The sequence below is a fragment of the Cetorhinus maximus genome, chromosome 5 (assembly GCF_964194155.1).
Source record: "Cetorhinus maximus chromosome 5, sCetMax3.hap1.1, whole genome shotgun sequence".
Lineage (NCBI taxonomy): Eukaryota > Metazoa > Chordata > Chondrichthyes > Lamniformes > Cetorhinidae > Cetorhinus > Cetorhinus maximus.
The window spans coordinates 6,328,135-6,880,946 of record NC_135883.1 but is presented as its reverse complement, the minus strand read 5'-3'; the positions used below and the strand labels follow the sequence as shown (position 1 = coordinate 6,880,946).

Genomic DNA, 552,812 nt, shown 5'->3' with positions numbered 1-552,812 from the left:
GGGTCCCGGCTGCTGCCTGGCGGGTCGGCGCTAAATCCCCATCTCCCGGGGCAGAGAGAGAGAGACAGGGAGAGGGAGACAGGGAGAAGGAGAGAGAGAGAGAGACAGAGAGGGAGACAGGGAGAGGGAGAGAGACAGAGAGACAGAGAGGGAGAGAGACAGAGAGGGAGAGAGAGACAGGGAGAGAGAGAGAGGGAGAGAGAGACAGGGAGAGAGAGAGAGACAGGGAGAGAGGGAGAGAGAGACAGGGAGAGAGAGAGGGAGAGGGAGAGAGAGACGGGGGAGAGGGAGAGAGACAGGGAGAGGGAGAGAGACAGGGAGAGAGAGAGACAGGGAGAGAGAGACAGACAGGGAGAGGGAGAGAGAGACAGAGAGGGAGACAGGGAGAGAGAGACAGAGAGGGAGACAGGGAGAGAGAGAGACAGGGAGAGAGAGGGAGAGAGAGACAGAGAGGGGAGACAGACAGGGAGAGAGGGAGACAGGGAGAGAGGGAGAGAGAGAGAGAGACAGAGAGGGAGACAGGGAGAGACAGAGAGAGAGAGAGACAGGGAGAGGGAGACAGGGAGAAGGAGAGAGAGAGAGAGACAGAGAGGGAGACAGGGAGAGAGAGAGAGAGAGAGACAGGGAGAGGAGACAGAGAGGGAGAGAGAGAGAGAGACAGAGAGGGAGACAGGGAGAGAGAGAGAGAGAGAGAGACAGGGAGAGGGAGAGAGAGAGAGAGACAGAGAGGGAGACAGGGAGAGAGAGAGAGACAGGGAGAGGAGACAGAGAGGGAGAGAGAGAGAGAGACAGAGAGGGAGACAGGGAGAGAGAGAGAGAGAGAGAGACAGGGAGAGGGAGAGAGAGAGAGAGACAGAGAGGGAGACAGGGAGAGAGAGAGAGACAGGGAGAGGGAGACAGAGAGGGAGAGAGACAGAGAGGGAGAGAGAGACAGGGAGAGAGGGAGACAGGGAGAGAGGGGAGAGAGAGACAGGGAGAGGGAGAGAGACAGGGAGGGAGAGGGAGAGAGAGACAGAGAGGGAGACAGAGACAGGGAGAGAGAGGGAGACAGGGAGAGAGAGACAGAGAGAGGGAGAGACAGAGACAGGGAGAGAGAGAGGAGTCACTGGAGCTTCACTGCCAGAGACCCTCATTCATTCCCACTCACCTTCCTGCACATCAGTCCCGCTCACCAGGTCGCTTCATGCAGCTCTTACCCCCCCCCTCCCCCAATATCCAGCCTGTAATTTGCTCACTTTCTCTAATATTGCCCTTATTCTAGCCCCCATTGATCCTGTACTTCTTTCCCGAATTCACCTAATTTCCTCTTGGTCTCACTCCTTTTTTTTCACTCTTTCTGCTGATACATTGAGCTCATTTTGCCTGGCCTCAAATTCCTGCTGTTAGAGATCCCATTTACTGAATTGCCTTCCTTTCATTGACCTTCGATTTCCATCCATTTAATTTTTTCTTTTGCATAAAGGAACTATTTATTTTAGCCAGTTATTTTCTCAGTTGTGAGCACTCTTGCCTCTGAATCACTAGTTTACAGGTTCAAAGGCCACTCCAGGCTTCAGCACAAAAATCAAGGCTGACATCCTGGTGCAGTACTGAGGGAATACTGAGATAAAAACAAAAAACTGCGGATGCTGGAAATCCAAAACAAAAACAGAAATACCTGGAAAAGCTCAGCAGGTCTGGCAGCATCTGCGGAGAGGAGCACAGTTGACGTTTCGAGTCCTCATGACCCTTCAACAGAACTAAGTAAAATTAGGAAAAGGGTGAAATATAAGCTGGTTTATCACTGGCTGCTTGTCCCAACAACCGCCGCCCCCCCCCCTTAAACCAGCTTATATTTCACCCCTTTCCTAATTTTACTTAGTTCTGTTGAAGAGTCATACGGACTCGAAATATTAACCGTGTTCCTCTCCGCAGATGCTGTCAGACCTGCTGAGTTTTTCCAGGTATTTCTGTTTTTGTTTCTGAGGGAATACTGCACCAACAGAGCTGCCATCTTTTGGATCAGATGTTAAATTGAGGCTCTACCTACTTGCCCGGGTGGATGTAAAAAAAAAAAATACATGCCACTATTTTGAAGAAGAACAAGGAGTTAAGCCACAGTGTCTGTGGCCAATAATTATCCCGCAATCAACATCACAAAAATACATGATGTGGGTTGTTATCACTGTTGTTTGTGGGAGTTTGCTGTGTGCAGATCGGTTTTGCTGCATTTCCCACATTATAATTGGTGACCACACTTCAAAAAAAAGTACTTCATTGGCTGTAAAGCACTTTGAGCCAACCAGTGATTGTGGAAAAGCATTACATAAATGCAACCTTTTTTCTAATATAACTGCGAATGGCACTTTAAAACTAAATCATGCTTTGGTGAATAACCATTATCAGCATTTAGTGCAGATACAGCCGATTGAAGAATTGTCCCACACTTTATAATGGATCAGCTGACTTTCACATTTCTTGTCACCTAGTGTTTGACTGAAAATCCTTTCCTCCAAACTGTACATTCTCTTGCCTGGACTTTCTGTTAAGTTACCCGTCAGCATTTTAAAAATTCATTTACGGGGTGTGGGTGTCGCTGGCTGGGCCAGCATTTATTGCCCAACCCGAATTGCCCTAGAGAAGGTGGTGGTGAGCTGCCTTCTTGAACCGCTGCAGTCCATGTGGTGTAGGTACACCCACAGTGCTGTTAGGGAGGGAGTTCCAGGATTTTGACCCAGCGACAGTGAAGGAACAGCGATATATTTCCAAGTCAGGTTGGTGAGTGGCTCGGAGGGGAACTTCCAGGTGGTGGTGTTTCCATGTGTCTGCTGCCCTTGTACTTCTAGATGGTAGTGGTCGTGGGTTTGGAAGGTGCTGTCTAAGGAGCCTTGGTGAGTTTCTGCAGTGCATCTTGTAGATGGTACACACTGCTGCCACTGTTTGTTGGTGATAGAGGGAGTGAATGTTTGTGGAAGGGGTGTCAATTAAGCAGGCTGCTTTGTCCTGGATGGTGTCAAGCTTTTTGAGTGTTGTTGGAGCTGCACTCATCCAGGCAAGTGAAGAGTATTCCATCACACTCCTGACTTGTGCCTTGTGGATGGTGAATAGGCTTTGGGGAGTCAGGAGGTGGGTTACTTGCTGCAGGATTCCTTGCCTCTGACCTGTTCTTGTAGTCACAGTATTTATATGGCTAGTCCAGTTCAGTTTATGGCCAATGGTAACACCTAGGATGTTGATAGTGGGGGATTCAGTGATGGTAATGCCATTGAATGTCACGGGGTGATGGTTAGATTCTCTCTTGTTGGAGATGGTCATTGCCTGACACTTGTGCGGTGTGAATGTTACTTGTCACTTGTCAGCCCAAGCCTGGATATTGTCCAGGTCTTGCTGCATTTGGACGTGGACTGCTTCAGTATCTGATGAGTCGTGAATGGTGCTGAACATTGTGCAATCATCAATGAACATCCCCACTTCTGACCTTATGATGGAAGGAAAGTCATTGATGAAGCAGCTGAAGATGGTTGGGCCTAGGACATAAAAGTACATACGAGCAGTTAAGAGTGTCAGTTCTTTTGTGTGTATAAATATATACTGATGCGCATGTCAGAACAGGACATAGCCTGGAGCAACCGTGCCCATGACTTGCTTCACAGATCTGACTCTGATGGATGGTGGGAGCACAAATATTGGAAGTTTTCATTAAAGTTCTTCTTTCTTTCTCTCCTCCACACCTGACCACACACAAATAGTTTGATGAACTGCTCCATGATGACCCATCACATTCTCATTTGTTCCATTCACTCCACCACAATTGGAAGTGTAAACGAAGGCAGGAAAATCAATGTGACAGTGTTATTCTGGGATAACATTCTGTGTATTTGAGTGGCCTGGGAAGAGATTTAGTTGGGGTCATATCACTGGCTTGGTTACATTTATTGCTGGCTGGTGGTTGCAGTATGGCTCCCCAGCCAGGCAAGTCCTGATAAGCACTGCCTGGCTGGATTGATTCTTACACTTAGTAGACAATGTGCACGGTTAGATTTGAAGATTTTTTCCCAGCATTTAAATTTAAATGTTTATAGGGCATGAATGACCATGCTTCCATTGACTAAATATTTAAATTGGTTGCGCATAAGCTTAAATCTGTCCAAGAAGGTTGAGGTACGTTTTAAACCTGGTTGGACTCTGCACCAGAGAATGTACTGTGCGGAAGAGACAACACATTGAAGGAGTTGCAGAACCTGACTGAAATGATGTGAGGAGACCTATAATATTGAGGAAAAAAAGACTGGAGAGTTAATTACAAAAGTGAAAACTAAAATTAATTTGGGCTATGAATTTTTTGGGGAAGCAATAAGGAGGGTAGCGCATTTGATGTAATCAACATGGATTTTGGCAAGGCTTTTGCCGAGGTCCCACGTGGTGGACTGGTTAGAAAAATAAAAGCACGTGGGATCCAAGGCAAGTGGGATCCAAAATTTGCCCAGTGACAGGAAGCAATGGGTAATGGTTCATGGGTGTTTTTGTGACTGGAAGGCTGTTTCCAGTGGGATTCTGCAGGGGTCAGTATCTGGTCCCTCGCTTTTCGTGGTACATATCAATAATTTGGACTTAAATGTAGGGGACATGATTAAGAAATTCGCAGATGATACAAAAATTGGTCATATGATTGACAGTAAGGAAGACAGCTGGAGATGGTAAGAAGATATCAATGGACCTATTAGGTGGGCAGAAAAATGGCAAATGGAATTCAATCTGGATAAGTGTGAGGTAATGCATTTGGGAAGGACAAATAAGGCAAGGGAATACACAATAAATGGTAGTATACTGGGAAATATACAGATAGTGGAATGGAAGGACAATATGGTGCATGTCCATGGATCCCTGAAGACAACAGGACAGGTGGATAAGTTGGCTAAGAAGGCATAGGGGACACTTTTCTTTATTAGCTGGGAAATAGAATATAAGAGCAGGGAGGTTATGCTAGAACTGTATAAAACTCTAATTAGGCACAGTTAGAGTATGGTGTACACTTCTCTTCACATTACAGCACTGATATGATTGTAGGATACAGAGGAATCTTACCAAAATGTTGCCAGGACTGGAGAATTTTAGTTATGAGGAAAGATTGGTTAGGCTAGGGTCATTTTCTTTGGATCAGAGGAGACTGAGGGGAGATTTAATTGAGGTGCATGGAATTATGAGAGGCTCAGATAAAGTGGATAGGAAGGGCCTATTTCCTCGAGCAGGATGGTCAATAACCAGGTGGGGGGATAGACTTAAAGTAATTGGTAGAAGAATTGAGGAGAAACGTTTTCACCTAGAGGGTGGTGGGGGTCTGGAATGCACTGCCTGAAAGGGTGGTAAAGGAAGAACCCCACATTGTATTTGCTAGGAAGATATAATAATTTTCAAAATGTTATTGGAATTTATTGTAGAGTAATAGTGGGGTCTGTGTCTTATGTCTCCGTGTGTGTGTGTGTGTGTGTGTGTGACTTAATTGAATTAAAGGCAGCTGGTCTGAAGGCTTTGATGTAACAGAAGATAATCTAGGTTTGAAATGTTAAGTAGAAAAACATGAGTGGAAAGGGAACATTTGCATTTCTAAATAAACCAGACTAGTTTGAATTCAAAAGAAGGGGTGAAATGTTTCACCTAGCCAAGAGAAGTTAAGAAACAGTGTGTTTATTTTTCCCAAAGATTACTGGTAAAATTGGTACGATGAGAAATTCTTATTTTAGAATAGAATACTGTCCAAAGACAGTAAAGTCCAAAGACATAGTGAAACAATGGGAATTTGCATTCAAAGGAGTAAAATATTATTAAAGGAGAGAAGGCTGTGTGCAAGGGGAGGCATTCTAAGATCTAAAACATGTGAAAAGCCTTCAGCATCTAAGCCTCAAGCTGCTGTCTACAAAAAATTGGAGTTAAGAAAACTCACTTTGTATTGGATTGTTCAGGGTATCATGCTTCTTTGCCTGGGACTTTTAAAATTTGTGTGTCTTACTGTTGCCTTAACGAAAGTGTAACTGGGAGTTAGATTTACTCGAGGATTTAGAAGTTATCATAATAGTAATTTGTAGATCTATGTGTGTATTTAAAATAATTTCTTCTATTAATAGAGGTTTAATTTAGTTTTGTAAGAAACCTGTAAGATCGGTGGTCTTATTACTACTGAATTCAAGGCACACATCTCAAAATTTATACAAATTGCAAAACAGTTGTGGCAGTTGTTTCAAATTTCCCTCTGGGATTTGAGCAACTTAGTATTTACCATCAGCTGTGCCATAGCACATTTAAAAAAATAGACCATAAGACCATAAGACATAGGAGCAGAAATTAAGCCAATCGGCCCATCGAGTCTGCTCCGCCATTCAATCATGGCTGATAAGTGTCTCAACCCCATTCTCCCGCCTTCTCCCCGTAACCTTTGATCCCCTTACCAATCAAGAACCTATCTATCTCGGTCTTAAATACACTCAATGACCTGGCCTCCACAGCCTTCTGTGGCAATGAATTCCATAGATTCACCACTCTCTAGCTAAAGAAGTTTCTCCTCATCTCTGTTCTAAAAGGTCTTCCCTTTACTCTGAGGCTGTGCCCTCGGCTCCTAGTCTCTCCTACTAATGGAAACATCTTCCCCAAGTCCACTCTATCCAGGCCTTTCAGTATTCTGTAAGGTTCAATCAGATCCCCCCTCATCCTTCTAAACTCCATCGAGTATAAAAGACTTGGATATTCATTTGAGGTTCTGTAACCTAAAGGGCTAGGGATCAAGAGCTGGAAAATGGGATCAGGCTGGATAGTTTTATTTCTGCTGGCACAGACATGACGGACCCAAGGACATCCTTCTGTGGTGTAAACTGCCTATATTTCTCAGTCTGCAATTCCCTATTGATCATCTGGTATTCTACACATGCATCTTCAGAGTACAGATAATTGATTATTGTGGTCGTCATAATTACTGATTTGCCTCAAATGTTTTTTTAATCAAATGAAAAAGATAAGACTTCCATTTCCTATTCAGTTGCTGCTTCTGTGATATCAAAGCAAATTATTACAACAGAGAAGGTACAGGAGAGAGCATTATCATGATCTTGTCTCAGCATACGTATATGAATGGGATAGGAATTTGGACACGTGCAGAATTGGCAAATACCTTAATGGACAGACAAGATAATTTTTTCTTTAAGTTTGCAGTTAACTAGCTCCTCACTGCCAACATTCATACTATTTATATGAGAAGTTCTGATGCAAATATATACTTTTTTGTTTACTCTTCTTTGTGATTAGTTTATTGAATACTTTTCAAAGTTTGTAAACAAATTCCACCTTCTTCCGATCAGACAGAGTAAACGATTACCCATTATTGAAATTAGGAAATCCATTCACAACAAATCTGCCCTCAAAATGACAATTGTAACAGAATGGGGAAATATCTGTCTTTGTAAATGTTAAGTCCACGGGTGTTGTAATTTCCCTTTGATACTTTAGATGCTGCAAGATGGTCAAGATTAAGTTTTGCGTTGCAACACCTGGTTAACCTGATTTTAGCCCAAGAGACCTTGCAAAAAAAATGTTGAATTGTGCACTAGGAACAGCTACCTCCAAGGATCTCTAAGGCTCCATTGACCAATTGGAGTGGCTCCTCATGCTCCTTCAAGAGGCTGCACTCCATTTTGCTGGCTAGCACTCCAATTAATAAAAAACAAAAACAGAATTACCTGGAAAAACTCAGCAGGTCTGGCAGCATCGGTGGAGAAGAAATCAGTTAATGTTTCGAGTCTTCATGACCCTTCGGCAGAACTGAGTATAGTTAGGAGAAAGGTGAAATATAAGCTGGTCTAAGGTGGGGGGGGGCGGGGGGGAGAGAGAAGTTGAGGGTGGGATGATTGTGGAGATAAGCAAGCAGTGATAGGAGCAGATAATCAAAAGATGTCACAGACAAAAGGATCAAAGAGGTGTTGAAGGTGGTGATATTATCTAAGAAAAGTGCTAATTAAGAATGGATGGCAGGACACTCAAGGTAGAGCTCTAGTGGGGGTGGGGTGGAAAGACTAACAAAGTTTTAGTTTTAGATTTAAAAATAATGGAAATAGGTGGGAAAAGAAGAATCTATATAAATTATTGAAAAACTCCAATTAATAACCTCTCCTAACAGTGACTAGCCGAACAGGAGTAAACAAGTTGTTGGATTGCGAGTGCCACTTAAAGCCAAGTGCAGCTTTTGTAGTTCACTTGTTGCTGGAGATCTGACTTTGCTGTGTTTGTAAAAGATTTCTGATACATATCGGGAGACTTTCTAGGACACTTGGTTAAAATTTCACCAACAATCCTCAACATTTATTTTGCAAATTCTCTAAGGACTTCACCCAAGGAGAGTGAGTGCTGTACTACTGCAGCTTGTTGGAGATCTTTCAGGCGTCACTTGGTCATAGGACCTTGTTAGAAGTTCCACTTGGTCTGAAGGAGGACATGAGTGCAGGCAGAGCAGCACTAGCTGCTGGAGGGAGAGGAGGCTCCCGACTCATGGTGACTTGCTACAATCTGCCGTTCATGAGAGACCAGCATTGCCACCAGCAATTGTACCAGAAGATCAAGCTCAGGAATCACAAGAGGAGGAGTATGAAGACCACGGAAACCCAGAGGGAGAACCAGAGTATCCCAGATAGACAGCCTGCACCCAGCGGGTCACGATCCACTGTCCAGGTGAAGACTGCTTTTGAGAGACATCCTCCAGGATAAGACTTTGGAGCATTGTTTCTGAGTTCTTTTGCTTCCATGACTGGGGCCCTATTTAGAAGTAGACCATCTGCAAACAATCCTTTCAATCCATTACCCATGAACAACTCGATAAAAAGAGACCACCAATTCCAGAACTACACATTACAATATTAATTCTTTATTTAGAGAAAATACAAACAATGAAAACATGACCAGACCAACAATATTACAAATATTAGACTATTTACCTTGGAGCTTACCCTCTATGGATGTCCTATAAGCGTTCTTGCCTATTCTGGTGCTTCTGTGAAATGCAACCTGAGAGGCAGAAGCCTACAACATGGATGGCTACTGACATTCTGAAGAAGGAAGTTCAGGTGTCCTCCTGGGATGCCCTCTAGGGCCATGTTGTCCCTGCCTCAGGCTGCAGCATCTCAGCAGAAGGCTTGAGTAACCTGGGTCACCTGGCTGACAGACAACCACGAGGTCAATGTTGGAGCGACAAGTGGGGGAGCAGGAATGATGCCATCAGCCAGTAGATGCCCACAACATCACCTTCGGGCATCTCTTCAGCCACCCCACTGATTTGCTTCTAATCAGCACTTGAGTGCTAAACATGCAGGTCTCTGGTTTAGCTCCTCCAAGCAGGTTTAAATCATAGCAATCACCATTTAGCTCCAAAATTGTGGAGGTTTTGTGTTGGTATGTTCAGGAATGTCACCATCAACATTAGTCACACATGAAAATTCTTTAAAAATGTACTGTGTAGATTACCCAGGAACAGCTAGTATCAGTGTCTCATGTGAAGAACCACTAATTCTGCCAGGAGATGCATTTCAATTGAATGAGCAGCACCTTAATGACGGTAAATAGACACATATTAGGCAACATGACGGTGGGCTTGGAGGTGGGGGAGCCAAGAAAATCAGGAGGGGGTGGTGGGGGGAACCTCATCAGGACAGCTCTCAGATGCTTTCCCACCTCTGGGGATGTTTACTGATGAAGGCTGGGAATTGGATCAGCTGCCCACTCCACAAAGACGGCCAACCAATCACAGTTACAATTACGCCAATCAATTAAAGGGCCCCATTAGGCACTTTGTAGCCTTGCTGACATTTTGTTGCCAGCAGTGTGGCCCTCTGCAGCACACGGAGGCTGCCAGTTCAGTGGAGGCCTATGGTAAGCCAGATGCCCATTGGAGTCAGAGGCTCCATGCACCATTAAATGGGCCATGAGCACGAAAGGCCACAATCTTTGTGGAACCATATCTAGCAGAAGGGTTTCCCCTTCATCCCACTGGATCTGCTGGCCTAGAACTTGTTTAGTTCTTCACTGTTGTGTAGTCCAGCGAAGGCGCCTCTATGTTGAAGCATGCCGGCAGCATTGAGGGCCTGCCCACCATCCTTCATAGGATGGCATAGTAAAGGCAGCCAGTTGCGCCTCCTGTAATATTGCTGAGTTGGTCTTGCTGCTGGCAAGTGCAACCTCAGGACCCCCATTTGGTCCCGATGTGAGGATCCCAAAGCCCACAGCAAAATCCAGCCCATGTTGTGTGCAAAAGTTTCCTGTCACCTACACAACATCCTATTTACCAGTAATATTTTCTATTCACTCCAGCCAAAACCCTTCAATGACCTGAATGTGTTTATTATATTATTAATCTTTAATTCCTTGAGAGACCAAGACAATCCAGAAGGATTGGCAACCCTACTGTTCCCTGTTACGCATATTAAATAACAAAATGTGTTCATAAATTCAGCTACTGAGACTCTCCTCAGGGATATTCCCAATCCCACCCCAAAAATTCAGTGGAGGACCAGCAGAAACCCCCTTCCTCGTCTTTCCAGGGAGTTTGCCAATTTTCTGCCAAGGCCCTTTGGGCGATCCCCAAAGAAATTCCCAGGAAGTTTGTTTTTGACCAGGCTGAAACGGCTCAACATCATTGCAAAGAGTCTGCTGCATCCATCACTGTATATAGCACCACGATCTGCCTGGGAAACAGAAATAGGCTGTAGGAAGCAGACAGCTACAAACTGCTCAGCCCACACCAGTATAAAATTGTATCTCTGGTAAGGCTGTAGGAGTGCAACTCATTTTGTTGATGATGACAAGTTAGAAATATTAAGTGCATACAACTTGTTTAAACTGTTACTGCTGACAAAGTTATCAAAAAGAAATACACTTGTACCATATTCATCATTTTTTTTATATTAATCCACTTATTTTAACGAGTTTAATGCTCCATAAAAGGCATGGAGATAGGGGTTTAGTACTTGCCTGTTGTGGTTCCTATGATGATATCATCAACTGTTATTCATTTTAAAATCTGCAACTGCTCATGCTGGACATAATTGTTTGGATTTTGAAAGCCACTGAGTTCAGGTGTTACCAATGTTTACTTTACTACAAGGAATGCGTAACAAATTTTGGATCTGCCTGAGATATATTCTCTCAGATTTGCATCATCAGTCTGTTCATTAAGTGAACCATGTTCCTCACATAAAGGAGTTAACTTACACTCATCAGTATATAGCTTTACAATAGCAGGACCCACGAGGTGTAACAGTGTCAGGCAAAGTGGATGCTGTGATCATAGCATGTGCCCTCATATGCATTTCACCAATGTTCTAAAGTGTGGACTTATTAATACTTTAAGGAGATGAGTCCAGAAACAAATCATTAAAGGCGTTTTATTTTACAGTCAGCAAGTGAATTTTGTAGAGTAGCGGTTATAGCAAATTCCAATTACTTAAACATAATATCATTCCCTCCTATAATTAAGAAAAATAATAAACTGCCCTGTCCTATTTATCAGGTTAAATATCCTTGCTTTTTGTCAGTCTTAGCATTGGAATTGTTTAAGGTTTATGCTGGATTTCTTTATTTCTATGGTAAGTTTTAAATTCATATTTTCATGATCATTAGTCCAAGTTTCTGGATCCTACTCTGGTAACACCACTACACACACATGCTCCTTAACACTATACCGACAGCACTTCTTCATTATTTGTGAAAACATCTCAGATAATTAGTGCAAGCACAACGTGTTACATGACACAGAGAAGGAATAAACAAAATACCTTTCCAACCGGTATCTGATTATTGAACAATATCACGGTGTGCCATGACATGCCCAAGGTAATTTGAATAGCTGATGCTCTACTATTATTCAGATTGTTCTCACAGTTCTGTTTGTTTCACTATTAGTAAGTGTTCCTTTTAATGGCAGGAAAGAATAATCATTAATATCCTATTTGTTTTGTGTTTTCAATACAGATATCTTATTTGCCATAGATTCTGACCTTCTTGAAAAACCTTGTGGGGAAGTTCATTAAAGTGAATTTCATCAACTGGATAATCCTCATCTTGGAGTCTAATTGTCTTCAAATAATTTTTTCACGATTTGTTAGACTTAGCTCATTGCTTCTACAACCACACTGATAAGCCCTTATAGCCACTGTGTACCATAGAGGACATCTGATAGCGTCCTGTAAAATTCTCCAGAGTATCTGCCCCACTATCAATGTTATCAATGGTCTATAAACTTTATAACCTTGAATTTCCTAAGGAAGTTTTTTGATTACAATCAATGTGAAGCACACGATTAGACTCCTCAAGCAATGCTTTTGGTGCCTGAATGTTTCTGGGGCCCTGCTGCAAGACAGTTTACAGATATTCTCCCATTTTGTGGTTGTGCGTTGCATCTTGCAGAACCTCACTGTGAAAGGAGGAATTCACCTGGAGGAAGAACAGCAAAGGGACCTGCCCTCATCTGATGAGGAAAATTCAGACGTAGGTGAGGAAGGAACAGAAGAGGACCCTGAAGATACCAGCTTGCAGTAAGAAATCAGCGTGTTGCCTGATTTACTCATTGCACTCAAACCTTACCCAACTGCCCTCTGCATTAACAGTCTCATTACCTTCTCTGTCTTTCCACCCTACAATTAAGAACCTCCGACCTCTGAGTCAACTACCATATACATGACTTTCTGACATTTGAGGCTCATAACTTGCTATAAAACCACACTGCAGACAAATTTGAAAATATAAAAATGTTATTTTTAATAATCATTTGTCACCCATATGCCAACCCATAATGCTTTTCTTATTTTTTTTCACTATTCTAGTGTTCCTACACGGTGTTCTCCAAGTTGCTTTAGCTTAGCTGGAGGAGCACTCACTTAAGTGAGGAGCCTTGAGGTGCTCATGGTTGTTAAACCCCTGGGAGCCCTGACCTAGGAGAATTGTCCAGCTGGCTCTCTAACACCATGACAGCAATTTGTTAAGATGGGATCTATCACGCTTGCCTGTTTTGGGATTTCTACTTTATTTTTGTAATGTGTTTTATAATATGTGACAACATACTGAGCTTTATGATATTTGTTTTTCTTGCTGGATCAGTCCGAGGAACAAATGCCCTCCCAGTCCAGGCACCGCGCATCATCATGACGCGCTTTCAGGTTTGGTGTAGCAAGGCCAACTATGGTGTTACATTTGCTCATCCTCACTAAAGTGGCTTAACCCCAACTGCAGTAAAGCACCTCATACTGCACTCTATGAGATTTTCGTTTTCCACACCAAGTATCCTTGATGTCTCTCTATGTTCAGGGTCATTTGTGTCACAGGCAGTTGGCCAATAGCTTGGGATCGTCTAAGTGCACATTTCCCAAACAGAATTGCTGAGAGGGGCAGCTGCCTGCATGTAAAAGCTACTGTTGTAAATCCGTATCCTACTGCTCTTTGGCACAGTGCATTAGTATTGACCTGCAAAGACTTATTATTACATTCAGAAATAATGTTTTTTTCACTTTTACACTGAGAAAAGTATAAGAACTCAAACTAAGAACTTGCAAATTAACGCAATAGAATAATTCATGTAATTTCATGTTCACTACATTTTTTAATGTTTGGCATTTAACTCTTAAATTGCTGGTATGTTCTGAGAAACAGCCAGCTGTCCACTGGTTTTGTTTACTTTTAGCTCATGCACTCCTGTTGTTAAAATTAAAAACTGTTATTACAATAATAAAGCCACTCAAATGTCTGAGTTAACTTTATCATTTTAATATTAACCCTAAACTAAGGAGTTAAGTGTCTAAAGCAAAACGTTATATACAAATAAAAACTTAAAAAACGTTGAGCTTGATTGTCTTCTGATTTACTGTCTATTTTGGGACAGATTTAGTGTATAAAATAAATTCAAATGTTACCATCTCAAAACTACCACCAAAAAACTGCACCAGAACACCCCAAAAAATTAAGGTCTGTCCCAATGTTGATTCCCCACATATAAATAAGGTGAAGAGGATATGGTTAAATTGTCAAATCTATTGCCTTCGCCTTCTGTTCAAAACTTAAGGAAAATAATTGCCACTGCTATATAAACCGCAGGACAGTATTGCTGAAGTGCATAAGCCATTCTGGAGGACAGTTTTGTATGCTGCCACTGAAAATTGGTGCTATTTTGCCTACAAATCAATCCCTAGTGTTTTGTCATATGTTTGAGGTCTAGATGGGGTTCTTTGGGACTTGACTATTCTCTCAAAGTTAGCTGCTTGATACTGCAGTTTGTTAAAACCATAACTCTTGATTTGCAGCCACTATATGCATATTAGGACCTCGGGACAAGGTTGGATCTTCTTCTTCCAGTTCCCCATTAACCCTTTACTCTACATTTAGTACAACTTTGGTTGCTAATTTTAGTCCACCTTGTTCTGTATTGGGACCACAATTTTCCAATAGAATTTTTAAATAAATTATTCATTCATGGGCTTCGCTGGCTGGGCCAGCATTTATTGCCCATCCCGAGTTGCCCTTGAGAAGGTGGTGGTGAGCTGCCTTCTTGAACCGCTGCAGTCCATGTGGTGCAGCTACACCCACAGTGCTGTTAGGGAGGGAGTTCCAGGATTTTGACCCAGCGACAGTGAAGAAACGATGATATATTTCCAACTCAGGATGGTGAGTGACTTGGAGGGGAACTTCCAGGTGATGGTGTTCCCATCCATCTGCTGCCCTTGTCCTTCTAGATGTTAGTGGTTGTGGGTTTGGAAGGTGCTGTCGATGGAGCCTTGGCAATCCCCTGCAGTGCATCTTGCTGATAGTATACACTACTGCTACTGTACGTCGGTGGTGGAGGGAGTGAATGTTTGTGGATGCTTTGTCCTGGACAGTGTCAAGCTTCTTAAGTGTTGTGGGAGCTACACACATCCAGGCAAGTGAAGAGTATTCCATCACATTCCTGACTTGCCTTGTAGATGGTGGACAGGCTTTGGGAAGTCAGGAGGTGAGTTACCTGTCACAGTATTCCTAGCCTCTGACCTACTCTTGTGGCCACAGTATTTATATGGCTAGTCCAGTTCAGTTTCTGGTCAATGGTAACCCCCAGGATGTAGATAGTGGGAGATTCAGTGATGGTAATGCCATTGAACGTCAAGGGGTGATGGTTAGATTCTATCTTGTTGGCGCAAATGTTACTTGCCACTTGTCAGCCCATGCCTGGATATTGTCCAGGTCTTGCTGCATTTGGACATGAACTGCTTCAGTATCTGAGGAGTCGCGAATGGTGCTGAACATCATGCAATCATCAGTGAACATCCCCACCTCTGACGTTATGATGGAAGGAAGGTCATTGATGAAGCAGCTAAAGATGGTTGCGCCGAAGACACTACCCTGAGGAACTCCTGCAGTGATGTCCTGGAGCTGAGATGACTGACCTCGAACAACCACAACCATCTTCCTTTTTGCTAGGTATGACTCCAACCAGTGGAGAGTTTTTACCCTGATTCCCATTGACTCCAGTTTTGCTAGGGCTCCTTGATGCCACACAAGGTCAAATGCTACCTTGATGTCAAGGGCAGTCACTCTCATCTCACCTCTGGAGTTCAGCTATTTTGGTCCAAGTTTGAACCAAGGCTGTAATGAGGTCAGGAGCTGAGTGGTTCTGGCGGAACCCAAACTAGGCATCAATGAGCCAGTTATTGCTAAGCAAGTGCTGCTTGATAGCACAGTTGACGAACCCTTCCAATATTTTACTGATGATGGAGAGTAGACTGATGGGACAGTAATTGGCTGGGTTGGATTTGTGCTGCTTTTTGTGTACAGGACACACCCAAGCAATTTTCCACATTGCCGGGTAGATGCCAGTGTTGTAGCTGTACTGGAACAGCTTGGCTAGGGGCACAGCAAGTACTGGAGCACAAATCATCAGTAATATTGCTGGAATACTGTCAGGGCCCATAGCCTTTGCAGTTTCCAATGCCTTCAGCCGTTCCTTGATATCACATGGAGTGAATTGAATTGACTGAAGACTGGCATCTGTGATGCTGGGGACCTCCAGAGGAGGCTGAGATGGATTATCAACTCGGCACTTCTGGCTGAAAATTGTAGCAAATGCCTTATCTTTTGCACTGATGTGCTGGGCTCCCCAATGTCTCAGGATGGGGATATTTGTGGAGCTTCCTCCTCCAGTGAGTTGTTTAATTGTCCACCACCATTCACGTCTGGATGTGGAAGGACTACAGATCTGATCCATTGGTTGTGGGATCACTTTGCTCTGCCTATCACTTGCTACTTATGCTGTTTGGCACGCAAGTGGTCCTGTGTTATAGCTTCACCAGGTTGACACCTATTTTTAGGTATGCCTGGTGCTGCTCCTGGCATGCCCTCCTGCACTCTTCATTGAACCAGGATTGATCCCCTGGCTTGATGGTAATGGTAGAGTGGGAGATATGCCAGATCATGTGGTTACAGATTGTGTTTGAATACAATCCTGCTGCTGCTAATGGCCCTCAGCGCCTCATGGAGGCTCAGTCTTGAGTTGCTAGATCTGTTCGAAATCTATCCCATTTAGCATGGCAGTCGTGCCACACAACATGATGGAGGGTATCCTCAATGTGAAGGTAGGACTTCGTCTCCACAATGACTGTGCAGTTGTCACTCCTACTGATACTGTCATGGTCAGATGCATCTGCGGCAGGCAGGTTGATGATGATGAGGTCAAGTATGTTTTTCCCTCCTGTTGGTTCCCTCACCACCTGCTGCAGACCCAGTAGCAGCTATGTCCTTTAGGACTCGGCCAGCAGTGGTGCTACCGAGCCACTCTTGGTGATGGACATTGAGCCCCCCCATTCAGAGTACATTCTGTGCCCTTGCCACCCTCAGTGCTTCCTCCAAGTGGTGCTCAACATGGAGGAGCACTGATTCCTTAGCTGAGGTACGTGGTAATTAGCAGGAGGTTTCCTTGCCCGATGTCATGAGACTTCATGGGGTTCAGAGTTGATATTGAGGACTCCAAGGGCAACTCCCTCCCTCCCACTGTGCCGCCACCTCTGGCAGGGATGGTGTCTGGGACATTATTTGTAAGTTATGATTCCGTGAGGTTGTCTATGACAACTTTGGCACTTGCCCCCAGATGTTCGTAAGAGGACTTTGCAAAGTCAACAGGGCTGCATTTGTTGTCTTTTCCGGTGCTTAGGTCAATGCCGGGTAGTCCATCCGGTTTCATTCCTTTTTTGAGGCTTTGTCCTGATACAACTGAATGGTTTGCTAGGCCATTTCAGAGGGCATTTAAGAGTCTACATGACATTAATGAACCAGATGGGTTTTTACAACAATCGACAGTGGTCATCATTAGACTTTTTATTCCAGATTTTTATTGAATTCAAATTCCACCATCTGCCCTGGCAGGATTTGAACCCAGGTCCCCAGAGCATTACCCTAGGTCTCTGGATTACTAGTCCAGCAACAATACCACTACACCATCGCCTCCCCTATTCTCTAATCTTACGCTGTGAAGGAAACGAGGATGATAATGATGACGACATGCAGTTGGAGACTTCTAGAATGAGGCATTTCTGTTCACACCCTAGATAAATCGTACACTTCATCTCTTCCACTCCCATGCCCTCACTCTCATTAATGCTTAGTTCCTCACCCTGTGAAAACCCTTCATAACTGCTTCGTCCCAAAACAGTGCCTCTGGGATGGTGCTCGTACAGGCAAGATGCTTTAAGAGAGATTATAATGGTGGCAAAGGCTGTGTCTTTTAGTCATCTGAGAGGCTGGCCTCTTCCTCCAAGGCACTCCTTTCTCTATAAAATGAAATACAGAAGAGCTTGTTTATCTATGAATACAGTGACACTTCCCTTTGAAAAAAATAGATGCCTTGTGTAATGGCATTGCAATACGTTGAGAAAATACGCAAATCAGAGTATGTAGCATAAGCTTTGCCCAGATTTTACCAATTTGCTGCTGCAATCTTGCCCCCCACCAACCCTGATATCACGCTCAGCCTCTCCTGTTCATCTGAATCCATAAGATTCTCCATCCCACAAACTCGTGGTTTTGTGTGATGGCACTCCTCCCTAATTATATTGCTCATGCAATTCCTATCAGTGAGATTTTCCTTTGAAAGGAAAGAAGGCAATGTAAAAGAAATGCGACTGGCATGGACACTCTGTCCATGTGAACACATGCATTCCATGATATTGTTCAGACTGTAGAGTTGGAGTATTTTGGTTTCAGTTATCAGATAATGAAGTTCACAAAAACTGTTTAATATCTTTATTGACTAACAATGAACTATAGAAAGAATTGATAATTGTCACAATGTTTGGGAACAAAATACAGTGGTTTTAGCACACTGTACTCTTCTATCTGTTCTTTGTTTTCTAACCTATTCCAACCATCAGCAAACCTCATTCTATTATAACAGTCAACTGCTACCATGTGCACAATTATACCAAACTAGTTTTGTTCTAACCAGAATCACAAAATCATCTGGTTATGATACAGGGGCATGTTTCCCTGTATCACTCCCCACACATAGTTGCTCTGTCTATATATCCCCTTTCTGCTCCACTGAGTCAGGACATGAGGTTACGTAGACAATGCAGCTTTAACAAAGCTAAGCCTTCATCTTGATAACTGTAGTAGTTTTAACTGGTAAAAATTATTCAGCATTTTAAGAAAAAAAGTATAGCAGTGAAACCACATAATGGCCAGTTTAACAGAGTTTCACCAGTAGGCAGTGATTTTCCATTATTGCAAAATTTTACCATGGCAAGATTGGAGGAATCAGTGATGTATAAAGTTTGTGACATATGTATTCATTTATGGTCATATTGCTTTGGCTAGCCACAGGGCCTTCAGTACAAAGATGAAAGGAGCAGGTGCATTGTCCATTCAAATTAAATCTCCTTGAAGACTAGCAGAAGTTCTGTGGCAAGCTATGTAAGTTGACAGAGAGATTGTTAGTTAAGATGATTCTCAAGTGTTTTCAGCAGTGTTATGACCCCATAGAGACTGATAACTTTTAAAAGGAGATAATTTCCCAGTGATTGACTCAAAGGATCATAAGACAAGATTCCATGTTTTAAGACTCCTACTGTAACAAACACACTAAAATCAACTAAATTGAGTAAACATTACAGAGGATGCAGCTATGATAATACACTAAGCTATAGAAAAGGTATTCCCCAGGAACTTCTTAACACCACCAAAAGCACATCACATTTATACATTAGACCACTCTTCTCCATGGACATGTAGCCTTGAGTTTAAAGTCCAAAGCTCCTCCCGGCTCTAACAGGATCTTTTCTTCCTGATTCAGCAGGGTGAATCTTCCAGTGTCCTTTTAAAAATGTCCCCTTCACTCAACACTTTGAACATAATCAAATGGGCTTTCCATTACAAAGTACCCTCTAGTGATTCTGCGATCTTTAACTTTTTACAATCCTTGTTTTCTTGAATATGGGTTCTGTCTTCACCAGCACTCCGCTTGGTGATTAGCCCATAAGCAGTCCTTTTCTTCAGCCTAGCAAAGCAGCATTTGTTGTGTGTTTTCTTCCCCAGGTCTTTCCTGTCTGACTGCCTCTGAGTTTGAGAGTCTGCAAGCAGCAGGAACAGCTGCCTTCTCCTGTGTATTCAGGTGTTAAAACTTGTACCTTACTCTCAATAAGATTCACCCTGGGCTCCTATCCCCATGGAAGCCAAGTCACCTGGGCTTGTCGCTGGGCAGACTTTGTACGAGGTCATATGCCTCTCTCCACTATTCCATTTTACCTGAGACAGTTTAAAACATAACAGTCTTATAACATCCAACAGTAATAACAGCAGTTACACTTTGTCAGTATGAAGGCAATAAGTGCAAGAGATGTGTTTTTGTGCTGATGCCTGATTTACTTTCGTTATCCTTGGGAGTCATTCAACCTCATCCCGTAAATGAGAGAATTCTTGGAGTAATGGGATTACAAAACTGCCTCGGCAAAAGCCTCCAAGATAGCCCAAACACATTCATGGGATTTCCTGTGCCCAACAATCTTCTGGCCTTTATTTCAGTCAAGAGAATGTCCTCAAATGCACCTGAGAATCTGGTGCCCTCCTGACACTGGTCTCCCTGAGGCTGTTTCACAGTCAAGACATTTTGGCCACTGCTGTCTAAAAACTCCCCTCCCTTTGGATGGTTGTAATGCTTCAAATGCTGCAGCTCCGAATTGCTCCCTCTCCCTGAAGTGGTAAAACTGTAAGGAAGGATATTACTGCTCCAAACCCTCACTTGACAAATAATATGGGTTCAGGGAGGAATTTGCAGCAGATTAGCAGAAAAATCACATGGACGGATATTAGTCCAGTTCCACCACTAACTTCCCAACAGGACAATGCAACATTTACCTATACATGCCCCGCTGTTCCTTATTCCATTCTTCATTTACCTTTCCTCCTTTGTATCCGTGCTTCTAACACCCACTTCAGGAATAGAAACAAAATCTAAGAAGAAAAATGGTTGTTTAAATGATTTACAGTTGGTTGCTTGATAGTTTTGAACTTCAGTATTGCTGGAAAAAAAGAGGCATGCTGTCAAAGCTTTTCATCTTGCACTAATCAGGATAGACACAAGAATGCCAAATTTCAAAGGAAACAACAATTTATATTGTATGAGAAAAGGGATGCTAATTGGTTGGCAAGTCGGCTGTGATTGGTCAAGACTTGGCAACGTCTTGACCAATCAGAGCCGACTTGCAAACCAATCAGCACTCCTTCTCTCGTGCAGTATAAATAGTTGTTCCCTTTGAAATTTGGTATTCTTGCGTCTGTCATGAAGAGTACAAAACGAAAAGTTTTGACAGTATATCCCTCTTTTCAGATTTACAGTTGCCTCTGAAGATTCAATTTTCTGCTGATCAAAAATGCAGATGAATGAAAGTTATATTATAGAAGCAACCAAATTAATCTCTGACATGAAAATTACATGCAAACCAAGAGATGTCTTTGCTGATGAACAAACCAGTGGGTGGAATCACCCTGGCCAGGCTGAGATGGGTTCGGTGGTGTGACCTGGAGGAGTGTTGCTGGTGTGTTCCTGCTTCTGGAGATGGAGTCAACATGACAGCGACTACCCTCCCCCCACCCGGCAGCAGAGGGGAACCAATTTGGCCCATGAAGGTCCCTTTAAGGGAACTGGGGGCAAGTTTATGGCACTGCCAGGATTGTCCCGATGGCGGACGGGTCCCCTGATGAGGCTGGAGCCAAGAAGGTAAATAGAAGCACCCTCTCAATGGCATTTGGGGGGGGATAGGGTGGGAGCCACTGGTGCTTCTTCGTAATCACCCTAGAATGGAACCGTTGGGATGTGACAGCCACACCGATGGCCTGGCAGCTGTGGCCCTGAACGATCTTAAATGTTTAGAATGCTGCATAGAGCGGGGGATGTTTACTCCCCCAAGCCAGCAAATTTGCAGACGGGGTGGCAAGTAACATAGAATGGGTAGCTAGCCCACTGCCTTCCTGCCCACCCCAAACTGTCCCTCATAATACTGCGTCAGCCAACCCACCCGCTCTTAGGCCTATTGAGACCACTAACTGGCAAATTAATGGGCACTTAAGAGCCTGTTTCCACCTTCGCCGCAATAAGGGGAAGGCAGAAGGAAGGAAGCCAGGCCACAGTTTCACGACCTCGGGCTAAAAGGTGGGGAGGAGTGGGGAGTGCCTCCTTGGGGCATCCCCTGTGCCCATCAGGGACGCCCTCCCAAGACGGTGCCCTGCTTTGGCGACCCATCCTCCTCCCTGGGGTCCCCAAACCCTCCCCGACCAAAGACTCTGGATTACCTCGAAGCCCAGTATTCGTGGGTCATCTTCTCCGAATTCCCTTGTGGTCCCAGCAGCTGCCGCTACTGAGTTCTGGTGCTCCTGGGACTCCAATTGGCCAGCAGCTCTCGGGGGCGGGACTTCTTTTCCCTGATGGGTGGAAGTCACATCTCTGCTTGTTAAGGTCGCCCCCTGTGGGTGAATGGCGGGGCAGCCTTTTTATAAATTCAGTCGACTCAAGAGCTTTGACTGGTCGAGCCTGCAGGGAAATTGAATCTTCCATCAAAGTTACAGCAGTGGATCAGAAGAACCCCATGGAAATTCTCCCCCCCTGATATAAAAGCGGATCTTGTTAAGCCTACGGTTACTTAAAAAGGAACAGGAATAAAAGTTTGGTGAACAGGTCAAAAGAATCAAATAAAATCACAACGTAAAAGAACCAGAAGTTCTTCAGGGTTTGTAACTCCTAAAAGAGAGAACAATAGATCAACGGTATAAATAAAATCGCATAAAGAAAATGCTGGAAATCTGAAATTTAAAAAAAAGCTAAAACACACAGCAGATGAGTCAGCATATGCAAATAAGAAGAAAGCTAAATTAATTTCGGGTCTAACCATCTATCGGAACCAAAAACTTAAAGACAAGCAAGCACTTAAATCTCATTGGTCAAAAGAAAGGGTGTGGATCAACAGTAACTGGAACCACAGAGAGGAAATTAATGGGTTGAGTGATTTGTAACATGTAATGTTTGTTACTTGTGTTCACATCACACATCACATCATTTTGCACTTTGGATTTATCAAAAAAAAATTAATCCAAGTGTGTTTTTGAAATACTCGCGTTCTTACCTTTGCCCACCTCCAACTATGGAGCTGTTCTCCAGACAATAGTCATTTGTAAGGTGAGAATCGGTGTGTCCCTAGTCGGCACTGGGCCACAACGTGGAGGAATAATAAAATATTTAGCCACATCCTGTTTTTCTTGTGGCATCTAGCACTCTTTAAAACAAAAATATAATGGCAGGATGGATTTAAAATGTAAAGCCACAAAATTTGAGTATTACTGTAAAAAGATACACATCATCAAAGCTTTTCATCTTGCACTCATCAGAACAATTCACAAGATTACCAAATGTAAAGGAAACAACAGTTTATACTTCATGAGAACAGAGTGCTGTTTGGTAGAGACATTGCCCTGGAGAATGCACCAGTTAACTGATGAATCACAGTTAAGCTCGAAAACAAGCTAAAAAAAAAAAATGCCTGTTGGACTTGCGTAAGAGCAACAATCTACCGGGTGATATAGATGACAGGGTTCATCCTCACGGCTTGCTGCATCCAAGTATATATGGGCTGCCTAAGACGCACAAAAGTGATGTCCCTTTGCGCCCTAACTTATCTATGAGCAGTTGTGCCAAGCTTTGTTTAAATTCAAACCAGGCAGGTTGACTTTGGTTGCTCTGATCGGTCAAGGCATTGCCCTGGGGAATGAACCAGAGAATGGCTGATGCCTGTTTTGTTTTGTTGAAACAGACACAATGTGTGTACAGGTTCTTTCTGTCTGCAAAGGACAGGGCCCTGTGTATTGACATATGTAGCTTCTAGGTTGCGTAAGTGCACCATACTGCAAGCATGACTGAAATTTGATAGATAGCTTACCTGTTCTTAACTTACCGAGGAATCGAACTATGTTGTTGAAAGCTTGTCCAGCTGATCTAGTGCACACATATTGCAGGATTCCGAATGACATGGCCAATTTTCACATGCAGTGTGAATGTCTGGTAGTGTTGCAAGACCTCAAGGCCAACCCAGACATACACCTGACAAAGGGACTGGAATAGCCATCCTTTAACAAGTGTGACTATAACAACAAAATGCACGCCATTCTTAATGACAGATCCAAACTCGTATCCATTGGACTTGCCGCTCAGCATGATAAGACAGCCTTGCTCGAAAACAAGCTATAAAAATGCCTGTTGGACTCGTGTAAGAGCAACAGTCTACCTGGTGATATAGATGACAGGGTTCGTCCTCACGGCTTGCTGCATCCGAGTATATCTGGGCTGCCTAAGACGCACAAAAGTGATGTCCCTTTGTGCCCTAACTTATCTATGAGCAGCTCTACACAGCATGAATTGGCCAAAAGGTTGAATGAATTGTTACAATCAGTTTTAAGCAAGTTTTCCACATACACAGTGAAGGATTCCTTCACATTTGCGAAAACCATACAGGACTTGCGTATCGATAGCAATGCTGTGCCCATGTGCTCATTTGACATTGTTAACCTATTGACCAATGTTCCACTTAAGGGAGCCATAGATATTTGCACTGCAGCATTATATCATGGCGATTAAGATCCGCCACCATTGCGTGAATCAGTATTCATTGAACTTATGAACTCAGCAGCTTGCGCAGTTGAGTTTGGTTTTAACCACTCCGTGCCTATGCAAATAGATGGTGTTGCCATGGGATCCCCCCCTAGGCCCAACTCTCACAAACATCTTTGTTGGTTTTCACAAGAAACGTGTCTTTGATGGAACGACACCCAACCTCCTACCCCTTACATATTTCCAGTGTGTAGATGATACGTTTGCTATAGTTGAATCCATAGCTGCATGGAAGAATTTCCTTATGTAACTTAATGGGGTCATCTTGTGCTCAAATTCACCTTTGAGATGGACCAGTCAAATGAGCTCCCTTTCCTTGACATGCTAGTTGAGAAATCTTCCAGAGGGTTCTCTGCTACCATCTACCACAAGCCTAACTTCACTGGTCAATATACGTGTCGGGATTCCCACAGTGCCACGTGCTGTAAGATTGGCCTTATCAGAAACCTCATTAATAGGGCTTGAGCCATTTGCTCACTGTTCAAGTTTAATGCCAAAATAAAGCACATCAAAGCCATCCTGCTTTGATAAAGGCTACCTGATCAGATCATTACTCGCTGTATATCACGTAAACTCATGAATGGGCCTAAGGCTGTCACTTTCGGTCCTGAAAGGTGCCCAGTCTACCTCAGATTACCCTGGACGAGTAAGGTATCTTAAAAATTTGACCAACAGGTAAAGCTAGCCTTTTCATGCCAACACAAATGGTGTTCACTACTAACAGGACGCTGCCATCAAACCAAAAAGACGTTCTACCTATCACACAAATGAGTAATGTGGTACATGAGCTTCAGTGCTGGTGTGATGAAAGGTATGTAGGCTGTATGTCCCAAAGACTGGCGGGTCATATGTCAGGGCCCACTCGCCGACGGGTAAAATGACGCATGGTGACGTCGGGGGGAACTCTCGATGTCACCGCACCCCATTTAAATTTTCAGGAAGGCGGGGGCGCAGTGAAATGAGCTGTGCGCCCGCCGACCTGTCAATGGCCAATTGAGGCCATTGACAGTGGTAACTAAGTAATTAAAGGACCTGCCCGTCCAACCTTAAGGTTGGCGGGCAGGCCAAGAGCCCCGGCGCAAATTGGAAAAAACATGAAACCTCATCCAGCGGCGGGATGAAGTTTCATGTAGCTTTTAAAAAAGTTTAATAAAGTTTTTGGGAAAATTATGGACATGTCCCAACTCACGTGACATTGTCACATGAGGGGACATGTTAGGGAAATTTTACATTTCTATTTTTAGGTTTATAACATTTTGAGCCGATCTCCCTGAGGCCGCACTTCTGTGCGGACGTCACGCTGGGCGGGCCTTAATTGGCCCACCCACGTAAAATGGCGCAGTGCCTCTGATCTGGGGTGCCGATCGGAAGCGTGCCTGTACGCACCCGTCCATCAACTTCCCCCCCAATGGGGGGAAAATTCAGCCCATTGTGTCTGTTTCAACTACACAAAGTAGGTGACAGCCATTCTTTGGTTCATTCCCCAAGGCAATGCTTTGACTAATCATAGTCAACCTGCCTGGTTTGAATTTAAACAAAGCTTGGTAGTTAACTGTCAGTCATCAGTTACCCGGTGCATTCTCCATGGCAACACTTCTACCAATCAGAGTCAACTTGTCAACCAACCAGCACTGTCTACTCATGAAGTATAAATTGTTGTTCCTTTTACATTTCTTGCAAACTGTCCTGATGAGTACAAATCGAAAAGCTTCGACAACATGTGTCTTTCTTCAGCAATACTGAAGTTCTGTACTGCCAAATGACTGTTTGTAAACCACAGAATTATTGGTCCTGTCGTCACTAAAATGGAGGCCAGCGTATGTCACAATAATTTGCATATTTTTTTTAACGATTGACGAGTAACAAACAATCCCAACCTAATAAAATAACTGATGCCATTTTCCAGGTTCGAATAATTTTGCAACCACAAAAGCATTCATTTTGTCAATGAAATCCAAGCGAAAGATCAGGAAGACTAAATTCCGCAGAAAGCAGGATGTACTTTCCCTTCCTTAAAAAAATAACGTGGTCATGCTGAAAAGTCTTCAGATATTCCAGAATGACCTGCAAAAGCGAGTAATTCGAGAGGTCAATTTAATTTTTTTTGAAAAACATCATGTGCGTTTTCTTTGCCAAATTGCAATTTTGGCTGTCCTTATCGCCAGCGGCACTTCAGACCTGGAGGTTGAAGCAGTGAAATTGCATACAGTATGTTATGATGTTGGTGACTATTAAGAAGAAATTCAATCTCTCAGTTATTAACTGAAAGAATTATGCCACAAGGTTACGCATTTTAAACAAAAAAAACTTTTGCTTTTCAAGAGTTAAACAAGGTAGGTTTTTTTTTTATTTATTCTTTCCAAGGATGCGGGCATCACTGGCAGGGCCAGCACTTGTTGCCCATCCCTATTGCCCTTGACCTAAATGGCTGGCCAGGATATTTCACAGAGGGCAGTTAAGAGTTAAGCACGTTACTGTGGGCCTGGAGTCACATGTCGGCCAGACCAGGTAAGATTGGCTGGCTTCCTTCCCTAAGGGACATCAGTGAACCGAATGAGTCTTTCCAACAAATCGATGATAGTTTCATGGGGCGGAGTTTTCCAGGTTCCACCACAAAGGGTTTAGCGGCTGGGGTGGGGGTGGGGGAGGGGCAATATGGCGGGAGCTTGAAAAATTGGTTTCCCGCCGGCATAAAATGACAGTGGGATCTTCTGCTCCCGCCTGTCATGGTGGGTCACCATTCCCGCCAGAGACCGGCATGAATCCAACATGCATCCCGTTAATGGGATGCAGATGAAGGCCCGACTGGAATCGCCCTCTCCCGTTGCTCAGTCATCCATGATGTCAGCAGGAAAGCCGGCTCAGAACACACCTGGACCAACGTGGCATGTACATATTGGCACTTACCTTAAGAAGGGCCGGGGCACCCTCGAGAGCTTGGAAGCCATATTGGAGGCCTCCAGCGACCGGACCCTGGGACATCATGTGTGGCACTAGGTCGGTGGAGCATCAAGTACGTGGATTTTCCCTGTGCAGCAGCTTCCGGGAGGTGGTTGTTCTCAATGCAGCATCTTCTCCCAGGCTTTGGACCTTCCAGCAGCAAATTCTCCCAGGGTTTGGATCTTCCTGGAGCAACTTCTCCCAGGTTTCGGATCTTCCAGCAGCAGGTGGAAGGCCGTAGGAGGTACTGCTGGGCGGTGAGGATCTGTGCTGGGTGAGAGAATACGGGGAGGAGAGGAATGAAGAGGTGGAGCGGGTATGCAGGCCTAGAGGGGGAGGTTGGGGGGATTTGGGAAAAAGAGATTCAGAGGGGGTGGTGGAATGGGTGAGTTGGTACGGAGCGGGAGGGTGGGAAACGCCATGTTGGTTTGCAGGTGGTGGGGAGGGCTATGTGCAGGTGTAAAGGTGCATGGGGCTTGTGCAAAGGTGTGAACGGACATGGGGGGGGTCTACCACGGGGTAAGCGGTTCAGAGGGAGGGGTCAGCGGAGTCAATGGAGGATGTTTTGGGGGACAATCTGAGGGAACTGGTGGTAGGAGGGGATGTTGATGGTTAAAGGGAGCAGTGGGAGCTGGTAGGATGGGAGGGTGAGGGTGCAATGATGTCATGTGAAGGGGCGCCAAGGGTTGCTGATGGGAATGCGGAAAGATGGACGGATTTGGGGGGTTGGAAGGATGGTGCCTTGTCTATGGTTATGGGGGCGGGACTTTCAGGAAGTAAGGGGACCTCTACATTCACTTGGACAGGATGGAAGGTGAAAGGGAAAGGTTGAAGGGTGACAGTGGGAAGGTCAAAAGTGATTCCTGTGAGGGGGGCCAGTGGTTATGGGGATAGGAAAAGGTGTTAGACTGTACCTCGAATGTTACTACCACCATGGCTGGTTGCAACTATGCAGAGCCTGGTGGTGGAGATCCCGGAATGCTGCCTGGTGGTTGGGTCATCGGGGGGTGGGTGTAGATGCAGGTCAGCTCAACTGGATAACTGAAGAGGAACCCCGGCATGTAGTATTTACAATGCAAGGGCTTGGGACAGATGAGAGGGCGAACGGCGAAGGCTCAGCGTGCGTGGGAGAACCTCTTACACATGGCTCGCAAGAGGTCCTGTCAAAGAACTTTGCCTCCCTGCAGATGCCTGATTCTGGGGGACATAGGGTGCCCCTTGGAAGATGATGTGTGGGGGGGAGGGGGTTGCAAATGGAAAGATTTAAGAACTATCATGAATAAACCACACATCAGATGTGATTAAAGTGCACGTGATCTATATTTACAAAAGTTTGAAATGTGTAACAATGATGGTGCATCTGTCCAACCACTTGTGAATTCAGAACTTGCTGACTTTTCTCTCCCTACCACTTCTTCTAAGAGCTCCCCTGGCACAGCAGCAGGGGTGGAGGCAGCCTGCTGACCTGTTGGCCCTGTTACCTTGGATGACCTCTGGAGACCTGAGGCCTAGAGGGCCCGGTTTACTTTGGCTGTCCCGCTGTGAAGCTCCCTTTGTGGTCACAGAGGACAAGGCTGAAGGGGTCACAGGCAAAGGGGATTCAGAAGGGCCAGACAAACTCAGACAGCCCCGGGTGGAGGCCCCAGGGTGATAACTGCCACCGCTCCTCCTTTTGGGTGCCCAAAGACCCCTGCCTGACTCCTTGAGGGGGAAGGGGCACCTGGAGGAAGGTCAAGGTGCCTTGTCACCCTCTCACATAGCCACTACAGAAGCTTACTCGTGGCTATGGCAATGGAGTGTAGGTCTGCGTGCATCTCCGGCAGAATCTGCTGGGCCAGGTTCTCCGTGGAGTCCGCCACCATGTTCATGGAGACGCCCATGTGTGCACAGGGGCCATGAGGCATGATCTTATCAAGGTGCCACTAAGGCCCATGTCCCCTGTACCATTCATTGAGGTGAGTGTGAACCATTGAGGGTTCACTTACCCTGGTGGTGTGGGTGAGGTCATTCATTCTTTTCCGGCACTGAAGGGGCAGTCCTCTGCCGGGGGCCCTGGGCACTGACTGCCCTGGAGACTCCCTCTCATGCAGGGCTCATCGCCCTTGCTCTGCTTCCTCCTCCCAACCGCTGCCATGGAGACCCTGGTCCAGCAGAACATGGAGATGTGTGCAGACCTGCACTCCATCGTGGCTGAGTTCCTGCAGTGGTGATGTGAGAGGGAAATGGAGCCCCTCGACCTTCCCCCAGGGGCTCCTTCCCCTCAAAGTGCCAGGCCAGGGTCCCCGGGCACCCAAAAGGAGGAGCAGCAGCAGCTGGACACCCCTGGGTCACCCACTCAGGAATCTCAGAGGCTGTCCTCTCCCTCCGAGTCCTCTTTGCCTGTGACCCCCTCAACCTTATCTACTGTCACCACAGAGGGATTGTGCCAGTCCACAGGAGGACAGCCAGAGCAAGCTGAGACCCCCACAAGACTTCGGCTCTCCAGAGGACCCACATCAGAGGCAACAGGGCCAAACATTGCACAGGCTGTCTCCACCCCTCCTGCAGTTGTCAGGGCAGCACCTAGAAGTCTAAGGCGTTCAAAAGTTAAGAAATTCTGATCACAGTTGGTTGCACGGGTGAACACACTTTGCCACTTCACAATCAGGAAATATATGGATTTTCACTGAATAATGTGTAATGGTGTCTTTCAGCTTCATTGACCGGCTTTGCAAGTCCTCCCCCTGCATCCCCCCCTACCCCCCACCACTAGCAGCTGCACGCAGCCAGCCCACTCTGGAGGGAGAAGTGTGTGTGTGGCAGGGCCTTTCAGAGCCTCGTGCCAACACTCTCCCACGCACATGAATCCTTCTCATATCACACTCACCTCAATGTCCCGAGCGTTTTCAATGCTGCCTGCTGGGGTTCACTTTCAGTTGTCCATCTGAGCCTGACCTGCATCTCCACCCACCCACTGATCACACTCCCATGCAGCACCTGATCTCACCCACCACGACTCTCAGCATGCAGAGCCCTCGACAGAGCTGGTGGACACACTCCTCTGACTCGCGAGCCACTCTGTTGAGGGATTCCAACAGCTTTGCATGATGTTCCCCCGCCTTCTGCTGACTCTCCAGGATGGGTTGGAAGGCCAAATCCAGAGGTTCATCATCTGACTCGGACCTCACAGATGCCTCTTCCCCAGCAGCCCTCCAAGTGCTGGGGAGCTCGGCTGAACCTGCCTCCTCCTGCTGCGGACACGTGTCCGTGTGGTGACCACCAGATTGTGAACCTGAGCCTGCTCTACATCTAGGTCCCACCAAGGTGTGTGTCTCTGCGCTGGTGGAGGGTGTGGGGCTGTGACGGGTCTTCCAGGCTGCTTATTTCCAGCTCTTCAATGGAGGAGATGTCCCCTTGGTTGGAAGTGAGGACCTGGATGGAGCTGAGGGACTGGCTGGCTGAGAGTGTCAGTCACTTGGCAGAGCTCCCTGTGAACCAAAGTAGAGATAATTAGTGCATGGCTGCAGAGGCAAAAGCAGGAGAGAGAGCACTCACAGATGCATTGAGAGAGGGATGATGTGGTGCAGGATCCTCACAAGGGTGTTTGCCACTGACCTCAGGATCGGTCCACATCCTCACCAGTCAGCGCGATGGCACATTCCTCAAAGTGAGTGAGGGGCCTAATGTGGACCACTTCACCCCCGGTCTGGGACCTCTCCCTGCTGCTGTGAGCAGGCTTCTCCCACATGAAAACAGATGGAGAGAGTGTGAGCAGGACACATGGCACTGTGTGGAATGTCTGTGTGGTGAGCGGAGATGTGGACGGGATGAGGACATGAGCTCCAGAGGACATGAGCCTGAGGAAGATGTGAGGGTGTGTGAGAGAGTTAATGGTATTGTCCCTTGAGGTGTGAGATCCCTGTGGAAGTGTGATGTGCTTGGGAATGTGTGAGTTGAGAGTGATGAGAAGAGTGACTTACCCTGATGGAACGGGTGAGACCATTCATCCTCTTATGGCACTGGGTGGTTGTCCTCTTTTGCAGGGCGTTGGTGCTGACCACCACCTCCCATGCTGGATTGGTGACCTTGCTTACTGGCCTTCTCCCAGAGCGGGGCTAGGGGACATCGCAGCAGGTCTCCACTGCGTCTAGGAGGTGCTCGAGGGAGGTGTCGCTAAATCTGGGGGCAGTATGTTTCTTCCCTTCGCCAGCCATCAGCTTTGCAGCAGCTTCCCATTCCTTGAAGAGTGCTAGCTGTTTCCAGGGGCGGCCTTTAAATATGGCGCCCGATTTACTGACGGACTGAGGTGACGGTGGGGCGCGCAAGTCAGCGGACACCCCACCAGCGACCTAGCGTGTTTCCCAGGAATGCATAATGAATGAGGCGGGATTGGGATGATACGGCGCGAGAGCCCGCCACTGCGGCCAGCGGGTAAAACGCCCTTTTTCCCGCCTGTTACCGCACTTGGTGCAAATCTGGGACGATTCCGCCCCATGTCAATTTCAAGTGCCACTTAAAGGGGTACCCGCTACCTCATGTTCATTGCTGCTGGAGCTGTGAATAGGATCTTTGAAATATATCGGGAGACACTGTGGGACACTTAGTGGATTCACAAACACTTGAGCAACATTCATTACAGAAATTATCTTGAGGGCTTAACCAGAAATAACAGAAGCTACCAGGAGAAAGGGAGAGCTTTCTTGGGTTCCTGCTTTGGTGTGGACGAGGAATGGGAAAAGGACATCAGACCAGCCAGGGTAACATGGGCTGCTGCAAGAGAGAGAAACAGGAGGGCTACGAGGACAAGGTGGCATCTTTCTGCCCTGCAGATATAGAACATCCTATCTCCTCTGGACCTTCTTCACCAGTGCCACATCTGAGAACCTATGCACCCTCTCCCTAGTCCCTGAGCCATCTTACAACATGCCACTGGGTGCCCTGTCAGAGCACACCACTCCCTTCAGCAGAAGCGAGGGCAAGAAGTCCACATATACTGTTCCCTGAAAATTACATTTCATCAGCACTTGAATGGTAACCCTGCAGGTTAGTACTTTTGGATGAGTTCAAATTATGGTAATCAGCAATTAGAACTGAAATGTGTGCTAAATTCAGACTTTCAAACAGGCTCTTCTTATCAGTACAGCAGTCATTTATCACCTGTTTTCACCCTTTGGCCAAAATAACCCCTTCACTTTTCAACAAGCATTTTTGCAGAATTTTTGGTTGGCAAAATTACATTTTGACGCAACCTGATTATTTCAGATCTAACATCCATTTGTGCAAGAATTTCGAGTACAGTAAGTACCAGTTAAATGTCAATGTCAAGGGTGCAGCAATGGGACATTGTTACGCCCATCTCACAGGTGCAAAATGGACACAAGGGCATGTGCCCAACCCGAAATCTCATGAAACAGCGAGAGAAGGCACTGGGCGCGCTTCCCAATGTGTGCAACACTATGGTCGGTGGGCGGGTGCGGGAGTCGGGAGCGTGCCTGCCGACAACTAAATGGGCAATTAAGCCCGTGAACAACCCGATTGATCCTAATTTTAAGTTGCCCGCCCTATTTAGTGCTCGTTGCATGGGAAGCCTGGGCAGGCGGCCAATCCGTTTTTTGTCATTTCTCATCCAAGGGTGGGATAAAAGAGGACCGGAGCATTGGCTGTGTGAGTTGTTAGGAGTTCAGGCAGTCCTTCGACAGCTGGCGGCGCCCAGGGCATTCCCTGCCCCCACCAGCTCCTCATGCGAGTGTGCCCTGCCCTCCCCACAGTGCACTACCATCTGAACCAACGAGCATTGGCACTCTAGCTCAAGGGCGTCCACCTCAGACTTGGTCAGTATGAGCAGGTTGGCCACCCCACCACCGGTTTGTCTGCGCTCCACAGCATTATGGCTTATCTTCTGTTCAGAACCAAGTGCATTCATTAGTCCCACTCTCTATCTTCAATACCATACCAGCCTCACCACACTTAATTAATTCTGTACACAGTTGAAAAAATGCAAAAAAGGGAAGATGCTAAGGAGCTTAGTCAACTATGAGCACCTATTCTTCCAATGAGATAAATTGAGGCCCTATTCCATGGGATGATCCAAAGAAAAGCAGAGAATTATCCCAGTATCCTGCCCAACATTCGTCCAGCAATTCTATCAATAAAATACATTAACTGGCCATTCCTCTCAGAGAGCCATAATAAGGCATCATATAAATCCAAGATTTTTCTTGCAAATTCTTACTTCTCATTGCAACATTTTCATCACATTCTTGTGTCAACCATTTCTTGCTATAAAGTCCTATGTCCCCATTTTTATTGGAAATTGCCTATATAAATGTGTCACTCTGTAATTACACCTGTCAGTGTTGAGGACTAAAGTGCCTCAGAAATTGCAATGCGGTGACCAAATCTACTTCTCTGCTTCACAAATTGTCGTCGGCTCTACTTAACTCTAAATAGTCATATGGAATCAAAGTAATGTGTTCCAAAAAAGGACAAAATGTACAAGTTCAAAATGTGGACTGAATGATGTCTGCACACCCTGTCCCAAATATCTCCCACGTTCCAACCTTGGTTCACCTGAAGACTACAAATCATGACTCCCAAACGTGCAAAAGCTTCTATCAAAAGTAGCTCCAACGTGGAATGGTACCTGAGGTGAGGGAAGAAAATGGAATTGAATATCAACAATTTGGACCACCAATTTTGTCCTTTCCTTTCATCAGCTGAAACCAATGACTTTTTGCTAGAGTACAATGCAGTTCCAATGCAGTTGTCACCCTTTGTTACCTTGTCCAATGGGAGTTACGCATGTGTGTACGTTGACAGTAGGTGTCAGCCATTTTCTTGTTGAGGTACAATGATCAAGATCCTGTCATTTAATAATTGCACATGTGCACATCTAATGGAGCTTACAGGATAATGATCACAAACAGGAATCTGATCTGTTCTTCATCTCCTGAATGCAAGTGCACTGGATCCAATTACGGTGTCCCTACTAGGGCCCCATATAAACACACTGTGCCATCAATAGCACTACTTAAAACCAACAATTTAAGATTAAAATTCATAACATGCTTTTCATTTAATATTACTACAACAAATTGAGACATTGGTGAGGCCAACTTTGGAGTATTGTGTGCAGTTCTGGTCACCTAACTACAGGAAGGATATCAGTAAGATTGAGAGAGTGCAGAGGAGATTTACTAGGATGTTGCCGGGTCTTAAGGAGTTGAGTTACAGGGAAAGATTAAACAGGTTAGGACTTTATTCCTTGGAGCGTAGAAGGATGAGGGGAGATTTGATAGAAGTTTACAAAATTATGAGGGGTATAGACAGAGTAAATGCGAGTAGGCTCTTTCCACTTAGATTAGGAGAAATAAACACGAGAGGACATGGCTTTAGGGTGAAAGGGGAAAGGTTTAGAGAGAACGTTAGGGGGAACTTCTTCACTCAGAGAGTGGTGAGAGTGTGGAACGAGCTACCATCTGACGTGGTAAATGCGGGCTCACTCTTAAGTTTTAAAAATAAATTGGATAGATACATGGATGGGAGAGGTCTGGAGGGTTATGGAATGGGTGCAGGTCAATGGGATTAGCGGAATAATATTTCGGCACGGACTAGAAGGGCCGAATGGCCTGTTTTCTGTGCTGTAGTGTTCTATGGTTCTATGGTTCTAAATATGGAGTGTGAACTAGCAGTGATATTGAACTGCTTAAGAATAATAACTGCGAAGTTGAATTTTTGGAATGGTGTTTATGTGAGACAGAGGGCGGAATTTTCTGTGCCCACTGGCATTGGGCAGGCTCGGTGGTGTGAGCGGACAAAATGGTGAGAAGTCGTGTAACCAGTTTGCAATCGTCTGTTCAGCCCGTTGACGGCGGGGCGCACTCCCTGCCAACAGACGTCGGGAAACACATCTGCACGTCATCATAAGGGCCAGCCCACCGGAATCAACCACCCTGCTGGATCGTCTGCCCACGTTGGTGTGATTGCACGCCAACCTGTTTCACAACAGCATATATACGGCGTGCACTTGGCGGGCCGCATTTTGTGGGGAACTCGGAGGTGAGCGCACAGTAACGTTGCGCAGTGCTCACGAGGGTCGCCTGTTGGGCTTCAAGGTTGAGGTACATTGGGGAGCGGGGGTGGGGGCGGGGCAAGGGCTGCCCTACAGTTGAAGGTAGAGCACAAGCCTCTGAACGTAGTTCCTCCTCATGTCAGTTGTAACTGATCCTGAGACATTGCCCCCATGTTCCAGATTGACCAGCCAGGGGAAACAACCTCTCGGTGTCTACCCTGTCAAGCCCCTTCAGAATTTGATATGTCTCAACGCGACCACCTCTCTTTCTTCTAAACTCCAGAGAGTTTAAGACCAAATAATAAAAATAATATGACCATGGACAATTCAATTAATTAGGAGATTAATACTTTTTTAATGGTTCCTTTAAGATCTTTCAATTGCAAAAGAAATTTAATAAGGTAAAGGTAAGCTTTTCAATGATCATAATATAATGAGGAAGGTGTAAAATAATCCCTTTGTTCTACTGGTTGAAACAAATCTTATTAAGGTTCAAGTAATTGCATTAGGAATATAAGCACTTTCACCTTCATCTGTCACAGGCAATTATTAATGTGCACTGAGCAGAGCTGAGGTTTTCTAGTCTCCAGAGTGATAATCTGCATTCAACATATTACTGTTCAGAAGCAGAGGGGCCCGTTATGTTGAGAACTTGGGCATAAATGTCTATGGTTGATGACAGTTGCAGTGGTGACTCTAATGTGATTTGAGCAAGAGAGAAGCAAGGAAAGTTAATGAGGTACTGATGATAATAGATGACATGCAGTGGTTCATTGAATATAAAATGTTAATTAGCACCTCAATTGTATTTTTCATATCCACAATCCCGATCATTCTTATGCTCTAAAAGAACCACTAACTTTAGCAAAGGTGGTGTATCCCTTTAAAGCCGAAAATTCGGGGGAAGTACAACCTGCTCAGCTAATGAAGCTGCAAATCAGAGCTAAATAAGGATAGATTTCTGTTGTTAGTCTGGCCAAAGACAAAACTTTTGAAATTGCACAAATTATTTTCATATTGGACACTTCACAGTTATTAATTTGGGATCGACTTTATATAGTAACATATCCAGGGAGGAAATCTATGCGACTTATCACAGCGACCTTGAAATTATTAACACGTGCTTTTTGACACACAGCTTCAGATTTCCCTTGGCAGCATGATCATCACTAGACATGGCAGGATGGGTCACCCCTCACCTCACTTGCACTGGTGATGAAGCTGCTAAAGATTCTGAGCTGAGCCTAATTTGTGGATTGTGGACAAACAGGCAACATTAGCACGACCACAGAATAGCAACACAAAAAAAAAAAAGCCAATGCTGGAAATCTTAAATAAAGCCAATGCTGGAAATACTTTGTAGATCTGACAGCGTCTTGTGGAAAGAGAAGCGGAGTTAACATTTCAGGTTGATGGCCCGCAAGCCTACCTAATGCGCAAACTTGGAAATGGTTCAAAGCCATGCAGCACGGTGCGTGTTCAACAACAATGCTAGAATACCTCGTGTTACGTCAATGCTGAACTCCCTGGAGTGGCCTCCACTGCAACAATGAAGACAGCTGAGCAGGCTTACACGGTCTTACAAAGCAGTTCACCATGAAGCTGCTATTGATATCCCACAATGTGTTCAACAACCCGTCCCCTGCAGCAGGGAAAACAACAACCGCATTGTCCCTCTCCAATGTCGCACACATGCAAATCTGAACAGCTTCCTACCAAATACCGTAATAGACTGGCCTAACCTCCCACCAGAGATAACTAAGCAAACCACTTCACCAGCATTTGAAGTATACATGGAAAAGGGGCAACAAAAGTAGGTTGTACAGGGGTAAGTGCATAACAGAGAAGTCTCGCCACCTTTGGATGATGATGGTGTACAGGGATGTCTGGATACTATTCTGCCATTCTGGAATTGCTTTGTTCATGTTTCTGTCAACACTTCATTACGGCCAAAATTTCCGTCTGGCGGGCGGGCGGAGCTGGAGCGGATGCGGGTGGGCACGGACCCGATCGGCGCCCGCGCTGCCATTTTACGCGGGACAGCCAATTAAGGCCAGCCCAGCATATTTGCCGACTCCCGTGGCTAGCGGGAGTGTGTGGGCTGCAGCGGGTGTGTACAGACCACCGGGTCCAATGGTGACCCGGCAGCCTGTTTAAAAGAAGGCCTGGCAGCCTCCTGGAGGCTGTTCACTATGGCCACCTGGAGATCCAACCACAGGGGGTCTGCTCAGCAGGGCAATCTGGAGGGAAGGCCAGAGGAGCAGGGCCAGGCTGCAGGGTCAGCCCCAGGAGCAGGGCCAGGCTGCAGGGTCAGCCCCAGGAGCAGGGCCAGGCTGCAGGGTCAGCCCCAGGAGCAGGGCCAGGCTGCAGGGTCAGCCCCAGGAGCAGGGCCAGGCTGCAGGGTCTGTCCCAGGAGCAGGGCCAGGCTACAGGGTCAGCCCCAGGAGCAGGGCCAGGCTGCAGGGTCTGTCCCAGGAGCAGGGCCAGGCTGCAGGGTCAGCCCCAGGAGCAGGGCCAGGCTGCAGGGTCAGCCCCAGGAGCAGGGCCAGGCTGCAGGATCTGTCCCAGGAGCAGGGCCAGGCTGCAGGGTCAGCCCCAGGAGCAGGGCCAGGCTGCAGGGTCTACCCCAGGAGCAGGGCCAGGCTGCAGGGTCAGCCCCAGGAGCAGGGCCAGGCTGCAGGGTCTGCCCCAGGAGCAGGGCAGGCTGCAGGGTCAGCCCCAGGAGCAGGGCCAGGCTGCAGGGTCAGCCCCAGGAGCAGGGCCAGGCTACAGGGTCTGTCCCAGGAGCAGGGCCAGGCTGCAGGGTCAGCCCCAGGATCAGGGCCAGGCTACAGGGTAGGCCAGCGGGGGGGCCAATGCACCCCTTGGTTTTCAGATGACTGCCTTGCTGCCCTCCTCCAGGAGATGGCAGCACAACAGGAGGTGTTGGTCCCCAGGATGGGAGGAGGAGGCCCCCCCACATGACCAAACGTGCCTGGGAGGAGGTGGGGGAGGTGGTGAGCTCCCGCAATGTGGTGCGATGCACCTGGATCCAGTGTCGTAAGCGCTTCAATGACTTGTTACGCTCTGGAAGGGTGAGGACCATGTTGGCATTGGGCATTTAACCCAGCAGGGAGCCTTAGGCTTTGAGGGCACCCCCCCACCCACCACATCTCCGAGTTTTACTGTTGTGACTGCATTGAATCAGGTTGGGCATTTTTCCTTCGCTGGGTGGGCAAGCAGATGGTGCCCATGCTTACATCAGCCTGAGTGGTTCATGAGGAGATGAGTTCTCCCCTGCACCATGTGTTGCTCTTAGTCGCACATGACTAGTCCGGGGGCGATCTGCAGGAGAGGCAGTTAGGCTCATACTCAGATCTCCAGGACATTGTCCTATTGACGGTGATGAGATTGTGGAAGGGGAGCCTCAAGGTCTCGTGGCAAAGAACCAGCTGCTGCCCTCGATGCCGCACCTAGTGGCGCCTCCTTGCCATGGGAGCTAAGACCGTGTGTTTCTGAAAGTGATGGATACAGAATGTGTCCAAGGGGCCGTTGGGGGGGTTGGGAGCAGGCGTACTATCTTTGTGTGAGTGATCAGGAGCAGCGGGGAGAGGAGGCACTGGAGGCCTGATATGGGCCACTGTGGCTGGGGTGCAGTGTACGCGTGCAGATTCCATGTGCGATTAGCAGCAATGAATGGTCTTCTCTGTTTTTCAGGAGAAAAATGCTCACAATGCCTGTGAGTGTTTGCGGACTGGAGGCGGCCAGGCCCAGTTGGTGATATTGAGCCATTTTGAGCAGGAGACCCTGGAGCTTGAGAGGCCCCATGCACCCAGGTCCACAGGTGTCAGTGAGGCTGGGGTGGAGCGGCCAGGTATTTGAGGTCCACAGTCACATCCGCTCTGTCTTCCCACCATCCATAGCACTGATGATTGTTTGAATTGTTATTGTAGCAACATTGCTCATTCACAGACTGATAGAGTCAGAGTGTGGGTCATAGACAAAGGTCCCTCCGCCCTTGGAAGATGTGCGTGTCCAGCTCCTTCCAAAGTCGCCTTATCCCATTTCTGACCACTATCCCCATGGCCGTGTATGCCATGATATCACAACTGTGCATCCAAATACTTATTACATGTTAGGAGGGTTTCTGCATCCACCACCCTTTCAGCCAGTGCATCCCACATTACTGTGTGCAAAAGTTCCTCATCACCTCACCTGTCAACCTCATGCCCCTTACCTAAAATCAATGCCACCAGGTTACTCATCCCACCGCCAAGGGGAAAAGTTCCTTTCTGTCCACCCTATCTATGCCCCTCATAATGTTATAAAGCTCAATAATGTCACCCCCCAATCTCCTCTGCTCCAGGGGAAATATCCCCAGTCTATGTTATGTCTCCTCATAACTCCAACTCTCCAGCCCAGCCAGCATCCTGGTCAGCGACCTCTGCACTGTCTCCACTCCAGTCACATCCCTCCCATGAAGCGCTGATCACAGCTGCACACAGAACTATAGCTGTGGCCTCGGCAGCGTTTTCTGCACTTGCAACATGACCTCCCTGTTCCTATATTCTATTCCTCGGCTAATAAAGGCAAATATGGCATTTACCTTCTTAAACACCTTATGTACCTGTCCTGCTACCTTAACGGGCCTGTCGACATGCCCAGCAAGGTCCCTCTGATCCTCCTTACTTTCCACGGTCCTACCATTCCTAGTGTATTCCTGTACCTTGTTTCTCCTGCCCAAGTGCATCACCTCACACTTATCCACATCACATTCCATTTGGCATTCCTTAGACCACCTGACCGTCTGTATCCGCCTGTAATGTTTGGGCCTCCTCCTGACTATTTGCCACCCCGCCAATATTCATCTCCTTAGGCTCTGGAAGGTTGAGCACATCATGAGCCTGGGGGAAAGGGATGAAGTGTGTCACTGTGTGGACGCTAACTGATCCACTGTCCTTGTTGTTATTTTCAGCATCATCAGAGCCTGTCCACCAGGAGCAATTCCAGATGCCCCCTCTCACACCTGAGGGTCCTCAACTGTCACCTGCGTCACACCATTTCTGCCAGGCAGGCACCAGCGCAGATACTAACACCTCAGTGGGCATTGCACCATCGGCTAGTGTCCCGGGGCACATTGGAGAGGGCACTTCACAATCGCTGGAGGAGCTGGCAGAGACAGAGAGTTCCCATGGCGCCAGCAGCCAGAGGACTGCAGGGGACCAGGCACATGCTCAGTCGGTGCATGATGATGAGCCTCTGGAGTCGTCCGCGACGCAGCAGCTGCAGGAAATGCAGCCAGGTGTGTGGGAGCATCTGGGGGAGATACATGAGACTGTGCTTGGCTTGGTGTCTGTGGTGGAGGAGTCCACATGGAACATCACTGATGCAATGAGCCTCATGTCAGACCGTCATGCTTCCCCCATGGAGAGAGTGGCGACTCTCGTGGAGAGGGGCTTCCAGGAGAACAAGCAGCTTCTCCTGGGCTTACGCTCGGACCTGCAGCCCTCACAGCGCCAGTGGCCACGGCTGGCCAGTGCCAATGTAGAAGATGGTGTGGGCTTCAAGCTTCCCAGCTCGTTGCCCATCCATCCACGGTGAGCAGGGAGGTCCGGGGTGTCCTCACCTCACCGCAGCAGCTGCCTGTCATCTCTGCTGGCTCTTCTCAGGGCGCTCCTTTTGAGGGCAACAGCTCCTCTGTCCCTCTCCCAGTGACTGTAGCATCCGGTGAGGCTGCGATGACTGGGGAGATGCCAGCTGTGGCACTGGCAGCTCCCTCCCAGGCGGGGCCAGCACAGGCTCCACGGGCCAGAGGACGGCCGCCAAGGTCATCGAGGCCAACAGGACAGCAGAGTCAGCAGGCTGGCTCAGATGCCACTCTGAGCGATGGGGCAGCACCAAGACGTAGCACCTGGAAATGTAAACATAAGGCACCTTAGGCACAACACGGGTTTCTCACTGGTGCTTTTGTGTTGGCCCAAGATTAGGGAATTATTAAGTCTTGATGTTTGAAAAATGTTTTGCTTTCATTTTGTTTGATCTTATGATGGAGAAAATTAAATCCAGATGTGTTACCATGGCTGAGGGTGGCTCCTTTGTGCTGCATTTGTATGTTTTACATACTTGTCATGAGTGTTTGAGTGGACGTTGAGGTTCATGTCCAAGGCCCTTAGTTGCAGCTGATGAAGTGGCAGATTTCGCACTGAGGTGCCGAGTGTGGAAGCGCCAGGCAAGGCTGGTCCTCCTGATCCATTTGTGTGGGACTAGCTGAAGGTTCATTGGATTAAAGTCTCCCGGGTGTCCCTGCCTCCTTGGTGTAGTTCCGGGTCAGTGTTTAGCCCCTCATCATTCCCCTGTGCTTCCTCATCCTCCGAATCACTGCTGGACTCATCGTGTGCAGCCGCATCCACTGCATCAAGATCTTCATCGTCCACAGCGCCCCCCCTTTCCAGCACAAGATTGTGGAGAGCGCAGCATCAACCACTATCACCGAGACACGATCTGGGGGGTACTGGAGTGCGCCCCCTGAGCGGTCCAGGCATCGGAAGCGCATCTTGAGAAGACCGATGGTTCTCTCTATCACAGCCCTTGTGGTGCCCTGGCTCCTATTGTACCGCTGCTCAGCCTCTGTTCTTGGATGGCGGAGAGGCATCATGAGCCACCTTCTGAGGGGATAGCCCTTGTCACTCAGCAGCCATCCATCCAGCCGGGCTGGAGCACTGAACAGCCCCGGCACCTGGGAGTGTCTGAGGATGTAGGCATCGTGGGAACTGCCTGGGTACCTTGCACAGACTTGTAGAATCAGCATCCTGTGATCACACATTATCTGCACATTCATGAAGTGGAAGCCCTTCCTGTTGACGAAGGCACCGGGCTCACCTGCTGGCGCCTTGATGGCCACATGTGTACAGTCTATAGCACCCTGGACACGGGGGAAGCCAGCAATGGCCCCAAAGCCTCTGGCTCACTGTGTCTGACTTGCCTGGTCCCAGCAGTAGTGGATGAAGGTCAATGCAAACCTGAACAGAGCGTCTGTAACCTGCTTGACACAAGTGTGGACAGCTGATTGGGAGACACCGCAAAGATCACCCACCGAGCCCTGGAAGGAGCCAGAGGCATAGAAGTTAAGGGCAGCTGTGACCTTCAGAGCCGCTGGCATGGGGTGTCCACCCACACAGTTAGGGGAGATCTCAGGGCCAATCATCTGACAGATATAGTTGACTGTCTCCCTTGAGAGACGGAGCCTCCTTTGGCATTGCACCTCAGTCATACTGAGGTAGCTGCTTCATCGCCTGTAAACCCTGGCAGCGGGATAGTGGCATCCTCTGCGGCCCCTTCCACCTTGAACTTCGGGCAATCTTGGGCCAGGGATTCCCAGATGTGGGTGTGGGTGTTGCACTTTTACAATGAGGCTTTGAGGGTGTCCCTGAAGTATTTCCTCTGTCCTCCTGGGGCTCGCTTACTGTGTTGAAGCTCCGAGTGGAGCATTTATTTCGGGAGTCTGGTGTCAGGCATGCGGACGATGTGGCCCGCCCAGCGGAGCTGATCGGGCATGGTCAATGTGACACTGGGGATGTTGGCCTGAGTGAGAACACTGACGTTGGTGCACCTATCCTGCCAACGGATTTGCAGGATCTTGCGGAGGCAATGCTGGTGGTATGTCTCCAGAGATTGGAGGTGCCTGCTGTACATAGCCCACATCTCTGAACCATATAGGAAGGTGGGTATCACTACTGCCCTGTGGACCATGAGCTTGGTGCTGGGTTTGAGGTCCTGGTCTTCAAACACTCTCTTCCTCAGGTGGTCGAAGGCTGTGCTGGCCACACTGAAGGCAGTGTTGAATCTCGATGTCAATGCCTGCCTTTGTTGACAGGAGGCTTCCAAGGTATGGAAAGTGGTCCATGTTGTCCAAGACCTCATTGTGGATTTTGATAACCGAGATTGGGGGGGGCGTGCAGTGCGGTGTAGAGGGGGCAAGTTGATAGAGGACCTTTGTCTTATTGTACTCTAGTGTAAGGCCCGTGCTCTCGTAGGCTTCGGTGAAGGTGTTGACGAGGCTTGGAGCTCGGCCTCTGAGCGTGTGCAGACGCAAGCATCATCTGCATACTGTAGTTCAGAGACAGAGGATAGGACAACCTTGGATCTGGCCTGCAGGCAGCGGAGATTGAACAGGTTCCCGCTGGTTCTGTAGCTTAGCTTCACTCCAGCGGGGAGCTTGCTGAGGGTGAGCTAGAGCATTGCGGCAAGGAAGATCGAGGAGAATGTCGGTGCAATGGCACAGCCTTGCTTGACCCTGGTCCGGACGGGGATTGGGTCTGTGGTGGATCTGTTAGTCAGGATCAAGGCTTGCATATCATGGTGGGGCAGACGGAATACGGTGACAAACCTCTGAGGGCAGCAGAGATGGAGGGCGATGCTCCATAATCCTTCATGGTTGACAGTGTCGAAGGCTTTTCTGCGGTCAAAGGTGGCCGTGTACAAGGGTTGGTACTGCTCCCGGCATTTCTCTTGCAGTTGCCGCGCGGTGAAGATTATGTCTGTTGTGCCCCTTGGTGGGCGGAATCCACATTGCGACTTTGGGAGGAGCTCTTCAGGCACAGGGAGAAGACGATTGAGGAGGATTCTTGCAATGTCCTTCCCTGTGGCTGACAGCAGAGGAGATTCCTCTATAGTTACTGCAGTCAGACTTGTCATCGATTACGGTGTCTCAGATCCCCTGGCATGTTCTCCTCCTTCCGAATAAGAGAGATGAGGCCATGTATTCATGCCAACAAGTGCTTCTCCGCCGTGCTTTAGTGCTTCAGCTGGGATTCCATCTACTCCTGATGCCTTGTTGGTCTTTAGCTGTCGAATGGCCTTTTCTACCTTGTGCCGGGTTGGGGTTGTGCCAACATGGTGGTGGGTAGCACGCTGCGGGATGGAGTCAAGGACCGTCGCGTTGAAGACAGAGTCTCTGTTAAGAAGATCTTCGAAGTGCTCCATCCAGAGGGCACTAACTGCCTCTCTGTCCTTGATGAGTGTCTCTCCGTTCTTGGCCAGCAGTGGAGTGGGGCTTTGGCTGCTTGGGCCATAGGTGTTCTTGACTGCGCTAAAGAAACCTCGCTGTTGGTTAACTGTTGGATCTCCTGCACTTTCTCCACTCACTATCTATTCTTCAGATCGTGGGTTTTTTGCTGGACCTCAGCCTTCAGCCGTCTGTCGAGCTGCTTACTTGCTCTCGAATTGGGTTGTTGTTTCAGGTTCAGAAATGCCTTGCGCTTGCGGCTTATCAGCTCCTGGACCTCCTGGTCATTCTCATCGAACCAGTCCTGGTGTTTCCTGGTCAAGTGACCAAATGTTTCTTCGCAGGTGCTGATTATGGAGGCCTTGAGGACAGAACAGGTGCTGTGGACAATCTGCGTCTCTGGGAGTTGCCAGGTTGGCAGTGAGGCGCTGGCTGAATCAGGCTCTCTTATCAGGGTCCTTGAGTGCCTGAGTGCTGATTTTCCTGCAGCGTTGTTTCTGTTTCTGTTTCTGCTTTGGTGTTACATTGATGTTGATGACAGAGTGAATCAGGCGGTGGTCCGTCCAGCAGTCGTCATGGCGCGGGTGATACGCACGTCCTTGCGGTCCCTCACTCTCACAATGACATAGAGGAGCAGGTGTCAGTGCCTGGAGTGAGGGTGTTGCCATGAGGCCTTGTACTTGTCTCTCTGACGGAACAAGGTGTTGGTAATGACAAGGCCGTGTTCTAGGCATTTTGTCAGGAGCAGGGTGCCGTTGGTGATGGATTTCCCTACCCCCTCTCTGCCGATTACATCTCCTCAGAGGTCTGTGTCCTTCTGTCCTTGAAGTCGCCAAGGAGGATCAACTTATCACCTGTTGGGACTCGGGCCAGGGATTGTTCAAGGCTGGAGTAAAATTCCTCTTTGGACTTGTTTGTAGCATCCATTATTAGGGCTGGACGTGCTGAGGACTGTAGCGCATTGGTTCTGGTCTAGGGTGAGCCGAAGGGTCATGAGGTACTCGTTTAACCTGCAAGGGGTGTCTTTGAGATGGCCAACTACTTCCTTTCTAATGGCAAAGCCAACCCCGTGGAGGTGGTGATCTTCTACTGGTTTACCTTTCCAGGCGGAGGTGTAACCACCAGCTCATTCCTTGACCTGGCCTTCCCCTGCCTGCCAGGTCTCACTTAGGGCAGCGATGTCAATGTCGAAATGCCTGAGCTCCCAGGCAACGAAGGCAATACACCGTTCCAGTCTGTCACTGTCACTGGAGACCAGGCTCTGCTGTGCAGGCTTAGGACATACAGACGCACATACTCCTCCAATCCTCTTTTCTCCTTCTGACAGGACCTCTCTCCCCGGAATTCATAAAGAGCAGCAGGAGCCTCGCAATCTCGCTGCTGGCCCGTGTTGCGCCACCCCTCCCTCCCCACTTCGTGTTGCACCCCCCACCCCCCACCCCGACCCCGGGCAGTGGCCACCAGGTGGTGATTCCTGCCTCTGGGTCCTCACTGGAGCAGTCCTGGACTGTAAGCATTGAGAAGTGTGTGCGCGGCTGCAGATTAAACATGGTGCCCTGCGTGAGGAAGCAGCGAGGGTAACAGCGCGGTGGGCAAACCAGAGGCTGCTCACCAGCGAGATCGTGTGTTCCCGTGGCTGCATCATTAATGAGGTTGGAATGGGACGATCCTGAGTGAAAACCCATCATTGCAGCCGGCGGATAAAATGATTTTTTTTCCCGCCCGCTACCGCAATTTTTTTGCAAACCTGGGACAATTCCGTCCACAGTCTTCCTGAATGGCCTCAGTGATGGCCACCCTAACTATCGGTCTGCGTGCTCTCCTCCATGGAGATCAGCACATGCAGTCAAGCCTACCCCCTCCCACTGCCAGTTTGCTGCTGCTGACCTCTATTATAGGCCACTTTGTCCCGCAAAAGAGAGAGAGAAGTGCGCTAGTGATGCCTGTCATAGGTGAATAGCTGGAATGATGTGGAAGCTGTGAGATGTGGGTGTGAGGCACGCAGTAGTGGGAAGTCTGTGAGCGTGAGTTGGGAGCATAAGAATGTTTGTCATGACTCCTTATTTCTAGAGATTGTTGACAAGTAAGTGATGGGGCTTTTTAAAAAATTATTTCACAGGATGTGCTGGCTCAGTTAGCATTTGTTGCCCATCCCTAATTGTCCTTGAGAAGGTGGTGGTGAGTCTTCCTGTTGAACCGCTGCAGTCCCTGTGGGGTGCGTTACACTGAGCAGTACAGGAGGTTGATGATGCAGTTACTGCGATAAGGCATTTGAAGATGCATTCACTGACCTTGGCAACTCGTATGAGGTCACTGAATACCTACGAGTGCTGTGTCCAGGTCCTTGAGGCCTGACTCCTCACAGTGACCTCTGTGGTGACGTGTCTTCACTGTATCTCTCTGGAGGGCCCCCGGTGCGTAGATCACCTCTTTCATTTCAACCTCTTGCATGAAGGCCTCCAGGGCAAGGTCTGAGAATCAAGGAGCTCTCTGCCTGGCCTGCTGCACCATCACTCCAGCACTTTGATGTTCAGAATGTGCTTCTCAGCCAGTACAATGAGCTGCTGCAGCCGGAACCCACATTCCCTTTAATATGTACAGGGTGTCTTTAAGAAGATCATGAAAATGGGACTGATTGGTTTGGTCGACAGAGAGCCTGCACAGACTCGATGGGCCAAACGGCCCCTTATGTGCTTATGACTCTCTGACTCTGACTCTATTAAAGCTGAAAATCAACAAAGACACACTTTCATTTTTTTACTAACTTGTCCTGAGCAGGTTGATCTCCTCTCAGTGACCTCACTTAAATCCGTCTTGCTTCAACACACCAGATTGCCAAACGGAGAGGATTATTTGGACAGCCCAGAGTACTGGTGATAGCTGCTGTTCTACTCCCTGAGGAGCAATCCAAAGCCAGGGTTCTAGCTCTGCTTACTATGGATTGAACCCTGCCCAATACGTCTTCGCTGAAAACATGATCTGGCGTGTGTGTCATGCCCCATGGGTGAAATATCACAGCAAGTCTCGCTGTCGGGCAGTAAATGTTGGTGGGCATAGAAGGAATGAGCGTTTGGTGATGATGTGACACATCCCAGTATGAATGTAGGTCTTCAGTGCAAAAAAAGCATTAGCAAAAAAAGGAAAAGGCAAACTCCAGCCAGCTGTGAGAATAATTACTGAGCTGCTGCAATTTACATTTTCTAAGTACACTTGTTCTTTGTCAAGACTTTTCAATAATAAAAGCTCGCCAGTGAGTACACTTTGCATTAGTTCTGCCGATCAGAGGAAGGTTGCGGGAAAGGTTCATGTGTGCCACTGTCAGGTGTGAACAAGATACCACTGATATCCCTGTATGTTCAAGTTCATATATATGAGGCACGGTCATTTGAATCTGCTACTACCGAGGATCCAGCCACAGACCCAATGTGCCTCAATACATTCAGGAAAGGAGGGCAGAAAATTGGCGGGGTAAAAAGATAATTGCATGAACGTGGCAGAGTTGTTGGAATTGGTGATAGCTGAATGATGTACACCGCACTTCAAACCCACAGTGAACACAATTTCATTCCAAGGGATCCTTGATCTGAAACCACTAATGATTGTGCCTCGGGTGGCTTAGCCATTGAAGCAAGCTCTTCATGGCTTGTCAATTTGCTTTAAATTTAGAGAGTTTCTCCAACTTGCTCAGCAGAAAACGAAGTAACTTTCAAAGGACAAACCATAGAGTCATAGAACACAGCACAGAACAAGGCCCTTCGGCTCATCGAGTCTGCGCTGTTCAAACAAGTACCTAACTATTCTAATCCCATTTTCCAGCACTAGGCCCATAGCCTTGTATGCCATGGCATCGCAAGTGCACATCCAAATACTTCTTAAATATTTTGAGGGTATCTGCCTCTACCATTTTTTCAGGCAGTGAGTTCCAGATTCCCACCACCCTCTGGGTGAAAAAATTCTTCCTCACATCCCCTCTAAACCTCCTGTCCCTAAATCTATGTCCCCTGGTTATTGATCCCGCTACCAAGGGGAAAAGTTCCTTCCTGTCTACCCTATCTATGCCCCTCATAATTTTATACACCTCAATCATGTCCCCCCTCAATTTCCTCTGCTCAGGGAAAATAACCCCAGTCTATCCAATCCCTCCTCATAATTAAAATTCTCCAGCCCAGGCAATATCCCGGTAAATCTCCTCTGCACTCTCTCTAGTGCAATCACATCCTTCCTATAATGCAGATTCCAGAACTGCACGCAATACTCTAGCTGTGCCCTAACCAGCGTTTTATACAGTTCCAGCATAACCTCTCTGCTCTTATATTCTATGCCTCGGCTAATAAAGGCAAGTATCCTGTATGCATTCTTAACCACCTTATCTACCTGTCCTGCTACCTTAAGGGACCGGTGGACATCCACACCAAGGTCCCTCTGATCCTCGGTACTTCCCAGGATCCTACCATTCATCATGTATTCCTGTGCCTTGTTTGTCCTGCCCAAGTGCATCACCTCACACTTATCCAGATTAAATTCCATTTGCCACTGATCAGCCCGTCTATATCCTCCTGTAATCTAAGGCTATCCTCCTCACTATTTACCACCCCACCAATTTTCGTGTCATCTGTGAACTTACTGATCAACCCTCCTACATTCAAGTCTAAATCATTTATATATGCCACAAACAGCAAGGGGCCCAACGCTGGTCCCTGTGGACACTGGACACAGGCATCCAGTCACAAAAACACCCCTCGACCATCACCCTCTGCTTCCTGCCACTCAGCCAATTCTGGATCCAATTTGCCAAATTGCCTTGGATTCCATGGGCTTTTACCTTCGTTATCAGTCTCCCATGCGGGACCTTATCAAAAGCCTTGCTGAAGTCCAAGTAGACTACGTCAAATGCATTGCCCTCATCTACACACCTGGTCACCTCTTCGAAAAATTCAATCAAATTGGTCAGACATGACCTCCACTTAACAAAACCATGCTGACTGTCCTTGATTAATTCCTGCCTCTCCAAGTGTAGATTAATTCTGTCCCTCAGAATTGCTTCCAATAGTTTCCCCACCACTGAGGTTAGACTGGCTGGCCTGTAGTTCCCTGGTTTATCCCTTCTTCCCTTCTTGAATAACGGTACCACATTGGCTGTCTCCTCCAGTCTTCTGGCACCTCACCTGTGGCCAGAGAGGTATTGAAAATTATTGCCAGTGCCCCTGCTATCTCCTCCCTTGCCTCACTCAACAGCCTGGGATATGTTTCATCCGGGCCTGGAGATTTATCTACTTTTAAGCCTGCCGGACCACTTAGAACCTCCTCCGTTTCTCTGCTAATTTCTTTAATTATATCACAGTCCTTCTACCTGATTTCCATACCCACATCGTCCCTCTCACTTGTGAACACCGACACAAAGTATTCATTTAGAACCCTACCTACGTCTTCCGGCTCCACACACAAATTACCACTATGGTCCTTAATGGCCCCTACTCCTCCCCCAGTTATCCTCTTACTCTTAATGTACTTGTAAAATAACTTAGGATTTTCCTTTATTTTACCTGCCAATGTTTTTTCATGCCCCCTTTTTGCTCTCCTAATTTCTTTTTTAAGTTCCCCCCTACACATGCTATACTCCTCTAGGGCTTCCGCTGTTTTGAGCCCTCGGTATCTGCCATAAGCCTCCCCTTTTCTCTTTATCCAATCCTGTATATCCCTCGACATCCAGGGTTCCCTGGATTTGTTGGGCCCACTCTTTATCTTTACTGGAATATGTTGGCCCTGCACTCTCCCTATTTCCTTCTTGAATGAGTCTCACTGCTCTGACCCAGATTTACCTAAAAGTAGCTACTCCCAGTCCACTCTGGCCAAATCATATCTGATCTTATTAAAATTGGCCTTCCCCCAATTTAGAACTCTGATTTCTGGCCTGTCCTTGTCCTTTTTCCATAATAACCTTGAATCTAACGGAGTTATGATCACTATCTGCAAAATGCTCCCTCATTGATACCTCTACAACTTGCCCTGCTTCATTCCTTAAAATTAATCCAGGACCACCCCAACCCTTGTAGGACTCTCTACGTACTGGCTTAAAAAGCTCTCCTTGCTATATTTTAAGAATTCCGCTGCCTCTAAACCTATCACACTATGACTAGCCCAGTTAATGTTGGGGAAGTTGAAATCCCCTACTATTACTACCCTATTATTTTTCCACTTCTCTGAAATTTGCCTACATATCTGCTCTTCTATTTCTCTCTGACTGTTTGGGGGCCTATAGTACACTCCCAGCAATGTGATTGCTCCTTTTTTGTTTTTCAGTTCTACCCATATGGCTTCATTTGAGAAGCCTTCTAAGATGTCATCCCTCCTTACTGCTGTAATTGATTCCTTGATCAATATTGTGATACCCCCTCCTTTTTTACCTCCTTTCCTGTCTCGCCTGAAGACCCTATATCCTGGAATATTGAGCTGCCAATCCTGCCCCTCTCTCAACCATGTCTCTGTGACAGCAATGACATCGTACTTCCATGTGTTAATTTGTGCCCTCAACTCATCTGCCTTATTCATCAGACTCCTTGCATTAAAATAAATACCACCCAACTTTGCCAAGCTCTCTAGTGCCTTAACTGGCCTATAATTTCTATGCCTTCCAGACTCACTTGCTGTCTCTTCTAATTTTGGCTGTGCATCTCCCCTTGCTGAACCTCCTTTCAGGATCCCATCCCCCTGCCAAGTTAGTTTCAACCCTCCTCAACAGCACTAGCAAACCTCCCCACAAGGATGTTGATCCCATTCCCGTCCGCCTTGTACAGGTCCCACTGCCCCCAGAATCGGTCCCAATGTCCCAGAAATCTAAAGCCCTCCCTCCTGCACCATCTCTCCAGCTGCGCATTCATCTGGACTGACCTCCCATTTCTATACTCACTAGCGTGTGGCACCGGAAGTAATCCAGAGATTTGAGGTCCCGTTTTTTAATCTGTTTCCTAGCTCCCTCTATTTTGCTTGCAGGATCTCACCCCTCTTTCGACCTATGTCGTTGGCCAATATGTACCACGATGTCTGTCTGTTTGCCCTCCCCCTTTAGAATGCCCTGCAGCCGTTCAGTGACATCCTTGACCCTGGCACCAGGGAGGCCACATACCATCCTGAAGTCACATCTACGGCCGCAGAAACGCCTGTCTGTTCCCCTTTCTATTGAGTCTCCTACCACTATTGCTCTTCCCCTCTTTTTCCTCCCCCCCTGTGCAGTTGAGCCACTCACAGTGCCATGAAAGTGGCTGCACTCCCCAGAGGAACCGTCACTCTCATCGTTTTCCAACACAGAAAAACGGTTCTCGAGCGAGATGCACCCTGGGGATTTCCTGACCACCTGCCTGACACCTTTCTTCTGACTGATGGTCACCCATTCCCTCTCTGTCTGCACTTACATAAGCTGTGGGGTGACCATGTCTAAAAACGTGCTATCCACGAAACTCTCAGCCTCGCGGATGTATCTCAGTGCCTCCAGCTGCTGCTCAAGCTCCGAAACTCAGAGCTCAAGTAGCTGCAGCTGGTGACACTTCCTGCACATGTGGTTAGTCAGAGCGCAAGGAGCATCTGGGACTTCCCACATGTTGCAGGCGGCACATAACATGGGACTGAGCTGCCCTTCCATGCCTCTAGTTGAAAAAAAACCCCTTACTTTAAGTTAAATACAGTAAAAAAAATAAAATTATTTATGTACCTTAAATAAAAACTAGAACCTTTACCTTTCCTTAGCTTAATCTATTTTAAACTGGAGAAAAAACTGGAAAGTCATTAGATTTTGATGAATGTTTCCAAAATCGGGGGTGAGGCAGATTGGCATATCAATAACGTGGGAGTGGATGAAATCACAGCATTGCAACCTGTGCTGGAGTGTAGTTGCATGATAATGTCCACAATTAGTGCTACTGAGCATGGAGAGTGTAGAGGGGTGAACAAACACTGATGGGTCCAGGAGCGCAGTGGTCATGTTAGTCAACTTGTTATCCAGAGGCATGAATTAATATTCTATTTTGTAAAGAAAAGCTACTATCTTTCTCAACTGCATTTTTGGATGAGCCAGGTTCAAATTCCACTATTGGAGAGTTTGAGAATTTGAATTCAGTTTAAAGAAACAGAAATAAAAATATGGTGTCTATAAAAATAATTGTAAAGCTGTTGGATTGTCGAAGGACCCAACTGTCTCTCAGATATCCTTCATGGAAGGAAACCTGCCATCCTTACCTGGTATGGCCCATACGTGACTCAGTTTCACACCAATGTGCCCTCTCAAATGCCCAAACAAAGGATTCAATTATATCTAAATGCTAGTCCTGCCAGCGACACCCACATCCAGAGAATGAATGGACAGTCTTCCTAGTAATTATAGCTGAAAATATATTTATCTTTGGTAAATTTCAATTCTTAGCTGCATTATGCCTTTCAGTGGTGTCTGCATCCTACTGCTTATCAGGAATACCAGGTTGAGTGAATTTGAGTAGGATATTTTTCAAAGTGCTGAGCACTGCACAGCAGGAATACAGAAGGCAAACAGGGATTGCAGATAGCTTCATATAATCTAGCCTTAAAAATTTGAAAGTGGCTTCACAAAAACTTGAACAATTGACAAATTACAAAGACCTCGCTCTATTTTCAAACCTGACCAGAGAAAGATCCTGAGGGACAAAACATATTCTCTTCAAGTTGAAAACATTTTTATTCAATACCATTTTTTGTAAAGAAAAGCTACTATCTTTCTCAACTGCATTTTTGGATGAGCCACGTAATAATTTTTTTTCCCTTTACAAAATAGATTAGGGTTATCAATACTAAAAATAGATTAATGATGTCAAAGTATGCAGCCTAATCTCTATCCTGTAACAGGCACGACCAGAATCAACCAGTTTAAATTGTGCTATGTATTTAATAAAACCTAATGATTTGATGTAAAATAATGATGTTAAATAAATGTAAAATCATTTCTCTCTTTGCTTTTTGGGATTGTACCATCCACAATAATATTACTATTTGGTTCTTGTGTAGGGCATTTTTTGGCAGCCCTGTAATTGATATAAGTACTGCAATTTTGTATTTTGTGTGTTGAATTGAACTCATTTGTAATGCATTACCAGAAAATCACAGAGGGCCACATTTCCCTCAGTACATGCAAGGAAAATAGTGGTCATGTTACTGGACTGGTAGTTCAAAGGCTTGAACTAGTGATGCAGAGAATGAGAGTTTAAATTCCACCATGACAGTAAAAGTGTTCAGGAAGATTGTTGTAAAAACCTTGGTCCACTAATGTCCTTTAGGAATGGACACTTCCCTTCCTTACCTTGCTTGGTTCATTTGTGTCTCAGTCCCACACGAACACAGTTGACTGTCAACTCCGAAATGGCCTAGCCGGCTTCTTAGCTGTGTCTTCCATCATCAACTTTGTAAGGGCAACCAGGGATGGGAAATAAATGCCAGCCATGCTCCCACCTGAGAATGATTTTTTTTAAAGTGAATGAACACAGCTTTTCACAAAATAATTATACAGTGGAAAATACAGCCACAAAACATTAATTGGGAAGTGGACTCAACTAAACTGAGGTAAATAGCTATTTCCATAACTCTGATGCATCATATAAGGCATACTTGAAGTAATATTTAGTTAGACAAATACTCAGTCACAAATTGCCAACTATATCCTGGTTGATACAAAACTGCCTTAACTTTTGGAATTATTGGGATGTGGTCACTCACTATGACTTACACAATGATCATTAACTGCCTGCAATGATTACGTTATATTCTTCAGCAAGCTAATCCAAAAGAAAATCATATTTTATTATACCATTTAAATGGTACAAGGCAATGAATCTTATATATGAAGACTATGAGGAACTGTACTCCACCAATTATCAATTCTTGACCTAACTGTAGGGCAATGCCTAAAAAAAGATTCAGTTTTCCAGGGAGACACGATTAGGGGTATCATTGTTTGATGGTATCATAGAATTAAGTGATTCAAACGAAAATTTGGTTGTGGCTGCAAAAGCCAAGCCAATCGTTAACTTTCCAACACAGGGTAATTCTAAACACCTGCACATTGGATGAGACACCAGTTAAGACTGAGTCCAAGAGTTAACTTAACTGATTTCCCAGTAGCTGGAAAGGTTCAACCAATTTCATACATTTCAAAGTGAGAAGCATGAACAATGTTATGCCATTGTTGGTTTTCCCAGAGCATTGGGTGTCGTTAAAATACGGGATGATTGGGGGTTCATTAGTTAATCTAACAATCCATGAATTCTTAAATTCCCTCAATCTGCGGGTGATGTGAGATACTCAGAAAGGATCCTCCACACAAATTGTCTAGTTCCAAGGGTCAGCACGTGGTTCAGCCAATAGTCAGTGCAGAGGTTGTTTGAACAGACTATTCATCTGCAAGGTTGCAGCTGTAGAACCACAAATACAGTTTGAAACCATAGGATAAACTTTGCCAACAATGTGGAGCTTCACTGAACAGGACAGTGGGTCACAAACCTGGGCTGATTGTGTTCAGCCACCAATGTGCAACTCATGCCCCTCTACAATAGGAGACTGCCTTGCAAATTATATTGCATTGTCACCAACAGTCCACAGAAAAGCAAACCTAGTTGAAGAAACACGATCTATCACTGTGGTTCTCTGGCAGCGACCTTGCAGATGAATAGTCTGTTCAAACAACCTCTGCACTGACTATTGGCTGAGCCAGGTTTTGACCCTGGGAACCGGGCGATGTGTGGAGGATCCTTTCTGAGTATCTTACATCACCTGAGGGAATTTAAGAATTTGTGGATTGTTAGATTAATGAATGAACCCCTAATCATCCCATATTTTAACTGCACCCAACGCTCTGGGAAAACCAACAATGGCATAACATTGTTCATGCTTCTCATGTTTTCTGAAATTTTCAAGCAACAGTTTCAATGCCTTGATCAGTGACGTGGCATAGCGTGGGGTGGGGTGGCGTGGTGTGGGTGGTGTGGGGTGAGGTGGGGTGGTGTGGGTGGTGTGGGGTGAGGTGGGGTGGTGTGGGGTGGGGTGGCGTGGTGTGGGTGGTGTGGGGTGAGGTGGGGTGGCGTGGGGTGGGGTGGCGTGGGGTGCGGTGGCGTGGGGTGGGGTGGTGTGGGGTGGGGTGGGGTAGCGTGGGGTGGGGTAGCGTGGGGTGGGGTGGGGTGGCGTGGGGTGGGGTGAGGTGGGGTGGGGTGAGGTGGGGTGGCGTGGGGTGGGGTGGCATAGCGTGGGGTGGGGTGGGGTGAGGTGGGGTGGCGTGGGGTGGGGTGGCATAGCGTGGGGTGGGGTGGGGTGGCGTGGGGTGGGGTGGCGTGGGGTGGGGTGAGGCAGGGCAGGGGGGAATACCCCCTCAATACTGCACTGGGGAGTCAGCCGGGGCTTTTGTGCTCAAGTCCTGGAGAGGGACTAGAACCCAGAGGGCATCATGGTGGGGGCAGGGTGTAAAATGTGGCGAGCCATTCAAAACTCCATTGACTTCGGCGGGCCTATAAAATCCCACCGGCATAAAATTTCACCCATAATCTCTGAGTCGGGGACGAGGGTATTAACAACCGAGCCCATGGCTGACATGACACATAATTCTAACCTCAAGAATAGATGATACAAACTTGGAGATAAAGGAAAACATGTAAGTTTAATCTATGTATTAAATGAAATATATATACATTTAAGGATACAGATAAAGGGTCGTATCACCTATCCTGAGGTTAGGATTAAGTGCTCCAACTGGGTTCGATTTCTCGGCCTGGCTGTCGCGATGCTGCCGCCGCTCCGGTTGCTGAGGGGAATTTGTAAAGAATTGAGGAGCTGGAGCCCGGCTCCTGGTCACAGTTACCGAGCCTCCGCCGCTGATAAATATATAATGGAGCAATTCCGCAGAAAGCAGGTTTACCAGTGAGAAGTTATGCCGTGCCCAGCATGAACTGTATCACCAGGCCTCTAGCTACTTGTGCCTGCTGCAGAGTGACCGGCAGCACCCAGCACTGCACCAGGAGTACCACACCAAGGGAGAGCGGTCACCCCCATGAAGTGGCGCAGCTTGTCGGACTCAAACTGCCGCAGCAACCCTGGAGGCAAAGGATGGGAAAAGTGAAGGGGACTGAGGACTTCCAGCAACCTTGCCGGAATCCATTGTCGCATCGACCCACGTAGTCCCAGGATCTGGAGTGTACCCTATTCATGAGCAAGTTATTGTAATTTCTGTAGTGGTGTTATTCACTGACATAAGTAAATGTGATCCTGTGGGCGACCATTGTTTCTTGTGCACAATGGAGCTCTCAGTTTCTCAAAAGTTCATGAAGTTATTAAAAACAGATTCCAGTTTAAAAAAAAAACCAAATGTCCTCTCCTATCTGTAAACCAGCTCCAATTTTTTTTCCAGCCAATCAAGGTGCAGGCCTTGAAAGACCAACCTAGCAGCAACATTCAAGTAAGTAGGTCAATGCTTTGATGGGTTTTAAGCTCGATAACGATGAAGTAATTAATTGACAACCCAGGAAAGAAGATACAGTTGAAATCTTGTCAGGAGCAATCTAAGTGTTAGTCTTAGATTTGGCAGTTTAAAAATGCTTTTGAATAATGTGGAAAGATAATTGCATGATGAGCAATTTGCTGCTTTAGATAGTCTTACTGAAATTATCAAACGACGTTTCCTCTGTTATTTGACTAATAATTCATTTTACAGCCACCCTAAAACTGACATGGAAGTCCATTTCTTTTATATGCACAGAATTGCTTCACAGACGTTAAGTTTTATGGAGTCTACAAATTACATGAAAGCGTGAAACGGAGAAATTTAAGTGAATGCTGTCAATGAAGCATTTTTTTAAAAACCTAAATAAATGTCTATTTAAGCACAAGGGTGAAGGGAGACTAATTAATATTCTGGGTGGGGATTCAGACAGCGATATAAAAACAGATTGTTCCAATTTATATTGGGCTATACAACACTTGTGTTTATTGCATTCCACAAATGCAGAATATAAACTTTGCAGATATTTAAAACATACGAAATGATGACCACCCAGCTTTTCTACCTTTGCAAAACAGTCAAATAAAAGCGATGACCATCTTGAATGCAGAAAGACAACCTATGCTCGAGCAGTTAAAGTGTCACATTATCTCACTGGGTTTCATGCTTATTTACTTCTGATTTAGTTTTTCACGTGTAAATATTACTGGCTACATAAAGCAGGGACTCTCCAGTAGCATGCATATCACAGCTGTCCATGAATGACTTATTCCCACGTAGATTCTGGAATCATAACATCGGATCATAGAATGGTAACAGCACAGAGGAGGCCATTCAGCCAATGATGCCCGAGCTGGTTCTCTGTAAGAGCAACTCAGCTCATCCCACTCCCCCCACTGTTTCCCCGCAGCCCTGTAATTTCTTTCTCTTCAGGTGCATTGAAATTCCCCTTTGAAAGTTGCAATTGAATCTGCCTCCACCACTCTCTCAGGCAATGCATTCCCGATCCTAAACACTCACTGGCGAGAAAGGTTTTTGTCCACATGTCACCATTGGTTCTTTCACTTTAAGTTGGCGTCCTCTGATTCTTGACTGTTCGCTAATGGAAACAGTTTATCTGCATCTATTCTGTCCAGACCCCTCCCGATTTTAAACATATTTATGAAATCTCCTCTCAGCCTTCTCTTCTCTAGGGAAAACAGCTCCAGCTTCTCCAGTCTATGCGCGCCACCAAAGTTCCTCATCCATGGAACGATTCTTGTAAATCTTTTCTGGCACCCTCTCTAAAGTCTTCACATCCTTCCAAAAGTGCAGTGCCCAAAAAAGGTCACAATACTGCTGTGTTTTTGTCAAGATTCATCGACCTCCTTGCTTTTGTACTCCCTGCTTCCATTTATAAAACCAAAGATCCCATGTGCCATTTTAACAACTTTCTCAACCTGCCCTGCCATCTTCAACAATTTGTCCACATCTACCCCCAGGTGTCTCTGTTCCTGCACCCCTTTCAGAATTGTACCCTTTTTTATATCGCCTCTCCTCATTCTTCCCACCAAAATGTATCACTTCACATTTCTCTGCATTAAGTTTACTCTGCCATGAGTCCACTGATTCCACCAGCCTATCTACGTCCTCTTGAAGTCTATCCCTATTCTCCTCAAAGTTCACAATGCTTCCAAGTTTTAGGTGATCTGTAAATTTGAAATTGTATCTTGTATACTCAAGTCTAAATCATTAATATGTATCAGAAAAAGCAGTGGTCCTAGTACAGACCCTACTGTATATCTTCCTCCAATCTGACAAATGGCTATTCACCACTACCCTGTTTCCTGTCACTCCGCCAACTTTGTATAATGCTGCTGCTATCGCTTTTATTCCACGGGGTTCAACTTTGCTGCTAAGCCTATTATGTGGCACTTTATTAAACACCTTTTGGAAGTCCATGTACACCATACAGTTGCACTAGCCTCAACTACCCTCTCTGTTAACTTATCAAAAAACTCAACCAAGTTAGGTAAACACAATTTGCCCTTAACAAATCTGTGCTGGTTTTCCTTAATTAATCCACATTTGTCCAAATGACTGTCAAATTTGTCCCAGATTATCATTTTTAAAAGTTTTCTAGAACTGAGGTTAAACTGACTGGCCTGTAGTTGCTGGGTTCACCCTTATGCCCTTTTTTGAACAAGGGTGCAACACCTGCAATTCTCCAATCCCCCGGCACCATACCGGTATCTTAGGTGGAATGGAAGATTAAGGCCAGCGCCTCTGCAATTTCCATCCTTACTTCCCTCAGCATCCTTGGATACATCCCACCTTATCCTGGTGACTTATCAACTTTAAGCATAGTCACCCTTTCGAAGATCTCCTCATTATTGATTTTCAGTTCATCTAGCATCTCGGTCATCTCCTCTTTCACCATGATTTTGGCTGCATCTGTCTTTACCAAGGAAGAATATGCTAAGTACTCCATGGCCAGAAATTTGCCCCCGTTGAGGGGAGGGTTGTGCGGGGGCGGGCAGGAACCTGATAGGGGCCGTGCCGCCATTTTACGTGGGCGGGCCAATTAAGGCCCGCCCATTGTGACGCTCACCCGGAAGCGCTGAGCGCTCCTTGTGCGGGTGGGGAGGATTCCCTGAGCACGCGCACGAAAGAGCCCAGAGATCTGCCTCAGGGAGATTTGTTTCAGTCTCAAACTTCAAAATAAAGGATTTTTAAACTTTTAAAACATGGTCCCACCTCCCCCCCCCACCCCCACCGCACCCCCCCCCCCCCCCCTCCCTCCCATGTGACACTATCACATGAGCTGGGACATGTCAAAGAATAAATGTATAAATTGTTATTAGATTTAAAAACAGTTCATGAAACCTCATCCCGCCCGTGGATGAGGTTCTATGAAAAATGCGAAGGTCGCCTGGGCTCTTCACCTGCCCGCGGGTTAGACGGGCAGCTCATTAAATTGAGTTAATTAGTTTTTAACAGGCATTTAACAGTTTGGCGGGGACACACGCCCGACATCACCGCGCATCATTTTACGTGTTGGCCCCACCCCTCGCTCGCCAACAGGAAAATGCTGCCCCCTTAGTGCCTAAGCCGTGCCTTCTAGTCACATGCATAGATCCACTTTTTGGTCCAACCCTTCCTCTCACTACTCTTTTACTATTTATCTGCCTACCAAAGACTTCTGGATTCCCTTTTATGTTACCTCTCATTCTCTTCTCATACTGTCTTTCTGTCTCTCTTATTTCCTTTCTCACTTCCCCTCTGAACTTTCTAAATATTCAGTCTGTTTCAGAGTTTCAACTAGCATCTCACATTTCAGTTGTCCCATCAAAATAGCATTGAATTCCCACCTCCTTGGGAAATTTTAAAAGGAACTCATGTTCTCACCAATGAATCAATCAATCATCGCTCTCACATTCTGACTGAGTGATATACAATGATGTCAGGTCATTGGAGAAATATTGGATACACACCAAGCGATCTGTCTGAATAGTACATTTGTCCAACTGGTAGTCGCTGGCAAATAATAAAAGCAACATGGCCAGGAGCACTTTACATATTATGATCCAGTTAGATAAATACTGTACCCAACAGGATTCTGTTGTGTTTTCTGCCGGTATCTTAAATTTTACACACAAAGAAATCCTCCTCTCCAGGGATCAAATTCAATGCCTTGCTAATCTGCATGTGGCTACTCATTGTTCTGTGCAAGTATGAGCACCTTTCTCATGGCAAGAAGGAAGCTTATTGAAGATAAAAACAAAAAACTGCGGATGCCGGAAATCCAAAACAAAACAGAAACAGAAATACCTGGAAAAACTCAGCAGGTCTGGCAGCATCGGCGGAGAAGAGTACAGTTGACGTTTCGAGTCCTCATGACCCTTCAACAAAGAAGCTGGTGTGGGATATTTGCGTTTAAATTGAAAATGTTCGTCCAACTGCTAGCTGTCAATTAAATTGCTCAAATTGGTTCAAGAAAAATTGTATCCAACAATATTTCTGAGCCTGGCCTTTGCTACAAACAAACAAAACACACTTTCAGTTGAAGTGGCGTTAAGCCTTATGACATACATGGGTGTCCATTGGTAAAGTTATGATATAAATAATTAAATTCTGAAGAAACAAATGCCACTCACATTTATTCGAGGTTTATCTTTGAATCGTCAATGCTTCCGCTCGTTGCAAATTTTAGATGCAACAAAATAGTGCCAGAGAAGTATCACAGACTGGCATTATGGCCTTCAGTCTATTTGCACTAATATTTTTAAATAAACACGTATATCTAAATCTTAATGAATTTGGCTCAAAGAGCTGATGCTTACACAATTGTCACTGTGCAGAAGAGTTTCTGAATATTATGGGACACATAATACGAATCAAATGTGTTAAGTGGATTATGCTGATTACTGTTGTGCATTATATTTTGGCGATCCATGACATTCTCACAGCACTGGGTAACAGCATGATTGTGAAAGATCTATATCGTCTGGATTTTCCGAGCAGTGACAATGACGATCGATTGCCACTGCGCTCGAAAATCCTGACTCAACGCTGTGTGCATTTCTTATGGGGTCTTCCCTCGGGCGAAGTCGAGTCAGGAGAAGACAGGATCTTTTTATGGCATCTAGTTGCTGTAAGGTAAGTTTAAAGGTCCAGTCTTTGAATGTTAGTGAACTGGTGGGTATATGAACGGGTGTGAGTGAGTGAATGGGTAGGTGGGTGAGTGGGTGGATGGGTAAGGTGGGTAAGTGGATTGTTGGGTTGGGGGTTAGTCAGGTTGGGTCAGGAGGGTAGTTGAGTGTGTAAGTTAGTCGGGGTGGGGAGGGGTAGTCAGGTTTGTTTATGGGGGTAATTGGGTGTTCGGGGATGGTCAGGTCAGGTCAAGATCTTGTCGAGGGTATCGTCAGGGGGTCTGTCCCATCGGAGCGGTAGTCAGGTGGTTGGGGGGTGCGGTTAGTTAGGTTTGGCCGAGGGGAGAGGTTGGGTCGGTGGGGGGGGTGCGGGTGGTAGCTGAGTTGGAATGGGTCAGGTTGGGGGTAGTCGGGGGCGGGGGCTGTGATTGGTTGTGGTTGTGGAGTTACCGAGGTGTTAGACTAGATTTGAATTTGTCCAGCATTTCCTGGGTAACTAGCCAAGTAAGCTGCGAAGATCTGTCCAAAGCCTCCGACTCTAACTCAGAATTGGGGACATTTGCAGGGGGTCCTGGGGGCAGGGGGACTCCCATCGGAAGTCTAAACTTTCCGAGCGATTCACATATCGGTTTGCATGTCAGGACTTCCCAACGCGCATCTTCAGTCAATGATCCAGAGACCGGAAGATTAGGTTACCTGTCAAAACCAAGAGAGTTACACAGAGAAACTATTCAACCTAAGATTCTTAATTTAAAAAGTGTAAAACCACAAGAGTTTTACAGAACACAGACCGGCTGTTTGATCCATCGTGGTAATTGGGAATGGTAGCGCAGGTGCCTGAACTAATGTGTCAGAGACATGGGTCAGAATTTTCCAACCACTCACACCAGTGGGATTTTCCGGTCCCGCTAATGTGAATGGATATTTCAATGGCTCGCCGGCCCTGGCATGGTGGGACCTGCCACTGGTGGCGGGGGGGGGGTGGAGGTGTGTGTGTGTGTGTGTGTGGGGGGGAGAGATGGGTAGTGGGGGGGTGGTGGCAGTAAGTGGTGGAGGGGGTTGGAAAATTCTGGCCATGAATTCAAATCCCTGCATGGCAGCTGGGGGACTTTAAATTCAGTTAATTAATAAATCTGGAATAAAATGCATGTCATCATGATGATGATCATGAAAGAATGGATTGTCATAAAAACCCATCTGGTTCACATTTAGGGAAAGAAATCTGCTGTCCATTCCTGGTCTGGTCTCCATGTGACTCCAGACCCACAGCAATGTGGTTGACTCTTAGCTGCCCCCTAATATGACCTAGCAAGTCACTCAGTCGTATCAAACCGCTACAGGGAAGTTGAATAAGAATAAAACTGGATGGACCACCTGGCATTGACCTGATGAAGTCAGTGTGAGTGGCTGGAAAATTCTGACCCATGTCTCTGACACATTAGTTCAGGCACCAATGCTACCATTCCCAATTACCACGATGGATCAAACAGCCTGTCTGTGTTATGTAAAACTCTTGTGGTTTTACACTTTTTAAATTAAGAATCAGGTTGATGCCAGATTAACCTGATGAAATGACAAAGGCACATCTGTCCACTTACCCCTGAAAAGTTCCCTCATTAACATCTGGGACCTTGTGCCAAGATTGGGAGAACTGTTCCACAGACCAGTCTATACAACAGACGGACATAATCAAACTCATACACCTTACAAGCAATATCCCAGACTCTTTCATCACCATCCCTGCATATGTCCTGTCTCACTGGCAGGACAGACCCACCAGTGGTGGCAGCACAGTGGCACTCAGTCAGGAGGGAGTGGACTTGGCAGTCCACAGGGTGGGCTGCAAGATCCAAGATCCAATGCCTTGGTTTCAAACAGAGATATCAAAAGCTGCTAAAACTGAGAAAACAATTTTTTCCTCTCCATTTCTGTGTTTTTAACGAAACGAAGTGATCTGAACCCCTCGCTTTGTGCCCATCGCACTTGGACTAACTCTCGCTGCTCGTGCCCCGATCCCTCAAGGAAAGTCAAATCCCACCAAGCCCATTGCAGCCCACCGAAATCCCAGCCAGCCAGAGCCCGCCTGGCTTTTTTTTTGAAAATCGGTTTTAAAGGGTTGAATTTGATTGGGCGGCACTGCGCTAGATGTGATGTCGACGCATGGCAATGCCTCATGATGATGGAAGTCGTAGTTTCCCTTTCTTGGTGGTCGCTGATGACGAATCATGGGGGCTGATTTCTTTGAAAATATTGTTTTAAAATCTCCTGGAATGGCATTCTTTAGGCCAACGGGGGATTGATGCAGATTCCAGAAGGCTCCCAGCCATTCCGGAAGGGTTAGCAACCTTACGTGCACCTTTCCCCCAGTGGACTCTCTACCTACAATATATGGAGCAGTTTCTTTATGCTTGTTGGGGGAATGAAGGCTGAGCGCTTCCCCAGCTTTCCTGGTTCTCTCTCAGCAACTATGCCCATCCTCCTTGGAAAAATGTAAAGCATATCAATGTTAGTATTTGGAAAAAACCCACCGGCTAACCTCCATTTCACCTCATGTAAGTGCAGGACAATGCAGAAATCAATTTGTTTCTGGCAATAGTCTGTAATGGGGGAAGGAGTCACATGACAAAGTTATCTGAGCCACAACCTGCATATTTCAGTACCAGCTACAACATGTACGCTGTATCCGTGAGGACATAAACATGCATGTTGTGCAGAGCTGAAATGTACCAGTGCCTATGCTGTATTTGTTAGACATTGCCCTGAAAAATACCTAATGCCTCAATGTCACTGGGTAAGTTCTCATATTTCTCCCTGTCCTCCATGATGTTCCAGTATTTTCAGCTAAAACTGGATGTTACCTTTATAATAGGCGAATAGCAGTACTTTATGAGTTGTTGATACCACCACCCACCCCTCAACGAAACACTGTGCTGTGTTCCTAGGAATCTAGGCAGGGAGTATATTCCAATGATAAAAGCAAAAAAACTGCGGATGCTGGAAATCCAAAACAAAAACAAAAATACCTGGAAAAACTCAGCAGATCTGACAGCATCTGCGGAGAGGAACACAGTTAACGTTTCGAGTCCGAATGACCCTTCAACAGAACTAAGTAAAAATAGAAGAGAGGTGAAATATAAGCTGGTTTAAGGGGGTGGGGTGGGACAAGTAGAGCTGGATAGAGGGCCAGTGATAGGTGGAGATAACCAAAAGATGTCATAGACAAAAGGACAAAGAGGTGTTGAAGGTGGTGATATTATTTTAAACCAAGGCCTGAATCTTGCGCTTGTCGACCATATAGCGCCTCATCCCTCAAACGTCTTCTTCTTATTTTATTTAACCCCAGACATTTTATCCCACCCTAGGTGAAGTTTGTAGTGAAAATATGAAGGCCGCCTGGTCGATTGGCCTGTCCGCCCACTGTAAAAGTGGACGAGCTGCTTAAAATCACTGACAATTGGCTCCTTGATGGGCTTAATTGCCCACTTAATTATCAGGGCACACTCACCGGCTGTAATGTTGTGCGCGAGCGCAATGACGTCGGGATGCTTGTCTGCACGTTCAGGGTAAAATTCTGGCCCAAGTTTATAAAACAGGCACAGTTACTCTGTCCTTTCTCGTTTCAATGCTGACAAGCTTGATGTATGGTTCCAAAATCTTTTTGTTTTTACTTCATGTTTCAAATGTTATGCATTTATCTGTCAAAAACTTATCGCTTTCAAATTTTTGCACCTAATTGCATCCAGGAGGATTAATCTAGTGTTAATATTCCTGTTTAAGCACTTAAAACGTTCTTGTAAGGTGCCTCAAACACAGGCAATACAGCATTCTGGAGAGAGTGATTAAGCCTGAGAGTTGCAGTGACAGTCTGATGCCTACGTGAGTGTTGTTACCTGGGGCCTGGACAGATTGAAATAACACATGGGGCAGAATTTTCTGCCTGTCGGGCCCGACCCAATCTCTGGCGGGTGGGGAGCTGATCCCCGCCGGAGAAGTGGGCCCCGCCGCCATTGTATGTGGGCGGGCTCCCTGTGCGGGTGGGGAGGGGGATTCCCCAAAAGCGAGAGTGCGCTCTTTCACGCATGCGCACGACAGAGTACACATCTCCCTGAGGCTAAGTGCTGCCTCAGGGAGATCGCTGACAGCTGTATAAACATTAAAAATAGAAAAATAATAAAATCCTTAACATGTCCCCCTCATGTGACAATGTGACAATGACAACCTTAAGGTTGGACGGGCAGGTCCTTTAATTGTTTAATTGATCCTGTCAATGGCCTCAATTGGCCACTGACAGGTTGGCGGGCACACAGCTGATTTTGCTGCGCCCCAGCCTTCCTGAAAATTTAAATGGGGCGCGGTGACGTCAGGGGTTCTGCCCGACATCATCCCGCGTCATTTTACTTGTCGGTGAGCAGGCCCCGCCCCCTGCTCGCCGATGGCAAAATTCAGCCCATTGAATTTATAAACTATTGCTTCTGATTGGTCAGGAATCCCGTGACTGCTTAGAAGACACAAGTATTGCACAGACTACTTCCATCTTTTAATTTCATCCCTTCATTCAATTCTGTTTGGTTTAATCTCTCGATGTGATGGTTGCATTCAAAAACAAACTGTGGGATTGCGTTTGAATCTGAAAATGTGATCCCTTCATATTTTGCTTAAGAAACAAGTAACCACGATTAGACGTATTGGATAAAGTTCAAATGCGCGGATGTGACGATTAGCGAAAAGAAGAAAAATGGAGCAAATTTTTCAAGCCAAATTATTTCCAATCATAACAATAAATATAAACAGTGCGAGATATGAAATACAGGCCATCCATTCTTCCAAAAGAATATAAACTTTTCTTCATTATCCAAGAAATGGATCTTATGGGAACAGCATTTATTCGAGAATGCAGAAAAGTTTGTAGATAGGAAAAGAAACAGTGTACCCTGTGTTTGGCATGTGAGTAATGCAGTCGAAATCACAAGTCTGCTTTATCTATACAAGATGCAGTTTCCTATCATCGGACCATAGCAGTTTACGATCCAGAAGAAGGCCATTCAGCCCATTATCTAACCTAGCTCCTTTTCAGAACAACCTGAAATTAATCTAATTTCCGATTTCAGCACCCGCCTGACTTCTGTATTAACACAAGACTGGTGTGGTGTTGCTTGGTTGGCGGCCCAATGTTATCGTGCCAGATTTCACGTAAGTGCTGGGGGTCAGCGTGTCAATTTCCAAATGTAAAATTCACCTCTACAGGGGAGGATATTCCCCTCGGTGGGCGGGTGTGGCCAGGTGGGCCCGGGAGTGGCCGTGGAACAGTCCGCTGCCCGCGATTGGGCCCCCGACCGCGATTTCACACTGACTGGCAAATTAACAGCGTGAATCGCGCACTGAAACGCTCAGCGCTGCCTGGGTAAGGGTGGGGTGGAGTGGGGGGGGTGGAGAAAGGAGGGCGGGGGCAGAATTCAGCTCCTACGCGCTGGTTCACTCAGTGAAAGCTCCCTGACGGCACAGAGCTGCCTCGAGGAGCTGAAGATTTTTAACTTTACAAGTAAAAGATTTTAAAATTAAGGAAAATTAAGGAGCAGGGACATGTTAATAATGAATTTTAAAAGTTTTCATATATATATTTTTTTTAAAGTCGCTCTTCGGAACCTCACCCCGCCCGTGCATGAGATTTCGCAAAAAATGCCTTGGCCTATTTGCCCACCTGCCGACTGTAAGGTTGGATGGGCAGGGAAATATTCAATTTAACTCATTTATTCATGGAATTAACAGCCCTCTTAATTGTCAGTGGGCGGGCAGCCGACTCCCGCACGCACCAGCCCACCAAAATATTGCGGCAAGCGTGTGATGGCATCGCGTGTTGTTTCACGGTGGTGCCTGTCAGGCACACACGGGCCGAGATGAAAATTCATCCCCAGTGTGTTTCGGTGAGATATCCTCTCAATCTGCTCAAACTCCAGGGGCAGGATTTTCCAGTTGTCGGGCAGCCTGGGAGCCCCCCACCGATCGGCCCCTGAACGTGATTTCAGCCTGAAACGGGCGCCGAGGAGATCAGCGCTGCTGGGGTGGGAGGAGTGCGAGCGTTGAAGTCTTTGCAGGCGTGGGGCAGCGCGGCATTGAGAGCTCCCTGAAGACACGGAGCCACCTCAGAGACTGAAGAATTGTAGAAACAAAAATAAAGGTATTAAAAAACGAGAGAAACATGTTCCCCACACACGACTCAGTCACCTGAACAGGGACATAGTAAAAACGATGTCTAAAAATTTAAATTTTTTAAAAAAATTACTGTCAGAAACCTCATCCTACCCGTGGATGAGATTTCATAAAAATCCAGAAGCTGCCTGGCCGATTCGCCCACCCGCCAACTGTAAGGTTGGACGGGCAGCCAAAAAATAGTTTCAATGAGTTGATTAATGGCCTCAATAGGCCTCTTAACTGTCGGCGGGTGTGCTGCCGACTCTCGCGCGCGCCCGCCGACTGACATATCACCTGCTATTTTACGCCAGGTCAGGCCGGGCGTGTGCCCACCTGCGGGATGTAAAATCCTGCCCCAGGAATTATCGGCACATTCTACTCAATCTCCCCTCATGGGACAATCCTCCCAACCCCAGGAATCAATCTAATGAACCTTCTTTGCACCTCGCCAAAGGCAAGTCTATCCTGCCCTGGAGGTGGAGACCAAAACTGTGCAGGTAAGTTCACTATTGTGGTCTGTACAAATGCAGTATGACATCCTTCCTCTGGTGCTTCAGACCCCTTGCAATAAAGGTCAGTGTACATTTTGCCTCCTTAATTGTTTTCTGTGTGTTAACTTTGTGTTTTGTGGTACAGGTACATCCAAATCATGATGAACTGCAGCATTGAATAGTTTGACACCAATTAGAAAATATCCTGTTTGTCTATTCTTCCGACTGAAGTGAATAACCTCACGTTTCCCCACGTTATACTCACTGACACAGCCAGCTTGGTCAGTTGTGGTGCTACCAAAACACCCTTGGGGGATGGATTTTTAGGCCCCCAATGAGCATGGAGGCGAGCAGGCGCGGAATTTTGCATCGCCAGCCAGCGTGCCAATATCATCCCACCCCCAAGCCAATTTCCCCGAGGTAGGATGGGGGAACAGCAGGGGTAGCCAATTAAGACCTATTATCAAAGGTCGCTTGGAATTTTCCATTTGGCCTGAGGGCCCCCCCCGAAGTTTCCTGACTGCAGACCGGGGTCCAACATGCCAGGCCCTTTAAGAATGACGAGAGCTTTTTTTCCCCTCTAAACTTTAATCGTTATTCATCCCCGCTCCAAATTTGTTCCATTTGCCTAATTAAAGTTGGTTGGTTTGCTTTCCTCTCTTGCGCTCCCTTAGAACCTGCTCATGCCACGCCCCCCGGCTATGTGTGACATCACTTCCGTCGACCTCTCCCGGAATAGGTCCAGCCGGGGTTGGCAACTCAAGGTGCAAGGAATGGTCTGCAATTTTATGCAACCACACAACTTGTCCAGTCTACTTTATTTATTGTCCTTCATTTAGTCCGTTTCCCTTGCCAGCTGACCGACGCGTTAAAATGCGAAGATGCTGTGCACAACAGCAATATGGCACACAGACATTCAGCTTTGGTTCTTGCAGCACATGATGAAAAATTATGGCCCAGTGTTGCAATCCTGAGGTATGGTACAAAATCTCCTGGCATGTTTCCTGTGTTTTTAATGGTGCGCCTATTGTTAACACATGTTTCTTTTTTCTTCTTATCGGGACCTCCGAAAATGAAGGACCAGGCCCCAGTGTTGCACACACCCCAGTGGCATTACAACAACAGGAGCCATTCATTCCACCTTGCGCAGGCGGTATGTCAGAGGTATGTACCTGAAGGTCTTTAGAAAATGAAAGTCAGGACCGAGCACCAGGTAATGCAAAGTGAGGAGGAAGTGAAGTTCGTAGGAGAGGAACTCAATCTAACTAGCCAATTCCAGTTTGCCTTTTGCTGCAGAGCTTGAAGATGCTTACCCCACAAAGACTTGCTGTGGGATGGAGCGCATTGCTTAACAGAGGAGCTTCTTCCAGTCCTTTGAGATGTTCACATTAACACTGCAAGACCTGTCAATGTTTAGTAGTACAAGTTCAAAATCACTAAGAGATGTAGATGGATACACAGATCTGCAAGCTGCCACATAGCCCAGTGTTACAGAATTGCCACAGACTATCTGGGGTGTGACCCCTTTGGACAAAGCTTCAAAGGTGAATTGTAGCATCTCTCCTGAATGTCCAGAGTGTAGCTATTGGGAACTTTGGATCCTATCTATAGGAGTCTCTCAGGGAAGAGTTAATTACGTGGCCCTGCAAGTGACTTGCAGTTTGTACCTGCTGCTTGACTTTGTTCCGGATGAGGTATACGGCATCTATTTTATCCATGCTTCCTCCAATCCCGGCTGGTCTCCTTTTCACTTGCATGGTTTAGTTCCTTCGGTCAGAGATTATCTGCACAAAAATGGAATGGAAGCTTTTCCTATTCGCACAGATCATAACATTGGTGTTGGGAACCCAGATGGGGATGTGTGCATCAGTGCATATGATCTGGTGATTTGCTATGTGTGCGAATATGCTACTGGAAGTGTTTTGATTCATAATCATCAAGTGTATTTTAGAGTAGCAGTGTTGTGCAATATGGGGTGAACCTCACTGACCAAAGTTGAAGGACAGCACAGCATTGAATTTCATCTTTCAAAAGCTTTTGGCAATTATTTAGGAATATACCAAAAAAAAGTGCTTATTAGACAATGACAAACACATTCTGTGCACAGGTTGATCACTTTAGTTTAAAAAGCCGATTTCAGCACATCTTTATCAGTGGCAGAGTGGATTTTTGTTACACTTCACTTGGAGGATCTCCATGTGACAAAATAGATATTTATTAAATTTAGAAAATGACTCTCAGTCGCGTGCTATCCCAGAAACATCTGCACATGAAGGATTTCAGTGTCATTTAACAGTCCTACTTATATTTTGATGTTCTCAGCTGACTGAATTTAATGTATTATAAGGGGTTAAGTTGTATGAGGGAGAATTGATGTGTAGAATACACTACTTAGAACTGCACAAGGTTTTGTCAGTGAAAACTCTATGTGTAGTGTAACAGCAGATAAACGTCATATTGTCCATCTAATGTAACTTTCTTGTGCAAAAGGGTTTTGGAAATTGTGATACAGGGCGGAATCTTGTTGAGGCACAGGGGGCTCGCCTGCTGCCTAGAAAGCCAGTGAGGGACCCACGCTGCCTCTTTTCAGGAAGGCCTGCTGAACCACAAGCCAATCAGGCAGTGGCGAGACCAGCGGTGGCCCCTTCTCCCCTGGAATCAAGACCCCTATTGAGAGCTGCTGGCCAATCAGGGGGGCGACAGCTTTTATGCTTGGCATCACCCCTGGGGAGGCCGTGGCTGCTGCCAGAAGGACAGGCACTGGAGTCCCAGGATTGTGGAACAGCCCAGTCCAGTATTGTGGTTGGGGTGGGGGCGGCGGGGCATTTGTGGGATCGGGGTCAAGGGGAGAGGGGTGCAATGGGGTAGGCAGCAAGGGCAAGGGGTTGGCTCTCAGCGCAGCACCCCTTCCCGATGTCCAGTCCCTCAATCAGGCACTGAGTGCCTCTGATCGAGGGACTCTCCCCCACCGCCATCACCTCCCCCGCCTCCAGAGGTGACAAGCTGGCTGCGCAGTTTTAGTTGCCGTGCACACCACCTGGCGACAGGCCCACCTGCAGCTGGGTCAATATCAGCAGTGGCGGGTTGAGGCCCTTAAGTAGTCATTAACTGGCCACTTAAGGGCTTCAATAGGCGGCAGGACAGGAAGGTTGGTGATAGGCCTTCCCGCCCAGAACTTAATACTGGCGGAGGCAGGAAGGTGGTGGGCCTCCGGTACACCAGGAGTAAATGCCCTTCTGGCCTCCAATCATGCCAACAGCAAGAGCACAAGATTCTGGCCGGAGTGTCTAGTTGTGAGCTCTTAACAAAGAAATATTGGAAGGGGCAAAAAAGAATCCAAATAGAAGTGGTTTTCTGTTTAGGATTCAAGAGGGCAATCGCCCAAAACAGATGATAGTGAATTGTCCGCCTATTATACATTACCCTGATGGCTTTTTCTGTTGGCTTTAATGGAAAAGAAAGTTTGGGTGGAGTTTAAAACAGGCTATTGCCTATTTCACACTCCACCTAAGATAAATTTCACCCCAGATATGTAAAATATATTATTCAGTGAAGAAGAAAATACTGTTGATCAGAATATACCTTCAATCCTAAAACCAATCACCATTCATAGCCCAATGCTGCTCAATGAATTGTTAAAAAAAATTCATTGATGTGGTTTTACAAACTCTAAAATGTAGCACACACTATCCATTATTACAAACACAAATGATATAACAGCTATCTTTATTTGCTGTTGATCTGGTGATAAAATACATTTCATACAGGAGCTATATTTTGAATGTACATTCTCCATTATAAGAACAGGCAATTAAAATTTTTTGAGAGAAAAATATAATCTGTAACAAGAAAGACAATACCAGAAATAAAGATTCTATGTTCTTTACAAGTGGCGTGAAGTGGCAAAAATTCAATTGCCTCTAATGACAACATAGACCATTTACTGATATAGTTAAGTATTGAGTATTTTCAATGTTACTGACAATGCAACCTTATTATATCTGCCGTTGGGTGAATTTATTTGCATTTCTTCTATTGGGAAGTAAATGTTAAATATTTTGCCACTTATTTCCTTTTAACATAACATGATGTGCAACCAATATAAAGTAAAAGAAACATTGTTTATCTTTTAAATTCTTTAAAAATTCTTTAATTATTTTAAAAATAGTGATTTCTATATTGGTATTTGTGAAAAAAGTTTTTTTTTTAAAAACTATATATAGGCCTAATTTATTTTTACATATCTTCCATTATTAATTCAATAGAGCCTCAAAAATTTGCATCAAAAGACAGGATTCAAAGACAACGAGAAGCAGTGAGAAGATTTATACTATTTTTACAGCCCTTTTCAAAACAAATATTAACAATATTAAAAAGGAGGAAAAAAAAAACCTTGCCACTATCAACAAATCAGGTTATCTTGTTGGCCCCTTAAAACAAAATTGTCCACTGCAAGATCTGTCTTTAACCTCTCCAATCCTTCTGCTCCATGCTTCAAAAATCATAGGTGCTCTCTAAAATCTACTGAAGTCATGGGCAGTTGTAATTATCTGTTACCAGGTTTCACTTGTGCTCCACTACTGTTGGAGGAGCATTGTTGACCGCAGGTAATTTACTCCGAGGCCTGGATTTGGCCTGTGGGCAACACTAGCATGCCAGGATTTTGAATTTAAGCTGTGCTGTTTACTACTGATTTGACCATCAGCGTGTTGCTTTCCTCAAGAAACTGAGATATCGCTAAGAACTAGAGGTTTAGCTGTCAGAAAATAAAAGCTTCACTTGTGTCATTTCACAGACAAGAGCTTGTCTGACATGCCGTTCTAGGGCTTGGATCGATAATTTGTCATTTAGGAAAGATTTTTCTATGACAAAAGGAGACACATTAGGACATATGTATTATTATAATACACATTTTTAAAATATAGTCATTAAAGTACGAAACTAATAATCTGGAAATTCCTCAACACCATTTATCCTATATCTTTTCCTGGAAATGGAACAGATTAAAATCCTATTATAGTCTCCTCATTCCTTGCTTTGAGATATCAAAATAGTTTAGAAATACTGTAAGAAAATATACAATGCAATCTTCATGGATTTTTCAATATGCTTATACTGTGACATTCTTAATCATGTTGACCATTGGCAAAGTTGCACTTTTTGAATTATACTCAATTGGGTTTTGCTGATCTTCAAATACAATCTGATGGTTAACATTTTTTTAAAAATGTGCTGCCTGATCCAGCAGATGGGTGGAGACTTTTCCTCACTTAGATTCAGTAATGGTGCAGTTCATTCTTCAGTAACTTGATGTCAGCACATACTCTATAGTTCATTACAAATTCTAGAGACTTATGTTCCTGACTTGTACTTAATTTTACATGTTGACATTGTGGCTGCATTAACTGTATTCTAACATTTGCCAATCTCATAAATTCAAAACCAAGCACAGCAATTAACAAGCAGATTCAGTTTTGTGTTCAACAGTAATCAGATTCTAACTAACCAGCCACCTACTGAAAAGTTGAAAGTTCATTACCCAGGCCCCTAGCGTGGATAACTTATACTCACAAATCTTACTTCAGGGTGAAGAAATGATGTCAGCAAGTGCTGTGTTTTCCGGCTATGCAAATTTCAAATTTGCTTGTTCACGTCAATTTATTCAAGGCCAAAGGTTGGGGGGGGGTGGGGGTGGGGAGAAAAGCTAAAATATACTGGGTCCCTGTTAATATGAGCAGGTATTTAAATAATATATCAAACAAGTCTCTATTAGTTACCCTGTTCGCTGCTGTTCAAAATTTTGTTTGAAAAAATAGAACAATAAAATCTGAACATGATCTTTAGTGCAAACTCTGTCTCATTTAACACATACCAGCCAAAGAAGCTTAGAAAAAGGTGCCATTGTTAATAAACTTGATATAAACTTTTTTTTCCTGATTGAACATTTCTTTTGTGCATGGCATATGCCAGTTCAGATAAATTTCTTTTCAATGAAGAAAAACATGTTTATTTATCGTACCACCAGACAAGAAACACATAATTTAGATGGTCCGATGCAGTCATCATGACAAAATGCCCCGCATCCTTTACACATAATCATGGCTTTAAGCCTGCAATAACATTTGGAAGGTGAGTCCTCCATGTTGCCACCTTCGGGAAACGTTTGGGCAGATTGGCTGCTCGTATTTATTGACTGACCAGCAGGAAGTGTTGTCACAGTAACGGAGAATGACACCATATTTCCAGAGTTATTTGAGACTTGGCTGTACACAGACATCCCTGTGACTGTGGAGCAATGGTTTACAGATGAAACAGAAGGGACATTGATACTGCTACTATGAACAGGTCTAAATGCAAACTGGGAACTTGCACGGTTTCCATAAGGGGGGAACTTCTGTTGGTGTTGGGTAGGCTGTTGAAATCCTACAGATAAGCTGGATATCCTGTAAGGGTCTTGATGACTCTGCATTGATTTTCCACTACCAACATGAGCTAAATTTGACTGGATTCCCTGGTAGAATTCTTTAGTCACAGATATACCAGCCACATGTGCAGGAGGCAGTAAAGGAGTGTTCTCCTTTCCAGTGTGTTTATATTCATGTGTGGGTGTTTCCACTTTCAAATATCCACTGGACAAATTATCTACTCGAGGGCAGACAACGGCATCACCCATTTGCGTGGGATCCTGCTCTGTTTTGATTAACACAGATGGAGGATGACAGGACACTGACCTGTTGTTTGATTCTGATGTCACCTGAACGCTACCATCAACTTGTTTTGCTCTGTCTTCCTTAAGATCCTTCTCAGACGTTTCTACCAAACCATTTATACCAACATGAGTCTCAGTGCTCTGAACATGGGCTCTTTTCCAGCTCTCGGAACCTCTTCCATAGGTAGCTGTATTAAGAAGGTAATGACCAGATACAGCTGGCTTAAGGGCAGACTTTGTCCCCATCAAACCAAATCTCGATCTTTGACCAACCAAAGCACCTGCAGAGGAAAAAGCTGAACTGTTGACTTCGTGCTGTAAAGACACAGGAACTAAGATTTGACTCTGCACATTGCTCAGGATGGCCTGCTGTATCCTCTCTTGTGTTGTGCTGTTGAGCGTTCCTGGTTGACTGCAGTCTTGATCGGTGTCTCTGATTTGCTGCTCTTCATTAGTAGAACTGTGTTTTGAGGCCTGTTCAAACAACTTCTGTTGTCTGTGTTGATCGGTTGATTCAACAACTTGTTCTGGTACTGTCTCAGATTGTCTTCCTTTGATAAGGTCAGTAGGTACCTCACCAGACCCGTGAATCACAGTGGTGGCATTTCCCACAGTCACGGATACGACTAATGTGCCATCAGATGATATCTTCATTTTATCGTTGAGTGAAGTTTTAGGAAACTGATATACAGGCTTCATCTCTACTTTGGTTAGAGGCTTAGGCAGGAATTGCTCTAGTGGCACTTCTTTCCCTTGCAGCAACTGTGTAACCAATGGGTTATTTGCAGGGATGGAGGAACCCATTTTTGGCATGGTTCCACAAACAGGCCCTTGTGTTTTAAGACTAGGTACATCATGTGAAGTGCAAAATAAGGGTGTAGATGTAGTAGATGTAATTATAGGGCTTTCTACATTTGTACTTGTTTCAGAAACTGGGGAGGCCACTTCCAAAGTTCCAGCTGTGCCTCCAGATGCCACAGAAATAGAACCAGCTGTTGTGACGAACACATTGGCTGAAGCTGAAACCTGATGGCCCCTTTGTGTATCGAAAGAAACGCAGGGCAGCGAAGTATCAGCAGGCAGTTTTCTGTCCACATTTGATGCTCTGACGCTAGAGTCTATCAAAGGCTGATTACTCACTTCACCTGGTTTATTGTGCACTGCAAAATTTCCTGAGCTTTGAGTTGCTGCCTTTGCATACTCAGAATCGCTGAAAACAGGCACAGGTTTCAAACCTTCCCTCAAGGTTGGACTGGAAATCTGCTTTATAGCTTGTGGCTGCATTGGAGCAGGAGTGGCTTTTGTTGCAGCACTGTTTGTCATCACAGGAGTTGTCTGCAAGGATGCGAGTGAAGTCACAGATGTTGTTGTATGTACACTTGATAATGTTAATGCTGGTGTTGTAACTGTGGTTGTGGATTTGCTGGGGTCTGTACAGCTACCTGCAGATATGCACTGCGCCGTGGGGGCTTGCTGTAATTGTGTTCTCGCATCCATACTGGTTGGGGACTTGGTCGTTGCCTCTGCACATTTTCTGGATTGCTGTCCTGGACTATCAAACAAGGGCCCTCCAATACCTCTCCTGCCTCCAGTTCTGTCCATGTCCAGTGTGCTCCCCTGTCCTGAGATTCTACTGATCCCAGTCCCAGTCCCTCCTCCCCCTCCACTCCCTCCCCCTGGACCTGGGCCTGGAACTGCTCCACCTGCAGCTGCGGCTGCTGCTGCCCGCTGGGCCTTGGCAAGTTGAGCTTTAGCTTTGATGTCTGCAAGAGTCCTGGCTCCAGTTCTCCCAGGACTAGTGACGAGCAGTGGGAAAGTGGCCCTTGGAGAGACCTGACCAGTCTGGGTAGGCACAGGTCTGATTCTTGAGACTGAAATCTGTAAGGGATTTAAAGGAAGAAAATTAAAAGGGCAATTATATGCATATTGAGCTAATTTTCGGTAGGAACAATGAGCAGAGTGTTACGGTTCCCTGCAGGTAGATTTGTAGGCGAGTGTCCCATAAAATTCCATGCCAGCCACCCACCTGACCAGGCTGTGATCTAATGGGTAGCGAGTGAGGCCTCAGGCACGCCACCTGCTCTCAAGCCAATTGAGGCCCTTAAGTGGCCAATTAATGGCCACCTCCCACCCAGCTGCAATTCTTTGAGGTTAGTGACGGGCAGTAAGCTGGTAGGTAAACCTGCTTGGCTCTCAGGCGGGAAAGTGAGGCGAAGGTGCCTCCTTCATGGGCCCCCTTTTCTGATCGAAAGCACCCCCCCCCAAACGTTCCCTCCTGTCCCCTCCACTCCACCACCCCCCACCCCCCCAAACTCCAAATGTTCCCTCCTGTCCCCTCCACTCCACCCCCCCACCCCCCAGCCCCCAGCCTGTGCACCCGCCACCCACTTTCCCCCGGTCCTCCTAACCTGGTCCCGCTGACAACATCCCATCACCACCACCATACACACCAACCTGCCAGCTTACATGTTAACTAGCTCCTGGCTCTTCCCCTAGGGGGACTGGATGAAGTCTCAGCAGCGCACACTGCTCTCGGTGACACTACTGGGACCAGAAAGCTACCAAGCATTCTGATTTGCTGGCGGCTCTTGGATGTTGGACTTCCTCCCCAGATGGGGGTAGAAGGCCTGTCACAAGCCTTTTAACGTTCCCCAGATCATTAAATGGCTACAGGGCAGCCTGTCGGAGCAGCAGCGAGTTTTATGGTGACCTTTTTGGCGGCAACCATAAAATTCCTGCTCAATGTTTTGTGGATTTCTGTCTTAAAGTCACATACGGTTTTTTTAAACATAAGGCTTTCCAGTCCTTTACTGAAATTTAAAACAAAGTGAAAGTACATAGTTCCTGACTGACTTTTGACAACATGCAAGGTCGGAACTTGAGCAGCTAGCGATAACCTTCTAAAGAGATTCTCAGCCCAAAAGAACTAATTGAAATGAGGTATCGTAATGCATTTTCATTCTTAGCTTTTTAAATAGAGGCACAGAGTACAAAAGCAAGGTCGTCATGCCAAATCTTTATAAAGCACTGGTTGGACCCCCAGTGGAGTATTGTTGCGATACTGGGCACCGCACTTTAGGAAAGATATCAAGGCCATAAGAGAGGGTGCAGAGGAGATGGTACCAGGGAGGAAAGACTTCATTTACAATGAGACACTGCAAAAACTCGGATTGTTCTCCTTAGGGCACAGAAGTTTAAGGGGAGATTTGATGCAGGAGTTCAAAATTATGCAGTGTTCTCCTAAGTAAATTTCAAGAAAGCGTTTCCAGCGGCAGAGGGATCGGTAACCAGAGGACACAGATTTAAGGTAATTAGGACCAGAAGCGTCATGAAAGGATTATTTTCATGCAGTGAGTTGTTAAAGTATAGAATGCACTCCTGAAAGGGTTGTGGTAGCCGATTCAATAATAAGTTATAAAAGGAAATTGGATTAATACTTGAAAAGAAAAGATTTGCTGTGCTATGGGGTGATAGCAGGTAGGTGGACTAATTGCATAATATCTTCAAAGACCCAGCACAGGTAAGACGGGCTAAATGGTCTCCTTTTAAACTGCATCATTCTATGATTCTATGCAAGTTTTCTTTCCAGATATAAATATGACCATTTGTTACAGTTTCTGCACCTCCTTTTAACCAGTATTTTTTTTATTCATTTATAGATCTGGACATCGCTGGCTGGGCCAGCATTAATTGCCCATCCCTAATTGCCCTTGAGAAGGTGGTGGTGTGTTGCCTTTTTGAACCATTGCAATCCATGTGGTGTAGGTACACCCACAGTGCTGTTAGGGAGGGAGTTCCAATACTTTGACACAGCAACAGTGAAGGAACGGCGATATATTTCTAAGTCAGGATGGTGAGTGGCTTGGAGGGGAACTTCCAGGTGGTGGTGTTCCCATGTGTCTGCTGCCCTCGTCCTTCTAGATGATAGTGGTCGTGGATTTGGAAGGTGTTGCCTAAGGAGCCTTGGTGAGTTTCTGCAGTACATCTTGAAGATGGTACAGACTGCTGACACTGTTTGTCGGTGGTGGAGGGAGTGATGTTTGTGGAAGGGGTGCCAATCAAGCGGGCTGTTTTGTCCTGGATGGTATCAAGCTGCTTGAGTGTTGTTGGAGCTGCACTCATCCAGGCAAGTGGAGGGTATTCATCACACTCCTGATGTGCCTTGTAGGTGGTGGACAGGCTTTGGGGAATCAGGAGGTGAGTTACTTGTCACAGGATTCCTAGCCTCTGACCTGCTCTTGTAGCCGCAGTATTTATATGGCTAGTCCAGTTCAGTTTCTGGTCAATGGTAACCCTCAGGATGTTAATAGTGGGGGATTCAGCGATGGTGATGCCATTGACCGTCAAGGGATGATGGTTAGATTCTCTCTTGTTGGAGCTGATCATTGCCTGACACTTGTGTGGCACAAATGTTACTTGCCACTTGTCAGCACAAGGTATGTCCTAAGATTAATGTCAGACTCATCTGGAAATTTTTTTCCCCCCAAGTGTCATGATAATTTAAGTAACATTATGTAGACCAAGGGATTCTCTGCAACATTGGGCTGAATTTGATGCAGCCTCTTGTGGCAGCAAACATGGCGACGGGCCCACTTAATTGTGGGAGAAGCACCCTGTCAGTCTCCCGGAGGTGGTAAAACCTCTCCCGATAAACTCAGAGGGTGGCAGGTGCTGATGTGGGATTCCGGCTGCCAGTTGGAGGATGTCACTTAGGTTCATTAATGAGCCTACTGAAACCCAGCATCCCTGAGCCACCAGGGATTAAACGAAGGCCGCACGGCTCTCCCATGCTGTTGAAGGCCGCCCAGCAAACCCTGTTATGGAGGGGTGGTGGTTCCTCGCTATCAGCCACTCTGTGCCTGATTGAGAGACCTGGCATTGGGCAGGGAGTTGGCCTTTGAGCCACGCACCCCCTCCTCCCATGATCCTAACCCCATTCCCACCCTGCCATCGCCCATTGTTGGTCTGGGATCTCACAATGACCCTAGGCCTCTGGTGGGTGTGTTGCCTCCAGCAGCCACCACCTCTCCCGTTGGCGGTGGCAGCATGAGGAGCCGCCAGCTTCTGATTGGCCAGCAGCTCCTGGGGGGTGGGACTGCTGCCGGCAGGGGCCTCAATTGCAGAGAAGGTCTGATGGTGGCCACTTAAGTGCCTTAAAGGCACTTGATTCCGTCGAGCCTCCCCTACGGAACTGAGCGGGTTCCCGCCAGTTCTCTGAATGATGGGCGAGACCGCAGCGGCCCGACAGAATCCTGGCCATCGTGTGTTGCACCTGGAATAGGACCTGGAATATGTAAAGAACAAGATGTTAAGTACCTTAAGAGGTGGGACTTTGAGTTCATGTGGCTCATCTTTGTTTCTGGGAAAGTCCTTAGGTGGGGTCCGAAATAACTGGTGGTCCACAATGCGGGGTCTTTTCTCAGGACTGAGCAGAGACTCTCCTTCGTTGGTAGACTTCCTCTTCAGACCCTCTGCAGTAACTTCCATTTGTTCAGTGGAATTTAGAACTTGGTCTTGTTTCGAAGACTCATGGGTCTTGCTCTCCACTGATTCAAAAGCCTCAGGCTTTTTACTTTTAGATGTTTCTGAACTCTCCGACTTCAGCTGCAGTTTGGACTCATTTTGGTCTAATTTTGGCTTAGGTACCAAGGCTTTAGCCTCTGGGGAAATAATAGAGCCTACTTTTGATGTTTGATTATCTTGCTGCAGCACTGAAGTAATATGGTCAAGGTCCACCTTCTTCTCAGGCAGGGCGCTAATCTCCGAAGATCTATTGTCTTCATGGTTTTTAATAACTGGAATTGGTTTGGTGCCACATTGTTCTGAAGAGGCTGCTGATTTCTCTGTATCTTCAACCTTTTCTTCTACTTTTAGCATCCCTACTTCTTTGGTTATTGCTTTGTGGTCAGTTTCTCCTTTTGGCTCAACTGGTGTTTCTGCCTTGATGGGAGTTTCTTGCGTGACTGATTGCAGAGGGGCTTGTTTGGATGGAGGGCGTTGACAATCCTCAACATTATTCGACAATGCAGTCAGCTTTTCTGAGTCTTCCAGACTTATGCCAGAACTGCAAAATGTTGAAGTTATTTGCAAAACAAGTGTCAAAAACATTTAAAAATCTAAAAGATTTTTTAAACATGTTTTCAAAAGCATGTACTTTCAAGCTTGTACAGATAAGAAATAACTTAAATTACAACTCAATTATTCAAAAAATAAAACTGATTATAAACACCCACAGATTATTTAGACTTGTCTCAATTTAACATCAGTTAAAGCTAGTGACGTAGTCAGTCAAGTGGGTTATTGTGCAGCACAAACGATGATTAATTTGATATTCTGGCAAACGTCGTGAGCAACAGCCAATCAAGGTATTTTCAAAGAATATTGGTTAGTACACGTCCACAACGTAGGAAGTGTTAGCACTCTGATCAAGTGCCTATCTCAGGTTATCTGAAAAATCTATTTCTGCCTACGAATTTTGTGGGCTGGCCGGCATATTTATAGCCTGCAGATGTGAAACTGGCAGCTGTAGCTGTCCTATATAATGTAATAGAAAATGTTATAGTTAATTATTAGCGACTATATTAAATAGTCTTTCTTTTGCCTTTCTACGTTAAGAAATGTTTCATTTACACTTTATTCAAAAAAAAAACTACCTTTTAATTAAAACTGCTGGCTCATTCTGCTACCCTGAAACCAGCACCTGCAGTCCAACAGCACCATGAGTGACTGAATAGGAATCCTTTGCTAGAAACTAAGTAGGACATTACCCTCATAGACAATATACTTCAAAAAAGGCAAAACAGAAATAAAAATCTGATTAAATTGCTTACTTTTGACCATAGTAATTCTCAAAAAAACTTTCCTTCCATTGTTCCACCTTCTTTTCTTTTTCTATCTCTTGTCGTATTCTCAGCTGCATCTCTGGAGTGAACTCTCCTGCAGATAAACATGCAGAAAGTTAATGAATGTGCTTTACAGTGTGCACTGAAATGGAGTAAATGCTCTCGGTTCAGCCGCTTTTACAGAAGGATAATAAGAAAATGGGGCCTCAAATGGTCTGATTTACCAGACTTACCTGACTTAAGATATTCTAATCTATTCTATCAATAGTTACTTTTAAAATGGATACCTATTTTAGCAAAATTTTCCCTTGAAGAACAAACTCAGATTTTTTGTACTTTCCAAAACAGTTTATAATCCAAAAACAAACTATAAACAAATGAGTTAAGCCTTTGCTAATATGTCAAAGCCTACTGTCCAGGCCTAAATATTTCTATTCTGGGCTGCTTTGAATTTAAATTAGTGGTTGAAGTTTAAAATCATAAGCACTGTTTTTGTTTGAAGTAAGTCAGTGTATGCTGTGTACTGTGTCAAGAATGAAACAATCCTGCAAAAGTTGTTTGGATGGGGAAATCATTCATCTCCATGCTTAATATAATCAGCTCAATTTATTTTTGACCATAATGGTTGCTGGTTGGCTAGAATCTGCTTGGATTTGCAAAGAGTATGTGTGTTTATATTGTCATTTGGAAATTCAAATGCGCTAAAAATAGGGAGGAAATATTTAGTATCAGAGAAATTAATGCAGTTCTAGCCTTAGGAGGAATAGAGTTGAGTGGAGCTAAACATTCTGCCTATCTGTATGTCATTGAAGGAAGATTTAAAACTAACATTTGGATGCTGTTGCCATGACCACGATCTTCAGTTAGAAAAAAACTCACCTCAAAATATGACATTTTTTCAGCTCAAATTTAGAAACTGGAACCACTTTACTCTTAACAATTCCCTCAACATAAATTGAGCTGATTATATTAAGCATGGAGATGAATGATTTCCCCATCCAAATGACTTTGCAGGATTGTTTCATTCTTGACACAGTACACAGCATACACTGACTTACTTCAAACAAAAACAGTGCTTATGATTTTAAACTTCAGCCACTAGTTTAAATTCAAAGCAGCCCAGAATAGAAACATTTAGGCCTGGAAAGTAGGCTTTGGCATATTAGCAAAGGCTTAATTCATTTGTTTGAAATTCATCTCCACTACTTAAGTTGAGATGTCCAATTTATTTTGTACAAGCTCATGGTGCTCCTAAAATTGATGAGGTAGGAAATTTCAGAAGAGTGCATCAAACGTTGAAATGCTGATACCTCATATTGTAATTTCTGAGATTTTGACCAAAGTACATCACTGAACTAACAAAGGGAAACCCAGCAAGGACACTATCCTCTGAGTACTTGCTGTTATCACAAAATGTAAGAAAGAAACCTATTCCAATTCTTTACCACAATAATTCCTCGTCCTAATTATGAGGGCAGCTTGCATAAACTTGGCTTGTACTGCCTTGAGTTCAGCAGGTTGGAGATGTTCTAAGCGAGCTCCATAAAATAATTCCCAGATTCGACAGGATATACACATAGATATAGAAGTTTAGATATAGAAACTATATGTTCTGGTGCAGGAATGCAGAAAAAGAAGGGTGTGATCCTTACATTAGAGCTAGGCTATTTAGGAGTGAAATTAGAAGTCACTTTTTCACATGAAGGATAGTAGAAATCTCAAACTCATTCTCTTAAAAGCTTGTGGCTGTTAGGTCAGTTGCAATTTTCAAGAGAGAAATCAATTGATTTTTGTTAGAAAAGGGTATCAAAAGTTATTGGACAAAGGCAGATAAATGGAGTTGAGGGACAGATCATCTATGATCCAACGGAATGGCGGAACAGGCTGAGGAACTGAATGGTCAATTCCTGTTCCTGTAATGAATACAAGTTCACAATGGAACCTATGGTTCTTTATAACAGACATCGATCACTGATCAATGCCGCGCACATGGGGTGGAACTATAACTCGTTATGGGAAAGGCAGATTTGCAAAGAACACAAAAGTAATTAACAACTTCAGAATAAATACTGGGGTATCTCAATTATTAATGGCATTGGATTTCATGCTGCTGAGATGGAGAAAATTACTTTGGCTGTAAATAAAAAGTAAATGCAACAAACATACAGACAAATGCTCTCTATACAGAGCTGTATTCTGGCAACATTTTGGTGGGAGCATCACACCGATGTTTGAATTGCTTGTGTGATGACCCTTGTGCTTTGAGAAAAGCCTGTATTGTCTTTTTTTGAGGTGTCCCTTTAATTCCAGGTGAAACTGAGGAGTCTTCTGAAAATGGTGTAATTGGACTTTCTAGCAGGCATTTCAGTTCCAAGAAATGCCCATGTAACCTGAGGTTGCTATGGGGATGAATGTTAAAAAACAAAGGGTAATTAGACAGCTAATTGGAAGATCAAATTATAGCTGGTCTTTGAACCTGCAGTTCAGAAGCAATCCAAATGAAGTAGCAGGGAGAAGACACTGAGAATAGAGCGGGAACTGTGTTACTGTCTGTGTTATACTGTTGGAAAGGACAGAGAGCTGAAGACTGAGAAAGAAGGAATTAAGGATGGCACAAGACCACTGCTGCTGTTTCAGTTTTTCCAGAGCCAACTAGACTGTTTAAAGGGATCAGAGAAGGGAGCCTCTGGGGATTTTGTGTTATGGGTCTAGCTGGGGAGGTTCTTCAGGGGTGTGCTGTTTGGGTGTCAGCCAAATCTGGGAACTTCAGATGGAATACAGCTGCTGGTGAAAGCGACTCAAGGGTGAAACCCATTTAGCGCAAAGTGGGAAATTCTATGTACCAGAAGCTGAGTTGTAAAGACTGTGAGATTGCACGTGGTGCCACATTTGTGCAGGGTGTGATGCGAGTGCTTGTAACCACGTGAGGCGTATCTTAGTTGTATTGACTATTTAAAGTGAAATTTACCTTTTGAATTATGTTGATCTTGGTTTATTACGGTGCAAGTTATAAAAAGTGAAATGTTGTCCATCGGTTTTCTTTCCATTGGAGTCCTGAGGATTCCTTTCTTTTTAAGTAGTTATCAGGCTCCAAGTAATACGTGTGTTGTCTACTCGAGACTTCACACTGATTTGTCAGAAATGTTCCTTGTTTTGAAAGAACTGTTACACTCAACCTAACTGTTTTTAGAATTGACATAAACAAGCAAAGTAGCAATACACCACTATTTGGGGCATTTTGTTTTTCTTTAGATAAGTGTATATTTGTATTACATGAAGTAGTTTTGAGTTTGTTTGAGAAATGGCGTTTGAAGAATTAATAGAACTGTTCGTTTTAACAAGTTAGGGGTTAAAAGCAGAAACGATACAATAGTTTTCTCAAATTCTTGTTTTAAAGAGAATGAAAGGCTCTGTTCCATTCTCTGCTTGAGAGGTAAGTTGGAACAAAAATAAGAAAAATGAAAGTCAAAACTTGTCAGACATGACTCAACTTTCATATTCATTCTGAAGCAGTTCTGCCGAAATTGATGCGCTATGGAATTTCTCAATAGTTATATACTTATTTTTATAGTACTTTTAATATTTACCATTATTTGAACTTGATATTGCTATTTAATTGCAAAAGATTTTGATCATTTTTTTTTATTCATTCGTGGGATGTGGGCTTCACTGGCTGGGCCAGCATTTATTGCCCATCCCTTGTTGTCCTTGAGAAGGTGGTGGTGAGCTGCCTTCTTGAACTGCTGCAGTCCATGTGGTGTAGGTACACCCACAGTGCTGTTAGGAAGGGAGTTCCAGGATTTTGACCCAGCAAAAGTGAAGAAATGGCAAAATCAAGTCAGGGTTAAACTTTATTCTCTATGGGTGTATTTTAAGGAACTGTCTTCTTTCAACAGTCTAACAGCCCGCAATGAACTTTGCCCATAAAGTCTGTCAGCTGCACCTTTCTAATGTCCTATGTTTGTAATGGCGCATACCCCGAAGGCTAATACTCACCCCACTTACAGTATTAACGGCCCACATTTCACAGTCAGTGATGGTCAGTGCCACTGACCTCAAAGAAAGCCACTCACAAAGATCTAGCAAACTCTGTGACATGGATTGCCCCTTTCTCAGTCAACTGAATCTAGTGCCAAGTCAAGGAGATCTCCAGGCGTCCAGCAACACTGATGTCATCAAGCAGGCTCAGCAGCAAGTCACAGTAAAGAATTCTCACAGACAGCAGATCAAGAAGTAAAATTGATTTTTTTTATAGATTTTACAGAAAGCAAAATAAAGATTGGGACATACACATGGGGATAAGATTTTTAAAAAAGATATATTTCTAATATGTTAAAAATCTATGGGGAGAATTTTCTCCCAGTTGGGTGGGCCGGTTAGGAGCGGGCGTGGAGCTGATCGCCTGTGGGTGGGCCGATTAAGGCTCAGCGCTACCTGTGCGGGTGGGGGGGGGAGGAGGGAGAGTTGGGGCCTGTTCTCTTTTGTGTGCATGCGCGCGAAAGAGCGCAGAAATCTCCCTGAGGCACGGAGCTGCCTCAGAGAGATCAAGATCAAAAGGAAACTTTGAAAAGAAGAAAAAATAAAATTATTCAGACATGTCCCCTCATGTGACAGTGTCACATGAGCTGGGACATGTTTATGAATTTTCATGAAAATTTTTATTCAATGAATAAACCCTTCATGAAATCTCATTCTGCCCGTGGATGAGGTTTCATAAAAAATGCGAAGGCTGCCTGGGCTCTTCGCCTGCCCCCAACCTTAAGGTTGGACGGGCAGCCCTGATGATTTGCTTAATTGGTTGAGTAATGGCCTTAACAGGCCTTTGACAGTTCGGCGGGTGCGCAGCCGACTCCGGTGCGCGCCTGCCAAACGGAAGATCGGAATGACGCACGGTGACGTCAGGATGCACGCCCGACATCACCGCGCATCATTTTACGCGTTGGTGTGCGGGGCCCCCCCCCCCCGCACGCTGAAGAGAAAATCCTGGCCTATGAAATTATCATAATATAGGAATGTAACATTCTATAAATATAAAGGGATAGAAAGGTTGCTCAGCAGTATATATGACTTAGTATGAAACTCAAATCAAACATCATTCAACAAGGCATAACATTTTCAGGTTTTTTTTAAAACAGTGGTATCACAGCATGAAAGGGGAAGTTCACATCAACTTGGATGATTTGTAAAATTGCCATCTGCTCAGACTTCCACAATACACCCCGTGGAACAGCATGGAAATTACTGACAGTGACTTCTGGATTTCTGCGTGAAGATGTCAGTAGTTGCTGTTGGTTTCACAGTTGTAACGTTGGCAAATATTGACAGTTTTGTCATCATTACAACTGTTAAATCTGGGCTGGGGTTGCTAGCATTAACACATCTTCTACTACATTGCTAATATACATTGGTACCTGGTCCCCCAATGACACCACTCCAAAATTCTCATAACTGTGTTTAAGTCTCTCCTTGGCATCACTCCTCCCTCTCCCTGTAACCTCTTCCAGCCAATTACACCCACCACCAACACAGCCCCCCCACCCATTGCCAAGCTCTCTTGTTCCTTCACCTCTGGTCTCATGTCCTGAGTGAAGGCAGAATCTTCACAACCATCTACTACTCCCTGACTTGTCATGGGATCAGGATAATGATCACCACTGATCTGCAGGAAAACAGAGCTGCCCTTGGAGAACATATCATGCAACTCTCTGAAGTAGTGTCTTGAAGACCTCAGAAGCTAACAGGCATTGTTCTCTATATTCCACCAGCAAGGGCCTGAACAGCTCACGTCAAAGCCTATGCATTAGCGTTACTTAAAAGCATCTATGTTGTCTTAAAGGAAGTGGCAGCGGAGATAGTGGATGCATTGGCTATAATATTCCAAAATTCCCTGGATTCTGGAAAGGTTCCAGTGGATTGGAAAAATGCCAATATAACACCCTTATTCAAAAAGGAAGGGAGGCAGAAAGTAGGAAACTATAGACCAGTTAGTTTAACGTCTGTCGTTGGGAAATTATTGGAATCCATTATTAAGGAAGTAGTAATGGGGCATTTGGAAAATCAAAATGCAATCCATCAGAGTCAGCATGGTTTTATGAAGAGTAAATCATGTTTGACTAATTTGCTAGAGTTCTTGCTAGAGTGACAAGCAAAGTGGACAATGGGGATCCTGTAGATGTAGTATATCTGGACTTCCAGAAGGCCTTTGATAAGGTGCCGCACAAAAGATTAATACACAAGATAAGATCACACGGAGTTACGGGTAATATATTAGCTTGGATAGAGGATTGGCTAACCAACAGAAAGCAGCGAGTTGGGATAAATGGGTCTTTTTCTGGATGGCAAGCTGTAACTAGTGGGGTGCCACAGGGTTCGGTCCTTGGGCCCCAACTATTTACAATCAATATTAATGACTTGGATTCAGGGACAGAAGGTACTATAGCTAAATTTGCAGATGACACCAAAATAGGTGGGAAAGTAAGTTACAATGAAGAAATAAGAAATTTACAAATGGATATGGACAGGTTAGGTGAATGGGCCAAAATTTGGCAGATGGAGTTTAACATAGATAAGTGTGAGGTTATCCATTTTGGTCAGAAGAATAAAAAGGAGACTTATTATTTAAATGGAGAGAAACTTCAGAATGCTTCAGTGCAGAGGGATCTGGGTATCCTTGTGCATGAATCGCTGAAAGCTAGTATGCAGGTACAGCAGGTAATAAGGAAGGCAAATGGAATTTTGGCATTTATTGCTAAAGGAATAAAGTATAAAAATAGGGAAGCGTTGTTGCAACTGTACAAGGCATTGGTGAGACTGCACCTGGAGCACTGTGCACAGTTTTGGTCCCCTTACTTGAGGAAGAATATAGATGCACTGGAGGCGGTTCAGAGGATGTTCACTAGATTAATTCCAGAGATGCGGGGCTTGTCTTATGAGGAGAGATTGAGCAGTTTAGGCCTATACTCAGTAGAGTTTCGAAGGATGAGAGGAGATCTAATTGAGGTATATAAGATGCTAAAGGGGATAGACAAAGTAGACGTGGAGCGGATGTTTCCCCTTGTGGGGCATTCCAGATCGAGAGGCCATAGTTTTAGGATAAGGGGTGTTAGATTTAAATCAGAGATGAGGAGGAATTACTTTTCTCAAAGGGTCGTGATTCTGTGGAATTCACTACCTCAGAGTGCAATGGATGCCAGGATGCTGAATAAATTTGAGGAGATAGACAGACTATTAATTAGTAATAGGCTGAAAGGTTATGGGGAGAGGGCGGGAAATTGGAGTTGAGGCCGAAATGAGATCAGCCATGATCGTATTGAATGGCGGGGCAGGCTCGAGGGGCTGAATTGCCTACTCCTGCTCCTAGTCCTTATGTTCTTATGGAATGGAAGCCTGGATTCCTGCTGATCCAGATTGTTGAGAGGTTCCTGCTGATGTTACCGCAAATGTTTTCATTTTTCTAAGTCCTGCCATCTGCTGCCGTGCCTTCATATGAGTTTGATGCTCTACTGGCATTCTTCTTTTCATAGCAGAACCCCCAGAGATCAAATCCAAATGCTCCTACCCTCTGTTCAGTAACATCCTCCTCCACTACTCTTCCCTTGGCTTCCTTACGTGACATGCAGCACCCAGTGTTGGTGCCTTATCCACATCCCTCTTTCTAGACTGGTGATTATGAGAAGGTGTAATTGATGGTGTGGATGAATTTCTACTGACTGTCCAGGCTATTGAGGGTCCTGCTGCCATTGGGTCAAATCCTCTCTCTGCTTCTTCCTTGTTTCTCATTCCTTTGAAGGAAAGCAATGGAGAAATGCCAGTCTTCCTTCTCCTTTACTGTTCTGCAAATATATCCTTGGAGTATGGATGCCAGAAAATTGACATCTTTTAGGATCTATGTGCATTAGCAGGATGTTCTGCATAAAATAACTGCGGATGCAGAACCTCCTAAATTTTACAAATGCCGCAGCAAAGTGGGATCCCTGTATCTCTACTGCCCCCTCTTACTGCATTAATGGACAAATGGTGACTATTTCTCCTCCTGCAGTTAACTGTTCCTGTGACTGACTGACATGCCATTTTTCTGGAATGAGAATAGAATGTATGTTACTTTCAGTCATAGACTAATTTGTTTGAGAATGATTGGAGAATTTGTATCACTTCTCTTACAGGGTTCTTATACAGAAGGAGTATACACATGCATTGCAGGATTCTCCGGTCATAAAATGTAATTCTGCCATATTAAGGAATCTGTATTTTATTTAGTTCACATGCTTATACTCTTATGTTTGCCGCTGTACTTTTAGAATTAATATTGGTCTATAGCCTGTAAAGTGTAAAAACAATGGATGAATGGCAGTTTGCTGCCAACATAGTTCTGCTGATCTTGTGAAGATTTGGGAGTTGCCACTCACTTCCTGTGTCATCTACTTCCAACATAGCCTCATCTGGTGTATTGGCAGCTCTCTTGCTCCTTACTCCCATGATTCCATCTCTGACTTAAAGGTCTCCAAGAGGGTTGAGGCTCTCCTCCCCTCTAGTTCAGTTGGAACCATGGCTTCACCAGATGGATCTGTTTTAAGAACAGTCCAGCTTTGAAAGCTGTAGCCTTACAAGTAGTTCCTTTCTCTGGTCCCCCCACAACTCCTCAGTGTATATTTTCTTATCATAAGTAACTAACTGCTGGTGAGGCTTGGGTCTGTCTCTTGTCAGGCAATGATAAAAATTTGGGGGCCCCAGGATTGCTAACCGGATGAGCATCAGTGTCAGAGGTTGGGTAGAGGTCCTGCACTTAGTGAAGGATCACGAGGCTTGCTCATTCCAGCAGCAAAGCGACTGCAAGAATGATCAGGGTCCAGCCTTTTTTAATCCGACTGGTGAGCTGCAGACACCGAGAGAGACAATGCAAACAGGGTTTAAATATTTATCTAGTGCTGCCTATTTTGTATTGCAAATGAATAGGTTTGTTTTGAGTGTGGTGCAAGGATGGAGCTGTTATTAGGGTTGGCAGTAATAGGAGTGGTGATGGCCTGTCCTTTTGTCATGGTACCTACTAGTGTGATCAATATTGATTAACTATAGATGAGAGATGAAGGCGTCCATTCCTAATCCATTTGTTGGTGGATTCTAAGGTGGACATTTCTTTGCTCTCTGTCTGTTTTTGAGGAATCCTTTCGTGCTTCTGTATTTTTAAATATACATTCACTTTCACCCCATTATGCACTGCCCTTCTGTCCCTCACTGGTGTCAGCTCTTTGCTTTGCTGATCAGTTCTCACGATCACAAATCAATCTGCAACCTTTACTCCTACTCAGAGGATCTCCAAAAGGCAGGAACTGAAAGGCAGCAGGAGATGAAAGATATAGACATTGACAGCTCAGAAACAGCAGCAAACAGAAAGACCAGGTGAGATTTGAAGAGGCTGAAGAAGATATTTGAGATCAATATTCCTGAAAGTAGAGTGGAACAGAAGAGCCTCTTATTAAGTATAGATTACATGGATTAAACAATACATTGTAAAACAAGGTGAAAAATACTTCCCAAGAACAATCCCGAAAAAGCAGTGTTAACAGAAATGATCATTAAAAAGCCATTGAATAAAAAGTAAAATGAAAATCATTAGCGGAAAATGTGTTCACAACTTTACTCAAAAGCAAGGAAAGGGTCAAAAAGCAAGCTTAATTAGGTTAAGTGCAAAGAACCAGAAAGTGGCCTTTGTCTGATGGACAGCCGATTAGTGGAAGGCCCAAGCTGGTTGCTCATTCCAGCAGCAAAATGGCTGTGAGAATGATCAGGGTCCAGCCTCTTTTAATCCGACTGGTGAGCTGCAGATACTGAATGGTTGTCTCGAGGTAACCGGCCGGTTTTGTGGGCACAGGAATGCAGGCCAACTGGGATACCAGCTGAGATACATAGTCTTTTAGTGGGGCCTGGAGGAGCATTGTCAAATTTTAGGTCAGAAGTTTTAAGGATAACCTAAACCTATAACAACATCTAATTCCTCACTGTTTATAATAACTGTATCTGTGAAATGTATTTAAACACATTTTTGGAGAGGGTATGGATACTTTAGAGGCTTTTGAAGCAAATATATAATTACATTATCTGGATCAGGATTTGTACTTCATTTAAATGATCAGCTCAGAAGAAACCCTCAAGTCCTCATTCAGTCTCAGCTGATTGATTTGTCAACTATAAAACCCTCCTGTCCGCTAAGCAATACTATGGCTGTTAGGGAAAGTTGGAAAAATAAATTTTAGTCAAGAAAGTAACAGGCCAATGTAGTGAAACATTATGGGCTGAATTTTCTGGTCGGCGTGTGGGGGGCGGGCCCAATAAGCCCATGTGCAAAATGACACGCAATATTTCGCTTAGCGGGCGCGCGCCGGAGTCAACTGTGCGCCTGCCGAAATGTCAACAGCCTATTAAAGCCATTGAGAAATTAATTAAAGCACTTAAGAACGCTGCCCATCCAAACTTCGGTCGGCGGGCAGGCGAAAAGTCCAAGCGGCCTTCGCATTCTTCAGGAAACCTCATCCACGGGCGGGATGAGGTTTCCTGAACCTTTTATAAAATAAACAAATAAATTTTCATAAATTTACAAATATGTCCCAACTCATGTGACACTGTCACATGAGGGGACACGTTTAAATAAATTTTTACATAATTTATTCAACTGTTTTATTATCTGCTCAATCTCAAAGGCAGCTCCATGCCTCAGGGAGATTGCTGAGTTCATTCCTGCGCATGCACGAAAAAGCGCTGGACCCGACTTTCCCTCCTCCCCCGCCCCCCGCCTGAATAGGCAGCAAGCCCTACCGCCCACCTATTATGTTGGGTACGCCTTTATTGGCCCACTCGTGTAAAATGGCGGCACGCAGCTGATCACAGGCGTCGATCGGCTCCGCGCCCGCCCAGCCCACCTGCCATAGGAAAAATCCTGGCCTGTGGTATGAAAAGACTGATACATATTTTCCTTAAACATACTGACATTCTTTAAATGTACTACAGTCTTGTGATAACCATCAGTGTGCCACCAACACCTGGTGGGAACGGTGTGAGTTGGCAATGCCAAGTTCTATTGTCCCACTCAGCGTCATTTCATGCTTTCACATGAAAAGAGTTCTGCTTACAGGTGTGCAAAGGCTAGTTTAAAAAAATAATAAAGAGCCCAGCAACAATGAGAAGTTCAAAATTAAGAGTCATTGGGCAGAATTTTGCCGTTGGTGAACAGGGGGCGGGGCCCGCTCGCCGATGCGTAAAATGACGCGGGATGATGTCGGGCGGAGCCCCTGACGTCATCCCGCCCCATTTAAATTTTCAGGAAGGCGGGCCCGCAGCAAAATCAGCTGTCCGCCCGCCGACCTGTCAATGGCCAATTGAGGCCATTGACAGGATCAATTATACAATTAAAGGACCTGCCCGTCCAACCTTAAGGTTGGCAGGTTGGCCAGGAGCCCCGGCGGGGAATAGCAAAAACATGAAACCTCATCCACGGGCCGGATGAGGTTTCATGCAGGGTTTTAAAAAGTTTAATAAACTTTAATAAATTATGAACATGTCCCATCTCATGTGACATGTTAAGGAATTTTATTTTTCTATTTTTAATATTTTTAAAAGTGGAAGCGATCTCCCTGAGGCAGCACTTAGCCTCAGGGAGATGTGCGCATACGCGAAAGAGCGCACTCTCGCTTTTGGGGAATCCCCCCCCCGCCCGCACAGGAAGTGCATAGCGCTTCCCGCCGGATGTCACGCTGGGCGGGCCTTAATTGGCCCACCCACGTAAAATGGCGGTGGGGCCTGCTTCTCTGACGGGGATTGGCTCCCCAACAGGCAGAAAATTCTGCCCATTAAGTTTCTAGCCAGGGATGGTTTTGGGGGGATTTTGACTTAGAGATGTTCAGTCATAATCCCACATTTGGCAGCTTCACAGCAGTGGCTCCTCAACCAAGCATATACAACAAAAGGTCTGAGCCTATGGTTCCTCTTGTGCTGAGCAGGCTTACAACTGCAACAACATAATCATCAAGGTAAAACTAACCCGGCTCACGATGGTCTAATTCCAGTTCACTTCACAATACTTCAATTAACTGTAGCCAGCTGCTAGAATTACGTGTGCTCTCAGTTTGGAGATTTTACTCTCCAGTTCTCTGGGGACCTCTTATACTGAAGGAATTCAAAAAACTGTGGCGATAAAAATATTTTGTTTTTGGTGTCAGAATTTTAGATGTATATTTTTAGTCACTGAGCCATAAAAACCTCTTGTAAGAAAATTTGATCCTCCCATACCACTGAATGTGGATATCAGTGATGCTGCTGTGAGAAATGCTGTTTAGAAATCAGGCATCTCAGTACAGGAATGATGAAAAGTGGCAGAAGGTCAATTGCAAACTGCTTTAGGATGCCTCCAAGTAGTTGAATCAGAATGACAACAGGAGGAGCCTGGGAGCAGGTTATCCACCAGAAGGCCTATGGAAGTACATAAGGATTCATAATCTCACAAAACATAAAGTTATTTAAGTAACATAAAGTTGTCGTTTGGTAGTACAGAACTTGAGTATTGCTTAAGAAAAAAAGACCTTTTTGTTGGAGCTTTTCATCTTGCACTTATCAGGGCAATTTGCAAGAATATCAAATGTAAAAGGAACAACAATTTATACTGTATGAGAAGAGAGTGCTGATTGGTTGGCAAGTGGACTCTGATTGGTAGAGGCATTTCCATGGAGAATGCACTTGTTGACGGTGACTGAATTAACTGCCAAGCATTGTTTGAAATTTAAACCAGGCAGCTTGACTTTGATCGGTCAAGGCATCGCCCTGGGGAATGAACCAGCGAATGACTGTCACTTATTTTGTTTAGCTGAAACAGGTTCAATGTGCCTGCAAAGAACAGAGCGCTACGTATTAATAATATATGTAGCTTCCAGTACAGCAAATGTGCCACACAGCGAGCCCGACTGACAGTCTTAAATTGGTTGTCAGGGTCATTCTTCGCACACCAAGGACTATTGAAATACTAAAATAATGCCTGACAGTTAACTGTCAGTCACCACTAACTGGTGCATTCTCCATGGCAACGCCTCTACCGTCAGAGTCCACTTGCCAATGAATCAGCACTCTCTTCTCATACGGTATAAATTGCTGATCGCTTTACATTTGGTTTTCTTGTGAATTGTCCTGATGAGTGCAAGGCAAAAAACTGTGACAAAAATGTCTCTTTTTTCAGCAATAACATAAAGTTGTCCAGAGTCAGATGAACACTGTTTCTCTGAGACTAAGCCTATGTGCACCTCTCTCTCCCTTTATCCTACAGTGGTGCCAGAGGCTTCAGCAGTGTAATTCTCTCCCTAAATTTCTCCTTTCCATTTCCTTTTCTGCCTTTAAGAATTATCTCCAAACCCATCTTTGACCAACCTTTTGGCCACCCCTTTCCTTACATATATCTTCAAGTGCCTTGGGAAATTCTTTCATATTCAGTGAGGGTTGTTGTACCATGAACATTTGTTCTAAATTATAATCGGATCCCAGTAAGCTTTTCTGATAAGGAGTAATATTTACAAATTAAGAACAACAAAAAGCAATAGGAAATAATAGAAGGGTGGTTAGTATGTGAACAGATTACCTGCACAAGTGGTACTACAAGAAACCATGATGGATTTGAGAGTAACTAGACAAGCTCTTAACAATAAATTGGATTCAGGGTTATTAAAATTGCACAAATGGAATACTGTGGGTAGATGGCTTAGATGAACGGTTACTATGTGAAGTTTGAATAATCATAGCTCCCAAGTACCCAAGGCAGGATTCCTATAGTCCAAGCTTTCCACTATCTAGCATCCCAAAGGCTTTACTGACTTCTTAATATTGAACAAATTGCTTTAACAATTTCAAACTGACCATTTAACTGCAGGTGGTTACTCAAGTGCTGAAAACTGCATGCAATAAACCTCCACAAATCTGACTAAAGCAGAACAGATTGTTTTTTTGATTAAAATTATGCAATTGTGTCCCTTGCAGTTGCAGGCACCATAACATAACCAACTGCTAAGAAGCTATCCAGAAAGAAAATTGACCAAGTAACATCCTCATAATCCTGTCAACCTATCAAATTGTGGCAGAAATGGAAATATGATTAATTCCAATTGCAGTTGGCAACTTGAAATCTGAAAATAATCCCTTTCTGCGCTATTGCCAAAAAAAATGGGATCAACAATTTGACTCCAGGTATTTTGTGAAATAAAGAGGAACTGTAGCACATCCAAAGGCAAAGCTGCCAGTCTTGAAATTAAATAATCACTTTAATTAAATAAATAGCTTTGGGGATATGAAAATCAACTATCCTGCAGGTTGCTCTCTAGTTATAACTCAGATACTCTAATTTGACATCCGGTACTTCACCAACAAAGTTGCACTCGTCACGTGATAGGCAATGGACTGGTTCTTCTTGTGTTAACCTACAATTTGAATATCCCAATTTTCAACTGAGGTTTCAATTACATGAAAGATCAAATGATAAACAAAGGCCCATAAATTCCTGGAGCTTGAAAGAATGATGTCACTTTTCTGCCAGGGGACCTGCAACACAGGCTCAATTTGATTTGCTGAAATTCTGCCCATCTAGACTAGATCTTTAAATCCTGGCTGGGGGTTGCCATGGACATGTCTTCCTGGTCCTACTTCAAGGAAGCGTTGAAACCTCACTGGAAAATTCCTCCTTTATGCCTGTGAAAGACCTTGATGGAATTAATGCACATTCAGACTTGGTCTGAATCCCTTTGGGACCTTCTGAAGATCCCAAACCTTTGCAGGAATAAGGCAATCAATCCTCAAGGGGATAAACTGACTTTTCTGATTATAGTGGCTCTAGCAGGAGCTGAAAACTGAAAAGAAGCATTTTTTCTCCAAGCCATCTGGACCTCCATCCTTGAACAGCGGGATTTGGAGTGGGGTCATTTGGCCTTGACCGGAGCAAGGGCTGCAGGTAAGAATTCACAGCTGATTGTGCTCAACCTGCAAGTGACCACCCTCAATGTTTACATTGTGCAAGTTTACATGAAAGACTGGCTTTAGTCCATGGTTTAAAGTCTTGAGCCAGCCAATATAATTTTCACACCTCCCAGTAAAGTCTCAAAGTGCTTCATATAGTACATTACTTGGAAACAGAATGACTTTTATTAAGTAAATAAATACAAGTTTATTTTGTGTGCAAAAATATCACATCTATAAGATGATTGATGAGTAATTTGGTTTTTGCTTTTCTAGTGATGCTATGGAACATTTAACATCCACCTGAACATGACGGGATCATTGCAGCTCCAACATTGCAAAACTTCCACAATACTACATTAAAGTGTAATTCTGCATTATATGCTCAAGGCATGGAGTGAGTTTTGAATCCACAACTTTCTGATTCAGAGCTATGAATCCTGCCAACTGAGTCAAGCTGACGCTTGATGGCTGTTCAGTGCACAAATATACAGCAAATATTTCCATCTCTGATTTACAACGCATAATGAAGGACAATAGAATGACAGTCTTTCAGACAAGATCAAACTTAGGAAACATAGGGGAGAGAGAGAGAAAGAGAGAAAGTAAAATTGTGGATGTTGAAGTCCTGAATATGGTTTCACTGTAGGCCTATTCCTCATTTTCAAATGCTATCTGGCTTGCATTTTCCATTTTTAACAAAAAGAACAAAGAGTATTGTTCCATTCTTACGCGTCTACAGACATGGATGGGCCACTAACAAGGTTTACAGCTCACTTACCTCCTAGCTGAAAGACTGTTCTAAGAAGGAGCTTCATTGCACAGTTGCATATTGACTCCCGTGGACATACATAATGCTAGGTATTTTTTCAAATTTGTTGCCACTTGTTGAGTAAGAATTTCACCATAAAGGGTTGGAAGTGTAAAGCTACAACAAACCACAAAAGAGTAGGAGCGTATTAACAAAACAGGGAGAGAGAGAGAGAGACAGAGAGAAAAAGAGAGAGAGAGAGAGAAACATAACGCTGATACATGCAAACTGGCATGTTTCTTTCTTCCTCCGTCCCAGTTGTTAATAGCTGATATGTAACTTGATCACAGCAGACAGAATATATTAGCACGTACCTACAATTATAAACTCTCACTGAGGAAAGGAGTCTTAAAAACCGACATGGTCTTTTTTATTTTCTAGGCAACTACTCTGAAGCTGAACAAGAAATACAAAAACTCTTGTGTTCTCCATTACAATAAGGTGAACTAACGGTGACATATAATGTTAAACTGCATGCTCAAAATCAACTCTGAAGTCCAGTGTATTACCTTGGTGCTGACTTTGATTGAGATGATATAATTGAAGTCCCTCTAAGAAGGCAGCACCGCCTGGTTTGAAATCAGGAGATGACAAGGTGCAATATAAGTTATAGGTCATTCAATAAAATATGCATGTGTGGGGTTCTCAGCATTAGAAAGACATTCCTCTGTAAGCTTTGACTAAGTCTGGAGCTTTGGTGTCATAAACAATCCCTAAATTAGCTCCCTTCCCCATATCTAAACTGTTACTAAGCCAACCTTCTTTCACCTCAGAAATATCATCCACCTACACCCTTCGCCTTCCCTCACTGCTGCTGAAATTCAAATCCATCTTTTTATCAACCCAAGACTCCACTTCTCTAATGCTCTTGTTACCAGCATGTCTGCAATAACCTCTACAACTTACTCATTGTTCTCCACTTTCTCTATGCTAACTTATAACTACCACAGAAAACACTAATGGGCCCTACCCACTTCTGTTAAAACTTCTAGAATGCAAAGATAACCTCTGCTGTTCTTTCCTCTGCTGCAAATCGTCTTCATAAAAAACTCTCCTGGTTTCCTCCACCATCACCTGCTAAAATAAGTGGAACTCATGAACTTCTTTGTCACTAAGATTGAGACTATCTGATCAGCTGTCTCTGTCACATCCCTTCCTTCCACTAGCCCACTGGGCCAACTTCCTCTACAGCTTCCCACTGTCCCAGTACTAAACTCGTCTCTTTTTGTAGTTTCTCTCCTATCTCCTCTCATGCCCTCTCTGAGCTCATCTTGTCCAGGAGACCCATCTCCTGCTCCCTCAACCCTATTTTCACTAAACTGTTGATCATTCAACTTACTTTCCCGGTCTCCATATCAGAGGATATTATAAACAATTCTCTCTTTGCAGATGTTGTCCCTCTTTCTTAGAAATCTGATGTCATCATTCGTCTCCTAAAAAAAATCCCTTGACACCACCATTCTCGCAAACTGCTGTCCCATCTCCATTTTCCCTTTGTCCGTCAAAATGTTTTCGCCTCCCAAATTTGTGCTGATCTTTCCCAGAACTCCATGTTTGAGTCCTTCTAATCAGGTTCCCTGCTATAGTACCAAAACATATCATATCAAAGTAACAAATTACCTTCCACGTGTCTATGACAAAGATAAACATTCCTTCCTCATCCTTCCCAACCTGCCTGCAGCCTTTGACATGGTTGACCACATCATCCTCCTCCAATGCCTCTCCATGTCCTCCAATTGGGTGGGACTGCTCTGACATGGTTCCATTCTTATCTATCTAATCGTAGCCAGAGCATCACTTGCAGTGGCTTCTCTTCTTGCTCCTGCACTGTTACCTCTCAAGTCACCCAAGGATCTATTCTTGGCTCCCTCTTGCTTCTTAACTATGTGCTGCCCATTACGAACATCATCTGAAAGCACAGCATTAATTTTCACATATACATTGACGACACACAGCTCTACCTGACCACCACCAGATATTTCTTCAATATTGGGAAGACTGAAGCGATTGACCTCATATCTCCTAATGTGGCTTGGTATCATACTTTGTTTTATAATGCTCCTGTGAAGTGCTTTGAGACATTTTATTACATTAAGGGCACTATATAAATATAAATTGTTATCACTGAAGACCATCATTTTAGTTACTATGACCCTAAGTTAGACCATTCTTTCTAAATCGCTCTCGCTTCTGCTGCAACCTCTGCTAACAAAGCCCTTCTACAAACCCCGGTCACTTACTCTGCTTTCTGGCCCCTTCCTTCCAACCTTCACTTTTACTTCTTCCCTTCTACTTGGTGTCTGCTTTTTACCTCCGCTCTGTAATCTTTCTGTAAGTCAGGGGTATTAGAGAAATTAAGCTATTGGTGTTTTAGTATAACAGAGCACACCTTACTAACACTGCTCCACAAAACAATCCAATGATGCTCCAGCACAATATAAAAGTCCTAGTAGATTTTGACAATGTTAGACTTCACATGTACTCTATCAGAGTCCTTATATATTTCCAGGATCCTAGAAGGCAACAACCCATTGTATGGGTTTTATGTTTCTGGCAGATTTCTTCCATTTGCTAGGAGATAAATCTCACAGTCAGGGCAGCATATTCTAGCTACCCTAGTGATTGTCATTTTCTTTTGAAATAACTTCCTCCAATTATTGTTCCTTCCAACTTCACTAGGTCATGCAGCCTAGTTTATGTGTGGGGTAATTTACCTCAATGCCAACATCAACCAACCTGTCATTTGACTGAGTTATCACTATCAATGGTTCAGTGTAAATGACACCAAGATTAGATTTCAAACTCAAGAATAAGCAAGATGTCCTACAAAGTTGTTCATGGGGAGTCTGAGGGATATATTATTTGGTAAAGACGGAAGGATGATATGGTATAATGAAGATGATATTGTGGCATAAATTGGCTGTTGTTAAGGGAATGTTGATTACAAAAGAAAACGTAAAAAGAGTAAAATTACATCAGAATTGAAATTAATTTAAATCATTAGAAAACTTGATGAAATTCTACATCGGAAAAATTGTTTTTATGTTACACTCCAAATCATACAAACAAGGAGCAGGAGTAGGCCATTCAGCCCATCAAGCCTGCTCTGTCATTTAATAAGATCATGGCTGATCTGATAGTAACCTCAAATCTGCATCCCGCCTACCTCCGATAACCTATCACTCCCTTGCTTACCAAGAATCTATCCACCTCTGCCTTAAAAAAACTCTGCTTCCACCACCTTTTCAGGGAGAGAGTTCCAAAGACTTATGACCCTCTGAGAGAAAAAAATTCTCCTCATCTCCGTTTGAAATGGGTGACCCCTTATTTTTAAACAGTGGCCTTTAGTTCTAGATTCTCCCACAAGAGGAAACATTCTCTCCACATCCACCCTGTCAAGACCCCTCAGGATTTTATATCTTTCAATCAAATCGCCTCTCACTCTTCTAAACTCCAGTGGGTACAAGCCAAGCCTGTCCAAACTTTCCTCAACAGTCAACCCACCCATTCCAGGTATTAGTCTGATAATTCTTCTTGGAACTGCTTCCAATGCATTTACATCTTTCCTTAAATAAAGTGCCCAATACTGTACACAGTACTCCAGATGTGGTCTCACTAATGCTCTGTATAACTGAAGCATAATTTCCCTACTTTTGTATTCAATTCCCCTCACAATAAATGATAACTTTCTATTAGCTTTCCTAATTACTTGCTGTATCTGCATGCTAGCCTTTTGCGATTCATCCACTAAGACATCTGGATCACTCTGCATCTCAGAACTTGAAATCTCTCACCATTGAGATAATACGCTTCTCTTTTATTCTTCCTGTCAAAATGGGCAATTTCACATTTTCCCAGCTTATACTCCATTTGCCAGATCTTTGTCCACTCACTTAACCTATATCTTTTTGTAGCCTCCTTATGTCCTCTTCACAACTTACTTTCCCAACTAACTTTGTGTCATCAGCAAACTTGGCAACCATCCCATCTATCCCTTCATCCAAGTCATTTATATAAATTGTAAACAGTTGAGGTCCCAGCACTGATCCCTGTGGCACATCGCTCGTTACATCTTGCCAACTGAAAAAGACCCATTTATGCCTACTCTCGGTTTCCTGTTAGCCAGCCAATCTTCTATCCATGTCAATATGTTACCGCCTATACCATTAACTTTTATTTTCCGAAATAACCTTTGATGTGGCACTTTATCAAATGCCTTCTGGAAATATAAGTACAGTACATCCACTGGTTCCCCTTTATCCACAGCACATGCTACTTCCTCAAAGAACTCCAATTAATTGGTTAAACATAATTTCCCTTTCACAAAACCATGTTGACTCTGCCTGATGACCATGAACTTATCCAAGTGTCCTGCTATAGCTTCTTTATAATAGCTTCTAACGTTTTCCCAAGACAGATGTTAAGCTAAAATCATTTGACCACTTTTCACAGAAAGTTCTTGAGGAAAGGAACTGCCTTGAAATGTGTTTTAAAACATTATGGGTGCTTTCCCTTTTGTTGTTACAGGTGCTGTTTATGGGCCAAAGTGGCATCTGATTTGTAGTGCACACTCCTGCTGCAAATCATGTCGGATGCCATACTACTGAAGGCATTAATGCACGCACAGTTAACGCTCACCAGAAGTATTTAGAGCAGGCAGATCATGATGTCAGTTAGCACGCGATGCTGATTTGACTTGTGCTGCCATTTTTGAACTCAGCGCTCCAGTCAATGCCATCTCTTAACCTTGCACAGCTGAACATGTATTAAACAGCAGGAACGAATCCCCACACCAGCACTATTTAAAAAGTGATCATGAACTACTTACAGGTTAGCTGCTGGTTGATTTCTTCTAGTGGTTGGTACGACTCTACAAGTGTTTGGTGCTTTCCATTGTTGTTTCATGTTGCAAAGGTCTACAGGGAATGGCATGGCAAGTGCTGAAGGAATTTTTACAGACAGCACAGATGCATTTAAGATAAAACTAGATAAACACTTGTGAGAAACAAATAGAAAGCTGTGCTAATAGGGTGACGTGAGGCAGGATGCGAAGAGGTTCGGGTGGAGCGTAAAAGCTGGCATGGATTAGTTGGGATGACTGGTCTGTTTCTGTGCTGTATATTCCATTTTTTTTTCTTACATCAAGGTTTCTGCACAAACCAGTTGCTTCCAGACATGGGTGCACAAGTGGCATTCCCACCTGTGGGAGGCAATACTGGAGATGGCTAAGGCTTGCCAACCCTGGCATTAAAGATCCAGAAGGATGATTTTTTTCTTCTTTTGGGATGGCAGTGATAATAGAACTTCCTTGCTTTTCTTCAAAATAGTGCATAGGATCTTGTCTGTTTACCCGAGCAGGCAAAAGAGACCTCAGTTTAACGTTTCATCCGAAAAAAGCCACCTCCGACAGTGTAGCATTCCCTTACGATTGCACTAGAGTGTCAGCCTTGCTAATTGTGCTCAAGTTCTGGAGGAGCTGAACCCACAACCTTCTGACTAAAAGATGTGAGTGCTATTAACTGAATCATGACTGATACAGATGGCTAGCACTGTCTCCTCCATGGGGGTTAGGACATGCAGGCACACCTGTCCTCTGGCTAGCTCCTGCTGCCTTCGGTTATGTACCACCTGTCCTTGCAAGAGAGAAGGAAGTGTGTCACTGGGTGTGGTGCAATCTGATTGGGTGATGCAGCTGTCATGAACAGCTGGGAGTGTGTGCAAACTCTGGATATGAGGCTTGTAGGAGTCTTAAGTGTGTGAGGGTGAGATAAAGCATAAAAATGTTGGCATGAGTCCTGATTAATAGAGACTGTCAGCAGGAGAGTGCTGGCGGCGTGGTAATTGAGAAGCATCTAAGGTTAGTCGTGCAGCTAGTAAGATATGGTATTTTAAGATGCACTCATTGACTCTAACCACTTGGGTGAGGTCAATGAACTTCCTGCACTATTACACTAGGTTTCCAGAGCTAGATCCCTGGCATTGATTTCTACAGCTATCTGCTCCCACTGCGTTATGAATATACATCTGGAGGGTTCCCTATGGAAACAGGATATCATTCCTCCTTTCCAGTTCCTCCAAGGCCTCCAGTGTAGCGGTTGAAAACCTTGGAGCCTGTCTTCTCCCAGGTTGTGCCATTCATCTTTGTTTTCCAGGTCAGATTCACCTCTGGCACACGACCAGCCTCTGCTTGAGCCACCACCTTCCCTTAAGGAGATGCAGGCTATCTTTATCTGGTTCTTGCAAAGTTATGAATTTGGGGCCCTGCTGATGCGTGCGGCTCTTTTAAGAGCAAGGTTGGTGCTGGGAGCATGCAGAAATAATTGCAATGGGCAGGCAGCATGAAGGTGGCATGCTGCTTGCATTGCAACCAACAGGTATGGGTTAGTTGCATGTATCACAATCTCCCCCTCCGTTTTTGGGGGTCATCCTATTTAGCTGTTCACATATGCGAGTTAAAATAAAATGCCTGAGATGATGGGTAGATAAGATGCTCATGAGCTCACTTCGGTTTATCTGTGAACTATGGATCATGAGCAATTCATTAGCTTGTCTTGATAATTAATTAACGATTCACAAGCGTTGTGTTGGAAGGGTCATGGATCCCAAATGCTTAGCATGGAATCTGATAACCTGTCCCTTTCTGGCTGTGAACGACGAGGGTTAAAAGATATAGGGCGGAATTTTACGGTCCCACCAAAGTCAACGGACCTTTGAATGGCTTGCCGCATTCTATGGACCTGTCCTGCCGTCACTTGGTGGAAAAATTCCCCACATAGACACAGGAAGTCAGGCCCTGAACCAGAATGCTATGAGGCAGTCATGCAGTAATGGCTGCGAGAACTGGCTGGACTGCAGGAGATAATAGTGAGAAATGATTTCGTTTCAGTTGCGTAAGATGGCCCAGTTTTGCAAGGAAGCATGGTGCCTTCTTCGTGTTATATTATTGTATGAAGGTAAGTTTAGTGAATTAAGTCCATTCTATCTGTTCTCCTGTATGTTCGTTAGGCTAAAATCAGGTGGGTTATAGCTTTGTATCGAGCCTAATCTGATCAAGGTAAAAGCAAAATACTGCAAAATCTGAAATAAAAACAGAAAATACTGGAAAAACTCAGCAGGTCTGACAGCATCTGTGGAGAGAGAAACAGAGTTAACGTTTCGAGTCCGTATGACCCTTCTTCAGAGTCAAGGGTTTGCTTAGTCTGTATTCAGAAAGATTGAAAAAAGACACGTATGAATGAATGAATGAATGTTCAGCTCGCATGACCAAGGGTCATCAACCGTTATGCCCCTGGGATATTTTATGACTTAAGTAGATGTGGACAGTGAGAGTCGCCTCCAAAAAACGTCCTAAAAGACTAAAGTCGGGTGGGGTCTGAAACCAGCATCTGCCGATCCCATCAGTATCCTGACAAGGAGTTTATGTTAGAATTGTCCCATAGTCTTCCAGTTCATTAAAACACTTCCAGAGTTAATACTATGTATCTGTTTCTGTGATTCATGTCAGTGCCAGCTTTTCAGTGACTGGAAAGCAGCAAAAGGAGAGGATGGTTCAGGTGAGCAGTCCAATGCCCAAGAAGGAGGGTGATGGAAATGAGGCTTGGCCATGATGTTGAGGTGAGGATGAGTCAGAGGTAGTGGACTCAAGACCAAACCTCTCAGATACTGGGAAGGGGGTCTTACAGGCTAAGGCCTGAAGACTGGGTTTAGCATAGGGTGGAGTGGAAACAGAAAGTGCTCGAAATGCTCAGGCACCATACCCTCTAATATATTTTCTAAAGCATGGCCGATTTGTTTAAGTGTGCAAGCTCTTTAAATATTTTTGTACGGCACAGTAATTTAAAGCTCAGCCTGTGTGGGAATTTACAAGTTGCCACAGCTTAGCAAGGACATTGCTGCCAACATCTGTGGAGAAAGAAACAGAGTTAATGGGTGGAATTTAATGCTCGCAGCATGGGCTTGTCCACCGGCTGGAGAGCCACTGGCGACCCTGCCACAGCCATTCCCACCCTCCCTGACCTGATTTAACATCAATCAGGCACTTACCTGGGGTTCTCATCATGATCCCACCTCCACAAGCTGCTGGCCAAGCGGAGTAGTGCCCAATACCAGTACAGCAGGAGACCCAGGCTGCAAGATTGTTGCTGGAGCCTGGAGTGAAGGTAAGTGAAGCGGGCTTGTTGGGGCCAGTCGTAGAGGCTCCAGTGAGCCCGGGTGGGTGATAGTTCTAAGGGCAGGTGGAGGTCTTCACCTGTCGGCAACCCTTACCTCCAACGTGTCTCTCCATTGGGCATGGGATACCCAAGTTAGGAGGGAGCCCCACCAAAAGGCAGCAGGCATATCCACATGGAGTGGTCCTTGCCTGCCACTGGGAGATTATCAGCAGCGGCGGGATGAGACTTTTAGTGGCCCTTAAAGTGGCCTCAATTGGACGCTGGGTGAGAAGAACGTATTCGAGCCTTCTCACCCTGAACCTAATTGGGGAGTTGGGAAAGTGATGGGGACTCCATCTTCTCACCGATTGTATGGGTCAGCCCCTCAGCTGACCTCCGGTGGGGGGGTGGGAATTAAATTCCACCCAACATTTCAAGTCAATGACCAAGGGTCATCGACCTGAAACATGAACTCTTTCTCTCTCAGATGCTGCCAGACTTACTGAGTATTTCCTGCCTTTATTTTGGATTTCCAGCATCAACAACATTTAGCTTTGGTTTTAACATGGGGTGGGTGGCCACAAATTTAACAGGTGAGTGGGAGGGGGGGGAGGTGAACCACAGTGTGGGAAAGTCAGCAGCTTCAGCCCCTAAAATGGACGGCCAGCAGTGAGGAGTGGGGTATTGAAAAAAAATTGCTGCAGGACCAAGGAATCTAGGCTATGAGTATCATGTAACTTATCAGTCAGCCAGAAGCCAGATTCAAGTGATGGAGTACTGCTACAGCACCACTGAACTTGAGATACTCCTAGCTAGTCAGTACTGCATTAAAAGGTTTAAGGGCACTGATACAAACAGAAACATGACAAAAGCGGGTGATGGATACATTGTGACAGATCAAAGTGCTACAGGAAGTATCACACCAAAAGGAAGTGCACACACATACAAGACTATGAATATATTACTGCTGAATCTCTCATGCCCGAGATGTTGGTTAGGATAAGGAAATGGCAGGTCCTTTAGCTATGTTTGTTTTAACAGGCAGAAAGATGGTACAGCAATCCCTCCCATCTGAGATAAGGAAACAAAGGCACTATTGCAGTGTTTTCTGTCATTGATGCAGTGCCACATCTAAAGCCAGTAAGAACAAGAGGCATTACTGCTTAAGTTTTATCCATGGGCATAATAGCGTTGTCAATTCAAACATTTTCTGGGCAGGATTTTTACCTTGTCGGTAAGCCCCCGGAGCATCCGCAAAACTGCCCGCCGCCCGCAATCGGGCCCTGACCGCAATCTCACGCTGGCTGGCCAATTAACAGCACGGAAGTCAGCTTTTGCATATGGGTGCGCTCAGTGAAACCTCCCTGAAGGCACAGAGCTGCCTCAGGGTGCTGAAGATTTCTAACATTAAAAATAAAGCTTTTAAAATTAAGGTAAACATGTCCCCTCATGTGACAGAGTCACATGAGCGGGTACACGTTAAAAATGAGATTTAAGAACTTTTATTTTAACATTCTAACATCGGAAACCTCATCCCACCCGTGATGAGGTTTCCTCAAAAATCCAAAAGCTGTTTGGCCTTTTCGCATCCCCATCCCCCGCCAACCATAAGGTTGGACGGGCAGGGAAAATTTCACTTCAATTAATTTATTAATGGGCTTAACAGCCCTCTTAATTGTCGGCAGGCGCGCTGCTGACTCCTGTGCGCGCCCGCCTCTCGAAATATCGCGGGAGTGCGTGATGACGTTGGGACACTTGCCCACATGCTGAGTGGAAAATCCAGCCCTATATATGTTCGTTTACATATGTGCAAGCATTTGTGCTGCTCATTGCTTTTTAAGCCAACAAACATTATCGAGAATATTTCTCAGAATTAGTTACCTCTGAGGAAATTGTCTTAATAATATTTACTTGTTCAAAGAATGAGCAACATTCTATTAATATGTAAATTCTATCGAGCAATACTCAATCAACATTACTGGGAATATTCTTTACTTGAAATGAACATTACACAAACTATTTAACTGGGTACTGCTATATTGGTATGCAATTGGAGGAAAAAGCATAGCAATGTTTATCAGCAAACCACAGGATATACCTTAGCAATTAATTGTTGAATAATCATGCCATTAACAACAGAGACATAATGCATAGGTGGCAGCCCATAATTACAGCATTACATCTATGTCCTGGCAAACCAGACAGTGATGAGTGTGAAACCAAACCTGATTGACATTAAAAATACTCAACTCACACTGTGGCAAGCCACTAAACACTTTACATGAAAATACAAACTGTATTTCAAAGGAAGTAAAACACAATTAGCCCTGATATTCAGAAGCTCGGACTCAATGGTAATAGCATTGTAATGGTCTAACCTCCTGGTTGAATGCAGGCCAACTATCCGTCACAGGAAACAGTGAACCTCAGAAACAAATTGAAATGAATGGTCACTACTAGGAGAGTTTATGTTTCAGTTCTGACAAGAAGATCCTAAACCAACAGCCTGGATAACCAAATTTTTCCCCATCTGGCTGCCATTTAAAGTTGTTGCAAGGCGTGATAAGGAGTTCACAATAGGAATCCCAGGTTGGTCTGCGATACAATCACTCATGCGCTGTAGCACAAAAGTGGCAGTTCAACAGTTTCTGGATAATGTTGTTCACATGCTTATTTCCCAATATAAACTGAACCACAGGGTGGGAGCTAGGCAGGTGCAAGGTGCTTCCTCGCAAAGGGAGAGAAAACAAAAATAAAAATAACCCAAGCTGCTCTTACAAGCTTCTTGCAGCTGGCTACAGAAGAATGGGTGAGCTTTGGTAACCATCTGCCCTCTCAGCAGCATACATCAAACGTGAAACTAGAAAGGAGGGCAAAAATGAAAGAGGGAAAATGTGACATTAATGTCAAAAGGTTAAGATTTATACCTAACAGAAATGGAAGGATTTCTCACTGCTGATTCTTTTATACAGATTGCAGCTTACATTTTTGTTTTGATTTAAAAAATTGTTATATAAAATACTTTAACAAAAGTAGTGTCGTTAACAATAGTTACACTTGTTGGTGAAGTAATACAAGCAAAGATATGCTAAACTGAAAGCAGGAACATGAAAAACAGGTTACTCAATAAATTCAGTTCTGATTAAAGGTCATCGAACTGAAATGCTAAACACGATTTCTCTCTCCACAGGCTCTGTGTGACCTGCTGAATGTTCCTAGCATTTTGAGAGGAAAGTTGGTCTGCACATGTTTCTGGGCTTGGGGAGTTGTGATTCATGATCTGCTGATTCCTTTTGAGGCAGAGAGCATAAACGTCCTACTGCCTCATCATGTAAGTGATTTCTATTTGTAGCCCAGAGTGAAACGCACAACAAAGGGTCCAATAGCAGGCGAGGCTAGCACTTGTTCCAGCTTGCCTCCAGTTCCTAAAGACAGTCTGTCCCTCTTAAAGGGAAGCTGCAATAATTCATGTTGAACCCCATTGATGCTCCTGCAACTAAAGGAGATAGAATGTCAGTGCTATGAGACTGCTCCCAGATGAGGTGCGAGGGCCTCCAAGGAAATGTACAGGAGGACGGAGGCCATATTTCCAGAGGGGGTTAGGAGGCTCTCAAGGAATGTCCGCTGAATGGAGTGGGAGCAGACGGCTACGGAGGTCGATTCCTGGAGTCTGGCCCCAAGGACCTGGCAGCAGTACTTCAAGAGATTTAATCAGCTCACGTGAACGCGTCTGTACATGACATATCCTATCCTCCGCATCAGCAACCTCACACACTGCTCAGTGCATCACATCCCATCACTCATTCAGTAGCAGCTGCCAGCACTCATGACAGATGCCTAACATTCACATAGTCGACCTCACCCTCACACACCTTTCACCGATCCCAGTCTCACACATAACAATCACCACCTCCACATACCTCCAGCTATTCAATTATGCCAGGAACATCACTCAAACACAGTGCCAAACAGTCTCTTACATTCTGCCCTCTCTAATGAAGGAAAAGGTAACATAAAATATATTCTTCCACTGAGCTCAATGGAAGTGTTAATACTTTGAATCATTGGGCCAGCTCCAACAGAGCCCATCGCATTCACTGTGGCTGAGGCCATTGATGATGACCGTACGTTACTACCTTATGGCCCTTCTTCACTTCCACCTCACCCTCACAGAGTCCAAACTGCAGGTGGTGTGACCAAGGACATCTTGCTTTACATCCCAATGCCCCCGTCACTGTCAAGGACCATGGAGGGGTCTGGCTCCAATGTGGCATAGGGTATTGCACAGAGCTTTCCACTGTGGAAGTGCTGACCAAGTCAATGACTGCATTAGCAGTCCCAATCGGGATGCAGCATCTGGTGACTGCTGTTTCAGCTTCCACTGCAGCACAGGCCATAAGTCACTCAATGTCTCAGTGCTGCACTGGAAGTTCAGATTGACATCATGCTCGCTGCCTTGCAGGCTCAGACTGCTGCTATCATGGGTGCAGATCTCAGTGCTCAAAGGGGCTTGCAGGCTCTTGCAGCAGTCCAGCATTCTGTATTCTAGCTGATCATTTGGATGCTGAGGTGCCTCCCTAAGGAAGTGGCAGTGACACTGTGGAGTATGAACCTGCTATCCTCTCAAGAATTATAGCATTTGCGTTCCCACCACAAGAATTATAGCATTTGCGTTCCCACCACAAGAATTATAGCATTTGCGTTTCCACTACCGTTACTCTACCAGTGCCCCTGCTATTGCCTCTCAGCAAGCCAGCTCAGACTGCTGCTGCCCACACTGAGGCCCTCAAGGCTTAGGGCTGCTCAAAGTTGTCTTGCAAGGCCATCTGCAGCCTCTCCCATAGAAAGTCAGTGGCCTTCCACGAGCCATGCTGCAGCCACTGGCATAGAACTGCAAAGGAGCACTAGGACAGGCAAATGTACCCAGAAGACAGGCATTAAGGGAATTCACAAGGGTGAATAATTTATTTCTGTTTGTATAATTGGATCCATTTTTGGATAAAGATGTCAATGAGGTTTTTGTGGGTGTTCTTTATTGTTGATGGTGGCCAATGGGCTGTTGTGACAGGGTGTTTCAGGAAGCTGTAAAGATGGGAAATGGTGGATCCAAGCTTATCAAGGGAAGTAGTTTTATTCAAAGCAGAATCAGAGAAAGTGCTCTGTGACGCCCTCTCCAAAGCAAGGGGGTCCATGCTGCATTTTCTCTGCTCCTTCTCTTCCTCCTCCTTCTCCTCCTACACTGAGATGCCTCTGGACCCCTAGAGATAATGGCTGTGTACTGATGGTGGCAAATGTTATAGGTGGCCATTATAAACTTCAAAATCCACTCTGGCACATACTGAGGGCTCCCCCCACCCCTCCGGCCAGATTGGACAAGGCAGCATAACCGTTGCTTGAGCAAGTCAATTGTTTGCTCCACAATGCTTCTTGTGGTTTCTTAATTGTCATCATATTCCTGCTGCCCTCGAGTGATTGGGTGACAGAGGGGTTCATCAACCACATGTGCAGGAGGTAGCTTTTGTCCCTGAAGAGCCAGCTTCTCGTTCTCTATGAAGGCCTAAAGATGGTGGGTGCGGCTGATTGGTACAGGATGAATGTATCCTGGCTGCTGTCAGGATAAGAGACTTGCACCAAAATGATGTATTGAGAGTGGTTACACACCAGCTGCAAGTATATAGCATCGTGACTCTTGCGGTACCTGTACCTCTTTTCGTTGACAATGTGAGCCCACAGAGCCATGTGCATGCAGTCCATGGCACCCTGTTATCTTGCTGAAGCCATGTGCACTCTCATTCAGTTGATCACTGCTGAGGGAGAAAATGATGTACCCTCTTCTACTGGAATAGATGGCCTCCACAACCTCCCAAATGTTTTGATGGATGGCTTTCTGAGAAATGTTCGAGGTGTCCTCTCCTGCCTGGAAAGACTCGGGTGCATAAAAGTTTAATGTCACTGTGACCATTATGGCCACTAGCAGGGCCATCACTGCCCTAGTACGAGGCTCCAGTTCAGATTGTGGGGGTGGTATAGTTCAGTGACCACCTCCTTGTTGAACCTGAGTCGCATCCTGGGTCAAGAGAAATGGTTCTGAAAAACCCTTGGTGGACAGGGCCTTCTGTGGAGAGCCCTCTTCTTCATCCCTCTTTTCAGAGATTCCCCTCTCTGCAGCCGTAACTCCACTTGCTGGTCGGTCATGTTGCAGGCCCAGAGGCACCTATCTCAATCCCCAAATCCTGTGCCCTGCCTGATTTTAAACACCAAACAGTAAGTCAAAAAGTACCTCACTTGCAAGATGTTATCTGATTTTTAAAATATCATTGTTTAGAGGGATCCTCATGCTGTTGACACTTGTACAATTGGGAGTGCACAGCAGCACATACACAGGCAAAGTCCCTGAAAGTAACCTCAAATGAGTGTTTGACTTCACAAGAGAACTACTCCTGATCCTTCTGACACATGCACACCACGTCCATGCTAGGGCTCTTTCCAGTATTGGGTGCCGCTCAAGCCATGGCATAAATGGCCAGGTGTGCAGCTGGCACCATTTTCCTGCTTCGGTGCTTCCTTGGCACCAGCGCCAGTGGCGCTACAGAGCCCTATTCCAGGTCCTTTCTGTACTTTTTTAAAATTCAAATTTCCTGCGTCTGCAATATTTTACTTATTTTCTGCGAGATTAAACTCCTTGGTGAAGATGAAAGTTTATTCAGCAAAGAAGTTGGCAGGATGCCACTAAAACAGCTTTAGTGGCTTGCTCCTGCTTCACAATCCGAATGTTGAAAACCCTCCTCCAAAACGTAAATATAGCTTGGTAAATTTGAAATTAACTTTTTGAAATGTTAATTTAGGTTGATGCTAGCAGAGATGAAATGATCTAACAGAATTGCAGATGTAATTCAGTGTTCCCATATAGCATTTGACAACAAATGCTGTGTGCATTAGTAATTTTGCACTTCAGTCCACCACTTAAACAAATATAGTGTAGCTCAGACCTTTAGCACAATGATCAAGCAGATCTGCTCTCAGTAAACTATGCCTTGACATTTATTATTGCTCAGCAAATATTTCTAGCCCTGTGAATTTAGATGTTAAGAAATGATAGTGATGGGAAAATCTTCATATCAGACACAGTAACAGTATTGAGTTTGGATATGCCTGAGTTCTTGGTCCATTCAGTTCACTTCAAGCACAGTCAAGGTGCATGTTACCATCCTTATCTATGCGCTGTAACCTTTCAATGCACAAATACACCAGTAAACTATTTAAAATAGTTTTCAGATAAGGACCGAATACTGAGGTGAAATGCAATGAATTCTTAATTTTGACACTTTACAGTTCAAAAGGATGGCACTGATCTTCTTTTCTGAGCTTATTTGTAATGAGCACTGGGAGGGTGAATATGGCACTTTAGAACAGCATCTTAGTATTGGGTTTCACACCCCTAAGCTTTATATCCCACTGAAATACATACATAATACATATTTTAAAAAGACTAAAATATGGAAGATACAAGATGCAATCCATTATTATAAAGGCACAGGAACAACACATGAACATTTATGAACATTATTTGCCTACTGCAAACTGAATTGCTGTTTTTATCCCGTTATTTGAATAAGTTACTTCTTCCTCCTTTCACTACCTCCAAGCATGCATCACCCCCCACAGAGGCCAGGTGATCATCTGCCAAACAACGATCAATGCCATTCCGTAACAGTCGGGCAAGTTCCTGGGTTGCTTGGGCACACTACTGCATCCACATGGGGAATTGCTTCATTTCCTTTTGGAATCTTGTCATATTAATTCATTTATCAAAGCTCATCATGTAGGAATTCACACAGAGAAGTTCCATGTCTTGTAACAGTAAGTCCTGTCCCAACGCTGCCACATAATTGACATTTTGTTATGAAAAAAATTGCTTTAACAACTGCTTATCTTTCACATAGCTCTCTAAGATTAAAGGAATAAAGCTTGTTTGTACTTGCTGCATGATGCGTGGATGTGAGATTGAGGAGATTTTGCAGAAAGCGGATATTATGATGGGCTGGTGAAAAACAGGTGATGGAACATGCAACACATTCTCCTTCATAACAGCAGTTCACTGGGTTTTATACCACGCATTATTCTGGAAACTTCTGAAATATTTGTGTCTATGTGATAAAGTTATAGCTTAAAAGTGATATAAGTGCTTTACACATTAGTTAGGCCTGGGGAGATACTCATAACTCACTGCCAGCTATGACACATACTACTTAATATATAAAAGAATTGCCAATCAAATTTTAATGGACAACTATTGTGTGCTTCTTTTTGGTGGAGGAATTCCAATTGTACATTTGAATCAGATTGCCATTATTTTTTTGGTAATTGATATAAGTTACTCACCTTCCGATAACCGTTCCTTCCAGCCCTGGGCTGCAGAAGTAAAGAATTCATTATTCAGAGCTGAGGTGTTCAAACGCATCAAACCATCTGTACCCACCTATGAGAAAAATTAAAACACAACATTGGGACAAAAGTATTGCAAAGGCAGCCATGTGTACACTCTGGAGAAGCAGCCTTGGCGTAGAACTGCTGCATTTATATCCAGGACATGTGCAAAATTAAGAACACAGGAGGCGAATGCTGATTTTGGTTGCAACACAAAATGGCCAATAGCAAATCGCCTGCCAACTTCATACTCCGCCTGGTTATACTTTCCATTTACTTCAAAGGAAAAGGAAGTGGGGCAGGGTGTGAAACATGCCGCCGATTGAATATTGCTTGTATTACGCTATTGCTGAAGTCAAATTTTAATGTTTCCTTTCAATCTATACTTTCAAACCACAAATGGGGTTTTCTGAGCATCAGGCTTGTACACTGACTGTCTCCAGATGTGAAATTGCACAGCATTTAACCTACTAGTCCAACAAACTGCTTAGAATTTTACTACACATGTTTGGTGAATTTGGTGTAGTCAGCCAGAACAATGAGAATCAAACCCACAAGGTCCTTTGCAAAACAGAAGAAAAAAGGTCTAATTTCATGGGCTGTGCCCAACAGCCCAAGTGTACCTGAAATACATCCAATGATATGTTGGTTTAAAATAATAGTCAAGCATTCCTGATGACCACATTAAACTGACTTTGGGCCCTTTGTGTATGCTAAAGATATCAGAAACTGGGCAATGCATGCAATGGGCATGCTCTGCTCACGTTTTCTGGTTCCTTCTGCTAATGTTATGGTCCATCATGAGACAGCTGAAGGTCACCAACTTAAAGGTAGTAATTTTCTTTTCAGCTTAGCCAAAGGTGGACTGAGGAGGGGCAGGATTGCTCCTTTCATCCCCACTATACTGTTGCTGGTCCCTGCTGACCCATGAAAAGCCCTCTCCTATTCCTCGGACCGAACAGCCATCACAGCCAGCCCACATTGTGTGACGGGGAACCAACAGGCTGCCTCAGGAAACCCGACAGGCAGCTGCAGCTCACCAGCATAATTCAGATAATGCTCCTGTCCAGTTTCAAATGAGCCTCCAGTGATGGTGACTCTTTTGGAACTGGGAGCACGTAACTTCAGATCTTAGCTGCAGCCTCCATTTTCCTCACGGCTTTTGGTGCTTATGCTGTGGGTGTGGCTGGTGAGTCTCTGGAAAGGGAAGAAGCAGGTTAACATTTGGGTTGGGAATCCTCTGACAGAGCACAGCACTTGTGCGGGTCTGGGTCTTTGGTTTGGTTTGGAGTTTGTCCTTTCCCTCTTCTCGGGTCTGCCAGGTCCACCTTGTTCTGCTTGCATTTTTTAAAACATTTCATTTCTGCTGCGTCTGGAGCAATCTTTTTTTTCCATCTTCTCTGTCTCTTTATTTCTCATGCTTTGGATGGACATGGACCTCTTGTGCCTTCTCAGCCCCTAATATTTAAATATTCTTTTGTCCATTTATATATCTCCATTATGTCATCCATTTTCTTTTATTTGACTTAAAAGCTACAGCTTACAGTTCCTTTAACATATTAATTTCCTCTGTGATTGGTGTATCAGTTGGGTCTCGTCCCTCGTCTTCTCCTTTATCACCTTTCTCTTTCTGCAACCACCTTCCTAAAATGATGATGTGTCTTAGCTGTCAGTGTGGTGAAGGGGACCCACCCAAAATGTTATTTTTCCCTTTATAGATACTGACTGATTTATTCGTAACTTTCAGCATTTTCTGGGTATCTTTCTGCTCACAAAGTTGCCTCTTTAGCTTAGTTGCTGTCATATCTTGACTCATGCCCCAACAAATATAGCAGAAAGTTTCAAATATAGCAAGGCTTTCTAAGTTTTGCATTTGCCTTATTTATACTGCAGTTCGGTCGGATCTGGGGCGGGGTGGGGGGCAGCAATGGCAACATTGGATGAGTAAATTTGCATGTCTCCTCTTGCTGCTTTAATTTTGGAGACAGGAAATTAAGTCATCTCATGAGATGATGGTTCTGTGCTTCTGAAGCCATTTACCCTGACTCCTTCATCCCACTGGGCTGCCTCTGGGGGCAGCACTGTTCTCTAAGTGGAGCATGATGAGTTCAGTAGAATTTCGTTCCTATGATTTGAAGACAAACACCTGTCCTCAATGCAGTTTGCAGAGCTATTACTGGCTGCCTGGAACATAGTGAAGGGGATCTGTACCTGCTTACTGGTATTGCTCAACCGGTCATAAGGAGGTAAGTTTCCTCAGGCGTAGAACCAACAAAGCAGACTAGTAAGCCTCATCATCCTCTCTTTCATAAAGAGCCAACACAAAGAGGCTTAAATCGAGGGGCAGCCTCTGACACCCCACAGCTGCCATTTTGCTGTTTGGTCAATATGTCAAATGACTCAGAAGAATCCCTTTAATCGGGAGCCAGTCAAATATGGCCTACTCGGCTGTGTCTCGGTCACCTCAGGACCGTGCTCGCCTCTCCAAAGCCCTCACGCAGAAGTGGGGATCCAGCCAAACAAATTCTGTCGGCTGTGTCTGTGGAGAGGCATCCCAAATGATGAAACATCTTCAAGAATGCTCTCTACTACTACTACAGCGTTGCTGCCCTGAAGATCTACGACTCTCTGTCTGGAACAGTGGCGAGGGAAGGTGTAGTGACGTTACAAGAGATGACAAACCAGTTATTTATGTGGGTTCCAGCATTCTGTGGGTAAAAGAAAAGGCTGTATTTCTATTGATTGACCATATACTGACCTGTCTGTCCACCTCAGGAAGCAGGAGAAGCAGTCGTTGCTGGAAGTCTCCAGGGAAAACAGAAAACGTGTGCTTGTTTATAAGAGCCCGCAAATTTGTGTTTACAAGTATGGAGTCCGGTGTCTCCACATCAATGTCAGTGGCTTTTGTCCTTTTCAGCTGTCCTAAAAATTAAACAAAAGAAGGAAATTTAATTTATTACTGTAACTACCTCAGAGCCATAAGTCAAGAGTATTCTCAATTCCTTTCCACTCAATGAAATGTATGACTTCAGAATTTCAGAATACCAGTTTTAAAGCTTTTAAGGTAATATCTGAGTGCTAGTTTAAGACTCTGGCCCCATTTTATGAATTCCTGCCACCTGTGGGCAGTCTGATTTGCCATGATTTTATGGCCTTGAAAGCTACCAGATGAAGAAGTGTGAGCAAAGCTCCCACAATTATTCGTGCGTAAGGATTTTCAAGCCAGGCAAGGCAGTGGCCATTTGTCACATCTCTGTATCAGTGTGTACAAAGACTAATAATATTGGATATATATAATGTAAATATTATTGGTTGACTGCTATTCCCATTTACTTATAAAGAGTCACACGTGTAAAGATTTGACCCGACAGAATGACAGTATCCCAAATTTTCCAATTTTATAGAAACACTGTCGTTGACATTTGATTCTTTTGTTTTCACATTCTCTGCAATTACCCTTTGAGCACACAACAGATCAACAGTGAATGTAAATAAGCTTAACAGAAAATTCTAAGAATAGTACAGAATAGATTTTACCTACAGCTCCTGTGCGTCCCTGTGCAAAGCCCAACAACTGAACATTGCATTCCCTCTCTGGCTTCAGGAAGCTCCAAAAAAAAATCTCTTTGATTATATTTATGATCTCCCCTTTCCTTTTCATTCCTTTATCTCCTGCTCATAATCTGCCCCTTATCCTTGTAAAGCTCTGCAACCTCCCCATTGGTGATATAAATGTAACTGATACTTGTTCAACACAATACCTTAAGACCACAACACACATTAATTAAAACTATTCTTCAGAGGCCAAATTAATCTTCTTCAATACTGTGAATGTAGATAATTTTAAAATGTAACTATTGTTAGACTTCTTATAGCCAGTCAGCGAAGGAGGAAACCAGAATCTTTACTCAGTTTAAGATTAATTCACAAAGCGAGATATTACAAATGTATCGCTCCTAACAGCTTCCCCTCCATGTATCAATAAGTGTGTCTTTATATACACTCATTGTCCAATGAGTGCCCTCCTACTTGTATACACTTTAACTTAATTTATCCAATTAACAACAACCAGTGGATGGTATAAAGATGTATTCTAAAATGTGTACCAGCTGCTTCATTTTTCAAGTAGGTTTTAGAATCTTGCATATCATCCATTTAGCTTCTAGGTGTTGAATGTACTAAATTGGTAAGAGTCAAGGTTGTCTACTAACATAACCGTTTGACTGGTCTGTTTTAGAACTACTACAAGTTACCTTCTTTTCCAAGGGTCCAAGTTTCAATACGTCATTAGCAGAGACTTTCCTTTTGAAAGAGGTCAAACAATAAGCAAACAGTCTTATCATACTAACAACAATTATAAAGTACAGAAGCACTCCATGGGAATCTCCTTGACTTAAGTCATACCATCTTGTCTACGGTTCAGTTTTATAAATCAGTACATTTGATAAGTTAAACTTAGTAAGCTGAGTAATACACAGAAGTATCCAAAAGCTGCCCTTTTAAAATGTAACATTTCACACAAGTAGATCTGAATGAAGAAAGCCCTTCAGTTGATTTAATCTCATATTAACCTACAGTATCTAATTGCAGCACAACATCCTGCACTAACAAAGAATACTTCAGGCCAAGAATTGAGCAAACAGAAGGTTGATCACTCTCGACTTAACAGCAGCTATTTGGACTTATATAGTGCCTTTAATGTACAAAAAGATCTAAGGTGTTTTACAAAAGCTTAAAGAAAAAAATGGATGCCAAGTCAGGAGATGAAGAAAGACGCCCAAAAGCTTGGTCAAATGATTAAGTTTCAAGGAAGGTCTTAAATGTGGATCAATAAGTCAGCCTGGAGACAGGGCTCCCGCCCAGCCTGCCTCTGCACCTGGAATCCTCCCCGGTTCTTTCTTTCTTTCTTTCCCCCACCCACGACTTCTAATCCAGCCTGCTCTTCCTTGGACTGAAAATCCAATGTTCGGGCTGCCATTTTTAAAGGCTGGGTTTGCGGAGCTGGGAACTCTCCTGTCTCTGTGCACCTGGAACCCAGGAGCGAAAATCTGGGCCATAATGTCAAGAGAAAAATTCCTGCCCATCGTGGCGCCTCTGAAATGAATTGCCAATATAGGGGAATTAAAAAAAAAGTTGTAAAGTCACGTTCACCTGGGTGAAAACACCCAAATTTATTACATGCATATTTGTCATGTTGCAGTGATTACACGCACCTCCAGGACCTGGCCACACATCCAACCACATTGTTTCCCCCTTTCACCAACTGTAAAGGTCCTAAACAAAATAAGTTTGATCAGCTCATTCCAGTAGATTCAAGTTTACAGCAAAAAAAATTACTTGTAATTCAATATTAAATTGGAGGCTCATTCACAGGATCCCTGCTGTGCACAGGGATACTCCACACTGCTGTAGTTCGAGCTACACTGCCCTGGATTTGGGCTCAAATAATTTATTGCTACAATTTACCCTGAATCTCGCCCTTGCTGTGCCTGTCCTTTGACAGTACCTTCTAAAGCCATGACCTCCTTTGCACCTTCCAAACCTGCAACCTCCACCACTTAGAAGGACAAAGGCAGCAAATGCATGGGAATACCACAAACTGAAAGCTCTCCTCGAAGTCACACATACCATCGTGACTTGGAACTATATTGCCGTTCCTTCACTGTTGCTGGGTCAAGATCCTACGACTCCTTCCTGAACATCACTGTTTGTGTACCTACATCACATGGATTGAAGTAGTTCAAGAAAGAGACTCACCACCACCTTCTCAAGAGCAAATCGGCCTTGTCAGCAACACTTATATTCCAAGATTTAATAGATTAAAAAAAACAAAGTTTCAGCACATGATAAATTATATGAACATACGAATTAGGAGCAGGAGTCGGCCACTTGGCCCCTCGAGCTTGCTCTGCCATTCAATAAGATCATGGCTGATTTGAATGTAACCTCAACCCCACATTCCTGCCTACCCCCCATAACCTTTCACTCCCTTGGTAATCAAGAATCTATCTAGCTCTGCCTTAAAATTATTCAAAGACACTGCTTCCACCGCCTTTTGAGGAAGAGCGTTCCAAAGACTCAGGACCCTCAGAGAAAAAAATTCTCCTCATCTCTGACTTAAGTGAGCAACCCCTTATTTTTAAACAGTGACCCCTAGTTCTAGATTCTCCCACAAGAGAAAACATCCTCTCCACATCCACCCTGTCAAGATCCCTGAGGATCTTAAAGGTTTGATAAATCACTCGAAGTTCATTTCAGCAATTCTGGATGAGCATTTTTACACATTTCATACACTTTTTGAAGCTGAAACAGTCTAATTCTCAAAAGGTTACATTCAATGCAAGTGTTCAATCACTTTTATAACACCTACATTTGAATTTCAGACTATTATTATTCCAAATTTCTTATTTCAGTTGCTGTCACAATTCAATATTACTTTTGTCTGACAACTGTCTAATAGGTGTACTCAGGAAACAACACTTCAATGACAAGTTCCTTCTCCAGGTTTACAATCATTTCAGTCAAGTCAACACGGAACCTCTGAAATAGCAGAATTTCATTTCTCAGAAGCACTGCTGAATCCTTGAACACTGAAAATTGTGTGCAATGGGTCTGTGCTTGGGTTCTGGGAGTGTGTAGATCAGAGGGACTGAATCCGATTTTCTTCCCTGTCCACCACACTGACAGGTAAATGAAAGTACCGCACACAACGGAGACTGGCGATTCTTTTACAGCCTTAGCTCCAGGGATCTCTCGAATAAAAGATCTATGTTTAGCTGTGTAGTTTTCTCTTGCATTTTCTATTTTTACAGAACTGTAAAGTGTATACATTGAGACTTATTTTAAACTCACTTGCATTGAGTCTCTCAGACCTCTGACAGGGCTTCCTGCCCAGTCCTGGCAGGGTTTGTTCCATTTTGCCAGAGGATGATGAACTGCAGGTTGAATTCTGAGGGCTTGTTGAACACCCATCTGATTGTTTCATTTCCCAACCTGCAGTGAGATGTGATATTTTGTTTTTAAATGGAAATGAAAACTGAAGAGAACAAATACATGAAAAGCTATTTAAATCAAAAACTGAAGTCAAACACCAAGACAAAGACCTCTATTCAAGTTTGTGGGCGTATGTGTCTGCACACATGTCTGGGGCTGAGCTTTCTTCCGAAGATATAAGAGGTTTATGTTAAAAACATCATCTCAAGACCTACAATATCCTTGAGTTCTTGCAGGACAATGTCATGCAGTCGCATACTTTTTACAGTTATTATTTACAACTTTATTTCTGGCTGGAGGACTTCACTATTAGATTTGCGATTCACCAAGAAGGTTAGGTGACCTGAAGGACATGATCAACCTAGTAGCATTCAGTGAGAATTTCAATTTAATTTTGGATGCAACCTGGATGATACAAATTCAAATTTTGGTCTGAATTCTGGATTTTCTCAATTAGAATCCAAAATATTTAAAATGGCTGTAGTTAACAAAGCAAAGAACTCTGCACAGCTTACATTCAAAATGGAACAGCTAAACATTTTAAATATTTCATAACAAGTAGTTAAGGTAAATTAATAAAGCATGTTGCACAACATTTATACACTGGTTACAGTTTTACGTTCACTGAAATGTAACTATTAATTATGGCTAAAGCAACTTTTCAATTGCCAACACATTTCTGGTTCTTTTAATAGTTCCCTTGGTATAGCTTTATTGAACATTAAATACCGGTTTATATCAACACTTCAAAATCAAATGTTAAAATTTGAAACAAACCATTTAGATCTGATATCTTGGGCTACAGGAAGATATAGACCGGATGGTCAAATGGGCAGATAAGTGGCAGATGGAATTTAACCCCGAAAAGTGTGAGGTGATACACTTTGGAAGGAGTAATTTGACAAGGAAGTATTCAATGAACGCATGACACTAGGAAGTTCTGAGGAACAAAGGGACCTTGACCGTGTGTGTCTATAGATCTCTGACGGCAGAGGGGCATGTCTTTGGGGTGGTGAAAAAGGCATATGGGACACTTGCCTTTATCAGTCGAGGCATAGATTACAAAAGTAGGGAGGTCATGTTGGAGCTGTATAGAACCTTGGTGAGGCCACAGCTGGAGTACTGCGCGTAGTTCTGGTCGCCACATTATAGGAAGGATGTGATTGCACTGGAGGGGGTGCAGAGGAGATTCACCAGGATGTTGCCTGGGATGAAACATTTAAGTTATGAAGAGAGGTTGGGTAGACTTGGGTTGTTTTCGTTGGAGCAGAGAAGACTGAGGGGTGACCTGATCGAGGTGTACAAGATTATGAGGGGCATGGACAGGGTGGATAGGGAGCAGCTGTTCCCCTTAGTTGAAGGGTCAGTCACGAGGGGACACAATTTCAAGGTGAGAGGCAGGAGGTTAAAGTGGGATGTGAGGAAAAACGTTTTTACCCAGAGGGTGGTGACGGTCTGGAATGCGCTGCCTGGGTGGGTGGTGGAGGCGGGTTGCCTCACATCCTTTAAAAAGTACCTGGATGAGCACTTGGCATGTCATAACATTCAAGGCTATGGGCCAAGTGCTGGTAAATGGGATTAGGTAGGTAGGTCATGTGTCGGTGCAGACTCGATGGGCCGAAGGGCCTCTTCTGCACTGTGTGATTCTGTGATATTGTCACACCAAGCAAGTATCTCCAGCATTTTCTCTATTTATTCCATTCTTAGGCGTAGCCAGCGAATCACCTGCAATGGCTTCTCTTCCAGCTCCCACGCTGTTACTTCTGGTGTCCCACAAGACTCTATCCTTGGCTCTGTCCTATTTCTCACCTCCATGCTGCCCCTCAGGCCACCATTGAAAAACAGTGAATCAATTTCCAATACTGGATGAGCAGAAACCTCCTCCAACTAAACATCGGGAAGATTCAAGCTATTACCTTTGATCCCCGTCACAAACTCCGTTCTCAAGCCATTGATGCCATCCCTCTCCCTGCAAACTATCTGAGGGCGAACCAGACTGTTCACAACCTTTGTGGCATATTTGACAGAGAGGAGCTACTGACTACCTGTCCATCTTTAAGACCGCCTACTCCATATCTGTAACAGTTCCTGACTCTTCTCTTTAGCTCATCTGCTGCTGAAATGCTCATCCATGACTATGTTATTTCTAGACTTGACATATTCCAAACTCGCTCTTGGTCAACCTTCCACGTTCTTCCCTCCGTAAACTTGACGCAATTCTGTGTCCTAACTCGCAACAAGTCTCATTCACTCATTACCTCTATACTGGCTTTTGGTTAAGCAACGCCTCTAATTTAAAATTCTCATCTTTGTTTTTAAACCCTTCCATGGCCTCGCCCCTCCCTATCTCTGTAATATTTCTTCCAGCCTCAGTACTCTGCTAGATACCTGTGTTCTTCCAATTCAGGCCTCTTGGGCATCTGTGATTTAACTGCTCCACCATTAATAGCACTGCCTTCAGCTGACAAGGCCCTAAGCTCTGAAATTCACTCCCTAAACCATGCCACCTCTTTTTCATTCTTTGAGACGCTCCATAAAACTTAACTCTTTGACCAGGCTTTTGGTCATCTGCCTAAAATCTCTTCTGTGGCTCAGTGCCAAAAGCTTTGTACATTTTACTACATTAATGGCATTATATAAATACAAGTCGTTGTTGTTGAGCTGTTATGATCTGGAATGCATTGCCTGAAAGGATGGTAGATGCAGATTCAATAATAAACTTCAAAGGACAGTTTAATAAATACTTGAAGCAACAACATTTGAAGAGTTCGGGGGAGAAATGAAGGTGTGGGACTAATTGTACAATTCTACTGAAGAAATGACACAGGCATAATGTGTCAAATGGCTTCCTGCTATGCTGCATCATATTATGATTATACAGTATGATTACAGAATCACAGAATTGTTATGGTATACGAGACTATTCAGCCCATCGTGTCTGCACCAGCCCTCTGAGCATTTTAACTTAGTGCCAATCTCCTGCCTTTTCCCCATAACTCTGCACATTGTTTCTATTTAAATAATCATCCAATGCCCTCTTGAATGCCTCAGTTGAACCTGCCTCCACCACACTTACAGGCAGTGCATTCCAAACCCCAACTACTCGCTGCGTGAAAAAGTTTTTTCTCACCTTTAAAGGAGCAAAGGAGCATTTGCTCCTTTTGCAAAACACTTTAAAACCGTGCCCTCTGGTTCTCTATCCGTTTATGAGTGGGAACAGTTTTTCCCTATCTACTCTGTCCAGGCCCCTCATTATTTTGAAAACTTCTATCAAGTGTAATCAATTTTTACAGCATAGATGTATGGGCACACTTTCTGCTTCAGTGCTACTGGCATGCATTGGGGTCATACCTCAAGTTCACGATTTCCTGTTCATTAATTTTAATGTTTGAAAATCACTGGCTGAGGTTTCACAATATTCACTCCCAGCTTGCAGAAAATTTACCCTCATAACTCTAACGTACGAACTTACATATGAACATACGAATTGGGAGCAGGAGTAAGTTATTTGGCCCCTTGAGCTTGCCCCACCATTCAATAAGATCATGGCTGATCTGATTGTGGCCTCAATGCTATGTTCCCGTCTACCCCCGATACCGTTTGACTGCCTAGTAGTCAAGAATCTGTCTATCTCTGCCTTAAAAATATTCAATGACTCAGCCTCTATCACTCTCTGGGGAGGTGGGTTCCACAGACTCACAACTCTTAGTATCCTTTCCCTGGTGATTGCACTAGTCTTAGACCCACTCTTCTCTCCCTCAAACTGAGTGCAAAATTCAATCATGTTGTGATCACTGCTACCTATGATTGCCTTTACTATGATATAATTAATTAACCCTGTCTTGTTGCATATTATCAGATCTAGAATAGCCTGTTCTCTGGTTGGCTGTAGAAACCGACCCAGAAACACAATGAACTCATCTTCCAGGCTACCTTTGCCAATCTGATTAGTTCTATCTAAATGTAGATTAAAATTACCCATGATTATCACCATACCTTTGTCACAAGCCCCCATTATTTCTTCCTGTATACTCTGTCCCACAATGTGGTTACTGTTAGGGGACCTATAAACTACTCTCACAAGAGACTTCCTACCATTACTATTTCTTATCTCTTCCCGAACAGATTCAACATCATTATCTTTAGAACTAAGGTCATCCCTCTATAATGTCATCCCTAATTAACAGAGCTACCCCTCCACCTTTACCCAGCTTCCTGTCCTTCCGAAGTGTTAGGTTCCCTTGCATATTCAGGTCCCAACCATTGTCATCTTGCAGCCATGTCTCTGTAGTTCTGTCCATTAGAAAGACTTTTAGAAGCAATTTCACTTGTATCTTTTTAAATCATAAACTTGACACATTAAACTAGTCAAGTTCTGTGAGACTTGAGGAACATCAATTTGTTTATTCAACTCCTTTTAAAAGCTGGTTTAGTAACGAATTATTCCTAGATAACTCTCTGGAACGCCTATTCATTTCACCATTATGGGCTTTAACTTTGTTATTGTTAAAATATCCTGTGTGAATCTCTTCCTTCCATTGAATACAATGTTTTGCAATTCAGAGTTCATCTTGGCTTACTGATAACTGTTACCAGTATTATTTCAGCCTTTTGTGTACACACTCTGTTGTTTATAACACTGTGCTTGGATCATATATACACTATTGCTTACACACTGAAGTTGCATCAGCACGTGTACTAATTAGATTGTAACTACAACTATCCGCACAAAACTGCACAGATATACATCAATTTACACACCATTGTTCCGAGACTACTTGTTTTAAACCAACAAATGATCCTATTATAGTTACAGTTCTTGTGGTTTTCTACAATTGTAATAGATTTTGCTATGGCATCTTTTCACAGGTATACATAAAACAACTGGGAGAAAACTGACATATTCAAGAAGGAAATTTCCACTATTTTTTTTGTTGCAAAGGACAAATAACTATCTTTGGGAAATAACTACTTAAAGCATACCAGTCTTGGAAGCGGTCTGGTCAGTAGCTTTTACAGACTTCAGTAGCAGCCTTGGGTTGGTCGACACTGGTAATCCAGGCCGACACTGCTTTCTCTGTTGCTGCTGTTTGAGGGCCTGTGGGTTGGAAAAATGTTTTCTGTAGTCATTTGAGAAATGTCTATTAATAGGAGCAAGTACATAGAAAACCATTTAAACATACCTGATGACTTTTCCCCCCATGAGACTGCAAAATGTCACAAATGTAAAAGACTTTCCGAAGAGATTCATAAAACCTCAAGAGTTTTTAAAAAAAAAACCCTTTGAAGTAACAAACAGACCAAAAAGATAAAGAAAACGTAGGGATAGTTAATTGTCATAAGATACCGTAAAATAGTAATTATTAATGTCACAAGTTACAAGGTTTGATATGGACAAAAAAGTCCTGCTGCTTTAGTGGTTCATCAATGCACTTTCTTAAGTGGAGAGCTTAAAAAATACTGGTAGAAAGCATTGTGCAAATTTAGTAATTCCCAAATTGCAGGTGCAAAATTTATCAGGGAGCATTCCTGATCAGGAATTCTGCATAATATAAAAACAAAATACCGCGGTTGCTGGAAATCTGAAACAAAAACGGAAAATGCTGGAAAAACTCAGCAGGTCTAACAGCATCCACGGAGAGAAAAAAAGAGTTAACGGGCAGAATCTTCCGGTTGGTGTGAGGGGGGGTGGGGGCAGGCTCGGCACACCGACGTTTAAAATGACGCGCGATGCCTCGGGCGTGCGTCCCGACATTATCGCGATATTTCGTTTGGCGGGCACACGCCAGAGTCGGCTGTGCGTCCGCCGAAATGTTAAGGCCCTATTAAGGCCATCAAGGGATTAATTAAAGTACATAAGAACACTGCCTGTCCAGCCTTAAGGTTGGCGGGCAGGCGAAAAGTCCGAGCGGCCTTCGCGCTTTTCAGGATACCTCATCCACGAGCGGGATGAGGTTTCCTGAAGCTTTTATAAAATAAATAAATAAAATTTCCCACCTTTACAAACATGTCCCAACTCATGTGACACAGTCTTAATTGGCCCGCCCGCGTAAAATGGTGGCACGCAGCTTATTGTGGGCGGCGACTGGCTCTGCGCCCGTCCCCGCGCCATAGGAAAAATCCAGGCCAACGTTTTGAGTCTGTATGACTCTCCCTCAGAGCTAAAGAGAAGTGAATATGTGATGAAATTTATACTGTTTAAAGGGGGTGGAGCAAATGAAGCTGGATAGAAGGCCAGCGATAGGTGGGGGAAAAGGAGAGATTGGCAAAGATGTCATGAATAGAAGGACAAAGGGGTGTTAATGGTAGTGGTAAGGGCTAAAGGAGATGCTGATGGTGGCATAAGATAAGTAAGCAGAATGTGATAATGGCAGGACAAGGGTAAGCACTCTGGAAAGGACAACATGAACAAGTGACAGATGGCCATTGTGGGGGTGGGGGGAGGGGACGGTGGTGGGAAAAAAGATCGAAAATAGGGTAAAAGGTGGGGATAAAACAATGAATAAAAATGAAAATAGATAAAAATATAAGTAAGTGGATGAAAAATAAACATGAATATTGAAAAATAGGGGATACAAAAGGGGTAAGGATGGAGGAGAGAGTTCTTTTTTCGATATTCATTTTTATTTTTTATTCACTTATTTTTATTTGCCCCACCTAGTTGGCCTTCTATCCAGCTTCACCTGCTCCACCCCCCTTAAACAGTATAAATATCATCACATTTTTACTTCTCTTTAGCTCTGAAGAAGAGTCACATGGACTCTAAATGTTAACTCTGTCTTTTCTCTCCGCAGATGCTGTTAGACCTGCTGAGTTTTTCCAGCATTTTCCGTTTTTAGTTCAGGAATTCTGCATAACTGAAATGGTAAATGTGATTATGTGCATGTGGTAGTATTTATAAACATCCCCTACAGCATATTTTGGTAGCTGACATTTTGAAATAACATGAAATCACTCAGTGTAGCCACTCATCAGCTTTTCTCCTCCCCCAATTTTTATGCATTTTTGTCGACTTGTGAGTTGGTGAATGGCTCCAATAGGTAAGTGTTTTTCTGGTTTTACATCATAACATTAACATCAATCGTACTCAGATCATGCAGGACACAAGATAAATAAATGGCAGAGGTCCTTTTCAGTACCTGAACAAAGTGCTTCTCCAGTGGGGTAATTCAACCCCTCTATAAATGTTTACTATTTTGGCCAGTCTGACTCCAAAAATAGTAGCAACTAGATCATTTTAAAAACATATTTGAATTGAATTTCATTGTGCTATTGTATTTGCCCATTGAACTAAGAATGTTCAAAACCTTTCTTTCTCATAACCTTTAACAGACGTCAAGTCAACCCACAACCAAGTCCCAAATGTGAACAAGGAGTGCTTAAACATATTGGGCTGGATTTTTACAGAGTCAGGAAGACTTCGTGGACCTTCAAAACTGGAGGGCGGGACCGGGATTTGGAAGTCCCGCCCCCATTTCCAGCCAAAATAATTTTCCCCGGGAGAAGGAAGGGTATGGGGCATCCAATTGAGAGTTGAAACAGGCTCAATTTTGGCTGCTGCGGGGGCCTTAACCCACAGCCTGGGAGTTCCAAATTGGTGGAGTAGGTCAACGCTCCGGACGGGTGGATAAAGTCTGTATAATGGTCGTTATCTGAAGGCTTTAAATGGCCCGTTCTTTAAACTTAAAAAAAAGGCTGCGGCTGTCACTGAGAGTTTTATAAAAAAAAACCCTCTGCTAGACTGTTTTGATTGACAGGCATAAGTTAGAAAAAAAGTAGCATCTGGTTGTGCAGTTTCAATAAAACTCTTTGTTGATATTTCCCCACGGGCTATCATGATGCCTTGATGAATGCTTGGCTCAGTTTCAAAAGCTACATTTACCTCAGCGGGGGTTCTGAGTTCACACTTTGGTTAATAGCTTAAAGAGGTTATCAGAGGATTCGCCGTCTTTGATCTGGGGGTCTGAATAGCAGTTTGATTGTTTTTATAAAAGATTAACCACTAGAAGAGATTTAAAAGCTTTGAATGGCTTCTATGAATGGGAGTTTTTTCCACTATCAAGTGTGCAGGAGTGTTAGCTGTATTAAATTGTTAGGAGTTTTGTTCATCTCCACATGGCTCCTGAAGTCTGCTCATGGTGGGTACAGGGTGCGTGGCTATGGAGTTGTCATGAGGGATATGAGAGGCCATGGTGGGGGCAAGAGTTAGCATTGAGTTGACATCGAGGATATGGGGGGCCATGGGGGGTTAGTAGCAGGGTGAGGGGATGGCAGGGGTGAGGGCTACAGGGCCTAACAACTTGCACAACAACTGTGGTAAAGTCCCAGAGAAGCAAGCTGGCTTTTATAACCAGCCCGCCTCGGTACTCACACATCCACGTGATTATCTACGCTCCGCTTCTGGGATCAGTGGGCCTAAATCCATTCTGTACCCGCCCCGCCAGAGCAGAAATTGCACATATCATGGTATTTCTTATTGAGGTGGATCCAGTGAGCAGGCTCTCCAGTAGCCAAAATAAGGCCCATTAATATCTTAGCACCAAGTCACTGTGCTTGCATGCTCTGTTTCGGTTATATTAAGGGGATACATCTTCACAAGGATATGTTTTTAGGAATGGCTTGTCGAGTACTGAAGGCATTGATGTAATTGGCATCAAAACACATTATTAAATCATGAACCTGGATATAACAATCAAAATGAAAATGACATGACTTTGCTCTCTGCAAAATATTTTAAAACTTGTCCAAACACTTTTCTAATTTCTTTGTATATTTGTTTTGAGATCTTTTACTTCCATTCACCATACAAGTCTAGCAATCACTGTCACCTAAGTAGTGTATGAATTCTAAATGCATTCATCTGAAATCTGTCAGCCCACTATTTTATTGCTGACATATACCATTTTATTTTAAGTGGGGTGACGCCTCAATTAGAATAGTTTTAATTGTTGGTGGCAATATTTAAGACAGAAGTGAGAAATTATAGCTAATACACACTTAAATGATTTTCAAAATGGCTATCACCATCAAAGAGATAGGGAAGAGACAGCATACAAAAACATTGTTAGTATTAAAATACACAGTACTTTGAAAGTCACTTTATAACTTAATGAAAAACGAAACGCTTTATTCTGAATACACCCTCAAGTATTAAATAAACAGTAGAACAGGGCAGTAGAATACCCAGCTGCAGTGCAGAAATAGTAGAATTGTGTAGAAACTAGCAACTATTAACAGAAGTGTCTCTAAAAGTGCAAAACATAAATAAAGCTACATTTTTAAATTTATTATATCTCATTAAAATATATACTAATTTTAATCTTTAGTCCTTCCATGAAGGCACTGATTCATTTTCGGTTATGATTCCATGGATGCTAACAACCCTATGGGGTGAATTTTTCCTGTAGCGCTTAGCGCTACCCGTGCAAGGGGTGGGGGGGGGGAGAGTCGGGGCCTGTGCTCTTTCGCGCATGTGTGCGGAAGAGCGCAAAAATGCCTCAGGGAGATTAAATTGATAATAAAACTTTCTAATGAATAAAGTAAAAAAATTATTTAAACATGTCCCCTCATGTGACAGTGAGACATGTTTGTGAAGTTGACAAAATTTATATAATTATTTTATAAAACCTTCAGGAAACCTCATCCCGTCCATGGATGAGATTTCCTGAAAAACGCGAAGGCTGCTTGGGCTCTTCGCCTGCCCCCCGCCAACCTTAAGGTTGGATGGGCAGCGTGGTTAATAAAGGTCAATTACTTTTTTTAATGGCCTTAAAAGGCTGTTGACAGTTTGACGGGTGCACAGCCGCCTCTGGCATGCACCCACCGAACGAAACATCGAAGCGACGTGCGATGAAGTTGGGACACACGCCCGATGTCATCTCACGTCATTTTACACGTTGGCGCGTTGGGCCCGCCCCCGCAGGCCAATGGCAATATTCGGCCCCATGATATGTTATCCAAAGGGATATTTATCAGCTTTAACCGTAACTTGATGAAAATTGATATGATGTTCGATCATGGCCAATCTTTTCCATCTGACATACTTACAGGCACACTTTTCAGAAGAGCTCACTGCTCATCAGAAGGACAAATTCTTGCTGAATATTTCCTTACTCTATTGAGGAATGCCCATGCTAACTCTAAACAAAAAAATGATTTACATTTACGTAGCATTTTTCACAACCTCAGGACATATCAAATCGCTTTGGAGCTCATGAAGTATGTTTGAAGTGCTCCTACACTTCTTTGAAATAGTGCCATAGGATTTTTAACGTTGACCAGAGAGGGCACACAGAGTTTCAATTTAATGTCTCAACCAAAACATGGCGCCTCCAACTGTGCAGATCTTCCTCAAATCTCCATGGCCAGGATTTCCCGGTTGGCGAGCGGGGAGGCGGGACCCACTCACCGACGCGTAAAATGACGCGGGATGACGTTGGGCGGAACTCCCGACGTCACCCTGCCTCATTTCAATTTTCAGGTCGGCGGGGGCTCAGCCAAATCAACTGCGCACCCGCCGACCTGTCAATGGCCAATTGAGGCCACTGACAAAGTAATTAAAGCAATTAGTGGACCTGCCCGTCCAACCTTAAGGTTGGCAGGCAGGCCGGGAGCCCTGGCGGGCATTGGAAAACGCATGAAACCTCATCCACGGGTGTGAGGAGGTTTCATGTAGGTTTTTAGAAATTTAATAAAAGTGTAACGCAAAGTGATGGATATGTCCCAACTCATGTGACACTGTCACACGAGGGGACAGGTCAGGGAGTTTTTTTTCTGTTTTTAGCATTTTTTAATGTGGAGCCAATCTCCCTGAGGCAGCACTTATCCTCAGGGAGATGAGTGCACTCTTTCACGCACATGGGCAAAAGAGCACACTCTCGGCTCAGGGAATCCCCTCCCGTCTGCACAGGGAGCGTACAGCGCTTCCTAGCGGACGACACGCATAAAATAGCGGCACGCCCCCAATTGGAGGCACGCCCGCTTCTGAACATCCCCCCCGATGGGGGGAAATTCTGCCCCATGGGCGGAATTTTACCAGCCCCTGCCGGTGGATTTTCAGGCAGGGCCAGGCCCATGAAGTTCCCCAGGTGGCCTTCCGACTGCCCTCCCTTCCTACCGCCACCTGTCTGCAATTATACAGGGGGGGCAGGCGAGGCCTAGGGCCACCCACCCACCATTGCTCTAATGTGCCTTAAGTACTTAAGTGGCCAATTAATGGTCATTTAAGGTCCACTTCTCGCCCTGGCCTCAATTATAAGGCCAGCTGGAGGGGTTCAGAGGCAATGGAGGGGTGGGGGGGAGTGGGTGTAGCCTGGCAGGTCATCTTGCTCAGGGCTTGAGGAGGGGCACCTCCATTACTGACCCCCTTTTGATATTGGGCAATCCCCGCCCACCAAAGATCTGCACCCCCTCCCCCCACCACCCCCCTCAACACCCCGGCTGCTCCCTCCCTACCAGACCTTCAAATCACAACCCCCACCAAGCCTCCCCTCTCCTCACTGCCACAAATCCCCAGATTTCCCAGTGACCTGGGGCTCGGGCACTTGTGTTCAGTGTTGCTGCTGGGCCTCCAGAGATTAGATTGGACAGCAGCTCTCTGAGGCAGGACCTCCGCTTGAGTGAGGGCTGGAATTCTCACCTCCAGCCTGAGGTGCAGCCCTGATTGTTCAGGATACGTTCCTCCACCGACTTCGTCAGTGACTGGTGAGATTTCACTGCGCATCCGGAAAATTCCGCTCATGGGTTATTTGCTCAAGTCTCTGAACTGGGACTTAAAACCCACAATCCTCTGACTCAGAGGTGAAAGTGTGATCGACTGAGCAGCAGATGACTCTAACTGCTTCTCCAGCTAACTTAACAGACCAGAGATCAAAGTAGAGAACTAGTTTTGAATGACAGATTACAATACCAGAAGACTAAGTTACCGGAAGAGATATCTAATTACCCCATACTGAAATCCAGCACATGACACTCACAGCTCAGAATGCTGTACTCAATGCGACACTTCATATTGTCTACGATCAAGTCTTTAGAGGGTGACGTAAGCAGGCAACAAAAGAAACCAGTTTACTACTATAAAATGAAATACAGTCTTTACTAAATGTGCAAAATGCAATTTTCCTGTCAAACACGGGAAAGAGGGAAGCTGCAACATTACTGCACTTTTACAGCTGATTGTGGAATGTTTCCACTGTAAGTTATTGCTGCCGCTCTGCATTGTTCTTGACATATTAAATACATTATAACATGTAAATGTAAAACAAGTACTCGGATGGGTGTGTCATTTTAATATGCCAGATTGGAATCATCCTTCTATTAATTTTGTGCACTGAATGTGTAAATCACACTTTCAGCCTGTTTAATAGTTCCTGTTGTCTTACACTAATATTTGTTCTTTAACGCCTCTAGAGGGAGGGAGAGAGAGAGGTTGGAACACAATGCCTGGGAGCAACATGCCTACTGGGTCATGAAGACTCGAGGCGTTGGCTGGTTTCTTCTCCGCCGATGCTGCCGGACCTGCTGAGTTTTTCCGGGTAGTTCTGTTTTTGTTTTGGATTTCCAGCATCCGCAGTAGCTTTTAGCTTTTTGTTTTTATGCCTACTCTGTAACCTATTTAGATGTAGTACTAATAAACAAGTGTTATGCAGATATCAGGGTACGTCTACAGTCTGTCTACTAATCAAGTACCATACCTAGAGTCCATATATAGAAGGACCATCTTAGAACATGGTGGCAGCAATGGAGGTGCCAATGCAAAAAACACATTGGTGTTATCGAAGGAACCACAGAGTGAACAAAACCTTGACAGTAACTTGTAACAAATCGGACTGGAGAGATGTAACAATGACCGTAACTAGTGAGCGTTCCTGCCCTTACACTGCCCGCTTAACTGTCTCGAAGGCCAGGAGAGAGGCCAGCAGTGAGAGTTACGGAAACACCATTTTCTCCAGTATCAAGCTGCATTGGGCCTTCACTCTGAAGAGCAAAAGCATCAAGTCAGTTCCTTTCTTTATGCTGTAGGTCCAGTAGCAGACAACGTACTTCTGAGGCAGGGAATGGAGGAGTCCATCGCAGATTTTGAGACCATACTCAAAGCCTTTGACACTTACTTTAGCCCAAAGCAAAACTTAGAGGGTACAGCCACAGGCACCCACAAGAAAGCCCACCAAACCAGGCCAAAGGGAAGGAAAGCCCACACTGGCAGCCATTTTGAAAAACCAACATGGATGCCAGGACTGTCCAACATGGGGCATGGAATGCATCAAGAGTGGCAAAACCAAACATTTCAAGAATTTCTGCAAATCCAACTACTTTGTTTGATGTAGAAGAAAAGGATGTATTTATGAAACATTCTCCATCCAGTAAATGGGGAACCAAGATAAAGATGAAATTACAGAATTCCAAAGGGAAGTCTTAGTCTAGACAATTGGTCAGTTACAGTGCAAGTTCAAGGCTTCGATACCACCTTTAAAATTGATACTGGAGCTGCTGTTAACATACCAGCAGATGATCTTACAGGATTCAGCCAATGACCCTTTGTCCATCAGATATCATTTTACAAGATCCAGGTGACATAGATCTACCAATTAATGGCAGGATTATTGCTCCCCTTTGCTACAAGAGGCAACAGATCGTTGATTCTCTCTATGTTCTCCACAATCAACGTACACCCTTACTGAGCGGCAATGTTGGCATACTTCTAGGAATCCTAGAAAAACGTGCTGATGCCCTATGTTTGAAAGACTCATTGTCTTTCATGGAAAAATCCTCAACCTTTTATTTAGAACCAGTGGGAAATTCAGCCTTCAGCAGCTGAGGAAGTTTATACAATTAACAGCAAATTCCTTTCTTTCACAGAGACACCATCCACTAGACCCTAGGTGGAGATTGACGTTATGAATCTCTCAGGTCTTCATGAAGTAAGGCTAGAGGTGGACGATACAGAAGACGTTTCAGACCATGCGCATGAAGACATGTTGTACCTGAATTGGCTCTTTCCAGAAGCACGTGATGAGGAAGAAGCCATTGCAGCATTAAGTAATCTGTTGGAGGATGAAGGTTGATTTTTCTTTCCAGTTGATGGACGCACAAGATGAAGTCTCTGTTTCCTTTCCTGAGGTGTCAACTATGTTTCTAGTGGCTGAGTAACATTCAGGTCTTAGTTCCACTGAACCTACAAATGTATTGCTTAGCCTATCTCCTGTTGTCCATGAAAAATCTTCCAGAGAGGATGCCAGAGTCACGTCAGAGTCTATGGAGGGTCACACTGCCAGAGCTGGTACCTTCCAGGGGTGAAAGTCAATTGACACCCACACCCATACAAACTCTTCTTCTCTTCAGAGCTGGAGGTCAGCACAGAAGCTGCGGCAGAATCTTTAGCACTTCTGAAGCTGCAGAATCCTGTACAGCGATCTTGTCCCTGAGTTAATAGTCTACAGGAAATTCATCTCATTACACAAGTTGTTGCTGTCTTGTCTCCATATCCTCAGCAATTCTTCCCATTGCTCAGAGTGAAGCAGCCTCACACAGAAGTAAGCATGACTCTCTTACCACTGTCTACAGATATTAGACAGTCCTCCTGAAATATCATTTGGAAATCACCTCTCATCTTTTCCTGAAAGGATTACAGGAATTTTGTCGTTTATCTCCTTTGTCATCCAAGTTCATTGAAATCTAGGATCTTCAATGCCTTTTCAGTCTTTGATGCAGCAGTGAGTGATACGGTTGTGACAGTTTTCCCTGGAGTTGAAAATCATTCATTTTCAGAAGCTCTTTGCCTGGGTATTTCAAGGGAACAAGTTCTTCGCAGTGACCCGAGTTCTCCTGTTCTAGTGCCAGAGAGTCCAAAGGTTGATGCTGTTCAGTCTTCTCTCCTGGATTAGTCTTTTATTGGAAAGCCCTTGTTGTCCTTGTAGTTCAGTCATCCTGGAACCTACACTATGCTTACCAGCAATGCTGTCCTATTCTGCAGATGATGTCTTCCCAGATGTAGAATCTGTAGTTGTAAAAAGGGAGTCACAGAAATGCAATGTAAATAGTCAAGACACAGGTGGGATTTTCCAGCCCTGCCCGCCATAGGGATCGTCTGGTCCCACCGAAAGTCAATGGACATTTGGCTGGGCCGCTGAATCTCCCATGGCGGGTTCCACTGCAACTGGGCCGGAAAATTCTGCCCATAGTTTCGTATTGTTGTTGTCCACTTGCCTGGATGCGTGCAGCTCCAACAACACTCAAGAAGCCTGAAACCATCCAGGAAAAAGCAGCCCGCTTGATTGTCGCCCCATTCACCACCTTCAACATTCACTCCCTCCACCACCAACGCACAGTGGCAGCAGTGTGTACCATCTATAAGATGCACTGCAGGAACTCACCAAGCCTCCTTTGACAGCAGCTTCCAAACCTGTGGCCACTACCACCTAGAAGGGCAAAAGCAGCAGATGCATGGGAACACCATCACCTGCAAGTTCCCCAAGTCAATCACTATCCTCACTTGGAACTATATTGCTGTTCCCTCACTGTTGCTGGGTCAAAACTCCCTTCCTAATAGCACTGTGAGTGTTCCTACACCACATGGACTGTAGCAGCTCAAGAAGGCAGCTCACCACCACCTTCTCAAGGGAAATTAGGGATGGGAAATTAGTGCTGGTCTAGCCAGCGATGCCCACATCACATGAATGAATAAAAAAGTATACTTGGGGGGAGGTGTAGTATAAAGGGTTAACAGATGGGATATGCTAATGTATGATGTAGATGATGATATAGCACTGACATCAGCCAGTCATGTGTTAAGACTCTTCAGAGAGGGGTTGGAGCATCATGCCTGGGAGCAATATGGCTACTCTGTAACCTGTTTCCATGTAGTACTAAAAAGCAAGTGTTAAGCAGGTACCAGAGTATGACTACATTCTATCTACTAAGTACCATGCCTAGAGTCCATAGATAGAAGGATCATCTCAGAACAAGAAGGATACGGATTCATAACATTCTTGAACTATAGTTTGGTATGGGGGATTTTGAAAGAAGGTATTTCATATAAAACATATCTATCACACATTGTATGTTAAGTATAATCTTCAGTTGTAACATGAAGGGAAGCTGAGTGTAGAATTGTTAAAAATACATGGGGTAACCAAAGCTACCTTCTACAAACCAACAGCAAGGAATACAGAGTCTGGGTAATAATAATATTGAAGCACGTGAAGGAGCACGTGGCTGCCATAATGTGATGAAACGAAAAAAATTATTTGAAGACTTAAAATGCACAAGGCTTACTGACTGGAAGAGTGTTTCTGTCTGAGCAATAGCACTACCAATTTAAATTGTTGTGAAAATTTGTAGCTGCATCCTCTGTTTCCACTGCTCTATTTTATTGACACCATGTCTACATTTGACTAGACTGATTGGAAATTACCGGGGCCTGAGCGCGGATAGCTGCAGGATTCCACTCACAACCTGTCCCATTATTCTATCACAGCTCTTATAAGGTTGGTGATCATTGCTCTGGGCAAAATTGCTATTTTTGGATTTTTCTCTTAATCCAACTAATCCGGTTAAATTCACTGCACCAGTTGGGCTCAAGAGGGACAAGAACATTGCTTTTGCCTTCAACGTAAAAAAAATGTTTTCAAACAGTGCAAAAGCTGAGTAGTATTGACTCAGAGGAAGTCAGGAGCAGATGAGAAACTCAAGACATTTTTCAACAATGTAAGTCTCATTAAACTCAAATTCCTTCAAAGATTTTGACCTGCCTGCAGCCTTTGAGATGGTTGACCTCACCATCCTCCACCAAATGCCCTCTATTGTTGTCCAGCTGGGTGGGACTTTACTTGCTTGGTTCCATTCTTATCTATCAAATTGTCAGCAAAGAGTCACTTGCAATGGCTTCTCATTCCACTCATGCATCGTTACCTAAGGAGTCCCCCGAGAATCTGTCCTTGACACCCACCCCCCCCACCCCAGTCTTCTCATGTTGCCCCTCAGTGACGTCATCTGTAAACAGTTTCAGTTTCTACATGTACACTGATGACACCCAGCTCTACCTCATCATCACCTCTCTTGAACCCTCTATTGTCTTTAAATTGTCAGAATGCTTGCCTAACATCCAGTACTGGATGAGCAAACATTTCCTCCGAACCAATATCGGCCATTGTCTTTGGTCCCTGCCACAAGCTCCATTCCTAGCCACCGATTCCAACCCTTTCCCTGGTAACTGTCTGAGGCTGAATCAGACTGTTCCCAGCTTTTGGTACCGACTCTAAGATAAGCTTCCGACCACATGTCTGCACCATCATTAAGACTGCTTACATCCACCTTCACAATATCTCTGGATTCTTCTCCTGCCTCAGCTCATCTGCTGCTGAAAGCCTCATCCATGCCCTTGTTACCTCTAGGCTTGACAATTCCAAATCACTCCTGACCAGCCTCTCATGCTTTGTTCTTTGTAAACTTGAGCTCTCCAAAGTTTCCAAGAGTTTCATCTTACAAGGGGTGGAACCTCTGCAAACCCTTAAAAGGCAAATAAAGGCCAGCATTTCATGCTCTAGTGAGGCTAATGGAAGATGGCAGTCCAAATGAGTGGGGGTGTAATGATCTCCACAATGGCAGATGTGGGCCTCTTGGTTGGAGTAATTCAGCCTCCTTTACTTATGTGGCAGAGGGGACCATGGTCGGATAGTTACTGTGAGACCATTATGCACACCCACATCGCCTCCCCTCCCTTTCCCGCTCAGGCCACCCTTCCCCAGTGGGAGAGGGCACTAGAGTTTCTAGCCAACATGGAGAAGCAGGCACCCATTGTAGCACTTGCCCTTGTCTGTTCCATGGAGATTAAGATTGAATCTTCATAACCCGACAACTTCTAGCGCAATTAGCACCAGAGGGTATGGTGCGATCACAAAACGAGGAATTTCAGGGCCTGAATATAGAACAGTGTATTTGTTCCTAACAAAATTCAAAACAACTCTGAGTGGTAAATCATCTCCTTCTGCTTCACATCTTTAACGTTTATTTCATTGCAAACAAGGATAGTATGAATACATGAAACAAAAAATTTATTTTGATTCATGTGGCATACTGGGACTTTACAGGCATGCTCACCGTTTCACCCTCACAATCTCAGAATTATTTTAACAGTTATATATGTTATTTCATATCTACAATTATCTTACTGACGACATTTTATTGTTTGTATTCTCCAAGCATGGAGAGAATGACAGCTTCCATCTTTTTTCAGTTCAAGACCATTTCTTCCCTGGCTTGCTGATGCAATTGTGGGCAAAATTTAAAAAGGAGCCAAAAAAACACCGAAGTCAGGTAATGACTGTTCAACTTAATGAGCAGAAATGCACCGAATGCATTTGAATGGAAAAATAATATACCACACAACTAGCATCACAGAAATAAAAATTTAGCACGTTAATTTTTATTGAAAACATCTGTTTTGTTTCAATAGGTTATTTTATTGAATTAAAACAATTTGTGACACAACTATCTGGACCTAGGCTTTGTTCTAAATGTGTGCCAGCGCCTTTTCTGGAAACATGGGGAAGAATTTTCCGGTCGGCAAGCGGGGGCGGGGCCCGCTCGCCAACGTGTAAAATGATTCACGGTGACGTCAGGCGGGCGTCCCGGAGTCACCACGTGTCATTTAGATTTTCAGTTCGGCAGGCGCGCAGCCGACTCGGCTATGCATCCACCAAACCGTAAAAGGCCTATTAAGGCCTGTTAAGAACGAATTAAAATAGTTAAATGAGCTGCCTTAACCACCTTAAGGTTGGCGGTGGGGCAGGCGAGGAGCTCAGGCGGCCTTCGCATTTTTCATGAAACCTCATCCACGGGCGGGATGAGGTTTCATGAAGTTTTTTATAAATTAAATAAAGTTTTCCATTAATGTTCCTTGACATGTCCCAGCTCATGTGACACTGTCACATGAGGGGACATGTCTTATAATATTTTCTTTTCTGTATTTAGCTTATAAAAACTTTCGTGCACCATGCGCGAAAGAGCGCAGGTCCTGACTCAATGAATCCCCCCGCCCACACAAGGAGCTTCTGGGTGTGCTGCACGCTGCACAGGCCTTAATTGGCCCGCCCATGTAAAATGGCAGCGCAGACCTGATCGGGGGCACCGATCGGGTTCGTCCCCGTTCTCGCCTCTGCCCGCCCCCGCACAACCTCCCCGACCTGGGGGTGGGGGACATTCTGCCCATGGATTTTTGAAACGTTCTAGCTAACTTTATAAAGAATCTAAAGTTATCCTAAAGGTTAATGTTACTAAAATGATACCTTTGTCACATACTAGATTCTTGCAAAACAGACCGGAGATAAAATAAAGCCTTGCTAGCAACAGAGTTTGCTGAATTAAAGATGGATAATTCTGTTTGTTCAGCTGAAGTTAACAGCATCCAATTGTAATCCAGCCAGATGAGAGTTTAAACCGGTGAACATCCTGCTTAATCAGCAAGAAGGTATTAACTGGGCTTTCTCCCGCCTCTGGAAAAAGATCTCAGGCGTGGTGTGTCTATGGAATCACTGCAAGGACACCGCGAGCAATTTGGTATAATAAAGGTACTAACCTGCTTGAGGGCCTTCTTGCTGTGCTTCTGGGACGGAGACATAATCTTATTTTGTGGGATGGAAGGGGAGGGGCAACTCGACTGAGGTGACGCTGGTTGAGATGATAACCTGGATGAAACTTGGAAAAAGGAATGGAAAATTAATATAATTATAAGATGAAATCCATTGTGTTAAAAGATTGACATCCAAGTTTCAACTTGACAGTCGTTCCTATGAGTTACTGAGTGATAGCATTTTTGTTATACTTTCCAGACATAAATTAAATTACCTTGGAATCATCACATCACAATTGTTTACCATTCAGAACAGACATCATCATGTATGCATTGCAGAGCAATCACAACACCACAATCAGCAGAAAATAATAATGAGCCACAATAGAAACACAATTGCCACCAGTATATAGTTGATAGATTCTAATGCAATTCTTCAATATTAATAACATAGACCCACTGACAATTGACCTCATAGACAATGACTGTCAAAAAGATGGGGCAAAATGGAATCATGAAGTTTATTTTACTTATTTTTTAAAATTAGTTACTTCAGGATGCTTCCAAGTGATCTAATCTAAGAGTTAACTTTGCTTTCTTGGTTTTTGCTAAAATTTAAACATTGAAATTAGATGGATACATTCAAATCACTTTTGGTATTCATTATTCTCTTTATAATGTGTGGAAGAATCTTTATCACCATAAATTTGTTCAGAACTACGATCTTGCGCTCTGCACCCTCATATTCACGTCACTGTGATGTTCAACCTTTGATGTCACATGGCCATTGTTTTTATTGCCAGCTCCTTTGCAATCAATTCAACATCACACCAATCATTTTTGCCCCTCTAAAAGCATATAAACAAGAAGCAAAATAGGAAAAAATAGGAATGTAAAGATTTTGTTGTCACCAATTGATGCATAGCTGTATTGTTTTTATCAAAAGCCTTGTAAATTTTGAGCAAATAACCATAACTAAAACCATTAAAAAATCTGGTCTTAGGCTGGGTTAGATGGTACTTCATATTAACAAAAAAAGCATAGCTTACAAGATAGCATTGCCAGGTCTGCTTGTAAATCATAGAACATTTTATTATATGTTCTTGACCTGCACAAACTCTGTAATGCACGTGACAAGAAAAGTAGGTCACACTTTGCTGACTGTCAGATGATAAAACAACGAGAAAGGTCACGGCTGCTTGGTTGCTTAATGCCATTCTTTCAAATGTTCACGTATTTATCACAAGTAAGAGAAAGTGTTCACAAACAATGCAAGTGAGCATCGCTCATTTCTCAGGCACCAAGTCCCTGACATTGGCTAGCCTTTAAGGGAAAGGCTTAAGTTGAAAGTTGTACTTTCACACAGTAATGGGTGAAAGATTCACTGACGAGGCACCTCTGAATATTTTTACACAGATTTTGGTGGCCAGTCACACTGTGTCATTCGTAGGGGCCTGTGACAACACTGGCGATTGTCAATGGAGGGAGAGGAACAAAAAGCAGTGGGAAATTCGAGTAAATAAATCTCCATAGTGGGCAATTTACACATCCAGATATTAGATTATTACTTGCAATATAACAACAGTTATACTGTTAAAAAATCATTTGCTGCTATTTCTGATGAGCTCAACAAAGTTGCGGGCTGAATGAAATTCCATGGGTATTCAACCAGTCTCTAGTCAGAACTCCAAGAGGAGACTGGCATAACCTGCTGTTTTTAGCCATATGCTCAGAGAGCCACTAGTCTCCCAAAGTTATGGCAGGATGTTATTGAAACTCCTGTGAAATTTCAGCACTGTGCACTGTTTTCTTAATGCTTTCTAACTGAATGGTCAACCAAAGTTTTAGGCAGAGAAAGCATGACCTACAAACTGACTTCAACAGCCTAGATTTGTCATCCACAAACTAAAATTAACATCTGTATTTTAAGAGTGTTTAGCCACATCAGAATGAGTTTTCTGTTGGAGTTTGCAGTAAACCATTGGGCCAGCAAAGCTCGATGTACATAACTAAAACCATGGAAACAAAAATCATATTCAGACTCTGACTTCAACAAGTTCATGAGCAACTTAGGTACACAAGTTAACCATTCAAATGTGGTGACCTGAATAATTTTAAGGCAATAATTTTACGTTTTGCCAAATTTAGTATTTTTTATGCCTTTGTACATGGGATGTAAGTGTTGCCAGCAAGGTCAGCACTTATTGCAGATCCCTAATTGCCATTAAGAAGGTGGTGGCGAGCCACCATCTTGAACTGTTGCAGTCTGTGTGGTGAAGGTACTCCATAGTGCTAGCAGAGAAATTGCAATAGCAAAGAAACAATGTTTGCTTCAATATTATGGTTACCTCTCATGCTGGATATTGCTTTACAGCAGCTATTAATTTTTACCTCACGTAGATTCGTGCCTCCTAACATGGTTAAGATAGGAGATTACAAAGCTTAGGCAGGGCTGGACAATTTCAGTTTAAATAAGCTATCCCTGGAAACATAAATGTCATGGTAATAAATCAGCAGAACTACGAGTGTTTTATTATTATTGTTTATCTTCGTTCTTTCTCCAACTTTTTACCTTCAGTTTCCTTCTCTTGCCTCTACCCTCCCTTTCATGCAATGATTTCAACAGGATTATATTTCATCGTGTAGGTAGCCCTCTGGCTCTTTACTTTGGTTACAAGCATCACATGACGGCAGACACATCAACATCATTGAGCTGAGTGCAATCCCAACTGTACACACTCAAGTTAAATAGAGCTCATTGAGTAGATATGAGGAAGAAGCACATTGAGCAATTTTTTTCCTCTTCAGTCTAGGAATGCAGAGTTCAAATGCAGCATCCTCATCACCAGCACTACTCAACCAGCAAACTGACCTGGGGCCTTCCTGCTATACAGTTGCGTACTAACTACAACGCACATTTACATGTTGTGTCATCCAGGTTATCAAGTATTGCTGGATTTGCAAAAGAAAGTGTCAGGAATTGACTTGCAGCAGTGTGGAGGAGGAGGACTGCACTTGAAGGAATGTGCCTCTAAATAATATATTGTGACCAAATTACATTACTTACTTTTCTAATTTGATAGAACAGGATTTATGCACATATCATTTCCATCACACCACAGGCTAATTATGTTGTGCTTGTACAGTGACTTGGCCAAGAGCAGCTGGCCAGCAAAAACTGGGAGTCAGTGTATAAATGAATCTTTGTCCTTTTGTCTGTGACATCTTTGGCAATCTCTTCTTTGCCTCCACCTATCACTGGCCCTCTATCCAGCTCTACCTGTCCCACCCCGCTTAACCAGCTTATATTTCACCTCATTTCTATTTTTCCTTAGTTCTGATGAAGAGTCATACGGACTCGAAACGTTAACTGTGTTCCTCTCCGCAGGTGCTGTCAGACCTGCTGAGTTTTTCCAGCTATTTTTGTTTTTGTTTCAGATTTCCAGCATCCGCAGTATTTTGCTTTTATGAATGAATCATGATGTGAATATATTCACACAAAACTGACAGGGCACCTGTAGTACCAGTTATTCATGAGTGGCCTTTAGTCTTCAAGTATTGACAAAATATTCATATCATGGAAGATGTGTGGAATGTAATCTTGTTACAATTGACAATCATACCAATTTCTCATCAGAAGTCACTGTGCAACAGCCTGAAGCAGATTGCCTGCATGACTTTGCATTTCTCTAATTTATATATGTGAAGGCCAATAGCAGTGCTTTATTGCTGCCCTGCCTGAGATTAGCTTGTTCAGCACAAACTGGAAATCAAATCTGTGAAGTTCAAAGTCAAGCCTGGTGTATTCAGCTGACAGGCTACTGAGGGAACTCAACAACTACTTCCTTAACAATAATACTGCAGGTAAATATATACCCAGTTTCACCTGAGTTAAGCTTCACATAATACAATCCTAGAAAGATCCCTTACCTTACTACTTAGTCAAAATAAAATCTCTTTGAAATGAACAGAACATTTACTCTTGGAAGTTGGAGGGCATGCAGAATTTTAAACATAAGTGAATTGCACCCATAGCTACTTTACCACCTACTCCACTTTACTACTTTACTGCCACCTCCCCCCAAACCCACTGTCACTTTTGTTCTTTTTAAACAATTTCAGAGATCAAGATTCACAAATGTTTACATAGTTACTGAACTTCTCATTCTAGCCAATAAAAGGGAAGTGTAATTCTGAACGTGGCAAATTCTTTTTATTGGGCAGTCGCTACCAATATCAAAGTATTATCCTTATGGGTGCTGCTGTGAACACAGAGGACACAGACTATTGCAGTTAAGTACAAGACCATGGCAGGTCTGATTTCTTAAAGTATTACCAGTTATAAGTAAGTCTGTCCATGCATACATACATAAGAACATATGAATTAGGAACAGGAGTACGATTGTATATTGTATTGTAATAGTAGGCACAGTGTAAAAAAAAATGCCAAAGCAGGATGGTCAAGAATGGTGTGGAGTTATCCTAATCTACCACAAAATTAAAAATTGACATATTTCTCCCATAATGCACATCCTGTCCCATTTTAAAGCGTTTCAAAGCTGCAGTATTACTTCTAGAATGATTTGGTTACTTTCAGGTCTGTGGTAAATTCAGATCAGGAACAATGTTGCATTAGATGGTCACTAAATTTCCAAAGCAGGCCTCAGAAATGAAAGAAGACATCTTTCAGCTTTTAATAAGCATTAGTGAAAAAAAAAGAATGCAGCTCTGCACAAAAAAATAATTAGATTTATCTGCATGTCCAAAGAAGACTCCAGAGTTAAAATGACTAAGTAAAACTTTAGTTTGAGTTCCACCCACACCAGCCAAATGGGATTCTGCCTACTTAAAAAACACTAGTCACTTTAACAGGCAGTAGATTTTCTAAAGTGCACGAGTTTACAATGAAATATTAGTGCTCCTTACCTTTGTATTGATCAGAGTAAAAGTTTTTATTCAACATTTTCTTTTTCTGACTTAACCCCAGAACAGTTGAAGCTGCTGCTTGCTGAGCTGCTTATTTTTTTTTGCCGTTTCCAACTGCTAAGCTCATTGGCTGAGCAGCACAGTAGTGCAGTTTATGTCAGCAAAATTGAAGTGTTTCTTTGAAAAAAAAGTGACATTTCCGCTTTCTGTAATTTTATTTCTGTACTTATAAGGAAGCGGGTGTTGATTTTTTTTATCAGCAAGCTTCCTGCAGCAAGTATATGAAATAAATGATGTCATGTTGCAAATGCTATAGGGCAGAATAAAATGATAATTTTGTCAATTTGTAAAAGTTTTAATGTGCAATGGGGTCCATTGCCTTAGGAGTAAACAGTAACTTGAAGATTATACTTTTTTATTGATATTGATTGATTCAAAAATCTGTATATTGCTCTTGCTTTGAAGTGACTTGAACTGTAACCTCCCCTCCCCTCTACGTACAAATGATTGGTCATCTGAATGTAGATACTCTTATCTGACTAAGGCGGCTTTGATGACTTGGCCCATCTTCACGGCTATCGTCAGAGCACATCTGCTCGGAGGTGACAAGCCAGTGCAGACAAGCTGGTCTCTTCTCTGCTTCTTCTTAAGCCCAATATGACTGAGGCTAATGACTTAATATCTGACAAAATCAAGGAAACAATTTTCATAATTTTGATTCATATTTGCATCTTTGGCTCTGCAAAATATTAAACCGCTGAACTATCATGACACCCAAATCACTTGCTCTGAAATGCAATAATCTGTATACACAAATGAGAAATGTGTAAGTTAAAATAGCTTCCCCTTTGCAGATACTTTATATGAATTTGTGCTCGACAGTATATTGCCAAAATCAGCTATATTAAGTCTTGACAAACAATCCTCAACCAGATTATTAAATGAGGAACTAGAATGGAGGGGGGAAGTACATTCAGTGCATTGTACTCACTTCCTGTATCTTGCATTTGAAAACACTTTGTACTCACAGGTGTCGGTTTCTAGTAAATGCCTGCTGTGCATTCATCTAGGAAGTGTATCAGTGACACTGTCAACAACAATTGGCTTATTCTTACATCTGTGGACACATCCTGTCTACAAAACCTAATTTTGTTGTTACATTCCTGTCACGCTTGCTGTCATTTTTTTCATTATAAATTCCTATGTCTACACGTATAATAGGAACTGCCCATGTAAACTACTCAGCCTGCATTTACACTCTCTGACCAGTTATAGTGCTAAGTGTCTCCACTGGTATGAATGTATTATTACAATATGATAAGTCTACATAGGAACTGAATGGCTCATAATTTGCAGTCAAAATAATGGCGAGGTAATGGCTCACAACTGAAATGTATTGAATGGCATGATTTTGCTGCATTTGTGCAGATCTAAACTAAACTTACCACAGAAAGTTAAGTCCAGTCCATGTCACCCTAAGTACTGTATCCTTATAACAATGTGATAAGTGTTAGATTACTGCCAGTCAACCTTTCTAGCACTGAAAATTAAATAGCTTTTGGAGATTAAAAAGTTGTAAAATATATTTTTTTATTTTTCCTTTCTATCTCTCTTAATCCATCCTTTCCTTCCCTCCAATTTTCTTTCTGTACCTGGTTTAACATTGAATTCACTCATTCTAAACAACACTTGCTTTCAGCTTTTGCATTGTTAATTTTACAATCCTTCAATCTGATTGGTTAAGGAGATATGCAGTTGCTTGCTCTGTTCACTCTGAACCCAGATGCCCTGTTTCCTTCACTGTAACATTATCAGCTCGCACTTTCAGCAAACTGGCACACAACATTTTGAGGAACCTGCAAGTCTAATTAATGGCGCCACAGCATATGATGACCAAATGTGAAAATATAAAAAAGAGAGAATATATGACTTTATTTGGGGTCATGAACACCTTTGTAGTATAAGGGGTTAATTCTAACTGTATAATACGCTAATGAGACAGTATACATCTTAACAGGGAGTGATGCAACGTCTCATGGAAAGATGAAGCCATTGTAAGATGTGATCCAATTAAGTCTGCCCCACTTGAAGACTACACTCTTTCCTGATTCCCTACCTATAATGCCGCGGGAGTTCAACAAAAAATTAAAAAAAACTATTGTCTGCAAACACTTCTGATCGACCTGTTACAGGGTGAAGCTGGGTTCAAGGTAAGTTCATTGTTGCTCCACGGCTTTCAGGTGGAATTGAAGCCAGTATTATAAACTCAAGTCTACATTTATATCAGAAACTGCCTATTTAAACTTATTGTGCTACAATTATACCTGCTCACATTGACAATGCTATAACACTAAGTAAATATCACACGGAAATAAGGACCAAGTGTCTGACTTTAAAATGAAGACTAAATTACCACTGGGCACTGGTCCAGACCTCCCCACCCTCTACCTCACTTCATTTCATAACTACACTTTGTCTTGACTTCCAATGCACAGTATACAGTATATATGATATATATACCATGAGCACACTAAAGATCATACATCTGCCACACTTCTTATCTGCACAACTTGATTTATTATTGGTACTCTTTTGTCACACCATACATGTCGACTTTTTCCCATTATAATCAGTTTCGCTGATGTAAACTTTTGTGCATGTTAAATCACAGGCACTGCACCACTAAGCTTACCTAACTCAACTGGGTCTCTGTGGAAATCAATGGCAAAGGAAAATTGTGGTTGTTATGTTAACTCATCCCTGCTGTTCCAAATAGTATCACAACTTCTATTGACATATGTTTTCTGGCCCACTTGTCAATTTGCCGGTTTCATGGCAAAGACATTATCCAGCAGATGGATTCAAGACTTAAGCAACAGAAAGAGCATAATTTAACACTACTTTGAAGTACTGATAGGAATGCACGAATGCACAGGACCGGAAATGACAATTTCAGTTCATTTGGCTGGTCCCTGGTGCTTAATACAGTGCCCATGTTATAATATTTTCATGGCTTAATTTTTAAAAAATGCAGTTTCTGATAATAAAAAACTAGGTGTAATGGTCCGCAGAACTTGCTAAAAGATCCAGGATGAATGGTTGTCAGCAAAACTTTGACTTTGAACAAAACAGGTATTTAAATTCAAAATTTTGTCAATAGAGTATGAAAAATAAACACGCAGTCTTGTATTTTTACTCTTATTATAGCCAAACCACATTAAACCCTTTTTCTAGTGAAAACTAAGGTACCAGTGGCACATGCAAAAATAATTTCACTGTAATATCTATGGTTATTATCAAGGCAGCATTGCATGTTGCTTACTCTTAATATCACTGCTGATTATACTATACATTACATTGATGGGCAACTGAGACTGACACATTGCAGTAACAGAGCTAACTGGTATCTTAAATAGGTCTCACTCTACTGGACTGGGCAGTAGGGTAGGTATTTTAACAGAACTATACATTACCATTCCCATTATTGATCATACCTCACTCTTATGTTTCCAAATGGTCATTTCTTGTCAAAGTCAAAATATCCTAAATAGAACAGTGAAGCCAACCAGTAAAGTTTCGTAAATGTGCAAATTGCTTTTTCATAATCTTTATGAAGGTCTGATCTAATAACGGCTCTTCTAACCACTCCTCTGTATCTCGCACGTGTATAAAATGATAAAATGCAAAAGCAGAAGATGGCTTAGCTGTTGAAGCATTAACAACTTCTCTGTACATGCTCTAAACCACAATCCAGACTTATGTTGTTACTGATGACATCTTGGGGCCCCAGTAACCACATTCAACAGTTATAACCATCTTCAATCAGTCACAGCTGTGACTCAGAGCTCACAATCCAGAAGCCCGCAGGAAGTCATTTTCTCAAAGTCACAGCACATCACTTCTTGGCCGTTACTGGCTAATTTCGACCTTTTCAAAATATTTTTACCACCCTTTTCAAGAACACAAAACTAATTTCCTAAAGCACGGCAATTCGTGTTTCACAATTCTCAGCAAATTGAGGCAAAACAAATCAGAAAAAATCTCTAAGAGCACCGCCACCTCCTCCAGCTGTATGCCCCAGCACACCAGATTCTAGATCCTTCAAACAAAAGTAAAATACTGTGGATGCTGGAAATCTGAAATAAAAACAGCAAGTGCCGGAAATACTCAGCAAGTCAGGTAGCATCTATGGAGCAAGATCCTCCAAGTCTAGCCTTTCCTGCATTCCCCCTTCTTGTACTTTTCATGAGGTGGCCAAATGTTTACTCATCTTGGACCCTATCAAGAACTCCTTCCCTTAACCTCTCCACCGTGCAGCTTTACTCCCCGCCTTGAAAAGTTTCCTCAAAATCTATTTGACTGTACTCTTGATCACACTTCTACTGCTGCTTAATGCATTCTTCCCTATGTGAAACACATAGGAGATTTTATTGGATTGGAGGTGCTATTTAAATGTAAGCTGTTGTAACCAGAGCACTCTTTGCAAATACTGTGAAACGAAGGCTGAGAAGCTACTAACAAGAGAAATATTGTACCACACTTGTTAGGAAAGCAACCCTAGCTGCGTGACAACCACATGCTGCACACGACAGCTAACTGCACAATTCCTTCATGTTTGAAGCAAAGTTCAAAGTAAGTCAAAGATATTCTTTTCTTCATTTTTATTACATTTGCAATAATTTCCAAGACAAGGTTAAATTTTAAATTTGACAACTTTCATGATGATTTATGCTACACAAAATGTCAGTCACATTAATAATGGATAAACTTGCTGATTAGTATCACAGATAAAAACATGCAGCCAAGTTAGTGCCAAAGCACTAACCTTTCAAGTTCTGGAACAGTACTTTTTCCACCTAACAATTTTTAACAACTTAAAACTTTATACCTAAATTTAGAGAGAAACATAAATTAACAATGCTCTTTGTTTATGAGTTTCCACATTTCTGTAAGAATTCTCTTATTTAATCTGGAGAATGATCAGTACTGTTAGGCGCACTTGTCAACAGAGTGAAGATGATGACTGCTTTGAGCCCACTTCTGTCCCAGTTGCCAAGTGTTTCCATGGTACCAATGTTACTTCTCTCTATGGGTAAAAAATGGAGTCTTTTATTAAAAAGTGAACTGCTTCTTAAAGACTGCGCAGGTGACACTGCATACAGCCACAGAGACTGAAGTTGAACAATTCCAGTAATGCAAATTGCGTTTTTTACACGACACACAAACTTCTCCATTCGTTCACACACAGGCCTGAATTTCACGCTTGGCGTGCGCGCCAAGTGGGTGGCCTCAGGAGCAGACATATAATCCGTTCACGGGCAAGATCGCGTTTCCAACACGGTTTCACGCTGGGTGGCCAATTAAGGGCCGCTCAGTGTGAGACGCGTCTGCTCAATAGTCAGAAGGGCCGGTTAGGGGCCCTGTCGGGCACCGGATCCAATAGAGACCCGGTGGGGGGATTTAAAAGCAGCAGAGGCAGCTCCCTGAAGGCTGCCAGGAGACACTTTGTAGCTTTGGAGCTGTTTAACAAAATGTGTTTTTTTTTTGAGCTGCAATTGGATCTGCACCTGCTGAGCATGTCAGGCAGGAGGGGAAAGTCCTGTGGGCACATGGCACCCCCAGCTCTCGGATGAATGCCTGGAAATTCTCATGGAAGAGGTTAGTGCCAGGTGGGACATCCTCAGCCCCAGGGATGGCAAGAGGAGGACACCTCACCAAGAAAGCATGGGTAGAGGTGGCAGCCCAGGTCACCGGCCACGATGTTGTGTGGTGCACATGGGTGCAGTGCCGCAAAAGGTTCAACGATCTGCGCTCAGCAAGGGTGAGTACCGAGCTGGCATGGATCTCTGTGGTGAAGTGTTAGCATCTGGCCATCACCCCATGGTGCTCAGGGCTGTAAGAGTCTGAGTGCCAACTGTCAATGACATTGGGGCCAAGGCGGCGAGCTCTGGCTGCTTGGCCTGATTGCTTTGCGGATTGAGGGCTACGACTTGGATGAGACCTGCAAGGTGTTCCTCAGCTGGGGTTGACCAGGTTGCAATGGCGCTGCAGGTGGAGAGTGGACTAATCAATGCTCCTCTATCCTTTCAGAAGAGAAGCCATAACAATATCGAGAGGTCAAGGATGGGCGGAGGCACCCCCAGACCTGCTCATATTGATGAGGTACGAGATGGATGTCTTAGAGATGGAGTGCCGGCTCCCAGCTCGTTTCACCGGTTGTGGAGAGGCAGGGGTCTCTGATGAAGGTAAGTGTGCAGTGCACGGATACGAGAGTGTCAGAGCGTGTAAACATTGTTGTGTTGTCTCATCTGTAATGGAAACCTCAAACCTGGAGTTCCCATTGTTCATTGAAATGCGATGGCACCGTGATGCAGATCTCCATCGTCCTCTGCCTAGTGCGCACAGTGACAGTGTGATGACTAACACCAATGACATGTCATTTTTCTCCTCTAAAATCGCCATCCAGCCAATGACTGCAGGACCCCGATGAGCCACGCTTGATATCGGATGACCAGTGCCAGCCAGATGCACCTGTGTCACACCTCCTCTCTGCAGCAGGCACCAGCTCAGATACCAGCACCTCGGTGGACATTAGATCAGCAGCTACAATGTCAGTGCATAGCGGTGAGAACATGGCACAGTTGCATGAGGAGCTGGTGGAGGCAGAGGGTGCCCAGGGTGCCGGCAGTTGGAGGACTGCTGGAGACCAGGACCATGCTGAGTCCGAGGCAGATGACGAGCCTCTGGAGTTGTCCATAAGGTGGCAGATGCTGGATGTCCAGCGGGATGCGCGGGAGGTTCTGGCGGAGATTCCTTAGGGTTTGCGTGCCATGGTCTATGTCATGGAGGAGTCTATGAGTACTGCATTGATCCTGAACACTGAGTGCACTGGCTCCTCCATTGAGAGAGCGGCGACTCTCATGAAGAGGCAGCTCCAGGAACAGAATCAGGGGTTCCTGGGGTTGCACTCAGATCTGCAAGCCCTCACACAGGCAATGACCTCAGAAGGTCTCTGCCAGTGTGAGAGGTGGATGAGGCACCTAGTATCTCTGTTTGGTGCCCATTCATCAATGGCGAGCAGGGAAGTCCAGACCAAACTCACGTTGGCACACAATCTGCCTTTTGTCCCTGGCTGCGGTGACTGAGGATGCCCAGCTGTGGCGCTGGACTCTCCCTCCCAGACGGGGCCTGCACACACTCCACTGGCCAGAGGACGACCGCCAAGGTCATCAAGGCCAACAGGAGAGCACAGTCGGCAGGCTGTCTCCAATGCTGCTGTCAGCAAGGGTGGCAGAGGGGAGTCACCAAGATGCAACACTCACAAGCATAAGTTTAAGACACAAGAGGGACTTTTCACGGGTGATCTTCTGTTCTGTCATGTTTTGTTGATTTGTTTACTGGTGTAACCATTCACATCTTATGTTGTTATGTTCATTTTCTGTGAGTGTCAACATTATATACATTTTGTTTTTGTGTTAATGGCCTGGGTATGCTTCACTTGTTTTGTAGGTGCAGGGCACGCCAGTATCTCATGCTAGAAATGAGTGGCTCTAAACTTTATTGCACAGGCACTGAGTGGACTTTGGGTTCAATGGAACGGGTTATTTCAAACATCAGGCAAGGAGGTGGCACCCTGGCATGAGGTGAAAGCAGTGCCTTGGCAGATTAGCTGAAGGAGCGTTGAATCAAAGCCTCCCTGGTGTCCCTGCCTCCCTGAAGGTTCCAGAGGTCTGCCTCCATGACCTCACCGTGTTCTTACCTGGGCTCCTCTTCTGATCCACCACTGGAGTCATCATCTGTGGCCTGTGGAACTGCCTCAAGATCCTCTTCCTCCAGTGGATCCCCCCTTGCCAGTTCCAGATTGTGGAGAGCGCAGCATGCAACGACTATCAGAGACATATGCTCTGGAGGGTATTGTAGTGCTCCACTGAACGGTTCAGGCACCTGACTCTCACCTTCAGCAGACCTATGGTCTACTCTATCTCTGCTCTTGTGGAAGCATGACTCCTATTATACCTCAGCTCCGCTCTGTCCTTGGGTGCTGGAGAGGCATCATAAGCCACCTTTTCAATGGATAGCCCTTGTCACCCAGCAGCCATCCATCCTCGAGCCTTGTAGAATCTGCATCTTGTGGTCACAAACTATTTGGATGGTCATGGACTGGAAGCCCTTCCTGTTCACGAAGGCACCCGGCTCACCCGCTGGTGCCTTGATGGCCACATGTGTGCAGTCGATTGCACCCTGGATGTGGGGGAACACAGTAATCGCAGCAAAGCCTCCGGCCTGCTCAGCCTGGCTGGCCTCGTCCATCGGTAATGAATAAATATCATTACCCACCTGAAAAGAGCATCAGTCACCAGCTTCATGCAACTGTTGACAGCTGATCAGGAGACTCCACTCAGATCCCGAACTGACCCCTGGGAAGAGCCGGAGGCATAGAAGCTGAGGGCCTCTGTGAGCTTCAGAGCCACTGGCATGGTGTTTCCACTCACACAGTTGGACGTGATCTCCAGCCCAATCATCTGACATATGGAGGTCACAGTTTCCTTGGAGAGGCGGAGCCTCCTGCGGCACTGCACCTCTGACATATTGAGGTAGCTGCATCGCTGCCTGCATGCTCTGGCAGCAGGATAGTGGCATCTTCTGGGGCCCCTTCCGCCTTAGACATCCCTGCTGGCCCTGCACCCACTGTGCCTGAGCCTCTCCTCCCACAGGTTGCTCCCTTGGACGCTGCCTGTGGACACCTGGCCTCCTCTCCCTTCTGCCCTTCTCTTTCTCCTCAGAGGAGGTGCCACCATCCAGGAGTTGTGTACCAGGAGTACACAATCCCCATTGCCAGAGAAACAGAAGGCTGTCTGGTGACTTGAAAGGTCCACACGGTATAAATCTTCCAGGGATCCTGGAGACATCAATGAGTCCTGAGATGAAGGCTAGCAACATAAAGGCTGAAGTTTAAAACAGAGATAAAGCTGTCAAGTTTCACTAAGCAACTATCTCCTAAACTCCTCACTACTCACAACGGCAATGCTCCGGACCCTTTTTGTCCCACCCTTGGATGACAATTCATTAAAAACGGGCTGCCCGCCTGCCCCAACGAATGAGAAGTCGCATGGGCAAGGTGAAATCGAGTACAACTGGCTTTTTAATGGCCTTAATTGGCCCTTTAATTGTCAGCGGGCACGGCTCCGACTCCTGCACGCGCCCACCAACCTCAATATTGCTCTCAGGCGTGATGGCGTCGGGACACGTCATCTCACGCAATTTCACGGGCATTCTGGCCGGGCAATTGCCTGACCTCGGAACGTAAAATTCAGGTCATGGTTTGCATTTAAAATCTGGCATAACATTTGTCTGCGCCCGTTTTCAGAGATCCAGACTCTCGCTGCTTCAATCGGAGACTGCGAATTTTCAGAAATTAGATCGACTGTTGCAGTTTGTGTCTCCACAGGCAGCAAATTGATGGTAAACAGCAATTTCCCACCACCTGACATGGGGCAATGGTCCTCAGATAAGTTGTTTGGATAAGACTATTTTGGGGGGGTGATAGGTGGGGTGGGTGGTGTTGGTGTACTGATCCTAACTTCTGGCTCCACAGTTAAAATGTTTATTAAAAAATATAATTTCAAAAATTTATCTTTGGTTGGCAACTGTGGAAGCAGCTGTAGGATCCTCACCTATTTGTCAAAGAAATTGTTTAACAAGGATTATGTCCCTGATTTACATGTTCCAAGCGCCCAGGATGCCTAACAAATGAACCCCAAGTATTTGGTAGTGCGGCCAGTGCCTGTGCAGGCCATCCCACTGCTACATTGATTACCAGCTTTTACCCTTCAGTTCATTTCATGTTTGCAAACAAAATGACATAACGGGTATCCTGAAAATTGTTCAAATTACCCACTCCTCCCACGTCCAGGATGTTAAGCAAGGAATTGTTTCTTTCACCGCTAAGTTTTGGTCCTGAATGCACTAACTTGCTACATAAGAGCACAAAATAGGTGCACACTAGGACTGGACATCTGCTGTGGTCCCACCTCAGTCCAACTGCCAGGATGAGGAACCATCAGAAACCTCTGCAGGGAGAAAGAAACAGATTTCCTCACTGCCACTCCAATGATGACCACCTATCCTGTAAAAGGGGATGTGATGATGGCAATTACACCAGCTCGATGAGTGGTCAGGCAGTTCCCCCTCCACTCCCACCCAGAAAAGAGGTGCTCCTCCTTCCTCAGCCTCCTTTAAAGAGGGCTGAAATTATCATTCCAAAAATGGACCCCCTCTTCAGTGTCCAAATCAGGACCCAGGCCTGGAGTTGCAAGTGATCCCACAACCAACAGGCAGGCAAGTTTGCTCTTCTCATTAATTTTCTCAGGGTTGCAAGTCCCAGCCCTAGCTCCACCACCTTGCATTAATGGCCTTGTTTGGGCAGGAGGATTCTCTGCTCTACTAATAAGGAGAAGGGGCAACTTCAGGATAAGGTTGATAGCTGACCAGGTCCTGACCAAATTTGTAGCCTTTCTACAACACTCTCACTCACGTTACACATGGGCAGTTGATTTTCAGTCTCCCATCGTTTGACTTTGAATGTCTGAGTCCCACTAAAGCTGGAAGTGCCACAACTTAAAAGGAAATTTGAATAATCTTATTTTAAGTTGTATTTTATCAGACTTTTCTGCTTGAACTCAATTTGAATCTACACTTCAAAAGCTAAGGTATCGACAAAATGTATTCAGCCTGATCTCCCTGTTTGACCGTAGGGAAAAGGTGAGCAACAATTTCATAAAGAATCATAACATTTATGGTACAGAAGGAAGCCGTTCAGCCCAAGAATATGATTTAAAATAAAGATTTTAATTACATATACCTAAATGAAATCTCAGTGGCAAATTATTTTGTACACCTCATAATGTATACATCATAATATAGTATGATAGCATAGCAGTTATGTTTTGGATTAATCCAGTGAACACAAGTTCAAATCCCAGCATGCAGTTTCAAAAGCTACATTTAACGTGAAAGGAATTTGGAAATAAAATAAACCTGCGACAAGCAAAAGTGACCGTGAAACTGTCAGATTGTTGTGAAGACACAATTAGTTCTGAATGTCTTTCTGGGAAAGAAACCCGCCACCATTAACTGGACTGCCTGTATGTGATTCTAGTCCTGCATCAATGTGGTTCATTCCTAAATGCTCTATAAAATGTCCTCTGTATCTAGCAAGCCCCTCAGTTGTACGTGGAGCAGTTTAAAAGGATGGCCCACCACCAGCACTTTGGGCAACTAGGGGTAGAATTTCCCCCCCGTCAGAGGGGATTGTGCAGGAGCGGGCAGACGTGGACCCGGTTGGGTCCGCGCCGCCATTTTACGTGGGCATGCCAATTAAGGCCCGCCCAGCGTGATGCACATTGGAAGCGCTGTGTACTCCCTGTGTGCGTGGAGGTGGGGGGGGGGGGGGGGGGGGGGGGGGGCGTATTCCCTGAGTCAGGAGAGTGCAGAAATTTTCCTGAGGCACCCTTAAGTTTTAACAGTTCAATAAAGTGTTGAAAACATTTTGATGACATGTCCCCTCATGTGAAACTGTCACGTGAGCTGGGACATGTGCATTAATTTCAATAAAAACTTTTGAGAAAATTTAAAATCATTCATGAAACCTCATCCCGCCCGTGGATGAGGTTCCATGAAAAACGCGAAGGCCGCCTGGGCTCTTCGTCTGCCCCACCCCCGCTTGCCGAGCCGAAGATTCTCCCCGAGGAGGAACCATAATTGCCGGCCTTGCCAACAACACATGCATCCCAGGAATTAAAAATTAATTGAAACAAAATCAGTCAAAGGGAAATTATGTTTTACTTGCCATATTGTACTTGGTAAAATTTACCTATCAAAATAAATGCAATTCCTCAAGGTCATATGACCTGGTTCAAGGGGCTACATGGCCTCCTCCTATGATAATCTAATGAGTCATATAGCCATAGTTCACAATACCTGAACAAATTGTTTAATTCTTTTATGAATGTCTCATGTATACATAGAAGTAAACCATCAGGAAATGTAAGCAAAATATGTCCAATACAGACAAAATCGAGTCATGAACTGGGAATAACGTCCAGAGTACATTTCACATGTAGTGTTGAATACTGTAAAAAAATGTGCACAGAAAACCTTTCCTACAGATGTAATATGCAACAAAAGATGTGTGGGGTTTGAAAACTGAAAATCCTCAAAGGGTTACAGAATGGATAACATAATGAGACTGCAGGTGATTAAAAGGCTAAAATGAGTAGTCTTTACAGTGAAATAATGATGATGGGTGTGATTCAGAATCTAGACCCTCGTGACAGCAATTTCCCAAACAAAGCATCACTACATAGGGAAGGAATTGAAAAATCACAAGCTTGGTGTAGAGACATGGAAGTAGTACAGGTCTCCAAGAAGGAATGGGAAGAAAATGGAAATAACCAAAAAAGCTCAACTTCCTATGGTTTAAAGCAGAGTCTGTATGAGGGTGCATTTTTAGAAAATACAAAATAAATCAGGTATTACAGTTAGATTAGCACACTATCGATTCCCAAGATGACAGCCAACTAGTTGGTAGCTTGTGAATAAAATCAATTGAAAATGCAACCGCAGCTTTGATTAGCATAACCTGTTGGATTTGTACCTGATATGCAATTAGATTCAGTGAAGGTGCAACTTTTATAGCCAAGTTTTGAACATCTGCTCAATTGTAAGATTAAGAGCTATTGAATGACAGGGTCATGGGCATAAACACTTAGAAAATATATTAATGAGAAGATCCATTATGTTGCCAATGTAAAGGAGAAAACAAGTAATTTTAAAAGTGCTGATTTTTAATGTTCTTGCTATCACTTTGGGTTAAAGAGTCACTCAGCTGATTAATGATTACTTGCTGCCTAAGCACATAATCTCTCTCAACCAGTACTTTATCTTCCAGGTTCCAACTGCTCAGACAACAGAGACAGAAAGGAAAGATTTAAAAATTAAATTGATTTCACAGAATCACAGAATTTTAAGGGCACAGGAGGCGGCCATTTGGCCCATCATGTCTGAACCGGCTCTCCAAATGACCATTATGACCTAGTGCCATTGCCCTTCCTTTTCCCCGTACCCCTGCACGTTGTTTGAATAGAAACAATCATCTAATGTCCTCTTGAATGCCTCAATTGAACCTGCCAATTTAATTTTACATTTTTAAGACTTCTAACAACAATTAATACCTGAAAGAATGAGAGGTCGGTGCACAGTAATTAGCAAGTTATCACATTGTTAAAAGGGAACTTATGCTAATAATGACAAGATTTTGCTGTAGCAGTACAGCTTAATGGTGTCTGCCAATTGTTTGAATTATTTAGGCATGTTTATGTTTTAAGACATTTTTGCATAGCCAGGACTAAAAGTGCAAGCTGATAATGACACAGCAAGGTAAATAGGGCATCAGGAGCCTGTATGAATAGAATCACAGAACTGTTACGGTGCAGAAGGAGGCCATTCGGCCCATCATGTTTGCACTGGCTCTCTGAGCATTTTAACTTATTGCCAATCTCCTGCCTTTCCCTTGTAACCCTGCGTGTTGTTTCTATTTAAATAATCATCCAAGGACCTCTTGGATGCCTCAATTGAACCTGCCTCCACCACACTTCCAGGCAGTGCATTCCAAACCCTAACTACTTGCTGCAAGCAACAAGTTATATCTTAGTTAGAAGATTGAAGAATTGAGAAATTAACTGTGCAAGGACTGAGAAAAAAGTGTAAATTTGAGTGGCTAATTTTAATGTCAAACCAGGGACAAAAAGAGAAAAAGAAAGGGAAAGAAAGATTGGATTAAAAGAGAGAAAAAGCAGACAGAAAGGAAAAGTGAAAAAAAAACTACATTTTTAAGATCTCCAACAACAATACCTGATAAAAATGAGACTCCACACTTGTTATAATTAGTTTCAGTGCTGGAGAGGTTAATTCACAGCAATTAACTGTTATCATATTGGTAAAAGGGTACTTATGCTTATAATGACATGACTACTTTAGTTCAGATCTACCACATAAATACAGCAACGTCATGGGCTGAATTTTCCCTCCATCGGTGGTGGTGGTGGGGGGGGGGGGGGAGTTGAATGGCGGGCATGCACAGGCGCGTTTCCAATTGGTGCCCCCGATTGTGGGCGTGGCGCCATTTTACGTGGGCAGGCCAATTAAGGCGGGCCCAGCGTGACATCGGCACGGAAGCGCTATGTGCTCTCTGTGCATGCGGGGGGGGGGGAATCCCAAAATTGAGAGTGCGCTCTTTCACGCATGCGCACGAGAAGGCGCACTCATCTCCCTGAAGCTAAGTGCTGCCTCAGGGAAGTCGGCTGTAAATTTCAAAAAGATAAAAGTAGAAAAATAAAATTTCCCTAACATGTCCCCTCATGTGACAATGTCACATGAGTTGGGACATGTCCATAATTTTCACAAAAACGTTATTTAAACTTTTTTAAAGCTACATGAAACCTCATCCCGCCCGCAGATGAGGTTTCATGTTTTTTCCAATTCGCGCTGGGGCTCCTGGCCGACCCGCCAACCTTAAGGTTGGACGGGCAGGTCCTTTAATTACTTAATTGCCTCGGTCAATGGCCTCAATTGGCCATTGACAGGTCAGCGGGCGCACAGCTCATTTCGCTGCACCCCCGCCTACTGGAAAATTTAAATGGGGCGCGGTGATGTCAGGAGTTCCCCCCGACGTCACCACGCGTCATTTTACGCGTTGGCGAGCAGGCCCCGCCCCCACTCGCCGACACGTAAAATCCTGCCCCATGTCATTCAATGCATTTCAATGGAGATCTGCAGCAAGATCGCGCTTTAATGAAGTTAAATGAAGCAGAGCAGCACAACCTGAACAGCAAGTTCTGGATATTTGAAGTTAACCATGCACTTGTTCCTCATCTAAAGTTGTTGTGCCATCCACCCATAAATAACATTATCATGTATCATTAATCTCACCGATACTTTGATAGCAAATTCTGACCCATACATAGGGCAGAATTTTGCCATCGGTGAGCAGGGGGCGGGGCCTGCTCGCCGATGCGTAAAATGACGCGGGATGATGTCAGGCGGAACCCCCGACGTCATCGCTCCCAATTTAAATTTTCAGGAAGGCAGGGGCGCAGCAAAATCAGCTGTCCACCCGCCGACCTGTTAATGGCCAATTGAGGCCATTGACAGGATCATTTAAACAATTAAAGGACCTGCCCGTCCAACCTTAAGGTTGGCGGGTCGGCCAGGAGCCCCGGCGGCAAATAGAAAAGACATGAAACTTCATCCACCGGCGGGATGAGGTTTCATGCAGGGTTTTAAAAAGTTTAATAAAGTTTTAGTGTAAATTATGAACATGTCCCATCTCATGTGACATTGTCACATGAGGGGGACATGTTAGCGATTTTTTTTCCTATTTTTAATCCTTTTTAAAGTGAAAGCAATCTCCCTGAGGCAGCACTTAGCCTCAGGGAGATGTGCGCTCTTTTGTGCGTATGCGCGAAAGAGCGCACTCTCGCTTTTAGGGAATCCCCTCCCTTGCCCACACAGGGGGTGCATAGCGCTTCCCACTGGCCTTAATTGGCCCGCCCACGTAAAATGGCGGTGCGGCCCGTTTCGCTGGCGGGGATCGGCTCCCCGCCCGCCGGAGATTGGTTCAGGCCCGCCCGCCCGACAGGCAGAAAATTCTGCCCATAGTTTACCACAAGTTTGTATGAAGTCATTTGCTGATGTGAGCTGAACACCTCTTCAAAAAGTTTCAGTTCCAAATTAGTGTGTGAGTAGGAGATTGTGTGAATAACACAAACATTTAACAAAATGGAACACTTGATTTATTTTTGGTAACTTGCTAGAAGTACTTCATTTTGCAGTTACTCCTCTCATGCTTACTGTCTGTCAAGATACACTTAGCAAACACTACCCATTTACCCCTGCAATCTAGGCTTAAATTTCACGAGTACCCTTCTTACTAATCAGTAAAAAGATCCCAAGTCAAAAACACAAAATATTCCCAGTCAATATTACAGCAGAGAATGTACACTCCATAACTTGCAGTTTCAAGAGATTGAAGATAAAAAGATACAGGGAATGTGAAGAGGTCCTTTATTGTGTGAAGAGGTCCTTTATTGTGTGAAGAGGTCCTTTATTGTGTGATGAACTATGCTTTGCAAGCAAGCCAAACTTGTTGATTTGGGAATACTTGATGTTGTCACTAATATTATACAGATTATTATTACACACTCTATCACTCTATCTCTCACTTTGACCATGTGTCACAGTTTGGAAGTCAATTCACTAACTTCCTGTTGGTTGACTGCTCAGCCACTCAGTAGCTCAAACAGACAACACATGCAGAGGACAGAAACACACCTGGAATACTTTCAATCAGCAGCTGTGAAACCCAAGCCAAATATATTTCAACTCCAGCAATTGAAATAGCTTTTTTAAAATTTTGTGTGTGCAGTAAACATTCATTTTTTTGGGTGGAGGGATGGAAAGGGGCCTTTTAGTCACTCTTAAGATGCCAGAGAGGTCATGTATCTAAAACATTAAAACACGGTGAGGTATGCTGTTGAAGAGAAGAATACAATCAAGAGTACCTTATCCTGATCTTATTCTAGGGCACAGGGGAAATCTTAAAACAACAGTGTCAATGTAAAAGTCAATGGGCCAGATTTTCAAAGAGTGCAGGATCGGGACCTGGTGTGGACAGAAATTAAAAATTGCAGTCCCAGAGATCCCATCTCAGGATCCCAATGCCTTTGCGACAATTTTGCATTTTCAAAGGGCCAGCGAGGGTGGGCGGGGGAGGTGCTGATAAGAAGCAGGTAACACAGTCACTGCCAATTAACAACCCCTTACATTCTTTAAAGAGCTTGTTAAGGGGCCTGTATGTTCAGGACTGAAATTTTCAAAGTTTTTCCCAGTGAGCCAGAGCAATCTTGTGCATGTCTGTTGGGTTCACTATGGAGCAAATCTAATCTCAGGTGCCAACTGGTGCTGGCATGTTTGCTGCTTCTAACCTTCTTTTCCATGGCCTTGTTCCACCTCCATGGCCTTCCGATGAGTTGCCCGCTCTAATCTGCAAGGCAGCTGCAGCCCCTAACGTGGCTGCCATGTACCTTTGCCGCTGGCGCCAGGCAGTTCCCACCTTCTGGAGGCACTTATGCTACTAATTGGGTGTCGAGCTCACCTCCTGGCCAATTAGGCCATTTGTATTTAAAAATGATTTTAATTGCTCCACCACTGTTATCTGTACCTTCAGATGCTGAGGGTCTAAGCTCTGGAATTACCTCCCTAAATTCTCTGCCTCTTTACTCTTTGCTAATTTAAAGGCACTCTTAAAACCTTCCTCATTTGCCCTGATTTCTCCTTATGTGGGTCAGTGTCAAATTTTGTTGATAATGCTCCTATGAAGCAGTTTAGGACATTTTTATATGCTAAAAGTGCTATATAAATGCAAGTTCTTGTTGCTGTAATTATAATAGTGACCACATTTCACAAGCAGTTCATTAGCTATAAAAGTGCTTTGTAACACTCTGAGGCCATGTAAGGTGCTATATAAATGCAAGTCTCTCCTTCCTTTTTAATTAGAGCCCTGTTATTATTTCGCATACTTGAAAAAATATTACAAAGAAATGGACTTGTGCAGACTACATTGAACTCAAAGAGAACAATGCTATAGGGTTATGCAATCCAATTACTTTTGTTACAGCATGTCCTGTCATGTATAGAAATCAGGAACTATTGTAAACTCAGGCTCATTTAGTGCAATACCTGCATATTATAAACAAGACCTATCTTGTACGGCAGGAAGATGAAGTTATTAAAAATATATTTTCACAACTGTCAATTATTGCCAGCACTCCTTTGTGGAACAAGATCTGAATGAAATGCATGCACTTGTCTCAATTCCTACGGTCACCAAAATACATTCGTCCATCAATGCTTAATTAATTTCTCTTAATTATAAATTTTACTCAGTTACTCAATAAGTCTGCGTAGCCTAAAATGATAGCAACACTGGCAGAAAGAGGACAGTGTTCCTATTGCAACTTCTTCTTGAGTTCTCTGCCTGAAGGCAGTTCTGACCCACAGCACTGCAAATCTCCACCATGGGTAGGACAAGGAGGCAGGTCTCGCAACCACCCCAGCCAGAACGCGGATCGAATGCCCTGCTGTTGGCGTCATCCAGCCAACTAAGGCAACAGGACCCTCAAGGAGTCCGAGTTGCTGTGGCACCACACACTTTCACATATATGCCATAGCCTGGAAATATGGATAGCGATGGTAGAGGCTCCAATTTCTTTCTTTCACATAGCTGACCAGGAATCTCTGCTACGTGGCGTATGTTGGAAGGATTTATAGGTTGATACTCAATCTGTGTGGCCACGTTATGAACATGCCTTCCTTGGTCATCAAATCCCGGAGTGGGACTTGAACCCAGAAATCCTGGCCTAGAGGTAGGGATGCTACCACTGCACCACAAGACCTCCGCTCTACTGCAGGGAAGACAATGGCGTACTGGTGATGTCACTAGGCTAGTAATCCAGAGGTCCAGGCTCATGCTCTGGGGACATGGGTTTAAATCCCACCATGGCAGCTGGTGGAATTTACATTCAATTAATTAAAATATGGAATTGAAAACTAGTCTCAGCAATAGCGGTCATGAAACTATCGTCGATTGTCATAAAACCCTAACTGGTTCACTAATACCCCTTTAGGGAAGGAAATCTGCCATCTTTTCCCGGTCTGGCCTACATGTGATGCCAGAACCACAACAATGTGGTTGACTCTTAACTGTGCTCTGAAATGGCCTCAGAAGGCACAGAGATTAGGGATGGGCAGCAAATGATGGCCTTGCCAGAGATGCCTACATCACATAAAAGAATAATTTTTAAAAAACTAACATTGTAAAAAGTGAGTCTATGCACAGGGACTCCACACAGTGAATGAACTGACTCCATTGAGACAACTAATCACAGGTCACTACAAGTAGATTATTGTTTTTAAAATAAATCCTTTGCATTATCATTTTCATTGAAAAATGAGCAAAACTTAGAAATGGCACTTCACACTTTACCAAAAAGTATGTTGAAATCCAAATGATCAATCTGGGAAACAGTCAGAGGCATGATGTCACCATTCAATATTCTTAATCAATCCAAAATTGGCTGTAATAAATTCGCCATGTTGGAAGAGAACCATTTATTCCCTTATAAAAAGCAGCTATTTTCTTATTTAGCATTTAGTTTGCAAACTCTGCATGCGTCATGAGTGGTGAAAAAAAAATTACTTATTGTTTTACTAAAGGCAGTGTACTGACTTTTTATTAAATTCCAAATTGAAATTGTGAGTTCCCAGATACCAATAATTAGTAATGGCAAGCAATAAAGGCATACTTTGGATCCTATTGCCGTTTGTTCCATTAAATCATGTTTGTGTCAAAGTACTAAAAATAGAATTGTTATGAGGTTTGAACACTTCTGGAGGAAGAGGGGGAATGCAAGATACAGTGTAGATCTCCTCTTAAACCTAACCCAAGCTTCCTACTGTCCGTGTGGGAATTACATAGGAATGAATAGGATTGGAAATGACCATTACAGCCAATCAGGATGCTACCAATTCCTGGAATGTATTGCACACCATACTTATCTCCAAAGCCCCTCATTCAATTCCTTTTTCTATTAGTTCACAGAATCAAAGAACAGCACATTCGGCCCATCGTGTCTGCATCAGTTCTCCAAATGAGCATTATGACCTACTGCCATTGCCTTGCCTTTTCCCCGTACCCCTGCACATTGTTTCTATTCAAATAATCATCTAATGCCCTCTTTAATGCCTCTATTGAACCTGCCTCCACCACACTTCTAGGCAATGCATTCCAGACCTGAACCACTTGTGTGAAAAAACTTTTTCATACAACGTCACATTTGCTTCTTTTGCAAATCACTTTAAGTCTGTGCCTTCTCATTCTTGATCCTTTTACGAGCGGAACAGCTTCTCCCTATCTACTCTGTCCAGTCCCCTCATGATTTTGTACAGCTCTATCAAATCTCCTCTTAGCCTTCTTCTCTCCGAGGAGAACAGTTCCAACCTCTCCAATCTATCCTCATAGCTGAAGTTTCTCATCCCTGGAGCCATTCTTGTAAACCTCTTCTGCACTCTCTCCAATGTGTTCACATCCTTCCTATAATGTGGCACCCAGAACTGTACACAATACTCCAGCTGAGGTCTAACAAATATCATATAAATTCAGTATAACCTCCTTGCTCTTGTACTCTATGCCCCTATTAATAAAGCCCAGGATACTATCTGCTTTATTAACTGCTCTCTCCACCTGTCCTGCCACCTTCAATGGTCCAGCACATATATACCCAAGTCTTTCTGCTCTTGCACCCCCTTCAAAATTTCATCCCTTATTTTATATTGTCTGTCCATGTTCTTCCTACCAAAATGCATCACCTCACACTTCTCTGCATTGAACTTCATCTGTCACCTATCTGCCCACTCCACCAACTTGTCTATGTCCTTTTGAAGTTCTACACTGTCCTCCTTACAGCTTACAACACTCCCAAGCTTCACATCATCCCCAAACTTTGAAATTGTCCCCTGCACACCAAGATCTAGATCATTATTATTTATCAGGAAAACAAAGGTCCCAATACTGACCCCTGGGGAACTCCACTACAAACCTTCCTCCGGCCTGGAAAATATCCATTGACCATTACTCTCTGCTTCCTATTTTTCAGCCAATTTTGTATCCACATTGCTACTGTCCCTTTTATTCCATGAGCAATAACTTTTACCACAAGTCTGTTGAATGGCATGGTATCAAATGTCTTTTGAAAGTCCATGGGAAAATTTTTTAGCTTGGCAGGCAGGCGCGTGCCCAACCCACTCGAGCGTAAAATGACAGGCGCTGACGTTGGGTGAGCGACCCGAAGACAACGCGCAGTCGCGTGATATTTTGTTCGGCGGGCACGCATCGGAGTTGGCAGTGCGCCTGCCAACAATATTAAGGCCATTAAATTATCAATTAAGTTGAAATTTTCGCTGCCCGTCCACGTTACGGTTGGCGGGCAGGTGAAAACGCCAAGCGGCCATTGCACTTTGTAGGAAACGTCATCCACGGGCAGGATGAGGTTTCCTAAAGCAATTAAAAATAAAATAAAAATTTTAAAACTTAATTAATAACATGTCCCTGCACATGTGACAGAGTCACATGAGGGGACATGTTTCATTACATTTTTATTTTCTTTTTTTTTTAACTAACTCTTCATCTCCCTGAGGTAGCTCTGTGCCTCAGGGAGATTATGAAGCGCGCACTCACGCACATGCGCAACGTTTGTGCTCGCCCTCCCCCCCCCCCCGCCCCGCTCGCACAGGCAGCACTGAGTGCTGCCGCTCGCGTTTCATGCTGGGTGGGTCTTCATTGGCCCACCAGCGTGACATCACAGTCCAGCCCCGATCATGGGTGGCGAACAGCTTCCCGGCTGCCCCCCGCCCAAGCCCGCCTGACATGGGTGAAATTCTGTCCCATGTGCACCACATCGACAGCATTACCCTCATCGACCTTTTCAGTTACCTCTTCAAAATACTCCAGCAAGTCAGTTAAACACGATTTCCCCTTTAGAAATCCACGCTGACTCTTCCTTATCAACCCGTATTTTTTTCACGTGACTACTAATTCCATCCCGTATAATTGTTTCTCGAATTTTGCTCACCATGGAACTTTTAGGGAAATGGACAGGGATTTCTGAAAACATTCACCTTTGGCGCATCAAATGGAGACAACAATCATATCTTCTGCCTGGATGAATTTGGTTTTGTCTTGAAGTGCTAGAACATGACTCCCTGAGAGCGTCCTATACAGAAGTGACAATTATCTAATGGAAACTTGAGAGTACCTCTTGCTGCAATATAATGGAACTGAATCAGCCTGAACCTTAGTTCCAATTTCACAGGCCTGACAAACGGCAACCAGAGGCAGTATTTAATGGAGGGGATGGGGGTCTTGCCTGCCAGCAAGAGCCCTGAGTCACCTCTCACAGGAAAGACCCACTTTACTGAGTGCCACTCAGTCGCTGACCTGGACAGTGGTGGGCCTTCCCAGGATCAAGGAGCCCAGGGGCGGAAGTGCTGTCCACCGAGAACTGCTGGCCTCTATTGAACAGCTGCACCACCGGGGAGGGGGGTGGCTGCTGCCAGTACAAAACCCGCCTGGGGCCTAGTATTGTCACTGGATCCCAGGCCACAGGTGAGGAGGGGAGAGGATTGTGGGGTGGGAGGAGAGTCGGTCAGCAGCAAGGGCAGGAGGGTGGCTCTCAGCGGGGCCCCCTCTCTTCCCAACACTGGGTCCCTCGATATAGGCATTGAGTGCCTTTGAATGAGGGACCCCCCTGTGGGAGCCAGCAAGCAACCCTGCACGGGTTTGCTTGTCATGCTGCCCGCATGGCAAGCTGTCATGCTCTCCCTCTATCCCGGCAGTGGCGATTTGAGGGCCGTAACAGGACGTGGATGGCCTGCTGAAGCGCCTCAATTGGCAGCAGAGCAGGAAGGCCCTCCACGGGCCTTTCCATCATGGGCTTAATTGGACCGAAGCTGGAAGGCGGCGGGGTCCCTACCCGTCACCCCACTGGCCTGATTAAATGCCCCACCTCCACCACCAAATGCAGCGCAGGGAAGAGCATTAAATTCTGCCCCAATTCATTAGTTAACTGATCCTAAGGAAGAAGTTAATAGTTTTGGAGGTCACATGATTAGATTTTCAGCCCTGAATCGCCTTCCAAATTCCACCTACTTCTCTTTCTTTCCCTTTTCTCATTGCTCTCTGTGCTCTGCGAGTCTGAGTGAGCATCACTGCTATCATCCCACATTTCGGACAGCTCCTTCATTTCATCTGGGACATCCTTCTGAGGAACGAAAAGAAATGGATTAAATTACTGCAGTTCATAGCTCTGATTTTACAATTTACTTTAGGCAATGAGCAAAAATGATTGGTTTTGAAAAGCCGCGTGTTCCAGTCAGCAGATTACTGGTGGTCAATTGCCTTGGGGCTTCTCCTGCTCCTCAATAAGTTTGTCAGAAATCCTGTTTAAGCATGCAAATTGGACACGTGAGTAAATAGGGTTTCTGACAAACTTGCTCTGACGTCTTGGTGGCAGAGTGGGAGAAGCCCTGAGGAAATTCACCCTCCTGTTCAAAACGGAATTAAGTTTTGCTAAACCGAAAAATAAACCTATTTCCCCACCATCTGCCAAAACTCCAGGATCTGCTAAAAAAAGAAAAATTACTACACTTTTGTTATTTTTCCTAAAAGTAACTCCTGTTCAAATATTAGCCCAGATATTACAAAGAACATAAAGCAGTACATATTAAACCATTTGATCAGTTTAAATACATTAATATGTCCTCTCCAGCTTCTGATTTCCTGGATCCATATAGTTTAAAGATACTGACTACAGTTGGTCACAATTGCTATTGGCTAGGGTCAAATGAGCAAGGCTGTCAAATAAACTGGATAGTGACTGACTAAGAATTTAAATGAACAGAAAATCTAAATGCAGATAAGCTGTCTCCTCATTGAGTTTGAGAGGGTGGATACAATATAATGCAGTAAATATCTCTTCCGCTCTTGTTCCACATAATCCTGGTGTCACAGTTGCATTTATCAAACTTGTAAAAATCAATAATATGTCAGATGGAATCAAACGAATTGGGACTTAGTTAATGTGAAGGCAAGTATACTGTGCCACGCGTCACCTGTGGAGTGACCTGGTTGTAAACATCTGCAGATGTGACTCAGTCAGCCTTCAGGAGGGGCACTAGAGCAACCCAAAGATGACTTTTCCTTTTGTGAAAGGGAGTTGATTTCTGCTAAGTGCCTTCTAGCAGCACGAGGGGAGAAACTGGGTCCTTGGTAAATAGGATAAAACTTCATCCAAAAGTACTCTTGCAGTTATCTACAATTTTTATGTTAATTTAGTAAATTTCATTGTTTTAGTAATCAACACAGTGGGCCGGATTTTCAAAGCAAGGTCCAGAATCCGATGCCTGGATGAACTTTGGGTCCTGACTCCATCGGCTATGTCACTAGCACAACACTATTTTTAAATGCAAATGCCCCAGTTTGGTTGGAGGCAAGCTTAGTGACCAATTAGAGACTCCAGGCACACCCAGGAGATGGGAGCGGCCTGCTTGGTGCCGGCAGAAAAAGCAGGCAGCAGCCATACTGGGGCCTGCTGCTGCTTTGCTGAATAGAGCAGGCAGCCCATCAAAGGGCCAGGAGCTGCAACACCAAGAAAAGTGGCTATGCTTGCAAAGTAAAGGTACTATCCAAGTTGGTCCATCAAACTTCAGTTTTCAACAAATCTAAGATTGAACCTGACATCTGGTCACTACCATGCACCAGTCTGTTTGAGTCTTCGAAAAGACTCAAAACTGATTCGGCCTTTGAAAATCTGGTAAGTGGGTGAGTTCCATTCTTTCCCTGAGGTTTAACATAGTACACAAATTGGTGGTAAAGCTAATAAAATATATAAAAAAAAACATAAACAAGTGGTTAATATAATTAAGTAATTATCTAAAACACATTCAGGATGGCAGGACAGGTGGTGTGTCAAGGCTGCAGCATGTGGGAGCTCCTGGATAACATTGTGATCCAGGGCAAACACGTCTGCAGTAAGTGTTTGCAGTTTGAGGAACTTCGGCTCAGAGTCATTAAGCTGGAGGCTGAGCTGCAGACACTGTAACACATCAGGGAGGGGAAAAGTTACCTGGATGCTTTATACCAGGAGGCAGTCAGGATAGGGTCTTCTGATTTGGTCAGTGGTGAGGGATGGGAGGGTGTGACTGTGAGTGAGGCAGGTAAGGGGACCCAGAGGGCAGGAGTGCAGGAGTGTGAGTCTCTACATTTGTCTAGCAGGTTTGAGGTTCTCTCAGCTTGTTTGGATGAGAGTGGGGGCTGCAGGGTGAATGAGCAAACTGATCATGCCCCGGTGGTACAGGGAGCCATCCAAGCAGGAAGTGCAAAAAGGAATGTAGTGGTAGGACGGGACAGTATAATGAGGGGGACATTGTTCTCTGTAGCAAAGAGCGAGAGTCCAGACGGCTATGTTGCCTGCCCTGTGCCAGGGTTTGGGACATCAGCTCAGGGTTGGAGAGGAACTTGCAGTGGGAGGGGGTGGATCCAGTGGTCATGGTCCATGTAGGTACCAGCAACACAGGCAGGATGAGGAAGGAGGCTCTGCATAGTCAGTATGAGGAGCTAGGCATCAAATTAAGAAGCAGAGCCTCAAAGAATTTTTTGGATTATTACCTGAGCCGCGTGCAAATTGGCCTAGGACAAATAAGACTAGAGAAGTAAATGCGTGGAACAAAGATGGTGTGCAAGAAGTAGGTTCCCGTTTGTAGGGCACTGGAACCAGTATTGGAGAAAGTGTGATCTATACCGTTGGGATGGTCTACCTGAACCATGCTGGGGTTGATGCCCTTGCGAGCCGCATAACTAGGGAAGTAGAGAGGGTTTTAAACTGAATAGTGGGGGCAAGGGATCAAATTTAGGAAGATGTGGTAAACCAAAGACTAGAGACAAGGCAAGAAAGAAAGGTATTATTAGGGGAAATGATAAACAGATCGTGACAGGAAGGGATAAAGAGTACAAATCTAAGAATAAGTCAGCAGATAAGGCTAGATACTACAAAAATAATAAAAGGACAAAACTAAAGGCTCTGTATCTATATGCATATAGCGTTCAAAACAAAACTGATGAACTGATAGCGCATACAGAAATAAATAAGTATGATCTGATACGGGATGACATAGATTAGGACCTGGATATTGAAGGGTATGTGACATTTAGGGAGGAGAAGCAGCCAACAAAAGGAGGAGGGCTGGCTCTGTTAATTAATGATGTTATTACCCCATTAGAGAGGGATGACCAAGTTCAGGAAACCAGGATGTAGAAGCGATTTGGGTTGAGCTGAGAAATGATAAAGGCAAGAAGTTATTTGTAGGAGTGGTGTACAGGCTTCCTAATTGTAACTACGTGGTAGGGTAGTGTATAAAAGAGATAATGGGAGTTTGTCAGAAAGGGACAGCAATAATAATGGGGGAATTTTAATCTACAGATAGACTGGAAAAATCAGATGGGTGAAGGTAGTGTAGATGAGGAGTTCATAGAATATTTTCAGGAGTTTCTTAGAACAGCATGTTCTGGAGCCAACCAGAGAGCAGGCTATACTAAACCTGGTATTGAACAATGAGAAAGGATTGATTGACAACCTCAGAGTGAAGGCGCCCTTTGGTAGGGAATGTGAATGCTTTGAAGAGAGTGCAGAAGAAGTTTACGAGAATGGTTCCCGGGATGAGGCACTTCAGTTGTGAGGAAAGATTGGAGAAGTTGGGACTGTTTTCCTTGGAGAGGAGAAGGCTAAGAGGAGACTTGATAGAAATGTTCAAAACAATGAGGGGCCTGGACAGACTAGATAGGGAGAAACTGTTCTCACTCACAAATGGATCGAGAACCAGAGGGCACAGTCTTAAAGTGTTTTGCAAAAGAAGAAAATGTGAGGTGAGAAAAAACTTTTTCACACAATGAGTAGTTAGGGTTTGGAATGCACTGCCTGTAAGTGTGGTGGAGGTAGGTTCAATTGAGGCATTCAAGAGGGCATTGGATGATTATTTAAATAGAAACAACGTGCAGGGTAATGGGGAAAAGGCAGGGGATTGGTACTAAGTTAAAATGCTCAGAGAGCTGGTGCAGACACGATGGGCTGAATGGCCTCCTTCTACACCGTAACGATTCTGTAGCAGTGATCATAATATGATTGAATTTTATATTCATTTTGAGGGAGAAATGAGTGCGTCCAAGGCTAGTATTTTAAACTTAAGTAAGGGCAATAATGAGGCATGAAAGCAGAGCTAGCTAAAGTGAACTGACAAATGAGGTTGAGGGATCGGTCAATAGAAGTTCAGTGGTGGACATTTAAAGGGATATTTCAGAATACACAGAATATATACATTCCAATGAGAAAGAAAAATTCCAAGGGGAGGGCCCACCATTCATGGTTAACTAAAAAGTTAAAGACAGTATCAAACTGAAAAGGCATATAATTAAGTAAAGACAGGTGGCAGGTCAGAAGATTGGAAAGAATATAAAGAACAGCAAAGAATGACAAAAACATTAATAAGCAGGGAAAAATTAGAGTATGAGAGAAAGCTAGCTAATAACATAAAGACAAATAGTTTCTATGGATATTTAAATAAGAAACAAATTAGCGAAATGAAAGTTGGTCCTTTAGAAAGTGCGGCTGGGGAATTGATAATGGAAAGTAGGGAGATGGTGGATGAATTAAACAAATATATGGTTTCAGTCTTCACAATGGAGGACACAAGTACATCCCAAAAATAGCTGTAAATCAGGAAATGGAAGGGAGGGAGGAACTCGGGAAAATTACAATCGCCAGGGAAGTGGTATTGAGCAAATTGCTGGGGCTGTGGGCTGACAAATCTTCAGGTCCTGATGGACTTCACCCTAAGGTCTTGAAAGAAGTGGCTAGTGAGATAGTTGATGCATTGGTTTTAATTTTCCAAAATTCCCTAGATTTGGGGAAGGTTCCATTAGATTGGAAAATAGCAAATATAACTCCTTTATTCAAAAAGGGAGGGAGACAAAAAGCAGGAAACTACAGGCCAGTTAGCCTAACGTCTGTCATAGGGAAAATGTTAGAAGCTATTATTAAAGATGGAATGTAGAAGAGTAAGAGGCAACTTAACTGAAACCTTTGAGATCCTGTGAGGTCTTGACATGGTGGATGTGAGAGGATGTTTCCTCTTGTGGGAGAATCTAGAACTAGGGGTCACTGTTTAAAAATAAGGGGTCGCTCATTTAAGACAGAGATGAGGAGAAATCTTTTCTCTCAGAGGAGAGTGAATCTTTGGAACTGTCTTCCTTAAAAAGCGGTGGAAGCAGAGTTCTTAAAAATTTTAAATAGTCAGAGCTAGATATATTCTTGATTAACAAGGGGGTGAAAGGTAATCAGGGGTCGGCAGGAATGTGGGGTTGAGGTTACAATCAGATCAGACATGATCTTATTGGATGGCAGAGCAAGCTCGAGGGGCCAAGTGGCCTACTCCTGCTCCTAATTCGTATGTTCGTATGTTCCTCCTCACTGGCTCGTAAAAAAGCTTATTGGACCTTTAATTGGAGGTGAGCAAGTTTGCCATTTCCACCTCTCCCATGCCACCTCACCGCCCAGCACCCCCACCCCAACTTAAAAACTTCAAACTGTCCTGAAGGCATCAGGATCTGAGAAGCCTTCTGGGACCATGATTTTGAAGTCATATCTGCACAACATCCCAATCCCACCAGCATTTCAAAATCCTGCTCATTGTTTCTGCAATAATAACATGCCACACTGCCAAACAATGCAAATAAAGATCTTTTTACATCCCTTCTTCCAAAAAAAATTAAACAGCCTCCAGGGGCAGTTCTATAGATATTGTCAATGCTACTCTCCGGTACACCCGTCATCAAGCGCTTTAAGCAGTAGGGGAAGTGATCCCTTCCCAAACAGCTTTCTCTCTCTCCATAAAGTGACCTGGCTGACACTTAATTGTCCTGCGGCAGCCAAAATGTGAATCAAGACTGGATTCAAACTGCCATCTCCAGCTGAAGAGACTAACACTCTTCCAGTGTCATTATTGGCCAAATTAAAAAATAAGAATCAGAACTAAGAGAAGATGCTGTGGATTTGTGTATTTGCCATCACCTATGAGATCCAGGTTCATATCCAGTCTTTGCTGACATAATGACTCTTCTCTTTTCAGGAGTCCAATCTAAAATGAGGGGAAGTAGTCTCAACCCAGTTCCTTGCGGTTATGAGCCCAGAATACAAAACCACCTATAAATCAGTACTTTATCTGACAGGCATGGCATAAGGATGCAGGGAATGGAAAAAATTAGCGCTGGTGAAATAGTGGGTTGTTCTTCCAATGGCAGATTAAAATCACATTAAGGGGGTAGAGTGAGTGAGTTTACTCTGCATCCGCCAAGATACACCTGACACGAGGCTTCTGAACCCGAAAGTGCTCCACCCCTAACATTGTTTTTCTTTCTTTGATCACCACCGGTAAATGTCATTTTAAAAAATGAAACCAGAATTACAATGGGTTAGAAGCAATCCTTTTCTCTTCCAAGTACACCAACAATTTTTAGAAGACAGCATCAGTTCGTTTCTTTGAGAAAAACTCACCTTCAAAGTATAGACTCCCATGCGGCCAGGTACCTTATAGAAAATACCCTCTTCTCCCCTAGAATTTGTGTGAAGCATAGCATTCAAGCAAGCCAATGGAGAGGTGCCACTAGGAGAAACAGAAAGAACATCAATCGAGTGTGGTGCATGGAACAATACTAAGTCAAGATTCTATGATTACAAAATTCTATGATGTGTTGTTAAAAAAAAACACAGTACTACAGGATGCCAGTGTTGCATATTAATGCTGTGTTCTGTATTTAGAATCTGGCTATAATTCAGTTCTACTCTGATTAGTTTTTCTGAGTACTCAGAATACAGTCAGAAATGTACTTCTGTCCTTAAATGTGGAGCCTACAAAAATCTGTCTTTGGAATTTTCAGAAACTGTCTAAAGTGCTTACACAGTCACTCTAACTCAAACAGAATAGTAGGCATCGTGTGTCAGAAATGTTGTTAACATGTCAAGAACAAAATTAGTTCCAGAAATCTTAGTAAAAATCTGCTGCACATCTTCTCTAAAAGGACTAAATATTAATATTGTGAAGAATGAGATGTGACAACTTGCAGTGCCAAGTATGCCTTGCTTTGTATCTGAGGAAGATTACTGATATTAGTATTCAAGTTATTTACAGGAAAGCTCTCGGTATCAACTTGTGTACAAAGAAAAGCATGAAAAGCTTCCACATTTTGTGTATGTTGGATTGCCAACCCTCCAGGACTGGCCTGGAGTCTCCAGGAATTGAAGATCCATCTCCAGGAGACTGCTGTGTGCAGTCCTGGAGGAAAATCATCGGGACATTAAAAAAGATTGTTTTTCTTAGTCATTTTCTTTAAGCATTTCTCTTTACCGGCTAAACCAATATAGAAATATTGAATATGGGAAATAAAGGCTGTTTGGTTGACAGTCAAGAATCATCCAATTGTGTAATGAGTCTTTTTGCTTTCCAGTTAGCATAGGAAGGCATTACATCACAAGGATGCATGTGTTGGCTGACTAATGGCTGAAGCTTGGGGTAATTCATGTGATGAAACCTCCAGGAATACATTTTATCACAGTTGGCACCCTATGTGTATGAGATTAATAAATTAGTCTTCAAAATTCACTATATTACTTATGATATCTATGGAAGAATATTTGAGCTGATAAAACTGGAGCTCTTCATGTAGGAAATGTTACCAGATTCCAACAAATGTTTCCTTGTCAAAAACAGAAACAGAAATACCTGGAAAAACTCAGGAGGTCTGGCAGCATCAGCGGAGGAGAGCACAGTTGACGTTTCAAGTCCTCATGACCCTTCTACAGAACTAAGTAAAAATAGGAAAAGGGTGAAATATAAGCTGGTTTAAGCCGGGGTGGGGGGGTTGTTTAGTTCTGTTGAAGGGTCATGAGGACTCGAAACGTCAACTGTGCTCTCCTCCGCCGATGCTGCCAGACCTGCTGAGTTTTTCCACGTATTTCTGTTTCTGTTTTTGTTTTGGATTTCCAGCATCCGCAGTTTTTTGCTTTTATCTAAATGTTTCCTTGTATTGAGCAAACATGCTGCTGAAACAATTATTCTTGCCTTTGTCATTATCAGACTCAGCTTATCCAGTACTCTCCCAGTCAGCCTCCTATCTTCCACTCTCTGTAAACTTCAGCTCATTTCGAACTCTGCTGTCCCTTATCTGGCCCCACACACCTGTCCAATGTTTCCTGGTCTCAAAGCACCAATTTAAAATGATGATCCTTCTGTTTGAATCAATTCATGGCTTCAACTCGTTCTATTTCATTAACCTCCTTCAGCCCTAGCACCACCCCCTTGGAATTTTTCATTTCTCCGATGCTCACCTTTTGTGCATTGCCTTTTCCTTCAATCCATCACTGCTGGCTGTTCCTTCAGCTAAGGAATTCCCTCTCTCGCCCTACCCCTTGCCACCATTCCATCAGCCTCTACTTCTATGAGGACCTCTTTAAAACTCACCTCTTTGAGAAAGCTTTTGCACACCCCTTCTAATATCTTGTTCTTTGGCTTGCCATCCATCTTTGTCTGATTACACCTCTGTAAAGTACCTTGGGGCACTTGTCTATATTAAAGACAAGTTTTACACCATTGCCATTAAAACTTTCACGGTCTAAGTCCAGGATAGATGCCAGATCTGAGATTAGCAATAAGCTTCTTTACTGAAACAGCAACAATGTTCTCTGACAGCAGTCAGCACTCATCATTTTTGCTTTCTGTTCATTCTCTCTCCCTTTGGTTCAATACTGTTAATAAGTTCACCTACCTTCCAATTTCCATTTTTGATGACAGATTTACATGTGGAACATTAACATCTTTTCTTTTTTCATAAACTAATAGGTTTTCTATTTTCAGTTCAGCTCCCCAGCATTTGTGGTTTATTTCTTTTTATGTTCTTTTACTTTGTGAACAAGCAATCTTAAAATTTCTCTTAATCATACATTTCTAAAACAGTTAGTTGTCAGAGGTTGATTTGCATGGGGATTATGAATTTCACATTTCTGATGGAGTTTTATTTTTGAACAACTTTCTATCAAGGTTTTGTGAGTTGTGTATGTTTTAGATCTGACTGGTCTGCTCATCAGTACATTCTGGAGTCCTTTTAATTTGGGAGCACACTCCTGTGTAGGCTAATATGGAAGCAGGGTATATTTAATAACCAACTAGCTGGATTATGGAGGCCATTAGTTTCTGAATCACAGTGGAGTCATATTTCTGTGCCAGTAAGTGCTACATCCTGCTGGGATTGTTCTGGTTTTGCTTTTAGCATTTCTTTGGCTTTGTTAAATTCTGTAGGTGGGCCTTAAAATTGGAACATAATTAGTCCTGTTGGCGCAAGCTGCAGGAGTCTTTTAATTTGGTTTTTGTACAGAGAAAGTAGAAGCAGCAAGCAAATTGTCTGATGCTTTCATGTTCTCCTGAAAGGTTACACCTGAAACATTATCCTTCTCTTTCAGTTGCAGGCCACCTGGATTGCATTGCCATCGTTTTCTATTTTTATCTTTTTTTTTTCCTTCACTTTTTGTTCTGACAATTTTCTCCCCTTCCTTTTTTTGGGCTCCCACTGCCATCAAGTGTTTTATCCATGGCGCCAGCACTAATAGAGTCATAATGATCTATACAGTTATTGATGACGTGTGTCTATCCTAAATCTCTCAATAGCTTTCTTAATCAGACACGTGCAGCATTTAAAACAAAAACAGACCAAGTCCAACTGGGAGTAGCTTCCACCATTCAGTGGGGAAATAAACTATCTTTGAATCCCTAGTTTAACTTCAGAATTGTTAATTAAAAACAGAAAATACTGAAAATACTCAACAGGTCAGGCAGCATCTGTGGAGACACAAATAAGAGTTATTGGGCTTTGATGTTCAACACCCACCAGGGCTTGGAGCAGAGGTGGCAGGTACTAAAACAGACTCCAGACCCCATGAAGTTTCATGGCATCAGGTCAAACATGGACAAGGAAACCTCCTGCAATTGCCACATACTGCCCTCCCTCAGCTGATGAATCAGTGCTCCTCCATGTTGAACACCAGTTGTGGGTGTTGAGGGTGACAAGGGCACAGAATGTACTCTGGGTGGGGGACTTCAATGTCCATCACCAAGAGTGACTCGGTAGCACTACTGCTGACCGAGCTGGCCGAGTCCTAAAGGACACAGCTGCTAGACTGGGTCTGCGGCAGGTGGTGAGGGAACCAAAAAGAGGAAAAAACATATTTGGCCTCATCCTCACCAACCTGCCTGCCGCAGATGCATCTGTCCATGACAGTATTGGTAAGAGAGACCACTGCACAGTTGTTGTGGAGATGAAGTCCCGCCTTCACATGGAGGATACCATCCATCGTGTTGTGTGGCACTACCACTGTGCTAAATGGGGTAAATTTCGAACAGATCTAGCAACTCAAGATTGGGCATCCATGAGGCGCTGTGGGCCATCAGCAGCAGCAGAATTGTACTTGAACACAATCTGCCACCTCATGTTGCGGCGTATCCCCGGTCTACAAGGCACAAGTTCAGGGGTGTGATGGAATACTCTCCGCTTGTCTAGATGAGTGCAGTTCCCACAACACTCAAGAAGCTTGACACAATCCAAAACAAAGCAGCCCACTTGATTGGTACCTCATCCACAAACATTCACTCCCTTCACCACCGACACACAGTAGCAGCAGTGTGTACCATCTACAAGATGAACTATAGGAATTCACCAAGGCTTCTTACACGTTGCCTTCCAAACCCACAATCACTACCACCTAGAAGGACAAGGGCAGCAGATAGATGGGAACACCACCACCTGGAAGTTCCCCTCCAAGTCACTCACCATTCTGACTTGGAAATATATCGCAGTTCCTTCACTGTCACTGGGTCAAAATCCTGGAACTCCCTCCCTAACAGCACTGTGGGTGTGCCTACACCACATGGACTGCAGCGATTCAAGAAGTCAGCTGACCACCACCTTCTCAATGGCAACCAGGGATGGGCAATAAATGCTGGCCCAGCCAGCAAAGCCCACATCCCGTGAATGAATAAAAAAATAATGATGGCAGAGGCTCCAACTTTCTTTCCATCACATGGCTGGCCAGGAATCTCTCCTGCTTTTACTGCCTGCCATTGGCCTGTTGGAAGGATTTGCATGTTGATAATCAATCTGTTTATGAACATTTTCCTTGGCCATCAAGTCCTGGGGCGGGACTCAAACCTGGAACTTCTGGTTCAGAGGCCGGGGTGCTACCACTGCGCCGCGTGACCTCCATCTTTATTGTGTAGCCACCTTTAATGTTTCAATGTGGATTCCTTACCTTCTACCGTTCTGAAATCCAATTAACATTTAAATTAAGTTGCCATTCCTTAGCACTTCCTCTTAATTGGCTCAGATCACTCAGAATGCTACAATCTTTCTTACTCTGGTTATTTAGCTTGGTGTTATCAGAATTCTTTTGTACAAAATTAGTACAAGTAGCTTCCCTCCACATTCTATGCGGCCCAAGGCTAACTCTCATGAAATACACAACGCGGAGTTTTTTTTAAAAAAGCTTTATCACCCATTCTGCTTCTCTATTTGATCTGGATAGCTAAGGCGGTTCTCAATAACTCACTCACTTCCTTCAACAAAATACTGAAAGGCAAGAGTTTGATCCTCATCATTGCAATCATCAGGGTGCTACCTAGTAATGTTTGATGGCATCTGGCTGCCCTGTCAAGCAGGTTTGTGCCATTGTGTACTAAAACCCAAAACAAGTGCAAAGTAGCTGACACGAGGCAAAAAAGGTTTTAAGCCAGTTTTGTCTTCAACGGATACCATCACCAATATATATAGTGCACAAGCTTTTTCAGTGCTGATCATAAACCCACACTGAGGCCATCTTACAATTAATTGTATTTCATGAGCTATAAAAATTAATGTAAATTCTCTAGATACTTTCAATCCGTGAACATTCATTATGAAAAAAAACATTAAATTGAGCAGTTATTTAGCAAGTATATTCACTTTAATTAAATATTGTTTTAATTAAAGTTCTGGCCTGTGCTTTGGCTGTAAGCATAATTCAACAAAACCCATTTCAGAAATTTCAACGCCCTAATGGGTTGTTCCTCAAATTCAATCCACAAATCAAATACGCTTCAAAAGGATCTATCTTAATTATACTTTGCTGTTTTTCTAAACACTTCTAGCACTTAGCTCAACTGAGGCACCTGACCCTACAGCTCCGGCCCTTAGAAAATGAAACAAAGGATTTGACTTGCTGATGGGCAAAGCTCAATTGAATTGATACCGTATAATTGAATATAATAATTATTATGCAATTATAGTTGGAGTTTTCTGTGCAACTATTGACAAATACACAATTGTGTTTGCTTCATTAATTCAGAGTTATACACTGATTTGTCAATCAGAGATTGCTTTAACATTCTTCCTGATAAAGATGCCATTGCAATTGGATTTACCACAAATCAGGACCAAAGCCTGTGTGTATGTATACAGACACTCTCAAAAAGAAAATCCTACGTTAGAGTTTTGTGGTAAAAGGAAAATATACATTTATACTTTGTTAGTTTTATCGTCAAGATGATTCTTGACAGGTTAATTTCATTTTATCCTGTTTTTTTTGACAGAACATTAGAGGATAATCAAAATGACTCAGCATATTTAGCAGATAAATTAATTGTATATTGATTACTATGATCTTGCTTATCAAAATTAACCAACTGCCCATGCTAAAAACTGAATGAACATTTCAAGGATGTATAGTTTGATGTAAAACTTGCTGACTTTAGAAGTTGTCACAAGTATTGTAAACAGAGTACAGTACAGCACAACTATTTTGTCACAAAGTGCACATAAGTCATCCTATGCTCTGAATGAGTGTGCTTCTTTTGGATGGAGAATACTACATATCCTTAACCAAAAGTCAGATTCTGTTCAAATACTGTATTCCAGTTTGGACCCCACTAAGTTCCTGGATCTTTGCAGTATTGACAGGCAAAAAAAAAAAGTTCTCTACAATTCTTAAAGGGCATCTGAAGCAGTTAGCACCTAAAATGGCTCCTCGCATCAAAACTTGAGCCAATATCCTCACCTGTCTTTTCCTTTGTCAGGAGGTGACATGATTGCTCCTGCTGAATAAGCCCTCCTAATGAATTAGAGCATACACCTACTTCAAAAATATGGAATGTTGCTGCAGTGGAGACTGTTGGGAATATTGGATCATCTAAGCTTGGAATTCCAATGCACCAACATAGGCCAGATCTGTGAATGTAAGACGGCAGCACACATTCAAGTTGCCCAGAGTATTGAGCTTCAAAGCTGGCATTGTTATTTAATTTTTCAAGTGACCCTTTGTGATGAATTTGACAATTTGCCACCAAACACAAAATGCAAGGAAGGAAACTGCAGCTTCGTGCTCTTTACATGCTTTTTGCTACAAGTCAAAAATTTCACAAATTTTTTTTCACAAATGCCTTGAACTTTGCTAATCAACCTCCCGCGCGTTCAACAAGTTTATCTAGCAAAGAACTGCATCAAATCAACTAGGAAGTCACACCCAAGTACTCACTGCAAAGGCTCGCAAATCAATAGTGGCCGCTTGAACATGGCACAGGTGATTGCGTAACATTACAGTGATACCTTCTGGAAAGGAGGTGGGGGTTGGAGTTTGGTAGCAAAGGAAAAACAATATTGTGAATTATAGATATTATCAGTTTGCACAGTGTATACCATGGGAAAATGGGTCCTGCTCCTTACAATAGTTTGTCATAACTCATGTAATAAACTCAAAGGTGAGATTTTAATCAATTCTGCCACTTTGAAGTTTTCCAAACAGCAAAAGACTTGTCAGTACTTCAAACTGGTGGCTGTCAATCTCCATGACAATCCCATGACAAAATATTCCAGCCAGTAGTTAAAAGTCTCGAGCATGTAAAACACAATGGAGGGAATTATTAAACATCGATGTTCAATCAATTTTCATGCCATTTGGGAGTTTATAGCCAACAGTTGAATGTACCCTAACAATGTGTGAAACATGTCTGGAATTTAAAGTTACATAGGTACAATTTTCCAAATGTGTATTTTAAAACTAAAGGCAAACTAATCGTCATAGTTCAGTTCCCAAAAATGGTCAGGTTTCTCTAATACAAAGATCAATCACTTTAAATATCTGATGTAAAATCTGTGCAAGTTAGAAAACAAAATTGATGCAGACGCCTGCTGGATCACACTGTGAGTATAAACTTCAAGCAAGTGTTTACTCAGGGCTATTTATCTAATCAGCCTTGAGTTAAAATTGTCTGAAACTCTTGCCATAAACAGGCCAAACGCCATTAAAAAAGATGGTGCAGCAGCTACCTGGACAAAGACACGATTAAATGAGTCTTCAAACCACAGTGGAAACATTACTTTGTAGACTTACACCATTTTTTGATGGGCGGGTGTGTACAGGCGTGCTTCCGATCGGCGCCCCCGATTGGAGGTGCAGCGCCATTTTACGTGGGCGGGCCAATTAAGACCTGCCCAGCATGACTCTGCACAGAAGCGCTATGCGCTCCCTGTGCAAATGGGGGGGGGAATCCCAAAATCAAGAGTGTGCTCTTTCGAGTTTGCGCACGAGAGAGCGCACTCATCTCCCTGAGGCTAAGTGCAGCCTCAGGGAGATTGGCTGCACATGTAAAAAAGACAAAAATAGAAAAATAAAATTTCCCTTACATGTTCCCTCATGTGACAATGTCACATGAGTTGGGACATGTCCATAATTTTTACAAAATCTTTATTAAAATTTTTTAAAGCCTACATGAAACCTCATCCCGCCCGTGGATGAGGTTTCATGTTTTTTCTAGTTCCCGCCGGGGCTCCTGGCCGACCCACCAACCTTAAGGTTGGACGGGCAGGTCCTTTAATTACTTAATTGACCCTGTCAATGGCCTCAATTGGCCACTGACAGGTCGGCGGACCCGCAGCTGATTTTGCCACGCCCCCCACCTACTGGAAAATTTAAATGGGGCGCGGTGACGTCGGGAGTTTCCCCCTGATGTCACCGTGCGTCATTTTATGCGTTGGCGAGCGGGCCCCGCCCCCACTCGCCAACTCATAAAACTCTGCCCTAGGAATTCAGGTTTGTGACTCCAAACTGAGAGTGCAGACTTGTAAAATTATCCCAAAAGAGGACATATGAAGAAGAGCTAGGTGAGATCGTGGACAAATTTGACAAAGAAAACAGTTGGAGTGTAATGCATTGGGGCACAGAGAGCCATTGTGGGTCAACCAGACCAAGCTTGGTGGGCATGGAGGTTTTTGTGTGGGACAGAATATGGGTGCCTTCTTTTGGGAGAAATGAAAATGCTGGAAATATTCAGCAGTGCAGGGAGCAGCTGTGCAAATTGAAACAACATTTCAAGTCGATACCTTTTCGTTCTGACTTGAAACATTTGGTGGAATTTTACAGACTTCATCCCTGTCAGAACCATGGGACCATATGTGGGTCGGTGAAGGAAAGGGCTTCATCTTATAGATGGTGTACCATTGCTTAGATACAACATTAGCATCCTGCCTCCATTTTCTCCAACCAACCACAGAGGGCAGGTGGGATGACACATCCATTCTATTAAAGGAAGAATTTCTAACTAAAAGGACCACGGCATGTGTCAGAGGTACTCACCAGCACTTGGATTTTTCAGGCTGCATGAGCCACAGGAATGGAAAGGAGATATGGGAAGGCTGCTTCCCCGGTCTTCATTCTTACCTGGAGGACCTGCTGCACGATTTGAGGGACTGCAGTGAGGTGAGCTCTCTCAACGATAGGAGGAAAAGGACAACCTCTCCAATCAAGCAGGAGTGATCACATGGAAATAACTGAGAAGTCAACAACAGAAATGTGATCCCTCCACCTGGAGACAGTGCATCAAGAGGGTCCATGACCTCAGGAGGACAGGAAAGGTAAACTGCATAGCAATCTTAGATGGCAAGTCCCACACTCTGACTTTCCCAGCCTTCTCCTCACCAGCACTCCTCCACACAACACATCTTGCAGCTCCACTCATTCTTCTCTTCCAGGCATCTCACATCCCCATCTGAACAGCAAAAACTCACACTCCCCCTCATCCTATTGTCTTCTTGCACCCATGCCTCTCAGTCACCCTCCACAAATTCTGTTCTTCTCGCCCCTCCATTATAAACACACCTCGGCTAGGAATCCTGCGATGAGTAACTCACCTCCTGACTCCCCAAAGCCTGCCCACCATCTACAAGGCACGAGTCAGGAGTGTGATGGAATACTCCCCACTTGCCTGGATGAGTGCAGCTCCAACAACACTCAAGAAGCTTGACACAATCCAAAACAAAGCAGCCTGCTTGATTGGCACCACATCCACAAACATTCACTCTCTCCATCACCGACGCACAGTAGCAGCAGTGTGTACCATCTACAAGATGCACTGCAGGAATTCGCCAAGACTCCTTCGACACCTTCCAAACCCACGACCACTACCATCTAAAAGGACAAGGGCAGCAGATGGTTGGGAACGTCATCACCTGGAGGTTCCCCTCCAAGTCACTCACCATCCTGACTTGGAAGTATATCTCCGTTCCTTGACTGTCGCTGAGTCAAAATCCTTGAACTCCCTCCCTAACAGCACTGTGGGTGTATCTACACCACATGGTCTGCAGCGGTTCAAGAAGGCAGCTCCCCACCACCTTCTCAAGGGCAACTAGGGATGGGCCAGCCAGTGAACTCCACATCCCATGAATGAATAAAAAGAAACCTCTTTGATTTTTCTCCTTGCAGCAGGAGAGCGCACAACTTGACGAGAGGCAGAGTCCTGGGGTAATGGAGGTGGGGACCCTCTGGTGACAGGCAACTTTCTGCCATCTACTTTACTGGGCAGGAATATTGTTCCAGGAGGCTGCCAACATCAGCAGTGACCCACCAAAAGAGACTGAGGCTCCTGAGACACTGATCCTAAGGCATGTTGGAAGAACTTTCCACACACCCGCAAACCAGTCTCCCTTTGTGTGGAGAAAATTCCACATTTAATTATGTTCCTCTCTTCACTGCTGCATGATCTGCTGAGTATTTCCAGCATTTATTTCAGATTTCCAGGATTCACAGTGCTTTGCTTTTGCTTTGGAGAAATTGAAGTTTCGCGGAAGTGGAAAATTGTAGATGAGAAAAGAAGATATTGAAACAATTGAGTCCTGAGCTGTCAAAATCGTGGATAAATGTTTCAGCGATGGAAGGGCTTAGTTAAAGGCAGAGGCAGGGAATGGCTGTGACGCAGGATTTAAAGCCGAGCTCAAAAATCAATTTTTGCTACCTAATTACCGTTTTCTTAGTCAGCAGGAGGGTGGGGGTTTCCCACATCAAAAGCAGGAGGATTCCCAACCTCTCCACCTGGCATTTATTTTTATATGCTGTGCTTCAATAGAAGGAAGCAGTCAGATTTCTCTAAAGACTACAGAATGCTTGCTTTTTCCTGTTCATTGCTGTTGCAGTATATAGAAACTTTATATATAAAGTTCAATTAATGTGTGTGTGTGTGTGCTTTAATGAAACCTCATTGTAAGTCCCTGCAGTACCTTGACCTCCTGGGGTCGTGCTGTGATGGGCACTTTCAATTGATGATTGTGTCATGCTCTGTGGCACAAAATAGCTCGTACTTTATAGTGAGCATATCAATCTCTGTACATTCTGCTGAAGGGTTTTCACAAACTAGTCAAAATGCGTTCAATTTTTTTCAATTCTTCTCACTAATTGAATTTATATTGTTTATAATCAGGGTTTAAATAGGGCTAGAAAATTCAAATATATGAACACATGAATAATGACAGACGAGTAGAGTGCCTCTGATCCATTCAGCCAGGCCCACACAATTGCAATACATTTTGAATTACAATATTCCACCCAAAAACCATGTAACCTCGTGGGACAGGAGAAAAATTAAGACAAAAATCCCAAGCCAATTTGGGAGAAAGCAAATCGAAGAAATTTGTCTTCGGCCCATCTAGGTGACTAAAGCTAGTCCAGGAGATCACTCAGGTCTTGAAGTACCTACCTCTTGTAACAGGCGATCTCCACCCCAATCAGAAACAGGCCCAGCTTTCATTCAAAGAAATTCAGTGAGTTAGCATCCACCACACAGGTCGCAGCCTGTTCCAGGTAATTTTTCTACCTAATGGCAATGCTATTTTCAAACCTACTGAGCTATTGCTTATTTCACAACGTGTTAACATTATCCATTGGATTGTCCTTTATGTCTTCTACTGCCTTCATGAAAGCTTTACTTTTGGACTTCAGATCATCCTTGGTATTTACCCCATACTTACATAAAGAGCGAAGACTCTGTGAATTTGGATTGTGCCATCTGGACATGTGTAGAGTAACTCGTTTCTCAGGACGCATCAGTACTGGTCAGTCAGCTGTACTGATTGATTATTTTTCATTTGCTTCTAACATTTTTTTGCCAAGTATGTATTCTTCAAATAATATTGAAAAACAAGACGACTAATTTCACAAAGTTTATTGGGGTGAAATTTACACAAGAACACAAGAGGCGGGAGTAAACCATACAGCCCTTCGAGCCTGCTCCGCTATTCAATACTGTTATGGCTGATCTTGGGCTTCAGTCCACTTTCCTGCCCGTTCCCCATATTCCTTGATTCCTTGAGAGAACAAACATCTGTCTACCTCAGCCTTAAATATATTCAACGATGAAGCATCTACAACCCTCTGGGGTAGAGAATTCTAAAGATTCACAACCCTTTGAGTGAAGAAATATCTCATCTCAGTCCTAAATGATTGGCCCCTTATACTGAGACTGCCATGTCCTCGGTTCCCCAAGCCAGCGGAAACAACCTCTCAGTGTCGTACCAAACCCCTTCAGAATCTTGTATGCTTCAGTGAGATCGCTTCTCATTCTTTTAAACTCCAGAGAATATAGACCCAGTTTACTCAGTCTCTCATCAAAGGAAAACCCTATCATCCCAGGGACCAGTCTAGTGAACCTTCGCTGTACTGCGTTCAATACAAGTATCTCCTGCCTTAAATATGGAGACCAAAATTGCACACAGTGGATGGGATATACTGGTAGCGGTGAGGTTGTCGATGTTGGGGCCGGAATTGTGCAACATTTCTGTTCGTAGGTGGGAGTGTTGGCTATGTATGATTATGTGGTGGTCAGCCATTTGGGTAGTCATGCATGAGGAGTGTGGTGAATCATGCGGCGGGGTGGACAGGAAGTTGATGCCCCCACCATTACCATTTTTAAAGGGCACCTGGACAGGTAGTCATTCCTTACAAGGCAGGAGCTTTATTCTTGCTGTCTGAGAGGAGGTTTTAAGAACTGCAATTGCTGCTGCCACCCTATCTTCACCTGCTACCTGGATACCTGGAGCTGCTGCCACCTCATACAAAAGTGGCAAATGTCTGAGCGCAGACAAAGTGTGACCTCACGGTTCAGTAATGCCTCTCTTCACTTTCTCCTCCAGGCTGTCTGGGAACAGTGAGAGGTCCTGTTTCCTAGGGATGGCAGCAGGAGGGTCTCCCTCCTGTCCTGAGCACTTTTGATTAATGGGGAGACCTATACTTAGCATTGACCACACCTTGATCTCCATCCACCCACCGTGGTCAATTCCATCCTTGAGGTTCACTACAGAGAACTCTTGTTGACGCAACTGTATTCGTGGCCAATCACACAATGACTCTGGAACCAGAAGCCATCACGCTGCATACTCCCTCAATCACCTCTGATCTTCCCTCCATCAAGCCATCAAGCTTGACACTCACTCCATCACCTTTCCCTGTCTTCTGTGACCTTTGATCCACCCTCATCACCCTTGACCAGCTATCATTGACCCTCTAGCTATACTGCGGCACAGTGTAACTGCCCCCCATATAATCCTCAACTTGCCATCCATCAACCTCGAACCTCCCTCTATCATCTTTGATCTTCGCTCTGTTACCCTCAACTCGCACGACTTCAACACTGACCTTCCCTATATAACCCTTTATGTCCCAAAAATTATGCTTGGCCTACTGCCTTTCGATATTGGCCTTCCCTGTATTTTCCAGATTCCATAGAACTATAGAAAAGTTACGGTGCAGAAAGAGACCATTCAGCCCATTCTGTCTACGCCAGCCAGAAAGGGAAAAAAGAAACTAGCCGCTCATTTTAATGCCACTTTCCAGCACCTGGTCTGTGGCCTTGCAGGTTACAGCACTTCAGATGCAGACCCAGGTACCTTTTAAATGAGTTGAGCATTTCAGCCTCCACCACCAACTTAGGCAGTGAATTCCAGACACCCACCACCCTCTGGGTGAAAAAGTTTTTCCTCATGTCCCCTCTAATCCTTCTGCTAATCACCTTAAATCTATATTCCCCCCTGGTAATTGACCCCTCAGCTAGGGGAAACAAGTCTTTCCTGTCTACCCTTTCTAGGCCCCTGATAATTTTGTACACCTCAATTAGGTCACCCCTTAGCCTCTTCTGTTCTAAGGAAAATAACCCCAGCCTATCCAATCTTTCCTCATAGCTGCAATTTTCAAGCTCAGGTAACATTCTTGTAAATCTCCTCTGCACTCTATCCAGAGCAATTATGTCCTTCCTATAATGTGGTGACCAGAATTGTGCACAAAATTCCAGCTGTCGCCTAGCCAACATTTTATACAGTTCCAGCATTACGTCACTGCTTTTGTATTCAATACCTCGCTCAATAAAGGAAAGCATTCCATATGCTTTCTTGACATCTTGTCCACCTGTCCTGCCACCTTCAAGGACCTGTGGACATGCACTCCAAGATTTCTCACTTCCTCAACCTCTCTCAATAACTTCCTGTTTATTGAGTATTCCCTTGCTTTGTTTGCCTTCTCCAAAAGTATTACCTCACACTTTTCTGCATTAAATTCCGTTTGTCACTTCTCCGCCCATTCAACCAAACCATCGATATCTTTCTCGAGTCAACAGCTATCCTCTTCACTATCAACCACATGGCCAATTTTTGTGCCATTTGTAAATTTCCCAATCATGCCTCCTACATGTAAATCTAAATCATTAATATATACAACAAACAGCAAGGACCCCAACACTGAGCCCTGTGGAACACCACTGGAAACTGTTTTCCATTCGCAAAAACATCCATCGACCATTACCCTTTGTTTCCTGTCACTGAGCCAATTTTGGATCCAATCTACCAGCTTCCCCTGAATCCCATGAGATCTCACTTTCCTGACCAGTCTGCCATGTGGGACCTTGTCAAATGCCTTACTGAAATCCATGTAGACAACATCCACTGCACTACCCTCATCAATCCTCCTTGTTATTTCCTCAAAAAATTCTATTAAGTTAGTAAGACATAATCTTCCCTTAACAAAACAATGCTGACTGTCCCTGATCAACCCATGCCTTTCAGAATTACAGTTTATCCTGTCTCTCAGAATTGTTTCCAATAATTTGGCCACCACCAAAGTCAGGCTGACGGACCTATAATCTTCTGGCCTATCCCTCAAACCCTATTTAAATAATGGTACAACGTTCACAGACCTCTAATACTCTGGGATCTCGCCTGTATCTAGCAAGGATTGGAAAATGATCCTCGGAGCATCCGTCATTTCCTCTCTGGCTTCCTTCAACTGCCTGGGATACCATTCATCTGGCCCTGGTAATGTATCCACCTCAAAGGATGCCAGTCCCTTCAGTACTTTCTCCCTCACTATGCTTATTGTACCTAATGTTTCACACTCCTCCTCTTTAACTTCCCTGCATCTTCCCTCTCCTTGGTGAAGACAGAGACAAAGTACTCATTGAGAATGCTGCCCACATCTTCTGCATCAACCCACAAATTACCATGTACATCTCTGATAAGCCCTACCTTTTCCTCAGCTATTCCCTTGCTCTTAATATACTGATAAAACATCTTAGGATTTTCTTTGATTTTACCTGCCACATTTTTTCGTATCCTCTCTTTGCTTTCCTAATTTCCATTTTACTTCAGCCCTGTACTTTCAATACTCTTTTAGGCTTTCTACAGTATTAAGTCTTTTGTAACTGTCATAAGCTTTCTTTTTCTGCTTTATCCTGGCCTATGCTTCTGGATAACCAGGGGTCTCTAGATTTGGCAGTACCACCCTTTTTCTTTGTGGGGACATGTCTACACTGTGCTTGTAGAATCCCACCTTTGGATACCTCTCACTGATTTGACACAGTTTTTCCTTTTAATAGCTGTATCCAGTCCGCTCTTGCCAGCTCACCTCACAGCTTTGTAAAATTTGTCTTCCCCAATTTAGAACTTTTATTCCTGTTCTATCGTTGTCTTTTGCCACAATGATGCTAAATCTAACTATATTGTGGTCACTATCTTCAAAATGGTTCCCCACTGATACTTCATCCACTTGCTCAGCTTCATTTCCTAAGACAAAATCTAGAATTGCGCCCCCTCTCGTTGGGCTTGTAACGTGCTGGCTAAAAAAGTTCTCTTGAATGCAGTTCAAGGATTTTGCACCCTCTGTGCCCTTCACACTGTTAGCATCCCAATTGATATTAGGATAGGGAAGTCCCCAATGATTACCGCCCTATTGTTTTTGCACTCAGAAATCTGTCCACATATTTACTTTTCTAACTCCCTTCCACTGTTTGGGGGTCTATAGTACTCTCCTAGCAGTGTGGCTGCCCCTTTTTTATCTCTGAGCTCAACCCATATGACCTCATTTGATGCTTTGTTTAGTATATCATCCCTCCACACAGTTGTAATTGATTCTTTAATCAATAATGCTACATTCTCATCTTTTTTATCCCCCTCTCTATCCTGCCTGAAAACTCTACATCCAGGGATGTTGAGCTGCCATTTTTGCCCTTCCTTAAGCCAAGTTTCCGTTATAGCGATGATATCATGCTGCCATGTGTCTATCTGTGCCCTCAGCTCATTAGCTTTATTTAGTATGTTCCTTGCATTTACATATATACTTTTTAAGACTGCCAAATTCCTGTGATCCATACTTTTTAATCTGTGCTGCTTCTGTTTTTCAGAATCACTTGCTAATTCTCCATCTCCTGTTCCTTGCTCTGAATTTGCCCTCGGGTTCCTATCCCCCTGCCAATCTAGTTTAAACCCTACCAAACAGCACAAGCAAATCTCCCTGAGAGGATATTCGTCCCAGTCCTGTTCAGGTGTAGACCACCTGGCTTGTACAGGTTCCACCTTCACCAAAACTGGTCCCAATGCCTCAGAAATCTGATGCTCTCCCTCCTACACCAGCTTTCCAGCCATGTGTTTATTCGCTCATTTCTCCTAATTCTATGCTTGCTTGCACGTGGGACTGAGAGTAATCCTGAGATCACTGCTTTAGAGGTCCTGCTTTTCATTCTCCTTCCTAACTCCCTAAAGTCTGCTTTCATCCCCTTTCCTACCTCAGTCATTGGTACCATGGACCATGATCTCTGGCTAATCACCCTCCCCAGAAGAATGTCTTGGAGCCATTCCGTGACATCTTAAACCCTAGCACTAGGGAGGCAACATACCATCCTGGAGTCACGTCTATGGCCACAGAAATGCTGTCTGTTCCCCTAACTAACGAATCCCCTATAACTACAGCTTTTCCCCTCTTCTTTCTCCCCTCCTATACAGCAGGGCTGCCTGTGGGGCCACAAACTTGGCTCTGACTGCAGTCCTCTGAGGAACCAATGCCCTCACCAGTATCCAAAACGGAAAACCCATTGGTAAGCAGGACCACAAGGGACTCCAGCACTACCTGTCTAATTTTCTTGGACTGCCTGGCGGTCACCGATTCCCTTTCTGCCTCCAGGCTCCTAAGCTGCGGTGCGACCACCTCTCTGAACGTACTATCCATGTAGCTCTCAGCCTCATGAATGTGCCACAGTGACTCCAGCTGCCACTCAAGCTCTGACCTGGAGCTCAAGGTTCTGCAGCTGGTGACACTTCCTGCGCGCTAGTAGCGTTCACAACTTCCCACATATTACAAGACACGCATTCCACATGATTGAGCTGTCCTGCCATGGCTTCAATTTACTTCCCTTGTGTGAACTTTATTTTACTTATGCAACTTTTTTTTTTACTTGGTCTCGACTTAACTTTATTTCCCTATTGCTTGTGTTTCTTACTTAAATGTAAGGAGCCCCTTCTTTTGAAAATAATGTGTTTTTCTAATTCCCAGCTACTTGATGACGCTCACTAATGGAAATTTCTCACCAACCAATGAACTTATGTTTCTCCTGTGATGATAGGTGCTAGGTGCTGCTGACTGCCTGGCTCGGGGTCCTCCTCTCGTACTCTCCTCTAGGTGCTGCTGACTGATTCCACCCTCTTTCCCCCACAAGACTTCGTAGGGCTGCCACTTCCTTCCTCTCCCTTGGTCAGCCATGCCCAGTTCCCCTTTGACTGCCATCACCCAATCTTAATCATAACGTGGGGAAAATGTGAGGTTATGCACTTTGGCAGGAAGAATAGAGGAGCTGAGTATTATTTAAATGGAGGAAGACTGCAAGAGAGATTGGAGAATCCTTGTGTATGAATCCCAAAAAGCTAACATATAAGTTCAATACATGCAATTTCATACATGCCATTGTTACTATAGTGTTCACTGCTTCAGTACATTGTGTACACTGGGCAAATGAACATGGAAGAGCCATGTGTTAGCACGGAGGGTATATGGGGCCATTGGAGGTTGGCAGGAGGAATGAGTTTGCATGGGGGATATGGATAAGACCTTTTTATGTTACCTTTCAAAAGGTTCCCGAATCCAGACTTTGGTTCACGAATCCTCTGAAGGGCCGTGAACCACAAGTCATGGAGAAGCTAGCCCGACTCCACAAACATTGCAAAGAGCTCGGAAATGCCTACCCCACAATGGAGCCAGCCAAGCTGGGAGTGCAGGGTGTGGGCTCGCTACCATTACCCTTTTTATGCACCAGCAAAAACTGGGGAGGTGCCAGGAATGGGGACTGGAACCCCAAAATCAGGTCCAGCCTGCCATTTTTAAATGGTTTCGGAGTCCTGACTGCATGAAAATCCAGTCCTTCGTGCCCAGAATAGTCCCAAAGGTGGGATCAGATTGGAGGCAGGTGAGGCCTTCCTCAAATGAGTTGCAGTACCATTCATCTCAATGGCTCAGACAGGAAATCATCCTTCGACTATTAATTCTTAATGAAGTAAAGCTGTATTTGATCTTATGATCTCAGAGTGGAGGCTTCCACTCATAGTCAGCACTGTTGGTTCACAGATATTCAGCACTAAGACAACAATAAATTATGCAACTTCAAAGTAAAGTAGAAAAAGTGTTAATTTAATCAGTGCTTTGTGCTAGCACCCCAAGCAAATAACTGGTGAACTCGAAAGAAACAGGTTGTTACGGACTGTTCATTGGAAATTACTGTTGCAAATCACAAATCAGGCACAAAATTGATGCATTAAAAACATTTTGATCTATGTTCGAATTTTAACAAGACTGAAATATTGCATCAGTAACATAATGATTGCTTAAAGTTGAGACGCCAAAGAGTGTTTTGTCAATATTGGTTTAATAAAATGCTAATGTTTTGATTCATTTTACTTACGCACCAGGGAGTTTACAGTTTGAAGTTCACTAGCACTTTGGATTTTGTGGTGGTTTAAACAGGCAGCGGCAATTTTCATTCATTGGCTCTACACTCCTAGAAGGGTCCCTCAACTGCACAGAAATATCTAAACTTGCGGGGACTGCGGGGTGAGAGACATAAGATTGATGATCTAGAATTGGCTGTCATCTGCAGCTTTCAATATCAAAACCAAACTCAAGCAAAATTACTGGCGAAATAAAGGTGAAATAGTTCCCCTCTGCAAAGTTTCAGGAATGGCATGCCAGTTCGATGCTCAAACAAGGTATCGGTGAAATAGTTATTTCATTAAACCACCAGCACATGCAAACATTGATCTTTAAGGCTGAGTGAATAATGCTGGGTTTATTAATTAAGCTCTCGTAGGTCAGCAAGAAGGATGGCTTAATATAAAACTCCAAAAGTTTTATGAAGGAAAGTATGAAGTAGCACCAAAGGAGCAGGCAGGAAACCCGTACAAACGGACATATGGCAGTCTGGGGATGGAGTCAAGAGCTGAGGGAAATCAAAGAAATAGGAAACATGAGAAAAAAATTGCTGAAAAAGTTCCAACAGGTCAGGCAGCATTTGTGGAGAGAAACAGAATTAACATTTCAGGTTGACGATCTTTCATCAGAACGGAAGAAAGATAGAAATGTATGAATTTTTATGCCAGTAGAAGTGGGGAAGGGGCAGGATGAACAAAGGAGAAGGCCTGTGATAGGGTGGAGGGCTGGAGAGATCAAATTAACAAACGATTTCAATTTGGAAAAGCCAAAGAAAGTGGCAATGGGTATAGTAAAGAAACAAAGATCAGGCATGAATGATTGTATAGTAGCCACCTGAATGCATAAGGGAAAAAGAAAGAAACAAGCCAGCAAAAAAAAACCTATAAAAGAAAAATCGAACAAGGTGGAGGCAGAAGTTATGACCTAAATTTGTTGAACTCAATATTATTGAGTTCAGGAATCTGTAGAGTGCTGAGAAGAAAGACAAGGTGTTGGTCCTTGAGCTTGTGTTGAGCTTTGGAACATTGTATCAGGCCATGGACAGAAAGGTCAGAACAGGAGCAAGGTGGAGAATTAACATGACAAGCGACAGGCAGCTCAGGGTCATGCTTGTGAACTGAATGGAGGCGTTCCACAAAGTCTGTGTTTGGTCTCCCCAGTGTAGAGGAGACCACATTGTGAGCAGCGAATACAGTATACTAAACTGAAAGAAGTACAAGTAAATCGCTGTGTGTGGTGCCTTGGATAGTGAGAAGGGAGGGAGCGCACGGCACCGGCATGGAAAGGTGCTGAAGGGAAGGGAGGGGTTGCCTGAGAAGCGGACCAGGGTGTTATGGAGGGAACGGTCCCTTCAGAATGCTGAAAGGAGAGGGCAGGGAGAGATGTGTTTTGCAGTGGAATTGCATTGGAGCTGGCGAAAATGGTGGAGGATGATCTGTTGAATACGAAAGCTAATGGGGTGGAAGGTAATAATGAGGAAGACCCTATCATGGTTCAAGGAGGGAGGGGAAGGGGTAAGAGCAGAAGTTTGTGAAATGGTTCAGACATGGTGGAGGGCCCTGTCTAGCATGGTGGGTTGGAATCCTCGGTTGAGGAAAAAGGAAGACGTATCGGAAGCAGTGGTGTGAAAGGTGGCATCATCGGAACAGCTGTGACAGAGACGGAGAAACTGGGAGAATGCAATGGAGGATGCAGGGTGGGAGGAAGTGCAGGCAAGGTAGCTGTGGGAGTCAGCGGGCTTGTAATGAATATTAGTCTATCCCAAGAAATGGAGACAGAGAAGTCAAGGAAGGGAAGAGTTGGAGATGGACCAGGTGAAGGTGAGAGAAGGGTGGAAATTGGAAACTAAGTCAATGAAATTTTCCACTTCACGGCAAGAGCAAAAGGTGGCACCTATACAGCCATCAATGTACTAGGAAAAGAAAATGGAGCCCCCGCCCAGAGTAGGACTGAAATAGTGAATGTTCCGCATATCACACAAAAAAGGCAGGCTTGGCTAGGACCCATGCCCACAGCAACACTTTTTATTTAAAGCAAGTAAGTGGTGTTGAAGAAGAAGTTGTTCAGTGAGAAGAAGCTCACCCAAGCAGAGCAAGGTGGTGGAGAATGTAAATGCATGGATACAGTCTGGAGTCAATAATATTCAACAATACTTTCAAAATAGAAGTAACTGCATACACAGGCTCTCAATCAAATAGGAGCAAATAGGCTTGTCAGGAACATTGAGACAATCAAGAGATATTTCAACTAACCAAGTAGAAGTGTTGAGGGGGAGTGTGGGGAAGAGATCACGGGGAAGGAGGAAGTAGTGGGGGGGGCAACTGGATCCAAGGTGAGATGGATCATAGGATTCAAGATAGTCAATGGATGTGCATAGATACATAAATTTAGACAGACCAAAATAACATCAGGAACCACAGAAAAGCAGGCATAAATGATGCATGAATGGAGGTGCATATACAGCAGTGTTTATAGATGAATAGTAGAAGCATTTGCAATAAGATGCTGGAATTGGAGGCTGTTCTATATTGAAACTACTGGTATGACCAGATAATGGACTTGCACCTTATTTTCAGAGGTATGGAGTCATAGCCCATTTGCCCTAAATACAGTTGAGAGGTAAATACAGTTAATCCTGTGGAAGTGGGGTAAATTACACAATCAACTACTCTGGATAAAAATTTCTGAATGTGGAAAACACACATTGCTGCTGTGATTGAATGATGATGCTCTGATTCAGGGATTATCCATTAAAGTGGCAGCAGCATGAAGAACATACTTTCCTACTTGCCACTTGTCAGCCCAAGCCTGGATATTGTCCAGGTCTTGCTGCATTTGGAGATGGACTGCTTCAGTATCTGAGGAGTCATGAATGATGCTGAACATCATGCAATCATCAGCGAACATCCCCACTTCTGACCTTAAGATGGAAGGAAGATCATTGATGAAGCAGCTGAAGATATTTGGGCCAAGGACACTACCCTGAGGAACTCCTGAAGTGATGTCCTGGAGCTGAAATGCCTGACCCCCAACAACCACAACCATCTTCCTTTGTGCTAGGTATAACTCCAACCAGTGTAGAGTTTTCCCTCTGATTCCCATTGACTCCAGTTTTGCTGAGGCTCCTTGATGCCAAACTCGGTCAAATGCTGCCTTGATGTCAAGGGCAGTCACTCTCACCTCAGTTCGGAAGTTCAGTTCTTTTCTTCATGTTTGAGCAAGGCTGTAATGAGATCAGGAGTTGACTGGCCCTGGTGGAACCCAAACTGGCAGCAGTGAGCAGGTTATTGCTAAGTAAGTGCCGCTTGATAACACTGTGATTGACCCCTTCCATTATTTGACTGATGATCAAAAGTAGACTGATGGGGCGGTCATTGGCCGGGTTGGATTTGTCCTGCTTTTTGTGGACAAGACATACCTAGGCAATTTTCCACATAGCCGGGTAGATGCCAGTGTTGTAGCTGTACTGGAACAGCTTGGCTAGGGGCATGGCAAGTTCTGGAGCTCAAGTTTCAGTACTATTGCCAGGGCCCATAGCCTGTGCAATATCCAGTGCCTTCAGCCATTTCTTGATATCACGTGGAGTGAATCAAATTGGCTGAAGACGTATCTGTGATGCTGGGGACCTCCAGAGGAGGCTGAGATGGATCATTCACTCGGCACTTCTGGCTGAAGATTGTTGCGAATGCTTCAGCCTCATCTTTTGCAATGATGTGCTGGGCTCATCCATCATTGAGGATGGGGATATTTGTGGAGCCTCCTCCTCCAGTGAGTTGTTTAACTGTCCTCCACCATTCACAACTGGAAGTGGCAGGACTGCAGAGCTTAGATCTGATCCGTTGGCTGTGGGATTGCTTAGCTCTGTCTATCACTTGCTGCTTATGCTGTTTGGCACACAAGTAGTCCTGTGTTGTAGCTTCATCAGATTGACACCTCATTTTTAGGTATGCCTAGTGCTGCTCCCAGCATGCCCTCCTGTACTCTTCATTGAAGCAGGGTTGATCCCTTGGCTTGATGGTAATGGTAGAGTGGGGGATATGCTGGGCCATGAGGTTACAGATTGTGTTGGAGTACAATTCTGCTGCTGCTGATGGCCCACAGCGCCTCATGGATGCTCAGTCTTGAGTTGCTAGATCTGTTCGAAATCTATCATATTTAGCATGGTGGTAGTGCCACACCACGTGATGGAGGGTATCCTCAATGTGAAGCCAGGACTTTGTCTCCACAACAACTGTGTGGTGGTCACTCCTACCAATACTGTCATGGACAGATGCATCTGCGGCAGGCAGGTTGGCGAGGATAACGTCAAGTATGTTTTTCCTTCTTGTTGGTTCATTCACCACCTGCCGCAGACCCAGTCTAGCAGCTAACTCATTTAGGACTCGGCCAGCCAGGTCAGTAGTGGTGCTACCGAGCCACTCTTGGTGGTATGACATTGAAGTCCCCGACCCAGAGTACATTCTGCATCCTTGCCACCCTCAGTGCTTCCTCCAAGATGTGTTCAACATGGAGGAGCACGGATTCATCAGCTGAGGGAGGGTGGTATGTGGTAATCAGCAGCAGGTTTCCTTGCCAATGTTTGACCTGATGGCACGAGACTTCATGGGGTCGTATTCAAGGGTGATATTAGTGTGGAATTCTCTCCTACCAAAAGCAGTAAAAGCTAGCCCAATTATTCATTGTAAATCTGAGGTCTTGCCTTGAAGAAATAGTCTTCAGTCAAAACAGTCACTATCTTCCACATGATGGGCTCAAGACTCATAAAGCTCTAAATTTACTTACATCGTCTTGTGTGGCCATAACCTGAGAGCGAAAATGTTATTTCTAGATCTCTTTCATACATATCGATACACGTTCAGTGATAGCTAAATAAAACGACAAAAGAGAAAAAAACTGTCTGGTATTAGATATGCATGTCACTATTTATAAAAGGAATGTGTTGTGAACAAAGCCCTGTCATTTTGGGTCACATTCCCTCCTCCAGCAACATAAGGGGCAGAATTTTTCCCTTTGCATGAGGGATTGGCGGGGGCCGGACAAGGGCAATCAAGAAGCTGACTACTGCCCACGATCGACAGCGCATCTCGATTTCACACTGGCGGGCCTCCAGCATGATGCGCGAGCGGCAGTGCTGAGCACTGACTATGCGGGCGGGGGGCGGTGGAGGGCAAGTGGGCCTAGCGCGAACTTCGCGCATGCGCGAGAGATCGCTGAATAATCTTCCTGAGGCACGGAGCTGCCTCAGGGAGATGAAGAGATATTTAAAAACATAATAAAGAGCAGAAAAATGTAATAAAACATGTCCCCTCATGTGACTCTGTCACATGAGCAGGGACATGCTTTTAATTAAAAAATGGAAGTTTTATTTTATTTGTATTTGCTTTGGGAAACCTCATCCCGCCCGTGGACGAGATTTCCAAAAAAATGCAAAGGCCGCTTGGCATTTTCGCCTGCCCGCGAGCCGTTAGGTTGAACGGGCAGTGAAAAATTAGCGTCAATTGATAACTAAATGGCCTTTATAGGCCTTTTAATTGCCGGTGGGCGCGCTGCTGGCTCCAGCCCCCGCCTGCCGACCGAACTATTGCGCGACTGCGCGTTGACGTCGGCATGATTGGCCGATGTCATTTCATGCTCAGTCGGGTCGGGTGCGCGCCTGCCCACTGAGCTAAAAATTCTGGCCAAGATGTAGCTCACAGCACAAGGCTGCGTTTGTGCTAGAGTGTCTCCATTCAGTACAGTCGCGGCAGGGAAGCTTGGAGACATTTGGAGACACCCATTTCCCCACCTTTCCCCTGAAAAAAATCAGATGACAAGCTGGGAACACTCATTTTCCAGGTAAATTTCTTGTACCAAAAGAGAGACATTTTGATTTAGGATAACTCAAATAATTTATGCTTTTAATATAAGTGATGGCAATACTTTTGCTTCTGATATGAAAAATCAGAAATCAGCACAGACATTTAAAAAAAATATTTGGGCTACTTTAAAAATTATTTACTTCTATAGGTATTTACTTAATTATATTACCTGAGCTGTGCAATGTGTCACCTTTACTGCCGGGTGCTTTAAACCATCCGTGCCAACTGCTCGCAGTGCTTCATGTCAAATATCTCTCTTTCCTCTTAGCCCTACAGGTTTCTTTCCCTCATGTGTCCAACCAATTTCTTTTGAAATTATTGATCATCTCTGCTTCCACACCCTCACAGGGCAGAGAGTTCCAATCATTACCACTTTTTTTTATTATTCGTTCAGTGGATGTGGGTCTCCCTGGGTGAGCCAGGATTTTTATTGCACATCCTTAATTGCCCTTGAGAGGGCGGTGGTGAGCCACCTTCTTGAACCGCTGCAGTCCATGTGGTGTAGGTACACCCACAGTGCTGTTAGGAAGGGAGTTCCAAGATTTTGACCCAACGACAGTGAAGGAACGGCGATATAGTTCCATGTCAGGATGTTCTGTCGCTTGGAAGGAAACTTGTAGGCGGAGGCGTTCCCATGCATCTGCTGCCCTTGTCCTTCTAGGTGGTGGAGGTCACGGGTTTGGAAGGTGTTGCCTAAGGAGCCTTGGTGAATTCCTGCAATGCATCTTGTAGATGGTTCACTCTGCTGCTACTGTGCATCTGTGTTGAAGGGAGTGAATGTGTGTAGATGGGATGCCAATCAAGCAGGCTGCTTTGTCCTGGATGCTGTAGAGCTTCTTGAATGTTGATCAAGCTGCACTCATCCAGGCAAGTGGGGAGTATTCCATCACACTCCTGAATTGTGCCGTGAAGATGGTGGGCAGGCTTTAGGGAGTCAGGAGGTGAGTTACTTGCCGCAGAATTCCCAGCCTCTGGCCTGCTCTTGTAGCCACAGTAGTTATATGGCCGGTCCAAAACAAAAACAGAATTACCTGGAAAAACTCAGCAGGTCTGGCAGCATCGGCGGAGAAGAAATCAGTTAACGTTTCGAGCCTTCATGGCCCTTCGGCAGAACTGAAGCATAGTTAGGAGAAGGGAGAAATATAAACTGGTTTAAGGTGGGGGGGGGGGGGGGGGGGGGGAGAGACGTTGAGGGTGTGGTGATTGTGGAGATAAGCAGTGATAGGAGCAGATAATCAAAAGATATCACAGACAAAAGGGTCAAAGAGGTGTTGAAGGTGGTGATATTTGTCTAAGAAAAGTGCTAATTAAGAATGGAAGACAGGACACTCAAGGTACAGCTCTAGTGGGGGTGGGGTGGACAGACTAACAAGGTTTTAGTTTTAGATTTAAAAATAATGGAAATAGGTGGGGAAAGAAGAATCTATATAAATTATGGAAAAAAAAGGGGGTGGGGGGGGAGAAACGGGGTGGGGATGGGGGAAGTTTAAGATCTAAAATTGTTGAATTCAATATTCAGCCCGGAAGGCTGTAAAGTGCCTAGTCGGAAGATGAGGTGCTGTTCCTCCAGTTTGTGTTGGGCTTCACTGGAACAATGCAGCAAGCCAAGGACAGACATGTGGGCAAGAGAACAGGGTGGAGTGTTAAAATGGCAAGCGACAGGGAGGTTTGGGTCTTTCTTGCGGACAGACCGCAGGTGTTCCGCAAAACGGTCGCCCAGTTTGCGTTTGGTCTCTCCAATGTAGAGGAGACCGCATTGGGAGCAACGAATGCAGTAGACTAAGTTAGGGGAAATGCAAGTGAAATGCTGCTTCACTTGAAAGGAGTGTTTGGGCCCTTGGACGGTGAGGAGAGAGGAAGTGAAGGGGCAGGTGTTGCATCTTCTGCGTGGGCATGGGGAGGTGCCATAAGTGGGGGTTGAGGAGTAGGGGGTGATGGAGGAGTGGACCAGGGTGTCCCGGAGGGAACGATCCCTACGGAATGCCGTCGGGGGGGTGAAGGGAAGATGTGTTTGGTGGTGGCATCATGCTGGAGTTGGCAGAAATGGCGGAGGATGATCCTTTGAATGCGGAGGCTGGTGGGGTGATAAGTGAGGACAAGGGGGACCCTATCATGTTTCTGGGAAGGAGGAGAAGGTGTGAGGGAGGATGCGCGGGATATGGGCCGGACACGGTTGAGGGCCCTGTCAACGACCGTGGATGGAAAACCTCGGTTAAGGAAGAAGGAGGACATGTCAGAGGAGCTGTTTTTGAAGGTAGCGTCATCAGAACAGATGCGACGGAGGCGAAGGAACTGAGAGAATGGGATGGAGTCTTTACAAGAAGCGGGGTGTGAGGAGCTGTAGTCGAGGTAGCTGTGGGAGTCGGTAGGCTTGTAATGGATATTGGTGGACAGTCTATCATCAGAAATTGAGACAGAGAGGTCAAGGAAGGGAAGAGAAGTGTCAGAGATGGACCATGTGAAAATGATGGAGGAGTGGAGATTGGAAGCAAAATTAATACATTTTTCCAGGTCCCGACGAGAGCATGAAGCAGCACCGAAGTAATCATCGATGTACCGGAGAAAGAGTTGTGGGAGGGGGCCGGAGTAGGACTGGAACAAGGAATGTTCCACATACCCCATAAAGAGACAGGCATAGCTGGGGCCCATGCGGGTACCCATAGCCACACCTTTTATTTGGAGGAAGTGAGAGGAGTTAAAGGAGAAATTGTTCAGTGTGAGAACAAGTTCAGCCAGACGGAGGAGAGTAGTGGTGGATGGGGATTGTTGGGGCCTCTGTTCAAGGAAGAAGCTAAGGGCCCTCAGACCATCCTGGTGGGGGATGGAGGTGTAGAGGGATTGGACATCCATGGTGAAGAGGAAGTGGTTGGGGCCAGGGAACTGGAAATGGTTGATGTGACGTAAGGTGTCAGAGGAATCACGGATGTAGGTGGGAAGGGACTGGACAAGGGGAGAGAGAAGGAAGTCAAGATAATGAGAAATGAGTTCCGTGGGGCAGGAACAGGCTGACACGATCGGTCTGCCAGGACAGTTCTGTTTGTGGATTTTGGGTAGGAGGTAGAAGCGGGCCGTCCGAGGTTGGGCGACTATCAAGTTGGAAGCTGAAGCTGCTTTCCCACACAGAAGATGCAACACCTGCCCCTTCACTTCCTCTCTCCTCACCGTCCAAGGGCCCAAACACTCCTTTCAAGTGAAGCAGCATTTCACTTGCATTTCCCCTAACTTAGTCTACTGCATTCGTTGCTCCCAATGCGGTCTCCTCTACATTGGAGAGACCAAACGCAAACTGGGCGACCGTTTTGCGGAACACCTGCGGTCTGTCCGCAAGAAAGACCCAAACCTCCCTGTCGCTTGCCATTTTAACACTCCACCCTGTTCTCTTGCCCACATGTCTGTCCTTGGCTTGCTGCATTGTTCCAGTGAAGCCCAACACAAACTGGAGGAACAGCACCTCATCTTCCGACTAGGCACTTTACAGCCTTCCGGGCTGAATATTGAATTCAACAACTTTAGATCTTAAACTCCCCCTCCCCCCATCCCCACCCCGTTTCTCCCCCCCCACCCGCTTTTTTTTCCATAATTTATATAGATTCTTCTTTCCCCACCTATTTCCATTATTTTTAAATCTAAAACTAAAACCTTGTTAGTCTGTCCACCCCACCCCCACTAGAGCTGTACTTTGAATATCCTGTCTTCCATTCTTAATTAGCACTTTTCTTAGACAAATATCACCACCTTCAACACCTCTTTGACCCTTTTGTCTGTGATATCTTTTGATTATCTGCTCCTATCACTGCTTATCTCCACAATCACCACACCCTCAACGTCTCTCTTCCCCCCACTCCCCCCCCACCTTAAACCAGTTTATATTTCTCCCTTCTCCTAACTATGCTTCAGTTCTGCCGAAGGGCCATGAAGGCTCGAAACGTTAACTGATTTCTTCTCCGCCGATGCTGCCAGACCTGCTGAGTTTTTCCAGGTAATTCTGTTTTTGTTTTGGATTTCCAGCATCCACAGTAGCTTTTAGCTTTTTGTTTTTATATGGCCGGTCCAGTTCAGTTTCAGGTCAATGGGAACCCCCAGCATGTTGACGGTGTAGGATTCAGCAATGATAATGCCACTGAATGTCAAGGGGCGATGATGGTTAGGTTCTTCTTGTTGCAGGGGGTCATTGCCTGGACTTGTGTGGCGTGAACGTTACTTGCCACTTGTCAGCCCAAGCCTGAATGTTCTTCAGGTCTTGTTGCATACGGGCACAGGCTGCTTCAGTATCTGGGGAGTCGCAAGTGGTGCTGAACATTGAACAATCATAGCCATAGAGTCATAGAGGTCTACAGCACAGAAAAAGGTCCTTCGGCCCATCGAGTCTGCACCGGTCAAACAAGTACCTAACTATTCTAATCCCATTTTCCAGCACTAGGCCCATAGCCTTGTATGCCATGGCATCGCAAGTGCACATCTAAATACTTCTTAAATGTTATGAGGGTTTCTGCCTCTACCACCCTTTCAGGCAGTGAGTTCCAGATTCCCACCACCCTCTGGGTGAAAAAATTCTTCCTCACATCCCCTCTAAACCTCCTGCCCCTAACCTTAAATCTATGCCCCCTGGTTATTGATCCCTCCACCAAGGGGAAAAGTTCCTTCCTGTCTAACTTATCTATGCCCCTCATAATTTTATACACCTGAATCATGTCCCTCCTCAATCTCCTCTGCTCCAGGGAAAATAACCCCAGTCTATCCAATCTCTCCTCATAACTAAAACTCTCCAGCCCAGGCAACATCCTGGTAAATCTCCTCTGCACTCTCTCTAGCGCAATCACATCCTTCCTATAATGCGGATTCCAGAACTGCACACAATACTCTAGCTGTGATCTAACCAGCGTTTTGTACAGTTCCAGCATAACCTCCCTGCTTGTATATTCTATGCCTCGGCTATTAAAGGCAAGTATCCCATATGCCTTCTTAACCACTTTATCTACCTGTCCCGCTACCTTAAGGGACCGGTGGACATGCACACCAAGGTCCCTCTGATCCTTGGTACTTCCCAGGGTCCTACCATTCATCGTGTATTCCCGTGCCTTGTTTGTCCTGCCCAAGCGCAGCACCTCACACTTATCCGGATTAAATTCCATTTGCCACTGATCAGCCCATCTGACCAGCCCGTCTATATCTCCTGTAATCTAAGACTATCCTCCTCACTATTTACCACCCCACCAATTTTCGTGTCATCCGCGAACTTACTGATCAACCCTCCTACATTCAAGTCTAAATCATTTATATATACCACAAACAGCAAGGGGCCCAACACCGATCCATGTGGAACCCCACTGGACACAGGCATCCCGTCACAAAAACACTCCTCGACCATCACCCTCTGCTTCCTGCCACTCAGCCAATTCTGGATCCAATTTGTCAAATTGCCTTGGATTCCATGGGCTCTCACCTTCGTTATCAGTCTCCCATGCGGGACCTTATCAATAGCCTTGCTGAAGTCCAAGAAGACTACGTCAAATGCATTGCCCTCATCTACACACCTGGTCACCTCTTCAAAAAATTCAATCAAACTGGTCAGACATGACCTCCCTTAACAAAACCATGCTGACTGTCCTTGATTAATCCCTGCCTCTCCAAGTGTAGATTAATTCTGTCCCTCAGAATTGCTTCTAATAGTTTCCCCACCACTGAGGTTAGACTGACTGGCCTGTAGTTCCCTGGTCTATCCCTTCTTCCTTTCTTGAATAACGGTACCACATTGGTGTCTTCTCCAGTCCTCTGGCACGTCTCCTGTGGCCAGAGAGGTATTGAAAATTATTGCCAACGCCCCTAACTCCTTCCTTGCCTCACTCAACAGCCTGGGATACATTTCATCCTGACCTGGAGATTTATCTACTTTTAAGCCTGCCAGACTATTTAGAACCTCCTCCCTTTCTATGCTAATTTCTTTAATTATATCACAGTCCTTCTGCCTGATTTCCATACCCACGTCGTCCCTCGCACTTATGAACACCGACACAAAGTATTCATTTAGAACCCTACCTACGTCTTCTGGCTCCACACACAAATTACCACTATGGTCCTTAATGGGCCTTACTCTTTCCCTAGTTATCCTCTTACTCTTAACGTACTTGTAAAATAACTTTGTATTTTCCTTTATTTTACCTGCCAATGTTTTTTCATGCCCCCTTTTTGCTCTCCTAATTTCATTTTTAAGATTCCCCCTTAGCATTCTATACTCCTCTAGGGCTTCCGCTGCTTTGATCTCTTGGTATCTGCCATAAGCCTCCCCTTTTCTCTTTATCCAATCCTGTATATCCCTCGACATCCAGGGTTCCCTGGATTTGTTGGTCCCGCTCTTCGTCTTTACTGGAATATGTTGGCCCTGTACTCTCCTTATTTCCTTCTTGAATGAGTCACGCTGCTCTGACGCACATTTACCTAAAAGTAGCTGCTCCCAGTCCACTCTGGCCAAATCATATCTGACCTTATTAAAATTGGCCTTCCCCCAATTTAGAACTCTGATTTCTGGCCCATCCTTGTCCTTTTCCATAACCACCTTGAATCTAACGGAGTTATGATCACTATCTGCAAGATGCTCTCCCTCTGACACCTCTACCACTTGCCTGGCTTCATTCCCTAAAATTAAGTCCAGGACCACCCCCACTCTTGTAGGACCTTCGATATACTGGCTTAAAAAGCTCTCCTGGATGCATTTTAAGAATTCCGCTCCCTTTAAATCTGTCACACTATGGCTAACACTGTTAATGTTGGGGAAGTTGAAATCCCCCACTATTACTACCCTATTATTTTTGCACTTCTCTGAAATATGCCTACATATCTGCTCTTCTATTTCTGACTGTTAGGGGGCCTACAGTACACTCCCAGCAATGTGATTGCTTCTTTTTTGTTTTTAAGTTCTACCCATATAGCTTCATTTGAAGAGCCTTCTGAGATGTCATCCCTCTTTACTGCTGTAATTGATTCCTTGATCATCAGCGAACATCCCCACTTCTGACCTTATGATGGGCGGGGCAATGTAATTGATGAAGCAGTTGAAGATGGTTGGGCCGAGGACACTACCCTGAGGAACTCCTGCAGTGATGTCCTGGCACTGAGGCGATTGACCTCCTACAACCACAACCATCTTCCTTTGTACTAGGTATGACTCCAACCAGTGGAGCATTTTCCCCTGATTCCCGTTGACTCGTTTTGCTAGGGTTCCTTGATGCCACACTCTGTCAACTGTGGCCTTGGTGTCAAGGGCAGTCACTCTCACCTCACTCTCTTGAGTTCAGCTCTTTTGTCCATGTTTGAACTAAGAGTGTAGTAAGGCCAGGTGCTGAGTGGCCCTGGCAGAACCCAAACTGAGTATCAGTGAGCGGATTGTTTCTGAGTAAGGGCCGCTTGATAGCACTGTCGACAACTGCTTCCATCCCTTTGCTGATGATTGAGAGTAGACTGATGGGACAGTAATTGACTATACTGGATTTGTCCTACTTTTTGTGGATAGGACATACCTGGACAGTTTTCCACATTGCTGGGTAGATGCCAGTATTGCAGCTGTACAGGAACAGCTTGGCTAATGGCACAGCTAGTTCTGGAGAGTAATTGCTATTGCTGGAATGTTGTCAGAGCTCATAGCCTTTGCGGTGTCCAGTGCCTTCAGCCGTTTCTTGATACTACTTGCTGCCTAAAAATGTTCTTTCTCACATCCCTCCTGTTTCTCTTGCCCAAACCCTTAAATCTGTGTCCGCCAGTCCTTGTACCATCAGTTATTGGGAATTAGCTTTTCTTTGTCATAATCTTGTGCACCTCCATCAAATCTCCCCTCAATTTCCTTTGCTGCAAGGAGAACAAACCCAATTTCTCCAAGCTAATATTATAGCTAAGTTCCCTTAACCCTGGAACCATTCTGGTAAAACTCCATTGCACCATCTCAAGGACCCTCACATCTTCCTAAAGTGGGGTGACCAGAACAGGATGCAATACTCTCATTGTGTCCTAACCAGAGCTTTCAGTACATTCAGCAAAACTTCCCTGCTTTTGTACTCAATACCTCTATTTATGAAGCCCGCATGCTTTGCTTAGTACCCCCTCAATATGTCCTGCCACCTTCAAAGATCTATGCGTATGAAGCTCCAAGTCCCTTTGTCCCTGCACATTCTTTAAAACTGTGCTATTACACCTCTCCCTATCCCTTCTGGCAAAATGCATCACCTCACACTTCTCTGTATTAAGTTGCATCTGCTGTTTCTCTGCCCATTCTGCTTGTTTATTCGTGTCCTGCTGCAGTCAATTGCCCGCATCCTTTGCCACACCTCCAAGTTTGGTATTGTTGCCAAATTTTGAAATTTTACTCTGTCTTCCAATATCCAAGTCATTTATTTATATTGAAGAAAGCAGTGGGCCTAGTACTGACCCTCGGGCAACACCACTGTCTCCCACCCTCCAGTCTGAAAGGCAATCATTTATCGTGACTCGCTGTTTTCTGTCCTTGAGCCATTTTTTAAAACCAAGCTGACACTCACCCTCCTATTCCACAAGTCTCAGTTTTGTTAACCAGCTTTTTAGGTAGCACTTTATCAAACGCTTTTTAAACACCTTATTATGCTGCTGATCGGACAAATATTGAAACATAATTAAAGTACATGGCCCGAAATTTGAAATATATAAATAACTTTTGTTGGAAAGGGAGCTGTGTGGCCCATTTCAAAAAAGCACACACCTACTTTCTGAATGCAATATCCTGGCTAGAATTTCATAAAATAATACAAACTCCTGCCACAGCAAGAATTTTCATTCGGATACTTTGTTCCTTATCATGCGAAAAGACTTTAAACCTGGTTTATTTCATGTAAAGACTACCAAAACTGTCAATACTAAATGCAAATTCATAGAAGGTTTTACACTAAATTCACTTCTGGCCATTTCTTACTTTTAACATATTCACACACACACACACCTACTGCAACATCATAAGGATAAATAAACCAATATTATAAACAAATGCACAAAGTCAAACTCACAGTCTGTTGAAAGGCCTGTATAGCAAGAAGGCAGACTAAAAGCAACTCCAGCAAAAACCTCAAGAGCAAGATTCTCTCCGTGCTGGGCTTGCAGTGACTTGACAGCAACATTTAGACCCACAAGCTAATGAACATCACATTGTACCAAAAGCCAGAACAGGCAGCCACAGACTTCAGCACACATCAAAATAATGAAACTAATGACTACGTTCTTCAAAGCCAACAGCTCCATGATTGCTTTCAAGTTCTTTCCCTTTCATTTATATGAATAATGAGGTCCGGTAAACGCATGCAACAATAATGTCTTGCATGAAACTAAGATCTGTTTTTTTACATTCCAAATTTCTTACCTTCTGTAATTTAATAGGGACAAGATTTGTTTTTAAAAAGGACAAATGGTGAGTGGCAGTGGGGAATAAAAGAAATATTAGATTAGTTGACTTATATGAATAAACAGATTCAGAAGAAGCTTTAATAATATATAATAAAAAAAATAACACACCTGACGTTATCCTTCATTTCCTGTGTGTGTGTATGAACTTATCTATAATTAGCCCCTTTAGTCCGAGTACTTAAATCAGCACCATTAAAATGGAAGTGGATATCTCACATAATATTACAAATACACACTGTTGATAATTATATTAAAAGTTATACCACATTCATCATTAAAGTTATTCATAGACATTTTAATTCATTCACTAAAATAACCATTTGTATAATATAAATGAGGAACAAAAAATGCAATAATGAAATTCAGACTTCCAAATCTTTGTTTCTTCAAACATAATTGCCTTTAACTTAAATTAGAAAAGAAAAGCCAAACTTGTATTTATTAAGTTCTTCATATTGATCCAGATTTTGTGATAGGAGTAACAGTGAGGTGATCAGTGTGCACCGTTATTATGGATTAAATTAGACAGCAACTTCTGGCAATCGCACAAGTGCAGCTAAACAGAGAAATCTGGAAGTTGTTGTCAGAAGATATCTGCCCCTAAACAAGGTGAGCTGCAACAGTCCTTGCAATTGACTCAATTCTGAAAGACTTCCAATGTCATAGCATCATAGACATTTACGGCACAGGAGGCAACCAGTTGGCTCATCTATAGAACAATTCTATCAGTCCCGGACCTCCACTCTATCCCTGTAGTCCTGCAAGTTTATTTCCCTCAAGTGTCTGTCCAATTTCCTTTTGAAGTCACTGGTTGTTTCTGCTCCTCTGCCCTCGTAGGCTGCAAATGCCAAGTTATTACCGGTTTCTGCATAAAAACCCTCTTCCTCACAGCCCTCTTTATCTCTTGCTAAAAACCTTAAATCCTAGTCCTTCTACCATCAGCTAATGGGAACAGCGTTTCTTTGTCTACCTTATCTCAACCTGTCACAATCTCATAATGCCATCTCTGTGCCAAATATCCTATGTAATCCTGTGTAAATGTTCCAGCAATCTTCTTTGCTCCAAGGAAAAAATCCCCAGCTTCTCTAACCTAACATAATAGCTAAGATCCCTCATCCCTGAAACAATTCTGCTGAAGCTCATCTGTATCCTCCCAAGGACCTCCATATCCTTCCTGCTACCTTCAAAGATCTATGCAGGATACCGGCGGGATGAGGTTTCATGCAGGGTGTTAAAAATTTTAATAAAGTTAATCTGTAAATTATGAACATGTCCCCCTCATGTGACATTGTTACATGAGGGGGACATGTTAGGGATTTTTTTATTTCTATTTTTAATATTGTTCAAAGTGGAAGCGATCTCCCTGAGGCAGCACTTAGCCTCAGGGAGATGTGCGCTCTTTTGTGCGTATGTGCGAAAGAGCCCACTCTCGCTTTTGGGGAATCCCCCGCCCGCACAGGGAGTGCATAGCGCTTCCCGCCAGACATAACGCTGGGTGGGCCTTAATTGGCCTGCCCACATAAAATGGCGGTGCGGCCCACTTCTCCGGCGGGGATCGGCTCCCCACCCGCCGGAGATTGGGTCAGGCCCGCCCGTCCAACAGGCAGAAAATTCTGCCCACTGTTTCTAAAACCTACCCACCACAGACGAGTGATAAACTGACCATCCTTTAGCTATTATCTCCCCCTTCTTGAACAATGGTTTCACATTTACCCCCATCCTCTCCTCTGGTGCTCCCACCTCGCCCACCTCTCCTTTAAACCCAGGGAAGATTGGGTAATTATGGCAATCCCTTCTACTATCTCCACTCCCACTTCCCTTAACAATCTGGGATGTAAGCCTCTGGACCAGGCAACTTCTCAACTTTGAGCATAGCCAGCCTATTCAGCACACCCTGCCTATTAATCAGGGATGGAGGCATTAAATTGTAAAAACAGGGAATGGGTCCCTAACCCAATGTTGCTCGTTGCGATTTTCACATCTTAAATTCTGGATAAATGACAAAACAAAGCTACTGAATGTTTCAGTAAATTTTATCCAAGGCTAGTATTTTAAACTTAAATAAGGGCAATTATGAGGGCATGAAAGCATACCTAGTGCAAAGGAAGATGGTTGTGGTTGTTGGAGGTCAGTCATCTCAGCTCCAGGACATCACTGCAGGAGCTCCTCAGGGTAGTGTCCTTGGCCCAACCATCTTCAGCTGCTTCATCAATGACCTTCCTTCCATCATAAGGTCAGAAGTGGGGATGTTCGCTGATGATTGCACAATGTTCAGCACCATTCGCGACTCCTCAGATACTGAAGCAGTCCATGTCCAAATGCAGCAAGACTGAGACAATATCCAGGCTTCTGCTAACAAGTGGCAAGTAACATTCACGCCACACAAGTGCCAGGCAATGACCATCTCCAACGAGAGAATCTAACCAAAGCCCCTTGATGTTCAATAGCATTACCATCACTGAATCCCCCACTATTAACATCCTGGGGGTTATCATTGACCAGAAACTGAACTGGACTAGCCATATAAATACTGTGGCTACAAGAGCAGGTCAGAGGCTAGGAATCCACCGATGAGTAACTCACCTCCTGACTCCCCAAAGCCTGTTCACCATCTACAAGGCACAAGTCAGGAGTGTGATGGAATACTCCCCGCTTGCCTGGATGAATGCAGTTCCCACAATACTCAAGAAGCTTGACACCATCCAAGACAAAGCAGCCCGCTTGATTGGCACAACATCCACAAACATTCACTCCCTCCACCACCGATGCACAGTAGCAGCAGTGTGTACCATCTACAAGATGCACTGCAGGAATTCACCAAGGCTCCTTCCGACAGCACCTTCTAAACCCACGACCACTACCATCTAGAAGGACAAGGGCAGCAGATAGATGGGAACACCACTACCTGGAAGTTCCCCTCCAAGTTACTCACCATCCTGACCTGGAAATATATCGCCATTCCTTCACTGTCGTTGGGTCAAAATCCTGGAACTCCTTTCCTTACAGCACTATGGGTGTACCTACACCACATGGACTGCAGTGGTTCAAGGAGGCAGCTCACCACCACCTTCTCAAGGACAACTAGGCCCAGCCAGCGAAGCCCACATCCCGTGAATGAATTAAAAACAGCTAGCTAAAGTGAACTGGCAACTGAGATTAAGGGATAGGTCAACAGAAGTTCAGTGGCAGAGGTACAAAGAGATATTTCGGAATACATAGAATAGATACATTCCAATGAGAAAGAAAAATTCCAAGGAGAGGGCCCACCATCCATGGTTAAAGAAAAAAGTTAAAGACAATTTCAAACTTGGAAAAGAAAAAGCATATGATTACGCAAAGACAGGTGGCAGGTCAGAAGTTTGAAAATAATATGAAGAACAGCAAAGAATGACAAAAAAGATTAATAAGGAAGGAAAAATTAGAGTATGAGAGAAAGCTAGCTAGTAATATAAAGACAGATAGTAAGAGTTTCTATAGATAATTAAATAAGAAAAGAGTGCATCTGTGGAATTGATGATGGAATGTAGGGAGATGGCGGATGAATTAATCAAGTATTTTGCTTCGGTCTTCACTATATCCTGGAAATAGCTGAAATCAGGAAATGGAAGGGAGGGAGGAACTCGGGAAAATTACAATCGCCAGGGAAGTGGTATTGAGCAAATTGTTGGGGCTGCGGGCTGACAAATCCCCATATTCGCATGGATAGAAGATTGGCTAGCTGATAGGAAGCAGAGAGCTGGCTTAAATGGGTATTTTTCTGGTTTCTATTTTTTTTTTGTCACATTTGGCAGTGGTGTGCCACGGGGATCAGTGCTGGGGCCTCAACTTTTTACAATTTATATAAATGACTTGGATGAAAGGACTGAAGAAATGGTTGTTAAATGTGTGGACGACACAAAGATAGGTAGGAAAGTAAACGTGAAGAGGACTTAAGGAGGCTATAAAGTGACATAGATAAGTTGAGTGAGTGGGCAAAGATCTGGCAAATGGAGTATAATGTGGGCAAATGTGAAATTGTCCATTTTGGCAGGAAGGATGAAAAAGAAGCTTATTATCTAAATGGCAAGGGATTGCAGAGCCCTGAGATTCAAAGGGATCTGGGTGTCCTTGTGCAAGAATCACAAAAGGTTAGTATGCAGGTACAACGAGTAATTAGGAAAGCTAATAGAACATTATCATTCATTGTGAGGGGAATTGATTACAGAAATAGGGAGGCTGTGCTTCAGTTGTACAGGGCACTGCTAAGATCACAGCAGGAGTATTGTGTACGTTACTGGTTTCCTTATTTGAGGAAAGATGTAAATGCATTCGAAGCAGTTCAGAGGTTTACTAGACTAACATGAGGACTGAACGGCTTGTCTTACGAGGAAAGGTTGGACAGGTTAGGCTTGTATCCACTGGAGTTTAGAAGATTAAGCGACAACTTGATTAAAACCTTTAAGATCCTGAGGGGTCTTGACAGGGTGGATGTGGAGAGGATGTTTCCTCTTGTAGGAGAATCTAGAACTAGGGGTTACTGTTTAAAAATAAAGGTTGCTCAATTAAGACAGATATAAGGAGAATTTTTTTTCTCAGAGGGTCATGAGTCTTTGAAATTCTCTTCCTCAAAAGGCAGTGGAGGCAGAGTCTTTGAATATTTTTAAGGCAGAGCTAGATAGATTCTTGATTAACAAGGGGCAAAAGGTAATCGGGGGTCGGCAGGAGTGTGGGGTTGAGGCTACAATCAGATCAGCCATGATCTTATTGAATGGCAGATCAGGATAAAAGGGTGGAGTGGCCTACTCCTGCTCCCAATTCGTATGTTCGTATGACCCCAAACTAAATGAAATGTTCAATTTTCTTTCTGCTCTATCATTTTCTACTCACATTCCTGCATAACATATACTAGAGCATTAAGGACTGACAAAGGAGTCTGCATCACCCTCAGTTATTTTGTTACATAATGTTGGCAGCTTTGACATTAACAGCAATTTGCAATCAACATTTGATGAGCAGCCCACACATCCTGGTGAGTAATGTATTTGAGTCACATTCGTGTTCAAATAGATACCTTCAACTCTTTACTTATATCTGAGACAGCGCAACAAAAAAGCTGCACGATGGATAGCAGCAAATGCTGTTCAACCAGAGGTTTTAAGTGTTAAAAAAATTGAAAATGTTTTCTCTAAATTTGCAAAATTAAGCTATAAAGAACAGAATGAGTAATATAGGTGAATTCCCAGTCAAATCAACTTTAGCTGTATTTTCCCAGCCCTGGTGTGGAGGACTTGGAGGCAAGGAGCCAGGAAAATAGAGGAGAACCGCATTGGCACGGCTTCCTCACCAATGGAAGGAAGCAACTGGGGAACTTTCCCAGGGGTGGGCAGGGAGTAGGATCAGCTGCTCCCTCCATGGAGGCGGGAAGACAATTGGGATGATTAAAATCCCAACTAGAGGTGATTTTGTGACAATGCTAGCATTTTGCTGCTGGCAGACTGAATTCCTTCCCCTGCCGCTTACAGAGACCAGGGGGCCATTGGAGCCAGAGGTTCCCCGCTCCAAAGAGGGCACCGCAGTCAGGGAAGGCTGCATCTTCAGACAAAATGATTCATCCAAAGGGGTTTTTCCCTCTACTCCAAGGGCCCAAACAGCTTTACCTCTCAAAATTTTTAAATGTTGAGGTGCCCTTGCAGTCTCCAACCTGCCTCAGCACTGCCCACGTCTCGTGGTGGAGCAGCCTAGAGTTGTAGGTCCTCGGAGTGACCCAGTGGCATCGGGAGCCCACCCACTGTCCTCAGTAGGACAGTGAGTATGGAGGTAGCCAATTAGGAGGCTCCCTCTGGGGAGATTGGGTTGGAGAGCACGCTTTCATCATGTGCGGGCTCAGGCCCCCCATTTGGCCCCGACTTCAGGGTCCCCAAGCTTGTGGGAAAATTCAGCCCCTTCGCTTTCTCTACCACCTTATGAGGCCTAATTAACTTATTTTTATTAGCACTTCACCACTGCATAACCTTTGCCTTCTCAGCACATATGCTCTACAACACTTCAGTGGTCTTAACATGTACACATTCTACAATGGCAGATACTTGATAAAATTGTACAAGGTTAGAATATCGTTCCTTTGTAGATGAGAAATTTAAGAAGAAAATACTTTTAGAGTAATGTTTTTAATTTTTGTTTCAGCTGCTCAATTCTATATTTTTCTATTGCGCTCGCTTATTCAGATCTCCCGTGATGCTGCACACAGGAAGTAAAGACCACTTCTAATAAGTTAATTGTATATCCACTGGGTGTTCTGTATTCATGGGTGTTATTTGGTGATTCACTTGCGAGGGACTCTCTGAAAGAGGTGTTTTGGGAAAGGTGCAATGTGTCTCTGTAAATAAAAACCTGCAAGAGAATTGAGAGAAGACTCTAGTGTTCCATCTTTCACCACATATCTGAGGCTTGACACTTCATTTAGGTCCAGAAGGTTGGAAGATGGTGGGATTACTGGATTCAGGTCAGGAAAGGGATAGAGAAGGGACAACAGAGGTTGACAAGGAGATCTGCAGTGCTGAGCCTGTTTCCATTTCTTCACAGTGGGGATGAGGCAGAGATGGGGAAAGGGGGAACGGAGAAAGGTAGCGAGGTGGACAGGAATGGGAGAAGGAGGTGAATCGGGTTATGGAGAAGTGAAGAGGAGATGAAGTGGAATTGGGAAGGGAGTTGGGGGAAGAGTGGACAATGGGAAATGGGTCAAATTTCCTCTCAGTAGAAAGGGAAGAGGGGTACTACACTGACCAATTGGATCTCCATGGGAAAAGGGGATAAAAAAGCATTTTCCTTTGACAGAGGTTAAGTTTTCAGCTCAGAGTGGGGAAGATGCTGAGTTGCATTTGGGTAAGGGGCATGGGTTGTTTCTGAGTGGATAAGGAGGCAGAGAAATTGGCTTCTCATTAGGTGGGCTTGAGTTACTGGGCATGCAAAGGGGGATGGAGGGAAGCAACTAAGTGGGGGGATCATTATGGGACTAGCTTTAGCTCAGCAGGTGTTAAGGATTTCTTCTTAGTGGAGATGAAGTGAAGGAAGAGTTAATGTTCAGTGCTGGTGGATGAAGAAAGATCAAGATTGCCCTCAACATGGGGTGGGGGTAGCTGAATTTATTTTTAGTAGAGATTGGGACCAACGTGTTGCAATCCAAGTGCTAACCTATATCTCAAACTCTCTTCCTGCCCATAAGCTGTTGCCCACTGTGCATCGACATTATAACATCATGGCAAACAGATGCTTAAAACAAAATATATTTATTTTAAATAAAGCCTCAAGTCAACAGGTGAAATGGAAGTATAATAGCTGTTGATATCTCTTAGTCCTATTTAAATTGATCCAAATTTCCTTTGGATAACAACTCTAGCATATGGAAACTGGTCCAATCTCCTCCTACTAATTTACCACAATTTAGAAGGCAATCAAACTGTACATGTGTGTAACAAGTTTTCCCGGGACTCTCCTCCAAACACCAGTGCAAGTGACCAGTGTGAATAGCTTGATGATTCAATTAAAACACGTGAATGCATATAAATGCCTTTTACATTGTCAAAAGCTGTCAAATGTTTTGTATAGTGATTTGCATTAGGAGTTCAATGAATGTTCTTAACAAAGACAAGTAGAACCAGTGCATGGATTTGACAGTGCTTTTGTGCTGTAACATAATAGCAGTTAACACAATAGCTTAGTCATGCTGCTTTCCTTTCTTTACACTAACTTGCATTTACTTCTTTATTCCTAGTCTTTCAACTTGATCTTTATTTCTCCTTCACTATTTATTTTCGCACCTTCACAACTTCTCTCCATCTTTCTTTGCTTTCCTCTCCTGTCCCATAATCTCCCAGTTTTGGCTCCCTGCAGCCCTGTGAATTAAAGGCTTCTGGTCAGGACTCTAGCAGGCACCATTCCATTGAAGTCCTACGTTTTATGTTAATTCTAGAAGACATGACCAAGGACTGCTAAATCAACCCCAGAAAGTTGCATTTTATCTCAAGAGGTACAAGAAACTTTCTAGCCAGTTATCATTCTGCATCACTTGCAGCTGCTGCAAACACAGCAGTACATATGAACATACGAAATAGCAGAAGTAGATCATTCGGTCCCTTCAGCATGCTCTGCCATTCAATAAGACCATGCTTCGAGTTCTACGTTCCCAACTACCCCTGATAACCTTTGATTCCTTTGCCTAACAAGAAACTATCTACTTCTGCCTTAAAAATATTCAGTGACTCCGCTTCCACTGGCTTCTAAAGTCACATGACCCTCAAAGGTTTAAAAAAAATTCCTCATCTCTGTCCTATAAGGGCGACCTCTAATTTTAAAGAGTGCCCCTTATTCTGGACTCATCCACAAGAGGAAACATCCTTTCCACATCCACCTTGTCAAGGCCATTCAGGATCTTATATGCTTCAATCAAGTCACCCCTCACACTTCGAAACTCCAGTGAAAACAAGCCCAGCCTGCCCAACATATCTGATGTTACAGAGGTGAAAATAAGCGATCTTGGAGATTGCATGATTATGAGGTCGGGAGCTCATCTCAAAGTCAAAAATGACATCAAGGTTACGAACAGACTGGCTTAATCTCAGATTGTTGCCAGGACGAGGGATGGAGTCAATAGTCAGGGAACGAAGTTTGGAGTGGGGACCAAAAAAAAGGCTTCAATCTTCCCAATAATTAATTGGAGGAAATTTCTGCTCATCCAGTCCTGCATGTTGGTAGAGCAATCTTCTATCCCTTGAATGATCCCAATTTCACATTAATTTTATCTTTCCAGTTGGAGTTTACAAACATACGAAATAGGAGCAGAATTAGGCCATTTGGCCCCTTGAGCCTGCTCCACCATTCAATAAGGTCATGGCTGGTCTGATTGTGTTTCAGGTTCTACGTTCCTATCTACCCCCGATGACCTTTGATTCCCTTGCCTAACAAGAGTCTATTTACCTCTGCCTTAAAAATATTCAGTGACTCTGCTTTCACTGTATTCTGAGGCAGATTGTTCCAAAATCGCACGACCCTCAAAGAGAAAAAAAATTCCTCATCTCTGTCCTATAAGGGTGACTTCTAATTTTAAAACAGTGCCCCCTAGTTCTGGGTTCACCCACAAGAGGAAACATCCATTCCATGTCCGCCTTGTCTAGGCCATTCAGGATCTTATATATTTCAATCAAGTCACCCCTCACTCTTCTAAACTCCAGTGGAAACAAATCCAGCCTGTCCAACCTATCCTCATGAGACAACCCGCTCATTCTAGGTATCAATACACCAGCCTCCCTATTAATAACAGCAAATCTTACCATGGCACCCTCTAAACAAAGTACCTTACAAAACGCAGAGCTTCAGAATTGATAATGGCAAGCATAGAAGCCACATCAGGAAAAAACAGTCCAGAATCAAAGAGCAAGAGCATGCAATGATCCCTATGTTTCTTTGTAAAATTATGTTTCCCACCACCCTCCCCATAATTATGTGAGAGAACAAAACCTAAAATTTTATATGTATTTTAAAGGATCTTTGGGGTGGTGACGTGGAGAAAACACACAAGATCCACAAGTATGAGGTGGAGAAGTTATTCACCTTAATTATATCAGAAACTTCAGAAGTTAAGTAGCCTCCAAATTGGCTTTTAATATCCTTTGTGGGAAAAAATCAGTTGCGCAAGTTGGGAAATCCAACTGGGCATAACTGGCTTCTATTGGAACAACAGGTTACATCCAGTTTTAACTGAAATAACTGGAGATTATAACTGGACACCAGTTGATATGCCTTATTGTCCAGTTGGGTTTAAACAGGGAAATTGGAATTTTATTGGACCAGTTGACTCATTTACTGGTTTAACTGTATACAACTGGAATAATTAGCATATACAATGGAAATCTGTTGTGATTCCGCTTGTCCAGTTGACTTCAACTGTAACTGCTTGAATCTTACTGGGGCCAGTTGACTTCTGCTGGAATAAGTTGACAGGCAAACTGCAACCAGTTGGAATTAAATGGAGCCATTTGCCATGTAGCTGCTTCAATGATTCCTTGAACTGGAAACCGTACCAGTTGAAGCCAACTGGATTGACTTCAAAGACTGCCTGAATAAGGCCAAAAGGCATTGATGTGTCAGTACACATTTTCACATCAAGTTTGCAACATGTTACAAAGAGCATAATGATATTTATCTCCTCACCTCACATATATGAATGCGTTACACTGATACAAGTTTATTAATGACAATAAAAACAGAAAATGCTGGAAAATCTCAGCAGATCTGTGGAGAGAAAAACAGAGTTAACGTTTTGAGTCTGTATGACTCTTCTTAAGAGATGGGTCCCATCACATTTCTACCTCTCCTCAGCTCTGAAGAAGTCATACTGACTCAAAACATTAACTCTGTTTCTCTCTTCACAGGTGCTGCCTGGCCTGCTGAGCTTTTCCAGCATTTTCTGTTTTTATTTCAGATTTCCAGCATCTGCAGTGTTTTGCTTTTATAAAAGTTTCCAAATGAACATAAGAAATAAACAAATACAAGTAATGAACATAATAAATGGTTAACAATACAAATAAACATATAAATACAATAGGGGAAGATAGGCCCCTTGCTGCACTTCCCCTCTGCGGGCCATCTTTTCCCCTGACTGGTAATAGCTGTATCCCGCCCGCCCTGGGCAACCCCTCACCCTCCCCAGTACTCAATGCCTCATTCCCGGGGCGGGAATTCTCAGCCACCGTGGTACTCCCCTTGCCCTCCCCAGTACTGAATATGTCCTTCCCCTCCCCGTTATGGCCACTTCCTGGCCACCTGGGCACTCGCTTCACCCTCCCCGGCATTCGACGCCTCTTTCCCGCCGCTTGCCAACCTGGTCTCAGTTGTCAAATCTCTTGTCGGGGCCACTCGCCCTCCTTCCGATCTCACCTCCCGAGACCGTAGTGAGAATGAGCGCTCAGGAGGTGCGAGAACGAAGGAGGCCGAACAGCCCCAACAAGAGATTTGGCAACCGGGAGGCCCGGAAGCAGCGGGAGAGAGGCATCAATTGCCAGGGGAGGGCAAGGCAAGTACCAGGGCAAGTGGGAACAGCCATAATGGGGTGCGGGAAGAAAGCATTCAGAGCGGGGGAAGGTAGAGTGGCCATTAATGGTGACCTGCTGAGAAATGGCCGTCACCAGGGAGTGGGAGAGTCAGCGTGAGTAGCCCCGAAACTCCCTGGAGCAGCAATGTGACCGAGATAGAGGGAGACAGAATGATGCCAGAGGAGGCCCCACTCCACTCTGATTGGTCAAATTTAGCAAAAACCTCTTTCTGATTGGCCACTGTGTTTGTCAATCAGCAGTGTGTCCCCCAGCCACTGCAGTGTTGCATTCGAGCTGAAAGAGGGAACATTTGTTTATTTGAATTTTCTCAGTGAGGAAGGGGTGAGGATTTGACAGTTTCACCAGAGACATGTCTGAAGCTATGAAGCTGTTTTGATGTCAAATAACATCTTTGCTCTTTTTTCACAGGTAGATCTCTTTTCTCACTTAATTCTTCAATGCCTGTCTGAATTCACCTTAATTAATTCCTTGATCAACAGTACATCCGTCAAATTGTACAACATCACATCAGCAACATAAATCCCTGTACGGTGCAATGGATCCCATCAAACAGCGGCGGACTACCAGAGGGAGAAAAAAAAATGGATTTTCAGTTCACAACTCATCCTCGTGCAGCCAATTGTTAATTCTCCTTGGAGCTGCATTCAATATTTTAGCAGAGAGGTCAGTGACTAAGGGACATAGATTTAAAGTGTTTGGTAGAATGATTAGACGAGAGATGAGAAAAACATTTTTCACCCAGATGGTTGTGGGGGTCTGGAACTCATTGCCTGAAAGGGTAGTACACGCAGCAACTCTCAATTCATTTAAAAGTTGTCTGCATATGCACCTCAAGTGCCATAACATGTAGGGCTACAGACCAAATGCTGGAAAGTAGGATTATAGGCTGGGTGGCTCCTTTTTGGCTGGCACAGACACTATGGGCCAAGTGGCCTTTTTCTGTGATTCTCACAGGTAGATTTCAGAGATATAAGGAAACTTTCTTTTCATCAAAAGGGGCGAGAAGATTTCTGTATCTTAGCTCTTGGAAACCATTTGCCTGATATAATGCCCCAAACGACTAGACAGGCAAATCTAAAACGTGCTGTGTAATGCTATTAAATTGTCCTTGATCCCGTGTCTAGACATCCGTGAAGAGTTCAGACGGAAGGTACAGAGTGGCCCAAGGTTCAGAGTGCCCAAAGATTTGTGAACAGCATCGTCCAGGGCAACAGCAGTGGTGACAATGCACCCACATTGGACAAAGAGAGCACAAAGAGATGCAGCCAGGGTAAATATCTTCTCATTGATTTCCATTGTGAATGGCTTATGAGATCTCAAATCAAAACTAAATTATTTCAAAAATACCTTCTCTAGCAGAATCAAAGAGAGTTCTGCCTGCAACTAAGGCCTGAGAACAACAATGGAAGAGAGAATGGCTGCAAGGAAAATTTGATAGACTCCCAGTCCAAGGAAAAGCAGCTGGAGGCTATGAACCACAAGCTACAGGAGGAAATTGTGGAACTGTCAAAAATAGGTGAGTTACAACTGTTATTTAATGTTATGTAGTATCCCTTTTTCTGTGACTAATGCAGCTCTGTTCAGTCAGAAATAGATGATAGAGTGAATTTGATTTGTACAACAGCCTCCCAACACTGATAAATGAATGACACAAATTATTTCCCACCATGTTGCTAGGTGAGGTGATGCACCAGCACCGCACAAGAGTGTTGGAGATGCCTGCGCCCCCCGCACCAACCCAGGCAGTCAGCAAGCCCCCTATATAGAGCACAAAGAGGCCAGTGAGCAGTTGTACATTGCAATTGATGACAAGGTAATGATTCTTAGAATTTATTTTCAAAACATTTGACAATCAATGTTGGTTTCAGCAAAAAGTGACAGATCATTATGATGGTAGGCGCAGTGTTAAATGTGCCTCCATCGCTAATGATTTGTCATTGATTGAGACTGAACTGTTGAATAACCTCACACAGAGGCTGCAGTTAATCTAATTTACATGTAGGGTACAAAATATGTCCTTGATTTTACTTGCAGGTAATACTACCAGGTAGTATTGAGGTAACAGAGGGAATGTGGAATGAGTCACACAGCCAAAGGATGAATTTATCATTTGTCAAGACTTGGGCTGTTGGCACCTGTGGGTCCGATGAACTGGCAGGATGTTTTTTTTTTATTTATCACAGCAGGAAGTTGGCTTGGAGACTTTTTGTCCCTGTTTTGGAAATCCCCAATTAATTTCAAGCTTAAACTTTTTCTCATACTCTACAGCATGTTTTTCCCGCCAGATCCAGACCCAGGGGAGGAGGTTTTCAAGGAAGAGTTATATCCGAGAAGATTCAGGACCTCAGTAAAAGACAAAAATCCAGTGAAGCATTCAACATGTAAATATCAATGCTTAAGTTCAGTATTTTGATTAACTGTTATAATTTAACATGTCTGCACTTTAGCTGTATTTATGTTTGGCTTTTACATCATTTGTTTTGTGTTTTTATACATCACAATAAAATTTGAAACTTACAGTGCAGTCCAGTCAAGTTATATTTCACTACAGCACACACAGACACATTATTGGTAGTTTTATTTCAATTTATTAGTGCTATCTAAGTGAATGGATTAATTTTCTAGATTTTCCTTTTTGCAAGTTTTGAATACTTAACTGCAGGGCAACCAGCTGTCCCATATTTTCAGGGATTGTCCATTGACTGTTCGTCCCTTAAGGGATGCCTTGTTCCCGTATTTTCTGGGTCTGCCTGTGGGAATCGATCCTGGGAGTCAGCAGGGTGAGTTTGAGTGATTCAGGTGGCACTGCAATTGAGTGAGTTGGCCAGCAGAAGGTCTCAGCAAGAAAAGTTGTAACCCCGGCCCCTCGCCTCAACTAAAAGAGCCACTGCCCCTCTCAATTTCCAACTCCCCCTCCCTCTCCCCCCAACACCAACACCCTACCTCCTACCTGGTCCCATAGTCAGTGCTCCTTTAAGAGTTGATCAACCAGAGCCAGTAAATTTAACCAGGCTAACTTGACACAAGTGGAACCAGCTCGATGACTCAAGTGGAAATAATTTAACTGGAAGCAGTTCAACTGGTCAACTGGGAGCAGCTCAATTGGCTGACTGGGAGCTGGTCAACTGGGAGTAGCTCACCTGGCTCACTGGAAACAACTTAACTGGCCAACTGTGAGTGACTCAACAGGGACCAGTTCCAATTCCCATTTGATATTGCACCCATTGTAACTGATTTTTCCATGAGGGATGTCACATAAAACAATTGATAGCTCATTCCACTTCTTCTATACAAATCTTGGCAGTTTCCGGCATTTTTTGTCAGTCTCTCCATATTCAGTTAAGGAGGCAGCTGTGCAACTGCTAACCACTAATTGTAATAAGCCATGCTGAAACAGAGCTCCTCAACTTTGTAAATAGCAAGCTTAATCACTGCAAACAAGCATCAATAAAATTATGATAAAATCAAGTATACAATCAATTTAATCAGAAAACATAACAATGAAAACAGTTGGAAGTATTTACTTTTATCACAATTGCACTTACCATTCACAGACTCCTACTGACACTGGTAATGGCTCAAAAAAACCCACTGGTACTGCAGTTCAGTGAGATACCCACTTCTCTTCAGACATAACTGAGACAGGAGCAGTCAATAGGAAAAGTATCACATATATGCGCCAAAAAATTGAAAGTTACACATTAGAAATTTAAAAAAAACTTACCTCAGATCTCCAGGTCTGAAACATGAGGGGTCCAGTTCATTTACCTATATTGAGAACCTAGCGTTTTACATGTTAACTCGTCCTAACATTTCGCATGCAACAAACTCAGGCATGGTGCTAACTGGCATTTTTGTTGTTGCAGTTACAATTAAAGAACGTCAGAACTGTGTCTAGACTTGTTTAGAGAACCAGTAACCACACAGCTGAGTAGTTACGTCGTTGGCAACAAGTACAATGAGAATCTCTCATTCTTACACGTCCAAGCCTGAATAAAAATCTCAAAAAACTCTTCAATGCAGTCACAATCTCTTTAGGAGGATTGAAATCTCAAGAATCTCTGACACTGCATTGAAACTGAGTAGCAATGATTAGAAATGATAATATTTCACATATTGCATCATTACTGTCTTTTTACTGCTTATATAGCTTCCTTTGTCTTGCTTATCTTGAATACAACTTGTGTGTAGGAGTCAACATACACAGCTTCCACACCTGTGTTAAGTAAACTTGTCAAATATAAAGGATTCTTGCCGCTGACAAAACTGCCGGTGATTGAGAGTCACAGATGTTACCATCAAACACATTTCTAATTTATTCCACTATTGCAAGGATTACTATCGAGTTTAGTACTCAGTAATTCGAATCCTTTTAAGTGCAAACATTGGGTTGGATTTTCGCCAAATGACAGCACGGGATCAAAAATCATTTTGACTGTGTTTCTAGCATAAAAACACTTACAGATTATCTCTTCCACATTTCTGGGTTCTTTACGTAGAGACTGTCGCAGTAAAGAGCTGAGGTCTTCTTATGCCAGTGCTTTTTAAGTTTTATTCCAAGCTTTTCTAGACATTCAAATAGCAAGACTGTCAAGCAGCATTTCAAAAAAGTTGAAACATAGCCAACTCTCTTCTCTACGGTAGCCGCACCTCTTGTCCTTTCAGAGGCATTACATAGGTGTCACGCTCGTATCACTTTTCTATCCACCCTTCCACGAGAACCGGGAGGAACAGCGCAAGAAAGAGATGGGAAGAAGAAATGGATGGGCCGTAACTCGTAAATTCAAATTAGATGCTAGTCTTGATTTAGATTGATATTATCATTTACAGTGGGAGGTGTGTCTGCCAAATACTGGTCAATTTGTTTGAGTAAGGAAAATGCAACAGGGGAGACAGCTCTTCCTACTGTGCTCAAATGCTCCTCCAGGTGGTGGAAATGATACTGCCAATTTCCATGGCTATTTTCTCAAATTGCATTATAATCAAATGGATTTCAATTTCCATTTTCAACCTCATAGCTATCAAATATTCCTAACTTACAATTATTTTCCTTAATCAATAATTAGGGTTCAGTTATGACATGATAATTAACTTGAAATATCTTCTACATTTGTACTTTCTACTTTCAAGGATCCTTCAATTCTACTTTTTTTCCCCTCCTACAATTTCTCCTTTTTTGTTTCCATGTTAACCCCAACCATAGGCCTAGGTCTTTGTTAATCAACACAAATGGTCCCTCTTAACCCCTCCTACCCACTATTCCAATCACAGAACAGCTAAGACCATGAATTCATGTATTGCTCTGAATCTGTACACTACCATTGAAGAATGCAGCTCATAATGCTCCAATTATATCATTAAATAGAAGTTAGCAATTATTTTTGCTCAGGCTACAATCTGTTAGAAAGGTAGACTTGCATTTATACGACACCTTTCATGACTACAGGACATCCCAAAATGCTTTACAGCCAATGAAGTACTTCAGAAGTGTAGTCAATGTTGTAATGTAGAAAACACAGTCAATTTGTACACAGCATGTTCCCACAGGTAGCTGTGTGGTAACAAATAGATGATCTGTTTTGTGATGTTGATTATGGAGTAAATATTAGCCAGAACATTGGAGATAGTTCCCCCAATTTTCTTCAAAATAGTGCCATGGGATCTTTTAGGTCCACCTGAGTGGACATGTAGCACCTTGGCTAACATCTCATCCAAACGATGGCACCACTGACAGTGTAACACTCCCTCAGTACTGCATTGGAGTGTCAGCTTTTTGATTTTGTGCTCAAGTTCTGGAATGGGGCTCGAATCCACAACCTTCTTACTCAGAGGCAAAAGTGCAACATTATTGTTCACTGTACTGGTCAGGTGGTGTGCTGGAGGGCACTTGTTTTCAGTCCGCATGTTCATGGTGCAATTAATGAGTATGATGCGCAGGCCCATCCACCAGTTGACTAAAAACATTAAGCTATTTCAACATGCATCATTAAGGTAACAATAAAATAAGGCAATACATCATTTTTATGAAAATTACTTATTACCATTATCACTGTCATGATAGGTATAAATGTTCTTGGTGCAGAAATTAAGATCGCATAGCTGTAGAAAGTATTTGTTTTAATAAAACCATGCTGGGCCAACTATAATCCACAGTCGAACGAGTATACTTAAGCAGCATTTTTTTTCTTCTCTCACACTGGAAGGTACGGAGTAAAGAAATACAAATCAGAGCATTTCAACCACAAAGCGCACATTTTGCAACATCTTACAGTGGAAGTTACATATACACACCCCAGATCTAGTCAAGCGTGTAATTGGTTTCTCGAGGACTGATTAAACCATGCACCATAATAAAAACACTAACCACTTGACCTTTGAGCCTCTCACTGTGTGATCTAATACAAAAGAAATTCAAGTATGATGTTTGTTAAAAAATGGAGCCAGCAATTCATGATCTGAGCCTTTCTGAAATCCCCAGCTCCTTCAATGTTCTTTCTGCTACCAATAAATCTCTGTGCAACCCATCTTATCCTCATAATTTCCCCAGTGATGATTGTTTCTATTAATATATTAGATGGAATTTATTGTTCCACAGGAAAAGGTGACCACATAACTCAAACAAATGGTCACAAGTGCATTAAGCTGGTCACTCAGTTCATAAATATGAATAATCCATGTCAGTCATCCACAATCCAATGCATGCCAAGTGAACCTTGCCTTTATTGGTAACTTCCCACATATCCATTACTGCAGGGTTTTTCCCCCACTCAGTTAAGTTTGGGAGCAATAAAAGATAACTATCATTGGAACTGTGACTACTTTTTAAATTAAGGCCTTAGTGATGCAAGCAATGGAGCATGAAATGAGCCCGAAGACAATGCGTTGTGCTGTAGTATATTTACTTGAATCAATGCCTTGGAACATAGAGTTAAGTTTTATTGTGAATGTTGCCAGCTAATTAGGGATGTGAAGAACCAGAGACAGCAATCACCAGTGGGGCTGGCGTGTGCAGGCAGATTGCTCAATGGTGAATACGAATGGATTATTAATAATTTGCAGTTGGAGCAGATATTAGGCTTTAACATAGATGATTACCTGGCTTTTTTTCTACTGCTGCACTAGGGAAAGGAAATAAAACAAAGAGAAATGTCTTTGTCCTAAGGAAAAGCATTTACTTGCAAATACATGTGTGAAAAAAGAGCACAGGAATATAAAGGAAAAAGTGAAAGAACCATTTTTATATTAGTGATAGACCATACAAAACAGCTTTACAGAATTGGGAATAAAAGTGTTGAAGGTAAAGCAATCAGTACTTAAAACAAAAAGCCCTAATTTAACTCAAGTATCCCTAAGATTATGTGGGACATAGATAGGGTGGATAGGAAGGCACTTCTCCATTAGTAGAGGGGTCAGTAACCTGGTGGCATAGATTTAAGGTAAGAGGTAGAAGGCTAAGAAGGGAGTTGAGGAGAAATCTTTTCACCCAGAGGGTAGTGGGAGTCTGGAGCTCACTGCCTGAAAGGGTGGCTGAGTCAGAAACTCTCGTAACATTTAAGAAGTATTTAGATATTCACTTGCGTTGCCATAGCCTCCAGGGCAATGGGCCAAGCACTGGAAAATGGGATTAGTGTAGTCAGATCTTTGTTGACCGGGGCTTGTACCCTTCACAAACTTGAGTTCATGCAAAAATCTGTTGCCTGTATCCTAACTTGCCTCACGACCTGGTCACCCATCACCCATGTGCTCCTTGACATACATTGCCTCCTGGGCCAGCAAAGCTCCGTTCTAAAGATTCTTAGTGTCATTTTCAAATCATTCCATGGTCATGTTCCTCCATATCACTGTAACCTCCTCCCACTCAGTGGCGTTCTGAGATCTCTGCGCTTCTCCAATATCCCCCTCCCTTTGTGCATCCTTGATTTTCATCGCTCCACTATTGGTGGCCATGCTTCCAGCTGTCTAGACCCTTAGCTTCAGAATTCCTTCCCTAAACCTCTCCACTTCTGAACCTCTCTCTCCTCCTTTAAAATGTTCCCTAAAAGCTATCTCCTTGACCAAGGTTCTGATCATCTGTCCTAATACCTGCTTATGTGCTTTAGTGTCAAATTTTATAAAACCGTACCTATGAAGCACCTTGGGGTGTTTCACAATGTTAAAGGCGCTATATAAATGCAAGTTATTATTGTTAACTAGAAATCAAAATAAACATTATAAAGCATAAAAAGGAACATCCAGCAGGTGGAACGACCACAAGATACTTAGGTCTTGTAACATGTAAGTGGGCAGGACGATTAATGGCAGGAAAGTACTGAATATAAGAAGAAAAAGTAAGTCACATTTCTTTGCTGTGGCGCAGAAACACTACGGATGAAAATGAGAGAGCTACAAATCGTAGTAGATTTGCTACTCTACGCGTCCAACCAATGCAGAGCTCCAGTTGATACTTTTGTCCAGTTCGAGCTACTGAAACACAGAGTGGCATTCAAGCTTTAGAGGTAGTGCAGAAAAGAACCATGAGTCTGACCTTTAATGCCAAATGGCTGAGCTATAAGGAAAGAGTGGAAAGACTTGACTAGCCTTTAAAGCCTGGGAAGTTATATTTATGATTTTTTTTGAGGTGTATAATATAAGAATGTAAGAATTAGGAGCAGGAGTAGGCCATTCGGCCCCTTGAGCCTGCTCCATCATCCAATAAGATCACGGCTGATCTGATTGGAGCCTCAACTCCACTTCCCTGCCTAGCCCCTAACTCCCTTATACATCGAAAATCTGTCTAACTTGGCCTTGAAAATATTCCATGAGCCAGCCTCCACTGCTCTCCGGGGTAGAGAATTCCATAGATTAATGACCCTCAAAGAGAAGAAATTCCTTCTCATCACTGTCGTAAATGGGAGACCCCTTTTTCTGAAACTGCAGCCCCTAGCTCTAGATTGACCCACGAGGGGAAACATAGCTAAGGAAAATGGGAGATATAGATCCAGGATATTAAATTGTGAGAGTAGGACAAGGGTTTGCAGATACAAATGAAGTAAGGTAAATTTTGGAATGATGTCAGGTAACTCTTCTTCTCACAGTGGCGAACATAATGGAATGGACTCCTGGGTGGATTAATGAAGGTGAAAATCTGACAGTTTTTAAAGAAGCAATTAAAGCTGAAATGGGGAAGACTAGATAGACAAATTCCAATGGTCTTCCTTGTCTGTAATTATTTTGTGATCTTGGAGTAAAGTCACTTTTGTTACAAAGGCAAACATGATGGCAAATTTGACCATAGCAAAGCCCCAAAAACAGCAAATAAACGAATGAATCTGTTTTTGTTTAAGGGACGAATATTGCTCATGACAGGAGGAAACTTCTTGCTCTGCATCAAATAATACCATGGGATCTTTTACATTTATCTAATCAGGCTGGCTTGGATTCATCAGAAAGACTAACCCTCCAACAATGCAACATACCCTCAGGACTGCAATGTGGTATCTACCCAATATATAAGCAAGTTCCGGGGTGTGCCAGAACCTTCAGACTCAGGCATGTGTGCTTACAACTGAGCTAAGCTACAAAAAAAAAATCTACCAAGATTTTCTTGTTTGTCAAATGTTAACATTCTCTTCCATGAGGTCAGGTTTCACTTACAAAGTTCAGAGACCTGAAACACACATTGATTAGAGCCACGCCAAGGACCCTCAAGTGTACACCTTGGGCAATTCTGGAGCTAAAAACCATGCACCTTATCAGTACAGAACACTGGTAAGCTGCCCATTCACTTGCTTAGCTAGGACCACTTCATCTTTCAAAACATTGGGTTGGTTTTCATGGATATCTGGAGCCAATTCCAATTCCCAATGATAGATATACTTCTCCAGGTCTCATGCATCATTAAAATGTACCACAGCAACACCAATAACTTGCATTTATTTAGCACCGGTAACACAGAAAAATGTACCAAAACATTTCACAGAAACTTAAGGGCTAATTTTCATCTTCACTGTTTGGATGCTAAACTGGCCATTATAGAAACGACTTAACCTCCCTTTTAATGTCATTGTTGATCTATTCTGGAGCATTTAGCTTTACTTTGTTCCTGTTGCAATTAATGCTTGCCCTGTATGCCCCCTAATGATAAATGGACATCCTTTGAAAACATTAATAAATTTATTCTTGAATAACATCCCCCATCTTTTGTTCATTAGTGACACAGATTGGAATTTTTGACCATTTTTCCCCAGAAAGGATTTGGAAAATAGTTGGCTTTTTAAAGCTTTGGGGACAGAAGATGATTAAAATGTTCAAGGTTAAATGTTAAATTTTCACTCAAAGGGTTGTGACACTTTGGAATTTTTTTCTCTACCCCAGAGGGTTGTGGATGTTCCATCATTGAATATATTTAAGGTTGGGATAAACAACTTCTGGTTTCTCAGAGAATCAAGGGATATGGCAAGCTGTCGGGAAAGTGGAGTTGAAGCTGAAGATCAGCTATGGCCGTATTGAATGACGAAGCAGGCTCAACAGGCGGAATAAGAACATAAGAAATAGGAGCAGGAGTAGACCATTCACCCCCTCAAGCATGCCCCGTCATTCAATAAGATCATGGCTGATCTGCCCCAGGTCTCAACTCTTCTTTTGTGCCAGCTCCTCATAGCCCTCAACTCCCCAATATTTCAAAAATCTATCTACCTCCTCTTTAAATACTTTCAGTGATCTAGCCTCCACAACTCTCTGAGGTAGAGAATTCCAGACATTCATTACCCTCAGGGAAGAAATTCCATCGCATCCCAGTTTTAAATGAGTGTCCCCTTATTCTGCAACTATGTCCCCTAGTTCGAGATTCTCCCACTAGTGGAAACACCTTTTCAACATCTCATTATCAAGCCCCCTCAGAATCTTGTGCGTTTCAATAAGATCACCCCTCATTCTTCTAAACTCTAGTGAATAAATGCCTAACCTGTTTTGCCGTTCTTGATAAGTCAACACCTTCATCCCAGGAATCAGCCTAGTGAACCTCTTTTGAACTGCCTCCAATGCCAGTATATCCTTCCTTAAATACAGGGACCAAAACTGTACACAGTACTCCAGGCGCAGCCTCACCAACACCCTGTACAGTTGTAAAAAGACTTTCCTATTTTTAAACTCCAACCCCCCTAGCAACACAGGCCAAAATTCCATTTGCCTTCTTAATTACTTGCTGCACCTGCAGTTAACTTCTTGTGTTTCATGCACACGAACACCCAGATCCTTCTTTGCTGCACTTTTTTGGAGTCTCTCTCCATTTAAATAATAGTCTGCCTTTTGATCCTTCCTACCAGAGTGCATAACCTCACTTTCCTACATTAAACTCCATCTGCCAAGTTTTTGTCCACTCACTCAACCTGTCTATATCACCTTGCAGATTCCTTATGTCCTCATCACAACATGCCTTCCCATCTATTTTTGTATCATCAGCAAATTTGGATACATTACACTCTGCCCCCTCTTCCAAGTCATTAATACAGATAGTATATAATTGAGGCCCTCGGACTGATCCTTGTGGCACTCCACTAGTTACCTCTTTCCAACCTGACAAAGGCACATTAATCCCGACTCTCTGTCTTCTGTGTGTTAACCAATCCTCAATCCATGCTAATGTCCCAAAACCGTGAACTTGTGCAATAACCTTTTATGTGGCACCTTATCGAATGCCTTCTGGAAATCCAAATACACTACATCTACCGGTTCCCCTTTATCAACACTGCTTGTTATATCCCCAAAGAGCTCTAGCAAATTTGTCAAACATGATTTCCCTTTCACAAAACCATGTTGGCTGTTTGATTGCATTGAGCTTTTCTAAATATCCTGCTATTTCTCCTTAATAATGGACTCTAGCATTTTCCCAATGACAGATGTCAGGCTGACTGGCCTATAGTTTGAAGCTCTGAAGAAGGGTCATACTTGAAACTTTAACTTTGTTTTTCTCTCTCCACAGATGATGTCAGGCCTGCTGAGCTTTTCCAGCATTTTCTGTTTTTGTTGGCCTATAGTTTCCTGCTTTTTGTCTCCTTCCCTTCTTGAACAGGGGTGTCAAATTAGCAGCTTTCCAATCTGATGGGACCCTCCCAGAATCCAACGAGTTCTGGAATATTTCGACCAATGCCTCCACCATCCCTGCAGCCACTTCCTTTAAAACCCTTGGATGCAGGCCATCAGGTCCTGGAGACTTGTCTGCCTTTAGTCCCATTATTTTGTCAAATACATTGTCCCTCATGATAGAGACTGTTACAAGATCTTTCCTCTCATTAACTATTTGGTTATCTGATATCTTTGGGAAGTTTATAGTGTCCTCCACTGTGAAGACCAATGCAAAATATTGATTTAAATGATCTGCAATTTCCTTATTCCCCATTATCAATTCTCCAGTCGCATCCTCCAAGGATCCCACGCCCACTTTATCCACTCTTTTTTTTTTATATACCTGTAGAAGCTCTTGTTGTTTGTTTTTGTATTTCTTGCCAATAAACTTTCATAATCAATTTTCTCCCTCTTTATTAGCTTATTAGTCAACCGCTGCTGGTTTCTAAAAAATTCCCAATCCTCTGGCCTACCACGACTTTTCACCGCTTTGTGTGCCTTAGTTTTTGATTGGATACTCTCCTTGACCACCTTTGTTAAACATGGGCGGTTCATCCTTCTTAGAGTCCTTCTTTCTGACTGGGATAAATTTTTACTGAGCATTATGAAATACCTGCTTAAATGTCTGCCACTGCTCATCCACTGGCCTTCCCTTTACTTTAATTTCCCAGCCTGCTTTAGACAATTCATTCGTCATACCTCTGTAATTGCCCTTATTTAAGTTGAGTACACTGGTTTGAGATCCGAGTTGCTCGTCCTCAAACTGAATTTGAAATTCTACCATGTTGTGATCGTTACCCCTTAGAGGATCCTTAACTACACTATCTCTTATTAATCCCACCTCATTACACATTACTAGATCTAAAATAGCTTGTTCCCAGATAGGTTCTGCAATGTATTGCTCTAAGAAACAATCCCTGATGCACTCTACATCTTCCATGTTACCCCTGCTAATCTGATTTGTTCAGTCAATATGCAGATTAAAATCACCCATGACAATTCTTACACACCTCCATTATTTCCTCATTTATCTTTGTCCTACAGTGAGGCAACTCTTCAGGGGCCTATAGATGACTCCCGCCGGTGACTTCTTCCCCTTATTATTCCTTATTTCCACCCAAACTGGTTCCACATCACGATCTATTGCACCTGACTTGGAAATATATCGCCGTTCCTTCACTGTCACTGGGTCAAAATCCTGGAACTCCCTACCTAACAGCACTGTGGGTGTACCTACATCACACAGACTACAGCGGTTCAAGAAGGCAGCTCACCACCACCTTCTCAAGGGCAACTTGGGATGGGCAATAAAGCTGGCCCAGTCAGCGAAGCCCACATCCTGTGAAGGGATAAAAAAATCCTATTATCACTACTCACCACCACACTGCCTCTTTTTCCTTTTTGCCTATTTTTCCGGAATGTCGAATACCCTTGAACACTGAGTTCCCAGTCTTGGTCACCCTGCAACCATGTCTCTGTAATAGCTGTAATGGTTTACTCCTGCTCCCACCTCTTGTTTCTTGTGTTAACAGTGAGGCATTGAAGCAGTTTCCTCGTAATCCATAAATAAAACAAAATTTGTTGGCCTGGCTTGCTACTTTACTAGCACCTCACGCAAATCATGCTGGGAGATCTCTGATACCTGGTGCATGGCAAGAGTTATCTGGCATAGCCCCTTTCTTTGAGTTGTGAACATGGAGTTAAAAATAGAGAAGGAAACACTCATGGACAGTCCTTTAAACAGAAAGCTACAGGGTAAACTTTTCACTAGGCTGAGAAGGGTAGAATTCATGAATGCATTTAGAAGTTATTTCGTTTAAGTCAAGCAAATGACGACTGATACAGGAAGCAGAGCTGTCATTATTTGATATTCTTACACAAGGATAAGTATACTTGTGCAGCAGAAACACCAGCATAGACCAGTTGGGCTGAATGGCCTGTTTCAGTGCTCTAAATACTGTGTAATTTTATGTGATACTGATTGAATTAAAGATGCCCAATTATAACTATTGTCCTGAACATTTACTGACTGTGAAATTAAGTAACAACAATTCTATTTAATGTTTTCTTTGTTGTGACTGTGCTCTGCTCCTCAGTTGTTTCAAGGTTTAAGGTAACCTGTTCCAGCCTACAGCCCATCCACCACCTGCTGAGCTTCTTTCTGTATTTCAATGCATTAGTGCCCCCTCAGCTTTATTTTGCTACTGAATGGGATTTGGATAGAAATCAACTGTCTCCTGGGCTAGAGTCCATTTTTCCACTGGTTTTGGAACCTTAAAATAGCCTCCAGTGGAAGCTGCATTTTCTGCTGCTTCTTCCCTATTCTAGTATCTGGGTTTTTGCTGCATCCTGAGGTTGCTGCTTCTTCACTTCACACTGAGTTCGCTCTGATCTGCTCCTGCTGGCTCCCATCCTATTCTGGACTCTACTCCATTCCTGCAGAATAACCTTTGCTTTCCTGAATTTTGTTTGTTATCTATTTCTGCTGACTCCATTCAGCTCTCCGCTAATACATCTGATAGTGCGCTGCATGTGCTAATCGCTGAGGCCACTTCAGCAGCAATGGACCTCTGGATCATTTGCCATGCAGTTGCTCTGAACGTGGATATTATGCCTGGACATTTGGCCTTTATTGCAAGGCGGATGGAATATAAAAGTAGGAAAGTCTTGTTAGAACTCTGCAGGGCATTGGTGGGATTGCACAAAGAGTACTGTGTACAGTTTTAAGGAGGGATATAGTTGCATTACAGAAGTTCTAACAAGGTTCATTAGGTTGATTCCTGGAAGGAAGGAGTTGTCTTATGAGGAGAAGTTGAGCAGTTTGAGCCTATACTCATTGGAGTTAGAAGAATGAGTCAAAGATCACTGGGGAGCAGGCGGGAAAGTGGAGTTAAGGCCACAATCAGATCAACCATGGTCTTATTGAATGCTCGAGCAGGCTCAAGGGGCATATGGCCTACTCCCGCTCCTATTTCTTAAGTTCTTAAGGTGATCTCAGTTTTGTGGTAATTTTGATTGCCGCATTGGAGCTAGCTCATAACTTCCTATCTGCTCCTATTCTCTTTTCGTTACCCCTCTTGGGTCCTTCTCTCTTGTCTCTTTCTGTTCCTGTCACTCATTCATGCCACCTTTCATTTCTTCCCTCTGGGGTACTTTGGCCCCCTCCCCAAATATCTATCATAAAGCATCAATATTCATCTGCCTTCTATTCTCTTTCCATCACCCCAGACTTGAATTCCTCTTGGATAAACCTACAGCTACCCACTGTGCGACATTTGGGATTCATCCAAGGGCCATAAAGGCACTCCTCCCTGATTCCTTGCAAGCAGCAACCCAAACTGCCCTAACCTCCTCTTTCATTGACCTCCCCACTCAGCACATTCACTGGGGGCTAATTTAGCCAACCTTCTTCCCAACACTTTCACCCCGTCCACTGCTGACTCCTTAGACTCCGACAGTTGATCGACAATCACAGTTCCCCTCTGCACCTGCTATTTTCAATCACACGTCCAGCTGAAACTCATGTGGGAGCAGGGTGATCCTTATCACAAAATCTCTCCTTGATCTCCCTCACTCTCTGGTACCTTCCCTTTCCTTGAGCACCTCAATTCGTTCCACCCCACTTTGCTCGCCATTAAATTCCTACTCTCCACTGCCATGCCCCTTCCTAAATTTCTCACACATTTTCAGTCCTTTCCTTTCTCAGCATCTGCACCGAATGACTTCTCATCATCACTAATTTCAACCTCTACCTCAACTTACCTTGCTCTGCCTCCTTTAAATTCACTGTCCTCATGTCCCCCCTTAACCTGTCCAACACATAAATCACCTACACATATTCAAGGCCAGTGCCTCAACTGTGCCATATCATGTGACCTCTCTATTTCCAGCATTTTAAGCACTTCCTTGGGGCCCTCACCACTTGCATTCCCTTCCTCATTTCCAATACCACTTCCTCCTGCACCCTCCCCTGGAAAATACTCTCTCCGAAGTTACTTACAATTGGACTTTAAAATTTTCAACTGTCTAGCCTGTAGTCCTCTGTTCGCCATGTTATTTCTGGAGCTGTAATCTGATTAATTACTTTCTCACCTCCGCCTTTGTTGCCCTTGTCCTCTTATTTTTGCCTCCCAAATTGGTTCCCCTTTCTCTCTCCTACCCACGTAGCTACCCTGATTGAGCTCTGACATTCGCTCCCCCAAGTCCAAGGGTAGCAGACTTGAACGTACTTGGCACACAATTGGTTTAGCTATTCATCGTCAGATCTTGCTGGCTCACATCAAGCACTACTCAGCTCTTCTCTTCTCTGTCAAAACTGCTCACTACTCCAAGATCATTCTGGAATGCATATAAACTAATCTCTAGCTTCTTTTCTCCACTACCAACCATCAGCTCTACTCAATTCACTCTGCTGTACAAAACTATTTACTACTCTAGAATCATTCGAGAGGGCTATGACAAAGCAGCTGTTTCAGGACCTTGCTCCAGCCAACCCCATCTTCACCTCCAACAATGCACAATGCGTTCATGGACGTTTCTGTCACTAGAATTATGAGCATCTGTTCAGCTGCCTCTGCCCACTAAGCCAATTGTCCCTCAAGTTCTGTCCCTACTGCCCTAACCTTAAATCTGCATCCTTCTCTCGTTTCTCTCCTACCTCCCCTCTCCAAGCTCGTCTTGTCCAGGAGACCCATCTCCTTCTCTCTTAAACTCTATCTCACTAAACTGTTGACTGCCTAACTTCCCTTGCTAGACCTTGTACTATCTGTATCCTTCCCTTTGCAAGCTGGCATTGTCACCCCTCTTCTCAAAAAATATAAAGAATGAAAGTGGAAAATGATAAAATGTCTCGCTTTAAAAAAAAACATATTTGCACTCATGTAGGTGCCATATAAGTGCTTTAACTTCTATCACAACTTCTGAACAGCAACACATTACCAATCTGGTGTAAACTGCAATTGAAATGGGAAATATGCAGATCTGGAATAAACTGGATAATAAATATTAACAGGAGAGTTTGGGAGTTCCACAAAGTTGCCCCAATTGAAACTTGAAAATAACAGTTTTAGTTATCTTTTTCTTTTCCTTGGCCTCTAACTTCTTTACCTAATGTAACCTTTCTGATCTCTCAATTTTACCACTGCTACTATAGTCTGTGCTCCTGTAAACATTCCTGTCTGGTTTTTTCTAAGCTTCAAATGCCATCCTACATGATTTCCTTGTATCTTACGGTATTGATTGCACCATCTCCTATTCTAACTCATACTACTCAGACCTTCAACTGTGAAACCTCTTACCTTGCTCAGGTTTTTCTTCCTTCTTAATCTAGTTTTTTTTAACTCCTAGTTTGGTGTCACCTAACCCCACCTAAACCATATGTTTCCTTCTCTCCTGCAATTTTCAACCATGATGAATCTTACCCTTGGCATGTCAAACAGGTATCTCAATTGCAAAAAAAACGTGTTTAGATGGTAAGATAAAGCCTTGAAAGTTTGTCAAAAAAGCTAAGAACCAGGATTATGTATAGTATCTGGGATACATCAGATTTTGACTCAGAAATTAAGACCCTTTATTCCACATTCCATCAGAAACAAGTTATTTATTCTTCCAGAAATAGTTAATAAAAACCACAGATCATCCTAAATTATATTTTATACTTATCATGAGATGTGCCAATTTAATGTTGCTAGCTTTTCCTTCCTGAATTTTAATTTCATGAAATTTGAGGAGCAATTTATTATACTGCAATGAACAACATACTATTGTGGTTGCACAATATCAATAGGACGAGTAATCCAGAAAACATAAATTCTAATCCCACCGTAGCAGTTTTGAGGATTTGAATTCAGTTTTTAAAATCTATAAATAAAAATGAAGCTGGTATAGGTATCGAATTGTCTTTAAAATGCAACTAGTTCATAGCTAACATAAAAGGGAAGGCCGAAGTTTTTACGAATATATGAATATTAAAAATGGCAGTCAAAGGAAGAGTGGAGCCAATTAGGCACCAAAAATGCAATCTGCTTGCTGAGGTACAGGCTACGGCTAAGGTACTAAATTAGGACTGTGCAACTGTCTTCAGTGGAGAAGAGGATGCTGCTGATGTGGAAGTAAAGGAGAAGGCAGCAGTGATATTGGATAGGATAAAAATAAATTAAGAAGAGATGCTTAAAAGGTTGGAAGTTCTCAAAGTGTAAAGTTACCCAATCCAGATACATCTTAGGTGTTTTTTTATTTGTTTAAAGGATTTGAGCGTTGTTGACAAGGCCAACATTTGTTGCCCACCCACTTTGAGAAGGTGGTGGCGAGCCACTTTCTTGAACCATTGCAATCCATGTAGTCTCGGTACACCCAAAGTGATGTTCAAGAGGAAGTTCCAGGACTGTGACCCAGCAACAGCGAAAGAACAGCAATATAGTTCCAAGTCAGGGTGGTGTGTGGCTTGGAAGGGGGCTTGCAAGTGGTGGTGTTCCTATGCATCTGCTGCCCTTGTCCTTCAAAGTGGTAGAGGTCGCAAGTTTGGAAGGTGCTGTCGAAGGAGCCTCGGCAATGTATTTTATAAATGGTACACACTGCTGCCACTGTGCACCAGTGGTAGAGGGAGTAAATGTTTAAGGTAATGGATGGGATGCTAATCAAGTTGCCTGCTTTGTCCTGGATAGTGTTAGGCTTCTTCAGTGTTATTGGAGTACACTTATCCAGGCAAGTGGAGAGTATTCTATCACACCCCTAACTTGTGTGTGGGAGGTGTGGACAGGCTTTGGGAAGTCAGGTGAGTTACTTGCTGCAGAATTCCCACCTTTGACCTGCTCCTGTAGCCACAGTGTTTAACTGACTGGTCCAGTTAAGTTCTGGTCAATGGTAACCCCCAGGATGTTGATAGTGGAGGATTCAACAGTGTAATGCAGCTGAAAATCAGCAGAGAAAGTTTGATTTGCTGTTATTGGTGATGGTCATCACCTGGCACTTGTGTGGCATGAATGTTACAGATTACTGAGGGAAGTCAGGGTGGAAATGTGGAGGTTCTGGCCATAATTGTCCAATCTGCCTTGGATATGGGACTGGTGTCAGAGTACTGGAGCATTGTAAATGTTATACTCTTGTAATAAATGCAAGTCAGCATGAATTTGTTAAAGGCAAATTGTGTTGACTAAGCTGATTGAGTTCTTTGATGAAGTACCTTTGATCAAGTTCTTGGAGTGGATTGATGAGTGTAGTGCAGTTGATGCTGTGTATATGGACTTTCAAAGGCATTTTATGAAGTACCTCACAATATACTTGTTAGCAAAATTAAAGCCCATGTTATTAAAGTGACAGTAGTAGCATAGATACAAAATTGCTAAGGGACAGAAGGCAGACAGTAGTGGTGAATGATTTTTTTTACACGGAGGGTAAGCATATAGTGTTCCCAGTGGTTGGTATCAGGGTCATTGCTCTTTTTGATATATATTAATGACCTGAACTTGAGTTTACAGGGCAAAATTTCGAACTTTGAAGATGAAACAAACTTGGAAATGTAATAAACAATCATGTGGACAGTAACAGGCTTCAAGAACACCTAGACAGATTGGTGAAATGGGCAGACACATGGCAGATGAAATTTAACAGAACAAAGTATGAAATTATACATTTTGGGTGAAGAATGAGGAAAGACATTAGAAATGAAATGGTACAATTTTAAAGAGGTGCAGGAACAGAGGTCTAGGCTCCAATTTTCCTTTAAAAATGATGGGTGGGACACGGATCTGGAAGTCCTGCCCTCACTACTGGAAGTTCCCATTTTTGCTGTTAGGCAGAAGAACGGATGTGATTCGCATATGAGGAAAACCCAAACTCAGCAGGGCCATTTAAACTCTGCACTGCATTCAAACAGATGTCATTTTTGCTGCAGCAAGGGTTATAATCCACTGTGTGGGAATTATGAATTTTTTAGTGTAGTTGTAAATGCTCTTGAAGGGTGCATAAGATCTGTAGAACTGTCAAGCTATTAAGTTATTTAAATCCCCAGCCCTTTAAAAATTAAAAAGGCCTGCCTGTGTCAGTGAGAAGTACAAAAAATTCAAACTGTGAAGTTATTTAAATTCCCAGCCCTTTACATTGTTTTAAAAAATGCCTGTGTCAGTGAAAGTTGAGCATGGGGGACCATTGGGAATGGGTTGCGGGGTGAGGGATAGAGGGCCTACTATTTAACAAAACAACTGTGGCAAAGTGCCAGAGAACTGAGGTGGGCCTTTTAAACAGTCCGCCTCAGCAATCAGCAGCCCCTGTGGCCACCACCATCTGTGTCCAGGCCCGACTCCATCCCACACCCAACCCCACACCCACCGCTACACTCGCTGCCCAGCACAAAGATCCTGCCATTCCGATGAGTTTCTCCTGGAGTGGGCAGAGAGAGCCGGGAGACTTCCCGATGCCTGCTCAAAGCGAAAACCCAGGCCCTAGGGTGCATGTGCAAAAAAATTTGAATATGGCAGAACAAGTTGATGCTAAAAAAAAGCATAAGGGGTCCTTGTCTTTATTAATAGAAAAATACAGTACAAAAGAAAGGAAGTTATACTGAAACTATACAAAACACTGGTTAGACTTCAGCTGGAGCGCTGTGTCCAATATTGGGCACCACACTTTAGTAAAGATGGCAAGGCTTTGGAGTTGGTACAGAAGAGACATAAAGTAGCTTCTTTTTTACACAGCGAGTTGTTACGATCTGGAATGCACTGACTGAAAGGGTCTGGAAGCAGATTCGATAGAAGCATTCAAAAGAGAAGAGTTAATACTAAAGGGAAAAATATGCAGGCTATGGGGAAAGAGCAGGACAATAGGGTTATTTGGATAGCTCTACCAAAGAGCCGGCACAGGCAATATGGACCAAATTGCCCCCTTCTGTGCTGCATATTCCATGAGTTGAACTTAATGGCAGCAGCAGTGGTCCCAACAGTGAGCTAGAAAGCCAAGGCAACCTTGCCATAGCTATTTCTGGGAGCCCTGATGCAATTCTACGCCTATCAGGCAGTTAGCTGCCTGGCACTGGGGCTTCCATCCCCTTACAGGCAAAGATCCCAAGTGCTACCAGCCAATCAGAAGGCTGGCAGCAGATCAATTGAAGTAGCACCACCGGGGGCAGTGGCCACTGTTGGTACTGCAGCTGGTCTGAACCAGCAAGATGGAGCAGGCCTCGGAACCCAGCTAGGTGGGTCAGGCTTACCAGTGTCAGTCAGGCAGGCCCTGACAGGGTGGGGGGCTGCATCAGTGTTGAGAGCGGGGGGGGGTGGGGGCGGTAGGGGCGGGGGGGTGTTGCTCTCTCCAAGAGGGTGCCGGGTAGGCCCTCCTTGGACCACAGAATGCCCAATCAAGCAGTTGTCCACACCTCCCCTAGACCCCAGCTGAGCCCACAAGGAGGCCTCCAGTTTACCGTGTGGTGCGAAGGCCTCTTGCCGCTAGTATTCTACTAGCAGTGGCGGGATTAGGCTTTAAGTGGCCATTAACTAGCCACTTAAAGGCCTTAATTGGCCTTCGGACAGGAAGGCCATCCTCGACCAACCCCGCCTCCCCACCACTGATTGAATTGGACAGAGTCAGGAAGGTAATGGGGACTCCACCCTCTGCCTTCCCTCCTGATTCTATGACACCCGGCCCACGCACTCCACATCCCTGTTCACTCCCGAGGACTGGATTAAATTCTGCCCTATGGGTTCTCTGTCTTTTCGGAAAGGAAACCTGATTTCCTTACTCAGTCTGATCAATTTGAGAAACAGAAGCTGAAAATCCCAGTCATTAGGAATACTTCTTGTGTACTGTATTTTCAAGTGTTACATTGCACTAAAATTTATAATATTTCAGTAAAATTATTCATTTTTTAAACAAACGTCCAAAAAAGTCAAAATAGAAATAACAATTACAAACCATTTCAAAACTCCTCTCTTATTTCACGCACCGGAGTGAGGTGTACATGTATATAACACTGCACATATCAGAAAGAGATTCCAAAGCACATTACTGAGAGAAGAAAATGGACACCAAGAGAAAGAAAAAGAACTTGCAGAATGGAGTAGGGACAGACCCAACTGAGGAGTTAAGGAGGCAAGTCTTTAGCTTTTGAAAGCAGAAGCAGAGGAAATAAGGCAGAGGGATTAAGCGAAGGAGCTCCAGAAGTTAGGGGCATGGGGCTAGAGCAGTCGAATATGGTGAAGCAATGAAGACATAAATCAAGCAATAGGCCAGTATCTCAGCAGTAAAAGCAGCGAGCAGGGACATAGGGATGAAGAGAAACACTGAAGTAGGATGGGTGAGGCCATTTGAAGGCAAGGACAAGGATCTTCAAGTTAATTTTTAATGAGGCAGGGTAGCAGTGAAGCCTGATGCTGCAAGGCCTTGAATGGTTAACAACTGGACTAATGGCACTCAATGAACTTTGGTTTGTTAAGGGTAGAAGGAAGTGAGAGAAATCAAACCTCAAGATGACAAAAGCATTGTTTAGAGTTTCTGAAGCAGCAGGGTAAGGACAGGCACCTGTGACGCTATGATGATGAGAAGTGTTGGTCTTACTCACAGGCTGATGTAGGAAGAGAAATTCAACAAAGGATCAGAGCACAATGCTGAGGCTGCTTGCCATTGGGTTTAGTCAGATAAAATACAATTAAGGGAAGAAGTACTTAGGAGCTGCTGATAGCTAAAAGTGGTGGGTTAAGTTTTACCTTCATTGGGCTGGAGGAAATTTTGTTTAATCTAAATCATAATGTTGGACAGACAACTGAACAGTGAGCAACATTTATGAAATCATTAAAGAAGATGTAAGGGCCAACAGCATACAAAAGGAACTAAACGCATGGTTCCAGATGATCTCACTAGGATAAACATAGAGATAATGAAGAGAAAGTGCTAAGGATGGGCTTTTTAAGAAAATTGTTCATGGGTTGTTGGCATCACTGCTTGGCCAACATTTACTGCCCATCCCTAATTGTCTTTGAGAGGGTGATGTTAAGCTGCCTTCTTGAACCATGTGGTGTAGGTACACCCACAGTGCTGTTAGAGATGGAGTTTCAGGATTTTGACCCAGTGACGGTGAAGGAATGGCGGTATATTTCCAAGTCAGGGTGGTGAATAGCTTGGAGGGAAGCTTCCAGGTGGTGGTGTTCCCATGTGACTGCTGCCCTCGTCCTTCTAGATGGTAGCAGTCGTTTGGAAGGTGCTGTCTAAGGAGGCTTGGTGAGTTCCTGTTGGCACTATTGGTTATCATTGGATAAATCTTTGGAGAATATGTAACATCCATTTTTGGCAAAGGTTCTGAATGAAACTAGAAGAAAGTAGTAGAATGATGCTGGATTGCCAAGGAGGAGTATTTGTGGCAGGCAGAACAATGTTAAAAGCAATGGAGAAATTACAAAGAATAACGAGGGACAGCGAGCTGTAATCACTGTCACAGAGGCTGTTATCTGTGGCTCAGACAGAGCAGGAAACCGATTGCTGGGTCTCAAACAGGGAGAGGAAGAAGATGTGAGTGTGTGGTTGTGAGGCAACAACATGTTCCTGGATGTGTAAATTCGACCTGCCCTTAAGAAATTTACTGCTTTTTTTTTATAATGTGGAATACATATATGTAATTACATAGGTTTACGACTCAGTGAACTCATGGGCTTTATTCTGTTATATAGAGATTGTCATATACAAAGAGAATGTAAAAGCACTCACCTGATCTCCTTGAGTCCTTCACGCTGGATGACTTGTAGGATCTCCTTGTGGCTCATTGGTGTGTTTGGGTACTTCTCCAGTACCTGATAAAGATGTACAGCAATGTCAGCTTCAACTGTGTATTCCTGGGTGATAACCACACTAACAGGGAGTATCCAGTACACATCTAAATAATCCAAAAGCTAACTTAGAAATATTCTGCTTTAGTTAACATGATAATATTTTTTGAACACATGACATTATTAAACAATGGATCATGATTAAGATATGGTATTCAACAGAGAGACAGTGATATTGCAAATGTGATATTAACTTCCACTCAAAAATGAAATAAGACCGCATCATTTGTATTGAATATAAAACATACAACAGCTCTGGCAGCCAAAGGTATCACAATGTATTCATTTTCAGTTAAAGTTCATTTTAGGAGAAGTGAGAAAAACAACAGCAAACACTAAGACAAAAAGTTCACTCACCAATTGTATGATGATGGAAAATGCTAATTACCTACCATGGATATCAACTTCCTTATTCTTTGAAAGAATCTCAAAGATCACATAGAATTAAGATTTGCCTTCATTTGTGAGGCAAGTCAGGTCGTGTGTCTATGAAACTGACTACATATCTCAAGAATGAATTTTCACATTTGGAGTCCAAAGTCCAGTAAAGAGTGCTTTGCAGTCCACTCCTGATACAACACACACCCTTTGCCCTCACAATGACACTGAAAATATCTCACAAGTGAGCAGGTTTGTAAGTAATGCCAAGAACAGATCTGTGTGCGGCACAGAGAAACCTGATGTCTTTTCCTGAGAAGTGGAAAGAATGTTGCTCGGCCAAAACTTCTTTCCTGGGATGTTTCCTATTTAACTTCAATTAGTTCTTTGGCTTTTTTGATGAATTGGAACTCAAGATCTTTTTAAACTTGAAAGGATCAAGCTTGAACATTCCTGTGGTAGGATAGTTTCCCATGAATAAAGCAATCATGCTGAAATATGCACTGACCTCATATTTCTGAAAGCTATTCAGCATTGAAAAGATAATGAAATGTATATTGGCTATCAGACAACGGCAACAATTCATGATACTGAACCTAAATCCTGAAGTAAGGGCCAACATCGATTGGGGGCTGACTGCAAGTTGTCTGTGATAAGCCTTAAGCGGCCAATGCTGAGAGCTAAAAGGAAAAATTATATTGGTAGTGATTTTTTAAACTAAAATATATGTCAAATTATAGGACTGCAATGAAAAAAAAACCAAACTTATTCAGATAGAATTAGCAAAATAAAAAGCAAGCTTTTAAAGGTAAAATTCCAGTCTGCAGCTGACAGCAGATGATGAAGGATCAAATGCATGATTCAAAGAGAGAGGCCTCATGTATTTCAGTGGAGTTGGATCACTTGATCAGGAAATTGCTTAAAAGACAGCAAGTCCCCAAACACCCGACTTCTTGAAGGCCAACAAATCATAATTGTACATGATGGTTGAACAAGCAAAGATGATCCTTTCTTATATCAATTGCAAAACATCCAGGTGAAAGGATATACTGTCATATTTTACCCTTCTTGGTGCAGGCAATGACATAGTCAGCACAAATCTAAAATTACATAACTGACTTGAAATACTACAATCATTTTTTTCAGATGTCATGTATGTACTTGCTCTCTGGGGATAAGAGGATAATGCGAAAGACTGCAGGGAGGACAACTACAATGCAGGCCAAGGCTCTGTGGCTCAGAAAGTTGCCCAGAGGCAGCAGCTGTTAGAACAGAATAGAAATGTGTTAGTAATAGGGGACTTTATAATTTGGGGGGCTAGATAGCATCCTCTGCAGTCAAGAATGAGAATCCCAGAGGGCGTGTTGCCTGCTCAGTGCCAGGGTAAGGGACATCTCACAGCGGCTGGAGAGGAGCTTGGAAAAGGAGGGAGTAAATCCACTTGTCGTGGTTCATGTTGGAACAAACAACATTGGAAGAAACAGGGTGGAGGTTCTGCTGAAAGACTATCAGGAGTTAAGCTCTAAATTAAAAAACAAGATCTCCAGGATAATAATCGCTGAATTATTGCCCAATCTTCTGTTGAAGGGTCATGTTGGACTCGAAACGTCAACTCTTATCTTCTCCACCGATGCTGCCAGACCTGCTGAGTTTTTCCAGGTAATTCTGTTTTTGTTCAGGAGAATTAACATGTGGCTAAGTTACTGGTGTGGGAAAGAAGGATTCCTGTTAATGGGGGCCCTGGTACCAATTCTGGGATAGGAAGGAGCCACACCAATGGGCTGGGCTCCACCTGAATGAGATGGAACACGTGTCCTCGCAGAAAGGGTAAACAGGGAGGTGGCAAAGGCTTAAAATTAGTAAGATGGGGGAGAGATCTACAAGAAACATAAGCAGCCTAAATGTATACAAAACAGGGAAGGGGAGCATGGGAAAGATTAAAGTAAGGATGACAAAGGAATAAATAGAATTAGAGAACAGGAGTTTAAAAGATGGTTCGACATAAAGTGAGGGGAAATCCTATTAAAAATGAGTCAAAATGTCTGTGCAGCAACGCACATTGTGCTTGGAGGCAATCATCTGCTGAGAACCAAACATAGTCATTTTACTGAGAAATGGCCACAGAAAAATCAGGACTAGGAATTAAACACCGTCGAGCATAACATATTTAGGGCAGAATTTTACGTTTGGCATGCAGGCACGCGTCCAACACGCCCGAGCGTAATATGATGCACGATGACATCGGGCATGTGTCCCAACGTCATCGTGCACTCACGCAGTATTTCATTCGGCGGGCACGCGCTGGAGTCGGCTGCGCGCCTGTCTATAATTAAAAGGCCCATTAAGGCCATTAACAAGCTAATTAAAATCGAATTAACGCTGCCCATCCAACCTTACGGTTGGCGGGCAGGCGAAAAGGCCAAGCGGCCTTTACAATTTTTTTGAAACCTCATCCACGAGCGGGATGAGGCTTCCTAAAGCAAGTAAACATTAACTAAAAACTTTATTTTTGAATTAAAAACATGTCCCGGCTCATGTGACAGAGTCATGTGAGGGGACATGTTTTTGTTTTGATTTTTACCTTCTTTATTTTTTTTAAAAAGCGCTTCAATCTGCCTGAGGCAGCTCTGTGCCTGAGGGAGATTGAAGCGCTCTTTTGCCCGCATGCAGGAACTGCGCGCCAGGCCCGGCTCTCCCTCCTCCCCACCACCCGCACAGGTAGCGCTCAGTGCTGCCGCTCGTGATCCATGCAGAGCGGGCCTTAATTGGCCACCCCACGTGAAATCGCGGAGCGGAACCAATCGCGATCAGCTTCCCAACTGCCCCCGCCCATTCCCGCCGAGCCTGCCCAACGAGGGAAAAATTCTGGCCTTAGAAAAGAGAGAGAGGGGGAAAAGGGGAGGCGGAGTAACTGTGCTTATTAAAGATAACAAAATGGCAGTAGAAAAAAGGATACAGCTGGCAGCAAGATAAAAACAGAATCCAAAGGGATAGAGATAAAAGATAATGGGTGGAATTTTCTGCTCTCACCAGCAGTGGGAATCGTGGTGGGTGGGTGCACTTAATTTTGAAGGAGGCAAAAATCTGTTTCCCATCGGTGGGATAAACTGTGCGAGTTTTGTTTTCTTGACCTTCTAGGTGGGTTAAAGGCTGGCCAAGCTTCCTGATGAACAATGTCAGGAACCCCATTTGCATTCATCAGCATCTCCTATAAGCTCAGTAAAAGGCCACCTTGCCCTTCAAATTAAGCTCCCCGTCAGCGAGAATTTAGAACATTCAGTTGGATGACTGTATATAAGTGGTGTGCACCTCTTCAAGCTTCACCTCTTCCATGACTTTGAGATCTGTAGCAGTTGCTTTCTCCTTCTTGGGGACCACACATAACTTTCACTTGAGTGTCGTTAGCAAACGCTGCACCAAGGCTGGACAATGCAAGCAGGCTAAGCGAAGAGGTGGGGGTGGTGGGGGAGTAAGGTGGAGCAAAGGCTGAACAGAGGAAGCAGGCTGAAAGGGGAAGGGTGGGGAGAGCGTCCAGGGAATTTGGGTGGGGTGGGAGATGTCTGGGGAAGGGGTGGGAGAGTGTCCAGGAAAGAGTGGGGAGATGTCTGGGTAAGGGGTGGGGTGAGGAAGAGTGTCCAAGGAAGGTGGGGGCAATGTCCAGGTAAGGGGTTGGGGGAATGTTCGGGTAAGGGATGGGGGGAATGTCCAAGGAAGGGTGGGGGGAATGTCTGGGGAACAGGGGAAGAAGAGTGTCCAGCGAAGGAGGAGTGGGAAGAATGTCCGTGGAAGGAGAGGGAATGTTCCAGAGGGTGGGATTGATGGTGGCGTCAGTGAGGTCCTGGAGGGAGAACTCAGGATGCTGGTGATAGAGGGAAACAGTGACAGACAGAGTGGGGAGTGGGGTGTGGTAGGGTGGCAGTCCAGGGTGAGAGTCTGATAGGTGAAGGTCCCATCAGGTTGGTCATGGAGGGACACAAGACAGGTGGCTCGGAATACTGGAGGGGGCAGGGTCTGGGTGGGCATGGGGATGGTAAGGGGTGTCGGCTCCGAGGAGAGGAAAGGCATATGGAGATGGATCTTGATAGGGTCCAGGGTAATACGGGAAAGCTCAAGGGTGACAGAGGGGAGAGGAATGGTGATATTGGGTGGGTCTATGGTGATGGGGAGAAATTGGTGGGTGACAGGGTGAGGGTAGAGATGACGGAGCTTGAATGGTGATGCGCACCATTTTTCCAAACTGATCTTGACCAAGCAGTTAGTCAGTCAGGGGGATCCCTCGAGGTGGCCAGGGGTGGGGGGGGGGTGTTTCGGGTGGGTGGAGTTGAAGGTCAGCACAAGGGCCACCCTAATAATTATGGGATGTCGGCATCGCTGGCTAGGCCAGCATTTATTGCCCATCCCACCTAGGTAATAGCGACCATTATGTAAAATGCTTTAACATAATGATAGAGAAGAACATAAGTATGGCAAAAAAAAACAGGTTAATAGATTGGAGTAAAGCTGATTTTGAGGGGCTAAATATAGTACTTGGGAAAATAAAATGGGCAACAATATTGGCAAAGAAACAATGTAGAACAAGAACGGGAAACATTTAAAATGGTGTTCAACAGAGTGCAGGGAAAATATATTCCACTGAAGGGAAAGGACAAGCTAAACACGAGTGAGACTCCGTGGTTGAATAAGGACATAAGGGAACAACTGAGGTGCACGATAAGGGGAAATACAAAAAGTTTAGGAGAAAAGTAAAGAAAAACAGTGAGGAAGGCAAATAGAACTATGAAATTAAATTATCAAGGAACATGAAACAAAATAGTAAAACATTTTGCAGTCACGTTAATAAATAAGGAAGGCTGTGATGGGTATAGACCATTAAAGGATAGACAGAATGATACAATAGGTAATGATAGAGAGGTGCCAGAAACATGGGGCAGAGTTTTCCCGTTGTTGTGCAGGGGCGGGCCCCACACGTCCGCGCGGTGACGTTGGGCGAGTGTCCCGACATCACCACGCACCATTACGATATTTCGCTGCACGATGGTGTCCTACGCGCGCCGGCCATTAACTAACGGGCCACTTAAGGCCCTTGAGTGTCCAATCGATGACGGTTTTTCGGCGCCCGTGCGATCTTCGGGTCGACGCACGGGCGCAACGGGCAGGCGGGTAGGACACACTTGTATAAACTTCATCCACGGGCGGGATAAGAGGGCTCAGTAGGGTCGTGAATGTGCACAGTCAAGTATTTATTATTGAAAGTTTTTCAAACTTGCTTGTGTGATCTGCAATACTTCAAAACGCATACCAGCTGCTTTTCCTGGACTCTTAACCTTCAGGTCAGCACTCTGCAGTGAAGAATCTTTTCTGGGCCTGCAGCTTTCAGGAAGCCTTCCCTTAGCCTAGGAATGGGAGCTGAGCTGTCCACTGGAGGTAGCTCCCCCTCCGAGGAAGGGAAGGCTAGAAGGGGGAGGAGGCCAGGAGCGCACATTCAGCCTCCAGGGGAGCCACCTTTGGGAGGACAGGTGCAGGCACAAGGGGCGCAGGGCCAACAGCAAGTCCAAGGTGGAAGGGGCCGCAGAAGATGCCACTATCCTGCTGCCAGGGTTTACAGGCGGCGAAGCAGCGACTTCAATATGTCTGAGGTGCAGTGCCGAAGGAGGATCCGACTGTCAAGTGAGACAGTTAACTATATCTGTCAAATGATTGGGCCTGAGATCTCTGTGAACTGTGTGGGTGGACACCCCATGCCAGTGGCTCTAAAGGTCACAGCTGCCCTCAGCTTCTATGCCTCTGTCACCTTCCAGGGCTCGGTGGGTGATCTTTGCGGTGTCTCCCAATCAGCTGTCCACACTTATGTCAAGCAGGTTACAGACGCTCTGTTCAGGTTTGCATTGACCTTCATCCACTTCCGTTGGGACCAGGCAAGCCAGACACAGCGAGCCAGAGGCTTCGCGGCCATTGCTGGCTTCCCCCGTGTCCAGGGTGCTATAGACTGTACACATGTGGCCATCAAGGCGCCAGCAGGTGAGCCTGGTGCCTTCGTCAACAGGAAGGGCTTCCACTCCATGAACGTGCAGATAGTGTGTGATCACAGGATGCTGATTCTACACGTCTGTGCAAGGTACCCAGGCAGCTCCCACGACGCCTACATCCTCAGACACTCCCAGGTGCCGAGGCTCTTCAGTGCTCCAGCCCGGCTGGATGGATGGCTGCTAGGTGATAAGGGCTATCCCCTGAGAAGGTGGCTCATGACACCTCTCCACCATCCAAGAACAGAGGCTAAGCAGTGGTACAATAGGAGCCACGCCCCCACAAGGGCTGTGGTGGAGAGAACCATCGGTCTTCTCAAGATGCACTTCCGATGCCTGGGCCGCTCAGGGGGCGCACTCCAGTAGCCCCCAGATTGTGTGTCGGTGATAGTGGTTGCATGCTGCGCTCTCCACAACCTTGCACTGGAAAGGGGGGACGCAGTGGACGATGAAGACATCGCTGCATTGTCTGCAGCTGCACACGATGAGTCCAGCAGTGATTCCGAGGATGAGCACGCACAGGGAAATGCTGAGGGGGTAGACGCTGACCCGGGACTAGTCCAGGGAGGCAGGGACACCCGGGAGGCTTTAATCCAATGAACCTTCAGCTAGCACACCACAGATGGGCCTCCCAGGACAAGCCTGGGCTGTTGGCTCGACACTCGACGCCCAAGTGAAAAATCTGCCAGGTTAGAAACAGTAATTAAGGGACTTGTTAATAAAGCTGAATGTCCAACAAAGCGCTCATTACAGTTTTGGAAACCATACACATGCAGAAGAAAAGAGGCACCCTCAGCCTTGGTGACATATCTGAATTTAATGTGTCAAACAAAGCAGCTTATTACAAAAAAAAGACAATAGTGTTACAAATCAAATAAAATCATAAGGACCTCATCTCGGGCCAACACAAAAGCACCAGTGATAAACCTGTGGTGTGCCTAAGGTGCCTTATGTTTACGTTTCCGGGTGCTACGTCTTGGTGCTGACCCATCGCTCAGAGTGGCATCTGAGACAGGCTGCTGACTCTGCTGTCCCGTTGGCCTTGATGACCTTGGCGGTCGTCCTCTGGGCCATGGAGCCAGCTAAGGTCATTGCCGATGTGAGGGCTTGCTGGTCAGAGCGCATCCCCAGGAAGCCCTGATGGGTCTCCTGGTGGAGGCTCTCCACAAGAGTCGCCACTCGCTCCATGGAGGACGCATGGCGCTCAGATATGTGGCTCATTGCTTCAGTGAGAGTCCATGCAGACTCCTCCACCACGGAGACCAAGCCAAGCATAGCCTCGTGTATCTCCCCCAGATGCTCCCGCACACCCGACCGCATTTCCTGCACCTGCTTTGGGCCAGCCTGTAACTTGTTCTTATGTTTTGCTTTCAGAGAGCACTGGCCTTGTTCTGCTATTAACACGTTCTGCTATCTCACCTTTAGGTTACTATTAGCACCTTCCTTAGTCTTTAACACTATCATAACCACTCCCTTTGTCTTGTGTCCATGATATCTTTGTCAAATCTCTCCTGAACTCCCACCTATCCCTGACCTTCTATTTTGCTCCAGTTCTTCCACAGGATAAAATCCATCATGCTTCTACCTTTCTTCAGCTCTGAAGAAAAGTCATACAAACTTGAAACATTGACTCTGTTTCTCTCACCAAAGATGCTGCCAGACCTGCGGAGTTTTTCCAGAATTTTCTGTTTTTATTTCAGATTTCCAGCATCTGCAGTATTTTGCTTTTATTCTTCTCTTTCAGATGCACCCAATCTACTGTTCTAATTTCCAGAATTTTAGACCTAGATTTTCGGGAGAGTTCCTGGCTCCATGCACCCAACCTTTAAAAGTGGATTGTCAGGCTGGATTGGAAGTTGGGGTGGGCAACCCCAGGAGAAGCTAGGAGGATGCCAGGTGCCGAGGCTGGCTAGGTGGAAGGCTTGCCTTGGGGCTCCACCACTATGTCCCCTCCATACAAACTCCCCATGCCCTATCCATGTCAACCCATGCCACTACATGCCCTCCACCCACCCCTTACTGCCCTCATGCCAATGTATGTCCCCCTTCCAACCCCTATGGACCCTTATACCCTCCATACCAACCTATGCCCCTCCACTCAACCCCATGCTCCTTTGTAGCCCCTACGCCAGCCTATGGCCCTCCACTGAACCCCATATCAACATATGAATTAGCAGCACAAGTAGACCATTTGACCCCTTTGGCCTGCTCCGCAATTCAATAAAATTGTGGCTGATCTTATTGGGCCTCCACGCCACTTTCCATCCTATCAACTATACCCTTTGACCTCCTCGTCAATCAATCTATCTAACTCAGCCTTAAAAATATTCAATGCCTCCAGTGCTCTGGGGAAGAGAGTTCCAAAGACTCACGACCCTCTGAGAAAAAAATTCTCCTCAGCTCTGTCTTAAATGGGAGATCCCTTATTTGTAAACTGTGTCCTCTAGTTCTAGTCTTTCCCACGAGGGGTAACATCCTCCCACCCCATTGCTCTTTAGAGCCCCTATGCCAACCTCTGCCCCTCCAGCTACCCCCATGGGCCTTTTTAGTGCCTATGTCAACCTATGCCCCTGTACCCACCCCTAATGCCCTTTCTCGCCCCTATGCCAACTTCGAGCCAACTCATGCTAACGCATGCTCCCACCCACCACCATTAACTCTTACACCTACCATATCAACTCACATGGTATGGGGCAGACCTCAACGCCCATGTAGAGATGAGACAAAATAAAGTTCCATAAGTTCACTAATGTCCTTTAGGGAAGGAAATCTGCTGTCCTTACCTGGTCTGGCCTACATGTGACTCCAGATCCACAGCAATGTGCTTGGCTCTTAAATGCCCTCTGAACAAGGGCAGTTAGGGATGGGCAATAAATGCTGGCCTAGCCAGTGATGCCCACATCCCATGAATGAATAAATAAAAAGATAAAGTTCTAAGTGTCTATTTTAGACTTCATTATATTCTTAAAGCATTCTCATCCTTAAAAATAATCCCATTTACTACATTTACATTCCTTCAACTAAATAAGGCTTTTAACAACAGGCATTTCATTCGAGTGCACAATTCCTCTTCCCAACAATCATTGGAATTCACAGTCCCACATCAAAGAGTCTATAAGCACTTGTAGCTGTCAATCAAACTGTGAAATGGCAGGCACCCTACAGTGATATTGGATGGTTGTGAAATCAGTCATGCAGCATTATTCCAATAATGGAAACCCTCAGGCTTATGTCAACAGACAGAGTGAAATAGCAAGCAATCATTTTTTTAATGTCTGGAGTGTTTTAAAGATTTCAAGGGGAAGGCTTTTAAAAGTCTTGACAGCTTGATAGCTCCCTTTGCCAGGTGCTTTTGAAGGATGTAAATGCATTGGAGGCGGTTCAGGGGAGGTTTACTAGATTGATACCTGGAATGAGCGGGTTGTCTTTTGAGGAAAGGTTAGGCAGACTGGGCTTGTTTCCGCTGGAGTTTGGAAGAGTGAGGGGTGACTTGATTCAAGTATATAAGATCCTGAACAGCCTTGACAAGGTGGACGTCGAAAGGATGTTTCCTCTTTTGGGTGAGTCCAGAACTAGGGGACACTGTTTTAAAATTAGGGTTCACCCTTTCAGGTCAGATGAGGAAAATTTTTTTCTCTCAGAGGGTTGTGCAACTTTGGAATTCTCTGCCTCAGAAGGTGGTGGAGGTGAGGTCATTGAGTATTTTTAAGACAAAGGTAGATAGATTCTTGTTAGTCAAGGGAATCAAATGTTATCGGGGATAGATGGAAATGTGGAATTCAAAACACAAACAGATCAGCCATGATCTTAATGAATGGCCGAGCGGGCTTGAGGGGTTGAATGACCTAATTCTGCTCCTATTTTGAATGTACATATGTAGGCTTTCTTGATACTTTTGACAGTTCCTTTTGACAGGTCTTCTTGACAGGTGCTTCTGACAGTTTTGACAGGTCTGTTGACAGTTCCAATGAGTCTGACAGTAATAGGTTTATGCACTTTTTGTGCACACTTATGGCTAATTTTAACAATTCCAAAGGGCACTTGACCACCACCAAAGGGCACCTGACCTCCACCAAAGGCACCGTATCTCCCCCAAAGTTATCCCGTGACCAATTCCAATGGGGTACTGTACTTCTCCGAAGGGATATCCTGGCTACTCAAACGAATCCACAAAGTTCATACCTGCTCTTACCAGGTCTAATCTGTACATTTTGGGTTTCACATGCCAAACTCCCATTTCAGTGGAGGCAGCTGATGATTTAACTGGCTAGTTGCCTCTGTAAAATGCACATGTACAAACTGTGCCCTGCCTCCATTCTTGCCCCTGCAAAAATTGGAAGTACCGTGTTCGGGGGTGGGTCTTGCAATTTTTGAGCAGTTCTGTTACTTTCATCATGATGGAGAAGCTCTCCATCATGGCAAAAATCTGGGCCTTGGTTTTTATTTCAGGTTTCCATCATTTGGGTTTCCTATTTATCAATGTGCATGCAGGAATGTCTATCGCATGGCTATTAAAGTTTTACGTACAATTTTTATGTGGTGCTACCTAAATTTCAAGCAAGACCTCCTAGATGAATGATCTTGCATATGACAGCCAATAGAATTTTTTCTGGTTTAGGTGCCAGATGACAAAATTTTTATCTGTAAGCTATTTCCTTTCTCTTGCCTTAACTGATGTTGGTTGTAGGCTGAATTATATGTTCAAACAAAAGGAACAATGAGCACTGCTTGGTACCAACCTACATTTAAACTATAGTGCATGTGCTTCAAATGTCCTTATTTTTATGTCATACATAATCAAAAACTACTTGGATACAGCAAACAAAGTGTCCATTTATAACAAACCTCTTATGTCCCATTAATGCGTGTTCCTTGAACTCTGCATTGGGCCACAATTCAATTCTTCACAATAAAATTGAATCGCACCAGTGAGGTTTCAATCCTTCTCACAGCATGCAGATTGTATTAATGGAAGCCATGAATGGTATTCTATGAGATTATGATGCCTTATTTCTTCACTTTTCTCAACCACTCTGTAGCATTCAACATGGTTGAACATCATGCTTCTTCAATATCTCTCCTCCCTTATCCAGTTTGGTTGGGTTGCCTTGTTTAACCCCACTCTTAGCTATACAACTTAACCAGAGCACCTCTACCAAGAGCCTCTTTCCCCATCCTTGCACTGCCATTTTTTTTAACCAAACTAACAGTTCAACAGAAAATACTTTAACTTCCTTTTCTGGATGCAGGTTTGAATTCTCACAAAATGGCAAACTGTACAGGTCCAATTAATATTTTATTGTTCTACCTTTATATTGCCAAAAACCAATGCATAATATTGCCTTTATTTGTTGGACATTAGACGAGATCTTTCTGGAATTACAGACAAAGCGCAGACTAACCAGGCTACAAACTTCACAATACGATTTACAATTCCTGTAAACAATAACATTCTTAGCTATGAATTGGGAAGATAATAGAAACTCATTAAACTTTTAGCCCTTTGGATTTGAGTTACTATTAGTTTTTCCAATTCCATACATTTCCAGATAAATTAACAAGGTGCAGTGGGTAATTTAAATGCATCTTATTTGCTGCCTCACAAGTCTCGGCCAAATGGAACAGTTCTTCCAGCTTCAATCAATACTTCACATTTGTACACATTCTTTTAACTGGATGGGAATATTCTCAAATGGATAATGATATTGCCATTGAGTGCAACTTCTAACTGCATTAACTATGTCATTAGTTACAATTTATTAGATTTATGATTTATGAAATACTCCATCAGAATTCGTTTAATAAAGTTCTAAATCACAGAAAATGCTTTTAAAAAGTACCAGGTGTATGATTATCTATGAGCCATTGAGCTAATCTTGCTGTTATGTTCAATATTAAACCTAAAAAGCTTTGACATTTAATTTCTTTTTGCGAAAGTAAGGCTGTACTTGCACAATAATACAACATCGTACAATAGAATCCGTTGAACAAGAGACCAATGAGATTTGCTTCCAAACTTGCTTCCATCATCACCACACCCAACACCCCCCAACCCCAGTCCCCCAGACAATGATTTTGCTTTTGCAATACTGTTTTAAATGCACTCTTTGTTGGGGTCAAGGAAGGCCAGAAAGTAATTGAATAGATTATATCAGTTAGAAAATCCATTCTTAACTTCAAGTCTTTCAGCCACATCTATTCAGGACAGACAAGTATGCTAGCAGGTGGATTGGCTGAGGAAAGCTCAACCACTGCAATTAAAATAGCAGAAGAATATATTTGGTAAAAGCATGAGCTCATTGTAGAGACTTCTTCACCGACCTCTTCTTGCATTAGGAATTAATAGATGGGTAGACCATAATCAGTGGCACTTTCATTATTGCCACAATGGAGAGGCCTCTTGATGGATAATGGCAGGTGACAGATAATTAAAAGCCACCATACTCTGGTCTGCCACATGCAGTACAACAATTACCAATCTTATCTAAATGGTGAGAGATTAAGGATCTGGGTGTCCCAGTGTATGAATCACAAAAGGCTAGTGTGCAGGTACAGCAAGTAATTAGGAAAGTTAATAGAATGTTATCATTCATTGTGAGGGGAATTGATTACAAATGGAGGGAAGTTATCTTCAGTTGTATAGGCCATGGGCGAGACCACATCTGGAGTACTGTGCACAGTACTGGCCTCCTCGTTTAAAGAAAGATGTAAACGCGTTTACTAGACTAATACCGGGAATGGGGGGTTGCCTTTCGAGGAAAGGCTGGACAAGTTAGGCTCGTATCCACTGGAATTTAGGAGAGTAGGTGGTGACTTAACTGAAATCTTTAAGATCGTAACGGGTCTTGACAGGGTGGATGTGGAGAGGTTGTTTCCTCTTGTAGGGGAATCTAGAACTAGGGGTCACTGGTTAAAAATAAGGGATCGCTCATTTAAGACAGAGATGAGGAGAAACTTTTTCTCTCAGGGGGTTGTGAGTCTTTAAAGCTCTCTTCCTCAAAGGCACTGGAAGCGGAGTCTTTCAATATTTTTAAAACAGAGTTAGACAGATTCTTGATTAACAAGGGGGGGTGAAAGGTTATCGGGGATTGGCAGGAATGTGGGGCTGAGGTTACATTCAGATCAGTCATGATTTTATTGAATGGCAGAGCAGGCTTGAGGGGCCAAGTGGCCGACTCCTGCTCCTAATTCATGGGCAAGATATTGAGATATTGAGGTCGGCGAGCGGGGGGCGGGGCCCGCTCACCGACGCGTAAAATGACGCAGGATGACGTTGGACGGAACTCCCATCGTCAGCCCGCGTCATTTCCATTTTCAGGTCGGCAGGGGCTCAGCTGAATCAGCTGTGTGCCCGCCGACCTGTCAACGGCCAATTGAGGCCATTTAAAACTAATTATACTAGTTAATGGACCTGCCCCGTCCAATCTTAAGGTTGGCGGGCAGGCCGGGAGCCCTGGTGGGCTTCAGAAAAAGCATGAAACCTCATCCACGGGCGGGATGAGGTTTCATGTAGGTTTTTAAAATTTAATAAAAGTTTACTTAAAAGTGATGGACATGTCCTAACTCATGTGACAGTGTCACACAAGGGGACATGTCAGGGAAATTTCATTTTCCTACATTTACCATTTTAAAATTTTGCGCCAATCACCTTCAAGCAGCACTTAGCCTCAGGGAGATGAGTGCGCTCTTTCGCGCGCATGCACAAAAGAGCGCATTCTTGGCTTAGGGAATCCCCCCCCCCCCCCGCCTGCACAGGGCCTGGTGGACGTCACGCTGGGCGGGCCAATAAGGCCTGCCCACGTAAAATAGCGGCGCGCCCCCGAGGAGGCACGCCCACATGTGCCCGCTCCTGAACTTCACCCCCTACAATGGGGTGGGGGGGAAAATTCTTCCCCAAATGTTCATATGTTCATAATACATGGGAATGAAGACAAGCACAAAACACAATTAAATAAATAGAGTGTAATCTGCTTTTGAACCGTAAAGATGACTAATGTCAGAGGACTTTGTTTTTAGCAGATGGTGCAATAAAGCAAGGCTTCATCCTCAATTGGTTGCAGATCAATGTTCCTTCTAACTTCTGTTCGCTGTGCATGGCTGGTTTGTTGCACTGTGTGGTCCCTTTAAGATTGGTACATGCCATGCAGGCACACATCTTTAAGGGAACTTTGCTTGTGCGTGGCCTGTTTGTTCCCTACATGGCATATTCCTGATTGCTGCACAGCCACACACCCACACAGCTTAGAGGGAAAATTCGTGCAGGTACTGCAAGCCCCATTGTGCATTCCAGAGAACAATATAAATGTAACTATAAAAGAGTACGCGAGTCATTATTTTGATTTATACATGGTGAAAGTTTATAGTTAGTCATGACGAAGTTTTTAGAATGGCGAATTCAGAAATATCGCCTTTGTGGGTCCCCTTGTGCACACTGGAGGCACCCTGCCCCCAAGGTCATCCTGCCTTTAACGCGGCCCCCCACCCCCACCAAGACCCCGACCCTGGGTTCCTCGGTGTGGTGGGACTGGCAGTGCTGCTGCTGGCGCCGGTGGGACCATATAGCTGCAGGCCAATCCGATTGGCCAGCAGCACTCTATGGCGGGACTTCCTGCTGAGAAAAGGACAGAAGTCTCACCTTAAAACAATTAACGTTGCTTCCAGTGTTAAACTGCTGCGGGGCAGTCTTTGAGATTGTGGGCAGGCTCTCCACTGACTTTTTAAACCGAGGGAGGGGCGGGAACGGCGATGTCCAGGAAAATCCATCCCTACCCCTCTGTGTTCAGTACAAGGCGTAATCAGTGATAGAGTTATGAAGTAATAAAATATACAGAAAATTAGATAAACTAAAGCACCAGTGATCACAAGTGATCATAATCATGAACCATCCTTCCTTGATGATATGTGATGATAACACAGACAAATCATGACAAGCATCGCGATAAATAGGAAGTTTGTAATTTTTACAATGGTTACTCATGCGGATATTACAGTTATCACAGACAGTGCACACTGATTAGCAGGTTGAGGGTTAAAACTTGACTCCAGGACTTGAGTACATAGCCTTAGTGCAGTACAAATGACCCGCTGTATTGTCTTCTAGATAAAATGTTGAACTTTGGTCCTGCCTACCTGTTCAGATGGACATAAAAGATTCTACGGCATTATCTGAAGAGCACACAGGTGCCCTGGTATCATGGTCAACATTATTCTTTCAGCCCAACATTACATTTAAGAAAAAAAAATCATTCAACTTGTTTGCTGTTTGTGGGTTTTTAGCAGTAAATAAAGCTACATGAAAACAGTGATGACACTTCAAAAATAATTCAGTGACTGTGAAATACGTTGGGACAGCTGGAAGGCCTGAGCTGCACTCAGTTATATAAATGCAAGTTCTTTCTTACTTTCGCATTCTAACAATATCCCCAGTTCACTGAATGCCACTGAATGTTATGTTACAAAACCTCAAATGGGAAACCGTTTTGCAAGATGTAAATTATGGCTCACACAACATACATGTGAAGAAGAAAATAACCTGAATTTTCATAATCTAGATAGTGAGGGGGGGGTGGGGGGGGCGGAGATGGTGTGGTGGGGGCCTAGTTAGTTCCTGATATGCAAGGTCAAGAACCAGTAAAAAAGAAAACACACTGTCAAAGATAGCAGAGAAAAACAAAGATGTGTCCTGTAGTGTGAGCCTGAAAAAAAAGTGCGTCAAGGAAAAATCAACCTTACAACATGAATACGCCGCATGGAGTTCCATTCTCAATACTTCTTGAAGTGCAATGACACAACTGCTACTATTGAAGTTACTGAACCTACAGAATGATATATGTCAATGGCACCATTAGATCATAGATAACAATGTAAAAGTCCGCGTCTGTGTGAGCCTGAATAGCAATTTGGAAATATCAGGAATTGTTTGTTGAGGTAGTTTTAAGGACTTTACCACCCATTAGGGAAAAATTCCTGTGTTTGAAATTCATACTTGCGATCTTATTATCAAAAGCTAATAGAGAGGCTGAGGGGGTAAAACAAATACTCAAACAAGGGAATTCTTACTGAGTTATAGAACAACTTTCATTCCAACTACAGATAAAAACCCAGCGGAGACAGTGGCAGGAAAGCAAATCAAAACTACGGTGTCTATTTTAGACAAAAGTCTGAAGCCAACATGACCAAGCAGAAGACTAATAAAATAGGTCAGCAAAGTAAGCTTGCCAGCATTGCTTTAACAAGCAATATTCAGCACACCCAAAGCTAAAACCTGGTGATCAAGTGAGGACCAAGCTTAATGAGAAGACTGGAATACAGTGAAAGACCAGTACCAGTCTCCAAGGTCATATGAAATGTAGACAGCTGTTGGCACCATCCGCTGGAATCAGAGACATTCAAGTTGAAGGGGGATTATATTAGATCAAGGTTTATAGGTGAAGAATGAGTTACGAGCAGCACCAGACAAAATTGAGCCAGAAGATATTACTGTACAAATGTTATTTCCTACTTGAAGATTCATTCCAAATGGTAATTGTTCCACCAGTGAAAACAGGAACATCAAAACTTGAAGAATTTGTCATTGGCAGAACTGAGTGAATGAATTTATCCTGATACTAATTAATATCAGCAAAATATGCAGGGGCAAAATATTGCTCTTCAAACCTAGGGCAGTCTACTCTGAAGCCCAATTTGGATATGTTTGTTTCATTAACTCAAAAAAAAGAGTATGCTGAGAAAGTATTTCCACTTTAAGAAATGTAATTTAGAGTTTGTCAAGTGACTGAGTGATTGGAATGTTTCTTTATTCAAACCGTTGCCAAGTTCTGGAGCCCGTTGAAAGAAGTAAAGTCAAATGCTATTTCCTTCTTGCAAAAAATCTGTTTAAAAACGAGGTAACTTTGGCTTAATCATGTATAATCATATCCTATCAGAGTTGTGAATGCAAGCAGAAGCCTGATTCACTAAACAATCTCTCATAGAAAAAAAGGAGTTCCACTTTTCAATCAACAAAAAATGCACACGGAGGAATTACTTGCATTGAAATTACTCCATCCCCATTGGCTTTTGTACCTCTTTGGATAGAAAGCTCTTCATTGAGGCAGCAAGTTAGGTTGGACTTGAAATGTTCCTGATCAAATGTAGTTTGCTTTTCTTCAGATTCTGTTTTTTATAAATATCCATGCTGAGGTGCACAAAGCCAGTTATTTCTTGTCTCACAGATAGATATGACAGCTAATGTAATTCTTTGATCGATGAAAAGGAACAAGAAAAGGTATTGAAGACAGAGAAAAGTAATACTGAAGTGTGAAAATCTGATTTCTGATGTCTTCACTGTAATGAAATGCTGGAGAAATGCCAGCTTTCAACAAGAAGAATACGCAACCCCTTCAACAAGAACATTAAAGATAAGAGTAGTGAGCTAGAGAATGAGATTAAACTAGATAGTTCATGTAGAGAAAAGCACTGGCTAACTTCAAGGGGTAAATGGCCTGTTTCTGTACTGCAACATTCTATGATTCCAACAGAAACATGAAGGACTGATTTGAACCATAGATAATTTCTTGTGATTTCTCTTCTGGTGAAACACGAATAACATCATCGTACAGGCAAGCATCTGATTTTTCTTTAAATATGACATGAGCCTTGTATAATCACACCTTAGTCACTATCAGAACCGATGCTGTTTCTCTCAGCACCATCACCGCCAGTCACCCAAGGACTTATCTGTGACACCCTCTACCCATTCCCCATTCCTTTTCTCCATGTTACCGCTTAGCAAAATCATCCGCAAGCATGGCGCTCGGTGTGCAGCTGTATGCTGAAGATACTCGTCGCTACCGCTCCACAACTTCCTCTGTCCCTTGGACGGCTTCCACGCTGTTGCACTGCCTGTCTGATGCCAAAGTCAGAATTTTACGATTGGGGTCAGGACCCCAATTTGGGATCAATGCCAGGTCCCAGCTCCACACCATGTCAGCAACAGTCAGCTGACGTCATTTTGGAAGAATTCACTAATTAGTAACCAGAGGTATTGCTCACCATCCAATTAAGGAAGCTTAAGGGTCATTGGACACCCTCCAGAAATTAAAGAGCTGCAGCCTGTTGGTGCAGGTAAGGGAAAGAGAGGGCACCTCAAGACTCAGCACTTTTTACAAAACTGAAGAAAGGACCACAGCTGCCGAACCACAATTGTGGAGGGGGAAACTTAATAGATTAGCAACCTACCGGCCTCTTGTTGGCAATATGCTGGAATTTACCATTGACCAGAAACTGAACTGGACCAGCCATATAAATACCATGGCTAGAGCAGGTCAGGGGCTGGGAATTCTGCAGAGAGTAACTCACCTCCTGACTCCCCAAAGCCGGTCCACCAACTACAAGGCACAAGTCAGGAATCTGATGGAATACTCTCCTCTTGCTAGGATGAGTGCAGCTCCCACAACACTCAAGAAGCTCGACATCATCCAAGACAAAGCAGCCCGTTTGATTAGCACTCCATCCACCACCTTAAACATTCAATCTCTCCACCACCGATGCATAGTAGCAGCAGTGTGACCCATGTACAAGATGCACTGCAGCAATTCACCAAGCCTTCTTTAACAGCACCTTCCCCACATGTGACCTCTACAACCTAGAAGGACAAGGGCAGCAGATGCATGAGAACACCACCACCTGCAAGTTCCGCTCCAGGCCACACACAATCCCGACTGGGACCTATATGCCAGTCCTTCACTGTTGCTGGATCAAAGTCCTGGAACTCCCTCCCTAACAGCACTGTGGATGTACCTACACCACATGGACTGCAGCGGTTCAAGAAGGCAGCTCACCACCACCTTTCTCAAGGGTAATTAGGGATGGGAAATAAATGCTGGCCCAGCCAGCAAAACCCACATCCTGTGAACAAAAAAAAAGGAAATGTAGCTGTTCTGCACGCAACCAGGCCTGCAGGAAAATGGCTGGGAACTGGCATGCCGACCAGCATCAGGAAATCCCACATCTGCCCACTTTTTTCCCACCCCCATATCAGCACCAAATTCTTGCCCCAAGTTTCTCACTTGGAAAGCCACTGGCAAATTATAATCCACCCCTGTCATTGCCTCAGATGCTCAGCTTGGTTGAAAATCTATTCAAATTCACGGTCAATTTACATTCAATTTCTTTTCAAAAACATGTAACATTTGACATATCAACTGTGAAACATAAATAATTCAACATTTATAATTCAGTCAAGAAAACAACACTGCAGGAAATATGTACTCTGCAGTTCAAAGGGACTTTTGAACAGGAATTGTTTCCTTTTCCTCTCTCACTGTCTTTCACACACAATCTTGCTGTTTAAAAAAAACGCAAACTAAACTTCATATGACTAAAGCTTTAAAAATTGGTTCTTTAGCATTTCTTCAAAAAAGAATTGAAAAAGAGTCATGCAGACACTATCAGAAGCTGAGCAAACATTCTACGTGACCAAACGCTACTCACTCATCCTGGAAAATTGAGTATTCCACACCTGCCAACAATGTAGGATTTTTTTCCAGCTATTGGAGTCATAGTTCTGAGCAAATGTCCAAGCCTAAACATTTGGCAGAGGCTGAGGCTTTCAAGTAAAAATGTTAATCATGATATTAGAAGATTCAAAAGGACTTTTGTGAAATATATACTTTTGATGTTTTTATTTTGTTTGAAAACTTATTTTGGAGAATAAAAAAAAAATTAGCTCTTAAAAAAAAATAAAATTTGTGAATGTTTTGAGATTTAATTGGTCCTTTTTTTTCTTGATTGGTTCTCAGGATTGTTTTTTTTTCCCCATAAGATCTTTGTTATTTCCCACTGGCAGTTTTCTAGCTTTACTTTTCATGTTTGTTCCTTACCTTGAGTTTTGATTTCCTGTTGTTTCACTTTTAGTCAATCAATAACACATGACAGCAGAATGATGGCAGCAAAAATGTTGAACATTTAAGTGTGACTGATAAAGACTGACAACAGGAAGCAAGATGAATTCATGCAGGAAGTGCAAAACCTATGTACGACTTTTAACACAGATAGGCTTACATCAGCTTGACTCAGTTGGTAGCACCCTTATCGCTGATGAAGATTGAGGACTCAAACTCCACTGCATAACTTGAGAACATTGACAGTCATTGAATACTATTTCTTGCATTGTTGGAAGTTCCACCCATTTGTTGAGACTTTAAGCCAAGGGTCCATCTGCCTGTTCCAGTAGCTGACATGCAAAATAAAGATCTCATAGCTGAAGAGTAGGGAGTTCATTTGATGAAAGCAAAAAACTGCGGATGCTGGAAATCCAAAACAAAAATAAAAATACCTGGAAAAACTCAGCAGGTCTGGCAGCATCTGCAGAGAGGAACACAGTTAACGTTTCAAGTCTGTATGACTCTTCAACAGAACTCAGTAAAAATAGAAGCGAGGTGAAATATAAGCTGGTTTAAGGTGGGGTGGGACAGGTAGAGCTGGATAGAGGGCCAGTGATAGGTGGAGATTGCCAAAATATGTCATAGATAAAAGGACAAAGAGGTGTTGAAGGTGGTGATATTATCTAAGAAATGTGCTAATTAAGGGTAGAAAGCAGGACAAGCAAGGTACAGATAGCCCTAGTGGGGGTGGGGTGAAGGTAAGGGATCGAAATAGGCTAAAAGGTAGAGATAAAACAATGCATGGAAATACATTTAAAAATAATGGAAATAGGTGGGAAAAGAAAAATCTATATAAATTATTGGAATAAAAGGGGGGGATCGGAAAGGGGGTGGGATGGAGGAGAGAGTTCATGATCTAAAATTGTTGAACTCAATATTCAGTCCGGAAGGCTGTAAAGTGCCTAGTCGGAAGATGAGGTGCTGTTCCTCCAGTTTGCGTTGAGCTTCACTGGAACAATGCAGCAGGCCAAGGACGGACATGTGGACATGAGAGCAGGGTGGAGTGTTGAAATGGCAAGCGACAGGGAGGTCTGGGTCATGCTTGCGGAGAGACCGAAGGTGTTCCGCAAAGCGGTCACCCAGTCTGCGTTTGGTCTCTCCAATGTAGAGGAAACCGCATTGGGAGCAGCGAATGCAGTAGACTAAATTGTGGGAAGTGCAAGTGAAATGCTGCTGTCTTGGTTAATGTTCCTCCCATAACTGAGAAAATTTGGGATTTTTCGCTTTGAGGAGGAGCCCAAAATGTAATCTCACAGAATTACAGCATAGGAAATGGTGTAGAAAAATAAAGTTTGAAACATCATTTCAATCTAAACTGCAACGGGAGGTTAAAGGAGATGGGTCTAAACTATAAAAAGACTAAGGTTTTCTGTGTAGCTAAAATGAGCTGAAGGGTTTTCCCCATTTGTATCAATCTTATCAGTTAACACCATAAACAGAGTAAACTGGTCAACTCACTGTTGTCTGTGGGGCCTTGCTATGTGTGAAATGACTGTTGTATATATTCAGTCAGTAAATATCAAAACGTTTTCTGAGAGAAATGATGAGACACTATGTAAATGAAAGTCCTTCCTTTGTTTAAATCGATAAACCACCACGTCAAGAAAACAAGTCAAAAATCCCCTGAAATATTTGCCCCTCCTTTAACTATTCTTTTCAAATATGAAATAAAAATCACTTAACTAAACGCTGACCTGAAAAACAGATACATTGTTACACCATTCATGTACATACCATGACATACATGAATTTACCCAACGATGGAACATAGTTAATGAAAGCACTGCGATTATAGCTGCATAACTCACTTCGTTATCCTACAGATTGTATTGTTTGAAGTTCCTACCACCCACAGAGAACAAACTCTGAGTAAATGGTCTATTTCTTTCTGGTTTTAAGATTTCCAGAAAGAACAAAGATTTGGCACAGTGCATATACATGTCTAGGTGTATATAGAATCAGCTGGAAACATCAGGTGTGGCCTTATTTTATATAAATATGGGTATGATTCCAATTACAGCTCCTGAAGACTGTAATCTAACCAGTGAAACCTCATCTGAGCTATGCAACTATTAATTAAATAACCAAATTATTTGAATCTTTTGACTTTTAAGAGGAAGTTTATAGTATCATTGCAGAAAGTGGCCCGGATCTTCTGAAAAGCTGCAATTATTGTCATATTGCCGCTCGCGCAAAAATTCCCTCCCCCCGCCCCCAACTCCTCCTCCCCCCGACTTGACACTGCTCCGTATTTCTTCCAGGGATTTCCGAGCCCAGCTTTCCCAGAAATGCACAATGCAACATCCCTTGGAGAGCTCCGTCAAAGCGTAGAGTCAGGGGAAGACAGGATATGCTCCCTTTTCACACCACGAACTGTAATATGGCTCAATTTGAGTGATAGTGAATGGATGAGTCGATGAATGTTAGTGAATAGGTAGAAAGCTAGTGTAGGTAGGGAGCTGATGTAAGTGGGTAGTTGGTTAGGTTGGGTGAGATGGTTAGGGTGGGTAAGTGTGTAAGTGAGGTGGGTGAGGTAGATAAGTGAGTAAGTGGATATAGGGGTGAGGTAGTAGGTGGATGAGGTGGCAGGTGGGTGAGGTGGTAGTCAGGTCTGAGGTTTAGTTGGGTGGTCGGTGGGGTAGTCAAGTCGGGTCAGGAGGGTGGTTGGGTCAGGGGTAGTAGTCGGGTGGTCAGGAGGTGGTTGGGAACAGTGCAGTTGGGTCGGTGGGTAGTCTGGTCAGGCTTGGGGGAGGTGGGGTCAGTGTGAGCGATTGGAGTAACTGCCTAGCTCAGAGTCGGAGACATTCACAGAGAATCCCAGGGAGCAGGCAAATTGCCCATCGGAAGTTAAAACCTCTCAGGCATTTGCCGCGGAGGTCAGTGCATCAGGGCTTCCACAGGGTCCGGATGCACATCTCAGTCATACGTGCAGTCTCTGACTGGACACTGGATGATTTGTCCCAGTGTGACTTATAAACCATCTGGCATTAATTGCAGGGTCTGAAAAGTAACTCTTTTGAGTCAAAACAATAAACTAAATTAACAAACACAAGGGAGAAATCAAGCACAGCCCCTAAGTCAGGTCAGCTGTAAAATCAAGAAAAACTTTAAAGGAACCTTACAAACAAGGGTCTGAAAAGTAACAGCACTTCTGGGGCACTGCTTTCATAGATCTAGCAGCAGTTGAGTGGAAGGACCATGTATTAAAGCATGGTCCTAGATCTCCAGCTCCTGGCCTTCCATACAACTCCTGTAGGCCTTGCTTGGGGGGAGGCTTTTCCGTTCAGCACACAGTCCCATCGATTGGACAGGAAGTAACTGGCAGGGAGGACACATGGACTGTGAGTTTTGTCTTCCTCAGCATTTAACTAGGGCCCATCTTGGGTTCCAGACCACAATCCAAGTCCAGAACCACTGATTATAACTAAAGTAAACTATAATTCCCAGCTGAAACCTTTTTTATTTAAAGCTGGAATACCAGTGATCCAAGGGAGCTTTCCCTCGATTACCTACTCTATTCCCCCAGTCCATTGTAAGGCTCTGAAATATCCTGTAATACAAATGTGTGTTAATATGGAAATCATCTTGTTAAAGACAATTGCTGGTTAAACAGGTGTTGGGCATGGATTATCCCATTTAAATAGAATAAAAAGATACAGCTGGAACACTTTGTGTGGAAGCCAGTAGCATGGAGGAGTTGTCTTGAAAATAAACTAGCTTGAGCCAAAAAGACCAGGCTTGGATTAATTCTTCCACCACAACATCTTATTGTGAGTAACAATGTGGTGTACCCTTTGCTGGAGCTCTTCTGTGACAGCTGGGGTGGTGTACTAGGTATCCTCTACTGTTCTTTTACACTTGATATATAAGTCTGTTTTTGCTATTTGGTTTTCTGCACAGCTCAATTTCTCTTGTACCCTGATTTCCCCATTTTGTGTGATAAGGTTGTAGTTGAGTAGACTAGGCAAGAAAGGCTGAGAATGTGCTCAAAATTATCAATGAACAGACTGTATTCTAAAACACAACTATTCATTGTGGTAACAAATTAACCTGATAACTCTAACAAAAGCAAAATACTGCAGATGCTGGAAATCTGAAATAAAAACAGAAAATACTGGAAATAATCAGGTCAGGCAGGATCTGCAAAGAGAAAGAGTTAACAGACAGAGTTTAAACATTTGACAGGGGACTATGAGCACCCAGTGTTGCCTCCTTTGGGGAAGGCCTGCTGTATTAAATGCCACTGGTGAGCCTTCATGCCTCTTAAGAGCTGGCCAGTCAGGGGCTGGCAGCTGCCCATTGCAGGAAATGCTAGTAAGAAGGGTGGCAGCTGCCAACAATGCATCCACCAGAGACCCAGGATCAGTGAGGGACCCCAGGCCAAGGTAGATAAGGGCAGGATGGAGTTCAGGAGAGGGGGGTGGCTCTCAGCAGGATCCCTCCCTGATGCTGGGTTCCTCGATCAGGCACTGAGTACCTTTGAACGAGGGACCCCCTTGGGAGCCTGTGAGCAAACTCAATAGGGTTTGATTTTTTTTTTTCAGGCTTCCTGAGTGGTGACTGTTCCTCCTGATACTGGTTGTATATCAGCACAGTGGGATGAGGCCCTTAAGTGGGCATTAATTGCCCACTAAGCCTCAATTGGCATCAGGGAGGGAAGGCCAACCATAAGCCTTTCTGCCCTGGACTTACTTGGGGTAGAGGTGGGAAGCACTGCCCTCACCCAATTACATGCCTCTTGCCTCTAGACTTCAACTTGTGGGAGGGCATTAAATTCTGCCAAATGCTCCAGATTGATGACCCTTCATCAGAACCTGATAACTCAGGCAGTCATATGAAATTTGGTAACAAATCTGAATTTTAAACAATAGTAATACTGTACATTTTAATGTCAGATTATGTTTCCAACAACGGAAACAAGAGTTTGGAGCAGTTATGAGTAGCAGGAAGAATCTTTATGAAAATGAGGGACACATTTGCTAGCCTGTTGTCGTATGAGCAATTTAGAAAGCATAAGGGAAATCAAATGGTGCCAGAAAATGTGAAACCAGCTACAAAAGCGATATTTTTAGAAAGGCTAACAGAACATTTACAATGGTCAATAGGAACAAATCCAAACTTCTAGTTTTAATTCAGTGTTGAATGCAAGTAGTGAATAGAAATTGTGAACAAATTGGATTCAATTTAATCATGCTATATTTTGTTGCTCTAATATCCAAAAATATCAGTCACTGTGGACCTAACACTTCTAGAGGAGTAAATTTACTAAGTAAAATATACTGAGCAAAGGAAAGTTACAGAACACCCAGATGGTGAAAAACTACATGACAAGCTTCAATTTTCCTGTCATTTGAGTTCAGTCTTTTTGTCAAGTATTGTACACGAATGATACAAAGAAGAATTTTTTTCTGCTTGAAACCTCTAAACATTGAAAAATATTTCAATCTTTACAGTATCCACAATTTTCAACAGTGCACCATTTATTAAGATCCCTCTGGCAGAATTTTACATTCATCGTGTGGGGGTGGTCGGGGAGTCGCCTGCGATTGGTTCGATTTCTCACAGGTGGGCTAATTCAGGCCCGCCCTGCATGGAGCAGGAGCACTGAGCGCCACCTGTGCGGGAAGGGAGAGTAGGGTCTAGCGCGCAGTTTGTGCATGCACACAAAGAGCGCTTCAATCTCCGAGGCACACAGCTGCATTGAGACTGAAGTGCTTTTTAAAAAAAATAATGGCATTAGAAATTTAATAAAACATGTCCCCCTCATGTGACTGGGACATGTTTCTAATGGCAAAAGAAAGTTTTCACTTAATTTGTACGCTATAGGAAACCTCATCCCCACTCGTGTTATACCGTGATGGTTCGTGGTGACGTCGGGATGCTCACCTGATGTCAGCATGCGTCATTTTATGTTCCGGCATGTCATGTGCGTGCCTGCACGCCAAATGTCAAACTCTGGCCTACGATTAATGTTACGCGGACAGAACTGAAGAAATAATTCCTCGTGAAATTAAATAACTATCTCAATATGCTGCAAAAAAGTTGCTTCATCCCACAAAGGGGTTTAATAAGAGTCCAGAAGATAAAATAATTTTAAAAATACAATGTAAGAATTTCAGAAACAGCTTTAAAAATTTATACAGCACACAACTCTGCCCTCTGCTGTTACATTGACAGAGACAGACAAACTGATGGGGAACCTGGATTCTTTTCACTTTATGAAAACATGATCCATTTTGGAAGAATGGAAACATCATCTGTGAAAGTCACTTATGGTTGTCGTGAGGATTTTAATAGAATATCATGGAGTGAAATTTTTGTACAAGATCTGACTAACAGTTGCACTCAACAAAATTATATAGTCTTCCAAAATTTGATGGTAACTGGCATTTTAAATTGTATAAGAATACTATTTTAACACCCTGGTGGTGATAGCGGTCAGTGTGAGGGCAAATTGAGGGGTGAATAAATGATCACAAAGTCATGTATTAGCACAACATGAAAGCATACTTATTCAAAAGTGATTTACTCCCACCCCAAACCACAGGACTGACAACACAGACTGTAAAATAGAGATTGATTGTTCAGAGTTGTATCAGCTTATCTTGGACAGGCAGCTTAGGGAGAAATGTCACACTCAGTGCTTTCTGTGTATACTGAATTGGTAGTCCACAAACTCTAACAGCTTTTCTGTTGACCTATGCATGCTACTTCTCAAACATTTAACAGCTTGGGTTAAATTATGATGACAGGTTGCACACACTAGGTTTATATTCTCAAGTATAGAAGATTACGGGATGAACTAATTAAGGTATTCAAGATGATTAAAGCAGTCGATAGGGTTAATAGAAACTTTCCTCCTGGTGGAGTCCAGAACCAGAGGGTGTAACCTTCAAATTAGAACTGAGACATTCAAGAGTGATGTGAGGAAGCACTTCTTAAGATATGGGAAATCTGAAACACTCTCCTCCAAAAAGCTGCTGGGTAACTGAAAATTTCACAAGAGGCTGATAGATCTTTGTTGGGCAAGGGTATTAAATGTTACAAAATCAAGGTGGGTAGATGGAGTTAAAATGCAAATCAGCCATGGGCTAATTGAATGGCAATGAAACAGGCTCAAGGGGCTGAATGGCCTGCCTCGGTTTCTGTTCCCTGGGTGCTAAGGTTCCTCCAGTGCCTCTGATAATCTCCCAAGTCCCTTATCACATCTAATACTCCCAAGGTGAACTGCTCTGCACCAAAGATTGAAACAGAAGAAAGCTGAAAATGAATCATAGAAGTTACATCACCAAAGCAGAGCACGTGCAGGACTAGGTGTTGTCCTGGGGCGAAACTTCAGCCTTGCAAACCCCCTACACAACTTATGAAAATGAATATAGTGCATTAGTATGAATTAATTGCGCATTTATAATCATGTATTTTACATAGAGGATATAATGATACCAATTGTACATTCTCATTGTTCTACACTATTTCACAGGATATGTACTGGTAAAAATGCACATTATGTGCAATATGGCTCACATGATGCAATACTATATGTTCCTGCAACAGTTGCTAGATGATGTGCAATTTTCATAATCATTACAATGGAGTGGGATAGTTTCAATTACATTCTTTGCTTATTTATTAGTTTGCAGTTTTGGAATAATCATGTAGATGTACAAATTTTGGGAAAGACTGAAAGGCAATACATGGAAATCTGTATGTATGTCAGTGCATGTGGATGTATATCCAGTAGAGCTAGCTCCTACTAAAGTTGGTTTGTTTACTTACATTGAACTATTCATAAAACTTCCAGATTTTTGCTGCCACCAACCCTCCACCCAAATTTCGCCACTCTAGTTGACCGCTGAGTTTACCTAGTGGTTGCACTGGTCCGACATGAAAGGACATTATTTCACCCATCACATTCGTGCCAGTGCTTTGCAAGAGCAGCTTGGCTGGTCTCACTCCCCTGCCTTTTCCCCATAGCCCTGCAAATTTTGTAAGAGAAATTGAAATAAACACAAAACAACAAATTGGGCTATTCTGCATCATCTGAAACTTGCTAATCCAATCCCTTACCAAAATCTCTGCCACTACTTTTCTTTTAGTCTGGCTTCCTTTCTCTCTTATGGTTTTAAACTTTTCATTCAAGTTTTCTACATTTGATTGGTTTCTTTTTATTCCACTTAATGGCTCTTATTAGTGCATGTTTTTTATTATCTACTTTATGTTTCACTCTACATTTTTTTTGTAGTCAGTATTTTTTTCATATTTTCAGCTGCTCTTACTGTCAATAATGCAAGTTTCTTTCTAGGTAAACTATCATGGATCAAATATTCAATTAAAAATGTGGATTCTATAAAATACACAACAGAGTATATGTTCCTCTCTGCATCAAGATAAATCAAACAAGGAAACAGGGCCATTGATTTATTTTACTAAAACATTTTCTTTTAACGTTATACACAAGTATATTTAATTGTTTATTCTTTGGAATTGTCTTCTGACAGCACTGTCAAACAGTGTTAGTGGATTCTTCCTTCTATTGACAACGCTGTTCAAAATGTTATATGATCTAGGGAATAAAATCACCATGCACTTGTGTAATGAAACTGTAAATTTCTTTATAAAGAATAGGCTTACAATTTCACTAGAGTGTACAAAATAAATCTTCATCCAGCAGTTATTTTCTTGTTAATCATTTTTATGTTTGCACTCAACTGCAATGCATGCATCCAGAATGGTAAATTGGGTTCACTGCCACTAAATTATCAACCAAAACTGGGGCTCCTTTCTAGTGATATCATCCAAGCATCTTATGCCATAGTAATAGTGCACTGCATGTTGCACAACAAAATTGTGGAAAGCAGATTATTTTGGGGCAAGAACAGCAGCAAACTAAAACGGTAGCAGCAGGGGGGTGGGGAGAAAGAAGTGGTAAGAGTGAAGTTAGTGACTTAGCACTCAATACAGGGAAGAACATGGGTTTAGCAGACTCTTATGCATTTCTTTCCTTGACGGTTGCTTTTATGTTTTGTATTTAAAAAGTAACACTCTTCAATAGTGGTCTCCTCAATAGTGCTGAGGAGACCTTTTTTTAATTTTTAAAGTACAAAAAGACAGGAAAGGGTGATGGGCTGGAATCTCTCAATCCTGCCTGAATGGGTGGGATAATGATGGAGAATGGTGGAAAATTCAGGTGGTGAGGTATACCACCACCTTATCACCTGACCTGTGTTTTCATCCTTGTCAAGGCCACCGATGGCTGCTCATAAATGGCAGCAGGAAGGAGCAGGGTTTGAGTCACTGCCTGACTTTCCTGGCATACGCTTCAGTTACTGCAGCTTCTACAGCCACCTTCTAAAAGGTTATATTTGGTCCCGAGAGACTTATTGGCCCTGAGCCCCCACACTCTCCCCATCTTGTCCCTGTAGAACAAAAGTGCCTTGCAGTTGATTCCACTACATGCATACTGCCCCAGCTTTTGCTGGTTCAAGGCTCCACTGAATCTTTATTGGAAAAATTCGTCCACTGCTCAGGTCTCCCTGTGGTGCTCCTGGGACAGTCCTGCTACAGCATTGCCAGTGTTCCCACCAGGACTACTGGGAGGTTTCATCTTGGTGGTGAGCATTGCACTGTCGGGGGCTGCCATACATGTAAAATAACCCCCGAACCCCCCTGAACCAAGATGGAGTTGAGAGAGGGAAGCTGACATGCATTTCATCCCATCATTAAATTGGAATAGTAAAGGATTCCAATCTGATGTCTTTATTGAAAATGTACATATATATTACATGTATGTTATGTGCCTTTTCTGCCCAGAAGGAAAAGGCAGTAAAAACTGGGAAATAATAATACTGGTCTAAACTGTTTTTTTTTTCCCTTCTGGGTACAATTTTAAACTAGTGCACCATGGTATTTCTATTTCATTATACTTAATTCAAGTTTATGCAGCAAAGGGAGCAAATAGTAATTTACCCCTTGAGGTGGAATATCCATGCCCACTGGCATTGGACATGTTCAGTGGCGTAAGCCAACAAAACGGTGAAGGCCAAAAATCAGTTTCACAATGTTGTGAAACCAGTTTGCAAATCGTCTGCTCTGCCGGCCAATGGCAGGCTCTGTTTCCTACCATCAGACGTTAGGAACCTCATTGTAATGCATCTGCATATCATTAAGTCCAGCCTGCTGGAATTGTCCACCAACATTGGCATGATTGCACACTGATGTGTTTCACAACAGCATATAAAAGGCATGCAATTGGCAGGCTGCACTTTGGCGGGGGGGGGGGGGGGGGACTTGGGGGTCAGTGCACAGTGACTTTGCGGAGCACTTGCCTGGGTCGCCTGTCGGACTTCAAGATTGAGGTGCATTGAGGCTGCCCTGCGGTTGAAGGTAGTGCACAAGTGTCACTCCAACCACCAAGGCCCCCAGGGAGCTCAACGGGACAAAGGAGGACACAGAGAGAGAGACAAGGTGGAGAAAGAGATCGAGGCAACAGAGAGCCAATCAACAGCACTACCCCCTGAACCTCCCAGTCCTCAGGACAGCGAATCAATGGAGGAGGAGGCAGCAGTGGAAAAGCAGCAGGGGGAGTGGCGGATGGTGAAGAAGAAGAAAAGTAAGAGGGAGCGAAGAAGAAGCAAAGGCGTTTCCCAGAGAAGCGGCAAGAGGCGTCTCCCATCCGACACGGATGACAAGGGCAGCAGCTCTTCGGATGATGAAGTGCCAGAGCGGCACCGACAGAAGAGGCGGCAAAGCTCCAGGGCGTTGGAGGACGAGACACCCGAGCTCCAGAAAATTGGAGACAACAAGGAGACCAGCGCACCCCAACTTTGCCTGCAACCTGAGGAGGCCAGTGCACCACAGCCCCTGGAATCTGGGAGCAGTGAGGCAATCATCGCACCCCAGCTCCAGGAAGCCGGGAACAGCAACACCCCAGAGGGGGTGAGTTTTGGAGAAGCTTCTCCAGCAAAGGTCATCTCAAAACCCGCTCTCTACGTGAACCTCCAGATGCCACCGGAGCAGAACACGGCCAAGGAGATCTACCTCAGCCCATCCAAAGTGAAGGAATTTGAGCTCACTACGGGTATGAAGGAGCAGACTAAAGGTCTGGGACTCTCAGACAGTGGGTTTGGTAGGAGAATAAATGCTTTAAAATGGGTTTAAAGATTGTATCCATAAATGTGCGTAGCATTAAATCTACTACGCGATGTGTTGCGACCTTGGACTACCTAGCCAAGGTCAAAGCTGACCTGTTGTTTCTGCAGGAGTGTGCGATACCGCACCTCAGCTCCTACAGGCAATGGTCACGATGGTGGTCCCACGGGCCATCGATCTGGTCGGGCGGAAACGACTCTCGTTCCTCCGGCCTGGGTATTCTGCTGCGGGGAGGCAACTTCACCGTCTCCGAGGTCAAGGAGGTGGTGGGCGGGCGACTCCTCGTAGCAGACGTAATGTACAAGAACGCTCCACTCCGGTTAATTAACGTGTATGGCCCGGCACAAGGGGCTGAGCGGCTGGAGGTTTTTCAGCAGCTCCCACTGCTGCTGGCGACCTCCAGGCCGGTCATTCTGGGCGGTGACTTCAACTGCATCATCGATGCGGCTGGACGATCCGGCAGGGCCGGCAGCAGATTGGACGCTACGTCCAGATCCCTGATGGAAACAGTTAAGGATGCCAAGCTGCACGACGTCTTCAGCAACCCTGCAGACGGAGCGCAGCGTAGATACACCTGGTCGCGGCCAGACGGGTCCATTCGTTCCAGGATAGACTTCCTGTTTGTGTCCCGTGCATTCACAGTCAGATCCACTGAGGTCAAGCCGGTGTTCTTCTCTGACCACTGCCTCCTTCTGGCGGACTGCCACTTGGAGAAGGACCTGAGGGTGGGCAGGGGGGCATGGAAGCTAAATGTGCAACTGCTGACCCCAGAGAACATTGAGGAGCTCAAGAGGGATTACAAAGGTTGGAGAACCGTGAAACCCCTCTTTGAGTCCCTGACACACTGGTGGGAAGCGATCAAGGGAAGCATCAAGAGGTTTTTCATCCTCAAAGGCACCCAGAAAGCTAGAAAGGAACAGAGGGAAATGTCCCGACTCCAGAAAAAGATGCAGAATCTGCTCCGGCTGCAGTCGATGGGGGTCGATGTCAAGGAGGAGCTCCAAGAGGTGAAGGGCCAGCAAGCCTCGCACTTTGCCTCGGAGGCCTCCAAGATTATCTTCCGTTCCAGAGTCCGCTCCGTGGAGCAGGATGAGACGTGCTCACGTTTCTTCTTCCAAAAGGTACACAGAGCGCTCTGTGATCAGCAGCCTGAAGGAAGAAGACGGCTCAGTAAAGTCATCACGGTCCGACATTCTGAGGATCAGCAAATCCTTTTATGCCGGATTGTATGACGTGAAGCCCACGGACAGCACGGCCTCCCAGTCCTTCCTGTCCTCTATCACGGAGGTCTTAGACCACAGTACGAGGGAGAGCCTGGACAAACCGCTAACTCCTGATGAACTGACTAAGGCCCTCGAGTCCTTCGAGAAGAGTAAAACCCCCGGAAGCGACGGCTTGCCGGCGGAGTTGTATTCGGCTCTGTGGGACTTGATCGGCCCAGACCTGCTAGGGGTGTACGAGAGTATGCTCCTGGCCGGTAGTATGTCAGAATCCATGAGGAAAGGCATCATCACTCTCATCTACAAGCACAAGGGGGAAAGGGAGGAAATTAGAAATTGGCGACCCATTTCACTGTTGAATGTGGACTATAAGATTCTGTCCAAGGTCATCGCCAACCGGGTCAAATCCGCTCTGGAATTGGTGATTCACCCTGACCAGACCTGCTCTGTGCCAGGCAGGAAGATCTCTGACAGCCTGGTGCTGCTCAGGGATATGATTGCCTATGTACAGGACAGGGGTGTGGATACCTGCCTCATCAGCTTGGATCAGGAGAAGGCCTTTGACAGAATATCGCACACCTACATGGGGGATGTGCTCTCCAAAATGGGGTTTGGGGAGGGAATTCGAAATTGGATCCAACTGCTCTACACTAACATCAGTAGCGCAGTCTCAATCAATGGGTGGGAAACAGATAGCTTTCCGATTAAATCTGGAGTCAGGCAGGGCTGTCCTCTCTCGCCTGTCCTTTTCGTGTGTTGCATAGAACCCTTTGCCGAGTCCATCAGGAAGGATCCGGGCATAAGAGGAGTGACGATCCCAGGCAGTGGAGGCACTCAGGTAAAAGCCTCCCTGTACATGGACGACGTCGCCGTCTTCTGCTCGGATCCGCTGTCGGTGCGCAGACTGATGCACGTCTGCGACCAGTTCGAACTGGCCTCGGGAGCCAAGGTAAATCGTGGGAAGAGCGAGGCCATGTTCTTTGGGAACTGGGCTGACCGATCCTTTGTCCCCTTCACTGTCAGGGCTGACGGCCTGAAGGTGCTGGGGATATGGTTCGGAGGGACCGGGGCATGCGTTAGAAACTGGAAGGAGCGAGTGGCTATGGTGAAAAGGAAACTGGGCATGTGGGAGCGACGCTCCCTCTCCATTGCGGGTAAGAACCTGGTCATCAGGTGTGAGGTACTCTCGCTGTTGCTGTACGTGGCGCAGGTCTGGCCCATTCCAGACTCCTGCGCGACGGCGATCACTCGAGCCATCTTCCGCTTTATCTGGAGGTCGAAAATGGATCGTGTCCGCAGGGACGCGATGTACAAGCCTCTAGATAAAGGGGGAAAAAACGTGCCCAACATCGCCCTCATACTGATGGCCACCTTTGTGTGTGGCTGCACCAAGCGGTGCGTAGACCCTCAGTACGCAAACACCAAGTGTCACTACGTGCTGAGGTTCTACCTGTCCCCGGTGTTGCGAAGGATGGGTCTGGCCACGCTGCCGCGGAACGCTCCAAGTAGTTGGACCGTGCCGTACCACCTGTCCCTGGTGGAAAAATTTATGCAGAAAAACACCTTTGACCACAAGTCCATCAGGCAGTGGTCAGCACGTAACGTCCTAGAGGCCCTGAGGGAAAAGGAGAGGGTGGACCCTGTGGGATGGTTCCCCGAGCAGACTGTCAAAGTCATTTGGCAGAATGCCTCATCGCCAGAACTTTCCAACAAGCACCAAGACGTAGCTTGGCTGGTGGTGAGAAAGGCCCTCCCCGTCAGATCCTTCCTACACGCCAGGAGGCTCACCCCCTCTGCACGTTGCCCTCGAGGTGGCTGTGGTGGGGAAGAGACCGTTGTTCACCTCCTTGTGGATTGTGCCTTTGCAAAGAAAGTCTGGAGAGAGATGCAGTGGTTGCTGTCGAGGTTCATCCCGAGCAGTTCTGTGACACAGGACTCTGTGCTCTACGGGCTGTTCCCAGGGACACACACCGAGACAAACATCAACTGCAGCTGGAGGATCATCAACTCGGTGAAAGACGCGCTTTGGTCTGCCCGAAACTTGTTGGTCTTCCAGCACAAAGAGTTGTCCCCGACCGATTGTTGCGGACTGGCACAATCCAAAGTCCAGGACTACGTGCTGAGGGACGCACTAAAGCTTGGGGCAGCTGCCGCAAAGGCGCAATGGGGAAGGGTCGCTGTCTAAGACCTTTCTACCACAGCGCACCGAGAGACTGGGAACTGTTTAGAGCCCCTCGGGCTGTACAGATCAAAATGAAAGGCTGTAAATGACTGTAATATTGTTTGTACTGATGCACCTGGTGATACATCTTGTAAAAGTGTAACCTGGATTGTACCCTCAATGTTGTTTTTGAAATGGTTTGGAATGTGATTGAAGATATTTTATGAATAAAGTATATTTTTACAAAAAAAAAAAAAAAAAAATGTTGGGGGGGAAGGAAGAAGCGGCTATGCATTAGGGAAACCTTGTATAAAGTGACCATTCCTCTGCAGCTGTGACAGTTCAGGCGCAATCACACTGATCTGATTGGAGTTGGGCCTCTAGTTTCTCTCCCCACTCAAGCAATGCAGAGGCATCCAAGTGCTCAGGAGCTTTTTAGCCCTTGGGTACGGACCGCAAGTAATGAGCATTTTAGTGGATTGCAGAACAGTTGGACAACTGGGCACATTGTACAGTCTCCTTGCTAAAGCTAGCCATGGGGCAGTCACTGGTGAAGGAGCACTCAGCCCCTTGCAATATCATCATCCTGGTTTGGACCAATCTCCTCCACGGTTCAAGCTAACAGTGGAGTCTTGCAGTGCAGGATAGGAGAATGCCTGAGCTGAGAGCACAGCATGCAGTCCAGTGGGCAAAGCTGAAGCCAATCGGTCAGGTGGGGTGGAGGTTTGTGATTTTCGGGCAGCCATGAAGCATACTAATCTCTGGCCATCCAAGTGGTGGCCAGCAGCCCTCAGGATGGGTTAAGGGGCCTTAAGACATAACCAAGACAAGTTTTTAGTACACCCATGCTAACCCACGCACCTCTCTTTTTCTCTTTCATCCTGCAGGAGGAATACATCAGGATCATGGAGCCTGGTGACCTAACTGTGTGCCTTGTGGCTTTGAGAGCAAAGATGACTGAAGAGTGACTGGCTGCACATAGGGAGGAGCAGAACTATTTGGAAGAAGGGGTGTCTGGAGCACCAGTACACGCCACAACGAGCAGTTGCTGGTTGGCAGCTAGCTAGACCCAGCATCTATAGACACTGCCTTTCATTCCTGCAGATGACCAAGAACCAGTGTCGCCGAAGACTGCACATGTCTAGGGAGCTAGTTGGTCACATCTGCCAACTACAGCAGGATTTGGCACCATGGGGACATGTAGGGTATCCACTGCCAGTGGCCATGAAAGTGACTGCGGTGCTCAATTTCTACGCCAGTGGCTCCTTTCGGGGATCCACAGGTGACCTCTGTGGGATATTGCAAGGCTCCACCCACAAGTGCATCCATGAGGTCATGGATGCCATCTTCACAAGAGCACAACTTTATGTATTTTGCTCAGGGCCAGGACAGCCAGGACACGAGCAATTGGATTTGCCCAGATCTCGGGTTTCCCACAGGCCAGGGTGCCATCAACTGCATTCACATGGCGCTCAGATCCCCCACGCAACATGCAGTCAACTATGTCAACCACAATGGGTTCCATTCGCTGAATATGCAACCACCGGAAATGCATCCTGCAGGTCTGCACACAGTTTCCAGGGAGTGTACGACTCCTACATTCTCAGTCGGTCTCAGATCCCTGACGTCTTCCAGGGTCCACAGAGGTTGTAGGAATGGCTCCTCTGGGACCAGGGCTACCCACAGAAGCTGACACCTGTACGGTGGCCTCAGACTGCAGCAGAGCGAAGTTATAACAAGGCTCATGCTGCATCTCGCAACTTGGTGGAGCAAACCAAGGGGATGCTGAAAGAGGTTCCGGTTCCTGGACTGGTCTTGTGGAGCCCTGCAATATAGTCCACAGAGGATGTCATGCATCATTGCTGTGCTGCACCCTTTAGAACCTGGCACTGCAATGGGAAGGAGCTGGGTGAGGAGGAGACAGAGGCCTCTTCTGAGGAGGTGGTCCTTGAAGGCAACGATGAGGGGGGTGAGGCCCTTGCACTGGCCAGATGAGGCAGGTGCACTCAGGAGACCCTCGCAGCTGGTGATTTGTGGAAGATGATAATGACGTACAGAGAGGACCCTCCATAGATCTTCATATAGCCTCTGAGAATGTCTGGCCAAGGGCAGCTCACTTGCACTCTGATCAGGGTCAAGTCATAGAGACACAGCCATGAAACTTTAAAAGCGTCTGATCCTTTGTCTGCCTTCAGGAGTACAGCGTTGCTGGTCTCAGATGCTGGTGTGATGGGGGGCTAGCCCCACCTTTAAAAGGTGCTGAGAGCAAACAGAATGACAGAACTCTGTGGCGCCTGCCCACAACATTCTGGCAGCAATAACGAGAACCATCTGAGGTGCAGGTGTCAGTCATGTTTCCAGGGAGTGAGGCCAGACCATCACTTTGTACTGAAGGCTGCATAAAGCACATGGAAGAGGCCCTGGACTAAGACATCTGCCTTTTATCTTGTGCAGAACAGTTTCACATCTGAGTGACACGAATACTGCTCTAACAAGGAGCCATAGGCAGGAAGACATTTTTTGACAGTTTGTTGACAATAGTGAACATTATATACAAGTGATTTAATACCTGTGCCCAGGCTGTGTAACTACACCTTCATAACTTTCCTAACCCTGCCGCTATGTCTTGGTGCTCCTTGAACATCCACAGCGGAGGTGAAGGCAGCCTGCTGACTATGACGCCCTGTCTGTGATGACCTTGGTGGGTGTCCTCTTGAGGGCCTTGGCCTGCTTTTGGGATCCTGCTGTGGCACCCTCCTTGGCCTGTGGAGCTGCTGAGGTCACTGGAAGTGTCTGACCCATCCTAATCCCGGAGTGACAAGTGTGGATGGCAGGTGGGTACACCTGCTGATCTTGCTCCCTATCGGTGCCCAAGGGCTCCTGGCTGACTCCTCGAGGAGAAGGGATGGCTGGAGTGAGATCGAGCTGCCCTGCACCCCTCCTGCATAAACACTGTTGGAGGCCAACTATAGCATCAGCAATGGAGTTGAGCCCGTGCAGGAGCGACATCTACACGGCGGCCACCATCCTATTGACCTCAGTGTGTTGTCATGCCAGCGCTATCATCTCCGGCTGAAAGCAGATGGACTCCTCCAACATGTCTTGCAATCTGAGGAGTGCAGCGGACATCCATTCCTGATGTTGCTGGAGCTGCAAAGGCAAGCTCGGGATCTGTGACATGACCGAGTCCAGAGACTCATCATCTGACTCAGACTTAGCCAATTTCCAGCCTCCAGCAGTCCTCCAAGTGCCAGAAACCAGGGAAGGCCTTTCCTCTGCCTGCTGCGGATCAGACAGTGCAATGTGCTCTCGAGATTGTGATTCCAAGGCTACTGTAAAGCTAGGTCCCACTGTGGTGTCTCTGTGCTGGTGGAGGGTGTGGGTGATGGGACTTCCAAGGAGGGGGCCTCCAGGTTCCCCTTTGGGGCTTGATTGGAGGCCCAGGATCATGGACTGCGTCGGCTGTTTCGCAGATGTGCCTGCGGAAGCAAGGGGAGATAATTAGTGCATGGCAGTGGCCTCTGGATGTTGCACTGATGGATCCTCATTTGGTAGAGCACCACTGACCTCAGTCAGCACAGGGACGGTCCAGATCATCACCAGCCAACTGGATGATTGTTTTCAAAGTCCATGCGGACCTTGATTTCAGGCATTCCTCCACTGGTATGCAACCTCTCCCTCTTGTTGTGTGCCAGCTTGTCCTGTATGAATTGAGATGGAGAGAGTCCAAGCAGGACGCCTATCAGGCTAGACAAGTATGGGTGGTCCCATGAACGGGATGAGAGAGTATGAATGAATGGTGATGTCCCTTGAACCAGCAGTGAGGGAGGGTGATGGGTTTGTGAGTTGTGATGAGAAGAATGACTTACCCTAGCGGAACAGAGAACATCATTCATCCTCTTGCGCCACTGGATGGCTGCCCTCTTTTGAAAGGCACTGGCACTGACCACCACCTCCCAAGTTGGATTAGTGATGTTGTTGCCCGTCTTGCGACCAGAGCGGAGGTAGAGGACTTCACCGCAAGCCTCCACTGTGTCCAAAGGCACTCGAGGGATGCATCATTGAACCTGGGGGCTGCAGTCTATTTACCTTTTCAGGGCCATATCGTCTTTGCAGCAGTCGTGGGCTGGAAGCAGAGGTGCACACAGCTGGACTTTAAATATGGTGCCCAGCGTGCTGAAGTGGCGAGGTGATGGCATGGCAGGCAAATGAGAACCTGCCCACCATGGAAACAGCTTGTTTCCTGGGAATGCATAATTAATGCAGCAAGTTTAGGACTACTTGGTGTGAAAAGCTGCCATTGCGGCCGGTGGGTAAGACATGGTGTTACCTGCCTGCTACAGCAAGTGGAAATCTGGGATGATTCCACCCATGGTGGTTGAACCACTGTGCTCCATGTGGCTGACATTAGGCATTATTCTTGTTTACTTACTATTTGTCCAAACATCTAGCCTCAAAATGCCATAAGAGTAAACGTGATGGCGATTGTGGCTAATGGACATACATCTTTCATGTTGTTTATATGGGTAGCACTTTGAATTGTGCCATGGACCAAAATATGGGGCTGGATTTTACAGACTGTCAGGCCTGTTTTCGATGGGGGTCAGAATAGTTTGGGTGGCAAGCCCACCACCTTCCCACCAACCCCCAAGCTGCCCGCCCCCCCCCCCCCCCCACCCACCCCCAACCCCCCCACCACCCAATAACATGATAGGTGGACAAGCACCAAAATCAGTCACCCACTCACCATTTTTTAAATAAAAAATGAATGGTCAATTGAGCTTGTTACCAAACCAATTGACCCAACTGTTTTATGGCATGGGTGGGAGTGGGCAGCCCACTTATTAAACACAAGTGGTTAAAAGGAAGGCAGGTGGGCTGGAATGCATCATTTAGGGGTTGCCCTGTGTACATCAGGGGCAAACCCCCCTCCTTGTTCCTCCTCACCTGGCCTCCAAAACCTACCCCAACCCATAATTTAATGTCCATTTGCAGGACATGAAGATATCTATTTTCAGCTGTCTTAGATTAATTTAATGCAAGTTTGTTTTTTTGTTTTACAAATTTTTTTTTGCTATCCAAAAAAAAGTCAATGGCAGTACATCCGACAACCAATCCACTTCTCACCTTTGCGTCGGAGGGAAAAATCTAGTACTCAAATTTTGTGTTTTAAGGCCTTGAAGATTGAGGGAGGAGTGTTTTCCCTTGTATGGCAGGAGCGTAGTGCTTAAGTGGAGACCATGGTGTCAGAGCATCATCGTTATAAGGTTTTTTTTTGCAGGGTACTGCCTGTCCTTATTCAGCCTTCAAATACTACATCTGTCAAATCTTGGTTATGGGCATATGGAGTTTTCCTCTTTTTTTAATATACTGTTGAATATCAACGACATGAGTATTGTGCACCTACTGCCAACAGCACATTTAACAAGATAAGACTACCTTCAGGAAGATCAAGGTTTCAAAGCCCTGTATAAGAAACTGGGGTGTTTAATAAGCAGGTGTTTTCTGCATTTTATGGGATTAGCTAAGCAGCACTGATTCTCTTTGGCAAGAGGATTTGTAAATACTTTTAACCTCCAGTCTTAGTTCAGGCTGCCATGTTGACATTCCTAAACTGGTATAATGGTGTTTTGTACACCCCCTTATCTATGCAAGTGTTTAAAAAGAGCCAGGATATGACCCTCAGCAAATGCAAACTAAAAGTCTAACATCAAGCAGAGTGACACATGGGGGTGTGGTAACCACCCTGATGTTCTGAGTACCTGTTGTGTATCCATTGGTCAGGATAGTTAGATAAATGATTGACACTGGGTAAGCTGCCAGCTCGCAGAAAAAGGATATATAATTGGGGTCATGCTGGTGGTGAGGTGGCAGTGATCGTTGGGCAGCTACCTTCAGATGGACCAGAGGAGGAGGAAGATCAAGGGAAGAGTTTCCTAACACTCCAGCTAGAGAGCAGAATGCTGTTATCACAAGCTGTTACCGGTCATATACTTTTTCTGTCTAAATCGTTAAGACATCATGACTCACTGACTGCCTATTTTAGCATCTGTGGCCCCCAAACCTAGGAAATCTTAAATTGGTGTCAAGAGTGGGATCCACAGTAGTTGAGATTGGCTTGGAGTTTGAGAAGCAACAGTCTTAAATTATAGTTAAATGCGTGGGGTAGTTATTAAGCGAAACCAGGAGTCACAATAGCATATGCTAGGGAACGACTGGTTGGGGGTTTGATAGAGAAAACAAGCAAGCCTGGAGCAAGGGGAGATACTGGGATTTAATAAACTTTCTAAAAAGTTTCATAAAGGAAAAGTGAAGTTTAAAAAGTTCCAGAGTAAATTGGTCTGTGATGTTTTGTGTTTGTCTCACAGCTGAATAAAAAGTTTAAGAGAACAAGTCAGTAACTTACAAAAAGGGACTGACCCATTTGATCAGTTCTCCTGTGAACAGGAAACACATGACAGAGTACGATATACAAGGTGAAAAATTAGACTACACGCTGCAACCCGGGAAGGTTGAAGTGGCTTCAGAGAAGCCACGTGAATCTTTCTCTTTTCAGAGTTAAACAGGGACCAGAAAGGTTCTAAAGCAACAATTTTAAACCAATCCTCCTAGCTGCAGGCTTCCTAGAATCAAAGCACAAGGACACTCACGAGGTCCTAGTTAACATCAAACAGCTGCCCACCGAAAGCCTGAGTGTATTCAGAGAAATCTGACTCTGCAATCCTTACCCCAACCCTATGGAGTACTTTTGCCCAGCTGAGTATACTGGACATTCAAGTCGTCATCACGAAAGCAGGGTGTTGTTTGCAAACATCAAAGAAGCAAAAAATTGGGTTCTAAGGAGAAGTTAAAATTCAAAAAATTGGGTTCTAAGGAGAAGTTAAAATTCAAACGACATGTTTTACTGACTTTAAATTGCTGTGAGGTTCCGTTTTTTAAAAAATTTCAAATTGTACTCGTTATAGAACTGTGAAGGCCTATTTGTTCCCACAATATAAAGATAAGCCTGAAGTTTGGCAGCAATCCAATTTGAACTTCTCAAAACATTTTGTATCACAGCAAACCCAAGAAGAATGGCTAAAATTCAAACTGAAGACACTTAACAAATTTGAAAGAAATAGTCAGTAAAGTAGCAGAACCGGGAAATCCCTTTTAAAGGAGAAAAAGGATAGACAGATATTGGACAAAATTCTCCCATCCCGCGAGCGGTGTGGCAGGCGGGAGCGGAGAATCCGGTGGGAGACCAAAAAAATGCGGAAACCCACCGTTGTAAAAACAGAACGCAATTCTCCTGACGGTGTTTTCATGGTGGGTCAGCTATCCTGCTGACTAGTGGCGCAAATGCCATTTGTATTATTAACATGTCATGAATGCTCATTCTAGCTAGCCTCCTCTCATACTCTAATTTCTTTCCCCAACCATGGCAGATAGTGGAATTTGAATTCAATAAAAATCGAATTAAAAGTCTAAAGATGGCTGGGAAACCATTGTTGTAAGGACCAATGTCCTTTCTGTCCTGGCCTGGTAAGGATCTACATGTGACTCCAGACCCACAGGAATGTGGATGACTCTTAAATGCCCTCTGAATTAGTGGGCAACTAGGGATGGGTAATAAATACTGGCCTGGCCAGCAATGCCAATCTCATGAACGAATTTTTTTTTAAAAAAGTCATTCTCTGCCATTTTTTTATAATGTCCTTTGCGGAGTTGTATGCTTTTTCCTTAAGTTTGATGCTTTCTTTGTAGTAGGAATACTCTGAAATATCGCCTTAAATGTCTGCCACTGCTTCTCTATTGGTCTATCTAGCCTCATTTCTCAGTTCACTTCAGCTAGCTCAGCTTTCATCCCCACATAGTTGCCCTTATTTAAATTTAAGATACTAGTCTTAGACCCACTCTTCTCCCTTTCAAACTGCATGTTCAATCATATTGTAGTTGCTGCTACCGAGGTGTGCCTTTACTCTGAGGTCATTAATTAATCCTGTCACGTTACACAATACCAAATCTAACCTGCTCTCTGGTTGGTTCATGCTGCTCTAAAAGACTATCTCGAAAGTATTTTAAGAACTCCTCATCCAGGCTACTACTGCCAATCTGATTTTTTCAGTTTGTGTACATTAAAATCACCCATGATTATTGCCATCCCTTTATCACAAGCACGCAGTATTTTCTCTTGAATACTTTGTTCTACACCATGGCTACTGTTAGGGGGACTGTAGACCACTCCCACTAATTACATTTTTCCCCTACTATTCCTCATCTCCACCCAAAGCAATCCTACATCCTGATCTCCTGAACCAAGGTCCTAACTATTGCACCAATGCCATTTTTTATTAACAGTGCGACCCCTCCACCTTTACCTAGCTTCCTATTCTTCTTGAATATCATGTACCCTTCAATATTAAGGACCCAATCATTGTCGTCCTGCAGCCACATCTCTGACATAAATAACTGATAGCAATTACAATGTGGGCCATCAATTCATTTCATTTACTTTGTTATGAATGCTACAAATGCTAGGAATATGGTCACAACTCTCCTAGCCTTCAATGGCATATTCTTTCAACTCAGGGGATGTCCACCCCTTGCAACGAGAACGAGTCCCGCATTCACACTTGCCTCATGAATTGCCAGGCCATGAACTTTGCTTTGGTCTGTGGCTGAACTCACTCTGGGAACCTAGAGCTCACTTAGGAACAAGGTTGATGTGAGAGAAGACTTGAAGTCTTCGCTGCCACCTAATGATGCAAACACTGCTGCGACTAAGGTGTGGACATGCCTAGGGATGATGATGATCTCCTGTGCATGTCTTTTCTCATGCCATTACCACTGAGGAGACACACATGCTGCTAGAATATCAATGCTGCTGAGCTGGCCTCATTTAATGGTGTTCTTTGAGGAAGAAGGGTGAGAAGCGCTTACATCGCAACCTTCCAATAAAGATTTAAACACATTGCCCTGATAACACACAAGAGGTGCAGATACTAAAATAAAAATACCTGGAAAAACTCAGCAGGTCTGACAGCATCTGCGGAGAGGAACACGGTTACCGTTTCGAGACTGACTCAAAACATTAACTGTGTTCCTCTCCGCAGATGCTGTTAGACCTGCTGAGTTTTTCCAGGTATTTTTATTTTTGTTTTGGATTTCCAGCATCCGTAGTTTTTTGCTTTTATCTAGGTGCAGGTACTAGTTCAACTGAGGTTGACATCACAGGAACGTGAATCTCATAGTCGGACGTGATCACTGATTGGAGTCCTCTTATTTCAAGAGGTTAGCCTTCCTCCCAAAGTACAAAATCACAATGCCTTCAGTTGACAGGAACATTCCCGTATAAACCAAACATATTAACAAAAGTACAATTTTGTTACATATCTAGCACACCCATGACCCAAAAGTGACATCACTTTTTCTTAACTCTTCTAACCCTATCGTTATGTCTGGGTGCAGCCCCGACATCCGCAGCACCGGTGGAGGCAGCCTGCTGACTGCTATGTCCTGTTGTCTGTGATGACCTTGGTGGACGTCCTCTGGTGGACGTCCTCTGGTGGCCCAAGGCCTGGAGGACCCCGGCGTGATACGGATCTCCTGCTCAGGGGCTGGAATGCCCTCATGGCCTGAGAAACTGGAGTGGATGGGGTCATAGGCAGAGTGGATTGAGAGTGGCTGTCCTGACAGAAGGTGCCCAGACCGTCCAGCTAACGCTCATCCTCCCTGTGGATGCCTAAGGGTCCCATCCTGACTCCTGTAGGAGATGGTGCGCCCAGAGGGAGGTCAAGGTGCCTCGTCCCCATGTCGCCTACATCCTGATAGTGCCCACCAGGGTGTGTGGCCATGGAGTACAGGGCCGAGCACAAATCCGGCAAGACCTGCTGGACCAAGGTCTCCGTGATGTTCACCAGCCTTCCCATGGTGACATCGAGGCTCTCACATTTCAGAGCCATGACATCAGACAGAACGTGGACTGAATCCTCCATCGTTCACTCTAGTCTGTTGAGTAACTGCCAAATCGCTGCCTGATGTTCTGTTGCCTGTCGTTGCATCTCCAGCATTGATTTGGCAGCTACTCCCAGAGGCTCATCATCTGACTCAGACTGAACAAGTGGCTGGTCTCCAGTAGCCTTCTGACTGCCAGAGACCAGGGCAGTCTGTCCCTGCCTCTGATTACTGCGGGGTTAGGGAAGGCAAATGGAATGTTGGCCTTTATTTCAAAGGGAGTGGAGTATAAAAATAGGGAAGCCTTGCTAAAACTATACAAGGCACTAGTTAAACCACACCTAGAAAACTGTGAATGGTTTTGGTCCATTATCGAAAGAAAGATATACTGGCATTGGAGGCAGCCAAGAGAAGGCTCACTAGGTTGATCCCAGGTAAGGAGGGATTTTCTTATGAGGAGAGGCTAAGTAAGTTGGGCCTGTACGCATTGGAATATAGGAGAATGAGAGGCGACCTTATTGAAACATATAAGATTCTTAGGGGGCTTGACAGTGTAGATGCTGAGAGGTTGTTTCCCCTTGTGGGAGAGCCTAGGACCAGAGAGCATAATCTCAGGGTAAGGGGTCACCCATTTAGACAGAGACGAGGAGGAATTTCTTCTCTGAGGGTAGTCAATCTGTGGAATTCTTTACCACAGAGGGTTGGAGTTAAGTATATTCAAGGCTGAGATAGACAGACTTTTAATCAGTAATGGAATCAAGGGTTATGGGGAAAAGGCAGGAAAGTGGAGTTGAGGATTATCAGATCAGCAATGATCTCATTGAATGGCGGAGCAGACTTGATGGGCCGAATGGCCACCTTCTGCTCCTACATCTTATGGTTTTATGGGGACGTGTCAGTGAGGTATTCCCCAGAAAGTGAGCCCAAGCTTAATTTATATCTGTGCCCCACAGGTATGTGTCTCTGAGCTGGTGGAGGGTGCGTGTGAGTGCTGAGACGGTCCTTCTAGAGCCTCATCCTCAGATGAGGTCCCGGGCTCGCACTGGTGGTGCTGGAATGGTTTGGGGGCCTCGATGTACTTATGCCTAAGTTAATGATAATACTGCACGCGACTGTGAACGTCAGGATTTGAAGGAGTGATGGAGCTGTAATCCGTACTAGGTTGGTTGCATGAGCCGATCAGGAGCGATCCCTATCATTCCCCAGCCAGCTCGGCTGCAGCCTCCTCGAATTCACCGAGGGCAAGGATGTCAGACGTCTCTCCCCCGGTCTGTGCTCTCTCGTGCCCATTGTGCGCCAACTCGGCCTGTATGAAGAAGAAAGAAAGGCACGTGATGAGAAGGGATGGTGCAGAGGTTGGGTGAGATGCATGTACCCTGTGAGTGGTGAGCCCTCTCCAGAAAGGCAAGAGGATGGAGTGTGAGCAACATGATAGATGGGCTAGTGGTGATGTGAACATCTCGGTGAGAGAACGAGTGTTTATATGCATCCCCCGCTAATGGCTGCATGAAACCCCTTAAGAGAGTAGCTGTTTGAGTGTATGATGAGTTTGATATTGGAAGGTGTTGAAGGATGACTTACCTTGGCAGAGCGGATGAGATCAATCATTCTCTTCCTTCGCTGGGTGGTACTTCGGGCACGGGCATCAGCAGCACTGACCTGCTCCACTACGGTGTCCCAGGCCCAAGAGGTGAGGTTGCTGTGCTTCCTGCAGCCATCTGTGGGGTACAGCACGTGCCGTTATTCCTGCATCCCTCTGACCAAGGCGTGGAGGGCCTGGTGGGTGAAGCAGGGTGCAGACTGCATCCTGAGGCTCTCAGCCTCTCTCTTCTGGGTTGCAGACATCTCTGGTGGGCTGGAGAGATTGAGATTGTGTGTTGGACTGGCTTAAATATGGCGTCCGGACCTTCGAACCCGCCAACTGATAGCAGGCAGACGAATCAGCTCCCAACCCGCCGGGTTGATTCGGAGCAAATGATGCCTCTGCATAATTAACGAGGCTTGAAGCGCAGAATCGGGTGCGAGTTGCCGGCATTACGGACGGGGGGCTGGGCGCTGCTGAGACTGTCCGCCACCGCACTTAGTTTCATTTTGAGAGAATTCCACCCATTGGGTGATAAACATCTTACGAAATGCTGAAAAGTTTTGAAAAGATTGGAATTTAATCTAAAATTTGGGGGAAGTTGAGGAAAAGAATTTAATAGAGTAAATTAAAAATCGAGTTTGCTTTTTTTTTTGCGCTTGGGGAAGTTATTTTTTTAAAAATTACGCCAAGGGACGCAATTGCGTGCAAAGTTTCCTCCACTCTCCCCACCCAACCCCCCCACCCGAAACAAGCTGCGGGGGTTAACTCTTATTGCTGACAGCAGCTTCTTTTTTAAAAAATTCATCTCACAATCTTCGGATGCACATTGGGCAATATTAGATTTGAAGTTTCTAAGTTTACAGATTATGATTGGACATATTAACCCATTGGGCTCTTGGCCAGAGCCACAATGGATTGTTTTGTGTTTTTTTAATAAAAAACAGGTGTTGTTGGTTTCCAGTTCCGAGTGAACTCAGCAGTTTTGAAAATTAAAGCACAACAAAAAGACTTTACCCTTCAGAGACTTGGCCTTAACCATTCAGGACATTTGTTATCTTTCGAGACAAAGGGCAGCATCTTCTGTTCAGCGTGTGGGGGTGGACCCCGCACGCCGATGTGTAAAATGATACACGGTGACATCGGGCGTGCATCCTGACGTCACCGTGTGTCATTCTGATCTTCCGTTAGGCGGGCCTGTTAAGGCCATTAAAAAACTAATTAATCAATTGGACAGGGCTGCCCGTCCAACCTTAAGGTTGGCGGGGGGGCAGGCGAAGGGCCCAAGCGGCCTTCGCATTTTTCATGAAACCTTATCCACGGGAGGGATGAGATTTCATGAAGGTTTTGTTAAATTAATAAATTTTTTTAATCCATTTCATGAACTTGTCCTAGCTCACATGACACTGTCACATGAGGGGACATGTACATTATTTTTTTACCCTCTTTATTAAAAGTTCTCATTATGAAATTTAATCTCCCCGAGGCATGGAGCTGCCTCGGAGATTTCTGTGCTCTTTCGCACGCATGCACGAAAAAGCACAGGCCCCACACTCTCCCTCCTCCCGCACAGGTAGCGCTGAGCTTATTGGCCTGAATTGGCCCACCCATGTAAAATGGCAGCGCGCACCCAATTGCGGGCGGCGAACAGCCCCGCTCCCGCTCCCAAACGGCCTGCCCGATGGGGAGAAAATTCTTCCCAAAGCGTTTGGGTCTGGGAAATGTGGAAATCATTTCTAAACTGATGGCAAAGGCTCTTGTCTCTGATGTAAAACCACAATTTAAAACCACCATGCCTGTTTCTGAAATTGGAATTGATAAACAACTGGACATGAGTTAGCATTCAAGCTATCTCAAACATTCAAAGGGAGATTTACCTGACGTTTATAGGAATAAACAAATTTTAATTAAAAAAAAATCTAATAGAAAAACTGTCCAGGTGGTTTCTCAGTATCAAAAGTTAAATAATGGAAGACATAAATTGAGCACCTAACAAAATCTGTCAGCCAACAACACTGCTATTTTATTGGGATAATTTAAAATAAGTCAGGTCCAATCTAGTGCAGACTTGTCTAACATTTTCACTGGGGGCAGGGGGGTGGGGGTCACATTTTAAATTTTTGGGAAGAAACGGAAACAGGCTCAAAGGAACGGAAATAATTTATCGCTTTACCTCTGCCCTTGTTCTTGCCTGCCACAAGGAGTTAATGTAGTGCAATGGTGCATCCCAGACCTTATGCCTATCTGTCAGCCCGTGAAGAGCCCTCCCTCCCCCCTCCCACAAGCTATATCAGGGCTCTGCCACATCTGCAGCGGGCCAGCCCTTGGAAAAGCCTGGCCTAGTGGGTAACTTTTGAGAAAGTAAAATGTTGTTCAAGTGCAAGAACAAACAAGCAAAATGCCTGAAATCAAGTGGGGATATTTAATTTCTCTTTCAAAGACATAGTCCAATAACATATTTTCATAACAAGGTTTCTCCAGAACTCCTGAAAGAGATACAATGGCAATTAATGGGATGTCCCACTTAGAATGAGAGATAGAGTTAGGGAAAAGGGGCACAACACCAAATGGGAATTGGAATAACTCACCTTGGGTGTAGTTCAATGGATTACATAAATTGTATGTTCTAGTAGAATTTAACCCTGAAAAGTGTGAGGTGATACACTTTGGAAGGAGTAATTTGACAAGGAAGTATTTAAATGAACGGCATGATGCTAGGAAGTTCTGAGGAACAAAGGGACCTTGGCGTGTGTGTCCATAGATCTCTGAAGGCGGAGGGGCATGTTAGTGGGGTGGTGAAAAAGGCATATGAGACACTTGCCTTTATCAATCGAGGCATAGATTACAAAAGTAGGGAGGTCATGTTGGAGTTGTATAGAACATTGGTGAGGCCACAGCTGGAGTACTGTGTGCAGTTCTGGTTGCCACATTGTAGGAAGGATGTGATTGCACTGGAGGGGGTGCAGAGGAAATTCATCAGGATGTTGCCTGGGATGAAACATTTAAGTTATGAAGAAAGGTTGAATAGACTTGGGTTCTTTTCGTTGGAGCAGAGAAGACAGAGAGGCGACCTGATTGAGGTGTACAAGATTATGAGGGACATGGACAGGGTGGATAGGGAGCAGCTGTTCCCCTTAGTTGAAGGGTCAGTCACGAGTTCAAGGTAAGGGGCAGGGGGTTTAGGGGGGATGTGAGGAAAAACTTTTTTACCCAGAGGGTGGTGACGGTCTGGAATGTGCTGCCTGGGTGGGTGGTGGAGGCGGGTTGCCTCACATCCTTTAAAAAGTACCTGGATGAGCACTTGGCACGTCATAACATTCAAGGCTCTGGGCCAAGTGCTGGTAAATGGGATTAGGTAAGTAGGTCAGGTGTTTCTCACATATCAGTGCAGACTCAATGGGCCGAAAGGCCTCTTCTGCACTGTGTGATTCTGTGACTCTGTGATAGTGAAAGGAAAGTATAGATGAGATGAATAATCTTGGTGATACTTGTGTCTTAAACCCCCTTTGATCTTTTGAGAAGATTACTAGAAAGTCAGGAAAAATTATCAAATGGTGCATTCTTTTAAAGACAGTGAAATCCCAGATGATGAAGTTGATTGGCAAAATACACAGCATGATCCCTACAGACCTGATAATCCTTCCGCAAGTACAAAACAAGTGCTTGTGGGAGAGGGCAGAGAGATTACCACCAAGCATGATGAAGTGGCGTGTAGCGGAAGGAACACTGCCCTAAAAGAAAATTTGGTAAAAAGAGAATCACGAGAGACCACATCCAACATAGATAGAGGAACGTGTGAAGATGACCAACGAAAGTGAAATTCCAACAGAGGATTAAAGAAGGAACTAGGACAACAAAGTGAGTGCACAGAAGTGATCCGTAATTTGTGAACTAGCTAACATGCGAGAGCATGTGATGCAGCTGCACAGAAGAATGGGTTTCAGGCTTGCTCAGCTACTTGACAAACAGCAAGTTATGAAATGGTTAATGTGGCCTGAAGAGTAAGGAAGCATTTTTAAATGATCAAGGCACAGGCTCATGCTCCAGAGAGAAACTGACTTTAAGACAATTAATTTTACTCCCTCTGACCATTAACATCTTAGAGTCAAATTAAAGAAAACATAAAAGGAACTTTTAGATGGGGACAAATGAGGGCTCGGGAGAAATAATGCTTAATAAGAATTAGCCACAAGATGATACAGATGAATGGAGAGCTGGAGAATCTTTTAAGTCCATGCATAATCTATTGCTTTAATTATATGTAGTTATATGCTAAGAGCCTGAAAATTAGCAGCATTCCTGCAAAAGGTTAGGCCGGGATTTTCTGTCCTGCCAAGGCAAGACCCGCTGCAGGGGATGTGACGGGTCAGCCAAAAGGCTATTGACTTTCAGCAGGACCACACGACCCTGACGGTGGTGGGCCCAGGAAATCCCACCCTAAAGATATTTCCCCCTCCAAAGTGGGGAAATGCAAGATCTGCAGGCGGGGTGTGCCAAACCAAGTAATCAGATAATTCTAGTAGCTTTAGTATGTTACCTGTGATATGCGATCAAGAAGTTAGGGAAACAGCTTGCATTTTAGAAATAACTATGTTATCTAAAAATTAGTTGTGAGAAATCAATAAGAATATTTCCTTCTCAAAGTGGGGGGAACTGTAAGAAACTAGGGTCTTTAATAAGTGGGTATTTTCTGCATCTTATGGGATTAGATAAGCAGTACTGACTGACTCTCTGGAAAGAGGATTTCTAAACGCTTTGACCTCTAAACAGTCTTATTTCAGGCTGCCATGTTGACATTCCTAAGCTAGTCTAATGGCATTTTATACAGCCCCTTATCTATGCAAGTGTTCAGAAAGGGCCAGGATATGACCCTCAGCAAGATGTAATTGAAAAAACTGACCTCGGGCAGGGTGACGCACAAGGGGTGTGAGTACCGGTCTTGTATCCACTGGTCAGAATAGTTAGATAGATGATTGACACTTGGTAAGCTACCAGCCCTCCCAAAAAAAAGGATATATACATTGGTGTCATGCTGGTGGTGAAGGGTTGAGGTGCTGGTGAGGTGGTAGCGCTCGTTGGGCAGCTGCCTTCTTCAGATAGAAGATGGACCAGAGGAGGAGGAGGAAGATCGAGGGAACAGTTTCCTAACACTTCGACTGGAGAGCGGAATGCTGTTATCAGTCAGATACTTTTTCTGTCTAGTTAATTAATATATCATACCTAAACTGTTGTTTAACAAACCATCTTAAAATTACTTATAACAAAAACAAAAATACCTGGAAAAACTCAGCAGGTCTGACAGCATCTGCGGAGAGGGATACAGTTGACATTTCGCGTCCGTATGACCCTTCATCAGAACTAAGACCTATAGAAATGAGATGAAGTATATGCTGGTAGAAGAGGGTGGGACAGGACAGCTCGATAGAAGGCCAGTGATAGTTGGAAGCCAAGAAGAGACTGCCAACAATGTCAAAGACAAAAGGACAAAAGGGTGTTGACGGTGGTGATATTATCTAAAAGATGTGCTAATGGGGACATTAAGGGAAGCAAGCTAGTGGCAGATGGCCCTAGTGCGGGTGGGGTGGGGAGAAGGGATCTAAATTGGGCTAAAGGGTGGAGATGAAACAATAAATCGAAATAAATTTAAAAATAGGTGGGAAAAGAAAAAAATTGTGCAAAAAAAAATTGATAAATTATTGGAAAAAGGGGGATCGGAAAGGGGGTGGGGATGGACGAGAGAGTTCATGATCTGAAATTGTTGAACTCAATATTAAGTCAATATTAAAATTACTTAGACTAGTTGACTACCTATTTAGGTATCTGTGGCCCCCGAACCTAGGAAATCTAACACCTGGGAATGAATGAGTTCGAAAGCAAGCAAGTCTGGCCAGTTAATTCTGTAATACCATGTATCAACCTGTATAAATTATTCTCAGTTTCATTGCTCATCACATGATGTGTTCAAAGTACACCAGAATTGAAACATTGATGTGCCGTGGACCTGTTTGGAACGAACGACTTTGAAGGCAAGACAAGTTGATATGGCCGTTCAGAAAGCAATTGGCTTTATAAATAGATGCATAGGGCAGAGTTTTATGTTCGGCGTGCGGGCATAATCTGACGCACGATGGCGTCAGGCGTGCATCCCAACGTCATTGTGCACTCGCGCGATATTTCATTCAGCGGGCGAGCGAGAGTCGGCTGCGTGCCCGCCAATAACTGAAAGGCCTATTAAGGCTATTAACAAGCTAATTAAAATCAAATTAACGCTGCCCGTCCAACCTTACAGTTGGCGGGCAGGCGAAAAGGCCAAGCAACCTTTACAGTTTTTAGGAAACCTCATCCACGAGCAGGATGAGGCTTCTTAAAGCAAATGAGCATTGACTAAAAACTTTATTTTTGAATTAAAAACATGTCCCAGCTCATGTGACATATGAGGGGACACGTCTTTGAAAAATTTTTGCTGTCTTTATTAATTTTTTTTAAAAACCGCTTCCATCTCCCTGAGGCTCAGAGCTGCCTCGGGGAGATGAAAGCACTCTTTCATGCGTGAACTGCGCGCCAGGCCCGCTCTCCCTCCTCCCCCAGCCCGCACAGGTAGCTGCCACTCGCGATCCATGCAGGGAGGACCTTAATTGCCACCCCACCCCGCGTGAAATCGCAGAGCGGAGTTGATCGCGGGCAGCGGTCAGCTTCCCGGCTGCCCCTGCCCGCCGAACCCACCCAACGAGGGAAACATTCTGCCCATAGAGCCTAATTGCAAGAAAATGATGCTGCAAGTTTATAAAACACTGGTTGTGCCTCAGCTGAAGTACTGGGTAGAATTTGATGGAGCCCGCTGAAGCGGGGGTGGCTAGCCAGGAAATGACAGGTGGCCCCACGTAAATTCCTGGTGATGGAGAAACTGTCCGGCATTTAGTGGGGAGAGGGAAGTACCCAACGCTGGTGACGGGATGTCAATTAGATTCATTAACGATGCACTGGAGAGCAATCATCCTCGAGTCTGATTATCCCCGAGTTTAATAGTAGCTCAGGGATTTAATGGGTCTCTTGCACCTCCCGAAAGCCCCCCAGCAAATCCTGTCGGGTGTGCATACGGCCTTCTGGGAAGGGTCCCTCTTTCACAGGCACTCAGTGCCTGATCGAAGGACCCGGCATTGGCAAGGGGTGGGGTTGGGTGGGGATGGCGCTAAAGGCCACACCCTTGCCCTTGCATCCAACCCCCGCCTCCGACCCCTCCCGCCAGCAACCTCCTCTCTGCTACCCCCCATTCTGTCCCACTTGCCTGTTTCCAGGGATCAATCCTTGGTGAAAGCCTCAGTGCATTGCTGGCAGTGAAGGGCAGTGAAGGGCAGCCAGCCTCAGATTGAACAGCTGCTCTCAGGGACGGAATCTCTGCCTGACTGAAAATAATTGGCAAAAGGAGTAAACGCCATGTGAGGAAAAATATTTTTACACAGAGGGTGGTTGGAGTCTGGAACAGACTTCTTGAAAGGGTGGTGGAGGCAGGTTCGATCGAGTTATTCAAAGAGGAATCGGATTGCTACCTGAAAAGAAATAATGTGCAAGGTTACGGGGGTAAAGCAGGGGAGTGGGACTAGGTGGAATGCTCTTTCAGAGAACTAGTGCAGATGCAATGGGTTGAATGGCCTTCTTCTGCACTGTAAAGATTGTGATTCTACGATTGCACGTGGAAAGGTGATGCAGAGCTCCCACCGGCTCTCCCACCGGTGTGCGGGACCTCTGTTACCTCAACTAAATCCTACCCATTGTATCCAATTCTGGGCACCACATTTTAGAAAGGAATTCAATGCTTTGGAGAGAGGGCAGAGAACATTTACTCGATTGATACCAAGGATGAGGGATTTTGGTTATGTGGCAAGACTAGAGAAGCTGGAATTATTGTCTTTTGAGCAGACAAGGTTCAGGGGAAACCATCCTGAAATTGCTATAAATTACCCCACTAAAGTCAGTGAACATCAGAGTACCTGTGCAGTAATGCTGAAAACAGAACTCATCTCCACATCACCTATCCTGTGTGGCGATGGATGAAGAAAAGAATGAGACATTTAATGCGCACAAGATATCTCAGTCTTTCAAGCAGCACATTCTTTTCCTATCCATCTAATGTTCCCTATTCCACTTCCTGAAAACAAGAATAGTGCATGGAGGATTCAGAATGCCAAAAGCAGTGTTTTATAGTGAATCATGCTCTAGTAAGCAAGACTCAGATGCACTTTACAATGGGTGAAAAGCGAAGCACCTGAGAGCACGATTACAGTGGAATGTCCGCAGACACTTTGGTGATGTTCCATTTTGTACTCATCCCAAGGTTTTCAGTTTCTTCACATTCTCTATAAAAGGAAAAGGTCACCCACAATAAGTGGCAATGAAGTGCCGTGGGTGGAAATGGGAAAACTTTCAGGCCCTTTTGTAAGAATGAGAAGGAAGCTTTACAACGTTGCAGCAAACACACCAGGGAGGCAGTAGGAGATGTCAAGTTTGGAGGAGAGCTGTCAGGCTCAGTTGATAACGGAATGGCTCACCTATAATACTGCAAGTGTTTCCATCTTCAGGCAATCTGATTAATTGAAAGGTAAACTATCATTCTAAGGTAAAAGCAATGAGTGGCTTTTGCGTCTCTCAGATATTGGTCTTTTACAGAAAACAGGATCTGACGAGCAACCTGTCAGCACCATTCCCACCCGATTCATCGACTCTGTCATGGTACCTTCCCAATCCGAACACCCAGGTACATTTGCTCAGTAAGTAAGTCAGTCAGAGGGTATATTGTAAGATGTTAGTGAGCAGGAGGATCTGGAAGAGATAACACAGATCCAGATGGTTGAAGGAAAAGGGAATAAAAACATACAGGAATGGGGTGGGCACACTGGTTTAGGTCTATTGCTTGAGTAAAGGATAAACGCAAACATGAATTTTTTGGCCAAATAGCACGTTTCAGCGCTCTAATGGTGTTGACAGATCCCTCACAGGTGAAGACCATGGGAAGGGTTGTCTCTGGTGTTTGGATGATCAACGGTGATGGAAGGGGCCAATTCTTGTTCTGCAGGATCTTGAACAGTTGGGACACAGGAGCTCCTGTTTGGGGACGTCCTCTGGTATAAGCAGATTCCTTCCATTGTCTGCGCCCATCTTCAGCGGCCTCATGTCCGTTTGTTTCAAACTTGTAGATTGTTTTCCTGGTGTTGTGCACCAACCGTCTCTGTCGGCAGCCTCCTGCTCCCAACACCTGTTGATCAGTGTTAGCCAGGGAGGGCTATCTTTTCAGCTGGTCTTTGAAGTGTTTGCAAAGTGCATCTCAGTCTTGCTTACCAGAGTATGATTCACTATAAACTGCTGCTTTTGGCATTCTGAATATTCCATGCATGACACATGTCCTACCCAACGGAACTGGCTCAGTTAAGAACTTAATTGTTTGTGACATAGTCCTGCCATCTGATGGTTATGATGGATCGAAGATATCGCTGATGGAAGCGCACCAACAGTCACATTTCTTTTCTGTACAGAACCCATGATTTTGATCCATGCACCAAATGGGTGATGATGACAATCATTCTGTATTCTTACATTTTGGTAGCGATGCAAAGTGAATGGGTTTGCCAGATACGCTTAGAGAAGCAGCCAAAGGAGTTATCAGCCTTGGAGAGTCAATTGTTGCTTGTCCTTGTTGACAATGGCAACATTTGTGATAATGCTACCTCAACTGGGTAAACTGTTCTACTGCATAGACGTTGCGGCAGTCAATGCTGATCCGTGGTGGATTTTAATTTCCTCAGGGCCATGGTTGGTGCAGCACTTCTGTTTCATTTAGGCTAATATTAAGACCAAAGGCATTTGCTGCCTCAGAGAAACAGTTTACAATAAGTTGCACTGCCTCCTGCATTTCTGTCAGAAGAGCCAAATAGCATATTTCTATACTCTAACTTCTATCTAACTCTGTGTTCTTTGTGAAAGTCAGGCACAAATTGCCCAGAGCTGCAAAAAATGCATCATTTTAAGAGTTTATTTCATAATTACTAATGTTAAGCCTAATATATTTTAAAACACACGAGTTTGCTGGTGATGTGGGAAAGCTGATACCGGTAAGCCAGCGTGTATTGGTATCGGTGTCGGTCCCAGCCTGGATAAATGGAAAGGATCGGCAGCAGGAAGGGAATCCGCCTGTAAAACCACTCGCCAAATCCAAAGAAAAATTATGGTTAATATGAAGATGGTCAACCAGCATTATGGTGACCCCAAGTAACATGGGAAAAAGCCAAAAAAGGAAGGAAGGTAGGAAAGCTGTTACCATATGAAGTCATCTTTTCATATTGAGCAGTGATATATCAGATTGCAAGCATAGAGGGATAAAACAATACAAACAGAACTTCATCAAATTTAGAGCCTCAGTCTAACATCTTATCTGAAGGGCGGCTTTCCAACAGTGCAACGTTTCCTCAGCACTACATAGGAGAGTCAGCCAGGTTTATGGACTTCACTCCTAATATGATATGCAAGAAATTGATGCAAGCAGACACACAAAACATACTACAATTAAATATTAGCATAAAGTTAATGGGTTTGTAAAGTTATCAATGGATGAAAAGCAAAATCCTAAACTGCAACCAGATTCAGCGACATTGCACCTGTGACCCAACAGCAAGACCTTCAACCTCACATTATGAAATCCTTTCCAGTCACACCTTCCAGTTGTACCTATTGTTCGTCTGATTCTCGATACTGCACCGCTAATTACTACCTGAAGCCATACCTTCAGCCAAATGCCTATATCTGATGGAATTTTCATTTCCTTGCTCCTTCGATTTGAATCAAACCCAAATTCTGTCCATTAGCCCTTCCCAAACTCCCTGCTCAGCATCCACCTGTCATAACGGGGTGCAATGTAATTGGGGAATGGAATTTCCTGCCCCCTGAGGGTGGGATGGCAGGTCGGGGGGTGGGATTGTAAAATTGGGCACCATGGCAATGGCACATACCTGCCCACTTCTGCTAAGACTTTACCAGTGGCAGGGAGGTGTTGGGTGGCCCGCTCGTTCCATGGGCTAATTAAGGCCCTTAAGGGGGGAGCCAATTAATGGCCCATGGGGGTGCAACACTCACCTCAAGCCAACTAATGGCCCGACAACTATTAAATGGCGGCAGGGCAAGCCAGCCAAGCAGAGGTGAGATTGCCCCTGACTTTTATGCCAGGGGAAGGGCAGGGACCCCACCTCCTGCCAGAGATCAATTCTGACCTGGAGGAAATTTCAGGCAGGTGCGGAGTAGAGTGTGTGTGAAATGCACTTACTGACTTAAGTTTCAGGCCCAGGGTATTTTAACTCCCTCATTTAAATATTCCTCTTAACTCTCCACCTGGAACAGGTTGGAAATGGGTGTAGAGTAGCTGCTGGCAGCAACAACAACTACTAATATATATATACATATAAAAATAGCACCTTTAATATAATGAAATAACTCAAGGCACTACACAAGAGCATTATGAAACAAAATATGACACTGAGCCACAGGAGGAGATATTAGGTCAGATGACCAAACGTTTGGTCAAAGAGATAGGTTTTAAGGAATATCTTAATTACAGAAAACAAGGTGAAGGGAGGGTATTCCAAATTTTGGGGCCTAGGCAACTGAAGGCATGGCCACCAATAGCGGAATGATTAAAATTAACATGCTCAGAGGCCAGAATTAGAGAAGCACTGATACCTGAGGCTTGTGGGGCCGCAGGAGGTAACAGAGATGGGTAGGGGCAAAGCCAAGAAGGGATTTGAAAACAGCAATGAAAATTTAAAATGAAGGCAGTCAAAGGTCAGGCAGCCCTATGCACCCAGTCAGTTTACAGCTAAGTGGCAGGGATGAAGAGGTGTTTTATGAATGATCTCATGAGGGAGAATCCGGGGCCTTTTCCCCACAAAGCAAAGTTTAACACTTACCTTGGATCTTTGTCATTCCCCCCAGCTGCTGACTTGCTTCAGCCTGGTGGGAAAGCTACAGTGGCTAAGGTCATCTTGGGATTCTGATTAGCATTTAAGAACAAAGCTTCTGCATGCGTCTAACGGGCACCTCATCCTCCAGCGAAACCAGCAGTGTTAAAATCGGAAATAAGCAGGAATGGAGCCACTCCATTTCTGTCCAATAGGGAAAGTTAAAGTTTCCTGCACTGCTTTGCATGCGGAGTACTTTAAAATGTACACATATATGCAGTTAAAATAGTGAAATCTCTGTCACAGGCGCATTATCCGTGAATACCAAGGAAAAGGAATTAAAACTGGCAATGACATCTTGTTTTGCTTCATGGCTCATTCACCCTGTCTTCACTGAGCCACACTGTTCTCTGTCCCATAAAATCCAAATTTTAAAATACTTATCTTCATCGTAAAATTTTCCCATGGCCTGACTCCAACTTTCCTCTGCATCCTTCCCTCCCATACCCATCAGCCCTCTAATTCTGAACTTCTGGGAATTCCATGCCCCTTCCACTCCACTATTAGTGGCATTGTCTTCAACTGTCTTAGTCCTGTTTTCTGCAACTTCATTCCTAAATCCTTCTGCCTCTCTACTTCTCTCTCTGCTTTTTAAATACCTCTGAAAACCCATTGTTCTGACCAAGCCATTGGTCACCTCTCTTGACTTCCTATAGCTACTTGGAGCCCATTCCTTGCTGCTTCCTTGAAGTCCTTGGGATGTCCTGCTACATAAAAGATGATACATAAAAAATGGTTCTGAAAAAAACAATTGCTGACCTGGTATGCTAACCTTACTTCCCTCTCTCCACAGATGCTGCCTGACCTGCTGAGTGCTCCAACATTTTCTGTGTTACATTTCAGATTTCCAGCAGGTGCAGTGTTTTGCCAGATGTTGCATTGAGACAAAACCTAATGATATATCATTAAACAAGTTAAGTACATATGATAACGCTGGTTTGTTATGGCCAGATTACATGAAATATGACAGAAAATCAACTGTGTTGATGCAACTGTGTTACAGTTGCTTCTAAACACAAAAAAGGATTCAACAGCTTATTTTTCTAGAACTTTGAGTGCAGATGGCTATGCTACCCAAACTACATGTTTATTTGGTATTTAGGAGTGATCTTTATAAAGGCTCCCAGCTTCACCAATGCAAGCCCCAGTAAATTCAAGGTGAGGGCCTATGATGAAGTAGGGGATTCACCATAGGATTGATGAGGTTTACCATGAGAAAAGGACAAAAAGAGAGGTTATTTACAGCATAAACAGATCCAGACAAAAAAAAATCAAGACCAAAAAAAATCAAGAGGGAGCAGCAATTGTCGAGGACATCTGTGATATCTCAGGAGAACTTTTTTTTGACCAATTATGTTAATAAATCATTCTCTTTATTGCCTTTGGCTACTGTATACTCAACTGCACAGTTAAAATACCATAGTGCACCAACAGGAGCACTTCACAGACTGAGGAGCTTTGGAGGCCTGAGAGGTAACAAAGTTAACAAAAGTAAAATATCATTCTTTTTGGACTCAGCATGTTGAGGCTGTCTTTCAAACAGAATCAATATAAATGTGCAACGCAACTTTTAGAATCATTAAATTAACAATTTTACTTCATCAACTCCAGCAGTCCACTCAGAGGAAAACGGCTCTCTCCCCCTAAAATAGGCCAAACTAGCACTTAAGACATGCTGGAGCGATTATTGAAAACTCTCGAGTTCTTACATTTTAAATCACTTTTCAAAACAAAAATATTATTTGACTTGGCATTGAGATCATGCTTACTATAAAGTGATTGTTTCATAAACTGAAACCAAGTGCTCCAAGACAAAAAATAAAACATTTTCAATGCGTTTCCATTACCACCCCAACATATCTTGAGTAATTTCCATACTTACGACTACATGCTAGCAGAGTGACAGACATTCGTTAAATCAGAGTGATTTTTAAGCAGTGAGAAAATCTGTTAAACTATGTTTCCCTTGTAACTTTATTTCAGAAATATCTGGCTAAAGGACTGTCATGTTGGCAGGGAATAACCAATATAATGTAACGCCCTTTTAATTACAGTATGTCCTCACTTAAAGTTGTGGTTGTGTTCCTGAAAATCGCGCCTTTAAGTGAAACAACTTTAAGGGCAGAAATTTTCGCTGGGCAGGCGGGTGTGCGCCAGCCCCGCTCAAGCCTGAAATGATGCGCGTTGATGTCGGCTGAGCGTGCCGACGTCAACGCGCAGTCACGCGATAGTTCGGTGGGCGGGTGCGCGCGCGCCGGAGCTGGTAGAGGCCTGCTGACAATTTAAAGGCCTGAAAAGGCCATTAAGTAATCAGTTAAATATAAATTTTTGCTGCCGATCCAACCTGACGGTTGGCGGGCAAGCGAAAGGCCAAGCGGCCTTTGCGTTGTTTTGGAAACCTCACCCACGGGCGGGATGGGGTTTCCAAAAGCAAATAAAAATAAAATAAAAACTTTAGTTTTTCATCAATAACGTCCCTGCTCATGCGGCAGAGTCACATGAAGGGACATGTTTCATTACATTTTTATTTTTTATACATCTCTTCATCTCCCTGGGACAGCTCCGTGCCTCAGGGAGATTATGAAGCGCTCGCTCGCGCGCATGCGCCAAGTTTGTGCTCGGCCCGCTCGCACTCCATCCCCCACCACCCTGTCCCCAGCACAGGCAGCACTCAGCGCTGCTGCTCGCGTTTCATGCTGGGCAGGCCAAAAATCACGGTCAGGTGCCGATCATGGGCGGCAGGCAGCTTCCTGACCTCACCCCCCACCCCGAGGGCAAAATTCTGCCCTAAGTAAATCATGGGTTTCCATAGGAATCAATGTTAAAGCTGGAGTTAGGTTCCTTCGGACAGTTCTTGCCCAGAGAAACTAATGTACAAGTTGAAATACTGTACCATACAGGCATTAATAGCTGGAATAACTTGCAAAGTACAATAAATCACTGAAATAGTGTATACGTTCAAATTGGATAACACTAAATCACCCAAAGTAGTCCTGAGTAGCACACCCACAGCACTCCTGAAATTCAGCTCAACTTTTTGTTTGCTTTCCTTTTCCACTCTCTCTCTCCCTCTTCTTTCCCACTCTGTCTCTCTTTCCAGAGCCAGGATCTCTTCCTGATAGTTTGCAGGGGCCGAGCTCCTGTCCTGAGGGTGCGGTGGATGGAGCTGGGGAGGGAGGGGGGGAGGTACGGGGGTGGGGGGCTGCTGATGGAGCTAGGGGGAGCCTTGGAGGGCCAAGGCTGGACCCTGGTGGCCAGGGAAGGAGCCAGGGGGGCAGGTGGAAAGAGCCTGCACAGGGAGGTGGGGTGAACGGAGCCACAGGCCTTGCTCCCTCCCTGCATCCCAGGTTACTCACACTTCATCACCCAGATTGGCGGCCAGCAGCTTCCCGTCACTGCCCAGAGCTCCTGCTCCTGGATCTTGGGCCTCGCTCTGTCCCCACAGCCATGGCCTCTGGTGAGTGTGGCGGGGGCTCCAGCATTAGAACATGGCAGTGGCTGGCCCAAAGTTCAGCATGGGGTGGGAGGGTGAGGGCGGGGCCAGAGTGCAGATGGCGCAAAACTGAAAGTGGCAACGTCAATTGAAAAAAAGCCCTAAAGAACAAACAACTTTAAAGCAAAACAACTTTAAACAAGGTGACTTAAAGTGAGGACTTGCTGTATTACTTCAGTCTAAGAACCTTGACCCCAGTCTTTAGTATCAACAAGAACTGTGTAACACCTGCTTCATCTGAAACATCCTCATATACTTAAACACATAATAATGTCTTCGATAACATTTCTTGGTGACCGCCCTTCTGAGCCCGGGCAATATGAATTTCAAAACAGCTAATGGGTTTGCTTGATTTTCCAGTTCTGCTAATAGTCAAAGAATCTTTAAAATAAAGAAATATTACATGGCATATTTTATGGAGACTGTATGTTACAGGTGTTTTCTGCCAATTTTAACTCCTTTTGTAGGTCATTATGCAATTCTAACAGCACATAGAGCCAAATATTTTCTCCTTATGAAAATAAGAAGTCCAGACATCAAAACAACTTATTTTTAATATGATAGACTCCACCCCTATCGACTTCTCAGCACCAAACCTAGCATAATTTGATCTGAACAGTAAACCAATTTAACAATGCAGGTTTTGTACTTACATAGTAGCAGCCGGCTTTGGAGAACTCATTATCCGCCAGATAATATCACAACACTTGTACAGTTCACTGAAATACACGGAAAACTAAAAATGTCAACACCACAAGCTTTTTTTTTCAAAAACATGCAAGCTTGTTTGTTATGGTGGGACAATTCAATTAAAAATAAGTTGTATTGACAATGCTGAATTAATACACATCAGTTCTGTCAGATTTTGAGGAAAGACCACATTTTAGTGCCTTGAGTATAGATCCTTCATCAATACTGAAAAATAGGAGGTAGAGAATGATATTAATACAATCAGAAATAGGGGTAGGGAAAAATGTACATATGAATAAAGCAGAAAATGCAAAGAGGAATCAAGCAATGATTGACAGAGCAGATTTTACAGTCAAGTATTTATTTACTTATTCGTTGATGGGCTGTGGGTGTCATTGGTTAGACCAGCGTTTATTGTCCATCCCTAACAGCCCTTGAGAAGGAGTAGTGAGTCATCATCTTCAACTACTGCAGTCCATGTGGTGTAGGCACACCCACAGTGCCGTTAGCAAGGGAGTTCCAGGATTTAATCCAGTGACAGTGAAGGAATGATGATACAGCTCCAAGTCGGGATGACACGTGGCTTGGAGAGGAACTCGCAGGTGGGGGCGTTCCCATTCATCTGCTGCCCTTGTCCTCCTAGATGGTAGAGGTTGCGGGTTCGGAAAATGCTGTTGAAAGGAGCCTTGGCAAGTTCCTGCAGTGTACCTTATATATGGTACACATTGCTGCCACTGTGCATCGGTGGTGGAGGGAGTGAATATTCAAGATGGTGGATGGGGTGCCAGTCCAGTGGGCTACTTTGTCCTGGATGATGTCGACCTTCGAGTGTTGTTGGAGCTGCACTTATCAGACAAGTATAGAGTATTCCATCACACTCCTACTTGTGCCATGTGGGTAGTGGACAGGCTTTGGGTAGTCAGGAGGCGAGTTACTCACTGCAGGATTTCCAGTCTCTGACCTGCCTTTGTAGCCACAGTATTTATATGGCTAGTCCAGTTCAGTTTCTGGTTAATGGCAACCCCCAGGATGTTGACAGTGAGGGATTCAGCGATGGTAGTGCCACTGAATGTCAAGGGGAGATGGTCAGATTCTCTCTTGTTGGAGATGGTCATTGCCTGGTACTTGTGTGGCACAAATGTTACTTGCCACTTGTCAGCCCAAACCTGAATGTTGTCCAGGTCTTGCTGCATTTAACACATGGACTGCTTCAGTATCTGAGGAGTCGCAAATGTTGCTGAACATTGTGCAACCATCAGCGAACATCCCCACTTCTGACCTTATAATGGAGGGAAGGTCATTGAGGAAGCAGCTGAAGATGGTTGGGCCGAGGACATTACCCTGAGAAGCTCCTGCAGCAATGTCCTGGGACTAAGATGATTGACCTCCCACAACCAGAACCAGCTTCCTTTGTACTAGGTATGACTCCAACCAGTGGAGAGTTTTCCCCTGATTCCCACTGACTCCAGTTTTGCTGGGGCTCCTTGATGCCACACTCAGTCAAATGCTGCCTTGATATCAAGGGCAGTCACTCTCACCTCACCTCGGGAGTACAGCTCTTTTGTCCATGTTTGAACCAAGGCTGCAATGATGTCAGGAGCTGACTGGCCCTGGCAGAACCCGAACTGAGCATCAGTGAGCAATTATTGCTGAATAAGTGCAGCTTGATAATGCTGTCAATTACACCTTCCATCACTTTGCTCATGATTGAGAGTAGACTGATGGGGCTGAAAGTATCCAGGATGGATTTGTTCTGCTTTTTGTGGACAGGACGTTCCTGGGCAATCTCCACATTTCTGTGTTGATGCCAGTGTTGTAGCTGTACTGGAAGAGCAGTAGGTAGAACTGACAACATTCAAGAGACAATTGCAACTTGCACCCAGAGCAAGCGTTTTCTACACTGCCTTGAGGCAAATGTGACTCTGGGCCTCATTTGAATACTGTGGGTGCAGCTTACTGGTTGGAAATGGTGAGAAATTGGTTGGTGGTGTAGGTCATCCTAGGGTGGGGGTCAGGTATGGAAAGAGGGTTCTGGAAGCAGACCAGAATCCTTTTGTCACATCAGACCCCAGGTTTTTAAGCTCTCCTTTTTCACTATTTCCCAGGCCTCCCACTTTCATAGCTCATTACACAGCATTTATCTCTGAACATCTTGATGCTTCCATCCGTTCTTTGGCACAGATGATCTGTTACATCATTCCACTCCTCATTTTTTGGCGGGTCACATTGTTTTTATATGCATATTATCCTCTTCTCTTTTTCTGATTGTTTTAATATGCCTGTTTGACTCTTTATTTTTCAAACTTGAAGAAGGATCGGCACCCAACATTTTAAACTTAACTGTTCTCTCTACAAAAGTTGTGTTTCTCTAGTACTTTCTGCACTTGTTTCAGCTTTTGCACTTGCTAGGCTGCTGGTACTATGAAACCCAGTTCATTGGAAGAAAAGAAGCCAATAACATGTGTTTATACAGCGCCATTCACAACTTCGGGATACCCCAAAGCTCTTTGCAGCCAATGAAGCACTTTGGAAGCGTGGTCACTCTTGTTATGAATGAAATGCAGCAGCCAATTCACACGTGGCAAGTTTCCACCAAGGACAATGTGAACATGACCAGATATTGGCTCAGAAATCGCAATCATAACCATGGCAAAACTTTCAGCGTCGTCATCATTACTGTGCAAGACTGACAGCAATATCCGGAGTTCACATGGGCGCAGTTAAAAGCTGAAATCCAGGAACTGCTGTCAGTGATTATCCTCCACAGGATGCGCTGCTGCAGTCTTAGTAGCTGCAATTAACACAGAATCATTGATTTGACACAAACTTCAACTTTTTGCACCCTATTTTGTTTTTTGAAAGACATTGAAAATGTTGAGCCTTGGTGAATTTGAGGTGTAACTAAGTTTTTAACAGAGTGCTAAGTCAATAATTACTGCTGAACAAACTCTCAGGCTCAAAAAAAACTAAGTGTGAAGTGTCATTCCTTCATTCCATGATAAAAAAAAATCCATGCTTTTTGAAATAATGAAAATTAATTTTCATTTTTACCAGTGGAGGAGAATTACTGTACAGAAGGGATCAACTGAGTTAAGCAGCGGATTGTATTTGCACTCACAGAACTAGAACTGAATCTAGTGAACATTGAATGCAACAAAATCGGAACTCAGACCAAATTTTTATTTGGTACAAGTGGTGCAAAAAGCCTTGCCTTCTGCAAAGATTTATATCGTTCACTTTTTTCCGCCTTGGTGATACTCTGCCTCGTGGTGGTAGATTCCTCGTTATTCGAGTATGCCCAAGCTCTAAGTGACTTCATTGTCTTCTGTGGGTACTCTCGTGACTGAAGAGTCCCATGCAAGATTGACATAGATGTCCACAGAGGACTGGCAGTTCATATTGTCAATGCAGGTGCTTTGGGCGGGCTTCTCCAGCTATGCCACCTCTGACCTTCCTCTGAGCATGCTGGATGTTGCAAAGTTTGGCATACATGGTCCTCGAAACATACTGAACCAAATTTCAGGGCTTGCCTCCATGTGAGCTGGTTGGCTACACTGTTTCCAGAGAGGCGATAGAGAGGTGGTTTGCAATGCAGAAATTTGTAAGGCTCTTTTTTAGGAAGTTCTTGTATCACTTGTACTGACCACCTTGATGACATTTTGCCTGAGACAGTTCCCCATAGAAGATCTGCATGGGAATTCTGCTGTCATCCATGTGGGAGACATGGCTTATCCGTGGAAATTGAATTTTCTGGAGGGTGGTCTCCACTCTGTTGAGCCCGACACAATGAAGGACCTCGTTTTTTGTGATTTTATCCTGCCATCAAAATCTCATAATGGACCTCAGGTATCTTTGGTGGGACTGTTCCAGGACTATAGAAGACCTACGCCACACAGCAGGGTGGTAAGGACAATGGCCTGATAGAGTTTGACTTTAGCCTTCAGCTTAATGCCACGCTACTTCCAGACATAATCATGGAGTCGGCTGTAGGCAGAACTTCTCTTCTGGATGCGTGCACAGATGTCTTCATCAGCATCCCGAGACAGCACGCTACCAAAATGCCCTGCACCAAATTTGCGAATTGTTAGCCTATTAACCTGAATACAAAGCCAGGAAAATGAGTTTCCAGGTGCATATTGGAATGCACTGGAGTAAACTTTGGAACTCAACCATAAAGCAAGTCAACTACAGTGAAATAATTCGGTCCATAGCACTCTGCGAAAACTGCAATACAATGTTGCCTGACATTTTTTTTTAAATAATCAAGTTGCAATAGGTAAATAAGCAAAATCCATGGAGAGCTCCAACAGCTTAATTATCCCATCTTCACTCTTGCCCCATGTGAAAGATTGGGTTATTTAAGATTAGTACGGTAATACAAGGTAAACTACTTATGTTCAAAGTTATCCTAGTCCCAAGCTTCATGTGCCTATTTGAGTGCTATTTTGTATTTTAGGGTTTGGAAACCACAGACAGAGAGTAACGGGCACCCAGAAGGCTGTAATAATTTGCTTACATCCTGCACATTGAACAACTGTTCAGAAGACCATCAGTAACAACAATGAAGTTGAACAAAACAGATCAGATAGAGATCCAGGACACTGCGCTCGAATATGACTTATGGTACTGATGCACAGGTTGTGACTAAACAAGACATAACAATACCAGGCAAGTGGTGGGGGTTGTGGGGGGGCGCAGTGGGTGTGGGGGTTAGGGGTGCAAAAACAACTAGATTCTCCAAATGCACATTATATTCCATCCCTGCTTTTGTAATATTGCCAAAGTAATAACTGTTAAGATTATGACAAATCAGAGCCTATAAAAGGAAATGTGAAGTTAAATATTCCAGCTTCTAAATACCTTCAGCCCACCACCAACAACACCCTACCCCACGAGCCACCACCCCCACCCCCCATACCTCCCACTGCAACAGAAGAGTAGGAGAGCCACAAATGACAAAATAGCTTCAAAAGGTAATGGCAATGTTGCTTTCATTGCTTTCCATTTCTCTCCTGGTGTTTGACAAGGTGGTTACTAAAACCCGTTCAATAATATCACCACCTTCAACACCTCTTTGTTCTTTTGTCTGTGACATCTTTTGGTTATCTGCTCCTATCACTGCTTGCTTGTCCCTACAACCACCCCCCACTTCTCCCCCCCCCACCTTAAACCAGCTTATATTTCACCCCTCTCCTATTTTTACTTAGTTCTGTTGAAGGGTCATGAGGACTCAAAACGTCAACTTTGTTCTTCTCCGCCGATGCTGCCAGACCTGCTGAGCTTTTCCAGGTATTTCTGTTTTTGTAATGGCAATATTATTTGGTCTAGAAAGTAGTTGTTGTTTTGACAACATTCGGTTGTAAAATCCATGTACTGCTTTTATGATTGGATTTAGAGACAGGAATCATTTATGCTGTGTTTCCATGCTAGAGTGAATTCTTGTAGCTCCCAACACACTCTGAAATCTTCCATGTGTTCACCAAAACTGTTGGAACTCATTACCATTAAAACCAGCAACAAGAGCATTTGATTCCCCAAGTCTTGTGCTCCAGGTCCCATAACTCCAAAGCTGTGGCCAGCCACATCACCAGTCTCTATTGGAAAGCTGGTACATCCTCATCCACTCTCTATTTCTCTGTGAATTAGCCAGTGCAATCACTGACACTAACTAATCCCTGCCTAATGGAAATATCAGAACTGGCACTTGGAAGTGAGCAAGCAAATGAAATTCAAGGAGTTGCAGCAGAGCCAGCCTTGGAACACCTGTACAGTCTTATCCTCAAATACCATGTCTTTCACATCATTGTCATCACTTTTATCATCATAATTCAAGGGAAAGACTTCTCTTGCCTCCTGCTCCTTGACCTCCACCTCCTCCATTACCAGCCTCTACTAAACCACCCCAACTGCTACAGTGGTTCTGAAAGGGAAAAAAAGGTCATAAGCTAAGAATGCAGGAGTCAGGAGACAAAGAAAGAGTGAAAGCCTCTGGATGTCTGCTGTTTCACAGGGGGATGCCATGGTAACAGTGCAGATGTATACCCATGCATACACTGTAGCATCACTCTTGCCATCTCCCACAGGTAAAGCAGTGACTCACCATCAGCTCTATGGCCTAGTCCTCAAGGTGGATGGGGTATGGTCAACTCTAAGCCATCCAGACTTGGAAGCATTGTGAGTAGGTTTCTCAGTCCATCCCTTTATCTCTCAGGATTTGCCCTACTAAACATTCAATGTGCCGGCCACACAATTGACAGCAGATTTCACATGTACTTTGATCCACAAGGCAAATCATCTGAATTTCCATCACTCTGCTAAACATGATTGCTGAATTTGCATAATATGATCAGACTGCTTTATAAACTGTAAACTAACCTGCCTCGAACAGCCCCGGCCTAAATGAGCTGCTTTTGGACGGATCTCACTGGCGGTTAGCACTGCAACAGCTGCTATGATTTTCTTAAAATGTAGTTTTAGATTTATTAAAAACTATTGCAGCTGATGTGACCGACATTGTTAATCATACTCTTCTTTGTCCCATTAACCCAGAGAGCTGTTGTGCAAACTTTTATCAGAATACAAATTATTTTGAAGGTTACATGCTCAGTGAATAAAATATATTCTACTCTTGCTCTTGATCTAAAAATTACATGCCCCAGAGATAGGTACAATGTTTTTATTCATACCCTCATGTAAAGACGCAATGGGACCATGACAAATACAGCCAGAAAGGCAAGATAAAAATAGACCATTACTACAAAAGAAACCGAGGCGGAATTTAATGCTCATGACAGTGGGTCCATTCACTGGCTGGAGAGCCAGTGGCAACCCCATTGCTGCCGCTCCTAATCCCCCTGCTCATCCCCCTGCTGCCGCCGCTCCTCATCCCCCTGCCGCCGCCGCTCCTCATCCCCCTGCCGCCGCTCCTCATCCCCCTGCCGCCGCTCCTCATCCCCCTGCCGCCGCTCCTCATCCCCCTGCCGCCGCTCCTCATCCCCCTGCCGCCGCTCCTCATCCCCCTGCCGCCGCTCCTCATCCCCCTGCCGCCGCTCCTCATCCCCCTGCCGCCGCTCCTAATCCCCCTGCCGCCGCTCCTAATCCCCCTGCCGCCGCTCCTAATCCCCCTGCCGCCGCTCCTAATCCCCCTGCCGCCGCTCCTAATCCCCCTGCCGCCACTCCTAATCCCCCTGCCGCCACTCCTAATCCCCCTGCCGCCACTCCTAATCCCGCTGCCGCCACTCCTAATCCCGCTGCCGCCGCTCCTAATCCCCCTGCTGCCGCTCCTAATCCCCCTGCTGCCGCTCCTCATCCCGCTGCTGCCACTCCTAGCCCCCCCGCACAACTCCAATTTAGTGCCAATCAGGTAATTACCTGGTTGGCGTTGGGAGTCCTAACCATGGGAGCGGTGTCCACTGCTGGTACCGCAGGAGGCCCAGGCTGCAGGATCGTCAATGAAGCCTGGAGCGAAGGCAGGTTTGCCGGGCCCAGTCAGGGAATTCCAGTGATGGGGAGAGGGGAGGAGACGGGGTGGGTGCTGGATGGGGATTAGTTTTAAGGGCAGGTAGGCATCTTCACACTTCGGTAACCCGTTGGGCATGCGTTACTCAAGTAGGGGGAACAGTCTACCAGGCTGCAGGCATACCCATCAGGGTTTTGGCAAGTTGCCCACATGGCACGGCCTCCCCCTGCCACAAGTTGAAAACCAGCGGTGGCAGGATGAGGCCCTTAAGTGTCCACTTATTGGCCTCATTTGGCTTCTGGCAGGAAGGCTGTCCTTGACCCTTCCCTCCCTGGATTTAATGGGGGAAAATCGGGAAGGTAACGGGGTCCCCATCCAGTACCTTCCCGCTCAACTATAGGTGTTGCACCACCTCCCAGCCCACCTCTGGATGGAGAATTTAATTCTACCCCAATTGTGTAGAACCAGAAGATATGGAATTAAGTGAAAAATAAAGTTGGAATCAATGTCGAGAAAAATTTACTTACTCAGGATGATGAATATTTGAAATAATCTGAGAAGCAAGATACTGGCAGCAAAAAACAATTCTGATTATTTAAATGTCATAAAAAAGGACACCCAATGTGCAAAATGCAGCACTGAACTTTAATGGGTCATATGATGTTTTCTTATGTTTCTATATTTGCTGTGCTTTAAATAAATATGTCACTTGAGTTTCTGGTAGGATCATACTGAAAGCATTGAAAAAATAATGCCAGATAGGATAAATCTAATGAATGTCACACTTTCACAGGGGTTGTGCCATAAATAACATTCATTATCATATTGCACAAGTTGAGGTTGCACAACTAACGTCTGAGAGAAAAAAGCAGATGTTAAAAAAGCTGACGCCAGTTCTGCTCCAATGGCAGATCATCGATTTTGTTGATACATATTTATACTAAAGCATTTATTAGTCTCCCATTCCAAAGAAAGCTGATTGGTATTTTCTGACAGTAATATAGAGCCTTCTACTAGATACCAGAAATACAACTCATTATCAAAAATCACACTGCCACAGGATTATGCTAAGATTTGTGCTCTGAACTTATACTGTTATGGACGTAGGTTTAGCTTGAAAATTATATTTTGATGCCTCAAATCATTCTGTTCTATTGACATCCACCCAGTGTTGGTTCTACATTAGAGAATCCCCACACTAACATGGTCCATCAGCAAAACCAACACAACATGTCACTTTGTAATACATATTGAGATTATTCTATAGCAGCCCGCTGACCCAAATCCAACTTGTTGGGCTGAGAGCCACATCATTCTGTTCATAGGACAGGTACAAACAGGTTACAGTCACTTCATACAATGGGTGTTCCAGTTTCCTCCAAAATATAAGAGAACTTCTGTCCCTGAAGACTCAGATACACAATACACAATGTAGCACACGCCCGTCGGCGCATTTGGAGTGACACTATCAACTTCAGGATAAGCCACAGCAAACTTTACAGTGGAAAATATATTATGGCCAGAACATAAATCATTGTGTACGCCACTCAGGTTATCGAGCAGCAGTAGTAACATCAATAAGAAAACAAGAAACTCTCAAAAACAAAAACTCTGTCCATCCTGCAAATACTGTAAGAGATGATTATAAGTATTAATCAAAAAGAGTTGGCAGGCATTCAAAAAGCAGTACACAATTATACAAACTTTCACTCAAACCTAAAATGGAATGCCTCAATTTTAAAATTCTCATCAGTGTTTTCAAATTCTTTCCCTCTAATCATCCTCCAGCCCTACAATATCTCTATACTCCTATAACCCTGGCTTCCTGTGCAATCCCCATTTCCAATGTCCCATTATTGATGGCCATCAGCTACCTTGGGCTTAAGCTCTGGATAAAAGCAAAATACTGCGGATGCTAGAAATCTGAAACAAAAACAGAAAATGCTGTAAGAACTGAGCAGGTCTAGCAGCATCAGTGGAGAGAGAAACAGGGTTAAAGTTTCGAGTCCGTAGGACCCTTCTTCAGAAGGTCATATGGACTCGAAACGTTAACTCTGTTTCTCTCTCCACAGATGCTGCTAGACCTGCTGAGTTTTTCCAGCATTTTCTGTTTCTGTGTCTTAAGCTCTGGAATTCCCTCCCAAAACTTCTCCACCTCAGTATCACCCTCTCCTTTCAGGCATGCCTTAAAACCTATCATCTCATTAACCAAGCAGTAACCTGTCCAAATATCTCCATCTGTAGATCATTGTCAAACTTTATTTGCTAGTGCTCCTATGATGTCCTTGGGATGTTCTACTATGTTAAAGGAGCTTAGGTAAATGCAAGTTGTTGTTGCTTGCTAAGAAGAAAGTCCATTATCTGAAAGAAAGCTACCATTTGGAGAAAAAAATCAAATAAACTCTTCAAGTTCTATTGGTTTACGTTTTGTGTGTGATTGTGTACAATTTTCAACTCCCCTGATAAAAATAGTTAAAAGGGTGCAGGCGATTAAAGTTTAAGGAGATAGAGTAAGCATGAAATGCAATTTTGTTTTAAGTATAATAAGGTCATGTCAGTAGACAAGGGAGATGCCACAAATCTACCAGTGTGGCTCCTGGCATGTCTGTTTTCAACAAGCCATCCTGGGGTGATACCATAAAGTACTCTCCACCGATACCCAATTGTCTCATCTACCATAACCACGTTTTTTAAAAACAAAGTGTTGGTAACTTGAATTTCCTTAATGGGAAATGTATCTTAGCACATCCCAAACCTTCGTATTTTATTGCCAATTATCTTAAATTTTTGTCCTCTGGTTACCAACCCTCCTGCCAACAGACTGGAATTTCTCCTTATTTACTCTATAAACATCCTTCATAATTTTGAGCAGCTTTACTAAATATCCCATTAACCTTCTCTACTCTTAGGAGAACAATCCAGATTGTCTTATTGCAACATAAGTAAGTCCCTCATGCGTTGTACCATTCTAGTAAAAATCTTAGCACCCTCTCTTGAAATTGAAATCTTGAAATCTCTTGAAAGCCTTGAAATATTTGCAAATGCCTGGAATTATGAACAGACTGGTTCCCACTAGATCTAAAGTGATTTGCTGACAATTAGTGATCTACAGTTACTCTAGTCATAGAAGCTACAAATACTTGCATTTATTAAGTGGCTCATGCAAAATGTCTCAAAAGACTTCACACAATACACTGCTTTCACAAGGAGGGATGTTGGCAAACATGGCTGCCATTCTGAACCCACAATGAGGTGAATGACTAGTTCAACTGTTTTTCAACATCACATATACACAGAGCTCTCAGCAGGGACAAGAAGAATGAATGCGTTTTCTAGAGGACTAGACAAAAACATTATAACTACAATGTGGAGTCATACATTGAGTCACAGGTCAAACACAGCAAAGAGCCGACAAGCTTATTTCTGTTTGAATTCTGCCAGAAACTCAACGTGTTTCTCAGTGCACTGCAGTTCTTCCCAAAAATGTTGCTCATCACTTCCTGTCTGCTTCAGGAATTTAAGTTTTTTTTTCATTTTTGGCTGCATTCCTTAGAAAGTTCAACAACTCTGAGAAAACAGCTGGAAATGAGAGATTTGACTCTGGTCTGCACCAAATTAATTGGTTTCAACTGGGGTGGCAACTAGATGCATTAAATGCATGGTGTCAGTGCCCCGAACTACATAGGAGAAAATCAACCAGGATTCTTATTTCTGATCACCAGCTGGAAATTCGCATGTGCAAATGTCAGATGGAGACAAGCTTGGATTTGGCTATGATCTTCCCCGCCCATTCCATACTTTAATAGCCGACTGGTATTGCTTAGGATCACACACAAATGGTAGTCACTTGAGATCAATGGCAAGCACCTGTGGGATTCTATCCCAGCAAGGAGAGGAAAGCAATGGAGAAAATTAGCGACAAAGAGAAAACAAGAAAATACAGCTTTCCCATGTTCTCAAAACCAATTCATAAATGTTTCAAATATCACAATAATTTGAAAACAATTCATCCAAATTTTTCGGAACTAGCACAGAGCCATAAAAGTTACACCACTGTAACCTGAAAGATTTTACTTCTTTACACTTAAATTTTCTGATTGCATTTTTAACTAAAAAGCATTTCTATTTATTCAAGCTATAGTAACTGCTTTAGATTCTGCACCAATACATATCAAATAGTGACAGCATGTTTTTTGATATGTAAAAATATGCTGTCACCTACTTTGATGGAACTCCAATATTATATTCTAATTGGTATTTTACTGCAATTGAATAAAATTTTGAACTATCTCATAACAATGTGCATCGTAGGGGTTGATCATTTCCAAACTTATTATTAATGTGGAAAAAGAAAATTTAGTTAACTCTTTAATACTACCTCCCAGACAGCTTTTAAAATACATTTGCCACAAAATTAACATCTGTCGATCATTAATGATGGTTATAATTAAACAAGCTCTGGAAACTCCTCAACACCCAGCACAGTTACACAATGAACACTGTGGGAAAGATGGTACTCTTTTACCAAGTACATGAATGCTAAAGATAACAGAGAGCAATGAATCTCCTTTGTAGACATGTGACAAGCCTCTATTTTACAGACAAGGCCAAAATAAATGTAAAATTCTGAACTTGCATCATTACCCATCCACATCACCATTAAACTTATTTTGCTAGATAGATAGACTGGAGCAGTCCACAAAAGGTTAAACTGAACTGCTTAAACTATCAAATTTTGGAGAGTGACATATCAATCATTTAAAACTTTATTTACCAACCTGTGGGAAAGTGCTGCTGACAATACCAAGCACTCCAAATTTGTAGCATTACACCAGCAGCACACTGCGTCCTCGAAGCCCTTTTGTATTTCCAAACGTTACAGTGCTGCAGCTGGCTGCTTTCCAGGCGCCTGTTGTTTTTCAGTGTTTTTGTAATCCGGGAGAAAAAAAAGCACTAAAAGCAAAACCTGATGTCCTTCAAACATCTCATCTTCCTCACAACGAGGCAAATGATTGAAAAACTAGATGGTTTAGGCTGCATTGTTTGAGGAAAAGAATGTACAGCGAGTGCTCCAAATCCAGCTTCCATCCGTTGAGTAGTCAGTAAAACAAACTTCTCTCTCAAATTACAGAGGCAAGTTATTGAAGCAGCCTCAATAATGTAGGACTGAAAGCTATCCACCACATACTTAGAAAGAGTCAACTTTAAAAGGTTGCATTTGAAAAGAATTTTGCAGCTGCTATTAGGGGAAATTACAATTCAACTTGCGTGTGGTTCAAACATCTTTTTCCAGATGTTTAACCCAATGTTGTGCAGTGGAGCAGAACAAGCTCTGAACATGGTAAACAACCCCATATATGTAAATGTTGACTTGTTTTGCCAATATGTCCTTCTTATTAAGGAGACTGTATCTGTTGTCAATGGATTCTGCAAAGATTCACTTAAACTTTAAGCTAATTTCTGGTTGACTTTCAAAGCAGTGCGTGAAAGTGCTCATGACTTGGTGATCCAATGTCGCAACATGATAAGGTAGGACATGGGTATCTCCTCTCAATTCCTCGTAAGCTAGGTTGATAGCATTGATTTGAGAAACTTCCCAGAAAGAATAGAAGAAATACATTAAAAAAATCAGACAACTCAATTGCTTAGTAGCATAAACATTAGCAAACACATCATTTGCTTAATTCTGATATTGGCATGGTATACAGTATAGTGGGAGGAGCTATTTATTTTGAAAGACACGGGGAGTGATTTTCCACAACTCCTCCAACCACTAAAGAACCTCCAGGATGGAGTCTTGGCCTGCAATGCCGTTTCAGCCAATGTTTTGCATAACATACGTCATTGGTAAAGCAATTGAAGCTTGCAATAGAAACGGCCGCCAATAGGGTTGTCAAGGGTCTGATTACCACTTTAATTGCGTGTTAGCTACCATTAATCAAGTTTCACAGCATTTTGGTGGACAGCACTTGCCCCCAATGCCCTCTCCTAACAGTGACCAGCTGAATAAAAGAAAACAAGTTTTTGCTGAGAATTTTGAGTACTACTTAAAGGCATATCACTTTTTACTGATCACTTGCAATGGTCTGAAGAGAATATTTGAAACATGTCAGCAGACTTTCTGGGACACTTTGTCAAGACTTCACCAACATTTTATAAACATTTACTCTTGAAGTTCTCTGAGGATTTCACCTAAAAAGAGTGAGCATTGTGCTACTCTACCGTATTGGACAATGTATGAGAGTCACCAGGGGAAAGAGGGTGTCAGACATGACACTCTCGCAAAGTGATCGCAAGAGGTTTAATTTCTCAGTCAAATTCAGCTTCATTCACAATCATTCTGCACACGTACACCAGTTTGGGGCTGCACCTAATTGAGTATGCTCGTGCCTCCACCTGGACTCCGGACAGTCATCTGCAGAGGAACGCAGAAGTGGGGCCTGCCAAAGCACGTCGCTTAGCGAGCCTGAAGCTGCCTTGATGCCAGACTTGCCAGGACTATATAAAGCCTTAAGCCGTCTTGCCTGTTCCTTGCTTAGCAGCATCCTAGAAATCAATCTTTGCGCTTAAATTGTGGATTAGGTGCTGTTTTAATCACAGTAGTATTTTGTGAATTCATGGCAGTTGCATGTTAACCTCAATAGTAATCCAAGGTAGCTAGCAGTACAGTTGGTAAGTTGTTTGATTTAAATTTATAGTGCTACATATGAGACGATTGCGGATTGATTGTTGATTTAATCACAGCAGCGAATCATGGCTTCCTAATATCTGCACCACTGTGATTCAGGCCACAGGAAAGTCCGGAAAAAGGCAGCTCCAGGTTTCAAGCTCAGCATAGAACAGTGCTTCAGCTTCTGGATTCCTCTGCAGCTAGCTCTCTGGAATCTAGGCACATCCACAGGCCCAGCTGATCAAGGGCGCATTTGCGGGCCCAAAATAGGTGTGCATGCACTGCAAGACCCGACAACCCTTGCAAGCGAGCTCTCCAGCCAATTTTCGGAAGTTTTTGGCTACAGAGTTATCAATCATCCAAAAACCTCCCTCGTTCACCAACTCCAGAAACCAAGGACACTCAGGGTGGTAAGCATGACCCGCTTTCTGATTAGGCGGAATGCTCAACCGATATAAGAAAGGAGCTTTTTTTTTAGTTTTTATGTAGCACTTTCAGATGCAGTAATATAGCTTTTGTAAAAAAAACTCTGATATGTTCAAGATTAAATAAACCACTAACAAGGTTTATAAACCAACTAAATAAAAACAAAAAGCTAAAAGCTACTGCGGATGCTGGAAATCCAAAACAAAAACAGAATTACCTGGAAAAACTCAGCAGGTCTGGCAGCATCAGTGGAGAAGAAATCAGTCAACGTTTCGAGTCTTCATGACCCTTCAGCAGAACTGAAGTATAGTTAGGAGAAAGATGAAATATAAGCTGGTTTAAGGTGGGGGGGGCGGGGGGAGAGAGAGAAGTTGAGGGTGTGGTGATTGTGGAGATAAGCAAGCAGTGATAGGAGCAGATAATCAAAAGATGTTACAGACAAAAGGATCAAAGTGGTGTTGAAGGTGGCGATATTGTCTAAGAAAGGTGCTAACTAAGAATGGAAGACAGGACACTCAAGGTACAGCTCTAGTGGGGGTGGGGTGGAAAGACTAACAAAGTTTTAGTTTTAGATTTAAAAATAATGGAAATAGGTGGGAAAAGAAGAATCTATATAAATTATTGGAAAAAAAAGGGAGGGGGGAGAAACGTGGTGGGGATGGGGGGAGGGGGAGTTTAAGATCTAAAGTTGTTGAATTCAATATTCAGCCCGGAAGGCTGTAAAGTGCCTAGTCGGAAGATGAGGTGCTGTTCCTCCAGTTTGCGTTGGGCTTCACTGGAACAATGCAGCAAGCCAAGGACAGACATGTGGGCAAGCGAACAGGGTGGAGTGTTAAGCCCACCTATGGCACCTCCCCATGCCCACGCAGAAGATGCAACACTTGCCCCTTCACTTCCTCTCTCCTCACCGTCCAAGGGCCCAAACACCCCTTTCAAGTGAAGTAACATTTCACTTGCATTTCCCCTAACTTAGTCTACTGCATTCGTTGCTCCCAATGCGGTCTCCTCTACATTGGAGAGACCAAACGCAAACTGGGCGACCGCTTTGCAGAACACCTGCGGTCTGTCCGCAAGAATGACCCAAACCTCCCTGTCGCTTGCCATTTTAACACTCCACCCTGTTCTCTTGCCCACATGTCTGTCCTTGGCTTGCTGCATTGTTCCAGTGAAGCCCAACGCAAACTGGAGGAACAGCACCTCATCTTCCGACTAGGCACTTTACAGCCTTCCGGGCTGAATATTGAATTCAACAACTTTAGATCTTAAACTCCCCCACCCCGCCCTCCTCCCCCCATCCCCACCCCGTTTCTCCCCCCTCCCTTTTTTTTTCCAATAATTTATATAGATTCTTCTTTTCCCACCTATTTCCATTATTTTTAAATCTAAAACTAAAACTTTGTTAGTCTTTCCACCCCACCCCCACTAGAGCTGTACCTTGATTGTCCTGTCTTCCATTCTTAATTAGCACTTTTCTTAGACAATATCACCACCTTCAACACCTCTTTGATCCTTTTGTCTGTAACATCTTTTGATTATCTGCTCCTATCACTGCTTGCTTATCTCCACAATCACCACACCCTCAACTTCTCTCTCCCCCCACCCCCCCCACCTTAGACCAGCTTATATTTCATCTTTCTCCTAACTATGCTTCAGTTCTGCTGAAGGGTCATGAAGACTCGAAAAGTTGACTGATTTCTTCTCCACCGATGCTGCCAGACCTGCTGAGTTTTTCCAGGTAATTCTGTTTTTGTTTTATAAACCAACTATATTGGTTTACGTTTGAAAACAAACAACTTGTGATCTTTATAACAAATTTCCTGATTATTAAGAATTTATCTCTTGATTTATGAGATGGTGAGGTTGGCGTGTCTGGTGTTTGGTCATGAGATCATTCTTGGGGACCCATTTGGTCTGTAGGAGGAATGGGAGGGAGACACGAGACCAGACAGAGAGCACCAGGTGCTACAGGAAAGAGGGTGAGGAGGGCGAGATAGGCTCCTTCCCCCAATGAAAGTGCAGGACCCCGGAAGCAGGAGAAAGCAGCAAGCTCCGGCTCCCTACTTCAGCGATGCCTCCTCCCTGGAGCATCTCCTCGAGGCTGTGCAGGAAAGGTGGGATGCTCTCTTCCCCGGGGATGGTTGCAGGAGGCCGTCCCGACTGACCACACCAGCCTGGGAGGAGGTCGCCAGGGCAGGCAGTGCCCATGGGGCCCAGAGGAGGACCGCCCTGCAGTGCAGGAAATGGATGAATGATCCCATCTGCGCCGCTAGGGTAAGTGAAACTTCCACTCCCCCAACTCACATCACCACTCATTTTGTGTTTCTGTCATGGGAAATGGGCATCATTGCCAAGGCCAGCATTTCTGTTGCACATCCCTAAACACCCTTGAGAATGTGGTGGGGTGCTGCTTTCTTCAACTGCTGCAGTTCACGTGCTGCGCTATTAATGAGGCAACGGCAGGGTTTTGACCCAGCCACAGTGAAGGAATAGCCATGGGATGGAGTACAGGGCTGTTCCCATGTGTCTGCTGCCATTGTCCTTCTAGCTGGTACAGCTTGCTGGGTTGGGGAGTGCTGTTGAAGAAGCCTTGGTGAGTTGCAGCAGTGCAACTTGTGCATGGTGTACACTGCTGCCAGTGTGTACCAGCGGTGGAGGGAGTGAATGTTGAGGGTAGTGGGTGGGGTGTCAATCAAGCAGCCTGCTTTGTCCTGGATGGTGTTCAGCTTCCTGAGCATCATTGGAGCTGCACTCATACAGGCAAGTGGAGAGTGTTCCATCACACTCCTCACTTGTGCCTTGCACATGGTGGTCAGGCTTTGGGAAGTAACCAGGTCAGTTATTAGCCACAGAATTAGCAGTCTATGATCTGCTCTTTCGTCATACATACTCACAATCCATCTATATGTCTTTATGCAGGAGAAGACAGTCCATAACAGGAGGCTGAGAGAGAAGACGACGGGAGTGGGGGGGATGCCTGAGCTCAGGCCTCTCACTTAATTCAAGCAACAAGCAACCAAGCTGGCAGGGGAGGATCATAACCAGGTTTGTGCCAACGGGAAAGTCGGCCTCCCCCAAGAATCTAGTGAGGAAGCATGTATAATTCCAAGAATCTTGGAAAATCAAGGTGATTGATGAGTGCAAAGTTTGAGCCAGTCTAGGTCATCAATCATTCTCTCCTCTCTCCACTCTAGGTGCCAGCAGGAAGAGGGGGAGGCCAGCTCCCGCACAAGAAGTAAGGACACCTCAAAGGAAGGCGAGGACTACTTAACACCTGTAGAGCCATCACAATGTTGACCAGCACCCTCCACCAGCCCAGAGACACGCATCTCACTGGGTATCAGATTTTGTTTAGACTCCGGCTCACACTCTGGTAGTCACCTCACAGACACATGTCCACAGCAGGTGGAGGTCTCTGGCACTCAGAGGATTGCTGGAGAAGAGGCCCCTGCTAAGTCAGAGTCAGATGGCGAGCCTCTGGAAATAGCCATGGAAAATATGTTGGAGTATCAAAGAGGCACAGGGGGACATCAGGCAGAGGTGTCAGAGGCACTCAACAGAGTGGCACGAGAGATGGAGGAGTCATTCTGTGTGCTCTCTGATGTCGTGGCTCCAGTATGCAAGCGCATGGAAGTCTCTAGTGGAAGGATAGTCGACACCATGGAGACCCTGGTCCAGCAAAACGAACAATTTCTGCTGGATATGCACTCAGACCTGCACTCCATCGCACTGGCCATGGGTGAGCCACTGCAGTGGCTACATGAGAGGGGCACAGGGCACCTTGGCCTCCCTCCAGGTGTCCCTTCTCTTCAAGGAGTCAGGGAGGGACCCTTGAGCACCCAAAGGGAGGAAGGGCATCAGGCAGGGTTGGGGAGTGCTGTTGAAGAAGCCTTGGTGAGTTGCTGTGAATGTTGAGGGTAGTGGATGGGGTGGCATCCACCCGGGACACTTCAAGGGTATCCAGCCATTCCCAACCCTCTCTGCCTATGACCCCATCAGCTCCAGCTGCTCAAGCTGAGAAAGGTGCACCTGCCCCTGAGCAGGACACCCTATCACAGTCAATTTGATTATGCCTTCCCTCCCCACTAAGCCCACAAGTCATCATGCCTATGCCCACCCTGATCCTCCCCACTCCCATAATCTGTGCCACCATCCTTGCTCCCCTCAATGACCCTCCAGATGAGAACTATGCCCACCAGACCCTGACCCTTCCACCCTACCACATCCCACTTCCCCCTCTCACAGTCACTGTCTCCTCCTATCATCAGCATCCTCAGTTCTCCCCCCATGATTCCAACATTGACTCAAACAACTCCTCCCTCTGAAACACACTCTGGCCTCAGCCCTCTCTCCACTCACACCTCAGCCTACCCTTCCTGCTTTCCTCCTTCCCCTTCATGCCTTCCTTCCCCCCTCACTTCACCCACCACCCCCCCCCTCCATTTCCTCCAGACCTCCCCCACTTGGTGTCTTCCACACACACCATGCCTGCTGTCAGCTCCAGTGCTGCAGGCAGCGTCGGCCGTGAGGTAAGTGCTCTAAAATGTTCCCTCACAGGCCATGTTTATGCAGTCGGGTAACGGAACGACGTAAATTCCTCCTGGCAGCGCAGAAGATTTGACGGAGGTGCACGATTCCGGTCTTTTGGGGGCTTTAAGGAGCAGACATGAGGTGCAAAATGGGTGCCCGCCAAGCTTCGGCAGCAAAGTTGACCCTTTATCACCCCACCATGAACACCGGGAGAGGAAGGTCCTGACCTCATTTCCCAACATCAGGAAGCCAGTTTTTTACATCCTGTCATATCTTCCACCACCGTCACAAATCCCACTGACGGCGGGAGGAGACAATTCCACCCATTGTACTTTGAAGCATTCAGTACGGTATTTAGGCAGTGCGATTGTCTACAGATTGCCAGAATAAGGAGGGGAAGGCTAGCGTTTCTGCTCCTGATTACAATCCATTGAACTCCTGGCAGAAAGTGTGTGGGTTTGGATGACAGGCAAAGACAATAAGGCTCAACAGAAATGGGTTCCATGCTTGAACAATCTGCTGACGCTCTCTTAGAATTACGCATGAAGAATCGTCACCTTGCCAAAGTGCTGGAGAACTAACAGTGTCTGTAGAACCAATGGTCTCAATTTTAACCACCTTTCTTCCCTGCACCACCCCAGCCCCTTCCCAGGGCAGGAAAGTGTCGTATGAAGGGTTAAAATTCTAAAAAGCTCAGGTAAGTTTTAAAACTTTACCTTTCTCTGAACTCCTCGCGGGCATGAGTAGCAGGAGTATTCTCCCAAGGTCCCTCAAGGCCTCCCAATCCCAGTATCCAAACGATCATCGGGGCAACACCAACCCTAATATCTCCACAATTTTCAGTTAAAAGAAAACCCCTGCAAACACACCCCGCCCCCACAGCTACCCCAACAACATCGCAAAGCCGCAGGGAATTCCCTCCATCCACTGACTCTCCATCTCCTGCCACTAGATTCCTGCTCCCACCTGTCAACCAAGTAGTCAATCTGCTTGGGTATCGAGTGGGTCTCTGAAAATAATCAAAGGAGTTAAGGTGATCAGGGCCCCACATTCCCAGCATTGCTGGATCCGTTGTCCCCTACTGCGCCCCATGCACACTCACGGCTTCCTTGTAAAAATCGAGACAAATGAGTCAGCAAAGTCCAGAGAAAAGGGGAGAAACTCTGTGGGAAGATCCGATTATCATTTTCACAGTGAAGAACAATCCCTTTTGAATTGTTCTGGATAAAGTTAGTAAGTCGTTGTACATACTTTACAAAAACTACCATTCAAGCGAGCAAACTTTGTCAGAAAGTTCACTTACCTTTGCTAATTTTATGAATACATGATGATGCCACATGCCGTTACAGACGGTAAATTCAAGAATACAGTGTCAGGATAACCAATCTCAGTCCACCACTGAGAAACTGCAGCCTTACTCCTCTTCCTGCTATTCTGAACTACATACATTCGCTCATAGAGATGTAATTGTGAAGTGGAAGTGATAAAAGATTAAAAATTAAACCAACAAATAAGTTAACCATTGACAGATGAGTCATGGAATTCCACATATAAGAAATAATGATAGAACTGGCAGCTTTTCTATGTCTTGTTGCAGCCAAATATCAAAGTCAAAGTCTGCCCGGGATTCGAATATACAGACCTCATAGGCCCAGGAAAGTTCCATTCAGGAAATGTCAATACTTTATCAAAAACATAAAAGGAGTAGATAAAAATAGTTAGAAACAACAGGTATGCTGACAGCGCTGTCTATCCAGATCTGCAACATTGTAGGTGAGTAGGGTGAGGATTGTTGTGAACCGTCAACGCATCAAGTTCCTGATCTCAGTCATGCTGTTGTGGAACAGTTAATGAGCAAATAAAACCATAACACGATCTACTGAGTGTCAAATTCTGGGCAGAAGATCCTTCAGAACTTGAATCTTGGATGGGTTTTCTCAGTCTTTCATCTTTCCAAGACGGAGAAAATAACTCACCCACCTTAGATCTTGTGGGACAAAATGTATCTGTCAGGATTGAGCCGGGCTTGCCATACTGCTAAAGGAGCTCAACTTCTACCTCTCGATTGTATTCTCTTTTACTCGCTCCTCTCCAGGAGGCCATGGTTGTTCTTGCTTACTAACTTACGACAGTTGATTTCAATAATAAATGGCAGAATTGGTGAGTGCTGCTTGAAGAACCGAGCACAAAAATGGAAATAAAATATCCTTGAGATGGTAATAGCAAGTTGTAGGAGCTGCCAATTATCTGGTGTTATTCTCATGTTAAAGAGCAACTGGTGACAGCCTTAATATACACATCTAGAGAATATGATTCCAAAGTTGCCTCTAAAGCCATTGTGCCGTCCATTCAAAATAAGGTAGAAGAAAGGAAGTAATAGTGAAAGGTAAAAACAAATAAACAAAGAATCAGCACACCTATTGTCTCCAGCAATTTAGAGACAGTGGAGGGGTCGAAAAAGGTGATGGTGAGGTGGAGCTGGGTGTCATCAGCAAACGTGTGGAAACAGACATGTTTTCAGCTAAAAACAGAAAACGCCAGAAGCAAACACCGCAGATCAGGCAGCATCTGTAGAGAGGGAAACGGAGTTAAAGTTTCAGGTCAAAAACCTTTCAACAGAACTGGTTTTTGACCTGAAATGTTAACTCTGTTTCTCTCTCCACAACACCTGAGGAGAGAGAATCTTATTGAAATGTGGAGCAGGCTCAAGGGGCCAAATGGCCTACTCCTGCTCCTAACTCTTGTTTTAACAATGTTAGCTAACATGAAAGCCAGAAAAGGAAGTTGGATACCACACTCTATAAATGCCTATGACTCGATGATAATGTCTACACCTCTAAGCAGCGGGGATGGGTATAGTTACATTGATCCACAAAATCCTCCTCTCACTTCAGTCCATCTAGATGCACAAAAAGTCATCTTCCTGCATACATTTACTCCTAATGTGGGCTCCATCTTGAAACACAAAACAGCAGTGTTTACAGCCCACTGAGGAAGGAGAGCCGGTGTAGACAAAATTTACCAAAGGCCCCCTTCTGTACTCTAAAAAAATTCTGTGATTCAGACTAGAAACACAAGTAGATTAGGGAAATGGATGATCTTCCAGTTATGCTAATAAACCAGAATGAATACAACAGCAATACCTAATTCTCTGACATGGTTGCAATGGAAGCAATGAATCATCGAGAGACTACAATGTAACTCTCAATTTGATATTGTGCCAGAAATCATATTCCCTGTGCATTAGAATTGAAAGCCTCGCTGCTCAAATGAGCAATTAGTTGTTCCAGATGTTCCCAGCTTCAGTTCAAAGTACATGATCAGTGAACCCCACCCACTTTATGGTAATAAACTTTATAAATGATAAGAGTAGCAATACATACAGGATCAAGGGTTGGCAACTCTGAGTGGATGCATTAATGGGGGTTTTCATCACATGACGTGCTGCCTCCAATTGCTCTTCACAGTTGAAGTTTGTTTATTTCCCCCATCTCCAACATTTTCATAACTAATAAACAAAAGTGCTAATTTTCTTTCAAGTGCCCCTGTGATTTTTTTTTTAGGCTGCAGTATCCAGGAGATTAATCTTCAACTCCTGAATAGATCAGAATAACCTTGCAGGATCCAGTCATCCACTCATGCTGTAGATCTGCTCCTGCAACACTGTAAGAGCCTGTCGCAGAATCTATTGCCCTATCTTGCTTCCCACAGCAGGCTGATACACCTCATTAGGAGGTTTTCTATAAGGGAAGCACAGGTTACCTAAAACACAGCACGATACACTTCTTTGGCCTCGTAGAAGGCTTAGCCTTACAAAAAAAGGACAAGAAAAATAATTTATATTGGCCAGCCTTATACGTTTCAGAGTCACAAATATTTCATCTAAACAGTTTGTAAGATTATAAATTATTAAAAGGTATTCTAAATCAAACAGCGGAAAAGAGATAAGGAAGAGATATGCAGAGAAGGTGGCGAAAAATGCAGGAACAGGGTGATAATAATGGGTGACTTTTATTATTCACAGAAAGGCAGGGTAAAAATGCCACACAATTTAATTTTTCTATAATAAATAAAAACAGAAAATGATGGAAAAACTCAACAAGTCTGACAGCATCTGTGGAGAGAGAAACAGAGTTAACGTTTCGAGTCCATATGACTCTCCTTCAGGGAGAGGTAAAAATGTGATGGATTTTATACTGTTTAAGTGGGGGGGTGGGGTGGAGCAGGTGGAACAAAATAGAAAGTCTGGGATAGGTGGAGCTAAGGAGAAATTTGACAAAGATGGCATGGACACTGGACAAAGGGAGTGTTAATGGTAACGTTAAGGACTACAGAAGATGCTGATAGTGGCATAAAGGCAAGGCGGCAGAATGTATTATTAGCAGAGCAAGGGTCAGTGCCCTGTGAAAGCACAACATAAAACTAGTGACAAATGGGCCTCTGGGGGGTGGGGGGAGGGTTGTTGGGGTAGGGGAGTTCTCCTCTTGTTGGGGGAACAGCATTGTTCAAGACCATGGGTGTATTCTGCAGATCAATACAAAAATATCAGAATCATCATCAAAACTCAAACTTAATCAGTTATTCACTCTATTTATTCCACAAGCCTAACCACCTGTTTCAACCTTTTCCCCAAGATACATCACCAGGACTGTCACAGCATACGTATTATTACGTTTGCTATCCCGCTGAATTCATTTTCCTATATCTTAACAAATGTCCCTCTCCCTGCCCCCTTGTCCTGTCTCTACCCTTTACATGCAGGGTTCCTCTGACACCCGATGCTACTAAAACTATTTCACATTCTGCAGCCCAAATCTTCTTTTCCTAGTTCCTTTACAAGTCTTGGAAAATGACCCGCTGTGGGACAGAAGTGCTGCTTTTCCTTGAATAGGAGCCCAATCATTCACCATCCACCTCCTCTTGTGCTTGGCATTACCTTGAATAAATGTCTTTAATTCTACTCACTTACTCCAGTTAAAAGATGTTGCTATGGGAGACCGAGCTGCACTTGGCCTTTTTTAGGCTATGTGGAACATTCTTTGTTTCTGTACTACTCAGGTTTCCCTTATTCGTCTCCTCCTGTTACACTGATGACTCATGTGGATTTTTGCTTCCTGCTCTCACTGTGATCTTGAAAATACCCTTAACTGTGCTCCAATTTCCACCCTTTCCTGACCTTACATAGTCCATCTCAGATTTTCACTTTCCTTCTTGACTTCTCTCTCTTGCCTGCCAACACTGTGGGCCAACATCCAAAATGTCAACCTGCTTCTGGGTTACCAGATATCTATTAGAAACCCACTATCTCCAACAACTCCCACACTACCTGTAAGAATTCATCCCTTTCTTCCAGTTTCTCAGCTTTTGTTGAAGATATTGTAACGGCTCCACTCTTCGTGCTCCTGGTTCTTAAATATCCTCTTCTTTTGTCAACTGAGGTTTCCCCTCCACAGTGGTCAACACAACCCATGAACATTTCCGCCACTTTCCTGAACCTCGGCTCTCTCACATTGCACCATCACACATCAGAAATCCCTTTCTCCTCACTTTTCACCTTATTAGCTTCTGCATTCACCTTCTATCAACTTCTAACATTTTCATCACCTACAACTTGGCTACATTTCCAAGAACAGCTGTCCCTCCTCAGTGAGACCATTCCCACCACAATACTTTTGTTTCCTCTTCCATCACCCCAACTTTCAGCCTTCCTTGTCCTGACACTTTAGTATACAACCATGGCAGAGGAAACTCTGGTCTGTTTACTTCCTCCAACCTCAGATTGAAAGGCCCAAATAATTCATCTACATGTGACAGCAATTTATTAGCATGGTCTACCCTATAATGAGGAGGCCAAACATAGAAAAGGTGAATGCTTTGCTGAACAGCTCTGCCTGCACAAAGGTAATGGAGCAGATCGCCTGTCCGCCTGCACCAGAAGAGACCCGGGAGATGGGCTCATTTAAATGGGAGCACATCAAAGATGGCTTCCTCAAATTGCTGGTCCTTCTGAGGAGAAAGGGGTTTCTGGTATGAGATGGTGCAAAGTCTGAGAGCCAAGGGCCCAGGAAAATGGTGGATATGGTCAGGACCCGAGAACTATTCCTGGGCCAAAGAAAAGCAAGGAGGCAGTTCATTTTTTTTGATCCCCAGGGAAACATGTTTGATCATTTCTCTCAGAGGTTTCTGGGGTTTTAGCAGTTCTCACCCCAGCTGTCAGCTGGCCTGATTTCTGCTGAGGATTTTTGAGGTTGGACACACCCTTAAACTGTGCAGCGAAAAAGAGAAGGGCAGAATTCTACCATTTACCCCCAACCAGAATTTGAAGGAACACTGCAAATGGAGGAGAATCAGGGTCCACCCTAAATTCCTCACGTTCTCCAAGCATAAATCTTGCATTTCACTCTATTCCACAACAAGAATGTTAGGACTGGCAGCTTATCCATCTACTGGGCATTCTACATCCCTCTGATGTGGGATTGATGTGTCTGTACAAGGACTTAGGAGAGGCAGGTTGATATTTCACATGGAGACCCACAGTGCTGACTGGAAGGGTCAGATTTTCGAGGATTCCCTGCTGAGCGAATGCTTTTATTGGTCTGGGCTCTCAGCCAAGCATATGTAATAAGGACATGTGGAAACTCAGGGTTTCTGGCTAAGAGTTCAGTCCAATAAAGGCCAGGTGAGAGCCCTGTCCAATAAAAGCATTAGGCGAGCAGGAAATCTGTTTTGACAAGTGAAGTGAATTGTTGACTTTGCTTGATTGACATCTTTAAACGGTTATAATAAGTTGTTCTTTCTGTGAGCTCTTTTGTCAATGTCTGCACAAGATTAAGAGGTGTAAAATGTTTGAAGCCTCATTTTAAAACTGATACTTTAAGTATCATTAAAGTAATTGATACTTTAATGGTCTGTCTGATTGACACTTTTATAGTGTTGCAGGAACAACAGTTATTTTTCAGAGACCATTTCTGAATGAGTCTTTTTTCTCAGCAGTTACACACTTGCCACTGTTTTTATAAGGCTCATTGGTTATGTACATATTGCGTACTAGGTGAATGGGAATAGAAAGAGTGCGAGTTGGCATCGTGAGTATAAGGGGCCGTGGGGAGTGATTGGGGAGCATGTTGGCATTGAGTTGGCATGGAGGGTATAAGGGACCATGGGGGTTGGCTGCGGAGGTGGAGGAGGGGTGAGGCGGTGAGAGAGATGAGTGCTAAAAGGCATAACTGCTTTCATTACAATTGGGACAAAGTCCCAGAGAACTGAGACAGGCCATCTCAACAGCCCACATTGGCATTCGCCCATCCCTGTGGCTGCCTAGGATCGGCTTCCAGGGTCAGTGGGCCCAACTCCATCACACACCTACACCATCCTGCTCCTTCCCGCAGCAAAAATGCCACGTGACCAGGTGCTTTAAAGTGAGGTGGGTCTGCCGAGTTGCGAAATTGCTCAACTCTAGCTACCTGCCTTTGTAACAAAAATACAGCATGGAGTGTTAGCCTGTATTTTTTCTATTCAGGACCCAATGTGTTTTGCCAGCATTTCCTGTTCTCATTTCGGACTTCTTGAAATTGCAGTTTTGTTTTTCTCCAAGTTTCCCATTATCTCAGTTTTTTGGTATAAGCCTCAAGCCTTTTCATTACAATTTACACATTCTGTTCCTCTTTTAATATATTTTCATTCCCCTCTGTCAATCTTCAAAACATCTAGCAGCTTTCTATTAGGCCATTAAACTGCAGGTCATTAAACCCATTACACAGGGACAACAGAACAGGAACAGGAGGAGGCCATTTGGCCCCTTGACCCTCCTCCACCATACAATAAGATCATGGCTGATCTGGCTGTGATCTCAGCTCTTCTTCCCTGTCTGCTCCCCAGGACCCTGGAATCCCTTGCTGGACAAAAATCTATCCACTCTGCCTTGAATAAATTCAATGACCTAGCCTCCACTACTTTCTGGGGAAGAGAATTCCACATACTAATGACCCTTTGGGAGAAAAGTCTCTCCTCATCTCTGTCTTAAAGGGACATCTCTTATTTTTAAACTACATCCCCTAATCTCCCTGACAAGAGGAAACAACCTCCAGGTATCCACCCTATCAAATCCCTTCAGGATCTTATATGTTTCAATAAGATCACCTCTCATTCTTCTAAATTCCAATGGGTATAAGCCTAACCTCTTAACCTTTGATCATAAGACAATCACTTCATCCCTGGAATGAGCCCAGTGAACCTTCTCTGAACTGCTTCTAAAGCAATTAAATCTTTTTTTGAATAAGGAGACCAAAATTGCATATCGTACTCCAAGTCCAGGGAGGCAGTGGTGTAGTGGAAACTACAGTTTCACCAGAAAGGAACCCAGAGGCCCAGGCTAATGCTCCGGGGTCATGGGTTCGAATCTGAACATGGCAGTTGGTGGGATTTAAATTCAGTAAATAAATCTGGAATGAAAAAGCTAGTCTCAGTAATAGTGACCAGGAAACCATTGCCATAAAATCCCAACTGGTTTACTAAAGCCCTTTAGGGAAGGAAATCTGTCGTCCCTACCTGGTCTGGCCTACATGTGACTCCAGACCCACAACAATGTGGTTGACTCTTAAGAGCCTTCTGAAATGGCCCAGTAAGACACTCAGTTGTATCATAACCAATACGAAGCCTACCAAAAGGAATGAACTCAGATGCACAACCTAGGCATCGGAAATAACAACAGCCAACTCAGCTCTGGTGACCCTGCAAAGTCCTCCTTACTAACATCTGGGGGCTAGTGCCAAAATTAGGAGAGCTGTCTCACAGACTAGTTAAGCAATAGCCTTACATAGTCATCCTCATGGAATCATACCTTACAGATAATGTTCCAGACTCCACCATCACCATCCCTGGGTATATCCTGTCCCACCAACAGGGCAGACCCAGCAGATGTGGCAGCACAGCGGTATACAGTCAGGAGGGAGTTGTCCTGGGAGTCCTCAACATCGACTCCAGAGCACATTAAGTTTCATGGCATCAGGTCAAACATGGGCAAGGAAACCTTCTGTTGATTACCACACACCACCCCTGCCCTCCCGCCCCAGCTGATGCATCAGTACCCCTCCATGTAGAACACCACTTGGAGAAAACACTCTACATGGAGGACCTCAATCTCCATCACCAAGAGTGGCTCGGTAGCGCCAGAACAGACAGAGCTCGCCGTGTCCTAAAGGACATAGCTGCTAGACTGGGTCTGCGGCAGATGGTGAAGGAACCAACAAGGAAAAACATAACTGACTTCATTCTCACCAACCTGCCTGCCACAGGTGCACGGTAGGAGCGACCACCACACAGTCGCTGTAGAGACGAAGTCCCGCCTTCACACTGAGGCTACCCTTCATCATGTTGTGTGGCACTACCACTGTGCTAAATGGGATAGATTTCAAACAGATCTAGCAACTAAAGACTGGACATCCATGAGGCACTGTGGACCATCAGCAGAAGAATTGTACTCAACCACAATCTGTAGCTTCATGGCCTAGCATATCCCCCACTCTGCAATTACCACCTAACCAGGGGATCAACTCTGATTCAATGGCGAGTGCAGGAGGCCATATCAGGAACAACAGGCATACCTAAAAATGAAGTGTCAACCTGGTGAAGCTACAACACAGGACTACTTGTACACCAATCAGGATAAGCAGCATGCAATAGACAGAGCTAAGCAATCCCACAACGGATCAGATCTAAGCTCTGCAGTCCTGCCACTTCCAGTTGTGAATGGTGGAGGACAATTAAACAACTCACTGGAGGAGGAGGCTCCACAAATATCCCCATCCTTAATGATGGGGTTGCCCAGCACATCAGTGCAAAAGATAAGGCTGAAGCATTCGCAACAATCTTCAGCGAGAAGGGCTGAGTGGATAACCCATCTCGGCCTCTTCCGGAGGTCCCCAGCATCACAGATGCCAGTCTTCAGCCAATTCGATCCACTCAACGTGATATTAAGAAACTGCTGAAGGCACTGGATACTACAAAGGCTATGGTCCTGACAATATTCTGGCAATAATACTGAAGACTTGTGCTCCAGAACTTGCTGCGCGCCTAGCCAAACTGTTTCAGTACAGCTACAACACTGGCGTCTACCATGCAATGTGGAAAATTGCCCAGGTATATCTTGTACACAAAAGCAGGACAAATCCAAACCAGCCAATTACCGCCCCATCAGTCTACTCTCCATCATCAGTAAGGTGGTGAAAGGGGTCATCAACAGTGCTATCAAGCAGCACTTGCTTAGCAATAACCTGCTCACTGATGCCCAGGTTGGGTTCTGCCAGAGCCAATCAGCTCCTGACCTCATTATTGCCTTGGTTCAAAGGTGGACAGGAGAGCTGAACACCCGAGCTGATGTGAGATTGACTGCCCTTGACATCAAGGAAGCATTTGAACGAGTGTGGCATCAAGGAGCCTTAGCAAAACTGGAGTCAATGGGAATCAGGGGAAAAGCTCTCCACTGGTTGGAGTTATAACTAGCACAAAGGGAGATGACTGTGGTTGTTGGAGGTCATTTGTCTCAGTTCCAGGACATCACTGCAGGAGTTCCTCAGGGTAGTGTCCCAGGCCCAAATATCTTCAGCTGCTTCATCAATTACATTCCTTCCATCATAAGGTCAGAGGTGGGGATGTTCGCTGATGATTGCACAATGTTCAGCACCATTCGCAACCACTCAGATACTGAAACAGCCCATGTCCAAATGCAGCAAGACCTGGACAATATACAAGCTTGGGCTGACAAGTGGCAAGTAACATTCACGTCACACAAGTGCCAGGCAATGATCATCTCCAACAAGAGAGAATCTAACCATCATCCCTTGACTTTCAATGGCATTACCATCACTGAATCCCCGACTATCAACATCCTGGGGTTTACTATTGACTAGAAACTGAACTGGACTATCAATATAAATACTGTTAGGGATAGTGTTCCATGATTTTGACCCAGCGACAGTGAAGGAATGGCGATATATTCCCAAGTCAGAATGGTGAGTGGCTTGGAGGGGAACTTCTAGGTTGTGGTGTTCCCCTGTGTCTGCTGCCCTTGTCCTTTGAGGTGGTAGCAGTCGTGGGTTTGGCAGGTGTGTCTAAAGAAGGTTGGTGAGTTCCTGCAGTGCATCTTGTAGATGGTACACACTGCTGTCACTCTGATTTGTTGGTGGAGGGAGTGAATGTTTGAGGATGTGGTGCAAATCAAGTGGTCTGCTTTGTCCTGGATGGTGTCAAGCTTCTTGAGTGTTGTTGGAGCTGCACTCATCCAGGCAAGTGGAGAGTATTCCATCACACTCCTGACTTGTGCCTTGTAGATGATGGACAGGCTTTGGGAGTCAGGAGGTGAGTTACTCACCGCAGGATTCCTAGGCCTCTGACCTGCTTTTGTAGCCACAGTATTTATATAGCTAGCCCAGTTCTGTTTCTAGTGAATGGTAACCCCCAGGATGTTGATAGTGGGGGGATTCAGTGATGGTAACGCCATTGAATGTCATGGGGCGATGGTTAGATTCTCTCTTGTTGGAGATGGTCATTGCCTGGCACTTGTGTGGCATGAATGTTACTTGCCACTTGTCAGCCCAAGCCTGGATATTGTCCAGGTCTTGCTGCATTTGGAGAAGGACTGCTTCAGTATGAGTAGTCGCGAATGGTGCTGAACATTGCGCAATCATCAGCGAACATTCCCACTTCTGACCTTATGATGCAAGGAAGGTCATTAATGAAACAGCTGAATATGGTTTGCCAGGGACACAACCCTGAGGAACTCCTGCAACTGTCCTGGATGTCCTGGAACTGAGATGATTGACCTCCAACAACCACAACCATCTTCCTTTGTGCTAGGTATGACTCCAACCAGTGGAGAGCTTTCCCCAAATCCCACTGACTCCAGTTTTGCTATGGTGCCTTGATGCCAAGGGCAGTCACTCTCAACTCACCTCTGGAGTTCAGCTCTTTTGTCCATGTTTGAACCAAGGCTGTAATGAGGTCAGGAGCTGAGTGGCTCTGGCAGAAACTAAACTGGGCGTCAGTGAGCAAGTTATTGCTAAGCAAGTGTCATTTAATAGCACTGTTGATGTCCCCTCTCATCAATTTACTGATGATGGAGAGTAGACTGATGGGGTGGTAATTGACTGGATTGGATTTGTCCTGCTTTTTGTCTACAGGACATACCTGGGCAATTTTCCACATTGCCGGGTAGATGCTGGTGCTGTAGCTGTACTGGAACAGCTTGGCTAGGGGTGCAGCAAGTCCCGGAGAATAAGTCTTCAGTACTATTGCCAGAATGTTGTCAGAGCCCATAGCCTTTGCAATATCCAGTGCCTTCAGCAGTTTCTAGATATTACGTGGAGTGAATCGAATTGGCTGAAGACTGGTATCTGTGATGCTGGGGACCTCCAGAAGAGGCCGAATTGGATCATCCAACTCAGCACTTCCGGCTGTAGATTGTTGCAAATGCTTCAGCCATATCTTTTGCACTGATTGCTGGGCTCCCCCATCATTGAGGATGGGGATATTTGTGGAGCCTCCTCCTCCAGTTTAATTGTCCGCCATCATTCTCGACTGGATGTGGAAGGACTACAGGGCTTAAATCTGATCCATTGGTTGAGGAATCGCTTGGCTCTGTCTATCGCTTGCTGTTTATGCTGTTCGCCATGCAAGTAGTCCTGAGTCATCGCTTCACCTGGTTGACACCTCATTTTAGGTATGCCTGGTGCTGCTTCTGACATGCCCTCCTGTATTCTTCAGTTATCTCTATCTGTATTAAAAACTCATCCCTTTTGTTACAAATGCTACATGACATTAACTTGCTCTGTGAGTCTAGTAGTGCTCTTTGTCACCCCACGCTCTTTTTACCTTTATTGTTAAAAAAAAAGCAAAAGTGCTTGTGCAATTTTTAGTCTTCAGGTTTGATGGTGGGGTGTACACCTGAAACACTAACTGAGGTTTTCTTTTCACTGATAATCACTGACCTGGTGCATTTCCAGATATTTTTGATTTCAGTTCAGTTAAATACAATCACAAATACAAGGTATTTGCAATCCCACTACCTCTCTTCCACACTGTCAGCAATGTATAAACAGTAAAATAAGGCATTAGCAATCAGTACAAGTGTATTTCCCAACATCTGGGAGTCTTTTTTTTCAACTATTGCAAATTCATGTTCAAATCACAAGAAACCAACCGCAGATTAGTAAGTTAACATGAACTGTCAGGTTTGGATGAGGCTTAACAGGGCCCATTTTTCCCACTACTGTTTTTCAAGGTGACTCTATGATCACTTACCTTTCACCTTTCAAGTCAAACTCTAGGTTTGCAGTTCTAGTCTGAACTTTAATCAAACATATAATTCATATGAAGTCTATTCTTAACATTTGCACTTTGTACTCTGCCTGTATACACATGGCTTTGAAGTTGGATATGAGATAGGAGGAAAATACAAATATTGTAAAAGATAAACATAACAAACTTCAATAAAGGTGGACAGAAAACAGACAACCATTACTATTGCACATGTATCCTAATTATAACCACAATATATGACATGTTAGTGTCGGGCTCTCGTACTTTTTCCAAGTCCTTCAAGTCATAATTTTTTTATTAATTCACGGGATGTGGACGTCGCTGGCTAGGCCAGCATTTATCGCCCATCCCTATTACCCTCGAGAAGGTGGTGGTGAGCCACCTTCTTAAACCAATGCAGTCCATGCTATTTGTTCCTACCATTAGTTCCACCAGTTCTATTACTATTTGTTCTTCCAAACATTTAACAAACAAGCTACAAAGCAAACTATGCTTTTAATTGTTAACACACGCTTTCAATCCAGCTGTATAATACCATTAATTTCATCTTCAAAATCTTCAGATAAAGAACTTTATCAATGCTTTTTGAAAATCCTATTCAATTATATCCATTGTACAGCCCTCCTCCACAAACTTAGCTACTTCCTCAAAAGAATTCCAGCAGCTTAGTGAGCCATGAACAGTTGCTTCTAAATTCAAGCTAACCCTTAGTCACTGGGCTCTTTGGACCAATCTTAATAGCATCCCGTAAAATGGTCACAAGACTTTTCCCCTGCACTGATGTTGATCTAAGCTGGTGTAAAATCCTAGTTTTGCTTCCTTTTTGACAACCAGGATTACATCATCTAACCTCATACCCTCAAGTACAATGTCCTAGATGTGACTTTTTTTCTGATACTATTGATTAAATTTAAATGCTTTTGTGTGACATTCTGCTTTCTGTTAATTGTGAAATCAACTAAGGATTGATGTTCTCAAGATAGAAACGGATAAGGAAGATTATTGTGCTTATCCTAATTCCTCAATCCAAAAACAAACTACAAACTCCTTGCCCCAGATTATTGGCGTTCACCAGGAAAAATTTTCAAAATCTTGTTCCATTTCAGACATGCCCTTTAAGAGGCTCCCTCGGGAGTTTAAGAGGTTGTTAATTGGAGGTAAGCGCCTTCCCATTCCCTCTCCCCTCGGCAGCCAATTGATAATTTGAGAGTGTCCTGGATGCGACGGAATCTGCCACAAACCCCAGGATCATGATTTGGAAAGCTGGCTCCCCCACCCCTAGGGCCCTTTGAAAATCCCTGCCCTGTGTCAGACTTGGCTCAGTGGTAGCATTCTCAGCTTCATGTCCAGGCAGTCATGTCAGTGAAGCTTACCTTCAATATTGCACTGTCATAGATGCCATTTTTTAAAAAAAATGTGGATGTGGACAGCCCCCAAGGCCACCGTTTACTGCCTGAGAGTAGGCTTTCTTGAACCTCTGCAGTCCGTTTGGTGTAGGTACACCCACAGTATTTCAGATGAGATGTTAAACTATGAGATGTCAACTATTTCAAATGGGTATAAAATGTTCCATGGTTTTATCTGAAGCGTTAGGGGGTTCTCTTGGCCAATATTTATTCTTCAGCCAATATCACCAAAAACACATTATTTGGAATTTATGTTTATGCTGAGTGGAATCTTGTGGTGTGCAAATTGACTGCTTTATGTCCACACATTACTACACTCAAATGTACTTTATTGGGCGTGAAGCACTTTGGGATGTCCTGCAGTCTTGAAAGGCGCTATGTAAATGCAAGTTCTTCTATTTGTGACTCACAGCTTTAGTTCATTGGGGAAATCTTTTTTTAAAATCAAATCTTCTCTTGTGGAATTTGGACTTCAAAGTAAATATGAGGTATAACTGGTACCTCGTTTTGAGGTTTCCCCAACGGTGAATATCTGCTTCACCAAGCAACTACAAGCTGGGATTGGTGCAGCATTGTTCGATTTCATTCATTAACCTTGTTTTCAGGACACTGGTCTAAGTTAAGAGTATTCCTTCTGAAATCTATGACAGCTCCCATGGTTTACTGATTTCCAACATATATTTCAAAGTGAACCTCTGTGATTTATTGATCTGTTTGATTTTTTTCGTCTAATTCCAAAGCTAGCCTGAGAATTCACTTTGATATTATTTATTTGCCCATCATTGTGAGAAAGCACATTGTCCAAGTGACTAATCATTCTGATGGAACACCCAAAATTTTGAATATGCCAATTCTCTCCAACAGGTAATATCCATACCTGCTGCTGCAGTTGAATGCCCTTACAGGAGCCTGTTATTTGTCTCTCTTCTACTCTGTCTGAGTCAGTTTCATTATAACCTATCTAATATTTATCCATATTGCTCAATGAAGCTGACTCAGTCTTAACCTTTGGAATTGCACAGGTCAACGTTTGTCTAGTACTCCTGGCAAAGAGCTATGTGCACTGGGAAGAAGAAGAAAAGAAAATCACCCCAAAGACAGAGGGCTGAATAATACAGTGGCTCACTGAGGGTGGGTTCTGCACCAGAAGCTGGTGGAGTTCTGACTTCTGGGCCCACCACCAGAACGCGCCCAATAATACGCAAATTACCATTCATTATTGGCAAGGGCGGGTTAGAGATCTTCATCCCGCCAATCATTGTTGGAGGGTGGGATGTCCAGCCTTAGGAGTTGTTGGCTGTGACCCGGAACAAGGTCAAGGGCAGTGGTTTAAAGGGCCCCACTGGCATAGGACAGTGTCAGGGGACCCAGCAAATGCTGGATCGCTTCAAGCCTTGCAGGATAATTTGTAATTGTGCAGTTTTCAGGCTTCTAAGGTGAGTGTATTTTATTTTTAGGTCTGCTATCTCCAAACCTTAGCACTGATCAGAGGTAGCATTCTCTTTTAAGCTGAACAAGACAACCACTTATTTGCACGGAGAAGTGATCTAGTTCTTACATGTTTCCCTCCAGAGACGTCTGTGCCATTGGAGCAAGGGGAGAAGCGGGGGAGAAGGACCAAACCAGCCCCTAGATTCAATGAGTGCTCCGTCAGAACCCTCCTACGTGCAGTCTCCAACCAATGTGAGCAGCTGATGCCTATCCCTGGTAAGAGGAGGAAGCTGAGACAGACATGTGCAGCCTGGGAGGAGGTGGCCAAAGAGGTCAGCAGTGTTGGGCTGTTCAGAAGGAAATGGTCCCAATGCCAGAAAAGGCTCAATGACCAACTGAGGGTGGCCAGTGTGAGTAAGGCCTCAGTATGTGCAATCTTGTACCAGTGTGCTATAGGGCATCTCGTGCATGCAGGAGGAAAGTGAGTTTGGCTGGACCTCAAAGGCAGCATGATTCAACAAGGACACAGCCGTTTTCGACAATGTCATTGTGCATTTTAAGCTTTGGTCCACTTGTAGGGTGGGTGGTTGGCAAAATGAGCATATAACGGATGGGCACAGCACCCAGGCTGGCACGCACTTAGCTAATAAAGGGTAGGCAAAATAATCTGAAATTGTTAATGAGCGCACTCTTACGCATCTTTTCAGGAGAAGCAAGACTTCAATGCCCATCTCTCTCAGATACTTTATAGCCCTGGGAGATGGCCAGAAACAAAATACAGCACTCAGCAGCTGAGAAAAGGCTCCTACCTCATATGGCTTTAAAATGGATAGTCTGCTCATTCAATTAAGCACTCCCAGCAGTAACAGATCTATTAACTGTTATGCTGAGACTCAGGTCTCAGCTGTAGCTTTTAAACCCGCCCTAACAAGCTGCCCCTTAAAAAAACAGAACACATGGTGTAAATCTAACTCTAAAAGCACACTGTAGCGTTCACACCGGATGTAGCAATCAATTGGGTCATTAACGATCTTAAATATACTATTAATTGACATTGCATAATGCGGGCGGGGTTCTGGCTTTTAAGCCCACCCGCCTGCCATATTATACAAAATTAGCATGATGACATCGCCTGACGTCATCATAATACATCTCCAGGTCTGGGGACCCATACGGTCATGAAGAAGTGCTTTATGCCAAATAATGATTTTTAATCCACAGGCTGTAAATCTGAATTGAACTTTTAAAAACAGAATTTTTAAAAATGCAGAGATGAAAGTGACTTGATTGCAAAGGCCAAGATGGCTAACCCTAATTTGCATTACTATATGTTTCACATTCCAATTCATTGGAGTGGAGTCAGTCTGTCTGTTAAAATGACTTCAGGCAATTGTGAAGCACTCGTATCTCCTGTCTCAATAGCAAGGCAAATACGGCAATCACCTGAGGTAATCAACTGTTGGAGACGGGACATTAAGACTAATCGCTAGGGCAATGGGACCCTGGCAAATTTAGCTTCAAATTAAGTCACCTTTGTAATACATGAACAATGGCCTAAATTTTTAGGCTTGGCCCCCGCTATCCGAAGAGTCGGCAGGGAACACAACCCGCTGACTCTGGCTGCCCCACTGCAAATTTACACTCTAACGAGCGTTGACTGGCATTAGGCGGGGCCAATCAGATTGACCCGATAGCTCTCTAATCCCTGCAGCAAAAACACTGCAGTGGTCGGAAGAGGAACTGCAAGGAGCTTCCTGAGACTAAATCCTGGGAACCGGAGACCCAGGTAAGTGTCAGGGGTCCAGGGCGGGATGGGTAGAGAAGGCCTGGGGATCACAAGGCAGGTGATCGGGGTCTTAGGGGATAGGCCAAGGGGGAAGGAGCCCCAGTCAAAAGCGAGCTTCTGATGGAGGTGCACCGTACCGCCCACCCCCGGCCACAACCCCGAACTTTCTTTATTTTCGAGTTTCCCCCAAGGAGCTTCAATCCACCCGCCAGCCTAAAATTGAGGATGGATGGGAAAAGGCTCTTAAGCAGCCATTAATTGGGACAAGGGTGGGCTTTCCATCCGAGGCCTAGCCCACCCCAGCACAAAATCGCTGAGAGGAAGGGGCGAACAGGGACCCGGAGGGAATCCCATTCCTGCGATTTCACCCCCTCTCCCACCAACACTGCTGCCTAGAAACCTGCTGGGGGGGGGGTGGCGGGGAGAGTAAAATTCTGGCCAATGTCTTTTTTTGAACTCCCCTGGCAGTTGGAGAAGGAAGGCCACATGACAAGCCAATCCCTTGTATGTTTTAAGCACATATTTTCTCAGCAGAAGTGAGGACAAGCAGCTGAGGGAGAAAGCCTAAGTGGGGTCCCCTCTTGCCTCCTTTTCTCTCCAACTCACCTGGTAAGCATCGAGCCCTGTTTGCTGACTGTGATCATCTGGGGACATCACGCTACAGAGATTTCTTAAAAGAATCCAACCCAGCACCACTGTCTCCTGAAGAACAACCAATTCGGTCATCTACGTCTTTAAATTGGAAGCATCGAGACCATTGAAATCAGCCTGAAGCCAGCCGAGACACCAAACTGCAGACTATGTACTCTTTCCCTTCTTTTATGGCCTCTAATTTGACCAGCCTATCCTGCCTGACCATGTAATCTGTATTTGTGTTGTGTGAACTTCAAGAGCAGAATTTTTCACTGAGCGGGCAGGCGCGCACCCAACCTGCTCGAGCATCAAATAGCGCATGATGACGTCGGGTAAGCATCCCGACATCATCGCGCACTCGCGCAGTATTTCGGTCAGCGACCACACACGAGTCAGAGTCGCGTCCGCCATCAATTACAAGACCAGTTAAGGCCATTAAAAAGGCAATTAAGCTGTATTTTACGTTGCCTGTGTGATTTTTGCGCTCATCGCGTGGGCAAAACAGGCATGCAGGCAGCCGACAATTTGCTAAACCTCATCTAAGGGCAGGATGAAAAGGGTCAGCAGCATTGCCAGTGTGAGTAGTGAGGAGTTTTGGAGATAGTTTCTGTTGGTTACTTATTGGTACTTGACAGCTTGATCTCTGCTTGGGGCTTCATTCTTAGCATTTCCAGGCTTCATTTCAGGACTTATTGGTGTCTCCAAGGCCCCCGGAGGATTCAGACCGTGTGGACCCTTTTCTAGGTATCAGACAGCCTTCCGTTACCCTGTCAATGGGGGCTGTGGTCTCTGTTGGTGGCACCTCCTCTGAGGAGGAAGAGAGGGGCAGAAGGGAGAGGAGGCCAGGTGTCCCAATGCAGCTTCCAGGAGAGGGGTCTGTGGGAGGAGAGGCGCAGGCACAAGGGGCACAGAGCCAGCAGGAAGTCCAAGGCAGAAGGAACCACAGAAGACTCCACTATCCTGCTGCCAGGATTGACAGGCGACGATGATGCTACCTCAATATGTCTGAGGTGCAATTGCGAAAGAGGCTCCGCCTCTCAAGGGAGACCGTGACCCCCATTTGTCAGATGATTGGGCTCGAGATCAGCTCCGACTATATAGGTGGATACCCCATGCCAGAGGCTCTGAAGGTCACAGCAGCCCGTAAACTTCTATGCCTTCAGCTCTTTCTAGGGGTCAGTGGGGTATCTGTGTGGAGTCTCTCAATCAGATGTTCACAGTTGCGTCAAGCTGGTGACAGAAGCTCTGTTCAGGTGGGTACTGACCTTTATTCATAACTGTATGCAATTGCTGGGTACCCCCACATCCAGGGTGCCATCAGCCGTATACATGTGGCCATCAAGGCGCCAGCGGGTCAGCCGGGTGCCTTCGTCAACAGGAAGGGCTTCCACCCCATGAACGTACAGATAGTGTGTGATCCACTCCATGAACGTACAGATAGTGTGTGATCATAGGATGCTGATTCTACAAGTCTGTGCAAGGTACCCAGGCAGCTCCCATGACGCCTACATCCTGAGACACTCCCAGGTGCCAGGGCTCTTCAGTGCTCCAGCCTGACTGGATGGGTGGCTGCTGGGTGACATGGGCTATCCATTGAAAAGGTGGCTTATGACATCTCTCTGCCACCCAAGAACAGAGGCAGAGCAGCGTTACAATACAAGCTATGCCTCCACAAGGGTGGTGATAGAGAGGACCATAGAAGTTCTAAAGATGCGCTTCCGATGCCTGGGCCATTCAGGGGCTGCACTGCAATACCCCCCAGAGTGGTTGTCACTGATAGTGGTTGCCACTCATAGTGGTTGCATGCTGCACTCTCCACAATTTGGCAATGGCAAGGGGAGACCTACTGGAGGAAGAGGATATTGACGCAGCTGAACAGGCCACAGATGATGAATCTAGTAGTAAGTCAGAAGAAGGGCACGGTGAGGAGAATGTTGAGGGCGTAAAGGCAGACCTCAGTAACCTCCAGAGAGGCAGGGACACCAGTGAAGCCTTGATCCAACACTCATTCAGCTAGACAACGAAAGACCTGCTTCCACCTCATGCCAGGGCTGTCACCTGCATCCTGGATGTCTGAAATGACCCTTTCATTTGCACCCAAAGTCCACTCAATCCCTGTGCAATAAAGAATCCAGCCACTCACGTCCAGCATTACATACTGGCGTACCCTGCACCAGAAAGAAAAAAAGTGAAGCATACTCAGGCCATCAAAGGACGTTTTAACCATGATGCAACAGGCCAACCAAAGCAAATTTAATGTTATTGTCACATTGAATGCATAATGACATAACCATTACTCGTGTTGATGTCCACACAAGCAGACATATAAACCAAACATAAACGAACAGAAAATCATCCATGAACTGTCCCTCGTGCTCATGGTCCCTTTAGCTTACATTTCTGAGTGCTACGTTTGGTGACCCCCCCCGACACAGATACCCCCCCTCTCCACCTTGCTGGCACCAGCATTGGCGACAGCCTGTTGACTCTGCTGTCTTGTTGGCCTTGATAACCTTGGTGGTCGTCCTCTGGCCTGTGGAACCTGTGCTGGCCCCGCCTGGGAGGGAGTGGACATGGCTAACTTCTCCCTAGTCAACGCAGCCTCATCAGATGCGATGGTCACTGGCGGAAGGACAGAGGAGCTGCTGCTGTCATCCAGAGCGCCCTGAAAGGAGCCCACAGAAACAATAAGCAGCTTGTGCACCAACGTGAGGTTGCTCTGGACCTCCCTGCTCATCACTGATGGATAGGCACCTAGCTAGGATACTGGGTGCCTCATCCATCTCCCACACTGGCACTGACCACCTGAGGTAATTGCCTGTGTGAGGGTTTGCAGGCCCGAGTGCAACCTCAGGAACCCCGATTCTGTTCCTGGAGCTGCCTCTCCATGAGAGTCGCCGCTCTCTCAATAGAGGAGGCAGTGCACGCGGCCAAGACAGTCAACACAGTGCCCGTGCTCCGCATGGACTCCTCCATAACGGAGACCATGGCTCACAGACCCTCATGGGTCTCTGCCAGATCCTCCCACACATCCCGCTGGATATCCAGCAACTGCCGCATAATGGATGATTCCAGAGCTCATCATCTGCCTTCGACTCAGCATCGTCCTGGTCTCCAGTAGTCCTCCAACTGACGACGCCCTGGGCACTCTCTGCCTCTGCCTGCACCTCAAGCGAGTGTGAGGTGCCCTCAACAATGTGCACCGACATTCTAGCCACCGGTATAATGCCCACCGAGGTGCTGGTATCTGCACTGGTGCCCAGTTCAGAGAGCAGGTGTGACGTAGGTGCAAATGAAGCCCGGTGGTCCTCGGGTGTCAGGGGTGGCTCTTCCGGGTCCAGAGAGCAAGTGCGTGCTGGTGAATCTGAAAGTGAGAAGAAGGACATGTCATTAGTTAGAGTCATCACACTGTCGCTGTGCATGCCAGGCACCCTGGTGAGACAGTGGAGATCTGCATCATGGTGCCCTTGTCTTTCAATGATCAATGGGGACTCTAGGTTTGAGGCTCCCATCGATGAAGGCACTACACTAGAATGGTTACACAATCCGAAACTCTCACCCTCAGTGCAGTGCGCTCTTACCTTTGTCTGGCACCCCCGCCTCTCTCAACACACTGGTTGCACATGGAGCGTGCTGGCTCTGCAGCTCAAGGGCGTCCTGCTCAAAGCTGGTCAGCACCAGCAGGTAGGGCGGGCCTCCACCTGTACGTGACCTCTCTGCTTGTTTGTGGCTTGTCTTTTCCTGAAAGGACAGAGGGGCACTGATTAGTCCACTCTCTACCTGCAGTGCTATTGCAGCCAGGCCAACCCCAGCTGAGGAACACCTCACAGGGCACATCCGAGTTGTGGCCCTCGAGCCTCAAGGCACTCACCCCCATGGCCAGCTCCGGAGTCATTGACAGTTGGCACTCAGGCTTTAGCACCCCTGAGGTCCACAGGGGGACAGCCACACCTTACCACTTCTGCACACAGACCCATGCCAACACGGTACTCACCCTTCCTGAGCGCAGCAGGTGATTGAACCTCTTCCGGCACTGCACCCATGTGCACCGCACCACGTCATGGCTGCTAACCAGTGCTGCCACCTCCTCCCATGCCTTCTTTGTGAGGAGCAGTGGCTTCCTCCTCCTCCTATTCCTGGGGACAAGGGTGTCCCCTCCTGGCAGCCACCTCCTCCAGGGGGACCACGAGGCACTCATCAGAAAACCAGGGGGCCGAGTGCCCACCGGACCTGCCCTCCCACCTGGTGTCTCCCGCCACACTCGATTCCATCATTTTGCTAATGCAGAGCAGATGTTCTTCCACGGAGGCCTTCCAGAGGCTGCCTGGGCTGTTCTTAAACCGGCTGGCCGCCGGGTCGCCATTGGACCCAGCGGCAGACAGGCCCCGGCTCCTGCTCGGCCCTTCCTGACCAGTGGGGAGCCATGTTTCACGCTGGGTTGGGCCTTAATTGGCTCACCAGCGTGAAATCGCGGTTGGGGGCTGATCCCGAGCCTGCCGACCACGCCCACCTGCCAAATTCAAAATTCTACCCCAAGTGTGTGTGTGTGTGTGAGGAGAGAATGTTGGTGCATATTTTATTACTTTATTCAGATCAGTTTAAGTATAATGAAGCTAACCACTTTCTCTGTTAAGCTCAAGAAAACCTGTTCAATTGGTTCTTCCATGATCACAGCATGTAAACAGTTAAGTCCTCACTGAATTGGCAAGTATATCCTTTTCACACGAAAAAAACTGCTGCAGTCAAACAACGAGGGGGCAAAGAGGGGAGCCATTAACCCCTTCCTCGCCAGGTCATAACAATATGTTAATCAGGAATATTAGCTTAATCACTAAAATAATGATATACAGCCAGTTTAAACAGCAGACCAAAAATCTAGTAACAATGAGTGTTTTCAGGCTGAGGTTCTGACAACAGAGAATACCAGTAAGGTCAAGTCTCATGTTTCTGTCATTACCATACGTAGGAATCTGTAGACCAGTAGCTCCTCTGGAGTAGTACACAAAGTCTACAGTTTTCACTGATTTTTACCAGGTACCTCACAACGATTAAATATGTATTCGCTTGGTTATGTTGGTAATTAAAAGGTGTCATCAGAGATTGATGCTACATTTAGAAATGTTGCTGTTGCTGGTATCTTATACCCAATTAACAGGTTTGTCTTAAATAAAACTTTTTATTGTTGAAGGGATTTGAGTGAGACTGAAAACTAAATCATGAATTTGAGTCAGACTGAAAAGTAAATGATGACCCTCTGAAATGATAGTCTAAGGTTAAAATTTAATGACCTGTCCTGCGGTGTGCTTGGTGGCAGGGTGTTGGGGGCATTTAATCCAGCAGGAGGGTGATGAACACAAGAATAGGAGCAGCAGTAGCCTGCTCTGCCATTCAATACAATCATGGTTGATTTTGGGCTTCAATCCATTTGAGGACCCCGCCGCCTTTCCACCATTGCCCTGATTAAATCCGTGGCGGGGAGACTTGTGAATGGACTTCCTGACCCACCACCAACTGAGGTCCTTAAGTGTGCAATTAGTGCCCATTAAAGTGCCTGATCCCGCCGCTGCTGCCAGTATTTACCCAGTGTCAGGCAGGAGACTCACCATGCAGGAAGCCCAGAAAAGGAAACTCTGATAGGGTTGCTTGCGGGTTCCCAGGGGGAGTCCTTGTTCAAAGTTACTTAGTGCCTGATCGAGGGACCTAGCATCAGGAAGAGGCAGGGTGTGGCCACTAAGAGCCACCCCTCCCCTGCCTTTGCTACCAGCAGCTCTCCTCACAGATTTGACCAAACTGGTATTCTATATTATCAGATACTCAGCCAAAATACATAAATCGTCATCAGATTTTTGTTGTTTAAATTGACCAGGTGTCGTTGTTTTAATGATTAAGCTAATGGCCTGATCAACATGATGCCACTACTACGATCCCGTTACCTCTCTTGCACACTCTGTCTTCGGGTGATTTCTCTGTGACCCCCTTACTGCTACTCCCCTCCCGTCATCACGCACCTAAGCCTATGTCCATGGCACTCCTAGGCCTCGGGTGGGTATAGTCGAGGCAGCAGCGGTGTCCAGTGGTGCTGGCAATCAGTGAAGAATAGCTGGCCTTTGATTGCCTGGCAGCTCTCAGCAGGTGAGATTTCCACTTTTGGGGATCCCTAATCCCAGGGGAGGCCTGCTGCTGCTGCCCAGTTAAATGCCTGGCTAGCAGTTAATGTTGCCAGGCTTCCCCAAAGGAGGCAACACGGGGCTCTTGCTAGCTCTCCAGCCAAAAGGCAAGACCCCCACTGCCTTCATTAAATACTGCCCTATGCATGCAGTGGTATCAGTGCAGCACTTTGGCTCGTACACCTTCAATGAACATTACTCAAAACAGTATGATGGCTTCTGACTGTTGCCATGAGGATCAGGCCTCGGTAATAAGAAGCTGCGCCAATTAAAATGCATTTTGCTAATCAACAGAATTACACCAGGTGCCCCAAAATTAATAGGTCCAGCAAGTATAGTTAGATGGTAATTTGCTTTATATTGCATAGGGCTTTATGCATCTCAGAGTTCCTATCCCTTAAGCGCAGTGTTACAGATACTCAAACAAACAGAATTAAATTTCCATTCACATCTGGCTTACATTCAATTGCAGTTTGCAAAATAAACTAGTCTTCTAAACTTCACAATTCAATTTGTAAATGCTTATAAATACCATATAGAAATGTCTTTCTCTTGATTTTGAATGGAAACTAGAATTGTGACGCATTAAAAGCATGAGATACTCTCAACACGGTGGGAAGAATACCTAAGTCCCAACATAAAGTATCAATCTATTGTAGTAGCAGTCAGACAATGGCGGGTGGAAATAACTTAGCATTGATTTGCATGGTTGCCTTAGCTCAGTCACTGCTGCTTCTTATGTAGTTAACAGATATATGGTTGCAATGTAGGCAACAAAGGATACAGGTTTCTAGGGAGTATACAAAGTACAAACTCCTTGCTAGTGGAGTCCCACAGGCGTTCATATTGGGGTTGCTGTACCTCTCATAATTTTTGTGACCAATTTAGTGGGTGCAAAGTTATTCAAGCTGTCTAATTTTGCACATGGCACAGAGTTTCTTACGGTGATCAGTAAAGATAGACAGTCCAAAGGGACCTGGACAGGCCAGGCCATGGGCAGAAAGATGAAATACGGAGTTCAAGATGGCTGAGTATGAAGTCATAGGATTAGATAGATTACATATGAAATGGTTAATGTATCAAAGCAGGAAAAAGACCGAGGAGTTTTGGTAGAAAGGTCGGTAAAACTGTCAGTTCAGTGTTATTAGTGAATGAAGAAAGCAAATAAAATGCTCCTCTGTGGATCGAAGGATGTTATTTATAAGTCTAAGGAGGTGATGTTAGCAACATAACTGGTTTCGGTGAGATTACATATCGAGTGTTGTATTTCATTTTCGTCTCTGTATTACAGGAAAGATGTCGAATTACTAGAGGTAGTAAAGAAGCGGACTACAAAAAGCTGATACCTGAAGTTAGAAGGTGGTGTCATGTAGAAAGTTTGTGTACAGTGGAATTGTACTCAGTAAAAATGAGGGGCAGAGAGATCTTCACGATTTGCACAGGGACGGAGAATTTGGATTCAGGGAAGTTCTTCAGTCAGCCACATGATTTGAGCAGGGTACTTGAAAATTGAGTGATGAAAGAAAATAAGAAACCTAAGTGACATTTTATTTAGTAAGCAGGTGACAGAATTGTGGAATAGATTAATGGGGAAATGTGAACCAGAAGCAACAGCAACAATTAAAAAAGGACTGTATGCATTCCTATCACAGAATGGAATACAGGGTTATATATTCCACAATCATAGCAAAAAATAAAACACGGGAGGTGTAGAAGGATAGGATAGATGGACAAATCTTTTACTCCTGCCCAAAATGTTTGCTCTGTTACTATCTTATTAAACAATCCTCCCATTCTACACCTACTTGAATACAGATTTTTCATTTCTTGTAGCTCCCCTTCATTTAAATAAACCATATAAAACACTTTAGGTGATTTTCCAACAACTTCTAGCTTGAAAGAAGAGCTCATTGACAATACCACACAGATGATTTTTATTGCATAATGACTGTTCACTTACATGAATAAATCCAGTTCTGTTCATATTGTGCAGCATTCATTGTGATACAAGAAGATGCAGCTTAATCACGTATCATTCTGAAACAAGTGTGTTATACATCAGGAAAGAAAGCAAAATACTGCAGATGCTGTAAATCTGAAATAAAAACAGAAAATGCAGGAAACACTCAGCAGGTCTGAGGAGAGGAAGTTAGCGTTAACGTTTCTGGTCGATGACCTTTCATCAGAACCGGGAGATGTTGCAGATGAGCAGTTTATAAGGAGGAACAGAGCCAGGGAAAGAGGGCCCAAAGAAAATAAATGATCTATAATCAGATGGAGGCCAGGAGATGATTAAATAATGGAAGTACTAATGGTGCGACAAAAGGAGGCAATAATTAGAGAAATAAAAAAAATGCATCCAAGATGCAGAGGATGTGTAAATCGTTGCAGCAGAATAGCAGGGGGGAGGGTACACGGAACATCTAGCAGAGAGGAGAAAACTCCACTGGCCCAGCAGTATGATGGAGAAGGAAGGTCACACCAGGGCAACTGACCAACCCATCCAGGCACCATTAAGTGACCCCCATCCATTACACGTCACTATCTGTACTGGAAAACTTGCACAACACTTTTACCTTTAGTAACAGACTATGATACAAAACATTCACATTGACCTGGTTTCAGTGCTCCAGCGTGCTCAGTAGTTTGTTTTTTGTTAGTTATTTACTGCAAATATTGTTTGGCTTCGTCACAGAGAAACGTCATGAACAAAATGCAATTTATTTGTTTTTATCTAACACTGTGATGCTCTATAACCTACCCAACTGCCATCTCCATACTTGAGTGGTTTCTGCAAAAAAAAATTAGGAAGTATTGATTCACCTACCATCTAAGTGAACTATAAATATCCATCATGATCATAGCAACAAAACTTTAAGTGCTAGTTTTTTCAATGGTAGCAGTCTAGAAACAGAACGTGCACATCACAACAAGGTTCCTTGACCAGATAGACAGTAAAAATAAAGCTGGGGAACATACTGAAAATGGCAGCATATTAAGAGGAAGATTTAAAAACTGTCCAATCAGAGACTACTCTGTTGTTAAAATTAAATACTTAATTTTACATCTATGAAATTATTAGGTAGCTAACATCAGTTGAATTGGAGTGGCTAATAAGCACTGCAGATAAACTGAGCGCAGTTGTTTCTTGTCATAGTTATTCTTACAATGATGAATTGCATAATGCAATACGGACTGTGACAACAAATGGATCTAACTTCTGAGCTTCCTTATGCTTACCATTAAGAGTTTCTAAAATGTTAATGATAGACAGCTTTCACATTAATCCTGGCTCAATCACGTACGGCATTTTTTCTGTAGGATTCACAAGTTCTGTATTCATTACTATTTGATCACACAGCAAAACTGATTTCACGGAATAGGTATTACATTTAACGGTCTTAAACCTGAAACTGTATATGCTACTCCTCTCCCCGAATTCAGTAACGATTCAAAGTATAGTATTCCAACTGAATGCAAAGTATTCAGCCAGCAAAGTTGAAATGAGAATATCCTATATGACTATCTTAAAATGCAGGCTATTTTTTTCATGTGAACATTAATGGCGAGTTTCACAGTACAATACTTGCAAGGTTACAAGGGTCAAAAATGTTGTACAAAGAAATGTTTCAATCAGCAACAAATAAAGTATCAATGTTAATAGCACACTGCCTATAGAGCAGAACAAGCGAAGGATTTGTTTGCAGCCTCATCCTTCAGATCAACTTGTTTTTCTCAAGGATCTGGAGGACTTAGTTAAGGGCCAATATAAAAACAGAATGTATTAAATTATGATTGGCTGGTGAGGGTAACCACAGGATCTGCAACAAGGGTGTTGAGTATACAATTCAATTACATCCTAGTTCAAAAAGTACTTAACACTACAATCAAAACTGTCTCTCATTCATGGGTTAGGAGCACATACCTTTCCCATCAAGCAGTTTTTTTCTTGCTGAGTGGGGCATTAGTTAAAGGCAAGGGATATCACAACTCTACTTCTCTACCTAAATCAGGAGAGAGACGGCAAAATGGAGGGACCTGGATAGATAATTCCAGAAAATGCAAGCATAGTGATTGAACAAACAGAAACTAATGGAGGAGAGGGAATAAGAAATCTAGAAATAGAAGAGTGGAGGGTGCTTGCATGGATATAAAGCAGAGGGAAATCACTAAGTTAAAGTGCAGCAAGATAGTCATGGAATTTTTTTTCATTTGCCATTGTGAATCTGAATGTTGATGACGATTCATTGGATCCAACTTGTCAGTGCTGTCTTGCTGCTGTGTTTAGCCAAAGGGACTGAAATAAGGAGTAGTGAGGTGGTATCATAGCTGCAAGGCAACAACGTATTCGGCGGCTTTAAATAGGAGAAGAGGATTTGAGATGGCGGGGCGTGGTATTTGGAGAGAATGGAGGTGTTGAGGTGGGTTTCTTGAGGACTGACAATAGAAGTTTTGAAGGAGGTACACACAAAGCAGGGCAAGAGAGACAGGGTTAACAATGTTGACAAGCACTCAGGTGAGAAAGTAAAGTTGGATGGCCAGGAGTTGGAATGGGAGAAGGTGAGTATGTGCTTCATGAATGAAAGATGAAATAAGTAACTGATGGCTGAAGAGAAAATGGGACGAAACTACAAAGAATGGGCATGGTGACAGCACAGTTAGGTGAAGGGCAGGTTGAGGTGCTGGAAATTTGATGGAGACAACTCCAGGGTAATGAGCGATGGCAGTGGTTGCAATAAAAATGGACTAAATTTAAGATACAAACATGCCAATGAGCTCCAACAAAAGGATTGGGGACAAGGTGGTGGTGAGGAAGTTCCAAATATGCAGTTGATGGTGGTGAAAAGCACTGCAATCTTTGTCATCTCTGATGAGGCTTCCAATTAGCTTTGAATTTCAGCAGTGTCACATTGTGTACTCATGCTTACTGTAAACAGTTTCCCAAATATATTTCCAAAAAAGGAGCGAGTTCAGACTTTCCTCCTTCCAACAAGAGCTAGATTTACAACAAGGCCCCAACACTTAATAATTCTCTCAGCCCAACTCGAGTTTAATGAGCACCTGCATGGAAGAATAAAGATGCTGTTCAGGCAATATTGTGGTAGCCTTCCGTCTTGCAAGACAATGGTTTGCATCGTTGTTGTTAACTCTATGTTAAGCGTCACCTGGTGTGACTCAGGAGCTCTGCTCCAGCATGGTAGTCTCTGCCACATTTACTACAGAAGACGACAGTGGGCTGAGAAGGTGCACGATTCACTGGCCTCTGTTTTCTCTGGGCCCTCTTCTCTGCCAGCTGAGTTTTTCTTCTCTGCTCATCTCTTTCAATGCCCCTCGAAACAGACAGCCACCGGAGATCACAGCTGTCAGCCAATGTCTCCCAATTGTCAGCATCAATGTCCACCGTCTTCATATCTCACTTTCAGGTGTCCTTGTAGCGAAGGTATGGACATCCAGGTGGTCATGACCCAGTGGCCAGTCACCATGCAGAAGGTCTTTGGGTATACAGCTGTCATCCATTCGATGAACGTGGCCAATCCAGCGCGGACATTGTTGGCTGAGCAATCAGTGTGTGCTGATCGAATTAGCATGCTGTTGCCTTGCCAATTCATGCCGAGGATATGTCTGAGGCAGTGAAGGTGGAAAGTGTTCAGCCTTTCTTCTGCCTAGCATATATTGCCCAGATCTCACCACCGTAGAAGAGTGTGCTGAGGACGCAGGCTTAGTAGACTCGTAGTTTGGTGTTCTCAGTCAGATCGCTGTTGTTTCCACGCTCTCTTACTCAGCTTGGACTAACAGCTGCCGCTTTTGAGGTGAATGTGTTGATTTCAGCATCAAGTGACAGATTGCTGGTGATTGTGGAGCCTGGATACGTGAAGCTATTAACAATCTCCAGCATCACATTGTCAATGCTTAAAGGTGGAAGTATGGCAACATTGCTGATGGTCAAACCAAACTCTTTAAAAGCATGAGAGTCTTGTCCATTTGCTGCAGAAGGTGTTCCTCAGTATGGAATGTTAGTGCGGCATCATCAACGTAGACCAACTTTCTGATGAGGACTTCGTGCACTTTCGTCTTAGACCTCAAATGAGCAAGGCTGAACAACTTTCCTTCAATTCTGGTATGCAAGTGGACACCTCTGAAAATGACCTGAAGGCATATGACTTGCATGCCAGAACTGATGGAAAGCTCTTCAGACAAATCTGGTATAAGCATCAGTGATACTGAGAGTACTGTTGCAAAAGGACAGAAAATAAAAATATCAATTGATTAAACTGCTTTCATTTCCTAAAAGCTTGTTTTAAGATTAAGGCGACAGGGAGCACACACCCAAATGTCCTCATACCTCATGTTTTAATTTTTGTTAACTTTGGACCATTACAAAATTCTTCCAAAAAAAAAGTACTGAACATTTTAAAGAAGTTCAGATGAACTCAATGTTCTTTCTTATAGAACTGTCCTTATCAGTACTTTCTGTACTCCTTTGGAAACAAGGAGTGCCAAAATGCTAAACCACTTTCCCCATCAAATAAAAATTACTAATTATAAATTTGCTGTTTGGACGGTTATTGGGATCCTTTAGTCTCGATAATATGCTGATCTGATGCCTCCATGTTGTTAAAATACCAAGCATAGTCTCACTGTCTTAATTTAATTTTTTTTTCTTAAAACGTGATGATACTAGCAAAGCCACATCTATTGCGCATCCCTTAATACCCAGAGAAGATAATGGTTGGCCTCGTCCTTGAATCATTGCAATTCTTGTGTCGATGATGCCCCACAATGCTTTTAGGAAAGGAATTCAGAATAACGAAGGAACAGCAATATCTGTCCAAGTCATGGCAATATGTGGTTTGAAGGGGAATTTGGAGGTGATGGTGTTCCCATGACATTGCTACTCATGTCCTTCTCAGTGATAGAGGGTACAGGAGAGAGAGATGCTGTTGAGGTAATCTGGCAGCGCTTACAGCCTTTTGCCAAAGCAGCTCAAAGATATTAGAAAGACTGGAGATCTTGGAGTCAGAGCTGAGCGAGTCGGAATGGATCACAAACAGATTGGATGCTGAGAATTTGGAGATAGTAGGAACCCACCAGTGGATTTGAAGGCGGGAGGACGCATAAAATCCAGCAGGTGGCCTCCCAGCCATCTTTCTACGCGCCCCTGACCTGTCTGAAATATTGTCGGGGGAGGGAGGGAGGGAGGCTGGCTTCCTGTGGCCTGCAAGCCCGTGGCCTTTTGGGACCCTTAACTGACCCCTTAATGGTTACATAAGGGCCTCATCCTGCCCCCAATGGTATTTTACCCATGGCAGGAGGAGGCCTATGCCACTGGGGAAGCCCAGCAGCTTTAACTGAGCAGATTGGTGTCAGTTGGGGGGGAAGGGGGTGTAGTGGGGTAGGGTGTTGGGGAACCTCCCCTTTGCAGGTCCCCTTAGCTCATCGGAGGCACTCCTCTTCAAGGTCAACCCTCCTTTAACCTTTCTCCAGGCCTCTTGAACATGAGCCCCCCTCACTGACTCCTGACCGCAGACTTACCTGGGCTCCGTGGCATGGTGAGAATGCACGCAGTCTCAGCAGAGGCCACCAATTCCAGCTTGTGCTGCTGAGACGTCAGAGCTGCTGGCAAACCAAGTAGCCGACAGCTCTCTAAGGCTGAACCTCCTCCCAAGAAAGGGACAAAAAGTTTCGCCTTAAAGCAGTTAACGCTGCTCCCAGTGTTAAATTGCTGCAGGACAGCCTTCAGGATTGTGAACAGGTTCCCCCACCCCATAAAGTCCAGCCCTTTGTGCCAACTGCCCATGACTTAACTTGCAGCCCTTCCCATATCACCCCCATGGTCATTGACTTACAATGGTTCCCAGTCAAGCAAGGTAGGGATTTTAAAATTATCATTCTTCCTTACAAATCCCTCCATGGCCTTGCCCTCTCACCCCTATCTCTGTAATCTCCTCCAGCCCCACAACCCTCCAAGATGTCTGCGCTCCTCTAATTCTGGCCTCTTGTGTATTCCCAGTTTTAACTGTTCCACATTTGGTGGCTGTGCCTTCAGTTGCCTAGGCCCCAAGCTCTGGAATATCCTCCCTACACCTCTTTGCCTTGCTTTCCTCCTTTAAGACATTCCTTAAAACTTACCTCTTTGACCAAGCTTTTGGTCATCTCACCTAATATCCCCTTAGGAAGCTCGATGTCATACATTGTCTTATAACGTTCCTGTGAAGCGCCTTGGAATGTTTCATTGCATCGAAGGTGCTATATCAATATAAGTTGCTGTTGTAAATTGCTTTCAGGGGCGAGGAGAAAAATCGCAGTGTCATTTGGATCTAGTTAACAAAAATTATATAAATCACCTTTTATCTCAGGAGATTATTTTAAGTTTCTAGTTCAAATGGAGGGACTGCCGCGACCCGCAGCCTGCAACTCCTGAGCCATGTGGGAACTTCACAACACTTCATGTGTCCTGGAGGCCCGTGTTCGCAGGAAGTGTCTCTAACCGCTGAACCTCATGCTGAGGGTGTCTGAGCTTGAGGGGCAGCTGAGGGATTCGTTGCACCGGTGGCTGCATGCTTCCTGGATCAAAGGTTCCAGGAGGCGGTCACCCCACAACCAGAAATGCAAGTGGGTGGCCACCCAGAAGGCTAGGAAGAGGCATACGGTGCTGGAATTCTTCCGGTGTGTGGGCACTTTTAAATTAATACTCAGCATCAAATACCAGTGAGGGTGACAACACCCTGACAGGATTGAAGTCCCAGGCCTGGCACCATGAGGCAGAAGATTGCAGAAGACGTGCAGGAAAGCAGTATTAATTAGGAATCCAATAGTCAGACAGACAGACACAGAGAATTCCGTGACTATTATTGTGAGACTTTATGGTTTACTGCCTGACAGCTGCCAGGGTAAGGGACATCACAGCATTCAGAGGATTCAGAGCATTCTTCAGGGGGAAGGGCAAGAACCAAAAGTCATGGTCCATGTCGGAACCAACACGTAGGGAGACAGAGGTCTGAAATGCATTTGTTTCAATGCGAGAAGTATAACAGGCCAGGCAGATGAGCTTAGAGCTTGGATTAGTACTTGGGACTATGATGTTATTGCTATTACAGAGACTTGGTTGAAGGATGGACAGGATTGGCAGATAAACGTTCCATGATTTAGATGTTTCAGGCAGGATAGAGAGGGATGTAGAAGAGGTGGGGTAGTTGCACTGTTGCCTAAGGGGAATATCACAGCTGTACGACAGGAGGACACCTCGTTGGGCTCATGCAGCGAGGCAATATGGGTAGAGCTCCGAAATAGGAAGGGTGCAGTCACAATGTTGGGGGTTTACTATAGGCCTCCCAATTGCCAGCGGGAGATTGAGGAACAGTTATGTAGGCAGATTTTGGAAAGATGTAACAGCAGTAGGGTTGTTGTGGTGGGTGATTTTAACTTTCCCATATTGACTGGGAATCACTTAGTGCTAGGGGGTTGGATGGTGCACAATTTGTAAGGTGCATCCAGGAAGGCTTCCTGAGACAATATGTAGATAGTCCAACTAGGGAAGGGGCAATACTGGACCTGGTATTAGGGAATGAACCCGGCCAGGTGGTCGGAGTTTCAGTAGGAGAGCATTTCAGGAAAAGTGACCATAATTCAGTAAGTTTCAAGATACTGGTGGACAAGTACAACAGGACTCCTCGGGTTAAGGTGCTTAATTGGGGGAAGGCTAATTATAACAATATTAGTCAGGAACTGAGGAATCTAGACTGGAGGCGAATGTTTGAGGGCAAATCAACAACTGACATGTGGGGGGCTTTCAAACGTCAGTTGATAAGAATTCAGGACCGGCATGTTCCTGCTAGGATGAAGGATAAGCATGGCAAGTTTCAGGAACCTTGGATAACGAAGGATATTGTGAGATTAGTCAAAAAGAAAAGAGAAGCATTCGTAAGGGCTAGAAGACTGGGAACAGATGAAGCCCGTGGAGAATACAAAGTAAGTATGGAAGAAACTTAAGCAAGGAGTCAGGAGGGCTAAAAGGTGTCATGAAAAGTCACTGGCAACCAGGATTAAGGAAAATCCCAAGGCCTTTTATACATATGTAAAGGGAAAGAGGGTGGGAAAGGGTGGGCCCACTCAGGGACAGAGGGGGGAATCTGTGTGTGGAGCCAGAAGAAATGGGAGAGATACTGAATGAATACTTCTCATCAGTATTCACCAAAGAGAAGGACTTAGCGGTCGATTTGTCTAGGGAAGAGTGTGTAGATAGCCTGGATCATGTTGAGATCAAATAAGAGGAGGTGTTAGGCGTCTTGAAGAATATTAAGGTGGATAAGTCCCCAGGGCCAGATGGGATCTACCCCAGGAGGTAGAGGGAGGCAAGGGAGGAGATTGCTGGGGCCTTGACAGAAATCTTTGTATCCTCACTGGCTACGGGTGAGGTCCCAGAGGACTGGTGAATGGCCAATGTTGTTCCATTGTTTAAGAAGGGTAGCAGGGATAATCCAGGAAATTACAGGCCGGTGAGCCTTACGTCAGTGGTAGGGAAATTATTAGAGAAGATTCTTCGTGACAGGATTTACTACCATTTGGAACCAAATGGGCGTATTAGTGAGAGGCAGCATGGTTTTGTGAAGGGGAGGTCGTGTCTCACTAACTTGATCGAGTTTTTCAAGGAAGTGACAAAGATGATCGACGTTGGAAGGGCAGTGGATGTTATCTACATGGATTTCATTAAGGCCTTTGACAAGGTCCCTCATGGCAGATTGGTACAGAAGGTAAAGTCACACGGGATCAGAGGTGAGCTGGCACGATGGATACAGAATTGGCTTGGTCATAGAAAACAGAGGGTAGCAGTGGAAGGGTGCTTTTCTGAATGGAGAGCTGTGACTAGTGGAGTTCCGCAGGGATCAGTGCTGGGACCTATGCTGTTTGTGGTATACATAAATGATTTGGAGGAAAATGTAACTGGGCTAATTAGTAAGTTTGCAGACATCAAGGTTGGAGGAGTTGCAGATAGTGAAGAGGATTGTCAAAGGATACAACGGGATATAGATCGGTTGGAGACTTGGGCGGAGAAATGGCAGATGGAGTTTAATCCGGACAAATGCGAGGTAATGCGTTTTGCAAGGTCTAATACAGGCAGGAATTACACAGTAAATGGCAGAACTCTTAAGTGCATCGACGGGCAGAGGGATCTGGGTGTACAGGTCCACAGGTCACTGAAAGTGGCAACGCAGGTGGATAAGGTAGTCAGGAAGGCATATGGCATGCTTGCCTTCATTGGCAGGGGTATTGAGTATAAAAGCTGGGAAGTCATGCTGCAGCTGTATAGAACCTTGGTTAGGCCACACTTGGAATATTGCGTGCAATTCTGGTCGCCACATTACCAGAAGGATATGGAGGCGTTGGAGAGGGTGCAGAGGAGGTTTACCAGGATGCTGCCTGGTCTGGAGGTTATTAGCTATGAGGAGAGGTTGGAGAAACTCGGATTGTTCTCACTAGAGCGACGGAGATTGAGGGGCGACTTGATAGAAGTTTACAAAATTATGAGTGGCATGGACAGAGTATATAGTCAGAAGCTTTTTCCCAGGGTGGAAGAGTCAATTACTAGGGGACATAGATTTAAGGTGAGAGGAGAAAACTATAAAGATGATGTGCGGGACAAGTTTTTTACGCAGAGGGTAGTGAGTGTCTGGAATTCACTGCCAGAGGAGGTGGTGGAAGCAGGTACGATAGTGGTGTTTAAGAGGCAGCTTGACAAATACATGAATAGGATGGCAATAGAGGGATACGGACCCCGGAAGTGCAAAATGTTTTAGCTGACGGGCAATATGATCGGCGCAGGCTTGGAGGGCCGAAGGGCCTGTTCCTGTGCTGTACTTTTCTTTGTTCTTTGAAGTCCTGCAGTGAGAGTTTAAGGAGTTTGGGAGTAAGTTAAAAAGCAGAATCTCAAAGGATTACTCCCAGTGCCATATGCTATTGAGAGTAGAAATAAGAGGATATGGCAGGTTAATGCACAGCTAGATCATGGCGCAGGAGGCGGGGACAGGGGGGTGGGTTCAGATTTAAGGGACACTGGAACTAGTTCTGTGGTAGCAGGAACTCGCTCAAGATAAACGAGTTGCACCAAAACTGAACTGGGACCAATATCCTTGCTGGTAGGTTAACTAGCACTGTGGAAATGCGTTTAATTTGGCAGGGGCTGCGCACTAGGAAGTGGTATTAGAAAGTAGAAATAAGGTACACAGAGGACTGGGAGGGACAGAGTTAGAAATAATACAGAAGTAGGTGGGATCATAGAAAATACAAAGTGGGCTATGTTAGATTTGGCATGCATGTGCGTAAATGCACAAAGCGTGCTTAATAAGGTTGGTGAGTTGCAGGCGCAAATAGCTACATGGGAATATGTTGTAGTGGCGATAACGGAGGCCTGGCTCAAAGGAAAGGGAGGATTGGATGCTCCTGGGTTCAAGGCATTCAGGGAAGATTGGGTGGGAATAAAAGGGTACTATGAAGGCTGACAGAACTGAAAGTGGATACATCACCCTGTCTGAATGGAATGCAACCAAGGTTGCTAAGGGAAGAAAGGGTAAAAATCGCAGAGGTGTCGGCCAAAACCTTCTAATCTGCTGTAGATTCGGGGTAGTGCCAAAGGACTGGCGAATTGCAAACGTTGCAGCTTCTTCAAAAAAGGGGAGAAGGATAAACTTGGCATTTACAGGCCAGTCAGCCTAACAGTGATGGGTAAGCTTTTAGAAACTATAATCTGGGAGAAAATTAATAACCATTTGGACAAGTGTGGACTATTGAAGGATAGCCAACACAGGGTTATGATGAATGGCAATTTTTGGGAATGAAGGAAGGCATACTGTGGCAGCCCCAGGATTCAGTAGCAGGACCACTGCTGTCTTTAACATAAGATTCCTGAGTTGAACTTAGGGGCTCAGGACACATTTAAAAAAAATTTCGGATGACATGATACTTGGAAGTGCAGTAAACAATGAGCAAGATAGTGTTAGACTTCAAGAGGACATGGGCAGGCTGGTGACATGGGCAAACACACAGCGGATGAAATTCAATGGAGAAAAGTGTGAAGTGATACATTTTGGTAGGAAGGATGAGGAGAGACTAAACTTCATAATTACAATTTTAAAGGGGGTGCAAGAACAGAGAGACCGGGGCTTCTGTTTGTGCTTCTGTTTTGTACTGTTCTATGATTGGGAAGCAAAGACTGCCATATCTCTTTAAAAAATCCTGCAAACTTCCATGGAGTGTTTCTATTTGAGTCTACTCGTACACCCTTCACCTCTCAACAGCATCAAGTTTGCTTAGTTTGCAAGTATGATAGAGGGACTTGTCAGAAATAGAAGTAGTCTGGAAATAAAGGGGAAATTTTGAATATTTATCAAAGTGCATAAAAACAATGTTTCCTTGTCAACTTTTCAATCAAATGTTTAAAAGTAATGTTGAAATAGAAAAGTCAAAAGACCAATCTATTTCAAACAAACAGCCATACAACACTGACAAATTATTTCTGTAGTTCATCCCCTAGTGTAATTGTGAAACATGTCTAATCAGAAAGCATGAACACGAAGTGTTTTTATTCAGTCATGGGATGTGGGCATCACTGGATAGGCCAGCATTTATTGCCCATTCCTAATTGCCCTTGAGAAGGTGGTGGTGAGCTGCCTTCATGAACTGCTGCAATGCATCTGATGTAGGTAGGCCTGTAGTGTTGTTAGCAGGAGGAACTTCCAGGATTTTGACCCAATGACAGTGAAGGAATGGCAATGTATTTCCAAAACAGGATATTGTGACTTTGAGGGGAATTTGAAGGTGGTGTTATTTCCATGCATCTGATGCTCTTGTCCTTCTAGGTGGTAAAGATCATAGGGTTTGGAAGGTGCTGTCAAAGGAGCCTTGGCGAGTTGCTGTAGTGCATCTTGCATATGGTACACACTGGTGCAACTGTGTACCAGTGCTGGAGGAAGTGAATGTTGAAGATGGTGGATCAGGTGCCAATCAAGCAGATTGCCTTGCCCTGGATAGTGTTGAGCTTCTTGAGTGTTGTTAGGGCTTCATCCATCCAGGCAACTGGGAAATATTCTATCACACTCATGATTTGTGCCTTGTAGAATTGGACATGCTTTGGGGAGTCAGGAGGTGAGTTACTTGCTACAAATTTCCCAGCTTCTGACCAGTTCTTGTTGCCACAGTATTTATATGGCTGATCCAGTTACGTTTCTGGTCAATGGCAACCCGCACAATGCTGATGATGGGGGGAGATGGTCATTGTCTGGCACTTGTGTGATGCAAATGTTACTTGCCACTTATCTTGCTGCATGTGGATACAGACTGTTTCATTATTTGAGGAGTTAGAGGGCAAGCAACAATTGAGTTAGGGTATGTAGATGTGACATTTTGAAATCATACACTATGTCCACACTTTTATGTAATGCCATAAGTTGATATTCTTTGTAGGAAAATAGCAAAACTTGAGGCAACTTGGGAAGTAAAGTTAATTGCATGGGAGCTTGTCTGCAGTACAAGCTGAAGAGTTGAGAGATGGATGAAAAATATACTGCAGTGCTACAGCTGGCAGACTGGTATAATTGTAGCATAAGTTATAGGCAGTTTCCATATAAACCATAGAATGTTTGAGGCACAGGAGCCATTCGGCTCAATGTACCTGTGCTGACTCTTTGAAAGATCTATCCAATTTATTCCATTCACCTACCCTCTCCCCTTATTTTCCAATTCCCTTTATAAAGTGACATAAATGTGGATATAAGCATCTATAGTGAAGAAAACTGACATATAAAACAAATTTGTGCAAGTGGGGGGCAGGATGGTGACCTCCACAGGTGTCCTCCCATTTGTCCACCATAACTTTGGCAGCATTCAGGTCAAAAAGAACAACATTTTTATTAGTTTTCTCTGACACATATGAACGTATGTGGCTCGAAATAAAATACAATTGGCAGAACCGTGCCTAATAGACCAGTAACACAGGAACTGCTCCTATGGAGCCTGGGTGCTACCCAATACAGACTCAAGTACAGGATATTTTCACAGTTAAACTGGAACTTGTGGGCACATGTTTAATGGTTTAGCCATGATACAGACAATAGTTTGCAAGTCAGTAGAACTACACATCGAACAATGCCACTGTCACAATGGTGTACATTTAAAGAATGTCATATTATTTAGCCTGACTGTTTGACAAGCAGTGGCCATATCTGTGAAGGCTGTTGGGACAGGGGCAAGGGGGTAGATGGACAGGGGAATCTGAAAATTTGTTCTCATGGCAGGACAGTGATTAGCAGTTGGATGGAGGGGTGTTCAGCATGATTGTCATCTTTCTTAGCCCATTATGCTGGGATTTCAATACTCGGGCACTAGAAAGTGGCTGAACATTTGCCCAGCTCTGGTCACTGTCCACGTCCTACCATTCTTACAATGCTCACCTGACCGCATCCCACAGGCAACTATGGCCACTTACGCAGTAAGAAACCTATGTTAAGGTGATGCATTTTCTGACTGCAAGTCATAAGCATTACACTGGTCTTCATAGAGCTTTTACCAACTATTTCTAGGAGACAAAGTATAGAGATTTTTTTAAAAACATATCACAATATCAAACATATTTTCTAACGGCAGACCAATGACAATCAGCTACTATCCCTATTGTTTCTAAAGCCTTTATTTCTAAGGTACAGCGTCTCTAAACTGGCAACCTCGGGACTGAGATTTCGGATGTTGCCAGTTTTTGGGGTAAAAAAAATCAGAATCTTAATTCAATTAATAGGAGACACGTGAAATCAAGTGAATAAGTTTCTTTTTATTAAAGTTGGAGAAAATATTGCATAATAGTGAAGAAATGACATTTGGTAATATGGTTAAGGCTGACTCTCAGGCTGTGCTGGATTAAAAGCACGGCCAAGCCAGTGAAGCTACCAGAGAACTGCAGCTTCCTGTGTGTGTGGAAACACAACCCATCAGCTATGTCAAAGAATTTCAAGCACAGTGCACTAAGTGGATGTCACTGGTAGATCAATCCAAGCCAGGTCACATGGTGTCAAAGGTCACTCAGACCACTTGCAGCATGGGAAAAGACCAGCGTGTGAAGTCGATGACTAGTCCAGTGCACCACCTTGCCAATGCAGCACCTCGCCAAATTGTCCCAGTAACTTATTTTATACATCACAGAATTGTTACAGTGCTGTAGGAGGCTATTCGGCCCATTGTGTCTGTGTCTGTATCAGCTCTCCGAATAAGGGATGAGCAATTCACTTAATTCCATTCTCCTGCACATAACCCTGCACATTCTTCTTTTTCAGATAACAGTCTAATTCCCTTTTGAATGCCTCGAATGAATCTGCCTCCACCACACGCTCAGGCAGTGCATTCCAGACCTTAACCACTCGCTGCATGAAAAAGCCTTTTCTCATATCGCTTTTGCTTCTTTTGCAAATTACTTAAAATCCGTGCCCTCATTCTCAATCCTTTGATGTGTGGGAACAGTTTCTCCCTATCTACTCTGTCCAGACCCCTCATGATTTTGAATACCTCTATCAAATCTCTCAACCTTCTTTTCTCCGAGGAAAACAGTCCTAACTTCTCCAATCAATCTTCATAATTGAAGTTCCTCATCCCTAGAACCATTCTCGTGAATCTTTTCTGCACTCTCTCTAATGCCTTCACATCCTTCCTAAAGTACGAAACCCAGAACTGGATGCAATACTCCAGCTGAGGCCAGACAAATGTCCAATACAAGTTCAACATAATCTCCTAAGCCTAGGATACTATATGCTTTATTAAGCGCCCTCTGAACCCGTCCTGCCACCTTCAATGAATTATCCACATATACGTCTAGGTCCCTCTACTCCTGCACCCCCATTTATTAACAATTAAAATTGATGTATGGCAGCTTATAAAACTGTCTGATTTTTGGACAACTCTGTGTTTTTGGATAGCTGGATTTGAGAAGCTGTACCTGTATATTCAAGTTTCAAAATGGAAAGCCACCAAACGCTGTACAATATGCTTGCATTTTGATAAGATACACAATCTTTCCAACTGTTATGCAAAAGAGGATTTCAGGTGAAAGATTCTATTGAAGATATCAATCAAATGTCTCTCTTATCTCTTGCATTCCTTTGTAGAAAGGTGCTGGTTTGAATTACCTGTGTGCAGATCCTTCAGAGGTAATAGAAACTCTAGCCAGGAAAATAAAACACAATCAAGCCTTATGAGTGATATTAATGAAAAATGAAAACAGAAACTAATGGATTTGCACATCAGGTCAGTCATCATGTGTCGAAAGGACAGACAGATCAGTGACTCGGGCTGGGACTTTCTAAACTGGAAAACGTAAGGTGAACAAACATTTAATTAGAATCAGTAAGAAGGAAGTGGAGAGAAAAACAAACATGTCGGAATAATTGTTAAATGATGGAACAGTTCATCTGAGCCAGATAATGGAAAGCAACTCGAAAGAAAACAGTGAGAGGCCCACATAAGGAAATAACAATAAAACAAAGAAGCTAGATCATGCCGGAAATTAAAACTGAAAATATCGGCCAAAAACAAGCGGGTCTGCAGGTTCCAAAAAGGGGAAAAAACAGGACAACACCAAAGATGGAGCATTCCCATCAGCACTAGATACCAAGGGTCTCTACCCCAAATGTCAATCATCCTCCCCACACACCGACAGATCCAAACCACATCCACAGCTTCCATACTGCAAAGAAAATGGGGAATGCAGATTAAAGCCGCGAGTTCCTAAAGTCAACGCTCAGATCAGAAGACTGTGGAGAGTCCCAGGGAAAAGAACAGATACACCAATGCAGATTTTAACATCTTCCATTTGTACCAGAAGCCCCAGCCCGTTTGAAGCCAGCCTCACAAAGCATCACTCCTTCACTCCCCACCCTCCTCAGGCTCCGACCGTCAGATGGCTCAGCGTGGAAAGCAGCTGATTCTTCTCGCTTCCTGCGACTGGCAAACTGCAGCAGGTTGTCCAGTTGGTGGCTTCTAAGTGCAGCCCCTAGTCTTATAATGGCTCAATTCTCAAGCCAACATCACACAGCCAGCAGCTGCGCTGGTTAAAATCGGCCCTAATTTCTCTGAAGCTTCTCTCAAGCTTTATGGCAAAGTAATGATGGAAAGTGGGAATGGTATGAGATTGATCAAGTGGGCATCCTTGCAGATAAAATGCAAGTTGTCGGCACAGCGATCACCTAATCTGTGTTTGGTCCTTCCACTGTAAAGGAGATTGTTCCATGAATGGTACATACAACAGGCCTGATTGGAGGAAATTTATGTTAATTGCTGTCACACAGATGAATGTTCCAGGTCCCACACAATGGTGTGTGGACATAGATAGGTGGAAAAATGGTACATTTTTGGCAATACCACAGCAAAGTACTTAGAATTTCTTTCATGCCGCATTCCACTGCCTAATTGGTAAGGCTGGTCAAAGAGAGCACCAAGGTGTCAGAGAGGGGACAGTCCTTCCTGAAAGCAGAAGGGAAATGGAAAGGTATGCTTAGAGGTAGGATCAGGTGGCAGAAATGGGGGAAGATCATCTGGTGAATGTGGATGTGAAGTACGAGGGGAAGAATGTCATAAGAGGAGGGAGCAGAGATTTTAATAGAAGCATGGAACTAATTTGGGTAACCACATGCTGGTTATTCCGTAATCCTGTTTGATATTTTCCGAATTTTATAATTCGTTGCAGTAACAAGACAACAAAAAATTTCAATGGATAAATTTTTTCTATGTGCCTCAACAACATGACACGTATAAAGATTAAGCAGCCATCTTATACCAGAAAACTACACTGGACTGCAAAACTTTTGTGGTTAAAACCCACCAATCCCTCCAGACAGGATAACTTGGTTGTTGGGTTCCCCTTACCTTCTGCTGTTCTTCTTCATCTCCACCAAGTCCCCCTGCCTTGCCACTACCACCACCACCACCAACCATCCCCCCACATGCTATCACCCCCTCCCCTCCCCAATCCCTCCAACCAGGGTAGCCTTTTGTTGTATTCCCCTTACCTTCCCCTGTTCCTTTTCTCCATCAAACCCTACTCCACTCCACTGCCCCCAGCAAATGTCGGCAGCCTCACATGCTCCAGTCGACACCACATCAGAGGAGCTACACCTCAAAGCAGCAACCACTATATAAAGCTCATAGGAAAGTAAGGCTTTTATTTGATTGGGGGGTGGGAGGGGGGCTGTGGCAGCGGCATCAAAGAGTATGTGCACAGATACAGCTTCAAGTCCTGCTCCTCACATTTTCTGATCTCTCAGCCCACATTCAACAGAAGAAGTCGAAATGTCTCCTATCTGTGGGGTGGAGTGGGGGGTGGGGGGGGTGGGGGGCGGAATGGGTGGCAGCGAAGAAGAGGTAGAAGGAGAGGGGGGAACTCCAACCAATTAAAAACAGTCTGGACAAAAGCTGCATATTATTATTATAGATGGTATAAATGCTAATCATACCCTGCCTCATAAGCAGTAGCTGATCCTCACTGGAGTATTATTTGGCCAAAAAATATACATACTCTGCAGTCACTGCCATATCTTCTACTTGAAGACACCACACAAAACATCCAAGGGCTCAGGCCAACAATGACGGGTGACATCAACGACAAAATGGAAACGGTGGCGTAGTGGTACTGTCACTGGACTAGTAATCCAGAGGCCCATGCTAATGCTCTGGGGACATGGATATAAATCAAACCACATTAGCTGGTGGAATTTAAAATCAATCTCATTACAGCCTTAGTACGAACATACAAATAAGAGCAGCAGTAGGTCATTCAGCCTCTTGAGCGAGCCTGCTCTGCCATTCGATAAGATCATGTCTACTCTAATCTGGCCTCAGCTGTACTGTCTTGCCTAACCACTATACCCTTTGACTCCCTTGTTAATTAAGAATCTAATTCAGCCTTAAAAGTATTCAGTGACCGTGCTTCCACTATTCTCTGGGGAAGAGAATTCCAGAGACCAATGGCCCTCTGGGAGAAAAATCTGCTCATCTCCGTCTTAATACGATCCAAACATGGACAGAAGAGCTGAACTCAAGAGGTGAGGTGAGATTGACAGCCCTTGACATCACGGTAACGTTTGGCCGAGTGTGGCAGCAAGGAGCCCGAGAAAAACTGAAGTCAATGAGAATCAGAAGGAACACGCTCCACTAGTTGGTATCAAACCTAGTGCAAAGGAAGATGGTTGTGGTTGAGAGGTCAATCATCTCAGTCCCAGGACATCGCTGCAGGAGTTCCTCAGGATAGTGTCCTAGGCCCAACCATCTTCAGCTGCTTCATCAATGATCTTCCTGCCATCATAAGGTTAGAAAATGGGGATGTTCACTGCTGATTGCATAATGTTCAGCACCATTCGTGACTCCTCAGATCCTGAAGTTGTCTGTGCCTATACTAGGGTACCTGGCATGCACAGTTACAGTGTGATGACTTTAACTAATGATGTGTCCTTGTTCTCCCTTTTAGGTTCACCAGCAGGCATTCGCTCTGCAGACCCCGAAGGGCCACCCATGACACCGGAGGACCACTGACCTTCTGTTGCACCTACGTCACACCCGCTCTGAAGCGGGCACCAGCGCAGATACCAGCACCTCAATGGGCATTAGTTCGGTGGCTAGTATTTCAGTGCACAATAGTGAGGGCGCTTCACACTCACTTGAGGTGCAGATGGAGACAGAGAGTGCCCAAGGCGCTGGCAGTCGGAGGACTGCTGGGGACCAGGACAAACATAAGAAATAGGAGCAGGAGTAGGCCATTCGGCCCCTCAAGCTTGCCCCACCATTCAATAAGATCATGGCTAACCTGCCCCAGGCCTCAACTCCTCTTTTGTGCCAGCTCCACTTGGCCCTCAACTCCCCGATATTTCAAAAATCTATCTACCTCCTCTTTAAATACTTTCAGTGATCTAGCCTCCACAACTCTCTGAGGTAGAGAATTCCAGACATTCACTACCCTCAGAGAAGAAATTCCTTCCCATCTCAGTTTTAAATGAGTGTCCCCTTATTCTGTAACTATGTCCCCTAGTTCGAGATTCCCCCACTAGTGGAAACATCTTCTCAACATCTACTCTGTCAAGCCCCCTCAGAATTTTGTACGTTTCAATAAGATCACCTCTCATTCTTCTAAACTCTAATGAATAAATGCCTAACCTGTTTAGCCGTTCTTGATAAGTCAACCCCTTCATCCCAGGAATCAGCCTAGCGAATCTCTTTTGAACTGCCTCCAATGCCAGTGTCCTTTCTTAAATACGGGACCAAAACTGTACACAGTACTCCAGGTGCGGCCTCACCAACACCCTGTACAGTTGTAACAAGACTTCCCTATTTTTAAACTCCAAACCCCTCGCAATACAGGCCAAAATTCCATTTGCCTTCTTAATTACTTGCTAACTTTTTGTGTTTCATGCACAAGAACACCCAGATCCCTCTGTACTACACTTATTTGGAGTCTCTCTCCACTTAAATAATAGCCTGCCTTTTGATTTTCCCTACCAAAGGTGCATGACCTCACACCACATCTCTGTAATAGCTATCAAGTCATATCCATTTATTTCTATTTGCGCCGTCAACTCATCTATCTTGTTACAAATGCTGCGTGCATTCAGATAAAGGGCCTTAAGCTTTGACTTTTTACCATTATTACTCATTCTGGTTCTAATTTCTGCTGCACTCTTCTGCTTATATTATCTGCTCCTTACATGGACTACGACAGCTAGATCCTTCCCCTTCCACTCCAAGTTCCTCTCTGGCCCACGAGATGTCCTTAACCTTGGCACCGGGTAGACCACACAGCCTTCGGGACTCTGTCTTTGCTGCAGAGAACAGTGTCTATTCCCCTGACTATGCTATCCCCGGTTACTACTACAGTTCTCTTTTTTCTCCCACTTGAATGGCACTCTGTACCATGGTGCTATGGTCAGTTCGCTCGTTCTCCCTGCAGCCTGTGCCCTTGTCCACACCGGGAGCAAGAACCTCATACCTATTGGACAAGGGCACTGGCTGAGGCTCCTCCACAGCTAGTTTCTGGATCTCCATACCTGCCTCACTTGCACTCACACCATCCTGTTCCTGGCCACGGACCAAATTTGATGTAATTAATCTAAGGGGTGTAACTACCTCCTGAAACAGTGTCCAGATAACTCTCCCCCTCCCTGATGTGTCGCAGTGTCAGCAGCTCGGACTCCAGCTCATCAACATGATGCTCAGTCGAAGGCTGATAAATGAGCCTCTGGAGTCGTCCATTAGGCGGCAGATGCTGGATGTCCAGCGAGATGCGCGGGAGGATCTGGTGGAGATCTATGAGGGTTTGCATGCCATGGTCTCCATTACAGAGGAGCCCATGCGGAGCATGAGCACTGCATTGACCCTCATGGCCGAGCGCACTGCCTTCTCCCTTGAAAGAACGGTGACTGTCATAGAGAGGCAGCTCCAGGGATAGAATGAGGGGTCCCTGGGGTTGCATTCGGACCTGCAATCCCTCACACAGGCAATGACCTCAAGTGGTCAATGCCAGTGTGGGAGATGGATGAGGCACCCAGTATCCCAGCTAGGTGCCCGTCTGTCAATGGTGAGCAGGGAGGTCCAGAGTGACCTCACGTTGGCGCACTGTTTGTCATCTATGCTGGCACCCCTCAGGACACTCTGGATGATGGCAGCAGCTCCTCTGAACCTCTGTCAGTGACCGTCGCATCTGATGAGGCTGCAATGACTGGGGAGATGCCAGCCGTGGCACTGGCTGCTCCCTCCTAGACGGGGTCAACACAGGCTCCATTGACCAGAGGACGACGTCCAAGGTCATCAAGGCCAACAAGATAGCAGAGTCAGCGGGCCGTCTCTGATGCCGGTGCCAGCAAGCAGGGGGCACCAAGATGTAGCATTCGCAAGCATAAGTTAAAGGCGCATTTGCACAAGAGGGACAGGTCACGGATGGTTTTATGTTCATTTATGTTTACTTTATCTATACTGGTCTGGGAATGAAGGCCAGAGAAGCTTCTGTAAATAGTTTGTGATTGTCAAAGTGAGATAAATTTTGTTTTTGTCATCACGGCCTGAGTGTGCTTCACCTTTTTATTTTATTGTTGCAGGGCACGCTGGTATGTAATGCTGGACGTAAGTGGCTCTGAACTTTATTGCACAGGCACTGATTGTTCTTTGTGTTCAACTGAAAGCGTCCTTTCAGACATCCAGGATGGAGGCATGCGGTTGAAGCTGATCTGTGGTAGCCTAGCTGAAGGAGTGTCGGATCAAGGCGATGCTGCTGTTTCTGCCTCCCTGAAGGTTACCGAGGTCTGCCTCCACACCCTCAGCGTTCTCCTCACTCTGCTCCTCTTCTGACTTATTACTGGATTCATCCTCTATGACTGGTGCAGCTGTGTCCAGATCCTCTTCCTCCAGTGGGTCCCCCCCTTGCCAGTGCCAGATTGTGGAGAGCGCAGCATGCAACCACTATCAGTAATACCAGCTCAGGCGGGTATTGTAGTGCACCCACTGAATGGTCCAGGCATCGGAAGGGCATCTTAAGACCTATGGTCCTCTCTACCACCGCTCTTGTGGGGGCATGACTTCTGTTGCTGCTCTGCCTCTGTTCTTGGGTGGCGGAGAGACATCATGAGCCACCTCTTCAACAGATAGCCCTTGTCACCCAGCAGCCATCCATCCAGTCGGGCTGGAGCAATGATCAGCCTTGGCTGGAAGCTGCATTGGAACACCTGGCCGCCTCTCCCTTCTGCCCCTCTCTTCCTCCTCACAGGAAGTGCCACCAGTGGCTACCGCAATCCCCATTACCAAGGTAACTGAAGGCTCTCTGATACTGGTGCAGTGGTTCAAGAAGGCAGCTCACTCCACCTTCTCAAGGGCGACTAGGGATGGGCACTAAATGTTGGCCCAGCCAGCGAAGCCCACATCCGTGAATGAATAAATAAAAAACCTGAAGTGTCCACGCAATGTGAATCCTCCAGGAGCGTTGCAGATACCAAGGAGTCCTGAAATAAAGCCTGGAAATGCTAAGAATGAAGCCCCAAACAGAGATGAAGCTGCCAAATACCAATAAGTCACCAGCAGCAAACTATGTACCAAACTGCTCACTACTCCCACTGGCAATGCTGCTGACCCTTTCTGTCCCGCCCTTGGATGAGGTTTTTGAAAATGCCGCCTGCCCTTTTTGCCCATGCGACGAGTGCAAAATTGCACGGGGAATTAAAAATTTGCCATCAATTTGACTGTTAACGGCCTTAAATGGCCTGTTAATTAATGGCGGGCGAGGTTCTGGCACCCGCTCGCGCCCGCCGAGCGAAATATCACGCGAGTGCGCAATGATGTCGGGACGCTCGCCCGACGTCATTGCATGCTATTTTACGCCTGATCGGTTTGGGTGCGCGCCCGCCCACAGGACGTAAAATCCTGCCCAAACTATCTCCCTTTAACATTTAATAACAATACCATCACTGAATCCTCCACTACCAACATCCTGGGAGTTAGCATTGTCCAGATACTCAACTGGAGCAGCCATACAAATACTGTGGCTACAAGAGCAGGTCAGAGGCTGGGAATTCTGCGGTGAGGAACTCACCTCCTAACTCCCCAAAACCTGTCCACCATCTACAAGGCACAAGTCAGGAATGTGATGGAATACTCTCCATCTGCCTGGATTGAGTGCGGCTCCAACAACACTCAAGACGCTCAACACCACCCAGGACAAAGCACCCATTTGATCAGCACCCCATCCACCACCTTAAACATTCACTCCTCCCACCGCTTACACACAGTGCCAGCAGTGTGCACCAACCACACACAAGATGCAGTGCAGGAACTCACCCAGGCTCCTTCGACAGCAGCTTCCAAACCCGCAATCTGTACCACCTAGAAGGACAAGGGCAGCAGGCGCATGGGAACACCACCACCTGCAAGTTCCATTCCAAGCCACACATCATCCTGATTTGGAACTGTATCGCCATTCCCTCACTGTCGCTGGGCCAAGATCTTGGAACTCCCTTTCTAACAGCACTGTAGTGTACCTACAGAGGGATTGCAGCAGTTCAAGAAGTCAGCGCACCAGCACCTTCTCAAGGGCTATTAGGGATGAGCAACAAATGCTTCCATGAATGAATAATAAACTGTCATTGGTGGCACTTGGCATTCTGGATTTCTTGTGGCCATTCTCCACCTGGCCAAGTCAAAATCCTGTACTGGCTCAACAACAACTTATATTTAAATAACTTCTTTAACATTGTGAAAGGTCCCCAGGAGCTTCATAGGAATGGCCAAACAAAATTTGAGCCAAAACAAGATATTAGGACAGGAGACCAATAGCCTGGTTGAAGAGGTGGTTTTGAGGAGCAACTTACATGAAAGTGAGGTAGACAGGCAGAAAATTTTAGGGAGGGAATTCCAGACTGTCAGGCCTTAGACAAGCGAACGCACAGCCACAATGATGGAGCAATAGAAATCGGCATGCACAAGAGGCCAGAATTTTTCTTCTTATCCTTTAATAGGTTGTGGGCATCATTTGCAAGGCCAGCATTTGTTGCCCATCCCTAATTACCCTTGAGAAGGTGGTCAATCACTGCAGTCCATCTGGTGCAGGTACACCCACAGGGCTGCCTCCATGTCTTTTTTTACAATATGGAGACGAGCTGTTCAAATTACTCCAAGTGTATCCTAGCCCAAAGCTCTATATAAGATTAACATAACCTCTCTGCTCTATTCCTCTCGAATTGAACCCCAGTACCCCAGTGCTTGGTTAGTTTCTATGGCCTATTCACCTACGTCATTACTTTTAGTGATTTGTGTATCTGTGCCCCCAGATCCCTCTATCTCATTTCGGCACTTATTTTCCAAGGAGTGTGCAGCCTCCTTATTCTTCCTACAAAATGTGTTACCTTACACTTGTCTATATTGCAGCTCACTTGCCAATTATACGTCCATTCAACAAGTGTATTAATGTCTTCTTATATTTTTTAAAAGTCCTCCTTTCTATTAATGACACCCACAATTTGGTGTCATGTGCAAATTTTGAAATTGCGCATCTGACTCAAGTCCAAATCATGTGTGTAAATGGTGAACAAGTGGTGACAGATCGATCAAAGTGGAAAATCACTATGCATTCTGCTACTTGTCCCCTGATTACACCTGTTTTGACCTTCGTCATTAGTCTACTATAAAAGTACCTTATTGAAGGGTTTTTGAAAATCTAAATATATTATACCGTCTTCATTACCCTTATCTACACTTTATGTTACTTCTTCAAGGAATTAAGTAAGGTTGGACAGTCACGACCTTCCCTTTAGGAATCTTTGCTGATTACTCTATTATATTTTCAGTTTCTGGATGTTAGAATCATAGAATTTTTCTGTTATACCTTTAATTAAAGATTCCATTACCCTTACTACCACCAATGATAAGCTGCTTGGTCTATAGTTTCCTGGACTTGTTCTACCTCCTTATTAATATGGCTGTCTGCCTGTTCCCTTTCCTAATGAATTTTTATATAAATGCAGTAGTACCTCCACTACCTCTTTAGCTTCTTTGAATATGGGTGGATGGAATCCATCCTCTCCAAATTTGAATGCTTGATCAATTATTTTCCCCCTCCCTTTCCATTTCAAATGTTTTTATATATTTTTGATCTTTTCTCTATATCATGTTCACCATATTAATCTCCTTGGTAAAAACTGAGTCAAAGTAATTATTTAATATTTCTGTTATATCACTGTCATCACCAGTGAGTTTACCATGCGTATCCCTTCATTGCCCTATCTCTCTCCTGATTTTCCTTTTGTTATTTGTGTGTCTGTAGAATACTTCACTCCATACTTTTCTCTTTCTTGATAATTTACTTATGTATTTTTTTCACCATACTTTTTAAAAATTTCTTCCCTAACTTTTCTTTTTTTACCTTACGTAATCTATTCCTTTGTCGTTTGCTGATTTAGTATGTGTCTTTTTCATTAGTTTCTGTTTTCTCTTCATTTCTTTATTCATCCATTGTGTATCATTACTGAATCATTTGATCTTGTTTTTAAGTATAATGTATTTCTCTCAGACTCTCGGTCCACATTTTAAGCATTTCCCATTGCTGTTCTATATCTATGTTTGTCAGCAAACTTTCCAGTTTACTTCTCCTAGTTTCATTCTCATCCCCTTAAAATTAGCTTTTTTTTCCCGAATTTATTACTTTGGTCTTTGTCTTTCTTATGTCCTTCTCAATTTTTATCTTAAATCTTATTACGCCGTGATTTCTATTGCCCAGCTATTCCCTTGCATTTAGTTGCCTTATCTGCTTTGGTTCATTTCCCATTTTTAAATCCAGCAGTGCTCCATCCCTTACTGGACTTTTCACATTCTGTTTAAGATTGCACACAATGTAAAAACTCCATTCCCTGTACCTCTTCTTGTCAGTTTATTTGCAGTAGTTAAAACCTCCCATGATTATTAATCTATATCCTTTGCTCGTTTCACATATTAATTTGCATATTTCTTCCTCCACTCCCTTTCCATCATTAGGTTGTCTGTAGCATATCCCCATTTGCATGATCAACCCCTTCTTTATTTCAATTCATACGGATTCTGTTTCCAACCTTTGTTGTCAGTTTTATTTAACCACCATTGTTACCTCTAGTTAGTACAGCTAGTGCACTTCCTTATTTCTCCCCGATCCTTTCTGATTATATTATAACCTACAATATTTAGATGTCAGTCCTGTTTCAGTGATTCCTACTATATCTGGTTCCTCAGTATAGATTATATATAGCTTTCCAGTTTCCTTGTTTATTTTGGATGCTAAATAAGTGAGCTAAAAAATAATCTTTTTTTATTCATTCACGGGATGTGGGTGTCACTGGTTAGGCCAGCATTTATTGCCCATCCCTAATTGCCCTTGAAAAGGTGGTGGTGAGCTGCCTTCTTGAACCGCTACAGTCCAGGTAGTGTAGATACACCCACAGTGGTGTTAGGGAGGGAGCTCCAGGATTTTGACCTAGTAACAGTGAAGGAACAGCGATATATTTCCAAGTCAGGATGGTGAGTGACTTGGAGGGGATCCATCTATCTGCTGCCCTTGTCCTTCTAGATGGTAGAGGTCGTGGGTTCGGAAGGTTGGAAGGTGCATGCTTCTTTTTGTAACATATTTCAATGTTAATATTAAATAGCACTAAAGAAGTAATATAACTCTGCCAAGTAACCAGCACAGTGCAATAGAGGAGCCCCACGTTGTAATAGCATTTGGGTTTGGATCTGAGAGTTTCAAGTTTCGTCATGGTACTGTGGAGGATTGTCAAGCCAGCTAATGCCACCCTCAAGCTCGCAGCTTGTTTCAGAATGGAAAGGTCCAGTTGCAGATGACCAACTCTCATGGACAGGAAAACCCAAGAAAGGGAAAGAGAAACATAGTTTAATATTAAAAACACCACAAGAGTAAATCATATAGGCATCCATGAAAAAAATTCGAATGGAAAATTTAAGAGATCTGGGGGTTCTGATATGACAATAAATTGGAACTATTACAACAATGTTCAGCGGCAGTGAGGAGAGCAAATCAGTTGTTGGGATGTATTAAAAGGACAATATTGAGCTAAATTAATGACGTAATCCTGTCATTTTCTAAATCATCAGTATTCCAGGTTACACTATGTCCCGTTCCGGTCACTGCAGTACAAGAGAGATGTAATAGAAACCAAAAGGTTACAGAAGAAAGCAATCAAAGTGATTATGGGGATGAAGAAATTGGATTTTGAGGAGCATTATGTAAATTGACCATACCCTCACTAAGAATAATATAATTACTGTTTTTAGGATTCTAAAAAGACTAGATAATGTAGACCAGGACAAACTATTTTACCTTGCTGAGAACAGTAGAACCAAGGGACACAGCCTGTGCTTTGAACAGGGGTAAATTCACAAGTCATCTATAGAAATAATATTTCACCATATTGGAGGGCTAATTTATGGAACAGACTTCCTAAGGAGATGGTGGAACCAGTTAGAATTGGCACGTGTTAAGGTCTAGTATCCTTGGGAGGAAGATGACTTTGACTTATGAGTTCGCAAAGCTCTCCACTACTAGGATTTTCCTTGTACCATATCTGTGTCTATTCTCGACTAATTGATAGAGAATAGCTGCCATGAATAGGCAACAATTCCATTATCATTGTATCATGTGACCAGCAAGATGATAGAAGGTGAACTTGGTGGAACCGAGTTTTTGTGTCTAGCAATTCCTGTGTTCCATATTGTCCCGTCAAATTTGGGATGGATGAAATTGTGATCAGCTCCAAAATTTCTGGACTATTTGTTAGGATGCAGGCCAACTTAACCTAAGTCAGGCTGACTGAACCAGGCTGATTTTGGTATAAAATCAGAGTACACAATGGCTGAAACAAATGCACATGCAGCATAGGCAACAATAACACAACTATACAGCAAACAAGTTCTGTTCAATTCAGGATTGGCAAAAACTCATTTGATTACTGGCTCCAAATCACCTATTCCATTTTCAAATTAATGTTTATTTGCTTAACACAATGAGAACAACCATGGTCAGCTGATGAGATACTAAGATCAAAGAAGCAACAATAAAAATTTCACGAAGAAGGCAACACAGGCTAATATGTATTTGTATTCAGTACCCAACGTGGCAGGTTGTTGAACCATTTATCACTCCAGCAGTAAAGAGATTCTTCCTAATATCCATTTTAAACTTAGTTTCACCAGCTTAAAATCAATATCCTACTCACGTGACATAATTTGAACTAGAGTTCCTGGTTTAATTGAACATTTTGCATGCCTCCAAGAGATATCCTCCTGGGCTGCTTACTTTATTGAATGTGTAAGGGAGGGTTAGCACCTCTCGCCACCCTTTAGAATGGCTCATCCTGTATTGGTCCTCACCTTCCACCCTGCGCTCACCAGTGGCTCCAAGTAGTTGTTAGCATATGACAGTGGCCACACCACGGTAAACCACTTCAACAGGTGGGCCAAACAGGCTTACCCTCGGTGACTAGGGATTTGTCTACGCTGGCATGCCAAGACTGATTCCGGCGGACTGGACAACAGTCTTGAAGGTTAGTCAGTGTTTGGAATGCGTAGAGCTTGACAAGACACAGAAGATGTCCTGATCACCCACTCCATCCGATCTATTTCCAGGCGTCTAGACTAGTCTTGGGGCCAAGATAGGCCCGGATGAGAGAGTAGGCTGACATGCGCATCTCTCCCTCAGTATAATCCAATTTGTGGGCAAGTCATGTTCACCATCTTTCTATCAATATGATGGATGACAGATGATGAATTTCTTGATCTTTCAGCATAACTTTTGCAAAGGACTTATTGTTCTTTACCACACTCTCCCAATGCTTTTTTTTATATAATGTAACAATATTTATTGAACAGAGTATTCTAAGAGTGGTCTGGTTAATACATTGTGGAGCCCATTACAACTTCTTATGTATTCTAGATCATTTTATTCCATTGCTACCTTGTCCAGATATTGAAAGTAACGAGATGGACGTCATTTCAAATCATTTGTTCACTGTACACTTGCAATGCACATATTCTTTTCTGAATGATCCTCAATACTTCACATTTATCAGTGTTATTTGTCTTTCAATTGCAAGTTAATCTAAATCCTTCAATACTCTACGCTGTCAATTAATTTTTTCATTCGCTTTATTACCAATGCTTATGTTTTAGAATTATATGCAAGAAATGTGAAAACTATATATAAACATCCCTATTATACACACAGTTTAACATGGATATAGATTGTCCTGCGGATCTGGTCAGAAACATTATACAAAACCACCTCCAAATGAATATTCTAAATAAGCAATCATCAGATTTGGATTCATTAGAACTAATTTTACCAGCACAGATAGAAGGGATATGCACTTATTCCAGATTTAGAACAACTGAAAGACCATTGGAGCATTAAACTGTAGTTATATGTTTATCCTAGCAGGTGCTATTCTGTAGTCAAAAGCCACAAGAAAAGCATTCAATCAAGTTCATTACAGCATTCATTGGTTAATTTTATTTTTGGTTGTCATGAAAAATATGACCTTGGTTTTAACACAGTAACCTGAAAATCAAAAAGCACATATTCTCACCCCAAGGAAACCCCATCTAACTCTAACTCACTGTATCAAATTCTGCTCAACTAATTTACAGGCTGAATAAAATCACATTATATATGCTGCAACTTTAGGAACTTAGCAAATTTGAAACACGCTATGCATACACATAGTCCAAAACGTGACGTGTCAAATGCTGATTAACCACGGCTGATGGCCTTACTGAAGCCGATTAAAACTGCTGCACAGTTAAATGGTGAAAAATATAGGTCTGACTCAAGATCCCTGGGTCAGTTGGCTTCATACGTTAAAGAAATTAGAACTATTTGATCTATACCATTGCCCTGACTTTATTCCATCATTGGTCTTGTACAGCCGCTTCTCCAGCTCCAGAATAACTCGGTTCCCAAATATTTTATCGTTCCAGGTCCTGGAGTCCTCAAAGAGGATACAAGTGACTGGCTGAGCATCAATCTGGACTTGTGGGACGTGACTGATTCAGTCTGATTGATGCAATGAGCACTACAACACTAACACCCGCTGTAGGTGCAACCAAGTGGGGCATATAAGGGGCTATATGTTCTTCCTCCCCATTTTTTTCATTTGAGTAGTGCACCTCCCAACTCCTATGTAGTTGCAATTCTGATCACCATGGACCAACAATTCCACTGAAGCGCTAATACACAAAATACAACTATAATCATATATTGGAAATCTTAGGTGCGCATACACTCCCTTATGAATTTATCCATTATGAATTCCTGTGTTTACATTTATAACCGCCAATATAAACTTGACATGCTGTACTTATACTCTCCTGCCCATGGAGGCACTTAGCACTGGTAGATAAATGCAATTATAGCATAACAGATTTACAAAGGCGTCTATTGCAAATGTGAACTAAAGAATTTATAATGGAAACATAATGAGGACAGAATGTATGACTCTAAAATGAATACTGAAATATGTCTGCACTTCCTGGTCCAACTATCCCCACTCTCGAACCTGGTATGGCTGATCTTGACTCCCCACATGCAACAACAGGGAGATCCACTAATCTTATCTATTAGCGACTACTGATACAAGAATTACGGTGAAGGTATGTTACGTCTCAGGTCTCCCAACAAGTAATTGAATTTGAGCATGGGCGCTGAGGGCAAGCAGCAGAAACTGAAAACAAAAACACATCCTGTACATCTTAATACTCAACCAGCAACCACAGTGCAGAGGGAGTGGCCTGCTAGAACACCCCAGTTTGTTCCCACGTTATCTGTCAAGTGTATCTTTTGCTCTGTGGCATCGTTAGGTGCCAATCTCTGATCTGTCACACACACACACACACACACACACTGACGTCAACGACAAAACACAGTGACATGATGTTCTGGTAGGGGGGCCAGTCTCCAGCAGATCAGCTTTTACTGCTTCAATCCAACCAGATGATCCATGCTATACGTACACACACACACACACACACAGGGGTTTTTTTTTTAAACATTCATCCAAAAGTGTGCAGAAAAACAAACTGCCCATTTTTGGAGAAGTGGTCTGATATTCCAACTGAAATTTTTGCACAACACCAAACCCAAACCCCCCCCCCACCCACCCACACCCACACCCCCTACAAAAAAAAACAGCATTATGTTGTGAAAAACCTCATGACATGAGGGCTATGCAAGGATCCATGAATATCCCCCCCTTTTTTTTTGGGGGGGGGGGGGGGGAGTTGTTGGCTCACATTTTATTTTATTTACAAGATAATGGGAAAAGATGTTGTGTAACAACAACAACAATAAAAGGAAACTGCGAACTTTAAAAAGCTGACAGTTGAGGAAACATGATTATATATAGTCTCTGCAGGTCAGTGGATTCCCCCCTTTTTTTGTTTTGAGGGGAGGGGGGGGGGGAGAAAAAACAGATTAAAAGAAAATACCAAGTTCCCGGCCTAAGGGAGGCCCTGACAGTGAAATGATTGCTGTAGTTTGTCTAGTAGGAATAGGTCATGAACCCGTGTACACACACCCACCCACACGCGCCGTCACCTACAAACTTTTATATAGATATATACAGATATATATTTCCACACAATGAGGAGGAGGATGATATGGGGGGGGGGCGGGAAAGAGGAATATAAATATAAATATATAACATGGCTATTGATTTTTTTTTTCACCGCCCCCCCCGCGCGCGCCCCGCGCCGGCCGTTGGGTTTTTTTTTTACCGTTCGTGCCGCCTCCGCCCAGGTCCGTCCTTTCTTTTTCTTCTGTTTCTCCTTCATGTCGGTAAGGCTGACAGTTGCTGAAGGTTATGGAGACGGGGTGTGTGTGTGTATGTGAGGGGGAGGCGGGGTGGTGGCGGGGTGGGTGGGGGGGGGTAGAGGCTGAGGGACGCACCGCCCGCCCGCTCTCTCTCTCTCTCTCTCGGTGTGAGAGTGAGTGTGAGTGACAGGCCCGGCCTCTCAGGCGGCGGCCGCGGCTGCTGCTGCCATAATGCCGCCGGCTGCAGGGTACGGCCCTCCCCTCTCTCACTCACTCCCTCCCCTCCCACTCACTCACTCACTCCCCTCCCCCTCACTCCTCCCCTCCCCCTCACTCACTCCCTCCCACTCACTCCACTACCCCTCCCCCTCACTCACTCCCCTCCCCCTCACTCACTCCCCTCCCCCTCACTCACTCCCCTCCCCTCACTCCCCCCCCTCCACTCACTCCCCTCCCCCCCTCACTCCCCTCCCACCCCTCACTCCTCCCCTCCCACTCACTCACTACCCCGCCCCCTCACTCCCCCTCACTCCCCCACTCACTCCCCTCCCACTCACTCCCCTCCCACTCACTCACTCACTACCCCTCCCCCTCACTCACTCCCCTCCCACTCACTCACTCCCCTCCCCCTCACTCCCCTTCCCACTCACTCACTACCCCGCCCCCTCACTCACTCCCCTCCCCCTCACTCACTCCCCTCCCACTCACTCACTCCCCTCCCACTCACTCACTACCCCGCCCCCTCACTCACTCCCCTCCCCCTCACTCACTCCCCTCCCACTCACTCACTACCCCGCCCCCTCACTCACTCCCCTCCCCCTCACTCTCACTCCCCTCCCACTCACTCACTACCCCGCCCCCTCACTCCCCTCCCCCTCACTCACTCACTACCCCGCCCCCTCACTCCCCTCCCCCTCACTCACTCACTACCGCACCCCCTCACTCCCCTCCCCCTCACTCAATCCCCTCCCCCTCACTCACTCACTCCCCCTCACTCACTCCCCTCCCACTCACTCACTACCCCACCCCCTCACTCCCCTTCCTCTCACTCACTGCCCCCGCCTCCTCACTCCCCCGCCTCCTCCCTCACTACCCCGCCTCCTCACTGCCCCTCCCCCTCACTCACTACCCCACCTCCTCCCCTCCCCTCCACTCACTACCCCGCCTCCCCCTCACTCACTCACTACCCCACCCCCTCACTCCCCTCCCCCTCACTCACTTCCCCGCCTCCTCCCCTCCCTCCCTCACTCCCTTCCCCCACTCCCCTCCCCCTCCCTCACTCCCTTCCCCCACTCCCCTCCCCCTCACTCACTCCCTTCCCCCTCACTCACTCCCTTCCCCCACTCCCCTCCCCCTCACTCACTCCCCTCCCCCTCACTCACTCCCCCACCCCCTCACTCCCCTCCCCCTCTCACTACCCCACCTCCTCCCCCTCACTACCCTCCCCCTCAATCCCCTCCCTCACTCCCCTCCCCCTCCCTCACTCCCCTCCCCCCTCACTCCCCTCCCCCTCACTCCCCTCCCCTACTCCCCTCACTCACTACTCCCCGCCTCCTCTCACACCCCTCCCCCTCCCTCACCTCCCCTCCCCCTCCTCCTCCCTGCCCTCCCCTCCCTCCCCTTCCCCTCACTCCCCTCCCCTCCCCCTCACTCTCCCCTCCCCCTCCCCCTCACTCTCCCCTCCCCCTCCCCCTCACTCTCCCCTCCCCCCTCACATGATACAGGGCCCCGCCCACACAAACACGATCCTAACACGTCATGTACAGTAAGACAGGAAATAGTATCGTTCACACACACAGCGACTGTGGAGAATACACTGAGTAGCCAGCACATCGCTTCTCTTTTTTTATTCCTCTCCCTCCCAGATAAAAGTTGGCTCTCGGTGCCCCTCTTTGCATCCCTCACACCCCCCCACCCCAACCCACATCCCCAACCCCCCCACATCCCCTACCCCCACCCCACATCCCCCACCCCAACCCCCCCACATCCCCCATCCCAACCCCCCCACATCCCCCACCCCAACCCACCCCACATCCCCCACCCCAACCCCCCCACATCCCCCACCCACCCCACATCCCCCACCCCACATCCCCCACCCCAACCCCCCCACATCCCCCAACCCACCCCACATCCCCCACCCCAACCCCCCCACATCCCCCAGCTCCACCCCACATCCCTTACCCACATCCCCCAGCCCCACCCCACATCCCCCACCCCACATCCCCCACCCCAACCCCCCCACTCCATCCCACCCAACATCCCCCAACCCCCCCACCCCCAACGCAAACCCCAACCACCCCAAACCCCCCCACCCCAACGCCCCCCCCTAACCCCACCCCCCGACCTGATCCCCTTGGAGCAGAGCTTCATTATGCCCCATACAGTGATACAGGAAGTCAGCTCAAAGCTCCCAGGGATGACACAGCATCCCAGAAAGCAGGAAGGAGCTGCTAATTTTGCACTGGGAGCAGCAGCAGCAACACTCCGGGATGGAGCTGCTGCCTGCAGATTTCAGGATTCTTTTTCTGTTTGTTTTTTGTGTGTGTCTGACATTTTCGCACATCTGCAAATTCAAACCCGAGGCGGTTGGGGGAAAGAGCTGAGCCTAATTGGGCTAGTCTGTAATCTTCTCATACACACGCAGACCAGCCACTCCCTCATCCCACCACCCGCTTCTGTTTAAGGACCTGCAGCAAATTTAAAATACAATTCTTCGATGGAGCCCCTATTCAGAGTTCATGTGCAGGATTGTGCATATTCATTGGGGATCCCAGCCAGCAACCCCACCCCCCGACAAAAAAAAACATAGTTTTGTTTTAAATACTGCATGCTGGTTCAGAGGACGTCCTTTATTTCACATTTAAAATTCATTAGATTTAAAAAGTCTTAAGTCAAGGGTTCCCAAACCATGGGTTGCAACCCCCCCCCACCCACCTCAGTGGAGTCACAGAACAAAATTTTGGGGTTGCAAAGTCTGAGATCGTAATGGTGGCCATGGAGCGTCCTATTGGAACTCTTGCAATGAGCCGCCTTGATAGAACTACAACTCCCCAACCTGCCCCGTGGCAAGATGCTCGCCGGTTATCGTGAGCTCTGCTGGAGGTGGCCTCCATTTTGCTGCTTTGAGATTGATCCAGCGGTGTTCACTATGCTGCCCTCGGGAGGGATGTGACGAGCGACAGTGTCAGGTATCGGAAGGGAGACAACACTGTTTCTGCTACAGGCGCCTCTAGCATTAACTGCCATCCGAATTTCAACTGCCTGTTCCCTGGAAGTACATTATTTAATTTATTGTGCGTTTATATGCGGAGCAAGACAGTGTGCATGCTCTGAGATACAGTCCTTTATCCACTCCGTGACTCATTAAGTTTATATGTGGCACTGGAACAGAAATGATTTTAATGCTGCCACTTCATACATCCCTCACATATGACGGACTTGGGTCACATCACTTGCAACCAACCTGACAACAATGCAAGTTACACAGCCCTAACCCCAACCCCCGGCTCTCACAACTCTCAGCAAACAGCCCTCCTTGCCCCTCCCCCCATCACCACACCCCGACTCTCACTCCGGGGTCACATCAATTTACAAGCATTAAAACGGGGTCACGGTGGGAATGAGTGTGGAAGGCACTAGTCGAAGTCAAATCCCGTGGATAGTCACATTGTACGTTAAATCCGGCATTCACCATGTTAAAAGCACAGAGGAGCTTTGTGCTTTTGGGCAGGGGTTTAACATACTAGAGATGCCATAAGTACAAAATAATGTTTCAATTTAATGACTGCTCAAATGCTGTAAATTAATTCATATATCATTGGTGTCTACAATGTTATAAAATGCCTTTAAGGGATAGCAGCATACCATCACCTTAATGGAAGTGTGCCATGTGATCCAGCCTCAGTTTCATTTTGGCCTGGAGCAGGACATAACAGACACAGCTCTGTAACTCTGATGTCTTCAAACTTTCTGTTCATGTATACCTGTTCACATGTGCCTAGAGTTAATAAATGAACCCACAACGTGTTTGCATAATCCCTTACGGTCGGTACCTTTATATCATTATAACACACGCAACACACAAAACCTCAGTTTATTTGCAAAATCTATGTAGAGTGAAACCATAGTGACATACAGAGCACAGTTCCAGTAATCTGCAATGTTCCACCAATGGCAAAAAGAGTTCCTGTGCCTCTACTGTTGCAGCTGCAGCATTCCCCAGTTCTTCATAAGAATGTTAATTCCATTGAAACATATTGGAGGAAATTAACTAACAGGTTTATGTTACTGCCACTAGCTTTTTGTTCATTAATAATAAAGTCCATAAGTATAAGGATAAATATGGTCCATGCATGTTACCAACCAGCAACATTGTAAAGTTCACAAATCGCCTCAGCTTCTGGCTGAGTAGTGTTACCCGCTGCAGGTTTGCATCAGTTTTAGGCTCCATTACAATTCCACTCGAGAAATAGAGAACAGGTAAAGGATTAGCCTGACAAGATCCTCAAATGTTGCAAATAGCCTGTTGCAGGCGCAAAATGAAGGTGGAACATTTAGCCAATTGACCTGGACATTTCATTTGGTTAAATTAGGATTTTATTGTACGGAATGGGTTTTAAAAACTTCAAAAAAAAAGTTCTATGTCCACATGAAATGTATTAAGTCTTTAATATTCATACAAAGTAGTGTTTAAAACAATTTGGGAGTAGGATTTGTGGTATGCAGCTGTCTGTTTTCTCTCCAACAGGAAACAATTTCAGTCATTCTGGATTTGAGCTTATGCCCATAACACAGTATCCCTTACTTCCATCCATATATCTTCCACTCAGTTTCTTCCCATTTTTTCCCCTCTAACGTTCCATCTTCTCTCCATTCCTCCTCATGTGCTTCTAACATCTCTCCCTATACTTCTCTTTTCCCTCTCTCCTCCCAACTCTTTTCTATCACTTATCCACCATTTCCATTTCCTGGTCTTTAGAAATAACTTATACATCTATCAACATTGGGAAAATATTAGCAGTAAGAGATTTCCAATCACAAACAGCTCATAAACTGTGAACACATGGGGTATGGGGGAAACTGGGCCTCGTTGTACCTATTTGCAAGGTATAAAATTGGGCAATGAGGACCACTTTCAAGATGCACTATCTATGCCTAGGGTATAGGTGCTGCCATATTGTTGAATATAACTGCTAGGGCATGTGTGGCATTAAGCTGGGAGGTGGTGGCGGTGGCAATGGTATAGGGGTAGTGGTAATGTCACCGCACTAATAACCCAGAGGCCCAGGCTAATGTTCTGAGGATACAGGTTCAAATCCTACCACAGCAGCTGGTGGAATTTAAATTCAGTTAATACATCTAAAATTGAAAAGTTTTGTGATAGTGACCTGTAAATCATTGTCAATTGTCACAAAAACCCACCTGGTTCACTAATGTCCTTCAGGGAAGGAAGCCTGCTGTCCTTACCTGGTCTGTCTTACATGTGACTTCAGACCAACAGCAATGTGGTTGATTCCTAAATTCCATCCGAAATGGCCTAGAAATTAAGCCACTCAGTTGTATCAAAAGGAATGAAACTGGAACGACCAACCTGCATTGACTTAGGCACCGGAAACGACAGCACCAAAACCAGAACAAAAACAGAATTACCTGGAAAAACTCAGCAGGTCTGGCAGCATCGGTGTTCTGCCGAAGGGTCGTGAGGACTCGAAACGTCAACTGATTTCTTCTCCACCGATGCTGCCAGACCTGCTGAGTTTTTCCAGGTAATTCTGCTTTTGTTTTGGATTTCCAGCATCTGCAGTAGCTTTTAGCTTTTTGTTTTTAGCACCAAAACCAGCCCTGTCAACCCTGCAAAGCCCTCCTTACTAACATCTAGGGGCTTGTGCCAAAATTGGGAGAGCTATCCAACAGACTAGTCAAGCAACAGCCTGATATAATCACACTCATGAAACCATACCTTGCAGGCAATGTCCCTGACACCACCACCACCATCCCTGGGCATGTCCTGTCCTATCTGCAGGACAGACTCACCAGAGGTGGTGGCACAGCAGTATAAAGTCAGGAGGGAGTTGCCCTGGGAGTTCCCAACATCATCTCTGGACCCCATGAAGTCTCATGGCATCAGGTCAAACATGGGCAAGGAAAGCTCCTGCTAATTACCACCTGCCGCACCCCCATAACCAACCACCCCCCCTTTAACTGATTAGTCCATATTGCTCCATGTTGAACATCACTTGGAGGAAGAACTGAGGATGGCAAGGCCAGAGAATGTACTCTGGGCGGGTGACTTTAGTGTCCATCACCAAGGATAGCTCGATAACACCACTACTGACCATGCTGGCTGAGTCCTGAAGGTCATAGCTGCTGGACTGGGTCTGCAGCAGGTGGTAAGGGAACCAACAAGAGGGAAAAACCTACTTGACCTTGTCCTTACCAATCTACCTGTCACAGGTGCATCTGTCATGACAGTGTTGATGGAAGTGACCACTTCAAAGTCCTTGTGGAGATGAAGTCCTGTCTTCACATTGAGCATACCATCTATTGTGTTGTGAGGCACTATCACTATGCTAAATGGGATAGATTTTGAACAGATCTAGCAACTGAAAACTGGGCATCCATGAGGCCCTGTGGGCCACCAGCTGCAGCAGAATTGTATACAACCACAATCTGTAACCTCATGGCCTGGCATATTCCCCACTCTACCATTACCACCACGCCAGGGGATCAACCCTGGTTCAATGAAGAATGCAGGAGGGCATGCCAGGAGCAGTACCAGGCACACCTAAAAATGAAGTGTCAACCTGGTGAAGCTAAAACACAGAACTACTTGTATGCCAAACAACGAAAGCGACATGTGATAGACAGAGCTAAGCCATCCCACAACCAATGGATCAGATCTAAGCTCTGCAGTCCTGCATCATTCAGTCGTGAATGGCTATGGGCAGTTAAACAACTAACTGGAGGAGGAGATTCCACAAATATCCCCATCCTCAATGATGGGGGAGCCCAGATCATCAGTTCAAAAGATAAGGCTGAAGCATTTGCAACAATCTTCAGCCAGAAGTGCCAAGTGGATAATCCATCTCATCCACCTCTTGAGGTCCCCAGCATCACAGATGACAGTCTTCACCCAATTCAATTCACTCTACATGATATCAAGAAATGGCCAAAGACACTGGACACTGCTACATCTATGGGCCCTGTCAACATTCCAGCAATAGTACTGAAGACTTGTGCTCCAAAGCTAACTGCGCCCTATCCAAGCTATTCCACTACAGCTACAGCACTGGCATCTATCCGCCTATGTGGAAAATTGCCCAGGTATGTTCTGTCCACAAAAAGCAGGACAAATCCAACCCGCCAATTACCGCCCCATCAGTCTACTCTCCATCATCAGTAAAGTGGTGGAAGGGGTCATCAACGGTGCTATCAATTGGCCCTTACTCAGGAAAAGGAGTAAGCAGGGGAGGCAATGGCGTAGTGGTATTGTTGCTGGGCTAGTAATCCAGAGACCCAGAGTAATGCCCTGGGGACTGGGGTTTGAATCCCGCCACAGCAGATGGTGGAATTTTAATTCAATAAAAATAAAAGTCTAAATGATGACCATGAACCATTGTCAATTGTTGTAAAACCCCATCACTAATGCCCTTTAAGGAAGGAAATCTGCGGTCCTTACCTGGTCTGGCCTACATGTGACTCCAGCCCCACAGCAATGTGGTTGACTCTAAAATGCCCTCTGAGCAAGGGCAATTCAGGATGGGCAATAAATGCTGGCCTAGCCAGTGACACCCACACCCCATGAGTGAATAAAAATATTAAATGCTCAGTTTGGGTTCTGCCAGGGCCACTCAGCTCCTGACTTCATTACAGCCTTAAGCCTAACATGGGCAAAAGAGCTGAACTCAAGAGGTGTGGTGAGAGTGACTGCCCTTGACATCAAGGCCGCATTTGACCGAGTGTGGCATCAAAGAGCCCTAGCAAAACTGGAGTTAATGAGAATCAGGGGGAAAACTCTCCACTTCAACTGCTTCATCCATCATAAGGTCAGAAGTGGGATGTTCACTGCTGACTGCACAATATTCAGCACCATTCGCAACTCCTCAGATACTGAAGCACTCCATGCTCATATGCAGCAAGACCTGGACAACACTCAGGCTTGGACTGATAAGTGGCAAGTAACCTTCATGCCACACAAGTGCCAGGCAATGACTATCTCTAACAAGAGAAAATCTAACCATCTCCCCTTGACATTCAATGACTTTACCATCGCTGAATTCCCCACTATCAACATCCTGAGGGTTACCATTGACTAGAAACTGAACTGGACCAGCCATATAAATACTGTAGCTACAAGAGCAGGTCAGAGGCTAGGAATCGTATGGTGAATAACTCACCTCCTGACTCCCCAGAGCCTGTTACAATCTACAAGACACAAGTCAGGAGTGTGAGGGAATACTTTCCACTTGCCTGAATGAGTGCAGCTCCCACAACACTCAAGAAGCCGGACACCATCCAGGACAAAGCAGCCCACTTGACCGGCACCACATCCACAAACATTCACTCTGTCCACCACCAACGTACAGTATCAGCAGTGTGTACCATCTTCAAGATGCACTGCAGCAAATCACCAAGCCTCCTTTGACAGCACCTTTCAAGCCTGCAACCGCTACCACCTAGAAGGACAAGGGCAGCAGATGCATGGGAACACCACCACCTGCAAGTTCCCCTCCAAGCCACACACCACCCTGACTTGGAACTATATCGCCATTCCTTCACTGTTGCTAGGACAAAATTCTGGAACTCCCTTCCTAACAGCATTGTGGGTGTACCTACATCGCATGAACTGCAGCGGTTGAAGAAGGCGGCTCAGCACCACCACCTTCTCAAGGACAATTAGGGATGGGCAATGAAATAGCTGGCCCAGCCAGCAATGCCCACAACCCATGAAGGAATTAAAAAAAGCTCCCATGCATATGAAAATAACCGGCCGAACCCCTGTTTCAGGGTCCATTGAGAAATTCAGCAGTGCAAAGCAGAGAAGACATCAGACCTGTATTACCTCATCTGCAGGAAGCCTAACCAGTTGTCCTTATACACAAGTTCTAAAAATAATTTAGTGTAATTTGGACTGGGGAGGAGCGCTACTGCAGGCTATTGCTGTTCTTTTATACCCCAGGACTTCCCCAAGGATCACTATTGGTGAGGCACATAGCCAAAATTGGATCCCAAAATGGAGAAAACTGACTCTGGAGACACGATAAACTCTTGTAGCTCACCGTTATTTTACAATGACTCCTGAAACTCAAATTTTCACTGAGCCATGGGATTCCTGTTTTGGGCACGCGTAAGATGTTTGCCGTCAGTTGTCCATCTAAAGTCATAATGAATGAATCGTAATGAAATTCTAGTCCATGGACCATTGTTTATTTTTTAGTCTGGATTGAAATGTTAAATTCTTCATTCAAACTGAGTTTGTCTCACTTTCAAGCATTGAAATTTGACAGACTTGGTGCAGGAGAGCAGACGCATGGGAGCACGACCACTTCCAAGTTCGCCTTCAAGCCACATCATTTTGACTTTGGAACTGTATCGCCATTCCTTCACTGTGACTGGATCAAAATCCTGGAACCCCCTCCCTAACAGCACTGTGGGTGTACCTACACCACATGGACTGCAGCGGTTCAAGGAGGCGGCTCACCACCACCTTCTCAAGGGCAACTAGGGCTGGGCAATAAATGCTGGCCGAAGCCAGAGATGCTCGCATCCCATAAAAAGGATTTTAAAAATTACCCCTCTCGGTTTTTCTTCCTTGCCCTTCATTGTTTTCTCATTTCACATGATTTCCATCAGCTTCTCACATCAGGACATGCGACTAGAAATTATTGTTAGTGAGGTCACCAAATAAATGCTTAATGCATTAGAGTAGTTTCTTCGATCACTTTCTCATCACAGGTGTTAATCCCATATTTGACACAGCTTGTGTCAGAGTAGCAATGTTTTATAATGTGTTTGACATTCAAATACTAATTCACAATCAGTAATTTGTAGGTCTTCATCTGTAATGACTTGAAGCACCAAACAGGTTTCAACTTGAAACAGATAACTTTATGACAGAGAGCTTTTCAGGCACTACTTGCTTGAACAGGGTCCTTGACAAGAAGCCCTGTTCCCCCCGGATTACCCGCACTTAGGGCTCATTGGCCAGAGGCTCCACGAACAATCACATGATCCCTGTGAAGCAGTAGGAAAAGCTATACCTTCAGTTACTACACTATCATAAGAAATTTTCTCTCTCAAATTCAGTGTCTTTTTAAAGATAATGTCAGTTAGCTTCATTTTGTAGATACCAAAGTAATACTAATCTCAACTCAGGTAATGCTCTAAATGAGTAGAATAATTTAGACAGTATAGAAAATAAATATAACCACTCTAAAACTATCACCAGTCCTCTTTTCACATGTACTTTTCACATATCATGCATGATCACACAGCAGTCAGCTTTAATACAGGATCTGGTATATGATTTTTTTGGTGGGTTTGGAGACAGAGGATGGAATGAATAAATGGACATAACCAAAAACTGTTGGTAGTGTATCAGTGATAGTTTGATGTCGGAAGTATTCCAGTTGAGTCGTGTTTCTGGTAGATAGCAGTGCCAGTGTTCGCATCTGTGTGAAATTTGACATGTACAAAACAAATTACTCTACCATTAGCTATGATAAAGTAACTCAATTCGAGATAAAAACTTCTTAAGCTGGTTTTCATATGCTTGGCCATGGACCATAAACATTTGTATACTGTCTTATTTCCTGTTGTGGTAAGGTAACATAAATTGTGTTTAGAAAATTGAAAATCTCATTGCGATAATTTATAGTAAAGGATTTTGCAACAAAACAGAAACACATGCCTCCATCTCTCCCAATTTTAAATAAATGTTGTCTTATAAAGCAGACAAGCAGCAGTTTCTCAAGGTCTGGAGAAAACTAACACAACCCCCTTCAGTTCTCAGCCCACTGCACTTCAACAGCTAATATCATATTCACTTATGTTACACTGTAACCGGTTGAGGCCAGAAAGAGATTTTTATTTTACCACAAACGCACATGGTTGCAAATTAAAATAAACACACGCACAATTCAATAAAGCAGGAAATTATCAAATGGTACTCCAATTTGTACCAATAATCCATTTGTAAGTTCCTCCATCACAAGACCAAGATGCTTTGTTCAACAGAACATGACTATATGCAAATGCTTATAGTCCTGGGTAAACAGAATCAACCTACCATGTTTCCAAAATTTTTAGGTGGTCAATAATTTGCTGATTATTCAAACATTTGATGATCTGCAAGGCTGTTTGCAAAATGTTTTCCATATATCTCCTAGTCCATACCAAACCATGACCTGCTCTAAGTTCAAAGTAACATTGGGACAAATGGCCATGCCGACAGGGTATGATATGAACTGACACGGTGGCAGACTCTCATCGTCACTGCAGATGTTGTCATCTGGCAGAGCAGATCATTTGCTCCTTTGTACAATCCATCTGATTTTTATTCAAGTGATCAAGTGATTTTGATCAAGTGTGCCCTAAAATAGCCATGAAATTCACTCTGCCAGTTTACTGCCCAGATGATGAAGAGGAAAACCTATCCCATAGTGAATAGGTGTATGAAATCTCTTTACGTCTTTTTGTGCACCCCGGAACACTCAAAAGTCAAATACAGTACATGGAATGTATGCTGCAAAAACATTGTTGTCGTGCAACGTGATATGCAAAAAGAGAAGAACTCTGGTAAGATTATTGTTCATACATATTCACTGCAAAAAATATATTCATTTTATAAGAAGCTTATTTTCTAAACAAACTGTGGTCAGAAGGTTTTGTTTCTTCAAGATTTATTGCAGTTACCTGTAGGATATTCTAATCAGTTGCAAATAGTCATATTTGGAAAATAAGACCCAGTCACATTCAAGTTGAAGTGTCTGCATATCATGGTTGTCATGGCATCAGGTATTGGTTGTCATGGCTCATTGGAGCACAAGCATGAATCACGAGGTTTTATTGTGGTACAAAACTATTCTATCGTTGAGATTTGATGCTGTGTGGCTTGATTCTCATTGAAATGATAATGAAGACAGTGTTTATAGAAGGCACCATTTAAGATTTGTAAACATTTGGACACAATTGGGACATCTTACATGCAAGCAAAATTTTAATAATGGAAGTTCTGGCAATATAATAACTGGGATGGAATTTTGTTTTGAATTGGGGGGATTGACATAAAGTAGCAAAGTGTGAAAAAGGTGGCAAAAAGGTAAAAGGCATGGGATGCATCAAGATGTAGTGTCAAGAAGATGCAAAACCTGGGTTTGTTAAAGTTCAGGAGAAAGCAATTACTGAAGAAGATAAAAGGCTTGATTTTAACTTCTAGGCGGGAACACGTTTAAGCCAGTAGCATGCCAGCCTGAGTGTGACACCAAACTGGTTAGGCTGCGCTATGTGAATGAATTTCTCCTCCTCTGGAGGAGTGTTTTCCCAGGACAGGTGAGGCATCAATCCCCTAAAAGTGACGTCAGGTCGGAAGTGTTCTTCTGGGTTTCACCCAGGTGGGACTGAAGGTGAGCGGGGAATCCTCATGCAGCGGTCAGGTAAGTCATTAAGATATTTAAATGGATCATTAAGTTGTATTTTAACCAAGGACTCTGGCTTCAACAGCCAGTGGACCTATTTCCCAAGTTGTGTGGTGGATATTTGGAGAGAGGGAGGAATGACTGCTGCTGTAAGGTGTGTTGTTCTAAGGAGTGCTGTGCAGGAGAATGCTGTGTCTGAAGTGTGACACCTGAAAGTGCTACGCCATTCACTTTTCCTGCCCTCCTGAGGTCCTGGATCTTCTTGGCTCATTGTCTCCAGGGTAAAGAGACCACATTTCTACTGATGACTTCTGTGACCACTTCCATCCACTCCTGCTTGGTTGGAGAGGTTCTCCTTTCCCCGAGAAGGATCACCTCATTGCAGCCCCTCCGATCCTATGGCAAGACCTCCAGGTAAAAACGAGCAGCAGTCTTCACAGGCTTCCATTTGCTGCAGTTGCTGCAACCTCAAAAATCCATATGCAGGTTAGACATTGTAACACAACCTATGATTAGAAATCCTTCCTTTTACAGTCCCAGTGCATCATCCTGCCTGCTCTCCCTGATTGGTTAGAAAACTGGGAGGTGGGATGGTTAAAGAGTCTCAGCAAAGCTTGCCAAAGCTGTTAAAGATTCCTGACCCACTACATTTCCCATTGTTTCAGCAGGGATTAGGTTCAGAAAATGCCGTCCCAATGCATTGGGAGACTATTGAAGGTTATGAGTTCTGAGAGCAGTTAGTTAAGGTTCCAGTGGTGCATAACTTTAGGCAAAAAGCTGAGAAATTAAGTAACCATTTCAAAGCCTAAAAATGTGATCATGTATTAGGTTAAAGCTTTCAAGATGGTCGATAACTGAGAGATTTTTAAAAATTCCATGGTTCTAGAAGTGCAAATGTGCAAACTAAAAGCTGATAGCAGGGAGGATGAGATAAATAAACATTTTTTAGAATGTAAGAAACAGGAGAATGACAGTCCATCATCTGCCATTCAATGTGATCATGGCTGACCTCCTGTCTCAACTCCACCCTTGTGGGCTGCAGAGACCAAATTTAAAGGGAATTATCCAAAGGCCATCTTCGTTTCATAAGCCAAACCTGGCCAACCAGAGCTGAGTTGTCTGCTGGAACAAAGGACCCTGCAACCTTCCTTTTAAATGCTTAATGGTTGGAACATTAACAATCTCAGGAACCCAGACAAAGGAATATACACCCTTTGTTAAAGCCAAAGTGGAGAGTTGGGAGTCATGTGACGTAGGCCTCTTAGCTGGGAGAACCAATTATGCTGACTTGCTGTATCGCAAATCAGTCTGCTGTCTTCTATCTACCAAGCAATGGCACAGAAAATGAGCTCTGTCCAGGTTTGAATGCCTGGCCCGCATCTACACTGTTTCTACTGGAACTTCTATATCATCGTCTCCAAGACTATTTGATCTCTGTGTGCCTATCTCATCATAGAAGTCATCTGTACTAGAGAAGTGAATTATCCAGCATCAGCTTTCAACCTGCAAACCTCTGTGAAAGAATATACCATTGGACTTTGATTCTGGACTCTGGACTCATGTGAAACAATAATTATTTACTCTGTGGTCTTTACCATGTAAACCTTTCTTTCTCTATCCCTCATTTATTGTATGAATGCACTGGTGGGGCGGGGGGTGGTGGGGGGGGAGGGCTATGCAGTGACACCCCCTCCCACATTTAGAGTGTGTATTAATAAAATAACCCTCTGAATGTACCCTATCTCAAGTTTGCTACCAGGTTATTGATAGAAATTGGATCACGCCAAAACTGAGGGGTTGGGAAATACGTCACCGCTTACATGGGGGAAATCAAAATTCTGTTTATGGATGTGTGGTGAAAGGAGAAATTAGGGTTGTATAAATTAAATCCTCTCCTGTCCTTAACACCTGAGAGACCAAATACCTGCCTTAAATGATAGAGCATCCACAACTCTCTAGGGTAGAGAATTCCAACGAAGATTCATAACTCTTTGAATGAAGAAATTTCTCCTCATCTCAGTCCTAAATGATTGCCCCCTTATGCTGATGAGATTGTGCCTCCATTTTCTAGATTCCCCAACCAGGGGAAATAATCTCTCAGCGTCCACCCTATCAAGTCCTTTCAGAATTTATATTTCAATGAGATCACCTCTCATTTGACTAAACTCCAGAGAATATAGACCCAATTAACTCAGCCGCTCATCATAGGACAACCCTCTCAACACAGGGATCAATCTAGTGAACCTTCACTGCACTGCCTCCAATGCAAGTATATCCTTCCTTAAATATGGATACTAAGGGCTGAATTTCCATCTCCCAATGGAGCTGAGAATCAGAGGTTCGCAAAACACTGAAATTGTTTTTCTTCACTGGAAAAGCAGTTTTCTTGTGCCTTCCCACCCTGACACCAATTTTGTATGGCCATTTAGAGGATTGGGAAGTATTTGGATGCAAAATATGCAAGCACCTTTTCCAAGGTCAGGGTTCCCATTGTGAGGACCACAGGAAAATTGCATTTTCACCCACAGACTACTTTTGTGAGCTGGTGTATGTTTTGGAAGACCTAAATAAACACACCTCCTTGGTGAGTTCGTGACCACTTGGAGAAGCCTGCAGAGAATTGGGAACATTCTGAAAGGTAAGCGTTTTGACGCTTTCAAATGTCACTATTACATGCTGTATTGTAATGTAGATGTGTTTTTCATGTAATGATTCATTATAGGGATCTGTCCTGCACAGGTAAGTTGACCCTTACATACACTAGCCCACTAAAATGCATTGACCAAATTGCATTACAGTGCTTTTCCAATTGTCAGAAGTGCTGTAACGCATTAAAAATGTAAAATAAATGTCCTGTCAGCCTCCCCTGTCACGTTTGCATTGTGATTTACATCGGCTGACAGCTGTGGCTTTTTTAAAAAATCCCTGCTTTTGAAATTTGAAAATAATCTCTGCACTTGGCCTCCTACATTGATTTACAGGCGCTCTGCTTTGAAATTTTGGGGAGACGGTGTAGTAGCGGTAATGTCACTGGAATTTGAATTCAATTAATAAATCTGCAATATAAAGCTGGTCTTAGTAATAGTGAACCATGAAACTATCATTGATTGTTGTAAAAACCCATCTGGTTCACTAACATCCTTTAGGGAAGGAAATCTGCCATCCTTACCTGGTCTGGCCTATATGTGACTCCAGACCCACAGCAATGTGCTTGATTCTTAACTGTCCTCTGAAATGGTCCAGAAAGCCAATATAGGGCAATTAGCGGTGGGCAACCAATGCTGGCCTTGCCAGCAATTCCCATATCCCATGAAAGAATAAAGAAAAAAGTGGAAATGAGTCACCATTCTGTTCTGACATTTTCAGTTAATATAGCTGGAAGCTTTTGTTATGACAGCTTATTATGATAAATTCTTCGCTGTGTTTCAAAAGCTAATAAATGGCATCTGCTTTGCAGGTGGTCTATTGAAATAAGAATGATTGAAACTTTTACGAGGCTGTAATAGCAGAATATGCCATTGATGTGGTTTCTTGTTTGTTTACAAAACTAATAGGTACTTAAAGTATTACTTTTTTTTAAGAATTGTTTTTCTTTCTTTCCATATCAGCGATAGCGTCTTTGAATTCAGAGTTTTATTAGATTGTTAGAGGTTTAAGTTTTTTCCAAGGGCTTTAAAATAATTCTCATTGCTACTGCGTGGCTGCTGAGGACTGTACATAATGGATACTGGGTGAGTATGGAGGATACTTGGGGACGCATGAAGGGAGGCATGGGGATCTGAGGGAAAATGGGGTGGGTGGGGTGTAAGGGGGTATAGGAGATCTCAGGGAGCATGGAGTGGCATGGAGGCTGCATGGGGGCAGTGAGAAAAGTGAGGGATGAGGATTAGGGAGCCTTTAAATCATGTTGGGAGCTGGGCTAGTGCGTTGGAGAACTGATCGAGGTGGCCTTCTAACCGGTCCGCCACCGCACCTGCACACCTCACGCACTCTATTGTGGCTCGCAAAGTGCATTACAAATTCAACCCCATGTACGAAAAGACAAAAATCCTAGCCAAGTTTGCATACGTGTTGGAATGCATTTTGGAAAGTGCAAAAAGTGCGTAGCTATGATTTTGCTGAGCCCACACAAAAATCAGGTACATGTCATGTAGAGTTCACCCTGAACGTGCTCTGTTTGACCTGGCCTGAACCCATCCATATTTGCAGCTGAAGATCATTTAAGTTAGCCCAACGTATCACAAGTCCAGACCTATTCCTTGGTGTGGCCTTACACCTGGAAAGAGGGGCAGTAATCATGCCACTTCTGCTAGTGCAAGGCTGTGGGGCATTCTGGCTGTCATCCCAGAAGATGGTGTACAATATCAGCAATAAAACGTTATTAACCTTTATCCTGGCACCATATTTATGCTGATGATATCTTTTCAGATCTTCTTAATCGAGTGGAGCTGGACACAAAGCTGAAAGGCTCAATTGTTCTGGTCACAGCTCCAATTCAAGATCAAAATAAGTGCGAAGTCTCATTATACCTTTCCAGCCTTGCTCACAAAGTGAATGGAGACCTGTCATCACAGTTCTTCACACCTCTTCATCACTTTGCATCTGGGTATTGAGCATTTCCCAAGTTCAAAGCAGAGGAAAATAAGGCATCGCACGTATTAGGCAATATGTTTTAATGAGAAACAGTAGAGCAACAGATAAGAATGAACCAAGACGTTGCATTATATGTGATGGGAAAATGGAAGAATCAGGTATCAAAACACCACCCCCAACCTTCACCCCCATGCCAGCTTAATGCCAGTTTAGTGTGTAATTTGTTTGCAGCAATTCTGAAAGAGGTAGATACAAACTAATCAGACGAGGCCAGTATTGAGGAAACAGCATCAGAATTGGGAATAAGAAAAATTAAGGTCAGAGGGATTAGCTGATTTAACAACAAAATCATGGGTACAGATGGGCTGAAAGCAAGGAATAGATACTGCATACTGTGTCAGAGATTAAAAGTGGGTTGTGCATCTGCAGATTCAGCCAACACGTTGCTTGCAGTATCAGTGGAGAGAAGACACAGCAAGGTAGCAAAGATAGTACAAAAAAGGCTTACAATCTTCCTCGGATTCCTAGCACTGTCTTTGAGAGGTAGAATGTATCATACCCAAGATGATCCATCACTTGTCAAAATATCACAATTCTCCCCTGCAACTCGATCGAGTGATTCAGATTTCCAACTGAAATTAACGTGTATCTTAATTTAAAATGGATCACTTGCTGGCGTACAAATTTATTCTGGCCATTTCCCATTCATGTGGTCTCTGAAATCGTAAGCCATCCCTGAAATCATTAAAAGATCACATAGAAAGCTGATTAAAGACTCTTTTTGGGAGATTGCATTTGGAATCATTTATGGCACAAAAGGTGGCCATTCGACCCATCAAGTCTATGCCAGCGTCCTGCAGAGCAATCCAGTCATTCCCACCCCCCTGCTTGATACCCGTAGCCCCTAGGAGTTTATCTCCTTCGAGAGTCCATCCAATTTCTTTTTGAAATTTGTAAAGAAAATATCATTCTTCCAATATTACTGTGGGATACTGTGAATCAGGCCTGTGGGGGCTGTGTGGATGTTGTGTATGTGACTAATTTAATTAAACTAAAGGCAGTCAGACGGCAAGGTTTAAATCATCAAATGGTTAGGTGTAAAGGCAAGCATTTTTGACCTGGAGATGGACAACATGAATAGAAATTTACATTAGGAGATATATGAGGAGTTGAATTTTTAGCTGTTGAATTTCAAAGAGAAAGAAAAGGAAGTTTTACAACTGGCAAAGATCATAAACGAATAAAGTAGTTATTAACAACACAAAAACAAAAATAAAAATACCTGGAAAAACTCAGCAGGTCTGAAAACATCTGCGGAGAGGAACATAGTTAATGTTTCGAGTCCGTATGACTCTTCAACAGAACTAAGGAAAAATAGAAGAGAGGTGAAATATAAGCTGGTTTAAGGGGCGGGGGGGTGGGGGGGGGAGGGGGGGGTGTGGGACAGGTAGAGCTGGATAGAGGGTCAGTGATAGGTGGAGATTGCCAAAAGATGCCATAGACAAAAGGACAATGAGGTGTTGACGGTGGTGATATTAGCTAAGAAATGTGCTAATAGGTGACATTAAGGGTAGAAAGCAGGATGAGCAAGGTACAGATGGCCCTAGTGGGGGTGGGGTGAAGGGAAGGGATCGAAATAGGCTAAAAGGTAAAGATAAAACAATGCATGGAAATACATTTAAAAATAATGGAAATAGATGGGAAATGAAAAATCTATATAAATTATTGGAAAAAAGAGGGATCAGAAAGGGGGTGGGGATGGAGGAGAGAGTTCATGATCTAAAGTTGTTGAACTCAATATTCAGTCTGGAAGGCTGTAAAGTGCCTAGTCGGAAGATGAGGTGCTGTTCCTCCAGTTTGCGTTGAGCTTCACTGGAACATTGCAGCAGGCCAAGGACGGACATGTGGGCATGAGAGCAGGGTAGTGTGTTGAAATGGCAACGGACAGGGAGGTCTGGGTCTTGCTTGCAGACAGACTGAAGGTTTGGTCTCTCCAATGTAGTTATTAAGTTTACTTTTCCCGAAAGTAGTGGCCATAAAGACAACATGAAAGATTTTTATATTCTAGGAAAAGTAACTTCCAAAGAAAGTTAAGAACAATGGGTTTAAAGATGAAAGAGAAAAACATATTTTCTCAAAAACATAAGGAAAGCTGTATGAGGTGTGGTCATGTGAAGTCCTGAAGAGTGTGCTGTGCAAGGGCAGACCTGTGAAGGAAGCAACCTCTAGCCATCCCAGAGAAGTGTCTAGTTACTCCAGAAAGCAAAGTCTTGTTACAAGCCTTGGATTTCCATTGTCAAGTAAGAGAGAGAAAGAAACCATGTGAGATACCTCCCCTATAGCAGCAGCAGGTGACTTGCAGTAATATTATTGGATGTCTTATAGATTAAGGGTCTATTAGGATCTGTTGCCTGGACAAATGTGTTTATTTGTGATTCTAGCTAAGTAGAAATCTTTTGAGAAATGTGATAAGACTAAATTTAATGGTGTAACTCTAATCTTGTGTGTTTAAGGTTACTTTTCTTTTGTTAATAAATATTTTAACTTAATATTTAAAATCTCCAAAAGTGGTAGAGGAATCTTTACTTCTGATTCCAATACATGTACCTTCTCATAATAAATAAATAGCTTGACCAAGTTTCCCTTTGGGATTTGATCAGCCCCGGCAATTACCACCAGCCATATCATAACAAATGATTCATTGTTTCTGCACCTACCTTGTTTGTGGGCAGCAAATTCCGGGACATTACCACTTGCTGCGTAAAAAAGTTCTTCCTCACACTCCTCCTGCATCTTTTGCCTAAAATATTAAAGCTATGTCCCCTAGTCCCCGTACCATCAACTAATGGCAAGAGTTTTTCTTTGTATATGTTATCCAAGTCTGCCTTAATCTTGCACACCTCTATCAAGTCTCCCCTCAACCTCCTTTGCTCCAAGGAGAACAATCCCAGTGGAAAACCCCCATCCCTGGAACAATTCTGAAAAATCTCCACCCTCTCAAGGATCTTCACATTTCTCCTAAAGTGTGATGACCAAAAACTGGAGCTTTATAAAGGTTCAGCATAATTTCCCTGCTTATTGTACTCAATGCCTATACTTATGAAGCACAAGATCTCATATGCTTTGCTAACTACTCTCTCAACATGTTCTGCCACCTTCAAAGGTTGATGCATAAGCACCCCCAAGGCTCTCTGTTCGTGGACACTCTTTAGAACTGTGCCATTAGGTCGATATTGCCTCTCCCTATCCCTTCTGCCAGAATGCATCACCTCTCGCTTCTCTGTATTAAATTCCACCTGTTACTTGTCTGCTCATTCTGCTAGCCTTTTTGTCTTGTTGCAGGCAATTTCTATCATCCTCACTATTTACCACTCCTCCAAGTTTGGTTTCAGTGGCAAAATTCTTATCTGACATCCAAGTCATTTATACATAACAAAAAAAGCATTGTTCCGAGCACTGTCTAGCACCCTCTAGTCCAAAAAACAACCATCTACCACAACTCACTGGGCTGAATTATCCCCTTGTCGGGGGGGGAAGTTGATGGGAGGGCGCGTTTGGGAGCGCTTCCGATTGGCGCCCCCGATCGGAGGCGCGGCACCATTTTACGTGGGCGGGCCAATTAAGGCCTGTTCAGCGTGACGTCCGCAGGGAAGCGCTATGCGCTCCCTGTGCAGGCGGGGGAGGGGGGATTCCTAAAATCGAGAGTGCGCTCTTTCGCGCATGCGCATGTCAGAGCACACTCATCTCTCTAAGGCTAAGTGCGTCCTTCGGGAGATCGGCTCAAAATGTGTAAAAGCTCAAAATAGAAAAATAAAATTTCCCTAACATGTCCCCTCATGTGACAATGTCACATGAGATGGGACATGTTCATAATTTCCAAAAAAACTTTATTAAAATTTTTAAAACCCTGCATAAAACCTCATCCCGCCGGTGGATGAGATTTCATGCTTTTTCAAGTTCCTGCCGGGGCTCCTGGCCTGTCCGCCAGCCTTAAGGTTGGACGAACAGGTCCACCAATTGCTTTAATTGCTCTGTCAATGGTCTCAATTGGCCATTGACAGGTCGGCGGACGAGCAGCTGATTTTGCTGCGCCCCCGCCTTCCTGAAAATTTAAATGGGGCGGGGTGACGTCGGGAGTTCCGCCCAACATCATCCCGCGTCATTTTACACGTCGGCGAGCGGGCCCCGAGCAGTAAAATCCAGCCCACTACTTCTGTCCTTAAGCCAATTTTTAAAATCCAATTGGACACTGACCTTTCTATTTCATAGCCCTCAATGTTATCAATCAGCCTTTTATTTGGTACCTTGTCAAACGTTTTCTTAAAAATCCATCTGGGCAACATCTGCCGTATTTCTTTCAACAACTTCCTCTGTTGCTTCATCAAAAATTCAATTAGTTTAGTCGAGTACACAAATCTTTGTTGGCTCTCCTTAATTAACTCAATTAACCCAAGTGCCCATTAATTTTTTCCCAGATTAAGGATTCCAAAACCTTACGCACCACTGATGTTAAATTAATTGGCTTGTAGATGCTTGGACTGTCACCTTTTTCTGAATAAGGGTATCATATTTGCCACTCTCTAATCCCCTGGCAACTCCCTCATATCTAGGGAAGATTTAAATATTAAGGGAAGCCCTTTGCTACCCCAACCCACCTTTTCCTTTAGCAACCTGGGCTGCAAGCACGTGGACCAGGTTACTTAGCCAGCCAGTCTTTCCAGTAATGCCACCCCTTCAATTTTCACAGTACCCATTGCTTTCATTATCTCCACTTGTACCGATATTTTGGTCAGATTCTTCTTCCCTAGCAAACATTGATACAAAGAACTCATTAAGTATTCTAGCCTTGCCATACATCTCTATGTATCATAACATCACCCTTTTTATCTCCAATTGGACCCACACTACCTCTTACTATCCACTTACTATTTACATGCTGGTAGAAGATTTTTGCCATTCTATTCTTATACTCTCTCTTTGCCTGTCTTATTTTCCTCTTCATCTCCCCTCTCAACCTATTGTACATGACCTGGTCCTTGCTTGAAGAATTCGCCTGACATGAATCATACACCCTTGTTCATCATAACATTATCATCCAAGGAGCCCTGTTTTTGGCTCCTTTACTTTTCACCCTTGTTCAAACGTACCGAGCCTGTACCTGAAGCATCTCTTCTTTAAAGATCACCAATTGTGTCATTATAGCTTTTCCTGCCAATGTTGGGTTCCATATTATCCTGCCTAGATCTCTTCTCATCATATTGAAATTAGCCCTTTTCCAATTTAGAAGTTTTATATTAGATTGTTCTTTACTCTCCTCCATTACTAATCTAAACCTTACAATATGATGATCACTGAAACCAAATGTTCCCACACAGACACTTGATCCACTTGGCCCACCTCATTTCCCAGCACCAGATTCAGCAATATCTCTTTTCTAGTTGGGCTGAGGGCATACTGGTCGCGGAAGTTCTCCTGAATACAGCTCGGAAAGTCCTCCCCCTCCTTACCCTTTACTTTAACATCAATCAATATTTTGGTAATTAAAGGTCCCCAAATATTAGCACCCTATAGTTCTTGCACATCTCTGTGATTTCCCTGCAGATTTATTCTTCTTCCCTCTCTCACCATTTGGAGGCCTTTAGGATATTCCAAGTAGTGCGATCTTACCTTTTTTGCTTCTCAACTCTAACCAAATGGACTCTGTCTTTGCCCCTTCAAGGAAATCGTCTCTTTCCAATACTACACGGCCTTCCCTAATCAGTACTGCCACCCTACCTCCCTTTTTTCCTGTTCTGTCTTTTCCGAACACTTCATATCCTGCATATTAAGTGCCGAGTCCTCACCATTTTTAAGCAATGTTTCCATTACTGCCACTACATCATATTCCCACATGGATATTTGTGGTCGTGCCTCATCCACCTTCTTCACCACACTTTGCGCATTTACATACATGTGTTGTAGTCCTGTCTTTGCATTCCTTGTAGTCCTTCTTAGCCTACTCCTATCTAATATTGTACTACTTCCTTCTCTACTACTGTCCAACAATCTCACTTTATGCATCTTATTCTTCTTTTCTATTCTATATGCTGGTGCCCAGCCCCCTGCTAATTTAGTTCAAACCCTCCCCAACCACACTAGTGAACGTTAGCAGGGGACGTTGGTCCCAGTCCTGTTGAGGTCCAACCCGTCCCTTTTGAATAGGTGCCTTTTGCTCCAGAACTGGTCCCAATGCCCCCAGAATCTGAAGGCCTCGCTCCTGCGCCATGTTTCAAGCCATGCATTTATCCTCCTCATCTTCCTGTTTCTACTCTGGCTAGCATGCGGCACTGGGAGTAATCTAAAGATTGCCACCCTCGAGGCCCTACTTATTAAACTTCCTCCCTAGCTCCTGAAAATCAGACCTCAGTACCTGCCCTCTCTTTGTCGTTGGTACAAACATGTACCGTAAAACCTGAATCACTACCTTCCCCTTGCAGAATATTGGGCACCCGCTCTGTGATGCCCTTTCCCCTGGCACCAGGGAGACAACACAACATGCAGGACTCACAATGATGGTTAAAGAATTGCCTATCTGCAGTTGCCCTAAATAACAACTCCATTTCTTTGCTTTTTCCTCCAGTACAGTCCCTTGCCCATTGGTGTCATTGTCTGGGATGCACTCCTTCAGGGTATTGTCACTTCCAGCAGTCTCTAATAATGAGTACCTGTTTGACCTCCCGGAAACCCCTGCACTTTCTGACTCTTCCTACTTTTCTGGTTGGCCAATCGCCTACAGCCCCGACCTCTCGCTGCTTGTGGGATGACCATCTCTTGGAAGGTACGATCCAGGAAGCTCTCATCCTCCTTGATGCTCCACAGGGACTCCAGCTGCTCCTCAAGCTTGGAAATCCTGAGCTTGAGCTGGTGCAGCTGATGATACTTCAGAAAAACATGGTCACCCAAAACACGTGAAGTTTCCTGAAGTTCCCACCTGGCAATCGATGGAATTTATATGCACACTGTCATTGTATGAAGATATAATTTAAGAGGGGGTATTTTTCCCCTGGGATTTTGAAAAAAACAACCAGAAACAATGGACAAAATCTTGCTGAGGAGCGAGGGTCTTACCCACCGAACCACGTTCCAACCAGGGAGTGGTGAGGCCTACCCCTGGAATCAAGACCCCGGGGTGGAAGTCTCACCTACTGAGAGCTGCTGACCAATCAGAGGCCGGCAGCTCTCGTGTGCTCAGCAGCGCCACTGGAGAGGCCTTTGCTGCTGCTGGAAGGACAGGCACTAGAGTCCCAAGATCGTGGAGTGACCAGGCCACAGGTAAGTAATGTGGGGGAGGAGGGGGATTTTGCCATGTGGGGGTCACAGGGAGAGGGTGCAGGGAGATTGGCAGCAAGGGCAAGGCGGTGGACCTCAGCAGACCCCCTCCCCCCACCCAATCCCCAATACCCAATGTTCAGTCCTTCGATCAGGGACTGAGTGCCTTGATCAGGGCACCACTCCCCCCAAACTCCGGTGGTCCTGAGGTGACAAGCTGGCCGCAGAGTTTCAACTGCTGTACAGGCTGCATGGTGACAGGCCCACCTGCAGCTGGGTTAATAAACTCTTTCGAGTTACCAACAGTCACAGATTGCAACTTCTTTCGAGTACAATCACAGTTCTTGGTTTTTCCAGGAGTGGGACATGAACCCACAACCCTCTGATTCAAAGGCGAGGGTGCTATGAACTGTTAATAACAGTGCTTGTGGGATGAGGCCCTTAAGTAGTGGTTAACTGGCTACTTAAGGGCCTCAATTGGCAGGGGGGCAGGAAGGTTGATGATGGGCCTTCCCGCCCAGAACTTAATCCTGACAGAGTTGGGAAGACAGCAGGGTTCCGGTATGCCACCACCCCGTCTAAGGCTGCAGGGCAGGGCATTTACTGAGGCAGGATGGTGGCATATTGGAACCCCATCGCCTTCCCACCTATGCTAGAATTAAGTTCTCTGCAAGAAGGACGATGGTCAACTTTTCCACCCTTCTGCCAATTGAGGGCCTTAAGTGACCAATTAATAACTACTTAAGAGCATCATCCCACTACCACTGGTAACCCAGCTGCAGGCGGGCCTGACACCATACGATGTGCACAATGGGTAAACTGTCCGTCCAGTTTGTCACCTCTGGAGGGAGGGGGGTCCCTTGATCAAAGGCATTCTGTGCCTGACCGAGAGACTGGACATCGGGAAGGTGAGCACTGCTGAGAGCCAACCCTGCCCCTGCTGCCGACCCCCTCCCCCGTTCCCCTCTTCCCCCACCCCCATATTACTTACCTGTGGCCTGGTTCACTCCGTGATCCTGGGACTACGGTGCCTTTCCTTTTGGTGGCAGCCATGGCCTCCTCAGTGGCGTGCCTGTGCACAAGAGCTGCCAGCCTCTGATTGGCCGGCAGGCTCCTGGCAGGGGGAGACTTCCACCCTGGAGCATTGATTCCAGGGGAAGGGCCCGCTGTTGGACTGTCCACTGCCTGGTAGGCGCATGGGGCCTTCCTGGAAAGAGGAAGCGTGGGTCTCTCGCTGGCTTTCCAGCAGGCAGGCAAGACCCCCTGCACATCAACAAGATTTCACCCAATGTAAATGCCCTTGCCTCCTTCAAGCTCACCATCATCATGAGCACAAGATTCTGGTCAATGAGTTCACTGCAGTAATGCTTGTTGCTGTGCTGTTCTTCCTAGTGATCTTCTGGTAATAATTTTACATCTGAAGAATTAAATGGGTGAAACAAAAAATTGCAGTACTGTGGCATAGAAATTCAATGTACCATTGATCCCACCTATTAAAAACAAGCAATTTCTTAAATATTACTCTTCAGCCTTTTAAGTTATTGATGTTTAGCAGATGCGCAGTAGATCTATGATATCTCTGTGCGCTGTAAAATTCTGCCGCTACAGCTTGTCCTGTCTCAGTTTTTAATTAAGTTGACCTGTCCATGTGTCCCACATGATGTGAACTTGCTGATTCAAATGCTGACTTTTTTGTTTTGAAGTGCAGGTAGATTCAACACGGTCAGAGCATTCCTAACATGTTCTTACATGAGTTTTCTGGCTGCATGCAAGTAACTGTCGCGTATAATAATGGGATAAACCTGTAATTTTTTTTCCTTCCCAGGTGCACAGTGCTTCTTCTCGTGGGCTGGTTAGCTACTGACAAACCTGGGTGAGGGAATGGCCTTAGGTGCAGGATATCACCTGGAAGGAACAGGTAAATCAGTGAGCGGCAGAAATAAATATGCCAATATAATAAAACTTTTGTCCTGAAATGTCAAAGTAGTTTTAACGATGCAAAACTTATTCCAAAATTAAGCATAATTTCAATGTTAGTTGAATTCCCAAAGGAGTCAGCACAGAGGATCCTGATGTTTCTTCTTCACGTAAACTTGTCAAATCTGATGACATGTTAAGAGTAGGCAAAGGAAACAGCCTTGTAAGTTTCAGACAGAAGAGTCCCTCATCTACCTACATTCCTAAATTCTGACACATCTTAAACTAATCATAGCTACTGACGATGATAATTATGGACTATATCAAAAGTTAATTTAGAATTGGTTTCAGTTTTTTAATATTCTTTCACTGGGTGTGAGTGTCACTGGCTGGGCCAGCATTAATTGCCCATCCCTAATTGCCCTTGAGAAGGTGGTAGTGAGCCACCTTCTTGAACCACTACAGTCCACCTAGTGCAGATACACCAACAATTCTGTTAGAGAGGGAGTTCCAGGATTTTGACCCAGTGACAATGAAGGAATGGCGATATATTTCCAAGTCAGGATGCTGTGTGGCTTGGAGGGGAACTTCCAGGTGGTGGTGGTGTTCCCACACACCTGCTGCCCTTGTCCTTCTAGGTGGTAGCAGTCGAGGGTTTGGAAGCTGCCAAAGGAGGCTTGGTGATTTGCTGCAGTACACCTTATAGATGGTACACACTGCTGCTACTGTGTGTCGGTGGTGGAGGGAGTGAATGTTTAAGGTGGTGGAAAGGGTCCCAATCAAGAGGGCTGCATTGTCTGGACAGTGAGTTTCTGCAGTGCATCTTGTAGATGGTACACACTGCTGCCACGGCTTGTCAGTGGCGGAGGGAGAGAATGTTTATGGAAGGGATCCCAATCAAGTGAACTGCTTTGTCCTGGATGGTTTCAAGCTTCTTGAGTGTTGTTGGAGCTGCATTCATCCAGGCAAGTGGAGAGTATTCCATCACACTCCTAACTTGTGCCTTGTAGATGATGGACAGGCTTTGGGGAGTCAGGAGGTGAGTTACTCGCTGCAGAGTTCCCAGCCTCTGACCTGTTCTTGTAACCACAGTATTTTTTTGACTGGTAAAGTTCTGGTCAATGGTAACCCCCAGGATGTTGATAGTGGGGAATCAGTGAAGGTAATGCCATTGAACATCAAGGGACGATGGTTGGATTCTCTCTTGTTGGACGAGATACTTGCCTGACAGTTGTGTGGTGTGAATGTTACTTGCCACTTGTCAGCCCAAACCTGGATATTGTCCAGGTCTTACTGCATTTGGACATGGACTGCTTCAGTATCTGAGGAGTCACAAATTGTGCTGAACATTGATGATTGCACAATGAACATCCCCACTTCAGACCTTATGATGGAAGGAAGGTCATTAATGAAGCAGCTGCAGATGGTTGGGCCGAGGACATTACCCTGAGGAACTCCTGCAGTGATTTCCTGGAGCTGAGATGACTGACCTCCAACAACCACAACCATCTTCCTTTGTGCTAGGTATGACTCCAATCAGTGGAGATTTCCCCCTGTTCCCATTGACTCCAGTTTTGCTTGGGCTTCTTGATGCTACACTTGGTCAAATGCTGCCTTGATGTCGAGGGCAGTCACTCTCACCTCTCTCTGGAGTTCAGATCCTTTGTCCAAATATGGACCAAGCATGTAATGAAGTCAGGGGTTGAAGTTTATTTCCCTCAAGTGCTCATTCAATTTCCTTTGAAGTCTTGATCATTTCTGCTTCGACTGCCCTAGTAGGCAGTGAGTTCCAAGTCATTACCACTCACTGATTAAAAATTTCTTCCTCACATATCCCCATAGCTCTTGCACAAAACCTCAAATCTGCATCCCCAGTCCTTATACCATCAGCTAATGGAAGCAGTTTGATTTTGATAACCTATCTAAACCTGTCATAATCTGCACATCCCTATCAAATCTCCCCTCAACCTTCTTTGCTCTTCAGAAGAACTCTGTTTCTCTCTCCACAGGTGCTGCTAGACATGCTGAGTATTTCCAGCACTTTCTGTTTTTACTTAACTCCAATTGGTGACCTGGTGAAAACATGCAAATAAGATCAGAGCCTCATTCCAAAATGAAAATCATTTCCTTCTCATTATTTTCAGTTCCAATTAGAATCCCAGGTATTGCTCTTATATGACTGAAACCCACTAGGCTCAGTACAAGCTCATCGCCACTCTGAAGAGAGGAGACCGAGATCAGCAGATTCCACATGTCAAGTTACAAGCAGATTGAAAAAAAAGCCAAAGGCTGATGTGGGAGAGGAATTGACGGTCATTGTGATATTTTATTTCCTGCATTTCTGATACTACAGTGTAATGTGCGACATTTCACCTTCACAGTTGCGGTTAAACAGGATTCAGTTTAATGCATGATGTAAATCACACCAAACTGTCAACAGCTGGGACCTTCAATCGCAGTGCAGAATGATAGTTAGTGTTGTGAATTAGTCATAGCTTCAAATAAAGCTGCTTCTGCAGGGGCTGCCTATATAGATAAACATTTGCTACATCCATGATGAATTTCTTGCTACGATCCATCATGTGGAAATAAATTATTTACGTATGCTGTGCATTTTCACATGTGTCCAGATATTCCTGGACCATATGGATCAGCAGTGTAGTCTTACTAAAAAGACTTGTTCTTGGAATTTGATGTCTCTGGCATAGCCAGTGTTTATTGTCCACCTCTAATCGCTCCAAGAAAATGGTGGTGGGCCTTCTTGATTATTTATAATTACTTGCAGTTTGATCTGGGTGAGTGGCTTATTAGATCACTTCAAAGGATAGTTAAGAGGTTAACCCAAAGGTGAGGGACAGGAATCATATATAAAGGCCATCCCAGGTAAGGATGTCAAGGTGCTTCCCTAAAGGACATCCGAAACTCTTCTGCCTATATCCTAACTTGCTCCAAATCCCATTCACCCATCAGCCCTGTGCTCACTAACCTACACAGTCTCCTGGTCCAGAATTGCCTCAATTTTTAAAATTCTCTTCCTTGTTTACTGATGCTTCTATATCTCTGTTACCTCCTCCAGCGCTACCATCCTCCAAAATGTTTGTGCTCTCCCAATAAGGGCCTCTTGCTCATCACTGATATGCCTTGTTCCCTCTTTAGTGGCTGTGGCTTTAGCGGCTCAGGCCCTAAGTTCTCAAATTTTCTCCCTAAAACTCTCCACCTCTTTGTTCTCTTTGAAACTTTTCTCTTTGACCAAGCTTTCGTTCACCTTTTCCTGATATTTCCTTGTGTGGCTCGGTGTCAAATTTTGTTCAATGACTGCTCCTGCGAAGTGCCTGGGATGTTTGAACTACTTTGAAAACGCTATGGCCAGGATTTTCCCCTTGGCGATTTGGGGGCGGGGCCCAGTCGCTGAGGGGATAATGACGCGGGATGAGGTCGGGAGGAATCCCCGACGTCATCCCGGTCCACTTAAATTTTTAGGAAGGCGGGCGGACAGCGAAATCAGCTGTCCGCCCGCCGACCTGTCAATGGCCAATTAAAGTAATTAAAGACCTGCCCGGCCAAGCTTAAGGCGGTCTTCAGATTATTCATGAAACTTCATCCACTGGCGGGATGAAATTTCATGTCCGTTTTGTACAAAATTAATAAAGTGTATGTGTTCTTTATTAACATGTCCCATCTCGTGTGACATTGTCACATGAGGGGGACATGTTAATAATTTTTTAATGGTTCTATTTTTAATGTTTTTGACACTGTCAGTATTCTCCCTGAGACAGCACTTTGCCTCAGGGAGAAGTGCGCTCTTTCATGCACATGCGTGAAAGTGCGCACTTTGACAGCTGGGGATTCCCTCCCCCCCGGAACAGGAAGCACATAGCGCTTCCCGTCGGGGAATTGGCCCGCCCACTCAAAATGGTGGCGGGCTCCGTTTCGGTGGTGGGGGTCGGCTGCCCGCCCACCATCCAAGGGCAAAATTCTGCCCTATATAAATGCAGCTTGTTGTTGTGAAGCAGTTTTATTTTTTTTTTAAGAACAATCCAACATGGTTACTTTTACCATTACCATTTTTAAATTACATTTCTTTTTAAACTGGACTGAAATCCTCATGCTGCAATATGGTTGGACTTAGACTCAAGTTCTCAGTCTGGGCCTCTTGGTTACCATTCCAGTAACATTAACACAATACCATACCTAATTTGCCCAGATAGATTCATGCACTGTAAAATAGAGGGAGCTACTGCAAAAATTTAAAGCTGAGGAAGAGTCATGTGGACTCGAAATGTTAACTCTGTTTCCCTCTCCACAGACGCTGCCCGACCTGCTGAGTTTTCCGGCATTTTCTGTTTTTAGTTGCTTTTAATAAACTGAGCAGTCAAGTTTTGTGATGAGATAGTTTAAGACTTGTGTACAAGATTCAATAATAAATAATCTTAAATTAAATAGTCACAAGGTGTTTCACAGGTGGATAAATTAAAGAAAAATTGTAATTTTGTTGACCCGTCAAGACTAAACAGTCTGTTATACAGTCTGCCCTTTAGGGAAGGAAATCTGCCATCCTTACCTGGTTCTGGCCTACATGTGACTCCAGACTCACAGCAATGTGGTCGACTCTTAAATGCCCTCTGAACAAGGGCAATTAGGGATGGGCAATAAATCCCATATCCCATGAATGAATAAAAATAAAAGAAACTACAGCATTAGCATTTACAATTACAGTTCAGAAATGCACAAAAACTATAGGGGGTGAGACTACCCAAAGTGCTGCAGCAGAATCAACAATGCTGATACACAAACAAAGCCTTAAAGCAGCTGGCAACCTACACAAAAACCCGCAACCCAATATTATCAATGTCAATGGGAATACAGTTGCTTTTCGCACAGAATGAGTTTCCAGCATTTTCCTGCAGGGGTCACTTACAGTAAATTGAAAGAGAAAGTTTTGGCTGATTTTTACTCCTTATAAAAGCCTAGGTAAATTCTTGCACTCCTACCCCTGCCCCTGCTGAAATCAGCCAACACAGTCCAGGCCCAGCCTTAACTGCTCTTACATGTCTTAGCCTCATACCAGGCAGAGCAAGTGAGGCAACACGAGAGCTGGATTTTGTCCGGGGGGGAGGGGGTTGTGTTGGTGGAGGGAGTGGCCATTGACAGTGAACTGGCAGCATTTGCCATATTACCCCTCTGATACTTACTGCAAGTTCAGGATGTTAGAAATGCGCAGACCTATTATTCAGTGCTCTGACAAAGGCTGCGTGGTGGATGCCTCACTCCCAGAGCCAGCAATCACTGAAATCAATGAGAACTTTAAATTTCCCATCTGTAGCGTTGCCGTTAGAAGCCCCATAAAAAGTTACATCTTGTTCATTCAGGTGAAGTTGTGTTTTTAATGGTGATGTGAATACTAAAATTTGAAGATTAGAACTGGCACTGAAAAAATAATTTTATAATCATAGAGAGGTGTTAAATGATTAAGTAGTAGATCTTTTTAAGCTTTTTTTCTTTTTTTTTAAAGAAAAATCAGAATATTTTACTTTTTAACTTTACTCCATTTGTATGTCCCAATCTTTAATTCGTTCTCTGTAAACATTTGTAAAAGTGCTTTTATTCTTCTGATTTTGGTTTCCTGCTTGTCTGTCTGTGAAAATCCTTTAAGGTGATTGACTGGTTGAACAGCCTGATGACATCACTGCTGCTCCATACTAGAAATGCTGAGTAAAGAACTCTGCCATCATTTGAAGAATCACTGCATGGTGATAGAGATCAAATTCTCACCAAGATCATCATTAGATTTCTCAGCAAGATTTGCTCGTGGTCAGTGGCGAACACTTTGTTTTGGTTTCCACTTACAAACCAGATATGTAACTTTACAATATTTCAATGATATTTGAAAACAGTAGCTAACAGTAACAGTCGATAAAAAAACAAAAGACAAGAAAATACAGAGAATCTTTGTTCGTTTGTCTGATTTTATTCTGTTCAAATGACTTCCAATGCTAAAAGGGTATTTTCAGTCCCAACTAGCATTCAGCATTATAACAAGCTATATGACAGCAGAAAAGACTTGTTCTTAAACAAGGGAGAAAAATTATAGCCAATATGGACATGGTCAGGCTACCATACAAAATCTCAGTCAATTGCTATCACATCTCCAGTAAAACAGGCGCAAATGTTTGGTCTAAGTTAAGGCCATAACAAACAGTGTCAAAGGGAAAATACCGGTCTGCCATGAAATCAAATCACTTTACACCTCATTTGATACATAGCTCATTTTTAACAGCACACGCAAAAGGTGAACAACTGGATACACGGCACAGTAACAGGCCTTTCAGCCCAACCAGAAAATGTAGAAACAGAATTGTAATACATGAGTTGCACGCTGGAATATTGTCAGTTATTATAAAATAAGCTCAATAAATTCAAAACAGATTTCCCCACGCCAAAAAAAATCACATCACACCTTACACTGAACTAGTGGTTCACTTGTTTTAACTGTTCATGGTGAGAGTAACACTAATTCCCATGGTGTATCTGCACGCAGATGGCCTCACTGAATTTGGGAAATCTATTTCAGTGTTGCATTCAATTGTTTCTGGCAGGGGGCAGATTCCTATCATGCCCTCCCAATGTAACAGACTTTCTGGATCACAAAAAGGTGCCTTGCTGAGTTTCTACTTATACATCCCAATTCAGGTTGTTCATGCAGTTAACAAGGTATTTGGGGAACTGTTAGAACAATCTTTGTCAGAGCAGGTGGCATTGGAACCAAACTCCCAATTCTTGGAGTTTCCAGCTATGTCCAATTCAATAGGTTGCTCATGTTGACATTTCTCACTCCTGATCAATTTGGATAGCTTTTTGTACAAGAGCCTTCAACCACCTATATAAAACTTTGCATAACTCAGTAACACATTATATGTCAGCTTTTCAACATTTTAATGGTAAACAGCAAAGAATTAGATGAATCTAATCTTTTCTCAATAGGTTACTGCAAATCCATTTTGCTTAATTAAGACTGTCGTGGTACTGCCAAATTTACAGATTTAAATGTGGCTCTTAACTCATCACAAATATTCGCATTTCTTTGAATGAGTACACATTTTCCAATGCTCCAAATGAGAATTGGTCTAAGGTTTACCAACTCAAGTCATCACAATACGCTGTTGGAGTGGGCATCCCCTAATTATTGAACGTTATCAGCTTGTTTTGTGACTATGTGCACCTACCTAACAGTGCCATTATGATACCAACTTAACCAGGCTCTTTGACAAATAAATCATTTGTAGCTTAAATTTGCCATTTGTTGGCTGGAGCATATTCTCCTGAGATAAGTAAGCATGCAGCAAAAGTGCATCTGGCACACAATGAGCACTCTTAAGACTGAACAGTGAAACATACAACAGTTCACAATACATACAGTCTTTGCTTTTTGGTGCTTTTGCCCAGAGGTATGATTAATTCCTGAGTATGTAAAGTCTCCTAGTATTGTACATACAAACAAATAAATGCAGAATACTTACAGTTCTCTTACAGCAAAATTAGAACAGTGGATATCTCCCCATGGTGAAATCACAACCGTTAATATAGTGGTAAAATTTTGGATTTGCACAATTAAAAGCAATCTAGGCCACAGCTGTGCTTTGCGTTCTTTATTTTTTTCTTTAAGTTGTTCTCTTTAACTTTCTCAGACTGTTACTGCACCATGCCACAGGGAGAAGATAGACTGTTACTGTAGAGTGACAAAGTGCCAGTTTTTTTTCCTCCCTACACTGGTCAACCAATTAATGATTAATTAAAGATTGATGGCTTGTCACACAACTGGTTGGTGGTTATCAAGTTCCAGAATAGTTCATTTGGTTTTAAATAGAAATGTCTAATTAATGAACTGAACCAGGTTGTTGTAATACATTATATAAATGACCAAGAGAAGACATGATTTCTCAGTTTCAATAAACTGCCAAAATTCTGGAAATATTTGACTACATGGCCGAACATAAGGACATCATTACTACTTATGTTACACAATTTTGCTATTTATTCATATTTTAAAGAAATATCGTGTTCCCCAGTTAGTGTTGCATTCAGAGTGACTCCTCTAAATGTTTTATGCATCTACTAAAGTTTTCTCAGGATTTTGGATTGTCTAATCTGCCATTGAAATAGATCTGATCCACCTTATTAAAGTTAATGATTCCAGGACTGTACCACTTACTAAAAAGAAATATTCTTTCAAGTGTTCATTTTCACATGAGATCACATCGTGTGAAAGATGGTCCATAACTACATTTGCATTAGAAAGTTTCATTTTTGATTTATTTTGTCAACTTTGTCATAATTGAATATCCCTGTAGCTTTTTCCTTTTCTAAATTGACATTACTCTGAAGGTTTGTTGATGTTGAGCTGAGATTCAATGCTCCACCACATACTTGTTCTAGGATCTTACTTCTGATATAAGCCAATAAACTTTTTTCCCCTAGTAGACTGGCTGAATAAATGTCAGTTCTTGATGTTATTATGCTAGTTATTCTATACAGTTATTCTAACCACCATCCCCCCACTACCCTCCCCACCCCAGCTACAAACATCTAGCACTAAAATGATTACAGTAAAACTTGAAAAATTCCCGGTATTTCATTAACTTTTCTTGCAGTTTATCTTGCTTTGTGTGTGTGCAATTACTTGATGACATTCTAACATGGCAAGTTACTTCACCAGTCTGTACAAAGCACAGCAGCATGGTGTTGACTACTTCAAGGACCAAGGAAAGAAAAAGCTGATGATTTCATTGATAATATATCTTAAATAGTTCCAAAAAGTAAAAAAAAACTTATTCAAACATAACTTTTGAAGTACAAAACATGTTGTGCTAGTTTTATAATCCATAAACAAATTGACAAAACATAAAACGAATAGAAAATGTACAATTTACAAATTATATTTGTCTTTAGCCGTTTACATTTTAACAATTTTTCCTTCAAAACGTTTACTAGTGAAAGTTGTTTCCTCATTTAATATATTTTTAAGGAGATTCCATGTATGAAAATTCCTATAAGTGCTCACCCACAAAGTATTCCTCTGTACACTTTTGCTTACATGCAACATATGCTTGTTTCATTACAAGTCTTAATATCATTGACAATATTTCTTGCTTGCACATCATAAAGAAATAATAGTAAAAGAAAGGAACAATCTGCCACTATTACAAATCTGGCAAAAATACAAATTATTAATACACCAAACATCTTTATACAGTATTTACACTCTGGTATTACAAATAATACATCTCAAATTAAAAAGCACTTTGTGAAGCTGAACATTATCCGGTATGAAACATGCTCTAAGTAGAATTAGCAATTTAAATCAAGAATGCTTATGAATTAAGAGACGTTCTTTATTTGTGCTGTTTTAAGAAGCAGCGAAAAATGGCCTGCGTGGACTATCATCTTTACAATTATTACAAAGTAATTATTCACATCTTTTGACACCTTAACCACTTTCAAACACTTGCAGATATTTTCTTTAATGGGTAATGCAATAAAGAATCCACTATTGATTTTTTTTTTTTAAGTTCACTTATTTTTCTCTTTTCATTATTTTCTCCCAAACAGTGCATCTTGGCCAACATGTTACCTGCTCAGCAGGCTCCTGTTACACACATATTTCCATAGAATGGTTATGTGCGGCTCTTACCGAGGCTTTACAATAATTTCCTGTCCAGAAACATATAATGACTTCCAGGATTTGCAGCATGACCAAAGCAACTTTGGCCTTTTATCCAAGAGCCACACAGCAGCATTTACCGGATGTATGAATTAGCAACAAAATCTAAAAAAAAATTGTGCAGGCATTTAAATATGTACATTTCCAATAACATTCTAAAATTTACCTTTTAATTTTTTTAATCCATTCTATTTTTTTGTGAAAGGGCTTCATTGCACTTTTTTTAAGTACCATCTCTCATGATCACACTTTCATCATATTGAAACAGAGATGATAATAAAGAACAGAACAATTTTGCCAGAAGTATTTTCATGTAAAATAACAATTTGGACTATTCTGCATTTAACTGATAGGGTGCAAAATATGAAAAAGGGTTTTAGAATTTTAGGGGCCATTTAGGGGCACTTTCACAGAATATTTGAGATGAGAAAGGGTTCAAAGGATCTAATACTCCCAAATGCACATTACACAAACAAAAACTCCCAACTAAGTTTACAGAACTTTTTGGGCGAGCAATCAACAAAGAAATAAAACAACATTAGAACAGCAACGGTTAAGAGAAAATCTGATACAGATGTCCAAAATAGTGAAAGGTTTAGATGAGGCAAACATGGAAAAATAATCTCTATGATCAGTGACTTGGTAACTACAGGGCAAAAATTTAAGATCATCCCAAAAAAATGAAAGGGAAAGTTAGGAGATTTTGGCCTGGAGTTTTCTCTCGATGTACGTTGCGTTTTTGGGTGCAGTTCACCCAATATCAGCATAACTGAGCAGACGATCATAGAATGTTAAACCCAAATTGCATTCAGTGCAGTTTGGGGTTTTTTTATTCATTCATAGGATGTGGGCATCGTTGGCTGGGCCAGCATTTATTGATCCCCAATTGCCCTTGAGAAGGTGGTGGTGAGCCGCCTTCTTGAACCCTGCAGTCCAAGTGGTGTAGAAATCTTTTAAACTCGTTTTCAAAAGATGATGCCTAGAAGCAGCCCCCACCCACAAAACCGGCCATGTCCCCAGGTTGAATTAATCACCGTTGGGAGTTTCTGCTAATTGTGCTTGTTCAGGCACACGGTCACTGATAGATAGATCTTGAATGAATTTTTTAAAGTGCTCAGAAACTGACTGCTGTACCCAGTGTAACTAGAAAATTGTGTATTGTGTTGTATATTTCCAACAGTCAATTTTAGTAATTTAAAATTAGGTTACTTACAGGTGGTGATTCAACACTGTGATTTAAAATGCTTTTTTTAATTGATAAAAACATTCCAACTGTATTAATCAAACAATATCAAATTGCCTTTATTAAGTATATCAATGAATCCTTTTTAATGTAACATTTTATTTCCTTTAATTATTTTTAATTGCGCTGGTTTGCGTTCAGCAAAATGCAAATGAATTGGATCTGAAACTTGGGGGATAAAACACTTATAAAAATAGACACAATTTTGGGTGTAGTTTGCAATGGAATTGCCAATTGCACCATAGCAGGAATTCTACCCCATAATTATTGCGCAAAGGATCGTTCGAAAATGGAATACCCTACCTAACAAAGACACTAATGGAAGCAGAATCCATAACAGCTTTTAATTGGGGAGTAGATAAATATTTGAAAAAGAAAATAAAAAAAAAAGTAATGGAAAGGAATGGAACTACGTGGATAGTTATTTCAAAGAATAGTAAAAGTTGGGATGGGTCAAATGGTCTCCTTCCATGCTGCAATCTGTAATTCTATGGAATGACTATATAAGCTAAGAATCTTTACATATCGTAGAATGGCTACAAAACAAGGCCATTCAGCTGTCCTGTCTGTGCTAGGTCTCTGATGGGGTGATTCACCTCAAGCCGCTCCCCCACCTTCTCCCCATAGCCCCACACATTCCTTCTTTTCAGGTAATAATCCAATTTATATTTAGCATTTGTAATGGTTGTAGGTGCAGCAACAATTGCTTCACCTGCTTAGATTAAAAGGGGTGAATGTTGCAGAACTGTGTGTTGCTGGTGGAGCCTCAGCTGCAACCCACACAGATTGGAAATTGGCTAACCCTCAACATGTGTTTTTCCATCCATTGATTTCAATGGATGGAAAACTGTGTGCAAAGCAGCCAGAAATTCAAGATTTGTGCTGAACGGACGACACTTGGCAGCAGAGCCTTAGAATACTTTCTACTATTGCTGGCTGTATGACGTACTCATACTGCTGACCCATGATAGGCAAGTCTTGCACAGCTAAAGATGTGCCAATTGCGTCTGTTAAGGCTGGCTGACTCCAGACAGAAGATTTTAACACTCTTAACCCAATGAGAACCAAATGTAATGAAAGTTCAAAATTAAATGACTCTATTTGCCTCGTTATTCCCATGTGGATTAGGATTAGTACTGATGTGGATGTTAAACATCAATGAGACAAACAGCCCAAATAGGTTTAATGATATTTCAAAAGACTAAGATATAGTTCAGGTTGAAACCTACTAGACGATTTCGCTAGCCCTGATTCAAAGCATTTATCTCAGTTTTATAACTTTGATAGTGTAGTGATGCTGAATTTGAGCTCATGAATATTAAAGAAGCTAGATTCCAGTGGTGAAACTATTTCCTTTATTAAATTTCAGCCCTGTTTCTCTTAGTGTTGAAAGTTACTGTGTGAGGAAGCATTTTTGATAAAATTAATTTATTCTGTTATGTCCCCCGTATTCAAAATGTTTGTTCCCTGTAAGGATGGTACAAATAGGTTCCCTTGCTCGTATTACCTGAGTGCTTCATCATTAACTCAGCTGTGCGGTTCCACTCAAAGCAAGCCCCATCATTTTACTATTAGTCATGGCTGAAATTGTGGAAAAGGTTGTGTGAAGTCTTTCCCGGAATGAAACTTACAGCTTCAGATTCATCTTCAAGCAATTAAATTATACTGGAATCAATTATTCACACTAGACAAATTCAGTGACAATTCCATCAGTGAAAAACATCCACTTAGATTGAGTGCAAGATATGAAGAAGCTTTTCACAAAAACATTGCCCTTATCCTGTATTATTTTTGTAAAATAATGTGGTAAGCGCTTTACACCAAGACAGAATGTTCCACACAAACCAACTTCCCCCAAATGCCTCTTTAAAGCTATATCTTCTTCTTCTGGTTACTAAGTTTTCTTACATAATTAGGCATCTTCGTTGCCATGACAGCTGACTAAGAATCAAGGACAAATTATAGCAGCAACATTGTTCCTGTGTAAAGCCCACTTTAATTATGCAATGCATGTTATTTAAATAATTAAATGGATGCTTCAGCATTGGGCTTGATTGGAACTGAGTCCTTGGTGGACCCATAATTCCTTGCAAAAACATGATGTCAAGACAACCAAGTGGTCTCAATAAATAAGTGCTGAAAATTTAAGGAAAACTAAAAATCATCACAGTTGAAAAAGAAAATGGGAGAAAAACTGGACGATGTAATGAAAGCGATACATTTAATTAATTAAAGTTAGTTCTCTTTTACCGGAATACATGAGTCACTTGTGGTTCTAAATTAACTACTAGAATTAACTATGTTAAAATTGGATGAACATTCAATGTGTCTATAGGATTTCCTTCTGTCTATCTTAATGGAGGTATTAATTTGTTAACCTGGATAAATGTCCTAAGTGGATAAAGGAATGTCATATGAGTTATATCTTTGTCAGCTATTATCATGAACAGTCATTTTGACCTTGTAAGCCTAACTTATTCTAGGATGTGCTTATATTGTTATAACAAAATCAAACCACAATATTTATGAGGCTCTGCTAAACAATCAAAATGATATTTTTCGATAGTTTTCAATTGGAATCAAATAAGTGCACCAAACAGAGAGCACATTGTAATATTGTACGTATTGCACAACTGCTTCATATATCATCCACCTGACCAATGTAAGGGTGCAGCAGCTGTCAATTTATTTTATTAATTGCTGCAATGAAATGTAATCGAAGTAGATGGTAACTGAAATTGAAAGCTTAAGCCAGAGCTAGGATATGCTCCCAGGGCATGCGCAAAAAACATTAAATTAAATATCTGCAGTATTTCACGAGCTAACAGATTAAACCAGCGATATTAAAGCTTCTGTGAGTATATGATATGAATCTGTGCCATTTACTGCTCACAGGGTCCGGCAATGTGAGGGAGCTAGCTACATAAAGAGACAGTATCCCCTATTTCAAACATGCTCAGAAGGGCATAGAGGAAAAAACACAAAATTCCCACATATTGGAAATAAAAGCCCAGTGTGACATAAACATAACCGAAACAGGCTGCAGATATTAACAGCTCATTGAATCAAGCGTAGCTTTTGTATTGATAGTCGATTGCCCTTTCCTCCCTCATTTTCTCTTCCCTAAGTCAGCCGTCCCTCTGCAGCCAAGATGCTCGGGCAAGCAATGCCTCTTTTTGTTGACCACCGCCAGGAGGAATGGCAGTGGCATAAGAATGTTGAGATTCATTCAATTTTGCCCCTTGCTTTTCTTCTCTGATTGAGTTTAGGAAACTTGGAAAACAGAGCGCTCAAGGCCAGGAGCTTGATAGCAGAATGGAAAATCCATTCTGAATCCAACTAATCCAGAACACCGTGCTGCTTGTAATGAGCATGATTCTAATAAAATCAAGTGACTCTCCATTACTGCTTTGCTAATAGTGACATACTTGCTAATTTTCATCTCCCATCTCGGGACTCTGACCTCGCCTTCGCACAGCTGTAACGGTGAGGCAGTCAAAGTGGCCATGGATAAATTTCTCCTGGTCTTCTGATGGAATACTTTAAGTATTGAAAAGTTCTAGTCCAGAAGCTGTGGAAAGTGTACTTAACTGACAATGCAGTCCTCAGTCTGAGACACAGTACAACTTGAGCAAAAAGCGCCTAAATACTGCACAACCTGAGTTATTTCCCAAATCGCAGAAACACTGGTTATCTCCATAGTCTAGTTTTGTAGCTTTTAATACACTGTACATTCAACAATCAGAAATAGATTAATGCACCATGCGGTTACTTCTTTAGAACTGCAAAGCAACCATCTTAGCCTGTTAATAATGTCACGATTTCAGAAATACAGAATTACACCAGTTTCTTCTGCTTTACCAAAATGCATTGATAATAGTTGTTCAGAGGCGGCAGTTAGGGATCTCTGTGTTACACAGCGTTGGACAAAAGCAAAAATATTACTTTGCAGACGGTCACTATGAACAATGCTCGATGCACAAGATAGGATTTTCATAATCAGCCTCTGCCTAGGCAATTTAATTTGTATCACAACCTCAGTCTTTTAGGAAAAAACATGAAGTCATGCAAATGCAGTTTAAAGTCCTCGAGTACATCGTATTTATTTTAATCCACAATAACGTAAAATACCCTCATTTTCAGTTACAACAGTACCTGCGAGTAAATATTTTGAATTTTTTTTTTGAAGTTAACAGCAACATCAATTTAATTAAGAAACAAAGTCCAACAAATTTACAAAGCAACATTACTGTTTGTGGAAATAAACTTAGCACACGATCTGCTGCATTCTGCTCTACCGGACACATCGTCTTTCAGGTCAGATTCTCAAAGTAAATGGCGTTGGACAGAAGGCTGCATTACACTGGAGAGAAGGGAATGAGCTGAAAAGGCGCAGCAAATAAGAAAATAAATATGACGAATTATTCAAGCATTACTTCCGTTATGAACCAATTTCAAGGCTTGGTAGTGCTAACAACATTTGATTCTCATATTCGGTAACGTTTGATAAAGCCTGCACATGATAACAAGTGTCAAAACATGTCTCTTCAATGCCTTGCACCGTATTGAGTAGGATGTTAAACAATGCAGCAAAGCAGACAAAGGCTGACGGGAGGCTGTTGAAACCAGTGATATTTAGTGAAAATGAGAGACAAAACCCATTTACAGGGACATATTGGATGAAGGGAAGGAAAAGATAAAGAGTTAGAACAGGCACAGATATCACAGTATTCCTCATTGCGGCATCGTCCCCTGTGCATGAGGGAATAGTTGAGAGCCTGAAGCCAGTGAGGAGAAAGAAGAGGAGGAAGGTACTCGCCTCTCAGGTCTGGACCTAGAATATAAAAAAGTAACAATTAATATAGATTTCATTTTTGCATGCTGCATTATCTTGATAAAAATACAATTTATTCCGAAAAACTTGCAAGAATCCCACTTGCACACAATCTAGGCTGACTCTCCAGAGCAGTACTTGCTTAAACGGAGTCCCTCCTGTCTTGTCCTTTCAGATGGACGTAAAAACCCCATGGCACTATTGAAAGAAGAGCAGGGGAGTTTTCCCTCGAATATATAAAAACAAAAAACTGTGGATGCTGGAAATCCAAAACAAAAACAGAAATACCTGGAAAAACTCAGCAGGCCTGGCAACATCGGCAGAGAAGAGCAAAGTTGACGTTTGAGTCCTCATGACCCTTCAACAGAACTAAGTAGAAATAGGAAAGGGGTGAAATATAAGCCCCTTTCCTATTTCTACTTAGTTCTGCTGAAGGGTCATGAGGACTCGAAACATCAACTTAGTTATCCCTCATGTCCTGACTAATATTTACCCCACAACCAATATCACTTAAAGATTATCTGGTCACTATCTCAGCGCTGCATGTGGGGTCTTGCTGTGTGCAAATTGGCTGCTGTGCTTCCTACAGGAAAGGGACTACATTTCAAAAGTACTTCATTGTTGGAATATCTTGTGGTTGTGAAAGACATGTTTGAAACCCAAGTTGCCTCATTCTTTAGTTTCAAGATTATTAAAAAGGATATCCTGTCTTGCACATGTAAGTGTATTCCTCCTTCAAGATTGTCAGTTCTGCTGGATTAAAAGTGACACTGTAAGTCTTTCAACTGTCTGATTGTATCTTCATGGGTAGCTTCTTCATAAAAATACCTGACTTACAGGATTTGTGGAATAAAGTGGGAGGTGTTATAAAAACAAAAAACTACTGCGGATGCTGGAAATCCAAAACAAAAACAGAATTGTCCCTACAACCACCCCCCCACCCCCACCTCAATTTCTCTCCCCCCGCCCCCCACCTTAAACCAGCTTATATTTCACCCCTCTCCTAACTATACTCAGTTCTTTTGAAGGGTCGTGAGGACTCGAAACGTCGACGCTTTTCTTCTCCACCGATGCTGCCAGACCTGCTGAGTTTTTCCAGGTAATTCTGTTTTTGTTTTGGGAGGTGTTATAATCCCAGACCAGATCCCCAAATTTTGTTACAGTCCTGGATGAGACCTGCAATTTTTTCATGATCTGGTTAGGGACCAGTAATGTTACTTTTGTCAAAGAATTTGAAATCCCACAGGATGAAGCCGCAAAATTCCAGTTTTAAACGAAGAAAAGAAATTTTACCAAGCGCCAGTTAACAAAGCAGTCAATACTCTATCTTAAATCTAACATGCAGAATTAACATGAGGTAAACATTAATTAATAGGCAAACTGGGTCGTACACACCACAAACTGCATATTGAATGGCAAGCACAACCAAGACAGGTCACCGAATTTCTCAGCAACCCACCCAGATGTCAGTTATCACTGTGAGTCACAGTAATTCTTTAAAGACTCTGTCTTCCTCGTGATGGGTTTCAGCTCCTCTCTTTCAAAGAGCAAGTTTGATCCCCAGCCGGCAGCAGCTCTGCTCCACCCAAGTTCCACGGGTATAATCCTCACCTAAAAGGCACACGATTCTAGACCTCTCTCAAACCTGCTCCCAGGGTGCCTTCTTGGTCTCTTTTCCAGCTGAGCTGACTCACCCCCATGACTGCACTCACCTTGGGTGGCCAGGTTACACTCCAGTGTCTAAACACAGGCAAGGTCCCAACCACTCAGCCACACCGCTGCCAACAACAGCTTCTGGGCTTTCACAAGCCCCAGTCTCCTCAGCAACACTGGGCAATCCCTGCTCTGGGGCTTCCCTGGGCCTCAATCTCTCCTCAGCAGCACTGAGTAATCCCTGCCCGGAGCTTCCCCGAGCCTCAATCTCTCCTCAGCAGCACTGAGCAATCCCTGTTCCGGGGCTTCCCCGAGCCTCAATCTCTCCTCAGCAGCACTGAGCAATCCCTGTTCCGGGGCTTCCCTGTGCCCAGCTCTTAGCCGAATGGAGCTAGTGGCTCCCGGAGCTTCTCTGAGCCCCAGCCCCCTCAGCAGCTCGGAGCTAACGGCAGCACCTCAGCTTCATGGAGCCGACCCTCCTTTTTGTCTGCTCACCATGGGCTGCTGTTTAAGCTGGCCCTCGAATTGATCTAAATGACCTGTTGATGGTCTCCCAACAGGATTCCACCCCTGTTCCTAGGTAGGATCAACTGGATCAACCCTTGTTAAAAGAATGTTAAAATCTCCAGTCAACCAAAGGTCACTCCCCCCCACAGGTGCTAACTTACACACACACACACACACACACACACACACACACACACAAAAATCCAAATCCAATATCGATTCCCTCGCAGAGGGAAGGCTGTTGGAAGGAACGATACAAATGGGTCTATGGGACAAGGCTGGACCAATTTTACGCACAAAGCCTTATTGAGGGAATTTAAGACGGCAGCAAGGCTGTGTTCAAACCTGTGTTCATTTGGATGCTAGATCTGGTTCAGAGGCTGGGAGGGGAGCTGGGAGACAGGAAGGGGAAGATCAGGGCGAATATGTCTCTGGAAACAGGAGGATTCAGTGAGAAGGCAGATAAGTGAAGTTGAAATCAAGCGAAAGGGTTAGACTTCTTGAACCAAATGTTCTTTTCCAGATCCTAATTTATTTTATTTTCTCATGACTTGTGAAAACACTTCCTGGGTTACCATTACTTTTTTCAAGATTAAAATGGTGATACTGGCAGTTCAGACAAGAATGGCAAATATATCTTAAGATAATGATAATTGTGACTAGATTCCTCAGCTTTTTGGGTGGGCGTGAGAAACTTTTTTTTTTAAACCAGGAACTTAGTGAATTTTACTCTACAAAAGAAAAACACAACTGTTTAGATTTGTGAAGTTCTCACCATGATCTTGATTTCCTAACCCTTGCACTGGCTGACCGATCTGGGAAGATGGAACTGTGATGATGTAGCTCTCCTCCAGTTGCTCCTTGTAGTGACCTTGACCGTGGGATCTCCAGCTCAAACACTGTGGGTGTTGCCATGTCTAATTCCAGGAAAAGAATGTTTTCAGCCTAAACCAGATAGGAAACAGAATCACAAGTTATACTCCAATTCTCCATCACTTCTGAACTGCATCATCAGTGTCCCAAAAAAAATCACAGCTGTTCTAGCCTATTCCCACTGTAACTTTGACAGAAAAACACTGAAATGCCTAGAAACTTAGCCTGGGCTCTGATACACCGGACCCCAACAAAGCGGCAAGCTTTCTGGGAAGGCTTTGTGAGGGTAGAATCTCTAATTGTCCCCTTATAAAGTCATCAGCATGAAGGCAGGGGAAACTCTGAATGACCAGGGGTATACAGTCGGGAGGGAGTTGCTCTGGGAGTCCTCAACATCGACTCTAGACCCCATGAAATCTCACGTCATCAGGTCAAACATGGGCAAGGATACCTCCTAGTTTTTTTTTATTCATTCATGGGATGCGAGTGTCGCTGGCTAGGCCAGCATTTATTACCCATCCCTAATTGCACTTGAGAAGGTGGTGGTGAGTTGCCTTCGTGAGCTGCTGCAGTCCATGTGGTGTAGGTACACCCACAGTGCTGTTAGGGAGGGAGTTCCAGACGATTTTGACTGATCCGCTGCCCTCCCTCAGCTGGCGAATCAGTACTCTTCCATACTGCACACCACTTGGAAGAAGTACTGAGGGTGGCAAGGGCACAGAATGTTCTCTGGGTGGTGTCCTCAATGTCCATCACCAAGATTGGCTTGGTATCACTATTCTTGACCAAGCTGGCTGTGCCCTCAGGGCATATCTGCCAGACTAGGCTGGCAGCAGATGGTGAGGGAACCAACACGACAGAAAAAGCTACTAGGCCTTGTCCTCACCAATTTGTTGCAGGAGCATCTGTCCATGACAATATTGGTAGGAATGACTGCCACACAGTCCTTGTGAAGAAAAGGTCCCATCTTCACATTGAGCAGACCCTCCATCATGTTGTGTGGCACTACCACACATTTTGACGCAGCGACAGCGAAGGAATGGTGATATCTTGCCAAGTCAGGATGGTGAGTGGCTTGGAGGGGAACTTGCAGGTGGTGGTGTTCCCATGTTTCCGCTGCCCTTGCCTTTCTAGATGCTAGAAGTCATGGGTTCGGAAGGTAGTGTCTAAGGAGCCTTGGTGAGTTCCTGCAGTGCATCTTGTAGATGGTACACACTGCTGCCAATGTGCAGCATTGGTGGAGAGAGTGAATGTTTGTGGATGTGGTGCTAATCAAGTGGGCTGCTTTGTCCTGGATGGTGTCAAACTTCTTGAACATTGTTGGGGCTGCACTCAACCAGGCAAGTGGGGAGTATTCCATCACACTCCTGACTTGTGCCTGGTAGATGGTGGACAGGCTTTGGGAGTCAGGAGATGAGCTACTCGCCACAGGATTCCTAGCCCCTGACCTGCGCTTGTAGCCACAGTATTTATATGGCTGGTCCAGTTCAATTCCTGGTCAACAGTAAGCCCCCAGGATGTTGATAGTGGGGGGTTCAGCGTTGATAATGGCATTGAATGTCAAGAGGCAATGGTTAGATTCTCTCTTGTTGGAGATGGTCTTTGCCTGGCACTTGTGTGGGGTGAATGTTACCTGCCTCTTGTCAGCCCAAGCCTGGATATTGTCCACGTCTTGCTGCGTTTGGAGATGGACTGCTTCAATATCTGAGGAGTCGCAAATGGTGCTAAACGTTGTGCAATCATCAGCGAACATCCCCACTTCTGACCTTAGGATGGAAGGAAGGTCATTGATGAAGCAGCTGAAGATGGTTGGGCCAAGGACACTACCCTGAGGAACTCCTGCAGTGATGTCCTGGAACTGAGATGACTGACCTCCAACAACCACAACCATCTTCCTTTGTGCTAGGAATGACCCCAACCAGCGGAGAGTTTTCCCCCTGATTTTCATTGACTCCAGTTTTGCTGGGGCTCCTTGATGCCACACTTGGTCAAATGCTGCCTTGATGTCAAAGGCACTCATTCTCATCTCACCTTTTGAGTTCAGTTCTTTTGCCCATGCTTGAACCAAGGCTGTATGTCAGGAGTTGAGTGACTCTGCCGGGGCCCAAACTGAGTGTCAGTGAGCAGGTTATTGCTAAACAAGTGCCACTTGATAGCACTGTCGATGACCCCTTCCATCACTTTACTGATGATGGAGAGTAGACTAATGGGGCGGTAATTGGCCGGGTTGGATTTGTCCTGCTTTTTGTGTACAGGATATACCTGGGCAATTATCCACATTGCCGGGTAGATAGCTGCACTGGAACAGCTTGGCTATGGGCACAGCTAGTTCTGGAGTGCAAGTCTTCAGTACTATTGCTGGAATATTGCCAGGGCCCATAGCCTTTTCAGTATCCAGTGCCTTCAGCTGTTTCTTGATATCACATGGGGTGAATCTAATTGGCTGAAGGCTGGCAGCTGTGATGCTGGGGACCTCCGGAGGAGGCTGAGATGGATCATCCACTTCTCACTTCTGGCTGAAGATTGTAGCAAATGTTTCAACCTTATCTTTTACACTGATGTGCTGGGCTCCCCCATCATTGAAGATGGGGATATTTGTGGAGCCTCCTCCTCCAGTGAGTTGTTTAATTGCCCATTACATTTCACGACTGGATATGGCAGGACTGCAGAGCTTAGGCCTGATCAGTTGTTTGTGGAATCACCTAGCTCTGTCTATCACTTGCTGCTTATGCTGTTTGGCACGTAAGCAGTCCTGTGTTATAGCTTCACCAGGTTGACGCCTCATTTTCAGGTATGCCTGGTGCTGCCTCTGGCATGCCCTCCTGCACTCTTCATTGAACCAGGGTTGATCCTCTGACTTAATGGTAATGGTAGAGTGGGGGACCTACTGGGCCACGGGGTTACAGATTGTGTTTGAGTACAATTCTGCTGCTGCTGATGGCCCACAGCGCCTCGTGGATGCCCAGTTTGGAGTTGCTAGATCTGTTCGAAATCTATCCCGTTTAGCATGGTGATAGTGCCACACAACACGATGGAGGGTATCCTCAGTGTGAAGACCGGACCGAACCACCACAATGACTGTGCGGTGGTCACTCCTACTGATACTGTCATGGACAGATGCAACAGGCAGGATGAGTATGTTTTTTCCTCTTGTTGGCTCCCTCACCACCTGCTGCACACCTAGTCTAGCAGCTATGTCCTTTAGGACTTGGCCAGCTCGGTCAGTAGTGGCGTTACTGAGCCACTCTTGGTGATGGACATTGAAGTCCCCAACCAAAGTACATTCTGCTTCCTTGTCACCCTCAGTGCTTCCTCCAAGTTGTGTTCAACATGGAGGAGCACTGATTCATCAGCTGTGGTGGGGGTGGTATGTGGTAATCAGCAGGAGGTTTCCTTGCCCATGTTTGACCTGATGCCATGAGACTTTATGGGGTCTGGAGTCGATGATGAGGATTACGAGGACAACGCCCTCATGACTGTATACCACTGTGTTACCACATCTGCTGGGTCTATCCTACTGGTGGGGCAGGACACACCCAGGCTTGTGATGGTGGTGTCTGGGATATTTTCTGTAAGATATGATTCCAAGAGTATGACTATGTCAGGCTGTTGCTTGACTAGTCTGTGAGACAGCTCTCCCAATTTTGGCACTAGCCCCCAGATGTTAGTAAGGAGGACTTTGCAGGGTCGACAGGGCTGAGTTTTCCATTGTTGTTTCCGGTGCCTAGGTCGATGCTGGGTGGTCCATCCGGCTTCATTGCTTTTTGACTTTCTAGCAGTTTGATACAACTGAGTAGCTTGCTAGGCCATTTCAGAAGGCAGTTAAGAGTCAACAACAGTTCTGTGGATCTGGAGTCACATGTAGGCCAGGCCAGGTAAGGGCGGCAGATTTCCTTCCCTAAAGGACATTAGTGAACCCGATGGGTTTTTACAACATTCAGCAATGGTTTCATGGTCATCATTAGACCTTTGATTCCAGATTTTTGTTGAATTCAAATTCCACCATCTGCCATTGTGGGATTCGAACCCAGGTCCACAGAGCCTGACCCTGGGTCTCTGGATTACTAGTCCAGTCACAATAACACTGGACTATTCAAGTGGCACTTACATAGCACTAACCCACTCAATGATGTTCAGTTAGAGTTCTGCCAGGGCCACTCAGCTCCTGACCTAATTACAGCCTTTGTCCAAACATGGACAAAAGAGCTAAACTCAAAAGGGGAGGTGAGAGTGACTCCCCTTGACATCAAGGCAGCATTTGAACTAGTGTGACATCACGGAGCCCTGGCAAAATTGAAGTTAATGGGAATCGGGGGGAAAGCTCTCCGCTGGTTGGAGCCATACCTAGCACAAAAGAAAATTATTGTGGTTATCGGAGCCCAATCATCTCAGTCTTAGGACATTATTGCACAAGTTCCTCAGGGTTGTGTCCTAGGACCAGGGTACGGGCTCCATATTTGACCCATTCTCTGGGTAGAGAGGTTCCTCCTGAATTCCCTATTGAATTTATTAGTGACTATCTTATATTTATAGTCTCTAGTTCTCATCTCACATTATAGGCTGGACTTAGTTGAGTCTGCCTGAGTGGGCACGATGGCTGGGAGTATTGGGCAGGAGTACTCACCATGGATTCCTGATGTCGGGAAAACTGTTCCCAATTAAGTTGGGAATGAGAGAATCCCACTCACTGGCACCGGGAAGGCAATTTAGCTCATAAATGAGCCACTCAAAGCCAATTATCCCTGAGCCCATCCGACTTAGTGGGAGCTCAGGGACTTAACGAGACTCATACGACTCTCCTGTTGTTCCTGAAGGCTGCCCAGTGAACCCCTATTGGGTTTACCTATGGACTTGTGGGAGGCCATTCCTTGCCATGATCGATCAAGGGACCCGGCATTGGGAAAGGTTGATGGGGGGGTGGAGGAGGTGGCGCTGAAAGCCAATCCCCGTCCTCGCTTCCAAACTCCCTGCCACTGCCCCCTGGCAACCCTCTCCCCACTCGCCTGTGTGCTGGAGTCCAGGATCCTGGGGATGGGTCTCCGTGTATTACTGGCAGCAGCCACTGTTCCTCTGAGTGTCCAGCAGCTCTTGGGGGCGGTATTTCTGCCACACATGGTTTGATTGAGTGCAAGCCCGACGTTGGCCTGTTAAGTGCCCAATGGACACTTAATTGCATTGGGCCTCCCCTACAGAGGTGACGTGGGGTTCCCGCTGATTCTCCAGCCAGTCGGAGAAGCCCATGTCGTTGCAACTAAGTCCAGTCCTATGTCTCCTCTATGAAACCCCTTCATAATCTTCAACACCTCAGTCATACCACCCCCTCAGTCTTCTTTTTTATAGAGAAAAGAGCCTCAGCCTGTTCTATCACTCCAGATAGTTATAACCTCTCAGTTCTGGTGCCATTCTGGTCAATCTTCCTTGTACCTTCTCCAGTGCATCTTTGTTGCATTTGATCATCTATGCGGCCTGACCTGCTGTGAATTTCCAGCATTTACTGTTTATCATTCCCCTTTAATTGTCAGCTTATTTTTTGTTGGACTTGTACCACTTGCCACGTGTGCAATAGACCGAACTGTTCTTGTGCTTGTATCCTGTTAAACACAGGGCAAAGGCTCACACTGGAAAATTGTGCTCAGCCCATCAACTGTGCTGGCAATGCAAGTGTTCCCAGCTGAATCCTATTTTCTCTATTAATGGAAAAATGTAGCCAAGGTCCAATAATCAGCAGAAATTTATTCCATTTTTAGCAGGTGGTTAGGCAAAAAGTCAATGAAAGAAAAAGCTGGATAATTCTAAAATGTCAGAGCTTCAAAAACATTAGCACCTATTATGTCATGAACATTGCATCGCTATTAATTGAAAAATAAATATTGGTAAAATGTTCTCACGTCCGCATTTTCTTCCATCGTACTTTTCCGACTCTTCATCGGTTTCTACGTTCTGTTATTTTAGTAAGATGCAGCCTTCAGAATGAGCAACCATCTGAGGTTGAGCACAAATTGAAACGGAGCTGAATTTCACGTGCACCTAGAGGCCATGTTTCCCGTAGGGTGGGGCATGTAAAATAGGGCAGGTGCCTACCCCACTGCCTTCCTGTCCACCTCCGAGCTCGCCTCCAGAATATGGGTGGGTGGGGGGGGAGACAGGCGGGCACCGAAATTGATCCTGATAATATGCTGCCCACGTCACCAAAGGTTTGGAGTGGGCAGCCGGGCGGGAGCAGGAAGACCAATTTTTTAACTTAAACGTTTAAAGGGTGGAAAGGAAGGGGGAGGCGCTCTTCAACGGCTGCCCTTAGCCAATCCCCTCTTCCCTCCTACCTGCTCCCTCGCTTAAATCCACCCTCTCCCTAACCTACCCAAACCCTGCCGGTCCAAGACCCCAGGACTTAACTACTCCGGGAATCCTTGGGCCTGGACCTTCCTTTCCTTTCGCAGTCCCGGGCAGCAATCGCTGACATCTTTCTCGCGCTGTCGGGGCTGGTGGTGCTGTTGGCCAATCCCATTGGCCAGCACCTCCAGAAGGCGGGGCTTCCACGCTCATGAGGGATGGAGTTCCCACTCAGCCCTCATTAGTTCCTGGGTGCAGGGCGGGTTGGCATGGAGCATGTCGGCTCCACGCTGTCATTGTTTCCGGGGTGAGGGGGGGAATGGTGGTGGTGGTGGGGGTATGCCGGCTGCCCCTCCGTATTAATTATTCGGCCCAGAATTACCTTTCCTGGGGCAGGATTTTCCCATCGGCGAGCGGGGGGGCGGGGCGTGGGTACACCCACAGTGCTGTTAGGGAGGAATTCAATGACTTGCCTTTATTAGCCGAGGCATAGAATATAAGGGAAGGGAGGTTATGCTGGAACTGTATAAAATGTTGGTTAGGCCCCAGCTAGAGTATTGAGTGCACTTCTGGGATCCGCATTGTAGGAAGGATGTGATTGCACTAGAGAGAGTGCAGAGGAGATTTACCAGGATGTTGCCTGGGCTGGAGAGTTTTAGTTATGAGGAGAGATTGGATAGACTGGGGTCATTTTCCCTGGAGCAGAGGAGAGTGAGGGGGGACATGATTGAGGTGTATAAAATCATGAGGGGCATAGATAGGGTAGACAGGAAGGAACTTTTCCCCTTGGTGGAGGGGTCAATAACCAGGGGCATAGATTTAAGGTAAGGAACAGGATGTTTAGAGGGGATGTGAAGAAGAATTTTTTTCACCCAGAGGGTGGTGGGAATTTGGAACTCACTGCCTGAAAGGGTGGTAGAGGTAGAAACCCTCATAACATTCAAGAAGTATTTGGATGTGTGCTTGCCATGCCATGGCATACAAGGCTATGGGCCTAGTGCTGGAAAATGGGATTAGAATAGTTAGGTATTTGTTTGACAGGTGCAGACTCGATGGGCCGAAGGGCCTTCTTCTGTGCTGTAGATCTGTAGAGGTCTACTATGACTCTATGACTTTGACCCAGCGACAGTGAAGGAACTACAATATATTTCCAAGTCAGGATGGTGAGTGGCTTGGAGGGGAACTTGCAGTTGGTGGTGTTCCCATGTGTCTGCTGCCTTTGTCCTTAGATAGGAACAGTCGTGGGTTTGGAAGGTGCTGCCTAAGGAGTTTGGTAGTTGGTAGCATACCTGCTTCTGAGTCAGAAGATTCCAGGTTTAACTCTCACTCTAGGACATGAACACGCAAAAAAAGGCTGTCACTCTGGTGTAGTACTGAGGGAATGTTACACTGCCATAATGCTTAAACCTCTCAAGTCAGATGGAGAAGATCCCATGGCACTATTTCAAAGTAAAGCAGGGTAGTCCTAATCAACACTTATCTCTCAATCAACATCACAAAAACAAATGATCTGATTATTATCACATTGTTGTTTGTGGGCATTTGCTATGTACAAATCTGTTACATTCTGACAATGACGACACTTCAGAAGTACTTCATTGGCTGTAAAGCAACCTGGGGTGCCATGTGGTCATGAAAGGTGCTATATAAATGCAAGACTTTCTTTTTGTAAATTTTCTTTGTACGCAGGCAGAATCATGGTTGCTTATAGAATATAGTCACTTACAAAACTTACAAGTCATATCCATCAGCTTAACTGACCAGAAATCAGACCTCACTTCTTTCTTATATTCTTTAATAGCGCAGCTGATCATTCTTCTTTGATCTGTTATACTTACCTCACACCAACAGAGGGAGTTATTACATTAGTCAACACAGATTTGAGATCTGCATTGAGCGTGACTGAATACTTTTAAAATTTAGCACTTGCAGTCCAGAGCTTTACTTAATGGGAAGGCATATTCGAAATCTGGGTGCAGAGGGCAATCTGCCTAATTCATGGTCTGCTTGATATTCCATCCATTAAACTTCCAACCTCTTTTCTTCTCAAATGCTGACAGACCTGCTCTATTGACAGTATTTCATGTTTTCATCTCAGGTTCCCAGATAAAGCAGTTGATGCTGATTAACGTGATTATATATTTTTTTTAAAAGTTAAAATTATTCCAAGAACTGGCCTATCTCTGGATCAGTGGTCTGAATTTTCACGCAAATGGGAAGGCTCTCCATCTTGGTGAAAATGGCTGCAGAGGCACGAATCCAGGAGTCTCACCCCCAAACCCGGCCACGCCATTTTCACGGGGATGGGGGCAGGTTCTAAATAGCACATCTGTGGCTGAAGGAGGCAAACTGCACAACTTGAAGTTCAGCTATCCAAAACATGACTTAACACAAGAAATTGGAGCAGGAGTAGGCCCTTTGGCCTACCAAGCCTGCTCTGCCATTCAATATGATCATGACTGATCTTGGGCTTCAATTCCATTTTCCCGCCCGCTCCCAATATCCCTTAATTCCCTGAGAGGCCAAAAATCTGACGATCCCAGCCTTAAATGTATTCAGCGATGGAGTATCCACAACCCTCTGGGGTAGAGAATTCCAAATATTCACAACTCTTTGAGTGAAGTAATTTCTTCTCATCTCAGTCCTAGATGATTTGCTCCTTGTACTGAGACCGCGCCCCACGTTTTATACTCCCCGACCGGTGGAAACAACCTCTCAGTGTTCACCCTATCAAGCCCCTTCAGAAGTTTGTAGGTTTCAATGAGATCGCCTCTCATTCTTCTAAACTCCGGAAAATATAAGCCCAATTTACTCAACCTCTCATCATAGGACAACCCTCTCATCCCAGGGACCAATTTAGTGACCATCACCATATTGCTTCCAATGCAAGTATATATTTTATATCCAAACTTGCACACGGTACTCCAGATGTGCTCTCAACAAAATCCTGTATAACTGTAGCAGGATTTCTTTATTCTTGTACTTCAACCCCCTTGCAATAAAGGCCAACAGGTCATTTGCCTTCCTCATTGCTTGCTGTACCTGCATGCTAACTTTTTTGTGTTCCTTGTACAAGCACACTCAAGTCTCTATGAACATCAATACTTACAAGTTTCCCACCTTTTAAAAAATACTCTATTTTTCTTTTCTTAAGACCAAAGTGAATAACTTCACACTTCCCCACGTTATATTCCATCTGCCATCCTGCTGCCCACTCACTTAAGCTGTCTATATCTCTTTGTAGCCTCTCTGTGTCCTCTCCACAGCTTACCTTCCCACCTAACTTGGTATCAGCATCAAACATTGATAAATTATTCTCTGTTTCTTTGCCTAAGTCATTAATATAGATTGTAAATAGCCGAGGTCCCAGTACTGACCCTTATGGCATTCTACTATTCACTGCCTGTCAACTTGAAAAAGCCCTGATTATACCCACGAAAAATAGATAAATATTAAAATTGTTAACATGTCCCCCTCATGTGACAATGTCACACGAGATGGGACATGTTAATAATAAACACATAAAATTTATTAAATTTTTAAAAAATGGACATGAAACTTCATCCCGCCAGTGGATGAACTTTCATGAATAATCTACAGGTCGTTGGGGCTCCTGGCCTGTCCGCCAGCCTTAAGCTTGGCCGGTCAGGGTGTTTAATAAGGTTAATTAGCCTGTCAATGGCCTTAATTGGCCATTGACAGGTCGGCGGGTTGACAGCTGATTTCACTGTCCGCCCGCCTTCCTGAAGGTTTAAATGGACCGGGATGATGTAGGGGATTCCTCCTGATGTCATCCCGCGTCATTTTCCCCTCAGTGACTGGGCCCCGCCCCCAAATCACCGAGGGGAAAATCCTGGCCCAGCATTTTCCTAACAGCTGACGTTAGGCTAACTGGCCTGTAGTTCACTGTTTTCTCTCATCCTCCTTTCTTGAAAAGCAGTGCAACATTTGCCAACTTCCAATTTAATGGGACCGTGCCTGAATCTAAGGAATTTTGGAAAATCATAGCTGGCACATGCACTATCTCTGCAGCTATCTCTTGTGAACCCTAAGGTTCCCAGGGATTTGATGGAATATAGTCCCTTAAGTTTCTCCAATACTTCTTCTCTGCTGATCTTAATTTCCTCTTAATTTTAGCCCCTCGGTTACCATCTATTTCTGGTATGAAACTTGTGTCTTCTACTGTAAAGACAGATGCAAAATATTTGTTCAATGCCTCTACCATTTCCTCATTCTCCACAATAATTTCTGCTGTCTCTGCTTCTGAGTGACCAATGTTTACATTAGCGACTCTTTTCCTTTTTATATACTTATAAAAGTTCTTACAATCTGTTTCTTTATTTCTGGCTAGTTTACTCTCATCCTACTTTTTTCCCTTTTTATCAACTTTTTGGTGGACCTTTGCTGGTTTATAAAAAAAACTCCCAATCCTCAGACTTGCTACTGCTTTTTGCAACATTGTAAGCCTCTTCTTGTAACCTAATACCAGTATTAATTTTCTGAGTGAGCCACAGATGGGTCTTTCTTGCTAAGTTTTTGTTCTTCAATGGAATGCATTTTTGTTGAACATCTTCAATTGTTTCTTTAAATGTTTCCCACTGTTCATTTACCTCCACGCCTTTTAGTCTATTTACCCAATCAACCTAAGCCAACTCTCCCCCATACCTATGTAATTAGCTTTACAAGTAGTCGTTTGGGAGTGGAGAACTTGAATATTGCTCAAAAGACATTTTGTTTAAGCTTTTCGTCTTGCACTCATCAGGACAATCTCAAGAATACCAACGTCAGGGGAAGCAACAGTTTTATACTATCATTATACAGTCATCGATGTACTGGAGAAAGAGTTGCGGGAGGGGGCCGGAGTAGGACTGGAACAAGTAACTGGAACAAGGACTGGACTCACTTTATTAACTCTTATCTTATTTAACTATCTATAGAAACTCTTACTACCCGCCTTTATGTTACTTGCTAACTTTCTCTCATACTCTAATTTTTCCGTCCTTATTAATCTTTTTGTCATTCTTTGCTGTTCTTTATATTCTTTCCAATTTTCTGACCTGCCATCCGTCTTTGCGTAATTATATGCTTTTTCTTTAAGTTTGATACTGTCTTTAACTTTTTTAGTTACCCACGGATGTTAGTTAACCAATGTCTGCCCCGGAACTTCTATTGACACATCCCTTAACCTCATTTGCCAGTTCACTTTAGCTAGCTCTGCTTTCGTGCCCTCATAATTGCCTTTATTTAAGTTTAAAATACTAGTCTTGGACGCACTTGTTTCTCCTTCAAAATGAAGGTAAAATTCAATCATATTATGATCCCTGCTACCTGGGGGTGTCTTCACTATAAGGTTATCAATTAATCCTATCTCGCTGCTGAATGCCAGGTGGTTTAACCTGCTCTCTGGTTAGCTCCAGATCCTTTCTCACTAATGTCCTTATGTCATCCTTTACTATCAGAACTACCCCTCCTCCTTTGTCATTCTGTCTGTCTTTCTGAAATATTGAGTACCTTGAATATTTATTTCCCAACCTTGATCACCTTGCAACCATGTCTCTATAATAGATATTAATCATAATCATTTACCTCTATTTTAGCCACTCATTCATCTATTTTATTGCAGGTGCTTCATGCATTTAGAGAAAGAACCATTAATTTAATTTTTTTACTTCTATTCCTTGCAGTGACCTTATTCGCCCATGTACAATTTTTGTTAATCTTTCTGTCCCTTCCCGTTCCACTCTGTTTGACTTTACTCCCATTGCTATATGGACTGATGCCTCGACCCTTCTCCTTGGATTTCTAAGTCTCTCTTCACTCAAACCCTCCCTGCCTCTGTTACTTTAAAGCCCTGTCCACAGCCCCAGTTATACGATTGGCCAGGACACTGGTCCCAGCCCGGTTCAAGTGGAGCCTATCCCAACTGAATAGCTCACTCTTCCCTGAGTACTGATGCCAGTGACCCATGAAATTGAAACCCCTTCTTCCCGGACCACTCTTTGGGCCACGCATTTCATTCTCTAGTCTTCTTGATCCTACGCCAATTGACACGTGGCTCAGGTAATAATCCAGAGATGATAACCTTTGATGTTCTGCTTTTTAATTTGGACCCTAACTCCTCAGATTCTCTTAGCAGAACATAGTTCTACCTATTTCGTTGTTTCCCACGTGGACCACAGCAACTGGATCCACCTCCTCCCACTCCATGTTCCTCTCCAGTCGTGAGGAGATGTCCTTAAATGCTGGCACCGGGCAGGCAACACAACCTTTGGAGCTCCTGGCAACAGCTGCAGAGGACAGTATCTATCCCCCGACTATACTGTCTCCTATCACAACCACATTCCTCTTCGCTCCCCCCACTTGAAAGGCATCCTTCACCATGATGCCATGCCTAGTCCACTAATCCCCTTTGCAGTCCTTCTCTTTATCCTAATGAGTTAGAAAGCACCTCGTCCCTGTTGGACAAAATCAGGGGCTGAGGCTCCTCCATCACTACATGCTGATTCCCCATACCTGCCTGACTCACTCTGCTGTTTCTGATCATTGTGTATTTTAGACCTGGTAGGAGAAGGTCTTAACTTACCAGGTAAAGTACCCTTTTGGATATGGTCCCGGGACACCTTTGAGAGAGGTCAACTGCCCTTTGGGAAAGATCAACTGCCTTATGGGAGAGGTCAGGTGCCCTTGGAATTGTTAAAAATAGAAATGAATATGCGTAAGAAGTGCATAAACTCATTGGAACTGTCAAGAGAACTGTCAAAGGGAGCTGTGAAAGGAGCTGTCATGCTGCCAAGCAGTTTAAATCTCCTGCCCTTTAAATATTTGGGGCAGGATTTCCCCTTCATTAGGTGGGCACGGCGGGTGGGCCCGGGAGTGGCCATGAAATGGACTGCCGCCCATGACCGGGCCCTGACCACGATTTCACGCTGGCTGGCTAATTAACGGCCAGCTAGTGTGAAACATGTGCTGCGAACCTCAGTGTTGCTGGGGTGGGGGTGGGAGGAGGGCAAGCGTTAAAGTCTGTGCATGCGCAGGGGCGCACACATTGAAAGCTCCCTAAAGGCACAGAGCTGCCTCAGGGAGCTGAAGAATTTTACAATGAAAAATAAAGATTTTTAAAATAAGGGAAGCATGCTCCCACATGCGACTCAGTCACATGAACAGGGACATATTAAAAACGATGGTTAAAAATTTTTTTTTTTTTTTTAAATTACTGTTGGAAACCTCATCCCGCCCGTGGATGAGGTTTCCTAAAAAATACAACGGCTGCCTGGCCTATTCGTCCGCCGGCCAACTGTCAAGTTGGATGGGCAGCGAAAAATACAAATTAATTGCTAGTTTAATGGCCTTAATAGGCCTCTTAATTGTCGGCAGGCGTGCTGCTGACTCTCACGTGTGCCTGCTAACCAAAATATCGCACGAGTGCGCGATGACGTTGTGATGCTCGCCCAACGTCATCATGCACTATTTTACTCCTGATCGGGTTGGGCGCACGCCCGCCTGTGGGATTTACGATTCTGCCCTTGAAATAAAACTCTGCAGTGTTTAAAAAAAAATCAGTGCTTGCTATTTCACTCTTCAAGTTGACATGAGCCTGAGAATTACCATTATTGGATTAGTGCTGCATGACTGATTCATAACCTATCATTATCGCAGTGGGATGCCTGTCAGTTCATAGTTTGATTGACAGCTCCATGTACTTATAAAGTCTTTGAAGTGGGAGTATGATTAAGGAAGTTAAATGTAGTGAATGGTATTTTTTATATCAATTATAGTGTTTTTTTGAAATAGTGAATTGATCAATAGACCCCTAAGAACTTTATTTAATCTCAGCATAGGTCCTCAGGTCTGATGATGATGGATACTGGGTGAGTTGGTATGGAGGGTGTAAAGCCAAAGGTTATTTTGTGTGGGTGGAATGGGTTGGCATGGAGGGTTTGGGGGCCATGAGAGAGTGGGCGAGGGGCATAGGTTGGAATGGAGGGTGAGGGGCAATGGAGGTGGGTAGAGGGGCATAGATTGGCATGGAGGGTATGAGATGGCATGGCACTGGGTAGAAGGGCATGGGTTGGCATGGAGGGTTTGAGGGGCCATGGCGGTCAGGTGGAGTGCATGTGGTAGCATTGGTTGGCATGGATGGGGCACAGGGAGTTTGTGTGGGGTGGTGGGGGGGGGGGGGCAGTGTGAGGAGTGAGGGCTATTTTTTGTTTAATTTCTTCTTTTCAGGAACCTTTTTCCTAGCCTGCCTCTGCACTCAGCAGCATCTGAACTCTTTCTGAGGGCGGTGGGCATGACTCGCATGTTCACAACCCCCACCACTCTCCCAACACCCCCAAACCAACTAGGAACGTAAATGTGAACTCCTGGAACGTTCTCTCCAGGGTTGCATTTGTGGTGCACTCCCGACCTGGGTGTGAAAATTCAGGTCAATGTGTCAACCATTTTCAAAGCAAGCTGAAAAATTTGTACGCAATTTGTGTCCTTTAACCAGACGCCAGTGAGAGACGGAAGCTGACTTGCCAAAAATAAGTCCTACCTTTCCTGTGAGCAAGGCGCTGGCTTGCACTGAGCCTCTCTCCATGGTAGCTCACCACTAACCAGCTGGCAAAGATATGAATCTGCTCCTGTGTTTTTGTACAGCTACATACTGTTACTGGGCATTTGAATGATTCACTGTTTGCAGATGCACATGCAGCACATAATTTCTGAAGCAAGCCAAAATTTTATGTGAGCGAGTCACTGTTCAATTTTTTTTCAAACCCTCATACAACATCTCGATGCTATTTCAGTGACAGGTTGGTATTCAAACAGTGATGTGTGAATGGTGAGACAAGTGGAACATGCCATGGCAAATTGTCAGATAATGAGGCTAAATACAGCAATACGGGCATGTTTTCAAATTAGTCTATATTATAAGAAGACGAAAACAACCAATCTACATTGACGAAATCAAAAAGAACAAATGTACTTTCAGATGAAGCTGACAGGTTTCAGGTTTGGTTTCAGATTGCTGAACTGCAGTGATGATCCATGCAGTAATAAGATAGTTTAATTGCACTGCACTGATTACAAATCCAATTTCTCATATTCTGCTATGTTGGTTCTCAGAGGTCACAATGGCCCAAGGTTATTCCAAATTACGCCAAGTTCATAAAAGGATACAGGAGCAAGATGCTGCAGATCTTACAGAAATTGCTGGAAATTGATTTGGACCAATATTGGGTCCGGGAACCGCCTTACGTGATTACTCTGCACCCAGGCTCTTTGAGGCAGGTGGCATACAAACTTTATGGGTACAGCTCTGAAAGGGCCCATTTCATTCAGCATCACCAAGAACATCCGGGATTGAGTCATAGAGTCATTTACAGCACAGGAGGCCACTCAATCCATCAAGTCTATACCAGCTCTCTATGGAGCAATCCAGTCAATCCCACTCTTCCGTTCGATCCCCTTAACCAGTAACTTGATTTCCTTCAAGGGTCCATCCAATTTCTTTCTGAACTGATTGTTTCCGCTTCCGCCACCCGTGTGGGCAGTGAGTTCCAGGTCATCACCACTAGCTGCTTAAAAGAGTTCTTCTTCATATTCCCCCTGCATCTCTTGCCCAAGACTTTAAACCTGTGTCCCTTGGTCCTTTGTCAGGTCAAATAGTCATAAATATGTATGACTTGATAGTAATTACAGGGGCTTGGCTGCAAGGTGACCAGTGCTGGGACATGAATGTTCATAGGTTTGAATGGACAGGAAGCTAGGAAAAGGTGCTGTGGTCGCTCTGTTAATTAAAGATGACATTAGTACAATAGTGAGAGATGATATAGGGCAGCATTTTCCTGTCTGCGAGCTGGGGGGAGGGGCGGGGCTCATTTGCCGACGCGTAAAATGACGCACGGTGACGTTAGGCGGGCACTCCGACATCACCGCACGCCATTCAGATATTCAGTTCGACAGGGGTGCAGCCAAGTTGGCTGCGCACCCACCGAACTGTCAAAGGCCTGTTAAAAAGTAATTAAAGTAATTAACTGAGCTGCCCATCCAACTTTAAGGTTGGCGGGGGGGCAGGCGAAGAGCCCAGGTAGCCTTCGCATTTTTCATGAAACCTCATCCACGGGCGGGACGAGATTTCATGAAGGGTTTATTATTTAAATAAATATTTTTGAAATAAATAATGGACATGTCCCAGCTCGTGTGACGGTTTCACATGAGGGGACATGTCCTTAAATTTTTTTCCCGCCTTTATTCAAATTTCCATAACTTAAACAAATCTTCCTGAGGCACCTCCGTGTGTGCTCTTTTGCGCGCATGTGTGAAAGAGCGCAGGGAACCACTCAGGGAATCCCACCCTGCCTGCACAAGGAGCGCTCAGCCTTAATTGGCCCGCCCATGTAAAATGAAGGCGCGGACCCGACTGGGGGCGCCAATCAGATTCGTGCCCCCCCCCCGCACAACCCCACCCACGATAGGGGGAAATTTCTGGCCATAGTTCTAAAGATCAGATTGTAGAATAAGTTTGGATAGAGGTAAGAAATAGCAATGGGAAAAAGTCAATCGTGGGAGTAGTTTTTGGGCCCCCTAACACTAACATCACTTTAGGATGGGGTATACAAGAAGAAATAATGGGTGATTTTAATCTACATATAGATTGGACAAATCAGATTGGCAAAGGTAGCCTGGAAGATGAGTTCATAGAGTGTTTTCAGGGCAATTTCTTAGAGCAACACATTCTGTAGCTAACCAGAGAGCAGGCTATTCTAGAGCTGGCAGTGTGCAATGAGGCAGGATTAATTAATTACCTCATAGTGAAGGAGCCTTAGGGCAGCGGTTTTCATAACATGATTGAATTTTGCAATCAGTTGAGGGAGAGAAGTGTGGGTCTAAGATGGGTTTTTAAACTTAAATAAAGGGAATCACAAGGGTATAAAGACGGAACTGGCTAAAATGAACTGTGAAATTAGGTTAAGGAATAGGTCAGTAGAAATGCAGTGCAGACATTTAAAGAGATATTTCACAACACTCAGCCAGAAACAAAGACTCTAGCTGATGAATTTACCATCCACAGTTAACTAAGGAAGCTAAAGGTAGTATCAAATTGAAAGAACAAGCATACAATTTTGTAAGATTGGCGGTAGGTCAGAAAATTAGTAAGAATTTAAAAACCAGGAAAGAGTAATAAGGAGGGAGAAATTAGAATATGAGGGGGAGCTAGCTAGAAATATAAAATCAGATAGTAGGAGTTTTACAAGTATTTAAAAAGGAAAAGAGTAACTAAAGTGAGCATGGGTCCTAGACAGTGAGCCTGGGGAATTAATAATGGAAAATAAGGAAATGGTGGAAGCATTGAAGATATTCTGTGCCTGTCTTCACTGTAGAAGACACAAATAATATCCCAAAAATACTTGTAAATCAAGAGGTGAAAGGGAGAGAGGAACTTAAAACAATTACAATCACCAGAGAAAGGGTACTGAGAAAACTAAAGGCTGACAAGCCACCAGGACCTGATGGATTTCATCCTAGGGTCTTAAAGGAAATGGCAGTGGGGATAGTAAATGCATTGGTTTTAATTTTCCAAAATTCCCTAGATTCTTGAAAGACCCCATCAGATGGGGAAATAACAACTATAACTCCTCTATTCAAGAAGGGAGTCAGATAGAAAGCTGGAAACTACAGACTAGTTAGCCTAACATCTGTCACAGGGAAAATATTAGAACATATTATTAAAGAGGTTATAGTAGGGCACTTAGAAAACCTTAATGTAATCAGATGGAGTCAACATGGTTTTGTGAAAGGGAAGTCATGTTTATTTATTTATTAGAGTTCTTTGAGGAAGTAACAAGTAACATGAATAAGGGGGAACCTGTAGGCGTGGTGTACTTGGATTTCCAAAAAAGGGGTTTTATAAGCTGACACATCAAAGGTTATTCACAAAGTAAGAGCTCATGTTGTTGGGCACAACATATCATCATGGATAGAGGATTGGTTAGTAACAGGAAGCAGAGTGTCGGGGTAAATGGGTCATTGTTCAGGTTGGCAAGCTGTAACTTATAGAGTGCCACAGTGCTGGGGCCTCAGCTATTTGCAAACTACGTAAATGACATGGACCAAATGCATGGTTGCTAAATTTGCTGATGACACAATGATAGGTAGGAAAATAAATTTTGAGGAGAACATAAAGAGAGGACACAAAGGGATTTAGATAGGTTAAGTGGGCGAAAAATTGGCAGATGGAATACAATTTAGGAAAATGTGAACTTGTTCACTTTGGCAGGAAGAACAGCAAAGCAGTATATTATTTAAATAGACAGCAGCTGAGAACTGCAGTACAGAAGGATCTGGGTGTACTGGTACCTGAATCACAAAAAGTTAGTATGCAGGTTCTGCAAGTGATTAGGAAGGCAAATGGAATGTTGTCGTTTATTGCGGGTGGAATGGAATATAAAAGTCAGGAAGTTTTGCTGCATATGTACATCTGGAGTACGGTGTACAGTTTTGGTCTCCTTACTTAAGGATATAATTGCATTAGAAGCAGCTCAGAGAAGGTTCATTTGACCAATTCCTGGGATGAAGGGGTTATCTTTCGAGGAAAGATTGGGCAGGTTGTACCTGTATCCACTTGAGTTGACAAGAATGAAAGGTAATCTTCTTGTAACATACAAGATCCCGAGGGGGCTTGACAGGGTGAATTCTGAGACTAGAATTACAGGACACAGTTTAAAAATCCCTTAAAAATAAGGGATCTCCCGTTTAAGACAGAAATGAGGAGAATTTGTTTCTCTCAGAGGGTCATAAGTCTGTGAAATTCTCTTCCCCAGAGAGAGGAGGAGGCTGGGCCATCAAATATTTTTGAGGCTGAGTTAGATAGATTCTGAATTGACAAGAGAATCAAAGGGTAGAGGGGTAGGCGGAATGTGGAGTTGAGGCCACAATCAGATCAGCCATGATCTTATTGATCATGAGGGGCTGAATAGCCTACTCCTGCTCCTAATTCGTACATTTGTATGTCTGTCTGTACCATTAGCTAATGGGAACGGCTTTTCCTTGTCTACCTTATCTAAGCCTGTCATATTCTTGAACACCTCTATCAAATCTTCCCTCAATTTCCTTTGCTCCAAGGAGAAGGACCCCAGCTTTTCCAACCTAACCTTGTAACTAAAACCCCCTTCTCAGGAACCATTCTGGTAAATCTCCTCTGGACCCTCTCAAGGACGTTCACATTCTTCCCAAAGTGCGGTGACCAGAACTGCACAATATTCTAGTTTGGGCCTAACCAGAGCTTTATAAAGATTATAAAGCATAACTTCTCTGCTTTTTTACTCACTGTCTTTGCTTTGCTAACCATTCTCTTACTATGCCCTACCACCTTCAAAGAGATGCACGTGTATCCCCAGTTCCCTCTGGTCATGCACACTCTTTAGAGTTGTGCCATTAAGTCAATATTGCTCTCCCTCACCTCACTCTCCTTTGTTGTAAATTCCATCTGGGACTTGGCTACCCATTCTGCTAGCAATAGGATGACGGTATGTTCCTGTTCAATGTTCCTTCTCAAATCCCTGCTCACCTGCATCCTGCTATCTGCAGAGGTGTGAACATGGATTGTTTGCTTTTCAACCCACCCTCCCCCTTCTGTGGCTCCAACCACCCCTTCTGAATATATGCTTTCAGATACCCAAGAGCTGTCACCTGGCCAGCCACAGTAGCCTCATGAGGAAGGATGGGAGCAGCACCACACCAGTGGTGAAAATGCATCATCACTTGATCTGGCACTCGCAGTCATCTACACTGGCACTGTGCATACTTTATAGGGTAGTATAGATGCATGATCAGCATGTGATCAGTCACCAGGCATGAGTGGGCTGTAGCCACATCTTGGGGAAAGGGTAGCGTGTGTTCACCAGAAGAGAAGGTCGTGTATGAGTTTTGCTACAGGGGCTCTGATGAGGACTTTGATGAGGTGAGCTGGATTTGTCGTCACAAAGATAACATTTCAGGTTGATTAGCTTTTTTTTAAATCATTGGATGTGGGCATCGCTGGCCAGGCCAGCATTTATTACCCAACCCTAGTTGCCCTTGTTCAGAGGGCATTTAAGAGTCAACCGCATTGCTGTGGGTCTGGAGTCACATGTAGACCAGACCAGGTAAGGATGTCAGATTTCCTTCCCTAAAGGGCATTTAGTGAACCAGATGGGCTTTTACAACAATCGACAATGGTTTCATGGTCATCATCAGACTTTTAATTCCAGGCTTTTATTGAATTCAAATTCCACCATCTGATGGGGGGGGATTCAACCCGGGTCCCCAGAGCATTACTCTGGGTCTCTGGGTTACTAGTGTAGCGGCAATACCACTATGCCACCGCCTCTCCAGAACTGTTCTGATGAAAGGTCATCGTTCATAAGAGAATAATCAGTTTAAAATAAAATCTTATTTTCTAGGAATACTGGAAGGTATTTCCTGTTCCGGATGCAGCGGCGTTAATCCAGAAGGTGCACAAGCTCAGATCACATTATACATTAATGAGCCGGAACTGGCAACATTTCCCAAGGCCCATGAGCTGGGAGGGTGCTGCCCCCATTGGTGAGAATATCCACTACGTCAGATTTTAAATGTATCAGATATGCATTCATGGGACACCCAGCCATCTAAGAATTGTCATTTTTGCTGCTGGAGAAGTTCCATGGCCTGCAATGGGATAAATGGCAGAAGGTAGCGCAAAGACCTGGGGAAGGTTTGCACCCTTTATGTGAGCACATTCGAGATAATTCTGAGCGGGATGCAAGAAAGGAGGGTCAGGGGCATTTGGCTTAAACGTCTGTGGTCCCAGTGCTGCTTGGGAAGCAGCGACAAAAGGGGGTGAACGTCTTTCACGTATCTTGACCACCTCTCAGAAAAATTAGTGCAACTAGCATATCATTGACTCAAATTTTGGAAGGCAGAATGGAAAACTTCAGTGTAACCTCAGAGCTCTTTAAACATACATCATTTTATGAAACTTTCTAGTGAAAGCTTGTCTCTCGGGATGACTTAACATCCTTGTTATCCAGATGACTGATTTAAGTTACCCATGCAGAGCCAAAAAGGAGGGAGGCCCACAGTGTCAGGCATGATGCCAATTTATAACCCAGCAAAAGGAAGTAAAGAGCTACCTCCATCCCCCGAGCACATTTTGTGACATCCAGCAGTTAGCTACCTAAATTCCTTCTCAACAACAGTTTGTATTTATATACCCCTAACATAGTAAAACATCCCAACCCATTTCACAGGAGCAATTTTAAAATAAAATTTGTTATGGAGCCAGATAAAATATTACGAAAGGTGATCAAAAGCTTGATCAAAAGGAATAGATTTTAAGCAGCATCTTAAAAGGAGGAAAAGAGATAGAGAGACGGAGAGGTTTAGGGAGGGAAGTCCAGAACCTAGGGCCTGGACAACTGAGAGAGCAAAGAGGATTATAGTCATTTGGTAGCGCAGAACTTGAGTATTGCTGAAAAAAGAGGCGTGTCTAAGCTTTTCGTCTTGCACTCACCAGGACACTCGCAAGAGTGCCAATATAAGGGTAAAACAACAATTTATACTGTATGTGAAGAGTGTGTTGATTGGATGGCAAGTGGCGTTGCCATGGAGACTGCACCAACGATGGTGACTGACAGTTAACTGCCACGCATTGTTTGAAATTTAAACCAGGTAGCTTGACCCTGATTGGTCAAGGCACTGCCCTGAGGAATGAGTCAGTGAACGAGTCACATTTTGTTTAGCTGAAACAGATGCAATGTGTGTACACATGTTCTTTCTGTCTGCAACGAACTGGGCCCTGTGTATTAAAATATGTAGATTCTAGTACATGCAAATGCACCACATTGCGAGCCTGACTGATGATCTTAAATCGGTTGTCAGCGCAATTCTGAGCACACTGAGGATTATTGAGCAAATGTTGTCCAATCGCAGAATCACATCTAATGTTAGACACTGTGTTTTGAGTTTTGCCAGCACGGGCTGGTTGGGTATGGTCTGTACTCTGACCGTTGTGGACAGCGGCTGGTTTGATACGATCCACCAGACTTTTCGACGTACGGCCCACATACCGAGCATCACACTGGCACTGAAATTCATATACCACATTACTCATTTGTGTGATAGACAGAATGTCTTTTTGGCTTGACGGCAGCATCCTGTTAGTGGCGAATACCACTCGTGTTGCTACTGCATGGTAACATCGTGAAACAGCTAGCTTCACCTGTTGCTCAAACTTTTGAGATACCTTGTCCTTCCAGGATAATCTGAGGGAGACTGGGCACTTTTCAGGGCCGAAAGTGAGGGCCTTAGGCCTGTACATGAGGTTGTGTGAAATACAGTGCGAAATGATCTGATCAGGGTAGCCATTATCCTGCAGGATGCCTTTGATGTGCCCTGTTTCAGCATCAAGCTTGCAGGGCGAGCAAATGGCTTGGGCCCTATTTACTAGGCTGCCCATAAGGCCAATCTCATAGCGTGTGGAACTGTAAGAATCCCAACACGTATGTTGACCAGTGAAGGTAGGCTTGTGGTAGACAGTGGTAAAGAAACCCCTGGCAGATTTCTCAACTGGTACGTCAAGGAAGGAGAGTTCATTTGACTGCTCCATTTCAAAGGTGAATTTGAGCGCAGGATGGATTCTATTACGACATGTAAGGAAAATATTACACGCTGCTACAGATTTAAATATAGCAAACATATCATCCACATATCGGAAATATGTGAGGGGCAGGATGTTAGGTGTCATTCCATCGAAGACACGTTTCTCATGGAACCCATCAAAGATGTTTGTGAGAGCCGGGCCTAGAGGGGATCTCGTGGCAACACTACCTATTTGGTGGCAGGTCCAGGTCCCCATGATATAGTGCTGGCTGTAACAACACGCCCAATCATTTGGCTAATTCATGTTGTGCAGAACGGGTTACAGATAAGATGGGGCATAGAGGGACATCACTTTTGTGTGTCTTGGGCATCCCATACATACACGGATAGCAAGCTGTGAGGACAAACCCTGACATAAATATCACGCGGTAGCTCATTGCTCCTCACAGTTCGCCTTGGTTCCTGCACAAGATAAAGGCAGGTGTCTCAGTCCAGGGCCTCTTCCCTGTGCAGTGTGTAACCTTCAGAGTAAATTGATGGTCTGGCCTCACACTCCCTGGACACATCAGTGATGCCTGCACCTCGATGGTGCTGGTCGTTGCTGCCAGAGTGTAGTGGGCAGGCATCACAGAGTTCCCTCATTCTCGCTGTGTGTGCTCAGCACCTTTGAGTTGGGGTTGGTCCCCTATCTCTTCAGCATCTGTGACCAGTGACGCTGTGCTCCTGAAGGGCTCAGGTGCTGAAGGCGGACAAAGTTTCATGGCTGTGTCTCCATGATATGACCCTGATCAGAGTGCAAGCGAGCTGCCCTCAGATGGATAGGAGTCAGGTGTTCACAGAGGCTATAAGAAGATCTTTGGAGTGTCCTCACTTCAGGTCGTCATCACCCTCCTGGAATCTAGTGAATATTAGTTCCTCCGCTGCATCTCCATGACATGAGCTTGATTACAGAGGGTATGTGCGCTGCCATCAGCCACACAGGAGTCAAATGCTTACAGATGCAAGGTGAGGACGTCAGGACTGTCCTCACTGGAGCTCATCATCATTCTCCTTGAACCTTGCGGCTATTGGGGCCTCATGAGCACACCTGCCTCGACTGGCCAGTGCGCTTCCCAGGGCCTCATTAGCCGCATCCCCTTTGATGTCCTCCTCATCAGAGGAGATGTGCAGCTCTAATCTCCTCCTCACCCCAGTTGCAGCGCCAGGTTGCGGAGAGTGCAGCAACCTATGATGATGCACAACACCCTCTGGGGACTGTATTGCAGCGCTTCACCGGACCTGTCGAAGCACCCGAACCTCCTTTTCAATATGCAAATCATTTGCATATAGTCCAGGATGTGGCGTGAGCCTCGTTATTACTGTTTCTCTGCTGCAGTTTCAGGCCACTACGTGGGCATCATCAGCCACATCTTCTGTGGGTAGCCCTGTCACTGAGAAGCCAGCCCTGTAGCCTCTGTGGACCCTGGAAGATGTTGTGGATGCTCCCTGGGAATCACGTGCAGACCTTCAGGGTGTGTGGTCGCAGACCAGATGAACGTTTAGCTGGAACTGCTTGTTGCCACGGAGATCTAAGCACCACATGAGTACAGTCAATGGCACCCTGCACCTGTGTGACTCCTGAGATCTGGGCAAATCCCAGCACTCTTGCTTCATGGCCTGCCCGATCCCAGTTGAAATGCACAAAGTTGTGTGTCTTCACGAGGATGACGTCCGTGACCTCCTGGACACACCTGTGGGTGAAAGCTTGCGAGGTCTCGCACAGGTCACCAGACTCCATAATCTTGATGTTCTCCTCCTGCAGTATCAAAGAGAGAGATGCAAGGGCTCCTCAGGACCTCTCTTGGTTAAGTCTCCGGCTCCGGCTGTGCCTCAAGGTCCCTTCACGCATGCCAGAGAGTGCTTGGATGGCCACCACTTGGATGGCTGGTGTGTGGTGTGCTTCATGGCTGTCCAACACCCCACATACCTCCGCCCCACTCCACTCGACTACAGTTGCAGCCACCGGACTGCAGGCTGTGCTCTCAGCTTAGGCGCAGGCATTCTCCTAACCCACACTGCAAGGCTGCACTGTTAGCTTGAACCATGAAGGTTATTGGTCCAAACCTGAATAAATCGACTGCACAGGACTCTGAGCAGCTCCATCAGTGACTGCTCCAGTCATCCAACTGGTTCTGCAGCCCCCTAAAACTCACATTAATTTACAGTCTGTGCGAAGGGGTGAAAAATGATGGAGCATTTGGTGGTGGCACATTCTTGCTTTTGTGTTACTTGAGTGGGCAGAAATGCTTCACAGGCCTGACTCCAAGCATTGAGCTTTTTTTAAATATACATTCCTGGGATGTGGGTGTCACTGGCTAGGCCAACATTTATTGCCCTTGTCCAGAGAGCATTTAAGAGACAACCACATTGCCATGGGTCTGAAGTCACATGTAGGCCAGGCTTCCTTCCCCAAGGGACGTTAGTGACCCAGATGGGTTTTTATAACAATCAGCAATGGTTTCGTGGGCATCATCAGACTTTTAATTCCAGATTTCTTATTGAATTCAAATTTTGCCATCTGCCATGGTGGGATTCGAACCCAGGTTCCCGGAACATTATTCTGGGTCATTAGTCCACTGACAATACCGCTATGCCACCACCTCCCCAAGAAGAATGCTTATTTTTGACAAGCTTTTCCGAGTGTGTGGCCACTTCCCTCACTCTTCCCCACACCGGCATGTACTTGTGTACTTCCATCAGTCTGTGCTGCCTTGGCACCCCCGCCTCTGGCACCACCCACACTGGAGCCCTTACCCCGACACCACACTGAAAGTCAGCCGGGAAAAGGCAACTTTCCTGTGCTTTCCCCCCACCAGTATGTGCGGCACCTCTTGCTTGATGTCCTATGGGCGATCCTCACAAGCGCTGCTCAAGGTTGTGTGCACTCACCCTCTGAGTTGTCCTTGAAAGTCAGCTTGCCAGGTGCACACCTGTTAAAGGCAGTTGCAAATCCCGCCATTCTGAAGTCATGCTGACGTGGGAGGTAAATTTGACACGAGGGGACGATTCCTGCGTGAGGGCACAATAATGAGATGCAAATGCATTCAAGTTCCTGAGGCTGGACAGCAGGAAACCTGGCCGGCCACTGATGGGCGGAGTGGATGATCACCAACTGGTTTCACAATGGCGTAAGACTGATTTTTGGCCTTCCTGCCATATTGTCCGCTCACGCCTCCAAACACGCCCATGGCCAATGGGAGCGGAAAGGTCTGCCCAAAGGATGCACAGAAAGATGTGCCAAGATGTAAATCAGATACCAACACGTGGAGTCTTGGAAGAAAGGTGTGTTGTGGGAGCCACAGGCTGAGACTACATTAGGTAGTTATGTAGCCTTAGTATAACTTGAATGGGAGCACTGCTTAGCAGCACTGAGCTGGAAGTATTGATATTTTTCAGGGCCGTGGAGGTCCTGGAGTTGGAGAGCAAGGGATTTCAGAGTACCTTGTTGGTGAGGGGTGAAAATGTCCTAGATTTAGGAAACACTGGTGATTGTTTGGGTTTGGCAGTAGTGGTTAAGGGTTTTGTGGTATGGGAACAGAGGCATGAGGCTCTTGAGGATTAGATGGGGATGAGATAATCTGGTAAATATGAGGGCTCCTTGAATGTAAAAGCAATGGAGGGAGCTCTGCAATGTGAGAGCACAGGGAATGACTTTAAGGCATTAAGACACAGGAGAGGGAAGTCCCAGAACTTTTGAGTATTAGAGTAATGTCCAGGGATTTGCAATGAATGAGAACATGTCCTCAATTTTGGAGCAATGGTAAGGGCTTTTGGGGGTGTTGAGCATTGGTGAGGGTGGGCAGGGGGATCATGTGTCATGCAAGTGCTAGGGTTGACATCCTGAGGTATGGGTGCTACATGAGTGGTCTCCTTGGGTGTAAGACCACTGGGATCAGAGCTTGGGATTTGGGGATCGCAGAGAGAAGTTCCAGGATTGGAGAGCATTAAGGCAGTGGAACTTTGGGTTGGTATTGGAATTAGTGTTAATGGGCCCAGACAAGTGGCTGATGAAGCTTGTTGGATAAAGATTGACCAACATGGCTGCTTTGGCCAACAACCAAAGTGTTTGCACGGTGGTCATGATCTGCGGAGGAAGCCGTGCTCTGCAGCAGCTGCTGTTACTCTGGGCCTCACAAAAAATACTTTCACACTTATCTTAGCCGGGCTTCTTCTGCCCTGTCACCCACGGACATGTGGAACTTGATTTGCATGTCGAAATGGGTCAACTGCTTGAAACAGGCAGGCACTTTGGGTACCCATCACTGGGCCCAGTTCAACTTGGCGCAGCTGTATCATCAGTGTTCACAATGTTCGGTTTGGCTCCTGTCCCCAATTTGGAGGTAGTTATATCCCATGTAGTCAGATGTAGCGAGTGAAAATCAACCCTCTAGAATGGGGTGTGGGCCCATGACCTTCTGGCTCAGAGAAAGTGCAAGTGGTTTGGCTTCAGATTCAGAGTCTGTAAATGCCTTCAGTGTCCAATCAATAACTAAGCAGGCACCGTACAATATCTAGGCAGGATCATTTTCTGAAAACAAATTTAATCTTTATGATGTAATATGACCAAATCAAAGAAAAATACCAAGGGACAATATGTGATTACAATCAAGGGTGAGCTCATCCTGCATCCCAATAAACAGTGATAGCCTAAGGAAGCAATCTCCAAGGTAAACAAACCCACACAATAGCTCCCACTGATTCCAGTTACTTGCTGTAGCATTAATCATTTATTCCTCTTCTAAGATACGAGGAGCAACAGCCAATCTAGTTCACGACCGGGCTTACACTGGAAAATAAATCGAGCAGGGTGGAGTTTTCTGATGTTGGGAATCCAACGGGGGGGCTCATCCAAGTGGGTGGACATGTTGGGAATTCTGCTGATATTGATCACGTTGCTAGGGATTGCAGCAGAGGCCAGCTGCTAGCGGCAATCAGAGCAGCCTGGGGTAAAATACCGTTTGAAGGCTCTTGTCAGTTCTCTTTGTGAGGAGGCCAAGCTGCTGCAGTATTATTTATTAATGTATATGTTTCATTAAAATATGCCAAGAGCCCATGAATAACAACTAGCTGGACCATTTTGAAAAAAAAAAATCTTGCCTGCTCCCAATTCACCCGCATCAGCTTCTCTTTCAGCTTGAGGAATGCTATCCAAGGTCTGATTAAAATTCAAACAGCTATCCCTTGAATAAAGTTACCAAAACTCAGCAATTTTTCAAGCTGATTACACAAGCTTGATTTGGTAATGAAGCTTCAATGGCAGTGTAATGGCTTGCAGACTATTTTGAAAACAGCATTGGGCTGTTTTTATTTCAGGGTTGAACAGAACCACCTAGTGGTCAGAGATTGAATGGATGAAAAGAAACAGCACATGCTCCGTCCGGAAAGGGAGCTAACTTCTTGAAACTGTGCTCGATACATCTCAGAGATAATCTTCTCACGGTTTACCATTGAAACATATGGCAATTATAAGTGGTGAGTCCAAAAATCCACGGGCATTTCCACCATTAATCAGGCAAGAGCGCAGCAGCAAGTCTATGAATTAGGCCAAGACACAGTTACGCCAAGTCTCAGCCTCTGATAAGAGCATCTTTGGGACCTTATTAAAAAGGTGGAATTTCCATTCATCCTAGACATCAGCCCCCAAATCAAATGGGGTGTGATTTGGGTAAAGGGCAGTCCAGGAGTTTCCGTGGTTTTGACCTAGGTTTTGCTAGGGACCTACATGCATAGTGAAGTCAGGCACACTCAACTGTGAGCTGGTGGAAGTGAATCCACTTGGGAGAGGGGGCTTTGGGGAGGGTGTGGTGGGGGTGTAGGGTTGCTGGTGAGGTTTAGGTCTGGATCTGGGCCTGATTGCCAGAAGAGACTGAAATCAAGTCGCAGCTTGGCCTCCTTGTGAAGGGGACTGATAGACCCTTAATGCTTCCCCCCCCCATGTCAATCTGCTGTGGTTGCCAATAGCAGCTGGCCTCTGTGGCATTACCTGCAATATTTTGATGAGCATGTGAAATATACTCAATAATATGGGATCCTGCCGGTTCCATGCAGTTTCCTCTTGTCCCTACATACTACTTTTGGATCAAGCACTGGAAATTTCAGTGTACTGTGCCTTATGGGATGTAGCTATAATGCAATACATAAATCCTTTTGTTCTCCGATGCTCCTTCTGAATTGCAGAGCACTGGTATCAAATTCCCTGAAATACAGGGTAATAGAATCCCTGCGGGGCACTAGGCAATGTGAAATTGCTGCAGGGCAGGTTAGTTAAAGTGGAACTTTGAGTTACTGAAAATCAGTGCACCTGAATAGGAATATAATTCAGCCACATAATTTCTGGTTGGTCAGAGAATATTGTACCATTTGGAAATATCACCATCATAGTTAACTTAACACGCACCTAACCTGAGCAGTGGATGTTCTGCTCACAGGCACCTCCTGAACCTTGCCATCTCCTGTAGCCTCTCCTCTCTCACGGTCTCAATCAATGACCTATCTCTAACCACTTCCTTGTATTCTTCACCACCCATCTCCCCTTACCCTCCTTTAAGCCAACTTCCTTCTGGATCCATCTGGAAGAAACTCTCCCAAGTGGTTCGCAATTGTTTTCTTGACTTCTATACTGCTTTGGCTCTCCATTCACAAGAAGTGCTCCCAATCTGCTCCAACACTCTCTCATTTCCATTTTTGATACCCTTATTACAAATACAACTTTCACCATATTCTAGTTAAGTAATTTCTTTTAATATGACCTCCATCTTTGTTCCCTCAGGTCCAAGAAATGCAAATTGAAGCATCCTCAGTGCACAACTGCCTTAAACATTCAATGCCTAATCTGGCTTGACTACATCAGTCATTACCATACCTTGCTTTCCTCTACCAAAATGGTCCATAACTTTAAGATCAATGTGGGAGGAATAAATAACCCTAGGCTTCGTTTCACCAGTAACAATCATCTTCTTAAAACCCTTCCCCCACTTCCACTCTATCAACTATTGCAAGAACCTCATGGATTTCACTGCTGTTCAGTTGCTTCCCCCCTTCCCAAGCAAGCCAAATCCTGTCCATAACCCTTAATGGCTTCTCTGGCATTCAGTGTTGCATGAACTATAACTTCCTCCAACTAAAGAATGGAAAGACCGAAGGTCATCTTCAGTCCCCAGTTACTCCAGCCCCCTGCATGGTCCTGTTTTAGGCTGAACTAGACAGTTCACAGTTTCAATGTCCTGTTCGACTCTGAGCTCTGCTTCCAAAACTCAGATCCTATCATATGAACCACATCCACTGATCACCTAACTATGACCCTTCCACCTCCCTAGCCCATTTGCCACTACAACCTTCATTCAAGCCTTTGCCACTTGCATGTATGCTCTCCAATATCTCTAAGCCACTCTTGACTTGCAGGACAAAGTGGTGCATACATGAGGGAGGAGAGCAGACCAAGAACTTGAACAGCTCTCCCTCATTTTAAATGCTTTAGTCAGTATGAACAGATCATGGAGATAATGGAGGCATTCCCAAAGCTCAGGGTTAATCCCATACATTCTTTGTTATTCATGCCTTTCTCTATGCATTCACTCACACTTCTACAGTGCAACACTTTTGTTATGTAAGCCTTGTTTCAGGGAGTGCATTTCAGCTGTTTGTTTCTCTGTTTCGATCAAAGCCCCCAGAGAAACAGCAGTGTGGCCCTGTAGCACCCATCACCTCATAGTACTCAAAGCAGCAGTCACTCCATTTGCAGCGAACGCCCTGGATTCTCTTGTCACTTTGACATATGAATGTCCAGCAAGGAGACCAGTTGTTCACCGTCTGGGTTAGTGTCGTCTTATGTGTCTTGATTTGCAGATCCAATTACAAATACTACATATGAAGTCACCGGTGGAGGGGTAGGTGAAGGCATTGGCTTTGCAGTGTGCTCGCTTGTTCTATAGAGACCACACCTTTTCTCTCAAATGCTGAGATTGCTTAATAACCGATACTTTCTCCATTTGGGTCTGTCCAGTGTTTTGTTTTCACACGTAATGGGGTCCAGCCCACAGGCTCAGAGGTTGGCTTTCAGAATGTCTTCATATCTAAGTGTGGGATGGTGCGGGTTCCCATACCCAGCGGGCTGTAGAGTGCTGCCTTTGGTATGTGCGAAGCCCCCAAGCGAACCACACGGCCGGCCCAGCAAAGCTGAGTTCCAGTGAGCATGCTCGCGATACCAGGTACGATGTCGCACCTTGCAAGAACTTTGGTGTTCGGGATTTTGCCCTATCACTTGATGTTGCAAGTGTATCTTAAGCAGCAGAGGTGGAACACATCTGCTTGCTTTATGTGACGCCATGATTCATAGCGATACAGAAGTGATGTCAGAACTGTTATGAGTTCAGAGAAGTACAGTGCTTCTAGTGCACTGACTTTGTTGAACTGAATGTAAGATGGATCCCACCCCACCCCCCAACCCTTGCAGCCCTGTACCACATGACAGAGGTCACATGACTACATAAGCCAGGTAGGACTTTTCTTATATGATTCCATTTCAAAATACCCAAAACAAGAACCACCGCCTGGTAGACTTTGTTCTTTGTTTTCAGACAAAGTCCATTCTCTCTCCAAAGCCTGTGGGTGAGCCTGCCGAACGCTGAGCTTGATTTTTGTCTGGTGATGGGAGATTTCATCCTCCAACGTGGTGTTGCTGGAGAGGATATTCCCAACAACAAACACCAGCACAAATATATCCAGTTTAGGAGATTCAGGTGGTAAGTTTGAAGTGTGCCCACCAGGTGAATAACAGATTACCAATGAATAGGAGCTGAGAAGCAGAAGCCTGTTAGCTGGACTAACAGCATATGTTCTTCTTCAGCAGCTACAGAGTCTGGGTATTCAAACCATAGGGGGGGGGGCTCACCTTTTAAAAAAATGATGCTATCTGAATAGAAACATTTTCTGTCAGCATTAGAGGGCACCAAGTACTTGCAAGCTCTGAGGCCAAGTGCGGAAGAGACAGGTTCCTGTGCAGTGCAGTCATAATCTGAACTGCAGTTTACAGTGTATATGGCAATCCCAGGATAGAAACCAAAACATTTTCATTGATGTCCCTTAACATTAAGCACCGACAACAAAGGTAGTCTGGTACATGGTGTGTATGTATCACGAGCAGCTTGTGAAGATTGTTGTACGCATTACTCACAATGACAAATATCACACAGGAAGATCAAGGATGTATTAGGAGGTCAATGTTAGCAATTAGATTACTTCAGTTGGAGTGGGTGCACAAGATAAGATACTTCACAATCAAAGCGCCATGATATTACGAATAGAATATTTTCTGAAACAATTTGCAGTAAAGCTGTCCTTGACAAATAGAACATGTTTGGAAATGTTCGTAAGTCGATACTGGATGACCTATTTCTACTCCATCTTTATTGGGTTGATAAATACTTTAATCCCTTTGAAGAGCTTAAATTTTGAAAGCCTGTATGCAATATTAATATTGATATTATAAATTAATTCTTGTTTGTATTTAATGACAATGGAAACCTCTTAACGTACATGGTGCAATAGATTTTCTTCATGAAACAATTATTTTGCCAGTCTTGTTTATCAGCTTCTGGACAGGCATGAAAAAGGCTGTTTCTGTGTCATATTTAATGGTTTCCGCAGACCCGTTAATCTCTTAGTACATGATTTATTACTTACCCTGTATCTGGGATGAATACCCATTGCCATAGCAACTCTAGCATACTGACTGATTGGTCGCTTGTAGCCAACTGCAGACGTAGACCTTTTCTTCATTTGGTGACTGATAAAAAGAACACAGAGATCACAGAGGAGCCGAATAATAAAGCAAAATGACAGTTCTACTGACTGCTCTGAAACCCTAAGCCCCATGCATTTTAATGAAGAACTTTCAACATAAGGCTTTCACAATATGATTTGCATTGTAACAATAACCGACAGGTCTGTACTGATAGTATCTTTGCCCGACAATATTAAGGCTGTTCTTTTATTTTTTTTAAAAAATTAGCTCAGTGAAACCGTATCAATAAAACTCTTGAAACGTTACTGTTAAAATGAACAACATTTCTGGCGACGTTCAGATGAAGGACCTGCAACGTCGGGCGGGGTTTCCTGGCCCCACCCACCGCCAGGATTGTCCGGTCTCGCCGAAAGTCAATAGGCTTTTGGCTGGGTCGCCAAATCTCCCGTGGCGCGTCCCCCTATGACGGGGCCGGAAAATCCCGGCTGGTAGCTCGTCTGTTAATTCCACAGATGCAGGTAGACTTGCTGTGCGCTTCCAGCATTTGCTGCTTTTGTAACAACCTTGCAACCCTGCCGTAGAAATTTGAGCCCACCCAAAAATGACCATGCTTCAGGCTTCCATTATTATTGAGCTGGCGAACTGTCAACGCCAAATGGATATTCCCCAGGCAGCTTGCCGGAGAGGAGGATCAAAGATCAGGCGACTGCAACCCCAGGAGCAGCCCTCAGCTGAGTCCGTGAAGGGAACCAGGAAGGAGGGTAGCAGTCAGTGCGGGATCGGGGAGGTAGAGACTGAGATCGGGGAGGATCTTTCAATTGAAGTCAATGGAAATGAAAAATATCAGAAGAGATGTGTGTAAGGGGTGGCTGAATCGATAACACCTGTTTCACACTATCACCCAAAGTCAATAGTACCACCAGTAATTGTGAGATGGTACATGGGGGAAGGCTGGATGATGTGAAATACAGAGATTTGAGGGCTTAGGTTCACAAGACATTAAAAGCATCAAATGGATAAGGCCATAAAAAAGCAAATACTGGCTTTTACAGCAAAAAGGTGTGGAATACAAACATTGAGATATAATGGTAAATCAATATAAAACCTTAGTTTTAAAAACTGTGCAATTTTGGACTCTGAAACAATAGGAAGAATACCGAGGCATTCCACCCTCGGTCGGCATTTTTTAAAAATGTATTCATTCGCGAGATGTGGGCTTCTCTGGCTGGGCTAGCATTTATTGCCCATCCCTAGAGGCCCTTGAGTAGGTGGTGGTGAGCTGCCTTCTTGAACCACTACAGTGCATATAGTGTGGGTACACCCACAGTGTGGTTAGGGAGGGAGTTCCAGGATTTTGACCCAGTGACAGTGAACCAACTGTGATATATTTCCAAGTCAGGATGGTGAATGATTTGGAGGGGCACTTCCTGGTGGTGGTGTTCCCATCTATCTGCAGCCCTTGTCCTTCTGGATGGTAATGGTCGTGGGTTTGGGAGGTGCTGTCTGAAGAGGCTTGGTGAATTCCTGCAGTGCATCTTGTAGATGGTACACACTGCTGCTACTGTGCATCGGTGGTGGAGGGAGTGAATGTTTGTGGATGTGGTGCCAATCAAACGGGCTGCTTTGTCCTGGATGGTGTAAAGTTTCTTGAGTTTTGCTGGAGCTGCACTCATCCAGGCAAGTGGGGAGTATTCCATCACACTCCTGACTTGTGACCTGTAGATGGTGGACAGGCTTTGGGGAGTCAGGAGGTGAGTTACTCACTGCAGGATTCCTAGCCTCTGACCTGCCCTTGTAGCCACAGTATTTATATGGCTAGTCCAGTTCAGTTTCTGGTCAATGGTAACCGCCCCCCTCCAGGATGTTGATAGTGGGGGATTCAGTGATGGTAATGCCATTGAATGTCAAGGGGTGATGGTTGGATTGTCTCTTGTTGGAGATGGTCATTACCTGACACTTGTGTGACGTGAATGTTATTTGCCACTTGTCACCCCAAGCTTGGGTATTGTCCAGGTCTTGCTGCATTTGGACATGGACTGCTTCAGTATCTGAGGAGTCACGAATGGTGCTGAACATTGTGCAATCATCAGCGAACATCCCCACTTCTGACCTTAGGATGGAAGGAAGGTCATTGATGAAGCAGCTGAAGATGGTTGGGCCGAGGACACTAGCCTGAGGAACTCCTGCAGTGATGTCATGGAGCTGAGATGACTGACCTCCAACAACCACAACAATCTTCCTTTGTACTAGGTATGACTCCAACCAGTGGAGAGTTTTCCCCCTGATTCCCATTGACTCCAGTTTTGCTAGGGCTCCTTGATGCCACACTCGGTCAAATGCGGCCTTGATTTCAAGGGCAGTCACTCTCACCTCACCTCGGGAGTTCAGCTCTTTTGCCCATGTTTGAACCAAGGCTGTAATGAGGTCAGGAACTGAGTGGCCCTGGCAGAACCCAAACTGGGCATCAGTGAGCAGGTTATTGCTAAGCAGGTGCCGCTTGATAGCACTGTTGATGACCCCTTCCATTACTTCACTGATGATGGAGAGTAGACTGATGGGGCGGTAATTGGCTGGTTTGGATTTGTCCTGCTTTTTGTGTACAAGACATAGCTGGGCAATTTTCTACATTGCCGGATAGATGCCTCATGTTCTCATCTGGACCTAGAAAAATGTATTGATTTTGCTTCCAATTTCCACCCTTCTCTCACCTTGACATGGTCCATCTCTGACACTTCCCTTCCCTATCTTGAGCTCTCTGTCTCCATTTATAGTGATAGACTGTCTACCAATAAACATTACAAGCCCACCGACTCCCACAGCTGCCGTGACTACAGCTCCTCACACCCCGCTTCCTGTAAGAACTCTATCCCATTCCCCCATTCCTCCGCCTCCGTCACATCTGTTCCGGTGATGCCACTTTCCAAAACGGCGCTTCTGACAAGTCTTCCTTCTACCTCAACCGATGATTCCCCCTGACAGCCCTCAACTATGTCTGAAACACCTCCCACACCTCTGCCCTTACCCTTTCCCCTCCCTCCTGGAACCATGAAAGGTTTCCCCTTGTCTCACTTTTCAACCCACCAGCCTCCGCATTCAGAAAATCATCCTTGGTCTTTTCTTCCATCTCCAGCACGATGCCACCACCAAACACATCTTCCCCTCACCCCCCTTGTCAATGTTCCATAGGGACCGTTCCCTCCATGAATTCCTGGTCCACTCCTCTATCACCCCAACTCCTCATCCCCTTCCCACGGTACCTTCCTATGCAATCGCAGAAGGTGTAACCCCTGCCCCTTTACCTCCTCCCTCCTCACTGTCCAAGGCCCTAAACACTCCTTTCAGTTGAAGCAGCGCTTCACTTGAACCTCTTTCAGTTTGGTCTACTGTATTCACTGATCCCCATGTGGTCTACTCTACATTGGGGAGACTAAATACAAATTGGGTGACTGCTTTGCGAAACACCTTCGCTCAGTCCACAAGCATGGCCCAGGTCTTCCTGTCGCTTGCCATTTTAACACTCCATCCTGCTCTCATGCCCACATGTCCGTCCTTGGCCTGCTGCAATGTTCCAGTGAAGCCCAACACAAACTGGAGGAACAGCACCTCATCTTCCAATTAGGCACTTTACAGCCTTCCGGATTTAACGTTGAGTTCAGCAACTTCAGATCATGAACTCTCTCCTCCATCTTGGCCCCTTATTCAATCCAATATTTTTTCTCCAACCGCAACACTCCCCCTCCCCCGCCCCCAACACTACCGCCCCCACAGGGCCATCTGTCACTTGTTCTTATGTTTTGCTTTGAATGTGTGCTGACCCTTGTTCTGCTATTAACACATGCTGCTAACTTATCTTTAACCACAATCAGCACCTTCTTTTGTCTTTAACACTATCATTAACATTCCATTTTCCTTGTGTCCATGACATATTTGTCAAATTTCTACTTAGCTCCCACCTATCCCTGACTTTCTATTTTGCTCCACCTGCTCCACCCCCTCTTAAACAGTATAAAATCCATCATATTTCTACCTCTCCTTAGCCCTGAAGAAGAGTCATACGGACTCGAAATGTTAACTTTATTTCTCTCTCCCCAGATGCTGCCAAACCTGCTGAGCTTTTCCAGCATTTTCTGTTTTTACCCCTACTCTCCCTCTGCCTCTCCCCCTCCAAACTTTGCTTTCCTCCTTTAAAATAATCCTAAATCTAGTTCTTTGACCAAGGTTTTGGTTATCTTATCTAATATCACTGTATGTGGCTATATATACACACACATACATACCCAATGTTTTGTTTTATAATGCATCTGTAAATCTCTTTGGGACATTTTCTAACTATAAAGGTGCTGTATTCGATGAGTGTTAGCTGGGGCTCAGTTGTTAGCACTCTCACCTCTGAGTTACAAGGTTCAGGGTTCAAGTCCAGCCCAAAGCTGGACTACAAAAATCAAGGCTGACACTCCAGTCCAGTACTGAAGGGGTGCTGCACTGTCAGAGATGCCATCTTTCAGGTGAGATGTTAAACTGAGGCTCTATCTGCTTGCTCGAGTGGAGGTAAAAGATGGCATGGCACTATTCTGAAGAACGGCAGGAGAGTTATACCCAGTGTCCTGGCAAACATTGATCCCTCAACCAACACCACAAAAACAGATTGTCTTGTCATTATCACATTGCTGTTTGTGAAAGTTTGCTGTGTGTAAACTGACTGCTGCGATTCCTACACTACAACAGTGACTACATTTCAAAAATACTTATTTTTTTCTTTCATTGGATGTGAGTGCCGCTGGCTAGGCCAGCATTTTTTGCCCATTTCTAATTGCCCTAGGGAAGGCGGTGGTGAACCACTACAGTCCGTGTGGTGTGGGTACACCCGCAGCGCTGCTAGGGAGGGAGATCCAGGATTTTGATCCAGCGACAGTGAAGGAACGACGATATGGTTCCATGTCAGGATGGTGTGCGGCTTGGAGGGGAACTTGCAGCTGGTGGTGTTCTTGTGCATCTCTTGTCCTCGTCCTCCAAATGGCAGAGCACATCGGTTTAGAAGGCGCTGTCGAAGGAGCCTTAGGTGAGTTGCTGCAGTGCATCTTGTAGATGGTACACACTGCTGCCACTGTGCGTCGTTGGTGGAGGGAGTGAATATTTAAGTTGGTGAAAGGGGTGCCGATGGGCTACTTTATTCCAGACGGTATTGAGCTTCTTGAGTATTGTTGGAGCTGCACTCATCCAGTGGACGGCATTTCCTCACATTGATGCCTTGTGCCTTGTAGATGGTGGACAGGCTTTGGGAATCAGGTGGTGAGTTAGTGAAGAATTCCCAGCCTCTGACCTGCTCTTGTAGCCACAGTATTTATATGGCCGGGCTAGTTAAATTTCTGGTAAATGGTAACCCACAGAATGTTGTTGGCGGGAGATTCAGTGATGGTAATGCCATTGAATGTCAAGGGGATAGGGTTAGATCCTCTCTTGTTGAAGATGGTTATGGCCTCACACTTGCGTGGCATGAATGCTATTTGCCACTCATCAGCCCAAGCTCCATCAGGAAATGTTCCCCCTTTAGGGGTGTGAAGTTGGAAGCATTATCCCCATGGCCTTACAAACTGGAGTTACAATTAAGATTAAGGGCAACATTTACTATGTTGGATGTTTGAAATTGGCTTCCTTTTCTTTCATCAACAATCCTTTATTCCGCATTTTTTTTTTAAACATAAAGAGGACATGTTCTGAGACTACATTATTTCAAATCACACTCACTTTTCAGCAGGGACTAGAGGCAGGAATTTCCACTGATCCTCCTCACAGTCAAAACACAGCCGGTTCATGATCTTGTTTTTCTCCTCGGGTGGAATAAAATTTTCGATAATCAGGTACCTGAGTAAGACAAAGGCATGAGATGAGCTGAAGAACGTTCTGAACTTCTTTCCCCGTGGGTTGTACAGCATCAAACCTTGGGATAACTTTTATCGCATGAATTATGGGATGCAGCAGATGTAGACTATAAAATACCGATTACGGAGACAAAGGATAAGTTACAAAATATTTCAGCAAATATGTCAGCAAAAACTTGTAACATGGATCAAAAATAATGCAAGAAGACAAAGGTAAATCGCAACAAAAGAGGACCCTCAAAATCTGACCTTGGAGTGAACAATATGGACGTAGAGCAAGTCAAAATAATTGTTTACTTCGTTTAATAACATCAGGTGGCTGAAGCAACAAAGGAGTTAAACAGAGAATAACAATCGGAAAAGAGACAAATGAAAGTGTATCTGTGCAGTCGTAATATTAAATTGGTGATAAGAAAGTAGAATGCGTAAGTGCTCAACAACATGACACAGATGTGAAAACTGGACCTTGAATCCTGAAGGAAGGAGACTCGAGGCATTTGAATTATGATGCTACAGATACAGATTGAAAATTAGTTGGAACAAGAAGAATGAGATGATCCTTGAGCTAGAAGAAAAGAAAGAAATATGATACACTGTGGGGCACATTATTCAGGAGTTACAAGAAAAGTTGGGGTTAATATCTAGAAAAGGTAGAGATTAATAGAGCAAGAGGTAGGACACAAAAATAAAGTGGCTAGATCACAAAATAAGTACCAGTCGGTCTGGTCATTCACCATTTTTCTCATCCATGCTCCAATGTCTTCACTGCCTATCCTGCTGTTCTAAAATATTCCAGTTATTTTTGCCTCCAATATTCTGCTTGGAAATCCATCCAATGTGTTAACAACCTTTTGGGGGGAATCTTGTGGAGTTGACAGGGGTCTTAGAAATTACTTGAGTTCTGCTTTTAATGTGATAGGATTGACAGGGGAATATCCTCCTGCAGATTACAATGGTGGTTCAAGGAAGTGAGGGCAGAGCTGGATGATTCCTTTCACACCAAAATCCGATGCTACTACTTCAATCCCAGAACTGCCCTGTCAGGGCTGAGTTCTTCTGAACACTCTTTACTACTGCAATAACTTCATGGCTGGCGCAGGTATGTCACTGTTGCCGCCAATTATCCTAATCGGACCGTTGGTGATAAGCCCATTTGATCGTGAACTTTTCAACAAAAACATTGAATTAATGACCACTGTCCCAATGGAAAGGCTTTTATTAGTGTCCCTGCACCAGGGCAATTTTTGCAAAACAACACTTCAGGGCTAAAATTCTCACATGAATTTAATTCTTCATAGTCGAATTAGGAGCATCTTGTTCACAACAAGAAATTCTAATACCTTTAAATGAATTATTTTAGGCAACCGGTTACAAACAAGGAATGAGATTAACAAATCTTTGCTGTTTTTGAGATGCAATATAAAAACAGGTGACCACTCTACATAAGTGTGCTCCATATGCTGCAAATGAATACATGTTTTATTGGTGTGTACATATCCAATATTGAACTGTATATTATTCAGATTTATAGAAAATTAAATAAGCTGTTGAGTTTGATCACTATAAAGGATTAATATAGCTAAACCTTCCTCAGAAAATTAGGTTCCTATTCATTTTACTCTCTTAATTAGATGAGCTTTTAACCTGGCAGCTCTGTTCCTTACATCGGGCCGCCTTATTATTCAAGCTTAATTATATATGCATTATTATTAATTAGTAAGCATGTTGTTATTATTGTTAAATTAATAAGCAAAATAAAAGCCAAGTACATTTTTCTCATAATAAGTCCAAATATTGTTGGACATACACAGCAGGTCTAGCAGCAACCGTGCAGAGAGAAACAGAGTTAAATTTTCAGGTTAGCAACCCTTCATCAGAACTGACAGTACTTAGGAAATTTAACAAGCCTTAAGCCAGGCAGCAGGTGGAAAGAACAAATGGGAATGTCTCTGATGGCTGGAGATATTAAATGGCAAAGCAAAAACAGGTGGTAATGGGACAAGTAAAGGAGCAAAAGATGTGTTTCGAGGAGGTGTAAATGGGAAGGCAGAATCACCGCCAACAGCTTCCAACCAAAAAAGGCAGAGGTTATGAAGTCAAATTGTTGAGGAACAGCACCCCGTCTTTCAATTCGGCATTTTACAGCTTTCTGTACTCAACACCGAGTTCAACAATTTCACTATCACCCCTGTTGTCATTGTGAAAGGTGATCTCATAGTCCGCGCCTATGGCCTGATGATCACTGTGGCTCCTGGAGGGCAGGTTTAAAGAAGGTGTTGATGGCTCCCTGGCCTCGTGCCTTCAATGAGCTGGTGGCCTCGTCAAATGGGGCAGTGGGGGGGGGCTACTCCGGCAGCAGGAAAATATCAGGGACATCGCACATCCTAAATAGAGCCTTAAGTGTGCAAATTGGTTGTCCACCTCCCTGGAACGGGCAGTTAACCCTGTTACTAACCCACCCCTGGAGTTGTTCCCCGATGATGGGAGTGCGTCTGGGAGCCATTTCGATGGCAGCTCCCCAATATTTTCCAGGGCCCCCCTTGTCCAAACCTGTCTCCACGGGGCCAGTAAAATCCAGTCCATTGACTCTGTTTCTCTCCCCACTGATGTTGCCTGACCTGTTGAGTATTTCCAGCATCTTCTGTTTTTGTTTCAGATATCCAGCATCCGCAGTATTTTGCTCTTAGGACTATCTCATATCAGCTTTTCTAAGCTCCTGCCTGGTGCTGAATAAAATTAAAATCAGTTAGACAGAAGGATAATCTGGGTGAAGTGAATGTATCTCATCAAATAATATGAAAAGTTCTCTGGCGATTTGACTAATATTAGCAGGAAGGACAAGGGAAGTGTTTGAGCAGCTAACACAGCAGTTATTTTGCAATGGCGGTGATAAAAGATATATTTTAATATCTTATTTTCCCCTGAGGCGCTATTCAGGTTCTTTTCAAAGGCTGAAATGAGAAATACTGTCAGCAGATAGAAGGGAAAGAAACATCAAGTTAAGTAATGGGTATAGGCTCAGTCCATATATGGTGCACAAATGGTTGAACCCGATATCACCAGATTTGGCTTGAGCACATCAAACCCTATAGGGCCTCGTTCTCCACTGCTTTCTCCTTTCTCATCAAGCCAAACATATCCCCAGGCTCTCCTATTCCTGAGCTTACATCTGTCTTGAGTTTCTCTCCCACTGCCTCTCATGACTTTCTTCAAGCTCATCAGGAAACTTATCTTCTCCTTGATCCCATCCCCACTAAACTGCTGACCATAAGCCTACTTTCCTTCTAGCGCCCCCACCTCCCCGCATCCCCCGTGCCAACTGACATTCCTCAGTTACCTCTCAAAACCGCAGTAATTCCCACTCTCCTCAAAAACAAAAGACATTCCTGACCCACCGTATTTGCAAACTACCACTGCACCTCCAAACTCCCTACATTATTTAAACATATTGCTGCTTCTAAACTCCATGCCCACCTTTACTTCAACTCCCTGTTTGTATCTGTCCAATGAGGTTCCCGCACCTGCCAAAGTCCCAAAGGAGCCCTATTCAAAGTCTCAAATGGTATCCTCTGTAGCCATGGCGCATTATCCCTCCTTGACCTCTCTGAAAACACTGACATGGTCAATCATACCATCTTGATCCAATGTCTCTCCTTTGTTGCCCAGTTCACTGCAGCTGCTCTCATTTAGTTCCATACTCACCTGTCCACAATGGTCACCAGAACATGTCCAGCAAAGGTTACATGCTGCTCTTCGATGATATCTCAGATACAGGGGGCCGGATTTTCTGAGGCGCTGTGATCCCCAACACCACTCACCGCCACCCCCCAAGCACATGGTTCCATCAGCTGCCCAGCATTTAATGCGGGGAGCTGGGTTAATTGCTTTAAAGCGAGAATGCCACCCTTATCTGGGGAGTAAGTCCCACCTTAGAGAGCTACCAGCCCATCAGGTTGGCCAGCCATACTATAGCCTCAGCAGCGCCAGCCAGGAGTGGTAGCCACTGCTGGCAGTACAGGTAGTCTCAGCACACTGAGGAGCCCAGATAAGTCCAGGGTTAGGGGCCTCAGCGATGGGGGTGAGTGGGTAAGGAGGCCGGGTTCAAGAAGCCAAGGGGAGGGTTAAAGGCAGGGTCAACCTTTGTGAGGGGTGCCTCCGAATGGACACAGGGGGCCCAAAAATTAGGCTCCCCCCCTTGCCCAACAACAGCTAAAGCTGCTGGACTTCCCACATTGCATGGGCCTTCCCTTGCCATGGGTAAAATAAGGATGAGGCCCTTAGCTGACCATTAATTAGCCACTTAAAGGCCTTCATAGACCCAAGGGTGGGCCAGCTACTCGACACCTGCCCCGGACCCTGTAAAATTTCAGGCAGGTCGTGGGCGGGCGTGTAGATGGTGGGAAATGCCATAATCCACCAATTGCATGTCTAGTCTCATACTAAATGCACCACACTCCCATCATTCACCTACCAATAATCGAACAGTCACAACTGATACCTCACATTCATAGCTTTTCCTCACGCTCACATACTTAACACAACTGTAAGTCTCACATCAACAACCAACAGTCTGTGCACACTATTCAACCATGACAGACAAATCACCCAAACCCTTGCACCACACTCACTGACAGCTACCTTTCACTGTCAGGACAAGATGTTACGCAATCGCAAGAGCACACAACTGGAAGAAGACAGCCTCAGCAGCCATGACATGGTGGGACTGAAAAACCATCAAAGGTGATGGTATATTCGTGCCTAATCCTCTTTCTCACATCCCACTTCCCTTTCATCCACCATGCCTTCTGACTAACAAGCTGCAGATGGTCTAAGCGCACATCTCTTGCTTTCAACCCCATCCCGCATGACCCCACTACAACCCTACCCTTGTGCCCTTCTCCTCTCAGATACTTAACAGCTGAAACCTGGCCAGATAGTGGTGCAACTTCAGTCAGGCAACTTCAGTCTTTTTGGCACATGAGGTCAGATTGCTGCCATCATGGTTGTGGATAACCGTGTACAAAGGGTTTCACAGCGATCTGCCCTCCAACATCTTATTAGGATTGTTGAAGCATTGCTGCAGGGGAGTGGCAGCAGCTCTGTGGGGCACAACGCTGCTGTTCTTTCTCAGGATGACAGCACATGTCCCTCCATCAATGTCACAATGCTCTTGCTGTCACTTGTCAGCCAGCCCAGGTTGTTGCCACCTACACCAAGATGGTACAATCCAAAGTCAGGACTTCAGGATCCAGGGCTGCTTGGGGTGTCCTGCAAGTCCATCTGCAGTGTTCCCCACTGAAAGTCTGCAGCCTTCCATCAGCCACCCTCCAGCCACATCTAGCACTGTGCAAGAACACCAGGGCAGGCAAAGGTACATGGAAGGCATGTAGTAGGGAATGTATAAGGGTGATTAGTTGATTTTTATACATCGACCATCCAATGTTCCATATAGAGCTGGTTTGGACTGTTTGTTTAGTGGTGACATTTATTTCAGCATTGTGACCATTATGCTGGTCAGCAACAGAGGAAAGGCAAGGTGTGGGTTGGTGAATGAGGAATGGGTTTGCATTCACTGCTACTGCAGTCAAATAGGCCAATCACAGAAAGCTCGGCCTTCTCTCTTCCTCCTGCCAAAGGATCAAAAGTGTTGTTTAGCAACTCAATGGCCTGCTTGATCACATATTGTGTGGCAGTATGGCTTGTATTCTACACATGCTGCCCACATATGTGTGGGCTGTGCACCAGAGTTATGAACAAGGTGGTCAGTAGATAGCCCTTGCCACCCAGTGACCACCCTTTGATTTATCACAGTGGGTCAAATATCGGTGGTACAGCAGATTGCCACAAAATAAATGGATCATAACTACTGACAGGGTATCAGTGCATCTTGCAGGTCAATGCCTAAGTATGGTTGCACACCAGCTGGACAATAAGGGGTTGGAATCCTTTCTGATTGGGGTGTAGATCTGAATTTGCACGAGGCACCTGCAAACTGTTGTGTGCCATCAATGGGACTCTGCACCATGGGAAGTTGCAAGCATTATAAAACCACATGCTTGCTCTGCCTGCTTCTCTCTGGAAAAGAAAATGAAATGTATTCATGTCTCCTTGTATACAAAGTGCCACAGGCCATCCTCAAGTAGCAATAGGTGGCAACTCGGAGATATTGCAAATCCCGCCTGCTCCAGCCTAAAAGGAGCCCAATGCAAAGAAATTCATGGCTGTAGACACCTTCACAGCCATATGCAAAGCCTTGCTCTCCAGTAGCATGGCAGATTTCAATGAGTATCACCATTGTGAAATGCAGGCGTCATACACATTGTTTATTGCTGAGATTGAGGTAAGAAAAATTCTCCCTGGTTGCATATGGTCTCCGGCTGAGAACTTCTCTCCTGCTCCTCCTCCTCCCTCTTCGAGCTGTTTGTCCTTCATGTTGTGTCTGCTCATTCTCCCTGTCGTGCTGCATGTCAAGGGGTGTAAAACTACTGCAGCTATGACTGGGAGCAAGTGGCCTGAGCAGAAACCTTGAAGTCTCGACCAAGGCCTTCACCACATTCCACATCACACCCTGTAGACTTTGGCAACTTCAAATCACAGAAGAAACCATCGAATACTTCTCTACTAACTCAGCGCAGCCAGTAGAAATCAGACAGTAACTAATCTGAAAGTGGTTGATAATCTCTTTAAATAGCACTGGTCAGAGGTCCTTGCTGCTCCTGAACACATGTTCAGGAGTGCATGCGGTTAATAAAAGATGTTAACTGTAGTGTTCAGATCAAAAATGGCATCAAAGCAGTGTTACACACTGAATGATATTATAATCTGCCAACTTTGCAAACTTTCAACCCTCAGTCCCATCATCTGCGCCAATGACCTACCCAAAATGGCATCTGGTGCAGCTCATACCAGAAGTGCACATACACAGATGCCAATTTGGTATGAGAACTGCAGCCTTAGCACAGAAGTTACGGGGACTCAACACAACTGAATGTTGTGGTCTATGTTTTTATATATTTTAAACTCATCAAAGTCATTATCATCTTAGCACATTTGAAATTGAAACATCAGGAGGAGCCAGTAATTACTGTCGAACTTATCATAACAGCAGTAGTACTGCTGCCATAGGTACCCAACAGCACATGATATACCGCACAGATCTTGGGTAATATCAGAAGAAAAAAGATTCTACCAATATGGTCATTCCTCCCCCACCCCACCCCACAGTATTGTGAAGGAAGTCAGCATCTGAAGAGGTAAAGTCACCAAAGATATTGTGACTTACTTGAGTTTAAGCTCTCTTGTCAGTTCATTCTGTGTATGCTCCAGGTCCTGTCGCTCCCTCACATGTTCATCCTGTAGATCCTGAATCTCAGTCTTCACTGCTTGAAGTTTTGCGAAGAGCTGTAGTGGGATAATGAGAATGAGAGAGATGGGAACCATTTTCACCAGTGTTCATTAAAACATTACAAAAACGTAGTGGAATCTAAAATATGAGACGATTCATCAAACTTTTCATCTTTTTTTTTACAGGCAACAGGATACATAATTACAAACCTTATTTGTAATACTGCTTACTTTTTAAAGTAAGCTTTCATATGATTTCCCCTACAGATGCTCAAGCAATTAACTGTTGTTGATGAACTTATAGAAATGTAGCAGAATTTTGTTTGGCGGAATCACATAAAACCTTCAATCCCTGATTGCAGGTTCATTCCCAACGTGTGATGTATGTGGAAAGTTTGCGCCAACTTGGAGGCAGAAAAAAATGAACATGCTGTTCATGGATTTGATCTGTAAGAGAAAGCCAAACCAGCTGACCTAATCCTTTCAAGTGGAAAACTCATTTGTAAAATTGAAAAATGGCTTGAGTACCGATTTCCGCACTGACCAAGATAGATTACCCTCAAGAGTTTCATGTCCACGTGGTAGCAACAGACAGTGGCACTTGTGCTATGTTAAGGCAGATGAGTTAATCTGATGAGCGCCTGTTATTTTATGAATTATTAAGCCTGTGCAACCACTGAGAAAGAATGATTCATTTGGGTACAAGAAGAGTTATGGACACATATGTACAAAAGAAAGACTTACGTTTTTTTGCACCTTTCATGACCACAGGATGCCCCAAAGCATTTTACAGCCAATGAAGTACTTTTGAAGTCTAGTCACTGGTTGTAATATAGGAAATGTGGCAATCAATTTACACATAACAAACTCACAAAAACACCAATGTGATAATGATCAGATCATCTGTTTCTGTATGTCCCTTGAGGGATAAATATTGGCCAGTACACTGGGGATAACTCCCCTGCTCTTCTTTGAAATAGTGCCGTGGAATCTTTTAGATTCCCTTGAGAGGGCAGAGATGACCTCGGTTTAATGTTTCTTCTGAAAGATGGCACCTTTGACTGTGCAGCAGTCCCTCAGTACTGCATTGGAATTAGCCTTGGTCAATGCTAAGGGATTAGTTGACAATACCTATTTGAGATAGGGATGTCTTTAGAAATTTAATGAAATGTTTTCTTACTATTGAGACCATAATTCATTGGTCAAGGAAGCTTGGACATGTTGGAATACATCAATCTGTTAGGAAATTTCTGATGCTACATTGTCTGATGAGCATGTTAAGGATGTTAAAATATGGTGAAGGTTGCTTTACATCATTAATTACATAATGAGTATTTGTCTGCTGGACAGATGATGGATGACAGCCAAATGTAATGCAGAAATCTCCCAACTGTCAATGGTATGTGGGAAATTAATAAAAATGATTGCAATTGGTTCATTAGCAGTCAGATTGGTTGTATGGAAAATTTAAAAGGATATTGTTTTACTAAGTTCACAGGGTGTGGGCATTGCTGACAAGGCCAGCATATATTGCCCTTGAGAATGTGGTTCTGAGCCAACTTCTTGAATTGCTGCAGTGCATGTGGTGTATGTATACTCACAGTGCTGTTAGGGAGGGATTTGCATGATTTTAACCCAGCAACATTGAAGAAACAGTGATGGCGTGTGACTTGGAAGGGAACTTGAAGGTAGTGGTGTTCGCATACGCCTGTTGCCCTTGACCTTCTAGGTGGTAGAGATTGTGGGTTTGGAAGGTGCTGTTGAAGAAGCCTTGATGAGCTGCAGAAGTGCATCATGTAGATGGTACGTGCTGCTAGCATGGTGCACCAATGGTACCAATCTGGGGTATCAATCAGGGCGGGCAGCTCCTGGCACAGACTCAAATCCTTAATAGGGGCTGCAGCCCCAGAAGCGGCCACTTAATTGACTGTTGCTGGCAAATTGTGGCCCAAGTCCCGCCGATGTGGGGTCGCCCCCCACTTTCAGTCATATATGCAGGACTTCTGCCACCCCTGCAGAATGCTGGTCATACAGTCAAAACGGCACAGAAAGAAGCCATTTCGCCTATCAAGGCTATCCCGGCTCCCATTCCCCCACTCTATCCTCATAACCCGGCAAGTTTATTTCCCTCAAGTGCCTGTCCAATTTCCTTTGGAAATCATTGATCATCTCCATTTCCACCACCCTTATGGGCAGCAAGTTCCAGGTCAATACTTGCTTTAAAAAAGGCTCTTTCTCACATAATCCCATATCTCTTAACATTTCGAGTCCGTATAACTCTTCATCAGAACTGAGGAAAAATAGAAATGAGGTGAAATATAAGCTGGTTGAGGGGGTTGGGACAGGTAGAGCTGGATAGAGGGCCAGTGATAGGTGGAGGCAAAGAAGAGATTGTCAAAGATGTCATAGACAAAAAGACAAAGGGGTGTTGACGGTGGTGACATTAGCTAAGAAATGTGCTACTGGTGACATTAAGGGTAGAAAGCAGGACGAGCAAGGTACAGATAGCCCTAGTGGGGGTGGGGTGGGGTGAAGGGATTGAATTAGGCTAAAAGGTGGAGACAAAAGAATGGATGGGAATACATTTAAAAATAATGGAAATAGGTGGGAAAAGAAAAATCTATACAAATTATTGGAAAAAAAAGGGGGGGATCGGAAAGGGGATGGGGATGGAGGAAAGAGTTCATGATCTGAAGTTGTTGAACTCAATATTCAGTCCGGAAGGCTGTAAAGTGCCTAGTCGGAAGATGAGGTGCTGTTCCTCCAGTTTGCGTTGAGCTTCACTGGAACATTGCAGCAGGCCAAGGATGGACATGTGGGCATGAGAGCAGGGTGGAGTGTTGAAATGGCAAGCAACAGGGAGGTCTGGGTAATGCTTGCGGACAGACCGAAGGTGTTCCGCAAAGCGGTCACCCAGTCTGCGTTTGGTCTCTCCAATGTAGAGAAAACCGCATTGGGAGCAGCGAATGCGGTAGACTAAATTGAGGGAAGTGCAAGTGAAATGCTGCTTCACTTGAAAGGAGTGTTTGGGCCCTTGGACGGCGAGGAGGGCGGAAGTAAAGGGGCAGGTGTTGCACCTTCTGCGGTTGCATGGGAAGGTGCCGTGGGAGGGGGTTGAGGTGTAGGGGACTCAGTTTCATACCCTTATGCCCTCACCTCAATGAATTTCGGGCTCGGCATGATGCTGAACTCTTCTTCCGCCGCCTTCGTCTCCGTGCTCACTTCTTTGGGCAGGAGTCCTCTCCCCGTTCAACGGATCCTTTTACCCACATCCAATATTCTCCCTCCACCTGGACCCCTCCCTCTGGATTCTTACCTGCTCTTGATCTTTTCATTGAGAACTGTCGGCGTGACATCAGTCATCTCAATTTCTCTGCTCCTCTCACCCACTCTAACCTGTCTCTCTCTGAACTGGCTGCACTCCGTTCTCTCAGGTCCAACCCTGACATTGTCATCAAACCTGCTGACAAGGGTGGTGCTGTTGTTGTCTGGCGCACTGACCTCTACCTCGCAGAGACTGAGCGTCAACTCGCAGACACTTCCTCCTACCTCCCACTGGACCATGACCCCACAACTGAACATCAAGCCATTGTTTCCAGGACTGTCACTGACCTCATCTCCTTTGGAGATCTTCCCTCCACAGCTTCCAACCTCTTATTCTTCCAACCTCGGACGGCCCGCTTCTACCTCCTACCCAAAATCCACAAACAGGACTGTTCTGGCAGACCGATCGTGTCAGCCTGTTCCTGCCCCATGGAACTCATTTCTTGCTATCTTGACTCCGGTCTCTCTTCCCTTGTCCAGTCTCTTCCCACCTACATCCACGATTCCTCTGACACCCTACATCATATCAACAATTTCCAGTTCCCTGGCCCCAACCGCCTTTTCACAATGGACGTCCAATCCCTTTACACCTCCATTCCCCACCGGGACGGTCTGATCACTCTCCGCTTCATCCAATCCCCATCCACCACTACTCTCCTCCGTCTGGCTGAACTTATTCTCACACTGAATAATTTCTCCTTAAACTCGTCTCACTTCCTCCAAATAAAAGGTGTGGCCATGGGTACCCGCATGGGCCCCAGTTATGCCTGTCTCTTTATGGGGTATGTGGAACATTCCTTGTTCCAGTCCTACTCCGGCCCCCTCCCACAACTCTTTCTCCGGTACATCGATGATTGCTTTGGTGCTGCTTCATGCTCTCGTCGGGACCTGGAAAAATTTATTGATTTTGCTTCCAATCTCCACCCCTCCATCATTTTCACATGGTCTATCTCTGACACTTCCCTTCCCTTCCTTGATCTCTCTGTCTCAATTTCTGGTGATAAACTGTCCACCAATATTCATTACAAGCCTACCGACTCCAACAGCTACCTTGACTACAGCTCCTCACACCCTGCTTCCTGTAAGGACTCCATCCCATTCTCTCAGTTCCTTTGCCTCCGTCGCATCTGTTCTGACGATGCCACTTTCCAAAACAGTTCCTCTGACATGTTTTCCTTCTTCCTTAACCGAGGTTTTCCACCCACGGTGGTTGACAGGGCCCTCAACCGAGTCCGTCCCATCTCCCACACATCCGCCCTCACACCTTCCTCTCCCTCCCAGAACCATGATAGGGTCCCCCTTGTCCTCACCTATCACCCCACCAGCCTCCGCATTCAAAGGATCATCCTCCGCCATTTCCGCCAACTCCAGCATGATGCCACCACCAAACACATCTTCCCTTCACCCCCCCCCGGCGGCATTCCACAGGGATCGTTCCCTCCGGGACACCCTGGTCCATTCCTCCATCACCCCCTACACCTCAACCTCCTCCCACGGCACCTTCCCATGCAACTGCAGAAGGTGCAACACCTGCCCCTTTACTTCCCCTCTCCTCACCGTCCAAGGGCCCAAACACTCCTTTCAAGTGAAGCAGCATTTCACTTACACTTCCCTCAACTTCGTCTACTGCATTCGCTGCTCCCAATGCGGTTTCATCTACATTGGAGAAACCAAAGGCAGACTGGGTGACCGCATTGCAGAACACCTTTGGTCTGTCCGCAAGCATGACCCAGACCTCCCTGTCGCTTGCCATTTCAACACTCCACCCTGCTCTCATGCCCACATGTCCGTCCTTGGCTTGCTGCATTGTTCCAGTGAAGCTCAACACAAACTGGAGGAACAGCACCTCATCTTCCGACTAGGCACTTTACAGCCTTCCGGACTGAATATTGAGTTCAACAACTTCAGATCATGAACTCTTTCCTCCATCCCCACCCCCTTTCCGATCCCCCCCCCCCCTTTTTTTCCAATAATTTATATAGATTTTTCTTTTCCCACCTATTTCCATTATTTTTAAATGTATTTCCATCCATTGTTTTATCTCTACCTTTTAGCCTACTTCGATCCCTTCCCCCCACCCCACCCCCACTAGGGCTATCTGTCCCTTGCTTGTCCAGCTTTCTACCCTTAATTAGCACATTCCTTAGATAATATCACCAGCTTCAACACCTCTTTGGCCTTTTGTCTATGACATCTTTTGGCTATCTCCACCAATCACTGTCCCTCTATCCAGCTCTACCTGTCCCAACCCCCCCCCTTAAACCAGCTTATATTTCACCTCTTTTCTATTTTCACTTAGTTCTGTTGAAGAGTCATATGGACTCGAAACGTTAACTGTGCTCCTCTCCGCAGATGCTGTCAGACCTGCTGAGTTTTTCCAGGTATTTTTATTGTCCAATCGTTCCCTGTCAACAGAAAGCTGGGCAAAGGCCAGTCAGTTTAACATCAGTGGTGGGTAAAATTTGAGAAACAATAATCAGAGAAAAATTCAGCAGGCCCTTGGAGAGGTTTGAGTTAATCAAGGATAGCCAGCATGGATTTGTAAAAAGCAGATTGTGCCTGACTAATGTAATTGAATTTTATGATGAAGTAACAGAGCACATTGATAATGGAATTCAGTGGATATTGTCTACATGGATTTTAAGAAAGTGTTTGACAAAGTACCACATAAAAGGCTGCCGAATAAAATTGAGGCTCATGGAATTGGAGGATCAGCGTTAGCTTGGATAAAAAAAGTGGCTTGAGGACAGAAATCAGTGAGTGGTTATTTTTCAGATGAGAGGATGGTAGATGGTGGTGTTCCTCAAGGGTCAGTGCTGGGACCACTGTGTTTTTGAGATATATATATAATATATAAATGACATGGATATTGGAATTCAGAGTAAAATTTCAAAATTTGCTGGTGATACCAAACATGGAGGTGTGGCAAACAGTGAGGATGATTCCAATTGATTGCAACAGATTAGGCAGACAAGTGGCAGATGGAATTTGATACAGAGAAGTGTGAGGTGATGCATTTTGACAGAAGGGTAAGGAGAGGAAATACATACTTAATGGCACAGTTTGAAAGATGTGCAGGGACAAGAGGGATGGCGTGGTGGGGGCGGTGTTGGGTGGGGTTCATGTGCATAGATCTTTCAAGGTGGCAAGATATATTTAGATAGTAGTTAGCAAAGCATGTGGGATATTGGGTTTCATAAATAGAGGTATTGAACACAAAAGCTGGGAAGTTATGCTGATGTACTTATGTTTTATAAAGTCTGGTCAGAGTATGGTATCCAGTTCTGGTCACCATAGTTTTGGAAGGATATGAGGGTCCATAATAGGGTGCAGAGCAGATTTACCAGAATGGTTCCAGAAATAAGAGAGTTTAGCTCTATGTCTGGGGTGGAGAAGTTGGGGCTTTTTCTCCTTGGAGCAAAGCAGGTGGAGTGGAGATCTGATAGAGGTGTATAAGATTGCGATAGGTTTTGATGAGGTAGACATTAACTGATGGTACAAGGACCAGGGGACACAGATTTAAGGTTTTGACCAAGACATATGGAGTAAAAGCTAAATACTGCGGATGCTGGAAATCTGAAACAAAAATAAAAATAGCTGGAAAAACTCAGCAGGTCTGACAGCATCTGCGGAGAGGAACACAGTTAACGTTTCGAGTCCGTATGACTCTTCATCAGAACTGAGGAAAAATAGATAAGAGGCAAAATATAAGTTGGTAAAGGGGGTTGGGGCAGATAGAGCTGGATAGAGGGCCAGTGATAGGTGCAGGCAAAGAAGAGATTGTCAAAGATGTCATAGACAAAAGGTCAAAGAGGTGTTGACGGTAGTGATATTAGCTAAGAAATGTGCTAATGGTGACATTAAGGGTAGAAAGCAGGATGAGCAAGGTACAGATAGCCCTAGTGGGGGTGGGTTGGGGGGAAGGGATCGAAATAGGCTAAAAGGTGGAGATGAAACAATGGATGGGAATATATTTAAAAATAATGGAAATAGTTGGGAAAAGAAAAATATATTAAAAAATATAAATTATTGGAAAAAGGGGGATTGGAAAGGGGGTGGGGATGGAGGAGAGAGTTCATGATCTGAAGTTGTTGAACTCAATATTCAGTCCGGAAGGCTGTAAAGTGCCTAGTCGGAAGATGAGGTACTGTTCCTTCAGTTTGCGTTGAGCTTCACTGGAACAATGCAGCAAGCCAAGGACGGACATGTGGGCATGAGAGCAGGGTGGAGTGTTGAAATGGCAAGCGATAGGGAGGTCTGGGTAATGCTTGCGGACAGACCGAAGGTGTTCCGCAAAGTGGTCACCCAGTCTGCGTTTGGTCTCTCCAATGTAGAGGAAACCGCATTGGGAGCAGCGAATGCAGTAGACTAAACTGAGGGAAGTGCAAGTGAAATGCTGCTTCACTTGAAAGGAGTGGACCCCCCCCCCCCCAAACTAGGGCTATCTGTACCTTGCTTGTCCTGCTTTCTACCCTTAATTAGCACGTTCCTTAGCTAATATCACCACCTTCAACACCTCTTTGGCCTTTTGTCTATGACATCCTTTGGCAATCTCCACCTATCACTGGCCCTCTATCCAGCTCTACCCTCCACCCCCCCCTTAAATCAGCTTATATTTCACCTCTTTTCTATTTTTACTTAGTTCTGTTGAAGAGTCATACGGACTCGAAACGTTAACTGTGTTCCTCTCCGCAGATGCTGCCAGACCTGCTGAGTTTTTCCAGGTATTTTTAATTTGTTTTGGATTTCCAGCAGCTGCAGTTTTTAGCTTTTATCTTAATGATTGGACAATGTTCCCCATTGCTGGGTAGATGCCAGTGTTGTAGTCGTACTTGAACAGCTTGGCTAGAAATGGAGACGGCTCTGGTGCACAAGTCTTCAGCACTACAGCTGGGAAGTGGTCAGGCCTATGGTATTTGGCATATCAAGTGTGCTCAGCTATTTCTTGATATCATGTGGAGTGAATCAAAATGGCTGAAGACTGGCATTTTTAATGGCGTGAACCTCAAGAGGTGACCAAGGTGGATCCGTCCATTTGACCTTTCTGGCTGAAGATGATCAGCCTTGTCTTTTGCACTGATGTGCTGGGCTCCCCCATCACTGAGGATGGGGAGTTCATGGTGCCTCCTCTTCCTGTTAATTATTTCATTTTTCAACACCGTTCATGGATGGATGTGAAAGGATTGCAGAGCTTTGATCCGTTCAAATTGGGATTGTTTAGCTCTGTCTACAGTATGCTGCTTAAGATGTTTAGTATGCATATAATCCTGTGTTGTAATTCCACCAGGTTGGCACCTTATTTTTAGGTATACCTGGTGCTGCTCCTGGCATGCTCTCCTTCACTCTTCTTTGGTCTAAGATTGCACCCTGGCTTGATGATAATGGTAAAGTGAGGGATATGCTGGGCTGGATTGAAACATACAAGATCCTGAGGGGTCTTGACAGGGTGGATGTGGAGAGGATGTTTCCTCTTGTGGAAGAATCTAGAACTAGGGGTCAATGTTTAAAAATAAGGGGTCGCTCATTTAAGACAGAGATGAGGCAAAAAAGTTTTCACTCAGAGGGTGGTGAGTCTTTGGAAGTCTCGTCCTGGAAGGGTGGTGGAAACAGAGTCTTTGAATATTTTTCAGGCAGAGATAGATAAATTCTTGGTAAGCGAGGGGGTAATAGGTTATCGGGGGTAAGTGGGATGCAGATTTCAGGTTACTATCAGATCAGCCATGAGCTTATTAAATGGTGAAGCAGGCTCGAGGGGCTGAATGGCCTACTCCTGCTCCTTGTTGGTGTGTTCGTATGTGGTTACAGACTGTGGTTTAATACAAATCTGCCCCTGATGGTCCAAAGAGTCTCATGGATGCCCAGGTTTGAGCTGCTAGATCTGTCCTGAAGCTATCCTATTAGCATAGTGATAATGTCACACAACACAATGGAAGGTGTCTTCAGTGTGAAACTGGGATTTTATCTCCATAACAATTGTGCAGTGGTCACTCTTATCAATAATGTGATGGACAGATGCATCTGCAACAGGTCGACTGGCAAGGACAAGGTCAAGTAGGCGTTTCCCTCCTTTTGGTTCTCTAACCATTTGCTGCAATATGTTCTTCCAGAATCGGCTAGCTCAGTTAGTAGTGGTGCTGCCAAGCCATTGTTGATGTTCTACATGGAGGAGTACTGATTCATCAGCAGAGGGAGGATGGTGGGTGGTAGTCGGCAGGAGGTTTCCTTGCTCATTTTTGACCTGATGCCATGATACTTCATGGGGACCAGAGTCAATGTTGAGGACTCTCATGGCCATTCCCTCCCAACTGTAAACCGCTGCGCTGCCACCTCAGGAACGGTGATGGAGGAGTCTGGAACATTCTAAGGTATGATTCAGTGAGTATGACTATGTCAGGCTGTTGTTTGACTAGCCTGTGGGACAGCTCCACCAATTTTGGCACAAGACCCCAGATGTTGGCGAGCAATACTTTGCAGTTGACTGGGCTGTGTGCGCCTTTGTGTCTGAATCAGACAATTCCTTAGTTATCAAAAGCTATTGATACCTGGCAAAATATATTTTTGTTTTGTTCAAGTTAGAAAACGCGACCCCGTCTGCAGGTCAAAATATGTGCGACGCTGATTTGGAAGCAACAGGCCCTTTTGTATGCAAGAGTGGAGTGAATATTATAGGTCTTTTCATAGCTTCATTAGCTGAATATTAGCTACCTCATCTGGTAGTGATCCAGAACGATCGTACACATAACAGAGATGAACCCCAGTTTGTGCTGGGATTGTGGTTGGAGAGTTATGATCGGGGTGTTATTGCTCCATAGATTGGGGAAGAGAAAAACAATCAGGATCCTTATGACTTTTACAGCTACTGGCTCTGAGATACTGATCCTGACATTCATATTTGAAGATCAAGACTAAAAATGCTCCAATTTAACTTAAGTGTTTCAGAACGCAAGTTCACTCCCCTGGTAATCTTCTAACACTAGCTCTCTTTGGTCTTATTAGTTTCTCCATTGCAGCTGGAGGATGCCACCAATGCCACTCTGAGTCTGGTTTGTGTTTGCAGGAGTTCAGCATGAGGAACATTAAATGACTCACTCCCTTTGAAATATTTTTTCACCTACAGTGCAGCTAAAAAGGGAAACTCAGCAGATTAGGAGACCAAACCTATGGCAACTGGATGCTGCAGTGAACCAAAGCACCACTGCACCGTGATAATGTTCTCCAATTAGCTGAGACCAGCAAAATATTGGTGGTGTCGTTATTATCTTCATTGCAAAGCTACTTCTTAAAATATAGGATTTCTGATTATTCTTTCATCAAAGATTTTAATCAATTAATTGAATCGAAACTTATCATTCTGGGAAAAGCACCCCGCTCATACCATCCCCATCCTCCATTCCTTCCATCCCTCCCATACAATTCCCATCTCTCCCATCAATATTCCATTGCATCCCTGATGGAGACAATCTCCACAGAGCAAAGCTCGCGATGGCTATAAAATCTCATACGAACGTTTCTCACTGGGATTTCAAGGTAGTCTGACAGCGAACATGGAGACGTTCATTCATTTCAATAGTGAAAGCGGGTAGTACAATGAGAGATTTTGTCCTTCTCAACTTGGGTTAAGTCTGGAAAAACTATGGTGAAGGGTGGGTAGTTGTAGACCTCTCACTGATTATTATACATAGCAAGAATAATTTAAAGTTGTGTAACACTCAAACACAGCATTGAAGCATTTTGAGTTCTGTGCACTATAGGCAAAATTGCATTGACCTGAGTTTGTTGAATTGGACTAGAGATAATTTACCCCCCCCCACCCCCACCACCCCCACCTGGAATGCACTGTAGAAAGATGATAGACACAGCAGCAGTTGCTGCTTGGCTGGACTCCTGTTATTTTGCATACATGACATTCTCTGCTGATATATGTTCAGTCTGAAGCTGCACCACTCCTGGCAGAAGCTCAGACACAGTCTAGCAGATGTGCAGTCAGCTAATCATAATGACAGTCGCGTGCAACCCAGCATTAAATGCGCTGCTAAGAGGTTGCACACCTCAGTGAGGGGCCTAGCAATTTGTGCAAGGCTGGCCCTATTTACAGCTTAAAGTGGCAGGGGTGTATTTGGCTGCAGCAGGTACTGGAAGTGGCTGGGGAAGGGTTTCTGAGAAGGCAGAACAGTACAAATGGTGCAACAGAAGAAAGAGTGCGCTCCAAGGTTCTCTGATACAGCACTGGAGATGCTGGTGCAGGAGGTGGACAGGAAGAGAGAGGTCCCCTATCCACAAGGGACCAGGACATCCTCCAGACATACACTGAGATGGTTGTGGGAGCAGATAGCCAGGATTGTCAATGCTAGCAGTCTAGTTTGAAGAGTTGGATGCAGTGCAGGATTCACCATCCCACCCCTAGCACCTACACTTAACTACCAACAGTCTCCATTGAGCATAACTCATTTGTAAATTTCATAGCCTCACCTCATCCTCATGCACTTTGCACTGCTGCAAACCTCACACCTACAATACACTGCCAGCTATTCGATTGTGGCAGACACACCACCCAAAAAAATTGCACCACAATCACCGACACACTTCCTTCTCCCTTGCAGGACATGATGGCACATACCACAGAGAGCAATACCTAACCAGCAGAAGACAGGCAGCACGACATGTCCTCACCCCCATGGAGGAGATGGTGTTGTCCATCAATGGAGTAGAACAACTGAGCCCACAGCCAGTGGTGGCTGGACTGAAACATTAGAAGATGATGGTAAGTTCCTGACCTGCACTTCTTACCTTCCCCTCGCTCCCTCTTCTCACCCTTAACTTTCCAGATACTCAAGAAGTGCCACAGGGTCAAGCACTGATGAGAGAGTGTGAAATACAAGAGCAGCAGAACACTGGTGATGATGAAACACCGTCACTCACAGCCACCAGCTCAGATACTAGCACTGCACAAACTTCAGAGAGTGCAGAGAGGTGAGATCTGCAAGTGGTGAACCACTGGGCACGAGTGGCCTGCAGTCTTGTCAGCGGGAAGGTTCAGGAAGGTGCCAGTTCCCAAGAGCGTGGGGCCACATAGAAATTCTGCTGCAGGAGACTCAGATGAGGACCTAAATGGGGCAGTGTACAGAAAAAGGCTGGTGGGAGTGCACAATGAATGCTTGGTGCATTTAGTTGATTGCCAGAAAACCTGTTGTCATTGCCAAGGAGCGTGGAGGAGTTTGGCTCCAACTTGGAAAAGGAGCTTGCAAGAACACAAGAATTAGCGGCAGGGGGAGGCCATTCAGCCCCTCGATCCTGCCCCATCTTCAATAAGATCATGGCTAGTCTGATTGTGGCCTCAACTTCACTTTTCCGTCTGCCCCCCATGACCTTTGACTCCCTTATCAATCAAAAATCTATATAACTCAGCCTTGAATGTATTTAGTGACCCAGCTGCCACTGCTCTCTGAGGAAGAGAATTCCACACACTAATGACCCTCCGACGGAAATAATTTCTCTTCATCTCTGACTTAAGTGGGAGACCCCTAATTTTTAAACTGTGTCTCCTAATCCTAGAATCCCCACAAGGGGAAACATCCATCTTGTCAAATCCCCTCAGTATCTTATATGTTTCTATCAGGTCACCTCTCATTCTTCTAAACTCTAATAGGTACAGGCACAATCTGCTCAACTTCTCATCGTAAGCTAAACCCTTCATCCCAGGAATCAGTCAAGTAAACCTTCTCTGAACTGCTTCTAATGCAATTAAATATTTTCTTAAGTAAGGAGGCCAAAATTGTACACCACGCTTCAGATGTGGTCTCACCAAGGTCCTGTACAACTGTAACAAAACTTCCCTACTTTTATATTTGATTCCCCTTGCAATAAAAGCCAACATTCCCTTTGCCTTCCTAATTAATTGCTGGACCTCCATGCTAACTTTATTGTGAATTATGTACCAGGACATCCAGATCCCTCTGTACCGTAAAATACTCGAGTCTCTCTCCATTTGCAGTGCAAAGAAGTTCAATGCCATAGTCATCTGCCACTAGCAGCGGCATCCTTGCCCTGTTCTGAGGTTGCACGTCTGCCTGCAAGAGGTAGTAGATTTCAGTGAGCACCTTCTTTGTAGAATGGAATCATCATACACATTGTTCCCAAGGTAAGAGAAATCTCCCTGAAGACCCTAAGTGGATAAGGCCTTCTGCTAAGAGCCCTTCTTCCCCTCCCCATCTTCCCTCTGCGAACAGTCTGCCCTTTCTTTGCTGCCTCTGTTCCATCTACCTGTCGTACTACAACCCAAGGGGGATGGTAACCACTGCACCCATGATTGAGAGCAAGTGATCTGGCCAGAACCCCTGAAGTTGCAACCAAGACCTTCTGGACGTGCAGCACCATCCTTATCAACTTCACCAACTTTAAACAACTTTGCAAACCACCAAGTACTTCTACAAATTCAGACAGACCCAGCAGGAATGAATCATTAGCCAACCTGAGAGTAGTTGATGATCCCTTTAAGTAGCATTGGTGGGGGTCCTTTCTCCTGCTGAACGTCTGTCTGTGTTTGAGAGAGGGTGTTAGCTGGCACTGCGAGGTTGAAAATGGTAGTGCTGGCGTCAAGTCAGTGTTATGTGGCTGACTGACAACAATCTGCCTGCCCTGCATATTTCTAGTGCACGCCACTGACGCCCATGTTACTAACCTTCCTGCTCACTCCAGAAGTGTGCAAGAGCTCCTGACCCCATTTTGGAGCCAAACAACACCAATAATAATGAAACCACGGGCACCACTGGAGCAAAATTTTGTGGCCCTAATTTAATTAGTTTTGTACTCTATGCTTCAATTTATAAAACCCAAAATAGCCATTTAAAATCATTTTAGCACCCACTTTCTTAGGGAATTACATATTTGAACCCATTGATCTCTCCATTCAACACCGTTCAGCATCTTTTCATTACTTTTCCGACAATTGTTAAATAGTTCACCTACGTTATCAGTTTATCTGCCCTTTGAATCTCTCGTTACACCCAACTTCCACTTTTATCTTCAGTATTATTAACCCTAACTTTAGTTTCACTTTGCTCTCTATTCAATAATCAAAGACTATTCTTTGATGCTCCCTCTTTTTGCCATACAGAAAAATATTTATTTTATATTCTACCAGTGTAAAGTTAGAAGGCTTCCCAGTTCTGGTATGATAAGCTGTTCATTTATTTTTCTGTCCAGTTAATTTAGGCCATTCCCTTCTTATCTCCCTGAGCTTTGCCTCGTTTGAGCCTTGCACCTGCATCTTTGATTTAATTATGACAAAATCGTTTTCATTTTTAATATTACTGGGCCACGATTTTCAGTAAGGGGGTTAGGTGTGAAGCGAACTGCGAGAAATTCAAGGAAATTTCCCTGAATTATAGCTGTCACCAAGAAGACACAAGGGGAGATTTTCCTGGACTCAGGAATCTTTCTTCCAATTAAGTGATAAAATAATGGCTACCGCTTGTCTGCCTTGCACTTACCCACAGAGTTTCTATGGAGTTTTGTGCGGCAAATTGCTGTCAGTGGGACATCAAAATGGCACGGTGTCCCCCGCAGGGCATCTGATACCTTTAGAAACAGGGCAAGCAACAATGTCTCTTTCATCAATCAGATTGAAAAACTGTTAATGAGCGGTGTAGAGTCTGAATCAGGAAGTGTAAACTGGGACAGTGATTTCAATGTCAAGTTAGGTACAGAAACTGAAGCAGAGAGAAGGGAACAAAGGCTAGATCAAGAGAGAAAGAGTGTTAAAGAAGACAGAAAGAAAAAATTTTTTAAATTATTTTTTAGAATCTCCAACAATAATTAATCAACAAAGGAATGGGTGTCCACATTTGTATAAGTTAATTTTCAGTGCCAGAGAGATTATTTGGCAGTAATTGAGACTCACCACACTATTTAAAGTGTATCTGGACTGGAATTACTTGGCTTAACATTTTGTGGTGAGTTGTGTCTATTCTTGATGTCAGTACAGGATCGTCATAACACTCAATACATGAAAATGGGGAGCCAAACAGTGAGATGCCATTTTCAAACAGTTTATGGAACATTGGTGCCTTTCAGACAACAACATCTGGATGATCGCATTTAACTGTACCTGTGCACTCGAGATAAATTGCTGTCTGGTTTGAACATAAATGCCAGTAAGTGCTGATAGCCCCTCTGTTATTTTCACAACAAAATCTAGCCCATTATGTCAGTCCTTTATGAAATACAATATCCTAAGTGGTTCCTTTGTCACAAACTAATGGCTGATAATTCTAGTAGACTATTGGTTGATACTCAGATCCAGATAGGTGCAAATGCAGCATCTTTCTTTTTTTGTGAAAGCGAATGTACTTAAAATGAATTTGAGGCCCAGGTAGATATGGTGATGGTGTAGTGGTAATGTCACTGGAATAGTAATCCAGAGGCCCAGGCTAATGCTCTGGGGACATGGATTCAAATCCACTACAGCAGCTGGTGGAATTTAAATTCAATTAATAAATGTGGAATTGAAAGCTAGTCTAATGTTGACCATGAATCCATTGCCGATTGTCATTAAAACCCACCTGATTCCCTAATATCCTTCAGGGAAGGAAATCTGCTGGTCTGGCCTACATGTGGATCCAGACCCATAAAAATTTGGTTGAGTCTTAGATACTCTCTGCAATGCCCTAGCAAACAAAGTCTAAAAGGAATGAAACCAGACAGAGCACCTGAATGACCAAAAATAACAACAGCACACCCAGCCCTGATGACTCTGCAAAGTCCTCCTTACTAACATCTGGGGACTTATGCCAAAATTGGGAGAGCTGTCCCACAGACTAGGCAAGCAATAGCCTGATGTAGTCATATTCCCAGGATCATACCTTACAGGCAATGTCTCAGACATCACCATCGCCATACCTGGGTCTGTTCTGTTCCCATTACAGGACAGACCCACCAGAGGTGGTATACAGTCGGGAGGGAGTTGCTCTATTAGTCCTCAACAGCGACTCTGGACCCCATGAAGTCTCATGACATCCGGTCAAACATGGGAAAGGAAACCTCCTCCTGATTGCCAGCCCTCAGCTGATGAATCAGTGCTCCTCCATTTGAACACCACTTGGAGGAAACACTGAGGATGACAAGGGCACAGAATGTACTCTGGGTGGGGGACTTCAAGGTCCATCACCAAGAGTGGCTCGTTAACACCACTACAGACCGAGATGGCGAGTATTAAAGGACATAGTTGCTAGACGGCATCTGCGGCAGGTTGTGAGGGAGCCAACAAGAGGGAAAAACTATTTGACTTCATCCTCACTAATCTCAACCTGCTGGGATGGATCTGTCCATGAAATTATTAGTAGAAGAGACCATCGCACAGTCTTGTGGAGACAAAGTCCCATCTTCACATTAAAGATACCCTCCATGGTGTTGTGTAGCACTACCATCATGCTAAATGGGATAGATTTCGAACAGAAGTAGCAACTCAAAACTGCACATCCATGAGGCCCTGTGGGCTATCTGCAGTGGCAGAATTGTATACAACCACAATCTGTACCTCATGGCCCAGCATATCTACCATAACCATCAAGCCAGGTGATCAAAACTGGTTCAAAGAAGAGTGAGGAGGGCATGCCAGGAGCAGCAGCAAACTTAAAAATGATGTGTCAATGTGGTGAAGCCACAACTCAGGACTACATGCATGTCAAATAGCAGAAGCAGCAAGTGATAGACAGGGCTAAGCAATCACACAACCAACGGATCCAATCTAAGCTCTGCAGTCCTGCCACACCCAGTCGTGAATGGTGGTGGACAATTAAACAACTCACTGGAGGAGGAGGAGGCTCCTCAATTATGGGGGAGTCCAGCACATTAGTACAAAGGACAAGGCTGAAGCATTTGCAGCCATCTTTAGCCAGAAGTGCCCAGTGGATGATTTATCTTGATCACCTCTTGAGATCCCCAGCATCACAGATGCCAGTCTTTAGCCAATTCAACTCACTCCACATGATATCAAGAAACGGCTGAAGGCACTGCAAAGGCTATGGGTCCTGACAGTATTCTGGCAATAGTACTGGAGACTTATGCTCCAGAACTTGCCCCGCTCCTAGCCAAGTTGTTCCAGTACAACTACAACACTGGTATCTACCTGGCTATGTGGAAAATTGCCCTGGTATATCCTGTCCAGAAAAAGCAGGACAAATCCAACCCGGCCAATTATCATCCCATCAGTCTATTGATCATCAGCAAAGTGCTATCAAGTGGCATTTATTTATCAAAAACATGCTCACTGATGCTCATTTTGGGTTCTGCCAGGGCCACTCAGCTTCTGGCCTCATTTTAGCCTTGATCCAAACATGGACAAAAGAACTGAACTCAAGAGGTGAGGTGAGAGTGACTGCCCCAACATCAAGGTAGCATTTGACCGAGAGTGGCATCAAGGAGCTCGAGAAAAACTGAAGTCAATGGGAATCAGGGGGAAAACTCTCCAATGGTTGGAGTTATACCTAGCATAAAGAAAGAGGCTGGTGGTTTATGGAGGTCAATCCAGGGCATCACTGCAAGAGTTCCTCAGGGTGGTGCCCTAGGCCCAACCGTCTTCAGCTGTTTCATCAATGATCTTCTCTCCATCATAAGGCCGGAAGTAGGGGTGTCCGCACAATGTTCAGCACTATTTGCGACTCCTCAGATACTGAAGCAGTCCGTGTCCATATGCAGGAAGACCTGGTCAAGATTCAGGCTCAAACTGATGTTAGGACCGGGCTGGGAGGAGTGCACAAATTATCAAACCCCACTACTCCGCAGGCCGTACCATTTATTAAAATGTTTAATTATTAACACCGAAATGGCCAATTGTGTACCTATACTTCTAGTACCAAGAAGAAGAAAGACTCTGACTAGGCTTCTTTCGAAAACTCAGAATGAGTAATGTATTTTAAAATAAAATTTCAGTTAACAAGTTGCACGTACTGGTTAACACACAACTGTAATCAGGAAGTCTAGCTGTCTATCTCTTCCTAAAGAATTGCCCCAGCACGCACACAGACAAACAAAGGATAAACAGATAGAGTCCCTCTGCAGCGGTGGGCTTTGGAGGATGGACAAGAGAGAATCTAACCATCTCCCCATGACATTCAACGGCATTACTATCGCCGAATGAATGTGGGAAAGTGGGAGCTGCACCATTGGGACGATCGACACCTGAACCATGCTGGGAACAGTGTCCTGGTGAATCTTATAACTAGGGTGGTAGAGAGGGCTTTAAACTAAATAGTGAGAGGAAGGGGTCATGTGAGATGAGATATAGTAAAGGGAAACAACAAAGTAATAGAGAATGGCAGTAATTTGGGTAATAACTTCCAGAGTGTGACAGGAAGGGACAGAAAATACAATCGTAAGAGTGCTCCAACAGATGAAGCTGAAGATAGTGAAAAAAAACAGAGTTTAAGGCCCTATATCTGAATGCACATAGTATTTGTAACAAAAGGGATGAATTGTTAGCACTGATAGAGATAAATATGTATGACCTGATAGGCATTCAGAGACATGGCTGAAATGTGACCAAGGCTGGGACCTGAAGGTTGAAGGGTATTTGACATGTTAGAATGACTGGAAGCGAGGAAAAGGTGGTTGGGTAGCTCTGTCAATTAAGGATGGCATGAGTTCAGGACTGAGAGAAGACCTTAGCTTGAAAGAGCAAGATGTAGAATCAGTTTGGGTAGAGATAAGAAATGGGAAAGGTAAGAAGTCACTTGTGTGAGTAGTTTATAGGCCTCCAGCAGTCGTAACTTTGTAGGATACAGGAAGAAATAAACGGGGTGTGTAAGAAAGGTATTGTGATAATCATGAGTGACTTTAATCTACATGTAGATTGGGGAAATCAGATTGGCAAAGATAGCTTGGAAAATGAGTTCATAGAATGTTCTGGGACAATTTCTTAGAGCAGTACATTCTAGAGACTACCAAGGAGCCATCCTAGACCTGGTGGTGTGCAATGAGACAGAATTAATCTATAGCCTCATGGCAAAGGAGCCTCCAGGTGACAGTGATCACATCATGATGGAATTTTATGCTCAGTTTGGAATGGAGAAGTGTGGGTCCATGTCTAGTGTTTTAAATCTAAAGGTAACTATGGGAGTGCAAAGGCCGGGTTGGATGAGGTGAACTAGGAAACTAGGTTAAAAGGTAGCACAGAAGAGTTGCAGTGACAGCCTTTTAAGGAGATATTTAATAACGCTCAGCAAAGATTTATCCCAGTGAGAAAGAAAGGCTCTTTGAGAAGGATGCATCATCCATGGCTAAATAAGGAAATTAAGGATAGTATTAAATTGAAAGAAACACTGTACAAATCTGCAAAGATTAGTAGCAGGTCAGAGGATTGGACAGATTTTAAGAACCAGCAAAGAATGGCGAGAAAGATAATAAAGAGGCAGAAAGCAGAGTATGAGAGAAATCTAGCTAGTAATATAAAAGTTTCTTCAAGTATTTGAATAGGAAAAGAATAACTAAAGCTGGTGCTGGTTCTCTGGAGAGCGAGTCTGAGGAATTGATAATGGAAAACAAGGAAATGGCGGAGGTGTTGAACAGGTATTTTGTGTCTGTCTTCACGGTAGAGGGCTTAGAAAACCTCCCAAAGATACTTGAAAATCAAGAGGTGAAAGGAAGGGATGAACTTAATGCAATCACCATCACCAGGGAAAGGGTGCTAGAAAAACTATTAGACCGAAAGGCTGACAAGTCCCCAAGACCGAATGGCCTGTATCCTAGGGCCTTAAAAGAAGTTGGGTACAGATAGCAGATGCATTGGTTTTAAACTTCCAATATTCCTTAGATTCTGGAAAGATTGCAGTGGATTAGAAATTAGCTAATGTAACACCTTTATTCAAGGAAGGGGGGAAGCAGAAAGCAGGAAACTGTAGGCCAGTTAGCCTAACTTCTGTCCTAGAGAAAGTGCTAGAGTCCATGATTTCATCAGGCAGTGCTAGAACATATTATTAAGGAGGTTATAGCAGGATACTTAGATAATCACAATTTCATCAGGCAGAGCCAACATGGCTTTGTGAAGGGGAAATCGTGTTTAACTAATCTGTTAGAATTTTTTGACAAAGTAAGATTCAAGGTGGATAAAGGGGAACCTGTAGGTGTGGTGTACTTGGATTTCCAAAAGGCATTTGATAAGGTACCACATCAAAGGTTACTACACAAGATAAGAGAATAGGGAGTAGGGGGTAATACCAATCATTTATCCATGCTAACAGGAAGCAGAGAGTAGGGATAAATGGGTCTTTTTCAGATTGGCAAGCTGTAACTAGTGGAGTGCCACAGGGATCAGTGCTGGGTCCTCAACTATTTACAATCTATTTCAATGACTTGGATGAAGGGACCGAATGTATGGTAGCTAAATTTGCTGATGACACCAAGATAGGTAGGAGTGTAAGTTGTCAAGAGGAGGTAGAGAGCCTGCAAAGGGATATAGGCAGGTTAAGTGAGTTGGCAAAAATTTGACTGATGGCGTATAGTGTGGGTAAAATTCTTCACTTTGGCAGGAAGAATAGAAAAGCAGTATACCAGTTAAATGGAAAAAGTTTGAAGAACTTGGTAGTACAGAGGGACCTAGGTATCCTGGTACATGAATCACAAAAAGTTAGTATGCAGGTATAGCAAGTGATTAGGAAGGCAAATGGAATGTTGGTGTTTATTGCAAGAGGAATCAATATAAAAGTAGGGAAGTTTTACTACAGCTAAACAGGGCCTTGGTGAGACCACATCTGGAATACTGTGTGTATTATGAAAGTATAATAATTTTCATAATATTATTCTGGTCTATTGTCAAGTAGGTTTATGGGTGTGTGAGTGTAGATGGTTCTGTCTGGGTGATTTAATTACATTTGGAGTCAGGTAGACTGCAAGCTTGAAATTATCAAAAGAAGTTGGGTGTAGAAGTGAAATTGAAATGCTAATGAGTAAACATGGATGCTGTCTTAGCATATAAGGTGTGAAGGAAATTTGCATTTTTAGATAAGTGAAGGGGTTGTTTGAATTTCAAAGGGGTGTTAGGATGTTCACAACTAGCCAGAAAAGCGAGGCCAAACAGTGTGTTTATTTTTCCCAAAGGTTACTGACAATATTGGCAACATGAAAGATTTTATATTATGGGAAAAGTACATTTCAAAGCCATATGAAACAATGGAATTTACAGATTAAAGAGGGAGAAACGAATATAAAAGGAGAATGAAATGTTATGTTGGGGGTCGTGTAAGATCTCGCAGGAGAGTGTGAAACAGTGCTCAGGAAGCCTCCAGCCATTTATGCATAAGTCTGTTGAGTCTAGTAACTAAAGTTGGAGACAAGCTTTGGGATTCTATTATCAAGTGGGTACTGTGGTGACTTGCTAGCTTGCTTTTTAAATTTAAAATCTATTTTAGACTGTTGGCCTCAAGGGGTGTGTAACTTAGAGTCAGGTTAGTTAGAAATTTTAGGATTTGTTATAGTATTAACTAATTGTAGTCTTATGTACGTTCTTCAAATCCTATATTTTGTTCATAAATATTTTACTTCATTTTTAAAAGCTCTAAAGGTCTTACTGGACTCATTACTCCTGAATTCAGTGCACACAACTTCTTGTAATAAATACAAATTGCAAAATCATTGTGACAGTGTGGTCAAGTTTCCCTTGTGGATGTGGTCGGCCTGGCACATGTCATCTGCCACGTCATAACAGTGTGGATTTTGGTCTCCTTATTTTAAAACAAAAGATATAATTGCTTTAGAAAAAGAGAAGGTACAGTAGACACATTCCTGGAATGAATGGGTTGTCTTATGAAGAAAGGTTATGAACAGGTTGGGCCTATACCCACTGGAGTTTAGAAGAATGAGAGGTGATCTTATTGAAACATATGAGATTCTGAGGGGGCTTGATTGGGTGGATACCCAGAGGGTGTTTCCTCTTGTGGAGGGGGGAGACTAAACTAGGGGACATAATTTAAGAATAAGAGGTCTCCCTTTTAAGACTTTTTCTCCCAAAGGATCACTGGTGTATGGAATTCTCTTCCCAAGAAAGTAGTGGAGGCTGGGTCATTCAATTTATTCAAGGCAGAGTTAGACAGATTTTTGTTAGATAAGGGAGTCAAGGTTTATAGGGGGCGGATAGAAAAGTGGAGCTGAGATCACAACCAGATTAGCCATGACCTTATTGAATGGCGGAGCATGAATCCCTCATTGGCAACATCCTGGGGGTTACCATTGACCAGAAACTGGATTAGCCATATAAATACTGTGGCTACAAAAGCAGGTCAGAGGCTGGGAATTCTGCAGAGAGTAACTAACCTCCTGACTCCTCAAAACCTGTCCACCATCTTCAAGGCACATGTCAGGAGTATGATGGAATACCCTGCATTTGTCTGGATGAGTGCAGCTCCAACAACACTCAAGAAGACTGACACCGTCTGGGACAAAGCAGCCCATTGGCACCCCATCCACCAGCTTAAACATTCACTCCCTCCACCACCGATGTACAGTGGCAGCAGTGTGTACCATCTACAAGATGCACTGCAGAAACTCACCATGGCTCCTTCGACAGCGCCTTCCAAACCCACGACTTTTATCACCTAGATGGACAAGGGCAGCAGATGCATGGGAGCATCACCACTTGGAAGTTCCCCTCCAAGCCACTTACCATCCTGACTTGGAAATATATCGCTGTTCTTTCACTGTCGTTGGGTCAAAATCCTGGAACTCCCTCCCATATAGCACTGTGGGTGTACCCACACCGCATGGACTGCAGTGGTTCAAGGCGGCAGCTCACCACCACCTTCTCATTGGCAATTAGGGATGGGCAATAAATGCTGGCCTAGCCAGTGAAGCCCACATCCCATGAATGGGACAGCTACATGGCAGACTTCACTGTGAAGTGGAGTCACTGAAGATGAGTCTTCTCACATACTTAGGAAGGACTGCCTGGATCATTAAATGTGGGTCCTGGGTAGATAACGTGCGAGGAATAGTTACAGCTGCTTTTTGCTCCTCCAAAATTAGGTGTGTCATTGCAACCTTAAAATTAATTCCACACAATATGCCAAAAAATTCTAACTTTGCAAGCAACAATGCAATATGCTATTAACCTTTAAAGATTCAGCCCCTTCAAGCTAGGCCTTTCATACACTGTTGTGACCATTTTATTTACGCACACTGAGCTTCAGGAGTGGAACTGGTTGCTCAGTCCAACATGGGTGATCTTTAAATAACTTTGGTAGATTTATTGAAGCTTGTACTGACCAACGGAGCAGACATCAACAACTTGGGAATTTTCTTTACCACAATATGTGGCATATTGGCCTGCATGCAGCATGAGGAACGTCTTGTGACATCGGGCATAAAAGGCACACTGGTTTGATTATCATAAAATATTATAAAAAGAAAATAAATTGCTGCTGATTGGTTAATGCTGACTGTCAAATATGTCTGGACAAATGGGGAAGCAGACAAAAAGCGTTATCAATGCAGAATAGATAAATAGGGAAGCAGGAGGACCAGCTCAAATACTTATTGAAAATATTTTCAACCATCATTTTGCTTTGTTAGTTATCTAAGGAAATAGAACTAAAAATCATTTATAATAATTTCCAAAAAAAGTTCTTCAAAACATCAACTAAGTAGTCCATGTCTTAAGATTTATTGCTTTCCTGGAATTTGCTTCACTTAGTCTAGCTTTCCCACCAATACTTTTGGGCCTCTGCACATATGTGGCCTCAGCGGCAAGTGAAATGTTCACCATTGAGCAAGCTATTGCAAGTTATGATATAAAGTGCTCTGAAGGTATGACCACCATGGCTGGTTCCACACCTTTTGGCAGACCTGCCCAAATATTATTTTCAGAGAGACTTTGTATGTGCCCTCTAGCTTTGCTTCCTCCCTGCTTCTGTGTTTCAGCACCATTTGTGGCCAGTAATAGTGAGCAATGCATGGGATTCCTTCATGGATATATATTCCCCATATGTTCATAGAAGGGAGCTAGGGGTCATTGAATGTTATAGTTCATCAGGTTAGTTTTTTAGTGTATTTTAATGAAGGAGGCTTTAACTTCTTTATACAATGATTTCCAATACATTTCAAATCAATAACATTTAATTGAAAATATATAGGTCAGAGTAATAGATAAAGAATTAAGCCATTTCTTACTTTTTTTCTCACCTTTTTCAGCTTCTTGGTTTTAATTTCTACTTCTTGCTGGAGTGAGGTGTATGTGTCTCTTAGTTCCATGGTCTCTTCATCTTGTAGCAACATCTGCTGTTGCATTTCTCGCTCTCTTCGTTTCTATTTAAAGGAAAAAGTAGAATAACTGCTGGTAGATATTGCATATTTTCCATTTCTGTACAAAAGGTTATTTCACAGAATTCCATAAATTTTCACCTTACTGTAATTTTTCCCCTTTTTCTCAGCCTTTCATAGGCCTATTTTGAACGAAAAATAAATGATATACTGCTTGAAAAATGTTTCTGCTATTTAGTGCCCAGTTTGTCTTAGATTTCAGTGTGTGGTTTTTTTTTTAAAAGGCTTAATGATTTTCTTAAAATTTGGCAGGGCATTAACTCGTGTGTTATAATCAGTATACATAAGAACTTCAGAATTGTTAGAGAACTTCTATCGAGGATAAAATGTCAAGTTTGTCATAGTTTTCATACTATTCTAAATAGTGACATTTATTTTAGTTAAAAGAAGTTGTAGGATTTGCACCTCTACATATATAGAATAAAATTGCTAACTTGTTGAAAAGACCACCAAAGTAAACCCAATGCTTCCCTCTTCAAATGCACATGGTCCCAGAAATTATAAGCCCTTGTAGGAAGTCATGATGGTTCTTCTTGCCTTGTAAGAGTACTGAGGGAGTCAGGAAAGGTGAAGCCAGAGGCATTCTCTAAGTTCTCTTATCGATCTGCTCAAACTCTCTCTCATCTTCCTTCTCACTCTCCCATTCACACAAGCATACCACAGAACCATACTCCTGTTGTACATAGTATCTGCTACAACTGTAGCATCACATGAAGGCTATTTTATTTCTCGTCAATGCGATAGCATGAATCCCATGCCATTGGATGAGCGATTCTCTCTCTCTCTCTCTGGAGGACAGGGTCTCACTCTGCTTCATTCAGAGTCAGTTGGACTTTCAGACCAGTTTTGGTTCCCACCGTGTAAAGTGTGAATATATAATTCACCATTCTGGAGATATTGCAGATAATGTGCAGCTACAGAAGAGGTAACTTCATGCTTTAATGCCAGTGAATCTAAGGGGGACAAAACTTGACCCTCCCAAAAATAACAAAAATCTAGCACTAAAAAAAAAGGGAGGATATGAAAGTAAAAGAGATTCAAAAGAAAATCAGAGAAGAAAACCTTTGCCACTTTAAGTGCTCCTTTGTACATGGAGTTATATTGTTCAGGTCTCCATGGCTGAATATTACACCAGGCACTGCCTTTACTCAGCAGGCCACTAATCAATATACTTTCAAGAATCTATATATAATGACTGAACACAGGAGAATTCCAATAATTTATATGAACAGCATCTTGTGCACACTCTGCGCACCACTAATTGCCAAGGATATCGTAAAATGTCTTCATTATTCATGAAGGTAATAGAACAAAATGCTAAGATCATGCTTTAACATTACCAACCATAATGTCAATAAAAGAAACATTTACCTGCTCTGCAATCTCTTGCCTCTTCTGCTCCAGCATTTTTTGTTGTTCGTTGGTATGGTCCATGATGTTCTTGCCTCCAATGAGCAGCTTGCTTTCCATAGCCTGCAGAAAATAAAGAAGATCATCCATTTACAATACATCATAGAATCATTCAACTATCCTTTTGAAATTCCAATTCTAGGGTAACAAGAAATATTTAGAGCATTAAAGAATAAATAATCTCTTAGAAAAAACAGAGGTCCAGAGGTCCCAAGCATCACAGGTGCCAGTCTTCAGCCAATTCGATTGCCATTGATATCAAGAAATGGCTGACGGCACTGGATACTGCAAAGGCTATGAGCCTGACAATATTCCGGCAATTGTACTGAAGACTTGTGCTCCAGAATTTGCCATGCCCCTAGCCAAGCACGGCCAATTACCCCCCCCCAAATCTACTCTCCATCATCAGTAAAGTGATGGAAGGGATCATCAACAGTGCTATCAAGTGGCACTTGCTTAGCAACAACCTGCTCACTGACGTTCAGTTTGGGTTCCACCACAGTCACTCAGCTTCTGACCTCATGACAGTCTTGTTTCAAACATGGACAAAAGAGCTCAACTCCAGAGGTGAGGTGAGAGTGACTGCCCTTGACATCAAGGCAGTATTTGACTGAGTGTGGTATCAAGGAGCCCTAGCAAAACTAGAGTCAATGGGAATCAGGGGGAAAGCTCTCCACTGGTTGGCGTCAAACTAGCACAAAGGAAGGTCATTGTGGTTGCTGGAGGTCAATCAACTCAGTTCCAGGACATCACTGCAGGAGTTCCTCAGAGTAGTGCCCTAGGCCCAGCCATCTTAAGCTGCTTCTTCAGTGACCTTCCTTCCATCATAAGGTCAGAAGTGGGGATGTTCGCTGATGATTGCACAATGTTCAGCACCATTCGCGACTCCTCAGATACTGAAGCAGTTCATGTCCAAATGCAGCAGATCTGGGCAATATCGAAGCTTGGGCTGACAAGTGGCAAGTAACATTCTGGCCACACAATTGCTGGGCAATGACCATCTCCAACAAGAGAGAATCTAACCATCGCCCCTTGACATTCAATGGCATTACCATCTCTGAATCCCCCACTATCAACATCCTAGGGGGTTACCATTGACCAGAAACTGAATTGGACTAGCCATATAAATACTGTGGCTGCAAGAGCAGGTCAGAAGCTAGGAATCCTGCAGTGAGTAACTCACCTCCTGACTCCCCAAAGCCTGTCCACCATCTACAAGGCACAAGTCAGGAGTGTAATGGAATACTCTCTGCTTTCCTGGATGAGTGCAGCTCCAACAACATTCAAGAAGCTTGAAACCATCCAAGATAAAGCAGCCCATTTGATTGGCACCCCTCCACAAACATTCACTCCCTCCACTACTGACGAACAGTGGCAGCAGTGTGTACCATCTAGAAGATGCACTGTAGAAACTCACCAAGGCTTCTTAGGCAGCACCTTCCAAACCCAAGATTACCACCAACCTGAAGGGCAAGGGCAGCAGACAGAATCACAGAATTTTAATGGCACAGAAGTAGGCCATTCGGCCCATTGTGTCCGCATCAGCTCTCCAAATGAGCATTATGACCTAGTGCCATTGCCCTGCCTTTTTCCTATACCCCTGTACATTGTTCGAATAGAAGCAATCATCTAATGCCCTCTTGAACGCCTCAATTGAACCTGCCTTCACCACACTTCCAGGCAGTGCATTCCCGATCCAAACCGCTCGTGCAAAATAGTCTTTTCTCACGTCACATTTGCTTCTTTTACAAATCACTTTAAAGAACTGTGCCCTCTCATTCTTGATCCTTTTGAGTGGGAACAGCTTCTCCCTCTCTACTCTGACCAGCCCCTTTATAATTTTGAACATTTCTATCAAATCTCCTCTTAGTTTTCTTCTCTCCAAGGAGAACAGTCCCAACCTCTCCAACCTATTTTGTAACTGAAGTTTCTCATCCCAAGAACCATTCTTGTAAACCTCTTCTGCACTCTCTCCAATGTGTTCACATCCTTCCTATAATGTGGCACCCAGAACTGTACACAATATTCCAGCTGAGGTCTTATATAAATTCAGCGTAACCTCCCCGCTCTTGTACTCTATGCCCCTATTAATAAAGCCCAGGATATTATATGCTTTACTATCTGCTCCACCTGTCCTGCCACCTTCAATGATCTACGCACACATACACCCAGATCTTTCTGTTTCTGTACCCCCTTCAAATTTCTCCCCTTATTTTATATTGTCTGTCCATGTTCTTCCTACCAAAATGCATCACCTCACACTTCTCCACGTTGAACTTCATCTGTCACCTATCTGCCCACTCCACCAACTTGTCTATGTCCTTCTGAAGTTCCACACTGTCCTTCTCACAGTTTACAACACTCCCAAGCTTCACATCAACCTCAAACTTTGAAATTGTCCCCTGCACACCAAGATCTAGATCATTATTATATATCAGGAAAAGCAAGGGTCCCAATACGGACCCCTGGGGAACTCCACTACAAACCTTCCTCCAGTTTGAAAAATATCCATTGACCATTACTCTCTGCTTCCTATTTTTCAGCCAATTTTGTAATCCATCTTGCTACTGTCCCTCTTATTCCATGAGCAATAACTTTTCCCACACGCCTGTTGTGTGGCACTGTATCGAATGCCTTTTGAAAGTCCACATCAACAACATTACCCTCATTGACCTTTCTGTTACCTCTTCAAAAAACTTCTGCAAGTTAGTTAGACATGATTTCCCCTTTAGGAATCCATGCTGGCTCTTCCTTATCAACCCATAATTTTCCATGTGACTACTAATGCTGTCTAGAACAATTATTTCTAGAATCTTGCCTACGACTGAAGTTAGACTGGTCTGTAATTGCTGGGCTTATCTTTACAACCTTTTTTGAACAAGGGCATTATGTTTGCAATTCTCCAGTCCTCTCCTCTGACACTTTTAGTCTAGGGAAGGCTGAAAAATTATGGCCAGTGCCCCTGCAATTTCTACTCTCGCTTCCTTCAATATCCTTGGATGCATCTCGTCTGGCCCTGGTGCCTTGTCAACTTTAAGAACCGACACTTCCTCCTTATCAATTTTGAACCTTCTACTGACAGAGTTTCCTCATCTGTCACCATTGCCTGGGTAGTATCTACCTCCTTGGCAAAGACAGATGCAAAGTATTCATTTAATACCTCAGCCATGGTCCCTTCGTCCATGGGTAAATTCCCTTTTAGGTCCTGAATTGGCCCTACTTCTCCTTTTACCACCATTTATATGCCTATTTATATGACACATGGGAACACCACCGTCTGGAAGTTCCCCTCCAAGAGGCTCACCATCCTGACTTGGAAATATATCGCCTTTTCTTCACTGTCACTCGGTCAAAATCCTGGAACTCCTTCCTTAACAGCACTGTGGGTGTACCTGCACCACATGCAGCGGTTCAAGAAGGCAGCTCACCACCACCTTCTCAAGGGCAATTAGGGATGGGCAATAAATGCTGGCCCAGCCAGCGAAGCCCACATCCCATCAATGAATAGAAAAAGGCTTCCAGGTCTGTAATTACTCTGATAATAGAATGATACCAGGAATCAGCTCCACTGCAATGGTTGACATGTTGTCTCCAAGGAAAAGAGGTCGTAGGTTTCTCGATGCCTGCTTGTGACAATAGAACAAGGCTTCTGAAGTAGTCAAAGAATTACTAATTTAATCCATTAATTGGGAGATTGATCCAACTTGGCTGGCCACAGCTTCAGTTACAGGTACCAATTGACCATCAACACGACTAAAGCAGGTGCTAAGGGAAACATTCTTCTCCAAATAGCAACAATACAGTCACATTGAATCTTTTAACCTGGTGGCTGCGGTCATTCTTTTTGGTGGCCGACTGGTGGAACATCCTGGTCAGTTGCCCAGATTACAGCAAAGTGGCGGCTTTGATTCTGAGGCCCTGGCTTTATTACAGTTTGACCAGTGAGCTGCTCACACCAAGGGAGCAACCCATTGCAGCTTGCTGGCTGGCTGGGACACAGGCAGAGGCCTGCAGGTAGATTTTGGGGGTGGCAGGTAGTGGGTGTGCGACAAGGGCAGGCTGGCACTGTACTATAGTACTTTCATGGAGACAGAGTAAGCACTTTGGCTCCTTCCAGCTTCTCAAGTTGGTAAAAGCCGGAAAATATTCATGATGGCTAGTGCACTCTCGAATATTCACCTACCTTAGATTCATACGCTATTGCTACAGGGGGAATGCCACAGTGTGCGCTGCTAAACAACAACTTCTACGCTGCACAGAGTAGATAGAGGTTGTCTTATAGGAAGAGGTTGGCCATGATAATGACTGGACATCTTCACGGGGAAATCTGTCAGATCCACATGTCAACTGCTGTCACTTCCTCATCCATTACATCATGGCAAGTGGCAGCAGAGAGACATCCACTTAAAAAGAAAGAGTCATCCGGGTATTCGCTCGGTGAGGCACTGATTATTGGAAGTGAAAGAGATGAAGAGTATCACAAGGATACCTCAACTCTGACACTGACATGTTCATAGTTTGATTGGGAATGATCTAGGACAGAAAATGGAGGAAATAGGTCAGAGAGGTTAGTCATGTCCCTTGGTCCTATTTATGAAGTGCATCACACTCCTGAGAAGTCTTTGATGGGACTGGTGCTTTTAAAAGGAGGAGAATCCGACTGGAATTTCTCAGTTGTTGGTTAAACATATTTCACTTCTTTTACAGCCCCAAATCTACTTCAAAACAGAGAGTAGTTCAGAGGATTATTGAAACTGAAAGTATTCCCATAACCATTGCTAGAAACTAAACCCGCAAGGATTTTAAAGGGAAATTAATTATATATGAAAAAGAAAACATTCAAAGGGTATAGGGAAGGGGCAGGGGACTGCTATTACATAAAGGACCAGCATAAGGGCCTGTTTATGTGGCTTAAATTCCATAAAATTATTGAGGAAAGAGCAGGAAATAGGATGAGAGTTAGGAGCTCTAGCTGATCAGCTGGGACAGGCATATGTGATGCACTAAATGGCCCCTTTCTGTTCGATGATCTGTACAATACTGTGAGTATGTGACTGTGGTAGTACATTTGGTGCTCTTTTGGCAGCAGTACCATTGCTGCTGGCTCATGTGACTATGGCCCTACAAATTGTTCACAGGAAATGTTGGAGGGAATCAGTAGCGCTCTTTGATGGCAGAGTATCTAATCAAGCCATACTTGGAATAATTTATACATATGAGATCAACTGCTCAAAGTATTACTCACCCTGCATCTGCGACTTTACGTTCATGTCATTAACCATTGCTAGACGAGCTAAAAGAGGGATTTTGCTTTTTTTGATTTCCCTCCTGCATTGAATGTCCACGTTGGATTTCTTTCTGAATGCTAAGCTTTATTTCTTGAATAAATGAAATAAAACCAGCACAGAGTAAAAGTCTATAACAATACATTTTTTTCTCAATGCTCCCTCCAATTACAAGTATAAGTGAAATTGTAACTGCGCGGCAATAAACTACTGCATTCATTTTACACCCTCATGATTTGTCCGGAAGATAACTGTGTTTTTCAAATTTTGAAAGAGGTTCAAAATAGGTAGTTAAAAAAAGTCAAAACTTAATGATTGTATTTCTCTTAAAGTGGTAGTGATTTTCGTATAACAAGAAACAACGCCACACAGCATTTCACCTCAAATAAACGCCTTTTTGAACATCAATCACTTCTGAGAGTACTATTTTTTTAGGTAAACCAGCTCAGCACCCAATTTGGACCCAGCAGGTACCACACAGAAAATGAGTTGAACTGTTATTGGTGATATGAGCCCATGATACCAGGGGAACATCCTGTTCTTTCAGTAATGCCCTGGGATTTTAAATATTCACTTGAACAGTTAGACATGGCCTGGTTCAATGCCTCAATCTAAAGGCGATGCCTCCAACAATGCAGCGTTCCCTCATTATTATAATGAAGTAACAGCCTAGGTTATATGTACAAGTGACTATGCAGAGTGAACCCTTCTGATTCAGAGGCATTCTAGTTGATCCAAGATGACACTCAAGTAATAAAAAAAAATCACAATGGAGGGGTTAATTTGCTTTGTATTGTACGCTGGTAATTGTGCAAATGTGGGGTGCCAAATGGCCTCTTTCTGTGCTTTGGGCCTGAATTTTTCAGGCGGCGGGTGGGCTTGGGGAGAGCGGGTGGGGGTGGTCATGGAGATGATCGCCGCCCACGATCGGCTCCATGTCGCCGTTTTACACGGGCGGGCCATTTAAGGCCCGCCCAGCGTAAGACACGAGCCGTGGCGCTGAGCGCTACCTGTGCGAGCGGGGGGAGGAGGGATGGTCGGGGCCAGCGTTCTTTTGCGCATGTGCGGGAAAGAGCCCTTCAATCTCCCCGAGGCACAGAGCTGCCTCAGGGAGATTGAAACGGTTTTCAAATAATTAAATGGCTCTAAAGTTTATTTAAACATGTCCTCACATGTGACACAGTCACGTGAGAGGGGACATATTTTTATATTTCATAAAAGATTCCCGCTCGTGGATGAGGTTTCCTAAAAAACGTGAAGGCCGCTTGGCCTTTTCGCCTGCCCGCCAACCTTAAGGTTGGATGGGCAGCGTCAACAGTTTCATTTAATTAATTCCTTAATGGCCTAAATAGTCCGTTTAAATATCGGCCGACTCCACCGAATGAAACATGCCCGACATCATCCCGCGTCATTTTACGCGTCGGTGTGTCGGGCCCATCCTTGACTTAAAAACACTGACCATGACTTTCATGACGCTGTGAATATGTGACTGTGTTAGTGCTCTCAGTGCTCTTCCAGTAGCAGTGCCACAGACAGTAGGCGGCTTATATGACTATGGACCTCCAGGCAATAATTTGCCATTAAATCTTAATAATTAACTTTTGCACATGTACCATACTCCTGGGAGTACCTACACCAAGTTGCCATTATTGCCTACCTTATTTATTAACCACTTGTTAAGCAGCAATTCATATGAAAATGTATTCAGGGTTTACTTCCCTAAGATATGTTAATTTCTCCCACCTGAATGCAGTACAGCATTCGAAAGATGAAGAGAACGAACGAAGGAAAGCTCCTGCCACATTGCTGACTGCTTCCAGGTTGCTGCTCATTCACACCTTAATTGCTCCTGGGTGACTTAGGACTGATGATTACTTTTCAGCTTCAGTGCAGAAAGCTTCCAAGGGGAGGCACGTACTGCAGTATTATCTTTCCGGGTGATGTAAATGATTTCTTTGGGTGTGAAAGGATTCAGATGTTTTTCACAAGCTCAGCTCGAGGCTTTACTGGCAAAATATGGGGCTGATTCAAATTGTGCTACCACCATGCTCCCATCAAAAAATGTGCTGGTAGCGAGGCAGATATCACAGAAATAAAACTTTGCCTGGTCTTCCTGTACACTGCAATTTTGATGGGGGCCAGAATTAGATGTCCAATAAGGCGAGCTTAATTGGTACATTCAGATCAGGATGTTATGAGGTATTTAGGATGCCAAGGCAATTCTGGTCTGTCACTGGATCAAGAGATCACTCAAAGCCACTTTAAAAAGGTTAAAAATTTCCTCAATGAATTACTCGATATTGGCCCATCTTCCTCGCTCCAGTAATATTGTTCCGTCCATTGCCGATCCCTCTACCCCTCCCAGCATCAGCACTCCCCACCCCACCCACACCCAATTTATCTAAGCTGACTCTGCTTTGTGGAGGGTGTAAAGATTTTCCACCCCCCACCCCCATCCCCCCCCTTGCTATCAGCTCACCAATTTTATTGGAATAAGACCACAACATCAGGAGGCCAGGGCAATGTCCCCGCCCACTTGATGCCCATCTAATTTGAAAATTGGCTCTATGCTGCAATGAGTTACATCATGTACATTTCTTCATCTACCAGGCCGATGCTGTTTCGCGGGCAACTAGGCCGTCCTGCTTGTTCTGCACCACCAAGTACAAAGCTGCTGTGAGTCTTTTCTCACAAAGTACTGTCAGTCTACTTAAAGAGCGATTAAGTTCTCCTGGACAATGACAGAAAGTGAACGTAACCTCAGAATATTTTCCTCACCTTTACTTTGATGGCAGCTCTTCTGTCCGCAGCCAATACACAGGCCCGTCAAAGCCAAATGAGAGTTCAACATGAGCTTATTTGGCCCCCACTGATTTCTTTCTGTTTTGGGTTTAAGGGTGAGGATCAGCATTTCGAACTGGGAAGGAGGCTGCTCACTGCTGGTCTTAAATTTGGCAGCTGAACCATTTGGCTACAAACCCACTGTGCCATTCCAGACTGAAGACAATCAGCTTGTCAACATTGCTGTATTTTGACAACTTCAGGGTCCAATTGTTGATACAAAGAAGCCTATGATGTTTGGGTGTCAACGTTTCAATACTTCCATTTTTGAGTTCAGAAACACTTGATTAATGTACCAGCAAAGCACTGTTAAGAGAGGCTGGGAAAAGGAAAAGTGGTTTACGCCTACGTACACTCATTATTGGTCATTCTCAAAGAGGAGACTGTTCAACTTTTTTTTTTTGACCACAAATGAGATTTTCTGCTCCTCTGATTTCACATCATTCGCTGTGCATTTTCAACATGGCCTATCAGCATGCCTCTGCAATACCCCTAGCACCCTAAATTCAACTTTAAAAATGATGTGGCCTCAGTCTGGCTGTTAGTTGCTTCCAATTAGACCCTCTTGCACCTGCTCTATGTATCTGAGTTCTCTTGGTTTCACACTTCATTTGCCAAGATTCCTCTCCCCTATATCTCCAAGGCTCCCCATCACCTTACTCTTGTGGCTGCCAAGGCTAAGAATAGCCATGTACACTTAAGGCTCCCTTCTGGCGAAGCTTCAGGAGAGTAGTCATGGAGACGGATGTCGGAGGAGTCATGGTGGTGGTCTGCTTGACTAATATCAAGCAAAGTGCTGGGGGAGAGTTTTCTCCCCGTCGTGCGGGCTGGGCGGGAGTGGGCGTGGGCAGGGGCGCAGCCGATTGCCACCTGCGATTGGCTGCGTGCCGCCATTTTACGTGGCCGGGCTAATTAAGGACTGCCCAGTGTGACGCGCACCTGGAAGCGCTCAGCGCTACCTGTCCGGGCGGGGGGGGGGGTGGGGGGTGAGGAGGAGGAGTCGGGGCCTGCGCTCTTTCGTGCATGTGCGCAAAAGAGCGCAGAAACCTCCCTGAGGCACAGAGCTGCCTCAGGGAGATTAATTTCATTATGACAAATGGAAAAAAAAGAATTTAAAAAATTACTCAGGCGTGTTCCCTCATGTGATAGTGTCACATGAGCTGAGACATGTTTATGTATTTCAATAAAAAATTTTAATTTAATTTATAAAGCCTTCATGAAACCTCATCCCGCTCGTGGATGAGGTTTCATGAGAAATGCGAAGGCCGCCTGGGCTCTTCGCCTGCCCCCCCACCGACCTTAAGGTTGGACGGGCAGCCCAGACAATCAATTCAATTAGTGGGTAAATGGCCTTAATAGGCCTTCGACAGTTCGGCGGGCGCAGAGCCAACTCTGGTGCGCGCCTGCTGAACTGAAGATCGGAATGATGCGCAGTGACTTCCGGACGCACGCCCGACATTACCGTGCATCATTTTAAGCGTCGGTGTGCGGGGCCCACCCCCGCACGCCAACCGGAAGATTCTGCCCTGAGCTGCCCGATGCCACTGTAGGCCCAGAGTTCAAATTTTAATCATGGGTCTGAATTTTATGGCCACCCCTGCTACCAGCATATCTGGAGGTGAGGAAGCACATAAAATTGAATGGGTGGCCCGCCCACTGCCTTCCTGCCCACCCCGAGCTATTCCCCATAATACAGTGAGTGGGGTAAGGCATCAGCCAGCTTGCTCACCCTCAGGCCTACTGAGGCCCTTAACTGGCCATTTAATGACCAGTTGAGGTCCTGTTTCTGTCTCCACCGCAATAATATGTGTGGCTGGGGAAGGCAGAATGAAGGAGGTCAGCCCAATTTTCCACCAACCTGGACTAAAAGGTGGGAAGGAAGGGAGGGTATCTCCTTTGGGGGGGGGGGGGGGGGGGGGGTGCCCTGTGCCCCACGAGGCCCTTGGCCTCCAGAACCTGACCCGCCCGACCCCTGCCCCGCTCCCTTAGGGTCACAAATCCCTCCCCGACCATAACCCCCACACTCACCTTTTCACCTGGCACTCATGTTCCTTCTCCTCGGGATTTCTTGTAGTGCCAGCAGCGGGTCACCAATGAGTTCTGGCGCTGCTGACCAGTTTGATTGGCCAGCAGCTCTGGGGGGGGCTGGATTTCCCTTCCCTGAGGGATGGAAGTCCCACTCTCAGTTTGGTGAGGCTGCCCCCAGCATATTATCATTGGGGATCAGCCTTTTTTTAAAAAACTTTTGTCAGCTTAAGACTGACTTGACTATTGGGGGGTGGGGGTGCGCAATATGCCTCACCACCACCTACCCCACCCCACCCACCCCAGTAAAATTCACCCCATGGTCACAATTCTGCATCTCCAGCTGATGGCCTTTTTTTTCTCTAAGTCCAGGCTTTTTTTAGTGAGTATTTTGAAGGAATTGGCCCCATCACAAAGCGAAACCTTCCACTTATAAACACATGCTACAGTTTAAAAAAAACCTCGTAAAGAGTTTCACGGGGAAAGTGAGAAAGGTTAGCATGATGACTGATTTCTACGCAGACTTAGTTTTATGGGCAGTGTCCTAACTAAATATTGACAACTGTTAACCTTGCATTTACCACTAAAATAAAAACCGAAGGCAATGAAGTGATGCTTGGTGCTCAATGCAAAGTGGTACTGCGATTCAGATCTTCCAGAGAACCCAGCACACAGGAGAGTACGATGACCTCTCTAATAGCATTCCCAGTGTCATGAATATTGGATGAGATTTGCTGTTCCTTTGTGCAGCCCTTCTGTTTATTAATAGAGTGGAGGGCGTAGATGCTGCCCTAGATGTAACAAAGCAATTCATGGGAGTTAGACTCTGAAACAGATGCCATTAGTTTTTCATCTCAGTTATTCCTGCAGCCCACTGGTCTGAGTTACTATTAAATAATAGGTGATTGAATGGATCCACGACGGTTATTGCAAAATGATTAGTTTAAAATAAGTAGGACATCACGAAATCGAAAACGTTAGCAACCTTTTCCATGGGACCTTTTCGGAATTTCACCCAAAGCTCCACGTTTAAAAGCTGCCGATGCCAACTCCTAACACCTGGATCCAACGCAGTCTGCTGCAGACTGAAAATAAATTTCTCGGGATTGTCACTGCTGGTGAAAGCAGGGACACAAGCATGCTGTCAGAATGATTTTCAATGCGCACTGCCACTTGTTAAGAAATTTATCGACGCAGTTGATCTCTCGTGGCAACGCAAAGGGGGAAATAAAAACCAAGTGTAGTCTTGAGGTGAAGTGGGGTTAGAGGGGAAGCTATTAATCAAACGGGACGCAGCAATGTAATTCAGCGACACATTTTAAAGTCCAACATTTTGCCTTTCTTTCACATAACATTATCAGAGGGGGAATGGAAAAAGCTTCGGCAATTTCGAAAGCAAAAAAGAGAGTTGGAGTTGGTTGAACTGTAGTTGAGGAGCTGAGAGATGAAAAATTGGGACACTATTGCACCACAAGTTGTGCAAGGTTGTATCAGCAGGAGTACAAGTTTACATTAGCAGTTGTGGATATAGGAATTTATAACAGAATTGTGCACGGATGTAAGATTTTTAATGGGTTACTAGTTGATCTTTCATGTCGTTTCGTGAAGTGTAGTTTTCAATTTAAGTGGATTTAGAGAATAAAGGATAATTTAGCCAAGGTATGTAGGCATTACCATTTTAAAAAAAACACTAGTCAGTCGATCTCTTATTGATTGAGACACACAGGGAGCTGAATGTTGTGGCAGGCACGGGACCAGGATGTTGGGGTGATAAGGTGGGGTCTTGAGCCCGCACTTGGCATCAAGGCACCCACCAGTGCAACCTTTGAAGAGTCACCTCCTAATTTGTCACCTCCACGCTTGCCATTCCATTGTGTTCCTGAGGCGGGAGGCCCAATCAGAGGGCCCACATCAGAGAAGGGCCAACAATGCCTCTACAGGAGTGATTTTGGCCACAGCAGCAGCCTCTCATCCCAGCAACTCCTTCATTGAGTCATGGAGACTCTGGCTCCAATAGGTCCCTGGCGAGCTGCCCTTGACTTTGGGAAACGGCGCCTGAGTAGGGCCTAAATTGGCCTAATTGGCTGCCCACCTCCAGGGAGCCGGCTGCCAGTTTTGTTCCAGCCCGCTCCTGGGAAATTCCCTTGGCGGCGGGAAGGTATTGGGGAGCTACTTATTTTCCTAGCTTCTCCCACCTTTGAAATCTGCCTCCACGGCACTAGAAAAATTCAGTCCAGGGAGTCAACATTAAAATTTAGTTTTTAGATAAAATGTGATGAGGGCAGAGGCAAGTGAACTACAACATACAGGCCTAACTCAGGACCTATTTTGAAGTAATATATTCTGTTTTTATTTTTACATTTCCATTACCACAATTATAAAGAAAACTCTTCATGTAAACACAGTGTGCCCATTTGAACCTAGTCAAGGACTCGGGTGAGCCTGCCAACATTAATCAATCTCATCATCATTGCCGAGTGGCCAGTCCTTAAAAAAATTCTACCAACTTTAGATTGACCATATCCAGGGCTTGTCGTCTCTCAATGTTTCTTGAACTAATTATATGCCTCGGACTGGGAGTATAGAACCATAGGACACAGTTTAGTCATTAACAAGCCTTAAATGCGAACTGAAATTAGGAGTTAACTTTTTTCACGTATGCAAGACTCCCAACAGAGCCAGTTGATTCCGTATCAATTAATTCCTTCAAAAAAAAACCGGGAACAAAAATCTGGAAGTTAGTTTAAAGTTATTATAAACATAGTTGATCAAATATTCATTGGTCAAGGTGATTCCTGTATTTGTTGGAGTCAGGTTGGGGATGGAGCAAGTGGCTGTCTCAACAATAATTAATTTCCTTGGCTTGAGTTTACATGTCACCCAGAGCATATTATGGCTCATTTTCAAAAGCTTTGTGCTCTCTTTTTTTTTAAGTAAATGCTTCAGGTGTTTTGTAATCCTTTCACAGACTGTACACATATTCTGACTGTCAGTGAACTTCAATCAAGCGAGAAACAGAAGATGTGAAGGACAGGCTGGCAATGGCTGTGTAAACCACACCAATTATGGTGCTTGGTCGTTGATCTCCATGATTTTAATTGGGATAAGCTTCAGTCCTAAGCTGATGACTCTCAGCAAGTGCAGCAATGAGGTCACTGCCTGATCAGCGAGTGAGAAAAAGGAATCCCCTGTGATTGCTCTCCAGTGTGACTATACTTAAATAGATGAAAACTTGGACACCAGGGGCAGAGTTTTCTGCCTGTCGGGCGGGCGGGCCCGACCCAATCTCTGGCGGGCGGGGAGCTGATCCCCGCCGGAGAAGCGGGCCCCAATGCCATTTTACATGGGCGGGCCAATTAAGGCCCACCCAGCGTGATGTCCGGCAGAAAGCACTATGCGCTCCCTGTGCAGGAGTGGGGAGGGGGGGGGGGTGGCAGGATTCCCCAAAAGCGAGAGTGCGCTCTTTCACACATGCGCACGAAAGAGCGCACATCTCCCTGAGGCTAAGTGCTGCCTCAGGGAGATCGCTGACAATTTGAACAATATTAAACATAGAAAAACAAAATTCCCTAACATGTCTTCCTCATGTGACAATGCCACATGAGATGGGACATGTTCACAATTTACGTAATAACTTTATTAAGCTTTTTAAAACCCTGCATGAAACCTCATCCCGCCGCTGGATGAGGTTTCATGTTTTTTCTATTCCCCGCCGGGGCTCCTGGCTTGTCCGCCAACCTTAAGGTTGGACGGGCAGGTCCTTTAATTGTATAATTGATCCTGTCAATGGCCTCAATTGGCCATTGACAGGTAGGTGGGCCCGCAGCTGATTTTGCTGCGCCCCCGCCTTCCTGAAAATTTAAATGGGGCGGGATGACGTCGGGGGTTCCGCCCGACACTATCCCGCGTCATTTTACATTTGGGTGAGCAGGCTCCGCCCCCTGCTCGCCGACGGCAAAATTCTGCCCCAGGGAAGGATGTGGTCAGGTTTAGCTCTGATGGGCTTTGCAGTTAAGAAATTGAGCAATACTCACAATGAAGGCTCACACAAGAAGGATGGCTGCTTATTTCATTTCAGGTTAACGTCACTTAAACATTAAGTTTGTTCCAAAGTTCACAGCTTGTTGTTTTAATGACAGCGTTAGCCTGTTCATTTGAAGCTTTGTTTTATGCAAATTAGCCACTCTTGAAATAGCAGCGAGAATAATTTGATCTGGATATACTAAGATTTCATAGAATCATGTTGCAGTGTAATTTCCAGGCTTGGCTGTGGACTGCTACAGCACAAGATATTAATTGTCAGAAGAAATATAAATCCAAATAAATAAATCCAAAGCAAAAGCATAACAGAAGGTATCATTTCATCAAATTTCATCTGTCGGATGTTTCATGCTCTGGCCTTAATTAGACATGTCACTGAATTGACTGGTAGTCTGAACTGCTTAATTAGATATCTCAATGGAAGAAATGCTTAGTAGGAGGGAAAAAGAACAGATGCCAAGACATATTGCCTGGAATGGGAGACTTTGTGATTCATAATATTCTAATTCTTATAGAAAATATACAGACTGACAACTTCACCACGTCAAATGGCATCTCACCAGCATTCTTTAACAAGGATAAAAGCCCCAAAACACACCCTCAAGCACTGTGGGTGAGAGTTAGACAACCATTCTAAAGATATGCTCTGCGAATGTCTCATCAGTCATCTGAGAGTTACTCTTTATTCTGTGTGGCTGAAGGATCCTGAGAATATTAGTAGAGGATAAAAGGGACAATTTGCCAGCCAGGTTAGTAACGAGAGCTCAAGAATATAATCGGAAACTTATTGCCATAAATTCAAAGCCCAATGGTAAAAAATAAAATCAATGTAATTTCAGTGTCTGTGGTGTCTTTTACTATGGTGCAGGATTTTCTGTGCCCATGACTAGCCACATTGTAAGGGTTCTAAAATAAAGTGCTTAGAATGTCATGAAAAATAGGGGTCAGAGTGCACTTTTCTCTGAACTGGTCTGCACTGATATGCAGTTTCCCTAACAGTTCAGCAACAAAAGAATGACAACAGGATCGGCAGATAAGCGCTGTTGGCTTTGTGCAGAACTGACACACGGTCTGGAAACCCAAATAGGTAGCAATGGCCCTCAATTTATTGTTGAAATTAATGTTAACAATGTGTGATTTATTTCAAAAAGCAAGAACTAAATGTGTTGAAATAACAATCAGTCAGTTAGTGTGGAATCAACAAGCAAACTGGTGTTTGGGGCTGTGCTCTTATTACCTTGTCCTTTTGTGCGGCTCTCAATGCCTTGGCTTTTTGGACATTTTGTTTTGCTAATTTCTTTAACCTCTCTTTCTACTGCTCGATGTAAAGATTATTTCAGTCGACATTCACTTAAATAGATTACAAGTCATTGTACGGATAGTTCCTTTCCGGAAAAACTCAGCAGGTCTGGCAGCATCGGCGGAGGAGAGCACAATTGACGAGGACCTGAAACGTCAACTGTGCTCTCCTCCACCGATGCTGCCAGACCTGCTGAGTTTTTCCAGCTATTTCTGTTTCTGTTTTTGTTTTGGATTTCCAGCATCCGCAGTTTTTTTGCTTTTAGTTCCTTTCTGGTTTGGTTTCTTCTGAAAATGTTTGCAGAGGTTTGGGGAAAGGCAGTGGAGTGCGATGAGGTTAGTTGCTCTTGCAGAGAGCTGGCACAATGGGCTGAATGGCTTTCATCTGTGCCGTAACCATTCTACAACTCAGAGTCTATTTTCTTTCCCATTCCTTTATTTTTTACTTTAAAAAAAAATTAATACTTTATTTTAAAAAATTAACAGCAATCATAATAAGTAACTGTACAAACAAAGCTCACAGTATAGCAATAATTCAATACACTTACATTTGGAAGAGAAAGAAAGGCAGAGAAGTAGGAGGAAGAAGACGAAAAAAGGAAAGAGAATTAAACCCCTCCCCAGCCCCCTAAAAAATAAATAATAAGAAAATCAACAACAAATCACAGATCAGGTGTAGTTTCACCCCATACAATACATACAACCTAATTAGGGTCAGTTATATGAAAGTAGAGATTCCTCAAAGTAATCTAAGGAAGGTTGCCAAGCTACATCAAATCCATGGAGCCTCTTGTAGAGCACTTTATTTTCTCAAGTTTAAGATCCTGCATAAGATCTTGTATCCAATTAGTTAAAGGAGATGGGGCAGACTGTTTCCAATGTAATAGAATAATACCTCTAGCCAATAATGTTGAAAAGGCGAGTGCATCAGTCTGAATTTTGATCAGAGAGATGCCACTTGGTTCCACTCCAATGGGTGCGGTAATAGCAGAAGGTTCAATGTTGCTATTGAAAATATGAGAGAGTGATCTAAAGATTTTTCTGTAAAACAAAGCCAATTTAGGACACGACCAGCACAATATGAATCAGAGAAGTTGGAGCAGGATGACAATTATCACAGGCTGGATCAAAATCATTTCATCTTGGATAGATGGATATGGTGTAAGATTTTAAATTGCAGCAACCCATGCACAGATTCGTCCCAGATTTGCACTAAGTTTGGTGGTGGGCGGGTAAAATGATGTTTTACTGCAATGGTGGCTTTTCATGCCATATCGTTCCAAACCCGCCGCATCAGTTATGCATTTCCTGGGAAACACACTGGGCAGAACTTTCTGCCTGTCGGGGTTGGGGAGGGTGGGGGGCGGGGGTTGGGTGGGAGCGGGCAAGGGCCCGATCGGCGCTCCTGATCGGGTTCGCGCCGCTATTTTATGTAGGCTGGCCGATTAAAGTCCGCCTAGGGTGACGTGCACCCGGGAGCGCAGAGCACTCCGTGCGGGCTGGGTGGGGGGTGGGGGAGTTGCCTGAGTTGGGAGTTGCCTGAGTTGGGAGTTGCCTGAGTTGGGAGTGTGCTCTGTCGTGCATGTGCGCGCGAAAGAGAGTAGAAATCTGTGTGTCCCAGGGAGATCAGTTTTAAGTTTTACCAGTTCAATAAGGTGGTGAGAAAATTTTGATGACATGTCCTCTCATGTGGAACTGTCACATGAGCTGGGGCATGTGCATTAATTTCAATAAAAGTTTTCGTCAAAATTTAAAATCCTTCATGAAACCTCCTCCCGCCCGTGGATGAGGCTCCATGAAAAATGCGAAGGCCGCCTGGGCTCTTCACCTACCCCGCCCCCCCCGCCAACCTTAAGGTTGGACAGGCAGTTCCGTTAATTATTTTAATTGAGTGTTAAATGGCCTTTGACAGCTCGGTGGGTGTGCAGCCGACTCGGGTGCATGCCCGCCAAACCGAAAGCCTGAATGATGCTTGGCGACGTCGGGAAACACGACCGATGTCACCCTGTGTCATTTTATGCCTCGTCGAGCAGGCCCCGCCCCTGCACCTGCTCGCCAAGCGGAAGATTCAGCCCCATGTTTCAACCCGCCACGCCATCACCTCGCCGCTTCATCACGAAGGGTGCCATATTTAAAGTCCAGAGGCATGCACACATCAGCGTTCCCAGCCCAGGACTACTGCAGGGAAGATGTCCACGAAAGGCAATAAGACTGCGGCCCCCAGGTTTAGTGACCTGGGCCCCATAGAGACCCACCGCAATGTCCTCTACCCCAGCTCTGGCCACAGGATGGGCAGCAGCATGACCAACCAGACTTGGAAGGCGGTGGCAGTGGTGATCAGTGCCAATGCTGCACAGAAGAAGTTGGCTATCCAATGCAGATAAAGGATGAATGATCTCATCTGTCCAGCCAGGGTATGGTAACCATCTCATCACTCTAAACTCACACACACTCAAGCCCATCACACATCCACTGGCATCGGACTCACTGCCAGCTCAAGGGACAACATCACCCATTCTCACACACACACACCCTCACATACCCATCTGGCCTCATCTCCTCTGCAGACTGCCTCCTCAACCCTCACCATCTTGAGGCCACTTGCACAGATCAACATGTGCCCCCACACACACACCCTGGGATACCCCCCTTCCCCAGTACAGTGCAGCCTCTTCCCTTGTCTGAGGCCATTTCTCCCCCTTCCCCAAGCAAGCCCTTGCCCTGCAGCCATTGAAAAGCCACCCACATATGGCTGATCTGGTAGGTAGAGACCTGCCATAAGCCCTCCTAAAAGTGATGTGATGCTGTCTGTGAAGCCTGGCACTGATGACTGCGAGTGCTGACCGAAGCAAGGTAGGCAAATAAACCTTGAAGTCCCAAGCAAAGTGCAGCCTGCCAGGTGCTCGCGGCTTACGTGCTGTTGTGAAACACATCGGCGTGTTTTCCCACTGATGTTTGAAGATGATCCAGTGTGGGGTGAATGATTCCAGCGGGACAGCCTAATAATGTGGTTCCCGATGTCCAATGGTGGGAAACACGGCCCGCCATTGGTGGGATGAGCAACGAGCGCAAACTGGTTTCACGCCACCGAACATGCTCGACATCGGTGGGCACGGAAAATCCCGGCCCATGTCTTGCATCATCGGATGAGGAATGTACACAAGAGAGAATAGATTTCTAGTTATTTTCCGATAAGTCTGAGTCAAAATCTTGATCCCAAAGACTTTTTAAGGTAGAAAGCGAAGGGCAGAGTAGTGAAAAAATTAGAGAATACAATTTGTAAATGAAATCCCTCCTAAATTTAATAAATTTAACATAATATCTATCGGTGATTTAGGGGGTAATAAAGGAAACTGGGCAATTTTCTTTGGGCGCAAAATCTCTGATTTGCAAATAGTGAAAGAAGTGTGTGTGACAGACCTTCCAAGAGAGAGTGTGTCAAAAGAAGCAAAAGCATCATCAATGTATAGGTTAGCAAGGGTTTTGATGCTTCTCATGTGCCAGACTTGAAAGGCAGAATCTCCTAATGAAGGCGGAAATAAATGATTTGCATCAATAGGGCTGCGTAAAGAGAGAGATTGCAGCCCAAAGTGTGTTCTGAACTGGGTCCGAATCTTAAGTGACTGTCCAACGATAGGGTTGGAAGAAAAGTGACTGGTTGAGAAGGGAATGGAAGAGCACACCAGAGCAGGCAGAGGTGTGGAATGACAGGAGGCTGCCTTCAATTGCACCCACGCTAAACTAGCCAAATCTGAATGAAGCCAAATAGAAATATTACGGATATTCGCAGACTAATACTAAAACTGAAAATTTGGCAATGCCAAACCACCTAAATGCTTGGGACTTTGTAGAAAAGCTTTACAAATTCTGAGCGTTTTCTCATTCCAAATAAAGAAAGAAATTAATTGGTCTATTGCAACAACAAAAAAAAACGATTGTGAATAAACAATGGAATGCACTGAAGTAAGTATAGAAATTTTGGCAAAATATTAATCGTTACAGAATTTATACGACCAACTAAAGAAAGGGGTAAACTAGACCAACATGTTAAATCCTGCTTCGTACATTCCAACAAAAGGTCAAAGTTGAGCTTAAAAAGGTCTCCAAGGGATCGAGTGACTAAAATTACCAAATATTTAAAACTGTTTACCGAGACCTTAAAAGGGAGGGGAGAAAGATGATAACTCTTTGCAATAAAGTTAATAGGAAAAATGTCACTCTTTTGATTCCATTATTGCTCTTGTTTATTTTCCTTTTATCCATTTGTGTGATAACTCTGCTCATCAATGGAAATGCTAATCTTCCCCATTCATAGCAGAGACTCAACTAAACCACATTCTGATTTGCTGCCACAATTTTCATGGGGCAAAGCCTTGCATAAAACATTGAAAATATATGTTTTTTCTCTATGGTTAACAGTGTAATTTATCCGCTTAGTTACTGCTCTACAAGACCAAAATTTGCACTATTCTATGCTTTTTTTTCTCTTCCTCATTGAGACTTGTCCTCATTAATTAATGCGTTGTTTTGAGAGCTTTTGTAAGTCTAAAAGGTACATATCCTTGTACAGCAAATGTCTTTCCTCAGATGGTAGCAATTGGAGGAATTGGGGTGGAGTTTGGAGACTTGAGGCACTAAAAATAAGAGGGAGGATCAAATTGAGGCAATGTTTACCACAAATAACTCAATTCTCAAGAGTACAAAGAACAAGAAAATGAATGGAAAATCTGACCTGATTAACCCTGATATCACATAAAAGGAAAAAGAAAGTCTGGCATTTATATTACATCTTCGCAACTTCATGATGTACTTTAAAATCAAAGTGTTTTTGAACTGCAGTCACTTGTTGTAATTTAAATGTAGCAGCCAATTTGCACAGAGCAAGCTCCCCCAAAGAGTAATGTCATCATGACTAGAAAATCTCTTTTTTTGGATGTTGTTGGTTGAGGACTAATTATTTGCCAGGACACTGGGGAAACCTCCCCTGTAAAGTAGAGCATGAGGCCTGGCCAGTGATGCCCACATCCCGTGATCGAATATAAAAAAATTGAATTTATGAACTTAGCAACTCGTGCAGTCGAGTTCAGTATTAATGATACCATCTATGCCCACATAGATTGTGTGGCCATGGGATCTCCTCGAGGTCCAGTGCTCACTAACATTTTCATTGGTTTCCACAAGAAATTCATTTTTAACTGAATGACTCCTAACCTCTGACTCCATGTATATTTCCGATAGGTAGACAATATGTTCGCAATCTTTGAATCTGCAGCAGTGTGTAAGGATTTCCTTAAACATCTTAATCCGCTCCATCCTGCACTCATTCACTTTTGAGAGTGAACAGTCTAGTGAGTTCCCTTTCCTCGATATGCTAGTTGGGAAATCTGTTGATGATTCTCCACTGCTATCTATAGCAAGCGTACCTTCACCAGTCAATACACACGTTGGGATTCGTATAACTCCACATGATATAAGCATGGTTTTACCAGCAATCTTGGAAACAGGGCTCTAGCCAATTTGCTCACTTTGCAAGCTTGAGGAATAATTGGAGCATATCAAAGATATCCTGCAGGACAATGACTATCATGATCAAATCATTTATCTCTGTGTATTGCACAAACGGGCCAAAGGCCACCACTTTCAGACCCGAAAAGTGCCCATCTACCTCAGATTATCCTGGAAAGGCAAAGTATCTCAAAAATGTAAACAACAGGTTAAGCAAGCCGTTTTATGTTGCCATGATGCAGTGGCTATGTGAGTACTATTTACCACTAACGGGCTGCTGCAATTAGTCCAAAAAGATGTTTTGCCTACCACACAACTTAGCAACATTGCGTATGAATTCCAGTGCAATGCCAGGTATGTAAGCGGTAAGTCCCAACGACTGACTGATTGTACGTAATAGGCAGAGTACAGGCCATACTCAACCAGCCCACTCTTGCAAAACCCAAAACAAAATGTCTACTGTTAGATGTGATTCAGTGATTGGGCAGCACTTGCTGATCAATCCTGAGTGCACAAATAGCTACACGAACAACCAATTTAAGATAATTAGTCAAGCTGGTAATATGGCTCATATACACTTGCTAGAAGTGACATGCATTCATACGCAGGGACTCCTTCTCTGCAAACAAAAGGAATATATTCAAGTTTTTCCCCTTTTTTGAATTACCTTGGAGTTTGGGGAGCCTATAGTTTCCTGTTACTTTCTCAATGGCAATGCCTTGACCAATCAGAGTTGACTTGCCAACCAATCAGCACCCTTTACTCCTTTAGTATATATTGTGTTTGTTTGAAATTTGATATCCTTGTGTTTGTCCTGATGAGTGCAAGATAAAGCTTCAGCAACATGTCTTTCTTTTCAGCAATATTCAAGAAGTGTTAAGAAAAGTATTGCTGAAACTGAAAGGAAGAATCTATAAGACAATTGTGAGACTGGCCTTGTTGTATCGTGCAGAAACTTGGGCAACATCGTGAAGGGAGGGGCAAGGACTGGATACTAATGAGATGCTGATCCTGAGATGGATGTGTGATGTAATAGAAAGGACAAAATCAGGAATGAGCACATCAGGGGGTCAAAGAAGATTGTGGGAGCATTGAAGAAAGTAGTTGAGCAGATTGAAATGGTCTGGTCATCTGTTGTGGAGAGTGAGAGGAGATGTGTTGAGGTAAAAGATGGAGATGAGACTGCCAGGAAGAAGGAGAAAAGGAAGGCCTAAGACCAGATGGAAATATGCAGTGGTGAGCGACTTAAATGCAGCAAGATTGGAAGAGGAACGTGTGACTAACAGGAGATGAAGGAAGATGATCAAGTACCATTGCAGCGACCCCAAATAATATGGGAGAAGCCAAAAGAAGTGGTGGCTGTCCACTTATTTGCATGACTAAAGTTATTTAACATGAGATCTAATAATAGGTAACTTAGCTACACAATATAAGTTGTTTTATGTCACTATCCATGCCTAGTACAATATTTAAATCCATAGAAGGATATTTTAAATTCTGTGTAGGTACTTGAATAAACTGATTTAAAAATTCAATGATCATTGCTGTTAGAAGTCAGGTAGCCAGGCAGTGAAGGATAGAACTGAAACCTAATCTTTCAAGGCCTAGAAGCTTTTATTTATAGAAATACATATTACATGTCATGCACCTCCAAACCACCCACCACAGTTTCAGCCTGCTCCTATGTATACATCTCTTTTGATCCAAAAAGAAGATTGCCAATAACTAAGAGCTAAATGCCCCGAAGGGACCACTGATATACTGTAACAAAAAAAAACATCTTTTAAAAAAAAAACTTAGCTAAGCAGAAGTGACAGTTCCAGGGGTGACAAGATACTCCCAGTCCTCCCTGCTCCTACCTATATAGCATAGGGGGATCCCCAGTTAATGCCCACGTGAATACAATTGAACACCCAATTCCTATACAATTAACAGTTTTAAAATATTATAAAGACATACAACCTGCCCAATGAAAATATATTTACATAGAATGATATAACAGAGTATGAAGCCTTTTAACCCACTGTGCCTGTGCCAGCTCTTTGAAAGAGTTATCCAATTAATCCTAAACCCCTGCTCTTTCCATATAGCCCAACAAATTTTCACCTTCAAATATTAATCTAATTCTGTGGTGTACCCCATTTCCACATTAAAATGGTAGAGGAATAGCTGAGGGAAGATCTGACAGTAAGATGTCATAGTGAAGGAAAGCAATTGCTTGCTATTACTCCTATTAGTGGTGCTGTATTAGTTATAAGTTCCAGTAAAGGCTGCCAGAGAATTTCCAAACCTGGTTGTGAAGAACACTTTGGTAAAGCCTGTTTATTGCTCACTTTAACAACCCACACCTCATCCTGGATGATTCCTCTTTATATACACATTGGAGTATGATTAACTAATCAATACCAGACACCTGTTCACCTAATTACTTTCAACTAGAGGGTATTGAACATCCATCAGCAGAGGCGGAGTGGTATTGTTGCTGGACTAGTAATCTAGAGGCCCAGGGTAATGCTCTGGGGAACCCGGGTTTGAATCCAGCCACGGCACATGGTGGAATTTGAATTCAATAAAAAATCTGGAATTAAAAGTCTAATGTTGATTGCTGTAAAAACCCATGTGGTTCACTAATGTCCTTTAGGTAAGGAAATCTGCTGTCCTTACCTGGTCTGGCCTACATGTGACTCCAGACCCACAGCAATGTGGTTGACTCTGAAATGCCCTCTGAACAAGGGCAATTAGGGATGAGCAATAAATGCTGGCCTAGCCAGCAACACCCGCATCCCACTGAATGAATAAAAAGAAAGAGAACCTATTAAATACTAACGTAGGCAAATGAGCTCTGCAGGAAACTTTACATCAATTCCTGTCAGTTAAATCTACTCTTAAATGGGTGCAAATGTTAATGTAATTTCTGCCTGAATGTGATTGCAACATTCGGCCACAATGCCACTGGTGCAAATTCCGTAATTTCTATATCCTGACAAGTGGATTTTGATGAAGAATTGTCGTTGCACTGCGTTGCTGTTTAGTTAACTTGCGTAGCTCATTGGAAGGAGACTTTTAAATGCTTTTAATTGGATGACTGAAATACTGAATATACTGGTAATGTGAAGCCGAATTGCTATCTGCTCTTTTCGAAACAAGGTTAGCAAACAAAAAGAAAATGCTGGGAACGTATAGATTGGTAAGCACCTGTGAAGACAAAAGGCAAGATAATGTTTTGGATGTAACCTGCCATCAAAATTTCAATATCAGTGCACAATAAAGGCTCTACTTCAGGGGGTTGTCTCTGCAACTGAGTGGGTTAATTCTTTTGAGTTATCAACAGTCACAGATTGCAACTCTTTTGAGTACAAGCACAGCTCTTGGTTTCCGGGAGTGGGACATGAACCCACAACCCTCTGATTCAAAGGCGAGGGTGCTATGAACTGAGCCACAGCTGACACCTCATAAATGTAATTGGAAACTCTTTCGAGTTACCAACAGTCACAGATTGCAACTTCTTTCGAGTACAATCACAGTTCTTGGTTTTTCCAGGAGTGGGACATGAACCCACAACCCTCTGATTCAAAGGCGAGGGTGCTATGAACTGAGCCACAGCTGACACCTCCTGAGTGGGTTAATATGGAGCAAGAAGCACTTTGCACTTAATGAGGGTTTACACTCTACTGGTGTCCACAAACTCTGCATTTATACCAATGATCAATGGCTATTAGCTATTCACTAAACATCATGTGGTGTATCACATGCATCGTTGATTTTCTCAGTTTGTTTTCTCATTAGCGCATTTTGCAAAGTTAGAAATTTGAACAATTTTACAAGGTAAACACAGTACATAATAGGGAACATCCAGTAAGGTAAAAATGGAAGTCACAGCTTGCTCAGATGTCACTGAATAAACAGATTAGGATCGGAAGAAGGGAACCTGTATTACATACAGTCACAGAAAGCTTCTTTTACTTCCAATCCCAATTTGTTCTGCATAAGGTTTCTGGAAAATCGACATAGCAACTGAACCAGCACTTGAGAAGTTTTGGTCGGTACATGATAAGTAACTGAAGGAAAGTTCAGGACAGTAGCAGGAATGCCCTTACCCCTGACTAAAATCTAGAACTGCCATAAAACACTACGGGTTGAGTGTCAGAATCACGTTTTAGTCTTAGAAAAAATGATGCTGTTTAGTTTGTTGGTTCCTTGTCAAAAGGGACAGCCTTGGTGATTGGCTCAGAATGAAATTAAAAAAACCCTGTACATTCAACTTTGATGAGCAAACTTTGTCAGGCGAATAGCAAAAGACATATTTTCATACTGTACTTATACCGCAGTTCAAACACTGGAGTTTTTAATTAAAGATAACCATTCAATAACAGCAGAACAAATCAGAAATCTGACTGCTTTTAAAATTTCTCGAAATATCTGTGGGTGATACTCACAAAATGATTGGTGACCTATTCATAACCATTTCACATGCTCATTAAATCTACTATAAAAGGTGGGATGGGAGGAGGAATCAAGAAAAAAAATCATAGTCTGTGACGAATTGAAGGTGAGAGGTTAAGTGTGGGAAAGGATCAAAACATCTTCTTAAAGTAGCAGCAATTTGGTTAGCCATGTTCTGTGGTAAAACGGCACATGAACAAAGATCAATCTTGGAACAGCACGCAAACTGACTTCCCTTGAATGTAACCCCTGCCCAATGACACAAAAATATTTGTACCAATGTATAAGATTCTCAACATTAGAAGAAACCACTGCCTTTGATACAATAATGGAACTATTCAACTGGGATTTGCTCAGAGCTTTTTTATGTTACTATTCTTGGATGGATACGTGATGAATTGAAGATGAGAGATTAGGTGTGGGTGAGGATCATAGCACCATCTTGAAGTGGCAGCATTTGGTTAACCATGTTCTGTGGTTAAAACAGCTATTACAAAAATTGAAACTTGCTTCCATTTTGCACCATATCATGATTTTTCTTAATTCATTCACAGGATGTGGGCTTCGCTGGCTGGGCCAGCATTTATTGCCCATCCCTATATGCCCTTGAGAAGGTGGTGGTGAGCCGCCTTCATGAATCGCTGCAGTCCATAGCGCTGTTAGGGAGGGAGTTCCATGATTTTGATCCAGCGATAGTGAAGGAACGGCAATATATTTCCCAGTCAGGATGGTGAGTGGCTTGGATGGGAACTTCTAGGTGGTGGTTGTTCCCATCTATCTGCTGCCCTTGTCCTTCTAGATGGTAGCTGTTGTGGATTTGGAAGGTGCTGTGGAAGGAGCCTTGGTGAGTTCTGAAAATGTCTCAGAAACATATCAAAGCATTTCAAATACAATGAAATACGTTGAAGTACTGTTGCTGTTATTGTGCAAACAAATGTACATTGGCCTGAATTTTGAGTTCCGAGGTCAGGCATGTGCCCGACCCGAATACACGTAAAATTGTGCGAAAAGACATTGGGCGTGCATCCCAATGTCATTACGCACACATATGCAATATTCAGGCTGGCGGGCACACGCGGAAGTCGAAGCAGCACTCACTGACAATTAAAGAGCCAATTAAGGCCATTAAAAAGCCTATTGACCATGATTTTACATTGCCCCAGCGATTTTTAGCTTGTCACACGGGCAAAACGGGTGGGCGGAGTTCACGTTTTAATCATTTCATCATTCGCGGGCAGGGTAAAAGGCCCCCAGGGCAGCAGCAATTTCTCTGTCCTTTGCTGTGTGAGTATAGAGCTGTCCCAGAGTTTCTTGGCATCTCGTTTGATTGTCAAGTCTGCCTTTCAGCATCTCAGGTCTTCATCTTCCCTGAAAAGGTTGTTGCAGCACAGAGCTCCTTCATTTTCAAGGCTCTGCTCCCCTGCCTCCCATCTAATGGGGATAGTGTATTCCGCCGATGGAACCTCCTCTGAAGAGGAGGAGAGGGGCAGGAGGGAGAGGAGGCCAAGTGGGCGCAGGCAGCATCCCAGGGTCAGACCTTTAAGAGGAGGTGGCCAGGCTCACTTGGTGCAGGGCCAGCAGGGAGGCCAAAGCAGGAGGGCACGCCGAAGATGTCACTACTCAGTGTCTCGAGTGTTCAGGCAGCGCTCCAACTACCTCCAGATGTCCGAGGTCTAGTGCCGCCTCTCCAGGGACACAGTGACAGCAATATGTCACATGATAGGTTCAGAAATCGCCTCCAACTGCGCGGGTGGACACCCCATGCCGGTGGCTTTGAAGGTCACAGTGACCCTCAGCTTCTCTGCCTCAGGCTCTTTTCAGGGCTCGGTGGGGGATGTGTGCGGTGTTTCTTAATCATCTGCACACAGTTGTGTCAAGCTCGTTACTGATGATATCTTTAGACACGTCCACACGTTCATCCAGTTCCGGACAGACAGGATGAGCCAGGCGGAGAGAACATGAGGCTTCACTGTGATGGCTGAGTTCCCACACACTCACACAGCCATCAAGGCACCAGCAGGTGAGCCTGGAGTTTTCGTAAACAGAAGGGGTTCCACTCAATGAATGTTCAAATCGTCTGTGACCACAGGACACCGATTCTCCAAGTTTGTGTCCGTTACCCTGGGAGCTCAGACGATGCTTACGTCTTGCAGCATTCACAGGTACCAAGGCTGTTCATGGCTCCTGCATGAGTGGATGGATGGCCCCTGGGTGACGAGGGCTATCCCTTGAAGAGGTGGCTGAAGACCCCTCTTTGTTACCCAAGAACTGAGGCTGAGGAGAGTTACAACAGGAGTCATGCCTCCACAAGGGCAGTGGTGGAGAGGACCATTGGGCTGCTGAAGATGTGCTTCAGATGCCTGGCCCGATCAGGATGAGTATCGCAGTATCTTCCAGAGTGTGTCTCCCTCATAGTCGCCGCGTGCTGCACTCTACACAACCTGGCTCTGGCAAGGGGAGTCTCCAGTGGAGGTTGAGGAAAGCGAGGCAGCTCCACAGGCCATGGAGGATGACTCAAGTGATGGCTCAGAGGAAGAGCCTGGGGAGGTGCAGGGTGAGGACCTCGAGGCAGAGGACAGGAACCCTCATGGAGGCCGGGACACCAGGGATGCTTTGATCCAGCGACCTTTCTGCTGGGCATCCAATGTATCGATGCCTCGACAAGCCAAAGGCACTGTCTCCTTTGCTAACAATCAATAAACGAGAACCCAACCCAGTACGCCAGCTCCACACAACACCATACTTTTACAAGCCTGGGCTGCATCTGGCAGCTATTCAAACCATCCAGCAAACTCAGCCCATTTAAGTCACATAAATGTTTATGTTACTTCACATGAACAAAGAACAAAGTGTCCATCCCTAAACCAAAAGTCAAAATAATTAATGCAAAAAATGTCACCCATGACACACACCTGCTGGGCTCAAGGTGCCTTCAACTTACGTCTGTGGGAGCTGTGTCTCGGTGCCCGCGCACTCTCCCTCCCCACCTCGCTGACAGTGGTGTTGGAGGCAGTCGCTGACTCTGCTGTCCTGGTGACCCTGATGACCTTGGCGATTGTCCTCTAGCCGCCTGACCCTGAGCAGGCTCCACCTGGGAGGGTGCATCCAGCCCCATAGCTGGGCACGACATCATCAGATGCAGCGGCCACTGGCAGAGGGGCGGAGGAGCTGGTGCCCATGTCCAGAGCGCCCTGAGAGAAGCCCATAGAGACAACAGGTAGCTCGTCTGCCAGTGTGAGGTGTGTTTGCACCTCCCTGCTCACCATCGATGGATGGGGACCTAGCAGTGAGACTAGGTGCCTCATCCACCTCTCATACTGGCAGTGACCTCCTGAGGTCATTGTCTGTGTGAGGGCTTGCAGGTCCGAATGCCAGGAACCCCTGAGTCTGCTCCTGACACTGCCTCTCCATGAGGGCCGCTGCTCTCTCAATGGAGGAGGCTGTACGCTCGGTGTTAAGTGTGAACGAAGAACTCTTGCTCCACATGGGCTCCTCCATGACAGAGATCGTGGCGCGCAGACCCTCATGGATCTCAGCCAGTTCTCCCCACCCACCCTGCTGGACATCCAGCATCTGTCATCTGATGGGCCACTCCAGAGACTCGTCATCTGCCTCGGACTCAGCTTGGTCCTGGTCTCCAGCTGTGCTCCGACCGTCAGCTCCCTGGGACCTCTCTGCCCCTGACAGCTCCTCATACGAGTGTGATGTGCCCTCACCGCTGTGAATTACCCTCAGAGCCGAATACCTAATGTCCACTGAGGTGTGAGTATCTGCGCTGGTGCCTGGTTCAGAGAGATGGTGTGATGTTGGTGCAGGTGTGATGTCTGAGCTCAATGGGGGGTCCTCGGGGTCGCTGGTGGCTCCTGTGGATGGTGCAGCTGCGGGAGGAAGGCAAAAGATCAGTACATTCAATCATCATAGTCACTCTGCATGCTGGGCGGGCTGAGGAGACAGTGGAGACCTGCTGCATGGCACCATTTCCATTGGAGCTTCAATGGGCTCTCTGGCTCCGACAGTTCAGTTCCTGATGAGAGGAGCCCGTTATGGTTCCAGTACCCATCGCACACACATCTGTCACCTGCACTCTTCATCCGAGACCCCGCCTCACCGTGACCGGAGGAGTGAGCTGGCCGGAGGCGTTCCAGATCCAGTGCATCGCTCCTGCTTAGTGAGGAAGCACAGATTTGGCTCCTCCACCTGTTCTGCGGCGCTCCGCAGCGTTACGACTCCTCCCGACAGGGAAAAATGGCGAATTGGCAAACACAGGCTTAGAGCCCTAAACATTCGAGAAATGGGCACCCAACTAAAGTTCTCCGCACAGGTCCATGTCATTCCTACACTTACTCTTGCTGACCGCAGCGTATCATTGAACCTTTTGCAGCACGGAAGCCACGCCCAGTACTCCAGGCCGTGCCACTGACCTGGGTGGCGACCTCTGTCCAGGCCTTCTTGGTCAGGTAGTGCAGCATTGTCTTGCCGTGCCTGAGAATTAAGATATGCCGCCTGGCGCTGACCTCCTCAAACAGCACTTCCAGGCACTCAACTGAGAAACGGGGGGCAGAGTGCCCACCCAACTTGCCCTCCCATGACCACCAGCTGCTGAGGCCATGTCTTGTACACCAGGGCACTTCTTCAACAGCTTCCAAACAGCTCCCTCAGCCTCCCCCACAACTCCTGGCAGCCTTCAGGGAGTTGCCTCTTCCGTTTTTGGAACACCCCTCCGGGTCCCCACTGGACCCGGTGCCCGACATGTTCCTGCCCCGGCACACTGAAAACACATCCGGCGGTTCGCGTTTCACCCTGGGCGGGCCTTAACTGGCCACCACAGTGCGAACTCAGCCGGGAACGGGTTTTACATCTGCTTCCAGCCACACTAACTTCGGGCACACCTCGAGAGTAAAATTCAGGCCATTGTGTGTTAATCTAAGGCTATTTACTGGATATCTTTGTACATTACCCTGTGTTATTTAAGCCTAAGCCTTTTATCTGGTGTCAGCTTCTGTTCATAGTTCACAAGAAAGTGATTTTGGCTCGTGCTTTAAACGGTAAGCCCTTCATGTTCTAGGAGCCATCCTTCTACTCTTTGATCCCCTTCAAAGAGCCTGACAACTATTTCTACTTAGTTCTGTTGAAGGGTCATGAGGACTCGAAACGTCAACTTTGCTCTTCTCCGCCGATGCTGCCAGACCTGCTGAGTTTTTCCAGGTATTTCTGTTTTTGCCTGACAATTATGATTGGTGTAAAATAAAAGCACGCTAGAAGCGGTCGGGAAAGCAGGACCTTCGGACAAAGATTGATGAATCAGAACTGGTTTCATTTCTTCCGGATAACAGCATTATGGAAAGAGTCCTAACTGGGTGGCATGGATGAATCAATCGCCTGTGAACTCTTGGAAAGCCAGCAGCCAGGTAGACTGGTGGCAAACGCTCTCCTAAATAATATATTTGTCTCCTCTTCAAGGAACAATTTACAATAATCCAGGTGACATTGCAGGAGTTATCACTGCTGGTCTGAAAGGAACTGGACACTTAGTCAAGATGACCTTGACTACAATTGGCAGTGCCAACTCCACAGCAGGAGTTGTCTTGAAGTCTTCCTGCAGAAGGTGGTACAGTGCGAACAAACAAACTCACTGCTTCACCTCATCATCCAAAGGCACCGATGTTCACTCAATCGCAGGCAACAATGTTTAGGCTGATATACCCAATAGTTACCACAACAACAAGTCCAGGCAGTGTGACCCCATTTTCAATTCGCTCAGGGAGGGAGCAATGCAAGGAGGTCGGGGTGGGGACTGATTTTTGGATGGAAAACCAGAATGACAGGCACGTCCTGTTGAAATTAACTGCGAGGCATCTTTTAGATTTTTTCAACAAACTTCCCATCTGTCAGCTCGTGGTGGGCCGGTTAGACTGGTCACATGGAGGTAAACTTAGTGGGCTGGGACGAAACACTCCTGCTTCTCCTGGCTCACAAACAGGGCAATCAAAGCACTTTCTTGGTGGATCTGCCAGAACCCCCAGCCTCAACGAATTTAAAAAAGTGAAACTTCAGTTGAAATAGAGACTCGCAGTCTCCTTAGTGACCAACTGCGTTCCGAGAGTGGATCGGTGGCTCCCTCCCCCAACCCGCCTCCATTAAAACCAGAAGTGGACGGGTTGGGTTTGAAAACTGACCATGGAGGTTACTTTTCTCTTGGGCCAGGGTTTGTCGGATGGTGGGGTTTCCCTCCCCACCATCCGAGAAGTCGGCTGAGGACACATCCTCACTGATACTGCCTGCCCTGCAGCCATTCCACCTTGCAACGAGCTTTAATTGGCTGGGAGGGGTTTTCCGCCCCTCACTTTGGGAGGAAATTCCACCTCAGAGATTGGCCGGCAGCTCTATAGTCCCAGGAGCGGCAGAGGCTGCAGTGGACAGGACTGGGGATGCAAGCAGCCTTGACAATCTGAGTCCTTGGAGACCAGGACCGAGTAAGTTTTGGGGTTCTCAGGCCAGGGTGGGGAGGTGAGGCCCAGGGGGTAGGTGGGGGGAGGGGGTGGGGGTGTTGGGGTGTTGGCGGAGGGGGCCAGACTAGGGGAGGGGGGACCTGCAGGGGCCACTCCTTTTGGGGAGTGTCCGATGTTTACAGGCTGCCGATGGAGGTGCCCCCAGTGACCCCGCCCGAGGCCTGGACAGGTTGCTTTTCTGGTTCCATCCCTGCATCTGAAGTCCTCCCGCCACCCTGAAAATTGAGGCCACTTAAAGGCCTAAATTGGGGCAAGGGCGGGTGGAGCACCTACAGCGTAAGATTGTGGAGAGGTTGGGATGGGCAGGAACCCAATGGGAAGGCCATCTGAGAAATTTTACAGCTACCCCCCACCCCCCCCACCCCCAGCCTACAAACCCACCTGTGAGGAAACGTAAAATTCTGCCCCTAGAATTTTTTCTGCTATGTGATATCTCTGGCAGGCCTTCCCTGTTCTTGAATTGTATTAGAGATTCGAGCAAGTGCTAAAACCAAGTGCTTTTCAGTGTATCTGGAACCTACTGAAAGCAGCCATTGTTTTCCTAATGCAATAAGTGTTGCTGGCTCAACTACTGCCATGATAGGATATGGATGATAGGAATGTACTCAGTGAACGGCCATTACAATTTTGCATGACTTCCCCCTTAGTGAGTAACTGTTCCCCGAATAACAGGCTAAACGCATGTAACAAATCAGTGGGGGAAGTTTGTGTAGACAAATGTCTTTGATTTTAATAATAATTTGAGACCAAGTCTAAGTCAATTCCCAAGCGCAGGCTGGCGATCAGTCAATTTGCCAATACGCTCAAATAATTTCAATGTTAGGCTCACTACAAACAGCAATTTCTACACTTGTGCTTAAAAATAGTTAAATCACATAACCAGTGATGCAATTAGAGTATTGCATGACCAAATGCATCTGGCGCTACAAACATATTCACTTAGCCCCAGCTAAGATAAAATAAATAACTATTTTGTAACAGATTGCTCTATACTGCATTCAAAATCCACAGAGATATAATACTTTCCCCAGGAGCTAATACAGCTATTTGGTATATATTGTTGGAATGTAGAATGACTGCAGGGCAGGCAGTATATATAAACATTCAGCAATTGACCCCTGATGAGCTAATTGGATTCCTCTAAAGAAGGCTTTTCTTTGGAGGAAGATGTCTTGCTTGTGCTGGTTAACTTCATGTGGATCTTACACATGCATAATCTAAATATAAATTTCCTCCAAACTGGACACAATAATATATTTTGGAGAAGAGCTAAAGGAAAGCATTGTCTCAAGATGCCATGATAGCAATGTATTCACAAAGCTAAAAATTCAATCATTGCAAGAGCCGCTGCTTGTTTTGAGTTTAATCTCTGGGTGGGGGACTTCAATGTCCATCACCAAGAGTGGCTCAGTAGCACCACCACTGACCAAGCTGGCCAAGTCCTGAAGGACATAGCTGCTAGACTGGGTCTGTGGCAGGTGGTGAGGGAACCAACAAAAGGGAAAAAGATACTTGACCTCATCCTCACCAACCTGCCTGCCACAGATGCATCTGTCTATGACAGTATCAGTAGGAGTGACCACCACTTGTGGAGACAAAATCCCATCTTCACATAGAGGATACCCTCCATCGTGTTGTGTGGCACAACCACCCAGCTAAATGGGATAGATTTCGAACGGGTCTAGCAACTCAAGACTAAGCAACCGTGAGGCGCTGTGGGCCATCAACAGCAGCGGAATTGAACTATCTGCAACTTCATGGCCCACCATATCCCCCATTCTGCTATTACAACCAAGCCAGGGGATCAACACTGGTTCAATGAAGAGGGCAGGAGGGCATGACAGGAGCAACACCAGGCATACCTAAAAATGAGGCGTCAACCTGGTGAAGCTACAAGGGCTACTCATGTGCCAAACAGCATAAGCAGCAAGCGATAGACAGAGCTAATCGATTCCAAAACCAACAGATCTGATTTAAACTCTGCAGTCCTGCCACATCCAGCTGTGAATGGTGGTGGGCAACTAAACGACTCACTAGAGGAGAAGGCTTCACAAATATCCCCATCCTCAATGATGGGGGAGCCCAGCACATCAGTGCAAAAGATAAGGCTGAAGCATTTGCTACAACCTTCAGCCAGAAGTGCCAAGTGGATGATCCATCTCAGCCTCCTCCGGAGGTCCCCAGCATCACAGATGCCAGTCTTCAGCCAATTCAATTCACTCCATATGATATCAAGAAACAGTTGAAGGCACTGGATAGCGCAAAGGCTATGGGCCCTGACAATATTCCGGCAATAGTACTGAAGACTTGTGCTCCAGAACTTGCCATGCCCCTAACCAAGCTGCTCCAGTATAGCTACAACACTGGCATCTACCCAGCTATGTGGAAAATTGCCCAGGTATGTCCTGTACACAAAAAGCAGGACAAATCCAACCCATCCAATGTCAACCTGAACCCTAACTGCCCCAGCAGTATACACTTGATCATCAGTAAAATAATGGAAGGGGTCATCAACAGTGCTATCAAATGGCACTTGCTTAGCAACAACCTCCACCCTAGCACTCAGTTTGGGTTCCACCAGGGCCACTCAACTCCTGACCTCACTACAGCCTTGGTCCAAACATGGACAAAAGAGCTGAACTCCAGAGGTGAGGTGAGAGTGACTGCCCTTGACATTAAGGCAGCATTAGTGTGGCTTCAAGGACCTAGTAAAACAGAAGTCCGTGGGAATCGGGGGAAATCTCTCCTCTGGTTGGAGCCATGCCTAGCACAACGGGAGTTGCTTATGATTGTCGGAGGTCAATCATCTCAGTCCCAGGACGTCCCTGCAGGAGTTCCTCAGGGTAGTGTCCTAGGCCCAACCATCTTCAGCTGTTTCATCATTGAACTTTCCTCCATTATAAGGTCAAAAGTGGGAATGTTCGCTAATGATTGCACAATGTTCAGTACCATCTGCAACTCCTCAGATACTGAAGCCCGTATGTAGCAAGACCTGGACAAATTCAGGCTTGGGCTAATAAGTGGCAAGTAACATTCGCATCCCCCAAATGCCAAGCAATGACCATCTCCAACAAGAGAGAATCTAACCATCTCCCCTTGACATACAATGGCATTACCATCACTGAATCCCTCACTATCAATATCCTGGGGTTTACCATTGACCAGAATCTGAACTGGACTAGCCATATAAATACTGTGGCTAAAAGAACAGATCAAAGGCTGGGAATTCTGCAGCCAGTAATTCACCCCCTGACTCCCCAAACTTGTCCAACATCTATAAGGCACAAGTCAGGAGTGTGATGGAATACTCTCCGCTTGCCTGGATGGCCGTAGCTCCAAGAACACCTAAGAAGCTCAACATCATCCAGGACAAAATAGCCTGTTTGATTGGAACCCCATCCTACACCACTGATGCTCAGTGGTGGCAATGTGTACCATCTACAAGATGCACTGCAGCAACTCACCAAGGATCCTTCGGCAGCACCTTCCAAATCTGGGACCTCTACCACCTAGAAGGCAAGGGCAGCAGGTGCATGAGAATGACACCACCCACAAGTTCCATTCCAAGCCACACACCATCCTGACTTGGAATTATATTGCCGTTCTCACTGGGTCAAAATCTGGAACTCCATCCCTAACAGTACTTGCACCACATGAATTGCAGTGGTTCAAGAAGGCAGCTCATAACCATCTTCTTAAGGGCAACTAGGGATGTGCAACAAATGCTGGCCTAGCCAGCGATGCCCACATGCTGTGAAAGAATAAAAAAGGTGGACACACAAAAGGAAAGACCTGAACTGTATACTTTACATCACTGAAAGAGATTGTTTTCTATCCTGGGGTTGAGCAACTGTGAAGAGCTGCAGCTGATCTCAGTAAATCATGAGGTGAAGGAGGCATCACTAGAGATTGATGGTCGTACACCCATTGAAAAGCACCCTCCGACCAGAAGCAAGAAACATTTGGTACTAATGTACTGAGAGTGTTTTAATGAGATGGTTGCATGCTTTGAAGACTTTGAGTATTGCATGAATATTGATCCAGTGATTCATACCCCACACAAAGTACCAATGGAATGAAAAGGCTCCAAGAGATGGAAGAAAAGAAATCGATTGGCAGAGTCACAGACCCTACAAGTTGAGTAAATTCCATCGTGGTGAGAGAGGAACCAAAATAATTTGTCTGGATCCCAAAGATCTTAATCAAGCAATAAAGAGGAATCACTCCCCTATTCCAAAAGTGGAAAAAAAATCACACCAGCACTGGCAGGGCAAACATTTTCAGCAAAGACTGATAGCAGAAACAGCCACTGGAATGTGAAGTTTGATTAGAAATCTTCGCCGTTGGCAACATTCAACACACCCTTTGGCCACTACAAATTCCTACAGCTACCTTTCGGCGATAAAGTGAGCCAGGATGCGTTCCAGCAGAAGGTAGATGTGACATATCGAGGATGTAAAGGGCATGACTAAAGATATCCAGATATATATGGTGCAGATGAAAAAAATAAGGATTGTCATCTACATGAAGCCATGGAGAGAACCAGGAAAGTTAGGATCAAGTTAAGCCCAGACAAATGCACTGCAAAGGCGATAGAATGCCAGTTCTTTGGAATGGTGTACACACCTGGCAGAGTCAAGCTGAGTCCTGAAAAAGTCACAGCAATCTCTGAGAAGAAAACTCCAAGAGACAAGAAAGAGCTGAGAAATTTCCTTGGCTTGATCTAGTGCATGAGTTATTTAGTACTTCACATGTCAGAGCACACAGCAAACCTACGAGAGCTGATGAGAGAGGATGTTGAGTACCAGTAGTCAGTGTCACACAAGAGGAGTTTCAACAAACTCTTAGGAGACAAATCTATTATACGACAACAGAAAAAAAAACTGAGACTCTGCAAGTAGATGCTTTTACAAAAAGACTGTGAGCTGTTCTGGTACAAGATGGAAAGCCAGTAGCATTTGCATGAAAACCCCAACATCAGCTGAGACCTAGACCAGATATGCCAACATAGAAAGAGAGCTCTTAGCAGTCGTGTAGGAATGAGAGAAACTCTGTACATAACTTTATGGGAGAAATTTCATAGTGGAGAGTGATCCTTGTCCACTTGAGCAGATCTACAAGAAAAGTCTGTGTAAAGCACCAGCAAGATTGCAGAGATTACTCTTGATGCTTCAGAGTTACAAGTTCCCTCTGAAATACAAGCTGGGGAGAGAAATGGTGCTAACAGATGCCCGGTCTCAGTTGTCACCACAGGAGAAACACAAGATAAAATATCTAAGTTTAAAGATCTATTACCTAGCGAATGTAACACCACCAAAACTGAGTCAAATTAGAGATGGGAGCAGCAAAGACGAAGAGTTCCAGATACTCTCTCGGCAAGTGATCTAATGATAGCCTGATAAGATACTGCTAGTACAATCAGCAAGGTGGCAGCATTGGTCTATCAGAGATGACATCTTACAAGAAGATGGTGTTCTGATGGCTGGATCCAGAATCAGCGTACCCAAAACACTGCAGAGAAATCTTCTCCAGAAGATACCTGAAGGCCATATGGGATGGGAGGTGGGTAGGCGCAGAGCCAGGTCATCTGTGTACAACATACATAAAGACGTTGAAAGAATGGTATGTATGAACATATAGGCCTGAATTTTACCTTTGGTGGGCCCACGCTATTGGCAGGCCAATTAACAGCCAGCCAGCATGAAGTGCACTGGAATGCTCAGCACTGCTGGAGTGGGGGCGGGAAGAGGGTGGGCGATAATGTCATGGTGGGCTCGGGTGAGCGCTGCCAGACAGCTAGCTGCCTCGGAGAGCTGCAGACCGAAAAGTCATTTGTTAAAAACTGTAAAAAAAAAAATGTCCATGCATCACAATCCATCACCTGAAAATATAGCTGATAAAAATGCTAACCACAGATATTAATTTTGATTTAATTTCATAACGGAAATTTCATCCCGCCCTTGGATGAGGTTTGATGAAAAATACAAAGTCTGCCTGGCCCATTGGCCCGTCCGCCAACTGTAAGGTTGGACAGGCCACAAAAAATTGGAGACAATTGCGCCGTTAATGGGCTTAATTGCCCTGTTAATTGTTGGCGGGCGTGCTTCTGATTATTGCACATGTGGGCCGAGCGAAATATCACGCGAGTGTGCGATGATGCCGGGACGCTCGCCCGCCGTCTTCTCGCAAGATTTTAAGCCCGATCTGGTCTGGTACGCACCCGCCTGCGGGACATAAAATTCAGCCCATGAACATGGAGCAGGAGTAGGCCACTCGGCCCCTCGAGCCTGCTCCACCACTCAATAAGATCATGGCTGATCTGATTGTAACCTCCCGCCTACTCCCGATTACCTTTCACCCCCTCGGTAATCAAAAATCTATCTCGCTCTGCCTTAAAAATATTCAAAGACTCTGGTTCCACCGCCTTTTGAGGAAGAGAGTTCCAAAGACTCACTACCCTCTGAGAGAAAAAAATTCTCCTCATCTCTGCCTTAAATGAGCAACTCCTTATTTTTAAGCCGTGGCCCCTAGTTCTAGATTCTCCCACAAGAGGAAACATCCTCTCCACATCCACCCTCTCAAGACCCCTCAGGGTCTTAAAGGGTTCAATTAAGTCATCTCTTACTCTTCTAAATTCCAGTAGATACAAGCCTAACCTGTCCAATCTTTCCTCATAAAACAACCCGCCCATTGTTGGTTTTAGTCTAGTAAACCTTTCCTGAGCTGCTTCTAACGCCTTCACATTTTTCCTTAAATAAGGAGACCAATCTATACATAGCACTCCAGGTGTGGTCTCACCAGCACCCTGTAAAACTGAAGCATAACCTCCCTACTTTTATATTCAATTCCCCTCACAATAAGCATAACATTCCATTAGCTTTCCTAATTACCTGCTGTACCTGCACACTAACCTTTCGTGATTCTTGCACTAAGACACCCAGATCCCTCTGAATCTCAGAGCTCTGCAATCTCTTACCATTTAGATAATACTTTTTTTTATTCTTCCTGCCAAAATGGACATTTTAACATTTGCCCAAATTATACTGCATTTGCCAGATCTTTGCCCATTCACTTAACCTATCTATGTCACTTTGTAGCCTCCTTATGTCCTCTTCACAATTTACTTTCCTACCTATCCTTGTGTCGTCAGCAAATTTAGCCACCATTCCTTCGGTCCCTTCATCCAAGTCTTTTATATAAATTGTAAAAAGTTGAGGTAAACCAGAAATATAGGACCGCACAGCAGAAAGCGACAATGATAGCGACTGAAGTATCACCCAGATCATGGTGTACTGTGGGAGCCAATTTATTCACACACACTCAAGAATGGTATTTCATCGAAGCAGACTGTTACTCAAAGTTTCCTTTTATCAGAAAGGTGAATGATTTGAGAGCTCCAATAGCCATCTCAGCAGCACAAGTTCTGTTTCCTGAGTAAGGGATTCCTGAAAGAGTAAAATATGATAATGGAACCCAATTCACCTCCAGAGAGTTTATGGAATTTGCTGAACCCTATGTGTTCAACATCATCACCTCATCACTACATAATCCAAGGGGACACAGCTTTATAGAAAGACACATCCAGACAGTCTGGAGACCCCTCATAAAATGCTCAGAGACTGTTGATCCAAACCTTGCCTTCCTGTCACTCCCAACTACACCTCTCAAGGCTGGTCTGCGGAACTACTCAATGGCAGAAAGTACAAGACAATTTTGCCAAGCCAGATACACTCTCCAAATGACCAAGAGGAAGTAAGGCAACAACCCGCTGATGCATAAGTCGAAGGAGATCAACATTTCAAATATGTTAAATCCCTGCCTGAGCTGTTGAGAGGGCCAACTGTGCATGTACAGGATCCTGGAACCTGGGGAAGGCGAGACTGCAAGGTCATACATCATCGAGACTGAAGCCAGTAAGCAAATGAGAGCCCATATTCGACCTACACTTGAACTGGAAAAGCAGAAAGGACCATCAGCAACATCAGCGACATCACTAACATGCGAGGCAACATCAACAGCGTCACCAACAGCCAGTGCAAAATCAATAACAAGCAACACAACATCAGCAAAAGCACGCACAAATCCCTCAACGTCAGGCAGAAGATCACCAGTACAGCAGGCCCACTCATCACTGAGAACAATAAATGCCAATTCCATGAGATAGAGGCACAACATTCTACAAACCAAGCAATATGGTGAATAATGTTTTGAAAAAAGAAAAAGCAATCTATAAAAGACTCTTAGGGTTTTCAGTTTAATTATAAATGTCGATGTTAATCTTTAGTTTAGACTTAATATAAAAAAAGTTAATGCTTGGAACAGTTATATTGATATATAGAGGCATTATGTTTTTTTCAAAGAGGGATGTCTTATAGTTCTTTTATTCATAAAGAACTATTAGGAACTATATTTTTATGTGCATGTATATCCAGAATGCTACATTACTCACCGATGCGCTACAGTCAGGTGCTGAGCAACAATGTATCAGGCTGCAGCATGTGGTCCAGCATTTGTGTTTATTTCAAACTTCTGGGAACCACAGGACATGGTGGGGGGGGGGCTTGAATCCTGAATAAGGAAGCCATTTTAAAAAAAAGAATGAAAGGTTTGATCGTGGTCCTACATGTGAGGGGGGGAGGGGGTACATCTCTGTTGTTTCTATGTTTTGGGGGGAATCCTGCACCCCACCCCTCAAAGGGCCTAGGCATTTACATCAGACTGTGCTAAGATCTGTCCTATGGCAGGCACCTTACACTCAGCCCCTCACGGCACAAGGATTTGCCATTTGTTGATTAATTCGGGAACCTCCCAAAGTCAAGGTTCATCACCGCAAATTCTGAGTGTGGAAACATCTCTGCTGGCACGATCTTTGACTGTGGAAAAAGTGTATTCTTTGTTCAGACTTCCTTGAACTAAGCCAGATGAACAAACAGGAATTGAAACTAATTATTTTTCCTTAGTGATTGAGCTACTATTTGCCACTGTAAACAAAATATGATATCTGATTTAACTATCAGCAGTCCTTGCTTTCCTCTCTGACAATATAGCCAAGTTATACGGAGGTAAAAATGCATTGTATACTAAAATCAACCATACAGTGCCTATTCAATATAGTTACATTGTGCAGCGTATCCCCCGTCACAATAGCTTCTTGCCTGCCTGTGAGTTATTACTTCCTACTGTATTTGTATGCACAGCAGAGGACTTTTTAAATACATGGAGTGAGCATTTGTTACATTTATTTATACAGCTTTGTTGTAAATGTTAATGCTGCAGTTAAATGATTGCACTTGAAGATGAAGTGACCTATTACATTTCAGGTTGTATGTGACCTCTGCATTAAAAATTCTGCAGAAGTCACGCTATGGACCTTTAGAGACAGGGTATGGGTTGGAATTAACACTTTACATTTGGTTGGAAGGCGATTTTTGCCCCACCTGTTTGGAGGGGATTCAAATCTACACCTTAGAGTCAATAGGATACCACATATCAGTCTATTTGGAATATCAATTCAACCACATCAAAACGTCCGTGAGCAGATATGTTTTTGCAGGCAATGAGATATACGATCCATGGTGTCTGAATTCTAGTAGTGATTCAAATCAAAAGAATTGCAAGGGATGTATTGAGTGCTAGTTCACACAATATTGATTATGTTGCTCTTTTCTTTAAAAAAACACACCAGATTCAGTTCCAGATTTTCTTCAGGACTCAAAAGTAATTTGCAGTTGAACAGTAACATGGACTGTTGCCATCAGAACCCATCGATATCGAGGGCTCTGCTGCATCCTAAATAAAACTAGAACTCCATCCTGTGCGTTTTGAAAACCACAACCGACAATCAAAATAATGACAACCAGTGAAGAAGATATCTGTACCTGAGTTTTGGATTGGAATTCAGCCCAAGAGATTTTCTTTGTGTGACAATGCTGAGCTAGGATGATTGGACATATGTCATCAGACTTCCAGCACTTGCAATGCTTTGCTCTTTCTTCTCATTAAATGCAACTTGGCACAACATAGCTGCAAATTTTAATTATTCATAATGCTGGAGGGAATGGCTCAGGACTTAGCAGCATTATATTCCTTGCCAGTGCTTCAGAATGAAAACAGGAATGAAAGCAGTGCCAGCAATACATGCAAACCTACACTTACTGTGCAGAGAGCAATATCCCATGTGCGAAAAGTAGCCATTAGCAGCAGCAGCGCTTGTTGCACCAATGTTAACAGTGATGAAAGAATTGTAGGCAAAATGCTTTCTATCAACCCACATGCAATTTTTTTTTTATATAACCTTCTGTATTATAAAAGTAACTTGAGGGGATTGTACAGAAGCACCAAGCATCTAACGCTTCACAATTACTCTCAATAAAGAGACAAATTTTGCAGTCTTATAGTACAAAACAATGCTCTCTGCTTTGCAAAATGCTTTGCAAATAACTCTGAATGAGTAAAGGCTGGGTAGCTTTTCTATACACTCGCATACTGCTGAACAGTCAGTTTGATTCCCTTGACCTTACATGCTCCGGTGCTGCCCCTTACATTACATGGACCCATTTGCTAAACAGTGAGAATAAAGCCTAGGAAGAGCATTACTGCTATGCTCCTGATGTTGGATTTCTGAATAAAAAAAACACACCAGCAGCACCAACATGAACACAATCCAGTTCAGTGCCAGTCAGTGCGAAAGCCAATCAAATTATTAGACATAAATGTATTGCATCCCAACAATCACCACCCAGCACCACCCCCCACCCCAAACCCTGCACTGCCCCATCAGTGTTTTTCGACCAAAAATCAGTTTCTGCAACTGAATTATTTATTAATTCATTCAGCAGTATATTTCTCAATCAATCCCTAAGGATTCAAAGAGGCCACTATGATTATTTTGTTTTTCCTTAAATGGCCTCCTACTCTGTGTCTTTTTTTAAAACTGTGCTGCCTTGTGTAGTTTCTAATTGAATATCTTATTTTTCTTGCACCTCTGGGATCATCCCTCTCCAGAGGTTACTGAAGTAACGTAATTTACTCCTCTGCAGGTGGCAAGTTATAGGCAGCAGATTGTTCTTTGACCTTCCACAGTTAAATAAATTAAGGGTCAATGATTACTGATGGGCTCAGCTTCCATTGTGACTGCTGCATGTCTCACGTGAAAACATGCCCACTGTGGGGCAAAATGACCTTTGCTGCTGAGCGATTCAAGATCTAGAATACCAACCTTCTCAAAAAGAACAACTGGTGCTGAAAACGACTCACCCACACAGTGTGGTATGGACCCGTATAACTCGGGTGGTAGAGACGACTTTAAACTAAATAGTAGGGGGAAGGGACCGTGAGAGAGATGTGGTAAATCAAAGGGTAACAACAAGGTACTGGGGCAGTGTAGTGATTTAGGTAAAGATAACCAGAGTGTGGCAGAAAGGGACAGAGAGTACAAACCTAAGAGTGCACCAGCAGATAAGGCCAGAGGTTGCAAAAATCGTTAAAAGACAGAGTTAAAGGGTCTGTATCTGAATGCATTCAGCATTCGTAACAAAATGGATGAATTGTTAGCACAGATAGAAATAAATATATATGACCTGATAGCCATCACAGAGACATAGTTGCAGGGTGACCAAGGCTGGGACCTGAATATTGAAGGATATTTGACATTTCAAAAGGATAGGAAGCTAGGTAAAGGTGGCAGGGTAGCTCTCTTTGTTTGGGTTTTGAAATAGAACAGCACTACATGTTCTATCTGGCTTGCTATAGTCATGTGACCTCTGCTATGAGTGAAGCTCTGTAAGCTGCCGTCTCACAATCAGTTCAGTATAGACTTCAGACTGAGAAGATGCTGCAATCTTTGAACATGAAACATGGTGTCAGGAAGTGGAGATAAAATCAAGTTTTGAAATCCTGGAAATGCTGCAGAGAAGACACAGCTCAGAAAGACACAGAGAAATGTTCTAATCTGCTAAAAGCTGCTAAAAAAACAGTCAAGGAAAGGCAAACACATACCGAAGGCGTGGCTGCAAGTAAAAACACTGGCTGAGTGAACATGACAGTAAACTTTCTACTCCCAGCTCCTGTCAAAATGAGATACGTGGCAGAACTGGCAGTTTTTCCATTTGCAATAACAAAACTAAGAGCTGGCAACAGATTTAATTAACAAGCTGGAACTGCTAAGAGTCACCCACACTTCTAACATTGCTGGGGAGGGACTGCTACAAATTGCGCACCATCCTAAATCTAACTGATGAACGAAGAAAACAGATGAAATCAGAGATTTGAAAGCCTTGAACGAACTTCTTGAACCGAGTGAATGTCACTTACGAATACTATGTATTCAACACTAGAGCTCAAGGTGAAAACAAGCCCATTGATCAGTGTGTGACTACAGTAACACAGCTTGTAGAATCGTGTGAATTCAGATAGCTAAAATATCATCTTATTAAAGATAGAATTCTCTTAGGCCTATGAGACCTACGGTGAGAGCAAGTCCACTGAAAGAGGAGAAACTTATGCTCAGGAAAGCGATGGACGTGTGTAGAAATACAGAGGTTATAAAACGTCAGTTAGAGCATGTGTATGGCAGAACAGACCAGAAGATACATTATGCTGCAAGATAACCCAGGCCGAAAGAGCAGAACAATCGCGGATAAAGGGCAGGATGCAAATACTCCGGCAACATCATACAAAGGAAAGGAAGGATTGCCCAGCATGGGGAAAGCAGTGCAAGAAGCAGAATCATTTTGTATACAAGTGTTTAGCTAGAAAAAAGCAAAACATGCCTATACAGACGCCACCTGAGAGATATCAGCAGAAGAATTTGATGAAGCACTATATACCATACAACAGGTTGATTTCGTCAAGTCTACTTGGGATATAGGTGATTTGTGACTGTTACAGTGATGATCGCAGGAGAGTATCAAATGAACAAGAAGTGCCAGATAGACACTGGTGTGTGATGCAACATCATGACCTGCACAGACCTGTGCGAAGTGGCTCAACGAGGCGATCCAAAAATTAAGCCCTTGAAAGTAAGATTGAGGCTATATGATGGCACGATACTCATAACAAAAGGACAAATTAGTCTGAGAGCTCAACGCAATGATAATAAGGAAGATCTAGAGTTCCAGGTCTTGGATGGGGCGAAACAGCCATTCATATCAGCTGGAGCAAATCTAAAGCTTGGAATAGTAACAAGGATTTACAACATGTCGTAGCACACAAAACCATTGACTGCCGAACAGATCCTAGAGGAGTACAAAAATGTCTTTACAAGGTTGGGTTGTTTACCTGGAGAATATCATCTAGAAGTGGATGACAGCGTAAGGCCAATTCAGCATCTGCCAAGAAGGTTCCAGCTGCCCTCAAGTCGACCCTAAAAAACGAGATAGAAGAGCTGGAAAAGAAGGGAGTAATCAAGAAAGTAACAGCTCTTACAGTCTGGATTAGCAGCATGGTAGTAGTGAAACAACCTGGAAAGCTGTGAGTATGCTTTAACCCAAAGGATCTAAGTAAAGCGCTGAAGAGATCTCTCTACCCGATGCCAACCATCGAAGGAATTTTGCTGCATGCACCTTGCCCTGGCAAAGACCTTTACTACCGTAGATGTGAAGGATGGTTACTGTTAATTGAAGCTGGATGAAAGCAGCAGCTTCCTAACATCATTCTGGACGCCGTTCAGGAGATACAGATGGTTGCGCAGGCTGTTTGGCATTTCCACGGCTCCAGAAGAGTATCAACGCAGACAGCATGAGGTAGGCAGTAATCTTCACAGTGTGGAAGCCGTAATGGATGATCTACTAGTCTATGGATGTGGAGACACAATGGAAGAAGCCATAACTGACCATAATCAGAATTCAATACAACTGCTGGAGAGAGCTCACCAGATGAACCTGAAGCTGAACAAAAAAAAATGCATCTGAAGATGCCTGAAATCAAGTACATATGTCATGTACTGAAAGCAAAAGGTCTTTGCCCAGATCCTGACAATGTGAGAGCTACAACAGCGATCAACAGATGTGCAACGATTTGTTAGGTTTGTGAACTATTTTTGCCTTGTCTGTTGTTGGAATGTGAACCATTATGCAAGCTCACTGCCGATGAGGTGCAGTGATATTGGGACACAGAACAAGAAGCAGTGTTCACTAAAATCAAACAAATAGTGACAACAACACCAGTGCTGAAATACTATGACATCAATGATTAAGTCACCTTGCAGTGTGCTGCCAGTGAGAAAGGTCTTGGAGCAACCCTAATGCAGCAAGGACTACTGGTCACATTTGCAGTAACGCAAACGGAATGATGCAGTGGTCAGATCGAGAAAGAGTGCCTGGCTATTGTTTTTGCTTGTGAGCATTTTCATCAATACCTGCTTGGGAGAGACAAAGTCACAGTGGAGTCTGACCACAAGCCACTTCAAAGCATTTTTCTCAAACCACTAGTATCTGCTCCAAAGCATCTGCAAAGAATGTTATTTCATTTACAGACACATCATCTGGATGTGACATACAAGCAAGGGACACAAATGTACAGTGCAGACATGATGTTGAGAGCAGCACTTCCCATGGAGAAAGTTGAGGATGCTATGACAGAATTTGAAATCTTCCAGATTCAATGTGAAGCAGCAGCTAGACATGATCTGGAAGTGATCAACCTAGCAGAGACATTGAATATGACAGACAAGCGCCTTTCTCAAATCAAGTGAACTACCCAACAAGATGCAACTCTCCAAGCACTACAAGAAGTGGTGATGAAGAGCATCAAGGACACACTTGTGGTCACAAGAGCATGCTGGGCATACTGAGATGAATTGACAGCCCAAGATGACATCTTGTACAGAGGGAATAGAGAGGAGAGATGCTGAAGTGCATCCATGCAAGCCATCAAGGAATTGAACTGACTTTGAGAAAGGCAAGAGAAATGCTCTACTGGCCAAACATGTGCAATGAAATTAAAGACCACATAGGCCAGTGCGGTGCTTGTTACAAGTACCAAGCTAAACAAGCTAGTGGGCTGTGATTGTTGCATGACATCCCAGACAGACCATGATGAAGCTGGGAGTAGACCTTTACACTTTAGCAGGAACTGAAGACTGTCATTGTAGACTACTATTCTGACTACTGGGAGTTAGACCAGTTGTCTTTAACGATGACAGGAGAAATAGTAGAATGCCTGAAAGCACACTTCAGTCCGTATGGCATTCCAGACATTGTGATGAGTGATGATGGTCCTTAGTTCATGAGTGAAGAATTCAGTCGTTTCACAAAAGATTGGGAAATTCAACACCACAGATAATCTTCACACTGTCCCCAGTCACATGGAAAGGCTGAGAAGGCAGTGAAAATCGCCAAAGGACTCATTAAGAAATCGAGCAAACCTAGCACAGATGTATACAAGGCGATCTTTGAGTGGAGATACACATCAACTGAAGGTATGGAAAGTAGCCCAGTCCAAAGCCTAATGTCATGCCCCACCCAAACCACTCTTCTGATAGCAAAAACCTACTGAAACCAGAAGTAGTAACAGGCGTGAGTGAAAAAAATCAAGGTGAAACAGCAGAAAGCCAAATTTTAGCTTGACAAGACTGTCAAACCACTACCAGGGCTGAGCATTGGAAAGCCAGTCAATGATCTCAACAGGAGTCAGCCCATGTCAAAACTTGGGACATGCATAGAGAAATTGTCACCGCAATCGTATGCAGTGGAAGTGAACGACCAAATATACCGGTGCAACCACAGGCATATATACATAACTATTGAAGCAGTTCCTTCACAGAAATCAACCAGTCAGGGAGAAGGGTTCTCACCAGCTGTACAGGGGTCCCCAGCAATGGCAATGGAGCAACAACAGTTACCACGGCAACAAGTGCCATGGGAGCGACACCTGCTGGACAAGGAACATCACCCAGACAAACAACCAATGACAACACGCATGCGTACCATTAAGAGGCCTGCATGATTTAAAGACTATGTATGCAATGCAGGGGCAGAGACTGACTAGTAGGGCAAACAGTTATTAATGCATGAGAACAGTGGGTAACTTGGGTAACTCACAACTACACATGATTGTGCATGCAAATGTGTCTTCTGTTCATTAGGAAAAGGAGGATGTTTGGACCTTTTGTTCGTTATGAAAAGGGGGGGGTGGTGTTTGGGTTTTGAAATGCAACAGTACTACTTGTCCTATTGAGCTTGTTGTAGTCATGGGATCTCTGCCATGAGGGAAGCTCTGTAAGCTGCCACCTTACAATCAGTGCCATAAAGACTTCAGACTGAGAAGATGGTGAGATAGCACTGTAATCTTTGAACAGGAAACACTGTTAATTAAGGATGCCATAAGTACAGTAGTGAGAGATGACCTTAGCTTGAAAGGGCAAGAGGTAGAGTCAGCTTGGATAGAGATAAGAAATAGGTAAGGTAAGAGGTCATTTGTGGGAGTAGTTTATATGCCCCCTAATAGTAGTTACACTGTAGAACAGAGTACAAAGCAAGGAATAAATGGGGCTTGTAAGAAAGGTATTGCAATAATCAGGGGTGACTTTAATCTACATGTAGATTGGACAAATCAGATGGGCAAAGATAGCTTGGAAAATGAGTTCATAGAGTATATGTGGGATGATTTCTTTGAGCAGTACATTCTAGAGCCAACCAGAGAGCAAGCTATTCTAGACCTGGTAATGAGCAATGAGACAGGATCAATCAAAAATCTCATGGTAAAGGATCTCTAGGTGACAGTGATCATAACATGATAGAATTGTATGTTCAGTTTGAAGGGCAGAAGTGTGGGTTTAATACAAATGTTTTAAACCTGAATAAAGGTAGTTATCAGGGTATGAAAGCAGCTAGCTCAAGTGAACCAGGAAACTAGTTCAAAAGGTGGGACAGTAGAAAAGCAGTGACAGGTTTAAGGAGATATTTAACAACACTCAGAAAAGATTTATCCCAGTGGGAAAGAAGGGCTCTTTGAAAAGGATGCATCATCCATGGCTAAATCAGGAAGTTAAGGGTAGTATTAAATTAAAAGAAGCACTGTACATACCTGCAAAGATTAGTGGTAGATCAGAGGATTGGATAGATTTTAAGAACCAGCAAAGAATGAGAAAGGTAATAAAGAGGGAAAGAGTTGAATATGAGAGAAGACTAGCTAGTAATATAAAAACAAATAGTAAGGGTTTCTATGAGCGAATGTGGGAAATTGATGAGGGAAGACAAGGAAATGGCCGAGGTATTGAACAGTATTTTGCATCTGTCATCGCTGCGGTAGACTTAACTAACTTCCCAAAGATAGTTGAAAATCAAAAGTTGAATGGGAGGGAGGAACTTAAAACAATCACCATCATAAGGGAAAAGGTGCTGGGAAAACTATTAGACTGAAAAGCTGACAAGCCTGCAGGACAAGATGGCCTGCATCCTAGGGTCTTCGAAGAAGTGGCTGCAGGGATAATAGATGCATTGGTTATAATCTTCCAAAATTCATCAGATTCTGGAAAGGGTCCCAGTGGATTGGAAAATAGCTAATGTAACACCTTTACTCAAGAAAGGAGGGAGGCAGAAAGCAGGAAGCTATAGGCCAGTTAACTTAACATCTGTCCTAGGGAAATTGCTAGAATCCATTATTAAGGAGGTTATAGCAGGATACTTAGAAAATCATAATGTGATCAGGCTGGGTCAACATGGATTTGTGAAAGGGAAATCATGTTTAACTAATTTATTAGAGTTATTTTTGTGGAAGTAACAAGCAAGGTAGATAAACAGGCACCTGTAGCTGTGGTGCACTTGGATTTCAAAAAGGCAATTGATAAAGTGCCACATGAAAGATTACTACACAAGATAAGAGAACAAGGTGTAGGGGGTAACATATTAGAATGGATAAAGGATTGGTAAACTAACAAGAAGCAGAGAGTTGGGACAAATGGGTTTATTTTTGAATTGGCCAGCTGTAACTAGTGGAGTGTCACAAGGATCAGTGCTGGGGCCTCAACTATTTACAGTCTACATCAGTGACTTGGGTGAAGCGACTGAATGTGTGGTAGCTAAATTTGCCGATGACACCAAGATAGGTAGGAGAGTAAGTTGTCAAGAGGAGGTAGAGATTCTGCAAAGGGATATAGACAGGTTAAGTGAGTGGGCAAAAATTTGGCTGAAGGAGTATAGTGTGGGTAAATGTGAACTTGTTCACTTTGGCAGGAAGAATAGAAAAACAGTATATTAGTTAAATGGAGAGAGATTGAAGAACCCAGTGGTACAGAGGGATCTGGAAGTCCTGACATGAATCACAAAAAGTTAGTATGCAGATGTAGTAAGTGATTAGGAAGGCAAATGGAATGTTGGTGTTTAATGCAAGGGGAATGAAGTATGAAAGTAAGGAAGTTTTACTGCAATTGTACAGGGCATTGGTGGGGACCACATCTGGAGTACTGTGTACGGCTTTGGTCTCTTTATTCCAAAAAAAAGATATAATTGCATTAGAAGCAGAAGAGATGGTTCACCCAACTCATTCCTGGGCTGAAGGGCTTATCCTATAAGGAAAGGTTGAAAAGGTTGGGCCTATACCTATTGCAGTGGAGAAGAATGAGAGGTGGTCTTATCGGAGCGTATAAAATCCTCAGGGGACTTGATAGTGTAGATACCAGGAGGATGTTTTCACTTGTGAGGGAGACTAGAATTAAGGAACACAGTTTAAGAATAAGAGGTAATTGTAAGCAAGATGGGGGAGGAGGGCACTCGAATCAGCTTTAGTCATCCCTGAGCTATGGAGCCAAAAAAATCAGCCATGGTACCCAATTCTCATAGCCACTTACTGACCACAACGACAAAGTGCACAATATGGGGGCCCGGACAAAGAATTACATGGACTCATTCACAATGGCATACCCCCACTCAGAAAGCTTGCCAACATCACTGCCTGGCCTTAAACATTAAGAATGATACCAGAGGGCTCCAAATGGTCAGGGAAAAGGTGGCAGATTTAAGTGCCTTGGTGAGGTGAGACTCTGTTCCATTAGGCCAAATGCCTAAACACGATTTCAGATGATATTTATATATTGCTGTTGTATTCTTTCTTCTGGGTTTAAAAGAAGTGCCAGACAATCTAACTTGAAACAAGCAGAGTAATACTAGAAAATAAATCGAATGTAAATAGACATTGTAGGCTGGGATTTCATGCCTCCGTCTGGGTTGGAACAGGGACGAGTGGGGTCAGAGCTCAATTATAGGATTTCTCCCAGCCCGCACACAACATGCCTGTCCTTGCTGGCTGCATTGCAGGGCTGGGCATTTCAAACCCTCAGCAATTTTGATGGAGCAGGGCCTATTCCTTTGGTAGATGTGGCTCACAGTACCTCAGAGGAGTCACGGACAATGGGGAAATCCTCATCCTGAATAGGCAATCGAAGAAAAGCAGCCATTTAACAGTCCCTTTGAAATACATTGCCCCTCTTACTTTCTCATAAAGCCGGCAATCAATTGCAATCATTTTTCTATCAATGACAATAAACTAAAGCTTATACTTCTTAATCTTAAACTCAGTCAGGTACTGAAAAACCACATCAAAGCAAGAACAACTTATTACAAGATAATTAAGATGCCAATCAAACAAAGCTTGTACTCCACTCTGCAACTATGTCAACATTGCGTGCTCAGCTAAGTGAATTAGTCATTCTTGGAGCTTAGCGAAGCATTCATAATGAGGCCATCTGGCAACTATATAAACAAAAGCAGGCTGAACAGATAGTCAGTATGTTTTTCCAGAGGGCTGAGGGCCTGAAGGCCAGGCAGTCATGATTACATCTGGGCCAATGTCCCAGTCAACAGAAAGGGGATCTTTTTGCCTGCCGACCTCACCATCCTGCCTCTGGAGGCCGTGGTCCTGATTGCATCCTGCCCCCGCCTCCCTGGAACAAAAACATGCCAGGCATGGGC

At 44.3% G+C, this 552,812-nt stretch overlaps 2 protein-coding genes, 1 long non-coding RNA gene and 1 pseudogene across 22 annotated transcripts in view; 2 read left to right on the top strand and 2 right to left on the bottom strand.

Moving 5' to 3' along the window:
- Window positions 1-55,913: 55,913 nt before the first annotated feature.
- Window positions 55,914-56,493, top strand: LOC144680272 (protein FMC1 homolog pseudogene; annotated as a pseudogene).
- Window positions 56,494-71,664: 15,171 nt separating this feature from the next.
- LOC144680470 (putative Polycomb group protein ASXL2) lies at window positions 71,665-383,968 on the bottom strand. 19 transcript variants are annotated; one of them, XM_078541449.1, is made up of 14 exons: window positions 383,664-383,761; window positions 352,315-352,449; window positions 306,499-306,564; window positions 243,862-243,944; window positions 174,633-174,741; window positions 168,179-168,290; window positions 140,437-140,555; window positions 125,847-125,961; window positions 120,723-120,863; window positions 116,629-116,792; window positions 113,826-113,922; window positions 81,495-81,600; window positions 79,981-80,728; window positions 71,665-76,542 (listed from the first exon to the last, which is right to left on the bottom strand). In XM_078541449.1, the coding sequence occupies exons 4-14, from the start codon at window positions 243,915-243,917 to the stop codon at window positions 73,966-73,968; spliced, it is 4,344 nt and encodes a 1,447-aa protein (XP_078397575.1). In that variant the 5' UTR covers window positions 243,918-243,944; window positions 306,499-306,564; window positions 352,315-352,449; window positions 383,664-383,761; the 3' UTR covers window positions 71,665-73,965. The 19 variants fall into 19 exon arrangements, with proteins under 19 accessions (XP_078397575.1, XP_078397571.1, XP_078397572.1 ...); XM_078541445.1 differs by lacking the exon at window positions 306,499-306,564; XM_078541446.1 differs by lacking the exon at window positions 306,499-306,564 and having other exon boundaries at window positions 352,315-352,391.
- Window positions 383,969-407,604: 23,636 nt separating this feature from the next.
- Window positions 407,605-415,981, top strand: LOC144680476 (uncharacterized). Its single transcript, XR_013576564.1, has 3 exons — window positions 407,605-408,239; window positions 410,062-410,162; window positions 415,827-415,981. It is a non-coding gene; the product is annotated as an uncharacterized LOC144680476 (long non-coding RNA).
- An 8,844-nt stretch (window positions 415,982-424,825) lies between these two features.
- Window positions 424,826-552,812, bottom strand: part of kif3ca (kinesin family member 3Ca) — a 345,217-nt gene continuing 217,230 nt past the window's right edge. The window contains exons 3-9 of one of the 2 annotated variants that reach the window (XM_078541471.1): window positions 500,919-501,020; window positions 499,398-499,532; window positions 474,859-474,977; window positions 467,443-467,559; window positions 461,637-461,739; window positions 428,884-429,053; window positions 424,826-425,948 (exon numbers count right to left, since the gene is read on the bottom strand). In XM_078541471.1, the coding sequence (XP_078397597.1) occupies window positions 425,849-425,948; window positions 428,884-429,053; window positions 461,637-461,739; window positions 467,443-467,559; window positions 474,859-474,977; window positions 499,398-499,532; window positions 500,919-501,020 (846 nt within the window). In that variant the 3' untranslated portion in view covers window positions 424,826-425,848. The remainder of the gene's footprint in view (window positions 425,949-428,883; window positions 429,054-461,636; window positions 461,740-467,442; window positions 467,560-474,858; window positions 474,978-499,397; window positions 499,533-500,918; window positions 501,021-552,812) is intronic. The other variant, XM_078541473.1, reaches the window with a different exon arrangement.

What these genes read in the sequence shown, in the direction of transcription:
- LOC144680470 (XM_078541444.1), bottom strand. Translation starts at nt 383,720, where the DNA reads ATGAAGGAGAAACAGAAGAAAAAGAAAGGACGGACCTGGGCGGAGGCG. An exon ending in GAAGGAACGGTTATCGGAAG is followed by an intron (nt 81,601 to 113,825) that starts GTGAGTAACTTA and finishes GTTTATCTGCAG; the next exon opens with GAGAGTTCACTCCAGAGATG. An exon ending in GAGAATTACTATGGTCAAAA is followed by an intron (nt 80,729 to 81,494) that starts GTAAGCAATTTA and finishes AACATTTTGCAG; the next exon opens with TTCTGGCATAAGTCTGGAAG.